This window comes from Oryctolagus cuniculus, chromosome X (assembly GCF_051225735.1).
Source record: "Oryctolagus cuniculus isolate XC-2025 breed Fujian yellow rabbit chromosome X, ASM5122573v1, whole genome shotgun sequence".
Taxonomy (NCBI): domain Eukaryota; kingdom Metazoa; phylum Chordata; class Mammalia; order Lagomorpha; family Leporidae; genus Oryctolagus; species Oryctolagus cuniculus.
Window position 1 is genome coordinate 38,982,807 of NC_142888.1, and position 571,922 is coordinate 39,554,728.

General features: G+C 38.2%; 4 protein-coding genes, 1 long non-coding RNA gene and 4 pseudogenes across 35 annotated transcripts; 6 read left to right on the forward strand and 3 right to left on the reverse strand.

Moving 5' to 3' along the window:
* The first annotated feature begins 1,917 nt into the window (after nucleotides 1-1,917).
* FOXR2 (forkhead box R2) lies at nucleotides 1,918-3,041 on the forward strand. Its single transcript, XM_008272678.4, is given in 1 exon segment — nucleotides 1,918-3,041. A coding segment is annotated over 1 exon segment (948 nt). The 3' UTR covers nucleotides 2,866-3,041.
* Nucleotides 3,042-9,191: 6,150 nt separating this feature from the next.
* Nucleotides 9,192-95,451, forward strand: RRAGB (Ras related GTP binding B). 21 transcript variants are annotated; one of them, XR_016227762.1, is made up of 13 exons: nucleotides 9,519-10,167; nucleotides 11,100-11,133; nucleotides 17,019-17,118; nucleotides 22,199-22,282; nucleotides 24,186-24,252; nucleotides 26,195-26,417; nucleotides 36,698-36,793; nucleotides 37,828-37,935; nucleotides 38,974-39,096; nucleotides 41,590-41,681; nucleotides 42,682-42,797; nucleotides 88,551-88,695; nucleotides 93,969-94,598. XR_016227762.1 is itself a non-coding variant. In XM_051827721.3 (12 exons), exons 1-12 carry the CDS (start codon nucleotides 10,076-10,078, stop codon nucleotides 94,027-94,029), a joined length of 1,233 nt encoding a protein of 410 aa, XP_051683681.3. In that variant the 5' UTR covers nucleotides 9,519-10,075; the 3' UTR covers nucleotides 94,030-95,451. The 21 variants fall into 21 exon arrangements, 4 of the variants coding, with proteins under 4 accessions (XP_069923461.2, XP_002720080.1, XP_002720079.1 ...); XR_016227764.1 differs by having other exon boundaries at nucleotides 37,809-37,983; nucleotides 93,969-94,416; XR_016227774.1 differs by lacking the exon at nucleotides 22,199-22,282 and having other exon boundaries at nucleotides 9,498-10,167; nucleotides 37,823-37,983.
* Nucleotides 95,452-135,830: 40,379 nt separating this feature from the next.
* Nucleotides 135,831-410,539, forward strand: KLF8 (KLF transcription factor 8). 10 transcript variants are annotated; one of them, XM_089323931.1, is made up of 10 exons: nucleotides 135,920-136,015; nucleotides 136,411-136,521; nucleotides 171,453-171,576; nucleotides 172,039-172,086; nucleotides 250,913-251,026; nucleotides 382,737-382,810; nucleotides 389,818-390,382; nucleotides 394,767-394,878; nucleotides 395,857-395,996; nucleotides 407,870-410,539. In XM_089323931.1, the coding sequence occupies exons 6-10, from the start codon at nucleotides 382,739-382,741 to the stop codon at nucleotides 408,049-408,051; spliced, it is 1,071 nt and encodes a 356-aa protein (XP_089180057.1). In that variant the 5' UTR covers nucleotides 135,920-136,015; nucleotides 136,411-136,521; nucleotides 171,453-171,576; nucleotides 172,039-172,086; nucleotides 250,913-251,026; nucleotides 382,737-382,738; the 3' UTR covers nucleotides 408,052-410,539. The 10 variants fall into 10 exon arrangements, with proteins under 10 accessions (XP_089180056.1, XP_089180055.1, XP_089180057.1 ...); XM_089323930.1 differs by lacking the exon at nucleotides 250,913-251,026 and having other exon boundaries at nucleotides 135,831-135,938; XM_089323928.1 differs by lacking the exon at nucleotides 250,913-251,026.
* LOC138847728 (NXPE family member 3 pseudogene) lies at nucleotides 307,597-309,533 on the forward strand (annotated as a pseudogene).
* LOC127484801 (methionine--tRNA ligase, cytoplasmic pseudogene) lies at nucleotides 313,138-323,160 on the forward strand (annotated as a pseudogene).
* LOC138847730 (uncharacterized) lies at nucleotides 359,590-363,117 on the reverse strand. The gene is made up of 2 exons (XR_011385679.2): nucleotides 362,983-363,117; nucleotides 359,590-361,556 (listed from the first exon to the last, which is right to left on the reverse strand). It is a non-coding gene; the product is annotated as an uncharacterized LOC138847730 (long non-coding RNA).
* Nucleotides 410,540-463,475: 52,936 nt separating the features above from the next.
* Nucleotides 463,476-464,127, reverse strand: LOC100352104 (regulator of G protein signaling 17 pseudogene; annotated as a pseudogene).
* Nucleotides 464,128-541,023: 76,896 nt separating this feature from the next.
* On the reverse strand, nucleotides 541,024-558,763 carry LOC127484956 (adiponectin receptor protein 1 pseudogene; annotated as a pseudogene). The gene has a single exon (XR_016227776.1). The product of XR_016227776.1 is annotated as an adiponectin receptor protein 1 pseudogene (transcript).
* A 142-nt stretch (nucleotides 558,764-558,905) lies between these two features.
* On the forward strand, nucleotides 558,906-562,666 carry UBQLN2 (ubiquilin 2). The gene has a single exon (XM_002720035.6). It carries the CDS (start codon nucleotides 559,590-559,592, stop codon nucleotides 561,465-561,467), a length of 1,878 nt encoding a protein of 625 aa, XP_002720081.1. The 5' UTR covers nucleotides 558,906-559,589; the 3' UTR covers nucleotides 561,468-562,666.
* The last annotated feature ends 9,256 nt before the right edge of the window (nucleotides 562,667-571,922 follow it).

The following is a 571,922-nucleotide window of genomic DNA, read 5'->3' on the forward strand; positions in this document are numbered from 1 at the left end:
GATAAAGATCAAAGAAATAGTATCCACATTGGTTTTACTAGCCAATTTCTAATACTTGACATTTTTTCCCTGGTGAAGATGGAAGAGAAATTTTGTGACACTACATTAAAATGTGTCTTGGTTCTTTAACATTGGAATAATCAGCAATATATTTCATGTTCCATCCCCTGATTTTCCCAGGTCAGTGCGCTACTGTGAAGGAGATCCATTAATTCCCCAAAGAGAAGATGGAAAGAAGATTTTTATTAGCCAAGCCAAGATAATTGGGAATAGGCCATTCTAAGCAGAAGTTCTTGAGCAGAGGGTCATAGGCAAAAAATAGGTGGGGTGTATGATTTAAATCCCAGAAGCTTACTATTTCTGGGCTAGTAAGTATGAAGTATGAAGTATGAAGCTGAAGTGATAAATTAGCCTGGAAATATAAGAGGGTTGGTTCCTGGAAGGTTTTTTTGTGTGGTGCAATATAGAAATAGATTATTATGTTAATGTAAAAGCAGTGCTCTGTGGCTAGCCTTCTTGAGTTGGAAACTCAGCTCTGCCATTTACTAGCTGTGAGACTTAATCTTCTTTGTGCCTTAAGACTTTTACTCTGTAAAGAGGGAATAATAAAAGTATCTAATTCAGGATTTTTTTAAGGATTAATGAATTAAATCACATAGAGTACTTATAGAACTCAATAATATTAATAGCTCATATCAGTTTTGTTATTGATTTTATATTGATACAGTAGAAAGACCACTATGGAAGCCTGTATGGAGGATTTTGATTAGAATATGACCAGAGGATAAGGAAACCACACGGAGATTAAAGTGCCTCTTCAGTAGCTCTCATTGACATTTGCTGGCTACATTTGTGATGTAGTCCAAGTGTGATGGTTTCAGTGAACTCATATACTTTATAGACGGACATGTGTAGACTGAGTTAAACTAAACCTTACCATTTTGTTTTTCTTACCAATGTCCTTGACATGGACTTACTGGAAAGATAAATTTTGGAGCTTTCAGGACCTGGTATGGCATGAATAACCTTTGGTTCTGCTGTCCTCAGAGTACATTTCACAGCTAGTTTCCTAATATGATCCTGGGAGAGGGAAGCTAGTTTCCCCCGTAACAGGATCGAAAATAGCAGCAAGGTTGGATTCTAACATGGGTTTGAGACTAACAGAGGCCATTCTGGTAGTTACCATCCTATTCTAAAACTCCAGTTACACATATTACTGCATACCTTCTATAGTATGTTAAATGTGATTAGAGTTAGTGCATATAGTGAAAATATAAGAAGACCTGGACTGCTGATCTAGTTCTCTAACTTAGTAAGGGATATGTTCCTAAATATTCTGTAGATCTCAGTTCTAATATTTGTTACAGCAGTTAATAATACCCACTATGTTATCTTGCAGGACTGTCATGAAAATAAATTGATATCACCTATGTGAAAACACCTGACAAAAATTCAAAGCACTTTAAAACTGGAATGATTTCTTAAACCATTTAAGGATGACTTGAGAATATAATCTCATCTCTACATGTGTTTGTTTCTTCATTAAATGAACCCAGCAAAAATTGAAAGATATGCCAGATAATCAGATGTTATACAAGTGAATTTAGTTTGCAAATAATTCAAAGTTTACATGTGGTTATATGGGGACTTCCTGCCTCCAGTGAGTCCTTTTTTTTCTGCAAAAATGTTCTTTTTAGTTACTTGTCTGTTCCAGAAGTCTGAGATTTCTCCAAATCTTACCACTAATCAGTAAGACATTGGTGTTCTTTTTTTTCCAGGATTTTTATCAGGCCTATTGACAAGCTCCCTTCATGAAATCTACTACATCAGAAACGGTGCCCCAGAAAAAGCTTTGAAAAGCGCCCAAGAGACTGCAGTCATTTTGAAAATCTTCCTCCACCTATCTCTCCACCAAAGATGGATCTAAATCTAAAAAATCTTGAGTTCTTGTACAGTCTTCATGGCCAGGTGCCGGGGATGCTGGACTGGGACTTTGAGAATGAGTTTGTCCTGCCTTGTACCACAGACCAATGCCTCTTAACTGAGCAGAATCTTCTCAAACACAGATTTCTAGCAACGAACCCCCCTCAGGTGCCTCAGAAGGGAAAAGCTAGTCTTAACAAAGATGATCCTCACATTGAACCCAACCTGTGGATGTGGGTGAATCCTAACATCGTGTGCCCCCTTGGTATCCAGGGGTTCCCAAATCCCAGTGATAAAAATGGTCTGAGAAGTATGTGTCCTTTCCCTTGGCCACTCACTATGGATAAAGAGTCTAGCTGCTCAGAGGCTGCAGTGGTAGACTGCCAACCATTTTTCCCAAGTGATCATTCTCCTGAAGTGAAGCACTTCACCTCTTCCATCTGTGAGTTAGAGTTCACAGAAGAGAAAGTAAAGGAACGAGAAGACAACTCTTCTGCAGCCCTCCAGTTCCCTAACAAAGAGTGAATTCAGCAGCAGAAATCCTGGCAAATTGAGAACCAGGAGATAAGGTCCTGGTCTCGACCTCCTCTCAATTATGGCCACCTAATTGCCCTAGCATTAAGAAACGGCTCCCCCTCTGGACTCAATGTGCAAGACATCTACAATTTTATTCGCCAACATTTCCCTTTTTTTCAGACAGCTCCAGGTGGTTGGAAGAACACCATTCGCCACAACCTTTGCTTCCTGGGGAGCTTCAGGAAGGTGCCAGTCATACTTCAAGATGAGATTAATGCAAGACCTCAAGCTTGCCTTTGGATGCTCACTGAGGCAGGGCACCACCGCTTTCAGGAGGAAACTCGTCCCTTGGCCTCTGCTCGGAAGCAGATCATCCAAAAGTGTATGAGTCAGCCAGATGTGATGACTGCCCTATTTAACCTTTGAACTGCCACTGCTCTCTTCTGGGAGCATTGTCTTCCTTCTGATGCTTACCCATGCCCTCACTGACCTTCATCAATCCCTAATCTCTGTGCTTGGTGCCAAGCTTGTCTTTATCAACTGTTACAAGAATAGTGCTAAAGTGAGAGGTGGGCACTGAAGAGGTGGAGCTTGAATCAAGGTGGGGGAGTCATGAAAGGTTGAATGACAATGCTGACAGTTGTGCATTGTTAGTGGAGGCTGGAAATCCTAGAACAGTAATGTGGAAGCTAGGGAAAGAAGGGCATGGCCATGCTTCATGAGAAGGGAATTCTGCTTACTCTGCATACACTCTCACATGAAAGTGAATGGTAGGATTTAGTACAAAATGCAGAGTGTACCCAGGTCACGTAACTAGTTCAGGTGAAGGTGTGGGTGCTTAAGAAGAAGGAGACACGATGTTCAAAGCCTAGAGATTTGATCGAACTCTGCTTCTGTTCATTGGTTACATCTTCCTAAGAGACCCATTTTTATCATTCAGAGCCTTAGTTTTCTCTTTTTGGTCCTGAACTTCTCAGCCTTGTTCTGCTGTCATCCAATTCCAGTGTTAACAAACAATTCCAAGTAGTTATTTTAGTTTGGATATTGAAAACCCTTGAATTGCTCCTGCATTAACCCCAAGCCTTTTGATAACAAAGTTTTGTTTCCCATTCATTCATGCATCAAATCTTAATAGAGGAAATGCCAGTGTATTGAGATCCGTCTTAGATGCTGAGTATAGAAAGCTGACATATATTAGTGGGAGACACATATTTGTAATGTAAATATGATGAAACTGATACATGAAGTTGCCAGAGAAGTGGGGAGATTTCTTCCTAGGAAAGACATGAAAGGCAGTGAAAAGTTCTCAAAAATAAATAGGAATGTAACTGAGCAGATAAACTGGAGGAGAGGCATTACTGAGGCAACAGTGTGAACAAAATAAATGGAGCATGGGAGAGAATGATACAAACGAAGTTTAGTGCTTAGTTATATTAAGGCCAGGAGTGGCTGTGAGAAAGGTGACCAAAAGACCTTTTATGTACTACTTAAGTGTGTGGACTCTATCATGTGTGCTTTGGGGAACCAAGAGATATTAGCGATGTTTTTTTTTTTTCTAAAAAGCAAAAACAAGCAGAAAAAACCAACAATAACAAATACGTCATTCAATTATCTAATTTCAAAATTCATCATTTGTATGCAAATAAACCATGCCTTTTATGTTAGTATATTGTTAAACAAATATCCAGGGAAAACACACATTTCTAAGTATCCACTTACCTGCAAAACCTTTATTAATGGGAGCAAAATAAAAATACCTGTTACTGTGTTGCCATGATACTAAAGGACCACTGAGAACTCCAAAGTCGGGATCTGAACCCCAGCTCTGCCCCTTGTGTCACCTTTGGCCTGAACCTTTCTGAGCTTATTTTCATGATCTAAAAAAGTGACAGTCTCCACTTCACCACAGAGATCAATAGGGATAAAAGAGCTGCCCTCATTTTCCCCTTCAGTTTCTTCAATGCTCTTCTCTCTGCTTAATTTTAAAATATTGTAAAAATAGAAAATAAAATAAAAAGAGAAAGGAGTTTGTTAAGGAGCAGGTGGTTAGCCCACTAGTTAAGACACCCACATCCCACATCAGAGTACCTGGGTTCAGTTCCTGATAATATAGATCCTGAGAGGCAGTGGTAATGGCTCAAATGACTGAGTTCCCACCAACCACAAGAGAAACCTGGTTTGAGTTTCCAGCACCCCTACTGTTGTATTTGGGGAGTAAAGCAGCAGATTGAAGTGCTCTTTCAAATAAAAAGAAATGTTTTAAAGTCTGTTAAGTACAAAGGCAATTCAATATATTGAAATTTATATTCAATGCCTTATTACAGCTCATACAAAGCTGTTTATTCAGATTGAATTGCCAGAGAAGCATATGAAAAGAATATCTTTGAAAAATAATTTTAAATGCTATTTCTGTATCATAATGCAAAGATGAAGTTCACAGAATACCTTGAAGTTAATAAAATAATTCCGCTAATGAATTATCAACATTTGGGCTTCGGTGTTTTTTCAAAATTAACATTTGTAAATCAAAGAGACTATTCTGAAATTAACAAGAGTACTTTTTATCACAAACTACATTTCAAAAATATCTGCTCTATACATTTCCCAAACAGATCAAGCTTTCATTTTCAGAAAGGCATTTTTGGGGCCAGCGCTGTGGTGCAGTAGGTTAATCTTCCACCTGCGGAACTGGCATCCCACATGGGCGCCGGTTTAAGTCCCAGCCGCTCTTTTTCCAATCCAGCTCTCCTGTAGCATATTAATATTAGGTTTTTAGATTTACCATCTGTTAATTTCTACATTCCTGCTCGCTCCTCTGGTTTTCATATCTGTTCAGTCTCTTTAAACTGTGCCTTTTAGTATGTCTTCTACTTTTTGTTGTTGAAAGTGGAAATGATGGACTGAGTTCAAAGAACTGTATTAAATAGGCTTTAAGTAATACAGTAGTAATGTGTGGAGGAAGGGAAGTTCTATAATCCTATAATTAGGTCTCCATCTATGGTGAGCTTGTGTCCCTGGGCTATGAACTTCATCAGTGCTTCTTTTATTTTTCCCTCCTTAGGTAGGGAAGGATGGGTATAGGGAAGAGTTGAAGATTTTCCTTCTCCCAGATATACTGGACTCTGATAGTACCTTAATAGGTTGGGTTCTGGTAGAGTAATTTCTTCTAAGGGTAGACCAATTTACCAATAGAGTGCTCTGGTGTTTCAAAATTGTTACTTCAGAAGCAGGATAGGATTTTTCTCTGACATTCACTGTGATATTGATCTGTTAGAATTACAGGTAAAATTTACAAGTGTGCCTCTTTCTGAGTCCCCCTAGAATTTTTAACTTTCAGGATTGTCCACATAGAGCCTTTAGCAACTTCTCAATTATAATTCTTTTTTTCTACTCTGTTCATAGTTCCCAGGGAAGTTTCTGCTCTGAGAAATGTCATTTTCTGTATGTATCTATCTGTTTCTCCAGTATTTGGGGCGGGGGCAGGTTTTTGTCCTGTGAGTTCATTTCTCTGATGGATAAAATAACTGTTGCTTTTCAGTCTGTTCAGCTTTGTCTTTTTGTCTCACTGAGTGCTGAATTTTAAATTCCTTACATGCAGGCCTGCAAACTAAAGTCTCCATAATATTTTCATTCCTAAAATTCTGAACTCTAGGAAACTGAAAAACTATTCAATGATATTTCAAGTTAAGAGATGGGAATGGTGAGAAGAGGCCTCTTAGCAGGATGTAAGAATGAACCCATGAGGCTCTGGGAAGTAGTAGTGAGCTACGGAAAAAGAAAGAAGACAAGCGTGAAGACAGGAAGGGTAGGCAAGTTAGGAGTGACAGTTTGAGTAGTAGAAATATAAGAGTATGTTTGAGGCTAACACAATTGGATTTAGGGAATAAATGGAAACTTTTTTTGGAATCTTTGTTAGGGGCCTTATTACTTTTTCTTGCTGAGATAGGTGTTTAAAAACCTGCATTGAGATCTGAACAAACAAAAGGCTGGTGTGTGTGTTGGGGGGGGGGGGAGGAGCTGAGGTGTTATTACAGAAGCATCCAAACAGCAGTGGAACCTGAAATTAAATGATGTTTGTATCCTTAGGATCCAACATAGTTCCTGGCACTGATTGGTTACTCATTGAATATCTGCTGAATGAATGTAACAGTGCTTAATCAATACTTTCTGAAAATATCCTATACTAAAAAGTTAAAAAATAATTTGGTAAAAAATATAAAATGCCTTTAATTTCCTATTTAAATAAGATTCTTAAATGAAAGTATAAAAATAAGTAGCCAGAGCTGCCAGGGTATAAATCAGAATCTTAAAGACTACACATAGGTATACACTGTGTTAAGTTTTATTTACCATTCTTCGGAATCAGCCCTTAATTACGTTGAGTTCTTCAATCTTTTTCCGCTCCCTTTTTTCCATTCCCTCCCTTTATCCCTGCTCCTCTTTATTCTTCTTAATCCCCATATTTTCTTTCATTTTCACTTCTGCTTTCTCCACTTCTCCCCTTTTCTTCATCTTTCCCTCACCTCCTTATATGTTCATTCCTCCTCTTACTTCCCCTTGCCACACTGAGGCACTTTTAGCTGTTTATTAGGAAGGTTGAGAGAGTGAGATTGGATAGAGATATGTGACTGCTGAGGTTGCTGAAGATCAGATATTGAATGCCCTTGTGTTGGTAGACTTAAAACATATATTTATTTTATTTATTTGAAAGGCAGACAGAGATCTTTCATCTGCTGGTTCACTCTTCAAATAGCCACAACAGCTAGGGTTGGGCCAGTCCAGAGCTAGGAGCTGGAAACTCCATGAAGGTCCCCGACATGGGAGGCAGGGGCACAGATAATTGGGTCAACTTATATTGCTTTCCCAGGCTCACTAGCAGGGAGGTGGATCAGAAGCATAGCAGCAGACTCAAACCAGCCCTCTGAGATGGGATGTGACATCGCACGTGGGAGCTTAACCCTCTGTCCCACAACTCAAGCCCTGTTGACATACTTTTAAAATCAAGTTATGTAAGACTTTTAAAGAAGGGAAACCAATTCTGTGTTTTATAATTTAACATATTGATCAAAGGGTAAGATGTTTGACCTCGTAGTTAAGATACTGGTTAAGACACCAGCATCTAATATTCGAGTAACTCGGTTCAATCCCAACTTGCCGCTTCTAACTCCAGCTTCTTGCCAATGCAGAACCTGTGAGGCAGTGGTGGCGGCCTAATAATTATATCTCTTACATACACTTGGGAAACCAGGATTGAGTTCCTGGCTGCTGGAATGGGCACGGCTCAGCCCTAGAGTTTTGAGCATTTAGGAACTGAACCAATAGATATATGTCTTCATTTCTCTGCCTCTCAAATAATAAAACATTTAGAAAATATATTACTGTAGCAGCTGATAGGAGGTTGGATAGCTTGAGGGAGTGAAAAAGAAACCAGTAGTAGCAAGGAGCCTGAAAATTTCTATAAAGGAGCTTTTTAAAGGAGCAATTTGGCTGAAGAAAACAGGGGAAAGTGGGGATTGGGAGGACATATTTGAAAGCTACCTTCACAAAAAAAGCACATATTGATTATATTTACTGTTTGGAAGGGTGAGATGACTGATGACAATTATTCCACCCACTCCCAAACCCTTTGAACCTGCTAGTATAGGAAAATCGCTTAGGTGATTATTTGCAGTTCTTTAGGTCAGAGAGTATGACAGAAAGAACGAAAACTGCAGCAGTAAGTACAGGGAGGAGTGGACAGACTTAAGAGAACAGACTATAATGACTTAGTTTCACTGACTTTGTGTGGAGGGCAGCAAATCTGGAGCTACAACTTACTTTGGGATTGAAGGTCTTTCACTAGATAGGGAAAGCTAGAATAGGAATCTTTTGAAGGACAGCTGGTGGGAGGCGGCAAGATATTAGTAATATGTCTAAAGAAAGGATAATAAGAACAGAATAAGTTTTCCTTAGGCATGACAGTTGTAGAGAAAGGATAATATAGGACTGCAAATGCAAAATGTGGGCACAGACTATCCTGTTTGCAATTTCCCTCCCTTCCTGTGCGTGTGTGTATAAATATGTAATATGTATTATATAATGTATAACAAATAATGACTATTATAGTTATGTGATTTATAGTATATAAACATATATAGTACCGAGAGGCTTAAGATGAAGAGTTAATCCTCTGACCTGTAACTGCCTACCCTCTGTAACCCCTTCTAGAAGCAACACCTTACAAAACTTTAGGGCGTTTATACCAGAGGTCTGTGTACAGAATATAGAATGCATATGCCAGCCAGCAGTCCTTCAGTTACCACTTCTAGACTTTCCTTTTTGATATGGTAAATAAGGAATATATTTCTCACGCTGTTTTAAGCAAGTGGGGAGATAGATGTGTGTGCTAAAATCTTCCATGAGTCCCTATTCCCTGTAATAAGGATAACTCATTGAGCAATTAGTAAGTGAAGACACAGTTATAACCGATTGGGCGTATTAATTCATTTAATTGCTATGGGGACTCAGCATAAAAGCAGGAAGACAAAGAGTGCTCTGCCTTCCCGACCAAAAACTGTTATGGATAAACAGTAGTAAAAACCGGTAACTTGGACGCACCGAAATTGCAACTGTCGCTTTTAATTCTCTGTGGCGGACAAACACCGAGCGGAGAGTGAGGCCGGCAGTCCCACTTTTTTTTTTTTTTTTTTTTTTTGACAGGCAGAGTGGACAGTGAGAGAGAGAGACAGAGAGAAAGGTCTTCCTTTGCCGTTGGTTCACCCTCCAATGGCCGCCGTGGCCGGCGCGCTGCGGCCGGCGCACCGCGCTGATCCGATGGCAGGAGCCAGGAGCCAGGTGCTTTTCCTGGTCTCCCATGGGGTGCAGGGCCCAAGCACCTGGGCCATCCTCCACTGCACTCCCTGGCCACTTTTTTAATGCTTGCAGGATGGCTGCGTCCAACGCAGCCGGCGGCGTCTGGAACAGAAAGGCCAACACACGTGACGCCGACAGAGGGCACTCTGGCTTTCCCTCAACAGTCTCTATGGTATTCTTTCCAGCCCACCCACCCCTTGGGTAGCGGCAGTCACGTGACAGACTCTGGGTTTACGGCAGGTGCCCACGTGATGCTGGCCTGCAGTCTGGTGGCTGCGGTGAGGTACCTGGGCTCCTGAAGGGCGGGCGGTTAGATAATAACCGCCGCCATCGGGCGGATTCCCTAGGGCGGCCAGGCCACTGGTGCAAGGAGCCGGCCGACAGCTTAGTGCCTACTGCACGGGTCAGCTCTTTCTGCTGCCTCCGCCTTCGCGATCCCTACTTCTTTGCGGTGAAGTGACCTTTGGGTTTTGAGAGCTTGGGTCCTGAGGCCCAAACTTGGGACGAATCCCTAACCCACCACTCCTTTTCCCCCTAATCCTCTTTCTCTTCCTTTGCACCACTGAATCATTTGACCTTTGAGCTGGTCGGCTCGGCAGTGCCTTGAGGCCAATTTCGGGCGGTAAAGGTAACCTTGGGGAAAGCGGCCCCCCAGTGGACAAAGGCGGAGGCAAGCATAGAGCAGGCCTAAGGGCCTCAGGCAATGAGAATAGGCAGTTAAGAGGGTGAACAAGAAAAAAGAATATTGCGGATTTAGAAGGGACCGGAAAGAACTTGTTGCAAGATGGAAGAATCTGATTCTGAGAAAAAGATGGAGAAAGAAAATTTGGGGCCGAGAATGGATCCTCCACTAGGGGAACAAGAAGGATCGCTAGGGTGGGTGAAGGGCATTGTGTCAAACCTGGCAGGGGGATGTTTTACTTGATGAGAGTCTTGTGAATTTGAACATACCATCCCCCCATCCAATGATAAGTTGCTTCAATTTACCAATGAAGTTGACTGGCATCATATTTTTGACCAAAGTCTAAGCAGAAAAGCACACTGGTGCTAACTGGGCAGAAACAACCCTTGAGATTGGGCTGATAACATTCCTTGTGTGGATGGGGGGGATGGGGGAGATGGGGGGTGGTGGGGATGGTGGTGGTGGCTGGCGGTGGTGTGCTAATTGGGGAGGCAGTTCTGAATTGCTTTGGATTATCAATAAAGGATATTTGATATCACCATGTTGTAGATAAGAAGGCTAGGAAGAGAATTGGCATTTTGTGGTCAGAGACCAGTGGCTTAAGAGTGTTTTCTGTCAATTTGCACCTGAATTTGAGACTTGTATTATATGTGCTTTGGTGAGTGAAATGGGCCTTGGAAGGACAGCCAAGGCGTGAAGATACTTCCAGATATTAAAAATGGACTGATTTTTTTTTCTAACTAGCTGGCAGATTTGAATATGAAAATGTCATTTGATTTATCAAAACACCTGTATATGCAACTTTGGTTAATTTTTAAGATTCTGAAAAATTCAATCTTCAAAAAAAAAAAATAGAATCCAGAAATTTAGTGCCTGATTTGCATTCCTAAGTAAATCTTAGGAGCTACTTCATGATCTTTTAATTAGTGAATAGGGAGCATAAAACCAGTTTTATGATTAGGAAAATTAGGGACTTCACTGAACTGAGGCCCTAAACATAGCTGTAGTCAACTGTAGTCATCTGATGCTCTCTTGCATCTCTACATTTATTTGTATTTCTAAAGTTTCAGTTTCTAAGGCAATTAACTATGTCATGAAAACTCTATCTTTTGCTTTTTATCTGCAGGTGGGTGCTACCAAACACAGCCATGAAGAAAAAGGTAAGATGTGTTAGGTACATCAAAAACATGAAGGTAAAGGTAAGAAGTTGCTATTCAGGAAATATGTGGTATATATATATTCTCATTCCTGGACTACTCAGGAACCTTGTGGTTTCCCTGACTTTCATCTCCTTCTTTGCTATCAGATTTACTTTTCCTACTTTAAGGATTTGACTGTATCATTCATGTATTTAACAGTATATGATGTCCTTTTAAAGTCTTTTGTTGATTAAGCCATCTGCCATACCTATATACCCTATCAAAATCATACAGAATTTGGCCGGCGCCGTGGCTCAATAGGCTAATCCTCCACCTTGCGGTGCCGGCACACCGGGTTCTAGTCCCGGTTGGGGCGCCGGATTCTGTCCCGGTTGCCCCTCTTCCAGGCCAGCTCTCTGCTATGGCCAGGGAGTGCAGTGGAGGATGGCCCAGGTGCTTGGGCCCTGCACCCCATGGGAGACCAGGAAAAGCACCTGGCTCCTGGCTCCTGCCAGGATCAGCGCGGTGCGCCGGCTGCAGCGGCGGCCATTGGAGGGTGAACCAACGGCAAAGGAAGACCTTTCTCTCTCTGTCTCTCTCTCTCACTGTCCACTCTGCCTGTCAAAAAAAAAAAAATCATACAGAATTTGTTCTCCAAATTTGCAAATTAATCTGCACATTGTGCAAGCCATATACACAAAGGACACAGACTGCAGCCTATACATTTATGTTTAACTCAATTCAGATGTTGCCATGATAAGGTTTTTACATGAGTTCACCAGAAGGAATTTAAAACTCCTTTTTTGCTTTCTATTTTTATTTTAATTTCAGGAATTTATTAATAAATTGGATTCTCAGAGTCACAGCAAGTTCTCATGTTAATGTGGTATTAATACAAAGAGAATAAATTCAATGTAGTTGAGATACAATTCTGATAATGCAATGCTACATCCTCTCTCCCTTTGTCTCCCTTCCTTCATTCACTCTTTCCTTCCCTTTCTTTCTCTCTCTTTCATTTTTAATTTTTCAGATAACATTTTTAAAGATTTATTTATTATTTATTGAAAGGCAGTTATAGAGGAAGAGAGGGAGACACACACACACACACACACATACACACACACACACAGAGAGAGGGCTTCTCTCCAATGGTTCACTGCCCAGATGAATGCAATGGATGGACCTGGGCTGATCCGAAGCCAGGAGCTTCTTCCAGGTCTCCCACATGGGTGCAGGAGCCCAAGGACTTGGGCTATCTGTTACTGCTTTCCCAGGAATGTTAGTAGGAAGTTGTATCAGAAGTTGAGCAGCCATGACTCGAACTGTTGCCTATATGGGATACTGGTGCTGTTGGAGGTGGCTTAACCCACTATACCACAGAACCAGCCCTATATATCATATTTTTATATACATTTTAGTCAAAGGCTTGATGCTTTACCAAATAGGGTTCAAACAAGGAAAAATAAAAAGACCCTAGTTCAGCAGGAATATAGGCAAGTGCTATAAACAATTGTAAAATAAAAGATGAACATTTCAGTCATACATAATACATTTTTAAATTTTTTTATTTTATTTGAAAGATGTAGAGGAGAGACAGACCCCAAAATAGCTGTAACAGCCAGGACTCAGCCATGCCAAAGCCAGGAGCCAGGAGCTTCGTCTGGGTCTCCCAAGTGGGTGCAGGGGCCCGAGTACTTGGGCCCTCTTCCACTGCTTTCCCAGGTACATTAGCAGGAAGCTGGATTGGAAGTGGAACAGCCAATACTCTGATCAGCATGCATATGGGATGCCAGCATTGCGTTTGGCAGCTTAACCTGTTACCCATACAACGCTGGCCCCAATACATTTTTAAATAATCACAGGTTGGGCCGGCCGGATTCTGTCCCGGTTGCCCCTCTTCCAGGCCAGCTCTCTGCTGTGGCCAGGGAGTGCAGTGGAGGGTGGCCCAAGTCCTTGGGCCCTGCACCCCATGGGAGACCAGGGTAAGTACCTGGCTCCTGCCATCAGATCAGCGCAGTGCGCCGGTCGCAGCACGCTGGCCGCGGCAGCCATTGGAAGGTGAACCAACGACAAAGGAAGACCTTTCTCTCTGTCTCTCTCTCTCACTGTCCACTCTGCCTGTCAAAAAAAAATTAAAAAAAATAATCACAGGTCATAGAGGCCGGCGCAGTGATGCACTAGGTTAATCCTCTGCCTGCAGTGCCAGCATCCCATATGGATGCCGGGTTCTAGTCCCAGTTGCTCCTCTTCCAGTCCAGCTCTCTGCTGTGGCCCAGGAGGGCAGTGGAGGATGGCCCAAGTGCTTGGGCTCCTGCACCCACATGAGAGACCAGGAGGAAGCTCCTGGCTCCTGGCTTTGGACTGGCATAGTTCCAGCCGTTGCGGTCATTTGGAGAGTGAACCAACGGAAGGAAGACCTTTCTCTCTGTCTCTCTCTTTCACTGTCTGTAACTCTACCTGTCAAATAAATAAATTAAAAAAAATCACAAGTCATTAAAAGTATAGTAGTAAATCATTCTTTTTTTTAATTTATTTTGACAGGCAGAGTGGACAGTGAGAGAGAGAGACAGAGAAAGGTCTTCCTTTGCTGTTGGTTCACCCTCCAATGGCCGCTGCGGCCGGCGCACCGCACTGATCCGAAGCCAGGAGCCAGGTGCTTATCCTGGCCTCCCATGGGGTGCAGGGCCCAAGGACTTGGGCCATCCTCCACTGCGCTCCCTGGCCACAGCAGAGAGCTGGCCTGGAAGAGGGGCAACCGGGACAGAATCTGGCGCCCTGACCAGGACTAGAACCCGGTGTGCCGGCGCCGCAAGGCGGAGGATTAGCCTAGTGAGCCGCGGCGCCGGCAGTAAATCATTCTTGAACATTGGTTTGACAGAGATATAAAACATAGTTTGACAAAAATATATTTGAAGCAGTATTGTAACAGGCACTTCTTTTTTGTTTTTTTCTTTTTAAATTTTAGTTCTTACTACATGTGGGAAAACACAAGGTATTTGTCTTCCTATAAAATTCCCTTTTTTTTGTGCTCTTATAGTAGTATGCCCCATCTTGGCGTTGAGGCAGAATCACCAAGAGAACAGATCTGCAGCAAATTTCTTAACCCTTTTGAAGCTTCAGTTTCCTTATTTGTAGAATGATGATAATATTACCTATCTCAAGGAGTTATTCTGAAGTTTAAATGAGTAAATATCTGCAGAGCTCTTAGATCAGTAACTGACATGGTTAGTATGGGTAAGTCTTCCATTAAGCAATTGAGATAAGATCTTTATTTTTTTATAAAAATGTGCTATTAGCCATAATTTCATCTAATAGCTAAGTTCTGTGATTCCAGTTTGCTAATGGAATGTTCTTGATGAGTCCATCTAAAGTTTATATGAACATGAATGCCTAAAAATACCCACCCAGAAATTTCTACATGAATAAGAAGAAAAATCCGATTAATTAAATCATTCTCCAGTGTAATCATGTATCAAAACATCACATAGTGGACAATTACTATTTTTCAGTTAAAAACTTAAGGGACAAAAACAATTGAAACAACTTTAGATTGGCTTATCAGTAACATTTCCTTAGTGAGATAAAGTTATGTTGTTGAGTTACTAGATTACATCAAGCCTGAGTGCAGTAATTTTCATGAGTATTTCTTATAGTTAGAATCAGAAATTTTTATAAAATATCCCAGAGATAAATATAAAATATATATCCTAATTGTTTGAGAAATAAAGCAATTGGAACTATAGTTCATAATTTTTAGATTTGAAAGGACTTTTAAAAGTCATTTAAAAGGCCATCTTTGTAGTGCAGTGGTTTAAGCCACTGCCTATGATGCTGGCATCCCATATCTGAGTGCTGGTTCCAGTTTCTGCTCCTCTGCTTCCAATCAAGCTTCCTATAATGTGTCTGGGAAGCAGTTTTTGGACCCCTGCAATCGATGTGGGAGATCATGATGGAATTTCTGGCTCCTGGCATTGGCCTGAACGAAACCTGGCTGTTGTGGGCATTTGGGTGTGGACCAACAAATGAAAGATCACTCTCTGTCTCAGTTTGCCTATCAAATAAACAAATAAATAAATAAATATTTTTAAAGGCCACTTTTCTTAGTTCACTTCTAGTGCAACAATATGCAGCATGGTTCACATGTATTTTTCTATGTTAAATGCTGATATTGACAAGAAGACTTTACTAACTTAAGGCCACCCTTTCCACTGAACAATTCTCATTGTTAAAAACTCTTGCTTTGGCCGGCGCTGTGGCTCACTAGGCTAATCCTCCATCTGCGGCACTGGCACTCCAGGTTCTAGACCCGGCTGGGGCACTGGTTCTGTCCCGGTTGCTCCTCTTCCAGTCCAGCTCTCTGCTGTGGCCCGGGAGTGCAGTGGAGGATAGCCCAAGTGCTTGGGCCCTGCATCTGCATGGGAGACCAGGAGGAAGCGCCTGGCTCCTGGCTTCAGATTGGCGCAGCGTGCTGGCCGTAGCGGCCATTTTGGGGGAGAACCAACGGAAGGAAGACCTTTCTCTCTCTCTCTCTCCCTAACTCTACCTGTAAAAAAAAAATAAAATAAAAAGCTCTTGCTTTTGTTTTGCTAGCTTGCTCATTCTTTTGATGAATATATTTTGATTGTTTTATGTTAGACACATAGAGGACTCTCTGATTTTCAAGTAGTTCAGGGTCTTATGAGAAACAGATCCACCAAAATGAGTTATCTGCAATGTATTATGATCTGCAGTGGTGTGAAGTAGTGTGGGGGTACAAACAAAAAAGCACCTAAGTCCCCCTAGGGCATTGGGGTGAGAGAAGCTTACGTTTAAAAATTATTTTTTTTTTGAATTGAAGGGCATGGAGGCAGCGATAGCAAAGGGGAGAGAGAGAGAGAGAGAGAGAGAGAGAGAGAGAGAGAGATCTTCAATCCATTGCTTCACTACTGAAATGCCTCACCTGCCAAGGCCAGGTGATATTAAAGCCAGGAACTGGAAACTCAGTCTGAGTCACCCACTTGGGTGGTAGAGATTCAACTGCCTGATTCCCAGGAATGCACCTTACCAGGAAACTCAAATGGAGAGCAGAGTCAAAACTTGAGCCCAGGCACTCTGATATGGAATGTGGACTAGGTCAAATGCCTACCCCAGAGAAGCTTCTTGAAGTGATGATTTCTGAACCAAGTCTTGAAAGATAAGTAGAAAGAAGCTGAAAAGAATACAGCATTAAAAGAGTCATAGAGTCAGGACTCCCTGGAGGACTGAGAGTAATCAAAGGGACTACAAGCAGTTTAGTGTGGCTTGATATTGAATGTTTCAGGCCTAGAGGGACAGGAGATCAGGACTAAGAAATAGAAAGGCTAGATCAAAGAGGGCCTACTATATAGTTTAGGGACTTGATTCTGTAGGCCATGGGAAGCTTTGAAAAAGGACAAGGAGAGACAGACTAGTTAATGGAACAAGACTATGGAGGTAAGTGGAAAGGATAAGATGAAGGGCACAGGTGGAAGGCTGACCTTGAGCAGGAAAGAGCTTTCAACTGAAAATCAACTGAAATCCTCTGCTAGGTAGGTCATGGCATCAAATGTTAGGTTATGAGAACACAGGGTTTAGTTTCCTCCTCAGAATGGCATTTTTCTTAGTTCTAAATATATTAATAGTGCATATTAGTAATACAATGAATTAGTAATAAAACGAATTCACTGCAGTTGTGTTGCCCAGAGTATGTGTGGTCTTTCATAATCAAGTGCCTGGCCCCTGGAAATTTTGTGTGTTCAACAGTTTAGTTAATTACAAGTATTTGCACCAGGTTGTTGGTACTGTCATTTCAGTGTAATATCAAATACAGGAGAAAATTAGTTCCCTTTGGACTTTATTTGCCCTTGATGGCTAACATTTTTCCTTCTGTTTTACCTTTTTGTCCTTAGGTGCTGTTGATGGGTAAAAGTGGGTCTGGTAAGACCAGCATGAGGTCTATTATCTTTGCAAATTATATTGCCAGAGACACACGTCGCCTTGGTGCAACAAGTAAGATGTTTAAGCTTTTTTTAAAGCCAGGTGATCTTAACTATTAATAATCTGCATAACACACTTGGTTGCTTGGTTGCTAGTTGCTTGGGGATGCGGAAGTTGAGGGATTTGTTTTGGAGCATGTTTCCCTTTTTGTATTCCTCTTCAGAGAGTTGTCACCTAATTCTGGTTACTATTGCTCGTTCTCTTGGGAAGATTCTTTCTAAGTTGCTTACAAAGTAAAAGCCTTTTTCCAACTAATTGTTTATCTCAATATTTCTTGCATAAAGATAAAGACCCTTTGTTTTGGTAGGGGGAGAGTGTTTTATACTATTATTATTCAAAGGAAAATTCATAGCTATTAACAAGCATAACAATAAAATCTCCTAAATTTTTTTTCTCATTTTTTTTTTATTTTTTTTGACAGGCAGAGTGGACAGTGAGAGAGAGAGAGAGACAGAGAGAAAGGTCTTCCTTTTGCCATTGGTTCACACTCCAATGGGCACCGCGGCCGGTGCGCTGTGGCCGGCGCATTGCGCTGATCCGAAGGCAGGAGCCAGGTGCTTCTCCTGGTCTCCCATGGGGTGCAGGGCCCAAGGACTTGGGCCATCCTCCACTGCACTCCCAGGCCATAGCAGAGAGCTGGCCTGGAAGAGTTGCAACCGGGACTAGAACCCGGTGTGCCGGCGCCACAGGCGGAGGATTAGCCTATTGAGCTGCAGCGCAGGCTGCAGTAGTTAGTCCTTGTCCTTAGTAAAGGTAGACTGACTATGGGTGTGGACATGAGGAGGGTGATCATTTTGTGACTTCTCTTACTGGGTCTTCATAGATGTTTTCATTGGAGCTTCAGCTCTAAGCTGGGAAATATGTTGTTATCCTTTAGTGTTTGAATATTAGCTGATTCACTAGGCTGCCATGGCTTCCAAGACCATGAAACTAGGGTCCTGGTAGACCCTTCCATTTCTGCGCTGCAATGCCATTGCACTGTACAGCATCCAAACATTTCTAGATTCTGTGTTGGTCTTTGGTTTCTGGGTGAGAAGGTATTACCCTATCTGGTCTTCAAATATTCCTAATCTGGTTTTCTTTTATTTTGTACACTTTTAAGAACAAATCACCCAATACTTTATAAGATGTCTCACTCTTGTGAGGACAAAAAAGTTTTTTTAACAATGCATTGGGTTCCAGACCCTAGGATACAGAAGAGAGGGAAACATCATTTTTGTTCTCATGGTGCTTGGAGTGTGGTATGGACTCTCATAATTTAGGCAGTTTTGATAATTAGAAAGCCATTTCTTAGGTAGAGCTCTGAATTCATTTCTCTTTATTTTTTGTTAGCTAGTTTTGTTTTTGTCCTCTGAAATCTCTACAAAATACTAGAGGATGGTTAATGTTTCAATTTATCCAAGCCATCTCTTGCCTCCCAAATCTTGTCTTCCTTAAGTTAAACATTTCAAATTCCTCTGCTTATCCCTCATTTGATGTAGTTTTGAAGCATCTTTAAGAACTTATTCAAATGTGCCCACATTTTTATTGAAGTTCTGAGATTAAATGCAGATGCGGTCTCCATCAGGGTAGAGTGGGCCTGTTGCATCTCTTATTCTAGACATTACATTGCTGTTAGCATAGCATAACCTTCCCTCTCCTATTCTAGAGTTATCTTCATTATATTGAATCATACTAAAAACCCAATTAACCCAATTCCATTTCATATATATTGTTATTTTTTTTGACAGTCAGTTAGAGAGTGAGAGAGAGAGACAGAGAGAAAGGTCTTCCTTCCATTGGTTCACCCCCAAAATGGCCGCTACGGCTGGCGCGCTGCGCCAATCTGAAGCCAGTAGCCAGGCGCTTCCTCCTGGTCTCCCATGCAGATGCAGGGCCCAAGCACTTGGACCATCCTCCACTGCCTTCCCAGGCCACAGCAGAGAGCTGGACTGGAAGAGGAGCAACCGTGACAGAACCGGCGCCCCAGCCGGGTCTAGAACCTGGAGTGCCAGTGCTGCAGACGGAGGATTAGCCTAGTGAGCCGCGATGCCGGCCCATATATATTGTTATAAAGCCATCTACTTTTTGAGCAGTTGATATCAGGAATCAAAGAATAAATTTTTATTTATCTTAAGTTGTTTGATTTTGTTTTAGCCCATGATCTGTTTCTGTACCTGGTGTTTGTTAATTATGAAATCCAGGATAAGTCACAATATCTTTGAACCTCAGTTTCTTTATCCATTGAAAAAAGGTGGAATCTTGTTTTCATCTTAGCTGTTTGGTGTTTCATCTGATGTCTTAGCTATCCTTCCTAGCTCTGGGCTAAGTATCTGTGATAAGTATGTCATCTAATTTTCATCTAAGATATCGGCCAAATATTTTGGTCAACATAGTATTCTATGGCTTGTCGTGTCACTAGAGTTAATATCTTTGACGCCAGCCTCTGGAAAGTTTATCTGTCCAGATTTTTCTCCATCTTGATTTGCTAAGATTTTAAAAATTCTCTCTTCTTCCAAGTTAACTATCTGTGCCTACCATCTCTACAGTTTCAGAAGATTGGAGTTAGCTAAAGTTTATCAAACAACTGTTCTTTTCCAAGTATGCTGTTGTATTTACTTTGGTCCTAATGTTAACTTAATTTTATTAGATGATGAAAGTATGACTTGGAAGTTAATCTCATTCAACTACTAAACTTTAGAGCTTAAGTGTCAGTCTATGCTCACACCTACGTAGATTACCTAGTCTAACAATTTCTGGCAGATGTCTTGTTTTGTGTTTTAAATTTTGTACACTTTTGAAGCACCTTTTTCTAGTCCAAATGAGGTTTCTGTTTTTAGCTCATCAGCAGAGTTGATTTATTTCTCTGAGTTTTATGACTAAATAGTCTTGCAACCAAAATGTCAGAACTACTCAAACAGCTTAAAATAGTGTTGACATAATCAAGTGTCATAATAATTTGCTGAATGTTGTAAATTATATGAAACTGTACATTAAAGCAGGCTATTTATTCAACAAGTACTTTTTTCAAGATTCTAGTATGCCAGGCTCTGTCGATGGAACAGGGCTTTTTCTCTTAAGGATATCTTAAGTGGTATCTTTACTGATAATACTTTTTTAGTTATTACTGTACCTTGTTAAAGGTAGTAAAGGTATACTAAAAAACTTAAGTTGGCCTTAATGCTTTAGTGTACCATTAGCTGATTTGTCATTGCTGATAAACGGTCTGAGTTCTATTGCTAAACTTATATAGACCAGTTCAAAATCCATATAAACATTGCTTTTTCCTTGAATTTCCTTTTTATACAGTTGTTGATTTTCTTTAAAAGTAGTAAAAGAGTACTTCTTATAAAATATTATATTGACTTTAATGTTTTAGTGTTTTCCTAGTTTGTCGTTCCTGAAAAAGTCCAGTTTTATTTTGTTAAACTTGGAGCCTACTGTGGTTTGGAAATTTGAAGTAAGAATGTGGAATGGTGATATTCACTTATTAGGGGACTGTTAAAATGTGTGTGTCAGAATAGCAAATTTGTCAATTAAAATGTGATTCTGATGTATTTTAGTCGCAAACACTGTTGACGCCTCTAAGACTTCCTACCTTCTCAAAACTCTCTGTTCCCTTGGCTTTTATTTAATATTCTGTTGTCCTGGTTTTCTTCCTTGATGTTTAACATCCCTTCCCTGCATTTTTTTTTAAATCTTCATCACAGTATTTTCTTCTTTCTGCCCCTTAAGTGTATGTGATTTCCCTAAAGCTCTGTTCTTGGTTCTTTTCAGTTGCCCTTGTGACTACAGGGCAGGAAGACCAGAAGAACTAGAGGCCCCTATAGTGACCAAGGGACTGCAGGGGAAGCAGGAAATGGGAGTTATATCAGAAAGTGCTTAGTCAGGTTAGCTAGTTTGAAGTGAGGGTAGAGCACAGACCCTAGAGAATTTTAAACAGAAATATAATGTGATCTGATTTATATTTTATTATTTTTAATTTTAAATGTTAATTATAAAAGTAATTGAAAAATTCAACATTTCATAAGTTTAGACAGTCTATTCCTTCTCTCATTCTCAGGCCTACTTCTTGTGGAGAGCCACAATTAGCAGTTTTGAGGTTATCTTTTTGGCATTTTCTCTTCTATATATATGTGTGTGTATATATATATATATATATATATATAGTCATGTTTATAGAGAGAGCTGTGGGTTTTTTTCTCCCTTTCTATAGAAGAATGAAATAAAAACCTGCATTTTGAAAATATTACCATATCTGTAATATGGATGATAGATTGGAGGGAGACAAGTGTAGAAATAGATTGATCAGTCAGGATACTATTTTAATAGACTAGATAAAAAATGCCAGGAGCTTGATTTGGGTTACAGTGGTGATACTATTACGATGAGAAGCCAATGGAGTTGTGATATATTAAGAGATAGAATCAATACAATTAATGGGTAGATTTAGAAAATGGGGGGGAGTGGATTGAAGGATGAAACTCAGGTTTTGGCTTAGGAAACTGGTTAAATTCACTAAAATGGAGAAGCTTGAAAGAGAAAGAAAAAAGAGATTGTGAGTTACGTTTGGATACAATGAGTTTTGATTTTGTTTAACTCTTGTTTATTATGTGGAGATGTACAATATGTGAGTTGTTAAGATAGGAGAGAAATTTATACTAGAGATACCTATTTTTGAGTTATCAGTCTCCAGATGGTAAATAAAATAATGTGACTGTATTAGCTTGCTTTGGGGCAGAAAACAGATGAGAAGATGACCAAGGATGGCATCTTGAAGAACATTTAAGAGACAGAAAGAAGTATAGGAGCTTGTGAGGGAGGATCTTCCTAAGAGCTCATAGATATGATATCAGAGACCAAGAGAAGAGAAATTTTTGAGAAGAGAGTAGTCAACAGTGTCATGCTGCAGAGAGTAAGACAAAGACTAAAAAGTTCACTGGATTTGGTAATGGGGACATTGGTCACTTGATGAAAAAGATTTCCATGATATGGGAATAGAAACCAGATTTCTATTCCATGTGCCCCATATTTACACAGTCACTGAATCCTGTCACTTCTTTTGTTATTGTCTTTCCCTTTCTCAGTAGCACTTCTTTCCATTTTTTTTTAGTACTAGACCGTATACATAGTCTTCAAATTAATAGCAGTTTGAGCACCTACTCTCTCGTAGACTCTGTTGGAAATACAAAGACATGTAAGATTTGATTCCTTTTCCAAGGAGGGGGAAGTAAAGGGGAGAAGGGAAGTAGTTTGGGCACCTACTACGTGCCAGGCACTTTATATATGATAGATAATTCATTGAGTCCTCACAGTAATCCTGTGAGGTCAATACTATGCCCCTCCTTTCTTTTTTAATAGAAAGAAAAACTGATACTTGTAGCTCAAGTGATTTGCCCAAGGTTACCCAGAGAGGTAGAGCTGGTATTTGAACTCAGATTCATTGAATCTAAAGCCTGTATATTTTTAATAATGCTTTGCTATTTGTGATCTAGTTTATGAGAAGCTAAAATTGCACAAAAGTTAGATGGCAGTCAATTTAAGCAACAGATTTAAGATAGAAAAAAGTCACTGTGTAACTGAATATCATATAAATTACATAGATAGTAATTGGTAGACTTTGAGAAATTTTCTGGCTAAACATTTTCACTATTCCTCCATGGGATTTTTAGTGCCTGGCAGAGAGTAGATGCTTAATAAATGTTTGAATGATTAGAGGGAGAAATTATGGTAAGTGGGCATAGCCAAGCAGGGCTTTTAAGAGGAGGTGGGATTTAAGCTGGGTATTAAAACATGAATGTAACTTTGAAAGAAAGATGGGGAGGGCTTTCCAGACAGATACAAAATAGACAAGTACAGGATGGGATTGGGGGTGTAGTGTAAGGCAGAGGTCGCAAACAAGCAGAATGTATGGTCAATAAGGCCTGTAAATATAATTTGGCCTGTTGTAGTGTTTTAGAAAAATTGGCATTAATTATAAACATGTAAATGTTTCTATAAAAATTAATTTCCCATTATTACTGAAAAAAATTTAAAGATTTGGCTATTCTGAGCCCACATTCCTTCATTGCAAACAAGCCAAAGTTGAGTAGCTGCTGTCCATTCCACTGTCACATTGGGTGGCTATTTACCTTTCATATGTGGCCAACTTTGCTTGTGTATAAGTTTACTGACCAGGCCTCACTTAGCAAGTTTGCGATCCCTGATGTGAGGTATGTTGGGAGTTGGAGAGGTAGTGTGGTTTGAGGGGACTGTGAATAAACCAACTTGGGCTGGAGTGAAAGATTTTATTTATTTGAATCATTGGGGGGATATATAGTTAGATTGGAAGCCAAATTGTGAAGGACCTTGAATAGCCCCCAAAAAGGCATGGAAGAGCCATTTTAAGTGTATTGAATGGGGAGTGACATGTTCAAAGTAATGTTAAGAAGATGAACCTGACAGGAACCTATAAGATGAAGTAAAATGGATAAGGCTTTCTGGTGGGAGGTCAGTTAGGGAGCTATTTCAATAGTGTAGGCATGAGATAAGGGCCTCCCTTAGTGTTAGTAGTGGGTTGCAGAATAAATAACAGAATTGAGAGAGAATACAAAGGACTAGCAATGAATTGCATATGGACAGAGGAGTCAATAAATGGGAAAGTGTAGGGTCATTAAGTAAAAAAGAAATCAACAGTGGGAATTTGGTTATGATTTATGTACATTCTGTGTTTGGTTTTTGTTAATGTTTGTATATTTATTTATTTATTGTGTGAGAAGTTGATATGAGCAGGTGGGGCAGGAAAGATCTGTTAAGTATATATGTCATTGTCTTACATGTTGAAATTTTAACATTAGTATTGTAATTGGAGATTGTTTCTACTTTAAGTACTAAACTACTAAAAAGTAAAATGACTTACATGAGAGCTAGTTCTGTAGCTCAGCATAGTTTAATTGCTCACCATGCCACTAAACCACACTATCAAGCTGAAAATTACTTCTTGTAGCTTTGAGCATTTCACTCCACTTTGGTCCTTCTAAATTCCGTGGGTCAGTGCTTTGCTTAATTTTAATTTCACCTTGCATGCTACAATTACTAGATTTGTCATATTTGTTTTCCAGTTGATGTAGAACATTCTCATGTTCGATTTCTGGGAAACCTGGTTTTGAACCTGTGGGATTGTGGTGGGTAAGTACCGTCTGCTTACTTGTTTGTGAAGCTGATGGCACTAATCATGGCATCGAGCAAAATCAGTATACACCTAGAGTAACTGTCATTTGTAATAGGTACATTGGATAGAAATTACCAAATATTTGTCAGTTAAAGATCTCTTACTTTTAATAGTGAAAATGCCTCTATATGTGACAGATTTAAGTAGCACTACCACAAGCACAATCTAGATATCTGTAGTATGGGATAGATTATCCCCTCTTTTGCAGGGATATAAGTGGATTTCTGTCTCACGTGATCTGAAGCCTTTGCCAAGGTTTTCATACCATCCTGCTTTGTTCTTAGTTATTTCAATAACTATCTCCAGGTCATCTCAGCACTGTGGAGCAGATCCTAAGCACATATTTTCTGCTGAATTATCCATTGTTGAAAGAGTAGGAGATAGTCCCTCCTCTCATCACCAAGGCACTCACCAAAAATACCATCAGCGATGCACACTCACTATGCTTACTTCAAAGGTACTTCAAAAAACTTGTGGAAAATATAATTAAAAATATTTACTTTGTTTAAATATGTTGAACTCTATGAATAGTTTTTTTCCATAACACACATTTCCAGGAATTTTTTGAAGACCCCACATTTGCCAATGTTGTTCTCTACCATGTGCTGGAGGAGTATATGTAGTGCATGGTGGTTAGGAAAATAGGCACTAGAGTTAGACTGGAGTTTTTATTTCAGCTGTGTTGGCTGTCTTGTCTTGGATAGATCATTTAAATTCTACAAGCTATAGTTTCTTCATATGTAGAGTAAGGATAGTAATGGTACCAACTCATTACACAATGCCCTCTGTACGTGATAGATTTAGGTATTACTACTTAATGTATATTTGTACAAAATGAATATTTACTGAAATAATAATACAGTAGCCAAAAATTGTCTATTAACATGATTCCATTCTTGCTAGACTTAATGGCTAGAGTCTACCTGCTCTCCATGCAAATCCTTCCTCATTATCGTGACTTCCAATTCTCTAACCTGTATCAAGAGCCTCTTCTAAGTATCTTGAATTTTGGCAGTAAAATATCAACTTCATTTTCATACACAGTGCAGCTGTGGTCCAGGGAGATTTCTGTTCTGCCAAGGTCACACAGCTAATCAATAGTGAAGTACAGAATTCAAAAGTAGGTTCATAATTGTTCCAAACTCTACAATGCTACTGTTTTCTGCTAACTAGATGGTTATTGAGGACTTGGGAAACAAAACATAGCCTAAGGAGCAAAGAGCAGCATTCTGCTTAGAAGTTAGCCTTGGAGTCATTTTCATATAGAATATGTAGTCAACAAATGTTGATTGTTAACCTAACCTAACACTCTGTAAAAGATGAAAAACAATGGGAAACGGTAACAGATTTGTTCTCTACAATTCATGAAACTCGCTGTCTAGGGAAGTGAATGTCAGTAATTAAACACACAGGCAAGTGTAGTATCATACTTGTAGTAAATGTAGTAAATGTTGTAGGAAATAAGAGGGCTGTATTGGCATAAGAGCCTATGGTGAGTAGGTCAGCCCAAGTCAAAGAGGTCAGAGGTGGTTTCTGTGAGGTAATAGAGACTGAACTGAAATCTGAAGAGACAAGCAGAATTTAATTGGATGAAGAGGTAAGAAGGTAACATTTGAGACAAAAGAGACTGAATATATAAAGGCCCCATGGTGGATAAACAATGGAACTCTTGAAGAACTGAGAGAAGGCCAGTATATTTAGAACACAAGAAGAGGGGCAAAGGGTAGCACAACTTGTGCCTCAATAGGAAAGGTAAGGCCAGACCTATTTGCTATTATTTTCCCTTTAAGTTGAAGTCATAAGATTATCTTTTGCATTAATCAGGCCAACAAAAAAACATCATAAGTAGAAGTGATTGAACTGAGGACTTGCTTACTATCAAGATTTTTTTCCTACTAGACAAGACACCTTCATGGAAAATTATTTTACTAGCCAAAGGGACAACATCTTCCGAAATGTGGAGGTTCTGATTTATGTCTTTGATGTGGAGAGCCGTGAACTGGAAAAGGACATGCACTATTACCAATCATGCCTGGAAGCTATTCTGCAGAACTCTCCAGATGCCAAAATCTTTTGCTTGGTACACAAAATGGATCTGGTACAAGAGGATCAACGGGACCTGGTAGGAAGCAGAAAAGGCACTGTCAAATGATTGACATGCTTTAAAAACTTTTTATGTGGAGGTGTAGCTAAATTTGTGCCATTCTTTTCAGGAAAAAAAAAAATTCCATGGAGTTCTTATACTTCTCTTAAAAAAAAACCACACTTAAAGACATTTTTCTCAGTATGAATGATTACCTTATTGTTTTCTAAATGTCCACATAAATGTCCTCAAAGATAACATTAATATCTTTAAAGAATTCTAAGCTTAATTTTCACAAATATATCCTTTATTTCATTAAATATTTAGATATGGAAATTTTAAAGTAAAATTGGTTAAATTGCCTCCCTAAATATCAATTTAAGCCAAGACAGATATTTTCCTCCATGTGTGTATATTAGTCAGGCTTCTCTAGAGCAACAGAACCAGTCATGTATGTGTGTGTGTGTGTGTGCACATGTGTGTGTGCACATGTGCGTGTAGAGAAAGAGAGAGCAACACATATACACACATATACACACATACACACAAACACACACAGAGGAGGTAATTATTTTTAGAAACTCTTTGAACCAGTTGTAGAAGCTGGCAAGTCTGAAATCTTTAGGACAGGAAGATAGGCTGGAGTTGATGTTGTAACGTGGAGCAGAATGTAGTCTGGAGGGCAGCATCCCCTCTTCCTTTTTTAAAACCTCAGCTGTTTGGATAAGACTCACCCACATTATGGAGTGTACTCTGCTTTACCCAAAGACTACTGAATTAAATATTAATCTCATCTGAACAATACCTTTACAGCAACATCTGGATTATTGTCTGACAAAATGTCTGTGTAGTATAGCTTAGTCAAGTTAACATATAAAAATAACCATTATATTCTACCTTTATCAACTTAGAATGCATATAGGACTCCTGATGTCATACCTAACCTCTAAGTAAAGATTATAACAAGGTCATACTTCCCCTTATTATGATGCAGCTATCTTAAATCCAACCAAAAATTCAATAACCATTTTCACAGAAGAGTACTAAGTCCTTGGGTAGTGTTTATTCTTCCCCTTGCTATTTGGTAACTTAAATATTGCAATGTAAGGTTAATATTACTTAAATACTATGATATAAAGTCTTTATATCTTACATTCCTGATAAGAGGATAATAGAGGTATACACACACATACATATATACATTGAATACACATATTCATAACAAAATAAATACTCAGGACAATTATAGTCCTCATTTGTATAACTGGTCATGTGGTGGTAGCTAATATTTTAAACTGCTTTCTTCAGTTCTGAATTCTCGTTGCCTACAGTAATATCCGAGTTGTAGTTGTAGAGTGACCCAAAGATCATTAATAGAACTGCTTAAATTGGGATCTTAGTTTTTCATTGACTATAATCAAAGGACATAGTTCTACTAACAGAATGCCCCATCAAGAGATCTCTCATATTCTAGAACACTCTTCCTTACCTCCATTGTGGAGTAGCAGTTCTATTTCCCTCTGGTAGTCAGGATAAATTACCCTTACCAGCCCTGTAACTCTGTTTTTCTTTTTAAAGATTTATTCATTTATTTGAAAGGCAGATAATTAGATATAGAGAGAGAGGTCTTCCATCCACTGGTTCACTCACTAGAGGGCTGCAATGGCTGGAGCTGTGCCGATCTGAAGCCAGGAGCTGGGAGCTTCCTTTGGGTCTCCCACAAGGTGCAGGGGCCCAAGCATTTGAGCCAATCTTTTTTTAAAATTTTATTTATTTGTTTGAGAGGTAGAGTTACAGACAGTGAGAGGGAGAGAGAGAGAGAGAAAGGTCTTCCATCTGCTGGTTCACTCCTTAGATAGCTGCAATGGCTGGAGCTGCACCGATCCAAAGCCAGGAGCCAGTAGTTTTTCCAGGTCTCTCACCTATGTGGGTCCAAGCACTTGGGCCATCTTCTACTACTTTCCCAGGCCATAACAGAGAGCTGGATCAGAAGTGGAGTAGCCAGGACTTGAACCTGTACCCATATGGGATGCTGGCACTGCAGGTGGTGACTTTACCTGCTACACCACAGTGACGGCCCTTTGACTCAGTTCTTTACCAATTGATTCAAAGACATGAGGAACCCAAAGTGGCCAGGTAGCAATCCTTCAGTTCAGCATAATCATTGCTATGTCTCATTCTTGTCTTTATAATTAAAACCTCTAGGTCAGCAGAGGACAAGATATAAGGTCATGGGACAAAACAGAAATTTTGATAGTGGATCACTAAAATAGTAGTGAGTAAGTAACATTCGCATTTCCACCCCTTGATTCCTGGACCAATGAATCCTCAACTATGGAAGAAAAAGCACCATATCTTGGATGCTGATTCTGAGAACATGTTGCCTCCTAGAAAAGTTTGTTCCAATACAGTAATTGAGATCACAAAAGACTGTTTCAGAGTCCTGCCAAGCCAGCTGTTTCAGGATGCTGGAGAACGTGTTGATATTAGTGAATTCCAAAAGTATGACTGCATTGTCTCACTTTATTTGCTGTGAAGTAAGTTCATTCTTGAGAAGGAATTCTTCATACAATAACTGTGATGATAGATAAATGCATTCTGTAAGTGCACAGACGATAGTTTTGGCAGAAACAGTGCATGCAGGAAAGGCAAATCATATTCCAGTAAGAAGAGAAGGCTATACTTTCCATGAGAAGCCAATACTGATATTCAACCTGTCACCAACTAGCTGGCTGATCAGTCCAGGAGTTACCTTATCAGGGACTCGGTGTTAGTCTCCACTGCTGGTGAATTGGGCACTCAGTGGTGGCCATAGTTGGTGAGTGGAAGTCTGTGTTGCTAAGTCCATGCATAATAATCTCCATCCTTGCTACCATATTCACTCAGTCATTGGGCGGTGATGGGGTGACTGGGAAAAGAGGCTGAATGGATCATTATGTACACTTGATTCTTAAAATTCCTCTGGTAAGATCACTCATTAGTGAATGCTCACATGAGGTAAATATCTTCACTTTTATTGCCCATTCAGAAAGATCTGTGTGTGTGTGTGTGTGTGTGTGTGTGTGTATCTTCGAAATGTCTCCTTTTCTCCAATTCTCCAGTCATGTTCTTTCCTATTCCCTCTCCATTCAGCAAACTAATAGCTATAACCTATAAATCAGTTCATATTTATACAAAATCTGGCCATTTCTCCCAAGAGGAGTGAATAACCAGGTGTTTAAAATCTTGCCCATTGAAAAGATTCTTCTTTTACCACTTTCCTTCAGGGATGTCCAATATAGAGGTTCTAGGTTTACAGCTGGCTTCTATGAGACCGTAAGTGCAGGCTGGGAGAGAAAAGGCATTTAGCAGGAGTGAGAATCACAGGCATTTAGACCATGTCTTCTTATAACTTAACTTGTGCCTTTGAGGCCTGTGTGAAGCTAATTTCATATATACCATTTTATTTTGGTGCTGGAGTGCTGACTTTTTAGCTTGGTGGGTCAGATAATACTCAATTCATGATGGGCAGCTCAGGTTGCATGGGAATTGGTGGTCCATGATTAAGTGTTGTCTGTACTAATGCCTAGAAATAGACCAAAGGCCCTTTTTCAAAAACAGTAAGGTTATGTGTGGAGGATGGTAGAGCTTTGCTTCAGCGTTGTAAAGATATGCACTGCAGTTTACCCATAGGGAGCTGCCAAATGCTCCAAACAGCATTCTTACCTGCCACTGTCACATCAAGTACCATTGAATCTGCTAGAACATATGGATGAAGTAACAGAACAGCCTTCAAAGAAGCCTGGACCCATTGTGGAGACTTCTCCAGTTCTGGGGCCCAATAAAAACTTGTAACTCTTTGCATCACTTGGTAAGTGGACCAGAGGAACAGCCAAATGAGGATTGAATTGTCTCTGAAATCCAGAGAAGTCCACTTGATGTGCCTCTTTCTTAGTTGAGGAAGAGGCAGTTGCAACAATTGTCCTTCATTTTAGAAGGGATATCTCGCTACTCTACTATACCCCTAGAAATTTCACTGAGGTAGAAGGCTCCTGAATTTTTGTCACATTTATTTCTTTTTTTTTTGACAGGTAGAGTTAGACAGTGAGAGAGAGAGAGAGAGACAGAGAGAAAGGTCTTCCTTTCCGTTGGTTCACCCCCTAAATGGCCGCTATGGCTGGCGCGCTGCTCCGATCCGAAGCCAGGAGCCAGGTGCTTCCTCCTGGTCTCCCAGGCAGGTGCAGGGCCCAAGCACTTGGGCCATCCTCCACTGCCTTCCCGTGCCACAGCAGAGAGCTGGACTGGAAGAGGAGCAACCAGGACAGAATCCGGCGCCCCAACCTGGACTAGAACCCGGGGTGCCAGCACCACAGGCGGAGGATTAACCAAGTGAGCCGTGGCGCCGGCCGTCACATTTATTTCTTATCCTGCAGCATACAATTGTCATCTCAGTAAGTCTTGAGTAGTTGCTACTTCTTGCCTACTAGGTCCAGCTGGCATAATATCAAGGACAAGAGTGATAGCTTATAAAAGGGAAAGGCAATTAACATCTCTATGAACTACATTATGACATAGGGCTGGAGAACTGGTATACTGCTCAGGTAGAACAGTGAAGGTGTATTGCTGGACCTTACCAAGGGAGAGGAGTCTCCTTCTGGTGGGCCAATACAAGGAGAAAAAGGCATTTGTTAGAAAAACAGCTGCATACAAGTACCGAGGGATGTGTTAATTTTCTCAAACAATGAAACTACATCCGGTACAGTAGCTGCAGTTGTAGTCACCACCTGGTTAAGCTGATGATAATCCACTGTCTAAGAGCCTTCTGACTTCACACTGGATGAATGGACAAGTTAAATGGGGATGTGGTGGGAACTGCCAACCCCATACCTCTCAAGTCTTTGAAGGTAGCACTAATCTCTGCATTTACTGCAAGAAAGCAGTATTGCTTTTGATTTATCATTTTTATAGGTAGAGGTAGTTCTAGTGGCTTCCACTTGGCTTTTCCCACCGTGAACAACCTTCATTTCACAGTAAGGGAATTAATGTGGGGTTTCTGCTGGTTGCTGAATATGTCCATCAAAATTGTGCATTCTGGAACTGGGATAACAAGTATGGTATGGTTTTGTGGACCTACTGGGCTCACTGTGAGATAGACATTAACCAAAATCCCATTAACCACTTGAACTCCATAGTACTCTAGTATACCACAGTAACATTTTGGGTCTCCTGGAATTAGGGTTAGTTCAGAGCCAGTGCTTAGTAGTCACCAAAGGTCTGATTATTTCTTTTTCTCCCATAGAGTTACCCTAGCAAAAGGCCATGGGTCTCTTTAGGGGAGGCTGGGAGGAAGATCAGCAGTTTAAATTTTGAGTCCTTCTTCAGGTACACCTCGCCTACCCTTCATTCAAGGGGTTCTGTCTCTGTAAACTGATGCAAGTCTAAGAATTGATTGAGGGAATTGAAGTTCAATTTTTGATTACTTGGTCTCATACGTATTAAGAATTTAGTAGGCTTCCCATGTATCTTACTTTTAGGAAAACCATGATCAAATAGCTAACACCATAGTTCTCTGTAAGTCAGAATATTCCGATTGCTGCTTTGCTCTGCTATCTATTAAGGTAACTAACCTCAATTTACCTTTGGTGATTCTACTACCTCCATTTGGCTCCTACCATCCCACAATCCAATGATCCTCTTTGTGTTTTGGTTTTCCGATTGAATGGCAGCAGTTCCCACTGTAAGTTCAGACCCACAGAGAAAAGTGATTGCACAGTTAGAGAAGGAAGCTGGGGCTTCCCTGATAAATTTATTTCTCACAATCGTGGTGAAAGGTATGTCATCTGAAACCTCCCGGCGTTGATGAGTAGCTCTTAAATGACAGATCCATTTGAACATTCCAATCTCCTTAAGTCTTTGAATTTGTTCCTCTATAGTATACAAGACAGGTCTGGCATATCAACTTCATTTAGTATAGGCCACATTTTAGTCTGTGTTTCAGGCAACGAAAGAAAGTTTTCAATACCTTTCTTACTCCCTGATCTGGAATATTCGATGCAAAATCTCTGATTAATGGGCCCATATCAATAAGTTCTTCCTGGTCTGACTTTACGTCCCTTCTGCGTATACCCTGTACCATTACTATTCATTCCTATACATATTCCCAAGATTTTTGCTTGTATAAATTGGAAAAATAATGAAGGTCTTTTGCATTGGAAATTGAGCAGCTTGAACTTTAAAAAGTGCCAATATGGGATGCTGGTGTTGCAGGTGGCTGCTTAACCTGTTGTGCCACAACACTGGCGCTGGAGTAGCTGTTTCTACTGATAGACACTGCTCATGAGAATTTAGGAGTTCAGTGTCCCCTGCTTCATCAGAATTTTGCCATATGCCCCCCACCCCCACTTCCAATTGTCAGAATTCTACTCCTTCCCAGTCAGTGCTCTGACTTTAAAAGAATCCTGAAGCCGGCACTGTGGCACAGTGCGTTAAGCCTCCATCTGCAGCACTGGCATCTCATATGCGTGCTAGTTTGAGTCTCGGCTGCTCTACTTTCAATCCAGCTCTCTCTGATACACCTAGGAAAGCAGCTGAGGATGGGCCAAGTGCTTGGGCCCCTGCAACCACGTGGGAGAAGCTCCTCGCTCCTGGCCTCAGACAGGCCCAGCTCTGGCCTTTGCAGCCATTTGGGGAGTGAACAAGTGGATGGGTGCTTTCTCTCTCTGTTCTCTCTGTAATTCTGATTTTCAAATAAATAAATAAATCTTTAAAAAAAAAAGACTCCCTTTAAGGTTGGGGATTCAATTTGTTTTGTAGTTAATCTACTCATAGGATAAGATTCCAAGTTTAGTTTTCAGCAATCTCAGCTCTGTGATGAGAATATTTTTTCAGGGCAGACATAGTAACTTTTAGGTCACTTATACAGTGCTGAACTAGGCATTCAAATCTCTGAGCACATCCGTTTCTCTGTTTTTTTTTTTTAATTGTGACCATGTGATTTTTTTTCTTATTTTCTTTTTTTTCAAACTTTTATTTAGTAAATATAATTTCCAAAGTACAGTTTATGGATTACAATGGCTCCCTCTCCCGTAACTTCCCTCCTACCCGCACCCCTCCCATCTCCTGCTCCCTCTCCCATTCCATTCACATCAAGATTCATTTTCAATTATCTTTATATACAGAAGATCAGTTTAGTATATATTAAGTAAAGATTTCATCAGTTTGCACCCACACAGAACATAAAGTGCTGCAAAATACTGTTTCAGTACTAGGTATAGCATTACTTCACATTGGACAACACATTAAGGACAGAGATCCCACATGAGGAGTAAGTACACAGTGACTCCTGTTGTTGATTTAACAATTTGACACTCTTGTTTATGGCATCAGAAATCTCCCTAGGCTCTAGTCGTGAGTTTCCAAGGCTATGGAAGCCTCTTAAGTTTACTGACTTCGATCTTATTTAGACAGGGTCATAGTCAAAGAGAAAGGTACCTCCTCCTTTGATGGCCCGTTCTTTCTACTGGGATCTCACTCGCAGAGATCTTTCATTTAGGGTTTTTTTTTTTTTTTTTTTTTTTTTTTTTTTTTTTTCCAGAGTGTCTTGGCTTTCCATGCCTAAAATACTCTCATGGGCTCTTCAGCCAGATCTGAATGGCTTAAGGGCTGATTCTGAGGCCAGAGTGCTGTTTAGGACATCTGCCATTCTATGAGTCTGCTGTGTATCCCACTTCCCATGTTGGATCGTTCTCTCCCTTTTTGATTCTGTCAGTTAGTATTCGCAGACACTAGTCTTGTTTGTGTGATCCCTTTGACTCCTAGACCTATCAGTGTGATCAGTTGTGAACAGAAATTGATCACTTGGACTAGTGAGATGGCATTGGTACATGCCACCTTGATGGGATTGTATTGGAATCCCCAGGCACATTTCTAACTCCACCATTTGGGACAAGTCCGATTGAGCATGTCCCAAATTGTACATCTCCCTCTCTTATTCCAACTCTTATATTTAACAAGGATCACTTTTCAGTTAAATTCCCTGTTTTGTGCAGTACAGTTAGGATCAGTCAGCCAGTTTCATTATGTTCATCATTTTGACAAAAAGAGTTTGTTTATCTCTGTTGCCACATTGCATCATGGATTATCAGTGCTGTCTTTATTACTGAAAATAGAGTCATTAATCAGATTAGAGAACCAAGTCCAGAAACCCCAGAACCAATTCAAAAATTTCATCATTAAGATTCTTCTCTAGGGGCCGGCACTGTGGCATAGTGGGTAAAGCTGCTGCCTGTAGTTTTGGCCTCCCATATGGGTGCATGTTAAAGACCCAGCTGTTCCATTTCAGATACAGCTCTCTGCTATGGTCTAGGAAAGCAGTGGAAGATTGTCCAAGTCCTTGGGCTCTTGCATCCACGTGGGAGACCCAGAGGAAGCTCCTGGCTCCTGGCTTTTGATGGGCCCAGCTCTGGCCATTGAAGACATTTGGGGAGTGAACCAGTGGATGGAAGACCTCTCTCTTTCTCTCTCTCGCTGCCTCTCAAGTGAATAAATAAATCTTAATAAAATTAGATTCTTCTCTAGAACCACTCTCAGTACTAGAGTCTGTATTAGTCAAGGTTCTCTAGATTAAAAGAATAAATGGAATGTATAAATACATATACACATAACATTAAGCATCACAGTGTGTAAACATACATGCACTACCAATCCACCTATTCATGGAAAAATGTGTATGTGTGTGTGTATATATGTATTTTTTCCACATTTATATGGGCATATGTATATGTATATGGAAAACAGAGCGAAAATATGAGTGAATGAGACAGAGATATTGATTTATTTTAAGAAATTAGCTCAACTTATTTTAGAAGATGACATGGCTGAAATTTGAAGGCAAACTGACAGACTAGGAACTTGTGGAAATGTTGGTGTGGCAGTTCAAGTCAGAAGGCATTCTGGAGGCAGAATTTCTTCAGGGGATGACAGTCTTTTCTCTTAAGGGCTTCTACATTATAGAGGGCAATTTGCTTTACTCAAAGTCTTATTTAAATGTTAGTGTCATGTAAAAAATACCTTCCCAGCAACACCCAAATATCTGGGTATGGAGGCCTAACAAAGTTGACACAAAAAATTAACCATCACATTGTGTACATATATACTAACTACCAATACATCTACTCATGGAAAAATATATGTGTGTATATGTATGTATATATATAAAATATAAACAAATTATTTATATTTATATAAGTAGGTATTTTCCATGTGTATGTGGACATCTATATGTAGAGACATTTTCAAGATGGATAGATTTTGTGTGTAGGAGGTTATATCTGTATGGGTAAGTAAATATAGCACTTACATAAAAAAACAGAGAACTATATGCAATGGTTAAGGCACTTTTCCCTTACAAAATCAGTTTGTGGGTATAGCTATCTTAAAATACTCCAGATTTGGTGATTTGAAGCATTAGTTATATTTTATTAAGAATCTTCTGTGTGATTAACTTTATTTTCTAACATAGTGCTCTCAGTGGATATTCAACACAAGTAGTGTAAGCCTGAAGAATTCTAGTAGCTGTTGCATTTTCACACATGATATGAAATAATTTCTGCCACCTCAGTTTGTGAAATAATGTACATACTCAAAATTCCACTAACACAATAGCCAGGAATTAGAAGCAACCTAAGTGTCCTGATAAGCTGATGAATGAATAAAGGAAATGTGGTACATATACACAATGGAATAATATTCAGCCCTCAAAAGGATGAAATCCTGTTATTTTCAAAATCGCAGATGGAACTGGAGATCATTATGTTATGTGAAATAAACCAGACACAGAAAGACAGGTTGTATGATCTCATGTAGAATCAAAAACGTTGATATCGTAGAAGTTGTGGTTGCAATGATGGTTACCAGAGTCTAAGAAAAATGAGGATGAGAGGTAGCTAATTAATGTATGCCAAGTTATACTTAAATAGAAGAAAGAAGTACTGCTATTCTGATGCACAGTAGGGTAACTAAAATTAGTGATAATGTACTATAATTTTCTTTAAAAAACCTAGGAGAAAGAATTTTGTATACTTTCACCACAAAAATTGGCAAATATTTGAGGAGGTAGATATATTTGTACTGATTTGAACATTATACAATACAATGTACACTTACTGAAACATCACATGGTACCCCATAAATATATACAGCATTTATGTAACAATTAAAAACAAATAAAAATATTAAAATATTCTCAAGAAAATGCATAAGCAGAAGCTGCATTTATAGATTTTGCAGTGAAAGATGGTAGCTGTTATATGCTGATGAGAATATTGGACTTTTTAATTCAGATTTTTAAAGAGCGAGAAGAAGATCTAAGGCGTTTGTCTCGCCCATTGGAATGCTCTTGCTTCCGAACATCTATCTGGGATGAAACTCTCTATAAGGTGTGTATGTTTCCCTGAGTTTCCTCATTTTAAGAGCATGAAAGAAAGCTAGAAGAATGTTACCAAACTAAAAGATTTTAAACTATTTCATAGCCATCTAATTTGTTTTACTAAAAATGAAGTATCTACAACAAATTGTTGGAAGAAAATCAAGCTTAACATTAGAGATTTTGTTTTGATCTTAGATTGGGTCGACATAGATACATATCACACTGAATTATCCAGTATGGTCATGATTAATTTGATATTGATGATATTGATCTTTGTCATAGCAGGTGCTTCATTAATTGGCCATCATCCATTTTGACCTGGTGTGGTCTCAATGCTGATTGGAGTTATATCTAGTATTCAGATACCTGTACAGGATATAAGGTAGTCTACCTAAAACTGGAAGTCAGTAGAAGGAAAATATTTAGTGGAGAGATTGGAGAAGGGAGTCTTAGAATGAAACATGCCCAGAGTATTGCAGCTTCAGTTTTCATAGCAAATTGGAGACCAGCATTCTTTTAACCAGAAAGATTATTCCCATTGTTGTAATGGGTATTACACTGCTTGCAGTAATTGTAGAAGTTACAATAATTGTTGTGTCACAGATGAAGCTGAAATTACATTATTGGCACATAGGCTCCTGCTTCCCCCCTTTCTCCTACTGATCTAGTGATTTGAAGGACTGGCTCCTTGCGAGTTCTCCTGTGGTCAGCCTTTTCCTTCAGACTGCTTCTGGTATCCATTGACAAGTGTGACTCTGGGTGAAAAGCATTCTTCACTGTCACTAGTAGCTAGAGCTTCAGTATCAACTGCATCTGACAAGGGTATCTACAACCAGAAGCACAGAAACCTGACTTGCCAAGGAGAAAAAACATTGGACTTTAAAAATAGCCATTACTTTTTTTAAACTAATTCATTTTTTCCTCAATATTATGTTGACCCAGCGTCACTCTAATAACAGATCATTTTGAGATAGCTGTCTAGGAAATACTGTTCTAGATTAATATGGGCCGAATTTCTCTCAAAGCCTTATTCCCATAGAACAGGTAACCGTGAATAAGGATGGACATGACGCACTGATAAGAACCAACTGCGGTGTGAAGGATGGCAATACATAACACGACCAAAGACAATTGGCTAATCACAACACTGCTGTGAGTGACAATGTCTCTGCTGTGGTTAGCTTTGGTGCCTTCTCCAAGGTAAATTCAGCAGTGACATTAACACCGACCTGGGAACTTGGAACCTGAACCCCCATACCTAAGTAATAAAACTAATTGGAACAGAGACATGGCACTACTATCTCTTACATCAATGTTGCATAGAGCTGACGTAAATTTTTATATTAAGTTTTATTCAACAAGCACTCATTGCATATCTGCCTGATGCTGTTGGAAACACAAATGACTAAGACCAGGTTCCTGCCCTCTAGTAGGGGAGAGAAGAACAAAGTACACCTAACCAGACAAATTGGAGTGAGAATGAAAGAAATATTATAATGGAGATACAAATAAAAGAGACTTAAGAGAATAGAGGGAGGGTGTGGCTAATTTCAGCTGCTTACTTTAGTCATATTCCACTAGATGAAATTAGTTTTAGGCAAACACGCAGTGGACCATTTTTAATTCATTTGGATCAATAATTTATACAGCTGACAACAAAACTTTGGAATTGATAATGCCACTGGTTTCTCTTGTAATGGTATATTATCCCATTGAAGGGTGGGGCCATTTGTCCATGTGGCTCTGATATTTTCCAAAAATTGATTCTTGGTTGTATGTTAAATATAGCATTATTAGGTTCCGCTCTTGAGAACAATCTACATTGTTGGATTTGAATGTTTGTTGAATGGCTGGATTAGAAGCTTGTTAGCATGCTAGATCATATTTTTCAACTTTTTTCCTAAGACAACATTATGGCAATTACAATACTTGTTAATTTTTAATTATCAATGGGAAGAAGTTTCTCTAGCATTTTATAAAAGTGTTTGAACTTAAATGAATTCAAGGATAAAAAGCAAATATTAGCTTCATTTTCTCATTTCATTTGTTTTATGTCATATTTAATGTCAGTATTTTTTGGGAATCAATTATCATATTTTCCTGTTCATATGTTATAGTGTGCTTACTCATTTCAAAGGTTTAGGACTTTGTACCTGTTAGTAATATTACACCGTGCTTCTATTCTGTTAGGCTTGGTCGAGCATTGTTTATCAACTGATTCCCAATGTTCAGCAGCTGGAAATGAATCTAAGGAATTTTGCTGAAATTATCGAAGCAGATGAAGTACTTCTGTTTGAGAGAGCTACTTTTCTGGTAAGGACTTGCTGCTCTGCAGAGGTACTTCACACTGTACCTACAGTGACAGAGAACAACATGTTGCCACTTTCAGGAATAATCTTCTCTCTATAGTGATTATTTCAGTGTGCACAGCCTTAATTATAAAGTGGTATGGTCAATAAGGGAAAGAAGCTCGTTAGTGTTAAGACTTTATTAGTTAGTAAAACTTAGAGTTTTGCAAGTATACCTTATTAGAGACTTTATATTATTGCTGGTAATAACTGTTCATTTGTGTTAAAGGATTCCTATTTTCTAATTACATTTATTTTGAAATGTAGGATATTGTCCTTTTGAGAAAAACTAGCATCCCACATTTTTCTTCATAATAGTGAGTTGAAAACTTAACATGAAAGAGATGTAATGGTCAACTCCGTGACATAGATGGCAATTCAGATAGAGAAGGGGAGGAAAAGGAGGCATGTTGGTACTTATAATTTTCTTATGAATTGAGCTGTGCAACTATTATCAGATCCTAGTCTTCCATAGGCCTGGAGTGGGGAAGGCAAAAAGCAGTAATATGAATAACTTTTTTAAAAAATGGTACAAAAACTAAGTTGTGAGTCACAACACACTGTGTAAGTAATTGCTAATTGGCTTAGTAAATATAACTCGGAGTGCAGGTTCTAATAAATAGTTTCTGGATTCCTATCAGTGTTTGGGGATTTTAGACACATTTAATATCTCTGAACTTGTCTATCCTTTAATAAAATAGGGGTAGTACTATCTATATCATAGGCTTATTGTGTGCATTAAAATTGGACAAGGTAACACTAAACACCTAGCACAAGCCTTTACTGTATAGTTGATAAAATTATTGAAGATTGGTGCCTTCTGCTGTTAGAGGATCAAAGGACAGAGAATCCAAAGAATGAGCTTTCCCTCTTCCTTTGTAGAAACGTTATTTGTAACTACAGCAGTCTTTGGGATCCATACTTTCTGCTTGCTGGTATAGCTGAGGCAAGGAAACCTAACCAGAGTGTCTGCATCTTTTTCTCCTCATTTCCATACCTTATCACTCACCTATGTTATGTCCCCTGAAGTTAAAACACAGTACAAGTTCCATTATTATGTGTGTGAATTGAATGGGGCCTTTGGGTTTGTCCAGGCCCAGTAGTTGTTGAAAGGTTTTCTGCCTCAGTCCATTGGAAAGGGACACTTTTCTGAAACTGCGCCACCCTGAGCCCCATATTTCCTGCTACTATGAGTACAATAAGCAAATAATCTATTCTTTGTGTGTTGATGTACATTGCATGACAGATCCTACTTCAGCAGTGTTCACCTTTCATGGCTACCACACATAGACACAGAGATTGTCTTAAGAGTAGCTTTCTTTTTCTAACAGTAATAGATAGCTTTTGTTCCTCTTGAAGACAAAATTTAGGTGATGATTAACCTATGATTGTTTTACTAAGGGGAGTGAAGTCAAGGCAAGGTGTACTTGTTCTTTCTTTGATATAGGAAATTTATTTTATAAGTTTCACATGGTCTTGGAATTTCCCAGTGAATCTTCTTTTAGCAAGTGACTCAGTTTTGCTTCCAATGTTAGAATCTTTGCTTGTTCAGTCTGTAGGTAATACTTGTGTGGTTTTATTAAAATCTGAAAGTGTTGTGTATCATTCTGAATAGATTCATTTATAAATAATCAGTCCTCTGGCATTGGAATCATCTAATGAAGGTTTTTAAACAAAATTCTAAAAGCTGCTCAATTATAGCCTTCATTAAAATTAAATGCATTAAGTATATTTCAAGGCCAGCTGGGGATTTTTTTATTTTCCTTTTTTATTTTTACTTTCTTTCTTTTTTTATCAAATACTATCTTATGAAATACTGAAATATGTTGAATTCATGATTAAAGTAATTTATAAAGAACAGCAGTGAACCAAAATACAGATGCTCCTCAACTTAGGATGGGATTATGTCCTAGTGTACCCATTATAGTTTGAAAATCCCATAAGTTGAAAGTTCATTTTATACATCTAGCTTAACAAACATCATAGCTTAGTGGAATAAACATGTTGAAGAGCATCAGTTGTTTCCTCTCATGATAACGTGGCTAACCTCAGAATCATGCCCTGTCAGTCTGCTGCCCAGCATTTTGCGAGAGGATCATATCACATATAGCTAGCCCAGGAAAAGAATAAAAAATGTATGGATTCTGCTGAATATGTATCACTTTCAATTTTCATTGAAAATTCATAAGTACATCAAGGACCATCTATAGATAATACTTTGATAATTTAATGGAATTGCAACCAAATTGAACTGAATAGGTCATCCAAATGGATTTTGAAATCACACAGATTGTTGACAAGGATATGGGAGAGAGGTGAAAATATGGTGATTCAGATGCTAAGTCTACTCTGAAAACCAGGGTGACCAAGAGACTGACAGACATCTGCTTAGAGAACTAACAGAGGGTGATGTAAATATTTTTGCATGAATTCAAAGGACAATGCTCTTTTTTCATAGGTGATTTCTCATTATCAGTGTAAAGAGCAGCGTGATGCCCATAGATTTGAAAAAATCAGCAATATTATTAAGCAATTCAAGCTGAGCTGCAGGTAAGAGATCTTGTATATGTGATCTATCTCTGGTAAAAAAAAAGTTATTGTAGTTTTTAAGAAGTTCAAATAATTATGGTAAACTGAACTTCTATACTCAGAATAGTTCCTTTAATTAAAAGAAATGTAAACTCTAAGGGAGTCTTCAGTTGACGAAAGGGAAGGTCATTGTCCTTTAATATGAACTCAACTGGTACAGAAGCAAGTGAAAAGTATTCAAGTAGCTTATGTTTTTGAGATGTTTGATACTATTTGGGAAGAATAAGGAAGGAGAGTGTGCCTTACTAAATACCAAAATTTGCTGTAAAACTACAGTAATGAAAATATGAAGGTACTAATTAATTCCAAAATGGTACAGCATGTTTAATCATGTTGTGCCAGCTATGGTTAAATACAATCTGAATCTTAGCATTATGAATATAAAAAGAAGGAACACTTGAACATTATAATTTTGTAAGATTTCATAATTAAAATTCTCACCCTAGTAAGACCTTAATGCTTACAAAGTAGGGATAGTTTACCCTCTTGATACTTTAGCACACTTTGACATTTTCTAGGATTTTTATGCTAACAGTTTTAAGAAGAAATAATAAATGACAAGCATAAATATTTATTCTGTTTTCAAATAAATGGGATCGTTTCTCAAATTTGAATGTAACATTGAAAAGCTCTAGGTATTAATCTCAATGATAGAGGAATTTCAACTTAAGCTGCTTCTTAAATATTAAAGAAGTTTTCTTGTAACATGATTTTTTTAAATGAATCTAAATCTAAGCCCATTGTCTTTTCACAGTCAAAATGAACTTGTCACCCACTTTTCTTCTGACTTCCCAAACCATGTTAAATTCAGTATCAGTTTCCTTGGAAAATAAAATGGGGTTAGTGATTACCTTAATGAAGTGGTAAATTGAAGTATGATGCTATAAAATGCTTAACATAAAAGGTGAAAGCTTCTCAAAATGTTATTTTACTTTAACTACTTTTCTACTTCCCCTTACAGCAAGCTGGCTGCCTCTTTCCAGAGTATGGAAGTTAGAAATTCTAATTTTGCTGCTTTCATTGATATCTTTACATCCAACACTTATGTGATGGTTGTGATGTCAGATCCATCCATTCGTAAGTATAAACTTAGCTGACATAGTTCCAAAGCCATGTATTCTTTAAACAATTGCCTTAGAGGTAATACTTTATTAGATACTTAAAAACTATTTTGTGATGCTGATTGTTTCACAACAATAATAAGGTACTATAAAAAGAAAGCATTTGGGGGCTGACTTTGTGGTGTAGTGGGTTAAGCTGCCACCTGTGATGTCAGTATCCCATCTGGGTGCCAGTTCAAGAACCAACTGCTTCACTTCCAATCCAGATCCCTGCTAGTGTACCTGGGGAGGCAGCAGCGAGTGGCCCAAGTGCTTGGGCCCCTGCATCCGTTTGGAGACCTAGATAAAGCTCCTGGTTTTGACCTGGCCAAGCCCTGGTCATTGAGGCCATTAGGGGAGTGAACCAACAGATCTCTCCCTCTGTGTCTCTCCCTATCTCTCTGTAATGCTGCCTTTCAGGTTATATAAATAAATCTTTTTTAAAAAGGAACACTTTATGTCATGAATACTTTACCGCATTAAATAAAAAGGTATTTTAGTACTAGTGATAAATAATTTTTATTTAAGACTAATATTTTGAAGCTTAAAAATAATTTAGCCTCTAGTCCAATACATTTTTGTCATAGAAACTTCAGAAAGTAAGTTACTAAATTCAGGAATTTTAAGAAAAGAGATCCCAAATCCATGATTATGCTCCATATGGAAAATATTTTTAATACTAGTCAATTGGAGTGCTAAACTGTTAAACACTGAATGATTTTGTATGTCATTATATATTCCTATGTACCATATTCCTGTATTTATGTTACGAGCATGAAGGGTAATAGCCATGTTCGTGACAACCATTAAAATGATGGTTCTTATAATATTTCCAGGATACTCCCAAAAGTTTTAATGGTTTCTCATCTACTGGCTTTTCTTACATTAGGCCAATATTGAATTATAATGTAATATAATTTTTATGATACTAGCTCCAAACCAAAAGATTTTGGAAATTTATGTTGGAAATTTTGTGTTTAGAATATGCAGAAATCACCTATTTAGTAAAATTTTGGGACCGGTGCAGCAGGTTAAAGCACTGCCTTCAATGCTGGCATCCCATTATGGGCACCAGTTGGAGTCCCGGCTGCTTCACTTCCATTCTAGCTCCTTGCTATTGTGCTGGGAAAGCAGTAGAAGATGGCCTGAGTACTTGGGTACCTGCACTCATGTGGGAGACCTGGATGGAGTTCCAGACTTCTTCCTAGCTTTAGCCTGACCCAGCCTTGGCTGTTGTAGCGATTTGGGGAGTGAACCAGCAAGTGGAAGATCCTCTTTCTCCCTGTCTCTCCCTAACTTTGCTTTTCAAAAAATAAGTCTTTAAAAATAAAATAAAATAAAATAAAAAATCGGCCGGTGGTGCGGCTCACTTGGCTAATCCTCCGCCTGCGGCACCGGCACCCCGGGTTCTAGTCCCACTTGGGGCGCCGGATTCTGTCCCCGTTGCTCTTCTTCCAGTCCAGCTTTCTGCTGTGGCCCGGGAAGGCAGTGGAGGATGGCCCAAGTGCCTGGGCCCTGCACCCGCATGGGAGACCAGGAGAAGCACCTGCTCCTGGCTTCGGGTTGGCGCAGCGTGCTGGCCATAGCGGCCATTTGGGGGGTGAACCAACGGATAGGAAGACCTTTCTCTCTCTCTCTCTCTCTGTCTAAATCTGCTTGTCAAAAAAAAAAAATAGGAAAATTAAACCTTGATAACCCGAGACCATCTGTTTCTATGTGTTCTCTGTGACACAGATTGAAAAATTTGGCTCTCTTTTGCTTATTTGATTTTACTGGTTACATGTTTCTTTGCCCATACTTATTCTGTTGGGTATCTCCCCACCCCTACCCTCAGCTTCTGCAGCTACTCTGATCAACATCCGAAATGCCAGGAAACACTTTGAAAAGCTGGAAAGAGTCGATGGACCAAAGCAGTGCCTTCTCATGCGCTAAACATTGCCGAATATTGTTTTACATTTAAAAAGTGAAGCACTGTTTCTTAATTAATCTTAATGTTCTATTCATATATGTAGGCTCTGAAATGTTGTGATGCTAACTATTGCTGTATTTCTTTTCTATGCCTTAGTCTTAACATTTAACCTTTAATGCTATTTCCTCAAGTAGCCAGTGAAGAGGTAGAAGATGACCTTTCCATAAAGTCAGTGTAAAATAAAAGTAGGTGATATGTTAAGTGTTCTCTTAATAAGCTTCTAGTAGTGTTTAAGTGTTATGATAATCTGATTCCAATAGTAGTGTATGTCAAACCCTTTCCCAGTATCGTCCTGTATTCCCTACCAGATAGTAACCACTAAGCTTGGAGTATTACTGTTTTCTCAGCATGCATTAAAAATATTCCTTAACTTCAACTGTAAATAAACTTTTGCTGTTAGGCATTTCAGTGTTTGTTTTTCTTGTTTCTTCAACTTTGCAGTAAGAGTGGGCAATGGAATTTCATAGTTACCCTAGGCAAAGGGGACCTGTTGGCAAGGGAAATGTACAAAATAAAGTTGGATGGGAAAGAGAGTCAGATTATAGCCTTAAAGCTGGGCAGAAAAGTTTAGCTTTATGAATAGCTAAATGTGATAAGTGGTAAGAAAGCATTGTAGGCTTTTGACCAGGAGAATTTGTGAAAGCAGATTTGAAACAAAATTAACCTAGACTCTATGGAAAAAATGATGGCAGCTGGGGAAACTGGTAGTATTCCAGGCCTAAGGTGTGCTGTAAGTCTATTCTAGAATGCAGCTGGAGATGGAATGAATAAAAAGTCAAGGGATAATAGATAGGATTTGTTGGATGAAAGTCATCTTTGAGGTTTGACAATGATTAATTTTGTTTTATCCATGACATTATTCTAGTCAAGCCCTTTTTAAAACCTTTCATAAGCTGGGAGATGTGTTTAACTTTTTACCCCCTGGCAAAAATAAAGCACTGTGAAATGGGAGAATGGGGTTTGACAGCAATAACTAGAATTATTCAAAGCCCTAAACTTTTTAATTTCTAACAATAGGATGACAGACCATCAGTCTCTAACTTTTCTCCAGGTTACTTTATTATCCTCAGTTGAGGGATCAAGTTTTCACTGAAAAGTAAAGAAAGTGTTTTATTATATATTTTAATAATCTCAAGTCTTAACATCATTGGACTAATTTTATCAACAGCTTTTTTAATCTTCTGCAGAAAGAGTGTTTTAAGTAGAAGTTTCAAATTTGTTATGTTCTTTGCATCTTAGCAAAATGAAAAGAGCAAATAAACAAGGATCTATTCCACAACTAATATGAGTCATGATTTGGCATGTGCTCATTTGTGGGATTTAGCAGTCACTTTAAAGTTTTTTTTTTTCAGATGAATAGATACAAATATTGAAATGGAGACATTAAATTAGGTGAACATGGATGAAATCATAAAGCATATGACTTTACCCTATTTGCCCTTTGATCAAGCCTTGCTTAGCTGTAACTTGAACTTCGGGGTGTATAGAAAGCAAGAATGTTTAGAAAAATAATATTTTGATTTGACTTAATCTTTTTTATGATGATGTCAGCTAGCTTTCTTTGCCACTCAGAAACTAAAGTAAATGAGGGTGTATGTTGAAGGCATGCACACAGAAATGGAGAAAAAAATCAAAATTAGAGAGTAAAAATTGTGACATTATAAGCCATATTATCTATGTCAGTAGGATTGATCAGTGGTTCTCAAACTTGATCATGCATCAAAATTACTGGAAGAGGCCTTTTAAAACAGATTGTTACCCCACTACCCTGAGAGCTTCAAATTCAGTAGGACTGGGGTAGGACCTGTGATTCTATATTTCTAACAAATTCCCAGGTGATGCTGATGCTGAGTCTGGCAGTGCAGAGACTACACTTTGGAAACCACTGTTTTGGGAAAAAGAAGAGGAAATGTAGATGTGTGGGCAAACGTGTGTTGAACAGATTAGCAGTGATAAATTGACGGTGTTAGACCAAGTAAGATGCATATGAAGGTATTTCAAAAGGTTTGTGGGGAAATAGAATTAAAAGGTAAGTTTATTTTGCTGCAAAAATGACTTGAAATCCATGCATGCACCGAGTTTTCAAAAATGTTATGAAAAATGCATATTGTGAAGAAACTATGCATAAATTTCCAAAAAATTACACAAAGTAAACTTATCTTTTATTTACATTTTCCATGAACTTTTTGTTTCTTTATTTGCATGCATTTCATAAATACAACTTTAGGAACATAGTAATTCTTCCCACTGTACCCACCCTCCCACCCATACTCTTACCCTTCCTCTTCTTCCATCTCCTTCTTCCAGTCTTATTTCTAACTAAGATCTATTTTTATTTAACTTTATACACAGAAGATTAACTCTATTCTAGGTAGGTAAAGAGTTCAACACTTTGTATGAGGAAGGAAAAAAAAGAGAAAAATAAACAAAATCTAAAAGCAAAAAATATAAAAAAGAGCCAAAACTGTTCCTTAACAGTCCAAACAAGGGCTCTTCAGAGTCATTGCATCTCGAAGGTAATTTCGCTTTTTGTTTTCAGAAACTTAGTTATCTTTAAAGAACCCAAGAATGATACATCTTTTGCAAGCACTTAGACATAACTATAATTTATGAGACATAAGAATATTCTCCACATAATACACTAAAACAAAATAATTCTTTGAGAATAAGTTTTACTGTTAAGTCTCATAATACATCTCTTTGAGGACAAAGGTCCTGTGTAGGAAGTTAGTGCACAGTGATTCCTGTTGTTTATTCAACATTTAGCAGTCTTATGTATGATGTCAGTGATCACCCGGCACTCTTGACATGAGCTGCATAGGCTATGGAAGCTTTTTGAATCCACAAACTCCTTCAGTATTTCAACTAGGCCATAAACAAAGTGGAAGTTCTCTCCTGCCTTCAGAGAAAAGTGCATCCTTCTTTGATGACCACTGCTCTCCACTGGGGTCTCCCTCACAGAGGTCCTTCATGTAGGACATATTTTGCCACAGTTTCTTGGCTTTTCATGCCTGAAATGTTCCCCTGGGCTTTTCAGCCAGACCAGAATGCCCTAAGGGCTGATTTTGAAGTCATAGTGCTACTTAAGGTGATTGTCATTCTATGAGTCTGCTGTGTGGACTGCTTCCCCATGTTGGAGCATTCAACCTTTTTTAATTCTATTATTAATACCAAACACTTATTTCTATTTATATAATCACTTTAACACTTGACCTTACCTGTATGATCACTTTAACACTTAAGGCTATCCGTATGATCTCTGTAACACATAGAATGCTGTTTTTACCACCAAGATTAATGGAATTTGGACTCCCATGACAAGTTTTTAAGCTGTATAATTAAAAGTAAGTCCAGGGGCCGGCGCCATGGCTCACTTGGTTAATCCTCCACCTGCGACACCGGCATCCCATATGGGCACCAGGTTCTAGTCCCAGTTGCTCCTCTTCCAGTCCAGCTCGCTGCTGTGGCCCTGGAGGGCAGTGGAGGATGGCCCAAGTCCTTGGGCCCCTGCACCTGGCATGGGAGACCAGGAAGAGGCACCTGGCTCCTGGCTTCAAATAAGCGCAGCGTCAGCCGTGGCGGCCATTTGGGGAGTGAACTGTCAGAAGGAAGACCTTTCTCTGTGTCTCTCTCTCTCACTTTCTATAACTCTACCTGTCAAATAAAAAAAAAGTAAGTCCATAGGAATGTATGCAGAACTATACTGCTTTGCAATTACAAACTTCATACATCCAACAATTACAAGTTTAGGGTCATGGTGATTCTTCCCTCTGTGCCTGCCCCTCAACCTACACTCCTACTCCCCTTCCTCTTCCATTTGTTATTCTCTTATTTTAACTAAGACCAATTTTCAATTAACTTTATGCACATATGGTTAACTCTATGGTAAGTAAAGAGTTCAACAATTAGTTTGAAAGAAAAAAATGAGTAAGTAAAATAAGATAAAAGGAAGGAAAAAATTTAAAAATCTTGTTTTTCAGCAGTCAAGGCATGGGCTGTTCAATGCCATTGCTTCTCAAAGTGTCAATTTCACTTCTACAGGTTGCCTTTTAGGTGCTCTATTAGTTATCACAGTTCAGGGAGAACATACAATATTTGTCCTTTTGGGAATGGCTTATTTCCCTAATTGTGATGTTTTCCAGTTTCATCCATTTTTTTTTTTTTGCAAATGACCAGATTTCTTTTTTTTTACTGCTGTATTCCAAGGTGTACATATCCCATAATTTCTTTATTAGGTCTTCAATTGACAGGCATTTGGATTGATTCTGTGTCTTTGCTATTGTGAATTGAGCTGCAATAAACATGGAGCTACAAATAGCTTTTTCATATGCTGATTTCATTTCCCTTGGGTAAATTCCCAGGAATGGGATCACTGGGTCACATGGTAGGTCTATAATCAAGTTTCTGAGATATCTCCGTACTGTATTCCATAGTGGCCTTACCAGTTTACATACCCAGCTTACATACCCACTAGCAGCCAGTTTGTTGTTTGGTGATTTCTGTATGAAAGCAATTCTTATGGGGGTGAAGTAAAACATCATTGTGGTTTTGATTTGCATTTCTCTGATGGCAAGCAATCTTGAGCATTTTTTCCTGGTTTGTTGGCCGTTTGGATTTCCTCTTTTGAAAAATGTCTATTTAAGTGCTTTGCCCATGTCTTAACTGGATTGTTTGTTTTGTTGATGCTGAGTTTCTTGATATCTTTATTTATTCTGGTTATTAATCATTTATCATTTGTATAGTTTGCAAATAATTTCTCCCATTCTGTAGGTTGCCTCTTCACTTTGCTGATTGTTTCTTTTGCAGTGCAGAAGCTTCTCAATTTTATGTAATCACATTTGTTGATTATGGCTTTGATTGCCTGTGCCTTTGTAGTCTTTTCCAAGAACTCTTTGTCTATGCTGATGTCTTGGAGGGTTTTCCCAATGTTCTCTAATAATTTGTTGGTTATTGTGTCTAAATTTAGATCTTTAGTCCATTTTGAGTGGATTGTAGTGAAATAAGTGCAGCAGGATTCTTGTTTCATGCTTATGCATGTGGCGATCGAGTTTTCCCAGTACCATTTATTGAAGAGACTGTCCTTGCTCCAGGATTTTATTTTAGCTCCTTTGTCAAAGACAAGTTAGTTGTAGATGCTTGGATTGATTTATGGAGTTTCTATTCTGTTCCATTGGTTTATCCATGTGTTTTTCTACCAGTACCAAGCTATTATGATTATATAACTTTCCTGCAGTATGTCTTGAAGTCCAGTATTGTGATGCCTCTGGTTTTGTTTTTGTTGTATAAAGTTGCTTTAGCTATTCATGGAATTTCAGTATCATTTTTTTCTATATCTGAGAAGGATGTCTTTGGTATTTTGATTGGTTTCGCATTGAAAATATAAATTGCTTTCAGTAGTATGGACATTTTGATGATATTGTTTCTTCCACTCCATGAACATGGAAGATTTTCCCATTTTTGTGTGTCTTCTTCTATTTCTTTCTTTAATGTTTTGTAATTACACCATAGAGATCGTTGACATCCTTGGTTAAATTTATTCCAAGGTATTTGATTTTTTGGTAACTATTGTGAATGGCATTGATCTTAGAAGTGCTTTCTCAGCTGTGACATTGTCTGTGTATACAAAGGCTGTTGATTTTTGTTTGTTGATTTTATATCTTGCTTCTTTTCCAAATTCTTCTATGAGTTCCAATAGTTCTTAGTGGAGTTTTTTGGATCCCTTCTATGTAGAATCCTGTCACCCGCCAATAGGGATATTTTGACTTCCTTCTTCCCAATTTGTATTCCTTTGATTTATTTTTCTTGCCTGATGGCTCTTGCTACAATTTCCAGGACTCTATTGAATAGCAGTGGTTACAGTGGGCATCCATGTCTGGTTCCAGATCTCAGTGGGAACACTTCCAGCTTTTCTCTGTTCACTAGGACACAGGCCAGGGGTTTGTCATAACATAACTTGATTGTGTTGGGAAATGCTCCTTCTAGTTCTAATGAGCTTAGAATTTTCATCATGAACGGGTGTTGTATTTGTCAAATGCTTTTTCTGCGTATATTGATATAATCATGTGTATTTTGTTCTTTAATTTGTTGATGTGGTGTTATCACATTGAATGATTTTTGGATGTTGAGCCATCCCTAAATCCCACTTTGGGGGAATTATCTTTCTTATGTGTTGTTGTATTCATTTGGCTAATATTTGCTGAGGATTTTTGTGTCTATGTTCACCAGGGAAATTGGTCTTCTGCAGGTTTAGGAATTAAAGTGATGCTGGTTCTTAGAAAGAATTTGGGAGGATTGTCTCCATTTCAGTTGTTTTGAAAAGCTTAAGAAGTGGAGTTACTTCTTTAAATGTTTGGTAGAATTCAGCGTGAAGCCATCTCTTCCAGGGCTTTTCTTTTTTGGGAGGGTCTTTATTATTAATAATTCAATTTATGTCTTGGTTATTGGTTTGTTTATTTTTCTATGTCTTCATGGCTCATTTTAGGTATGTCTTGTGTGGCCAGGAGTTTGTCAATTTCTTCTAGGTTTTCCATTTTGTTGGCATAGAGCTCTTTGTAGTAGTTTCTCGTGATTCTTTTAATTTCTGTGGAGTCTGTTGTTACATCTCCTTTTTAATCTCTAATTTTAATAATTTGGGTCCTCTCCCTCCTTTTTTTAGTTAATTGGGCCAATGGTGTGTCAGTTTTATTTATTTTTTCCAAAAGTCTGCAGTTCGATTGCTGATAATTTTTATTGTTTTGTTTTGATCTTGTTTATGTCTTCTCTAATTTTTATTTTTGACAGGCAGAGTTAGACAGTGAGAGAGAGAAACAGAGAGAAAGGTCTTCCTTCTGTTGGTTCACCCCCAAAATGGCTGCCACGGCCAGCGCGCTGTGCTGCTCCGAAGCCAGGAGCCAGGTGCTTCCTCCTGGTCTCCCATGCGGGTGCAGGGCCCAAGGATCTGGGCCATCCTCCACTGCCTTCCCGGGCCACAGCAGAGAGCTGGACTGGAAGAGAAGCACCCGGGATAGAATCCGGCGCCCTGACCGGGACTAGAACCCGGTGTGCCGGTGTCGCAGGCGGAGGATTAGCCTAGTGAGCCATGGCGCCGGCCTTGCTGTTACTTTAGTAGGTCCTTGAGATATATTAATAGATCAATTACTTGATGCCTTTCCAATTTTTTGTGCAGGCAATAATAGCTACAGACTTCTCTCTTAACACTGCTTTGGCCGTATTATATAACTTTTTATATGTGGTATTGTAGTTTTCATTCATTTCCAGAAACTTTTTTGGTTTCTCTTTTGATTTCTTTTATGACCCACTGTCCATTCAGGAGAATTTTGTTCAGTCTCCATGTGTTTGCGTATGTTCTGGAGATTCCTGAGTTGTTGATTACCAATTTCATTGCATTCTTGTCAGAGAAGATTCATCGTATGATTTCAATTGATTTGAATTTCCTGAGACTTGCTTTATGGCCTAGCATGTTGTCAATCCTAGAGAAAGTTCCTTGCACTGCTGAGAAAAATGTGTATTCTGCAACTGTAGGATAAAAAGTTCTGTAGATATCTGTTAGGTCCATTTGGTCTATAGTATCAATTAATTCTTTTGTTTCTTTGCTGTTTCTGTCTAGTTGTTCTGTCCATTGCTGAAAGTGGAGTATTGAAATCCATCATTATATTTGTGTCTGTGTCTCTCTTTAAATCCATTAACATTTATTTTAAATAGCTAAATGCCCTGTAATTATGTGCATATTTGTTTATAATAGTCACTTCTTCCTGTTGAATTGGTTCCTTGATTATTACAGAGTGCCCTTTTTTGTCTTTTTAGTATTGAAGTCTATTTGGTTTGATATTAAGATGGCTACATCAGCTCTTTTTTGGTTTCTGTTAGTGTGGATTATCTTTTCCCATCTTTTCACTTTCAATCTGCAAGTACCATTGTTGGTGAGATGTGTTTCATGTAGGCAGAAAATAGCTGGGTTTTCTTTTTTTAATCCATTCAGCCAGCCAATATCTTTTAACTGAGAGTTGGGTCCATTCACATTCAAGGTAACTATTTATAAGTAATGACTTTGCCCTGCCATTTTTCCTTTAATAGTCCTGTTTGGTTTTTTTTTTTTTTTTACTTTGGATTTCCTTTGTATTTCTTTATTTTAATTTTTTTAAAGATTTATTTTATTTATTTGAAATACAGAGTTACAGAGAGAGGTAGAGACAAAGAGACAGGTCTTCCATCCCCTGGTTCACTCCCCAGATGGCCGCAACAGCCGGAGCTGTGCCTATCCAAAGCCAGGAACCAGGAGCCAGGAGCTTCTTCCAGGTCTCCCATGTGGATGCAGGGGCCCAAGGACTTGGGCTGTCTTCAACTGCTTTCCCAGGGCATAACAGAGAGCTGGATCAGAAGAGGAGCAGCCGGGACTAGAACCGGAGCCCATATGGGATGCTAACGCTTCAGTCCAGTGCTTTACCCTGCTGCACCACAGCGCCGGCCCCCTTAGTACTTTTACTGAGAGTTTTTCTGCCTTCGCCTTCTTCCCAAGTGATGACTCTGTTTCTGTGTTTCTGTTTGTAGCACATCCTTACTCATCTTTTGTATTCTGGATAGGTGGTGAAAAATTCTTTAAATTTCTGGTTGTTATGGAAGGTCCTTAATTCACTTTCATTTCTAGATGAGAACTTTGCATGGTGTAGTATTCTAGGTTGACGGTTTTTTTCTCTTAAGACTTGTAATATATCTAGCTATTGTTTCCTGGCCTGTAGGGTTTCTGATGAGAAGTCCGCTATGAGTCTAATAGGAGTTCCTCTGAAAGTAATTTGGCGTTTCTCTTGTGTATGTTTTAGAATCTTTATGTTTTGCTGTGGAGAGTTTACTAAAATGTATCATGGTGAAGTTCTTTTCTGGTCATGTCTATTTGGGAGATCTATGTGCTTCCTGTACTTGGATTTCCCTTTCTTTATCCAAATTAGGTAAATTTTCTGATATTAATTCACTGAAAAGGCCTTCTTATCCTTTCCCTCTTTCCAAGCCTTCAGGAACTCCTAGAACCTGCATGTTGGGTTGTTTGATAGAATCCTGTATATCTCCAACCGTGTTTTTTAGTTTTATAATTTCTTCTTGTTTTTGATCTGACTTAAAATTTCCAGAGATTTGTCTTCTAGCTTGGATATTCTCTCTTCTGCCTCACCAACTCTGTTTTTAAGACTTCCCACTACATTTTTATTTGATATATTGAATTCTTCATTTCTAGTATTTCATTTTGATTTCTCTTTAAGATCTCAATTTCACGGGAAAATTTTTGATTCATATCATGTATAGTTTTGTGTAGCTGATGAATTTGCTTCTGAGTAATCTGATGATCAGTTTTTTGAATTCCGTTTCTGACACTTCCTCAATTTCTTCATCTTTATCTTCTAATATTGAAATGGTGTAGCGTTCCTTAGGGGGCTCATAGTGACTTCCTTATTGTTAGTTCTTGAATATTTTCCTTTATTGTTTGACATTTGTAGATTTTTTTTGTTTTTTCTTGTAGCTTTTGTCTTTGTGTCTCTGTGGTTTAGTGGGGCGTCTATACTGTCAGTGAATACCAAGAAGTGTGTGCTACATGTCCTAGAGTGCTCTGTTCAGTATTCCAGGCTGGGGCAAGTATCCAGGTTAAGATCCCCACTGGGCATGGTAGCTCTCCTCTGAGCTGATGGACACCACAGTGCTAGTCCTCCATGTGCTCAGCACTCATCCACTCTGCTTAATGAACTGTACTTTTGATCTGTGGAGTCTTCCTCTGAGCACAGTTCCCTCTGTTATGAGCTGTTATAGGTAACCAAGGAGCTCGGAGAGTATGGAGAGGCTCTCTGGTTGCCCAGCATCTAGCCACACTCTGACTCCTCTTTTGCAGTCACTGTTTTCTCAGACACAGCTCCCAGGGCTCTTTGGGTCATGGATTGTCAATGGGGCCGCTTCACCCCACTAGCCAGTCCTTTCTATAAGGAAATTCAGGTGTTCCCATAGCTGCTATCTGTGTGTGGTCCTCCCAACCAGCTTCAGTGTTGGTGGAGGGTTTTTTTCCCCCCCTCTGGTTAGGTCTGTGGTTTGCAGGCACGTTCTTGCCCACTGCAACCCTGATCACTTCCGTAGTGCTGTGTGGGTAGGAGAGTCCCACAAGCAGTGCATTCCCCTACCTAGGGTTGGCTCTCCCTCCCCTCCTTTTGCCAGGCAACTGGCAGGGTGCAACTGGCATGGAGGGGGAAGGAATTCTTCTGGATTGTTGTGGCCCTCATTAATTGGGTAGAGTGTAGCCCCTGTTATTTATTGCTGTGTGCATGCATGGGAGGTGGAGCAGCAGCTACTTTCCTGTGTCAAAAAAATGGTGTGAGCCTGTGAGCCCTTTTCCCACTGGTTTCTGGTCTCTGTTGTAGCAGGGAGGAGGGAAGGAGAGGGACTCAATCCCTCTATTTTTTTCCTTCTTTTTTTTTTCCCTCTCTTCCCGCCTCGGCTGTCTTAGTGGGTTCATGTGGAACTTTAAAAGTGGTTCACCAGTTCCGTGGGCCTGTGGATTCCCCTCTCACCTGGTTTTCCCGGGTTGGTATCTTCCTCCCCAGTTCCCAGCTTTCGTTGTTTTCTGTTGTTTATTGGCTCCCTTGGCATGGGTCTGGACCATTTCTATTGCTGGCTCTGGGTCTCTTGCTGGGGTTCCTCCAGGCCTCTAACCTATGAATGTACTTTCTTCCTCTTTTAAACATTAATTTTGCCCCACGTACGTTGGACTGTCCTGTTGCTATTCTGGAATCTTGGAACTCCATGCACTTTTGAATTATCCTTGTGGCTTTAGGCTGCTTATCTGTAGAATGATCTAAAAGTTTGAGACCCGGAAGCACTGTTTTAAACAAAAGCAATAACTGAGAAGCTTCTATTTTATAAGTAATACGTTAAGAATGGAAATCATGGCTAGCATAAGGAAAATATTGGTACTGATTTGTGTAAGCACCTGGATTCTTCCAGTTTCAACAAGCTTTATTTGCTAATTCAATAAGGTATCATGAAATTTTTTGTGAGTTGTCAAATGAAAACACTGCTGCCATCAGTTTAGTACTTACTAAGTATCAGATTGAAAGATTGTCTTATTAAATCTTCACAAAAACTCAATGAGTTAAGTATTATCACTCTCCCCATTTTGCAGATGCAGAAACTGGGCTCAGAGTGGATAAGAAGTTTGCCTGCAGAAATATAGGATTGCTAAAATTGGGACTTGAACTCAATTAGTATAACTATAGAGATAGTACACTTAACCATAACTTTGAAGTTATAAGGCCTTTCTGAATGTAAAGACCTACACAGAGTGGAGACTATGCAGTACATCCAGGTGCTACCACTGTGTTGGCTGCTGTGGAAATAATAAAGCATCAGAATGTAAGGACCTACTCAGAGTGGAGAGTATGAGGTGCATCCAGGTGCTATCACTGTGTTGGGTGCTATGAAAATAATAAGGCAGACACTTGTGAACCTATCATACTCCTGTTTCCACTGGGGCTTCACCATGTAAGAAGCTTTATCAGAATAGGCAGTTCAAAGCAGAGTCAATAGTAAAACCAAACAAAACACCCTCCATCTTGCAGGGTTTTTTTATTTTTAAGATTCCCCTGAATTGGGCTACTGTAAGCAGTTATAATCTCTACATCTCTGAAACTGTTTAGCAAATATAGGAAGCAGAGTATGATTTTGTTTTAGGTCTTCCTACCACAATGCAAAGAGCAACTTACAATTTCTCAATTAAATTATTGTCTCTGTTCTTATAAAACATCAAGTCTGTCAGGGCCCTCCCACAGCCATTACTAATGAAACTTCTGGCTTCATTAATTTAGTCAGATGTTTTCAACACCGATTGTGTTACAGGCACTGTCTTTAGATATTGGGATACAGAGTGAACAAAAGAAAGCTCCTGTGCTCATGGAGTTTATATGTAGTAAGGGAAGACAGACAACCAACTAAGTAAACGTAGCGTATTAGGAGAGATGAGAACTACGAAGAAAGTTAGAATAGTGATGGGGAAATATGTTGGGATAGGCTGAATAACTGTCCCCTGCCCAAGTTGTGCATATCCTAGTTCTTTACCTGCTATTCCACAGCACTAACCCTGGAACATTGGGCTTTAAGTTTCATTTTTATGCATATTTATCTGATTGTGGTATCAAGGTTATGATGGTTTCATATATGAAGTTAAGAAATATTTGCTTCCCTTCTATTAGCTGAGAAACCTACACTTCATGGTTAATATGTTTATATAAACTCATATTAAACATTTTATTATAAATTTTATAATTAAATAATATTAAATAAATGATTAATAGATAAATTTATTTAATAAGATTTATTGTATTAACATTTTATTATTATATTTTTAATAAAACTCTTTAGTGAAAAGTATAACTAAGAGGAGAGGTTGATCTCGAGATTCAAATTTAGTCTTGACATTGGATAAAATCAACTAAATTGTGAATATAGGTAGAAAAACATTTAGGCAGTCATTTACAATGTTTAAAGAGCATTATTCATTGAAAGGAGCAAATGGCTTGCTACAAAGTATTATGGCAGTGCTCTCATTAATAAAGTTGTAGAATCTCAGACTCTTGTAAAGAAGATACATCCTCCAAAAATGTGAGGTGTTGAATTGGACAATTTCTTAAGTTTATCTTCAGCCCCATATCTATGTTTTTACAAAAATTCTTTTACTTTTAAGAATGTTTGTTAGCATGTAATACTTGCACCTTTTTGTGGGGTACAGTGCAATATTTCACTACATAGACACAGTGTAAAATAGTTAAACCAGGCAACTGACTTTTCCATTTCTTTATCATTGTTTGAGTGTTTGGAGCCTACTGGCTCTGCTTTTCAGTTTTACACAGTATATAATATATTATTATGAACTACAGTTTCCCCTTGCCACTGTGCTATGGAACGCTAGATTTTGTTACTTCTGTCTGTCTTTGTTTTGGTACCTGTTATGTACCCTTCCTCTAACCCCTCTCCTTCCACCCTGCCCAGCCTCTAGTAATTGCTATTATAAGTTAATGTGAACTTCCACATATGAGAGCAAACATGTGGTATTTGTCTTTCTGTGTCTGACTTATTTGACTTAACATAATGTTCTCCATGTCTACCCATCAGGGTTTTATTCTTTTTCATGACCAAATAATACCTTTAAAAAATTGCATCTAATATTTACTGATCAGTTAATATATGCCAGGTATGGTCTCTAAATATATTTACAATGTATTTACATATATTAATTCAGTGTCACAGCAGCCCTATGAAGTGGCTATTGCTATTATGTCCTTTTTACATGAGGAAACTGAGGAATTTGCAGTAAAACCTCTCCAACCTAAAATCCCTCCAAAATTACAACTCTATCTTATAAATGTATTTTACAGTTTTAAAGTTAGTTTCTTGAAAATTTTGTCTCTTTTTTTTTCTCAATACTCTTGTGAGATTGATTAGGAATGGTACTAGCACACTTTTATAGATAAAGCTCATGAGGGTCAAAGATATGATGATTTATTGGAGGTCACAAAGCTAGTGAAGTGTATAGTTGGGACTCAAACTCAGTCCTTATATTTCCAAGCCAATCTCATCTATGCTTGGTATACAAACTTTCTTTTTTTTTTAACTTTTATTTGATGAATATAAATTTCCAAAGTACGATTTATGGATTACAATGGCTTCCCCCACATACCGTCCCTCCCACCCACTACCCTCCCCTTTCCCACTCCCTCTCCCCTTCCATTCACATCAAGATTCATTTTCGATTATCTTAATATACAGAAGATCAGCTTAGTATACATTAAGTAAGGATTTCAACAGTTTGCTCTCACACAGAAACATAAAGTGAAAAATAATAGATGATTTTTTTTTAAATGATGATGAAATCAGATCAGACCTATTGTCATGTTTAATCCCAGTGAGAGTCAAGTTGGGAGTTGATAATTTCTTTCTTTTTTTTTTTTTTTTACAGAGGATCAGTTTAGTATGCATTAAGTAAAGATTTCAACAGTTTGCACCCCCATAAAAACACAAAGTGAAATATATTGTTTGACTACTCGTTATAGCATTAAGCCTCAGTGTACAGCACATGAAGGACAGAGATCCTACATGAGGAGTAAGTGCACAGTGACTCCTGTTGTTGACTTTACCAATTGACACTCCTGTCTATGGCATCAGTAGTCTCCCTATGCTCCGGCCATGAGTTTCCAAGGCTATGGAAGCCCTCTGAGTTCTCCGATTCTTATCTTGTTTTTTTTTTATCTTTTATTTAATGAATATAAATTTCCAAAATACGACTCATGGGTTACAATGGCTTTCCCCCCCATACCGTCCCTCCCACCCACCACCCTCCCCTTTCCCACTCCCTCTCCCCTTCCATTCACATCAAGATTCATTTTCGATTATCTTAATATACAGAAGATCAGCTTAGTATACCTTAAGTAAGGATTTCAACAGTTTGTTCCCACACAGAAACATAAAGTGAAAAATAATAGATGATTTTTTTTTAAATGATGATGAAATCAGATCAGACCTATTGTCATGTTTAATCCCAGTGAGAGTCAAGTTGGGAATTGATAATTTCTTTTTTTTTTTTTTTTTACAGAAGATCAGTTTAGTGTACATTAAGTAAAGATTTCAATCGTTTGCACCCCCATAGAAACACAAAGTGAAATATACTGTTTGAGTACTCGTTATAGCATTAAGCCTCAGTGTACAGCACATGAAGGACAGAGATCCTACATGAGGAGTAAGTGCACAGTGACTCCTGTTGTTGACTTTACAAATTGACACTCCTGTTTATGGCATCAGTAATCTCCCTATGCACCAGTCATGAGTTTCCAAGGCTATGGAAGCCCCTTGAGTTCTCCGACTCTTATCTTGTTTAGACAAGGTCATAGTCAAAGTGGAGGTTCTCTCCTCCCTTCAGAGAAAGGCACCTCCCTCTTTGAAGACCTGTTCTTTCCACTGGGATCTCACTCACAGAGATCTTTTTGCCAGAGTGTCTTGGCTTTCCATGCCTGAAATACTCTCATGGGCTTTTCAGCCAGATCCGAGTGCCTTTAGGGCTGATTCTGAGGCCAGAGTGCTATTTAGGACATCCGCCATTCTATGAGTCTGCTGAGTATCTCACTTCCCATGTTGGATCACTCTCCCCTTTATTTATTCTATCGGTTAGTGTTAGCAGATACTAGACTTGTTTATGTGCTCCCTTTGACTCTTAGTCCTTTCATTATGATCAATTGTGAACTGAAATTGATCACTTGGAATAGTGAGATGGCATTGGCACATGCCACCTTGATGGGATTGAATTGGAATCCCCTGGTATGTTTTTAACTCTACCATTTGGGGCAAGTCAGCTTGAGCATGTCCCAAATTATACATCTCTTCCCTCTCTTATTCCCACTCTTATGTTTAACACGGATCACATTTCACTTAATTTTTAACACTTAAGAATAACTGTGTATTAATTACAGAATTAAACCAGTCATATTAAGTAGAACAGACAAAAAAACTACTAAGAGGGATAATGTATTAAGTTGTTCATTAACAGTCAGGGCTATGCTGTATCAAGTCACCGTTTCCCATAGAGTCCGTTTCACTTCAGGAGGTTTCCTTTTTGGTGTTCAGTCAGTTGTCACCGATCAGGGAGAACATATGGTATTTGTCCCTTTAGGACTGGCTTATTTCACTCAGCATGATGTGTTCCAGATTCCTCCATTTTGTTGCAAATGACTGGATTTCGTTGTTTCTTACTGCAGTATAGTATTCTAAAGAGTACATATCCCATAATTTCTTTATCCAATCTACCGTTGATGGGCATTTAGGTCGGTTCCAGGTCTTAGCTATTGTGAATTGAGCTGCAATAAACATTAGGCTGCAGACCGCTTTTTTGTTTGCCAATTTAAATTCCTTTGGGTAAATCCCAAGGAGTGGGATGGCTGGGTCGAACGGTAGGGTTATCTTCAGGTTTCTGAGGAATCTCCAGACTGACTTCCATAGTGGCTTGACCAGTTTGCATTCCCACCAACAGTGGGTTAGTGTCCCTTTTTCCCCACATCCTCGCCAGCATCTATTGTTGGTAGATTTCTGAATGTGAGCCATTCTAACTGGGGTGAGGTGAAACCTCATTGGTGGTTTTGATTTGCATTTCCCTGATTGCTAGTGATCTTGAACATTTTTTCATGTGTCTGTTGGCCATTTGGATTTCCTCTTTTGAAAAATGTCTATTGAGGTCCTTGGCCCATCTCTTAAGTGGGTTGTTTGTTTTGTTGTTGTGGAGTTTCTTGATCTCTTTGTAGATTCTGGTTATTAACCCTTTATCTGTTGCATAGTTTGCAAATATTTTTTCCCATTCTGTCAGTTGTCTCTTCACTCTCCTGACTGTTTCTTTTGCAGTACAGAAACTTCTCAATTTGATGCAATCCCAATAGTTAATTTTGGCTTTGACTGCCTGTGCCTCCCGGGTCTTTTCCAGAAACTCTTTGCCTGTGCCAATATCTTGAAGGGTTTCTCCAATGTTCTCTAGTAACTTGATGGTGTCAGGTCGTAGATTTAGGTCTTTAATCCATGTTGAGTGGATTTTTGTGTAAGGCGTAAGGTAGGGGTCTTGCTTCAGGATTCTGCACGTGGAAATCCAGTTTTCCCAGCACCATTTATTGAATAGACTGTCCTTGCTCCAGGAATTAGTTTTAGATCCTTGATCAAATATAAGTTGGCTGTAGATGTTTGGGTTGATTTCTGGTGTTTCAATACTGTTCCATTGGTCTATCCATCTGTTTCTGTACCAGTACCATGCTGTTTTGATTACAACTGCCCTGTAGTATGTCCTGAAATCTGGTATTGTGATGCCTCTGGCTTTGTTTTTGTTGTACAAGATTGCTTTAGCTATTCGAGGTCTCTTGTGCCTCCATATAAATTTCAGCACCAATTTTTCCAGATCTGAGAAGAAGGTCTTCGGTATCTTGATTGGTATTGCATTGAATTTATAAATTGCTTTTGGGAGAATGGACATTTTGATGATATTGATTCTTCCAATCCATGAGCATGTCAGATTTTTCCATTTCTTGGTATCCTCTTCTATTTCTTTCTTTAAGGTTTTGTAATTTTCATCGTAGAGATCTTTAACGTCCTTGGTTAAGTTTATTCCAAGGTATTTGATTGTTTTTGTAGCTATTGTGAATGGGATGGATCTTAGAAGTTCTTCCTCAGCCATGGCATTGTCTGTGTATACAAAGGCTGTTGATTTTTGTGCATTGATTTTATACCCTGCTACTTTGCCAAACTCTTCTATGAGTTCCAATAGTCTCTTAGTAGAGTTCTTTGGGTCCCCTAAATAAAGAATCATGTCATCTGCAAAGAGGGATAGTTTGAGTTCTTCCTTCCCAATTTGTATCCCTTTAATTTCTTTTTCTTGCCTAATAGCTCTGGCTAGAACCTCCAGAACTATATTGAATAGCAGTGGTGAGAGTGGACATCCCTGTCTGGTACCAGATCTCAGTGGAAATGCTTCCAACTTTTCCCCATTCAATAGGATGTTGGCTGTGGGTTTTTCATAGATTGCTTTGATTGTATTGAGGAATGTTCCTTCCAAACCCAGTTTGCTTAGAGTTTTCATCATGAACGGGTGTTGTATTTTATCACATGCTTTCTCGGCATCTATTGAGATAATCATATGGTTTTTCTTCTGCAGTCTGTTAATGTGGTGTATCACATTGATTGTCTTGCGCACATTAAACCATCCCTGCATACCAGGGATAAATCCCACTTGGTCTGGGTGGATGATCTTTCTGATGTGTTGTTGCATTCTATTGGCGAGAATTTTATTGAGGATTTTTGCATCTATGTTCATCAGGGATATTGGTCTGTAATTCTCTTTCAGTGCTGCATCTTTTTCCGGCTTAGGAATTAAGGTGATGCTGGCTTCATAGAAAGAATTTGGGAGGATTCCCTCTTCTTCGATTGTTCTGAATAGTTTGAGAAGAATTGGAGTTAGTTCTTCTTTAAATGTCTGGTAGAATTCAGCAGTGAATCCATCTGGTCCTGGGCTTTTCTTTGTTGGGAGGGCCTTTATTACTGTTTCAATTTCTGTCTCAGTTATGGGTCTGTTTAGGTTTTCGATGTCTTCCTGGTTCAATTTAGGTAGGTTGCATGTGTCCAGGAATCTATCCATTTCTGATAGGTTTCCCTGTTTGCTGGCATACAAGTCCTTGTAGTAATTTCTGATGATTCTTTTTATTTCTGTGGTGTCTGTTGTTACATTTCCTTTTTCATCTCTGATTTTATTGATTTGGGTCTTTTCTCTTCCTTTTTTAGTTAGTTGGTCCAATGGTGTGTCAATTTTGTTTATTTTTTTCAAAAAACCAGCTCCTCGTTTGGCTGATTTTTTGTAATGTTTTTCTTGATTCAATCCTGTTGATTTCTTCTCTGATTTTAATTATTTCTCTTCTCCTACTAGATTTGGGTTTGGTTTGCTGTAGGTTTTCTAGATCCTTGAGGTGAATTGAAAGCTCATCTATTTGGTGCCTTTCCAATTTCTTGATGTAGGCACCTATTGATATAAACTTTCCTCTTAACACTGCTTTTGCTGTGTCCCATAAGTTTTGGTATGTTGTGCTGTTATCCTCATTTACTTCCAGAAAGTTTTTGATTTCTCTTTTGATTTCTTCTATGACCCATTGTTCATTCAGGAGCATGTTGTTCAATCTCCATGTGTTTGCATATGCTCTAGGGATTCCTGAGTTGCTAATTTCCAACTTCATTCCTTTATGGTCTGAGAAGCTGCATGGTATGATTCTAATTCTTTTGAATTTGCTGAGACTCGCTTTATGGCCTAGTATGTGGTCAATCCTAGAGAAGGTTCCATGTACTGCTGAGAAGAATGTAAAGTCTTTAGCTGTAGGATTGAAAGTTCTGTATATATCTGTTAGATCCATTTGGGCTATGGTGTCGTTTAAATCTACTGTATCCTTGTTGATCTTCTGTCCTATTGATCTGTCTATTTCTGAGAGTGGAGTATTGAAGTCCCCCAGTACTATTGTATTGGGGTCTAAGTCTCCCTTTAAGTCCGTTAACAAGTCTTTTAGATAAACCGGTGCCCTGTAGTTAGGTGCATATACATTGATAATTGTTATATCTTCCTGTTGAATTGATCCCTTAATCATTATGTATTGTCCCTCTTTGTCTCTCTTAACGGTTTTTGTGGCAAAGTTTATGTTGTCTGAAATTAAGATGGCTACGCCTGCTCTTTTTTCATTTCTGTTGGCATGGTATATCTTTTTCCAGCCTTTCACTTTCAGTCTGTATGGATCTTTGTTGGAAAGATGAGTTTCTTGTAAGCAGCAAATAGATGGGTTTTGTTCCGTAACCCAATCAGCCAATCGGTGTCTTTTAACTGGACAGTTCAGGCCATTCACGTTCAATGTGACTAATGATAAGTGGTAACTTTGCCCTGCCATTTGCCAAAGATAAGTTCTAATATATGCTTTGAATTCCCTGTGATCTTTTGCTGTGAGCTTTCCTTCCTTGGTTTCCTTCCTTTACCTTCTTTCATATTGATGACCGTGTTTCTGTGTTTCTGTGTGTAACACATCTTTAAGCATCTTTTGCAGGGCTGGACAAGTGGCAACAAATTCTTTCAATTTCTGTTTGCTATGAAAAGTCTTTATTTCACCTTCATTCACAAATGATAGCTTTTCAGGATATAATATTCTGGGCTGGCAGTTGTTCTCTCTTAGTACCTGGGCTATATCTCGCCATTCCCTCCTAGCTTGTAGAGTTTCTGATGAGAAGTCAGCTGTGAGTCTGATTGGAGATCCTCTGAGAGTAATCTGACGTTTCTCTCTTGCACATTTTAGGATCTTTTCTTTATGTTTCACTGTGGAGAGTTTAATTACAACGTGTCGTGGTGAGGATCTCTTTTGGTCGTGTTTATTAGGGGTTCTGTGAGCTTCCTGTACTAGGATTTCTCTGTCCTTCTCCAAACCTGGGAAATTTTCTGCTAATATCTCACTAAAAAGGCCTTCTAATCCTTTCTCCCTCTCCATGCCTTCAGGAACTCCTAGAACCCGAATGTTGGGTTTTTTAATAGTATCCTGAAGATTCCCGACAATATGTTTTAGATTCCTAATTTCCTCTTCTTTTCTTTGGTCTGACTGTATCCTTTCCTGTTCTCTGTCTTCTAAGTCCGATATTCTCTCTTCTGCTTCACCCATTCTGTTTGTAAGGCTCTCTATTGTGTTTTTCATTTGATCTATTGAATTCTTCACTTCAGTCACTATCCCAGTTTCCTGTTGTACTAGTTGTTTCGTTTCATTTTGATTCCTCCTTAATATTTCATTTTCACGAGAGAGATTTTCTATCTTGTCCATTAAGGATTTCTGTAGTTCAAGAATTTGTTTTTGAGAACTTCTTAATGTTCTTATCAATTTTTTGAGATCTGCTTCTTGCATTTCTTCTATGTCATCATCTTCATAATCTTGAATTGGGGTGTCTTTTTCATTTGAGGGCTTCATGGTGACTTCCTTGTTTTTATTACCTTGGTTTTTGCGTTTGTTATTTGGCATATTGGAGATATTTGGTTTCTTCACTGTGGTGCTTTTTCTTGTTATACTATGGCTCTAGATTAAGTGGACTATCTGTTTTTGATGGAGCCTTAGGGCTTGAGATGGGTGTGGCCTGAGAGCTCTGTTTGGTGTGCCAAAGGTGACACTCCCAGGTTAGGCGTGGTAAACCTCTCTCTCTCTCTCTCTTTCTTTTTTTTTTTTTTTGATTCAAAAGGGAAGTTATTCTGCACAGCTGAACGAAGTTGGAGGTAGTTAGCAGGCAAATGATATACCCACAGGAACCAGAGATCAGAAGCTCTTTCCCAAGGACCACACAGGGAATCTGTTCGGCCCTCAGAGTGGGCTCAAATTCTCCTTCAGTCTCCCACTGGGTTGCCAAAGTTACGGAATTGTAGCGTCTCTGGAGAGTGCTCAGGTGAATTCCGTGAGTTCTCTCCCCCACCGTCTCTTTTTTCACAGTCTCAGTTCAGTAGCACCACAAATTTACTAGGTCCTAATCTCCTGTTAATTTGCCCCGCCCAGAGTCAGGTTTTTCTGCTAGGCCCAGGGCTGGTGCAGACCTGAGGTCGCTCTGCTTATGACGTATGTCCAAGATGGCGCCTGCTCTTTGTCTTGCTCGCCCTTGAGAGGTGAGCGGAGAGAGAGCAACCCGTGTCCATACCAGTCACCTCTCTCTCTCTTCCAGTTAGCCTGGTGAAGTCCCCCCCCCCCCGGGGTCGTTCCCTCTAGTCTCCTCTCTCCGCTTGCCTGCTGGTGTCTCGGGCTATTGAGGTTCGGCTCACCTCGCGTTCCAGCGGCTCGGTCCCACGGCTCGGCTTGCGCAGCTCGGTCCCGCGGCTCGGCTTCCGCGGCTCGGTCCCGCGGCTCGGCTTCCGCACGGTGGGCGACCTTGTTCTCCCAGTAGGTCCTCCGATTCACGACCACTCAATCCAGAAGGGTTTCCTCTCGCGTTCCAGCGGCTCGGTCCCGCGGCTCGGCTTGCGCAGCTTGGTCCCGCGGCTCGGCTTCTGTGGCTCGGTCCCGTGGCTCGGCTTCTGCGCGGTGGGCGACCTTGTTCTCCCAGTAGGTCCTCCGATTCACTACCACTCAATCCAGAAGGGTTTCCTCTGCAATATTATCCTGGTTCTTTTTTCTGAGGCTACCGTAACTCCCCTTTTATTAAACTAAATTTTCCCGGACTATCGGTGCGTGCCCTTACTATTCCGCCATCTTGGCTCCGCCCCCAAACTTTCTTTAAGTCACCGCTGTCCAATGCAATTTCCTGTAATAATGAATGTTTGATATCTGTGCTATTCAATATAGTAACCACTCAGCACAAGTGACTGTTAAACATTTGGCCAGCAAAATTAAACAATTGAATTTTTTATTTTTTAAATTTCATTAAATTTAAATGTGTATACCTGTGTATGACTAGTGGCTACTATATTGGACAATGTGTTTTGAGAATTTAAATAAGTATTAACAATGAAAGATTATAGGTAAATTGCTAAGAAACTCCTTATCTTTTTATGTTACAAATAGATCCTGATGATTTTTCCAGCTATTTCAAGAACAGTTAATCTTATATTATTTCAATGTATATAAAAGGATGATATGAATCCAGCTTGATGAGAAAAATAAGTTTTTTTCCACTTTACTTTTTAAATTAATATACAGAGAACAAATCTCTTAAATTTCAAAGATATGATTCCAAGAATACAACTATACTTTCCTTCCTCCCTCTTCCTTCCTTTCTTTCTGTTTCTATCAGTTTTTTTTTCAATAACATACTTTCAATTTACTGTTTAATCATGGGCTTAATATTCCTCTGAAGAACTAGATCTAAAGAACTTACTTGTAGAATAAGTGGTAGATAGACCACTGTTCTATAGGGGTATACACAAGGGTTATAGAAAATTGCCAAATCAGTAGGGGATTGTTTTTTAAAATATATGATTAGTGCTGCACTAAAATAATTGCAAATAATAGGAGCATTTCAAATTCCTAAGAGTTGATTCAAGAAGTACATCTGATGCAGCAATCTAATGGAATACAGTATAGTATCATATTGTTTAGGATTAAGTTTAGCTACAGATAACAGAAAACACACAAATAGGAGTAACTTAGGCAAGATTTTATTTTTGTTAATTAAAAGAGTTTGGAGATATATGCATTCTGTACCTAGTTTATTCAGGGATTCATCATGAGTACATGTTGTATTTTATCAAATGCTTTTTCTGAATCTATTGATATGAGTGTTTGGTTTTTACCCTCATTCAGTTGATGTGATGTATTATGTTTATTGATTTACATATGCTGAACCATCCCTGCATCCTTGGGAGAAATCACACATTGTCAGAGCGAGTGATCTTTTTGATGTGTTGTTGGATTAGATTTGCTGGTATTTAGGTTAGAAGTTCTGCATTTATGTTCATCAGGGATATTGATATATAAATTTTTGTTGTTTTTTTGTCTCTCTTTTTAAAGTTAAGGTAATGCTGCCTTCATATAATGTGTTCAGAAGGATATTTTGAAAACAGTTCATATTAGATTTTCTTTAAAGTATGGTGGAATTCAGCAGTGAAGTCATCTGATCCCAGATTTTCTTTGTCAGGAGATTCTTTATTACTGATTCAATCCCTACACTCATGGTTGGTCTCTTCAGGTTTTCTGTCTAAATGACTCAATTTTGATAAGTTATATCTATCTAGAAATTTATTCATTATTTCTTGGTTTTCCAATATTTTTAGTATAAGGATTTCCATGATTAAATTTGGATATCCCCTATTTCTCTGAGCTAATAGTGCTATCTAGGACGTCCAGTATAATGTTGAATAAAAGTGGTGAAAGTATCTTTTCTTATTGCAGATCATAGAGAGAGAAAGCTTTCCAAATTCAAATGATGTTGGTTGTGTGCTAGTTACATATGGACTTTGTTATATTGAGGTATAATACTTCTGTAGCAAATTTGTTCAGAGATTTTATAATAAAGAAAAGATGTTGAATTTTATCAAATGCCTTTTATGTATTTTTTGAGGTGATCATATGATTTTTATCCTTCATTCTGCTAATATAATATATCATGTTTGTTGATTTGAATATGTTGAACTGTCACTGCTTCCCTGGGACAAATCCCACTTTGAAATGGTGAAATCATTTTAATATGCTAACTGATTTAATTTGCTATTATTTTGTTTAGGATTTTTGCACTTATGTTAATCAACGATATTGGCCTATGACTACCTTTTTGTGGTATTTCCCTCTAATTTTGATATCTTGTTGCATAAGTTTGGAGGAATTCCCTCCTCTTCTATTTTTTGGAACAATTTAAGAAGAATTAGTGTTATTTAATCCTCCTTTGTATGTTATCAAATTTGTATGTTATCAAATTTGTCATTGTGTAATTATACTTACTTATCTCTAAAAATTCATTGTGTATCTGTGGTGCCAGTTGTAAAGTCTCCTTTTTCACCTCTAATTATATGTATTTGAGTCTTCTGTTTTTTATTACTAGTCTAGCTAAGGATTTATCAATTTTGTTTATCATTTTAAGGGAACACTTCTTCATTTCATTAATTTTCTATTGTTTTTTTAATATCTGTCATTTACTTGTGCTCTGAGTTTTATTGTTCCTTTCCTCACAATTTTGTGTTTAATTAATTAATAATATTCTAAATATTGGTTAACAATAAGACTTTGAAAGTTGTTTTTAATTTTAAAAGTTATACAATAACAAAAATGTGGTTAGAAATATAAAATGAGGAAAAATTTCAGGTACTAGAACTCTACACAAACACTATTATTCTGCCGTATCATTATTGTTTTTTTTTATCACATTAAAGGATAAAACTTTATATAAGAATCAGGTTATATGTTCTTAAAATTTGCTTTCTTCTCTTTGACTCTGTTGAGACTTATTTGTGACCTACCATGTAATCTACCCTAGAGCAAGTTCCATGCAGTGTTGAGAAGAATGTGTGTTTTTTGTAGATGTCTGTTAAATCCAGTTGATCTAAGTGCAATTTCAATGGTTGAGTAGTATTCCCTTTTTCCTTTAAGATTTGTTCCAATTTGTTTTCCTTTTTTGTATTTGTATTACTTATTAATATAAAGAGAACAGATTTCATGCATTCCATACAAACAGTTCCAGGAAGACAATCATACTTTCTTCCCTCCCTCCAAATCCCCAAATCCCCCTCCCTGACTCCCCTCTCTTTTGTGTATCAATTTTTGCAAACTGATTTTAATATTAAAACATAATTTTAATTCACTCTATATTTAAAGGCTTAATTCACCACTTACGTTAATATTCAACCCTAAAATGTAGGAAGACCACAGTTCCAAAGGAGTATAAACAAGGGCTAAAAATAAAAATTATATCAGAAAATGTTCCTTGTATTTCTATACATTTTTATATTGTATAATAGCTGCCACATATCACAGAAAATATATGATGTTTGTCTTTTTGAGACTGGCTTATTTCACTAAACATAATGGTTTCCACATACTGAGATTTCATTCTTTTTCATTTCAGAGTATTCCATAGACTGTATATATATATATATAGACTGTATATATAGTCTATATATAATACATATATTATAATATATATTATATATATCTCATATATAGAGACTGTATATATAGTCTTTATATAATATATATTATATATATTATATATGTATCTCATAACTGTATATATAGACTGTATATATATACATATGTATGTATGTATGTATATGTACATATATACATACATATATATAACCATATACACCACATTTTCTTTTTTTCTCTGAATTTTTCTTTTTTTATTTAGTAAATATAAATTTTCAAAGTACAGTTAATGGATTACAATGGCTTCCACCCCATAATTTCCCTCCCGCTCACACCCCTCCCATCTCCCGCTCCCTCTCCCATTCCATTCACATCAAGATTCATTTTCAATTATCTTTATATACAGAAGATCAATTCAGTATATGTTAAGTAAAGATTTCATCAGTTTGTACCCACACAGAAACACAAAGTATAAAATACCGTTTCAGTATTAGTTACAGCATTACTTCACATTGGACAACACACTAAGGACAGATCCCACATGAGAAGTAAGTACACAGTGACTCCTGTTGTTGACTTAACAAATTGACACTCTTGTTTATGGCATCAGTAATCTCCCTAGGCTCTAGTCATGAGTTGCCAAGGCTATGGAAGCCTTTTGAGTTTGCCGACTTCGATCTTACTCCGACAGGGTCATAATAGTCAAAGTGGAAGTTCTCTCCTTCCTTCAGAGAAAGGTACCTCCTTCTTTGATGGCCCCGTTTTTTCCACTGGGATCTCACTCACACAGATATTCTATTTAGGTCTTCCTTTTTTTTTTTTTTTTCCAGTGTGTCTTGGCTTTCCATGCCTAAAATACTCTCATGGGCTCTTTAGCCAGATCCGAATGCCTTACGGGCTGATTCTGAGGCCAGAGTGCTATTTAGGACATCTGCCATTCTATGAGTCTACTGTGTATCCCGCTTCCCATGATGGATCGTTCTCTCCCTTTTTGATTCTATCAGTTAGTATTAGCAGACACTAGACTTGTTTGTGTGATCCCTTTGACTCTTAGACCTAGCAGTGTGATCGATTGTGAACTGAAATTGATAACTTGGACTAGTGAGATGGCATTGGTACATGCCACCTTGATGGGATTGTACTGGGACCCCCTGGCACTTTTCTAACTCCACCATTTGGGGCAAATCCGATTGAGCATGTCCCAAATTGTACATCTCCTCCCTCTCTTATTCCTACTCTTATATTTAACATGGATCAATTTTCAGTTAAAATTTAAACACCTAAGAATAATTGTGTGTTAAGCACAGATTTCAACCAATAGTACTAGAATAAAACAAAGAGAAAATACTAAAATGGATAAAGTATTACATTGTACATCAACAGTCAGGACAAGAGCTGATCAAGTCACTGTTTCTCATAGTGTCCATTTCACTTCAACAAGTTTCCCTTTTGGTGCTCAGTTGTCGCTGATCAGGGAGAACATATGATATTTGTCCCTTTGGGACTGGCTTATTTCACTTAGCATGATATTTTCCAGATTCCTCTATTTTGTTACAGATTTCATTGTTTTTGACTGCTGTATAGTATTCTATAGAGTACGTGTCCCATAATTTCTTTATCCAGTCTACTGTTGATGGGCATTTAGGTTGATTCCAGGTCTTAGCTATTGTGAATTGAGCTGCAATAAACATTATGGTGCAGACAGCTCTTTCATTTATCAATTTAATTTCCTCTGGGTAAATTCCAAGGAGTGGTATCGCTGGGTTGAATGGTAGGGTTATATTCAGGTTTCTGAGGAATCTCCAGACTGACTTCCATAGTGGCTTGACCAGTTTGCATTCCCACCAACAGTGGGTTAGTGTCCCTTTTTCCCCACATCCTCGCCAGCATCTATTGTTGGTAGATTTCTGAATGTGAGCCATTCTAACCGGGGTGAGGTGAAACCTCATTGGTGGTTTTGATTTGCATTTCCCTGATTGCTAGTGATCTTGAACATTTTTTCATGTGTCTGTTGGCCATTTGGATTTCCTCTTTTGAAAAATGTCTATTGAGGTCCTTGGCCCATCTCTTAAGTGGGTTGTTTGTTTTGTTGTTGTGGAGTTTCTTGATCTCTTTGTAGATTCTGGTTATTAACCCTTTATCTGTTGCATAGTTTGCAAATATTTTTTCCCATTCTGTCGGTTGTCTCTTCACTCTCCTGACTGTTTCTTTTGCAGTACAGAAACTTCTCAATTTGATGCAATCCCAATAGTTAATTTTGGCTGCCTGTGCATCCAGGGTCTTTTTCAAGAAGTGTTTGCCTGTGCCAATATCTTGCATGCTTTTTCTGATATTCTCTAATAATTTGGTGGTGTCAGGTCATAGATTTAAATCATTAATCCATGTTGAGTGGATTTTTGTGTAAGGTGTGAGGTAGGGGTCTTGCTTCATGCTTCTCCATGTGGAAATCCAATTTTCCCATTACCATTTATTGAATAGACTGTCCTTGCCCCAGGAATTGGTTATAGATCCTTGATCAAATATGTTGGCTGTAGATGTTTGGATTGATTTCTGGTGTTTCAATTCTGTTCCATTCGTCTATCTATCTGTTTCTGTACCAGTACCATGCTGTTTTGATTACAACTGCCCTGTAGTATGTCCTGAAATCTGGTATTGTGATGCCTCCGGCTCTGTTTTTATTGTACAAGATTGCTTTAGCTATTCGAGGTCTCCTGTGTCTCCATATGAACTTCAGCATCATTTTTTTTCTAGATTTGAGAAGAATGTCTTTGGTATTTTGATTGGTATCACATTGAATCTATAAATTGCTTTTGGGAGAATGGGCATTTTGATGATATTGATCCTTCCAATCCATGAGCATGGAAGTTTTTTCCATTTCTTGGTACTCTATTCCTTTTCTTTTGTTTAGATTTTGTAATTCTCAGCGTAGAGATCTTTAACATCCTTAATTAAGTTTATTTCAAGGTATTTGATTGTTTTTGTAGCTATTGTGAATGGGATTGATCTTAGAAGTTCTTCCTCAGCCATGGCATTGTCTGTGTATACAAAGGCTGTTGATTTTTGAGCACTGATTTTATATCCTGCTACTTTGCCAAACTCTTCTATGAGTTCCAATAGTCTCTTAGTAGAGTTCTTTGGATCCCCTAAATAAAGAATCACATCATCTGCAAAGAGGGATAGTTTGAGTTCTTCCTTCCCAATTTGTATCCCTTTAATTTCTTTTTCTTACCTAATGGCTCTCGCTAAAACTTCCAGTATTATATTGAATAGCAATGGTGAGAGTAGGCATCCCTGTGTGGTACCAGATCTCAGTGGAAATGCTTCCAACTTTTCCCCATTCAATAGGATGCTGGCTTGGGTTTTTCATAAATTGCTTTGATTGTAGTTAGGAATGTTCCATAGCACTGCTGAGAATAATGTGAATTCTTCAAGTGTAGGAGGAAAAATTGTGTAGAAATCTGTTAGATCCATTTGGGCTATGGTGTCGATTAAATCTGCTGTTTCCTTGTTGATCTTCTGTCTAGTTGATCTGTCTATTGCTGAAAGTGGAGTCTTGAAGTCCCCCAATACCATTGTATTGGAGTCTAAGTCTCCCTTTAATTTCCTTAACATATCTTTTAAATAAACCGGTGCCCTGTAATTAGGTGCATATATATATATATATATATATATATTTATAATTGTTACATCTTCCTGTTGAGTTGATCCCTTAATAATTTTATAGTGCCCCTCTTTGTCTCTCTTAGCAGTTTTTGTGTTAAGGTTTATTTTGTCTGATATTAAGATGGCTACTCCAGCTCTTATTTGGTTTCTGTTGGCATGGAATATCTTTCTCCAACCTTTCACTTACAGTCTGCATGCATCTTTGTTGGAAAGATGTGTTTCTTGTAAGAAGCAAATAGATTTTTTTTTTATCCATTCAGCCAGTTTGTACCTTTTAACTGGACAGTTGAGGCCATTTACATTCAATGTGAATATTGATTAGTGACTTTGCCCTGGCAATTTTCCAAAGATATTTCTAATATATGCTTTCAACTTCCTGTGATCTTTTCCTGAGATATTTTTTTTTCCTTTACCTTCTTTCGTATTGATGGCAATTTTTTTGTGTTTCTGTGTGTAACACATCTTTAAGCATCTTTTGCAGGGCAGAATGAGTGGTGACAAATTCTTTCAATTTTTGTTTGCAATGGAAGGTCTTTATTTCAGCCAGCACCACGGCTCACTTGGCTAATCCTCCACATGTGGCACCAGTATCTCGGGTTCTAGTCCCGGTTGTGGCACCTGATTTTGTCCTGGTTGCTCCTCTTTCAGACAAGCTCTCTACTGTGGCTGGGAACGCAGTGGAGGATGGCCCAAGTGCTTAGGCCCTGTACCCGCATGGGAGACCAGGAGGAAGCACCTGGTTCCTGGCTTCGGATCGGCGCTGCGCACTGGCCGTAGCGGCCGTAGCGGCTGTTGGGGTGAATCAACGGAAGGAATTCCTTTCTCTGTGTCTCTCTTCCTCACTGTCTAACTCTGCCTGTCAAAAAAAAAAGGTCTTTATTTCACCTTCATTCACAAATGAGAACTTTGCAGGATATAATATTCTGCACTGGCAGTGTTTTTTCTCTTAGTACTTGGGCTGTATCTCTCGCCATTCCCTCCTAGCCTGTAGGGTTTCTGATGAGAAGTCTGCTGTGAGTCTAATTGGAGATCCTCTGAGAGTAATCTGACGTTTCTCTCTTGCACATTTTAGAATCCTTTCTTTATATTTCACTATGGTGAGTTTGATTACAATGTGTCCAGGTGTGGATCTCTTTTGGTCATGGTTATTGGGGGTTCTATGTGCTTCATGTACTTGTATGTCTCTTTCCTTCTCCAAACCTGGTAATTTCTCTGCTAGTATCTCACTAAAAAGGCCTTCTAATCCTTTCTCTCTCTCCATGCCTTTAGGAACTCCTAGAACCTGAATGTTGAGTTTTTTAATAGATTCCCAACAATATTTTTTTAGATTTCTAATTTTCTCTTCTTTTCTTTGGTTTGACTGTGTACTTTCCTGTTCTCTGTCTTCTAAGTCCAATATTCTCTCTTCTCCCTCACTGATTATGATTTTAAGGCTCTCAAATGTGTTTTTCATTTGTTCTATTAAATTCTTCATTTCATTTTGATTTCTCTTCACTATCACAATTTCATGTTCTACTAGATTCTTCATTTCGTTTTGATTCCTCCTTAAGATTTCATTTTCACGAGAGAGATTTTCTGTCCTGTCCTGTATGAATTTATGTTGTTCATGCTTTTGTTTTTGAAAACTTCTAAATGTTATCATAAGTTTTTTGAAATCCATATCTTGCATTTCTTCTATCTCATCATCGTCATAATCTTGTATTGGAGTGTTATGTTCATTTCAGGGCGTCATCATGTCTTCCTTGTCCTTGTTTCCTTGGTTTCTGTGTTTGTTGTTTGGCATTGTGGAGATATTCTTTGGTTTCTTTCTTTCTTTTTTTTTTCTTGCTGTGGTGGCTTTTCTCGTTATACTATGACTCCAGATTAAGTGGACTGTCTGCTTTTGGTGAATCTCTAGAGGGCTGTGGAGGTTGTGGCCAGAGAGCTCTCTTCAGTTCTTCAGGGTTAAGGGTGTGCCAAAGGTGACACATCCAGGTTTGGCATGATAAATCTCTCTCTCTCTCTCTCTCTCTTATTCAGAAGGGAAGTAATTTCACTCAGCTGAGCTCTTCTCCTCAATGTCCATCAGTGCCTGAGCGCTAGCCCCAGTGGGTATAATATTTGTCTGCTCTGTCCCAAGGACCACACAAAGGAGCTGTGCAATCCTCAGTGTAAGCTCAGATTTCCCTGCCAAGTCTTTCACCATGTAGCCAAGGTCACCAGAGTTTGTGACATCTCCCACCAAGACTAATTACGTCTCAGCTACACCATGAGTTCTCCCACACACCTTCAGGTTTTTTTTTTTTTTTCACAGTCCGGTTCATAAGCTCCACACATTCACTAGGTCTCAGTCTCCTGTTATTACTTCCCACCACAGTCAGGTTTCTCTTCTTGGCTAAGGGTAGATGCAGCCTCGAGCTGGCGCAGCTGGTATGTATGTCCAAAATGGCGTCTGCTCTATTGTCTTGCTTGCCTTTGTAAGGTGAGTGGAGAGAGAGAATCTTGTCCGTACCGTTCCCTTCACTTTTTTCTCTCCTCTAGTTAGGCTGGTGTACTTTCCCCCACAGGGACTCAAGCCTCATTCCCTCTAGGTTCTTCCTGCCACCTCTCCATCAGTGTCTCGGGCTACTGTGGTTTTTTGTCTTACCTCTCCCTCCAGTGCTGGTGCAGAGCCTCTTGGCAGCTGAGGTCCCGAGCCGTGGGCGCCCGTGCCCTCTACATAGTTCCACCAAGTCCCTCTAATTACTGAAGTTTCCTCTTCCGTTTTTTCCCTTATTCTTCTCCAAGACTACACTATCTTTACTTTTATTAATATGTCTTCTCCTGGACAATCAGTAAGCTCCCTCCCTATTCTGCGATCTTGGCTCCTCCTCTAATTTCTTCTTGATTTTTGGCTGACTGTATAAATTCCTGTGATTTGTCTTCTAATTCGGATATTCTTTCTTCTGCTTCACTGATTCTGTTATTAATGTTTTCCACTGCATTTTTATTTGTTCTATTGAGTTCTTTATTTCCAAGATTTCATTTTGCTTTCTCTTTAAGATCTCAATTTCATGGGAGAAATTTTCTTTCATGTCATGTACAGATTTCATTAGTTCTTGCATTTGCTTCTGATTACTTCCAAGTAATGCTGCTATCAATTTTTGAATTCCATTTCTGGAATTTTTTCCATCTTTTCATCCTCACAATCTAGTATTGAAGTGTTGTATTCTTTTGGGGATGTCATGTTAAGCTCCTTATTCTTGTTTCTTGAATTATTGGTGTGTTTATTATTTGGCATTTATGGAGATATTCGTTGATTTTTTTTTTTTTTTTTTTTTTTTTTTTTTTTTTTTTTTTTTTTTTGCTGTGGCAGCTTTTATCCTTGGATTATGTCTGTGTGGATTAGTGGAGTGTCTGCTTTGAATGACTACCTATAGGTCTGTAGTGGGTGTGGCTCTGTTCAGTGCTCCAGTGTGAAGGGAGTATTAAGATGATACCCAGATTGGGCATGGTAAATCTCTCTCTCTCTTTTTTTTTTGTTTTGTCAGAGTCGAGGTTTGTTCTGCTCTGTTGGCATAGACTCAGCTCACTTCCTCTTCTCAAAGGAAAACAGTGCCTGGGTGCTAGCCCCAGTGGGTGTAATATTCATCTATATTTCCACAAGGACTACATAAAGGATCTGTGCAGTGCTCATTGTACGCGGATTCCCCAGGAATGTCCCTCATCAGAGAATGAGTGTGTGGAGCCTCCCACAATGACTGCCCAAATTCCCAGCCACACCCTGAGCCTTCCCATGCAATCTCAGTGTTTTCACAGTCCCAGCACACAAGCCTCCCAACAGTCACAAGCACCACCCACTGTCAGTTCTCCCTGCCAGACTCAGGAGTCTCTGCTTTGCTGGTTGCTGAGCATGGACATGAGCTGGTCCAGATGTTATGTATGACCAAAATGGCGCCCGCTCTCTATCAGCTTGTTACAGGTCACCATTGCAGGATTATTGAGGAGAGAGAAACGTGTCCCCCCTTCTTTTTTTCTCCTCTCATTTGGTAGGTACACTATTCACTACAGGGCTCTAAGGGAGATTCCCTCCAAGCTTTTCCTGGAGCTTTATTGCCAGTGGCTTGGGCTGCTGCAGTCTGGTCTCACCTCACTCTCCAAAGCTGGTGGGGAGGCTCTCAGCTGCTGGGGTCCTAATTTGTGCATGTCCACAACCTCCATGTACATCTGCCATTTCCCTTCAATTTGCATTGAATTTACTCTGCCATTTTCTCCCTAACTCTTCCCTAATACTATACTCTCTCCACTTTTTTAAAACTATCTTCTCCTAGACTAGAGCAGTAAACTCCCTCTACTTAATCCATCTTAATCCAATTCCAAATAGCAAATTTTCTACATATGCAAGCTGCAGTATCAGAAAAAGAACAAACTATACATGTAGTCAGATATCCTGGTTCCACTTCTCTGCTTGGCTATGTCACTGAGAAGTTAAGGGCAAGTAAATAAACCTCCTGAAGTCTCATTTCTTCATATGACAATCTGAAAAAAAAGACTCATAGCTCTCACAGATTTGTTGCACCTGTGCTTTTATGGGAATTTTCATAGTACCTTCTATATGTCTGTAGTGTTTTGCTTTCCAAGTTGTTTATACTTTTTCACCAGAACTTGAGCTTCTCAATGACAGAGATTGTGAATTTTTCATCCCTGTCTCCCCAAGTGCTTATCATATGACCTGGCATGTCATAGGTCTTCAAACAATGCTAATGAAAACACTTGTAAAGTAAAAAGGGATTAAAGTACTTGAGGACAAGTTTTCACTTCATTTTACAAGTTCTGGTTAATACAGAAGAGTCTTTCTTCAAGAATGTAAAGTTTCTTCCTCAAACTCCACTTCATTACTACTGATGTACCTCCTTACCTTGCTTTTTCCTGAAATGTGAGATTATCAATACTTTTAAGTCAACACTCTCTGAGATAGTCTGATAAAATTCATTGATCCTCTACCTGGCAAAATGTATATGTATACTAAATACATTTTCAGTTTCTTGAGATTTGTTCCTTAAAGCCCATTCCATGTTAGGAATCTCCACTGAAGAAGAAACATAGATTTACCCAGGAGAATGAGGAAGCCTTGCATCTTGTACTGTTGTGGAACTGAGGTCTAGATATGAGGGCAACCCATGCTTGGAGAAGTACTACGTCTGACTTGATGGACTGAGAAGTCTATGCTTATATGCTGAGCAACTGTCAGGTCACTGTTGTTCATGTTACTGATCTGACATGAAGCCTAGAATGGGCCTATGTGCTCCAAGAGGGCTGGAAAACCCAGAAAGCCCTTGTTAAGGGCTCTCAAAAGTTAGCAGGGAAACCTAACAGGTCCAACACCAATATCATACTCAGAAGATTGTGATATGATGAAAGGCTTGCTCTTCTTCAGCCTGCATCTTATCAGTTGATATCATAAATCATCTGTGTTTCTCTAAGGACTAGAATCATGAAATTTGTTTTAGTGCCTAATCTGTTTAAATAAAGAAGAATTAGAAATTATAACCGGATGTTAACCTACAATAAAAAAGACAGTAGCAGACCAGGAAACATTCACCAGAATAACAGAGAAGCAGACACATACAGACATACACACAAACACATGAACTCATACAGTATACATCCATCTCCAAATGAAAAAGATTTCTTTAAGAATTTCACTCATAGTTCAGAGCAATTACCCCCACCTTCTCTCTCTACCTGAGTGGTCTCAAATTTAAATGAAGTTAACCCCCATCATCTGTAATAAAATCAATCATATCAGGAAACCTTACAATGACTAGTGTCTATTTATTTGTTTAAAAATAAGAATTACAGATAGATAAAGATAGACACACACACACACACACACAGAGAGAGAGAGAGAGAGAGAGAGAGAGAGAGATACACCTTCCATCCATTGTTCACTCCACATATGGTTGCAATAGCCAGCGCTAGGCCAAGCTGAAGCCAGAATCCAGGAGCTTCTTCCAGATGCCCCATGTGGGTGCAGGGGCCCAAGCATTAGGGACATCTTCTGCTTTTCCCAGTCCATCAGCAGGGAGCTGGATTGGAAGCAAAGCAGACAGAATATGAACCGGTCCCATATGGGATGCTGATGACACAGGCAACAGCTTTACCTACTATGCCACAGCACTGGCCCCTTGTAAACCCTTTTATTATTTTTTTTACCTAGAAAAATTTTGTTTAAGGTATGCAAACTTAATGCATTTCATATATACACATGTGGAAATATAGTGATTCTTCTCACCCTATCCTCTCTCCCACCCACACTCCCACCCTTCTTCCTCCTCCCTCTCCTATTCCCATTTTTATTTTTGTGTAAATGCTTTTAAGAGTTGTCATATCCTTCCAATTCTACCTATGAAGTATACAAAAAGTGTTTTCATGTTAATATCATATTAACATGAGACTTGATGAGAATTTTGTTGTAGCAATCATGTATTTGCTGTGACTCTGAGAATCTAATGTATTAATAAATTCCTTTAGAAAACCACATTAAAATGAAAAAATCATTAAAGAGTTAAATTGAATTTATTTCTGATGCTATGATCATCTTCAATTTCATAGAAAGGAAATACTGAAGTAACAAAAAGAAGTGAGTTTTCTGAAAGGAAGAATTTTTGGTAACATGAAAAGATAAAATTTTTAAAACATTCTGGAGGATGATGCATCTTGGAAACACAAATCTCTAAAAATATTATAGTCCTACTTTTTATATTGTCTGTAATGATTTCATCTTTAATATTTAGAACACTTTTTTCTTGGCATTAGTATTTGCTCAATGAGTTCTAGAAAGGTCCAGGAATATTTTTTTCTGGAAATATATGCAACCAGAGAGCATCTTTTCTTCATGCTGTGCACACTTAACCATCACTAATGTGGATTAACAGGAAGACAGGCTGGGAAAATGATGGCTTTAATCAGTTGCTTCTTTTAGAGAAACGTAGTTCATCATCTTCAAATATATACAGAAACTAGAGTGTAGCATTTTCCAATAAAGACAATATTATAAGGAATATAGAAAAATATAATTATTTAAGTTACAACATTTAATGGATTATTTTTATGGACTATCTTATTTTTTTAAGATTTATTTATTTGGGGCTGGCGCCGTGGCTCACTTGGTTAATCCTCCGCCTGCGGCGCTGGCATCCCATATGGGTGTCAGATTCTAGTCCCGGTTGCTCCACTTCCAGTCCAACTCTCTGCTATGGTCCAGGAAGGCAGTGGAGGATGGCCCAAATGCTTGTGCCCCTGCACTTGCATGGGAGACCAGGAGGAAGCACCTGGCTCCTGGCTTTGGATCAGCGTAGCTCCAGCCGTGGCGGCCGTTTGGAGGGTGAACCAATGGAAGGAAGACCTTTCTCTCTGTCTCTCTCTCTCTCACTGTCCAACTCTATCTGTCGAATAAAAAAGAGATTTATTTATTTATTTGAAAGTCATAGTTACAGAGAGAGAAGGAGAGACAGAGAGAGAGAAAGAGAGAGAGAGAGAGAGAGAGAGAGAGAGAGTCTTTCATCCATTGATTCAGTCCCCAGTTGGCCTCAATGGCCAGAGCTGTGCTGATCCAAAGCCAGGAGCCAGGAGTTTCTTCCAGGTCCCCCTGCAGGTTCAGGGGCCCAAGGACTTGAGCCATCTTCCACTGCTTTCCCAGGCCATAGCAGAGAGCTGTATTGGAAGTGGAGCAGCCAGGACTCAAACCAGCGTTCCTATGGGATGCCAGCACTGCAGGTGGCGTCTTTACTCACTTTGCCACAGCGCCGGCTCCATATGGACTATTTTCGATGGAACTTTGGATGCTTGAGATTTAAGAGTTTTAAATACCTTCAATAGCTCATGATACAAATTTTCTCTGAAATCTTTTTTACATTTATATTATGTACATGGTAGTCTACTTGTCAAAGTTAATTCAGTGTTGTAAGCTCAAATTTATATAGGCACCAAGCAGATTACATGTGTGTCTCTGTGTGTGCACTAGCATTTGTATATTTAGATATGTATATGAATCAAGAGAGATATAAGAAAATGAAGTGGGATAAAAATGGCAATACATGGGCAGGTATTGTGATGCGATGGATGATGCCACCATCTACGATGCCTCCATCCCATATGGGCTCTGATTTGAGTCCTTGCAGCTCTATTTTCCAACATGGCTGCAGGAGAGGATGACCCAAGTGCTTCTGCCCCTGCCACCCACATGGGATGGAGTTTTGGCCGGCTGGTTTCAGCCTGGACCATCCCTGGCCCTTGCTGCCATTTGGGGTGTGAACCAGCATCCTCCCCCGCCCTGTGTGTGTATATATGTGGGTTTGCTTCACTCTCTGTAACTGTGCCTTTCAAATAAATAAATATATTTTTAAAATGCCAATAGGCATATGGCCTTATGGTCAGGAGCTAATATGGAGAGATCTGGCCCATGACAAATAAGATGCACATGGATATAAAGGAGGTGGCTCTTTGTCAGCTTGAGCCATTTTTTTTTTTTGCTTTACAGAAATGCATTTTCTATGTTGACAAAATTTCAAGAAAAACACAAAGTTCATGTTTTATGTAAAATGTTACAATCTAAGGTTTTTTTAAAAAAATTATATTTATTTATTTATTTGACAGGTAGAACTACAGACAAAGAGGGAGAGGCAGATAGAAAGATGCTGTTTCACTCCCCAAATTACCTCAATGGCCAGAGCCAGACCAATCTGAAGCCAGGAGCCAGGAGCTTTTTCCAGGTCTTCCACATGGGTGCAGGGGCCCAAGCACTTGGGCCATCTTCCACTGATTTTCCAGGCCATAGACAGAGAGCTAGATCAGAAGATGAGCATCCGTGACATGCACTGCTGCCCATATGGGATGCCAATGCAGCAGGCAGAGACTTAGGCTATTATGTCACAGTGCCAGTCCCACAATCTAAGTTTTTAAAGGCTTACATGAATCAAACAAAACATGAATTAAACAGGCTGGCAGAACTTGAATGTACTATGAATATGAAGCTATAATAATTTTAGAGATAATTATTGCCATCTTAGAGTTAATATAATGAATTTACCACATATTGAGTGAGTGAATTAACTGCAGAACTCACCTTGAAAGAATTGACTGTCTCCTTGATCAAAACAGGAAAAATAAGGCATGGATATCTAACTCAACTTTGACAAAATTGAAGGAAAATGTAGGCTAACCAATAGTACTAGTAAAGCTGAAGGAAAATTATGTTAGTAGAAATCAATAGCCTGAATTGCTTCTAAAAAGAAGCAAGGATTTAGCAGGATCTCTTTTATTCTGTCTAAGAACACTGGAAGACACATATATTTTGGTCTCCAGAGAGGTTTTTTTTTTTTCTGAGCCAGAGATCAAGCATCTTCCCCCCAACCCTCCATGGCCATAATGAAATATGTGTTAAGTCTATACAGTTCTGTTTGTTTTCTCCAAGGAATTTTCTAACTATTCATTTGTATACCAGTTACTATAATACTGGTTAAGGTAGTATCCTAGTTGTAAGGCATAACAATCATTAGAAAAGTACAGTTCTGATGAATTAATATTTCAGGATTTTGGGTTTGTAGTGTAATGTATCAGATGATTCAAGAATGAAGCCAATCAAGGTACAAAGCTGAGGACCTTGAGTAACGAATCTGCCCAGATGCTCTCTAGTATCTCTTTGTGAGCTTTCCACATGTAAGAAAAATTGTAACTCAGTTTTTGCTGGAATGAATGGTGAATTTAATGAGATTTAAATGTGTTTTGACTTGCGAATCAGCACATGCTGATCTTAACATGCGAGGAAAGATATGGTCTCTCATTAAGCTGAGTCCTTAAGAGAAAACAGTTTATTTCTTGTGTATTTAATCAACCAAGCCATTAATAAACATTCTTGAAAATCCTACTCTGTAAAGCTTTCTGTTAGGCACTAAGGACAGTTACTCATTTATTCATTCAAGAAACTCTATTGAGTGCTTGCTTTATGCCATATACCCAGTCTTTTTTCAAAAAGTTTTGTAATTAATTCAATTTTTATGTATTTGAAAGCAGAGTGACAGAGAGAGGGAAAGAAAGAAAGAAAGAAATTTTCCATCCACTGGTTCACTCCATGAAGATCCATGATGGTAGTATGGGCTAAGCAGGTCTTTCCTGCTTTTCTGGGTGCATTAGCAGGGCTGGATCAGAAGCAGAGTAGTCAGACTCAAATTGACACTCTGATATGGGATGCTGATGTTGCAGGTTATGGCTTAACCTATTGATGCAGTGATGACTAAAACCAATCTCTGGCTTCAGGTAACTCACAGTTACTGGGAGAGACATACATTTGATCAAATATCATGAACACAGTGTAAAAGGTGAACAATTTTTTAAAAAAGATTTATTTATTTATTTGAGAGGTAGACTCACAGAAAGAGGGAGAGACAGAGGGAGAGGTCTTCTGTCTGCTGATTCGCACCCAAATGGCTGGAACGTCCAGAACTGAGCTGATCCAAGGCCAGGAGCCAAAACCTTCTTCCAGGTCTGCCACATGGGTGCAGAGGCCCAAGTATTTGGGCCATCTTCTGCCGCTTTTCCAGGCCCATTAGCAATAAGCTGGATTGGAAGTGGAGCATCCGGGACTTGAACTGGCACCTAAAAGGGATGTTGGCACCTCAGGCCACAGTGCTGGCCCCATAACTTTAATCTTTTACCAGATCTCCTTATAATATGCTATGAGATTTATATTTCCATCTATTTTTATAAATAAATAAGAAAGAAAAATAGATAATATAATATAATAGATATTGTGGGCCCACCTCCCCAGCTTTACCATGGGCATCTGGAAATTATTTTTCCTGGTTTCCATTATAATCTACTTTTCTGTATCCCTTAAAATTCTTCAGCTGTTTTGTATTTCCCTTTTCGGTTTATTTCATTCATTTTGTAAATACATATGTACACATCTGTTCTACCTTCACTACTAGCTGCCTTCAATGTCAGTTTTCCTTAAGGTTCTATCTTAAAATCATTGTTCTCAAGAAAGGTATAAAATAAGAAAAGTACACACTATTATTGAAAGAGTGCATCTGCTTGCAAGGCTTTAATGATGAGAAATAAACTCGGGAGTGCAACTAGTGCTTACAGCACATTTGTAAGAATGTGAAAAAAGAACCCCTTTTGGTGGAATAACATCTGTGGGCACACTGTTTGGCCAGTGAGCAGTAACATTGTGCCAACATTTCAAAGTTAATAGCCATTCTAACTTGAGTGAGACAATATCTAATTATGGTTTTTACTTACATTTCCATGATGATTGGTGATAGTGAGCACTTCTTCATATGCTTTTTGGTCATTTTTGTTAGCTTTTGGTACATGTCTATTCAGATAATTTGCCCATATTTTAAAGAGGTAACTTATTTGTTTTCTGTTGAATTGTTTGAGTTCTCCTTATATTCTGGATATTAATCCTTTGCTGGATAAATAGTTTGTAAATATGGCCTCCCAGTTAGCAGGTTGTCTCTTTGCTCTATTAATAGTTTTCTTAAATTTTTTACAAGTTTCTTAGTTTACTTTAATCCTGTTTTTGTGTGTGGTCTTTCATTTCTTTTTTTTTTTCATTTAACAGTTTCATTTATTTAAATTAAAATTTACAATATATTTCTAAATTTTTGGCATACTCAAAATTAGTCACAGAGCTAACAGACAATTCAAATTATCTGTTAAGTATTTTTTAAGAAAGTAAATATTTCAAATGTGATGGAAAAGAAATCATTTATTGTCTCAGTCTAGCCTTCCAGAATGGTAATTTTACTATTGTCTTTGTCTCTTCTAATACCTATCACCCTAATAGTCTACCAAAATGTTTTTTAGCTTTCACTAAACCCATTTTTCCTCCACCTCAATACAGAACAGTAATGATCGACATTTCTGTCTTTAACAAATCCTTTGCTGTTCTTAATCACATCTACACAATTAATTTTTCACCTCATCTGGTATTTTTTTACCATGCTTCAACCATATTAACTTCTTTAACGCTATGACTTCCTTTTCCTTTCTTTTCCATAATTTGGATTACTTTCTTTTTTTATTTTTTTATTTTTTAACTTTTATTTAATGAATATAAATTTCCAAAGTACAGCTTATGGATTACAATGGCTTCCACCCCATAACGTCCCTCCCACCCGCAACCCTCCCCTTTCCCACTCCCTCTCCCCTTCCATTCACATCAAGATTCACTTTCGATTCTCTTTATATACAGAAGATCAGTTTAGCATACATTAAGTAAAGATTTCAACAGTTTGCTCCCACACAGAAACATAAAGTGAAAAATACTGTTTGAGTACTAGTTATAGCATTAAATCTCAATGTACAGAACATTAAGGACAGAGATCCTACATGAGGAATAAGTGCACAGTGACTCCTGTTGTTGACTTAACAAATTGACACTCTTGTTTATGGCCTCAGTAATCACCCTAGGCTCTTGTCATGAGCTTTCAAGGCTATGGAAGCCCCCTGAGTTCACCGACTCTGATAATATTTAGACAAGGCCATGGTCAAAGTGGAAGTTCTCTCCCCCCTTCAGAGAAAGGTACCTCCTTCTTTGATGACCCGTTCTTTCCACTGGGATCTCACTCGTGGAGATCTTTCATTTAGGTTTTTTTTTTCCCCAGAATGTCTTGGTTTTCCATGCCTGAAATACTCTCATGGGCTTTTCAGCCGGATCCACATGCCTTAAGGGCTGATTCTGAGGCCAGAGTGCTGTTTAGGACATCTGCCATCATATGGGTCTGCTGTGTATCTCACTTCCCATGTTGGATCGTTCTCTCCCTTTTTTATTCTATCAGCTAGTATTTGCAGACACTATTCTTGTTTATGTGATCCCTTTGGTTCTTAGTCCTATCATTATGATCAGTTGTGAACAGAAATTGATCACTGGGACTAGTGAGATGGCATTGGTACATGCCACCTTGATGGGATTATCATTGTTTCATAATTTATATTGCAGAGATCTTTCACTTCCATAATTAAATTTATTCCTTGGTGTTTCTATAGCTATTCTCAGTGGGTTATTTTCTTGATTTATTTTTCAGAAACTTTATTGTGGGTGCATACAATGCTAGCTTTTTCATATGTTGATTTTGCATCCTGTAACTTTAATAAATTGGTCTATCAGCTCTCAGTTTCTAGTGACATCTTTAGGTTTTATATATAAATATGAACTCATGTCATTTGCATACAAGGATAAGTTAACTTCTTCCTTTCCAATTTGTATACCCTTTATGTCTTCTCTTGTCTAATAGCTCTTAATAAAACTTCCAATACTGTTTTGAATAGGAATGGTAAAAATAGTCATCCTTATCTTTTTCTAGATCTTAAAGGAAATACTTTTATATTTTTTCCATTCAGTATGATGTTGACTATGGGTTTGTCATACATAGCTTTTATAATGGAGTATGCTTTTCTTATACTTAATTTGATGAGAGTTTTTATCATGAACAGATTTGAAATCTTATCATGGTTTTTCTGCATCTATGGAGATGATCACATGAATTTTATTCTTCAATATGTTGATGTACCATGTCAGATTTGTTAATTTGTATATGTTGAACCATTCTTGCATCCTTGGAATAAATTCTTTTTTTTTAACTTTTATTTAATGAATATAAATTTCCAAAGTACGATTTATGGGTTACAATGGCTTCACCCCATACCGTCCCTCCCACCCACAGCCCTCCCCTTTCCCACTCCCTCTCCCCTTCCATTCACATCAAGATTCATTTTCGATTATCTTAATATACAGAAGATCAGCTTAGTATACATTAAGTAAGGATTTCAACAGTTTGCTCTCACACAGAAACATGAAGTGAGGAATAATAGATGATTTTTTTAAAATGATGATGAAATCAGATCAGACCTATTGTCATGTTTAATCCCAGTGAGAGTCAAGTTGGGAGTTGATAATTTTTTTTTTTTTTACAGAGGATCAGTTTAGTATGCATTAAGTAAAGATTTCAACAGTTTGCACCCCCATAGAAACACAAAGTGAAATATATTGTTTGAGTACTCGTTATAGCATTAAATCTCAATGCACAGAACATTAAGGACAGAGATCCTACATGAGGAGTAAGTGCACAGTGACTCCTGTTGTTGACTTTACCAATTGACACTCCTGTCTATGGCATCAGTAATCTCCCTATGCTCCAGTCATGAGTTCCCAAGGCTATGGAAGCCCTCTGAGTTCTCCGATTCTTATCTTGTTTAGACAAGGTCATAGTCAAAGTGGAGGTTCTCTCCTCCCTTCAGAGAAAGGTACCTCCTTCTTTGAAGACCTGTTCTTTCCACTGAGATCTCACTCACAGAGATCTTTTGCCAGAGTGTCTTGGCTTTCCATGCCTGAAATACTCTCATGGGCTTTTCAGCCACATCCGAATGCCTTTAGGGCTGATTCTGAGGCCAGAGTGCTATTTAGGACATCTGCCATTCTATGAGTCTGCTGGGTATCTCACTTCCCATGTTGGATCACTCTCCCCTTTATTTATTCTATCGGTTAGTGTTAGCAGGTACTAGACTTGTTTATGTGCTCCCTTTGACTCTTAGTCCTTTCATTATGATCAGTTGTGAACAGAAATTGATCACTGGGACTAGTGAGATGGCATTGGTACATGCCACCTAAATTCTACATCATGGTGTATAATATTTTTGATGTACGATTGGATTCAGTTTGTTAGTATTTTATTGCACACTTTTGCATTTATGTTCATCAGGGTTATTGACTTGTAGCTTGCTTTTTTGGTTGTATCTTTGGTTTTGGCAGCAGTGATGCTTTATTTATCAAATTTTTGGTAGTTCTCTCCTTTTTAATTTTTGGGAATAGTTTAGGAATAATTGGAATTAGTTCTTTAGGTATTTTATGGAATTCAGTTGTGAAGCAACTGTGCCCTGGCATTTCCTTGGATATGGGATTTTTAACTGCTCTTTAAGCTTATAACTAATTATTTGTGTTTTTAAGATTTATTTATTTATTTGAAAGGCAACAATGGAGAAGGAGAGAGAGAGAGAGAGAGAGAGAGAGAGAGGAAATCTTCCATCCAAGGATTTACTCCGCAGATGGCCACAATCACCAGGGCTGAGCCAGACAGAAGACAGGAACCAGGATCTTCTTCCACGTCTCCCACGTGAGTGCAGGGCCCCAAGCATGTGGGCCATCTTCCGATGCTTTCCCGGGTGCATGAGCAGGGAGCTGGAACGGAAGTGGAGCAGCTGAGATTAAAACTGGTGCCCATATTGGGTGCTGGCACCACAAGCAGCAGCTTAACCTGCTTCAGCACAACACCAGCCTCTGTTTACCTGCTTTGATTTCATCTTGGTTCAGTCTTGGTTGTTTGCATTGTATTCTGGAATTTAGCTATTTATTCTAAGTTTTCCAATTTGTTGATATATAATTAACCATAGTAGTTTCTTATGATCCTTTGTATTTCTGTGGGATCAGTTGTAATATTTCCTTTCTGATACCTGGTTTTATTTGAGTTTTCTTTCCATTTCCTTTGTTAATGTAGTAAAGATTTGCTAATTTTGTTTATCTTGCAAAAATAATTGTTACTTTTATTTATCTTTCGTATTTTTTATTTAGTCTTGATTTCACTTACTTCTGCTGTGATCTTTATCCTTTCCTTTACTTATTTGGAATTTGGTTTCTGTTTACTTTTCTAGGTCCATGAAGTGCATTTTTCTTTTATATATTTGAAATGTTTCTGTTTTTGATGTATGTAATTATTACTATAAACTTTCTTCTTAGTACTACTTTTATTGTGTATCAGATTTAGATATATTGTGTGTTTATATATTTGTTTTAATATTTTTATTTCCCTTTCAACTCCTTCATTGATTTATTTGCAGCTCACAAGCATCTTTTTTAATGTCCATGTATTTAGATATTTTATACTGCTCTTGTTGATTTCTAGGTTTATTCTGTTGTGGTCAGAGAATTTGCATTATTTCAATTTTTAAAATATATTAAGACTTGACCGGCGCCGTGACTCACTTGGCTAATCTTCTGCCTGCGTCGCCGGCAACCCGGGTCCTAGTCCCGGTTGGGGCGCCGGGTACTAGTCCCGGTTGCTCCTCTTCCAGTCCAGCTCTTTGCTGTGGCCCGGGAGGGCAATGGAGGATGGCCCAAGTACTTGGGTCCCTGCACCCACATGGGAGACCGGGAGGAAGCACCGGGCTCCTGGCTTAGAATTGGCATAGTGCCTGCCGTGGCGGCCATTAGGGAAGTGAACCAACAGAAAGAAGATATAATAAAACATATTAAGACTTGATTTGTGGCCTAACATAGTCTTATTCCTGACTATGCTTTATGTGCTGGTGAGAAAAAAGTATATTGTACAACTTTTGGAAGAAATGTTCCATAAAGATCTGTTAGGTCTGCTGGCTCTATAATATAGTTCAACTTCATTTATGAAAGTGAAGTGTTGAGATCACTAATTATTATTGTATTATAGTCTGTTTCTCCAATCAGATATTTTCTTTATATATTTTGGTGGTCCAATGTTGGTTATATATATTTAAAATTGTTGTATCCTGCTGCTGAATTAATACTCTCTCAATTATACAATGGACTTCTTTGTCTTTTTCTGTACCCTTTGGCTTAAAATCTGGCTTATTTAATATGAGTATAGGTAAACATGCTCACTTTTGGTTTCCAATCACATGGAATATGTCTTTCTGACCCTTCAGTTTAAACCTATATGTACCTTTACCAGTGAAGTGAGTTTCTTGCAGGCAGCATGTAATTAGGTCTTTTTAACCCACTTGGAAAATCTATATATTTTGAAATTATTTATTTTTATGTTAAAATCATTGTATTTTAAAAGTTCTACTAATATGAAATACATGTACATATTTGTGAGGTACAGGTGTAATATTTCAACACATATTCACAGTGAAAATCTATCAACCAGGCAATGCACTATATTATTATGAATTATAATCATCTCACTATGCTATAGAACACTATAACTTTTTATTTATGACACAGTTTTTGCCAATTTATCCAACATCCATCTATCTCCTCCCCCAATTTCCCAACATATAGTAACCACTGTTATGAGTTCAGGTCAATTTTTTTAAAACTTTTATTTAATGAATATAAATTTCCAAAGTACAGCTTATGGATTACAATGGCTTCCACCCCATAACGTCCCTCCCACCCGCAACCCTCCCCTTTCCCACTCCCTCTCCCCTTCCATTCATATCAAAATTCATCCTCATTTCTCTTTATATACAGAAGATCAGTTCAGCATACATCAAGCAAAGATTTCAACAGTTTGCTCCCACACAGAAACATAAAGTGAAAAATACTGTTTGAGTACTAGTTATAGCATTAAATCTCAATGTATAGCACACTAAGGACAGAGATCCTACATGAGGAGTAAGTGCACAGTGACTCCTGTTGTTGACTTAACAAATTGACACTCTTGTTTATGGCTTCAGTAATCACCCTAGGCTCTTGTCAGGTCAACTAGTTTTTAAAGTTCCACATGTGAGAAAGTATTTATTGTATTCGCCTTTCTGGGTCAGGCATATCACTTGACATGATACACAGATCTATCCATTTTTTTAATGTCAGTATTTCATTATTTTTATGGACAAATAATATTCCATTGGGTGTATATACCAGATTTTCCTTTTTTAAAAATTTTCTTTAAGTTATACAAGTTTCATGTATTTCATATATACAGATTTAGAAACATAGTGACACTTCCCCCCCCACCCTCCCTCCTGCCCATGCTCTACCCACTCCTCCCTCTCACATTCCCACTCTTAATTTTTACAAAGATCTATTTTCAGTTTACTTAGTGATTGTATATACCATACTTTCTATTTCCGTTTATCCATTGATGGACTTCTAGGCTGTTTTCCTTTCTTGACTACTGTGAGTAGTGATACAGTGAATATAGAAGTGCAGGTATCACATTTTTTAAGATTTATTTTATTTATTTGGAATGCAAATTTGCAGAGAGAGAAAGGGATACACACACACACACACACACACAGAGAGAGAGAGAGAGAGAGAGAGAGAGAGAGAGAGGGAGACAGAGAGACAGAGAAGGAAAGATCTTCCACACACTGGTTCACTCCCTAAATGACTTCAATGGCCAGGGCTGGGCCAGGCTGAACTCAGGAGTCAGGAGCTTCTTCCAGGTATCTCACTAGGATGTAGGGGCCCAAGGACCTGGGTCCTTTGCTGCTTTCCCAGGCACACTAGAAAGGAGCTGAATCAGAACTGGAGCAGCTGGGACTCAACTGGCGCCCATATAAGATGACAGCATTGCAGGCTTTGGTGTAACCTGCTGTACCACAATGTTGGCCCCCAGGTTTTTCTTTCATATGCTGATTTTATTTACTTTAGAATTATACTCAGAAATGGGATAACTTAGTCATAAGGTAGCTTCATTTGTAGGTTTTAGGGAATGTCCACATTGATATCCATAAATACTAATTTTCTATCCAGATAACCGTGCATAAGGATTCCATTTTCTATACATCTTCACCTGAGTTTGCTATTTTTTGGATTTTTTAATAATAACCATTCTAACTGGAGTGAAATAATAACTCATTTTAGTTTTATTTTGCATTGCCCAGATGGCTAGTGATAGGGATCCTTTTTTGATGTGTTTGTTGACTATCTCTATTTCTTCTTTTGAGAAATGTCTATTTAGATATTTACCCTTTTATTAGCTTGACTGTTTTGGTTGTTGAGGTGTTTACAATCCTTACATAGTCTAGATGGTAATCTTTTTTCAGATACATAGGCTGCAAATGTTTTCTCATATTCTGCTGTCTCTTTACTGTGTTGAGTGTTTCCTTTGCTGTGTAGCAGCATTTTAGTGCAATACAATTCCATTTATTACATTTTCTTTTGTGTCCTGTGCTTTTGGAGTGTTGTCTAAAAAACATGTTGCCTATGCCAGTATCTTGAAGTGTTTTCCCTATATTTTCTTATAACAATGCATTGTTTCAAAATTTGTATTTATATATTTTATCAATTTTTTAGCTGATTTTATTATATGGTGAGTGGAAGGCATCAGTTCAAACCTTCTACAAAGCAGTATCCATTTTGCTAGTACCAAATATTGAAGATTGTCCTTTCTCTGTATTTATATGTTTTTCAAAGATCAATTGACTAAATTTATAAATTTAATTCTGGAATCTCTATTCTCTTCCATTGTTTATTTTTCTATGTAAGTAGCATGTTTTTTGATTACAGTCCTTCTACAGTGTGTTTTGAAATCTGATATTATGATGCCTCCACATTTTGTTTGTTTGAGTAGGACTGCTTTAAGTTTTTGAGGTCTTAAATGTGGCCACATGAATTTTAGAATTATTTGATTTCTAGTTTTGTGAAGATTTTCATAGATATTTTGATGGGAATTGAATTTTATCTATAAACTGCTTTGGATAGTATGGACATTTTGACAATATTAATTCTTCCAATCCATGAACATTTAACATCTTTCCATATTTTTATATCTTCTTTAATTTCTTTCATCAATGTTTTGTAATTTTCATTGTAAAAGTTTTCACATCCCTGTTTAATTTATTCCATTATTTTTAAAGATATTTTTAAATTTATTTGAGGTGCAGCGATACAGAGAGAGAAGGAGAGAGAGAGAGTTCTTCCATCTGCTGCTTCAGTCCCCAAATGGCCAAAATGGCAAGATATGGGCCAGGCCAAATCCAGGAGCCAGGAGCTTCTTCTGAGTCTCCTGCATGGATGCAGGGGCCCAAGGACTTGGGCCATCTTCCACTGCTGTCCCAGGCACATTAGCAGGGAGCTGCATCAGAAATGGAACACCGGGGACTTCAACTGGCATCCATATAGGATGCCAGCACTGCAGGTGGACACTTAACCTTCTAGGCCACAGTGCCGGCCCCCAAGTTAATTTTTGGAGCTATTGTAAATAGTTCATAATTTCCTTCTTAGTGAGTTTTTTATTGGTATATAAAAATGTCCCTGAGGGGCCAGTGCTGTTACACAATGGGTTGACACCCTGGCCTGAAGCATCAGCATCCCGTATGGGCGCCGATTCATGATCCAGCTGCTCCACTTCAGATCCAGCTCTCTGCTATGGCCTGGGAAAGCAGTGGAAGATGGCCCAAGTCCTTGGGCCCTTGCACCCACGTGGGAGACCTGGAGGAGGTTCCTGGCTCCTGGCTCCTGGTGCAGCTCCAGCTGTGTTGCAACCAATTGGAGAGTGAACCAGGGGATCAAGACCCCTCCCCCTCTCTCTGTGTAACTCTGATTTTCAAATAAATAAATAAATATTTTAAAAAATAAAAATATCACTGAATTTTACTGAATTTTAGGTGTGATTTTTTTTTCTCCTGCAACTTCCTTCAATTTGTTTATCTATTCTAATAGTCTCTCTTTTTCTTTTTTTTTTAGGGGCCCTGGACACACCTTGTCCCAGCCTTTTTTTTTTGTTTCAGGTCTAATAGTCTCTTGATTCTTGATGGAAGAATTTTTAAGTTTCTCTCTATATATAGAATCATGACGTTTGCAAACAGTAATAATTTGATTTCCACCTTTTCTGTTTATATGTCTTGTATTTCTTTCTCTTGCCAAATGACTATGGCTAAAACTTCCAGTACTATATTGAATAAGAGCAGTGAGAATGGATATTTTTGTCTAGTTACAGATATTAGTGGAAATTATATTAGCTTTCTAGCATTCAATATGATGTTGGCTATGGGTTTCTCATATGTAGCCTTTGCTGTGTTGAAATATGTTACTTTTGTACCTAACTTGTTCAAGACTTCAATTTTTAATGGTTGTTGAATTTGATCATATAACTTTTCTGCATTTTTGAATGATGACATAATTTTATTCATTATGTTTATGTGATGTATTTTGTTTATTGATTGGCATATGTTGAACCATCCCTGCATCTTCAGTTAAGTCCCACTTGACTGTGATGTGTGATCATTTTAAAGTATTGTTGGATTTGCTTTGTGTAGAATTTTCCCATCTATAATCATCACATATATAGTCTATAGTTTTCTTTTTTTTGCTGAATCTTTGTCTCATTTTGAAATCTAGGCAATGTTGGCCTCTTTGAATGAGTTTGGAACAATTCCTCTCTTTCAGATCTTTGGAAGTTTGAGTATAATTGGTCTTAGTTTTTCCTGAAAAGTTTGGTGGAATTCATCAGTGATACCATCTGATCTTGGCATTTTTTGACAGGACATAATTCATTATTGATTCAGTCTCATTACCATTATTTATATGTTCAAGATTTGTATGTCTTCATGTTTCATATTTTGGTACATTATATATTTCAAAGTTTGATAAGTTATATGTATCCAGACATGTCTTTCTTCTAGTTTTTCCAACTTTTTGGCACATAGTTTTTCTTTTTTTTTTTTTTTTTTTTTTTTTTTTGACAGGCAGAGTGGACAGTGAGAGAGAGAGACAGAGAGAAAGGTCTTCCTTTGCCGTTGGTTCACCCTCCAATGGCCGCCGCTGCAGCCGGCGCACCGCGCTGATCCTGGCAGGAGCCAGGAGCCAGGTGCTTTTCCTGGTCTCCCATGGGGTGCAGGGCCCAAGCACCTGGGCCATCCTCCACTGCACTCCCTGGCCATAGCAGAGAGCTGGCCTGGAAGAGGGGCAACCGGGACAGAATCCGGCGCCCCGACCGGGACTAGAACCCGGTGTGCCGGCGCCGCAAGGTGGAGGATTAGCCTATTGAGCCACGGCGCCGGCTCACATAGTTTTTCATAATAGTACCCAGTGATACTTTGTACTTCTGTGGTATTATACCTCCTTTATAATCTCTGATTTTATTAATTTTAATTCTTTTCTATTAACTAAGCTAATGGTTTATTAATTTTTGTTTATGTTTCAAAAAATACACTCTTCATTTCACTGACTTTTTATATTCCATTTTAATTCCTATTCCCTTTATCTCTGCTCTCAAATTTATTTTCTCCTTACTCCTACTAACTTTGGGTTTGATTTGTTCTTGTTTTACTAGGACCTTGAGATGCATTCCTGGGTTGTTTGATTCTTTTCTGTCTATTTGATACAGGTACTTACTGCACTAAACTTCTGTCTTTACACTTTTCTTGATGCATCCCATACATTTTGGCTTGTTGTGTTTCCATATTTCTTACTTTCACAGAATTTTTCTTTTTTAAAATTTTATTTAGTTATACAAGATCCATATATTTCATGCATACAGATTTAGGAACATAGTGACACTTCCCCCCTACCCTCCCACGCTTCCACTCTCCATCCTTTCCACCTCCTCCTCGCTCTCACATTCCCGTTCTCAATTTTTACAAAGATCTATTTTCAGTTTACTTGAAGATTGTATATTCAACCCTACACTTAATAAAAGAGTTCAACAAAAAGCATGAAGAAAAAAAAAACTGGTTTTCAATAGAAGAGAAAATGCTATAAACAATCATTGAATCTTGAAATGTCAGTGACACTCTAATACATTACATTTCAGCACTCTTAATTACTTCAGATCAGGGAAAACAGTTGATATCTACCTTTTTGGGACTGGCTTATTTCATTAAGTATAACGGTTTCCAGTTGCGTTCATCTTGTTGCAAAAGACAGGATTTCATTTTTTAAAAGATTTATTATTTACTTGAGAGGCAGAGTTACAGAGAGAGGGAGAAATAAAGAGAGAGGTTTTCCATCTGCTGGTTCACTCCCCAAATGGCTGCAACAGCCAGAGCTGAGCTGATCCAAAGGCAGGAGCCAGGAGTTTACTCTGGGTTTCCAATGCAGGTGCAGGAGTCCAAGCATTTGGGCCATCTTCTACTGCTTTCTCAGACCATAACAGAGAGCTGGATCAGAAGAAGAGCAGCTGGAACTCAAACCAGCACCCTTTTGCAATGCTGGTGCTGCAGGCAGATGCTTAACTTACTAAGCAACAGTGCTGGCTCAGGATTTCATTTTTTGCAGCTGAGTAGTACTATATAGTATATGTATACTATACTTTCTTTATCAAGTCAATAGTTGATGGACATATGCGTTTATTCCATATCTTATTATTGTGAATTGTGCTGCAATGAACATGGGGATACAGATAACTTTCATAGGCTGATTTCATTTTTGGAGTGAAATTCCCAGGAGTGGGATGGCTGTGGCCACATATGCTGTAGGTGATACCCACAGTTTGAAGGCCCCAAAGTCCAGAAGAATATGACATAACACCAAGGTCCAATTTGCTATTGGCTGCATGATGCTGAGGTGGGCTTGCAGTCTGAAGATACTGCAACCCAGCTCAAATGATGCTGCCTGACTCGGATCATGGGTTGCCAGTTTGGAGCATAGAATATCCAGGGATGCATCCACAGGCATTGACCTGGAGACAGTAACCATTTGTATCTCTCCAGTGATGGTTTTATCATACCCAAGATGCAACCTGTACTCACTTTGGTGCCCTACATCATAGAGACCGGAGTATTTCTCTTTGTTGTCAGTTCATGGTTAGGGAGGGGTGGTGAAGACCATATCTTGGTCGCTCAGGATGACTCTAAAATGGGTTTTGGATTCATATCAAGCCGTCAAGTAGCTGGCAGTGACGAAGGCTGAAGTACTTTTCCATCCCAATGAGGCACAGATCTCTACCTGATATAGATGAAAATATGCAGAATATGTCTGTGAGCCCTGGCCTGGGGCTAGAAGCCATTGGGCTTTTATGATGGTAGGTCTTATGGTAGTTTTAGGACTGATGTTCAAGGCAAAGTCATAAGCTCATTTTCCTACCCAACTTTCCAGCAGCTGGACTCTTGCTCTGGTGTCTGCCAGAGGTTGGGAGAGGAGTGATGGAAGCACTCCTTGGTCACCTAAGCTGACATTAAACTGAGTTCCATCTGAGTTACTCAATCCTGTGCAATCTGAGTTTGTACGCCAGGCCTATGTGATGCTGCCAGTGATACAGGCTCAAACAACTCTGTCCACCATGGCACAGGTCTCTACCAGATGCCAGCACTGAGATTCAAGGCAAAACCCTGAGGTAAACTTCCCATCCTATTGCCCAGCAGTTAGGGTATTGCTTTTCTGGGTGCCAGTGGTTAGGGGATGGATGATAAAGGTGGACATTTGTCCAAAAGCTCAGTTCACAAGTACTGGCTTGGAGGAAAGGACTGGGTGATCCTGTTCAATTCACGATTTTTACCATAGCAGTCTGTTACTGGATTTTAATTGTTTTTTTTTTCATTTTGCTGATTTTATTTTATTTTTTTCTTTTTTTTTTAACTTTTATTTAATGAATATAAATTTCCAAAGTACAGCTTATGGATTACAATGGCTTCCACCCCATAACGTCCCTCCCACCCACAACCCTCCCCTTTCCCACTCCCTCTCCCCTTCCATTCACATCAAGATTCACTTTCGATTCTCTTTATATACAGAAGATCAGTTTAGCATACATTAAGTAAAGATTTCAACAGTTTGCTCCCACACAGAAACATAAAGTGAAAAATACTGTTTGAGTACTAGTTATAGCATTAAATCTCAATGTGCAGCACATTAAGGACAGAGATCCTACATGAGGAATAAGTGCACAGTGACTCCTGTTGTTGACTTAACAAATTGACACTCTTGTTTATGGCCTCAGTAATCACCCTAGGCTCTTGTCATGAGCTTTCAAGGCTATGGAAGCCCCCTGAGTTCACCGACTCTGATAATATTTAGACAAGGCCATGGTCAAAGTGGAAGTTCTCTCCCCCCTTCAGAGAAAGGTACCTCCTTCTTTGATGACCCCTTTTTCCACTGGGATCTAACTTGTGGAGATCTTTCTTTTCGGTTTTTTTTCCCCAGAGTGTCTTGGTTTTCCATGCCTGAAATACTCTCATGGGCTTTTCAGCAGGATCCACATGCCTTAAGGGCTGATTCTGAGGCCAGAGTGCTGTTTAGGACATCTGCCATCATATGGGTCTGCTGTGTATCTCACTTCCCATGTTGGATCGTTCTCTCCCTTTTTTATTCTATCAGCTAGTATTTGCAGACACTATTCTTGTTTATATGATCCCTTTGGTTCTTAGTCCTATCATTATGATCAGTTGTGAACAGAAATTGATCACTGGGACTAGTGAGATGGCATTGGTACATGCCACTTTGATGGGATTGAATTGGAATCCCCTGGTATGTTTCTAACTCTACCGTTTGAGGTAAGTCAGCTTGAGCATGTCCCGAATTGCACCTCTCTTCCATCTCTTATTCCCACTCTTATATTTAACAGCGATCACTTTTCAGTTAAGTTTCAGCACTTAAGAATAATTGTGTATTGATTACAGTATTCAACCAAAAGTATTAAGTAGAACAAACAAAAAAAAATACTAAGAGGGATAACATATTAAGTTGTTCATCAACAGTCAGGGTGAGGGCTGATCAAGTCACCGTTTCTCATAGTGTTCATTTCACTTTAACAGGTTTCCTTTTTGGTGCTCAGTTAGTTGTCACTGATCAGGGAGAACATATGATATTTGTCCCTTTGGGATTGGCTTATTTCACTCAACATAATATTTTCCAAATTCCTAACAGGGATCACTTTTCAGTTAAAATTTAAACACCTAAGAATAATTGTGTGTTAATTACAGAGTTCAACCAATGGTACTAGAACAAAAAAAAATACTAAAATGGATAAAGTATTACATTGTACATCAACCATCAGGACAAGAGCTGATCAAGTCACTGTTTCTCATAGTGTCCATTTCACTTCAACAAGTTTCCCCTTTGGTGCTCAGTTAGTTGGATTTTAATTCTTAAGTGTTATTACCTCTGCTTCCCCCAAGTGGGATTCAGTTATACTACTTGGAGCTGGGATGATGTGGAAACACTTTGCTTTCTGCCTTCTTCAATGTATCTTAATATTATACCACATCCATGCACTGTGTTCTCTCATACAGCTTCCTTGGCTCTTGTGAAGATGATTTGATGTGTACATAGCCATCAAATTTGTGTTTCTTTGGGGAAATCACTGGAACATCTTACTCAGCTGCCATCTTGTTTGCCTCTCCTGAAGTAATCCAATCTATCATTTGATTGGAAAATTTAATCCATTTAAATTAAAGTTATTATGGATAGTCAAGAAATTATTGCTGTCATTTTTTAAATTGTCTACTTATCATTTTGTCTATTATTTGTTTCTTTCTGCCTCTTTCATTATATATCTTTGTGACTTGGTGCTTTGAGGTAGTGGCAAGTTGTGCTTCTTTCTTCTTTCATTCGTGTCTCTGTTTCTTTTTTTTCCCAGTGAGTTTTCTTTTATGTTTTGTCATGATAGTACTGTTTTTTTCTAATTTATTTATATAAAGGAAACATATTTAATGTATTTCATATATATAGTTTGTAAAGATTTTATTCATTTATTTGAGACACAGAGTTACACACACACACACACACAGAGCAAGAGACAGAGTGATAGAGAGAAAGGTCTTACATCTGCTGCTTCACTCCCCAAGTGCCTGCAATAGCTGGAGCTGAGCAGATCTGAAGCCAGGAGCCAGGGCCTTCTGGGCCACATTTCATTGTTTGCCTAGGCATGTTAACAGAGAGCTGGATATGAAGTGGAGCAGCTGGGACTCAAACTGGTGTCCATATGGAATGTTGTCGTGTTAGGCAGAGGCTTAGCCTACTATGCCACAGCACTGGCCCCCATATCATACCATTATAAGAACATAATAATAATCCCCACCCTCCCTCCCTCTCTCCTCCTTCCTTTCTTATTTTTCTTTTAATTTTGTGAGGACATACTTTCAATTTACTTTATATTTGCAAGCTTAACCCTCCATTAAATAAATAATTAAACATATAAAAAGACCACTGTTCCTCAGAATAGGCAAGAACTACATACAATAATTTAGTCTAAAGATATCAATTTCATTCATACATCACATTTTTGTACGATATGAATTAGTTACCACAAATCAGAAAAAAACATCACAATTGTCTTTTGGGCTTATTTCAGTAAGCATAATTGTCTCCAATTGCATCCATTTTGTTGTGAAAGATAACATTTTTTTCTTTTTTGGATAAATTGTATTCCATCGTGTATATATACACCGCATTTTCCACCTAGAGAAGTGAGAATATAGGCAAGGGATATCAACAATAACCAAATGAAAATATGATCATTTCAGTCTTATACAATAAATTTTAAAATAATCAAAGATCATTAAAACTATAATAGTATACCATTCTTAAACATTAGTTTGATAAAGGTATAAAACAAAATGTGACCAAAATGTCTTGAACTTTTGGTAGCTTGATTCTATTATGCCTTGGAGAATGTCTTTGTACAATCTAGTTGAATACCTTGGGTTTCTTGAATGTAGATGTCTATAACTCAATATTTGGGAATTTTTCAACTATTATTTCATTAAACAGGTTTTCAATATCTTTTCCATTTTTTCTGCTTCTAGAACTCCCATACTGTGACTATTCATTCACTTACCAGTGTTCCATATGTCATGTAGGCTTTTTTCATTCTTTTATTCTCCTTGGGTTATTTCAGATGACTTCTATTCAAGTTCAGAAATTCTTTCCTTTACTTGGTGTAATCTGTTGTTGAAGCTCTCATTTGTAATTTTTCTTTTAATTTATTGAAGTTTTTAGTTCTAAGATTTCTATTTGGTTATTTTTTAATGATTTCTCAAATTTATTACTCATATTATGAATTGTTTTCCTCATTTTAATTGTCTATAGTTAGTTTACTCTCACTGAGTTTCTTTAGGCTTAGTACTTTCATTGCTTCTCACATATTTCATAAATTTCCTTTATGTTGTGGTCCATTTCTGGAGGATTCTTGTATTTCATTGAAGTGTCATTCTTCCTTTATTTTCCAAGCATTTTGTCCCTTTGTTTATGCCAGTGCGCCTGACACCACAATCATCTCTTCAAACTTTATGGAGTTGCTTTCATGTGGAAAGACTTTTTGACTTAGATGGGACATAGGATGTCAGTTGGACAGGTGCTTTGGATTTGGTTCCTGGTGGCCACAGATGTATAGCCCCTATGTAACTTATTTGGATGTAATCAATATTAGATGTGTCTCTGAGTGCCTCAATACTCTAGACTGCAGGTGTTCGTGGAGGTAGTGATGCAACTTTGCACTGAATATTAGCTTCCAAAGTTGCATGATAACATACCTCATGGAGAGAAGTGGTGATGATGGTAGTTACAACCATAATACTAGGAGTTCAGGCCACAGAGAGGTGTGTTTTTAGAAAGTCAAATACCAATGGCATAGTCATCTGTGACATTGGCAGCATCTGTGATTCTGGGAATACAGGCTATACAGAGTACCATTCTCAGCCCCAAAAAGGTGAGTCTTACCACTTTGGGAGTGTTAGCCAAACAGGGGCATGGCTTCAGTCCCCAGCTCAGTATCTGTGAAACCAGAGCTGCAAGCCACAGAAGGTAAGGTCTGTCCTGAGGCCAACAAGGTGAGCAGTATTCATGATCCCAGAGACATGAGGTATTTAGGGAGGGGTTTGTACTCAGCCTTTCAAGGTTAATGCAGTGGTACTGGGGCTTCTGCTGATGGCTATACTAACCCTTGGGGAACAGGCCACAAAAGAACCTGTCCTGAAGTCCTGCAAGGGAAGCACTAGTGGCAGTGATACTTCTGAGGGTTCCAGTGGTATTACAGGGGTCACAAAATTGGCCCTAGGCGATGATGGAATCTAGAAATGATTCCATTTATAAGATAAAGTCATCTTGTAGCAGCTTAAGCTCTGAGAATTCGGAAAGGGATGCAATGTGAGTTCCTTCTTTGGAGCAAAGCAGTTGTGCAGGTCCCAGCCAGCTGCTTAGACTGGATTTAAAGACTATTATCCCAGAAATCACTGCTCAGACAAATACCACTCAGCTTTTCCCTGTTTCTTCTACTAATTTTATTATTTCAGATCTTGATGTTTAAGTATTTTGAGTTGGGTGTGGTTCATTAATCACAAAAAAGACACTAATATGAGATGATAATAAGGGCTGACCCATTTAATTTTGAACCATTAAAACCTATTTCAAATTTGCTTAACAAGATTTCAACTGTGTTTAGCCTGGAATCTTTTCACTTGGTTAAGAGAAGAAAAAAGTATTATTTCCTCTTACCTTAAGTGACATGTAACATTTTTTGCAATGTGAATGAAAGCATCAAGTGATAGTAGTATTAGCATTACCTATACCTTTGCCAATGGTAATAATCACAGATGTTTTCCATATTACTTTATAGTTTTGCAGAAATATGCTCATATGCATGTGTGTGCATATAATTGGTTTTCTCTGTAATCTTATGCATTTTATTTTATGCATTATGAACATTCTAAATTCTGAGTGGAGATCAGTGTATCTGGAGCTCTTTTTTTAGTGGGCTCCTAATGAGGGCTAGAAAGAGTCCACTTCACTCAATGCAGTTTCTACTTTGGTGTTTCCCAACCTCAGAGACCTATGTAACACCTTCCAATTTTGTTTTATCTGCCAGAAGTTTTTATTAATTTAATAATTTACTGGACAATAATTATTTTAAATAAATACCAATTTTAGTATTATCTCTGAAACCCTGACTTTGGTATAGTTATTATGTTTCTATTTCTTAACATTCCATGAAAAAAAGCACACAATTAAAATAATATTCATCCATATATCACCTAAAATCATAGCTTCTACCCACAGTAAATGATTTGCTTAGTTGAATAAGCTGTCAAAATTGCATAATCATACTTAACAAATGTGTCACATATGACTTTGTTCCTAAAATGTTGTCCAAGGACTAGAAGCATGCCATCATTTGTAAGTTGCTATAAATGTAGAATCTTGTATACCTCCACAGATTATAGAATCAGAATTTGAATTTCAACAAGATTTCAAGTGATTTCTATGTCCCTTTAAGTTTCAGGGCCCTGCTCTCTCTCCCTCCCTCTCTCTCTCTCTCTCTCTATATATATATAAAATATACACACATACTTATATACACATACATATTTCAATAACTATAGATAATATATTTTTATATAGCTACTATAATAATTATATAGAATAAAAATTAATGTTATTAATATGTAATATATATAATTACATATTCAATGCCTATAACACATATAAAATATGTTGTTATATAATATATATGAGTGTTATATATTTTTGTCAAATGTTTTATGTAAGATATTAATAAATAATATGTATTAATTATAACAGTTACATATAATTATGTAGAATGTTATTTTTTTTTTGACAGGCAGAGTGGACAGTGAGAGAGAGAGACAGAGAGAAAGGTCTTCCTTTTGCCGTTGGTTCACCCTCCAATGGCTGCCGCTGCCGGCGCACTGCGGCTGGCGCACCGCGCTGATCTGAAGGCAGGAGCAAGGTGTTTCTCCTGTTCTCCCATTGGTGCAGAGCCTAAGGACTTGGGCCATCCTGCACTGCACTCCCAGGCCACAGCAGAGAGCTGGCCTGGAAGAGGGGCAACCAGGACACAATCCGGTGCCCTGACCGGGACTAGAACCCGGTGTGCCGGCGCCGCAAGGCAGAGGATTAGCCTATTGAGTCACGGCACCAGCCATAGAATGTTATTTAATAATTACATATGATAATTACATATGTGTTTGTGCACCAATATATATGTATATATGTGATGGGGCTTCAAAGAGTTCATGGAAAATGGAATGAAAAAATAATGTGCAATTGGCATTGTGGCACAGTAGGTTAATCCACCACTTGGAATGCCTGAATCCCATACTAGAGTGCCTGTTTGAGACTTGGTTACTCCACATCCAAACAAATTCCCTAGTAATACACCTAAGAAGTAGCAGATGGCTCAAGTAACTGAAACCCTGCCAACTTTGTGGGAGCCCTGGATTGATTTCCTGGCTCCTGGCTTTGGCCTATCACAACCCTGGCCATTGAGACCATTTGGGTGTGAATCAGTAGATGAAAACTATGTCTCTGTCTGTGCCTTTCTCTCTCTCTCTCTCTCTGTCACTTTGCCTTTGAAATACATAATTTTTTTTAAAAAAGATAATGTTGGTGTAGTGCTTAAGATACTCTCTAGAATGCCCTCATCTCATATTACAGTGCCTGGGTTCAAGTCCTTGCTCTGCTCCCTATTCTAGCTTCCTGATAATGTGCATTCTGGGAAGCAATAGATGATAGTCCAAGTACTTTGTTCCCTAATATCTATGTGGGACAACCATGTCAAATTCCTGGCTCCCAGCTTTGTACTGGCCCAAGCCTGGCTATTGTTACCATCTGGTGAGGAATCAGAGAGCATACTATTTTTCTCTGTCTCTCAAATAAAAAAAATAAATAAATATAACAAACTTTCCATGAGCATCTTGAAGTCCATTTGTATATATGCTTATATAGTATATAAATACATTGTATATATGCATACATAATGCATAACTATGTATTAGAAAGATGTATTAAAGTATTTACTACTACGTGGTTTTAGTTTTTACAGTGACCATATATGGTCATGTTTACCTTGCATGACTAAAATGACAAAAATTTAGATAATTTACTCTCTCACCAAACAAGAGGAATGCAGGAAGACTGACTAACCATTTATTTAGGGTTCCCCAGGGTCTCACCTTTACAGGTCAAGAATATTTTATCTTATCTGTTATCTGAGAGAGCTAAAATGCCTATTTATTAATTTCTATTAAAATTATAGTGCAATTTGATCCAGTCTAACAGAGTTGACAGTATAATGTATTAGTTAAGGGTATGAGCTCTAATGCCAAGCTGTCTGTCAAATGCGGACTTCTCCATTTATTAGTTTTCTAGTGTTAAGCAAGTTACTTTACTTTTTTGTGCTTCAGTTGCCTAATTTTGCAAATAGAAATAATCATTCCTGCTTAATGGGGTCGTCATGATGATTGAATTAATATATAATCCCTGGCATATAGAATTTACTAAATGTGAGCTACTCTGTACTATTCATTGTCTTCTTTTTCTCTGCTAAATCATATGGTAGCCATGACATAAGAGCGAGGGGAAACAGTTGTCTTAGTGATTCAGAGCACTAAGATACTTTAATAGAGTTTTTCCCCTAAAATTTCTTAGAGAGCAACCATTATCTAAGTTTATGGAGGTATTTTATTTTGGCTTCCAGGTACAGATGACCCCTGACTTACAATATTTCAACTCACAATTTATATGCTTTAATACAGTACAAAAGTAGTGTGCATTCAGTAGAAACAGTAGCTAAAATTTTAATTTTGGTTCACTTCCTGAGCCTCTTACATGTAGTACAATATTCTTTTGTGATGCTGGACAGCAAAAATAACCCACAGTTCTCAGTTAACTATACAGTCATGAGGGGGAACAACTGATATTCTACAGTGTACTGTGTGAGTAAGCTAGGAGGTTGGTAAGTTGGTGTATTAAATACATTTTTACTCATATTTTTTATTTAAAATGGGATCATATGGACTCCATTATAAGTAGGAGACCATCTTACTGAGTATATGTCATTATGATGGTTAATTTTGATGTCAAATTGACTGGATTAAGGAATAGATAGAAACTTGTAAAAGTATTATTTGGGTGTGTCTGTGAATATATTTTCAAACAAGATTACCATGTGAATCCAAGTGGATTATGTGGGCATACCCAGACTCAATATGGGAAGCACTATCAATGATTTGGGGGTCTAGAGAGAATAAATACCTAAGGCAAATTTGTTTCTCAGTCTGAGACTTCGGACACACTGAATTACCGCCATGGGCATGTTACTGGTGCTCGGACTCAAGGATTTACATCAGAGGCCCCCTTGCTAATACTCAAGTTTTCAGCTTGAAACCGAATTTAATTTTGACATTCCTGTCTCTTTGGTTAATTTTTTGCAAAATACTTTTTTTTTATTGGTGGCCATGATGAATGGGATTTTTTTCTTGATTTCTCTTTGGATGAGTTAATCATTGATTTATAAAAAACCTACTAGGTTGGGCCAGACTGAAGCCAGGAACCAAGAGTTTGTTTCTTCTGGTTCTCTTATGTGGGAGTCCAAGCAATTGGGCCATCCTCTGCTGCTTTCCTAGGTGCATTAGCAGGGTGCTGGATTGGAGGTGGAGTAGCTGGGACTTGAACCAGCACCCATATAGTCTTAACCCTCTCCACCACAACACTGGCCCTGGTTTATCAGTTTTAACAGCTTTTTGGTGGAGTGTTTAGGTTTTTACAACATCATGCCATCTGCAAACATGGATATTTCAACTTCTCTTTTTCAATTTTGATGCCCTTTTTTTCTTTCTCCTCCCTAATTGCTCTTGCAAATACTTCCAGTACTATACTGGATAAGAGTGGTAAAAGCGGACATCCTTGTCTTGTCCCAGATCTGAGGAGAATGATTTTTAGCTTTTACCAATTCAGTATGATATTGACTGGTTTGTTGTATGTAGCTTTTATAATTTTAAGATATGTAATTTGTGGGGGATTTTTATCATGAAGTGATATTGAAACTTGTCAAATGCTGTCTCTCCATCTATTGAAATGATCACATGGTTTTGTTCTTCATTATGTTGATGTGATTTATGAGGCTTATTGATTTATGAATGTTGAACCACTTTGAATCTCTGGAATAAATTTCAATTGATAGCTATATATGATATTTTTGACATAGAGTTGGCTTTTGCCTCTATGTTCATCAAGGATATTTCATCATCAAGGCCTATAATTTTCTTTTTGTGTTGTCACCTTGTTTGGTTTTAGTATCAGAGTGATGATGGCCTCATGAAAAAAGTTTGGCAGAGTTCTATCCTGTTCAATATCTTGGAATCATTTGAAAAGTATGGGAGTAGGGCCGGCACAGTGCCTCACTTGGTTAATCTGCCTGCGGCGCCGGCATCGCTTTTGGACACCGGGTTCTAGTCCCAGTTGCTCCTCTTCCAGTCCAGCTCTCTGCTGTGGCCCGGGAGGGCAGTGGAGGATGGCCCAGGTGCTAGGGTCCCTGTACCTGCACAGGAGACCAGGAGGAAGCTCCTGGCTCCTGGCTTTGGATCGGCGCAGCACCGGCTGTGGCGGCCATTTGGGGAGTGAACCAGCAGAAGGAATACCTTTCTCTTTCTCTCTCTCTCTCTCTCTCTCTCTCTCTCACTGTCTATAACTCTACCTGTCAAATAAATTTAAAAAAATAAAAATAAAAAATAAGAAAAGCATGGGAGTTAGTTCCTCACTAAATATTTTGTAGAATAAAGTAGTAAATCCATCAGGTACTGAACTTTTCTTTGATGGGAGGCTTTTAATTACTGCTTTAATTATGTTGATTGTTATGGATCTGTTTAGATTTTAAAATATCTTCTTTGACTTAATCTTGGTAGCATATATGTATCCAGAAATTTATGCATATCTTTGAGGCTTTTCCAATTTGGTAGAATATAGTTGTTCATACTCGTTTCTTATAATCCATTGTATTTCACTGATATCAGTGATGTGTTCTTTGACTTCTCAAATCTTACTTAATTGAGACTTTTCTCTTTTTTTCTTTGTTAGTCTGGCTAAAGGTTTGTTTTTTTTTATGTTCTCAAAAACAGAATTTTGTTTTGTTGATTTTTGTATTGTTTTTTGATTTATTTTTACTCTTGACTCTTATTGTTTCTCACCTCTTGTTAATGTGGGGTTTGGTTTTGTATTGATTTTCTAAGTCCTCAAGAGGCATCATTAGTTCATTTATTTTACTTTATTTATTTATTTTAAAGATTCATTTATTTACTTGAAAGGCAGAGTTATAAAGATGTAGAGGCAGAGAGAGAGAAAGAGTGAGGTCTTTGATCCACTGGTTTAATCCCCAGATGTCCACAATTGCTGGAGCTGCGCTGATCCAAAGCCAGGAGCCGGGAGCTTCTTCCTGATCTCCCACTTGGGTGAAGGGGCCCAAGGAGTTGGGCCAACCTTTACTTCTTGCCCAGGCCATAGCAGAGAGCTGGATTGAAAGTGGAGCAGTTGGGAATTGAACTGGCATCCATATAGGATGTCAACACTGCAGATGGCAGCTTTACCTGCTACACCACAGTGCCAGCCCCAGAGATAATTTATTTTAGACTTTTCACTTTTTGCTAATGTAAGCACTAAATGCTGTAAAGTTCTTGCTTACAATTGCTTTTGCTATATCCCACAAGTTTTGATATATGTTGTATTTTAATTTTCATTTATTTCAAGAAAAGTTATTGATTTCCTCTTTAATTTCATGATGGCTCATTGGAATTTCAGAAGCATATTGTTTAATTCCAATTAGACCCACAGCTGATTTCTCCTCAGAAATCCTACAGGACAGGCAAGAATAGAGAGACATAGCCTAAGTCTTAACAGGAAAAAGAAAAAAAACCCTATCAACCCAGAATACTTTATCCTGCAAAGCTCTCATTTATGAATGAAGGTGAAGTAAAGATCTTCCATAACAAACAAAAAAATGAAGGAGTTTATCACCACTTGTCCAGCCTCACAAAAATGCTTATGGATGTGCTACACACAGAAGCAAAGAAAATAGTCATCATTATGAAAGAATGTGAAAGTGAGGGACAACACTGTGGTGCAGTGAGTTAAAGCCCTGGCCTGTAGTGCTGACATCTCCTATAGGCACCAATTTGAATACCACCTGCTCCACTTCCAATCCAGCTCCCTGCTAATATGCCTGGGAAAGCAGTGGAGGATGGCCCAAGTCTTTGGTCCTCTGCACCCATGTGGGAGAACTGGAAGAAGCTTCTGGATCCTGGCTTTGTATAGGCTAAGTTCTGGCTATTGCAGCCATTTGGTGACTGACCCAGAAGATGAAAGGCCCCCCTCCTCTCTCTACCTTTTTTCAGTAACTGTGTCCTTCAAATAAATAAAATAATTAAAACAATACTATGATTGGACTTCATAAAATCTTTAAAAAAAATGAAAGAATGTGAAGGCTAAAAGTCTCCTAGCAATATTAAAAGGGCAGTGGAAAGCAAACAATAGGAAAAGTGACAGGGTCAACTCATTACTTATCAACAGTAACCTTGAATGTAAATGGTTTAAATTCTCCAATTAAAAGATACAGACTGGCAGAATGAATTAAAAAACAAGACCTATCCATTTGCTGCCTGTAAGAAACACACCTCACCAACAACTATATACAACAGACTGAAAGTCAAAGGATGGAAAAAGATATTCCATGCTAATAGGAAGCATAAACGTGCAGGTATAGCCATCTTAAACTCAGACAAAATACTTTAATAGAAAAACTGTTAAAAGAGACAAAGAAGGGCACAGGAAGATGTGACTATAATAAATGTGTATTCAATCAATGCCAGGGTGCTCGACTACTTAAAACGAATGTTAATAGATCTAAAGGGAGAAATAGACCACAATACAATAATTATGGGGACGGCAGCCCTCCAATTTCATCAATGGACAGATCAACGAGACATAAAATCAACAAAGAAATAACATATAATTGGCAATATGAGCCAATTGGACCTAACTCATATCTATAGGACCTTTCATACCACAGTTGAATAATACACGTTTTTTCACCAGTGCATGGAACTTTCACTAGGATAGACCATATGTTAGGCAGTAAAGCAAGTCTCACTAAATTAAAAAAAAAATCAAATCATATCAAGCATCTTCTCTAACAACAATGGAATGAAGCTGGAAATTAACTCAAGAGTCTTGAAAACATACTCAAGTACAGGGAGATTGAACAACATGCTCTTCAATGAATGGTGAGTCAGAGAAGAAATAAAAAGAGAAATCAAAAAAAATTTCTGGAAATGAATGAAATGACAGTACAACATATCAAAACTTATGTGACAGAGATAAAGCAGCTTAAGAGGGAAGTTTATAGCAATTGGTTCCTACACCAAAAAATTGGATAGAAATCAAATAAATGAGCTATTAGTGCATCTGAAGGACCTAGAAAAATAACAACAACAACAACAAAACAAAACCCAAATTAGTAGGAGGAAAGAAATAGTTAAAATTAGACAAGAATAAACAAAATATAAACCACAACAACAATACAAATTGAAATACAAAGTGAAATGAAGAGCTGTTTTTTTTAAAAAAAAAGTAGACAAAATTAGCCCAACTAATCAAAAATGAGGGAAAAGACACAAATCAATACAATCAGAGATGAAAAAGCAGATGTTACAATAGACACCACAGAAATAAAAAGAATCATCAGGAATTACTACAAACAGCTATGTTCCTAAAAATTGGAAAATCTACCAAAATTGAAACACATAGAAAACCTAAATAAAACAATAATCGAGATGGAGATTGAATCAGTAATAAAGACCCTCCCAATAAAAGTCCAGGACGTGATAGCATTACTGCTGAATTCTACAGACATTTACAGAAGAACTAATTCCAATTCTTCTCATTTATTTAAAACAATTGGAATGGAGGGAATCCTCCAAAAACTCCTTGATGAGGCCAGAATTACCCTAATTCCTAAACCAGAAAAGAAACAATAGAGAAAGAGAACTACAGACCAATATCTCTGATGAAAATAGATGCAAAAATCCTCAACAAAATACTAATAGAATCTAACAACACATCAAAAAGATCATTCACTGGGGCAATGTGGGTTTTATCCTTGGAATGCAGGGGTGGCTCAATATACACAAATCAATAAACGTGATACATCACGTTAACAAACTGAATAACAAAAAGCATATAATTATCTCGGTACAGGCAGAGAAAGTATTTGATAAAATACAATGTCCTTTCAGAATGAAAACCATAAGCAAATTTAGAATTTAAGACACAATCCTCAATCATCAAGACAATCGCAGGAACTTATGACAAGCACACAGGCAGCATCTTACTGAAGGAGGAAGAGTTGGAAGCATTTCCACAAAGATCCAGAACAAGACAAGGTTGCCCATTCTCACCATTGCTATTCAATATAGTCCTGGAAGTTTTAGCCAGAGCCATTAGGCAAGAAAAAGAAATCAAAGGATACAAATTGGGAGGGATGAAATCAAACTATCTCTATTTGCAGATGGCATGATTCTTTATGTATAAAAACCAATAGATTCCACTAAGATTCTATTGGAACTCACAAAATAGTTTGGGAAATTGGCCGGTTATAAAATTGACACACAAAAATCAATAGCATTTGTATACACAGACAATGCTATGCCTGAGAAAGAACTTCTAAGATCAACTTAACCCTATACTAAGTAAAGAGTTCAACAGATAATATGAAGAAGAAAAAACACTGTTCTTTAACAGTCGAGACAAGGGCTATTCAAAATCATCACATCTTAAACTGTCAATTTCGCTCCTATAGATTACCTTTTTGATACTCTATTAGATAGTTACCACAGATCAGAGAGGATATATAGTATTTGTCTCTTGGGACTGGTTTATTTTACTAAGTATAATGGTTTCCAAATGCATCCATTTGGTTGCAAAAGACAGGATTTCATTTTTTTTAACCACTGTGCAGTATACCATAATTTCTTGATCCAATCAACTTCTGGGTTAATTCCATGTCAGAGTTATTGTGAATTGAGCTGAAAGAAACATGGGGGTGCAGATCATTCTTTCATATTCTGATTTATTTTCATTTGGGTAGATTACTAGGAATGGGATGAGTAGGTCATACATTATGTCTAAATTGAGATTTCTGAGGTATTGCCATACTGTCTTCCACAATGTTTGTACTAATTTACATTCCCAATAACAGTGGAATAGGGTACCTTTCCCCCACATCCTAGCCTGCATTTGTTGTTTGTTGATTTCTATATGAGAGTCATTTTAACTGGGGTGAGATGAAACCTCATTGTGGTTTTGATTTGCATTTCCCTGATGGCTAGAGGTCCTGAACATTTTTTCAGGTGTCTATTGGATATCTGAATTTCCTCTCTTGCAAAATGTGTATTCAAGTCTTTTTCCCATTTCTTAACTGGATTGTTTGTTTTGTTATTGTTCAGTTTTTAACATCTTTGTAGAATCTGAATATTAATCGTTTATCAGTTGCATAGTTTACAGATGTTTTCTCCCTTTCTGTCAGTTGCCTATTCACTTTGCAAAGTGTTTCTTTTGCAGTGCAGAATCTCCTCATGTAATCCCATTTGTTAATTTTGGCTTTGATTGCCTGTGCTTCTGTGATCTTTTCCAAGTAGTATGTCTAACCCAATGTCTTGTAGGGTTTTCCCAATGTTCTAGAGTAATTTGATGATATCAGGTCATTAATAGAGGTCTTTGATCCATTTTAGTGAATTTTTGTGTAGCATGGTAGGTAGGGGTCTTCTTTCATACTTTCACACCTGAAAATACAGTTTTCCCAGCTCCTTTGTTGAAGAGACTGTCCTTGCTCCAGGGATTGATTTTAGCTCCTTTGTCAAAGATAAGTTGGTTGTAGATGTGTGGATTGATTTCTGGAGTTTCTATTTTGTTCCCTTGGTTCACACATCTATTGGTTGCCAGTACAGGCTATTTTGTTTATAACTGCCATGTATTATGTCTTGTAATCTGTTACAACTTTTTTTGTAGATGTTTAAGATTACTTTAGCTATTCAGTGTCTCTTGTGTTTCCATATGAATTTTAGCATTGTGTTTTCTAGATCTGAGAAGAATGATGTTGATTTTTTGAATCTTTAAATTGCTTTCATTAGTATGGACATTTTGATGATATTGATTCTTCCAATCCATAAACATGGAATATTTTTCTGTTATTTGGTATTTATTCTTTAAATATTCTTTAAATATATTCTTGATAATTTTCATCATAGAGATCTTTGACATGCTTGGTTAAATTTATTCCAAGACATTTAATTGTTTTTGTAGCTATTGTGAATGGGATTGATCTTAGAAGTTCTTTCTCAGCTATATTATCTGTGTATAAAAATAATATTGATTTTTTGTATTAATTTTATATTCTTTCAGTTTACCAAATTATTTTATGAGTTCTAATATTCTCCTAGTGGAGACTTTTGGATCCCCTATAAAGAGAATCATGTTATCTGCAAATAGCAATAGTTTGACTTCCTCCTTCCCAATTTGTATCCCTTTGATCTCTTTTTCTTCCCAATGGCTCAGGCTAAAACTTCCAATACTATATTGAATAACAATGGTAACAGTGTGTATCCTTTTCTGGTTCCAGATCTTAGTTGGAATTCTTCCAAGTTTTCCACATTAAGTAAGTTACTGTCTGTGGATTTTTCATAGATTGTCTTGATTTTGTTGAGGAACGTTCCTTCTATACTCAGTTTCCTTAAGGTTTTCATCATGAAAGGATGCTATATTATGTCAAATGATTTCTCTTCACCTATTGAGATAATCATTTTAGTTTTTGGTCTTCAGTTTGTTAATGTGATATTTCACATTTATTGATTTGGAATGTTGAATTATCCCTGCATACCAAGGATAAACCCCACTTGGTCCTAGTGAATGATCTTTCTGATGTGCTGTTGGATTCGATTAGGGGTTGGTTTGTTGAGGATTTTTTGTGTCTATGTTCATCAGGGATATTGGTGTACAGTTCTCTTCTCTGTTGTTTCTTTTTCTGTTTTAGGAATTAAGCATGATGCTGCCTTCATAGAAGGAGTTTTCAGGATCCTTGCTCCTTTTGATTGTTTTCAGTAGCTTGTTAAGGATTGGATCAGTTTTTCATTAAATGTTTGGGAGAATTCAGGAGTGAAGCCATCCAGTCTTAGGCTTTTCTTTGTCGGGAGGGTCTTTATTACTGATTCAATTTCCATATCGGTTTTTCGTCTGTTTAGATGTTATATCTCATTGCTCAATTTTGGTATATTGTATGTGTCCATGAATCTATCCAATTATTTTATATTTGCTGATTTGTTGGCATATATCTCTTAGTAGTAATTCCTGCTGCTTCTTTTTTATGTCTATGGTATCTGTTGTTACATTTCATTTTTCATCTCTTATTTTATTGATTTGGGTATTCTATCTCTTTTTTGGTTAGTTTTTTTTTTTTTTTTTTTTTTTTTTTTTTTTTTTTGACAGGCAGAGTGGACAGTGAGAGAGAGAGACAGAGAGAGAAAGGTCTTCCTTTTGCCGTTGGTTCACCCTCCAATGGCCGCCGCTGCAGCCGGCGCACCGCGCTGATCCTGGCAGGAGCCAGGAGCCAGGTGCTTTTTCCTGGTCTCCCATGGGGTGCAGGGCCCAAGCACCTGGGCCATCCTCCACTGCACTCCCTGGCCATAGCAGAGAGCTGGCCTGGAAGAGGGGCAACCGGGACAGAATCCGGCGCCCCAACCGGGACTAGAACCCGGTGTGCCGGCGCCGCAAGGTGGAGGATTAGCCTATTGAGCCACGGCGCCGGCTTTTTGGTTAGTTTTTTAAATGCTGTATCCATTTTATGTTTTCATAAAATGGCTGTTCATTTCACAGGTATTTTGTATTTTTTGTTTCAATTTTGTTTATTTCTCTCTAACTTTAATTATTTATTTCCTCTTATCTATTTGGGGCTTGGTTTGTTGTTGTTTTTCTAGGCCCTTGAGATGAATTCATAACTCATTTATTTGTTGCCTTTCCAGTTTCTCAATATAGGCACCAATTGCTATCAACATGCCTTTTAACAATGCTTTTTCTGTATTCCATAAGTTTTGATACATTGTGTTTCGTCTTCAGTCTTTTCCAGAAATTTTTTTTTATTTCTCATTTGATTGCTTCTATGACCCAATGCTCCTTTAGAAACTTGTTATTCAGTCTCTATGTGTTTGCATTTGTTCTGAGATTCTTGAGTTATTGATTTACAGCTTCATCCCATAGTTGTCAGAAAAAATGCATGGTATGATTTCAGTTTTTTTTTTTTTTTTTTTTTTTTTTAGATTTTGAGACTTGCTTTATAGTCTAGCATATGGTTTGGCACAGAGAAAGTTTGATGCACTTATAAGAAGAATGTTTATTCTCCAACTTTGTTGTGAACTGTTCTGATATTCTGTAGATATCAGTTAGGTCCATTTGATCCATAGTGTCAGTTAGCTCTGTTATTTCTTTGTTGATTTTCTTTCTGGTTGATCTGTCCATTGATGAAAGGGGGTGTTCAAGTCCCTCATTACTATGGTATTGGAGTCTATGTTTCCATTTGGCTCCTGTTAACGTTTATTTTAAATAGCCAGGTGCCCTGTAATTGCATGCATATACATTTATTATAGTCACATCTTCCTGTTGAATTGATCTTTTAATCATTACAAAGTGTTCGTTGTCTCTTTTAACAGTTTTTATGTTAAAGTCTATTTTGCCTGATATCAGGATGGCTTCACCTGTTCTTTTTTGCTTTCTGTTAGCCTGTAATAAGTTTTTCCATCCTTTCACTTTCAGTCTGTATGTACCTTTATTGTTGAGTGTGTTTCTTGTAGGCAGCAAATAGATAGGTGTTTTTTTTTAATCCATTCAGCCAGTCTATTTTTTAAGTGGCTCCTGGACATTGCAGCCATTTGGGGAGTGAACCAGCCAATAGAAGATCTCTCTCCCGCTGTCTCTTTCTCTGCAACTCTCCCTTTCAAATAAATAAAATAAATCTTAAAAAGGCTTCTGGACTACATAGCTTCACTAGGAAAGTCTACCAAACATTTAAAGAAGAATTAACATCAATCCATCTCAAACTTTTCTGAAAAAATTAAAGAGGAAAACAAATTTCTAACTCATTCTAAGGCCAGTGCTGCTCTGACATAAAATCTAGAAAAATATACTACAAGTAAAGAAAATTGTTGGTCAGGGGTCTCCAGAGAAACTGAAACAATAGCAAAATATACATATGTGCATGTATATATAGTGATAAACTACCTCACATGATTATGGAAGCTGAAAACCCCCATTGTCTGCCATCTGCAAGCAGGAGACCCAGAAAAGCTGATGCTGTACTTCAGTCCAAATCAGAAAGCCTGAGAAGCAGGGTGGCCAGTGGTACTAATCTTAATTTAGGGGCAAAAGAAAACCAATATCTTATCTTGAGCAGAGTCAGGCAAAAGACAAATTCTTCCTTCCTCTGCCTTTTTGTTCTGTTTGGCCTTCAATGAATGGGATGATGCCCAGCTACATCAGAGTGGGTAAGCTGCTTTCATTCTTCCAATTCAAATGCAATCTCATCCAGAACTACCCTCATAAGCAGAACTGAGAATAATTTTTAGTTAAGTGTCTGGACATCCCATAATCCAGGTAAATGGATATATAAAATAAACCATCACAAGCCAATCCCTTTTCAAGTTGGCCCCATATACATATCCTTAAACTATACTTAATCTTCAGATAAAGGTAATAGAAAGGTCATATTCTGCCTGATGTGATACAGCTATCCTGTATACAGCCAAAAATATAAAGCCTGTAATTTGTGTTCACTCTTTACCTTAATATCCCATAACTTAAATACTATGATGCAAATTAATTGTACTTAAATACTATGAGATAAAGTCAAAGTATCCTATGTTATAATAAAAGAAGAAAGAAAACAAAAGTATATATGGACATACACAAATATAATCATAACAAATTAAAGAGGAGATACTCATCACAATTACAGTGCTTGTTTCTATAACTGGTCATGTGGTTGCAACTGGTATTTATAACTATTTCTTCCAATAACCACTCTGCTTCCCTTTGCCTTCTGTAAGTACTTTAGCTTGTCATTGTTTTTTCCTGATGGAGTAATCCAACCTTTCACTACTGAAAGGTGTGAGCCATTCATAGTTCTTCATTGATTGGGTTGTTGTAGTTTCCCATTCAGTTTAATCCTAGGGCATAGTAATACTAAAATATACCCTAAGATATCTTCTGCACTTAGGACATATTTATCCTTGTATCCATTGTTTAGTAGTAGTTCAATTTCCTCTTTATAGTCAGGATCAACCACCTCAGTTAGGATCATGTCTCCCTTCTTTGACTATTGATTCAGAGACATGAGGTTCCCAACTGCGTCATATAGCAATAAACCTCCCAATCCAATGGAATTATCATTGTGTCCCTTGATGAAAGCCTTCTTCCCTCTATAACTAAGTCCTCTAAGTCAGCAAATAATAAAGGCGGGGGAACATGAGACAAAATTTTACTAGTGTGTCACTGGGATAACAGAGAGTGGTATCACTCATATTTCTACCCCCTTATTGCTGGACCCCTATATACTGACTATGAGAGAAACAGTAACATATACTGGATGCCGATTCAAAGCAAATGCATATTCTGGAGAACTGTGCTTCAGCTCTTTAAGGTATTGTCACATAACTGCTGTTGTATTGTCTTCAAAATAGCATCCCACTGTTGTAACAAACTAGGTGCTTCAGAACATTGAGAAAGCATGATAAGATAAGTAAATACCATGATCATGGACCCCGTACCACATTTCTTTCTTGTGAAATGAATTCCTGGATGAGAAACAACACTGGGGCCAGCATTGTGGTATAGTGGTTTAAACTGTGGCTTGTAATGCCAGCATTTCATGTGGGCACCGGTTTGAGTTCCAGCTGCTCCACTTCTGAACTAGCTCTCTGCTTATGTGCCTCAGAAAACAATGAAGGATGGGCCAAGTTCTTGGGCCCCTGCACTCACGTGGGAGACCCAGTTGAAGCTCATGGCCCCTGGCTTCGGTCTGGTCCAGCCCCAGTCATAACAGCCTTTTGGGGAGTGAACCAGCAGATGAAAGATAGCTCGATCTCTCTTTCTCTCTCTCTCTCTGTAACTTTTTCAAATAAATAAATAAATCTTAAAAATCTATTTCTACAAAAAAAGAGAAAGAAACAATGCCATAAACAATGCCTGATGGTAGATAAAGAATTATTTAAGTGCATGGTTAGGAGTTCTGGCAGAAGCATTGTGTTCTGGGAAGGCAAATTTTTTGAGATCCTTTCCTGTAAGGCATACTTATGAAATTTTTATGGGTAAAATTAGTTCCAAAAGTAATTGTAATTTATATGCTTTTGCATTTTGCATACAGGTTTTATTACCTAACCACCTCATTAGTCGGAAATCGAGTACACATTGTATGTGAAGCCACTAATAAATGTAGAAATGAGTAGTGAGGGGACCAATGATGTAAAGCAAACAAGAAGATACAGATTGAGACAGAATACAGGGAGTAGTTTACACTTAAAATTTCAAACTAGCAAAAGAAAGAGTAAAGACCCTAGAAATGGTAAAGGGACTGAATCCACAGTACCTGTTTGGGAAAGTAAGTACTTCCAGAGAGACAAGTTCTAGAATATAGTGGAAGGAAGAGATATTTTAATTAGCCTACAATCCAATTCCACCCTTCCCTGTAAATCCTCCTAGTCATTTCTTTTTTTTAAAGATTTTATTTATTTGAGAGGTAAAGATACAGACAATGACAGGGAGAGACAGAGAGAAAGGTCTTCCTTCTTCTGGTTCACTCCCCAAATGGCTGCAGAGACCGGAGCTGCACTGATCCAAAGCCAGGAGCTTCTTCCTGGTCTCATACACAAGTGCAGGGCCCCAAGGACTTGGGCCGTCTTGTACTGCTTTCCCAGGCCATAGCAAAGAGCTGGATTGGAAGAGAAGCAGCCGGGACTTGAACTGGCACCCATATGCAATGCCACTGCTGCAGGTGGAGGATTAACCCACTGTGCCACAGTGCTGGCCTCATCTCCTAGTCATTCCTCATGCCTTTTTCTTATTAGCATTTCTATGTACTTGTGTATTTTTTTTTGCACATTCTCTCTGCCCCACATCAAATCCTGATGTGGAATTTAACCCTTTTACAGTTTTCCATAGTTAATCTATTCCAAGTATTTTATGTTTTTAAGACTTTACTGAGAATGGTTTTGAGAGTAATATAAGAAGAGCTATATCCACCCCTTCTTTCCTTACACGTGTTCCAATTCTATCTTCCTCTCTCTTATCTTCTTTCCATTTCTTCTCATCTCCAGCCTCAACCACCTGGACACTGAAAGGGCCTGAACTTTCATTAGTCATAGTGAAAGTAAAATATTTTTGTAAATCAAGAAGTTGGTGCCATTATTATATCAGAAAGTATAACCACTGGAAGATAATGCAGAGAGTGTGGCCAGTGAGTTTCATAAAGAAGAATGAATCCCATGGATTATTCTGAAATGATGCCAAATAATCGTCTCTCTGGGAAAATGTGTTGTTCCTTTCATGAAGACCATAGTTACATTAAGTCCAAATATTGACAGTGAACCAAAGGTAAAGGTATCATAGCCCAACTTTGGGTCATATAATATGACAAACAAAGAAATAATTTGGGGTTGTAGTTTGAGCATGAAATCTCAGGGAATTCCAAGGCATTTCAGTAGTTTGATGGGACAACCAGGGTAGTATATTTAAAATTGGGGCTACCCAGGTTTGGCCTTGTGGTACAGAGGTTAAGCTGTTGCCTGTGATGCTGGCATCCCATATAAGTGCTGGTTTGAGTCCCAGTTGCTCTACTTCTGATCCAGTTATCTGGTAATGCATGGGCAAAAGCAACAGAAGGTGGCCCAATTGCTTGTACCTGTGGACCCATGTGGGAGGCCCTGATGAAGCTCCTAGGTTCTGCCTGGCCCTGCCCTGGCTGTTGAAGAAATTTGGGGCATGAACCAGTTGATGAAAGACCTCTGCCTCTCCCTCTGCCCACCCTCCTTGTAACTTTGCCTTTCAAGTAAATAAATAAACATTTAAAAATCGGACCATCCATAATATATGGGATATATGGTCACTACAATATCTGCGATGAGTGGATTTGGAATCACAGAGACCTCTAAGAAGTTAATGAAGAGGATCTTAGTAGAATAATAATAAAGCTCTTATGTCAGAAATTAGGTCTAAAGCCAGAGGTCTAGATAAGAGTTTTGGTATAGATGTCAAATGTAGGCAAAAATTAGGTCTAGAGACATGTATAGGAGAACTTGACTATGGTAATAATGATAATGACAAAAAGAAGGAAAAGTTGGTTTGAAGATCAAACAAATAATTCTGATCAACGAGTTGTGATCATTTTCAGACTGGAATATAACCATTTGCCTTGTACCTCTACCAACATTTTCCACCTCAATGTCACATATCACCTGGGGCTGGCGTTGTGTAATGAGTTAAGCCATATTACAGCAATGGATTGAGTACTGTCTGCTCCACTTCAGATCCATCTTCCTGCTAATAAACCAGGGAAATCCGTGGAAGATGGCCCAAGTTCTCGGGCCCCAGCCATGCAAGTGAAAGATTTGGATGAAGCTCCTATCTCCTCACTTTGGCATGGTTCATTCCTGGCCATTGCAACCATTCTGGGCAGTGAACCAGCTGATAAAAGATTCTCGTTCTGTCATTCTCTTGTTCTCTATCTGTCTCTCTTTCTCTGTGTCTCTCCCTCTCTGTGTGTAACTCTGCCTTTTGATGAAATAAATAAATCTTTTTAAAATTTACATATCACAAAAGCACCTGGATTGACCTAGGTCCCTGAATGATTAAGTTGAGCACAGCTCCCAAGATGAGCCATGCTGGACATTTAGCATGAGTGAAAAATGAACTTTGCTATATTAAATCACTGAAATCTTGGAGTTGTTACTGTAGCATAATTCAGTTTATCCTGGTTACTTTTGATACAGAAATTGTCTGTAATTAATATGCTTGCTAATTCAGCTATTATTCTTTAGGTCTTTATTGTGATTCAGACACAGTTACAGGTTCTGTGGAAAGAGCAGTAAAGAGGACAAAGTTTGTGCCATCATATGAGACAGAGCATAGTTGGGGAGATAAAGACTATACATATATAATACTAAATAATATTAAGTATACAAATAAAAACAAAACAGGGTTAAAGAGTTATGGGGAGAGATATTTACATAGAGTGGTCAGGGAATACATCTCTATGGAGGTTGGATTTGAGCAGTTTTAAATGTAGTGAGAAAATAAACCATGAAAATGTTAATTAAAAAGTATTCTAGGTAGAAGACACTGCAAATGTCATAAGAAGTCAATATGGCTGTGATGCAAAGAACATGAAAGAGAGTGGAAAATTCGTTACAGAATTAGCTAAGTCATATATAGTGCTTTGTAAATCATGATAAGGACTTTTCAATTTGTTGTACATCTGGGGGCACTTCAAAAAGTTCATGGAGGCCAGCGCTGTGGCTCACTAGGCTAATCCTCCACCTGCGGCACCAGCACCCCGGGTTCTAGTCCCGGTTAGAGCGCTGGATTCTTTCCTGGTTGCTTCTCTTCCAGTCCAGCCCTCTTCTGTGGCCCGGGAAGGCAGTGGAGGATGGCCCAAGTGCTTGGGCCCTGCACCCGCATGGGAGACCAGGGGGAAGCACCTGGCTCCTGGCTTCAGATCAGTGCAGCCGCAACGTGCTGGCCATAGCGGCCACTTGGAGGGTGAACCAACAACAAAAGGAAGACCTTTCTCTCTCTCTCTCTCACTGTCTAGCTCTGCCTGTCAAAAAAATTTAAAAAAAAGTTCATGGAAATGGAATTAAAAGATACACTTATTTTGGTGCAATTTTTGAAATTCTTTGAAATTTTTCATAAATTTTTCTTGAAAGTTTCGAAGACCCCATCATATATATTGAATTCTTAGTACATGCTACAGCCTACACAAAAACTGTTAAGAGAGACAAAGAGGGGCACTATATAATGATTAAGGGATCAATTCAACAGGAAGCTGTAACTATTATAAACATATATGCACCTAATTACAGGGCACTGGGTTATTTCAAAGAAGATATGTTAAGGGACTTAAAGGGAGACTTAGACTCCAATACAATAGTGTTGGGGGACTTCAATACTCTACTTTCAGCAATGAACAGATTGACCCTTCTTTTCTTTCTTTGCTTTTAAGGCTCTTTTTTTTTGTTTGTTTGTTTATTTGCATTACTATTAAATGTTGGTGTTCTCAAGTACTCCATTCTGAGATTACTGCTCTTCTCCCTCTATATACCTGCCTTTGGTGATCATATTAATTTTGTGATCACATTGAATTTTCATATCTTTCCTCATGAGTCTCAAATTCATATCTTCATCCTAGTCTTCACTCAACCTTCCTGATGTTCATCTCTACTTTTATATTACAAATTCCAATTTTAATGGAAAACTATTATACTGTTCTTACAGGGATGCTCTGTGATATTTCAGACTAATTATTACCTCATTCTTCTTAGAATTATACCTTCTTTAACCTCTATGACAACAAAATTGATAATTCTTCTATTACTGCTAATACTTGTATTTCTTTGGGTACATCTTTCTTTGATGGCCCCGGCCCCTTCTTTCCACTGGGATCTCACTCACAGAGATCCTTCATGTAGATCAATTTTTGCCACAGTGTCTTGGCTTTCCATGCCTGAAATGCTCTCATGGGCTTTTCAGCCAGTTCTGAATGCCTTAAGGGCTGATTCTGAGGTCAGAGTGCAGTTTAGGGCATTTGTCACTCTATGAGTCTGCTGTGTCTTCCCATGTTGGGTCATTCTCTCCTTTTTATTCTATGCATTATTATTACCAGATACTTGGTCTTACTTATGTCATCCTTTTGACACTTAATCCTATCTATATGATCAGGTACACAATTAATATGATTGCTTTAACATGTGAGATGAGATTGGTACCACTCAACCTAATGAGATTTGGAGTCCCAAAGTCTACATCTCCACTTGGATCTCCACTGGTGGCATCAGAATTCATTCAACTAAGTCATAGATCAGGAACCATTTTTTTATTATTTATTTTTTAAATTTTTAACTGTTATAAAATTGTATTTATGGCATATCATATAATGTCCCAATTCATGTATACACTGTGTAATGTCCAATCAGGATAAACATCTCCTAAGACATTAGTGATTCACCAATTCACTTACTTTACTTGGCTTGTTTCACTGATCGTAAGAACTTCTTGTTCTACCATGCTATTGCAAATGACAAAATTTAATCATTTTAATGGCTGAATAGTATTCTTGTTTATAGATACTGCATTTTAATTATCCTTTCAAATGGATATCCAAATGGGCATTTGCATTGATTCCATTTCTTGACCACAGTGAAAAGTGCCACAGTAAACATGGGAGTGCAGATGTCTCTTCAACAGACTAATTCCATTTACATTGGCTACATACCTAATACTGGATCAAATGGTAGTTTTATTTTTAGTTTTTTATTTTTTGAAGAATCTCCAAACTGTTTACCATAATTGCTGTACTAATTTAAATTTCTGCACTTGACAAGAAGTTAATAACTAGAATATATAAGGAGCTAAAATCAATAGCAAAAATACCTAAAGAATCCAATTATAATTGGTGGTAAGAGGCATTTCCCAAAGGGAAACATAGATGGCCAACAGATATATTAAACACTGCTCAATATCACTGCCTTGGCCAGTTTTTCATTACATAACTAAAATACCTGAAAGGAGCTTTTTGGAAAGCAAAAGGTTTAGTTCAGCTTGAGTTTGGAGGTTCGTAGTTCAATATTTGGTGGCCCTGAAAGTCTGGCATTAGGTGGAAGCTGGCACTGGCAGAACATGTGCAGAGAAACAATCACATGATGAGCCAGAAAGTGCAGACACAGGAAGAACAGTGGCATAATTAACCAACTCTCTGATGAAAAATGTCTCCCAAGGGCAAGCCTCCTGTGACCTAAAGACAAACCTCTTTGCCCATCTCCTAGATGCCAAAACAGGATCAGGTATGTGCCCTAATCTATCAACCATTAGCATTAATCCATTAACTATTAACATAAGATTTTTTTTGACAGGCAGAGTGGACAGTGAGAGAGAGAGACAGAGAGAAAGGTCTTCCTTTTGTTGTTGGTTCACCCTCCAATGGCCGCTGCAGCCGGCGCATCACACTGATCCGAAGCCAGCAGCCAGGTGCTTCTCCTGGTCTCCCATGCGGGTGCAGGGCCCAAGCACTTGGGCCATACTCCACTGCCTTCCCAGGCCACAGCAGAGAGCTGGACTGGAAGAGGAGCAACCAGGACAGAATCCGGCGCTCCAACCGGAACTAGAACCCGGGGTGCCGGTGCCGCAGGCAGAGGATTAGCCTAGTGAGCCACGGCGCCAGCCCAACATAAGATTTTGAGGGTTAAAGTTCTGTATGAGTTTAGAAAGCTAAGTATTATTTAATCCATAGCAACTACTAGTCAAAATGGAAATGAAAACCACAATGAGATACTACCTCATTCTAGTTAGATGTGCTATTATCAAAAAGGTAAAATATAACAAATGCTAAAAATGATGTAGAGAAAATAAAACACTTGCATACTGTTAGTCAAAATATAAATTAGTATAGGCACCATTCTTGTCTCTCACCTGTGGTCACCCGCAGCAATGGATGAATCACCAATATTTGGCAACTTTCTCCTCTCTGAAACTTTGATCATGCTGTGACTCCTGACTTCCGTGAGAATCTATTCTGCTTCCCTTCTACACCTATTGAAACCCTTCCCTATTTTATCTGCCTAATGACTACTTATTCCTTAAAACTCCTTTCAGATGTTACCTCATCCAGGAGGCTTTCCTTGATTTCTTTAATGTAATTTAAGTGCTTCCTCTTATGGTATCCGCAGAAAACTCATAATGGTGAATGAAATACACATTGAATCATCACTCTTGTTTTCTAGCATATCTGGGGTTATATCTGAGCTGGGATATAGAAAACTGATAGAATTAGTTCTACGATGGCTTAAGATCCATGCCTTATCACACCTAGATTACTTTAATAGAAAAACTAGTTAAAATAACTAGTCGGACTTCTCAGAGGCAAGCTATGCACAGGCTCCTAGTCTCATCTTTTATACTTTGCTACTGGCTGGTAGGCCTACTCAGGTTTGCTTCTGGGTGAATGTTTCCGGTGTGTTGGTTGACAACACAAATGCCTTTTTTTCTCACATGACTCTTCTGCCCATTTGTCTTTCCTCTTCATCAGATCTTGGACAAAGCCCTTGATCACACACTCGTATCTATTCAGGCCTCCAGGATGACATTCCTTTGTAAGATTTCACAACATGACAAGCTTTTACCTAGTTTTCTACATCTAGCTATTTCCTCAAGTAACCCATTCCAAACCACAAATCAAAACATGTTATTCAAGGCTGGCACTGTGGCATAGCGGGTGGTGCCTCTGCCTGCAGTGCCTGTATCCCATATGGGCACCATACAGTCCTGGCTGCTCCACTTCCGATCCAGCTCTCTGCTATGGCCTGGGAAAGCAGTAGAAGATGGCCCAAGTCCTTGGGCCTCTGCACTTGCATGGGAGACCTGGAAGAAGCTTCTGGCTCCTGGCTTCAGATTGGCACAGTTCCAGCCATTGTGGCCATATGAGTGAACCAGTGATGGAAGACCTCTCTCTCTCTCTGTCTCTGCTTCTCTGTAACTCTGCCTTTCAAATACTAAATAAATCTTCTTTTTTTAAAAAAATCATGTTATTCTGTTCAGAAACTTTGAATATTTTAGAATTACTTATGGCACCTTTTTCAAATATATACTTGATCATTTATATCAACAGATGTTCTCAGGGCATCCTGAGACATCTGTATTCTCTAATCACTTTGTGTTCAGCTATTTACTTTTAGCCACTAGATAACTCTTCTTTTACTGTATTCTCAGCTATATATTGATGAGAATACTTACATGTTTTACTCAGAATTTGTAGGTGATTTTAATGATTGGGGAAGGTTTTTAAAATCATATAGTTGATCATGTGGTTGTAAGAAATTAAAACTTGGAAACAAACTACAAACAAAAAGAAAAAAAAACTGAAAAATGAGGAATCAAAATTTTATTAACAATTATACTTTGTGGAGAAATTATGGTGATTTTCACTTTTTCTTTATATTTGTTAATATTTTTCAAAATATTTACAGTGCACATGCATTACTTTAAATCAAAAAGGATTTATTTCTTTTAGAAACAAACTCATTTTGATTCAGCTGTTTCTATTCTAGAATTCAAATTCAAGGAATAGTAAAAATATATCACAACATAATGTATAATTTTATATATTTCTATATTATATAAAATTAAAATTATATAATATATAAAATTATATGTATTTTATTTAACATATAAAATACATGATCTTACATAATACATATATTATATAAAATCAATTCTCCAATGCTGAAAAAAAATAGAAACAGATGTTTAGCACAGTGTTTAAGACACCCCTTGGGAAACTCATATTTTAAATCATGGTGCCTGGATTTGAGTCCTGAATCTGCTCTCAATTCTAATGTCCTGGGAAGCAGCACGCGATGGCTCATGTATTTACGTCCATGCCACTCACATGGGAAACCAAAATTCTGAGCTCCTGGCTTTGGCTTGGCCCAGCACCAGCTGTTGCTGGCATTTGGAGAGGGAACAAGATGATGGAAGATCTCTTTCTGTGTCCAATTCTCTGTCTGTCTCTAGAACTTTAGAATATAAATAATTAAATAGAATTTAAAATGTATATTTGAAAACTCTAGGTGAAAATACATCCAAGATATCTAGTATTATCTCTAGGAGATGAGGTAATACTTAATTTTTGAAAAATCTCCTTATACTTTTTTATATTTTCCAAGTTTTTTTGAGAAAATTAACATACAGGTGTTTGTTTGTATATCCCACTAGGTTGGAATTTAGTTTATGGAATGAAGAGATGTGTCAACAAAATTAAAGGAAATGTATGATTAAACTTCAGTTAATTTTAATTTGTTCTTTTATTTGTATTCATTTAAAAGGAAGAGAGAGATGGGGGGAGAGAGAGAGTCTTCAATCTGCTGGTTCACTTCCCAAAAATCCAAAGCAGCCAGCACTGAACAAGACTGAAGCCAGGAGCCTGGTAATTAATCCTGATTGCCCGTGTGAATGGGAGGTACCCAAGTTCTTGAGCCACAACTGCTGCCTCCTATGGTGCACGTTAGCAGGAAGCTGGAATTAAGAGGAGAGCCAGAACTCAAACCCAGGTATTCTGACATGGGATGTGAGTGTCCCAAATCTAACCACTTCACTAAATGTCTGCCCCTAATTTTAACATAAAGGATTAATCAGTTGTGCCTGATCATTTTTAATACACTAGAATATCTAAAATACATGAAAAATATCACATATTGCTATCCTGTTTCTTCTGCCCAAAAAACTATACGTTTCTACAATGCTTAGGCGGACAGGGAAGTAAAATAACATTTGTTGAACATTTCCTCTGTGTTATATACCAAATCAGGCACTTTTCTACATTCTATTTCTGAATTATTACCGTCAACAATTTTTTGAAGTGAAGGTGTCAAAACACAACAGTGAAATTGTGTTGAAGCCGATGATTTATGTAAAGTTGAAGTCCTGGCTTTTAAAACTGTTGACATATATAAAATTTGAAATAATATCTTCCAAATAAAATCCAAACAAACCAAGAAAAAGAGCTTATTATCAAAATTAGAGGCTAAAGTTATTGTAAACTATTCAATACAGTAACTCCACTTTGGCTGATAAACATGAGTACATTTTATATTTTGTAAGTATTCAGTGACTTGTTTTTATTAGCATTTCTGAGAATTATCTTGACACTCCTTTTCAGTATAATGATTATTGAAGATATTTAAATTTTTTTAAGATTTATTTTACTTATTTGAAAGGCAGAGTTACAGAGAAAAAGTTAGGGAAAGAGATGAAGAGAGAAAAAGAGAGATCTTCCATATTTTGGTTCACTCTCCAAAGGGCCAGAATAGCTAGTACTGGGCCAAGTCAAAGCTGGTAGCTTCATCGGGACTCTCATGTGGGTAGCAGGGGCACAAGCACTTGTGCTATATTCTGCTGCTTTGCTCAGGACATTAGCAGGGAGCTTGATCAGAAGTGGAACATCCAGTACTTGAAACACTGCCCATATGGGATGTCGGCATCACAGGGGGGTAGTTTTATTTGCTATGCCACAATTGGAGGTATATATAGCCTATAAAGCTAGGATGCTAGCACCTATTTTGCTGAGTGTTAAGAGATGTGGCTACTTAAGATATTGCCTACTGTTCAATAAATGACAATGCCTTTCCGTTTCTTAGTGTGATTTCCGTCAGGATATGGACTTATTATATATGTGTCATTATTACCTCAGCTCATGGCAAGTATTGGTACTTACAGTATATTTCAAAGAAAATGAAATATCATTAGTTAATAACATATTTAATGGGCTTTTGAAAAGTGTCCTTAGAACTTTTAAAAAGATTTTTACAATAATACTAGTCAAAAATGTCCTTGCAAGATGTCTGTAATAAAAATTAACTTTTTAGGAATGTATATGAAATACATTATAAATATTGGAAACTCCAGTTCAGTCACTATCTTATAAATACAGTTCAGTAATATTTATATTCGATAGAAAATAAGCATGTATGACCTTATATATTATGCCAAGGATGTTTCCTTATTCATGTGGGTGAAAGAACGAAATATATAAATATCTAATGATCTTTCATTGAAAATCATTTTGGTTGCAAGACTGAGCCTCACAAAATACACTTATTGAATTAAATGGTTTAAGGTAGAAAAAAGAAAAGCAAGTAGGCAAGCTTCCAGCCAATATACTTGATGAACAGAGATGCAAAAACCTTAACAAAATACTAGCATATTGAATCCAATAGCATATTAGAAAGATCATTCACCATTACCAAATGAGAGTCATCTCAGATATGCAAGGATGGTTCAACATCTGCAGATAAACAAATCTAATACACCACATCATCAAACTGAAGGACAAAATCAGCAAAGCATACAGCAAAGGCATTTGACAAAATTGAACATCGAAGAACTCAGACCAAATCAATATATGAATAAACATACTTCAACACAATAAAAGTCATGTGTAACAAGCCAACAGCTAACATTATTTTTTAAAGATTTATTTATTTATTTGAAAGTCAGAGTTACACAGAGAGAGAGGAGAGGCAGAGAGAGAGAGAGAGAGAGAGAGAGAGAGAGAGGTCTTCCATTGCTGGTTCACTCCCCAGTTGGCTGCAATGGCCGGACCTGTACTGATCTGAAGCCAGGAACCAGGAGTGTCTTCCCAGTGTCCCTCGTGGGTGCAGGAGCCCAAGGACTTGGGCCATCTTCTACTGCTTTCCCAGGCCACAGCAGAAAGCTGGATTGGAAGTGGAGCAGCCGGGTCTCAAACCAGCACCCATATGGGATGCTGGCACTTCAGGGCAGGGCGTTAACCCACTGCGCCACAGTGCTGGCCTCTAACATCATATTGAATGGGAAAGAGCTGAAGGGTTTTGCTCTAAGATCTGGAACAAGGATCCCTGCTTTCACTACTTTTATTCAGCATAATACTGGAAGTCCTGGCTAGAGCAATTATGGAACAGTAACAAACTGAATCCAAATTGGAAAGGAGGAAGGAAAATTGTTACTGTTTGCTGATGACATCATTATATATAATTGAAAACCCCAAAGACTCCACCAAAAAGCTGTTAGAATAAATAAAATCAGCATTTACTGAATACAAAATTATGTACAAAACTCAATAGCATTTTATACAGAAATAGTGGATCATCTGAAAAAGAAATCAAGAAATTATCTGAAAAATAAAATCCCACTTCCAATAACTACAAAAAAGTGAAACATCTTAGAATAAATTTAACCAAAGGAGTTGAAGGATCTCTATAATGAAAACTATCAGTTGTTGATAAAGAAATTGAAGAGGACATAAAGTAATGGAAAGACAGCCTTGTGTTTATGGATTTGAAAATCAGTAGTGATTTAAATGTGCATACTACCAAATGCAATTCACAGATCCAATGCAACCACTATCAAAATTCTAATTATATTATGTACACAACTGGAGAAAACAATATTAAAATTTCATGGAACTAAAAATCGACTGTGAACAGCCAAAGCAATGTTGAACAAAAAGAACAAATCAGGTGGCATTACTCTACTGGACTTTAAAATATCTTACAAATCTATACTAATTTAAACAACATGGTATAGGCATTAATCATATCCATAGACCAATAGAACACAATGGAGACTCTAAAAGTAAACATACCCATCTATAGCCAACTGATATTTGACAAAGGTGCTAAGAACATGCATTGGAAAAGGATAGCCTTTTTAAATAAATGATGATGAGAGAAGAGGTATTCACATGCAGAATAATGGAACTACAACCCTAGTTTCAATGTGAGACCTGAAATTTGAAATTATTAAGGAGAAACACTTCAGGACATTGTAATTGGCAAGGATTTTATGGATCAGTTGCCAAAAAGCACAGGAAGTAAAAGCAAAAATGGAAAAATGGGACTTCGTCAAATTGAAGAGTTTTTGCACAGCAAAGGAAACAATCAAAAAAAGTAAAGAGACAATCTACAGAATGGAAGAAAGAGTTTAATATCCAAAATATATAAAGAATGCAACTCAATAGGAACACAAAACAAAACACACCCAAAAATGTAGTGCAATTTAAAAATGGGTAGTATATTGGTGAACCAGTGAATGGAAGATCTCTCTCTGTCTCTTCCTCTCTCTCTGGGTGTCACTTCACCTTTCAAATAAATAAATAAAGGAATATTTTAAAAAGATCATATATATTTATATACCTCATTGGTATATAAAGAAAATATGATACACCCACACACAATGGTGTACTACTCAGCCACAAAGCATGAAATCTTGTTAATTGCAATAAGATGGATGGAACCAGAAGTCACTATGTTAAGTGAAAAACCCAAGCACAGAAAAACAAATATCACTTGATATCACTCACACATAGAGTCTTAAAAAAATAGGGGATCTCATAGAAGTTCAAATATAATGGTGGTTACCAGAGGTTGGGGAGGGAAGTGAGGAGAGAGGGATGTTGCCAGTTAGGAATAAGAAGTTTTGGAGTTCTATTGGATAGTAGAGTAACTATGGATAATATTAATGCACCACATATTTCTTTCTAAAAAATTAAAAGATGATATTTTGGATATTTTCATTATAAAGAAATATCAAATTATTGAAAGGATAAATGTTTTTAATCCTAATTTGGCCTTACACTATATATGTGCCTACGTATATATATGTATGTGTGTGTGTGTGTGTGTGCCAGCCCCTGAAATGGAGCTTTTCTCTTTTCTAATCCAGTTATCCAGCTACACCATAAGTTGCCTTTTCTATCTGGGAGATTTGTTGATTTGGTACATGACTGACTGAGGTCCTATGCATAGTGTGGAGTTGAAATGCATTCAACATGCCCAGGGATTCTATTATGCTCAACATTTTGTGGCTAAAAATATTTGAAAATTAATAAGAAATAAAACATAATCCCCAGTATCTTATGATATCTAGTAACACAAGCTCTGGAAAAGCAGCTATATTATAAAATTATAAGAAAGTATTAGAAGAATTAAATAATCAATATGTGAGTTAAGTCTTGGCCAATGATGGGGTAATGGAAATTTTAGTCATTTTTCATTCATTCATTCTTCCATCTAATGAGTATTTATTGAGCACCTACTTTTTGCCAATCACATATCAAGTATTGTAGCAGTAAACAAGTAGACTCTGGGTAGGTTAAGTAATAAAACTTGGGGCCGACGTGGAGGTGCACTAGGTTAATCCTCCTGCAGCACTGGCATCCCATGTGGGCGCTGGTTCTAGTCCCGGTTGCTCCTCTTCCAGTCCAGCTCTCTGCTGTGGCTTGGGAAGGCAGTGGAGGATGGCCCAGGTGTTTGGGCCCCTGCACCTGCATGGGAGACTAGGAGAAAGCACCTGGCTCCTGGCTTTGGATCGGTGTACCTCCAGATGTTAGTGGCCATTTGGGGGGTAAACCAATGGAAGGAAGACCTTTCTCTCTGTCTCTCTCTCTCTGGTTGTCTTTAACTCTAACTGTCAAATAAATAAATAAATAAAAACTTTAAAAACTAATAAAACTTAAACGTTAGGGGAAATGGAATTTATTGGAAGGATAGCATGTCTCACACAAAGTTAAGGGAAGAACCAAACCAGTTTGGGGTACATGAACAGCCTGACTCATAAAATGTCTCTATAACCAGATTAAATTATCCTTCCTAACCCCAATCCGTTATCCCAGTCTGTATTTTAATTCACAGTTTCATATACCTGAGAGAAAAAAACTGATTTACCCAGCTGTGTCAGGAACTCTGCCCTGGAGCAAGTTATTATGCCAGTAGAAGGTTCACATTTCACAAGCAACAGACATGGCCATTACAGGACAAACTACCTCTAGTTTCAAGTTAGCTCCAAAGAAGGAACGAAGAATCCTTGTTCATTGGGCATCCCTTCATTCCCAAGTGGTATCTACCAAAAGCTGATATCAATGGGAATGAAATTAAGGGAATGTGTTCCTTTTCCTAGCTTTTTCCTATTACAACAACTTTTTGGCATTAATGAGCTGGCTAAGGAAATTGTCCGAGAATTTCTGAGAAATAAGGCTTTGTAAACCATTAATCTACCTCCTTATCACCCAGATGAGGAATATGGGACTCTTGTGTGCAATTTTGAAGATAGTAAGACACCAAATAAGTGACATTGCTGAACATGCAGGAATCATCTAACCTCTCATCTTGGGTGTCTTTTGTTTTCCTATGGTCCAAAGTACTTAACACGATATTGAGAACGTTAACCATGGTATGCTTCAAACCTCTGTATGGTACTGTCATTAGGCATAGGTAGCAACCTAGCAAGAGCTGTATGACATTCATGACCAAAAGTTCACAGACTTGGATTGAGTAACTTCTATGAACAACAAGCAGATAGCTGAGGTTAAGACACATATGGACAGCTCAAGACAGCGCTGGAAAAAAGGCTTATCCTACTGAATTTTCTGAGTAAATATCTCTGTCTTTCTATTAGTGAAGAGAAATAACTGTTTCTTATGACCTTAAATCAAATTCATAGTTTACATAATTGTTCAAACCACTCTTTCTTGCTATTTGTAAGCGATGTCCTTCATTTCAATCTTTTCTTCATTTTTAACTAATTATCGACCAGTAAACTGGGCATCTGTTCTTCCAATATCATGATTGACTATAAATTTCATTTAAGAAATACAGTACAGTAGGTAAATGTGTGTCTCTGGAGCTACCTGAGTAGAAATTCAAGCTACTTCATTTCTTAGGGACATGATTTTAGACAAGTCATTCCATTTCATGGGCTTCTGTTCTGGAAAACGAGTATACTTATAGCACCTACTTCATAGGAAGGTTGTGTTAGCAGATGAGTTAATATATAGTTGAGGATATGAAAGATTATATATATATATACACACACACACACATACATACATACACACATAGTATGACTCCAAAGCAAGAAACACATTGAGAGACAAAAATCTAATTCAAATAATCCTCACCCTCAAAACTATGCTGCTTAGCACTGAGTTGACAAAACTAAGAAAAATTATCAACTGTAAGCCCTAAAAGCCAACCTAAAAGGACACTGTCTCTAGGTTGTTGCTCCAACCATATTACCAACTTTTCCCAGAGGAAAGGTATTTAGACCTTTCTAAAGGCAAGTAGTTCATAACAAGCGTGTATATTCTTGTTACCTTCTTTTTTGGAATGATTGTCATTTAAAAACAGATATTCAGGGCAAGAATTTGGCACAGTGGCTAAGATGCCACTTGGGATGCCTATATCCTGTATTAGAACCACTGGGTTTGAGTTCAGGTTCTACTTCTGATTCAACTTCTTGCTAATGTGTACCCTGAGAATCCACAGGTGATGAGACTAGGAAAGAGTTCTGAGCTCCTGGTTTTGACCTAGCCCTGTCATGGGTATTTGGCAAGTGAATCTGTGGATGGAAGGTCTCTCTCTCTCGCTCTCTCTCTCTTTCTCTTTCTCTCTGCCTTTCAAATAGATAAATAAAATAAATTTCAAGAAAAAAATATATATCTCACCCATATAGATCCCTGAAGACTTTGCCTTCAATTGTTCTCTCAACAAATATTAGGTTCCTATTTACAGACAGCCACTGTTCAGTACTCTGAGGATAGAGGAGTGAATAGATGAAGTCCCTGATAATACTGAGCCTATATTCTAGTGGAAGATACTTTATCCCCAAAACAAACATAAATATAATATTCTTTTAAATTGTAATCAATGCTCTCATAAACATAAAATAGGATGAAATCATAAAGGGTGCCTGGCCCATGGGAATTACTTTAATTTGGGGGGTCATGGAAAGTTTCCCTGAGATCTGTAGGATTTTGAAGCCTACTGTGGCTTGAAACAGAAACAGGGAAAAGGAAGTACAAAGGCCCTGAGGTGAGACAGACCTTTAGCACATTGAAATTGTAAGGAAGCCACTATGGTTACAGCAGTGTGAACAAGGTGTTTACAAATCAAGATAAAGATGTGGGGAGACAGCTGCATCTGTAGGGCCTTTAAGTAATAGAAGAATCTGGCTTTTCAATGATTAAAAGCTTTTAAACACAAGTGTGACCTGTTTTGATCTGCCCTTTAAAAAGACTATACACCAGCTAGAGAATGATTTTTTTCTTTTAAGATTTTATTTATTTTTATTTGAGAGGTAGAGTTACAGACAGTGAGAGGGAGAGACAGAGAGAAAGGTCTTCCTTCCGTTGGTTCACTCCCAAAATGGCTGCTAACGGCTGGAGCTGTGCCGATCCAAAGCCAGGAGCTAAGTGCCTACTCCCGGTCTCCCATGTGGGTGCAGGGGCCCAAGGACTTGGGCCATCCTCTACTGCTTTCCTAGGTCATAACAGAGAGCTGGATGGGAAGAGGAGCAGCCGGGACTCGAACTGGAGTCCATATGTGATGCCAGTGCTGCAGGCGGAGAATTAACCCACTACACCATGGCGCCAGCCCTAGAGAATGAAATTTAAAGCTGGGGAGCAGGTGTGCAAAAAAGGAGACCAGTGGGGAGGCTCTCCTAGTAATCCAGTTGAGAGAAGGTAGTTAGGGGGGGCAGGGTAGGGATAGTAGTAGTAGAAATGGTGGAAAGTGGTCAGATTCTGGATGGTTTTAAATGAAGGCAATGGGATTTCCTGAAGAATTGAAGTGACTTGAGAAAGACGAGGGGTCAAGGATGGCTCCAAGATTTTTTGGCCTGAACAACTAGTTGTTGTCATTAACGGGAATGGAGATTGACATTCAACATGATTTCTGATGGGTCATGTTGGAGTCCTACCTGGAAAACAGGACCTCAGGGATAACTTTCTGTTATCCAGCTTCCTATTTATGGAGTGGAGCAGTGGTATGAGACTGCTGTTCAGGATGAATTAGAGGCATCAAGCACATTTGGAGGACTCTCCCTCTTTCACCCCACATTCTTGTCAGAAATTTGGAGATTCACACAGAGGAGGAGACTGAGCACCCATTCCAGGCAGAACACAGAAGCCTCAGCCAGGCTTGTTGCACCCACTTCCGTCCAGAAACTGCATGGGAGTGGGTGGCTCCAAAGAGGGCGCTGCAGGAACTTTCTAGGCGATACTAGGGAACTACTTTTAGCAGAAACAAAGTAAAAAGAGATGGCGCGGGGTGTGGTGAGGTCTGGCTGGGCCGGAAGGAGTTTGGGTGGAGCCTGGTATGCAAGCTTCAGGCAGCGGGGGATGGGAGCTTACAACTAGCCACTAACTTCACCTTCATGAATCCAGCAGAAAGGTCCGGGGAGTAACTGTCGGGAAGGCTAGGAGCACAGAGATCTGGTTCACCCGCCAAAGGATAATGAAAACTCAAGTCGTGCAATGCAGCTTTAAAGGGGCTGGTGATTGACAGAATGTGTAACAGTGGATGGGGTGGAGCCGCTGGGTGGGGTCTGGGACAGGCAGCTGGGAGAAACCAAAAGGAAGAAAAAAGAAAACCATTGCCCCTGAAATCGCTAAAGCCAGGCGGAAGAAGTTAGCCAGAAATTGGGAGGGAGGGGGGAAGGGTTTCAGAGCTTACCTCCACTCCCACCCCCTGGGTAACTCTCCCACAACCTTCTCTCTTGAGATAAATAAAATCGAGTGTACACCGGCCCTAGTCGGTGCTCATCCCCTCTAACTCCACTGAACTAGGTTTGCAGTCCGAGGGAGTGAGGACCCCGAGTTCACCAGCTCAATCCGGCCCCGCCCCGTCGGCCAGGGGGCTGCGAGGAGAGGATGCCTACGGAAGCGCAGAGTCCAAAAGTAAGTTGTTTCATTTTGCTTAACTACCCTTCCGTCCACTGTCTTTTGCCACCTTCCCTAGGGTTTTCTCTGGGCAGCGAAGTAGCCGCCTTTACTGAAGGCGACTCTTTCAAGGAGGATCCGAAGGGTGGAGCTGGGTGGGGTTCAGTAGGAAGGGGAGGGGAGGGGAGGAGGGGTGGTGCTTTATAGCCTAACGAAGCTGCCATCCGTGGGATAGACGCGCCTAGTTTATTGGCAGTATGGTGGGAGCCTCAATTTCACCTCCTGGTGTGAGCCTCTACTTCCTCTCTGCAAGCATTCTTTCTTTCTGTCATACTCCAGTATCCCTGTCAGGTTCCTTGAAGCCTCTAGCTGTGAGCTTTGGAAGGCTCCATCTTGCCTGGATTCTTAAAGGGACAGTGCACTATTTCAACTGAGGGAAAGTCTGTATTTGACTGGAAATTCGGTTTCTGAAAGGATGGCAGTGTCTAGCCTTACTAGAACACTAAACATATGTTGGGGGAAGATTTATGTGGGGAGGTAAGCTTTTTCTTCCTCAGACCAGACTTACAACTTGCTTTTAACATCCAGTTGATTCTTAGGAGGTGCACTGTAGGCAGTATTGCCAAGTTGCACATTACTTGACCGCAGAGTAATTGGCTTTGCAGTTTTAACTGAAAGGGAAATTTTTCGATTTCAGAAAGGTACCTTGACGGTTTAATGAACTGGAAGAATGTAATTCATTATACACCTGATTGTTGAATGCCAGGTGTATTGCCTGTGGATGATGATGCTGCTAGGTGGTGGGTGTAAAATATCAAGGCCATGCAGAGTGTTGTCATTCATTCCTTTTGTAACTGATTGGTGGCTAAGGTTTCTTCACAAAATGTGGAAAAGGATGTTGAATTTGACTCCAACATTTACCGAGCATTCCTCATATGAATAACTCAATGTTTCATGTTTATTGTCTTTTCTTCAGTACTTGGCATCCATCCATATGCCAAATCCCAAATGTTTGGGAGATCCAGATGGGAGAAGTAGGAATTTAAGTCAAAATGGCATACATACATAAAAGGAGTAGGTTTCTTCCATAGGAAAGCTGAAGTCACCTTGCCTAATTGGTCATTCCCATGTCCATGTCCAGTCAGGGAGATTGTAGTGGGAAGAAGGACTTCACCAGCTCCTTTCTGCTGTTAAATAAAGAAGATCTGGTGTGGTAACACTTGTTAGTAAGGGCCTCTTATGGGCCTGTGACATCCCTTTCATATTTGTGTCTCATGCTTCTGCTTAGGGAGGGTGGCAGGACTATGGGTGGGGCTTATGATATCCCATAGGTCAAAGATATGAAAATGTGCTGTTTGACATTCTAGAGTGAGTATTTCATTCTGAAAATTTTTTTTGGTCAGCGGAATGCCAGTTTCCAGTGCTCTGTAGTTTACTGGTTTAGCTGTCTCTGGTGTTAAATTCAAGGCACAGAACCCCTCCCTTTTTTAATATGATGTTTTTCATTACATCCTTAGTGCCAACTCCTATCACGGGCATGTGTCAGTTATGGGTTCCTAGGAAAATTGTAGCCAAAGAACCATCCTCCACCTCCTCTCTTTAACAGGTTTTCTAAACCTCAAAACAACCTTATTTTGAATGGGCATATTATTGAGTTCACTGGGTTCAGTTCAAAAAAATAAAAGCTTCATTCAGGGGTCTTTCTTCCTAAAGACCTCGACCCAAGAGCTCCTAAAAACAAAGAAAAACATTAATTCAATGGAATGTTCTTTGTTGCTTTTGACTGTGTGAGTGCAGTCTTGTCATACAGCCAAGAGTCACTTGTACATGTCATACCCACTGAACTCTGTTATATACACCCTTGTATGGAGGGTGGGAAAGGAACTATGTGCTGTTCTGTAGCAACCCCCCTGTATTTGTTATTCATATAATATATTAGGGACTACTGTGCTTCCATTTTAACTCTTGACTGTCCCCTTTGTGTTTATGTTGGTTGATTTTTCTTTTTTAGTGTTTATAGGTATGGAATATGGAAACTAGGCAGATCTTAGCTTTCATAAAATATTGTTGCTGAAATATGCTTAACCTCTTTCTAGGACAATGAAAGGTTTGTGAGCTCACTGACAAGTATTCCAGGCAAGGAATAGAAATCCTTCTTGGAGGGCTTCAAGTGACTTCCCTGGAGCACTTTGAATTGTTTGGTGTAAATCATTCTGCTTCCTGGAATTGTGGAGAACTTCCAGCTATGCTGAGGCAAAAGGGTTTCGTCAGAGATGATTGTCTCACTCTCACTATCTGTATTTTTGCTAGCAGTATTTTTGACCTCTAAATCCCCTTCTGGAATGCCTGGGCTAGAACAGCTTATACAGCTTATCCCTACATTTCCTTTTGCTTTCGCCTCCTTCTAGTTTTTACTCTTCAAGAGTAGGGAGCTATGAAGAGAAAGTATCAACAGAAAATTAGATTATGTTATTATATTTATTGAACACATACTTACTGAGAATCTACTCTGTACCATCATTGCACAAGACTCTGGGAAAATATGTCACATGAGGCGATGTTGATAGAGGCTATAAGAGCAAAGGTACACGTTAAGTGAAGATAAGGTAGGACAAAGTTTAAAAGGGCACATGGGTTGGAGAAAGCTATTTGATAGAGAGCAGTCAGGTTTCTTTGATATGGTAATATTTAAGAACATATCTAAATGAAGTGGGCCAACCAGCCTTGAGAATACCTGAGGGAAGGGTTTCCAGACAGAGAAATAGCACATATAAAGACCTAGTGTCAAAGAATAGCAATAAGGCAAGTATCACTGAAGTAAAGGGGCAAAAGTCAGGCTATGATGTCAGTAAGAGGGAGGGTCTGGATCATGCAGGATCTTGTAAAGACTTTGTTTCTTATTCTTCATGAGATAGGAAGCCATTTTTAAAGAAAAATAAGCATCAGCAATAATTTTATTTAAAATTCTACTCTGCTAAATAGGATGAATCTTGAATTGTTCTTTATAAAACAATCAGGATGGATCATGTTATGTTTTGGATACAATGCTCCTTGTGGAAAAACTTAGTAAATTTATTGCTGAATTGTTTATGTCAACTAAAACAACTTAATTACATCATAACCATTGTTTTAGAATAACTATCTAACTCATTTGGAACTTTAAGTACAAAAGTCTTTTCAGTATTATTTAACATTGAATAATATCAGAATAAATTACAGCACTAGAAGGATTTTTTACCTCTTTAAGACAGTATCACAAGATTTTACAGTACTGTTTAGTTAGCATGAGATCATGAAAATTATTTTCTTGGAAGTATTTTTAACTTATAGTTCTGCTGGAATACATAATTTATTTTAAGTTACACACTATGCTTCTATCCAAATCCTTCCCAATTGGAACTGCAAGTTTGGCCTCATTGGCACTGAGGAACTCAGAAGAGTGAGAGAAAAGGGAGATAAAAAAAGAAAAAATTGCCAAAGAAGTTCAAAGAGGAGCAATGTGACAAGAAAAAGAACAAGTCACAAAAGTACAAAATAGCTTCTCTTATAAAAATTCTCAACTTTGACCACACACTGATATCATCTGGGAATATTTTAAAATACTGATATCATTGTCTAGCCTCTGAAATTCTGATAAATTTTATTAGGGTACAACCTGAATGAAGGGTTTTTTTACAAGAGCTCTCCAGATGATTCCAATGTTTAGTCAAGGTTGATAATAACTGGCTTAGAGCTGAAGTTCTCAGTATGGTGCCTGGTCAATAAGAGTATCACCTGGCAACCTTTTTACAATGCAAATGTTCAGGCTGCATCCCAGAAATCCTAAGGGTAAACCTTGGAAAGGAGTATTTTAATTAGCCTTCCAGGTGACTTGGATGCACACTGAAGTTTGATAATGAGTGCCTTAGATTCTAGATGTTCTCAAAAATTGTTTCAGCCCCAAGACTCTTGAGGGACAGAACAGTCCCATCAGTCACAGAGGCTCACTATGCCCTATCTAAGAAAGGTAGGGAAGGAATATGCTTGTTCCTGTTCCATTTCTGGATCCCTATTCCCACTCCCTCATCACAGAAACCACAATAACTATGAGAGTATATGACCCTTTTTATTTCATGCATCATTTCACTTTATCCTTATTTCATTCGATTTCAACATTCTTTGTTTTTCATGCATCATTTCATTTAACACTTAGAATAAGTTTGTGAGTTAGGTAGGCACTATTATCATCTCCATTTTGCGGATGAGGAGTCTGAGGCACTAAGAAGTAAAATATCTACCTTAGGTCACACAGTAAGTGTAATAGATCCATTCTTTTCTGTATATTCTGAGAAATTATCCCACTATTTAGCTTCCTTTTCTCTTCTTTAGTTTGATTCTCCCACCCATCCAACCAATACTACATTTTAGCAATAATACTTGTTGTAGATCTACTCTGTAGATCTCAACTGAGCACTTTACATGTATAAATTTGTATAATACAACAATCCCATGAAAGTAGGTAGTTATTTTCCTCCCTGTTTAGTTAAGGAAATTGGGGACCAGAAAAGTCAAGCAACTTACCTAACGTCACACATCTAGTAAGTGGCAGAACTGAGATTTGAACTCAACTTTACAAAGTTGTACCTTGACTGTTACGCTACAGGTGCAGAATCTTTAGCTTGCAAACAGATTCTTTCCATGATCCTAAAGAATCGATTCAATAACACTTAACAAATTACCACTTTTACTAAAGTTAGCTAAAGTTCTATCATGTCTCCTGTTCTCTCTTTTGATCTTTAACCTACTTGAATCTTTTGTGTGTGTGTGTGGGGGGGGGGGGGACAGGCAGAGTTAGACAGTGAGAGAGAGAGACAGAGATAAAGGCCTTCCTTCCGGTGATTCACCCACCAAATGGCCGCTATGGCCGGCACTCTGCGCCGATTGAAGCCAGGAGCCAAGTGCTTCCTCCTGGTCTCCCACACAGGTGCAGGGCCCAAACACTTGGGCCATCCTCCACTGCCTTCCTGGGCCATAGCAGAGAACTGGACTGGAAGAGAAGCAGAATCCAGCACCCCAACTGGGACTAGAACCCTGGGTGCCGCCGCCGCAGGTGGAGGATTAGTCAAGTGAACCCCAGCACCAGCCAACCTACTTGAATCTTTACCATATTCAAGGCTGTTGGCTACCCCTTTCTTTAAAACTTCACTTTTGGGGGCTGGAGTCATGGTTCAATGGGTTAAGTTAGCCTCCTGCTACTTCATCACACTGGCATCCCATATCAGAAACCCTTTTAATGTTCTGGCTGCTCTACTTCTCATCTAGCTCCCGGCTAATGTGACCGGGAAAAAAAAATGGGAGATGGCCCATGTACTTGGGTCCTTGCCATCCATGTGGGAAACCCAGATGGAATTCCTGGCTTCTGGTTTTGTCCTGGTCCAGCCCCAGCCATTATGGTCATTTGGGAAGTGAACCAGCAGATGGAAAAATCTCTCTCCCCACCTCTCTTTTTCCCTATATTTCTGTCCCTCTGCCTTTCAAATAAATAAAATAAAATTTACATTTCCTTTTATTCTTTGGATTTCTACCTGCCTCTCTGACTGCTCTTTTTATTCTCTTCTCTTGCCACTTTATAATCCTTATTTGGATTATCTTGTCCCCCAAGGGCTTCAACTGCCATACATACACTGATTACTGCTCACATAACAAATTTGCATCTTCAGACTGAATGTTTCTCCTGAGTCTAGACCATCCATTCATTTAACTACACACATCAATACCTTACACTTAATATGTCCAAAACCCTTAATATGTCATCAAGCCCTCAATTCCCATTTCTATTTACAACTCAACAGTGATTTAAATCAACAAAGCAATATACCCTGGAGTCATCTTTGTCTCCTTTCCTTCACCTTCCAGATTCTGCTTCTTTGTATCTTCTCCATCCCTTTTCATCGTATCTTTGCTTAATTTTTCATCATCTCTCACCTAGATTATTACAATAGCTCATTTATTATGTTTCTAATCTCTTTGCACTTTGTGATGGTTTGAATAGAGTGCCTCAAAAATATGTTGCAGTTCTTTCCCCTAGAACCTCAGAATATGACTACATTTAGATATAAGTTATAAAGTTCAAATGAGTTAATAACATTAAAATGAGGACATTAGGATGGGCCCTAATCTTACTGGTGTCCTTATTAAAGAGGCAAAGTTGAATACATAATCAGGCTTGCATAGTGGGAATGGGATGTGGAACAACAGCCATCTGCAAGCCAATGATAGAGGCTAGAACAAATCTTTCCCGCACAGTTCTCAGAAGGAAGCAGCCCTGATGACACTTTGATTTCCAACTTTTGGGCTCCAGAACTTGAGACAGTACATTTCTATTCTTTAAACCAACCAATTTGTGGCATTTTGTCATGGCAGCCCTAGGAAACTAATGCAGACTTCAAATTATTCTACATAGGCTATATTTGAAATACATATTTTACCTTGGAAGTGCTATATTCAGAGTCCTTCAAAGGGTTGGACATTTGGCACAGCAGTTAAGAAGCCACCTGGGACACTTGTGTCCTACATTAAAATACCTGTTTTTAAATACTGGTTCTGCTCTCAATTCCAGCTTCCTACTAATTCTAATCCTGGGAGGCAACAGATGATTGCTGTAGTAATTGGGTCTTTGCCACACCATGTGGGAGACCTGGATTGAGTTACCAGCTCTTGGATTCAGCCTGAGTCTCTGACTGTTGCAGTCATTTGTGGAGTGAGCCAGTAGATGGGAGCTTTCTGTCTGTCCCTCAATCTCTGCTTTTCAAAAGAAATCAAACAAGTTAAAAAAATTAAATCCTTCAAATGTTCTTCATCATTACAGTATTAAATTCATGTCTTTTAGTTAGATGTTTCACTTTCTATCATCAACGTACCTTTTATTTTTCAATGCCTTGTGACTTTTCACCATCATAGGAGCCATATTAAAAAAATTAATTTCTATAAGCAAGTCACTACATGGTTTCTTGAACATACCATGGGCTTTCACAAGCTCCATGCCTGTCGTTATTCCATAACATTCACTACACTACTTCAGCTTTTTCTTGTACACCATCCTTTTGTTTTGGGTGAACTCCTAAACATTTAATGGTTTCCAATTCAAACGTGAATTTCTCTATGAAGCCTAGCTGCATTTTGAAGTATAGCCAGGATTTGAATAGTCAGAGTGGAGGGGAAAGGATATATTAAGCAGGAAGATCCTTATAACTGAAGGCAGATAGTGGACATTAACATAATATGTGTTAAAGGGGAACAGAGTAGGGTTAGAGAAGGGGTGAGTTTAGAGAATTTTTTTCTGTAGTGGTAGTACATGTGGGGCAGAAGCAGCAAGGTCAATACTCCTCTGGTGCCTCAGGGGAACAGCTAAGCTCCAAAGAATGCTCTTATTTAGCTTATGCCTCCTGATGCTGAGATGGCCTATATTTTGTTCCATAGATAGCTGGACTTTTGAAATAGCTCCTTGAACAGGGGGTATTTTTGCTGGTCAGTGAATGATGTGTATGTAATAGAGCAGAAAATATTGAAAGAAATTCAGAATGTATTTTCTTGCTGCAGCTTTAGTTTAATTGAACTTGGTCACATATGTTAATCATTTCCACTTATATAAAGCAATGGTTTTGAAAGGAGGAAACAACATCCAGTCATTCATTCATTCACTTAGTACATATCCCCTGAGAGCCCTTTTTGTGGCCAGTTCTGTACTAAAACATGAGAATACAAATTGTTAGATCTCAGTTGTGCCTTGGAGCTCAGATAGAAGACAGACAAAATGAACATGTAGCATTTTTTTGATCCCTTACTGTATATCAAAGACCAGACTAACCCTTTTGCATGTGTCTCAATTAAATCAAAAGAGTTATGTGCATCTTAAAAATAAAGAATGTTAAGGTAAGTTGCAATTTAAAGAGGGGGATATTGGCAAACTTGCCAAGACAGGGAATCATTAATATGATCAGGAAAGATGTGAGTGACATGGGAATTGAGGGGATCGAGGAAGATTTGCTAAGATATGATCTTTGAATCTTTAGTGATAAGTAGTTTTCAAGGTATGTAAATTGGAAAAGCAAAGGCATTGCAGATGGAAAGAATATCGTGTATAAATGAATGGACACCCAAGAGAGTTGATGAATTCAGGAAATAGTATTTCATTTTAGGTTGTTCTTAATTTGGTGTCAGGAAAAAACACTGGAAAGGCAAGCAGAATCCAGGATACCACCATAAAGAAAGGAGTCTTATTTTTTATATGCACTGTATTATGAGCACTTTCCCCAAAAGCTATTCTTTACTATTCATAATCTTGGTGGTTGTATACAGCTGTTCCTAGCACTACAGAGATAAATTAGTAGGATCTTTGGCACAGAGGGTCAGTCAACAGACACCAGAAAGATTACTGGGGCAGAAGGTAAACAGAAATTTGGGGACCCATTGAGACCCAAAACTCACTGGAGATCAGGGAGAAGGGGTGAGACCCTCCTACTTTACAAGAGGCTGGATTGCTAACTACCCTAGTCAGGGCAGTTAAAGTGATCATGATAATTATAATTAATAATAATACAATAATAAATATTCCAGATACTATTGAAAATACTGAACTTATTATCCTCATTTGATAAATGAAGAAACTTTGGCACTCCCAAACTTTGACAGTAACTATAGAAAAACTGGGAAAATTCTGCTAATAGCTGGCATAATTTGCATTTGAACTTAGATTCTTTGGCTCCATAATCCACATTTTGAATCATTATGATTAATCACTAATGATTATTTTAATCATTCTTATGTTTAGTTAGCTAGTCAATAAAACCAAAAAGGAAGTAGAATCCAAGTAGATCATTAATGCAGTAGAAAAATGGGTACATGATGAAAAATAAAACTAGATTAAAGCTCTAACTAGTAAGAAAACATTAGTCCTTACACTCTGCATTTAGGCCACAGGTATACTTTTTATAGATCAGGTATGCGGAATCTATTTTCTTCCAAGGGCAATTTAGATATTTATAACATCATTCTAAGCATACAAAATTATCAACTCAAAAATTAGCCTGCTATAGATTTATAGAATTTTGAGTCCCACCCGTGGTTGCCCTGGCAGGGCCATGACAAATGATTTTGCAGGCCTTATGTGTCTTGCAAGCCAGATGTTTCCCACCCCTGGTCTTGAGCCATGTTTCTAAAAAATTTGAATTCATTGCAGTTTATAAGAGGTGGAAGATCTCATATGAAATATAAGTTTGCACCTTCTTTAATGACAGTATGGCATAATGAATCCTATCCTGATATATAATTACCAAGTGAGCAGTTACTGCCTGTTTATACATGTTATTTATTAATATTCTTTACTTGTGAAGAGCAGAAACCAATTGGAGTGGATCATATGAAGGGTTTTGGTTTCGAAGTGGGAAAATGTAGGAAACCTAAGATAGGTTCCCTTCTGTGTTATATATGGGGGTACCTCAAAAAGTTTCTGGAAAATGGAAATTTTAAAATCTTTTAAAAATTTTTATTTGAAAGGCAGAATTAGAGACAACAGGAGAGACAGAGATAAATAGATAGATAGATAGATAGATAGCAAGAGAGAGAGAGGTATCTTCTATCCCTTGGTTCGCTCCCCAAATGGCTGCAATGGCCAGGGCTGTGTGATGCTGAAGCCAGGAGCCAGTTGCTTCTTCCCAGTCTCCCATGTGGGTTTAAGCACTTGGGCCATCTTCCGCTATTTTTCCAGGCACATTAGCAGGGAGCTGGATAGGAACTGGAGCAACCAGGTCTCTAACTGGCGCCCATATGGGATGTTGGCATCACAGGCTTAATCTGCTATGCCACAATGCCTGCCCCAGAAAATGGAATCTAAAACTAAGTTCATTTTGGTGCATTTTTTTTGAAATCTATTCATATGCTTTCAATAATATGCATTATTCCTGGACTTTAAAAGTGTTTTATTTTTATCTTATTTTTGAAAGTTAGAGAAAGTAAGAAAGACACAGAGATCTTCTATGTGCTGCTTCGCTCGCCAAATGGCTGAAACAGCCAGGGTTGGGCCAGGCCAAAGGCAGGAGCTCAGAACTTATTCTAGGTCTCTGTTATGAGTGACAGGGACCCAAGTGAGCCATTGTCTACTGCCTCCTTGGGTGCTTGTGAGTAGGAAGTTGGATCAGAAATGGAGTAAGCCAGGACTTGAAAGAGGCACACTTGTATGAGATGTGGCATCCAAATTGGTGCCTTAACTGCTGTGCCAAATGCCCACCCCAATCCGTGAACTTTTTGCATACCCTTTGTAAGTGTAGATTTCTATATTTATTTTTGCATTAAAATAAAATAGCCTTATATGTGCTTTCCTCTGCAAATTTGTTTGCTTCTTCTCTCAGAAAGTTGTAACACGTAATCATCAAGAGATAGCTCACCCATCTTCATGTGTTCATGTGTTGCAATTTAGTCACATGGAAAACTGCTGGCTCTCTATGTTCCAACTTTTCAGACTCTGGGAATTGGACACTGATAGGCCTGGCTTTGATCAGCTCCCTGCCCCTAGATAAACAAGCTCTGACCAGAAGGCTAGGATTATAATATAAGCTATGGGTATACCTTTGCTAATCACAGAGGAGTTATAAGCAGATCATGTTCAGAGAAGATATTTCCAAATGTATCCCTTGTACGAAACATTATTTTTATCTTGTCCACTATGCAGTAGGATCTTACGTTCTCTTGGAAGTCTCTCAACCCACTGCCTATCTGTTTTGCTTGTTGGGTCAAGACTTCTACTTTGGGAGTGTGCAGGGTACAGTGTACTCCCAGTGGTCTGGTCCTTTACTGTAGTGAATCTGTTGCTATTGCTGTGTAAAGAAATTTGATCCCCAAATCTCCATAATATCAGTCTTCAGCTTTCTCTTACTGCTTTGAAGCTCACAGGGCTTCCTTCAGTGGCTTAAAAATCACCTTATCAATTACTGCAGTGGCCTAAAAGCCAATGAATGGGACCTGGTGAGTGTGTCTTAAAGGGTAACAGCCCTGGATGAAAAGGGGAGAAGTCTAGAGTGGCTGATGGTGACATGCCTGGACTGGAGTTTTAGAACTACATAGGCTAGATAAGATGTGTTTTAAAACTAGATAGTATGACAGCAATTTCCTGTGCTTCTCCTTCCTGGGTCCCCTTAACTCCCAGAAATTTCCAAGTTTTTTGCTTCCCAGATGAGGCTTGGGACACTTGTTTATCCAATGAGTTTTTTTTTTCCAGTTATTTTAAAGTTCCCCTTGTGACACTTCATACTGCAGTCATAGTTGATATTTGAAGGATTCTGCTTTAGGTCCAGTTTCCTTACAGGTATTCTCAGAAGTTGGAGTGCTGAGGTTGCTAACTGCCTCTAGAAGATTTGAAACAGAAGCCCTCCTACCCTAAGGTTCCAAAACGAGCTGCTCTTGATAAAACTATCCTCTCTCAAGAAGCTGGGGTAGACAGGAATCCAATCTCTCTGTCCAACTCCTGCTGCCTTTTTTGGAATTCACTCTGAATTTTATAAACAGAATAGAATTATATTGAATTTCTCAGAGAAAGAGTTACTTGTTGTCAGGGTAAGAATCTATACTCTTCAAAGTTAAGTGAGGAGAACCTAGATCTGAAAACAAGCAATTCCCCAGGAAGAGATTTTCACATGGAGGATTTGAAATCTGGGCAAACATCTGTTTGTTTACTTTTACTTTCCTCTTTGATGAAGTCAGTTTAAGTCGTAGTAAAATACCTATGGGTTTGTTACTTTGGATACTCTCTCTCCTTCTTCCAGTCCTTTAATTGACAGGTTAATACAATATTTATTACAAATAATATTAACAGATAAAATTTATTAAGCAATAATTTTGTGCAAGGCTCTGTCCTTAATTATTGACAATACCTATCTTGTAAAATTGTTATGATTAAAGTATATAAAAATACTGCTATGTTTAAATGTCCCCTATAAAATTCATGTTGGGATATTTTATTTTATATGATGATGAGGAAGAGAGAGAGAGAGAGAGAGAGAGAGAAAAACTCCCATATGTTGATTCACTCCCCAGATGCCCACAGAAGTCAAAATTTGACCCAGGCCAAAGCTAGGAGTTGGGAATCCAATCTAGATCTCCCATGTGGGTGGTGGGAACCCAATCACTTGATCCATCACCTGCAGCCTGCCAGAGTGTACATTAGCAGGAAACTGGAATTTAGAGCAAAGCCAGGACTTTAATGTGACACAAGTATCCCAATGCAGTGTTATTACCACCAGGCTAAACATGTGCCCCTCATGTTGAAATTTAATTGCCACTGTGACGGTATTGGGAGATATAATTTTTTTCAGAGATGATTAAGTCATGACGGCTTCACCTTCATGGATGGATAAGGACATTATCCCGATTGCAGATTGTTGTGAAAATGATTTCGGCTTCTTTTGACTTTCTCTTGTTTCTGCTTCTCTCTTGCGCACATGCCTTCTCACTATGTGATATGATGCCCTTCCATTATGTTATGATGGAGCAAGAAAGCCTTTACCAGATGACAGTTCCTTGATCACAAACTTCTCAGCCTCCAGAACTGTGAAAAAATAAATTTCTTCATTAATTGACCCAGTCTGCCATACTTTGTTGTAACAGCAGAAAGTGGACTAACACAAATACCTAGCATATAATTTTCAGTCAGTCAATAATAGTATTCATATCTTCTTTATCTACTATCCCATTTCCCCCTTAACACATTCTTAGATTGGGCATACTTTAAGTATGTACTTTGTAATCTATGAAAAGAATCCCAGCTGCTCCTGCTTCCTTTCATCCAATCTCATGGTAACATTTCCAAGCCCTTTCTGTATCTCTGAAGCCCCATTCATATCTACTTCTAACTTTGACATCCTAATTTGCTTTTATTTAAAGATTTATTTATTTATTTGGAAGTCAGAGTTGGAGAAAGAGAGAGAGAGAGAGAGAGAGAGAGAGAGAGATCTTCCATCCACTGGCTCACTCCCCAAATGGTCGCAATGGCCAGGGCTGAACCAGGCTGAAGCCAGGAGGCACACATCCTGGTGTCCCAAGTGGGTACAGGGGCTCAAACACTTGGGCCAACTTCTGCTGCTTTCCAAGGCACATTAGTAGGGAAAGGGATAGGAAGTGGAGCAGCCAGGCTTGAATTGACGCCAATATGGGATGCTGGTTCTGCAAATGATGGCTTAACCAACTGTGCCACAGTGCCAACCCTGGCATTCTAATTGTTTTGGTAAAATTGTACAAATTCCTTTAATTCTCTTCTGCTTCACCTAAGTCAGTAATGCTAAAACTTTAATGGTATATAAGTCATCTATGTGTCAGCTTACAGTGCAGATTATGAATCAGAATGTATAGGGGAGGGACTTGAGAAGATTTTAATTTCTGTTTCTGAGTGATGCCGGTTATTCTCCTGGATGTATAAATGTTGCATAGCAAGGACTTAAAAAAGATCAAAGTTCATTACCCAATTTTTTAACAAACGAAGAGAATGATACTTACAAATCTTAAATGATTTCTCAAGTTCATACAACTAGTAAGTTGTAGAGTCTAGGCGTGAACCCTACTCCTGATTCTCATTCTGTGCTTATTAAACCCTACACTTTTTTCTTTATGACATTGAATTGCTTTTTCTATTTCACCTCAGTCTATGTAGGTAAAGAAGAGGGACTGTCTTGCAGCTTGTGAATGATATGAACATAAATTTGATTTGTTGAGTTGTTACTGTGTTTATGTTGAATTTTATTTGCAAATAGTTTTAATTCATTTTGTATGGAAATGTCTCAGATATAGTGCATGGATGTTATGCAGGTTTCTGAGGCAATAGGTTCACTCTTCATAAAGTTATTATTACTCTAGTGGAAGAATGAGGTCAATTTGGATATTTGGGGATAATGTTCAGAGTTGTTGGCAGTTAGAGGTAAATAGATTTAAAATATTCTCTCGCTTCTGGTCCTGAAGCATGCCAGTTGTGTCTGAAGGGAGTTGAGTTTCTGTTTTCCTTTTTGGGGAAGGAAAAATTCTCAATTTACTGGCTAGATGAAGTAGGAAATTCAAGAATTTCCACAGGGAAATCTTTTTAAATATTTCTTGCTAGACCTTGTAACACAGGATGGCCTGCAAGTTGATGGGATTACTTGAGATAATTCGATTTCGTAAAACTCTAAGACAATTGAGAACTTTCAGGAGAAGATTCTTAAGTATCACTAGAACCTATTCAATTGAGTTCTTCTTTCACAACCGTGCTATGGATGTAATAATACACGTATTGGTAATGCTCAATGATAGCTTTAACTTTATTCAAAGTTTCCTCTGGCTACATTGCTTTTAAATGTAGATTTAAGATAGTGTGTTAAAATTGTCCCATTTTGGTCCAGAATGTCAAATTCCTATTTCAAACTGCCACCCAGTCACCGGTCTGCTAGCTAGAAATGGTACAACCATAGAGTAGGAAAGAACTCAAGCTGTTTAGCCTCTTCTTAAGTAGACAAGGGCAGAAGAGAACTAGCCTCTGAGTGTGTGTAACTGTGTTAGCCCTGTATAAATGTTACTTTCTTGAATCTTCTTAATACAACCTATGGTATGTTACTGCCCCACTACTGTTGCTGTTGTTTTTGTTTTTAACAAATAATGAGGTCTAGAATCAGAGAAGTTAACTAAAAAGTTGTTCACAGTCACACAGCTAGCATTTGAGATATATATATACACACACACACACACTTCATATAGATACATCTCCACATAAAGGAATATTTGGTGTATTGCTTTCTACTGCTGTAACAAAGTATCACAATGTGGGTTGCTCTAGGCAGTAGAAATTTATTCTCTCATAGTTCTAAGGCTAGAAATCCCTATGACAAGACTATTCTCACTCTGAAACCTCTTGGGCAGGCAGGATCCTTCCTCGTCTCCTTCAGCTTTTGGTAAGCCCTAGACACTCCTTGGCTTGTGGCAGTGTAATTCTTAGTTTCTGCCTCTGTCTTCGCATTGCTATCTCAGTTTATGTGTGTGTGTGTGTCTTTTCAAATGATATTTTCCTCTTTTTTGTAGGGACTGCAGTCATATTGAATTAGGGTCCAATCTCATAACCTCATTGTTATTGCATCTGCAATGATCTTATTTCCAAATAAAGCCACACTCAAAATGATTGATGATTAGGACCTCAACGTATCTTTTTGAAGGACACAATTCAAGATATAATAGTCTTTCATCTGGCCTTCCAAAATGTATGACCTTCCCATGGCAAAATACGTTCATCTTATTCCAATATCTCCACAAGTCTTAAACCATGCCAGCATCAATTTTAAATCTAAAAATATCAACAAAATGTCAATTCAAAAAGTCCCAAGTCCTGGCTGGCACCGTGGCTCACTAGGCTAATCCTCTGCCTGCAGCAACGGCACCCCAGGTTCTAGTCCCGGTTGGGGCGCCGAGTTCTGTCCCGGTTGCTCCTCTTCCAGTCCAGCTCTCTTATGTGGACTGAAAAGGCAGTGGGAGGATGGCCCAAGTGCTTGGGCCCTGCACTTGCATGGGAGACCAGGAGGAAGCACCTGGCTCCTGGCTTCGGATCGGCACAGCGCGCCGGCTGTAGCAGCCATTTGCGGGGGTGAACCAATAGAAGGAAGACCTTTCTCTCTGTCTCTCTCTGTCTCACACTGTCTAACTCTGCCTGTCAAAAAAGATAAGTCTCAAATCCCATTTTTGAATTGATCTAAATATGGTATGGTTGAGATTCAAGGTATGGTCCATCTTGGAGAAAATTTCCCTTTCCCCTGCAGACCACTGAAATCAAGAGAAAATATAACTTTCTAGAATATAATGATGTGACAGGCAAGAAACATCCATTTTCATTCCAAAAGGAAAGCAATAGAAGTAAAAAAGGAGTCATGTATCCAAAGCAGATTTAAAACTCAGCATGGAATATTCTATTAGATTGCAAGGCCTGAGAATAATCCTATGTGATGTGATGCTCTTTTCTCTGGGGCAGTCTTTCTCAGTCAAACAGGACAGTGGCACTGCCTTCTCTACTTAAAGGGAACGAGTTGGCCTAGGTCTCTGTACCTATGGCTCTGCACTTGAAGTCATCATTCCTTCATTTCATTCTATCTCTGTCTATTTTAGCCAAGACTAGTGTTTCTGCTGGTATATATTCATAAACTTCATCTGCTCATTAACAGGTGTCAGGGGTTAGGACTTAAAACATATCCTTTGGGAGGACACAATTCACCCATACTACTCAGATATACAAAAAAAAAATATCTGTGCATCAGCGAACATCTATTTATATTGTGCAGACGGTTTGTATATCAGTATGTACTCCTGGTCTGATCTTTAAAGCATGTATTGGCCTTCTTGCTGATCCTTAATCATGATAGGCACATCTTTGCCTCAAGATTTTCATGCAATTTTCCTCTATTTAACACTTTTTTCCTTTCCCATATCATTGCAAAATTTACTCCCTATTTTCATTCAGATCTCTGTCCAGGTATGATCTCCCAGTAGGCTTTATTTGGCTGTTCTTTTCAAAATAATCCAACTCTACAAACACCTAACATTCTTAGTCTTCCTTGCATGCTTCTTTTATCCTCAACATTTAATTCTACTTGTGCATTATACATTTACTTTTTTTTCAGTATCTTTTTTTTTTAACAGGAGTATAAGCTTTGTGGAGACTGAGATTTTTGTTTGATTTAATTTAATACTGTTTTCCTCAGAACCAAAAACCATGCATGGCACATGATGGGCATTCAATATTTATTTATGCAATGAGTGAATAGAGAGGAAGAGGGCTCTTATTGGGTATCTACTGGAGGCCAAGCACTTTCATATTTTTCCTCATTTAATATTAAAAAGACCAGAGAATGTATAACACAAATACAGGTGAGAATCAGGTGATAGTACATGTGAAAATCAATATCTTCAAAATCTCTAGTAGAACAGAGTGACTGGCTTCTCCTTTTATTATGTGGCAGGTTGGTGGTTCCATTCAGCTTAGCAACTTTTGTGCTCTAGGATTTCTAGTATAAATAAACAATGTTTTGTGCCTTCAAGGAGTTAACAGTTCAGAAAGATGACATTTCATTTATTTCTGAATGAGAGCTGAGCATTAATTAGACAAAAGGGTAAGGGGGCAAGGAAACAAGAAATATACTGAGACTACAAGAGAGTGGGAATTTGCTTTTCTTTGTTTCCCCAGTCAACCCTCAGTTTGTCCCTGCCTCAGGGACAATGTATGCAAGTATACAAATGTAATAGAGGCCGTGACATTTCTATCAACACACACACACAAACACACACACTACTGTCATAGTCATCATCAACCTCAGTACCAAATGTTGCATTAACTACATGTCAGGCACTAGAATACAGAATGAGTATGGCTTAATCTATTCTGTGAATATATTTATGTTCCAATTGATTGGGTGAGGCTCATGAAGAATATTTACATAAAGTACTGCTGAATGCTCAACATGTTGGTAACAGATAGCTGGTTCTCCAGAAATCCAGTTTTAAGACCAGTCATAGTGGGACAAAATGGTTGAAAAGACCTCAAGGAGGTAGAAAGACTTGAGGTAAGCTTTGAAAATGAAATTTTATCAGAGGCCCAAAAGGGGGTTTGGCAATTTTTGTGGGGACGAGGAGTGGTCCAGCGTCAACCTGCTAGATTATTAGTGGATCCATGAACTTTACCAAAAATATAGTATTTTTGCAAATTGAGGAACATGGAGTATATGCTTTAGAATTAGGCAGCCTAATTAGATTTCCTTTTATGATTCAAGAGCCAAAAAGACTAGATATTAAAGTGACCAAATTTGAGTTGTATTTCATATAAAGTCCCCAAAGCTAATTTGAATGGTCAGAAATACAGAAAGGCAAACCTAAGAAGAATTTAAGTTGTAGGAACTGGAACAAAAATTGTTGCACAGAAAATAGCAACAGATCTGTAGAAATATAAATGCAAAGATTAAAATAAACAGATGTACAAAGCAAACATGAGGACAAATAGAGTGAAATTGCATGGCTATAATCAACATTCCATGAATGTGAAAGTGATCAGGAAGAGACATTAGGATCTTGTGGAAATATTTTCCAGATTAGAAAATGATGATCCTTATAAATTGTGATAATCCAGGTTTTCTCAATTTTAACACAATTTTAGCACTGTATTTTTTTCTTGTGGAAGGTGGTCCTATGTATTGTAGAATGTTTAGCAATGCCTGGCCTACACCTGCTGCTTGCCAGAAGCAACTCCCTGCATTGTCACAATGGGAAATCCAAATCTTTCTGCTTTTCTCTTTTTTTTCCTATTGTGAATAGTTCCACAGTGAATGTCTTGTACTGTCTCATTTCCCTTAGGCACATCTGTCAGAATTTCTCGAGAGTAAGTATCTAGAAGCAGACTTCAGTCATGGTGTATACAAATAGCTCTCCAGAACAGATATACCAAATTATAACTCAGTTCCCCATTCCCCACCTCAGCTTTCATCCATGTATGTGTTTCTTCCTCCCAGTATCTTCTTTTATTTGAAATGATCAGATTTAGTCTTACTATTATTTATTATTGTTATTATTTAGCTATAAATATTGAAATCCTATCATTGGTGTCCAAAGGGTTGTAACTGGAGGGCATCATGTTGAGTGAAGTAAACTGGACACAGAAAGACAAATATCACATGTTCTCCCTTATATGGGAACTAAAATAAAAAAGCAAAAAACAAAAAAAAAAAAAAAAGAAAATGCCTGTGTGTGTTAGTATTGCCTGCAAATATAGCTTTGTCAAACTTTGTTTTATATCTTTGTCAAACAAATTGTAAAAATGATATACTACTATGGTTTTAATGATCTATGATTATTTTAAAATGTATTGTATATGAGTGAAATTGATATCCTTTCATTTGATTATTGTTTATAACCTTTGCCTATATTCATGCTTAACCATGGTCTTTTTACTTTTTACATGATAAACTCTTAGTGGACCATTAAATCTTTGATTATAACACCAATTAAAAATATGCTATCTCAAAAATAGAAATGAGTAAAAATGAAAAAAATTCCACCCAGGGAGTATGAATTATATGCATTTACATTTCCTTCATAAAAATTTGTACATCTTTCAAATGTTGACTGCCCATTCAGATTTCCTTTCCTGTGGAAGGTCTGTTCATTCATTTGTCTGTTTTCCTTGTATTTGTGCTTTTTATATTGTTTTGGAGTTCTTTCCATATTTTATGTACTAAATATTTGTTTATTATTTGTGTCACATACAATTTCTCTGTCTATGGGTTGTCTTTTGAGAAAATTTATGAAGAGAATACATAAAGTTTTACTATATCCTTCATGTATTTTCCTTTTTTTAACTTTTATTTAATAAACATAAATTTCCAAAGTACAGCTTATGGATTACAATGGCTTCCCCCCCCCATAACTTCCCTCCCACCCGCAACACTCCTGTCTTCCACTCCCTCTCCCATTCTATTCACATCAAGATTCATTTTCAATTATTTTTATATACAGAAGATCAATTTAATATATATTAAGTAAATATTTCAACAGTTAGCAGACTCATAGAATAGAAGATGTCCTAAACAGCACTCTGGCCTCAGAATCAGCCCTTAAGGCATTCGGATCTAGCTGAAGAGCCCATGAGAGTATTTTAGGCTTGGAAAGCCAAGAGACTCTCTGGAAAAAAAAAAAAACTAAATGAAAGATCTCCGTGAGTGAGATCCCAGTGGAAAGAACGGGCCATCAAAGAAGGAGGTACCTTTCTCTGAAGGGAGGAGAGAACTTCCACTTTGACTATGACCTTGTCTAAAAAATATCAGAGTCGGCGAACTCAAAAGGTTTCCATAGCCTTGGCAACTCATGGCAAGAACCTCAGGTGATTACTGACGCCATAAACAAGAGTGTCAAATTGTTAAGTCAACAACAGGAGTCACTGTGCACTTACTCCTCATGTGGGATCTCTGTCCTTAATGTGTTGTACAATGTGAATTAATGCTATAACTAGTATTCAAACATGTATCTTCCTTAACTATGATACATTTGTCAAAACTAAACAATTGACATTGAGGTGATATGATGCTGTTAATTAAATTGAATTTTTTTGTTTATCCCAATGTTCCTGCTAATTCCCTTTTTTCTCTTCTAGAATCCAATCCAGGACATTCATTTAATTTAGTTTTCATGTCTCCATAGCTTCCTCTGCTCTGACAATTTTTCATGATCTTGAAACTTTTGAATGGTAGCGGCCTGTTATTTTGTAAAATGTCATTCAGTGTAAGATCATCTGATGTTTTCTCATAATTAAACTGAGGCTATGGATTTGATTAGAGAATACCATTAAGAATACCATTATATGCCCTCCTTGTCATGTACATGAACATGACTTGTTACTAGAATTGTTAACTGGTCATTTGGTTAAAGTAGTCTGCCAGTTTTCTTCACTGTAAACTCACAATTTTCCACTTTCCAATCAAGTTATTAAGTCCAGTCTACACTTAAGGAAAGAGACATTAGCTTTACCTCCAGTAGAAGAAAATACCAAATGAGGACCAATATGTTAAAATCAGTACACTAATTACTGAATGTTTTATGGGAGGTACATAAGTATTCTATTTCTCAAGTTGCATTCACTCATTTAAGTATTCAATTGTGCATATTGCCTACAGCAGTTATTATTGTCGTGCTGTAATGGTGTGTTTCTGTTTCCTCATTCTTTCTGTATTTATTGATTGGAATTTATGAAGAATAGTTTTCCCATCATCCCCATATATTTATTTATTCAATAATTTATATATATATATATATATATCAGTGTGGACTTATGGATATTTATTTTATTCTTTGAAGTAGTATCTCATACTATTATTTCATTTTTGTTGCTCAGATTGCTCCAGCTTTTATATTGTATCATTTTTCGATTGTCTCCTGTCTTTGGAATATCCTCATCCTTTTTATAATGGATTCTTTTTAAAATTCTGTTTAGGTTATTGATGTTAATATTTAAAGTTTTTTCTTTTTATTAATATAAAGGGTAGTGTTTAAAGGTTTTAACTTTTTTTTATTTGACAGATAGAGTTATACAGTGAGAGAGAGAGAGAGAGAGAGAGAGAGAGAGAAAGGTCTTCCTTCCGTTGGTTCACCCCACAAATGGCCGCTATGGCTGGCGTGCTGTGCCATTCCGAAGCCAGGAGCCAGGTACTTCCTCCTGGTCTCCCATGCGGATGCAGGGCTCAAGCACCTGGGCCATCCTCCACTGCCTTTTCGGTCCACAGCAGAGAGCTGGGCTGGAAGAGGAGCAACCTGGACTAGAACCGGCACCCATATGGGATGCCGGCGCCACAGGCAGAGGATTAACCAAGTGATCCATGGTGCTGGCCCTAAAGGTTTTAACTTTTGATTCAGTCAATTAAATCAGTTTTTCCCTTATGATGTGTAGCATTAAATCTTGTTTAAGGTATCTTTCCTTGCTCTGATTTGTCTTGTATAATGAAATCTCCTGTGTTTTCTTCTAAATGTTTTATTAGAGTTTTGCTTTTCATACTTAAGTCTTGTGTGTGTGTGTGGTATGAGGTAGGAGTCTAATCTTTTTCTTTTTCCATATGACTATTTTCATGTGGTTGGCCAATAACCTTTGAATAAAGTAATCCTTTAGTAGTCCTTATACTCAACCAAGAGGTTCCAGCCTTCTTTGGACAAGCAATATCTGCTCCAAGGTAATTTGCCAGATTTACCTAGATAGATAAGTGGACAGTAATGTATGAAAGCTTCCCTTGCTTAAACAAAGCTCTGTTGTCCATGGCAAGAATAGAGAAAATGTCAACCTGTTACAGAGAATGCTATTATGTTTCTAAATATGTTCAGTTATTAAATACCTATATAAGTGGGAAGTAATATAAAATCTATAATCCATTGACCTTTTATATATTCAGAAAATATTTTGATTTGTGTTCTTGCCCACCAGAGATTTTTGGATTACTTGAGAATTTCTATAGAAAAATTTCTCTAACAACTTTTTTAATTTAAGGTAAACAAATTTCCAGTAATTCATATATACAGATTTAGGGACATAGTGATATTTCCTACCCTACCCACCATCCCACCATCCCACTCGTGACCCTACCCTTCCTCCCCCTTCCTCTCTTATTCCCTCTTAATTTTTTTTTGGGGGGGGAATTGATAATTTCTTCTTCTTCTTCTTTTTTTTTTTTTTTACAGAAGATCAGTTTAGTATACATTAAGTAAAGATTTCAACAGTTTGCACCCCCATAGAAACACAAAGCGAAATATACTATTTGAGTACTCATTATAGCATTAAGTCTCAATGTACAGCACATTAAGGACAGAGATCCTACATGAGGAGTAAGTGCACAGTGACTCCTGTTGTTGACTTTACCAATTGACACTCCTGTTTATGGCATCAGTAATCTCCCTATACACCAGTCATGAGTTTCCAAGGCTATGGAAGCCCCTTGAGTTCTCTGACTCTTATCTTGTTTAGACAAGGTCATAGTCAAAGTGGAGGTTCTCTTCTCCCTTTAGAGAAAGGTACCTCCTTCTTTGAAGACCTGTTCTTTCCACTGTTCCCTCTTAATTTTTATGATGATCTATTTTCAGTTTACTTTATACTCATAAGATTAACCCTACACTAAGAGTTCAACAAATAGTAACAAGAAAAAAACACTTCTTCAACAGAGACAAGGGCTGTAAACAATTTTTTATATAATTTTCTGTTTTCTCTAATGAGTGCATGCATGTATATGCAAAACTCTCTTCTCATATTTTTTTTCTGTATTAAGGATCAAAGAGGAAAACCAGGACAACTGTGACTTTCCTGTGCCTACCATCTGACCTGGATTCTGTTTTCCTTTCTGTTTAATAAATATGTATGACCTGATCTTAAGATTGTAGTTCATATCATTCCAAATTACTTCCACCCATGGGAAAGTCAGTAAAATTGATTGTATTGCCTTAATACTTAGGCATTCCTATTTGTAAATTGTAGCATAGATTGATAATCACTTTTCTTCTTTAAAAATTGTTATGGCACAGCACGTAGGCCGTGGCGGCCATTTGGGGAGTGAACCAGCGGAAGGAAAACCTTTCTCTCTGTCTCTCTCTCTCTCTCTCACTGTCTATAACTCTACCTGTCAAAAAATAAAATAAAAAATTTTAAAAAATTATTTATTTTGAAAGTTGAAGATACAGAAAGGGAAGGGAGAGAGAGAGAGAGAGAGAGAGAGAGAGATTCCATTTGCTGGCTCACTCCTGAGATGGTCTCAATGGGTAGCCTTGGGCCAGGCTGAAGCAAAGAGCCAGGAGCTTCATTCAGGTCTGTCACATGGGTGGCAGGGGCCCAAACTCTTGGAGCATCTTCCATTGCTTTCGCCAAACCATTACAGGGAGCTGGGTCAAAAATGGAGCAGCTGGGACACGAACTGGCACCCATATGGGATGCCGTCATCACAGGTGGCAGCTTACCCACTTTGCCACATTGGAGGTTTCTGATGATCACTTTTTAAGAGAAAGACATGTCTCATTTTGGTTATATTTATTAAAAATTAATTTATATTTCAGAGTTAATCACAACTTTTAAAAAAGTATCCTGGAATTTAAGAAATATGGAATTACATAATCCATTCATTCAGAAATTATGTAATTTTAAAAGGAATCATTTAGCATTCAGTTTAGCCAAGTGGCTTAGCTCATCTATATGTAAATTTTACCTTTTGTCTATGAACTCTTTGAGGGGAGAAACAATTCTCATCTCTTTATTTCTGTTACATAGTATAGTAATGGTATCTAAAAGGTGCTCAATAAATATTTTTGACTGGAATTCTTCTGTCTTCTCATCCTACTACCCATAGTATGACTGGGTATAGGGCAGCCAAAGACTTATCAATCATAAAAAATCAGGCAACTAGCTCAGCTAGAAAAAAATTAAAGATCTCAATGACTTAAAGCATTCCATCAAAAGTGAGCAAAGATAACCAGAAATTCCAACAGCTGAGAAGACCCACTGCTCTTTTCATACTTCTCTTTGAATCTTAGTAATGAGTACAAATTTCCCAAGTACAACTTTAGGAACATGGTCATTCTTCCCATAATACCTGCCCCCCCGCCTCCACCTCCTTCTCCCTCTCCCATTCCCAGTCCTATTCTCCATTACAAAAAAAAAATTGAGTCAAGACAAGGGCTTTCACTTCTAAAGATTTCCTTTTAGGTGCTCTCTTAGTTATCACAGATTAGGGAGAACAGCACTGCACTTCAAATAGCTTTAAGTTAATCCATTCAGTGTTATCATTCTCCGTTTTTTCTTCCTGGCTGTGATGATATTCAGTTATTTTCTGTTCAATCAACGTTCTCTAATATCTACTTCTTCAACTTGAAAACTATCAGTCAGTAAGCTTCCTTTCAGCTTATAGTTTTAGCCAATTCTTCTGTCAAAAGTCACAATGTAACAAGAGCAGGGAATGATGTCATCAACACATGTAATGTTTACAAATGTATTGAGATCCTGCTCCTCACATCCAATGTATGATTCAGCTACCTGACCGATTTGGCATGGGGGACAACTTCAAGGACACTGAATGTTTTACCTTATGTATGGGTATACAACACTGGTTAAACTTCCTGGGGTATAGTCAAACTCTCAGGGTCACTAGATTTTGCCTAGGAAAAGCATAGGAAAGGGGATAGGAGATCACAGGAAGCTGACTTTTTGGAGTTGGGGTTGGATCCAACCTTTCTGGTGTCTACATTTTTTATAGCTCAAGGAGAGCCAAGTGTACATCCAGATAATAAGTCTGAAGAGCATAAGAATTAGTCTGACCATACTAAGTGCTCGTGAAGATGTGGAGGACTAAGGACTCATAACTGTTAATGCAATTAGAAATTGGTACAAAGGCTTCAGAAATAGTTTGGCACTACTAGGAAAGGGGAAGACTTGCATAGTCCATGTTGTAGTAACAGTTTCAGAGTCTGAATTTGTACAATATCCTCATTATTTATATGCCCATTGAAGTTTGAGAAACAGCAATTGGAACTCTCACACATGTACACAAGAAGACTTAGTCAAGAATATTCATTCTATTATTGTAATAGGGAAAGAAAACACAACAACAAAGAAAATCCAAATACCAGTCAATAGGCAAATGAATTTTTATATTTTGATAAAATGTAGAGCAGTGCAAATAATTTACTGGAGCCACATAGATAACTCTGAAAAACATAATATTGAGGTGGACTGCAAAGGTCAGGATGCATAAAATAAGTTGCCACATGCAAAAATTAATAACATGGGGACCAACATAGGCATTGTGCCTGTGGTGAGGGTATCCAATAAGAGCACTGGCTGCTCCTCTTCCAGTCCAGCTCTCTGCTAAGGCCTAGGAAGACAATGGAGGATGGGCCCCTGCACCTGCGTGGGAGACCCGGAGGAAGGTCCTTGCTCCTGGCTGTGGATCGACCCAGCTTTGGCCACTACGGCCATTTGGGTAGTAAACCAGCCAATGGAAGACCTTTCTGTCTTCCCCTCTCTCTGTCTGTGACTTTACCTCTCAAATAAATAAATAAAATATTTTAAAAATAATTAAGAACATTTATAGTTACATTTTTAAAATTTATTTGACAGGTAGAGTTAGACAGTGAGAGTGAGAAACCGAGAGAAAGGTCTTCCTTCTGTTGGTTCACCCCCCAAATGGCCGCTATGGCCAGAGCTATGCCGATCCGAAACCTGGAGCCAGGTACTTCCTCCTATTCTCCCATGCAGGTGCAGGGGCCCAGGCACTTGGGCCATCCTCCACTGCCTTTTCAGTCCACAGCAGAGAGCTGGACTGGAAGAGGAACAACCTGGACTAGAACTGGCGCCCATATGGGATGCCGGTGTCGCAGGTGGAGGATTAACCAAGTGAGCCATGGTGCCGGTTCCTATACTTACTATTAATTCATATGTACTGAAACTATAAAAAAAAAACCTGCGAGAGAATAAAACCACAACATACTGGAGAGTAGCTACTTTTAAGGGGGAAATCAATGGGATTTTTTAGAGGGTTATTCAGTTGTCTTGAATCAAATTTACAATGCTTTATTTATTTTACAAAAATTATTTAAACAAATTAGCAATGTGCTATAATTTGAAGTAGCTACATGCATTTTCAACATTTTATTTTTTTGTAAAATTTTCAACTGAATTCCAGAGAGAAAATAATCTAAAAGTATCATGATTGTGTTAACATAGTTGCCTAAGACATACCAAATCTTTTATCAGTTTCTTTTCTTTTTCTTTCTTTCTTTCTTTCTTTTCTTTTTTTTTTTTTTTTTACAGGCAGAGTGGACAGTGAGAGAGAGACAGAGAGAAAGGTCTTCCTTTGCCGTTGGTTCACCCTCCAATGGCCGCCGCAGCTGGCACGCTGCGGCTGGTGCACCGCACCGATCCGAAGGCAGGAGCCAGGCACTTATCCTGGTCTCCCATGTGGGTGCAGGGCCCAAGCACTTGGGCCATCCTCCACTGCACTCCCTGGCCACAGCAGAGAGCTGGCCTGGAAGAGGGACAACCGGGACAGAATCCAGCGCCCCGACTGGGACTAGAACCCAGTGTGCCAGCGCCACTAGGCGGAGGATTAGCCTATTGAGCTGCGGCACCAGCTATCAGTTTCAATATCTTAAGTAAATAATAATTTCTTAAATTTATTCACATAAAGAGATTTCATGTATTTCATAGGTACAATTCTAAGAAGAGTTTTCCATTATTTTGTGCCTTCTTATGTTTGTTTCCTTAATGTTTTGTAATTTCATTGTACAGATCTTCCACATCCTTGGTTAAATTTATCCCAAGGTATTTACTTTTTTCTAGCTATTTTGAATGGGACTGATCTTGCAAGTTTTTCTCAGCAAATGCACTGTTTTGTATACAAAGTCTATTAATTTTTTGTTTGCTGATTTTATAACTTGCAACTTTGCCAAGATCTCTTATGAGTTCGAATAACCTCTTACTGGAGTCTTTTGGTCACCCATGTATAGGTGCATATCATCTGCAGACAGGGAAATTTGATTTTCTCTTTTCCCAATGGTATCCCTTTGATTTCTACTTCTTTTTCATTGCCTGTGTCTACATTTTCCAGAAGTATATTGAGTAGTAATGGCAAAAGTGGACATCTTTGTCTGGTTCTGGTTTTGAGTGGAAGTACTTCAAGCTTTTCCCATTCAATACATGTGTTTCATCATGCATTGCCTTGATTTTGTTGAGGTATGTTCCTTCTATACCCACATGGCTTCAGTTTTTTTTTTTAATCATGAAAAAATTTTGTATTTTATCAAATAGTTTCTCTGCATCTATTGAGCTAGTCATGTGGTTATTATTTTTTTATTTTCTGAATGTGATCCATCACATTTATTTATTTGTGTATTTTGAAACCATCCTTGCATGCAAGGGATAAATTCACTTGGTCTGGGAGAATGAGCTTTCTGATGTGTTGTTGGATTTGATTGGTTAGTATTTTTTTTGGAGATTTTTGCATCTATGTTCATCTGTGATGTTGGTCAATAGTTTTTTTTTATTATTATATCTTTTGCTGATTTTTGAATGAAGGTAACACTGGTTTCATAGAAGGAGTTTGGGAGGATTTCTTCCCTTTCAGTTGTTTTAAATTTGTACTAATTCTTCTTTAAATGTTAGATAGAATTCAGCAGTGAATTTTATTCTGGGCATTTTTGGGGGGAGGGGTCTTTATTACTGATTAAATCTGGGTATTGGTTATTGGTCTGTTTAGGATTTCTTTGTCTTCATGATTCAGTTTTTGTATATTATATGTGTACAGGAATTTATCCATTTCTTCTAGATTTTCCAATTTGTTGATATATAGCTGTTTGCAGTAATCTCTGATGATTCTTTTTATTTATGTGGTATCAACTGTAACATCTCCTTTTTCATCTCTGATGTTATTAATTTGGATCTGCTCCTTTTTATATTTTGATAAGATAGGTGAATGATGTATCAGTACTGTTTATTTTTTCTGAAAAACTATCCTTCATTTCACTGATTTTTTGCTTTGTTTTTGTTTGTTTAGATTTTATTTATTTCTTCTTTCATTTTTATTATTACTTTCCTCCTACTAATTTTGGTTTTGGTTTGTTCTTGTTTTTCTAGAACCTTGATATGCATTGTTAGACCATTTATTTGATGTGTTTCCAATTTCTTGATGTATGTAATAGTTACTATAATCTTTCCTTTAACACTGCTTTTGCTGTATCCGTTAAGTTTTGATATGTTGTGTTGTCATCTTCATTTTTTTTCCAGGATTTTTTTTGATTTTCCTTTTGATTTCTTCTGTGACCCAGTGTTCATTTAGGAGTTTGTTGTTCAGTCTCCATGTGTTCACATTTTCTAGAATTTCTTAAGTTGTTAAGTTCTGGCTTCATTCCATTGTGGTCAGAAAAGAAACATGGTATGATTTCATTTTTTCTGAATTTGTTGAGACTTCTTTGACGGCCTACCATATAGTCCATCCTAGAGAAAGTTCCATGCACTGATGAAAAGAATGTGTATTCTGTATCTGTGTAATGAAATGTCATGTAGATATCAATTAGGTAACTTTGTATGTAGTTTAGATTAGCTCTGTTTTTTCTTTGTTGTTTTTTTCTAGTTAATCTTCCATTGATGAAGATGGAGTATTGAATTCCTCTGTTACTATTGTGTTGGCATGGATGCCTCCCTTTAGAACCATTCACATTTGTTTAGAATACCTGGTGCCCTTTCGTGGGGAGCATATACATTGACAATAATCATATCTTTCTTCTGAATTGATCCTTTAATCATTACATAAGCCCCTTCTTTGTCTATTTTAGCAATTTTGTGAAATTTTTGGTGATATTAGCATTATTTGTCCTATTTATTTTTGCTTTCTCTTAGCATGGAATATCTTTTCTTCATCTTTCACTTTTAGTCTGTGTGTATCTTTGTTTGTAAGGTGTGTTTCTTGCAGGCAGCTAATATATGATTCTTGTTTTTTCAGTTCACTCAGCCAGTCTTTATCTTTTAACTGGAGAATTTATACCATTTACATTCAAGGTTTTTATTGATAATTAACAGGTTGCTCCTACTGTTTTTCCATAAATATTCATTTTGTTTATTTTGGATTTCCATTTTCTGCCTTCCCAGTCTTTCATGAAGCTGACTATCCCTGTTTCTGTATCACATCCTTACATATCATTTGTAAGGCTGGACAACTGGTAACAGGCTTTCTATTTCCATTTGTTTTGGAAAGACATTTTTTCACCTTTATTTATGAATGAGAACTTTGACAGATACAGTATTCTGGGTTGACAGTTTTCTTCTTTTAGGACTTGGACAATGTCTTTCCATTCTCTCCTAACCTGTATGATTTCTGATTAGAAATAAGCTGTCAATAAAATTGGGGATCCTTTAAAGATAATCCGGAGTTTCTCTTGTGCACATTTTAGGATCTTTATGTTTTACTTTTGAAAGTTTGGCTATAATGTATCTCAGTGATGATCTTTTCTGATCATATCTCTTATGATTTCTGTGTACTTCCTGTTCTTTGATGTCGCCATATTTCTCCAAATTATGGATGTTTTCTGCTGTTATTTCACTGTGTGGGTCTTTTAATCCATTCTGTCTTTCCATAGCTCAGGAACTCCTAAGACACATATCTTTGGTCATTTCATAGTGTCCCATAAATCTTGAACCTTATATCCAGGTTTTCTATTTTTTTTCCTTTTTCCTTTTTTTTTTTCTTTAAGTCTGACCTAGATATTTCCACAGATTTGCCTTCCAGCTTGGATATTCTTTCTTATGCTTCACTGAATCTGTTGTTAAAGCTTTCTACTGTATTTTTCATTTGACATGTTGAATTCTTCATTTCAAATATTTCAGTTTGATTCAAATATTTCTGTTGTCCAGAAGTATTTATCATCCATATCACGTATGGACTTCATTAACTTATGTATTTGCTTCTCTGTGTTTTTGGGTAATATTAAGATCCTTCTTTTAAATTCCTTTTCTGGCAGTTCATCAGTGTCTTCATCGTCACATTCTAATTTTGAAGTGTTGTTGTGTTCCTTTTGGTGAGTCCTATTGTCTTTCATTTCATGTTTCTTGTATTTCTACATTGATCTTTAGGCATTTGTAGAAACACTTGTTGATTTTCTCCTCTGAGGGCTTTTATCTTTGAAATATGCCTCTATGACTTATTGGAGTGTTTACTCCTTCAGCGAATATCCAGAAGTATATGTTGGGTATGGCCATGAAACTCCAGGAAATTCTCTAAAGTGAAGGAAGAGTCTAGAAGTAACACCTGGTTTGGCATGGTAGATCTCTATCATCAGTAGTGGATAGAGTTTGCTCATATCGGCTGGCATGAGCGCAGCTTGTGGCTGTTTCTGACAATGTAAACCAATTGTCCAGGGTGAATCTATAGTGACTATGCACCCCACCCACACAGGAGCATGAGCATCTTTGTGCTCCTGAGCATGAGTGTGCAACCCTTTATGATGACCCACCCCTTCACTAAGGGAACTCTGAGGCCCTGAAGCCAGACACAGTGGTTGCACAGAGAATCAGCCACACTCCAAGCTTCATTGCCCAGTCACAGAATTCTCACAGTCACAGGGCACAGGGCTTCCACAGACACAGGGAGCAGGGGATCCACTCACCATCCATACAAAGAATTGTGGAGTCCCCATAGCCAGTTGCCTGCCTGGTTGAGATTGGTCAGTGTTCTACCTTGGCATGTTGAGTCCAGGTGCCTTGATAAAGTGAGGGGAGGGAAGCAATTCACAAGTCTAAGGGTGTGAAATGCCCCTCACCAGTTCTCCAGGCCAGACTCAAAGTCTGTGGGTACTGCAGATTTCTCTCTCTGATAAAAATTCCCTAGTTAGACATGCTCAGTCGGGCTTGCCCCAAATGATTGAGTTAGAAACGAGCCAGGGGATTCCAATACAATCCCATCAAGGTGGCGGGTACCAATGCCATCTCACTAGTCCAAGTGATCAGTTTCAGTTCACAATTGATCACACTGATAGGTCTAAGAGTCAAAGGGATCACACAAACAATACTAGTGTCGGCTAATACTAACTGATAGAATCAAAAAGGGAGAGAACGATCCATCATGGGAAGTGGGATACACAGCTGACTCGTAGAATGCCAGATGTCATACTAGGCCATAAAGCAAGTCTTATCAAATTCAAAAGAATTAGAATCATACGATGTAGCTTCTCAGACCATAAAGGAATGAAGTTGGAAATTAGCAACTCAGGAATCCCTAGAGCATATGCAAACACATGGAGATTGAACAACATGCTCCTGAATGAACAATGGGTCATAGAAGAAATCAAAAGAGAAATCAAAAACTTTCTGGAAGTAAATGAGGATAACAGCACAACATACCAAAACTTATGGGATACAGCCAAAGCAGTGTTAAGAGGAAAGTTTATATCAACAGGTGCCTACATCAAGAAATTGGAAAGGCACCAAATAGATGAGCTTTTAATGCATCTCAAGGATCTAGAAAATCTGCAGCAAACCAGACCCAAATCTAGTAGGAGAAGAGAAATAATTAAAATCAGAGAACAAATCCACAGGATTGAATCCAAAAAAACTTTACAAGAAATCAGCCAAATGAGGAGCTGGTTTTTTGAAAAATAAACAAAATTGACACACCATTGGACCAACTAACTAAAAAAGGAAGAGAAAAGACCCAAATCAATAAAATCAGAGATGAAAAAGGAAACGTAACAACAGACACCACAGAAATAAAAAGAATCATCAGAAATTACTACAAGGACCTGTATGCCAGCAAACAGGGAAACCTATCAGAAATGGATAGATTCCTGGACACATGCAACCTACCTAAATTGAACCAGGAAGACATCGAAAACCTAAACAGACCCATAACTGAGACAGAAATTGAAACAGTAATAAAGGCCCTCCCAATAAAGAAAAGCCCAGGACCAGATGGATTCACTGCTGAATTCCACCAGACATTTAAAGAAGAACTAACTCCAATTCTTCTCAAACTATCCAGAACAATCGAAAAAGAGGGAGTCCTCCCAAATTCTTTCTATGAAGCCAGCATCACCTTAATTCCTAAGCTGGAAAAAGATGCAGCATTGAAAGAGAATTACAGACCAATATCCCTGATGAACATAGATGCAAAAATCCTCAATAAAATTCTGGCCAATAGAGTGCAACAACACATCAGAAAGATCATCCACCCAGACCAAGTGGGATTTATCCCTGGTATGCAGGGATGGTTCAGTGTGCGCAAAACAATCAATGTGATACACCACATTAACAGACTGCAGAAGAAAAACCATATGATTATCTCAAGAGATGCAGAGAAAGCATTCGATAAAATTCAACACCCTTTCATGATGAAAACTCTAAGCAAACTGGGTATGGAAGGAACATTCCTCAATACAATCAAAGCAATTTATGAAAAACCCATGGCCAACATCTTATTGAATGAGGAAAAGTTGGAAGCATTTCCACTGAGATCTGGTACCAGACAGGGATGCCCACTCTCACCACTGCTATTCAATATAATTCTGGAAGTTTTAGACGGAGCTATTAGGCAAGAAAAAGAAATTAAAGGGATAAAAATTGGGAAGGAAGAACTCAAACTATCCCTCTTTGCATATGATATGATTCTTTATTTAGGGGACCCAAAGAACTCTACTAAGAGATTATTGAAACTCATAGAAGATTTTGGCAAAGTAGTAGGATATAAAATCAATGCACAAAAATCAACAGCCTTTGTATACACAGGCAATGCCATGGCTGAGGAAGAACTTCTAAGATCAATCCCATTCACAATAGCTACAAAAGAATCAAATACCTTGGAATCAACTTAAGCAAGGACGTTAAAGATCTCTATGAGAAGTACAAAACCTTAAAGAAAGAAATAGAAGAGGATACCAAAAAATGGAAAAATCTTCCATGCTCATGGATTGGAAGAATCAATATCTTCAAAATGTCCATTCTCCCAATAGCAATTTATACATTTAATGCGATAACAATCAAAATACTAAAGACATTCTTCTCAGATCTGGAAAAAATGATGCTGAAATTCATATGGAGACACAGGAGAACTCAAATAGCTAAAGCAATCTTGTACAACAAAAACAAAGCCGGAGGCACCATTATACTTGTAACTTCTAATGGGCAACTTTTTTTTCAGACTCCATATATGAGTTTGATCATCATATCTTTCTGTGGTTTGTTTTTTTTCATTTAACATAGCAACTTCTAGTTCTATGCACAGTGTTAGAACTCACAGGGTTTCATTCTTTTATGGCTGAGTAGTATTCCATTGTGTATATATACATTTTCTTTATACATTCATCAGTAAATGAGTACTTAGATTGTTTCTATTTCTTAGCTATTGTAAATAGTGCTGCAATAAACATGGGAAATCTAATGTCTCTTTGAGAGACTGATTTCATCTCCCTTAGACATATACCCAGTAGTGGGATTGTTGGGTCATATGGCATTTACACTTTTGCTTCTTGAAGAACTTCCATAATGTCTTCCACCATGGCAGTACTAATTGACATTCCCTCCAGTAGTGTGTGAAATTTCTCTTCTCCACATCTTCAACAACACTAGTTATCTATGGATTTTTTGATAATAGACAATCTTCCTGGAGTGAGGTGATATCTCATTGTGCTTTTGATTTGCATTTTCCTGATTATTAGTGATGCTGAATATTTCTTCTTATACATGTTGGCCATGTTTATGTCTTTCTTTGATAGATATCTGTTTATATTTACTGTCCAACTTTAAAATTTGATTATTCAAGATTTTGCTATTTAATGATTTGAGTTCCCTAGTTATTTTTGATATTAATCACTTGGCTGATTTATGACTAGCAAGTATTTTCTCCTATTCTGTAGGCTGGATTCAATGTGGTAATATTTTATTGAGCATTTTTAAATCTGTGTCCATCTAGAATATTTGCCAATGTCTTTCTTTTTGTGTGTGTATCCTGGTTTGGTTTGAGTATCAAGGTTATGCTGGCCTCATAGAATAATTGTGGAAAAATTCCTTCCTCTTCTATTTCAAAAATAATTTAACAAGAGTTGTTAATTGGTTTAATTTAGAGGTGAAACTCTCCTGTCCTAGGGTTTTCGTTTTATAAAAGATTTATTTATTCATTTATTTGAAAGGCAGCATTACAGAGAGGCAGAGGGAGGGAGGGAGGGAGAGAAAGAGAAGGGAGAGAGAGGGAGAGAGAGAGGTCTTCCATCTGTTGGATCCCTCCCCAGATGGCTGAAATGAATGGAGCTGAGTCAATCTGAAGCTGGGAGCCAGGAGCTTCTTCCAGGTTCTAGGTGCCCCAGCTGGGTGCAGGGGCCCAAGGACTTGGGCCATTTTCTACTGCTTTCCCAGGACATAGCAGAGAGCTGCACTGGAAGTGGAATAGCCGAGACTCAAATTGGCACCCATATGGGATGCCAGCACTGCAGTGGTGGCTTTACCCGCTATGACACAGAGCCAGACCTAGGTTTTTCTTTTCTTTGGTATGTAAATTATCATATTTTATTTTATTTTTAAATTTATTTAATAAATATAAATTTTCAAATTGCAACTTTTGAAGTATAGAGGCTTTCCCCCCATAACCTCCCTCCCACCCGCAACCATTCCATCTCCCACTTCCTCTTCCAGCCCATGCTTCATCACGATTCATTTTCAATTATCTTTATATACAGAAGATCAACTTAGTATTTACTAAGTAGATTTCAACAGACTACACCCACAAAGACACACGAAGTATAAAGTACATTTTGGGTAGTAGTTTTACCATTAATTCGCATAGTACAACACATTAAGGACAGAGGTCCTACATGGGGAGCAGGTGCACAGTGACTCCCATTGTTGATTTAACAATTGACACTCTTATTTATTCCGTCAGTAATCACCCGAGGCTCTTGTCGTGAGCTGCCAAGGCTATGGAAGCCTCTTGAGTTCAGCAACTCCGATCTTGTTTAGACAAGGCCATATTCAAAGTGGAAGTTCTCTCCTCCCTTCAGAGAAAGGTACTGCCTTGTTTGATGGCCCATTCTTTCCTTTAACAGGAAACTTTATCAGTGTTTCAGCTTTGCTCCTTGTTATTCAGCTATGTGGGATATTCTGTTTATTCATGATTCACTCTTGGTAAGGTATATATGTCCAAAAATTTGTCTCTTTAGAACTTCTGGGTTATTGAATTTGTTTGTATATAATTGTTAACATTAATCTCTAACAATGCTTTATATTTCTGTGATGTCAGTTGTAATGTCTTCATTTTCATCTCCGATTTTATTTATTTGCATCATCTCCCTTTTTTTCTTAGTCTAGCTAATGGTTTTTCAATTTTGTTTGTCTTCCAAATAACCAATTCCTCATTTCATTGAGTTTTGTTATATTTCTTAAAATTTCTTTCTCATATATTTGTGCTCTGAGGGTTACTGTTTCATTGCTTCTGCCAATTTGGATTTGATTTGTTCTTCTTTTTCTAGGTCCTTGAAGTCCAGTGACAAATTGATGAGACCTTTCTACACTTTGATGTAAGCATTAATTGCTATTAACTTCTCTCTTACTACTGCATTTGCTATGTCCTATAGGTTTCAGTATGTTGTGTTAATATTTTCATTTGTTGTAAGGCATTTTTAAATTTTCTTCCTTATTTTTCCTTTGAGCCATTAGTTTTTTAGCAATATGTTGTTTTATTTCAATATATTTATGAAATTTCCACTGGTCTTCTTGTTATTAATTTCTAGTTTTATTGCATTATGGTCATAAAAGATATTCAATATAATTTTTATTCTTTTACATTTTAAAGCTTTTTATATGATAATATGATCTATGCTGGAGAATGTTCCATATTCTGTTGAGATGATTGTGTTACCTGTAACTGTTGCATAGCGTGTTCTATAAATGAATATCAGGTCCAGTTGATCTCAGTTGCAATTTAGCTGTGCTGTTTATTTGTGGATTTTCTGTCTGAATGATTTGTCCATTTCTGAAAGTGTGATAAAAATCTCCTACTATTACTATATGAGAGATTATCTCTCCATGTGTGTCTATTCATATTTGCTCTATGTACTTATATACTCCAATATTGCATGTATTTATATCTATAATTGTTATTTTTCTCCTACTGTATTTAGTCCATTTTCCCTTAAAATAATTGGTAGGAGAGGTTTTACAATTGTTATTTTAATACTAGTTTTGTGTTTTTATTGTAGTTCATTTTTTTCTTTCTCTACCTTGTACACTCTTCATTTGTGATTAAGTGATTTTTCTGTAGTAGAATACTTTCACTCCATGTTTATCAGCTTTGGTAAGCCTATTATAGATTTTTGCCATGTGGTATCCATGAAGCTTACAAAAAAGTTCTTTTAGTTGTAACAAGCTATTTTGGGATGATAATAACAACATTGAATATAAATATAGGGAAAGGGACAAAAAGCAAAGAAATCAGAAATACCAATAAGGAATTCTACAGTTGTGCCCCATCCTTTATTTTACCTCTTTTATATAGCTATATTGCCTTCTCTTAGCAATTTAATGTAGTAATTATAATTTTTAAAACCTTCACACTCAAGATATAAGTCATTTATATACCATATTTACAAATATTAAAGCATTCTGAAATTGGTTGTTTGGTTCCTGTTACCAGTAAATCTTATATTTCCTGATATTTTCACCTTACTTGTTAGTGTTTCTTTCAGTTTGAAGAACTCTCTTGCAAGACAGGTCTGGTGATGATAAATTCTCTCAGCTTTTTTTTGTGTGTGTGTGTGTGTGTGTGTGTGTGTGTGTATGAATGTGGAGAAATAAGCACCTTCAATCATTGTTGGTGGATATGCAAAATTGTCCAGTCACTTTGGAAAAGAGTCACAATTTCTCAAAAAGATGAAATAGAGGAAGAAATTTAACCTAGCGGGGAAAAATGGTGGTTAAGAAGACCACATCCCACAGTGGAGTACCTGGGTTCAATACCCAGCTCCAATGTGTAATACCAGCTTTCTAGTAACAAAGACTCTGGGAGGCAGTAGTGATGGTGCAAGTGGGTTCCTGCTACTCACATGGAAGACGTGGGTTGAGTTTCTAGCTCCTGGCTTTGGCTCCCCATATGTTATGGGCATTTGAGGAATAAACCAGTGGTTGGTACTCTCTTTTTATCTCTTTACCTCTATATTAAATAAGTAAAAATTAGGAAAATCAGAAAAATAAAGATGAATTCATTACCATGTGTCTCAGCAGTTCCTCACATTTGATATGAATCAAAGATAAATTAACAATATATGTGCATAAATATTTTTTTGTGAATGTTCATAGCAGTAATAACCATAGTAGACCAAGAAAAAGAAACAATCCTAGTGTCCACCAAGTAGTGGATAGATAAACAAAATGTAGAATAGCCAACCATAGTTTGACAAATAATTAGTGGTTACAGGAAGAACCTCAAAAGATTATGCTAAATGAAAGAAGCTATATTCATTTATTGAAAAAGACAGCATTCATTCTTTTTATGACTGAGTAGTATCCCATCATGTGTATATACCAGAATTTCTTTTTCTGTAAGATTTATTTATTGGTTTGAAAGGCAGAGTTACAAAGGGTGGGGAGGGAGGGAGGGAGAGAGGGAAGGATGGAGAGAGGGAGGGAGGGAGGGAGGGAGGGAGGGAGGGAGGGAGAGAGAAAGAGAGAGAGAGAGAGAGAGAGAGAGAGAGAGAGAGAGATCTTCCATCCACTGGGTTCACTCCTCAAATGGCCACAACAGCCAAACCTGGGCTGATCTGAAGCCAGGAGCCAAAAGCTTCTCCTGGGCCTCCCAAGTGGATACAGGGGCCCAAGTACATGGGCCATCTTTCGCTGCTTTCCCAAAGGCATTTTCAGGGACATGGATTGGAATTGGAGCAGCTGGGATTCGAACTAGTGCCCATATGGAATGCTGGTGCCACAGGGTGCAGCTTTAGCTGCTGCACCACAGCACTGGCCCCCACAATTTCTTTATTCAGTCATTAGTTGATGTATATCTTGGTTTATTCCATATTTTAGCTATTGTGAATTGAGCTGCTATAAACATGGGAATACAGATAACTCATGCAAGAAATAGCTGATACTTTTTCATTTCATTGAGGTATAATCGACATAGAATTGTATTTACAGTATACAAAATTATGTTTATATACAAATAAATCATAAAATGATTATCACAATCAGGTTAATTAACATATCATCACCATACATAATTACCATTTTTGTGTGATTAGAATATCTAAGATCTATTCTTTTAGCAGATTTCAAGTAGACATCACTGTGCAATCAACAAAGTCAGTGCTACGTATTAGATTTCTAGGACTTACTCTTCCAAATAATTGAAACTGTACCTTTGGCCAACAGTTTTCCACATCCCACGACTTTCAGCTTTTGCCAACCACCATTCTTCTCCCTTCCTCAGTTTCAACTTTATAGAATACACATGTAAGTGAGATCATGAAGTATTTGTCTTTTTGTGGCTGGCTTTTTTCAGTTAGTACAATGTCCTCCAGGTTCATCCATGTTGAGCTAAATGCCAGGATTTCCTTGTTCTTCTTTTTTTTAAACTTTATTAAAATACTGAATTTATTTCACATGTATGTATTTGTTTCCCTACCATTTCCACGTCTAATCACTGCTACTACTGTGTCATGTCATAACATTCTATACATACTTAAAATCAAGCAAAGAGTGGAGTTCTGTCTTTAAAAACTAAAAAGGTATTTTGGACAACACATTGTTGGCAATGGAACCTGGACAATATTTTTCTTTTTTTATGTGTGGAAAGATTTTTTTTTAATTTAATGAATGCATTTTACATAGATACAACGTTAGGAATATAGTAGTTCTTTCCCCCCATACCCCCTCCCCAGCTTCTATCCCACATCCCTCTCCCTCTCCCTCTCCCATCTCCTTCATTATGGTTCATTTTTAGTATGACTGCATATACAGATGACCAACTCCATGCTAATCATAGACTTCAACAATTTGCACCCACCCACACACAGAACATATAGAGTACAGTTTGGGGAGAGAATTTGCAGTTGATTCTCACATTACAATTCAATAGGGACAGCGGTCCTCCATGGGGAGCAGGCGCACAGTGACTTCTGTTGTTCCTTAACAATTTTTTTTCGTTCCTTAACAATTAACATTCTTTTTTATGACATCAGTGATCATCTGAGGTTCTTGCCATGGGCTGTCAATGTTATGGAAGCCTTTTGTGACCCTAGACTCCAGCAGTATTTGGACATGGCCATAAGCAAAGTGGATGTTCTCTCCTACCTTCAGAGAAGAGTGCTGGACGATATTTTTGAAACACGATAGGGAAAGTGCTTACTCTACATTATAAAAAGGACAGTAAGATAGCAACTGTTACAGAAATGAAATAAGATGGGAAATTTTAACAAACTGTTTAAACTGTTTAAGCTATTTTTTGAAATAGACTTCCTCCGCTGGCAAAGATCTTGAAAATCCTCCTGGTCAGTCATCCGGAAGTGATTCTTCACATAATTAATTAATTTGGCTTCTATTTTGGGAAGAAGACCACCTTTTTCTTACTTGTTTGCATTTTTGCTTTAATGTCTTCTACATAACCAGGTCCTTCTGATGTTTAGGGATTCTTTTTCCTGTTTTTTGAAGGATCTTGGTATTGATGGTTTTGAGCCTTTCCCATTCTGGTTTGAATTTTGTGCATTTTTGGCTGGGGTATCTCATATAGATTTCTTCACTGGAGGTTTTTCTTCAGTCTCCTCATCATCAAAGTCATCATCTTTATCATCATTATCATCATCATCATCTTCAAATAATTCATGAAAATGTGGAATTAAAATATATATTAATTTTGGCACAAAATAATAGAAATTTCCATGAATTTTTTGAAGACCCAGCTTATGTATACTCATATCACATTTTCTTTATCCATTCATCCATTGATAGACAGATTGCTTCCAGATCTTAACTATTGTGTATAATACCATACTGTACACAGGCATACACTATCTCTTCAACATCCTGGTTTCAATTTTTGTGGACATATAACCGGAAGTATGTGTCTAAGAAGTGAGATTTCGGCCACCCATGTGGAAGACCTTGATAAAGCTCCTGACTTCTCACTTCGGGCCTGACTCAGTCCAGGCCATTGTGGCCACCTAGGGAGTGAACCACCAGATGGAAGACCAGTCTCTTTATGTCTCTCCCTCTCTCTCTGTAACCTGACTTTCAAACATATATGTAAATCTTTTAAAGAAATCAGTCATTTCATTACAGGATATATGTATCCCAAGTGGCTACTTAATTGGTGTGACATATGACAGCCTTACTCCAATTTTATTTGGAAGATTTTGCCACTTTGGCTTCTAGTTCCTTTCTACAGACATATATACAAGTTTGTGCTTTCCAGTATTTAACATTAACTGTTAACATTAACTGTTGAATGCTGTATTTAAAGAAACTGATATTCTTATTTTTGAAATCTCACTTTTACTAGTTATTCTCTTCACAAGAATCCCTTCAGGAATGCATGCATTCCAGTGCATACTTTCCAGTTTGTTTTTGTTATTAAAGTTATTTTTACAGCTTTTTAGAGGAATAAATTATATACCATAAAATCTATTCATTTTAAGTTTCTTGCTGGATGAGTTTTGGTAAATGTCACAACCAGAATCAAATTTTAGAACACTTCCTAATAAAAAATAATTCAGTGAGTATGTATCTAAAGACCACAGGTAGGTCTTGTCCTTTTTCCATTTTATCTAGAGGAAACATAGCTGTATAACTAGAAATAACCTGAATTTTTGTTTTCATAAAACTCATGGTTAGCTTTAACTGAAACTGCTTCTCTGTAACTTTTGTCCTGATTCCATACTTTGTTTCACATTGCAGTAAAGGAGAAAGGTAGGAAAATAAATAAGATAATTTAAGTATTGTATGTTCCAGAAAATAAAAACCTTCAATTTATCTTGAGGATACAAAGGCTACAAAGGCAATGTTATGTCTAATGAGGCAAATGGAGGGATGACAGAATAATGTTTGGCACCTGAAAGATAAGAAAAAATGGACTTGTGTAGGCTGGAGATTTGGAGTTCTCTAGATAAAGGACACACAGAAGAAAAACATAGAATAATAAAATAATTGTCCTGCTTCAAGTACCTATAAGCAGTTCTAGAAGGCAAAGACATATAGGAAAAGAGGGAAATGTAGTGAACTATAGCATAGATGGGAGCACATCACAGAGGACCTTATTTATTATGATTGGTCCTTATAGTATCTTTATAGGTAGTGGATAGATATTGACAGATATCATTACTCTGTGAAGAAGGAATATGGGGGGTCTGTATAGGAAGAACTGAGGCTGCAGGTAGGAAGATTGTTTAGGAAATCATTGCGCAAGAGATGGTCTCTAAAACTAGAGGAATTTCTATGGAATGGAGAAGAGTTGGGCTTGAGAGATATTTTGAAATTGATTCAGTAGGATTTGATGACAATTGGATGAGAAACATAAGGAAGAGAAAAGAATTTAAAATTACTCCTATGTATTTGTATATATGGTTTCCATGAACTGAGATGGGATATTAGGAAGAAAAGTGGGTTCTATGATGCTTCTATAGCAATATTAATCAGTTTAGAAGTTGTAAATGCCACCAGAAGGGGATATTCAGAGCTTCTGGAAAGCCAGGGCAGAAAAGAGTTTAGGGTGCAAGTTGGTATACCAGTGAAGTAGCTGACTACAGACCAGGAAATAAATAAGCAATACTTCAAAAGGGATATGTAGCAAGAGGACAAGAGTGTACAGAGGGACTGGTAACCAGGATAATAACAAAAGGGAAGTTTAATGATAGAGGTCAATGGATCAAGAAGTCAGAAAGATAGGACTGTACAAGAATAATTTCAAGGTATCAGAATAGAAACTAGAATTTATTAAATGCCTGTTATGAGTCAAGTGCCACAAATGTTACCTCATTTGAGCCTCAGGACAGCTAGCAATTTCTCGAGCTTCAGATCATTATTCTTTCAAATGAGAACAACATGATCACATATAGAGAATATAGGAAGGGAGGATTTGGAGATAGGATGGGAGAACTATAAATTCAACTTGAGTCCCATTTAATTTGAGGGGCATCTGTGTTTGGAGATGTAACAGTATATACTGTTTCAGAGAATGGCATCTATTCTGATTGTTCAATACCTGTATCTTATAAGTTAAGTATTTTGAATATTGCCTGTACCCCTGGTAATCTTTACAGTGCATGATTGTATGCCACTATGAGAAGGGACAAATGAGTATAGAATCCTGCATTTTAGATCCTATTTAATGATCCCTAGATGGAGATACATGATTGGATCAATTGTCTTTTTAAGGCTACGTTTACTCACATTTTACTGTAAAATGAGATAGTCTGGTGTATGTATACAATTTGCACTTTGGGTGCGGATTGCACAACTAGTAAGTGTCTTAGTTGTTATTTACCCTCAAAGCCCACACCTTGTTTCCCCACAAACATGACTGCCTTTTATAATTTGAGGGCTAAAGATGAAACTGTTTTAAGTAGTTGTCAAGGTTCAAAAGAAAGTAGTTGAGGGAATAGTACAAGGAACGTTAGTTCTCTTCATAATAAAATAAGTTCCCAAGAACACCAGAAAATTTAGTGGTCAGTTTGGTAAATAAGTACTTAATTAGATGTATACTATTGGCAGCACTATATGTGTGTTCACATGACACAGCTTTTTATGAAATCCTAACTTCATAGAACATTTTTTTTAATTCAAAAATTTTTGAATAAATTGGTCAAGATGGCGGAATAGTGAGGGCGCGCACCGATAGTCCGGGAAAATTTAGTTTAATAAAAGTGGAGTTACGGTATCCTCAGAAAAAGGATCAGGAAAAATTGCAGAGGAAACTCTTCCGGATCTAGTGGCTGTGACTCGGAGGACCTACTGGGAGAGCAAGGTCGCCCACCACGCGGAAGCTGAGCTGCGGGAGCTGCAGGGTCTGCACACCAGTGCGGGAAGGGGAGTGGATGTCACACAGACACCAGTGGAGAGAGCAGGGACGCCCAGGGCTCCGAGTCCACACATCGGCACTGGAAGGGGAGGTGAGCTCAGTAACCGGAGACATTGGCGGGGAAACGGTGGACAGAATCTAGAGGGAAGTGGGCTTTGAGGCGGGAAAGTTCACCAGACTGACTACAGGAGGGAAGGAAAAAATAAAGGGTGGGGGGGTACTGGTACAGACAAGTTTCTCTCTTCCCCAACCTTGCAAAGGCTAGCAAGAGACAAAGAGCAGGCCCCACTCGGGATATACATAACAAAAGGGGAGAGCTAAGGCTACAATTCAGTAGCCTAGGCAACCCAGTGGGAGTCTGCAGGAGAAACTGAGCCAGCACAGACTCTTTGCGTAGAAGCCAGAGATCAGAAGCTAAATACCATCAATTCTGCTCAGCCATGTGGTATTACTTACCTCCTGAATAAAAAATAAAATAAAATAAATAAATAAATAAAAAGAGAGAGATTTACCACGCATAATCTGAGGGTGTCACCTTTGCACACCTGTAACCCAGAAGAACCAAGCAGAGCTCTCAGGTCACACCCATCTCAAGCCTCCAAGGCTCCTCCAACAGCAGGCAGTCCACTTAACACAGACATAGTAAAAAAAAAAAAAAAAACAAAAAACCTCACAGTGAGGGAAGAAGAATTAACAATGCCAAGCAACAAACACAAAAATTGAGGGAACAAGATCAACGATGACACTATGACACCTCCAAATAAACAAAACACCCCAAGCCAAGATTATGAAGATGATGAGATAGAAGAAATGCAAGATACGGATTTCAAAAAATTTATGATAAGAACATTTAGAAGTTTTCAAAAGCAAATCCTTGAACTACAGTAATCCTTATTGGACAGAATTGAAAATCCACTCCTTGGAATTTACCCAAAGGAATTTAAATTGGCAAACAGAAAAGCGGTCTGCACCCTAATGTTTATTGCAGCACAATTCACAATAGCCAAGACCTGGAACCAACCTAAACGCCCATCAATGGTAGACTGGATAAAGAAATTATGGGATATGTACTCTATAGAATAATATACTACAGTAAAAAACAATGAAATCCAGTCATTTGCAACAAAATGGAGGAATCTGGAACACATCATGCTGAGTGAAATAAGCCAGTCCCAAAGGGACAAATATATGTTCTCCCTAATCGGTGACAACTGACTGAACACCAAAAAGGAAACATGTTGAAGTGAAATGGACACTATGAGAAATGGTGACTTGATCAGCATAGCCCTGACTGTTAATGAACAACTTAATACATTATCCCTCTTAGTAGTTTTTTTGTCTGTTCTACTTAATACGACTGGTTTAATTCTGTAATTAATACACAGTTATTCTTAAGTGTTGAAATTTAACTGAAATGTGATCCCTGTTAAATATAAGAGTGGGCATAAGAGAGGGAAGAGATGTACAATTTGGGACATGCTCAAGCTGACTTGCCCCAAATGGTAGAGTTAGAAACATACCAGGGGACTCCAATTCAATCCCATCAAGATGGCATGTACCAATGCTATCTCACTAGTCCAAGTGATCAATTTCATTTCATAATTGATCATAATGAAAGGACTAAGAGTCAAAGGGATCACATAAACAATTCTAGTGCCTGCTAATACTAACCGATAGAATAAATAAAGGGGAGAGCGATCCAACATGGGAAGCAAGATACACAGCAGACTCATAGAATGGCAGATGTCCTAAATAGCACTCTGGCCTCAGAATCAGCCCTAAAGGCATTCGGATGTGGCTGAAAAGCCCATGAGAGTATTTCAGGCATGGAAAGCCAAGACACTCTGGCAAAAAAAAAAAAAAAAAAAAAAAAAAAAAAAAAAAAAAAAAACCAAACCAAAACCAAAACCACAAACACCTAAATGAAAGATCTCTGTGAGATCCCAGTGGAAAGAACAGGTCTTCAAAGAAGGAGGCACCTTTGTCAGAAGGGAGGAGAGAACTTCCACATTGACTATGACCTTGTCTAAATAAGATAAGAGTCGGAGAACTCAAAAGGCTTCCATAGCCTTGGAAACTCATGACTTGGGCATAGGGAGATTACTGATGCCATAAACAGGAGTGTCAATTTGTAAAGTCAACAACAGGAATCACTGTGCACTTATTATTCATGTAGGATCTCTGTCCTTAATGTGCTGTACATTGAGATTTAATGCTATAATGAGTACTCAAACAGTATTTTTCACTTTGTGTTTCTATGTGGGTGCAAGCTGTTGAAATCTTTACTTAATGTATACTAAACTGATCTTCTGTATATATAGAATAAAAAAATAATAAAAAAATGTATTGCGGGTGGGAGGGAAGTCATCGGGGGGGGGGGGAGCTAATGTAGTCCCTAAGCTGTACTTTGGAAATCTATACTAATTAAATAAAAGTTAAAAAAAAATTTTACCCAGTTAAAAATATCAAACATTAAATTGAAAATATAAGTGAAAGAAGACTGCACTTCAGTGGTATGATTCTTGCCTTCTGGAAAAAGAAACACTCAATAATTACCAACCAGATTATGATTGGAATTCAATTTTTAGTAAGGTAAGTAAAAGTGTTTCTGTGAATTAGTACAGTGCATGGAAAAATACATTATGTACAGACCCTCCAGTCTTTCTCACAGCTTGTCCTGGGAAGAGTCTTGGAAAGTAAAATGACCATACCATGGAAGACAGGAGATATGGAGCACTGTAAAATGCCATAGACCCTGGACAATTGGAACAACATAAACTTATATAGAATAGGAAGAGAATAGGAAAACACAGAACAGTATCATACCCTGAGACAGACATTCATTCTGTTGCTCCCCCAGTTTTCTCCATTCTGGTAAAAGCAGCTAAGTTTGTTTGTTTAATTTTTATTTATATAGAGAGAACAGATTTCATGTACTTGATAGGTACAGTTCTAAGAAGATAGACATATTCCCCTTCTTCAGTCCTCCCTTTCATACTTTTTTAATTTTTACAAAAACATAATTTCAATTCACCTATAATCACAGACTGAATGTCCCACTAAACCATTATAGTCAACAAGTAAAAGTAGAAAGACCACAGTTCCACAGGAGTATAAATAAGAGCTAAAAACAACAATCAATTCATGTGATATCTGTTTCATCCCTGTACATTCTTTTGTATTCTGTATTAACTACCTCATATTTATCTTTTTGGAACTGGTTTATTTCCTTAGCATAATAGTTTCAAGTTGCATCCATTTTGTTGCATAAGACTGGATTTATTTTATGGCTGAGTAGTATTCCATAGCGTACATATCCCTTATTTTCTTTATCCAGTCATCAGTTGATACGCATCTGAATTGATTCCATATCTTAGATATTGTGAACTGAGCTGCAGTAAACATAAGGGTTCAAATAATTCTTTCATATGCTGATTTAATTTTGATTGGTTAAATTCCCAGGAGTGGAATGGCTGGGTCATATGGTAAATCTATTTTAGCTTTCTGAGTTATCTCCATACTGCCTTCTATAATATTTGTACTAGTTTCCATTCCCACTAACAGTGTATTAGGGCAAATTTTTCCATACATCCTTGCCAGCATTTATTGTTTTTGATTTTTGGATGATAGCCTTACTAACTGGGTTAGGTGAAACCTCATTGTGTTTTTTTATTTTCATTTCCTTGATGGCTAGTGATTCTGAGCATTTTTTAAAAGATTTATATATTTTTTTGAAAGTCAGAGTTACAGAAAGGTAGAGGCAGAGGGATAGATCTTTCATCCACTGGTTTACTCCCAGATGGCCGCAAAGGCTAGAGCTGGGCCAATCTGAAGCCAGGAGCCTGGAGCTTCTTCTGGGTCTCCCATGTGGGTACAGGGACCCAAGCACTTGGGCCATTTTCCACTGCTTTCCCAAGTGTGTTCTCAGGTAGCTGGATTGGGAGTGCAGCAGCCAGGACTCGAAACAGTGCCCATATGGGATGTTGGCACAGCAGGCAGCGGCTTACCCACTACACCACAGTGCTGGCACTCTGAGCATTTTTTTCATGTGTCTCTTGGCCATTTATTTGTATTTCATCCTTTGAAAAATGCTATTCATTCCTCATCCCATTTCTTAACTGGATTATTTGTCTTGTTGCTGATTTCTTGAGCTCTTTATAGAATCAGGATATTAATCCTTTATCAGTTGCATAGTTTGCAAATATTTTCTGCAATTCAGTCATTTGCCCTATTTGCTTCAACAAATGATGTTGGGAAAATTGGATCTATGCTTGCAGAAGTATGAAACAAGACCACTACTTTATATTTTATACAAAAATCCACCCACAATGGATCAAGAATATAAATCTATAACCTGATACCATCAAATTACTAGAGGAAAAAATCAGGATAACTGCAAAACATTGGCATAGGCAAAGGTTTTTTGGAAAAGACCCCAGAAGCAAAAGCAATAAACACAAAAATAGACAAATGGGGTTACATTAAACTAAAGAAGCTTCTCACTACAAAGGAAACACTCAACAAAGTGAAGTGGCTGAGCTAAATTTGATGGTAGAACAGTTTTAGTTCCCTTGGCAGCTTCTGGGCTCTAGGCTCTTTGATTTGTTATTTGAGTTAGACAGAATGGTGAAGGAAGATCAGAAAGAGCCAGAATGGAACCCAACTACAGGAAGTAAGAGCTAACTGATTTGAGAGTGGCGGACTCTTAAAGAGGAAGATAGAGAGCCATATCCTTCAATCTTAAGTCATTTAGCTTAAATTACCATGGAAGGAAAGGAAGCAGGTATTCAGTGCAAACTCTTTACAGGAATGAAGACTATACATTGGCTTTGTATGCCCTTAGTTTGGTATATTAAACCAACTTAGGCATAACAAACTTGTAAAAAAGAATCACTTGTGTTTTTTGGTACATTTGTAAAGCGTTAGTATGGGCAGTGTGTGGTTCTGATTTCTCCTTTTCCTCTAAAACCAACGTTAAATCATGTGTTAGCAATTCTTTCTTTTTATTGATTACTTGCTAAAATATTCATCTATTTATTTGAAAGGTATATTTACAGAGAAAGAGGGGAAGGACACAGAGAGAGATCTTCCATCCACTGGTTCAGTCCCTGGATGGCTGCAACAGCCAAGACTTGGCCAGGCCGAAGCTAGGAGACAGAATTTTCTTCCAGGTCTCCCATGAGTATGTAGGGGCCCAAGCACTTGGGTCTTCCTCTGCTGGTTTCCCGGGGGCACCAGCCAGGAGCTGGATTGGAAGTAAAGTAGCCAGATCTCAAACTGGCACTCATATGGGATGCTACTGCTGTGGGTCATGGCTTTAACCCACTGAGCCACAGCACCGGCCCCATGTCCTAGCAATTTTATCTTCTTAATACCAGAGGCTGTAGATATTTCTATAGTCAGCCTTCTCCTAAGATATTCTTAATAGTTTTAAAATCTATCCTATTTGCACTGCCTTTGATCTATGTCACACTGTCAATAATTTACTCTTGATTTATTATAATACTATTCTAACTTAATGCTTCTGCCCATGAAAGATTATTTCCAATCTATATATCATATTGGCCATCAGGATGATCTTCCTAAAAGAGAGAAGCTAGCTATTAAAATGTTAACATTTGGGGGCCGGCGCCGCGTCTCAATAGGCTAATCCTCCAGCTAGCGGAACCGGCACACGGGGTTCTAGTCCCGGTTGGGGCGCTGGATTCTGTCCCGGTTGCCCCTCTTCCAGGCCAGCTCTCTGCTGTGGCCAGGGAGTGCAGTGGAGGATGGCCCAAGTGCTTGGGCCCTGCACCCCATGGGAGACCAGGAGAAGCACCTGGCTCCTGCCATCAGATCGGCGCGGTGCGCCGGCTGCAGCACGCCAGCCGTGGCGGCCATTGGAGGGTGAACCAACGGCAAAGGAAGACCTTTCTCTCTGTCTCTCTCTCTCACTATCCACTCTGCCTGTCAAATAAATAAATAAATAAATAAAATGTTAACATTTGGGGCTCTTGGATCAGACTGCCAATTTCTATCCTTATTCTAACCTTGACTTAGCTACCTAACTGATCTATCGCTCAAGCATTTAAAAATGCCCTACACATTGTAATTGTCCACTGTCTATAAAAGCTATCTTTTAAAATCTGAAAATGCCACTTTCCTATCTTGCCATGAGAAGTCACAAATGGAAGTGTTACAAGGGAATTCATTCATTTATATGAGGTAAATCAATTATTCATCTGGGGGCTGGCACTGTGGTATAGCAGGTAAAGCCGCTACCTGCAGTGCCCTCATCCCATATGGGTGCTGGTTCATGTTACAGCTGCTCTGCTTCCAATCTAGCTCTCTGCTATGGCCTGGGAAATCAGTAGAAGATGGCCCAACTCCTTGGGCTCCTGCACCCGTGTGAGAGAACAGGGAGAAGGTCCTGACTCCTGGATTCAGATCAACGCATCTCTGGCCATTGTGGCCAACTGGGGAGTGAACCAGTGGATGAAAGACCTCTCTCTCTCTTTCTCTGCGTCTCCTTCTCTCTCTGTACAACTCTGACTTTCAATTAAATAAATAAATCTTTAAGAAAAATTATTAATCTGAAGAGGACAGACTATTCTTGTCATAGACATTGAGTCCTAGTGATATCAGATCTTATTTTTTAGATTAAACTGGAAATTTACATTACTGTGTAAACAAAACTCCAAATATATCTGCCACTTACTTTTTAAAATCTGTTGGTGAAAAAAAAAGCAACCTACAGTTACATAATTACTATCTGGTTCGTGACCCTCCAATTTTATAACCTCTGAATGATTAAAATGCAAATTTATTAATCCTAGATTTTGATACCTTACTTTTAAAAACGACGTGTTTTCTTCTTTCATCTTTGTATCAGTCATTTTCTATGGCTGCAAGCTATTGAAACACTGTCTCACTTAAACTAATGAGGGATTTGTGGAAAGGGTACTGAGTAAATCTACTGATATGATTTCTAGGGATACTGGAGAATCAGACTAAGAAAATATGCAAGAACTAAGAACAACAGTTATACTTGTGCTACAGGAGCCATCTGATATAAACAATGCTATTTCTACCATTGATACTGGAATGCCACAGCTTGCACTGATGCTTTCTTTGGCAATGGACACTGCTCGAGGAATCATCAGAACCTCTGTTCCTAGCAATTAATTTTATTGTTGCTATCACTTTTGCTATGTATACTGTTCTTGTTTCTTTGCCTAATTTATTCCTGAATCAAATGTCCTGAGCAGGAGAAACCATGTTATGTACTGAGCTCAGATCATATACTCATGATGTGTTAGCAGCCTGAGGGTGGGAAAAAGTGAGTGTTTGTATCTGCTCTTTCCTTTCTTCATTCCATCTTGTTATGCTAAAGAGGAGGTCCTCAACCTTTCTACAATTAAAGCCTATGCAAGGGGTGCTTAGCTCAGTGGAGTTCAAAAAGCAAAGAATTTTTTCTCTGTTTATTGAGAGAGCAAACATGTATATGAAACAAAGGGCAATCTAAGATTGTATATGATAATGAAACTAATTTCATGTTAAGATGGTGTCATTGAATAAAAACTAGATAAAGTAATGAACTTCTTCATTTCTAATTAGACATAGTTGATTTGTATCTCTGACCTACCATTTTGCACTCCACTTTTAGCCTTCCAAACAGATGACTTTATCAACTTGCTCAAACACTTTTGTTTTCATAGTATAGATTTGCCCATCATTGGCTGTCACTCCTCTTTATTTTTCTTTTTTTCTTAATTTTTTATGTATATAAGGTGAACAAATTTAATGTATTTCATATATCTAGGATTAGGAGAATAATCATACTTCTTTTTTTTAGCATAATCATACTTCTGAACATACCCACCCTCCAGCCCATGCTCCCTCCTCTTTCCTTTGTTATGTTTCTTTTAATTTTACAATGATGTACTTTCAGTTTATTTTATAATCATAAGCTTAACCCTCCATTAAATAGATAAATCAACAAGTAGAAAAGCCACTGTTCCTCAAGAGAATAGACAAGGGCTGTAACAATAATTAAAACTCAAAATGTCAATTTCACCCATCTACATTACATTTTTTTGTACTCTGTATATTAGTTACCTCAAATCAGGGAAATCATATAGTGTTTGTCTTGTTGAGACAGGTTTATCTCACTAAGCATAATGGTTTGCAGTTGTATCCATTTTGTTAAAAAAAAAACAGGATTTCTTTATTCTTTATGGCATAGTAGTACTCAATAGTGTATACATGCCACATTTTCCTTAATCTAGTTATCAGTTGGTGGACATCTGGGTTGGTTATATATTATCATAGCTATAGTGAATTGAGCTGCAATAAACATGGGATATAGATGACCTTTACATATGCTGATTTCATTTCCTTTGGATAAATTCCTAGGACTGGGATGGCTGAGTCATATGGTAAATCAATACCCAGATTTCTTTTTAATTGATTATTTTTTAAAAAGATTTATTTATTTTGTTTAATACGCAGAGTTACAGGGGAGGGAGAAAAAGGAGAGACAGAGACAGAGATCTTCCATCAGCTGGTTTACTACCCAAATGGCCACGATGGCAGAAACTAGGGCAATCTGAAGCCAGGAGCTAGGAACTTCTTCTGAGCCTCCCACATAGGTGCAGGGACCCAAGAAATTGAGCCATCTTCTTCTGTTTTCCTAGGTGTATAAACAGGGAGCTGGACTAGAAGTGAAATAGCCAAGACTCTAACTGGTGCCTATATGGGATGGAAGCTCTGCTTAACTTGCTGGAAGGTGGCTTAACCTGCTGTGCCACAACACAGGCCTCTGTTTTCAAATTTCTGAATATTCTCCATACGGACGTCCAGAATGGGTGTGCCAGTTTATATTCTGACTAACAGTGTATTAGGGTAACTTTTCTCACATCCATGGCAGCATTTATTGTTTTATTTTTTAATTTGGGGATGACAGCAATTCCAGCTGGGGTGAGGTGAAACTTCACAGTGGTATTTATTTGCATTTCTCTGATGACTAGTGATCCGGAGCATTTTTCCACACATCTGTAAGCCATTTGAATTTCATCCTATGAAAAATCCCTGTTCACGGCCTTTGCCCATTTCTTTGTTTTGTTGTTGTTGAGGTTCTTGAGCTCTTTATAGATTCAGGATATTAATCCTGTATCAGTTGCATAACCTGCAAATATTTTATCTAATTCTGTCAGTTGATTCTTCACTTTGTCAATGCAGAAGCTTCTTAGCTTGATGTAACCCCAATTGTCTTTTTTGGCTTTTATTGCCTATGCTTCTGGGGTTTTTTCAAAGAAGCCTTAACCTATGCCAATGTCTTGCAGAATTTCCCGAATGTTCTCTTGTAATATGATGAGACCAGGTTGTAGATTTAGATCCTTCATCCATTTAGGGTTAATTTTTGTATGAGGTGTAAGTTAGGGGTCTTGTTTCATAATTATGCATGTGATGATACAATTTTCCCAACACCATTTATTGAAGAGCCTGTCCTTTCCCAAGGATTGATTTTACCACCTTTGTCAAAGAATAGTGGGTTGTAGATGTATGGGTTGATTTATAGGGTTTTTATTCTGTTCCATTGGTCTACATGTCTATTTTTTGTGACAGTACCCCGCTGTCTTGATTATAATTGCCCTGGAGTATATCTTGAAGTCTGGTATTGTGATGCCTCTGACTTTGTTTTGGTTGTTTAAGATTGCTTTAGCTATCTGGAGTTTCTCGTGTTTCCATATGAATTTTGGCATCAACTTTAATAGATCTGAGAAGAATGTCATTGGTATTTTGATTGGAATCACACTGAATCTGTAAGTTGCATTGGGTAGTGTGGACATTTTGATGATATTAATTCTTCCAATCCATGAACATGCAAGAAATTTTCCATTTTGTTGTGTCTTCTTCTATTTCTTTCTTTAATGCTTTATAATTTTCATCATAGAGATCTTTCACCTCCTTGGTTATATTTATTCCAAAATATTTAACTTTTTTGATAGCAATTATGAATGTGGATGATTTTACAAGTTCTTTCTCAGCCTTGGAACTGTTTGTATATACGAAGGCTATTGATTTTAGCATGTTAACTTTATATTCCACTACTTTACCAAAATGTCTTATGAGTTCCAATAGTCCCTTAGTAGAGTCTTTTGTCCCTATGTGAACAATCATGTTATCTAATAACAATCATAACATGACTTCCTCTTTTCCTATTTGTATACCTTTGAGTACTTTTTCTCACCTAATGGCTCTGGCTAAAACTTCCCATGATTTTTGAATATCAAAGGTTAGAGTGGGCGTTCATGTCATTTCAGATCTTATTTCCTGCTTTTCCCATTCAATATGATGCTGGTTATGGGTTTTTCATGTATTGCCTTGATTGTGTTAAGGAATTTTCCCTCTATACACAATTTGCTTAAGGTTTTTATCATGAAAGTATGTTATATTTTATCAAATACTTTCTTTGCAGTATTTCTCTGGAACGTTGATGTCCGCTGTAACTATTGTATTTGAATCTATGTCTCCCTTTAGATCCATTAACATTTCTTTTGAATAGTCAGGCACCCTGTAATTGGGTGTGTATACATTTATTATAGTCAGATCTTTCTGTTGAATTGCTCCTTTAATCATTATATAGTGCTCATCCTTGTCTCTTGTAGTAGTTTTTGTGTGAAAGTCTTTTTTGACTGATATTAGGGTGGCTACTTCTGCTGTTTTTCAGTTTTTATTAGCATGAACTATCTTTTTCCATAATTCCCCTTTCGTTCTATGCATATCTGTATCAGTGAGGCATGTTTCCTATAGTTATCCAATAGATAGGTCTTGTTTATGAATCCATTCCACCAGTCTGTTTTTTTAATTGGAGAATTTTGGCAATTTACATTCAAGTTATTATTGATAAGTAATGACTTGGTCCTGCAGATTTTCCATAAATATTACTATTATTTGCTTTGGATTCCTTTGTAGTTTTACTAGGAAATTTTCTGCCTTCACATTCTTTCATAATGAGGACTATCTTTCTGTGTGTCTGCATGTAGCACATCCTTAAGTATCATTTGTAAAGCTGGATGAGTGGTGGGAAATTCAATTTCTGTTTCTTATGGAAGGTCATAATTTCACCTTCATTATTAATGAGAGCTTTACATAGTACAGTATTCTAGGTTGACAGTTTTTTTTCTTTTAAGTCTTGGACAGTGTCTCTCCTAGCCTGTAGCGCTTCTGATGAGAAATATTTTATCAGTCTAATTAGAGTTCCTCTATAGGTAATCTGGCCTTTCTCTCATGCACATTTTAGAATCTTTTCTTTATGGTTTACTGCTGAAAGTTAAACTTCAATGTGTCCTGGTGCAGATCTTTTCTGGTCATGTGTATTAGGAGTTCTATGTGCTTCCTGTACTTGGAAGTCCCTTTCTTTCTCCAAATTGGGAAAATTTTTTGTAATTATTTCAGTGAATAAGTCTTTTCATCCATTTCTTCTTCCTTACCTTCAGAAACTTCCAAGACCTATATGTGGGGTTTTTGATAGCATCCATGTATCTTTCTTTTTGATCTGACTGAGCTATTTCCAAAGATTTGTCTTCTGGCTCAGATATTCTTTCTTCTTCCTCACCAAGTCTATTGTTAATGCTTTCCACTGTACTTTTTACTTTACATACTAAATTCTTCATTTCTAATATTTCAATTTGATTTCTCTTCAAAATATATCACAGGAAAATTTTTAATCCTTGTCATGTATAGATTTCTTTTTTTTTTTTAAGATTTCTTTTGTTTGTATCTGAGTTACAGATACAGAGAGAGAAATCTTCCATTCTCTGGTTCACTCCCTAGATGGTCAGGACTTCTTAAGCTGGGCCAGATTCAAGCCAGGAGCCAGAAACTTCTTTGGGGTCTCTTATTTGGGTACAGGGCCCAACGAAAGTTGGGCCATTTTTAGCTGCTTTTCCGAGCACAATAGCAGGGAGCTGGATTGGTAGTGGAGGAAGTGGGAATAAAACCAGCTCCCATATGAGATGCTGATGCCGCAGGCAGGGGCTTAATCCTCTACACCGCAGTGCTAGCCCCCATATGGATTTCTGTAACTTATGAATATGCTTCTCATTGCTTCTGAGTATTCCTATGATCATTCTTTTGAATTCCTTTTCAGAGATTTCATCAATCTCTTAGTCTTTACATTCTAATATTGAAGGGTTGTTGTGTTCCTTTGGGGTAGTCATGTTGTCTTGTTCTTGTTTCTTGTATTTCTGCATTTATTTTTAGGCATTTGTGGAAGCGTTTGTTTTCTTCACTGCTGAGTTTTATCTTTGCACTATTCCTCTGTGGCTTAGTGCAGTGTCTGAGCTTTTAGTGAATACTCAGAGATGTGTAGTGGGTGGGGCCAGGGATCCCTTGTCCATGCTCAAGTGTGGGAGGGAATTTCAGTATGACACACAAGTTTGGCGCAGTAGATCTCCTCTATATTCAGCAGGGGGTATGGTATGATTATGCCCATTGGCATATTCACAACCTCACCTCCTCTCTTCTAAGGTGATCAATTCCCAAGGTTAGCCCACAGTGTATGCAAGCAACGCTCACCCACATTAGCACAAAAACTTCACAAAGGATCTGTGCATTCCTCAGTGTGTGCACGGAGTCCTCTGCAGTGACCCACACCAGAGAGTCAAGGAGCTCTGTGCCTCTGATGCCAGACACAGTGATTTGCCAGAAACCCAGATACACTCCACACCTTATCAGTGCAGTCACAGAAATCCCACAATTACAGCATGCAAGGTTTCCATAGTCATGGTGTATAGAGGATCCTCTCTCAGCCCTGAGAGACTTCCCCGTCCATGAAGAGTCATTCCCAGAGCCACCTGCCTGTGGGTGCTTCACCTTTGCAATTTGAACCCTGGAGCATGTGGCAGGTTGAGAGGATGGGAGCACCCCACAATCCTAAGTGGGTACCTAGTCAGACTCAAAGTCACTGGGAAATGCGGATTTTTCCCTCTATGAAATCCTCTTTTCTCAAACATAAGAGCTGCCACAGACACTGCTGCCAAGATGGCACCTTTTCCTTGCCAGTTTCTGTGTGACTTTGTGAGGTGATGTGGAGAAAGAGATGTGTTTTTCCTTCGCTGGGTTAGATTTGTACCTTGCCTTTCCTAGGGCTCCAGACCCGACTCAAGTTCAGTGTGGCCTGCAAGGTTATCCCTCAGGCAATGTCACTCAGTGACCTGGGCTGCCACAATCTGCTCTCACCTCGATCTCAGAAGCTAATGTCTCCTACAACCCCTGGTTGTAGGAATTGTGTGTGGTATCCTCACTCACTGCTGCATGTCCATTCTTTCCATGCTGCTCCATGGCGTCCCTCTTCTTTCTGTAGAATTTCTACTTCAAACTTTTCTCCAACTATCCACTGGGAATATACTTCCTCTATTTTTCTTCCGCTATCTTCCCCTGGTCAAAATCAGTATGTCATTTCCCTATTCAGTCATCGGTAATCAGATGTAGGCATGCTCTTCCCTAGTCCATTTCTGATACTTCTACATACTTACATATATTAATGAAAATTATATAATGTAGTTTCAGATGCATATTTTAAGTTACATAATGGATAACATTTTGTATATATTGATCTGCCTTTTTTTCCATTCAGATTGGGATTTTTGCATTGTAGTCATTTATTTCTGTTTCTGTATGTAATGTTTACTCTTCTAAGCACATCTGCTGTCTGTCGGTTTCTGATTGGCTTGTGTAGGTTGCTCTGTGACTGAAGAATTTTCAAACCAGCTTTACACCTTTCAGGAAGAATGCTTTGTGATTGGACATTTAGAATCTGCCAGAAAACTGGTATTCAAAATGTTGAAGGTACAGTTTGTTTTATGATAGCACACTTCCCTTGATCTGTTTACTATTCTGTCACTGTTTACCCTTATTTTTTAATTTTACAACCATACTTATAATGTCTTTGATTTGTTCATTACACATCAATTTCATTTAAAGTCCAAAGATAACAAGTGTTTAGGTATATTTTCTAGCAACTTATAAAACAGAGTATTGTGCTTTCATATTTACTACAAAGTTAAATAATGGAGAGATTTGTTGCAAAACTATATATATATATACACATACATATTTGTATAGCTAATAAAACTGCATGAGGAGTGTAATGCTTCTTTACTTTTTTGTGTATGCCTTTGCAATCTCTCATATATTTTGACAAAAGATACTGAAATACTTATCCATGCAGAATATGTGACCAGACCAAAGCATGTGTTTGAAGACTCTTTGGTAATCATTAACTCTACCTTGACATGATGGACTCCAAGTTATAATGTGTGTTAGCTGCACTTCAATCAGTAATATTAGCAAATCTCCAAATGTTATCCCCAGTGGTTTGTTTTCCTTGTATATTCTTTAATACTGTAACTAGGTGGTCCTTTCTAAACAAAACATGATTTGCAAAATAGAGGGTGTATTTTGCTTTTAAAGCCTTTTGTGAACAAAGGGTTCAGAACTGTTTTCTTAAACAACTAAAAAAGTAAAAATTAAAACAAAAGTACTGCCAAGTGTAAACAGTATGTTGAGGTAGTTCTAATAACGAATGTGCTATGCAAATATCTGCAATTTCTTTTAATGATTTATTTTCTTTATTTGAAAAGTAGAACTAGAGGAGAGACAGAGAGAGATCTGCTACCTTCTGGTTCACTCCCTGAGTAGTTGCAAAATTCAGGGTTTGGCCAGACTGAAACTAAGAGATAGAACTTTATCCTGGTCTCCTAATAGTTGTACCATCTTCTGCTGCCTTACTCAGGAGCATTAACAAGACTCTGAATTGGAAGCTGGGTGTGTGGAACTCGAAATGGCACTCAGGGGTGGGATGCCGGCATTGCAAGTGGCATCTTAACCCACTGTGCCATAATGCTGACCCCTCAGAAAGATGTTTATATTTTTTTCTTTTTTTTAGCTTTTATTTAATGAATATAAATTTCCAAAGTACAGCTTATGGATTACAATGGCTTCCCCCCACCATAACTTCCCTCCCACCCACAACCCTACCATTTCCCGCTCCTTCTCCCCTTCCATTCACATCAAGATTCATTTTCAATTCTCTTTATACACAGAAGATCAGTTTAGCATATATTAAGTAAAGATTTCAACAGTTTGCACCCACACAGAACCACCAAGTGTAAAGTACTGTTTGAGTACTAGTTATAGCATTAAATCACAATGTACAGCACATTAAGGACAGAGATCCTACATGAGGAGTAAGTGCACAGTGACTCCTGTTGTTGACTTAACAATTTGACACTCTTGTTTATGGCATCAGTAATCACGCTAGGCTCTTGTCATGAGTTGCCAAGGCTATGGATGCCTTTTGAGTTCACCGACTCTGATCATATTTAGTCAAGGTCGTAGTCAAAGTGGAAGTTCTCTCCTCTCTTCGGAGAAAGGTATCTCTTTCTTTGATGACCTGTTCTTTCCACTGGGATCTCACTCGCGGAGATCTTTCATTTAGGTTTTTTTTTTTTTTTTTTTTTTTTTTGCCAGAGTGTCTTGGCTTTCCATGCCTGAAATACTCTCATGGGCTTTTCAGCCGGATCCGAATGCCTTAAGGGCTGATTCTGAGGCCAGAGTGCTGTTTAGGACATCTGCCATTCTATGAGTCTGCTGTGTATTTTGCTTCCCATGTTGGATCGTTCTCTCCCTTTTTTATTCTATCAGTTAGTATTAGCAGACACCAGTCTTGTTTATGTGATCCCTTTGGCTCTTAGTCCTATCATTATGATCAATTGTGAAATGAAACTGATCACTTGGACTAGTGAGATAGCATTGGTACATGCCATCTTGATGGGATTGAATTGGAATCCCCTGGTATGTTTCTAACTGTACCATTTGGGGCAAGTCAGCTTGAGCATGTCCCAAATGGTACATCACTTCCCTCTCGTATTCCCACTCTTATATTTAACAGGGATCACTTTTCAGTTAAGTTTCAACACTTAAGAATAACTGTGTATTAGTTACAGAAGTCAACCAATAGTATTAAGTAGAACAAACAAACAAAAAAAATACTAAGAGGGATAAGGTATTAAGTTGTTCATCAACAATCAGGGCAAGGGCTGATCAAGTCACCGTTTCTCCTAGTGTTCATTTCACTTTAACAGGTTTCCTTTTTGGTGCTCAGTTAGTTGTCACCAATCAGGGAGAACATATGATATTTGTCCCTTTGGGACTGGCTGATTTCACTCAGCATAATGTTTTCCAGATTCCTCTATTTTGTTGCAAATGACCGGATTTCATTGTTAAAAAATATAACATGTATATAATAAATGTAAATAACATTTATTTTTATTTCTTTGAAAGGTGGAGTTACAGAGAGATGGAGAAACAGATCTTCCATCTGCTGGTTTACTCCTCAAATGTCCACAATGACCAGGGTAGGGCCAGGCTGAAGCCAGGAGACTTGAACACCTTCTGAGTCTCCCACATGGATTGCTGGAGCTGAAGCACTTGGGCCATCTTCAGCTGTTTTTCCAGGTACATTAGTAGGGTGCTGAATTGAAAGTGAAGCAGCCAGGACTCTAACTGGTGCTCATATGGGATGCCAGCATCACAGATGGCAGCTTAATCTGCTGTTCCATGACAACCGCCCCAGAAAATGTTTTTAAATACATGAAATACAATACATCAGATCACAAAGGAACTAATCTTATAGAAATATACTTATCAAATTTTTTCTAAAACTGGTAGAAAGATATGAATCTTTTTTACCCCAAGATCAATCAGTGGGTCTAGTGCTGATTAGTGTAAACAGATTTTGACATAGTTCTAACAACTAATATACTGTGCAAATATCCAGAATTTATATTAGTGCAAATTCATATATGTAATATACCTGTTTGCCCACATTCATAATTAAAATGCCTGTTTGCCTATATTCATAATTAAAAGGTTTTCAATTAGTATGTCCAATTATATTTCTCCCAGCTAATATCATGTACCTTCCTAAAAGTCTCTAAGCGTTAGGTTAAGAAGGCTTACTTAGAATTTATTCTCAGGGCTTAATTTGCTGAGTCATAAGATACGCACATCTTTAGCCTGTACTATTCTCCAAGGTGCCTATCTTGTTTCTTCATCCTTATCACCAGTGTTTGAGACTTTGTATTATGTCACAAACTGCCTTCATACATTTTCTGTTAGGTCATTGAAAGGTTTGGGGCAGTAATGTGACATAATCTCTGCCCTTCTCAATAGTTATGTCTCTTCTAGCTCTAGCACTTTCAGATTTGCTTCTAGCATTTTACTAGAAGTCAAGGTGGATGGATTCAAGCAAGTTAAAAAAAACATAGTGGTATACAGAATGTAATAGAGGAAGGGAAAGTAGCAGGAAGGAAAACAGTTAAGAGATTGTTGAAATAGGTGACAAGAGTGCACACAAGGATAGCATCAGTGATGGAGAAGAGGATCTTGTGAGACACCTTGTAAAGAAAATCCACAGGATTTTCATTGATGGATAGGGAGAGAATTAGAAATCAAAATGAAAGCCACAGAAATTTCTTGGGAACAGGGGGCTGTTTTTATTTTCTCAGTCTCTATTTCTTCAAAATAATTATAGTAAACTCTTTCAAATCGCATTCTCTTTCTCAAACATTAATTGTATGTGTGTGCATGTGTATATGTAAAATAAATAGCTAAAAAAGCTGTAATTACAAATGTATTTTAGAGTAGTTGCTCCTAGAAATTAACAATGTTTGCATGCTGTTGAACCTGGGCTTTGGAACTTGGGTTCAAATCTCAACTCAAGTTCTAGTAATTATGTGCCTTTGGGCAAATCACTTACTCTAACAATATTGTGGATAAAATACTAGCTCTACACAGAATTATTGTGAAGTAACTATAAGGTAATATATGTTAAACAGAATACAGAGTGTATCCATCACATCTGTTGAGTGGGTCATTCAAAATTGCCATTCCTATTTGTGAAGCCCTAGAAGCCATGATAGCAATTTGGAGTTTTTAAGGCTCTTTTTAATTCATATTTCTTCCATTTAATTATGATTTTAAAAGTAATAACTCCTGGAGATACGCACAGTAATTCTTAGTTAACTAAATTGTGTGCTTAATAAGAATACACCATTCATTCTCTATACCAAATGAAAATTACTGAGAATGGTAATAACCCACCTTTATTATTAAACACTATATCCATGCAGGTTTATCAAGGGCTTTACATTAACTAAGCTGTAAATCTTCACTGACCTCGTAAACTAGGCACTATTATCATCTTCACTTATTAAATGGGAAACTAAGGTATAGAGCAGTTAATTAACTTGGCCAAGTTAATACAACTATAATAGTTCCCGAGTTTACATTTTAACCACTATAATAAGCAATGAGAAGTGACCTGCCTAATTTGAAACAATTGGTTAGTAATAGAATAAGACTCAAATAATATTTCTCAGTTCTTTTGTTGTACATAGAAATATTTGGACTGTCAAGTCCTTCATAATATGTAAGTTCATTTACCTTATAAGCTTATTTTTATAGTTATACAAATTTATATTTTAAGTGACACACCATATGGATATATTAAAAATAAAGTTTTATGATACAGCAACATTTTAAAAAGTCTTATTAGGGACCAGTGCTGTGGCGTAGTGAGTAAAGCTGCTACCTGTGGTGCCAGCATCCCATACAGGCGTAGGTTTGAGTCCCAGCTGCCCCACTTCCAATCCAGCTCTCTGCTTTGGCCTGGGAAAGTAGTAGAAGATGGCCCAATTCCTTGGGTCCCTGCACCCACGTGGGAAACCCGGAGAAGCTCCTTGTTCCTGGCCATTGCAGCCAGTTGGGGAGTTAACCAGCAGATAGAAGACCTCTTTGTCTCTCTGCCTCTCTCCGTGTAACTCTGACTTTCAAATAAATAAACAAATCTTTTTAAAAAAAGTCTATTAATTCACTGAGAGAGGTCAGTGGAGGTTTAAAAGAGATGTTTTATATGTATATGTTTGTATATTTTAAAATTTTTTAATCAAGGACGTCCCTTCTATTATGGAAAACACTGCAGGGATTGGTCTAGAAATACATTTCCTGCTCTCCACCTCAGTCAAAATCTAACCTGAAGGAAATGGCAATAGGACCTACAAGAATAAGTTTTCATTTGTTATTAATTTTTTCTGACAGTACAGAAATAGACCATGGAGAGCTAGTAGTTGGAATTTGGCAAGTGCTGTAGCAATTTGGTGTGTATGTTGGGAAGGTAGCCTAAAGGAGGTGAGGTAAACTTCCAAGCACAGTGGCAGCAAGCCCAGAACAGGGCCTCTTTCCTTGCCCTGTCAGAAGCTCCTGGCCAGTGCTGAAAAGGTTCTTTCTACCCTGGAGGCAAAGGGGATAGTCAGCCTTTCAGACAAGAGAAGGGTGTGTCTATAGCTGGTAGGAGAGAGAAGAGAGAATGGGAAAGGGCAGTTGGCCTGAAATTGACACTAATGATGACCTTGGATGATAGATAAGATTGCTCTTTGGGGAAAGTGATCCAGTGGCACCCCAGTGCACTGATGGTAGCTGGGGAGAGAGTGTATGTTTGCTAGTTGAGCTGTAATTTTTTGAGGAGTGCTAGTGATTGTGTCATAATCCTGAGAGGAATGGATATTCCCCTTAAGTTATATATAGTAAGTAACCCTTTATTTAAATCTTGTCTTAGTTTACAGTAAAATAAGGTATTATTTTCTTTTAGTAACTGACATAAAGCTGAGTGAAGAAAAAATAGCATTCATTTTGGATTAAAAGCTGGGACCCCTATCCCCCCATTTTCCCCAGTATATCTGCTCCTAATTTCAAATAGATTTTAAAGTGATTTATTAGCTTTTATTAGTTTTAAATTCTACATTGTTAACTGTAAATTTAAAATGCTATTCAGAGGGAAGAAACATACAATGGCCATAGCTCTGCATGAGTTGAGTTTCTTTTGTGTGTATGAGTGTGTGTGTTGGATAGAAAGTACAGCACATCTGGTGATAACAGATGAATTATTATCTTTGAGCAGTTTGGTGACTTTGTGTATATGGAAATTGGTATTGTCTAACATTTTTCAGAAAGTTTTAGAAAAATGGAAGTAAATGATAATGCGCATTTTCCACAAATTTTTTTCAGGTACCCTCGTATATGTTTGCACTTGGAGAAATATCTGTTTACTAATTTAATATTCAATTCATATGTGTATGCAGTTGAGCCACATGAAATAGCTATTGTTGTTGATAAAACATTGTTGAATATCAGCAATTCCATATGGTTGCACTGTGTGTCTATGTGTGTGTGTGTGTGTCAGAATAAAAGAGGTGGACTGTGTGTTTGTTCTGTAGCTGCCATGACAAAACATATGTTTTTTTAGGAATCCATGTGTATATATTTAGGAAGGATTGCTTTACAACAATGAGGTTAACAGTAATGGTGGATTTCATGGGTTCTTTCCGTAAGCCATCTCAGAAAAGTCTTTCCAATATTTTTACATACTTTGCATGTATTTTTTCAGAAAGGTAAACAGCTTCTTGTTGAATCTCAGTGATTTTAGTCTGTCAACATTTACCCTCCAGAAATTTGGTCATTTGGACCTATTCAGCCTGATTTGAATTTTCTATTCCTTACAGAAAGAGAAAGGAAACAACCCATAAGCATCATAAAATATAATAGTAGCCTTGGGGATATGATAACTAATCTCATGGCTACAATTGAAAAATTAGTACTCAACTGCCTAAATCAGACTCTATTCTCTCAGTCCATTTGTTATAAAAACCAATCCCTTGCATAGTGCTGTTATAAAGCAACTAGCCTGCCTTCTTTAAAGAATGGACCTTTATTGAACCACAGTTGCTGTTTTGGAATCTTGGTTTCAGAGAGTACTGAGAATACCTAAGTAACTTCTTTCCTAGCACATTACTCCTTGACCTCCTATTTTGAAGTTTATTGGATTATCGTCATTAACATTCAGCTGATGTATTGAACACTTGTTCTATGCAGCGAAATTTGCTAAATTCTATGTTCTGAGCATCTCAAAATTCTTTGGAAGCCTCCTTTGGAACAGATTTCTCTGAATGGACTTGTTTACTGAAATAAAAGTTAGAATCAGAAGTGAGTATATAAAGTTAGTGATGAGGCTTATGTAAGAAAATAAAGTCCTGAAACTGATCTATGCATGTACATCTTTAGAAGTAATAATAGAGTTTAATGACATTGAGCTCAGTTGTCTAAGGAATAGCTATCTTGGAACATAGTCCTGCTCTCCACAAAGTTCCTGAGGAAAGCATAAGAAACAATAGCAAAGAGAAGCAAAGTAACACCTGCTTGTTCTTCAAAATTCTATTCAAAGAACCATGGTGAGTCAAGCTGGATCTTATGGTTATTTGAAGATCTGTGGGTCCTTTTTCCTCTATATGAACCCAAACCTGAATCCCAAGGCCTTAGTTGACAGCTACCTATCATGTGACACAAAACCACATGGAAGGACTTGATCAGTAAAAGAGAACAGAGAACTAAGCACTGTCATGTACTGATATGTCATGGAATCTGACCAAATTAGCATTTATTCCTCACACAGAAGAATTGGAGGTGGATATGAGGAACACCACAGTGTTTTCAGGTATTATCTGTTTCATTCTAGAATTCTTCATGCACTAAATATGAAACTTATTCTAAAGCAGCATTCTGAATACAATGGAAATCAGCATATAGTCATCTAAAGGTGCTATTTAGAAATATAGCAGATTTATTGAGAAAAGATAAAAGTACTCTATGGTCAGAAAGATTGTGGAGGACAATATGAAGCATGCCAAAGATATGGGTGTTTAGAAACATCATACTGTAGCAGTGTGGAGCATGCTTAGAAGCATGCAGATAATAGCAGCAGGAATACTATTTGGAAGCTTTTGTGGTAGTTCAAGAGAAAGAGTAGAGCTTGAACTAAGCTACTGCACTAGGCTAAAGAGAGATAGGTAGATTCTGGAGATGTTAATGAGATGAGGTAGTATCCAAAAGATTTGGTGATTGATCAGTTATAGGGGAGGATGCCGTAAAGATGGCATCCAGATTTCTGACTTAGGAAATGGAGTAGAAATTAACAGCATGATACCAAAGGAAAAATATGTTTTAGTTGTGGATGCAGAATCAGAATGTAGATCCTTTATTGTATAGTATTCATGTGGGATAATTCTGGAACATTCAGACAGATATACACTTGTAAATAAATATATGCAACAGTTTTGAACTTTAATAAACACTTTTATAATATTCCAGAAATAAAAGCCTTGCTCAATATCTCTTTCTTTACAGATAAGCAAGGCTGAACCAATCACCATTATGAGAAAACAGCATGTTCCTTCACATCACAATATCTTGTCCATGCTGTTCCTTTGCTTCAAATGTCCCCTTTCTGTATCTTCAATCAGAATATATATGTTCCTCTGGTTGATATTTCATTGTAGTACAACATTCATTTAAGAATGCAGAAATTATATATGCATTTTGGTTAAATTTATTATTTTGAGATTAATTAATAGTGTTTTACATAGCAGTGGTTTTTCCTTTATCTTTTTTTCATTTTGTTCATTTCATTTTTCCATCCTATGTCTATAACATAATTAATGTACTCTAAGATTTATGGATATTTGGATTATGTTTAGATGCTGGCTATTATGAGGGTTATTTATGAAATTCCAGTGAAAAATTCATATTCTGAAAAAAACTGCATGGATTTCAAAAATTTGGAGATCAAAATAAACTTATCTTTTATTTCAATTTTCCTTTAACTTTTTGAAGTCCTCTCATATTATTAATGTTACAAAATTGTTATATACATAATTTCTTGCCATATATGCACACTCATTCCTGTTGATCACATAAAAATTAGTGAAATTGTTCTGCCATAAGTTATGTATCAGAATAGTATTAGTCAATACCGCCAAATAAATCTTCAAAATGGTTGTACTGACCCAGTCTGTCTTATGAACTTAAAAAAAATACTGTTTCTCTCATTTAAGGTTTGAAAATTAAATAACAGAGAAATCCAAATTATGCTCTATGTCAGTAATATAAAACTAAGAAATATAATTTGATAGGAAAGTGAGTAATATGTAAGGTTGCTGTCTTCTATGGAAGTCTGAATTCAAAACCATATAAATACCTGAACATATGACACCCAACCTAGTGACCAAGATAATAGCAATGTATAGGTCAAAGATATTTCTCAGAATAATTTTGCAGCCAAATTAAGAACATGAGAATTGGATAACTAATGTCCTAAGGAGTTATACATAGGGGCATAGAGTCAAATAACAGAGTCTGGAAAAAAATTGCAAAGTAGTATTAAATATATTTAATTTGGGTTATTAAAATAAAATTAAAATGAAAATAACAAACCTCTAAAATATATGATTTTAAGAATGTACTATTTGGTGTGCTGTCAGTGCAACTGGTAGAATAATGACCCGCAGAGTACGTCTTATTCATAAAAGGAATCAGAACATTTGCAAAGAAAGTCAGACTCCAGGTTTTCATAACTCTTGGAGTTACATGTAGCATTTCTTCAAGAAAAATATCTAAATTTCAATAAAGAGCAGTGAGCTTTGTAACAATTGAATTTTTTCTATTCCCCTGCCTGTCTGCAGCTCCACCATAACCTTGAAAATCAACAGTGTGCAATCACAGTGAAAACTAACAATCTGGCAGCCACTGGAGAAGCAGAATGGGGTTGGAGATTCTTCCAAGTTTCATTACAGAAAATTGTTACTATTCTACCTGTCTGGAAGTTCCTGGAAGAACTCATGTGCAAGTCTCTTTTTAATCGACCTAAGGAACTCCCCTGGGTCAATAGTCAGTTCCTTGGGTATACTGGTAAAAAAATAATCAGAAGTTATTTAACCTCATGGCCACCTGAGAAAGTTGCTAAGGTTTGCTTAAAGATAACCTAACCAGAAAGATTAAAAGGAAAATCTGAGGAATGGAATGTTGATAGGTTGATCAGCACCAACATAAAAGATAGGGAAGAGAATTGAAATTTATAGGAGAAAATTTTTGTATACTATTGTTATTATTCAAAATAGAGTAAAATAAACAAGTGAACTGAGATTGTATATTGGAAAATATTTGAGAAAGAAAAACAATAGAGGAATGATAATGACATAAAACATAAAAAACAAATAGCAAAATTCCAGATCTAACTCCTACCTAATCAGCAATTACATTCATTTTAAATTGATTAAATACTCCATTCAAAAGCCAGACATTGGGAATGTGGGTGGGAGTGCAGATACAGTGAGAAGAATTACAATGCTCATAAAGTTGTATTCATGAAATGTGTGCAAATTAAAAAACATGATCCAGCTATGTGCGTTCTACATGAGACATACTTTGACAAAAAAAAAAAAAAAACACAAATAGGTTAAAAGTAATAGGATAGAAAAATATCTTATATATACCATGACCAAAAGCAGCTACATTAATATCAGACAAAACAGCGTGTAAGACAAAAATGGTTACCAGATACCAATAAGGGCATGTTATAATGATAAAAGGGTTGAAATTTCATGATATAATTATGATACATGTATCTTCAGATAAAAACATAACCCTAAAATACATGAAACAAAAATGACAGATTTAAGGACCAAACATTTAAGAATTTGAAGCATCAATACCCAACTTTCAAAAATCGGTAGAATAGTGGACAGGAAACCATCAAGGAAACAGAAGACTTGTATAATACTAGAAATTAAGTAAAACTAACAGACATCTATAAAATACTTCACCAAACAATAGCAGAACACACATTCTTCTCAGATGCATGGGATATTATCTGAGATAGAATATATGCTATGCCATAAAAGTATCAGTACATTTTAAAGAGTTGAAATCATGCAAAGTATGTATTCTGATCACAATGTAGTGAAATTATATATCAGTAATAGGAATTTGGAATATATGAAAAGTAACACATGCCTAATAAACAATTAATGATAGTTTTGCTGTATATAGAATTTTTGGTTGACAATCTTTAGCATTAAATAATATTATTTTTTAAACTTTTTTGTTAAAAATTTATCCATTTATTTGAAAGTCAGAGCTACACACAGAGAGGAGAGGCAGAGAGAGAGAACCATCCGATGGTTCACTCCCCAGTTGGCCGCAACGGCCAGAGCTGTGCCAATCCAAAGCCAGGAGCCAGGAGTTTCTTGCAGGTCTCCCATGTGGGTGCAGGGGACCAAGGACTTGGGCCATCTTCTACTGCTTTACCAGGCCATAGCAGAGAGCAGCCGGGTCCTGAACCGGCGCCCACATGGGATGCTGGCGCTTCAGGTCAGGGCACCAACCCGCTGCTCCACAGTGCTGGCCCTGCATTAAATAATATTATTGCATTACTTCTGGCCTCCAGGGTTTTCGATAACCATTCGACTGTTAATTTTTTATTAGCTGTTTTTCTTTTGTTGCTTTCATTTCACTTTGTTTTTGGTTTTTAGTAATTTGACTATGATGTGCACTGGTGTGATTTTCCTTGGAATTTGTCGAATTTCTTGGATTAGTATATTGATGTTTCTCATCAAAATTGGGATGTTTTCAACAATTAACTTCTTCAAATAGTGTTTCACCTTTCTGTCACTCCTCTCCATCTAGAATTCCCATTATGAATATGTTGGCATATTTGACTGTGCCCTACAAAATCTAAGGCACTGTTCATTTTTCTTCTTTCTGATTTTCATACTGGATAACATTTTTAATTAATTATGTTTTTAAGTTAAAAAATTTCATGTATTTCATATACACAGATTTAGGAATAAAGTGATACTTCCCACTATACCCTCTTTCCTGCCACCCTTCCTCCTCCTTCTTCTCTTATTCCCTGTCTTAATTTCTACAATTATCTCCCTTCAGTTTCCTTTATACTCATAAGATTAACCCTACACTAAGTAAAGAGTACAACAAGTAGAGGAAAAAAAAGAACACTGTTCCTCAACAGTAGTGTCAAGGGCTGTAAATAATCATCAAATCTCAAAATGTCAATTTCACTCCTATACATTACATTTTTTGGTACTCTATTAGTCACCAAAATCAGGGATAATGTATGATATTTGTCTTTTTGGGATTGACTTATTTAACTAAGTATAATAATTTCCAGTTGCATTCATTTTGTCCCAAAACAGAGGACTTCATTCTTTTTTATATCTGAGTAGTATTCCATAATATATATACCACAATTTCTTTATCTAGTCATCTGTTGATGGGCAACTGGGTTGATTCAATATCTTAGCTATTGGGATTTGCATTGCAATAAATATGGGGGTACAGATAACTCATGTGCTGATTTCAATTCATTTGGGTAAATTCTCAGGAGTGGGATGGCTGGGTCATATGATAGGTCTATATTCAGATTTCTGAGGTATCTCCATACTGTTTTCCACAATGGCTGTTCTAGTTTACATTTACATCAACAGTCGATTAATGTACCTTTCCCCACACATTCTCACCAGCATTTATTGTTTGTTGATTTCTGTATGAGAGTGATTCTAACTGGGGTGAGGTGAAATGTCATTGTGATTTTGATTTGCATTTCCCTAATTTTTTCATATGTCTATGGGCCACTTGAATTTCTCTTTTGAAAAGTGCCTTTGTGAGTCCTTTGCCCATTTCTTAAATGGATTGTTTGTTTAGTTGTTGTTGAGTTTCTTGAGCACCTTATAGATTCTGGATATTAATCTTTTATCAGTTGTATATTATGCAAATATTTTCTCCCATTCTCTTGCTTGCCTCTTCACATTGCTGAGTGTTTCCTTTGCAGTGCAAAAGCTTCTGAGCTTGTTGTAATCCCATTTGTCTATTTTTATTTTTTGTGCCTGTGCTTCTGGGATCTGTTTCAAGAAATCATTGCCTAAGCCAGTTTCTTGCAGAATTTCCTCAATATTCTCCTCTAGTCATGGAGGAGTTCTTTTTTCATAGGTTTTCATCTTTGATCCATTTGGCATTGATTTTTGTAAAAGTGTAAGGTAGGAATCTTGTCCCATACTTCTGCATGTGGGGATCCAATTTTCCCAACACCATTTGTTGATGAGACTGTTCTTTCTGCAGGGATTGATGTTAGCTCCTTTGTAAAAATAAGTTGGTTGTAGGTGTATGGATTGATTTCTGGGGTTTCTATTCTGTTCCATTGGTCAACATATTTATTTTTTTGCCAGTACCAGGCTGTTTTGATTATAACTGCCATATAGTATGTCTTGAAATCTGATATTAGGATGCCTCCAACTTTATTTTGGTTGTTTAGGATTGCTTTAGCTATTCAGGGACTTTTGTGTTTCCATATGGATTTTAGCATCATTTTTTTCTAGATCTGAGAAGACGGTTGTTAGTATTTACTGGGATGGACATTTTGATTATATTAATTCTTCTAATCCATGAACATGGAAGATTATTCCATTTTTTGTGTCTTCTTCTATATCTAATGTTTTGTAATTCTCATTGTGACGATCTTTCACTTCCTTAGCAAAATTTATTCCAAGATATTTATTTTTTTAGCTGTTATGAATTTGATTGATCTTAGAAGTTCTTTCTCAACCATGGCATTATTTGTGTATACAAAAGCTATTGGTTTTTGTGTGTTAATTTTATATTTACCAAACTCTCTTATGAGCTCCAATAGTCTCTTAGTGGAGTATTTTGTTTCCCCTATATTTAGAATCATGTCATCTGCAAATAGGGATAATTGAACTTCTTCCTTTCCAATTTGTATCAGAGTGGATAATCCTGTCTTCATGCTTGCTGATTCTTCTGCTTGGCCAAACCTGCTGCAGATCCTTTCAGGTGAAATTTTAATTTTATTTACTTATTTTTCAACTCCAGAATTTATATCTTTTTAATACTTTTTGTTTATTGCAGGGTCATTTATGTTTTTGCTTTGTTGCCCAAGCTTTGGGGGTAATTCAGGAAAGAAAACAAAACCAAAACCTAGACAACAACAACAATAACAAAATAACCCAGACCATGTCATGTAGTTTTCCCCTGTGTTTTATTCTAGCTTTCATGAAAGCAAGCTGGTTTGTCTGGAACAGAAGGTGACCTCAGGGAGGACTGGATGTCAAAATCTCATTCTGTGTTTTCAAGTGTCTACCTGATTTATTCTATATTGCTCTATTAATGTTTCTCTGCATTAGCGACTCTCAAAATTTTGGTCTTAAAAATTTACACTCTTAAAATTATTGAATATTCCAGGGTTTTTTCCTCATGTAATTATACAATTGAAATTTATTACTACATTAAAATTAATACATATTTTTCCAAAGAAGAGGAATATTAAAGAAGAAAATTATTTATAAATAGGCATAAAAACAAAGAAAATTTGAGAATAATAGTAAGCAAATAGTAGAAGTTGGGGCTGGCCCTGTGGCATAGCTGGGAAAGCCTACAGTGTCGCCATCCCATATGGGTGCCGTTTCAAGTCCCGGCTGCTCCACTTCTGATCCAGCTCTCTGCTATGGCCTGGGAAAGCAGTAGAAGATGACCCCAAGTCCTTATGCCCCTGCATCCACATGGGAGAAATGGAGAAAGCTCCTGGCTCCTGGCTTCAGATCTGCACAGCTCCAGCCATTGTGGCCAATTGGGGAGTGAACCAGCAGATGGAAGACACCCCCCACCCCGCCTCTCTTTCTCTCTCTGTGTAACTTTGACTTTCAAATAAATAAATAAGTAAATCTTTTTTTAAAAGAAGTTAAGTTGATCTCTACTGCATTAATAATCATATTAAACATAAGTTGTATAAAATTCCCAAGTGAGAGGTTGTAATATATTGGTTAAGACAGGACTCAATTGTTTGATGTCTATAAAAATACCTTTTATGAAAATGTAAGGACACAAATATATTTAAAAAAAGGATGGGGCCAGCGCTGTGGCATAACAAGCAAAGCTGCTGCCTGTGGTGCCTGCATCCCATATGGGGCCTGTTTGAGTCTCAGCTGCTCTGCTTCTGATTCAACTCTCTGCTATGCCCTGGGAAATCAGTAGAAGATGGCCCAAGACCTTGAGCCCCTACACCTGCATGGGAGACCCTGAAAAAGCTCCTGGCTCTGGGCTTCAGATCAGCTCAGCTCCAGCCATTGTGGCCATTTGGGGAGTGAACCAGTGGATGGAAGACCTCTCTCTCTCTCTCCCACTGCCTCTGCCTCTCTGTAACTCTGTCTTTCAAATGAATGTTTAAAAAAAGGATAGAAAAAGAAATACTACGCCAACACTAACAAAAAATAAAGCTGGGAATAATACATTAATATAAGACACATTAGATTCAAGAGCAAAAATATACCAGGGATAAAAAGGATAAAATTGGTAAAGAAAATATAAATATGTAACTACTAACATAAAATTAAGAAAATTGAAAGGAGAAAAGGACAAATTCACAATTACATATAATTGGAGACTTTTATATGCTTTACATGTAATTGAAAGAAAAAAATAGAAGAATCAATAAGTACATAATAGGCATAAGAATACTGTCAAATAACTTATCTAACATATTTATAGAATCTAAATTCTACCATAACAGAAAACATAATTTTTCCAAGTGCATAATGGAACATTTACCATGATGGAGTATGTTTAGAACCCTAAAACAAGGTCGAGAAGATTTAACATACTCCAAATCATGAAAAGTGTATTATCTGTGATAAAAAATGATTATAAAATTAAATCTAATAATCAAAACATAAATGGAAAATCCCCTCAAGTACTTGGAAATTAAACAATGCCTTTTAAGTTTGGCATTTAGCCTATTGGTAAAGATGCCAAAGTTACCTGTTTCTGGCTGGTGCCACCTCTCACTTGGCCAATCCTCTGCCTGTGGCCCCGGCACCCCGGGTTCAAGTCCCCGTTGGGGCACCGGGTTCTGTCCCGGTTGCTCCTCTTCCAGTCCAGCTCTCTGCTGTGGCCCGGGAGTGCAGTGGAGGATGGCCCAGGTGCTTGGGCCCTTCACCCACATGGGAGACCAGGAGGAAGCACCTGGCTCCTGGCTTCAGATCTGTGTAGCACGCTGGCCATTGTGGCCATTTTGGGGGTGAACCAACTGAAAAGAGAGTCATTTCTGTCTCTCTCTTTCTCAATGTCTAACTCTGCCTGTCAAAAAAAAAAGATACCTGTTTCCCATATCAGAGTGCATGAGTTCAATGCCTGGCTATGGCTCCTGACTCCAGCTTCCTGCTAATGGAGAAACTGGAGGCAATAGTGATGTTTCTCACATCTCATTGGGAGACCTGTATAGAACCCCTAACTTCTAACTGGCCCAGTCCCAGCCATTGCAGATATTTAAGGAGTGAACCAACAGATCTCTCTCGCTCTTGCTCGTGCTCTCTTCCATAAAAAAAAAAATGTCCCATGTATAAGTAATCCAATCATCAGAGTAGAAATCAAAGTGGAAAACGGAGTTATTGAATTGACTAAGAATGAAAACATAGCATGCAAACTTGCCATAAAAGCAATTCTTATAAGAAAATGAGCGTAACTTTTTACAAAACAAGGAAAGTCTCAAATCAATGACATCATCTTACAGTTTGTTAAAAAATAAAAAAAATCAAATTAATCTTAAAATAAGCAGACGAGGAGCTTCCAAAGATGGTGGAATAGTGAGGGCATGCACCGATAGTCTGGGAAAAGATAGTTTAATAAAAGTGGAGTTACTGTAGCCTCAGGAAAAGGCTCAGGAAAAAATTGCAGAGGAAACTCTTCCGGATCTAGTGGATGTGACACGGAGGACCTACAGGGAGAGCAAGGTTGCCCACTGCATGGAAGCCGAGCCGCGGGAGCTAAGCCGCCGCAGAAGCCAAGCCGCAGAGTCTGCGTGCCAGCGCTGGAATGGGAGGTGAGACAAAAACCCCGGTAACCCAAGACACTGGCAGGGAAAGGCAGAAGGAGCCTACAAGGAACGAGGCCTGAAGCCCTACTAGGGAAAGTTCACCAGTCTGACTAGAGGAGAGAAAAAAAAAAAAAAAACAAATAAATAAGGGGAACCGGCACGGACATTAGCCTCTCTCTCCACTCACCTTACAAAGCCAAGCAAGACAAAGAGCCGGCGCCATTTTACGTATGAAAAGCGGCTCCTGCCATTAGCCAAGCAGAAAAACCTGACTCTGGTGGGGAGAAATAACAGGAGGTTAAAACCTAGTGAAAGTGTGGAGCTAACGAACTGAGACTGTGAAAATCTGAAGGGGGACGAGAGAAATCGCCAAGTACACAAACTCGGTAACCTGGGCAACCTGGTGAGAGACTGTGGAGAAATTTGAGACCACACTGAGGGCTGCATAAACTCTTTGTGTGGTCTCAGGTGTAAGCAGACAAATACACACAGGGGCCAGATTTCATACATCAACTACCCTCAATTCCACTCAGCTGTGTGGAATTACTTCCCAACTGAGTCAAAAAATAGAGAGAGCAAGCTAGCGAGAGAACAATCTGGGTGAGTCACCTTTGACACACCCTTAACCCTGAAGAACCAAACAGAGCTCTCTGGCCACACCCATCACAGGCTCTAAGGATCCATCAAAATCAGACAGTCCACTTAATCTAGAGTCACAGTATAACAAGAAAAAACACCACACTGAAGAAACCAAAGAATATTTCCAATATGCCAAACAACAAATGCAGACACCGAGATAACAAGAACAAGGAAGACATTATGACACCCCCAAATGAATAAGACACCCAAGCCAAGATTATGAAGATGATGAGATGGAAGAAATGCTAGATACCAATTTCAAAAAATTTATGATAAGAACAATTAGAAGTTTTCAAAAAGAAATGCTTGAGCTACGAAAATCCTTGCTGGACAGGATAGAAAATCTCCTTCAAGAAAATGAAATCTTAAGGAGGAATCAAAATGAAATGCAGAAACTAGTAGAACAGGAAAGTGTGATAGTGAAGAGAAATCAAAATGAAATGAAGAACTCAATAGATCAAATGACAAACACATTAGAGAGCCTTAAAAACAGAATGGGTGAAGCAGAAGAGAGAATATTGGACTTAGAAGACAGAGCACAGGAAAGTATACAGTCAAACCAAAGAAAAGAAGAGGAAATTAGAAATCTAAAAAATATTGTCGGGAATCTAGAGGATGCTATTAAAAAAAAAACAACAAGAGCCCAGGAGAGTATTTTAGGCATGGAAAGCCAAGACACTCTGGCAAAAAAAAAAAAAAAAAAAAAAAAAAAAAAAAAAAAAAAAAAAAAAAAAAAAAAAACGACCTAAATGAAAGATCTCTGTGAGTGAGATCCCAGCGGAAAGAATGGGCCATCAAAGAAGGAGGTACCTTTCTCTGAAAGTAAGTGAAAACTTCCACTTTGACTATGACCCTGTCGGAATAAGATCAGAGGTGGCGAACTCAAGAGGCTTCCATAGCCTTGGCAACTCATGACAAGAGCCTAGGGAGATTTCTGACGCCATAAACATGAGTGTCAATTTGTTAAGTCAACAACAGGAGTCACTGTGTACTTACTTCTCATGTGGACCTGTCCTTAATGTGTTGTCCAATGTGAAGTAATGCTATAACTAGTACTGAAACAGTATTTTACACTTTGTGTTTCTGTGTGGGTGCTAACTGATGAAATCTTTACTTAATATATACTGAATCGATCTTCTGTATATAAAGATAATTAAAAATGAATCTTGATGTGAATGGAATGGGAGAGGGAGCGGGAGATGGGAGGGGTGCGAGTGGGAGGAAAGTTATGGGGGGGGAATCCATTTTAATGCATAAACTGTACTTTGGAAATTTGTATTTACTAAATAAAAGTTAAAAAAAGAAAAAACCACAGTAACATAAAAAGTATCAGATGGTACAGGACATAAAAAATAAAAATAATAAAATAACATCTTACACAGAAAATAACAAAATAGAAATGCCATAAGAAAGTACTTTGAACAACTATATGCTAACAAATTTAAAAAAACTTAAATAAATGAATACCTAGATATATACAGTTTAGGAAGATCAAATCAAACGTTAAAGTAACAACTATGGAGTCTGAAGCAAGAATCAAAATTCTCTATTGAATGAAATTCCAGAAACTGATGGCTTTAGAATTCAATTGTACAAAATATTTATTTTTTAATTTTTATTTGATTACATTGGCTTCCCCCCCATAACTTCCCTCCCACCCGAAACCCTCTCCCATTCCCTCTCCCGCTCCCTCTCCCATTCCATTCACATCAAGGTTCATTTTCAATTCTCTTTATATACAGAAGATCAATTTAGTATATATTAAGTAAAGTTTTCAAGAGTTTGCACCCACACCAAAACACAAAGCGTAAAATACTGTTTCAATACTAATTATAGCATTAATTCACATTTTACAACACAATAAGGACAGAGATCCTACATAAGTAGTAAGTAAAGAGTGACTCCTGTTGTTTACTTAACAATCGACACTCTTGTTTATGGCATCAGTAATCACCCTAGGCTCTTGTCATGAGTTGCCAAGGCTATGGAAGCCTCTTGAGTTCGCCACCTCTGATCTTATTCCGACAGGGTCATAGTCAAAGTGGAAGTTTTCCCTTACCTTCAGAGAAAGGTACCTCCTTCTTTGATGGCCCATTCTTTCCGCTGGGATCTTACTCACAGAGATCTTTCATGTAGTTGTTGTTGGTTTTTTTTTTTTTTTTTTTTTTTGCCAGAGTGTCTTGGCTTTCCATGCCTGAAATACTCTCAAGGGTTCTTCAGCCAGATCCGAATGCCTTACGGGCTGATTCTGAGGCCAGAGTGCTGTTTAGGACATCTGTCATTCTATGAGTCTGCTGTGTATCCTGCTTCCCATGTTGGATCATTCTCTCCTTTTTTAATTATATCAGTTAGTATTAGCAGACACTAGTCTTGTTTATGTGATCCCTTTGACTCTTAATCCTATAATTATGATCAGTTGTGAACTGGAAGTGATCACTTGGACTAGTGAGATGGCATTGGTACATGCCACCTTGATGGGATTGAATTGGAATCCCCTGGCACATTTCTAACTGTACCATTTGGGGCAAGTCTGATTGAGCATGTCCCAAATTGTACTTCTCCTCCCTCTCTTATTCCCACTCTTATATTTAACAGGGATCACTTTTCAGTCAAATTTAAACACCTAAGAATAACTCTGTGTTAATTACAGAGTTCAACCCACAGTATTAATTGGAACAAAAAATACTAAAAGGGATAAAGTATTAAGTTTTCATCAACATTAAGGGTAAGGGCCGATTAAGTCACTGTTTCTCATAGTGTCCATTTCACTTCAGCTGGTATCCTTTTTGGTGCTCGGTTCGTTGTCACTGATCATGGAGAACATATGATATTTGTCCCTTTGGGACTGGATTATTTCACTCAGGATGATGTTATCCAGTTTCCTCCATTTTGTTGCAAATGACTGGATTTCATTTTTTTTACTGCTGTATAGTATTCTATAGAGTACATGTCCCATAATTTCTTTATCCAGTCTACTTGTACAAAATATTTAAACAGGAACTAACTCCAATATTTTTCAACTTATAATATATTGAAAATGATGGACCTCTGCCAAATTCTTTTTATGAATCCAGAATTTATTATTCTGATATCAAGACCAATGAAACAACACAAAAAGAAAACCACAGATCAATATCTTTGATGAATATAGATGCAAAAATTCACAACAGATTGTTAGGAATTCAATTCCAACACATCAGAAAAATAATACCATCATACTTTATGATAAAGTGGAATTTGTGCCACATATGCAAGGGTGGTTCAATATTTTCAAATCAATAAACATGATAAATGAAATCAACAAAATGAAGAACAAAAACCTTATGATTATCTCAATAGATGAAGAAGAAATATTTGAAAATAGCCTATACCCTTTCATATTCAAAGTAGCCAACAGTGTAGATATGCAAAGAACATATATTAAAATAATAAAGGCTATATATTTGAAACTAGCATCCAATATCATCCTGAATTTTGAAAAGCTGAAAGCATCTTGCTCTGATATGGAATAAGATAAGGATGAACATTTTCACTATTTTAATTTAATACAGCATTGGAAGCAGCAGCAAGAGCAATTAGGGAAGAGAAACTATTTTTAAAAATCAAAATTGGAAATGAGAAAGTAAAGTTATGCATGTTTGCAAAAGACATGATTTTGTCTTCTAAACCCTAAAACAAAAAGTGTTAGAACTGAAAGATCAGTTCAGTAAATCACAAGATTCGAAATCAACATACAAATAGCTCTTATATTTTTACACACTGATAATGATCTTGCTGAAGGTGGAATCAAGACATAAATTCCATTCATAATAGCTAACAAATATTTAATAATAAATTAAACCAAAGATGTCAAAGAATTATAAAATTAATATTATAAAACATTCATGAAAGTAATCACGGGCACAAAAAAATGGAAATGTATTCTTTATAATGAATTGGGAGAATGAATATTTTTTAAGTATCAAAAGTACATAGTGCAATTTATTGATTCAATGCAATTGAATGCAATTCTTTGCTGAATCAGAAAAACATCATAAAATTAACATGGAAACGCAAAGGTCTAGAGTTGTCTAAGTTATCCTTAGTAAAAAAAATCAAGCTGGAGGCATCACAATACCTGATTTCAAAGCATACTACAGGGGCCAGCACCATGGCACAGTAGGTTAATCCTCTGCCTGTGGTGCTGGCACCCCATATGGGCACCAGTTCAAGTCCTGGTGGCTCCTCTTACAATCCAGCTCTTTGCTATGGCCTGGGAAAGCAGTAGAAGATGGCCCAAGTGCTTGGGCCCTTGCACCTACATGGGAGAGCGGGAAGAAGCTCTTCAGATCGGCATAGCTCTGGCCCTTGCAGCCATTTGGGGAATGAACCAGCGGATGGAAGATCTTTCTCTCTGTCTCTCCCTCTCACTGTCTGTAATTCTAATTCTTATATAAATAAATAAAATCTTTAAAAAAAGTATACTAAAAATCACAATACCTGATTTCAAAGCATACTACAAACCAGCATGGTAGTGGCATAAAATCAAACACATAAATAAATGGAATAAAGAATCAAGGAATTAATATGTGTACATATAGCCAACTGATTTTTTGAAGATTTATTGATTATTTTACTTAAAATTGAGAGTTACACAGAGAGAGTAGAGGCAGAAAGAGAGAGAGAGGTCTTCCATCCGATGGTTCACTCCCAATTGGCCTCAACAACCAGAGCTGCGCCCATCCGAAGCCCGGAGCCAGGAGCCTCCTCCTGGTCTCTCAAGCAGGTGCAGGGGCCCAAGGACTTGGGCCATCTTCTACTGCTTTCCCAGGCCATAGCAGAGAGCTGGATTGGAAGTAGAGCAGCCAGGTCTCAAACTAGCACCCATGTGGGATTCCAGTGCTTCAAGGCAGGGCATTAATCCTCTGCGCCATAGAGACGGCCTCAACCGATTTTTGACCAAGATGACAAGAACATACATTGAAGAAAGGTCAGTATTTTCAATAAATTGTACTAGGAAACTGGATATACATCTATAGAATAATGAAATTATATCCCTTCCTCTCACCATACATAAACATCTTCTCAAGATGGATCAAAGACCTAAACATAAGACCTGAAAATATGAAATTTGTAGAAAATGTAGAGGGAACACTTCAAGACACTGGTGTAGGCAGTAATTTTTTTGGATATGACCCCAAAAGCACAGGCAACCAAAGCAAAACTAGAAAGATGGGATTATTTCAAACTCAGAAGCTTATTCACAACGAACAAATCTATAGAGCAAAGAGACATCTGATAAAGGGTATAAAATATATGCAAGCAACTTAATTCAACAAAGGATTATTGTCCAGATTATATTAGGCACTCAAAAGTCAAACAAAAAATAACCAATCAAGTTAAGAAATGGACAAACGACCTGAACAGTTCTCTGAAGAAAAAATACAAGATATGCCAAAGAAACTTATTAAAAAAGCTTAATATCACTAGCTATTAGGGAAATGCAAATTAAACCCACAATGATATAATACCTCATCCCTGTTTGAATGACTCTAATAAAAATGACATAAAGTAACAAGTACTGGTGAAAATATTGAGAAAGGGGAACTCTTATTAACAGTTGGTGGATATATAAATTAGTAAAGTCACTATAAAAATGTGGATATTTCTTTAAAAATTAGAAATAAAATAGCTATGAGATCCAGCAATCTCACTACTAGGTATATATTCAAAAGACACAAAATCATTTTTTCAGGAATACCTGCTTCACCATGTTCATTCAATCAGTAGCTAAGACATGGAATCAACCAAAATGTCCACTATCAGAAGAGTGGATAAAGAAAATGTGGTATATATACATAATGGAATATTATTCAGCAATAAAAATGAATCATTTCATTTGCAGCATATATTTTATGAAAATAGAAAAAATGAGCTCCAAGATTCCTATCATAAAGTGATGTCAAAGAACGGAAAATTTTATAAGTACATAGTCTGGCACTGTGATGTAGTGGGTAGAGTCTCAACCTGTGGTACTATCATCCAATATGGGCTCCAGTTTGGGTCCTGGCTGCTCCACTTTCAATCCAGCTCCCTGAATCTGTGCATCGGAAATATATGGAAGATGGTCCAAGTCCTTGGGCCCCTGTGCCCACATGGGAGACCCAGAGTAAGCTCCTGGCTCTTGGTTTTGGATAGACCCAGCTCCAATCATTGTGGCTGTTTGGGTAGTGAACCAGCAGATGGAAGATCTCTCTATCTCTGCCTCTGCCTCTCTGTAACTCTGCCTTTCAAATAAATAAATAAATCTTAAAAAATTATCGGTATACATGATATACATATATTGAAATGTCACATTGTAGCACATAAATATGTATTTATTATTAATAAATTTTTATACAAAAATTGTTTAAGCATATCTCAGTAACTCAGGCAATGGAATAATATGCAGGCACTAAACATGAAGTCCCATGCTTCTAATACTGCAAATATTATAGCAAAATTGACACATATGCATTAAAATCACAGTATAGTACTTACACATCATTTATTATCACTAAGAATGAAAATATAAACAGTACTATAAATATGACAAGTTAGTATAGTATCATTTACATATACATAAGTTGTCGTATACACAGAACATCAGGCAAATATGATATTATTTCATACATTATCCAATATACAAAAAAGTAAATTTCTGTCCTTTTCAATAATTGTTTTTGATAGAAAGGAGCCAAATACTTCAAACAGGGCGACATTCCATTTTATACAATATGTTGTAAGTTTCACATGATATGGCTTCTTTTGAGTTCATCATTGTTCTTGCTTTCAGAGAATAATATGACTTCTCATGTAAATTATGATATCATCTTGGACAGTAGTAAGTCCAGGATTATTATGCTTTCTTTCTCCTATTTTGTTTCTAATTGCATCAATTTAGGTATAGTAAGCAGAAGTCTCTTTTGAAATCCAACAAATTTATGATATCTTTCTTGTCTTTTCTTCACAATATTTTTATTAATCTATGCATTTACAACACACATATCAGTGACTCAAGCAAAGAAAGGCCAATAGCATTTATTACCTCAAACAGAACTGAAATTTGAAAACCAACTAACTGTGTTTATTCACACAACCACTGAAATTGTTATAGGTACCCGATACCTTTCTTTGGTTGAAGCACACTGACTGTACTCTTTAATTATTTTTTCTATCATTGAGTTTTGCCAATATGCTCCACTGTATGATAGTTTGTTCCAACAATAACACATTTTTATCTAATCATTTTATAATAAGAATTTAATTACCTGTATCAAATCTGCAAACATATGATCATCTTGCTTGTTTTTCATAAATGTTGTCAGTTTCAGAAAATACTTGTTCGGGCTGTTTTTCCTTGTGATGCCTTGTTGCTTAGAATCCAATATTTTGAAAATGTACCAAGAAGTTCTAAACAGTGAATAGATTTTATTTTTTTTAACTTTTATTTAATGAATATGAATTTCCAAAGTACGACTTATGGATTACAATGGCTTCCCCCAAATACCGTCCCTCCCACCCACAACCCTCCCCCCTCCCACTCCCTCTCCCCTTCCCAGTGAATAGATTTTAAAACACCAGTTTTACTATGGATTCTCTACCACTTCAGTCATTTGCAAAACTGCCTTAATCCCAAGCACACAAGTCCCAACTTGACAACTAATAACCACACCACAGGTAGTATACATGTTAGTTTTTCAGGTATCAGTACAGTACACTACACATTACTTTGAAGTATACATTGTCCAGGTCAATTTAGGACAGCTTTGTAGGACAGCTATTTTTTTTTTTTTGACAGGCAGAGTGGACAGTGAGAGAGAGAGAGACAGAGAGAAAGGTCTTCCTTTTGCCATTGGTTCACCGCCCAATGACCGCTGTGGTCGGCGTGCTGCGGCCGGCGCACCGCGCTGATCCGATGGCAGGAGCCAGGTGCTTCTCCTGGTCTCCCATGGGGTGCAGGGCCCAAGCACTTGGGCCATCCTCCACTGCACTCCCTGGCCACAGCAGAGAGCTGGCCTGGAAGAGGGGCAACCGGGACAGAATCCGGCGCCCCGAGCGGGACTAGAACCCGGTGTGCTGGCGCCGCAAGGCGGAGGATTAGCCTAGTGAGCTGCGGCGCCGGCAAGGACAGCTATTTTTAAACACTTATTATTGAAATAAAGTGCATTCCTCAAAATAAAAGAACCACTTAATTCTAGAAAAAAAGTTTAATGAATGCATTTCTTGAAACATACAATAAAAGTAATTTTTCAGTAAAGGTTATGCCGTTTTCACGGTGAATTTTAAAAATATTTTCAAATGCTATACCTATGAAATTTGTATTCATTAAATAAAAGCTTTAAAAAAAAGGACAGAACTCTAGGGGCTGACACTGTGGTGCAGCGGGTTAAGCTGCTGCCTGCAGTGCCAGCATCACATATGAGTGTCGGTTCAGTTTCCAGCTGCTCCACTTCTGACCCAGCTCCATGCTATTGTGCCTGGGAAACCAGCAGAAGATGGCCAAAGTGCTGGGTCCCTGCAACTACATGGGAGACGTAGATGAAGCTCTGGGTTTCTGGCTTTGGATTGGCTCAGCCTCAGCCATTGCATACACTTGGGGAGTGAACCAGCGGATGGAAGATTGATCTTTCTTACTCTGTCTCTCCCTCTCTCTCTGTAACTCTTTCAAATAAATAAACATTTTAAAAAAATATTAGAACGCTAAATACAATATTATAAACGGTGTAAGTGGTATATGTCCTATATACAGGATGATGGCACATAAGGAATTATATTTGATTGTCATGGCTTCTCATCTACAACCTCCCTTTCAAAACTTTTGAACAGTCTTAACAATGCATTCACAAGATCTTGTTTCTGTGTAAATTGCTTCAGTTAGCTATTTTAGTATTATTTTTCCCAGGAGGAGACTCACAAGTTGTGTAAGCTTCAGGCTCTCCCTAATTCAGGTTCTCCACTGAACTGAGGCCATCATTATAGCATTCATATGGGCTAGAGCAAAAGAATAAATTCAACATGTAGAGCATTGATTTTTGAAGCATTATGTAGGGACTTCTGAAGATCCACAGACCCTTTTCAATGGCCACAGGAGGTCAAAAATATTATGAAGTAATTCTCAGTTGTTATTAGTCTTTTTCATTCATGTTCTTTTAAGAATATACAGCAGTTTTTCAGAAGCTACAAAATGCTTGAATGTAATCTGTCTGAGAGCAAATACACTATAATTCCATGCATTAATTTTATTAAGCAGATTTAGTGAGGTTAATCTGACATATAATAAACTGCATGCATTTCAACTGCATAGTTTGATGCATTTTGACATAAACATGCACCATGAAACCATCACAGAAACCAAGAAAATGAACATTTTCATTGATCCCCAAATTTTCCTCACACCCTTTGTAATTATTCCTTACTCCAGTCTAATTCACAGGAAACCACTGATTTGTTTCCTGAAACTATACATTAGCTTACATTTTATGTAATTTAATCTGAATGCAATAATGAGTATGTTTTCTGACGAGCTTCTTTCACTCAGAATAATTATTCTGAGATTAATCCTTGCTGTTGATTGCTATGACCTGTTTGTACCAATATTATTATTTCATTTCATAAATGTTCTACAAATTGTTTATTTACTTATTGATGAACATTTTGGGTATTTTGTTACACTTTTTGCCTGACCCATATAAAGCTGAAATACACATTTACATACAAGACTTTGGGCGCCGTCATTGTTTTTGTGTAAAGGAGTATGATTTTTGGATCATATGGTAAGTTTAATTAAAACTGTCAAACAGCTTCTGAAGTGGCTGTACCTTTTTATACTTGAATCAGCAGTGAAAAAGAGTTATTTTTTTTTTCACATTCTTATCAAGATTTAGATGCCAGTTTTTTAAAGAAATTTTGGCGGAGCCAGTGCTGTTGCATAGTGAGTAAAGTCGCCTCCTGCAGTGCCAGCATCCCATATGGGTGCAGGTTAGTGTCCCAGCTATTCCACTTCTGATCCAGCTCTCTGCTATGGCTTGGGAAAGCAGTAGAAGATGGCCCAAGTGCTAGGGCCCCTGCACCTGTTTAGGAGACCCAGAAAAAGCTCCTGGCTCCTGACGTCAGAGCAACACAGCTCTTGTCATTGTGGCCAACTGGGGAGTGAACTAGCGGTTGGAAGATTCTCTCTCTCTCTCTCTCTCTCTCTCTCCTTCTGTGTGTAACTCTTTCAAATAAATAAATCTTTAAAAAATTTTTGACATTCAAGTGTATGTGTGTAATGGTATGTCATCGAGGCTTAATTTGCATTTCCATAATGACTAAATATATTTTCAAAATTTCATGTGTTAATTTGCCTTCCACATATCTTCCTAAATGAGTTGTCTGTTTAAAACTCCTGGTCCCTTTCTGAAAACAATTTTTATTAACAATCATAGTGTATATTTATTTTGACAGTGACATTTCAGTAGATATATGGGATGTGCACTGATCAATGAGCATTTGCCCTTTACTCCTGCTTATTTTTATTTGATCAGATCTTTTATTACTAATGAGTTATACAAGTTTCATTGATCTTTTGTAATTTTTAAGTTTCATTTATGTCTACTCTGGTCATTATTTATTTTCTTCTACTAACTTTGGCTCTGAGTTTTCCATTTTTCTAAATGTTGAGGTGCATTGTTAGGTCATTTATTTTATATGTTTCTAATTTGTAAATACAGATTATTATTCCTACAATCTTTTCTCTTAGTAGTCCATGGCTGCATCCCAGTTTTGGTATGCTGTTTCTATTTTGAATAGTTTCAAATAATTCATACATTGATCTTTGACTTCATCAAAAAAGAGCAATTGTTTATTCATAAGTATGCTGTTTAATCCCCATGAATTTGTATAATTTCTGGAGTGCCTCCTGTCATTAATTTCTAGTTTTATTCCAATGTGGTAAAGAAAGATCCATGAGATTATCTAGCTTATTTTTTTTAATTTGCTAAGTCTTGTTTTGTGGACTAACATACAGTTTATCCAAGAGAATGTCCAATGCACTGAAGAAAAGAGTATAGAGTATTCATCTGTTGGGTGAAATATTCTGTGAATGTCTGCTAGGCCCATTTGGTTTATGGTGTAATATCTGTGATGTTTCTTTGTTGTTATTTTGTGTCTGTGTTCTTCCTAATGCTGAAAGTGTGATGCTGAAATTTTGTTATTATATTGTGTCTTATCTATTCATATCTCTAGTAATGTTTATATTATAAAATTGGTTGCTCTAGCATTACTGCATATATATTTACAACTATCATATATTGCTGTTGAATTGATCCATTCATCTTTACATTGTTAGTTTGTCTTTTATCCATTTCATGTCTTAAAGACCATGTTATCTGATATAGATATAGCTATTTCTGCATGCTTTAATTTCTGTTTGCATGGGATAACTTTATCTATCCTTTCATTTTTCAGTCTGTCTTTAGTGTTCAAGTGAACTTCTTCTAGGCAGCATGTAATTGGTTCTTATTTTTTCTGTATCTTTAAATAGCGGAATTCAGTCTATTTACTTTCAAAATTATTAATAAAAAGTAATGACTTAGTGCTGTCTTCTATGACTTAGTCCTGTCTTTTCCCCTTGTGTTTATTTTTATTATCTTTTGTGCTTATTTTTTCTATTTGTAGGGTTCCGTTAAGCATCATAAGTAAAATTGGTCTGCTGGTGAAGAACTCTTTTAGTTTGTATTGTCTTGTAAATTTTTTATTTTTCCTTCATCTATGAAAGATAATTTTGCTGGGTAAAGTGTTCCTGCTAACAGTTTTGTTTAACTTTAAGATTTTGGAATATATCTTCCATTCCCTCATGTCCTAGAAGTTTTGCATTGGAAAATCTGCATTAGACTACTTATGGTCCCCTTAGAAGTGACTTGGCACCTTTCTCTTACAGACTGAAGGATTCTCTCTCACTTTTATACTTTTGAGGTTTTGACTAATGTGTCATAGTAAGGATCTTCTTGGGTCCTGTGTATTTTAGTTCTATTTGGCTTCCTGCACTTGGATGTCCATATATTTCTTCTTATTGAAAAAGATTGTAGCTATGATTGCAGCTGTGTGCTTACTCCTCTTTCCTCTCTCAAGGATTTTGAAAATCTAAATATTTTTCCACTTAATTATAACCCAAAGTCTCAGAGCTCTTTTCTCCCTTCCCTTTCCTTCCCTTCCCTTCCCTTCCCTCCCCTTCCCTCCCCCCACTTATTTTCCCTTCCCTTTCCATCTTTCCCTCGCCTCCCCTCCCCCTCCTTTCTTCCCCTCTTCATGCTGCTATCCCAGGTTTCTATGTCCTATAGGGATCTCGTGTCTCCCTTACTGAGGTCCAGTGCAGGGTGCTCAGATACTTTCCTTGAAATGTAGTTGTGTATATGATATTTTTGTTCTTCTCTAAAGAAGAATGCTGGACAAGTCTATTCATCTTGAATAAAGTATTAACTGTAGTTGCCATACTGTATATTTATCTATAATTTATTCATCTTGCATAAGTGGGGCTTTATATCCACTGGCCAACATGTTCATCCTCTCACCTGAGGCCATAGTAACCAACATTTTGCTCTTTGTATCTATGAGTTGAACTTTCTAGATTCCACATATTCATGGGATTATGCATTACTGCTGTTTTCTATGCCTGGATTGCTTGCATTTAGCACAATTCCTCTGAATTCATCCATGTTATCATGATTCACAGGATTTCCTTTTTTATTATGGATGAATAATATTCTATTATATATATGTATATATGAGTTAGAGAGAGATAGATGTTGGAGTAATGATCTTCAAAATTTCATGAAAATTCACATTATGAAAAAACTATCCAAAGATTTTTAAAAATTGCATCAAAATAAGCTTTTTAATCAATTTACTTGAAATCTTAAAAGTCCTACTATATATATGCATATATGTACATACAAATATCTGTATCTATATCTATATAACATTTTAATACTGTTATTCATTAATGATTAAACCGGTTTCATACTTTGATTCATAACTCTAACCTCCCTTTGCTGGTCTTTAGCAATTTCCATGTATAAGATCACACCATCTATAAATAGACAACTTTACTCTTTCCTTCCCAAATGCTTTGGTTAGAACTTCTAATACTGTTGTTGAACAGACATGGTGAAAATGGACATCCATAACCCTGTTCCTCATCTCAGGGGAAAAGGATCAATATTTAACTATGGAATATAATGTCAACTGTCTGCCTGCTATAAAATAGCCTTCAATATGTTGAGGAATATTCTATTTACACCAGATTTGCCAAGAAATTTTACGATGAAAAGACATTGAATTTTTAAGTTCTCTTGCTGAATTTCTTAAAATCATCATGTGCTTTTATCTTGAAATGTGTTATCTTTCATCTGACATGTCACATTAATTTACATTTGTTGAAACTTTCTTGCATCCCATTTATTTATTAAACTTCTAATGTGCTGTTAAATTCAGTTTATTGGTATATTTGAGGGTTTTTGCAAGTATGTTCATACAGGATATTAGCCTATAATTTTCTTTTATTGTAGAATCCTTATCTGGCTGTGGTATCAGTATAATACATTTCCCAAAATAAGTTTGGAAGAAAGTCCCTTACATGTCAATTATTTTTTTGGCATGGGCTTCAAATTGTTCATGGGCATATATCATTACAAACTTCCATGCTAGAGCTGCTTTGGCTGCATTCCATAAATTTTTGTATGTTGTTTCCATTTTGTCTCACGATAAGTTTTGATTTCCTTCTTTTTTTTTGTTTGACTCATTGATCAACTAGGAATATGTTTGTCAATTTCTATATATTTTTTTTAGTTTCCCAATTTTCTCCCTGTAACTGTTTCCTAATTTCATACACTGATAACAAACAATACTTGTAATTCAACTATGAATCTTGTTAAATTTTTTTTATTTTTAACTTTTATTTAATGAATATAAATTTCCAAAGTACAGCTTATGGATTACAATGGCTTCCACCCCATAACGTCCCTCCCACCCGCAACCCTCCCCTTTCCCACTCCCTCTCCCCTTCCATTCACATCAAGATTCATTTTCGATTCTCTTTATATACAGAAGATCAGTTTATCATACATTAACTAAAGATTTCAACAGTTTGCTCCCACACAGAAACACAGAGTGAAAAATACTGTTTGAGTACTAGTTATAGCATTAAATCTCAATGTACAGCACACTAAGGACAGAGATCCTACATGAGGAGTAAGTGCACAGTGACTCCTGTTGTTGACCTAACAAATTGACACTCTTGTTTATGGCATCAGTAATCACCGTAGGCTCTTGTCATAAGCTGCCAAGGCTATGGAAGCCCCCTGAGTTTACCGACTCTGATCATATTTAGACAAGGCCATGGTCAAAGTGGAAGTTCTCTCCTCCCTTCAGAGAAAGGTACCTCCTTCTTTGATGACCCGTTCTTTCCACTGGGATCTCACAGAACCCGGCGCCCCAAAAGGCACTCGAACCTGGGGTGCTGGTGCCGCAGGCAGAGGATTAGCCTGGTGAGCCGCAGAGCCGGCCATCTTAATGCGTTCTATCTCCTTAGTAATATTTTCATTCATGTCATTCACTGTTTTCCTCATTTCCTTAATCTATCCATATTCTCTGGCATCACATGGAATTTCCTTACAATCATTATTTTGCATCTGTTTCTGGCATTTCATAGATTTCCTTCTGTTGTTGTGATGCCTCATGTTTATTGATTTGTCTATGCTGAATGGCTGCTGCATCCCTGGTCAATGTGCATGATCTTTTGATGTGTTGTTGAATGCAATTTACCAGTATTTCATTGGGGATTTTTATATCTATATTTCAGTGATATTAGCCTACACTTCTCTTTTGTCGTGTCTTTTTCTCGTTTTAGAATGAAGATAATGCCATCCTCATAGAATGAATCTCGAAGGGTTCATTCCCTTTCAATTGAATGAAATAGCTTGAGAAGAATTGATATTATGGAGCAGGCATTTTGGTATAGCTAGTAAAACCACCATCTGAAAGGCCGGCACCTCATATGGGCAACAGTTGGAGTTCCAGCTGTTGCACTTCCACTCCATCTCTCTGCTAATGGCTTCGAAAAGCAGAAGAAGATGGCCCAAGTGTTGGTACTTTGCCACCCACGTGGGAGACCAGAAGAAGCTCCTGGCTCCTGGTTGTGGCAAGGCACGGACCCAGCCATTGCAGACACCTGGAGAGTGAACCAGCCCCTAGAAGATCTCTCTTGCTCTCTCTCGTTCGCTCTCTCACTCTCTCCTTCTCTCCCTCTCTCCTTCTCTCCCTCTCTCTATCACTCTGGTTCACTCCCCAAATGGCTGCAATAACAAAGGCAGGGCCAGGTCAAAGCCAGGAGCTCCATCCAGGACTCCCACTTGGATGGTAAGAGCCCAATTACTTGGTGCATCCTCTGATACTTTCCCAGGTGCACTAGCAGGGAGCTGGATGAAAGTGGAGCAGCTGGGACTCAAACATGTGCTTATATGGGATGCCAATGTTGCAGGTTGCAGCTTAACTCACTGTGCCACAACACTGGTCACAAACTTTTCTTCTTTCCTTTTGCTGTATCCCATAAGTTGTGATGTGTTGTATTTCTATTTTTATTATTTTCAGAGAAGTTTTGGATTTTCCTTTTGATTTCTTTTTTTAACTTTTATTTAATAAATATAAATTTGCAAAGTACAACTTTGGGATTATAGTGGCTTCCCCCCGTCATAACCTCCCTCCCATCCACAACCATCCCATTTCTCACTCCCTCTCCCATCCCATTCTCCATCAAGATTTATTTTCAATTATCTTTATATACAGAAGATCAATTTAGTATATATTAAGTAAAGTTTTCAACAGTTTTCACCCACACAGACACAAAAGGATAGAGTACTGTTTGAGTAGTAGTTTTACTGTTAATTCACACAGTACAACACATTAAGGACAGAGATCTTACATGGGGAGTAGGTGCACAGTGACTCCCATTGTTGATTTAATAATTAACACTCTTGTTTATGACGTCAATAATCACCCAAAGCTCTTGTCATAGGCTGCCAAGGCTATGGAAGCCTCTTAAGTTCACCAACTCCTATCTTATTTAGACAAGGCCATATTCAAAGTGGAAGTTCACTCCCTTCAGAGAAAGGTACTACCTTTTTTGATGGCGTATTCTTTCTACTGGGATCTCACTCACAGAGATCTTTCATTTAGGCCATTTTTTTTTTTTACCAGAGTGTCTTGGATTTCCATGCCTAAAATACTCTTATGGGCTTTTTAGCCAGATCTGAATGCCTTACGGGCTGATTCTGAGGCCAGAGTGCTGTTTAGGTCATCTGCCATTCTATGAGTCTGCTGTGTATCCTGCTTCCCATGTTGGATCATTCTCTCCTTTTTAATTATATCAGTTAGCATTCGCAGACACTAATCTTGTTTATGTGATCCCTTTGACACTTAGTCCTATCATTATGATCAGTTGTGAACAGAAATTGATCACTTGGACTAGTGAGATGGCATTGGTACATGCCACCTTGATGGGATTGAATTGGAATCTTCTCTTATTCCTACTCTTATATTTAACAGGGATCACTTTTCAGTTAAATTTAAACGCCTAAGAATAATTGTGTGTTAATTAAAGAGTTCAACCAATGGCATTAAGTAGAACAAAAAATACTAAAAGGAATAAAATAGTAAATTGTTCCTCGATAGCCAGGACAAGGGCTGATGTAGTCTTTGTTCTCATAATGTCCATTTCACTTCAAAAGGTTTCCTTTTAGGTGCTCAGTTAGTTGTCACCGATCAGGGAGAACATATGATATTTGTCCCTTTGGGACTGGCTTATTTCACTCAGCATGATGTTTTCCAGATTCCTCCATTTTGTTGCAAATGACCTGATTTCTTTTTTTTTTACTGCTGTGTAGTATTCTATAGAGCACATATCTCATAATTTCTTTATCCAGGCTTCTGTTGATGGGCATTTATGTTGATTCCATGTCTTAGCTATTGTGAATGGAGCTGCAATAAACATTGAGGTGCAGACAGCTCTTTTATTTGCCAATTTAATTCTTTTTTTAAGATTTATTTTTATTTATTTGAAAGAATTACGGGGGGACAGAGTGATACACACACACACAGAGAGAGAGATAGATGGATATCATCTATCTACTGGTTCACCCTTGCTTCAGCACAACACCAGCCCCCTTTTAAAATTTTTCTGTATTCATTCATGAGTATGTTGTTCAGTCTCCATATATGTGTGCAATTTCTAAAGGTTTTTATTGTTAGTTTCCAGTTTCTTTCCATTGTGGTCAGAAAATTGATGATATGATTTTAATTTTTATGAATTTGTTGAGATTTGTTTTATGTTCTAGTATATCTTCTATCTTAGAGAATGCTCCATTGAATAACGTAAAAAAAATGTGGATTTTGCAGCTTTGGCATGGAATATTCTATAGATACCTTAGGTCCATTTAGTCTATAGTGTAGTTAACTCTGTTGTTCTTTGTTAATTTTTTTTTGTCTAGTTGATCTGGTCATTGATGAAAGTCAGGTGATGGCATCCCAATAACTACAATAATACACAATAACTACAAAATAGAAAATAACCGCAATAACTACAAAAAGAATTAAATACCTTGGAATAAATTTAAACAAAGATATCAAAGATCTCTAGGATGAAATTTACAAAGCATTAAAGAAATAAGTAGAAGAAGATACAAAAAAATGGAAAAATCTTCCATGTTTGTGTATTGGAATAATCTATATCATTAAAATGTCCATACTACTGAGAGTGATTTTCAGATTCAATGCAATCCCAGTCAAAATACCAGTGACATTTTTCTCATATCTAGAAAAAATGATTCTAAAATTCATATGGAAACACAAGAGACCTCAGATAGCTATACCGGTATTATACAATATAAACAAAGCCAGAGGCATCGCAATACCAGTTTACAAGACATACTATAGGGCAGTTATAATCAAAACAGCCTGGTATTGTCACCTCTTAAAATTCAACTGTAATGTTTAGCGGTGAGGTCCTTCCTGATCATCCCTATTTGAAGTTCTATGATCTTTCTGTATTTGGATAGCCATAACTTTCTCACAATTGGGGATATTTTCTGCTGTTGTTTTATTGAATGGATTCACTAACCCATTTCGCTCATCTTTCAGGAATTCCCAGGACTCATATAGTAGGCCATTTGATGGCTTCGCAGAGATCCTGGATATTGTTTTTGTTCTTTCTTTATCTTTTTATATTAATTTTTTTGTGACTGAAATATTCCAGAAAGCCTCCTGGTGCTTCCTCCTGGTCTCCCATGCGGGTGCAGGGCCCAAGCACTTGGGCCCTCCTCCACTGCCCTCCTGGGCCACAGCAGAGAGCTGGACTGGAAGAGGAGCAACTGGGACAGAACCGGCGCCCCAACTGGGACTAGAACCCTGTGTGCCGGTGCCGCAGGCAGAGGATTAGCCTAGTGAGCCGTGGTGCAGGCCTGTTTTAGCTTTAGTTCCAATTAGATTTTGAAGTGTATTCTCCTGATTTATTTATGTTTTTATTGTTGATGGTAGCCATAGCAGCCATCTAAGATGAACCTGTGGCTCAGTATAGTTACTGAGATCCCTGTTACTCAGGTCCCCAGCCATCTCCCAGGGGAGGGGCTTGTGTGAAGAACATCTTGGGTGGTTGGAGCAAGACTTACTAGTGCTTTTGGTGTGCCTAGAACAAGACTCAATGACCAGGATCGAATTTAGGCACAAGAATTGCACAATCAGTGCTGGCTAAAGTAGTTGAGTGGTCTCAGAGACTCTGCTCAGACCCAGAACTCCAACAGTTGCACTAATACTGGGTGAAGGAGGCAGGTCCCATAGAGACTGTATGACATCATGGCTAAGTCTATGAGAATGTCTTTAGCTCTGTGGCATTAGGATAAGCCTCCTTATCCAAGTCCCAGTGAACAAGGTGCTGTTGTTCTAGATGGGGTACATAAGGCATAAGACAAAGCCCCAAGGACATGACCTGGCTAGGACTAGAGATCTCTGTCCCCTGTTTATTGGATGGGTAGGTGTCCACAGTGACACCTAGGATGTATACAATGTAACATCTCTAGATGTTGTCAGTTAGGGCAGGGATAAATCCCCCTTGGTCTGGGTAGATGATCTTTCTGATGTGTTATTGAATTCCATTGGCTAGAATTTTATTGAGGATTTTTTTCATCTATGTTCATCAAGGAAATTGATCTGTAATTCTCTTTCTTTGCTGCATCTTTTTCAGGTTTAGTAATCAAGGTTATGGTGGCTTCAGAGAAAGGATTTTGGATTCCTTCTTTTTTAATTGTTTTGAATGGCTTGAGAAGAATTAGAGTTAGTTCTTCTCTAAATGTCTGAAAGGAGATGTATACTTCGACACACATTCCCACTGACATACCCCTAAGGGTAAAGCTAAAAACTTGCCATGAGACTCCAAATCCCTTAAACTGAGTGGCACTAATGCCATTTTACATGTTAAACCGATCATATTGAGTGTGTAACTGATCATATACATAGTATTAAGTGTCAAAGGGATTGCATAAATAATACCAAGTCTCTGGTAATACAATAGGTAGAATTAAAAAGGAGAGAATGATCCAACATGGGAAGCAGTCCACACAGCAGACTCATAGAATGACCAACAGCACTCTGACCTCAGAATCAGCCCTTAAGGCATTCGAGGCTGGCTGAAAAGACCAGGATAGCATTTCAGGCATGGAAAGAAGAGATCCTATATCAAAAATTGATCTACATGAAGGGTCTCTGTGAGTGAGATCCCAGTGGAAAGAGGAGGCCATCAAAGAAGGATGTCTTTTCTCTGAAGGGAGTAGAGAACTTCTACTTTGCTTATGGCCCTGCCTAAATACTGATGGAGTTTGTTGTCTCAAAAGGCTTCCATAGCCTTGGCAGCTTGTAACAAGAACCTCAGGTGATCACTGATGTCATAAATAAGTGTGTCAGTTGTTAAATCAACAACAGGAGTCCCTGTGCACTTACTCCCCATGTAGGACCTCTATCCTTAATGAGTTTTACTATGAGAATTAACTCTAAGACTTGTGCTTTATATTTTTGTGTCTGTGTGGGTGAAAACTATTGAAATCTTTACTTAGCATAGAGTTGGTCATCTGTATATAAAAATAATTAAAAATGAATCTTAAGAATTGGATGGGAAAGAGAGTAGGAGGTGGGAAGGGAGTGGGGGTAGGGATGGGAGGGGGGTATGGGGGGAAGAACCACTATATTCCTAAAGCTGTACCTATGAAATTCGTGTTCATTAAATAAAAACTTTCTGAAAAAAAGAATGTTAACAATTCATTCATTGTTCCTAGTTCAGTTTTGGGCAAGGATGAACTAGAAGATGTGATTGTCTGCAGTAAACAAATCCTAAAGTGGTCCATAGGACTGCAAATTTGATGTGATACTATGTCCATGATTATTATGTTAAATGGTAAATGAATTTTTCAGGTGGAGTTGGGTTAATAATCTTTTTGCTTTGAGTTCATCAGAAGGAAGAATGTTAAATTGGTCTCATCTAATAACACTAACTATTTAAAATATTTTTCTCTGGCTTAAATAAGAAGAGGAAGTCAGGAGATTCTATGCTGAGAAGTATTTGACACTCTCTTCAAAGCCTTGCTGGCTTTAAAGATGAAGAAGTCCCCATGCAAAGACCGGAGAATAGCCTCTATGACCCTAAAGTGACTCCTGGTTTCAGCTAGTAAAGAAACCCAAATTTCAATATTAACAACTGCAAGGAATTGTACTCTACAAACAACCTGAATGAGGCTGGAAGTTTATCTTTCTCAGAGCTTCCAAAGAAGAGCTGAATCTTGGTGACAACTTGGCCACATTGTGGTTCTAAACAGGGAATCTAGTTGAGGCCTATAAAACTGAGCTAATAAATGTTTTTTAAAAAATTCATATATGCATTTGAAAGTGAGAGTGAGGGAGAGCAACAAGATGAGAGATCTTCCATTCACTGGTTCACTCCCCCAAGTGGACACAATGATCAGGGCTCATCCAGGCCGAATCCAGGAGCCAACAACTCCATATGGGTCTCCCACATAGGTTGCAAGTGCCAAAGCACATGGATTATCTTCTGGTGCTTTTCCAGGCACATTACCAGGGAACCGGATCAAAAGTGGAGCAGTTGGGACTTGAACCAGCACTCATATTGGATGCCGGTGTCACAGGAGGCAGATTAACCCACTGCACCACAATGCTAGACTTCTGGATATTGTTTTAAGTTGCTGAGTTGTGGCAACTGGTTATGGACTAATAGAAAATTAATACATGATCCTATTTCCCGCTGTCACAAATTAGAAGTTTCCTGAATTTTTTCTTTTTAATTAATGGAATTTATTTTTTTCTCTCAACATTTTCCCTTTTATTTTTTATCAACATAAATACAACAGATTTCATGTATTTAAAGGATACAATCTAGCAGTATAGCCATACTTCCCTCCCTCCAAGCATCCCTCCTCCTTCCTGTTTAAAAAAATGGCAATAACATACTTTCAATTTACTTTATAATCACAGATTTAACTCTCTACTACATACAGTGTTCAGAGTGTAAAGTAGAAAGATCAGTGTCCTGCAGGAATATAGATAAGGGCTATAAACAATAATCAAATCACAAATGTCAGTTTCATTCTTATACATTCAGGTTATTTTCAACTTTATATAATAGCTACCACAAATCAGAGATGACATATGATATTTGTCTTTTGTGGTCTGGCATATTTCACTAAGCATAATGGACTTCACTAGCATCCATTTTGTTGTCTTTTGCAACAAGGTAAAATTTATTTTTGAGCATCTTTTGGTTTTAGGGAAATTGATCCAGAAGTATAGTACTTCTTTTCCCAGATGCATTAGCAGGGAGCCAGATTAGAAATGGAGCAGCCAGTACACACACTGGCACCCTTATGGGATGCCAATTTTGCATGTAGCGGCTTTACCCACTACACTACAATGCCGATGCCATTTGTTATAACTAATGAGCCAATATCAGTGCATTATTAATTAAATTCCATAGGTTATATTCATATTCACTCTTTGTGTTGTACGTTCTGCACATTTTGGCTAACATACCCACCATTTGCTATGTTTACCATTACATTATTGTACAGGATAATTTCACCATTTTAAAATTACCTTGTTCTTCACCAATTATACCTTCCTCTATCCTATTATCTCCCAGGGTGCATTTTCAAAGGAAGTTGAAATTGAAAGTGGAGCCAGAACTTGAAATCAGGCACTCCCACATACGTGGGAATATCAAGCAGCATATTAAGCACTATGCCAAGTGCTCACTTCTTTAATATTTCTTTTTTTAAAAAAATATATATTTATTTGAAAGGCAGAGTTAGAGAGAGACAAGGGCATACACACACACACACACACACACACACACAGAGAGAGAGAGAGAGAGAGAGACTGAGAAAGAGATCCTCCATCTGCTGGTTCACTCATGAAGTGGCCACAATGGCCAGTGCTTTACCAGGCTGAAGCAGGAGTCTGGAACTCCATCCAAGTCTCCAACATTGGAGGCAAGAGCCCAAATATTTGGACCATTTGCTGCTGCTTTCCCAGGTGCATTACCAGGGAGCTGGATCAGAAGTACAGTAGCTGACTCAAGCTGGTGCTCATATGGATGCAGGAGCATTTCTTGAAGACCTAAAAAACAGGAAATAAATTACAAGAAATTCAATTTTTTGTATGTGGTAGTCCTTAACTTTCTCAATTGAAGGATAATTTCACTGAATGCAGAATTCTAGGTTTATGAATCTTTTTTCTCTTAGCACTATAAATATTGAGTTCTGTTTTCTCTTTCTCTGCATGGTTTCTGAGGAGGCATCAAATGAATTTTTACTTTTGCTCCTTTATATATAAGGTGTATTTGTCCTCTGATTTCATTCAAGAATTTTATTTTTGCTTGATTTCCCTGCACTTTGAATATGGTATGCCTAGAGGTATTTTGGTTTGTTTTTGTATTTTGTTTTATTTTTGAATTTGTCCTGCATGATATTCCTTGAGCTTCCTGGATATGTGGCTTGGTGTCTGACATCAATTTGAGGAAATTCCTTTCATTATTGCTTCAAATACTTCTTTTCTTCCTTTTTGTTTTTCTTCTTTCAATAGTCTCATCACATGTATATTACCTCTTTTTTTAATTGTCCTATAGTCTTCAGATATTCTTTTCTGTTTTACTTTTTTCTCTTTGATTTTTACTTTCAGAAGTTTCTATTGATCATTCTTCCAATGTATAGATTTCTTTCTCAGCCATGTCCAATATACTAATAAAGACATAAAAGGCATTGTTCATTCATTTTCTTTAGTTTATTTTTATTATTTCTTAGAATTTCCATCTCTGCTTAAAATACTCACATTTGCTTGGATGCATATTTGCTTGGATACTCTTTATATTAGATCCCTTAAGCATATAAATCACTTTTATTTTAAATTTCTGATCTGATGTCTCTAAAAAAGCTGCCATACTTGAGTCTGATTTAGAATTTTACTTCATCTCTTCAAACTCTGTCTTCTTCCTTATAGGTATGTCTTTTAATTGTTGAAAGGTAGACATGATGCACTGAATAGAAAGAACTTGAGTAAATGGAACTTTAATGATGTGGTGATAAGGTGAGAATTCATAGGGAAATGTTCGATGGTCCCTTAATTATATAATGATAAAAGATTCCATCCAGTAAAGTGAAATAATAATTTTAAAAATATATGCACCCGATATCAGAGTAACTAAATACCTAAAGCAAATGCTAATTGATGTAAAATGAGAGATAGACTCTAATAGAATAATAGAAAGGGTCTTTAACATCCCAGTTGCAGAAATGGCAGGTCATCCAAACATAAAATCAATATATAAGTAGCAGAGGTAAATCGCATCATAGATCAATTGGATTATACCTAACAGACATCTACAGAACATTCAATCAAACAGTACAGCCGACGCCGCGGCTCACTAGGCTAATCCTCCACCTAGCGGCACCGGCACACCAGGTTCTAGTCCCGGTCAGGACGCCGGATTTTGTCCCGGTTGCTCCTCTTCCAGGCCAGCTCTCTGCTGTGGCCAGGGAGTGCAGTGGAGGATGGCCCAAGTACTTGGGCCCTGCACCCCATGGGAGACCAGGATAAGTACCTGGCTCCTGCCATTGGATCAGCGTGGTGCGCCGGCCGCAGCGCGCTGGCCGCGGCGGCCATTGGAGGGTGAACCAACAGCAAAGGAAGACCTTTCTCTCTGTCTCTCTCTCTCACTGTCCACTCTGCCTGTCCAAAAAAAAAAAAAAACAAACAAAAACAAAAAACAAAACAAAAAAAAAAACAGTACAAAATACACATTCTTCTCAACAGTAGGTGGAACATTCTCCTGGATATATCAGTGGTAGGTCACAAAAGAAATCTCAATGCATATTTAAAAAATAGACACCATGTAATGTATATTTTCTGATCACAATGCAGCACAATGAGAAATCAATAATAAAAAAAACTGGAAACTTGGAAACTACATAAGTACATGGAAACTAAACAACTTATTACTCAAACCCCAATTGATTAAGGAAGAAATTTAGGATGAAATTTTAAAATTCCTTACAATTAATAAAAATGAAAACACAGCATACGAATATCTATTGGATATAGCAAAAACAATGTGAAGAAGGAAGGCTAACATTGTAGCACAGTGTGTCCAGCCTCTGCTTGCAAGCCTGGCAACCTATATCAAAGTGTCAATTCAAGTCCCAGTTGGTCCACTTCCTATCCAGCCCGCTGCTAATGCACCTGGAAATGCAATTGGTGATTGTCCAAGTACTTGGGCCCCTGAGACCCATGTGGGAGACCCATGTGAAGCTCCAGGCTCTTGGCTGGGCCTGGCCCACCCCTGGCCATTATAGCCATTTGGGAGGCAAATCAGCAAATGATTACCTCTGTCTTTCAAATAAATAAATCTTTAAAAAATGAAGTTGGCTGTTTGTGAGCTCATCAAGATAAATTTATTTAAAGATAAATTATTTTTTAAATTACTAAGAGAGCAGTATATACTATTGGATACCTTCATAAAATAAAAAGATCTTAAGTAAATAATTTACCACAGCACCTTAAGGAACTAGAAAAACAAGAACAAAACAAACTGAATAGTAGTAGAAACAAAGAAATAATAAAAAACCTTGGAGCCCAAAGAAAGCATTAAAAAATCAGTGAAACATAATTACAGAATTAAACCAGTCATATTAAGTAGAACAGACAAAAAAAAATACTATGAGGGATAATGTATTAAGTTGTCCATTAGCAGTCAGGGCTATGCTGATCAAGTCACCATTTCTCATAGTGTCCATTTCACTTCAGGAGGTTTCCTTTTTGGTGTTCAGTCAGTTGTCACCGATCAGGGAGAACATATGGTATTTGTCCCTTTGGGACTGGCTTACTTCACTCAGCATGATGTGTTCCAGATTCCTCCATTTTGTTGCAAATGACTGGATTTCGTTGTTTCTTACTGCGGTATAGTATTCTAAAGAATACATATCCCATAATTTCTTTATCCAGTCTACCATTGATGGGCATTTAGGTTGGTTCCAGGTCTTGGCTATTGTGAATTGTGCTGCAATAAACATTAGGGTGCAGACCGCTTTTTTGTTTATCAATTTAAACTCCTTTGGGTAAATTCCAAGGAGTGGGATGGCTGGGTCGAACGGTAGGGTTATCTTCAGGTTTCTGAGGAATCTCCAGACTGATTTCCATAGTGGCTTGACCAGTTTGCATTCCCACCAACAGTGGGTTAGTGTCCCTTTTTCCCCACATCCTCGCCAGCATCTGTTGTTGGTAGATTTCTGTATGTGAGCCATTCTAACCGGGGTGAGGTGAAACCTCATTGTGGTTTTGATTTGCATTTCCCTGATTGCTAGTGACCTTGAACATTTTTTCATGTGCCTGTTGGCCATTTGGATTTCCTCTTTTGAAAAATGTCTATTGAAGTCCTTGGCCCATCTCTTAAGTGGGTTGTTGGTTTTGTTTTTGTGGAGTTTCTTGATCTCTTTGTAGATTCTGGTTATTAACCCTTTATCTGTTGCATAGTTTGCAAATATTTTTTCCCATTCTGTCGGTTGTCTCTTCACTCTCCTGTTTCTTTTGCAGTACAGAAACTTCTCAATTTGATGCAATCCCAATAGTTGATTTTGGCTTTGACTGTCTGTGCCTCCCGGGTCTTTTCCAGAAATTCTTTGCCTGTGCCAATATCTTGAAGGGTTTCTCCAATGTTCTCTAATAACTTAATGGTGTCAGGACGTAGATTTAGGTCTTTAATCCACGTTGAGTGGATTTTTGTGTAAGGTGTAAGGTAGGGGTCTTGCTTCATGCTTCTGCATGTGGAAATCCAGTTTTCCCAGCACCATTTATTGAATAGACTGTCCTTGCTCCAGGAATTAGTTTTAGATCCTTGATCAAAAAAAAAAAAAAAAAAGAAATTATCAATTCCCAACTTGACTCTCACTGGGATTAAACATGACAATAGGTCTGATCTGATTTCATCATCATTTAAAAAAAATCATCTATTATTTTTCACTTTATGTTTCTGTGTGGGAGCAAACTGTTGAAATCCTTACTTAAGGTATACTAAGCTGATCTTCTGTATATTAAGATAATCGAAAATGAATCTTGATGTGAATGAAAGGGGAGAGGGAGTGGGAAAGGGGAGGGTTGTGGGTGGGAGGGACGGTATGGGGGGGGAAGCCATTGTAACACATGAGTCGTACTTTGGAAATTTATATTCATTAAATAAAAGATAAAAAAAATCAGTGAAACAAATATCTGATTCTTTGAAAAAAAATTAAAATTTACAAGCTGGCTATACTAAGAGAGGAGCTTCAAATAATAAGATTAGAGATGAAAATGGAGACATTATGACTGACACCACACAAACACAAAGGATTGTTAGAGATTACTATGAACACACATCTATTGCTTTTTCGGGAACATTTTATTAATCTTTAAATTTAGTCTTAAGGCTTCCAAAGTTGCTTCTGTTACTGATTTCTGCTTGTATGTTATTGTAGTCAGGGAAGATACTTGTAATTATTTCAGTCTTTGAAATTTATTAAGACTTCCGATTTGGCCTAACATGGATATAAAGCAGAGAACGTTCTATGTGCTGGTTAGAGGAAAGTGTATTCTGCAGCTATTGATTAAATCATTCAGTGATTTTTTTTTTTTATTAGGTCCCATTGATTTGGATTGTAGTTCAAATCTGATGATTCTTTCCTGATATTCAGTCTAGATGAGCTGTTCGTTGCTGAAAGTAAAGTATTAAAGTCCACTTCTCTGACTGTATTGTAGTCTATCTCTCCATTTATATTTAATATTTTCTTTATATATTTATTTATATATTTGGGTGCTGTCCTGTTGGGTTTATATGATTACAATTGTTGTGACCCTCCTCATCTCTTTTTTACAGTTTTTTAAACTTAAAGTCTATTTAATCTACTATAATTAAATATACTCCTGTTCTCTGTGGTTTCCGTTTGCATGGAATATCATTTTTAATCCCAACTTTCAGCCTGTGTGGGTACTTGCATGCAAACTGAGTCTCCTATAAGGAGCATATGTTTGGATCTTATTTTAATGCATTTAACTATTGTATAATTTTGAATTGGAAAACTTAGTCCATTTGCATTTAACACTATTATCAGAAGGAAACAACTTACTCTTGCTATTTTGTTATTTGCTTTCCAGTTATTGTGTAGATTTTTTGTTTCTTTCTTCCTCTCTTGTTTACCTTTGTGATTTGGTGAGTTTTGATTGTGGTAAGGAGTTCTTCCTTTCTCATTATTATTTGTGTATCTACTGTAAACTTATTCTTTGTGGCTACTCTGTGGCTTACATAGAAAATCTTAGAGCTATTTTAGTCGTAATACAGACAATGGCTTTAAACAATAATTGAAGGGGAAAATTACCATTTCGCCCATATTAAGTAAATTTTAAAGTATTCACAGATCATTAAAACTATATTGGCATAACATTCTTAACCACTGGTTTCACAAAGTTATAAAACAATGTTTTACAAAACTATATTTGCAGTAACAAAAACAGACATTTCATTCTTTACTTTCTTTTTTTTTTAATTTTTTAATTTTAGCTCCCACATATAAGGGAAGACATGCAGTTTTTGTCTTTCTGGATCCAGCTTATTTCAACATAATGTCTTCCAGTTGTGTCCATTTTGCTGCAAATGTTAGGAACTCATTCTTTTTTTACAGCTGAATAATATCCCATTGTGTATATATGCCACATTTTCTTTCTCCATTCATCTGATAATGGACACCTTGGTTGGTTCCAAATTTTGGCTTTTGTGAACAGTGTTGCTATAAATATAACGATGCAGGTATCTGCTTTGATACATTGTGTTCAAACCTTTTTAATGTATACCCAGTAGGGGGATTGCTGGATAATACGTCAAGTCTATTTCTAGTTTTCTTTTTAAGGAGTCTCCACACTGTTTTCCACAGAGGCTACACTAATTTGCATTCCCCCAATAGTGTGTAAGTGCCCCCCTTTCTCCACAATCTCACCAGCGTTTGTTACTCTGTTTTACAACTGACACCACTAAAATACAAAGGATCGTAAGAAACTACTATGAAGTATATATGCTAATAACTACTATGAAGTATATATGCTAATAAACTGGGAAACCTCAAGAAATGAATAAATTCCTGCATTCATTTAACCTACCAAGATTAAATAAAAAAGATATAGGCAATCTAAACAGACCCTTAACAAGCAGTAAGATTAAAGCAGTAATCAAATGTCTTCCATCAAGGAAAAATCTGGGACCTGGTGGCTTTACTACTGAATTCTACAAAACATTTAAAGAGGAAGTAACCCCAATACTCTTGAAACTATCCCAAATTATGGAAAAGGATAGAATTTTTGCTAAACTCTTTATATGAGGCCAGCATTACTTTGATATCAAAACCAAATAAAGATATGACATAAAAAGAAAACTACAGACCTATATCCTTAATGAGCATAGGTACAAAGATTCTCAAAAATACTAGCAAATAGAATCCAAAATATCAAAAAGATCAGAAACATGATCAAGTGGGAATTATTCCAGAAATGCAAGGGTGGTTCAACATTTGCAAATCAACAAATGTCAGAAATCATATCAGTAGAATGAAGAACAAAAATGATATGGTTGTCTTAACAGATGAAGAGGAGTAAGCATACTTATAAATTAGGTATAGTGTACTTGACAAATTAGGTATAGAAGGAACATTCCTCAAAATTATAAAGGCTGTATATAACAAAGCAGCAGTCAGTATCATACTGAATGGGGAAAACTGAAAGCATTTCCCCTTATATCTCTTATTAAATGTCCCTCTATCGCCCCAACCCCTTCCAGCCACTAGTAATTACTGTTCAAATTGAGATTTCTTTTAACTTCCATATATGAAGGAGAACATGCAGTATTTGTATTTTTGTGTGTGGTTTATTTCATTAACTCATGTCCTGCATTTCCATCCATTGTGCTGCAAATGACATTCATTCATTATTTTTGGATGAATAATATTATATTGTTTGTTTCTTCATGCTAATAGGCAGCTTGATTGATTCCATATCATGATTATTGTGAGCAGTGCTGCAAAAAACATGCTGATACAGGTATCTCTTGATAAAATTAAATTTTGATATATGTATATATAAACACACACAGTAACAGGATTGATGAATAATATACAAGTTATATCTTTAGTCCTTAAGGAATCTGCGCACTGTATTGTTTTTTTTTTTTTTAAAGATTTATTTATTTGAAAGTCAGAGTTACACAGAGAGAGGAGAGGCAAAGAGAGAGAGGTCTTCCATCCGCTGGGTCACTCCCTAATTAGCCGCAACGGCCGAAGCTGCACGGATCTGAAGCAGGATCCAGGGGCTTCTTCCTGGTTTCCCATGCGGGTGCAGGGGACCAAGGACCTCAGGCCATCCTCTACTGCTTTCCCAGGCCATAGCAAAGGGCTGGATTGGAAGAGGAGCAGCAGGGACTAGAACCGGCACCCACATGGGATGCCCGCACTGCAGTGGTGGCTTTACCCGCTATGACACAGACCCAGTCACTCTGCTGTGCATTAGAATTTTAGTCTTTTGATACTAGCCATTCTAACTGGATTGAGATGTTACTTCATTGTGGTCTTGAGTTGTATTTCCCTAATGAATAATAATATCCAGCAGTTTTTTCATATACTTTTTTATTTGTATCTTTTTTGAAAAATCTTTGTTCAGATATTGTGCCCACTTCTTAAATATATTGTTTCCTTTTGTTGAGATTTGAGTTCTCTACGTGTTCAGTAGATTAATCATTTATCATATGAATGCTTCTAATTACTTTTTCACATTCTGTAGGTTGTCTTTTCACCCTGTTGATTGTTTCCTTTGCTGTGCAATAGCTTTTTAGCTTTATGTAATCTCATTTGTCTAGTTTTGCTTTCAATTTCTGTGCTTTTGAAGTATTATCAAAAAAGCCATTGCTTACACTGATGTCTTGAGATATTTCCCCCATTTTCTGCTAATAGTTTCATAGATTTAGGTATTATATTTATATATTTGATCTATTTCTTGTTGCTTTTTGTGTAGAGTGAAAAGTAGGGAGTATCATTTTCATTCTTCTACATATGAATATCCAGCTTTCCCAACACCATTTATTGAAGAAGTTATACTTTGTTCAGTGTATTTTTTCACCTTTGTCAAAAAAACACATGTGCATTGTACTCCATAAGCTGTACTTTGGAAAATTATATTCATTAAATAAAAGTTAAAAAAAATTAAACTTAAAATCTACATGTGGATTTATTTCTAGAATCTCTTTTTTCTGCATTAGTCTATGTATCTATTTTTGTTTGCTTCATTTTTAACTATTTTATTTATATAAAGGGAAAAAATTTCATGTATTGCACATATACAGTTTTTTTTTTAATTTATTTTTATTTTTATTTTTTTGACAGGCAGAGTGGACAGTGAGAGAGAGAGATAGAGAGAAAGGTCTTCCTTTTGCCGTTGGCTCACCCTCCAATGGCCGCCGCAGCCGGTGCGCTGATCTGATGGCAGGAGCCAGGTACTTATCCTGGTCTCCCATGGGGTGCAGGGCCCAAGCACTTGGGCCATCCTCCACTGCACTCCCTGGCCACAGCAGAGAGCTGGCCTGGAAGACAGGCAACCCGGACAAAATCCACCACCCCGAGCGGGACTAGAACCCGGTGTGCTGGCGCCGCAGGCGGAAGATTAGCCTATTGAGCCACGGCGCCGGCCGCACATATACAGTTTTAAGAACATAATGATACTTCCCACCCTACCCTCATTCACTCACTCACCCACTCCCACCCTCCCTTCTCTTTCTTTTCTTATTTTTCTTTTAATTTTTGAAATGACATATTTTCAGCTTTTTTTTATATAACCACAAGCTTAACCCACCACTAAATACAGAATTCAACAAGTTGTAAATAGAAAAACCGCTGGTCCATGGGGCTGGCCCAAGTAGGTTAATTCTCCGCCTGTGGCGCTGGCATCCCACATGGGCGCCGGTTCTAGTCCTGGCTGCTCCTTTTCCAATTCAGCTTTCTGCTATGGCCTGGGAAAGCAGTAGAAAATGGCCCAAGCACTTAGGCCCCTGCTTTCTCATGGGAGACCTGGAAGAAGCACCTGGCTCCTGGCTTCAGATTGGTGCAGCTCTAGCGGTCGGGGCCATTTGGGGAGTGAACCAATGAAAGGAAGACCTTTCTCTCTGTCTCGTCTTCTCTCTATCTATAACTCTACCTTTCAAATAAATAATTAAAATCTAAAAAAAAAAAAGAAAAAATACTATTCCTCGAGAGTATAGATAGGGCTATAAACAAAAATCAAATCTCAAAATGTCAATTTTCTTCATATATATTACATTTGATTGTATTCTGTAAATTAGTTACCACAAATCAGAGAAAATATATTTGTCTTTTGGAGACTGGCTTATTTCACTAAGCATAATGATATCTAATTTTATGCCAGTATCAATGCTGTTTTAGTTACAGTAGGTCTGTGTTAAGTCTACAAATCTTATAATGTTAGGCCTCCAACTTTATTCACTTTTTTCAGTGTTGCTTTGGCTATTTGATTTTTTTTGTTCATCCATATGATTTTAGGATTGTTTATTCTAGTCCTTTGAAGAATGACATTGGTATTTTGATGGGGGTTGCATTTAATCTGTAAGTTGCATTGTATATATATATATTATATATATACACATATTTCAATAAGTTGTTTTTGATTTATTTCACTTAGTATAATGATCTCTGGTTTCATCCACATTGTTGCAGTGACAAATATCACATGATCTCACTCATACATTGACTTAAAAATAGGTGATCTCATGGAAATTAAAAATACAAAGATGGGGGCTGCCGCCGTGCCTCACTTGGCTAATCCTTCACCTGTGGCGCCGGCATCCCATTTGGGCACTGGGTTCTAGTCCCGGTTGCTCCTCTTCCAGTCCAGCTCTCTGCTGTGGCCCAGGAAGGCAGTGGAGGATGGCCCAAGTGCTTGGGCACCTGAACCCACGTGGGAGACCAGGAGAAGCACCTGCCTCCTGGCTTCAGATCAGCTTAGCTCTGGCTGTAGCGGCCATTTGGGGGGTGAACCAACGGAAGGAAGACCTTTCTCTCTGTCTCTCTCACTGTCTAACTCTGTCAAATTAAAAAAAAAATGCTTACTTTGGGGGTTGGTGTAGTGGCACAGCAGGTTAAGCCTCTACCTGAAACGCAGACACCCCATATGGGTGCCAGTTTGAGATCCAGACACTCCACTTCCAATCCAGCTCCCTGGTTATGTGCCTGGGAAATCAGATGAAGATGGTCCAAGTGCTTGGCTTCCTGCACCCACGTTGGAGACCCAGAAGAAACTCCAGGATTCTGGCTTTGGATCAGCCCAGCCCTGGCTGTTGCAGCCACTTGAGGGGTGAACCAGCAGATGGAAGATCTCTCCCTCTATATTTCCTTCTCTCCCTTTCTGTAACTCTGGCTTTCAAATAAATAAAATAATAAAGATGGTTTATCAGAGGCTGCTGGGGGAAGTGGGGAGGGAAGGATGCAGTAAGGTTGATTGGTAATGGGTTATATTTAGATAGAATTAAGAAGTTCTGGGATTTTATTGCATAGTAGGGTAAAGTATATTTCTCTATACGCATGCATTTTTGATGTTTTTACTACAAAGAAATGTTAAATGCTTGCAAGGATATATGTATTTATCCTGACTGGACATTACACAATGTATATATGTAATCAAACATCACATTATACCCCATCAATGTGTATATTTTTATGTCTGCTAATTTGTTAAAAAAGAAAATTATTAATTCTACCAATCCATGAACATGGAAAATCTTTCCAATCCTTTTCATGTCTCGTTGAATTACTTTCAGTAGTGTTTAGTAATTTTCATTGTAGAAGTCTTTCACATTCTTGGTTAGATTTATTCTAAGGTTTTTTGTGGTTATTCTGAAAGGAATTGCTCTCATGTTTTCTTTCTCAGCAAAATTTGGCAGCGCTGTATAAAAATGTATTGATTTTTTATGTGCTAATTTTATATCCTGCCACTTGATGGAATTAGTTTATCATTTTTATTTGAGTCTTTAATTTCATCCATATATAGAATTATTTTACAAGGGATAATTTGAGTTATTTCTTTCCTTTTTGTATGCTTTTTATTTCTCTTGCCAAATTTCTCTGACTGTATTTCCAGTACTACATTGAATAATAGTGGTGAGAATGGGCATCTTTGTGTGTTTTAGGTCTTATAGAAAAATTCTCTTTTTTCCCAATCAATACAATATGCTGAGCTTTGTTTCTTCTATGTCTACTTTATTGAATACTTTAATCATGACTACATGTTGGATTTTATTGAATGCCTTTTGTGAATCTATTTACCTATTCATATGTTTTTATCCTTCATTCTGTTGATAACCACATCATCAACATCAATTGTAGGTATTGATTTGTGAATATTGAATTATCCCTGCACTCTTGGGATAAATCCAAGTTGGTCATAATGGATAACTATTTTGATGCACTGTGGGATTTTATTTGCTACCATTTTGTTGAGAATAACTGCATCTTTGTGCATCAGGGATATGAATCTACAGCTTTATTGGAGGGGTGTGTGTGTGTGTGTGTGTCCTTTTCGGGTTTTGTTATCAAGGCAATGCTAGCCTCATAAAATGAGTTTGGAAGAACTTCTCTTTTGTATTTTTGTGAATATTTCAGGAATATGATTGTTTTAGAAGATATATTATGTATTTGAAAGGCAGAGTTAGAGAGGAAAAGACAGAGAGAATGACAGACATCTTCCATCCACTGGTTCAGTCACCTAAATGGCTGCAATGGCTAGAGGTTGGCCAGGCTGAAGCCAGGGGCCTGGAATTCCATCTGGGTCCCTCAAACAGGTAGCAGATGCCCAAGTACTTGAGCCATCTTCAGCTGCTCTCCCAGGCACATTAGCAGGGAGCTAGATCTGAAGTAGAGCACCTGGAGTTCAAACTGGCACTCATATGGGATGCTGGCATCGCAGTTGACTTAGCCTGTTGAGCCACAAAACCTGCCACAAGAGTTTGTTTTAATTCTGTAAATTTGTATAGAATTAATTGGTGAAGCCATATATTCCTGGGATTTCCATTAATGGGAAACTTATTACTGATACATTATTGATCTATTTAAGTATTCTAGTCCTTCATGATTTAACCTTGTTAATGTGTATGTGCCCAGAAGTTTGCCCATTTATTCCCATTTATCAAATTTATCACTACAGCAACATAAGAAATATAATTGTTTATAATAATCTTTAATAAACCTTTGTATTTCTGTGGGGTCAGTTATTATATTTCCCATTTCATCTCTGATCTCATATGAGTCTTTTTTCGTAGTTAAGTAAGGGTTGGTTATTTCATTTATGCTTTCAAAACATCAGCTCTGTGTTTCATTAATTTAAAAATATATTATTTTGTGCTGAATTTTATTTTTTTCTTGTTCTAATTTTCAGTTTGGTCTTTGTAGTTCCTTCAGATGCAGCGATAGGTTGTATATTTGAGATCTTTCTACTTTTTTGAATAAGCATTTATTACTATAAACTTCCCTCTTCATACTGATTTTCCTATATCCTATAAGATCTTTCCTCTTCTATTTCCATTTTATTAATTTCAAGATACTTTGACATTTCCATTCTCCTTTGTTCCACTGGTTGTTGGGGACAAAATTTTAAATTTCCATATATTGAAATAGTTTTTTTTCTTTTTATCAATTTCTAGTATTATTGCATGGTGGTCAGAAAATATATTCAATATAATTTCTATTTTTAAAATATGTTTTGATGTTTTTATGACCTAGCCTAGAGAACAGTCCATGTGCTATTGAGAATAATGTGCATTCTGTAACTGTCAAATCAATGTTCTGTTGATGTGTATTAAGTCCAAATGACCTAAGGTACAATATAACTTTGCTCTTTATTGATTTTCTGTCTGGGTGACCTATCCATTTCATAAAGTGGCATATTAAATACCTCACTGTTATTATATTACAGTCTGTGTATCCTTTAACACTTATTACTAATGTTTGCTTTATGTATTTGGGAATTCCAATATTTGGTGCATATATATTTAAAATTATTTATTTAAATTTAAAATTAAATTTAAAATTAATTATTTTCTCTTGCTGGATTGAACTCTTTATCCAATGACCTCACTGAACCTTTTATCCATATACAATGAACTTCCTTGTCTCTTTTTAATACTTTTGATTACACAATTTTTTTCTGATAGAGGCATGGCTACTTCTACCTTCTTTGGGGTTGCATTGGCAGGGAATATATTATTCTATCCTTTGACTTTCAGTTTCTGTGTATGTTTTTTATTTTAATTTTAATTAATTTTAACAGATTCAATATGATTTATAGGTACAAGTCTAAGAAAATAATGGTATTCTCTTTCTCCCTGCCTGCCTCCCTACCTCCCATCCTTTCCTTTTACCTTTATTTTTTTTAGTTTCTGAGATAACATATTTTAAATTTTCATTACAGTATAAAGATTTAATACTTCACCAAATAAGAAGTTTAATGAGTAAAAAGCCAGAAGACCTTAGTATAGTGGGGGTATTGACAATAGCTGTAAATTATAATTAAATGGAAAAATCAACATTACACCTATATACAGTTTTTTGTCAACAGTAATTCATAATTTCTTTCAATGAAATAGAATCAATGATAATGTAACATCTAAATAGTACCTATGTGTCCTTAGAAATGAAGTGAATTTCTTCTAAACAGTATATATTTAAGTCATGATGTTTAAATCCATTTAGTCATTCTATGTCCTTTATAATTGTAAAAGTTAATCCATTTACTTTTAAGGCCTTACTACTGCCATTTTGTTACTTAGTTTATACTTTTATTGTGGTTCCTTCCTATCTTTCTTGCTCTCTTTACAATCTTCATTTGTGGTTAAGTGCTTTTCCTATAGCAGTATACTTTGAGTACTTGTTTATTAGTTTTGGTAAATTTATAATAGATTTTTAGAATGTAATTTTTATGAGTCTTGCCAAAAGGTATTTAAGTTGTAAAAAGACTTTTTAAGGGGACAGCAAATTATGATTGGTTATAAACACAGGAAATGAAACAAGAAAAGGAAAAGAAATACTAATAGAGAACTAAGAGAACTAAGAAGTACTGATAAAGAACTCTGCACTTAAACTTTGTTCCTACCCATATGTTGAATTGATATCTCATTTTACATCTTTGTATATTTCCTCTTTCTCAACATATTAGTGTAGTTATCATTTTAATTGTTACGCTTTTTATTCTTCTTACTAAATATATGAGTGGTTTATGCACCATGTTTTATTTACTATAGCATGCGAATTTGCCTGTATAGCTACTTTTAGCAGTAAATTTTCTACTAGTATTTTCCTTTTACTCATTACTGTTTCTTTCTTTCAGTTCAAAGAACTCCCTAAAGGGAGTACTACATACTAAAGTATTTCACATGAGCCAAGTTTGGTGGTGATAAATTCTCTCAGTTTTTGTTTTTCTGGGAAAGTCTTTATATCTCCTTCATGTCTAAAGGATAGCTTTGCTGGCTGCAGCATTTTTGGCTGGAAGATTTTTTTTTATTCCTTCTCATCTCATCTCACTTCCTTCTATATTGTAATGTTTCTGTTGAGAAGCCTGCAGTCAGGTGAATTGAGACCCCACTATGTGTTATTTCCTTCTTTTTTCATGCACCTTGCTAATCCTCTCATTATCTTTAACCTTGAAGACTGAGTACAGTATGTCTTGGAGTAGACTTGCTTAGATTGAATCTGACTTATGACCTCTGACCTTCTTTTGCAGGGATAATTCTATTTGTGGGTTTGGGAAGTTTTTTGTTACTATCTTTTTGAATATGCTTTCTACCACTTTGACATTTTCAAGTTACTCTGGAACCCGAAATTCAAATGTTTATTCTTTTCATGTTGTTCAAAATTCTTCTAAATGTTCTTCATTCCACTGGCCTTTTTTTTTTTCATTTTTTCTACTCTTACTGTATATTTTAAATCATTTGTCTTTGAACTCACTGCTTTTGCTTCTGTTTGACCTATTTTGCTATTAATACCTTCTTTCTACATTTTTAATTTTGCCTAGTGTACATTTCAGTTGATGGATGTCTGTTACACTTGTTTAATTACTTTCATCTGTGAAGTTACATTTTTTCTGTTAGAGTATTAAATTGTTTCTTTTTATTCTCTTAATGTTCATTGAGTTCTGATCTCCCAGGCAGATTCTTGAGTTCTCCTTCCTGTCCTATTCCACAGTTGCTAGTCTTGCTCCACTGTCTGCTGGCAGTTGGGGATGGGGTGTTGGAAGAAGTCCCTTAGCTGCCTGGCCAGGAAGGGTCCATAGATTTAATGTGCAGGTATGAACCTTGGGACATGGATCATGAGGCCCTGTTCAGCACTGATTTTTATTGTGGCAGGTCTGCTATTATATTTCAAATATAAATCTGGACCTAATTCATACTCCCTTCCCCAAGTGTGAAGCAAAGTGTCTCTATCCATGCTGCTCTAATTGGCTTGGGGGGAGGGTTGATATGAGCAAGGCTTTTCTTCCTGTTTTCTTTGTTTCTTTTCTTTGTTATACTAAAATCAGGCACTGTGATTTGTAACCTGAATTCATTAGGAAGGTGTCTTGGTGTGTGGATAGCTGTTCAAATTGATATCTGGAGAGATGGTCACCCAAAAATCTTACTCTGCTACCATCTTACTCTGCCTCCTTTCAATTTCTTGATGTAAAAATGTTTTTAACTTGGATGAAGTCTAATTGATATGATTATTTGTTACTTGTGCTTCTGGTGTTACATTTAGGAATCATTTGTCAAATATAAAGACATGAACATTTGACCCTATGTTTTCTTCTGAGGATTTTTTTGTCTTACTTTATATTTTAGGCACTGACCCACTTTAAATTAATTTTGCAAATGATACAGGGTAGTGGTTCTTTTTAAAATTTCCATGTGGATATCTAGTTATATCAACATCATTTGTACACAAGACTATATTTTCTTCAATTGGTTAATCTTAATATTTCCAGAACACAGAGCTATCTATATCTACACATACACACACACAACCTAGAATCTAAATTCTGTTCTGTTACATATATGTCTCTATAGTTTTTGAAAAGAACTGCCCTGTAGTATGTCCTGAAATCTGGTATGGTGATGCCTCTGTCTTTGTTTTTGTTGTACAGTATTGCTTTAGCTATTCAAGGTCTCCTGTGCCTCCATATGAATTTCAGCGTCATTTTTTCCAGATCTGAGAAGAATGTCTTTGGTATTTTGATTGGTATTGCATTGAATGTATAAATTGCTTTTGGGCGAATGGACATTTTGAAGATATTGATTCTTCCAATCCATGAGCATGGAAGATTTTTCCATTTTTTGGTATCCTCTTCTTCTTCTTCTTTTTTTTTTTTTTTTGCTTTTTTTTTTTTTTTAAGGCAGAGTGGACAGTGAGAGAGAGAGACAGAGAGAAAGGTCTTCCTTTCCGTTGGATCACTCTCCAATGGCTGCCGCAGCCGGCGTGCTGCGGCCGGCACACCGTGCCTATCCGAAGGCAGGAGGCAGGTGCTTCTCCTGGTCTCCCATGGGGTGCAGGGCCCAAGCACTTGGGCCATCCTCCACTGCACTCCCTGGCCACAGCATAGAGCTGGCCTGGAAGAGGGGCAACCGGGACAGAATCCGGTGCCCCGACCAGGACTAGAACCCGGTGTGCTGGCGCCGCAAGGGGGAGGATTAGCCTACTGAGCCTCGGCGCCGGCCAGTATCCTCTTCTATTTCTTTCTTTAATGTTTTGTAATTCTCGTTGTAGAGATCTTTGACGTCCTTGGTTAGGTTTATTCCATGTTATCTGATTGTTTTTGTAGCTATTGTGAATGGGATTGATATTAGAGTTCTTTCTCAGCCGTGGCATTGCCTGTGTATACAAAGGCTGTTGATTTTTGTGCATTGATTTTATATCCTGCTACTTTGCCAAACTCTTCTTAGTCTCTTAGTAGAGTTCTTTGGATCCCCTAAATAAAGAATCATATCACCTGCAAAGAGGGATAGTTTGACTTCTTCCTTGCCAATTTGTATCCCTTTAATTTCTTTTTCTTGCCTAGTGGCTCTGGATGCAATGGCCAGAGCTGGGCCTATCCAAATCTAGGAGTCAGGAGCATCTTCTGGGTCTCCCATGTGGATGCAGGGGCTCACAGACTTTTCCATCTTCTACTGCTTTCCTAGGTCACTAGAGAGAGCTGGATTGGAAGAGTGGCAGCTGGGACTCGAACTGTGTCCATATGGGATGCTGGCACTTCAGGCGGTGACTTTACCCAGTACACCACATCGCCAGTCTCAGTATGATTTCAATCTCTTTGTTTTTTCTTTTGTGTCTTAAAATAGGGTAGATAATGCCCATATGCACTTGCAAAAATAGGTATTATGTTCTGCTAATGTTCTATATATGTCTATTGGGGAATATAAATTTGTGCAGCCATTGTGGAAAAACAATATGGAGATTTCTTAAAAACTGGAAATAGACTTGCCATATGATCCAGAAACTCTACTCTTGGTTATATATCCAAAAGACATGAACACATTGTATCAAATAAATACCTACATTGCCATGTTTACAGCAGCACTGTTCATAATAGCCAAAATATGGAATCAATCAAGATATTCATTATCAGATGAATGGATAAAGAAAATGTGGTGTATAGGCAATGTAATATTATTAAGCTATAAAAATGAAATTCTACCATTTGCATCAAAATAAATGCAGCTAGAGGACATCATGTTGAATGATTCAAAGGACAAATAGCACATATTCTCTTTTATATGTGGGAGCTAAGTTTTTTTTAAAAAAATCAAAAAACAAAAATGAAAAAGAAAGAAATATCTGTGTATATCAGTAGAGTTTTATAAAACTCTATTTTATATCTTTGTTAAACCAATGGTTAACAATGATATACTACTACAGTCTTAGTGACCTGTGATTATTTTTAAATTTACTGTATATGACTAAAATGGTTATATTTTTCTTTGCTTTTTTTTTGTTTACAGTCCTTGCATGCATTCCCACTGAACTAGAGTCTTTTTACTTTTTACTTGTTGATCTCTTTATTTAGTGGATTTTTAGCCTTTGGACTATAATGTAAATTGAAAACATGTTATCTAAAATACTGAAATGAAATGAAATGAATGAAAGAGAAGATGTGAAGGAGGCAGGGAGAAAGGGAATATCATTATACTTTTATAATATAGCCATGAAAAAACATTAATCTCCCTCTTTTTATTAATATTATCACATTAACATGAAAATTAAAAATAAAAATTAACAATAGAATATGTGAGAATCCACTTTTATGTGTGATATGTTTGTGAAGATCCCTTATTTCTTGCTTCTATTAATATTCCTTGTCTTTTGATAGTTTCTTTATAATGTATTTGATTGCAGATATCTGAGTTTATCCTACTTGAAATTCATTGGCCATCATATTTTGTATGTTTTGGGCCAATATTTCTCCAGATATTCTTTCTACCTTGTTCTGGCTTTACTTCTTCTTTTTGGACTCACACAATGAACATGTTGGTATGCTTAAAAGTACTCCATCCAGTCTTGTGAGTTATGTTCATTTTTCTTCATTTTTTTTCTGTTTGCATCTCAGATTTTGTAATATCAGAAGTCCTATATGTGATTTCACTGATTCTTTCTACTGCCTACTCCACTCTGCAATTGACCCTTTAATGAAGATTTCATTCAGCTGTTGTACATTTCCATGTCAAAATTTCTATTTAGTTTTTTTAAAAAATTCTAGTCTCTTTATTGTTACTCTGTATTTGTTAAGATATAATCCTGGCTTCCTTTAGTTCTTTTTTTTTTTCTTTTTAGTTTTACGAATGAATTTAGGCTTGTTTATGTAAATCCTTTGCCTAGGAACCCTCAATCTCTGGATCCCTTTATGGGCAATTTCTGTTTTTCTGTTTGATTGGCTCATACTTCTATGATTTTTTGTTTGTTTTTATATATTTTTGAAAAGCAGACATTTTTATAAAAAAAGGTCTTTCATTTATTTATTTGAAAAGCAAAGGGACAGATAGAGGGAGAGAGAGAGAGATATCTTCCATGCACTTGCTCACTCCCCCAACTGCCCACAACAGCTAGAGCTGGACCACGCCAAAGCTGGGAATGTGGAACTCAACCCAGGCCTCCCTCATGGGTATCAGGGTCCCAACAACTAGATTCATAACTTGCAGACTCCACACATGAAAAGTAGCAGGAAGCTGAATTGGAAGCAGAGCTGAGACAAAAACCGAGGGATCGACTTCACATCCAGCTCTCTGCTATGGCCTGGGAAAGTAGTAGAGGATGGCCCAAGTGCTTGTGCCCCTGCACCTGCGTGGGAGACCCAGAGGAAACTCCTGGCTCCTGGCTTCAGATCCGTGCAGCTCCGGCCATTGCGGCCAACTGGGGAGTGAACCAGTGGATGGAAGACCTCTCTTTCTCTGTCTCTCTCTCTCTCTCTCTGCATAACTCTGACTTTCAAATGTAATAAATAAATCCTAAAAAAGAAAGAAAAAATAAACCGAGGGGCTCTGATATGGGGTGCTGGCATCCCAAATAGCAATGTGATCACTGCACTACATACCTGGCCCTCAAGACTGAACATTTTTAACATTATATAGTAACCAGATTGTTTTCTATTCCTCAGGTTTGCTGTCAATGCTTATCATGGACTTTGTTGTTTTATTTGTGTAGTGACATTTCTAAGTTAATTTTGCAATGACTGTTCATTGTTTGTGTGCTTACTGAATCTCCACTACATTATCTCAGTGCTTACACAAATGCAAAAAAAGAAGAAATTATAAAAACACACACATAAATTAATCTTTGCAGATTGACTCTGAGTTGAGTAACTCCTTCAATACCAATCAAGTAACGTATAACTCTTTTAGCTTTCTTTTCCTTTTTATCCTGAGTCTGAAGATAAGACAAAAGTCAAAGCCTAGAGTCTTCCTAGGTCATGTATGAGCACGTGACCAGTGGTAGGAGTAAGTTTTGTAATCTGGAATCCCAGGTGTATTCAATAGCCTCTCGAAACCTTGATTTCCCAAAGAATCTTCCTCATCAATCTCCGTATTTTCAGGATTGTGTCTTCTTTAATGTTTTATAATTTTCATTAAATTTTTGTAGCTATTGTAAATGGTGCTAATCTTACAAGTTCTTTCTCAGCCATGGCATTCTTTGTGTATATAAATGTTATTGATTTTTGTGTGTTGATTTTATATACGGCAACTCTGTCAAACTCTCCTGTAAGTTCCAATAGTCTGTTAGTGGAGTCTTTTGGTTCCCCTATATATAGGATCATATCATCTGCAAGCATATATTTTGACTTCCTCCTTTCCCATTGATATCTATTTTTTTCTTCCTAATTGCTCTGCCTATAACTTTCAGAACTATTTTGCATGGTAATGATGAAAGTGGGCATCCTTGTCTGGTTCCAGATCTTATTGGAAATGCTTCCAAATTTTTTCCAATAAACATATGCTGTCTGTGGGCTTTTCATATTTTCCCTTTTGTGTTGAGGTATGCTATTTCTATACCCAATTTGCTTAAGGTTTTTCTCATGAAAGGATGTTGTGTTTTATCAAATGTTTTCTCTGCATCTACTGCTATAATCATAAGGTTTATATTCTTCAATTTGTTAATGTGATGTGTCATGTTTATTTATTTACATTTTCAATTCATGTAATTCAGAAAGTTGATTAAGTCATTGCAAACATCCTCTCTCTGTAAATCTGCCTTTCACATAAATAAATACATCTTTTTTAAAAAATGTTTTATATGAAAAATTTCCCTTTTAATAAATAAAATTTTAAAGTGTTTTCATGGTGCCAGCATATGGAACAGTGGGTTAAGCCACTGCTTGCAGTACCAACATCCAATATCACAGTGCCAATTTGAGTCACAGCTACTTGGCTTCTGATTCAGCTTCCTGCTACTATGCCTGGAAAGCAGCAGAATATGTCTAGGTATTTGGACCCCAGAAACCTATGTGGAAGACCCAGATGGATTTCTTGTCTCTTGGTTTTGGCATGGCCCAGACCTGGTGTTGCAGCCATTTGGGGAGTGAGAAGTGGATGGAAGATATCTCTCTCTCTTGCTCTTGCTCTCTCTAGCTCTTGCTCTCCTTCTCACTCTTGCTCTCACTCTCTATTGCTTGCTGTCTCCCTGATTTTAACAAAAAGAGAAGTATTTTACTTATGCTTTCCTATAGCTATTTCATAGCTTCCAGTCTTAAAGTTAAAATTCTGATCTATTTTAATTGAAGTTTGTATATAGTGAAAATGTGGTCAAAGCTGCAGGACTTAGAGGGTACCTAACTCAAGTCCTACATGATGATCACAGGTTATAGATGGAATTGTGCACATGCAGGTACAGGCCCAGAGAGGAGGAATGCAGAAAGGGCTTACCTCTAGCTCCGAGGGAATACACAAGTGTCCATGACTGTTAGGGAATTGACAGTCATAGTTTTAGAGCTACAGGATGAAGTGAGAGCCTCACTCAAATTTCACAGGATAAGTAGAGTTTATCCTTGACAATGTGGACTGGAAGCTGCTAGCCTGAAGTAAAGGTATGTAGATAGCGCCAGTGAGGTCCCACTGGTATTGCCAGTTACAGTGACAACAGCTAGATTCCCAGAACTGCAGGACACAGAAGGTACTGCCCCCTATACAAAGGATATGCAAGGGTGATGCACTGACACAGTGGTAAAAGTTGCAGAAGGAGACTTCCTCAGGTTTGGTCCTCCAGGTTTTTGTATTGGCTGCTGCTGGCTCCAAGATCCAGAATGAGGAAGTGTGGCTCTTGGGTTTGTGCCCAGCAATCCTGCAACTACAGGATGCAGAAGGTCCTATTCTCTGCCATGTGAAGCACTGTAATTCTGGTAGTGGTTGTGGGGAACCTATTGCTGTTCCCTAATATAGAATGGAATTTAGTAGTGGCTGTGCTACAGAAACCCTTGCCTATGGCTTTGCAGGTATGGGGAGGTAATATGGGTTCCTCTTTTGCAGCAAAGCCATCACTCAGACATTTGTCTGCTTTATGGACTGAATTTAAAGCCAATGAAAACTGGAATTATCCTGTAGCTAAGGATTCTAATCTGTGTTGATGATTGAAGTTGCAAAATTTCTGTTAATCTTTTCCAGTAAAGATAGAATCTTTCCAGCAGGGGAGCCTGGATAAGACCTGTAGTGTTGTTTGCTCCTCTCTTGCTGCTGGTTTTTGCAGTCTGTGCTGTTTAGGGTTCCAATTTCTTCTTTACTAAATTTCCTGGAAATGGAATCTTTCTTTTCTTATTCTTCTCTGTGGCAGAGGCACATGCAACCATATTGGATCTCTCTGCTACTGTGCCTATGTTGAAGATTTAAAACAATGATATATGCAAATCATAATGCTTATAATAGGCACTTTAGAAGTAGTAAATTTTCTGATCATTAATCTTTGGAAACCTATTGTACCTATTCCCTAACATTCACATAAATATCCAACAGTTTAAAAAATGAAACCAAAAACACTTGTGTATTTCATATATCCAAAGCATTTGGCTCCTCTCTGAATTTACAGAAAATTCAGAATTGGTAAGGCTGAGATTCAGACCTTAGTGGTGCTTACATTTGATTTGAGCAATGGAAATTATTGAAGAAAAATATGTGAGAAAAAGAGGTGAGAAGTAGAGAGATTCAGAATGGATTGACAATGGATTGACCAGAGTTGGAGTTTTAAATTGAAATATCATTATAAGAAACAAGGCATAGTAAATCATGTAGGCTCCAATCCATATGTCAATCCATAAGCCAAGCCATAGGCCTAGACACAAGAGTTAAATAAGACTATGACAAAGCTGCTTTGAAACCCCATCCCAGGAGTTTTGTTCCCAATGCCACACAGTTTAGTAGAATATCTTTTCTACATGAAAGACCTTTATTCCACTTGACAGTGAGTCTAAAGCGATTTTCCAGCTCTCCTTTTCCTGGCACCCTATGATAATTAAGATGTGGCCAAGGACATAGTAGACAGTCAGTAAATACTTTGTATCCAATTAACTTCAAGTTATAAATAGTTACCATTCCGTTTTCCTCAGAAAAATAGAGGTTTATGTTGGAAGACACATGGTGAAAGGGGAAAAACTCTTGGATTTTTTTTTTATTTATTTGACAGAGTTAGACAGTGAGAGAGAGAGAGACAGAGAGAAAGGTCTTCCTTTCCGTTGGTACACCCCCTAAATGGCCACTACTGCCGGCGTGCTGCACTGATCCGAAGCCAGGAGCCAGGTGGTTCTTCCTGGTCTCCCACGTGGGTGCAGGTGCCCAAGCACTTGGGCCATCCTCCACTGCCTTCCCAGGCCACAGCAGAGAGCTGGACTGGAAGAAGAGCAACCGGGACAGAATCCGGCGCCCCTACCAGGACTAGAACCCGGTGTGTCGGCGCCACAGGCAGAGGATTAGCCTATTGAGCCGTGGTGCCGGCCTAGAGTCATACTTATTTACTTGTGTTCAAACCTTTCTAAGACACATAATGACCATGACTTTGAAAAGCAATTTAATCTTTGTATGATAGAGGTTTCCTATTCTAAACTTCGTATAATAAGATACGTTTCAATTAATAAAAAAAAAAAAAACAGTAAATTTGTAGCACTTAAAAATGGTATTTTGGCTGGTGCCATGGCTCAATAGGCTAATCCTCCACCTTGCAGCGCCAGCACACCGGGTTCTAGTCCTGGTTGGGGCACCGGATTCTGTCCCGGTTGCCCCTCTTCCAGGCCAGCTCTCTGCTGTGGCCAGGGAGTACAGTGGAGGATGGCCCAAGTGCTTGGGCCATGCACCCCATGGGAGACCAGGAGAAGCACCTGGCTCCTGGCTTCGGATCAGCGCGGTGTGCAGGCCGCAGTGCGCTGGCCGTGGTGGTCATTGGAGGGTGAACCAACGGCAAAAGGAAGACCTTTCTCTCTCTCTCTCTCTCTCTCTCTCTCTCTCACTGTCCACTCTGCCTGTCAAAAAAAATGGTATTTTGACAAACACTGGTTAATGCTTGTTAGTTTTTCTTATCTGCTAGGCATTGAGCTAAGAGGTTAATGGGCATGAACTCATTAAATTACCATAACCTCATAAGGTGGAGCACTAAGATGCATCACTGTTTTATGTAACCATTTAAACATTTTTAAATAATTCCACATACACAGACACAATGCCATAACAGTTGTCTTGTGGAATGCAGGAAATGATCACAGCATCCCATGGCTATTGGTCTGGCATTTATATATCCCAAGGTATTTTAAAATTCTCCTTTCAGTTACATTTCTTAGTATGTGATCAACAACCATTTTGCACATATCTTTATAATCAATATTACTTCGGTTCATCTACTAATGGATTTCCTCCATTCTTATATCAAGTAAAGAACTTGGTGGTTGAGTTGTAAGAAAAATAATCTTATGGTGATTCTCCAGTGTTAGATATTTTTATTACCAATATCAAATCTGCACCATGTTGTTGTTTTTGTGCCTGTCAGTTTATGCGATAACTTTTCCTAATCATAATACAGTAATTTGAAGATTTTATATATATATATATATATATATATATATATAAATACATGTGTGTATATGAGTAGTCTTCAAAAATTTTATGCAGAGGGGTGGTGCTGTGGCGTCATGGGCTAAGTTTCACCTGTGGCACTAGCATCCCATATAGGCTATGGTTCAAGTCCCCGCTGCTCCACTTCAGATCCAGATCCCTGCTAATGTCCTTGGGAGAGCAGAAGATGGCCCAAGTGCTTAGGTCCCTGCACCCACGTGAGAGATCCTGAGGAGGTTCCTGGCTCCTGTCTCCTGGCTTTCTGTTGGCCCTGCTCTGGTTGCTGCAGCCATTTGGGGAATGAACCAGCTGATGGAAGACCTTTCTATCTCTCACTTTTTCTGTAACTTTACCTCTCAAATAAATGAATAAAACCTTTTTAAAAAGTTTACGAGAAGATTATGAAAAAATTATGAAAATGCACAGAAATATTTTTCTTTCAATTCCATTTCTTGATGGACTTTTTAAAAGAAAGATTTATTTTTAAAAAAGAGAAAAGAGGCCAGCGCCGTACTCACTAAGCTAATCCTCCGCCTGCGGTGCCGGCACACCGGGTTCTAGTCCCGCTCGGGGCGCCGGATTCTGTCCTGGTTGCCCCTCTTCCAGGCCAGCTCTCTGCTGTGGCCAGGGAGTACAGTGGAGGATGGCCCAAGTGCTTGGGCCCTGCACCCCATGGGAGACCGGGATAAGCACCTGGCTCCTGCCATCGGATCAGCACAGTGCGCTGGCCGCGGCGGCCATTGGAGGGTGAACCAACAGCAAAAGGAAGACCTTTCTCTCTGTCTGTCTCTCTCACTGTCCACTCTGCCTGTCAAAAAATAAAAAAAAAAAAGAGAAAAGAATCATTGACCTAGAATTTTAAATCAGGCAAAACTGTGTTTTATGATAGACATTGAGTGATGCAGAAATAGAGTTGAACTTCCTCAACTTGACAATATCGACAAATACATAAAACTAATATTATTTTTAATCTATCTTTTTTAATATTTATTTTATTTATTTGAAAGGCAAAGTGACAGAAAGAGAGGGAGACAGAGAGAGACAGAGAGAGACAAAGACAGACAGATCTGCCAACCTCTTGTTCACTCCGCAAATGACCGCAGTAACCAAGGTTGGGTCACACTAAAACCAGGATTCAGGAACTCTATCCTTATCTCCCACATTGGTGACAGGGGCCCAAGGACTTAGGCCATCTTTCAGTGCTTTCCCAGGCATATTATCAGGGAGCTGGATTAGAAGTGGAGCAACCAGGTCAAGCTGCAGCCTAACTCCTCATGCAATACCACAGACCTCAAAGCTAATATATTATTCTTCAGGTGAATGACAATACTTTACGCCTAAAGTAAGGGGCGAGGGAAGAATTTCATTCTCACCACTGCTGTTCAACTTAGTACCAAAAATTTTAACTTGTGTGATAAAGCATGAAAAAAATTAAAGCACAGATAAGTAAAGAACATATAATTATTTCCATATACCTCTGTAATCCTAATAGCCTACATGGAAAATTTCTGATAATTTACCAAAAAGTCCTAGAACTGACAAATGAGTAGATTTCAGGATACAATATCAGCATAGTAAATGTAATAACATTATATTATGAACAAAACATTAAATGCAATAGCGTTGATAATGACTCAAAATGAAATACTCTGCCATAAATCTTCTAAAACATGTATAATATTTATATGCTTAAAAGTATAAATTGTTAATGTAAGACACTCAATCAAGGAAGATATAAATTTCCTTCATGAATTTAATGATTCAACTGTATGAAGATGTTAATTTTCCCCTAAATTGATACCATAGGTTTACTGTAATTTCTATCAGATCCCAGGAATAATTTTGTAGATATAGATAAGAATATTCTAAAAGTAATATGAAAAGACAAAGTAATGCAATAACTAAGGCAGTATGAAAATGAAGAATTAATTAGGGAGGAATCACTCTACTGAATATCAAGACATGTATACCTACATTAATCAAGACCATGGTAGTAGTAGAAGAAAAGAAACTTAGATCAATGGAACAGAATGGGGATTCTAGGAAAAGGTGTGTGTTGGGGAGAGAGAGAGAATGGATATGAATAAGGGATTAACTGACTCACAGGATTATGGGGACTAATAAATCACAGTATCTATAAACAGCAGAGAGTTAACGTTATTGTTTCAAGTTTTGGCAGACTTAAGACCCAAAAACAGCTGATATTTCATTTCCAGTTTGAACGCATGACAGAATCAGTGTCCCAGCTGAATTCAGGTAGGCAGGAGGAATTCCCTCTTATTCTCTGAAAGTTCAGCCTTTGTGTTATGTTCAAACCTTCAGCTGATTGGATGAGGCTCATCCACATTGGAGAAGGTAATCTTAATCTACCAATTCAAATGTTATCCACAAACCCCCAAACAAACCCAGAATAATGTTTAACCATCCTATGACCTTAGTTAAATTGACACATAAAATTAAGTGTTCACATTAAGTCTAGGTTCTTAGCTGATATTGATATTGCTACTTGGGAGACCATACTGTAATAACCACCAGACTATAGAAACACAAAGGAAACCTCAGAAGACTTAGGCTGTCTTCGAGAATATCCAGTTAATCGTTGATATTTGGGGAGTTAATATTAATATTTTCAGTACTACACAAATGAGTCCAGTGGTTCAGAACCTATAGTAATTTGAGACATCTGACTCTATTTTCAATCTTGATTCAGTATTATGTAACACTGTCATCATTTCCCTATCTTTAGAAAAATAATGTTCACTTTCTTCCAAGATTATGAGTGTTAAATAGCCAAGTAGTCATCATCAGTTCATATAATCACTTGCCTGTGGTTAATCATCAACATTAAGGTAATCAGTGGTTACCAGTGTTAGTGAAAATTTGAGCAGTATTTTCAAGACTTTAATGATACACTTGAATATATTACCTTCAGGGCTTTTGCTAAATCTGTGTACTCCCTGTACTTCTATTGTCAGAATGGTTTTGTTATCATTAACTCCTTTGTTTTTACTTAGCTTCATTCTATTTTTTTAATATTTCATTTTATTTTTGAGAGTAACATAATATATTACAGGATGCTTGGGAAATAGAAAAGACATAAATAACCACATATAATTTATCTACTTGAATTCACATATGGCACTCAATTTCATCTTTCCCAATAGTTCTTTTTTTAACTTTTATTTAATAAATATAAATTTCCAAAGTACAGCTTTTGGATTATAGCGGCTTTTCCCCCCATAACCTCCCTCCCACCCACAACCATCCCATCCCCCACTCCCTCTCCAATCCCATTCTCCATCAAGATTCATTTTCAATTATCTTTATATACAGAAGATAAATTTAGCATATACTAAGTAAAGATTTCAACAGTTTGCACCCCCATAGAAACACAAAGTGAAATATACTGTTTGAGTACTAGTTATAGCATTAAGTCTCAATGTACAACACATTAAGGACAGAGATCCTACATGGGGAGTAAGTGCACAGTGACTCCTGTTGTTGATTTAACAATTGACACTCTTATTATGGCGTCAGTAATCACCCGAGGCTCTTGTCATGAGTTGCCAAGGCTATGGAAGCCTCTTGAGTTCACCAACTCTGATCTTATTTAGACAAGATCATAGTCAAAGTGGAAGTTCTCTCCTCCCTTCAGAGAAAGGTACCTCCTTCTTTGATGGCCCGTTCTTTCCGCTGGGATCTCACTCGCAGAGATCTTTCATTTAGGTCTTTTTTTTTTTTTTTTTTGCCAGAGTGTCTTGGCTTTCCATGCCTGCAAATCTCTCCTGGGCTTTTTAGCCAGATCTGAATGCCTTAAGGGCTGATTCTGAGGCCAGAGTACTTAGCTTCATTCTAAACAGTGAGAGAGATGTGCTCGTAGTAATTTCCAAGTATATATTAAAGTAAATCTATAACTATGAGTAAAAGAATAGTCATCCATGCACCAACCAAATTATCTCATGTACCATCAGTGAAGCTTTGGAAATCACTGGGAAGAGAAATTTTTTGATAGTGCCTAATTATTTATTCAAAAGTTAACTGGTGATTTCATTCTGTGCTAGGCATGACGTACTAGAGATAAAAAGACAAAAATCTGTTATAGAAATTGTCTAATACATGAACAGGTAAAATATTTAAGTAAGATAAAATGTTCAGATATTAATTTAAGTGTTATAAAACACACAGACACTACAGGATGGTAAGTTAAAAAGTAATGGCCAGTGGAGTTGCTTTATCTATGACAGTCAGGCAAAACTGGGAAAAGAATATTCCAAGGAGGAATACTTGATACAAAGACTGTGGAATGGGAAGCAAAGAGATATTTGAGATAACCAGAAAGCCCATGTGACTGGAATATAGTGAATTAGGTAACATATTAATAAAATTGAAGTTGGAGATGTAGATTAAGTCAGATTATGTAAGATGTTGTAAGCCATGTTCAGTTTTTAATTTTATCGTAATTATAATTGGAAGATTTGCAAAGTATTAAGAAGATGACAGTAATGGACTTTAATTTTGAAAAGACCACTCTGTATGCCCGTCAAAGAAAGGATTATGAGTAAGTGGAGAAGACCTATTAGGATTCTGTTACTGGTGAGAGATTACTGTAGCCTGGAATAACCTGACAGCAGTGGAGATAGAAGTGATCAGATACAGAATAGGTATTGGAGGTATAAATAACAATGTTTGGTAACTGATATAATGTTAGGTAGAGGAAAAAGGAAGGGGAAAAGAATAATCATGGATAACTTCATATTTTTTAGCCTGTGAAACTGACAAGACGGTGGTGCTTTTAACCAAGACAGGGAAAGCTAGGGAAGGAATTTAGGTGAGTGTATCAATGCTTCTGTTTGGGGCATGCTAAAATTGAGATGCTGATTAAACATCCACACAAAGCTATTGCATGGTAAAATGTTTATACTAATTTGAAGTTCAGCGAAGACATTCAGGATGGACACATAAATTGGAGATTCATTATCATGGATATGGTATTAAAAAGCCATGGATGTCGGTTGAGATGACCTGTGTAGAGATTGTAAATGGAGAAGGGGACCATGTCAGAGCCTTGAAGTTTTTCAGTAAATGAGGAAAATTAAGTAAACTAATAATAGAAATACAGAATTGCAAACAGCATTTCTTGCTGTACATTTTTTTCTCGTCTTCATGAAGAACTGATGCAGCCGGTGCTGCGGCTCACTAGGCTAATCCTCCACCTCACACACCGGGTTCTAGTCCCAGTTGGGGCGCCGGATTCTGTCCCGGTTGCCCCTCTTCCAGGCCAGCTCTCTGCTGTGGCCAGGGAGTGCAGTGGAGGATGGCCCAAGTGCTTGGGCCCTGCACCGCATGGGAGACCAGGAGAATCACCTGGCTCCTGCCATTGGATCAGCGTGGTGCGCTGGCCGCAGTGCGCCAGCCGCGGCGGCCATTAGAGGGTGAACCAACAGCAAAGGAAGACCTTTCTCTCTGTCTCTGTCTCTCTCACTGTCCACTCTACCTGAAAAAAAAAAAAAAAAACCTGATACAATAAGGAGATGGAACTGAGCTTTAAATTTTGAGCCTTAGTTTGCCATTAACTTACTCTATGACCTTGAACAAGTGTTTGCTCCTTTTTAATCACAGTCTTTTCATTTGTTAAAGATGGTTAGAATTGTACCACCTCTAGGACCTCTTACAACTTTGACTTATAGAAATCTGTGATTCAACAGCCAAGACAATAACCTTTTCCCATGCTGGGAAAAGTGAAAAGTGGAATGACATAGACTTTTTACATACATAAATTGCCTGGGCCAAAGAAGATCATTTTCCTGTACTTCATTTTACCTATCTGTTATGTGAGCATCATCAAAGGCTAATAAGGATTTTAACCTGTTCCTCTAGAAACCACATCTATTCCCAAGTTGCTTGAGGTGAAACTGAGGGATGTGTGGAGTGGTAGAAGAAGTATTAAAATTGTATACAAATTGAAGATAATGTGATTTAAAGAGTATTGCATTTGGCTTCAGGAGCCTTGACTTTTAGCTTTATTTTTTTAACCTAGTACAAGGCTTATTTTTCTGTGGTTCTGTCTCCAAGGTTCAGTTTCTCTCATCTGTAGAACAAGTGGTTATACAATTCACTGTTTTCTGGCAAAAATTTAAAATCAGCATATCAAAGAAATATCTGCAATTCTATCTGTATTGTGGCACTATTGGTGGTATACAAGATGTGAGATCCATTGAAGTATCTGACTATGAATGAATGGATGCAGAAAGTGTTATATAAAAATGTATCAAAAAAGGATGAAATCTTGTCATTTGTGACAACAGGATGAAACTAGAAGATGCCATGTTAAGTGAAATAAGCTAGGCACAGAAAGAAAAACACTGCACAGACACGTGGAAGCTAAAGGGAAAAAAGCTACTTTCATAGAAAGAGAGGGTAGAATAGTGGTCACTTGAGATTAGAAAATATAGTGAGGAAAGGGGAGAGTGAGAGATCAGACAATGGATACCAAAATACCATTACACAGGAAAGATAAGTTTGAATGTTCTATAGCACAGAAGGGTGATTCACAACAATTATGTACTTTATAGTGAACTAGAAGAGAGGAGTTTGAAACTTTCTGACAAAAGAAATGATAAATGTTTAGAGAGATGAAAATGCTGGTTTCCTTGTTTGATCATTATAATTATCTCACTATATCACATTAATATGTATTATATATCAATAATTTTTAGTAGTTATGGCTTTATTTATAATATATTAATATATGACAGGTAATTCTGGTTTTCCATTTGTAGTAATTTTATTTGCCTTTTAAAATTATTTCCTTCTTTAAAGTGAATCAACTAAAAAACCCATTAATTAAAAAATAGTCAAAGTTTTATAAGGGAAGAATAGATAATATCTAATGAATAGTAATTTTTCTCATTCCCATGACAGAAGCAAACACATTTGAAAGTATCATCTGTTGACATTTTTTGTTATTGTTTCTAAGTTTGTGAATCAACAGTTGATACTTCTTCATCATGGTGGAAGATAGAAACAGAGGAATTTGTATTCCCTATTCACTTTAGAATGAAGTCATTCCCTGTTATTGAGTGATGGAGGTGGACTTTTTCATTCCAGGAAGGTGAACAATCAAGCTAGCAGTGCCATCTGACCGTCAGGGCTAGCATTATGAAGTAAAATATCTTCAGTTCACCAGATGGACTAGTGAACTGGGACGTTATCAGGGTAAGTAGGGTCCAAAGATGCCATTTACTTAATAATATCACTTACTGAATACTTAATGTCAAGCGAGTGTATTATAAGGAATATTTTATTGAATTATCATGGCAACTCTTTAAGGCAGAGACTATTATTAATACTTTTTTCCAGATGAGAAAACTAAGACACAGAAGCAATAAAGTACCCTTCTCAAGGTCACAGAGCGAATGAATAGAAGAGATAAGATTCAAGCATTGATCCAGATTTTTCTGTACCTCTGGAGGCTGTTCCATTAATTTACCTTAACTGAAGTTACCAAATAGACTTGATTTAATATGAACTTACCTAACTGGTGGTCAGCTTATGTCTAGAGCAACAATTTCGCTAATCTGACTCTTTTTTTTCTTTTGACAGGCAGAGTGGACAGTGAGAGAGAGAGAGACAGAGAGAAAGGTCTTCCTTTTCCGTTGGTTCACCCCGCAATGGCCACTGTGGCTGGCGCGCTGCAGCCGGCGTACCACGTTGATCCGAAACCGGGAGCCAGGTGCTTCTCCTGGTCTCCCATCTGGGTGCAGGACCCAAGCACTTGGGCCATCCTCCACTGCCTTTCCGGGCCACAGCAGAGAGCTGGACTGGAAGAGGAGCAACCAGGACAGAATCTGGTGCCCCGACCGGGACTAGAACCTGGTGTGCCGGCGCCGCAAGGCGGAGGATTAGCCTATTGAGCTGGGGCGCTGGCCCCTAATCTGACTATTCTGATTCCCAGACCTTTTCTTTGAAGACTAGATTTTACCTGCTATAAAATTAAGGCTAGTTCTGTGTGTCAAAGCTGCTTTGGCAGTCTGAAGTGTAGCAATGGATCAAAGTGATCCTGACTGATAGCAGAAGTACTCATTTGAAGTGAGAGCTGGCATGAATGGTTGTGATGAGACTGAGCTACCTAGGTATGCTGGCAGGAAGGTTGGCTCTATTGTAATGTTATATTTATGAGACAGCAAATGGCCTAATGGCATCCAATGAGAATTTATTAAAACTACTGAAAAATAACTACCCTTATCTTGTCTCAGGTGAGAGCTGATTCTGAAGACTTTTTTCCCCTCTGGTGGCCTAATAGCCAGAGATCCAAAAATCACAAGTTCTTGAAAAGAGCCTGAAAGGCTGGAGATGTCAAGAGACAGGACGAACATCAGTTTGAAGTGGAATTTTCCATCTTAATTGAAGCATAATTGAGAAAAATTATTTTTAGTTACAATGCACAATGTAGTTTTCTGATATATGTATATGTTGTGAAGTGATTACCACACTCAAGATAATTGACATATCCATTACCTCATATAGCTAATTTCTTTCTAGTGAGAAAATGTAATTTAGTTCTAGTGAGAACATGTAATGCCTATCTTAGCAAATTTCCATTAAATATGGATATGTCATACAGTATATATTGTTAAAGATAGTCACCATGTTATACATTACCCACTAGAACTTTGGAGAACATAGTTTTATCTGGCTATCTGGACTGTCATAAGTCTCTGAGTATCTTCCATTGTGAGACAAACATTAGTTGACTTTGGTTTTCTTTACTGGAAAAACAAAATCAACTTGGACAGAATATTAGTTTCTCTGAAAGTTCTGACTGTGTGATTGTAACAGGAGTTGAATGACTAGAAAAGAAGGTCCACAGGGCATTCCAGAGTTAAAGAACATGTCACACTCTGAGTTTCGGATCACTTCCTGCTTTTTCTCATTTCTTTCAAATGGGCCTGAGTTAAGTAAATGAACTAGAACTGGGTGGTGCACTTGGGCAGGATATTGATGTAGAGTGCGCAAGCATTTGAAATGTTCTGCCTTTAAAATATTTTCATATTTCCACAAGCATCAAAACAAACTACAATTTTCATCTTATATTTTGATGCAATGTCATACTCTAATACATTTCTATCATGGATTTTTGAGTGGTACTTCTGATAAGCTAGAACTCTCAAACACTCTGAAAAAATCACTTTTTGATTTTTACTTATTATACTATTTATTTAGTGGGGTATTAAGCCTTTGACTATAATATAAGTTAAAAATATGTCATCTCAAAAATTAAGACAGACAGAGATAGAAATAGAGAGTGAAAGGAAGGAGGAAGGGAAGGAGGGAGGAAGGGAGGAAGGGAGAGAGGGAGGGAGGGAGGCAGGGAGAAAGGAAGAAGGAAGAAGAGAGGGAGAGAGGATGGGAAGTATCATTTTATTCTTAGAGTTGCATCTAGAAACCATATTGAATCTGTTCTTTGTGTTAATATGACATTAATATGAGAATTGATGAGAGAGAAAAAGAATCAGTGACATTGATATAATTGTCCTAGCACATTTCAGTGCAAGTCTTCACCCTTTCATTTCAACTTCCTCTCTCCTAAAATTAAGCCCCTCTGAAGTATTGGCATGGCCCTCTTTGAAATCAAATCTATTCAACAAATACCTTCTGAGCATCCACTGTATTTCAAGCCTTGCACTGAGTGCTGAGCAACAGGTGCAGGTGCTTTAGACAAAACAAAGATTTTGCATTTGCTGAGTTTTAAAACTATGCATTGATAAAAGATTAATATACAGAATCTATAAGGAGCTCAAGAAACTCAACAACAACAAGACAAACAATCCAATTAAGGAATGGGCAGTGGACTTGAAAAGGCATTTTTCTAAAGAGGAAATTCAGATGGCCAAGAGACACATGAAAAAAGTAGTCAGGATCACTGGATCTCTATGACAAATCATGATCCAGCCTCCCTTAGAGAATTAATAGTCTATCTTGGCAAGCTCTATTATTTCTGGAAAGGAAAACAGGAAGAACTCTGATGATAAGCTGATCACAGCTTACTATTGATTTCAGCCACTTCCTAATTCAGAACTGTTGACTAGAAAGAGTGATAGATTTTATTTTATTTCCTTATTAAATTTGTCACTTCATATTATCATATTTAAGAAGGGCAATTGTTCAAAAGCAAGAAGTATGTTGGACCAAAATATTGGACCATCAATACATGATGATCTGAGAGGTTGGTAGTCTCCCTCCTGTGCTTCTCTTTAAATTCATTAATTTTTCAAAATCTAATCAATGCAACAATGTGGGGTAGCATGTGGGATCTCCACTTCTATCTTATTCCATTAGGGCTGCTTTCATCCTTATGACTTTATCATCTCCATATGTCATACCTTATGCAACAAAATGCCATATCCTGGGAGTGGGGCTTTCATACAACAGAAATCTTATTTCTGACAATTCTAGAGACTACTAAGATCGAAGTGTCAGCAGATTCGCTTTCTGGTAAGGGTCTCCCTTCCTTCCTTCCTGCCTTCCTTTGTTCCTTCTTTCCTTTCGTTCTTCTCTCTTTCATTTTAAAAATTTTATGTAAAGTTTAAAAATTTCATGTATTTCATATAAACAGACTTAGGAACCTAGTGATACTTCCCACTGTACCCTCCCTGCTGCGCATGCTCCCACCCTCCTCCTCTTCCTCCCTTCCTCCCTCTCTTAATTTTTATAATGATATATTTTCAGTTTACTTTATACTCGTAAGATTAAACCTACACTAAGTAGAGAGTTCAACAAATAGTAAGAACAAAACACTGTTCCTCTATGGTAGAGACAAGGCTGTAAATAATCAAAATGTCAATTTTACTCCTATACACTACATTTTTTGGTACTCTATTACTTACCACATATCAGGAAAAGCATGTTATTTGTCTTTTGGAGACTGGCTTATTGCACTGAGTATAATGTTTTCCAGTTGTGTCCACTTTGTTATAGAAGACAAGTTTCATTTTTTTATGGCTGAGTAGTATTATATATCACAATTTCTTTATCCAGTCATCAGGTGATATACATCTAGGTTGATTTCATATCTTAGCTATTATGAATTCAGCTGCAATAAAATGGTACAGATAACTGTTTCATATGCTGATTACATTTCATTTGGATAAATTACCAGGATTGGAATGTATGGGTCATACCGTAGTTCTATTTTCAGCTTTCTGAGGTATCTCCCACTCTGTCTTCCACAATGGCTGTACTAGTTTACATTAGGTACCTTTTCCCCCACATCCTCACCAGCATTTATTTTTTGTTGATTTCTGTATGAGAGCCATTCTAACGGGAGTGAAATGGAACTTCATTGAGGTTTTGATTCACATTTCTCTGATGGCCAGTGATCCTGAGTACTCTTTTCAGGTGTCTCTTGGCCATCTGAATTTCCTCTTTAGAAAAATGCCTTTTCAAGTCCACTGCCCATTCCTTAATTGGATTGTTTGTCTTGTTTTTTTTTTATTGTATTGCAGCTCTCCAAAATCTATGAATATCTTTTTTTTTTAACTTTTATTTAATGAATATAAATTTCCAAAGTACAGCTTATGGATTACAATGGCTTCCCCCCCATAACGTCCCTCCCACCCGCAACCCTCCCCTTTCCCATTCCCTCTCCCCTTCCATTCACATGAGGATTCATTTTCAATTATCTTTATATACAGAAGATCAGTTTATCATACATTAAGTAAAGATTTCAACAGTTTGCTCCCACACAGAAACATAAAGTGAAAAATAATAAATGATTTTTTAAATGATGATGAAATCAGATCAGACCTATTGTCATGTTTAATCCCAGCGAGAGTCAAGTTGGGAATTGCTAATTTCTTCTTCTTTTTTTTTTTAACAGAAGATCAGTTTAGTACACATTAAGTAAAGATGTCAACAGTTTGCACCCCCATAGAAACACAAAGTGAAATATACTGTTTGAGTACTCGTTATAGCATTAAGTCTCAATGTACAGCACATTAAGGACAGAGATCCTACATGAGGAGTAAGTGCACAGTGACTCCTGTTGTTGACTTTACAAATTGACACTCCTGTTTATGGCATCAGTAATCTCCCTATGCACCAATCATGAGTTTCCAAGGCTATGGAAGCCCCTTGAGTTCTCTGACTCTTATCTTGTTTAGACAAGGTCATAGTCAAAGTGGAGGTTCTCTCCTCCCTTCAGAGAAAGGTACCTCCTTCTTTGATGACCTGTTCTTTCCACTGGGATCTCACTCACAGAGATCTTCCATTTAGGTATTCGGTTTTTTTTTTTTTTTTTTTTTTTTTTTTTTTTTTTTTTGCCAGAGTGTCTTGGCTTTCCATGCCTGAAATACTCTCATGGGCTTTTCAGCCAGATCCGAATGCCTTTAGGGCTGATTCTGAGGCCAGAGTGCTATTTAGGACATCCGCCATTCTAAGAGTCTGCTGAGTATCTCGCTTCTCATGTTGGATCACTCTCCCCTTTATTTATTCTATCTGTTAGTATTAGCAGGTACTAGACTTGTTTATGTGCTCCCTTTGACTCTTAGTCCTTTCATTATGATCAATTGTGAACTGAAATTGATCACTTGGAATAGTGAGATGGCACTGGTACATGCCACCTTGATGGGATTAAATTGGAGTCCCCTGGTATGTTTCTAACTCTACCATTTGGGGCAAGTCAGCTTGAGCATGTCCCAAATTATACATCTCTTCCCTCTCTTATCCCCACTCTTATGTTTAACAGGGATCACATTTCAGTTAAATTTCAACACTTAAGAATAACTGTGTGATAATTACAGAATTAAACCAGTCATATTAAGTAGAACAGACAAAAAAAAACTACTAAGAGGGATAATGTATTAAGTTGTTCATTAACAGTCAGGGCTATGCTGATCAAGTCACCGTTTCTCATAGTGTCGATTTCACTTCAACAGGTTTCCTTTTTGGTGTTCAGTCAGTTGTCACCGATCAGGGCGAACATATGGTATTTGTCCCTTTGGGACTGGCTTATGTCACTCAGCATGATGTTTGTCTTGTTGTTGTTGAGTTTCTTGAGCTCCTTATAGATTCTGTATATTAATCTTTTATCAATGCATAGTTTTAAATTATTTTCTCCCATTTTCTTGGTTGCCTCTTTGCTGAGTGTTTCTTTTGCAGTGCAGAAGCTTCTCAGCTTGATGTAATCCCATTTGTCAGTTTTGGCTTTGATTGCCTGGAGTCTTTCCAAGAACTCTGTGTCTATGCCAATGTCTTGTAGAGTTTCTCCAATGTCCTCCTCTAGTAATTTGATGGGATCAAGTTGTAGATTTAGATCCTTGATCCATTTTGAGTTGATTTTTTAAATAAGTTTTAAGGCAGAGATCTTGTTTCATACTTCTACATGCAAAGATACAATTTTCCCAGCATCATTTGTTGAAGATATTGGGATGATTTTATCTTCTTTGTCAAAGATTAGTTAGTTGTAGATGAATAGATTGGTTTTTGGAGTTTCTATTCTGTTCTATTGGTCTTCATGTCTATATTTGTGCTAGTACCAGGCTGTTTCAATTATAACTGCTCTGTAGTATTTCTTTAACTCTGGTATTGTGATAATTCCTGCTTTGTTTTGTTGTTTAAGATTGCTTTAGCTATTTGAGGTCTTTAGTGTTTCCATTTTCCTAGATGTGAGAAGAAATTTTGATTGGCATCACAACGAATGTGTAAATTGCTTTTGATAGTATGGACATTTTGATGATATTAATTTTTCCAATCAACAAACATGGAAGATTTTTCCATTTTTTGGTGTCTTCTTCTATTTCTTTCCTTAAGGTTTTTTAATTTTCATTGTAGTTATCTTTCACCTCCTTGGTTAAATTTATCCCAAGATATTTAATTTTTTGTAGCTATTGTGCATAGAATCAGTCTTAGAAGTTCTTTCTCAGCCATGGCATAGTTTGTGTATAGAAAGTCTATTGATTTTTGTGTGTTCATTTTATATCCTGCCGCTTCACCAAACTCTTTTATGAGTTCTAATAGTCTCTCAGTGAAGTCTTTTGGATCCCCTGTATACAGAATCATGACATCTGCAAATAGGGATAATTTGACTTCCCCCTTTACAATTTGTATCCCTTCAATTTCTTTTTTTTTTTTTTTTTTTTTTTTTTTTTTTTTTTTTTTTTTGCCTAATGGCCGTGGCTAAAACTTCCAGGATCATACTGAACAACAATGGTGGAAGTGGGCATACTTGTCAGGTTCTGGATCTTAGTGGAAATGTTCCCAATTTTTCTGCATTCAAAATATTGCTGGCTGTTGTTTGTTGTATATTGCCTTCAAGTTTTGAGGAATGTTCCTTCCATGCCCAATTTGCTTAAGGTTTTTGTCATGAACAAATGTTGTATTTTGTCAAATGCCTTATCTGCAGCTATTGAGATAATCTTATGGTTTTTATTCTTCAATTTGTAAATGTGATATATCATGTTTATTCATTTTTGATATATTGAACAACTCCTGCATAGCAAGGATTAATCCCACGTCATACTATTGAATACTCTTTCTGATGTGTTTTTGGATTTGACTTGCTAAGTTTTATTGAGATTTTTGCACTTATGTTCATCACAGATATCGATCTATAGTCCTTTTTCTTTATTGCATCTTTTTCTGGTTTTGGAATTAAGGTGATGCTGTCCTCATAGTGGGAGTTTTGGAGGATTACCTCTCTTTCAGTTGTTTTGAAGAGCTTGAGAAGAATTGGAATTATTTCTCCTTTAAAAGTCTGGTAGAATTCAGCAGTGAAGCCATTCAGTCCTTAGCTTTTCTTTTTTGGGAGGGTCTTTACTACTGATTAAATCTCCATTTTGGTCATTGATCGGTTTGTGTTTTCTATGTCTTCATGACTCAATTTTGGTAGATTGTATGTGTACAGAAATCTATCCAATTCTCCCAGATTTTCCAATTCTTTTGTCTTATAGCTATTTGTAGTAATTCCTGGTGATTCTTTTTTTTTTTTTTTTTTTTGACAGGCAGAGTGGACAGTGAGAGAGAGAGAGACAGAGAGAAAGGTCTTCCTTTGCCGTTGGTTCACCCTCCAATGGCTGCCACGGCTGGTGCACCGTGCTGATCCGAAGCCAGGAGCCAGGCCTTCCTCCTGGTCTCCCATGGGGTGCAGGGCCCAAGCACCTGGGCCATCCTCCACTGCACTCCCTGGCCACAGCAGAGAGCTGGCCTGGAAGAGGGGCAAGCGGGACAGAATCTGGTGCCCCGACCGGGACTAGAACCTGGTGTGCCGGCGCCACAAGGCAGAGGATTAGCCTAGTGAGCCACAGCGCCGGTTTTTGTCATGAACAAATGTTGTATTTTGTCAAATGCCTTATCTGCAGCTATTGAGATAATCTTATGGTTTTTTATATTCTTTATATTTAAGTGGTATCTGTTATTACATCTCGTTTTTCATCTCTTTCATTAATTTGGGTCATCTCTTCTTTTTGTTTAGTTGAGCCAATGGTGTATCAATTTGGTTAATTTTTTCAGGAAAACAGCTTTTCATTTCACTGGTATTTTGTACTTTTTTGTTTCAATTTTGTTTATTTCTTCTCTAACTTTAATGATTTCTTTTCCCCTACTAATTTTGGGTTTGGTCTGTGTTGTTTTTCTAGATCCTTGAGTTGCATTTTAGCTCATTTATCTGATGGCTTTCCAGTTTCTTGATGTAGGCACCAGTCGATTTAAGCTTCCCTCTTAAAACTGATTTTGCCGTATCCCATAAGTTTTGATATGTTGTATTGTCATCCGTATTCATTTCCAGGATTTTTTGAATATCCCTATTGATTTCTTCTATGACCCACTGTTTATTCAAGAGTATTTGATTCAGTCTCCATGTTTTAACATATTTTCTAAAGATTCTTGAGTTATTAATTTTCAGCTTCATTCCATTGTGGTCAAAGAAGATCCATGGTATGATTTGATTTTTTGAATTCACTGAGGTTTGCTTTATGGCCTAGCATATGGTCTATCCTAGAGAAAGTTCCATGCACTGATGAAAAAGGATGTGCCTTCTGCAACTGTGGGATGAATGGTTCTGTAGATATCAGTTAGGTCTATTTGGTCCATAGTGTAGATTAGCTCTTTTGTTTCATTGTTGAAGGATCTGCTTCTTGATTAGCAGACAACTGTCTTCTCGCTGTGTGCAGACCTGACAAAAGGATCAAGGTACCTCTCTGGGTACTCTTTTGTAAGCGTACTCATTCCATTAATGACCTAATCATCCTTGTGACCTCATCATCTCCCGAATGTCCTACCTTCTAATATTATCACTTTGGTGGTCAGGATTTTAATGTATCAACACTGGGGGAGGGACACAAATATTGCATATATAGCAACTTCCAAACTGTATAACCTGCAAATAATTAACTTTTCTCAGTACTGTTTATCTATCAAATAAGACTATTGTTAGCCGCCAAAGAGCTAATATATGTAAAGCATTTAACATAGGCTCTCATACCTAGCACTCAATATGTTAACTATTACTATCAATATGTGGTATGAGAAAGGAGTTAGTAACATCCCCTACATGACTTGGAAAGTTAAATATACATTAGTCTAAAATAGAGGTTATAGGGGCCAGTGCTGTGGCGTAGCAGGTAAAGCTGTTGCCTGCAGTGCCAGCATCCAATAGCAGCTCTAGTTCGAGTCCCGGCTGCTCCACTTCCTATCCAGCTCTCTTTTATGGCCTATGAAAGCAGTAGAAGATGGCCCAAGTCCTTAGGCCCCTGCTCCCATGTGGGAGACCTAGGAGAAGCTCCTGGCTCCTGGCTTCGGATCACCACTGCTTCAGCCGCTGTGGCCAACTGGGGAGTGAACCAGTGGATAGAAGACTTCTCTCTGCCTCTCCTTCTCTCTCTGTGTAACTTTGACTTTCAAATAAAATAAATACATATTTTTAAAATAAAATGAAATAGAGATTCTAAATATTTATCACTATTTTATTAAAATATATTTTATTTATCTTTTTCTAAAGCCCTAATAGTCTTATTTCAACTTGCTCACTTTAACATCTGTATGAAGTATGTTCAATGGGGATTCTGAATTGAATAGATAGAGATGTAAAGAGATTAGGCAGTCAATCCAGGGTCATGCTTGGGAGGCTAAATCTTCTAACTCACAGTTTCAATATTTACACTACACAGCAACATATTGTCCTCTGTTAGTTATCAGTGACCATGTTTGTCATTTTTATCATCAACAAAATTACAATGGAATAACTTCTTTTGGTGATAAAATTTGCCAGTAGTAATTTTCTTCTTTCAAGCTATATAGTGTAACGTTTGGGGAAACAGTATATTGCTTTTTTTAAAAGATTTATTTATTTACTTGAATGTCAGAATTACACAGAGAGAGTAGGAAAGGCAGAGAGAGAGAGAGAGAGAGAGAGAGAGAGAGAGGTCTTCCATCCGCTGGTTCACTCCCCAGTTGGCCGCAACGGCAGGAGATGTGCTGATCCAAAGCCAGGAGCCAGCAGACTCCTCCAGGTCTCCCTTACAGGTGCAGGGGCCCAAGGACTTGGGCCATCCTCTACTGCTTTCCCAGGCCATAGAAGAGAGCTGGATTGGAAGAGGAACAGCCAGGACTTGAACCCGCACCCGTATGGGATGCCAGCACTGCAGGTGGTGCTTTACCGGCTATGCCACCATGCTGCCCTCAAAGCAGTATACTGTTGTACTGCTATGTTTTCCCTGTTAACCACCTTTGACGTTCTGTGGTAACTGTGCCGAGTCTATAATTCTGTGCCAAAATTTTCTAATTTAGATTGTTTTTGATTGTGTGTATATTTACTTGCTCTGCATAAATATATCTCAATTCACAATCTCTATATATTCAATGTAAGCTCATTGCCTCATAGGTGGGTGGGGAAGAGGAAGACAAAGGAAGTCTCAAATGGGAGGAAATTCCTGGAGAAGGTGTGGATATAGAGATAGCTGGGTGTAACCCTGCATTGCAGGACCCAGAATAGCTTTTTAAGCCTGTGAAGGCTTCTCTCAACTGAGCACTAGAATCAAGAGGTATTTGTCATATTTTAAAGAGAGGGGCCTGTGTGTAAAAGAAAGTGGGGCGGGGGGGAGCCAGACACTGGTCTAGTTTCCACAGAGTCTACTTCCCTGCTGCTGGGGTACTCTCTGACAGAAAAGAGCTTTGATTTCCTTTGCTGAAATGTGAGGATGATCAGGATCACTGAGTGGGAGTGAAGAAGTTGCCTGTGTTAGCTTTTTAGCTGCCTAATCCCCAGAGAGGCTAATGAGAGAACTGTGGAGGTAGCTCAAGAGGCCTGCTGTAGCAAGATGACTAGAAAAGAACAATCTCATTACTACACCAAGTTCCGCTTATCTCCTATCATTTAAGAGCTGTGAGTTTTGATTTTTATTTTGTTTGTTTTACTACAGCCTAGTTTCTGTGTATTGATTAGTTTCCATGGGGAAACTTTCCTTTAGCTTCTTCCGTCTGCCTGAAAGCAGAAAGGTAGGTTGTGAGAGTTTGGGTCTGGGTATACACGTAATAAAACTCACATTAAATCTTCTGTGTATACCAGGAAGCTAGAACGCCTACAGGTGATCACCTTATAAATAATAATTACTCAATTTGGGCCTTTTTACATAAGTGGGTGTTGTTTAGAAAGGTACTTGTATGAATATAGATTGTGTGTGTGTTTATCTTTTGAAATTTATGTGTGCTTGGATGTCACTGGCCTCAGTTCCAGAATGGCCCCATCACCACTATTTATATTTGCATTCTGGTCGTTTCCAGTCCAATCTTTCTTCCTATGGTTGTTTGGCTACCTTAGATTATCTGGTTTTCCCATTTGGCATCTCACCCCAGCTATATGTCTATGCCACAGGGTGGCTTGTGAACTGAGATTTAGCTTCTCTATAATTTCTGTCAATGTCCTCAAACCACATGAATTAGAAATAATAATGAAAACATTATTTGAGGAGGCTAATTAACACTATCAATCTTATGTCTACTGTAAATAAATAAAAGCATAATTGAAAACTTTACTTTTAACGCCTTTAATCTACAATGTAGTAAAATAATATGCCTGCAATGACTCTTGAGAAACAGTGGTATTTTTCCTACTTGCTATTTGCTGAAATCTTTATTTAGTGGAGTGCTAAGCTTGTGATTATAACATAAACTGAAAGCATGGCATTCTAAAATTAAAAGGAAAAATAAGAAATGATGGAGGAGGGAAAGTGGGAATGTGGGTGGGAAGTATCACTATGTTCCTAAATCTTTATATATAAATACATGAAATTTGTTCATCCTATATAAACAATTTTTTAAAAAAATTTAAAGAAATTTAAAGACTCCTCTATTAGTTTTTATACCTCCTTTCCAGTGCAAGCTTACACCTTTAAATTCCTCTGAAGTGGAAAATAGGGATAACATCACTTCTTCTTTCTCTTCTTATGCCACCCAATCCCAACCCTAATACCAACAGTTACCAACTCTGGGTAGAATGAATGTCTTGGGATGTCCTTGGGATGAAGTCCTGACTTCAAGATGTGGCTTTTACTGAAAACTCAGAATCTCATATTTTTTTTAATTTTTTTCAACTTTTTTAATAGATATAAATTTCCAAAGTACAACTTTTGGATTATGCTGGCTTTTCCCCACATAACCTCCCTCCCAACCATAACCATCCCATCTCCCACTCCCTCACTCATCCCATTCTCCATTAAGATTCATTTTCAATTATCTTTATATACAGAAGATCAATTTAGTATATATCAAGTAAAGATTTCAACAGACTACATTCATACAGAGACACAAAGTATAGAATACTGTTTGAGTAGTAGTTTTACCATTAATTTGATAGTACAACACATTAAGGACAGAGATACAACATGAGGAGTAAGTGCACAGTGACTCCCATTGTTGATTTAACAGTTGACACTCTTATTTATGGCATCAGTAATCACTTGAGGCTCTTGTCAGGAGCTGCCAGGAATGGCAATGGAAGCCTCTTGAGTTCACCAACTCTGATCTTATTTAGACAAGGCCCTAGTCAAAGTGGAAGTTCTCTCCTCCCTTCAGAGAAAGGTACCTCCTTCTTTGATGGCCCGTTCTTTCCACTGGGATCTCACTCGCAGAGATCTTTCACTTAGGTCATTTTTTTTTGCCAGAGTGTCTTGGCTTTCCATGCCTGAGAAACTCTCCTGGGCTTTTTAACCATATCCAAATTCCTTAAAGGGCTGATTCTGAGGCCAGGGTGCTGTTTAGGACATCTGCCATTCTATGAGTTTGCTGTGTATCCTGCTTCCCATGTTGGATCGTTCTCTCCTTTTTAATTCTATCAGCTAGTATTAGCAGACACTAGTCTTATTTATGTGATCCCTTTGACACTTAATCCTATCTTTATGAATAATTATGAACTGAAACTGATCACTTTGACTAGTGAGATGGCATTGGTACATGCCACCTTAATGGGATAGAATTGGAAACCCCTGGCACATTTCTAGCTGTACCATTAGGGATAAGTTTGATTGAGCATGTGCAGAACTGTATATCTCCTCCCACTCTTTTTCCCACTCTTTTATTTAACAGGGATCAGTTTTCAGTTAAATTTAAATGCCTAAGAGTAACTGTATGTTAATTAAAGAGTTCAACTAGTGATATTAAGCAGAACAAAAAATACTAAAAGGAATAAAATATTAAGTTTTTCCTTGATAGTCAGGACAAGGGTGGATCATGTCATTGTTACTCATAGTGTCCATTTCACTTCAACAGGTTTCCTTTTAGGTGCTCAGTTAGTTGTCACCGATCAGGGAGAACATATGATATTTGTCCCTTTGGGACTGGCTTATTTCACTCAGCATGATGTTTTCCAGATTCCTCCATTACTACTGCATAGTATTCTATAGAGTACATGTCCCATAATTTCTTTAGCCAGTCTTCTGTTGATGGGCATTTAGGTTTATTCCATGTCTTAGCTATTGTGAATGGAGCTGCAATAAACATTGAGGTGCAGACAGCTCTTTTATTTGCCAATTTAATTTCCTTTGGGTAAATTCCAAGGAATGGGATGGCTGGGTCATGTGGTATGGCTATATTCAGGTTTCTGAGGAATCTCCAAACTGACTTCCATAGTGGCTTAACCAGTTTGCATTCCCACCAACAGTGGGTTAGTGTCCCTTTTTCTCCACATCCTCACAAGCATCTGTTGTTGTAGATTTCTAACTGGGGTGAGGTTAATCCTCATTGTGGTTTTGATTTGCATTTCCCTGATGGCTAGTGATCTTGAACATTTTTTAATGTGCCTGTTGGCCATTTGGATTTCCTCTTTTGAAAAATATCTATTGAGGTCCTTGGCCCACCTCTTAAGTGGGTTGTTTGTTTTGTTGCTGTGGAGTTTCTTGATCTCTTTGTAGAATCTCATCTTTAAATTTTTGGTAATTTATAAAGTTTTCATTGATCCCTTTATGTTTTTTATTATTAATGTTTATTTATTTGAAAGAGAGAAAGAAACAAGCACACATTGAGATATTTTTTGTCCACTGTTTCATGGCACAAAATAACTGGGGTTGAGCTAAGCTGGAGTCAGGAACCTACAACTCAATCCATGTATTCCAAATGGGTGGCAGGAACCTAAATACTTGAGCCATCACCTGCTGTCTCAGAGGGTACATATTGACAGCAAACTGTAATTTGAAGTGGAGCCAGGCCTCAAGTCTAGGCATACATTAAACAACTGCCCCTATTTTTGCTCTACTTTGGCTTACATTAAGGGAGAGTCTATTCCTGGCAGCTGGCCAGGCATCTGACTGCTTTTCTATACTCTTGATTCCTGTATAATGGAATAGGAGAAGAAAGAAAAAGTTCTACAGCTTGAATGGCCTTACTCTAGTTTTTCCCATTTTTCCAGCTCTGTAGAAATTCCAGTGGTCTACTAGGCCTTAGGATGAGTTATATTGCCAGCCCCAGAATCATGCCTTTGGTCATTAATTCCTGTCCCCATCCACTAGCCTAACACTTGGGATTTTTCCCCATGAAGGTATGAGAGAAAGAGAATATATCTCCCCTTTCTCCCCTGTGAAGCACACAGAAGAGTACATACTGGATTTTGGAGGGCATGCTTCCAAGTGAATGTAAGAGTTGGACCATTTTCATATTTTCTCAAGGAATCATGCTGATTTCTGACAGCATCCTCTGGAACTAAGGAAAACATTACATTCAGACCCCACACACATAAGGCTTCTTGTGCAAGACTGTGAAAGGAATACTCAAGAATGGAATAGATAAAGGGCAAAGGACAGGGAAATGATGAGTAAGAGAGAGGCTGGAAAGGAAGAGGCTGGAGGAAGGGTTGGCTGAAGTCAGAAGAAAGGGGAGGAAAAAGGAGTAAAAAAAACGTCGCTGAGTGGGTAGCACTTACCTATTTGTCTAGCTGTGTTATTTATTGGTTTTGAATATCGGTCCTGAGTTGTTTAATTTCCATGTGGCTGTAATTCTCTCAGCCTGCCCTAAAATCTGTTCTGACCTAGAAATTCTTTCCCTAAAGATAGCAGAATAGAATTATTATTATCTTGTCATTTTCTGCCTCCTTTAGCTTTTTCAAAGGCAGCCTAGTAACAGGATTCTTGGAAAAGAGATATACCCATGTTGACTAAACTTTAAATTCAGTCGGAGACTACTTACGCCAGCAAGGCATGATGGCCTTTTTTTTTAAATACAAACAGTATCTATGTATGTTTGAAGTCATTTGTAGCATGCTTCAGAAAATGGTTGATGTTTAGTGAATATGGTCTTAAATGAGAGGGAAGTACCCTACTTAATACCTTCAAAAACATTTATGGAATCAATGCCTGTGCCTAAAAACAGGATGATAGTCTATTCTGAGTAAAATTTTATCATTTTATTGCCCATAAGATTGTCACTTCCTGATTATTTTATCTTTCTTGTCAATTAAAATATTGATAAAGCCACAATGCTTTATAGGCCACTCAGCAGAACATTATTAAAGTTTGCTTTGTGCCCTGTCTTGGGTTTTGACTATCTGAGAATTGAGAAAGAAAACTTAATGACAACTTATGATGTATCTGAGGAGGTAAGACTTACAAAAAAATGACAAAATGTGATCAAGTTATACATAGACGCCAATAGGCTACGGTGACAAAATATGGAAATCAGTCAAATCTGAATTATAAACCTTGCCTTACTACTTATCAGCTCAGTGCCTTTGGGGAAGTAATTTAACCTCTTGAAGCCTCTATTTATTCATCTGTTTGTTAAAATATGGCACCATAAAAATTAGAAATAAATAACATAAAATATATAAAGCATCTGATACCTGCTAGGCACTCAATTAATGATGATAGTATTAATTATACTTCATATTCTAAGACTTTACAAGAACACTGATTTAAAGGCTATTTGTTTCTGTTCTACAATACTAGAAAGTTTCTAATGACTCTATATCTAATTTTTATTTAAATTTTAACTACTTTTAAATAAAGAGAAAAAAGAAATTGATCTTCGGTCTTTAACAGTCCATTTGAGCTTCCTGTCTTAAACACCATTAACAAGATAAATTTCTTTATGCCTATATTTACTGTTTCTTTTCATTTTTATTGTTTTTAAAAGATTTATTAATTTATTTGAAATGCAGAATTACAGAGAGAGAGAGAGAGAGAGAGAGAGAGAGAGAGAGATCTTCCTTCTGCTGATTCATTCTCCATATGGCTGCAACAGCTGTGGCTGGGCCAGGCTGAAGTCAGGAGCCAGGAACTCCATCTGGGTCTCCCATGTGTGTTGCAGGGACCCAAGTGCTTGAGACATATGAGACATCATCCACTGCTTTCTCAGGTGAATTAGCAGGGAGCCAGGACTTGAAGCACTGCTCATATGTGATGCCAACATCACAAGTGGCAACTTGAGCAAATGCACCTCAGTGCTGGTCTCTCTCTTCCTTTACCTTGTAATACTAGTTCTTTAGAGTTGAACTTGGATTTAAAACCTCAGAATTTCTTTGCCTCACGAGTCTCTTTCCTTGATTCCTTTCCTTTGGTAATTCCCATACTCTGCTCTTGAAGTCCTCTCCCCTTTACTCCACCACCCTACCCTGAAAGATACATAGACCAAATAAATGAATGGAGTTGGGGCTGGCACTGTGGCGCAGCAGGTAAAGCCGCCACCCGCAGTGCTGGCATCCCATATGGGCACCGGTTCCAGAAACTGCTGGCTCCTGGCTTTGGATAGGGCAGCTTTGGCCGTTGCGGCCAATTGTGGACTGAACCAGGGGATGGAAGACCTCTCTCTCTCTCTCTCTGCCTCTGCCTCTCCTTCTATCTCTGTGTAACTCTGACTTTCCACATATTATAACTCCAGTTAATATTTATTAAATGAATAACTGTATCAGGGTATAAAATTTGTGAATAGCTGAGCCTAGATGTAAACACAGGCAAATTAACTTCAGTGCCCTCTCTTAATCACTGAATTATATTGCTTTTCTATTGGAAGCATTTATATTATTAATAAATTTCTGATGCTAGGCAAAATATGATGTTTTATACAGCTTGTCTTTGAAATTATAGGACATTTTGGTCTGTAGAGGAGGGGTCAGTGGAGTCTTCTGCATCGATGCCAATGGATTTGCCTGGGAAAACTCCCAGCCTGTATCAAACCCTTGTGGGCTCAGTTTAGCCCAGTTTATGTATATGCTATGATCATTCTGGGTAAAGAAGTGTGATGTCATATGGGCTTGAGAATTTTCTTTTGAGTGTTGACTGTAGTTGAGCCCAGAGAAAATTATTATTTTGTTTGATGGAACTGTGATCTTTTGGTATCCATTTCTTTTGGTATCCATATTCTTGCTTCCTTTTCCTGAGTCACAAGAAAAAGTCTCTTAATCAAGATCAAAAAGGAAGTTCAGCTGTCGATTTCATTCAGAAATTGAAATGTGCTACAAAATCTCTTCAGAAGCCCTGTTTTGCACTCAGCTGATTGCAGGCTAGCAGTCCAGCAGGCAGGCTTGAGATGGCAGCAGAAAGAGCCTTGGTGTCTGGGTCAGCTCATCATTTGAACTAGTTTTCATGATTATGCCTTCATCACATGAATATAGACTAGTGTATGATCAATAATGCATATTCCACCTGCACTTTTGATAAGTGTAAAAGAAGTGGTACTTTTAAATTGAAAGATCAGAAGTACCTGACATCTTGTTCTTTCACTCCCCTGTGCTCATAGTCTAGAGAAATCAGATGCAGTCTTCTTCATTTACCTGGGCCATGAAAACAATATCCTAGTGTCTTTCTCAGATGAAGAGGTACCCTTCAGGGGAAGAGAGAAAATAGCTGTTTACCTGATCATTTTCAGAGTCTTGCGGAGTATAAAATGCCTTATTAGTAAAGAAGGGAGAGACTATATTAACCTTACTTAAAGAAAGACAACAAGATAAAATATTTCCAAGTGTTGTGGCCCACATGTAATAAAATGTGAGTAAGATAGCCTGTCCTTGCCAATAGATAATGCAGCTCTCAAGTCATATTTACCTTCTCTGTCATTTGTGGCACAGGTTCTAGTGTTCAGGAATTTTTTTTAATGATGAGATTTTTTTTTCTGCATTATGGTATCCTTTTGTTTGCATCACTGCCAGTAGTCTGCGTTAAAATGAGTACCTTTTACCTTTTCCCCTTCTAGAATATAGGCAAAAGATATAACAGTGATAGTTCAAATCTAGTTTATGGGAAATAATACGGAATAGAAGTACATGATGGTCTTGGAGTGGAGTATGATAGATTATGTGTCATTTATTAATCCAGTATCATTACTTGCACAGGATGCTTAACCTCTTTGAACCTCAGCTATAACATCTAAAAAAATGGAAAAAAAAGTTTTACTTTCTAGAGTTCAGAGAATGGTTAACTGAAAGTTTGCACATAATGTACTCCTACTGCTTGACACACACTTCTTGACAAAATAAATCACAGTGCTTGTTATAATTGTCATGGATTTTGTTTTTGTAATCCTGTGATAAAGCACCAAAATCAGTTAGACTTAATCTGGTTGTAGGAAAGACATGTTAACTGCTTATCTTCATCCTTTTACCTTAACTTACTACATTTTAACCTAGACAAAGAACAACTCAAAAGTTCTCTTGGTTATCATCAATCTGCTCTTCCCTGTCTCCCCTTTTTCAATGAACTGCAACTCATCCTTTCTGTTTACAAGACCAAAATCTTTATGGTCATCATTGTGTCCATAGACAATAGATAAATCAGCAAAAGCTAGAGACTCTAACCTTAGAAACAGAATATCCTAAATCTAACCAATTCCAGCCTACAACCTGTGGACCAAACTGTCATTTTCTTGCCTCTAAAATATTGTTAAGTCTTGCAACTAATGTCTCCTCTTTTGTTCTTGTCCCTAACAATTTTATTTGAATACATCAACCAGAATAATCCTGTTATTATAGAAGTCAGGTTGGTTCACTTATCCTCACAAATACTACCAATGACTTCCCATCTCACTCACACTGACAGCCAAAGTTCTTACCATATTATAGAAAAATCTGTATGATTTAGCCCCTGCTTTATCTTTGACCACATTTTCTACTCCTTTTCCCCAATCGACTCTATTAAGTTCACAGGAACTTTGCACTTATGATTTCCTCTGCTTCTTCTTAATTTACCTTCAATATCCACATGTCTCACTTTCTCCTTTATTTCCCAGAGAGACCTTGGAAGGTAATAACGCCCTCCCCAACATTCCCCATCCCTCTTACCCTCTTATTTTCTCTGACATGCTGTATGTATTTTATTGTTCTTGTCCCCTAACTAAAATTTAATGCCATAAGAGACATTATTCTCTTCTCAAATGTACCCCTAGTGCTGAAAAAAAAAGAATGAAAATCTACTGAGTATCTGCTGTGTTACAAACACTATAACACCAAGGCTACAAATAAAACATGAGCTCTAACCTTGAGGAGTTAAGATGAAGGCCCATTGGTAGCCATTTCATAATGTATATAGGTATCAAAGCATCAAGATTGTACTCTTTGAACATATACAATTATATTTGTCAATTTTACATCAATAAAATGAAAATGAAAAAAATACTTCAAACAAAAAGTAAAGCTTTTGAGGAACAGTGTTTTTTCTTCATACTATTTGTTGAACTCTTTACTTAGTGTAGGGTTAATCTTATGATTATAGAGTAAGCTGAAAATAGATCTTTAAAAAATTAAGAATGGAAATGGGAGAAGGAGGAGGAAAAAGGGTTGGCACATGGGTGGGAGAGAGGGTGGGGTGGGAAGTATCACTAAGTTCCTAAATCTGTATATATAAAATACATGAAACTTGTATACATTTAAAAATTTTAAAAGAAAGTAAACAATAATATTATTTTGTCAAATATCTATGTTGACCCTCTGGTAAATAAAACATAAGATTAAAGCCTGCGGGCTGGCGCCATGGCTCACTAGGCTAATCCTCCGCCTGCGGTGCCGGCACCCCAGGTTCTAGTCCCGGTCAGGGCACCGGATTCTGTCCTGGTTGCTCCTCTTCCAGTCCAGCTCTCTGCTGTGGCCCAGGACGGCAGTGGAGGATGGCCCAAGTGCTTGGGCCCTGCACCCGCATGGAAGACCAGGAAGAAGCACCTTGCTCCTGGCTTCGGATTGGCACAGCGCTGGTAGTAGCGGTCACTTGGGGGTGAACCAATGGAAGGAAGACCTTTCTCTCTGTCTCTCTCTCTCACTGTCTAACTCTGCCTGTCAAAAAGAAGATTAAAGCCTTCAAAAATAATATAAATATACAATTCTCATTATAGTGCTCAATTATATAGTGAAGATCTTTGCCAGGTGCTCTGGTAGTTTTGAGGAGGAAGCTTGACAACATGAAGGATGGTAGAATCTTCATCAAGAGAGTAATGTTTGAGGTAAATTTTGAAGTATGAATATTCAGCAACAACTGAGGGGTGAAAAGTGATGCTGAGAATTGTGCGTTGAGAAGGCATTCCAGCTGGAGGGAAGAGCAACTAAAATAACATGGAAATGTGAAAGAGTATATCAGCAGATTGAGGAAAAATTCTTACAATTTGGGTGCTGAACACATATGGGGGGAAAGGGGAGTTCTTCCTCACTTTTCCCAGGGTAATTTCCTTTTCCAGCCTACTCAAAGGGTAGAGTGTATGAAAAATACAAAGCTGTAGGCACTGGAGAGGATCTCTGATGGACTGGAGGAATTCTTGATGCTTTTTAATGTTATTGGAATTCTGTCCTTCTGCCTTGGATTATGTCCCTGGGGTCACATTATCTTTTACTTTAGGTAAGAAAAAGAATTATAGAAAACATGTTATTAGAGTCAAACTTTAGCCCTACTCATCAACTTTAAGTAAAATAGTACATATTATTTCTCTAGAGCTTTCTCATGGGAATCAATTACTTAATTAATTCAGAGTAACTTTGCTTGTCAACAAGAGAGCATTTTCTGCCATAACTGCTAAATTAATAGATGAAAGAAGAAAATAAAGGTCCATTTTCATATTTGGCATAATGTAAAAGGTTTAGCTTTAGATCAGTGGCTTAACATTTATCTGATTATTTCAGAGCTGCTTATGAAAATTTCACATCCATCTATATGCCAAATTGATACTCTCTGGTAATGTACCAAATGGGATCAAAAGTGAGTCAGTTGTCTTAATCTGCATTCAGTCTCAGTTGTAAAGGTTTTATTAAGGAAAGCAGATCTGAAAAGCAAAGAAAAGCAAAATAAACAAACAAAACATAACAACAAGAAAAGCAAATCTATAGTTGGTCTGTAAATACAGCTGATGAGAGAATTGGGTTGTCATATTGTGAGGTGTTAAAAACTTCCCGAAACACCCTTCTGTGAACACATATAAATCAACTACCTTCATTTTGCAAGGGAGTGTAATGAGGGAGAAAAATAATTATTTGTGCAGTTTTTTTTTAATCTTAATGTGTATCAGACTTTGGGCTTGGTTAAAAGATGTGCTGCCATAGAGTATTTTAGTGAAGATGATACACTTTCCTATACCTTCTATGTTTAAACAATTACAAAATCAAAAAGTGTCTTTTCAATTCTCTATCATATGTTTTTTGATTCTTATAGATTCTTACAGTGTGTAGCCTGAAGTACTACAATTTTCTCATGATTAGTTTCTCTGTCTCTAGTTTGACCTGATTCTATATATGCCTCAGGGTTATGAGTAATGTCCTTCTCTTTGTGTTACTTTCATATTTCCTCTTCATAATCATTATCTAGTGTATCTATTCCCCACAACCTTCCATAGATAGATCATTCCAATAGGAACCCTCCCTTTGATCTGGTTGCTCTTTCCTTTCCCAGGAATAGTTTGCACCTTTCTATTAACACAGATTACTTCAACTAGAATCTTCACAACAATCCAGCAACATCAGTGGAAGAGTCATGGTAGGAAAGGATACTTTGTACAAGGAGGTGAGAATAATTAAATGAGAGGTGAAGAGGCAAAGTCAGATACCAAACTGTATAGAAAGACAAGATGTGTGTCAGCATTCTGTCTCCAGGCATAGATTGCTCGAGTTTGACTTTGAGCCTATTTACAGGCTGTCATGATAGTAGACAAATTACTTATCCTACCTTGTGCGTCAATCACTTAGCACGTAAGAGTAAAAGAGAATTGTAAGCGTATTTATCTGAGAGGCTTGTTGTGAGGATATGAGTTGCTAAAAGTAAAAATTCTTTAAATAGTTCCTTTCTCAGTGTAATATTCAATAAGCGGTGATGGTGATGATAGGAACATGTTCATTCCCCATCTTCACATACCTGTAGCTAAATTTCTAGATATGACATTACTAGATAAGATAATATTCACATTACAAATTTTAATAGATACACTATGCTAATTTACATATACACCAACTGTACAAAAAACTGTTTCTTCATATATGTCTCAATACAAATTACACATACATATATGTCTCAACACAATTTTTTAATTGCCTACCTTGGGGACAGAAAACATCTCAATATTGTTTAATTTATATTTGCTAACAATCAATTAAGGCCTCAGGTCATTTATATTTTTCTATGAATTGCCGATTAATATCTTTTGCCTAATTATGTGATGGTAGAGAGTGGATTATATTGGATGAGGTAAGAATTTAACTTTGTTATTCCCAAGTGTTACCCAATTAACTCAGTTCCATTTATTAAAAAATCTTTTCCAAATTAAATTTAGATACCACCACATTTATCAAATAAAATTCCCAATATGTGCCTATTTTTAACTCTATTATTTTGAATTAATCTCTTTGATATTCCATGATCACTTTTTTCAACTTTTATTTAATAAATGTAAAGTTCCAAAGTACAACTTTTGGATTATAGCGGCTTTAACCTCCCATAACCTCCCTCCCACCCGCAACCATCCCATCCCCCACTCCCTCTCCAATCCCATTCACATCAAGATTCATTTTCAATTATCTTTAAATACAGAAGATAAATTTAGTATGTACTAAGTAAAGATTTCAACAGTTTTCACCCACACAGAAACACAAAGCGTAAAATACTGTTTGAGTACTAGTTGTACCATTAATTCACATAGTACAACACATTAAGGACAGAGATCCTACATGGGAAGTAAGTGCACAGTGACTCCTGTTGTTGATTTAACAATTGACACTCTTATTATGGCGTCAGTAATCACCCGAGGCTCTTGTCATGAGTTGCCAAGGCTATGGAAGCCTTTTGAGTTCACCAACTCTGATCTTATTCAGACAAGGTCACAGTCAAAGTGGAAGTTCTCTCCTCCCTTCAGAGAAAGGTACCTCCTTCTTTGATGGCCCGTTCTTTCCAATGGGATCTCACTCGCAGAGATCTTTCATTTAGGTGGTTGTTGTTGTTGTTGTGTTTTTTTTTTTTTTTTTTTTTTTTTTTTTTTTTTTTTTTTTTTTTTTTTTGCCAGAGTGTCTTGGCTTTCCATGCCTGAGAAACTCTCCTGGGCTTTTTAGCCAGATCTGAATGCCTTAATGTGCTGATTCTGAGGCCAGAGTGCTGTTTAGGACATCTGCCATTCTATGAGTCTGCTGTGTATCCTGCTTCCCATGTTGGATCGTTCTCTCCTTTTTAATTCTATCAGTTAGTATTAGCAGACACTAGTCTTGTTTATGTGATCCCTTTGACTCTTAATCCTATCATTATGATTAATTGTGAACTGAAACTGATCACTTTGACTAGTGAAATGGCATTGGTACATGCCACCTTGATGGGATTGAATTCGAATCCCTTGGCATGTTTCTAACTCTACCATTAGGGGTAAGTCTGATTGAGCATGTGCTGAACTGTACACCATTATCACTTTTTATATCAACAAATTTATAGTATCACTTTGATATCTGATATAGTAATACAGTTAATATTTTATTGGAATTTCATTAATTGCATAGCCTAACTGGGGAAAACTGAAATAGCACAAGTGTTTACTTATGTGAATGCATTTCAAAATGTTCACAGAAAAGTGGAATCAAAATATACTCTGTTTTGTTGCAAGACGTGGAAATCCATGAATCATTTTTTAATAATACAGAATTTCCATGAACATTCTTTTTTAACGAGTTATTAATTTATTTGAGAGGTAAAGTTACAGAGAAAGGGAAAGACAGAGAGAAGGTCTTCCATCTGCTGGTTTACTCCCTAGATGGCTGCAACAGCCAGAGCTGGGCCAATTTGAAGCCAGGAGCAAGTAGCTTCTTCCAGGTCTCCCATGCAGGTGCAGGGGCCCAAGCATTTGGGCCATCTCCCACTGCTTTCCTAAGCCATAAGCAGAGAGTTGGATCAAAAGAGGAGCAACTGTGACACTAACTGGTGCCCATATGAATTGCTGGCACCGCAGGCTGAAGCTTAGCCTACCAAGACACAGTACCAGCCCCCTCCGTGAACTTTTTGAATAGTTCTAATAAAGTTTGAGGATTGTGTCAAACACATTATTAAGCATATGCTTAATAAATATCTTCATAACTACCTGGTGATGGTACAAGTAACCAAATGTTTCATCTGAAATCCTTCCCTCATATTAGACATGTAGGCAAAAGTTCCATGAACAATAAATGAAGAATCACAAAGTCCTGATCTGTCATGAACTCTATTGTAAGCTAAAACAGACTGCTTGTTGTGCTTTGAACACCTTATTCAAGTCATAACTTCTATTCCTTTTGCTCATGCTGCTTCTTCTAACTAGACCCTCCTTCTTTCTTTTCCCAGCTAATTTCTATTTATCCTTCAAAATTCACTTCATTTTGTTCCTTCTCTGCTATTCCTTTCTTAGAAAGCACATATCCTTTGGGGAGCTCTATGAAACAAACCACTATTGTCTGTGTGTTTGTTATTTTTAAGTATAGGTGGGGTTTTTGCCATCACTTCATTAAAAACATCCCTGTCCTGAATCCCAATGACCGGCACTGTCTTCCACTGATTCAGTTGCAGGTACTCTTGGTAGTCACCAGGCAGCATACTGGGTGCTGACATCTGTAGCACACCTGGTCTCCTTTAGGAGCTCCTTGAGGAGCACAGACTAGGTCCTACTGTAGAGCAAAGCCTCTGAATGCTTGGAGCTGGATCATCCACAGTAGGGGAGTGTCCTGGGCCTTTCAGAATGTTAGCCACATCCCTGGCCAATGCCCACCGTATGTAGTAGCTCCAGCCCTTGAGTTTTGACAACCATAAGTATTTGCACACAGCACCACATGTCCCCTGGGAGATCAACTTGCTCCAGGCTGAGAAACACAGCTTTAGGGTTGTCATCCAATACAGTAGCCACAACCTCCAGTGACTGGTGAGCTCTTGAAGTGTTGCTGGTCCATGTTGAAATGAGATGTGTGTGTGAAACACATGCTAGGTTTTAAGCACTTCGTATGGAACAGAAAAAGTAGAATGTCTCAACAGTAATTTTAAATAGACGTGCTGTATGTTGCAATGACAATTGTTTGGATATAATGAATTAAACAATACATATTATTTTAAAAAATTCCTGTCAAGTTTACCAATGATATATAGTTTACTAAATATAATAATGAATTTTCAGTCCTCATCTTAATAAGAATCGTATGTAGCAAAAGATAGTTTTAAATGACTCCTTCCCAGAATCACTTTCTTTTTGTTACTTTTAGAGTCTTATGCTCTCTTGGTTTTCCTCCTTACCTCTCTTCTCAGTCTCCTTTGCTGAACCTTCCTTATCTCACTCACCTCCAAACTTTACAATATTCCACAAGGCTCAGTCTTTAGAAGTCTTCTATGTACACACACTTTTTAAGTAATGTTATCAAGTTTCACGACTTCACATAATATCTATATATCAATGATTCCTAAATGGTATATATTGAGTAAAATCCATACCTATGAACTCACAACTTATTTATGTAACCACCTACTTAATATATTTACCTGGATGTCTGTTATACACATATCAAACTTAGCATTTCTCGAACTTAAGTCAATTTTTCCTCCTCTCTATCATGCAACCTGGTTAACCTACAGTCTGCTCCATTTCACATAATGACAATTCCAATCTTTCATAAGACATGTTTTAGAAATCTCTCTGACGTTCTACATACTCTCACTATATTGAGTAAAGTTTCCCTTCAGAAACTGATCTTTTCAACACCTGTTTCACTACTAATGTGATACAAACTATCATCATTGCTCACCTAGATTAATGCAATAGCTTACTTAGTGGTCCCCTTTGTTTTTGGTCTAAGGTGTTCCTTTTAAAATGCTAATCAGGTGTTGTCACTCCTGTCTCTCTGAAACCTTTCAACAGCTGTCCATATAGTGCACAATAAAAGCCAAAGTATTAACCATGCCTTCCAAGGTCTTTTACTCTGTGCCTATGCTACTTCTCTGACCTCATCTCCTTCTACTCTTTCCTTTGCTATCTGCACTTTAATCACACTTCTGCCCCTACCCCTACCCCCATTCCTGGAATCAGCCAGATATGCTCTCACCTCAGGTTCCTCACATTAGTTGATCCCTCTAGTTAAAACATTTTCTTCCAGAACTGTTATCCCAGATAACAACCTCCAGTCTCTCAGTATATTTTACCTTGCTTGCATGTAGCACTGTCTGATCTTACATCCCTGTTTATATTTTTTTAAGATTTATTTAAACAGAGAGAGAGAGAAAGAGAGAGAGAAAGATCTTCCATCCATTGGTTCACTTCTCAGATGACTGCAATGACCAGAGCTGTGCTGATCCAAAGCCAGGAGCCAGGAGCTTTTTCCTGGTCTCCCACATGGGTGCAGGGGCCCAAGGACTTGGGCCATCTTCTACTGCTTTTCCAAGCCATAGCAGAGAGCTAGATCAGAAATGGAGCAGCCGGGACTGGAACACAATGCCAGCATCCTACACAAGCTTTTCTTAATTTTATATAGTGATTTTATTTCCCTTGGATATATACCCAGTAGTGAAATTGCTGGATCATGTGGCAGTTCTTTTTTAGCAACAGTTATCTACAATGGTTGTATTAGTTTACACTCACATCAACAGTTTGCAATGATTCCCTTTTCTCCACATCTTTATTAACATGTTATCTTTTGTCTTTTTGTTGATAGCTGATCTAACTGTAGTAAGGTGATATCTTGTCATTTTGATTTGTATTCCCCTGAGGATCAGTGACGTTGAGCATTTTTTCATGCACCTGTTGGCCATTTGTATATCTTCCTTTGAGAAATGTATGTTTAGATCTACTGCCCATTTTTAAATTTCATTGCTTTTTGCTATGGAGTTGTTTGAGTTCATTGTATATTCTGGTTATTAATTTCTTCTTAGATGTAAATATTTTCTTCTATTCTGTAGGTTCACTCTTGACTCTGTTGATTGCTTCCTTTGCTATGCAGAATCTCTCTAGTTTGTTAATTCTCATTTGTCTGTTTTTGTTTTTGTTTTCTGTGCTCTGGAGTCTCTGACAAAATATACTTGCAAATTCCAATGTTCAAAGTGTTTTCTTATGTTTTTCTTTTAGTGTTTTTCAAAGTTTCAGGTCTACATTTAGATGTTTAATTAATCTTCAATAAATTTTTGTGCATAGTAAAGTACAGAACTATACTTTCATTCTTCTGCATGTGGATATTCAATTTTCCCAGCACCATTTATTGAAAAGACTTTTTTTCCAAAGCATGTAACACCATTACTGAAGATCAGTTTCCCATAGGTGCACACATTTACTTCTTCAGTGTCAATTGTGTTCCACTGGTTTATGGATCTGTTTTTAGCCAATACCATCCTATTTCATTTACTATAATTTTGTACTATTTTTTAAGTCAGGTAGCAGAGTGCTTCCAACTTTATTATATTTGCTCAAGATTGCTTTGGCTATCTGGTGTCTTTTGTGCTTACATACAAATTTAGTAATGCGTTCTACATCTGGGTGAAAATGGCATTGATATTTTGTTAGGGGTTTCATTGAATCTGCAAATCATTTTATGTAATATGTTCTTTTTAATTATATTGATTTTTTTCCAATCCTTAAACACAGAATGCCTTTCCATTTCTTTGGCCCTTGTTTCTTCATCAATGATTAATAGTGTTCATTGTAGAGATATGTTACCTCTTAAGATAGACTCTTTAACTTTTTATTTCAGAACAATTTTAAATGTATAAAGCAAAAATAATAAAGTTGCACAAATAATTACCATATTCCCACACCCAGTTTCCCCTTTTATTAGCATCTTATGTTAGCATACCAGTCATAATCTAAAAAACTCACCCAAATTCCCCTATTTTTAAATACAAACTCCATCTACTCCTTCTGCCTTCCCATAGTCTACTCAAAAACATTGAGAGATTTTTCTTTTCTTTTTTTTTTCTTTAACTTCCCACACATGGAAGATAACCTTCACAATTTATTCATATGCATTTTTAATTCTTTTTTGTAGCTGTTAGTAATGGGATTGCTTTCTTCAATTCTTTTTCAGATAATTTGCTATGGGTGTATAACAATGCTACTGGATTTACTTGACTTTGTATCCTGAAAAGTTGCTGAATATGTTTATTGACTCTAGTAACTTTATGGCATTATCTTTGGGGTTTTCTGTATGTAAGATCATGTTGTCTTCAAACAATAAGAACTTGGCTTTCTCATTTCCAATTTGAATGCCTTTTATTTCTTTCTTTGCCTAATTGCCGTGGCCAGGAATCCCAGGACTTTGTTGGATGAAAGTGATGAAAATGGGCGTCTTTGTCTTGCTACACATCACAAACAGAAAACCTTCAGTTTTTCCCAATTCAATGTGGTGTTATCTATTGGTTTATTATAAATGAGCTTTGTTATGTTGAAGTATTTCCCTTATATATCTAATTTTTGCAGTGTTTTGTCATGAGGAATGTTGAATGTTATCAAATGCTTTTTCTGCATTTATTGAGATGATTATTTCATTATTGTCCTTCATTCTGTTGATGTGGTGTAGCACATTTCTTGATTTACATATGTTGAACCATCTTTACCTACCTGGATTTCTCTTGATCAAGGCAAACAATCTTTTTAATGTAGTGTTGGATTTGATTTGCAAGGATTTTGTTGAGAATTTTTTACATCAATGCTTATCAAGGAGATTGGCCTGTAGCTCTGTTTGTGTTTCTGTGCCTAGTTTTGGAATCAAGGTAATGCTGGCCTCATAGAATGAAGAATCCCTTCCTCTTCTATTTTTTAAAATAAACTAAAAAAAAATTGGATTTACTTATATAAATGTTTGATAAAATTTAGTTGTGAAGGCTTTTGGCCTTGGGTTTTTACTTGATTGGACTTTTAAAAATTTTTTTATTTTAATTTTTAATTAGTTTTTAACAGATTCAATGTGCTTTGTAGATACAATTCACAGAAAATAATGATGTTCCCTTGATGGAAGCCTTTTTGTTATTGATTCAATCTCGCTACTTTTATTCATGTGTTTAGGCACTGTATTTCTTCGTGATTTTATCTTTATGAGGTGTGTGTCCAAGAATTTGTCCATTTCTCGCAAGCTATCAAATTTGCTGTCATAATTGCTAACCATAATCTCTAAACATACTTTGTGTAGTGTAGTATAATATCTCTATTTTCATCTCTGATTTTATATGTTTGAATCTTCTCTTTTTTTTCTTATTCTACCTAAAGGTTTGTCAATTTTGTTTAGCCTTTCAAAGATCCAATTCTTTGTTTCATTGTTTTCTTCAAGTATTTTTTAGCTTCTTCGTCATTCATTTGTACTATTATTATTTCTTTCTGTCTCCTAACTTTAAGATTGAGGCATTCTTTTTGATTTTGTTTTTGTTCTAGTTGCTTTTGTTCTAGTTTACTTCCCATGTTGGATCACTCTCCCCTTTATTTATTCTATCGGTTAGTGTTAGCAGGTACTAGACTTGTTTATGTGCTCCCTTTGACTCTTAGTCCTTTCATTATGATCAATTGTGAACTGAAATTGATCACTTGGAATAGTGAGATGGCATTGGTACATGCCACCTTGATGGGATTGAATTGGAATCCCCTGTTATGTTTCTAACTCTACCATTTGGGGCAAGTCAGCCTGAGCATGTCCCAAATTGTACATCTCTTCCCTCTCTTATTCCCACTCTTATGTTTAACAGGGATCACATTTCAGTTAATTTTCAACACTTAAGAATAACTGTGTGATAATTACAGAATTAAACCAGTCATATTAAGTAGAACAGACAAAAAAAACTACTAAGAGGGATAATGTATTAAGTTATTTTATTGGAGTCTATGCCTTAATTTAGACCCATCCATTGCTTTTTTTTAAAAGATTTATTTATTCATTTGAAAGAGTTACACAGAGCAAGAAGGAGAGGCAGAGAGAGAGAGAGAGAGAAAGCCTTCCATTTGTTGGTTCACTCCCCAGATGGCCACAACAGCCAGAGCTGTTCTGATCTGCAGCAACAAGCCAGGAGCTTCTTCCAGGTCTCGCATGTGGGTGCAGGGGCTCAAGGACTTGGGCCATCTACTACTCTGCCATAGCAGAGAGCTGGATACGAAGTGGAGCAGATGGGAGTGGAACCAGCACATACATGGGATGCCGGCACTGCAGGTGGTGGCTTTACTGGCTATGCCACAGAGCTGGCCCCCATTGATTTTTAAATCTGGATTTTGTACTATCAGGTGCATATATATTTACAATTGTTATTTTCTTTTGGAAGATTGAATTCTTCATCAGGATATGAGAGCCTTCCTTGTCTCCTTTTGCTACATTTGTTTCAAAATCCATGTTACCTGATAGTATGGCTGCTCCTGCTTTCTTTTGGGTTTCATGGGACTTGAACATCTTATTCCATCCTTTCCCTTTCAGACTCTCTGTATCTTTAGAGGAAAGTGAATTTTTATAAGTTGCATGTATTTGGGTCACATTTTTATGCAGTCAGTCATGCTGTAAATTTTAATTGGAGAATTTAAACTATTTACATTTAAGTTAACTTTTTATAGATGAATCTTAGTACTATATTTTGGAACTTGTTTTCCAGTTTTATTGCAGTATTTTCTTTATGTCTCCCCCTCTTACAATCTTTACAATCTTCATTTGTGGTTAAGTGACTTTCTCTAGTGGTGTGCTTTGGTTCTTTGTATTTTTCATATGTCAATTATAGAATTTTGCTTTGTGTTGAACATGTGGCTTGTGGGGAGCAACTGGGAGCAACTCGGACTAGACTAAGTTACTGGAATTAAGACTTATTCTATGCATCTGCTCTCCCACAATATGGCGCTGGGAGAGGAGGAAACAGCTTCTACACAGCTGCCTCCAGTTCAACCAATAAACTGTAGGACCTGCTCCTGATTGGAGGAGAGCAGCGTACTCGGCGTGTGGGTAGCAGAGTTGGGATTGGTGGAAGAGGACTATAAAGGAGGAGAGAGACAACATGCACCAGGAACATCTAGGGGAACATCTATCTGAAGGAACACCTGTGCAGCCCCTGAGAGAGCCGGCCGGTGGTGTGCCGCTCCCCCGCGGAAGTGGGGAAAGTGGCCAGGGGGAACCGCCCTTCCACGGAGGTGGAAGGGATGGTAGCCAACCCGGGAAGAACCAGCAGCAAACCCGGGGAGGGCCGAGCAGACAAAAGAACAGCGCAGGGTCCTGTGTCGTTCCTCCATGAAGAAGGGGAGCGACAGTGGCTTACAAAAAAATTGTTTGTAAAAATTGTAAAAACTTAACATTGATTTTAAAATAGGGAAACAAGTGTACAAACAGATAAGAAATACTAATATAGAATTCTGTGCTTGCACTCTATTCCTCCCTTCATTTTGAATTTCTGATGTCTCATTTAAACATCTTTACATATTGCCTCTCTTAATATTTCAATATAGTTATTAACTTTAGGTGTTTTATTTTCTAATCTTCATATTAAAGATAATTATAATTTCATATCATGTTTACAATATTAGTGCATTTTGAATTTGTCTAAATGTTACTCTACAGTGACTTTTAACCTTCTGATATTTCCTTATTATTTATTAGCATCTCTCCTTTCCAGTTTGAAGAATCCATTTACCATTTTTTGTGAGACAAGTCTGGTAGTGATAACTTCTCCATTTGTATTTGAGAATGCCTTGATTTCTGCCCCTCCCCCTCCCCCATCGCCTGATATCTAAAGGACAGATTTGCTGGGTACAATATTCTTGGTTGGCAATTTTTTCCTTCAGTACTATGAAAGACTCATCCCACTTTATCCTGGCCTGTAATTCTTCTGCTAAAAATGTGTAACCAGGCAAATTGGGACCTTTTTATACATGTTTTGCTCCATTTCTCTTGCAATTTTGAGTGCTTTGTCTTTAACCTTGAACAGCATGATTTCTTGAGATAGACTTGGAGTGGAATCCGGCTTAGTGACCTTTGTTCTTTCTGTATCTAGACAGTAGTATCTCTCTCTGGATTTAGGAAGATTTATATTGTTAACACTTTGAATGATTTCTACCTCTTTGATATTCTCATGTCCCTCCTGAGCCACAATATTTCAGATATTTGCTCTGTTTATGCTAGCCCAAAGTTCCTATAAACTTCCTTCATACATCCTAATCCTTTTTATCCTTTTTTAACTTCCAACTACGCATTTCCAAATAGCCTGTTTTTAATATCACTGATTCTTTTGTTTGATCTATTGTACTGTTGATATGTCCTTTTGTTTTTTATTTTGCATAATGTACTATTCAGTTGATGGATTTTTTAAAAATACATTTTCATTTTTTTAAATTTTTTTATTTATTTAAAAGGCCGAGTTACAGACAAAGAGGGAGAGAGAGGGAATGCTTCCAACTGTTGGTTCACTTCCCAAATGGCCACAACAGCCAGGACTGGGCCAGGCTGAAGCCAGGAGCCAGGAGATTATTCCAGGTCTCCCATGTAGGTGTGGGAGCCAAGAACTTGGGACATCTTCTTCTACTTTCCCATGCTCATTAGCAAGGAGCTGGGTGGAAAGTGGAGCAGCTAGGACTCCAGCAGGTGCCCATATGAGATACCAGTGCTTCAAGATGCAGCTTTAACCTGCTGAATCACAGTGCCGATCCCAGTTGATGAGTTTTGTTGGACTTGTTTAATTACTTCTATCTCTTTGTCATGTCTCTCTGTAGGGATATTAAACTGTTTTTCTGTGCTCTATTGAAGTTCATTTGAAAATTTAAATTCTTAGATGGTTGAGTTCTGGAATATTATTTTATTCTTTTTGTGAGATCATGATTCCTTCTAAGTTCTTCACACATGTTGGTGTAAATATATCTATATATAAAAAGATCAGTTATAGGAATGTGGCCATATTTGTAACTGTCCTTCTAGAAATTATAATCATTTGTTAATTTTCTCTGATATTCCATCACCAAATAGTACCTATGTTTAGTTTTCATGCAGGTATGCTTATTGATGTTTATTCACTGTTTCAGTCCTGTAATACTTCTGAAGTTCATATTTCTCCCAAATGTGAAGTTCATATGTTATCTGGGATGAACTGGGGAAGTTCCTAAAAAGAAATATTCATGCTCTAGAATCCTCTTCCTGGGGCTTGTGTAGGCCTAGATATCTAGTACTGTAATTTCCCAATGCCGTAAAGTCAGGTCACCTCCAGAGCCCACAGTTCACCAATACCAGTACAGCCAGTTGTTAGGACGGAAGCCCAGCCTTCTATGATCTTCCTCCTGCTGAGGTGACTCACTGCTCATTCTTAGAAGCCACAGATGATGCTGTGTTGAGTATAACTCTAATCATCTGGGATCAAAGAACTCCACTTATCACCAAAGAAGGTCCAGAGGCACTATTTCCTGGCATTGGCCTGGAATAGGTACTGTTAAGATAGGCTCAATACTGAGTTTTACCAGCCTGGCACTGAGTAACACAACAATCCCATGGGTTTTTTGTTTGTTTTTTTTTGTTTTGTTTTGTTTTGCTTTGTTCCCTAGATTTTTTTTAACTTTTATTTAATAGATATAAATTTCCAAAGTACAGCTTTTAGATTTCAGTGGCTTTTCCCCCCATAACTTCCCTCTCACCTGCAACCCTCCCATCTCCCGCTCCCTCTCCCCTTCCATTCACATCAAGATTCATTTTCAATTATCTTTATATACAGAAGATAAATTTAGTATATATTAAGTAAAGATTTCAACAGTTTGCACCCACACAGAAACACAAAGCGTAAAGTACTGTTTGAGTACTAGGTATAGCATTAATTCACATTGTACAACACATTAAAGACAGAGACCCTACATGGGGAGTAAGTGCACAGTGACTCCTGTTGTTGATTTAACAGTTGACACTCTTATTTATGGCGTCAGTAATCACCCGAGGCTCTTGTCATGAGTTGCCAAGGCTATGGAAGCCTTTTGAGTTCACCAACTCTGATCTTATTCAGACAAGGTCACAGTCAAAGTGGAAGTTCTCTCCTCCCTTCAGAGAAAGGTACCTCCTTTGATGGCCTGTTCTTTCCAATGGGATCTCACTCACAGAGATCTTTCATTTAGGTCTTTTTTTTTGCCAGAGTGTCTTGGCTTTCCATGCCTGTAATACTCTCATGGGCTTTTCAGCCAGATCCGTGTGCCTTAAGGGCTGATTCTGAGGCCAGAGTGCTGTTTAGGACATCTGCCATTCTATGAGTCTGCTGTGTATCCTGCTTCCCATGTTGGATTGTTCTCTCCTTTTTAATTCTATCAGTTAGTATTAGCAGACACTAGTCTTGTTTATGTGATCCCTTTGACTCTTAATCCTATCATTATGATTAATTGTGAACTGAAACTGATCACTTTGACTAGTGAGATGGCATTGGTACATGCCACCTTGATGGGATTGAATTCGAATCCACTGTGTGCCCTAGATTATAGAAAGGGTGATCATTTGCCCAAGTAGGAACTAGGTGGGTCACAGTTGTGTCTCACAGTCATCAGACCCTGTAAATTCTTGGGCATACATTGCAGGCCCAAGAGAGAATGACAGTGGTATATCTGAAACAACCCCATCCTACCAGGGCTTAGGTATCTGCCTATACAGGGCAAGTCTAGAGATTCTAGTCTCAGGCACTGTACTAGGGACAGGCACCTGTCTAGTGTTTGGTTTACCAACCCAATAGTGCATCCCAAGTCACCGTCCTGTGGTTCCTTACCGTTTATCCACAGTTGAAAGAGGAATGATATTGGCAGCCTGTTGGCCAAGCACACTTGCACCAAGCCTGGTCATACTTGGGTCTCAGTCCCTGGGCCCTATAAAGTTTCAGTGGTGCAAAGGAGGCCTTCTCAGGCTGGTGGTAATACATGGTAAAGCAAGTCCATCACATCTGAGTACAGGTCTCTATCTGGTGCTAGGGAAATCTAGACGCTCTGTCTAACCCAGGTTAGAGGCCCTTGGTGTTTATCAGATGCTGAGTCCCACATCTGAGCTTCAAGGCAAAGTCCTATACTCCCTCTTCCACCCTACCACAGCAGCTAGAGTCTTGTAAGCTTTATGCCAGAGGTTGGAGAAGGAGTGGTAGAGCCCTTTGGCTATGGAGTTTCCAAAAAACTCATTCTGCAGTTATGAGTCTGGGGACATGGAACATGTGCTGCTGTCTCACTGAATTTTATGGCAGTAGGCCTCCCACTAGGATTCAAGTCTAAAAACTGGGCTTAAATCTTTCTGCTTCCCCCAGGTGGGTGGCATCTTTCTCTAGACTCTGCTGCTTGCAGTTGGGTGACAGGAGACACAAGCAACCCAAATGCCCATCAACTGAACAATGGATAAATAAATTATGGGATATGTACAATATGAAATATTACACAGTGGTAAATAAAATGAAATCTGGTCATTTACAACAATAATGGATGAATATAGAAAATATCATACTTAGTGAAATAAGCCAGTCTAAAGAGACAAATACTACATGTTCTCCCTGACCTGTAATAACTAATAGAGCACCTAAAAGACAATCTGTAGAAGTGAAATTGACACTTTGAGAAGCAATGATTTGAACAGCCCTTGTCTTAACTGTTGATGAACAGTTATTTTTATACTATTTGTAGAACTCCTTACTTAACACAGAGTTAAACATATGAGTATAAAGTCAATTGAAAAGAGATCTCAATAAAAAATAAGGGTGGGAATAAGAGAGGGAGGAGGAAGAGGGGTTTCAAGTATGGGAGGGAAGGTGGGCATGGTGGGAAGAATCCCATTTTCCTAAAGTTGTAATTATGAAATGTATGAAGTTTCTAACTATAATGCTGCATAGTTCTACATACATTCCTATGGACTTACTTCTTTTTTTTTATCTTTCATTTAATGAATATAAATTTCCAAAGTACGACTCATGGATTACAATGGCTTCCTCCCCCCATACCGTCCCTCCCACCCACAACCCTCCCCTTTCCCACTCCCTCTCCCCTTCCATTCACATCAAGATTCATTTTCGATTATCTTAATATACAGAAGATCAGCTTAGTATACCTTAAGTAAGGATTTCAACAGTTTGCTCCCACACAGAAACATAAAGTGAAAAATAATAGATGATTTTTTTAAATGATGATGAAATCAGATCAGACCTATTGTCATGTTTAATCCCAGTGAGAGTCAAGTTGGGAATTGATAATTTCTTTTTTTTTTTTTTTACAGAAGATCAGTTTAGTGTACATTATGTAAAGATTTCAATCGTTTGCACCCCCATAGAAACACAAAGTGAAATATACTGTTTGAGTACTCGTTATAGCATTAAGTTTCAAGGTACAGCACATTAAGGACAGAGATCCTACATGAGGAGTAAGTGCACAGTGACTCCTGTTGTTGACTTTACAAATTGACACTCCTGTTTATGGCCTCAGTAATCTCCCTATGCACCAGTCATGAGTTTCCAAGGCTATGGAAGCCCCTTGAGTTCTCCGACTCTTATCTTGTTTAGACAAGGTCATAGTCAAAGTGGAGGTTCTCTCCTCCCTTCAGAGAAAGGTACCTCCTTCTTTGAAGACCTGTTCTTTCCACTGGTATCTCACTCACAGAGATCTTTTTGCCAGAGTGTCTTGGCTTTCCATGCCTGAAATACTCTCATGGGCTTTTCAGCCAGATCCGAGTGCCTTTAGGGCTGATTCTGAGGCCAGAGTGCTATTTAGGACATCTGCCATTCTATGAGTCTGCTGAGTATCTCACTTCCCATGTTGGATCACTCTCCCCTTTATTTATTCTATCGGTTAGTGTTAGCAGGTACTAGACTTGTTTATGTGCTCCCTTTGACTCTTAGTCCTTTCATTATGATCAATTGTGAACTGAAATTGATCACTTGGACTAGTGAGATGGCATTGGCACCTGCCACCTTGATGGGATTGAACTGGAATCCCCTGGTATGTTTCCAACTCTACCAACTGGGGCAAGTCAGCCCGAGCATGCCCCAAATTATACATCTCTTCCCTCTCTTATTCCCACTCTTATGTTTAACAGGGATCACATTTCAGTTAATTTTCAACACTTAAGAATAACTGTGTGATAATTACAGAATTAAACCAGTCATATTAAGTAGAACAGACAAAAAAAAATACTAAGAGGGATAATGTATTAAGTTGTCCATTAACAGTCAGGGCTATGCTGATCAAGTCACCATTTCTCATAGTGTCCATTTCACTTCAGGAGGTTTCCTTTTTGGTGTTCAGTCAGTTGTCACCGATCAGGGAGAACATATGGTATTTGTCCCTTTGGGACTGGCTTACTTCACTCAGCATGATGTGTTCAAGATCCTCCATTTTGTTGCAAATGACTGGATTTCGTTGTTTCTTACTGCGGTATAGTATTCTAAAGAATACATATCCCATAATTTCTTTATCCAGTCTACCGTTGATGGGCATTTAGGTTGGTTCCAGGTCTTGGCTATTGTGAATTGTGCTGCAATAAACATTAGGGTGCAGACCGCTTTTTTGTTTGTCAATTTAAACTCCTTTGGGTAAATTCCAAGGAGTGGGATGGCTGGGTCGAACGGTAGGGTTATCTTCAGGTTTCTGAGGAATCTCCAGACTGACTTCCATAGTGGCTTGACCAGTTTGCATTCCCACCAACAGTGGGTTAGTGTCCCTTTTTCCCCACATCCTCACCAGCATCTGTTGTTGGTAGATTTCTGCATGTGAGCCATTCTAACCGGGGTGAGGTGAAACCTCATTGTGCTTTTGATTTGCATTTCCCTGATTGCTAGTGACCTTGAACATTTTTTCATGTGCCTGTTGGCCATTTGGATTTCCTCTTTTGAAAAATGTCTATTGAGGTCCTTGGCCCATCTCTTAAGTGGGTTGTTGGTTTTGTTTTTGTGGAGTTTCTTGATCTCTTTGTAGATTCTGGTTATTAACCCTTTATCTGTTGCATAGTTTGCAAATATTTTTCCCATTCTGTCGGTTGTCTCTTCACTCTCCTGACTGTTTCTTTTGCAGTACAGAAACTTCTCAATTTGATGCAATCCCAATAGTTGATTTTGGCTTTGACTACCTGTGCCTCCCGGGTCTTTTCCAGAAATTCTTTGCCTGTGCCAATATCTTGAAGGGTTTCTTCAATGTTCTCTAGTAAAGGATCTAAAACTAATTCCTGGACCAAGGACAGTCTATTCAATAAATGGTGCTGGGAAAACTGGATTTCCACATGCAGAAACATGAAGCAAGACCCCTACCTTACACCTTACACAAAAATCCACTCAACGTGGATTAAAGACCTAAATCTACGTCCTGGACTTACTTCTAAGGGTACAGTTTAAAAACCTGCCATGGGATCCCAAATCCCCTTAAGCTGGGTGGTAAAAATAATATTTTAAGTGTTAAAGTGATCATATGGATAGGATTAAGGGTCTGCTAATAATAATAAATAGAATTAAAAAGGAGAGAGTGCTCCAACATAGGAAGTAGTCCACACAGCAGACTCATAGAATGACAATCACTTTAAATAGCGCTCTGACCTCTGAATCAGCCCTTAAGGCATTCTGATCTGGCTGAAAAGCCCATGAGAGCATTTCAAGTGTGAAAAGCCTGTCATGTAGGACAAAAAAATGTCCTACATATAGGACAAAAAATGTCCTACATGAAGGACTTCAATAGGTGAGACCCCAGTGGAAAGAAGTGGTTATCAAAGAAAGAGGTAATTTTTTCTGAAGGGAGGAGAGATCTTCTACTTTGCTAATGGCCTTGTATAAATACTGAAGGAGTTTGTGGATTCAAAAGGCTTTCATAGCCTAGAGAGCTCATGTCAAGAGCCTCGGGTGGTCACTGATTTCATACATAAGAGTGTTAATTGTTAAATTAACAACAAGAGTCACTGTGCACTAACTTCCCATGCAGGACCTCTGTCCTTAAAGAGTTGTATTATAAATATGTCTAAGTGCTCACAATAGATGTATCTTTCTTGAGTACTCCATTAAAGTTAATTAAGTTTCTAAAAAAAGAGTGAAATTAACTTCAAGATGCAATGACTTTGAACAACTCTTGTCTCAACTGTTGAGGAACAATTTTTTTGTTTTGTTTTGTTTTGTAACTCTTTACTTAGTATAGAGTTGGTCTTCTGTGTATCAAGTTAATCAAAATGGATATTAGTGCAGAATGGGACTGGGAATAGGAGAGAGAGGAGAAGGAGGGATGGGAGAGTGGGTGGGAAGGCAGATATGGTGGGAAGAATCACTATAATTACTAAAGTTGTACTCGTGAAGTTTGTATTCCTTAAATAAAAGATTTCTTTAGGAGGAGAAATAAAAAATAATTAATTAAAGATAAGTTAACGAGTTATGAAATGTATATATTGATTTATTTATCAGAGGGCTATAGTCAAGGTAAAATCTATAAACCCAGACAACGCAAGGCCTTATAAACTGTATAGAGGTGTTTTTTTTTTTTTTTGACAGGCAGAGTGGACAGTGAGAGAGAGAGACAGAGAGAAAGGTCTTCCTTTGCCGTTGGTTCACCCTCCAATGGCCGCCGCGGCCAGAGCACTGCAGCCAGCGCACCACACTGATCCGAAGGCAGGAGCCAGGTGCTTCTCCTGGTCTCCCATGTGGTGCAGGGCCCAAGCACTTGGGCCATCCTCCACTGCACTCCCTGGCCACAGCAGAGAGCTGGCCTGGAAGAGGGGCAACCGGGACAGAAACCGGCGCCCCGACCGGGACTAGAACCCGGTGCGCCGGCACCGCAGGCGGAGGATTAGCCTATTGAGCCGCGGCACCCCGGCCTGTATAGAGGTTTAAATCTTTTTTTTTTTTTTTTTTTTTGACAGGCAGAGTGAACAGTGAGAGAGAGACAGAGAGAAAGGTCTTCCTTTGCCGTTGGTTCACCCTCCAATGGCCGCTGCGGCCAGAGCGCTGCGGCCGGCGCACCACGCTGATCCAAAGGCAGGAGCCAGGAGCCAGGTGCTTTTCCTGGTCTCCCATGGGGTGCAGGGCCCAAGCACCTGGGCCATCCTCCACTGCACTCCCTGGCCACAGCAGAGAGCTGGCCTGGAAGAGGGGCAACCGGGACAGAATCCGGCGCCCCAACCGGGACTAGAACCCGGTGTGCCGGCGCCGCTAGGCGGAGGATTAGCCTAGTGAGCCGCGGCACCGGCCAGAGGTTTAAATCTTATTCAAAACATCAAAGATGGAGCTGGTGTTGTGATGCAATGGATTAAGCTGCTGCATTACTATGCCACCATCACATATCAGAGCACATTCAAGCCCCAGCTGCTCTGCTCCCAATTCCATGCTAATGCTCCTGGGAAAGCAACCAAAGATGGCCCAAGACCTTGGACCCCTGCCAACTGCATGAGAGACTCGAATAGACTTTCAGACTCCTAGCTTTGGCCTGTTCCAGTCCTGGTCATCACAGGCATTTGTAGAGTGAATCAGAAGATATGAATCAGAGTGAATCAGGTTCTCTCTATATTGCTTTATTTTTCAAAAATAATTAAATAATTTATAAAAACATATTTGGGGGCCAGCACTGTGATGTTAAGTCTCTGCCTGTCTCACTGGCATTCCACATGGGTACTGGTTCAAGTCCCAGCTGTTCCACTTCAAGTACAGCTCTTTGCTGATGGCCTTGGAAGGCAATGGAAGATGGTCCAACTGCTTGGGCCCCTGCATCCATGTTGGAGACTTGGAGGAGGCTCCTGGCTCCTGGCTTTGGATAGACCCAGCTCCAGCCATTGTGGCCATTTGGGGAGTGAACCAGTGGATGGAAGACTTTTCTTTCTGTCTCTCAAACAAATAAATAAATCTTTTTTTAATAAAAAAGCATATTCAAAAGTTTCTTTAGGTGAAGAGTGGATTGTTGGGAAAAATTAAAGCAGAGATCAGGAGGTGGTTGGAACTAGGATAGTGGTGGTACAAATGAATATAATTGGATATATTGATAGATATACATACCTATAACATCTGGATGGAGACATTTAATGGATATTTAGATGTAAAAATTTTGAACTTGGGATAGAGATCATGGCTAGAAATCTAGATTAGGGGCTCATGTAAATGTGGTTACATGAAATTCAAAGTCCAAGTACAGTGGACAGTTGAAATTAAGTTGTAGAGAGATTCATAATGCCTCAAAGATATACTTAAAATTGTCATTTTCCAATATTAAAAAATCTTAAATTTTCCAAAAAGATCGAATTTTTGGTTTCTCTTTGAGAATCCAAAGATTTAATAGGGTCAGTGTATCCTGCTGGTAGAGATCGAATCGCCAGCAGCTGAATCTCTGAGCACTTAGGACTTTGTGGTTTATTTAATTCATTTGAATACTTCTCTATCTATGGTATCATATCCATGGGACCCTACTTTAGAAGAAGTACAAGGGAAGGTCCAGGAGTTAGCTGAAGAAAAAATGTGTTTCTTCAATCAACTGCAGTTTCTCTTCTACGCAAATAACTCTTAAGCCTTGTATTATGATATAGGCAAATTAAACTGTAAGCTTTTCTGCAGTTCAGAAAAACAAAGACATGGAATTTTGAGGAATGAAGATAGTATGGTATCAGCCATGGGTGATCAAGCCACAGCCAGACCATGCAGACAAATTTCTTCAGACTCCGGCTTTTCTGCTGTCTGCTCGTAGTGTTCGTGGTGGTGCTAATCATCAATGTGACTCAGGTGGAGTACTTGGACCATGAATGTTTCAGCCACATTCATCAACAGCGACTGCCAATTTTTTTCCTCCCAGGCAACAAGTATTAGCTGGAATCTGCACTGTGGCTATGAGGACCAGACCCTTTCCAGCCAGGAACACATGGAGGAAGACTCATTGCTGGCAGCCTTGCAGTGGCAGGTGCCTGATGTGGACCTAGTCTCTTTTGTGAAAAACACTGACCCTTATTCTAGTTACTTTGTCATCTTGAACTATGCAACCCTCTTCAGGGTGGGAAGTCAGTTGGAAGTACTGGTTCATATTCAGGATTGTCATCGAAAGCCCAAGAAGTATGGTGAAGACTACCTGCAGGCTGGAATCCACTCCCCCAAGCTTCAGGCAGGGGCCGTGGGCAGAGTGGTAGGCTACCAGAATGGGTTTTACAAGGTTTTTTTTTAGTTTGCTTTGGCCAGGCAAAGTTAAATTGTCTATATCTCTGGTCCACCCCAGTGGTGGGATCAGAGTTCTTTAGCACCTACAGGAAGAGAAACCAAACAGGGTTTGTTTCAAGAGTCTGTTCAGGAAGAATTTCTGAAACAACAGAGTGCCCGTGTCTTCCTGGGAGTTTACCCCTGTGTAACTTTACAGATCTCTATACTGGAGAACCTTGTTTCTGCTTCAAACCAAAGAAGCTTTCTTGCAGAAGCAAAATTAATCATTTCAAAGGTGGATACCTGAAGGGCTTTCTCAATGCTGCAGAGAGTGCTTTATTCCAGAGTGGTGTCAATATCAAAGTGCCAATCAACTTTAGTGGAACTGATTGGGTGACTGTGATTCCCAGTAATATAAAAGAAACTAGCAACCTAAAAGTATTTCAAGGCTTTCTTTTCCTTCTGGTTATTACTACAAAGAGCAATGGAGGCCGAGTAAGTTTAAAATGCACCAGTTTAATAACCCAGACAACATAACAGAATGCTTACAGAGCAAAATGGTATATTTATTTGGTGACTCAACAATCAAACAGTGGTTTGAATAGCTCAAAACCTTTGTTTCAGATTTAGTGGAGTTTAACTTGGCTAGTCCCAAGAATGTGGATCCCTTCCTTGCAGTGGACCAGAAGCACAACATCCTGCTCAAATACTGCTACCATGGTTCATGCATCTGCTTCATGACTGTGTTTAGCAGTAAGCTCCATTTTGTGGCGAACAAGTTGAATGGCATCATGGGAGGGAAGAATACAGTGGTTGCCATAGCCATATGGTCTCACTTCATTACTTTCCCCTTAAAAGTGTACATCTGGCGGCTCAGGAACATCCAGCGAGCAGTGGTCTACCTCCTGGATCAAAGTCCTAAAACTGTGATCGTCATCTGGACAGCCAATGCCCAAGAGCTGGGACCTGAGATGAGCCTTTTCAACAGTGACTGGTATAACTTCCAGCTGCACACAATTCTTTGCAGGATGTTCTCAGGGGGTGGAGTATATCTTGTGGGTGCCTGGGAGATGACCCTAGCCAATTATCTGTCCCAAAAGTTTCATCCAGATAAAGTTATTGTGAAGAACCAGCTGGACATGTTCTTGTCTTGTTTGTCCCTTGGATACCTAGACTGCCTTGGAGGGGACTAGAGGAATCACATTCATGACCTTTCCAGTTGATGTGCATTACTGAAAGTATACGGGAGCCCTTTTGAGAGATGTCTGCCATTTTTATGTACAAAATTTCAAACAGAGCTGAACTCTATATAGTGATTTGTCAGGAGCTTAGAAAATGCAGGTTACATTTATGTCTACTTAGGGTTTTTTCCAATCTGGACATAGCTATGATAGAAACCTTATTATCAGCATCTACATACTGTACTACTCTTATAACCAAAGATGTTAATGAGTATCATTTAAAGTAGCTTCTCCTGGGGGAGAGATTACTATGCTAAAGAATGTGAAAAAATGTTCTGACTTAAATGGAAGTGACTCCTTCAGTTGGTAGTGGAATGTTTTATATTTTATCTGGTAAAATAAATTGAGCACATGTGCTTGAAAAGCACAAGTGGTCTGTCTTCAGGGGTGAACTAGAGAAGGCGTGTACTCAAGCACACGTGAACACACTGACTGTGTTTCAGGAGTTTGTCTTGATACTATACCTGTTATGAATTACTTGAAAAGACCAATGTGCTTGGTCAGAATTTTATAATGAGAATATCAACAATTCTCTTCTGTTATCTAGAAAAGAAGTAAAAGGGAAATATGAAAGCAGTATACATAAAATCTGTGCTTTGAATTGATATTTGTGTTGAATGATTCTTACTTGATTCAGCTACATTTTATGTGATGAATGCTTACTCTAGAATAAACATTTTTGGAACTGAAAAAGGGAAATCTATAAATGAAAATTTATTTTATGTTCTGAAGCCTGAGGGTTTGAAGAATTGACTTCTATGTAAAGAATGCTATTGATTATTATAAAGTTGTAGAAGAGTTTTCTGCCAATTTCAAGTGTTGTTATTTTGAATTATATTCCAAAACCATAAATTAAAATCTAATTAGAAGTTAATAAAATTAGCTATTAAATATGTGATAAGTATTTCTTTTTTATTTGAAAACTTTATTGTTTCAATACAAAATTTTCCAAAAAGTGATCTATTAATACCTATATTCTGTGTGCAACTACCAGTAAAACAATTGACGCAATTTTATTTCTATATCATACCATTTTTCTTTAATAACCAGTGTACAACCAGAAGAACCAATATCAATTCTTTCCCACTGGGAGTAGAGTAAAGCTTGATGGGCCAGTAAAAGATTTTTCAAAAAAAAAAAAAATTAGCAGGACTGGGACTCACTTTCCAACTAAAGCTTAGTAGCAGCAATCCCTTTTGATGTGGAATACACAGTTAAGTTAAGTTTTCCAAAGTTTTCTTTCAATTGCTTTCACTACTTTGTATTACTTTGGCCACTCTAGTTATTTGAATTTACATGCATAGGTCTACCATGATAACATGGGTGAACTTTGGGAAAAGTTTACAATTAGGCGGAAAAACAAAGTAGAGGAGCGAAGAAGGACACAGAGAAGCAGAGATGTTGAAATATGAAAAACTTGGGCCGGTGCCGCGGCTCACTAGGCTAATCCTCCGCCTAGCGGCGCCGGCACATCGGGTTCTAGTCCCGGTTGGGGCGCTGGATTCTGTCCCGGTTGCTCCTCTTCCAGGCCAGCTCTCTGCTGTGGCCAGGGAGTGCAGTGGAGGATGGCCCAGGTGCTTGGGCCCTGCACCCCATGGGAGACCAGGAAAAGCACCTGGCTCCTGCCTTTGGATCAGCGTGGTGCGCCGGCCGCAGCGCTCTGGCCGCGGCGGCCATTGGAGGGTGAACCAACAGCAAAGGAAGACCTTTCTCTCTGTCTCTCTCTCTCACTGTCCACTCTGCCTGTCAAAAAAATTAAAAAAATAAATAAATATGAAAAACTTGAAAATGCAGTGTCACAGAAGATTTGCAAGAAGGAGGGACATCAATGTTGCTAAATGCCCCCAAGGAGGATCAAGACAAATGATATCTTTTTAAATTTTAATTTAAGGTTTACAAATTTCATGTATTTCCTATATACAGCTTCAGGAACATAGTGATACTTCCCACTCTACCCTCCCTCCAACCCATGTTCCACACTGCTTCTTCCTCCCTCCCACCCATGTTCCACACTTCTTCCTCCTCCCTCTCCTATTCCCATTATTAATTTTTATAAATATCTATTTTCAGTTAACTTTATACTCATAAGATTAACCCTACACTATGTAAAGAGTTCAAAGAATAGTATGAAGAAAAAACACTTTTCCTCAATGGAGGAGTCAAAGGCTGTAAACAATCATCGAATATCAAAAATGTGAATTTCACTAATATATATTACATTTTTGGTACTCTATTAGTTACCATAGATCAGGGAAAACATATAGTATTTGTATTTTGGGGACTGGTTTATTTCACAAAGTATAATGGTTTCCAATTGCATCCATTTTGTTGCAAACATCAGGATTTCAATTTTTCCACTATATAGTATTTGTAGTATATATTTAACATAATTTCTTCATCCAGTCATCAGCTGATGGACAACTGGGTTGATTCCATATCTGAGTTATTGTGAATTGAGCTGCAATAAACATGGGAGTACAGATAACTCTTTCATATACTGATTTCATTTTGTTTGGGTAAATTTCCAGGAGTGGGAAGTCTGGGTCATATGGTAGCTCTGTATTCAGATTTCTGAGGTATCTCCATATTGCCTTGCACAGTGGCTGCAACAGTTTATATTCCCACTAACAATGCATTAGGGGTACATTTTTCCCTACACCCTTGCCAACATTTATGTGTTGGTTTCTGTATTAGAGCCATTCTAACTGGAGTGAGATTAAATCTCATTGTGGTTTTGATTTGCATTTCCCTGATGGCTAGTGACCTGAGCATTTTTTCATGTGTTTGTTGGCCACTTGAATTTCCTCTCTTGAAAAATGCTTGTTCAAGTCTTTTACCCATTTAAAAAAAATTTATTTAAAGTAAACAAATTTCATGTATTTCCTAGTTACAGATTCAGGAACATAGTGATACTCCCCACCTTATCCTCCCTCCCACCCTTCTTCCTCCTTCCTTTCCTATTCCCATTCTTAATTTGTACAAAAAATATATTTTAAGTTAACTTTATACTCATAAGATTAACCCTAAGCAAAGAGTTCAACAAATAGTACGAAAAAAATGTTCCTCAACAGTAGAGACAAAGGCTGTTAAAAATCATCAAATCTCAAAATGTCAATTTCACTCCTATAGATTATCTGTTAGGTACTCTGTTAGTTACCACAGATCAGGAAATAGGTGGCATTTGTCTTTTGGGAACTGGCTTATTTCAGTAAGTATAATGGTTTCTAATTACAAACAACAGGATTTAATTTTTTACCACTGTATAGTATTCTATTATATATATGTATGTATATATATATCTGTATCTATATATCTATATCTATATCTATATCTATATCTATATCTATATCATCATTTCTTTATCCAGTCTTCAGTTGATGGACAAGTGGGTTGATTCCATATCTTAGCTATTGTGAATTGAACCACAATAAACGTGGGGACATAGATCACTCTTTCATATGCTGATTTCATTTCTTAACTGGATTGCTTTGTTGTTGTTGAGTTTCTTGAACTCTTTATAGATTCTGGATATTAAGCCTTTATTAGTTTCATAGTTTGAAAATATTTTATCCCATTATCGTCCTTGTCTCTTCAGTTTGCTGAGTTTTTCTTTTGCAGTGCAGAAGCTTGTCTATCTTGATCCATTTTGAGAGGATTTTTGTGTAAGGTGTAAGATATGGGTCTTGTTTCATATTGTTGCATGCATAGATCCAGTTTTCCCAACACCTTTATTGAAGAGACTGTCCTTTCTCCAGGGATTGTGTTTAGTTTCTTTGCCCAGAAACCATGCCAGCCAACTGCAAGGACAGTGATAAAACAGCAGGAGGTCCAGGCTCTTCAGCCCTACCTCCGAAAGCATCCCCAGCCCTGGCTACCCGAGCAGAGATCTGTCAGCATTGAGCTTGATGAGAAGGAGCTGGCTACACTAGCTGAGGAGATTGCCACAGCTGTAACTGCTTGAGAGAAGGGCCCGAAAAGCTTGCCCCTGCTTTGGCCCCAACAGCATCCAGTGTTGTCTGTGGCTGGGCAAAGAAATATGCTCACCACAGTTGTCCACCCTTATATCAACAATGTTCCATACTCAGTGATGATGTTGTTGCTGGGGACTCTCATCTCTGCCAGTTGAACACTCTCTATTTGTATGAGACAGATGAGTAAGGTACAGCCCCAGAGGCTATGTGGGAGGGCATGACTCTCCAGGAGATCTTCAACAAGTACCATGTCATCCATGCTGACATTTACTGCTGGTTTAATATCTCCTTTGATATTTTTGATTATACCACCACTCGACAACAGACCAGCACATCTTCCAGTGGTTGCTGTCATGAGATTTTGTATAACAAAATGCTGTGAAGCAATATGCAGTGTGAACACTGTGCCCAGCTCTTTGGCTGATTGCTTTGTACAGGCTGTACATCCCTTCTTTGGTTATGAAAAAGCCTAGAGTGACCAGTGTGACAAATGTGGCAAGCTCTTCTATACTGTTGAGCTCAAGAAGTCTCAGTGTAAAGTCGGCTAGTCAAACCTTGCGGTGAAGTCCTCCACGCACCTGTTCCTGCACCTTTTTAAGCTGGTAAAGTCACTGGGGGAGTGGTTGGGGAAGACATTGCCTGGCAATTATTGCATACCTAATGGCTAGTTTATTATTCATCATTGGTTTTAGGATGGTCTCAAGCCGCACTGCATAATCTGAGGCCTTAAATGGGGACTCCTGTAGCCTTAGAAAGTTTTGAGGATGATATATTCTACGTCTAGTTTTATACAACTATTGGCTACTTGCCTGTTACAGCCCACTCACAGACTAGTGGGAGAAACTGTAGCAGAACCCAGAGCAAGTAGACATTTATCAGTTCATGGCCAAAGACAATGTTCCTTTCCATGGCTTAATCTTTCCTTGTTTAGCACTAAGAGCTGAGGACAACTATATCCAGGTAAAAAGAGTACTTGAACGACAAGGATGGGAAATTTTATAACAGCCAAGGGTGTAGGAGTGTTTGGGGACATGGCCCAGGATACAGGGATCACTACTGATATCTAGTGCTTCTAACTGCATTATATTCAGTCTGAGGGCCAGGACAGTGCTTTCTGCTAGACAGGCAGGCTGCTCAAGAATAACAGCCTGCTTAACAATCTGGACAACTTCATAAACATATCTGTGATGTTTGTTTCCAAGTTTTTTGGGAGATATGTACATGAGATGGTGCTTACCCCACATAATCAGTGCTTGTTGACCCATGTCACCCTGGAGGTCCAGAACTATCACCAGCTTCTGCAGGAAGGCTCAAATCTGGGATGCCTTACACAGTGTCCTCACTATATATCAACATGGCAACTAAAACTTTCAGGTAAATGATCCAAGGAAGTTTTCCGGCAAGATGGCGGAATAGGAAGGGAGCACAATGATAGTCTGGGGAGAGATAGTTTAATAAAAGTGGAGATACTGCAGGTTCAAGGAAGAGTAGGGGAGGAAACAGCAGAAGAAACTCTTCCGGAACGCGTGACTCACAGCGGACCTGCGTGGAGAGCGTGGGAGCCCACAGTTCGGGACATCAGCGGCAGACTCAACACACCAGCGCTGGAACGCGAGGTGAGCCGAACCTCAATAGCCCGAGACACCGGCAGGCAAGCGGAGAGAGGAGACTAGAGGGAACGACCCCCGGTGGGGGAAGTTCACAAGGCTAACTGGAAGAGAGAGAGAGAGAGAGAAAAAAGGGTGACTAGTACGGACACGGGTTTCTCTCTCTCCGCTCACCTCTCAAGGGCGAGCAAGACAAAGAGCAGGCGCCATCTTGGACATACGTCATAAGCAGAGCGACCTCAGGTCTGCACCGGCCCTGAGCCTAGCAGAAAAACCTGACTCTGGGCGGGGCGAATTAACAGGAGATTAGGAGCTAGTAAATTTGTGGTGCTACTGAACTGAGACTGTGAAAAAAGAGACGGTGGGGGAGAGAACTCACGGAATTCACGTGAGCACTCTCCAGAGACGCTACAATTCCGTAACTTTGGCAACCCAGTGGGAGGCTGAAGGAGAATTTGAGCCCACTCTGAGGGCAGAACAGATTCCCTGTGGGGATCTTGGGAAAGAGCTTCCGATCTCTGGCTCCTGTGGGTATATCATTTGCCTGCTAACTACCTCCAACTTCGTTCAGCTGTGCGGAATTACTTCCCTTTTGAATCAAAAAAAAAAAAGAGAGAGAGAGAGATTTACCACGCCTAACCTGGGAGTGTCACCTTTGGCACACCAAACAGAGCTCTCAGGCCACACCCATCTCAAGCCCTAAGGCTCCATCAAAAACAGATAGTCCACTTAATCTAGAGTCATAGTATAACAAGAAAAAGCACCACAGTGAAGAAACCAAATATCTCCAATATGCCAAATAACAAACGCAAAAACCGAGGTAATAAAAACAAGGAAGTCACTATGACGCCCTCAAATGAAAAAGACACCCCAATTCAAGATTATGAAGATGATGACATAGAAGAAATGCAAGAAGCAGATCTCAAAAAATTGATAAGAACATTAAGAAGTTCTCAAAAACAAATTCTGGAACTACACAAATCCTTAATGGACAAGATAGAAAATCTCTCTCGTGAAAATGAAATATTAAGGAGGAATCAAAATGAAACGAAACAACTAGTTCAACAGGAAACTGTGATAGTGACTGAAGTGAAGAATTCAATAGATCAAATGAAAAACACAATAGAGAGCCTTACAAACAGAATGGGTGAAGCAGAAGAGAGAATATCGGACTTAGAAGACAGAGAACAGGAAAGGATACAGTCAGACCAAAGAAAAGAAGAGGAAATTAGAAATCTGAAACATATTGTCGGGAATCTTCAGGATACTATTAAAAAACCCAACATTCGGGTTCTAGGAGTTCCTGAAGGCATGGAGAGGGAGAAAGGATTAGAAGGCCTTTTTAGTGAGATATTAGCAGAAAATTTCCCAGGTTTGGAGAAGGACAGAGAAATCCTAGTACAGGAAGCCCACAGAACCCCTAATAAACACGACCAAAAGAGATCCTCACCACGACACGTTGTAATTAAACTCTCCACAGTGAAACATAAAGAAAAGATCCTAAAATGTGCAAGAGAGAAACGTCAGATTACTCTCAGAGGATCTCCAATCAGACTCACAGCTGACTTCTCATCAGAAACTCTAAAAGCTAGGAGGGAATGGCGAGATATAGCCCAGGTACTAAGAGAGAACAACTGCCAGCCCAGAATATTATATCCTGCAAAGCTATCATTTGTGAATGAAGGTGAAATAAAGACTTTTCATTGCAAACAGAAATTGAAAGAATTTGTTGCCACTCGTCCAGCCCTGCAAAAGATGCTTAAAGATGTGTTACACACAGAAACACAGAAACACGGTCATCAATATGAAAGAAGGTAAAGGAAGGAAACCAAGGAAGGAAACCTCACAGCAAAAGATCACAGGGAATTCAAAGCATATATTAGAACTTATCTTTGGCAAATGGCAGGGCAAAGTTACCACTTATCATTAGTCACTTTGAACGTGAATGGCCTGAACTGTCCAGTTAAAAGACACCGATTGGCTGATTGGGTTAAGGAACAAAACCCATCTATTTGCTGCTTACAAGAAACACATCTTTCCAACAAAGATCCATACAGACTGAAAGTGAAAGGCTGGAAAAAGATATACCATGCCAACAGAAATGAAAAAAGAGCGGGCATAGCCATCTTAATATCGGACAACATAAACTTTACCACAAAAACTGTTAAGAGAGACAAAGAGGGACACTATATCATGATTAAGGGATCACTTCAACAGGAAGATATAACAATTATCAATGTATATGCACCTAACTACAGGGCACCAGTTTATCTAAAAGATTTATTAACAGACTTAAAGGGAGACTTAGACCCCAATACAGTAGTACTGGGGGACTTCAATACTCCACTCTCAGAAATAGACAGATCATCCGGTCAGAAGATCAACAAGGATACAGTAGATTTAAATGACACTATAGCCCAAATGGATCTAACAGATATATACAGAACTTTCAATCCTACAGCTAAAGATTTTACATTCTTCTCAGCAGTACATGGAAGCTTCTCTAGGATTGACCACATACTGGGCCATAAAGCGAGTCTCAGCAAATTCAAAAGAATTAGAATCATACCATGCAGCTTCTCAGACCATAAAGGAATGAAGTTGGAAATTACCAACTCAGGAATCCCTAGAGCATACGCAAACACATGGAGATTGAACAACATGCTCCTGAATCAACAATGGGTCATAGAAGAAATCAAAAGAGAAATCAAAAACTTTCTGGAGGTAAATGAGGATAACAGCACAACATACCAAAACTTATGGGACACAGCAAAAGCAGTGTTAAGAGGAAAGTTTATATCAATAGGTGCCTACATCAAGAAATTGGAAAGACACCAAATAGATGAGCTTTCAATTCACCTCAAGGATCTAGAAAACCTACAGCAAATCAGACCCAAATCTAATAGGAGAAGAGAAATAATTAAAATCAGAGAAGAAATCAACAGGATTGAATCAAGAAAAACATTACAAAAAATCAGCCAAACGAAGAGATGGTTTTTTGAAAAAATAAACAAAATTGACACCCCATTGGCCCAACTAACTAAAAAAAGAAGAGAAAAGACCCAAATCAATAAAATCAGAGATGAAAAAGGAAATGTAACAACAGACACCACAGAAATAAAAAGAATCATCAGAAATTACTACAAGGACTTGTATGCCAGCAAACAGGGAAACCTATCAGAAATGGATAGATTCCTGGACACATGCAACCTGCCTAAATTGAACCAGGAAGACATCGAAAACCTAAACAGACCCATAACTGAGACAGAAATTGAAACAGTAATAAAGGCCCTCCCAACAAAGAAAAGCCCAGGACCAGATGGATTCACTGCTGAATTCTACCAGATGTTTAAAGAAGAACTAACTCCAATTCTTCTCAAACTATTCAGAACAATCGAAGAAGAGGGAGTCCTCCCAAATTCTTTCTATGAAGCCAGCATCACCTTAATTCCTAAGCCGGAAAAAGATGCAGCACTGAAAGAGAATTACAGACCAATATCCCTGATGAACATAGATGCAAAAATCCTCAATAAAATTCTCGCCAATAGAATGCAACAACACATCAGAAAGATCATCCACCCAGACCAAGTGGGATTCATCCCTGGTATGCAGGGATGGTTTAATGTGCGCAAGACAATCAATGTGATACACCACATTAACAGACTGCAGAAGAAAAACCATATGATTATCTCAATAGATGCCGAGAAAGCATTTGATAAAATACAACACCCGTTCATGATGAAAACTCTAAGCAAACTGGGTTTGGAAGGAACATTCCTCAATACAATCAAAGCAATCTATGAAAAACCCACAGCCAACATCCTATTGAATGGGGAAAAGTTGGAAGCATTTCCACTGAGATCTGGAACCAGACAGGGATGCCCACTCTCACCACTGCTATTCAATATAGTTCTGGAGGTTCTAGCCAGAGCTATTAGGCAAGAAAAAGAAATTAAAGGGATACAAATTGGGAAGGAAGAGCTCAAACTATCCCTCTTTGCAGATGACATGATTCTTTATTTAGAGGACCCAAAGAACTCTACTAAGAGACTATTGGAACTCATAGAAGAGTTTGGCAAAGTAGCAGGGTATAAAATCAATGCACAAAAATCCACAGCCTTTGTATACACAGACAATGCCATGGCTGAGGAAGAACTTCTAAGATCAATCCCATTCACAATAGCTACAAAAACAATCAAATACCTTGGAATAAACTTAACCAAAGACGTTAAAGATCTCTACGATGAAAACTACAAAACCTTAAAGAAAGAAATAGAAGAGGATACCAAGAAATGGAAAAATCTTCCATGCTCATGGATTGGAAGAATCAATATCATCAAAATGTCCATTCTCCCAAAAGCAATTTACAGATTCAATGCAATACCAATCAAGATACCGAAGACCTTCTTCTCAGATCTGGAAAAAATGATGCTGAAATTTATATGGAGGCACAAGAGACCTCGAATAGCTAAAGCAATCTTGTACAACACAAACAAAGCCGGAGGCATCACAATACCAGATTTCAGGACATACTACAGGGCAGTTGTAATTAAAACAGCATGGTACTGGTACAGAAACAGATGGATAGACCAATGGAACAGAATTGAAACACCAGAAATCAACCCAAACATCTACAGCCAACTTATATTTGATCAAGGATCTAAAACTAATTCCTGGAGCAAGGACAGTCTATTCAATAAATGGTGCTGGGAAAATTGGATTTCCACGTGCAGAATCATGAAGCAAGACCCCTACCTTACACCTTACACAAAAATCCACTCCACATGGATTAAAAACCTAAATCTACGACCTGACACCATCAAGTTACTAGAGAACATTGGAGAAACCCTTCAAGATATTGGCACAGGCAAAGAATTTCTGGAAAAGACCCGGGAGAAACAGGCAGTCAAAGCCAAAATCAACTATTGGGATTGCATCAAATTGAGAAGTTTCTGTACTGCAAAAGAAACAGTGAGGAGAGTGAAAAGACAACCGACAGAATGGGAAAAAATATTTGCAAACTATGCAACAGACAAAGGGTTAATAACCAGAATCTACAAAGAGATCAAGAAACTCCACAAAAACAAAACCAACAACCCACTTAAGAGATGGGCCAAGGACCTCAATAGACATTTTTCAAAAGAGGAAATCCAAATGGCCAACAGGCACATGAAAAAATGTTCAAGGTCATTAGCAATCAGGGAAATGCAAATCAAAAGCACAATGAGGTTTCACCTCACCCCGGTTAGAATGGTTCACATGCAGAAATCTACCAACAACAGATGCTGGCGAGGATGTGGGGAAAAAGGGACACTAACCCACTGTTGGTGGGAATGCAAACTGGTCAAGCCACTATGGAAGTCAGTCTGGAGATTCCTCAGAAACCTGAAGATAACCCTACCGTTCGACCCAGCCATCCCACTCCTTGGAATTTACCCAAAGGAATTTAAATTGGCAAACAAAAAAGAGGTCTGCACCCTAATGTTTATTGCAGCTCAATTCACAATAGCTAAGACCTGGAACCAACCTAAATGCCCATCAACGATAGACTGGATAAAGAAATTATGGGATATGTACTCTTTAGAATACTATACCGCAGTAAGAAACAACGAAATCCAGTCATTTGCAACAAAATGGAGGAATCTGGAACACATCATGCTGAGTGAAATAAGCCAGTCCCAGAGGGACAAATACCATATGTTCTCCCTGATCGGTGACGACTGACTGAACACCAAGAGGGAAACCTGTTGGAGTGAGGTGGACACTATGGGAAATGGTGGCTTGATCAGCATAGCCCTGACTGTTAATGAACAACTAAATACATTATCCCTCTTAGTAGTTTTTTTATCTGTTCTACTTAATATGACTGGTTTAGATCTGTAATTGATGCACAGTTATTCTTAAGTGTTGAAAATTAACTGAAATGTGATCCCTGTTGAACATGGTGGTGGGAATGGGAGAGGGAAGAGATGTATAATTTGGGACATGCTCAGGCTGACTTGCCCCAAGTGGTGGAGTTGGAAGCATACCAGGGGATTCCAATTCAATCCCATCGAGGTGGCATGTACCAATGCCATCTCACTGTTCCAGGTGATCAGTTTCAGTTCACAGTTGGTCATGGTGAAGGGACTGGGAGTCAAAGGGAGCACATAGACAAGTCTAGTACCTGCTAACGCTAACTGATGGAGTAAATAAAGGGGAGAGTGATCCAACATGGGAAGTGAGAATCTCAGCAGACTCATAGAATGGCAGATGTCCTAAATAGCACTCTGGCCTCAGAATCAGCCCTAAAGGCATTCGGAGCTGGCTGAAAAGCTCATGAGAGTATTTCAGGCATGGAAAGCCAAGACACTCTGGCAGAAGATCTCTGCGAGTGAGATCCCAGTGGAAAGAACAGGCCATCAAAGAAGGAGGTACCTTTCTCTGAAGGGAGGAGAGAACCTCCACTTTGACTATGAGCTTGTCTAAACAAGATAAGAATCGGAGAACTCAGAGGGCTTCCATAGCCTTGGAAACTCATGACTGGAGCATAGGGAGATTACTGATGCCATAGACAGGAGTGTCAATTGGTAAAGTCAACAACAGGAGTCACTGTGCACTTACTCCTCATGTAGGATCTCTATCCTTAATGTGCTGTACATTGAGATTTAATGCTATAACGAGTACTCAAACAATATATTTCACTTTGTGTTTCTATGGGGGTGCAAACTGTTGAAATCCTTACTTAATGCATACTAAACTGATCCTCTGTTAAAAAAAAAAAAAAAAGAAATTATCAATTCCCAACTTGACTCTCACTGGGATTAAACATGACAATAGGTCTGCTCTGATTTCATCATCATTTTAAAAAATCATCTATTAGCCGGCGCCGTGGCTCAATAGGCTAATCCTCCACCTTGCGGCGCCGGCACACCGGGTTCTAGTCCCGGTCGGGGCACCGGATTCTGTCCCGGTTGCCCCTCTTCCAGGCCAGCTCTCTGCTATGGCCAGGGAGTGCAGTGGAGGATGGCCCTGGTGCTTCGGCCCTGCACCCCATGGGAGACCAGGAAAAGCACCTGGATCCTGGCTCCTGCCATCGGATCAGCGCGGTGCGCCGGCTGCAGCGGCGGCCATTGGAGGGTGAACCAACGGCAAAGGAAGACCTTTCTCTGTCTCTCTCTCTCACTGTCCACTCTGCCTATCAAAAAAAAAAATCATCTATTATTTTTCACTTTATGTTTCTGTGTGGGAGCAAACTGTTGAAATCCATACTTAATGTATACTAAGCTGATCTTCTGTATATTAAGATAATCGAAAATGAATCTTGATGTGAATGGAAGGGGAGAGGGAGTGGGAAAGGGGAGGGTTGTGGGTGGGAGGGACGGTATGGGGGGAAAGCCATTGTAATCCATAAGTCGTACTTTGGAAATTTATATGCATTAAATAAAAGTTAAAAAAAAATGATCCAAGGAAGAAGATTAAAGACAGTGAGGCTGACAGCAAGCTGACAGTCACAATGACAAACTTGGCAGTGAATGTAGCTGCCTTACTGTTAATCATGCTATAGCCTTGCATGCCCATGGTTAATGCCACCATCCAGACCCAGTTGCAGCTTCCACTTCCAGCCTGCAGTGTCCTGCTCACAAACCTCTTGTGTACCTTACCAACAGGACACCAGATTAGCACACTCAGTCCCTTTTTCCAAAATCTGGAAAATAACAAGATTGAAAGTTAGAGACAGCACTTTGGAGGGGGCCAGGCAAAAATGTCCTCTCAAACCAAATCAGCAGTTTTAAAGACTGTTAGAACAACTAGGCCACATCAAGGTGCAAATACTGATGGATGATGTAACAAAACACCGTAACACTGTCTGGGAACTGAAAGCACAAAAGCCAGACAAGAACCAGCCTGTTACAGAGGTGGCTAGAACTCTTGGATCTAAAGAAGTAGTTGGTTCTAAGCTGAAGAGAAACCCCTTGAAATTCCCAAAGGCAAGAAGAAAAAGTGAAGAGGGGCCAGCTCTGTGGCGTCAGCATCCCGCATGGGTGCTGGTTTGAGTTCTGGCTTCTCCAATTCTTATCCAGCTATCTGCTAATGGCCTGGAAAAGCAGTGGAAGAGGGCCCAAGTGCTTGGGCCCCTGAAACCACATGGGAGACCCAGAAGAAGCTCCTGGCTTCGGATCTTCCCAGTTCCGGTCATTGCAGCCATTTTGGGAGTGACACAGCAGATAGAAGTTCTCTCTCTCTCTCTCTCTCTCTCTCCCTCTGTGTGTGTGTGCTCTGTGTGTGTGTGTGTATGTCTGTAATTCTGCCTCTCAGTAAATAAATAAATCTTTAAAAAAAAAAAGTAAAGAGAAAAATTTGATTCACAGAAAGTCACTTTATGTCCAGCATTGTGGCATAGCTGGTAAGGTGGCTGACTGCAATGCTGGCATTCCACTTGGGTGCCAGTTCAAGTCCCAGATGTTCCACTTCTGATCCAGATATCAGCTAATTGCTAGGGAAAAGCAACGGAGAATGGCCCACATACATAGCCCCTGCCACCCACATGGGAGAACCAGATGAAGCTCCTCGATCCTGACTTTGGCCTGGCCCACCCCGGCCCAGCCCTGGCCGTTGCAGCCATCTGGGAACTGAACCAATAGATGGAAGATCACTGTATGCATGTGTGTCTCTCCCTCTGTAACTCTGGCCTTCACATAAATAAATGATCGTTTTAATACATATGGATTGTAATCAATAAGTCCACAATCCAGATATACAAAAATAGAGAGAGAAAGAAAAAGCAATTTAAGTGGGGTAACCAAGTGAGAAGACACCCTGAAAGAGTATCATTGACTATTGTACCTTAAGTCGCTGTAATGATCTTTGGACTTCCTCGGCTTGTAGAAATACTCACCCAAACTTCTGTCTTCATTTTCACATAGCGTTCTTTCTATGTACATTTCTGGGTCCCTATGTCCTCTATGACACATATTGGATTGTGGTCCACCCTTCTTCAGTGTTAACCTCATCTTGACTAATTACATTTTCAATGCCCCTATTTCTATGTAGGGTCAGATCCTCATGTACTTGGGCTAAGGACTTCAACATATGAAATTTATGAGAACATAATTCAAAATAGGTAAGTTCCCTGAAACTGTCTGAACCAGTTGTCTTCTCCAAAGCTAGCCTCCTCAGTGTTGAGACAATTTGTGACATTTACTCTATCTCATCTCCTACAAGCTCTTAATATCTAAGTTTTGTTTAGCAAATTTCTGAGTCCCAAGTACTTCAGCTTAGCTTTCACCTTCAACTTCATTTTATCCCTGGTGTCATACACTTGCAAAAGGCATCACCTTTCTTCTCTCCAGACATATTTCCTGAGAATTTTCCATGTGTTCAGCTCCCATCCACACATTATCCCTTTGGTCTTGCTCTCACTAAATTCCTTAGTAAATAACAATGTATTTCATCCAACTTGGTAGCAGTATTATCTCTAGCTGTAGATCGTGGGTTGTTATTAAATGAACTTTAGCCACCAACTTCATTATCTTAGTCTGGCGTCATAAGAAAGGATTCCTAGAGAAAGAAAATAGGAAGCAGTGGTAGTAAGTATGGATTCTCTTGATAATATATATGCAGTGGAGGAAAGGACTTGAGGTACAGGTTGTTGGATCAAAAGCAAGTACTAGATTTTTGTTGTTGTTTGAATATTATTTAGATTAGAATTTCAGGCCTGATTATATATCTAGGGAATTGACATGCCTAATTATAGATTTAGAGAGAAAAAAATATAATGGAGAGATAGAGAGAGAAAATGTGAGATAGAAAAAGTACAAACAGTTGAAACACATTCCTAAGAGAAGTGTCCTGATCCAAATATTTCCATGGAGGAGAAGAGGATAAAACGATAAAAGGAAAAGATACAGATAAGTGAATTGTTGTAATGCAGATAAAAAAAGTTATGAGAATTTTCATAGGCTGTATCTTAATCTTGATGTTTTCTAAACTAGTGGAAGAAGCTAACTATACATAGTCATTTCAGTGGGCTTGAGACCAATGAGGTAAAATTGATGGAGAAGATTTATGACTGCCTGTTTAGGGATTATGGTAATTAACCAAGAATGAGTTCAACAACTGCCAAGCAGCTGGGAGTGGGAAATCCAACCATGCTGAAGAGTATATATATATTTTTTAAAATTCTTTTTATTTATTTATTTGACAGGTAGAGTTATAGATGGTGAGAGAGAGAGGCAGAGAGAAAGATCTTCCTTCCATTGGTTCACTCCCCAAATGGTTGCTTCGGCCAGCGTTGTGCCGATCTGAAGCCAGGAGCCAGGTGTTCCCTCCCGGTCTCCCATGCGGGTGCAGGGGCCCAAGCACTTGGGCCATCCTCCACTGCCCTCCCAGGCCACAGCAGAGAGCTGGACTGGAAGAGGAGCAACTGGGACTAGAACCCGGCACCCATATGGGATGCCGGCGCCGCAGGCCGAGGATTAACCAAGTGAGCCACGGCGCGGGCCCCTGAAGAGTATGTATTTGTAGTGAATCTCATCACCCAGTTGCTCATTTCTCCATTAATGCCTTTCAATTCAGGCACAGGAACAGAAAAGAAAGATGATGGATCTTATCCATAGTTCGTGATTTGCAAAGAAGGACATAGAAGAATGGTAACTGATATTCTTATGAAAGCATCATTGAAACGGTTAATCACATGGTCTAGGCTGGGTATGACTTAAAGACAGAAGGTGACTGACAGCCTAGAAGAAAAAAGAGGTATTCAAGGGGTAGAGAAAATATAAGGGTGAAGAATCAGTAAAGTGCGAAGATGGGAATGGAATAAATTGGACAAATGGAAAACACTGATCAGAGAGAGGAATTAGAGTTGAAGATCTAGAAGGTGGATTAGCTTTGAGAGGTGGCAAACATGTCAGTGGTGTCTATACACAGTGAAGTGGAAGGGTATGTGTCCTTAAAGTTCTAAGGACCATAGGAGAAGAAACGTGGAGACAATTTATGAGGGAAGTGCTATGGCTAGGTATTTTAAGCTAAAATATAAAAAACTGAGTTGAACAAAGAGTGATAAAAGTAGACTTCAAAAGAAGCACAAGAACGGGGCCATCAAAGAAGGAGGTACCTTTCTCTGAAGGGAGGAGAGAACTTCCACTTTGACTATGACCCTGTCGGAATAAGATCGAAGTCGGCGAACTCAAAAGGCTTCCATTGCCTTGGCAACTCATGACTAGAGCCTAGGGAGATTACTGACGCCATAAACAAGAGTGTCAATTTGTTAAGTCAACAACAGGAGTCACTGTGTACTTACTTCTCATGTGGGATCTGTCCTTAGTGTGTTGTCCAATGTGAAGTAATGCTATAACTAGTACTGAAACAGTATTTTATACTTTGTGTTTCTGTGTGGGTGCAAACTGATGAAATCTTCACTTAATATATACTAAATCGATCTTCTGTATATAAAGATAATTGAAAATGAATCTTGATGTGAATGGAATGGGAGAGGGAGTGGGAGATGGGAGGGGTGTGAGTGGGAGGGAAATTATGGGGGGGAAAGCCAATGTAATCCATAAACTGTTCTTTGAAAATTTATATTTACTAAATAAAAAATAAATTAAAAAAATGAAAAAAAGAAAAAATAAAAATGAAAATAGTGAAAAAAAAGGAAGCACTAATGTAAAGTGATGGTGCAGAGGGTTGTCTGGATAATGTCATTAAGTGATTAGGAAAGTGAATTTTATATACCTTAACACACATCTTGCAGAAATGGATGATAATATTTTCTGTGATGTACATTTCTTTTTCATACATATATTTTAGCTCATTAACCCAATCAAACTCTAAAGTCCAATGAGTATTTGTTTGTAGTGTCATGAAATGAGCTTAGTCCTCAACTCTAAAGACCAGCTACAGGGCTTGCTACCTTTGTCACTTCGTACATAGTTAACCCTATGTTTGTTTTTTAAATAGAGATGGAATCAGGCCACAAACCAATGATGTTCTCTGTCTCTCTAAATATGAAAATGTGTAAAATGATTATGTTTTAGATTCTCAAATTTCTACGAGAAGAAAAAAGGAATTCTTCTGAAGATAGATGTATTTAATTTTCAATTTAAATTTTGAAAACAGTATCCTTTATGAATTCTGAATACTTCAATATAGAGTTTGTATATCAAATAATTTATTTCATAAGAGCTGTATAGCATAGTAATGAAGAGCATGTTTTTGGCAGCCAATTTACCTGGGTTCAAACTCCAGCTTTGTAGCTTATTAGCTGTGTAACAATAAGCAAAATACTTATCTTTCTCAGTATAATCTGTAAAATAAGCACAATAACAGAAATGTCTTCATAAGGCTATTGTAAATTTTAAATGATGTAGTATATGCTGGCTGGAACAATATCTAGTATTAATGCATAGTGCTCAAAAATACTGGTTATTATATCCTTGGATAAATGTATTATCATGATTATTACACACATATGTTGCAACTTATTTATAACATTACTTAGAAGTGTCAATCTTAACATTTTTCCACTTCCATGTTTGTATTTAATCTACATAATTCAATGTGTTTTGACTGATGCCTTGTTATTCTGCTTAGGTGGCAGAGTTCATTTATGTGTGGAATCTGAAATAGCTGAGGAGTGAGCATTTATTATATCATTAAGGACTCTGCTTAGGATGCCTGATTCCCATAGCAGAGTGCATAGTTTCAAGTCCTGGACACTCTCCCCATTCCAGCTTCCTGCTAATTTGCACCCTGGGAGGTAGCAGGTGATAGTTCATGTGGTTGGGACCCTGGTACCCATGTGTGAAATACAGATTGAGTGCCCAGCTCCTGGCTTTAGCCTGGCCCAGCCCTGGCTTTTGAGGGCTTGAAGACTGAACTAGAAGATGCAGCATTTCTTTCTCTATATATCTATATGCCTATCACTATTTCTCTCATTATGCCTCACAAATTAATAAGATAAAAAAGAAACATTTAGGCCGGCGCCACGGCTCACTAGGCTAATCCTCCGCCTAGCGGCGCCGGCACACCGGGTTCTAGTCCCGGTCGGGGCGCCGGATTCTGTCCCGGTTGCCCCTCTTCCAGGCCAGCCCTCTGCTGTGGCCAGGGAGTGCAGTGGAGGATGGCCCAAGTGCTTGGGCCCTGCACCCCATGGGAGACCAGGAAAAGCACCTGGCTCCTGGCTCCTGCCACCGGATCGGCGCGGTGCGCTGGCCGCAGCGCGCCAGCCGCAGCGGCCATTGGAGGGTGAACCAATGGCAAAGGAAGACCTTTCTCTCTCTCTCTCTCTCTCTCACTGTCCGCTCTGCCTGTCAAAAAAAAAAAAAAAACATTTAAAAAATAAAACAGTTGCTCTTATAGAGGGTGAGAGAAGAATAGGTTACTAGAGGCTGGAGAGGGACTAGGGGAGAGGGAATGGAGAGAAGTTGATCACCAAATAAACTTTACTTCCTAAGAGGAAGACATTCCTGGGGCACAAACTCACTATAGTTAGAAATCAGCACTTGTCTGGTCACATTATTCAAATGAGCCTTTAGTTTAAGATAATCAACCATGTTCCTGAGATCAGTGATGCTTCAAATTTAGAACACATTCAATAGTCTCACTGAATACTTATTGATCACTTGTAATATTTCCCTTTGGCCTATTTATATTTTAAAATGTCTATTCTACCACTCCAGGAAGTTAGATCTGTCATTTTTGTATTTATTATGGATTTGAATTTCTGTGTAGCTCTCATTTGAAAATTCTTTCTTCTGTACCGTCCATCCCTTTATGATAGTTGCTCCCAAGATGCTCTTCTATTCAGAACTGCTTTCCAGACCCAACATTAATGATATTCTACCAACAAGAAAGTATTCCTGAATCCAACTGTCACATTATAAGATGTATACTTTTACAGTCTCTTGAGACTTCTGTTAATTTTTCAAATACTAAGGATGCCATAAAGTGTTTTTTTTTCTATTTAAAATATTTATTGCTAAGCACTGGGATTAACAGATATTTTTACTCTACCTGAATGTTGGACATAAGGTCAGCTTCGAATGAAGACTCTGACTTCTCTGTTGAGCAGAACACTGGAATATGAATAGATTTAATTTTTTAAACAAATTTTAATTTTCAAGTCAAATGGCCATGTCCAACATGGCTTCCATAACCTTAGGCTAAGTTCAAGGACGCAACTATGAGTGAATAGAAAGAAATAGAGGGCCGGCGCCGCGGCTCACTAGGCTAATCCTCTGCCTTGCGGCGCCAGCACACCGGGTTCTAGTCCCGGTCGGGGCACCGGATTCTGTCCCGGTTGCCCCTCTTCCAGGCCAGCTCTCTGCTGTGGCCAGGGAGTGCAGTGGAGGATGGCCCAGGTGCTTGGGCCCTGCAACCCATGGGAGACCAGGATAAGTACCTGGCTCCTGCCATTGGATCACCGCGGTGCGCCGGCTGCAGCGCGCCAGCCGCAGCGGCCATTGGAGGGTGAACCAACGGCAAAGGAAGACCTTTCTCTCTGTCTCTCTCTCTCACTGTCCACTCTGCCTGTCAAAAGAAAGAAAGAAAGAAAGAAAGAAAGAAAGAAAGAAAGAAAGAAAGAAAGAAAGAAAGAAAGAAATAGAGCCCATAGTGAAAGTTCCTTTACACCTTCAACTCTGATGCAACTCATGATAGATGATCCTGGAACAATGTTTCCAGTAAAGCATGTCTTCTTTTCCCTTCCCTTCCCTTAGCTTGCCACAACCATTCCTCATCCTTACTCACATGGAAGTTTATTTTTCAAGACTCACAATAATAATAAAAAAAATTTCGATGCTGCATTGGTGTCAATATTTTTTTGTAAGAACTACCTGAAGGCAAACTAGTTTTAGTGTTTACAATAACTCCAGCATCCAGTGTAGTACCTCACACAGGGAGTAGATATTTTGTCAAATAAATATTATCATCTATATAGATTAAATAAAAGTAAGTTGTCAAGGAAATGGAAGCTTATGGATTCCTCCCAAGACATGATGCATTGGATTCTATGGGTTTATAATTCCACAAAGGTAATCTGGTTTTGATCTTTATTATATAGCTTCCTGGATTCCCTCCTGCCCCTGGGCTATTCCCATTATGAATCAGCCTTTCCTTCTTCCATTTACGTAAGAAATCTACTTTGTCCAGGGCTGCAGTCACCTAAAGGTTTGAATGGGGACGAAGGATTCCTTTCGAAGAAGTCTCGCTTACCTGCTTATGGACCAGAGACTGAGTTCAATGTTGATAATATCATTAGTCATATGAAGTTAAAAGTGCATCATAAACATATTGTTATGAAAAGCTATCATGGATGACTTAGCCTCTTTGTCAGGTCAGGGAAGGCTTGAATTAACAGTGATTAGTAAACTAAGCCAAACTAGGAGAGAGTAGTATTCTATAAAGAGGGAACATGATGGGTAAAGACAATATAAAGGAAAGAGTGTGGCAAAAATTAGAATCTAAAGAACAGTCTATGACTATTGCTGAGAATCAAGGAAGCAGAAGCAAGTTGGGGGCTGAAGACACAGAGCCATTATGGACTTGCATGTCTAGGTGAGGCCATTTCTTTTTTTCTAAGAGTGCTGAGAAGGCCCATTGGAAGATTTTAGTCTTTTTTTCTCCACTTAAGAACATCATTCTGGCTGCTTAGAGAGAATATTACTATAGGGGTACAGAAATGGGAGCATGGGAGTCCAGTTAAATGGCCACTTCAAGTCAACAAGAGATGATACTGTATCACATTAAGGTAGTAGAAATGGACAGATTGGAAAAAGATTTAAGAAGTAACATTAGGAAGGTCATTGTGACAGAGTCCTGTATCATAGAATGGGGTGGTGGTTATCAAGTCCCACTTCTGCTTCCAAGCCAGCTCCCTGCTAAAGTTCTTGGAAAGCAGCAGATGATGGCTCAAGTACCTGGGTTTTTGCCAACCACATTGGGGACTCTAATGGAGGTCCTTGCTCTTAGTATAATTTTGGCCCATCTCCAGCTGTTATGGGCACTTGGGAAGTGAAACAGCAGATGGAAGAATCTTTTCTCCTCTCTCTCTCTCTCTCTCCCCCCTGCCCTGCCATCCTACCTTTCAAATAAACAAATCTTCTTTTAAAAGAGAAGTAAATTTGAATGAACTTGGGGTTGACTGGATATTGGATATTGGTGGTAGGAGATAATGGGAGACGTCAATGCCAAGCATAATTCCTATGGTTTTGGCTTATGTAACTCAATGTATCGGGGTGCCCACACAAATTATAGGGAATGATGGAAAAGCAAGGTATTGGATAGGAATGTGGAGATTAGGATTTTTTAAAAAATTTAATTTATGTAAGGTGAACAAATTTCATATATTTCATATAGATAGATAGATATAGATTTAGGAGCATAGTGATACTGCTTCTAAAACAGTGAAGAATAGAATTGGTTAAATGCATATGAAGTCAAAATGGGAGATTTGTGTTGGAGATATAAATGTAAATATGCTATTTCTGTATGTTTGAGAGTTGAAGTTCTAGACATGGATGAGCTCTCTTCATGCTCTAGTAAAAGAAGAAAAATGCCTGGAAGTAATCCATAGCAAACTCTGACATTTAGTGTCCTAATTTGCTAAAATGCAGAAGTGAATGGAGAAGTAAATTTAATGTCTAGTATGACATACTGCACAATACAAATTAGTCATAATTTCAATTTTTATTTCTTCTTTGACCCAGAAATTCTGAGTTTTTTTACTTACTTTTTCATTTCTATTTTTTTGGTTAATATAGAACTTTTTTGTGTAGTTATAGAGTACAGCTTGCATAATTTTTATTTTTAGCAATACATATTTTCTTTGTAGTTTAATACATAATGAATTTTTATAAATGTTCTGTGTGTATTTGGAAGGAATACATACTCTTCATTTTCTTTATTTTAGTTTCATATTTACTTGTAGTTCCAGGTTATTGTCTAACCAAATGAGTTTGTGAAGTTACTTAACCTCAAATTTTCTCATTGAATCATATTGTCAAAATGTATGTTATATTAAATGTCCATAGGCTATGGCAATATGTATCCCAATGTGAGACATACTTCAGAAGATGATTATTAGATGCTAGGGATACAAGGAAGGCTTAGGAATGGGACCTAAGCCCTGTAAGACATATAAGTATACTTTGATGCTATGCTGTGTAACCATGGTAGGTGGCCTTGCCAGATATTGACTCCTTTGGGGAGTTAGGTGAGCATTGTAGGTACCAGAGATCTTTGCTGCACAGAAGACTTAGGTTAGAGTAGAAGAGAGATGGCAACTACATTGTTTCAAAGTAACACTTCTTCAACATTTTAAAAACATAATATATTGACATGCCAGAGTAGTTAGAGGAAGATGGGTGGAAATAAGTGGGAGAAACTTGATAAATGTGATGGCAGGGGAAGGGGAAGGTAATCAAAGTTAGTGCTTTATTTTTGTGGTTCTTCCTGGCATCAACCTAAAGTAGAGACTCCACCCCTAACACTGCATTATGAAAATTAGAAAGATTATTTACTACTGGTTCCAATGTCTAGGTGTATATTAACACAGTTAATCCTTATTATGATCCAGTATGCATAATAATCCTCTCCATCTCACACATGAGGGAACAAGCCCAGAGAGGTTAAGTTACTTGCAAGAGCTCGCATGTCTGGTTTGACATTAGAATCTAATTTTCTCAGATATGTTTGCAGTTTTCTCAAACTTTATGGACTCAGGAATAATTTATATTGTTAAAATACATATATATATATTGACAATCTAAAGAACTTTGGCTTATGTGGGTTGTATCCATCAATATTTATAATAATAGAAATAAAAATGAGAAATTTCTCAAATATTTGTGAATATATATTAGTTAATATGACATAAAAGCCAATATATGTTAATATAAATTACACATTTTATAAAAAATAACTATATTTTCCAAAAGGGATATCTGAAAATTTGCATTGGAGGGCCAATGTTGTGGCATATGGGCACCAGTTTGAGTCCTGGCTGCTCCACTTCCAATCCATATCCCTGATAATGTGCCTAGGAAAGCAGTAGAAGATGTCCCAAGTGCTTGGGGCCCTGGCACCCATGTGACTCCTGGTTCCTGACTTCAGCCTGAACCATCCCTGGATGTTGTCATTTGGGGAGTGAACCAATGCATGAAAAATTCCCTCTCTCTCTCTCTCTCTCTCTCCTCACCCACCCTCTGTTTATGTAACTTTGCCTTTCAAATATATAAATAAATCTTATTTTTGCCCAGAAACCTTTTATTTATGATATACAAACTTCATGCATTTCATAAATACAACTTTAGGAACATAATGATTCTTCCCACCTTACCTGCACTCCCACCCTTTTTCTCCTCCCTCTATTATATCCATTCTTATTTTTTACTAAGATATGTTTTTAATTAACTTTATACACATAAGGCTAACTCTATACTAAGTCAAGAATTCAACAAATAGTATGAAAAACAAAAAAACTGTTCCTCAACAGTTGAGACAATGGCTGTTCAAAGTCATCACATCTCAAACTGTCAATTACGTTTCTATAGATTACCTTTTAGGTGCTCTATTAGTTACCGCAGATCAGGGAGAATATATGGTATTTATCCTTTTTGGACTGGCTTTTTTCACTAAATATAATGGTTTTCAGTTGCATCCATTTTGTTGCAAAAGAGAGGGTTTCATTTTTTACTGCTGTGTAGTATTCCAGGCTGTATATATCTCATAATTTCTTTATCCAGTCTTCAATTGATGGACTTTTGGGTTGAGTCCATATCTTAGCTATTGTGAATTAAGCTGCAATGAACATGGGGGTACAGATAACTCATTCATATGCTGATTTCATTTCCCTTTTGTAAATTTCCAGCAGTGGGATGGCTGGAAATTCCATATGGCAAGTCTATATTCAGATTTCTGTATCTTCATACTGTCTTCTACAGTGGCTGTTCTGTTTTACATTTCCAGAAACAGTGGATTAGAGTATCCTTTTCTTCCACATCCTCACCAGCATTTGTTGTTTGTTGATTTCTGTATGAAAGCCATTCTAATTGGGGTGAGGTGAAACCTCATTGTGGTTTTGATTTGCATTTCCCTTATGGCTAGAGATGCTGAGCATTTTTTCATGTGTCTGTTGGCCATTTGGATTTCCTCTTTGAAAAATGCCTGTTTAAGTCTTTTGCCTGTTTTGTTGTTGAGTTTCTTGAGCTCTTTATAGATTTGAATACCTTGTAAATATCCTCTCCCATTCTGTTGGTTGCCTCTTCACTTTGCTGTGTTTCTTTTGCAGTGCAGAAGCTTCTCCATTTGGTGTAATCCATTTGTCAATTTTGGCTTTGGTTGCCTGTGCCTCTGGGGTCTTTTCCAAGAATTCTTTTCCTTTGCCAATGTCCTGCAGAGTTTCCCCAGTGGTTTTTTTTTTAATAATTTGATGGTATCAAGTCATAGGTTTAGGTCTTTGATCCAATTGCAGTGGGTTTTTGTGTAAGGTGTAAGGTAGGGGTCTTACTCCATGCCTCTACATGCGGAGATCCAGTTTCCCCAAAACCATTTGTTGAAGAGACTGCCCTTGCTCCAGGGATTGGTTTTAGCTCCTTCATCAAAAATAAGTTGGTGTAGATGAATGGTTTGATTTCTGGACTTTCTATTCTGTTCATTGGTCTATCCATCTGTTTTTGTGCCAGTACCAAAATGTTTTTATTATAACTGCCCAGTAGTTTGTCTTAAAATCTGGTATTGTGATGCCTCCTGTTTCATTTTTTTGTATAAGATTGCCTTTGCAATTTGAGGTCTCTTGCATTTCCATATGAAATTCAGCATAATTTTTTTCTGTATCTGAGAGGAATGTCCTTGGTATTTTGATTGGTATTGCATTGAATCTGTACATTGCTGTCAGTAGTATAGACACTTGGATGATATTGATTCTTTCAATCCATGAACATGGAAGATTTTTCCTTTTTTAAAAAACTTTTATTTAGTAAATATAATTTCCAAAGTACAGTTTATGGATTACAATGGATTCCCCCCCCCCATAATTTCCCTCCCACCCGCACCCCTCCCATCTCCTGCTCCCTCTCCCATTCCATTCACATTAAGATTCATTTTGCAATTATCTTTATATACAGAAGATTGATTTAGTATATATTAAGTAAATATTTCATCAGTTTGCACCCACACAGAACATAAAGTACAAAATACTGTTTCAGTACTAGTTATAGCATTAATTCACATTGAACAACACATTAAGGACAGAGATCCTACATGAAGAGTGAAGAGTAAGTACACAGTGACTCCTGTTGTTGACTTAACAATTTGATACTCTTGTTTATGGTGTCAGTAATCTCCCTAAGCTCTAGTTATGAGTTGCCAAGGCTATGGAAGCCTCTTGAGTTCACCTACTTTGATCCTATTTAGACAATTTCATAGTCAAAGTGGAAGTTCTCTCCTCCCTTCAGAGAAAGGTACCTCCTTCTTGGATGGCCCCGTTCTATCTACTGGGATCTCACTTGCAGAGATCTTTCATTTAGGTGTTTTTGTTTGTTTGTTTTTTTGTTTTTTTTTTTGCCAGAGTGTCTTGGCTTTCCATGCCTAAAATACTCTCATGGGCTCTTCAGCCAGATCCGAGTGCCTTACAGGCTGATTCTGAGGCCAGAGTGCTGTTTAGGACATCTGCCATTGTGTCTCCTTCTAATTCTTTCTTTAAAGTTCTGTAATTCTCATCATGGAGATCGTTGATATTCTTGGTACAATTTATTCCAAGTTATTTATTTTTTAGAGCTATTGTGAGTGGGATTGGCTAAGATCAAGTGTAGTATCTGTTCTTATCAGTTTAGTAAATAAATCTTTAAAAAAAAGAAAGATTGCATTGGCTTCCTGTCGTTTACATTATGTTTTCTGGAGTGTTGAACAAACTTGAATTAGCAGATTGCATCTTTCCTTTATAAGTTCTATATGATTTTGAGTGTGTCCCAGTATTTACTGAGATGATAAAGCTGTACAGTTTTAAATGGTAGTAGTTTCTGTATGCTGTAGGTTGATATATTTTGATAAATTTAATTTTTATACTTTATTTTTGAGTTGTATAACTTGTTTTCTTCAAAATAAAAATGTAATAGAAAATATTTCACCTATCCAGAAAAAAGTATTGTATTGTTTTACATTTTAGAAGTTTCTTTAACACATAACTTAAAAGAATACAGACAATTTCTCATATTTTTTGGCTCAAATATGTGATGAAAACGTGACTTTGCATACAGGTATATACATAAAAAAAGAAAAGTATCTTAATAATCTTTTTCAACTAATTATGGAAATTTTGTCTTTGATATTATACAAAAATTTGACAACTGGAAATTTCTTAAAGTATAACTGGAATGTGAACAACATTGAACTTTTCCTACTCTGTTAACACTAAAATCTATTGGCCTGATTTGAATTTTGATGTTTCTTTTACCTGTGCATGCTTCTTTAGATTACTTAGGAAATATTGATTCATTCTGTTTTGAAAAAATCTTCCAAATGGCACCATATTTCATAAATCACATTTATTGATATTACCACCAACCTCATAAGAAATGGTCATTTTTCCATTCAATTGTATTTTGTAACCATTGTCTATGTTCTCACTAAACTAGGATTTTTCTGCTTTTTATGAATTGGACTAATTCAGTGAAGTCATAATACACTTTGTTGTAATACAGATTTAAAGTATATTATTTCAAAACCTAAAAAAAGAATAAAAACAGAAACAAAGGTAGATGGAAAGAAGGAAGAAGGGAGGAAGAGAGGATAGGAATATTACTATGTTCCTAGATTTATATCTACAAATCATTTAACCTATTAAAAATTAACTAAAATTAAAATAAAAAATAAAATTAGAGACTGAAAAAAATAAACAAATATAAAAAAGGAAGAAGAAGCCATAAAGCTCCAGAGACAGATACAAAACTTCCAAAATATTAATATTTGTTTGAAAACTCAAATTTTGTATTTAGGAAAATCTCTGCCAGAAATTTGAATCTGAATGCCAAGAATTTTCCAATTGTGTTTTCAAAGTAATAATAGTTTTCCATGAAAACAATAGTCAGTTCCACTCATAGCAGTCATACATGTGCTTTTCCTTGAAACAACCATCTATGTCGGTGTACCTTAAGTGTGTTTTATGTTACACAAAATATTATGAAAAGATTTATACTTGGGACAGACATTTGGCTTATCAGTTAAGATGCTACTTGGGGGGCTGGTGCCACGGTTCACTTGGTTGATCCTCCACCTGTGGCGCCAGCATCCCATTTGGGCACTGGGTTCTAGTCCCGGTTGCTCCTCTTCCACTCCAGCTCTCTGCGGTGGTCCAAGAAGGCAGTGGAGGATGGCCCAAGTGCTTGGGCTTCTGCACCTGCATGGGAGACCAGGAGGAAGCACCTGCTCCTGGCTTTGGATCAGCGTAGCTCTGGCCATAGCAGCCTTTTGGGGAAGACCTTTCTCTCTGTCTCTCTCTTTCACTGTCTTACTCTACCTGTCAAATAAATACATAAATAAATAAGATGCTACTTGGGGAGGTGAGCATGGTGATGCAATGGGTTAGGCCACAGCTTGGGATACCTGCATCCCATATTGAAGTGCCAGTTCAAGTTGTGGCTACTCCATCTTCAATCCAGCTCCCTTCTATGCACCTGAGAAAACAGCAGATGATGGCTCAAGTACTTGAGTCCCTGCAACCCATATGGGAGTCCTGAATGGATTACTTGGCTCCTGGCTTCAGCCTGGTCCAGCCTTGGCTACTGCAAGTATTTCAGGAGTGAACCAGCAAATGGAAAATCTCTGTCTCTCAGTCTTCTCTGTCACTCTTTCTTTTTTAAAAAATTATTTAAATTATATAAGTTTCATGTATTTCATATACACAGATTTAGGAACATAGTGATACTTCACAGCCTACCCTCCCTCTACCCCACCACACTCCAAACCTTCTTCCTCCTCCCTCTCCCATTCACGCTCATAGTTTTTACAACGATCTACTTTGAGGTTACTTAATGATTGTAAAGTTGACCCTACACTAAGTAAAAGAATTAAACAAGTGGTATGAAGAAAAAAAAAAAACATTGTTCCACAACAGAAAGGACAAGGAATGTATCATTGAACATTGAACCTCAATATGGCCATTTCACTCCAATACATTATATTTTAAGTACTATTGCTTACCTCAGATCAGGGAAAACATATGGTATCTGTCTTTTTTGGGATTGGCTATTTTATGAAGTATAATGGTTTCCAGTTGCATCCATTATGTTGCAAAAGACAAGATTTCATTTTTTACAGCAAGGTGGTATCCCACAGTGTATATATACCATTATCTTTTTATTCAGTCAAAAGTTGATAGACATATAGATTGATTCCATATCTTAGCTATTGTGAATTGTGCTACAATGAACATGGGAGTACAGATAACTCTTTAGTGTGTTGAGTTCTTCTGGTTTGGGTAAATTCACAGGATTAGAATGGCTGATCTATGGATCTATGGTAGCTCTGTATTCCAATTTCTGAAGTATCTCCATCCCGTATTCCACAGTGGCTGCACAAGTTTACATTCCCACTAACAGTGGATTAGTGTACCTTTTTCCCAATATCCTCACCAGCATTTGTTGTTTGCTGATTTGTGTATGAGAGCCATTCTAAGTGGAATGAGGTGAAACATTATGTTGGTTTTGTTTTGCATTTCCCTGATGGTTAGGGATCTTGAGCATTTTTTCAAGTGTCTGTTGGCCATCTGAATTCCCTGTCTTGAAAAAAATGCCTGTTTAATCTTTTTTCTCATTTCTTAACTGTATTGTTTATTTTGTTGTTGTTAAACTTCTTGAGATCTTTATAGATTCTGGATATTAACCTTTTATCAGTTGTGTAGTTTGCAAATATTTTCTTCCATTCTGTCAGTTGCTTCTTCACTTTGCTGACTGATTCTTTCACAGTACAGAAGCCTAGTAGTTTGATGTATTCCCATTTATCAATTTTGGCTTTTGTTGCCTGTGCTTCTGGAGTCTTTTCCAAGAAGTCTTTGCATATACTAATGTCTTCCAGAGTTTCCCAAATGTTCATTAGTAATTTGATGGTATTGGGTTGTAGATTTATGTCTTTGATCCATTTTGAGTGGATTTTTGTATAAAATGTAAGGTAGGGGACTTGCTTCATACTTCTGCACATAGAGATACAATTTTCACAGCACCATTTGTTGAAGAGACTGTCCTTTCTCTAGAGACTGATTTTAGCTCCCTTGTCAAAGATGAGTTAGTTGTAGATGTGTAGATTCATTTCTGGAGTTTTTATTCTGTCCCATTGGTCTACTGATCTGTTTTGGTTCATTGAATTCAACAACACATCAGAAGATCATTCACTCAGACCAAGTGGGATTATCCCTGGTATGCAGGGACTGTTCAACATTCACAAATCAATAAATGTGATGCATCACATTAACAAACTGAAGAACAAAAACCATATGTTATTTCAATAGATTCAGAGAAAGCATTTGATAAAATATAGCATCCTTTCATGATGAAAGCAAATTGGGCAAAGAAGGAACATTCCTCAGCACACCATCAAGATAATTTATGATAAACACACAGCCAGTATCCTATTGAATGGGGAAAAGCTGGAAGCATTTCCCCTAAGATCCAGAACTAGCAAGGATGTCCACTGTCACCATTGCTATTTAATATAGTCCTGGAAGTTTTAGCCAGAGCTATTAGGAAAGACATAGTGATTGAAAGAATACAAATTGGAAAGGAAAAAGTCAACCTGTCCTTATTGGCAGATGACATGATTCTGTTTATAGAGGATTCAAAAGACTCTACTTAAAGACTATTGGAACTCATAAAAGAATTTGGTAAAGTGGCAGGATATAAAATCAGCACACAAAAATCAGTACCCTTTGTATACACAGACAATGCCATGCCTGAGAAAGAACTTTTAAGATCAACCCCACTCACAATAGCTACAAAAAGGTTTAAATACCTTGGAATAAATCTAACCTAGGATGTCAAAATCTCTACAATGAAAAGTACAAAATATTACAGAAAAAATAGAAGACATTAAAAATGGAAGAATTCTATGTTAATGGATTGGAAGAATCAATAACCTCAAAATGTTTATCCTACCAAAAGCAGTTTACAGATTCAGTGAGATCCCAGTCCAGAATACCATTGACATTCTTCCAAGATCTAGAAAGAGCGATGTTAAAATTCATATGGAGAGGCCAACACTGTGGTAGTAGGCTAAGTGTCTGCCTGCAGTACCAGCATCCCATATGGGCGCCAGTTTTAGTCACAACTGCTCCACTTCTGATCCAGCTCTCTACTATGGCCTGGGAAAGCAGTAGATGTCCCAAGTGCTTGGGCCCCTGGGAGACCCAGAAGAAGCTCCTGGCTTCTGATTGGTCCAGCTCCAGCCATATTGGCTATTTGGAGAGTGAACCAGCAGGTGGAGACCTTTCTCTCTGTCTCTCCATCTCTCTGTAACTCTAGCTCTCAAATAAATAAATAAAATCTTTAAAGAAAATTCATATGGAAACTTGAGACTGCAAATAGTTAAAGCAATATTTATACAACAAAAACAAAGTCAGAGGCATCACAATACCAGATTTAAAGACATGCTCCAGGGCAGTTAAAATCAAAATGGCCTGGCACCAGGACTTTCAAATAGATAGATAGATAGATAGATAGATAGATATTTTTAAAGAGATGCTGCTTGGGAAGCCCACATCATATATCAGCATGCATGTTTTTGAATCCAGCTATACATCTGATTCCAGCTTCCCATTAATTTGCACTCTGGGAGGTAACAGGTGATGGCTCAAGTTGTTAGGTCCCTGCAGTCCCAGATACTGCAGCCATTTGGGAAATTAACCAACAGACAAATAAAAATTAATAACAATAGAAATAAAAATTAACCACTAGAATAAATAAAAAATTATTTTTAACCATTAGACCATTAGAATAATTAAAAATTTAAAGTTACAATTAAAGATGAAAATTAAATAAAATTAATAATTTTTTACATCTACATCATAGCATTCTTAAATAAAATTGGCATTTTGTAAAAACTACAAACGTGTAATATAATAGAATATAATAGCTACTAGTCCTGTTTCCTGCCACTGCCTTTTTTTGTACTAAGGTTCTAGCAGTATAATTTAATATTTCTTTGCACCATCAGGTCAAATATCAACATAGTGCAAAAGGCAAATAATGTCTTTATATTATTATAAAATGTTTTTACCCCATAGACATCCTGAGAACATCTTGAGGGCCTTTCCAGAGTGGTGTAGAGATAGAGAATGAATGGGCTCTGAGCTATACAACCTGCATTTATGAACACAGGGCCTCTAAAGATAGTAGGTAATAGAGTGTCATTCAGCATATGCAAACTTTAAATGTTAATCACATTTTTTGTTCTTCTGTGTTCTTTGCTGTCCCTAGATTTCCTGATCACTAACACTGGGAGAGACTCTCAGGCAAATTGTATAGCCTTCCTCTTAGCAGTAGGGTAATTAGTAACAGCAGTGGGGGTTCCCTGAGAGTATGATTTCTGGTATGGGATGGGGGTATCTGTGCTTTGGCTGACGATTACTATAGAGGTATTCCAGATGTGAGAAGTGTTGGACTTTGAGGAATAGATGCCATTAATTCAAAACCTGAGAAGTCCACCAAAGATTTCCACCCCTGCCAATGGCATTCTCCATGTTGTGGTGCATATGTTTGGAACATGATATGTGTAGTAGTCATATGTGTTGAATTTCTGACCACTTTAAAAAGAGAGTGAGTGAATTTCCCCTGTGTTACCTGCAGGAGTTTATTGGACTGCCAGAAGTGAGTCATGAAGTTTAGCTTTGACGTCCTGCCCAATGTCCACCTAAATGGAAGAAATGGGGAAGTGTGCTAACACTGCAGTGTTGGCAGGATAAACCCATCAATGTTGAGCTTCATTCATGACTTTTGGCTTCAGGAAACTAGGAGACTCCTGGAAATGGAAATTGAGATATCTTCCATCCACTGGTTCACTCCCCAAATGGCTGTAACCGCTGGAGCTGGACCGAATAAAAGTGAGGATCCAGGAGCTTCTTCTAGGTTTCCCACTTGAGTACAGGGGCCCTAGGAGGTGGGCCATCTTCTTCTGCTTTCCCAGACCATAGCAGAGAGCTAGAATGGAAGTGGAGCAGCTGGGACTTGAACTAGTGCCCATATGGGATGCCAGCAGTGCGGGCAGTGGCTTTACCTGCTAGGCCACAGTGCCAGCTCCATGAATTATCTCTTTCAATCTTCACAAGAATCCTATGACAAGGAGTTAAGAGCTGAATTGTGCCACACGCAATTGTACTCTCTCTCTCTCTCTCTCTCTCTCTCTCACACACACACACACACACACACACACACACTATTCATATGTTAAATGCCAAATTTTTGGTATATCAGAATGTGAACTTATTTGGAAATAGCATCATCACAAATATGAGGTCATTAGGGTAGGCCCAATGACTTCAGTCAACCCAATATGAACAGTGACCTCATAAAAAGGGGAAATTTGGACAAAAGAGGGAAGATGATGTGAAACAACAGAAGTGGCCATCTACAAGCTAAGGAGAAAGGCTAGGACCAGATCCTTCTCCTATAGCTCTCAGAAGGAACCAACCCTGCCAACACCTTGATTTCAGACTTCTGAACTGCCCTCCATGTATTAGTGCATCTCAAACATTTTAAACAGTTTACACCTAACAGGTACTCAATACATATCAGTGGCATTCCAATTTAGAAATGCAGCTATTACTAAATTATATGCTATGAGATAGAGATAAGTGGTCAAGTTGATGAGTAAACTATGAGTCTCTTATAGACAGTAACCAAATCGTAACTAATTTTTAATTTCCAGAGTATATCAAATAATATAAATTACATATTAAGTGCTCAATAATGATTTGCTCTTACTATTGCTGATATGAATGGAATGTAACTGACACTCTAAAGGTCCCACCATTACACTGGTGATCTGTATATTAAATGATCCAATCCTCATTATTGTAAGATGGCTAACCAATCTGAGAGTTAATCTGAGGATTCAGAAGAGTTGTTTTGACAAAATAAAAAAAAAAATTGACTCTAAACTGAACAAGTCAACTTTAATAAATTTTAAAATGCTGTTGGAAGAGAAGACCCAGTAGAGGCTTGGGAGAGTGTTTTTATAGAGATTAACGTAAGAGGCCTGCAGAAGCAAAATTTAGGTCTTCCACAGTGAACATGCATCTCCTAAGAAGTCCACAGATTCGATTGCTTTCTTGACATTACCTAAAAGATACCTCAGACTCAGTACACCCAAAACCAAGCGCATGATCTTTCCTCTTCAAACATGGTTCTTTTCCATTATTTCTCAATAATTGTTTTTAAAGAAAAGATTTATTTATTTGAAAGGCAGAGTTACAGAGAGAGTGAGAGAGAGAGGGAGGGGGGGATCTTCCACCTGCTGGTTAACATCACAAATGGCTACAACTGTTGAGGCTAGGCTGATCCCAAGCCAGGAGCCAGAAGCCCCTTCCTGGTCTCCCACGTGGGTGCAGGGGAATAACCACTTGGGACATCTTCTGCTGCTTTCTCAGGCCATTAGCCAAAAGCTGGATCAGAAGTGGAGCAGCTGGAACTAGACTTGGCACCCATATGGGATACCATCCCAGCAGGAGGTAGCTTAATCTGCTATGCCACAACACTGGCCCTTCATTAAAGGTTAAGAATAATCCTAAATATTTTTCTCTCCTGGACTGCCATTATTTAATCAAATACTAAATTCTATTGATAAGAAATCCTAAATTTCTCTATAATAACTGTATATTTTGGATCTTCATTGCCAGTATCTATTTAAAATTATTATCCTTTATTGCTAAAGCCCTTCACCAGCCTCTAGTTTACTACATTTCCCTCCAATCAGTTCTCCATAATGCAACCAAAGTTATATTTTCAAAACATGTATCTGATCATGTTACACCTCTTTTTAAAATATTTAGTAGTTCATTGGATTTAAAAAAAATACTCTTCGGAATTTCTGTAATCTCCTGTGTAATCTGGCCCTTGCCTGTATCTTTAGCCTCAAATTGCTGTACATGGTCTCTTGCTCACTTTCCTCTAACCTCTCTGGATTATCATATTTTTTAACACGTATGACCTTCCTGTTACAGGGCCTTTGCTTATGGCATTCCTTCCACTGATACTTCTCTAGATCTAGTTAGCTTTTACTCATCCTCAGGTAAGCCTTCTCTGCTCTTGTTAGCTCAAGTTTCTTTCATAGCATATATATATATATATATATATATATATATATATATATAAAGGCCAAACAGCAATATGTCAAATAAATATATGGGTTCCAAGAAGGGAAAGCCTTAATGATACTCAGAATCTGGCTCTGCTGGCCCATGGTGGCCAGGAATATAAATTTGTGCATGGCTTTTTTCACAGTGGTGGTGAAAACATGTGCTGCCTGTTTCAGAACATCACTAATAGAAAATCTTAACAGTTTGTGATGTACTGAAGGATAGTGAGCCACATCTTGATAATATTTTCATACTCATATGTAGCGTGCATTAGAAACCAGCAAATCTTTACTACAAGTCCAGTGATGTGAAAGTTCTCATAATTAATAGTGTTTTCATGGTAAAACTCACTAGAATGAAATAAAAGTCTAATTGCTTCAGGTTCCATCTAATTGCAATTGTAGGATCCAGGATTCTTCCTTGTCATTCTTAATTGTATGTTTAAAATATGAAAATATGGGGTGTACTCAAGAAAGAGATCAGAAGGGCTTGTAAGAGGGATTCATTTCCCCACTCAAACCTGGTTAGTCTACTGTGCATTGCTTCTTGGGATTTTACTGAAGTCTCTGAATAGGGGGAAGTATAACTTTGAGAGAAGAAAACATTCTAAGTTAGCAGGTATTCTCACAAGCAAACTATTGAAATAGAGAAGTAAGCTAGGATCGGGAATAAGGATACAGAGCAACAAGGTGAAGACAGTGCTTTCTTTTTTTATTATTTTATTTATTTGAGGACAGAGTTACAGAGAGAGGTAGAGGCAGAGAGAGAGAGAGAGAGAGGGAGGTCTTCTATTCTGCTGGTTCACTCCACAAGTGACCGCAACAGCCAGAGCTGAGCTGATCTGAAGCTAGGAGCCAGGAGCTTCCTGCAGGTCTCCCACACAGGTGCAGGGGCACAAGGACCTGGGCCATCTTCTACTGCCTTCCCAGACTTGAACCGGTGCCTATATGGGATGTTGGTGCTGCAGGCTGGGGCTTTAACCTACTGTGCCGGAGTGCCGGCCCGACAATGCTTTCTTGAAGTGAATGCTTAGTAGGAGTTCCAAGTTTCTAGACCCCTGGAAATGACCAAATCAAATTAACTAATCAGGTCAGATATGAGACTACTGAGCAGCCAATACAGCAGTGGCCCTAATGAGAGACAGAATCACTTTACTCACTTCATATTCCAACAGCAGGAAGAAAAACCCATCATTAATGCCTGTTTCTGTGCAGAGGGGGATTCTATGGTAACTTGATCCTAGTGGCAGGAATCACAGAACCTTGATGCTCTGGATTAAATTATTTGAAAACTCTATAGTTATCTGAGGTATGAGATAAAATATGCAAACTCCCCTCTGTTACATGAAGACTATAATAAGGTATTATGCCTAGGCAGAAGTTCTGGGAGCTGATTCAAGAGTTTGGATAAGAATGATAGAAAGCAGAGTCCTGCTTAATAGTGTATATGCATGTATCTTGGGGTATGATAAAAAAAGTCATTTTTCTGGTTCAAAAAGTGTTCTGTGAAAGGAATTCCTAAATAAATTGGCTGTTTTCTGCATAAAAACTTGCAAAAAAGTTACACCAATGTCTTATCTTGAAACCAATAATCTTTTCCTTTTATTATAAGCAGATTGTCATTCTTTCTGAGCAATGGACTATGCAGATCAAAAGGACTCATAATATTTTAGTGATATAATCAATTGAAGCTTTAAGTGTAAAAAATCTAACATATTTTTACTGAAACATATAATTGTTATTTTGAGTCATAGTAACTGGTCATAAGTAGTGAGGAAAGTTGGAATGCCAATAAAAATTTTAACTCTTTTAATTTTAACCTAGATTCTAGGGGGACAAATCTTCTCAGAATCTTGTCCATCCAGGTCTGTAGAGCCATTAAAGGGTTTGTGAAGATTAGGTTAGGCCTTCACCCTGAGATAGTAGAGATGTGAGATTAAAGAATCCAGAGTCAGTTTAGGGAAGGGAGTAACTGCATGAAGGTAGGATCCCACAGAGTTCAAAGGAATTTGGATGACTTTTGTGTGTGTGTGTGTAGACACTAAAATTTTTTTAAAAATTTTTGAAGATTTATTTATTTATTTTAAAAGGAGAGTTATAGGGAGGCAGAGGCAGAGAGAGAGAGAGAGAGGAGAGAGAGAGAGAGAGAGAGAGAAAGAGAAAGTCTTTCATTTGCTGGTTCATTCTCCAAATGGCTGCAATGGCCAGAGCTGAGCAGATCTGAAGCCAGGAGATAGGAGCTTCTTCCGGGTCTCCCATGCAGGTGCATGGCCCAAAGCACTTGGGCCATCTTCTTTCCCAGGCTATAACAGAGAGCTGGATTGGAAGTGGAGCAGCTGGCACTTGAACTGGTATCCATATAGGATGCTGGCACTGCAGGCAGTGGCTTTACCCATTATGACACAGCACCTGCCTTGACTCAAAATATTTTTAAAAATGAAATATCAAAACAATGTCCCCCAAATTGTTGTACATTTTAAATTCTCTCATAAAACAAAATTACATTTTAACAAACTCATGTAATGAAATGGTATTCACATGGAAATAAAATATTCTTGTTTATAATTATAAAATTTTATAATTTGCTATAGGGGGTGTGGTCAATCATGAGGCATGGGTTTGAATTTTTATTATGAAATCTTTCAATGTCATGATTTGGCAATAAGAGTAAAAGTCTAAACTTGTTGTTCTTTAGGAGTGGAAGCCCTCAACCAAGTGACTGTTCAGGCATCACCTGTGATAGGCCATGAAGGAAACCCATTCTGAGCCTCTTTAAGAACTGCAATATAATCAAGCATAGATGATCAGTGACCAATTACCATGGCTTCTGCAGCAGGAAAGGTCAGCCTGGCAGATATTCTGTGAAGAAAGACAAATGATTAAAATGGAAGGACTTAAGCCCTAGGTATTAGCAATTGAGAATTCACAGTTATAATGTTACCAGACTTGCTTTTTCTGTCAGACTAAAAAACCTCCATTAATGAAAGGGAAAAAAATGATCCTTTGTTATGAGGCTGGAACCCAGAAATATTCAAATGGGAATGTCCCCTGACCTGTGTCCTCTACTCACTCTTCACCATCCTTGACTTCCTCCTCATCTGCCCAATTAAAAACTGGTGAAAAACTGAGACTGACTCTGAAAATTCTGAGCAGTAGAAATTAAGCACACACACATCCTGGTACATATATATGGCTGTAAAACAGAAATAATAAATTGTAGGGTGATTAAATAAAGCTAATATTGTAGTTAACATAGTGCTCCATTATGATAACCCACTGTCATCATCATCATAATCATCATCATGCTCGTCATCATCATTGTTTTTCTCTAATTGTGTCATTCTTTACTTAAAGATGTCATTTATTTGAGAGGCAGAGTTACAGACAGAGAGAGGGAGAGACAGATCTTTGGTCCACTGGTTCACTCCCCAAATGGCTGCAATGGCCAGAGCTGGGCCAATCTGAACCAGGAGCCAGCAGCTTCCTCTGGGTCTCCCATACGGGTGCAGGGATCTAAGCAGTTGAGCCATCTTCTATTGCTTTCCCAGGCCAAAAGCAGAGAGCTGGATCCGAAGTGAAGCAGCCAGAAATTAAATGGACGCCCACATAGGATGCCAGCACCACAGGCAAAGTCTTAACCTACTATACCACCACACCGATCCCAAGGGTTCTTTTTTTTTTCTTTTTCTTTTTCTTTTCTTTTCTTTTTTCTTTTTTTTTTTTTTGAGAGGCAGAGTTAGACAGTGAGAGAGAGACAGAGAGAAAGGTCTTCCTTCCATTGGTTCACCCCCAAAATGGCTGCTACGGCCAGTGCTGTGCTGATCCAAAGCCAGGAGCCAGGTGCTGCCTCCTGGTCTCCCATGCGGGTGCAGGGCCCAAGCACTTGGGCCATCCTCCACTGCCTTCCCGGGCCACAGCAGAGAGCTGCACTGGAAGAGGAGCAACCAGGACTAGAATCTAGTGCCCTGACCGGGACTAGAACTGGGGGTGTTGGTGCCGCAGGTGGAAGATTAGCCAAGTGAGCCGTGGCGCTGGCCCCGAGAGTTCTTTTCTAATTAATGATACAAAACATTCCTTGCTCTGAAGATCAACAAAAAGTACTGTCTATGGATCAGGCAACTCTTGGTTTCTGACACCTTCTGGAACAATATTACATGTGCATGGTGTATTTTTCCATTCCCTGAAGAGCAAAACCCAGACCATTAGTTCCTTAGGTGTAGTCCCCGGAATAACACTATCAACATCACCTGCAAACTTTTAGAAATGAAAGTTCTTGGGCCCCACCCATCATTACTGTGTGTATATCAAACTCTGGAGGTAGGGGCTGGTGCTGTGGTGTAGAGGGTAAAGCCACCACCTCTGACACTGGCATCCCATATAGGTGCCAGTTTGTGTTCCAGCTGCTCCACTTGTGATCCAGCTTCCTGCTTATGAGCCTGGGAAAGTAGCAGGACATGGCCGAAGTAATTGGGCCCCTGCACCTCTGTGAGAGACCTGGATGAAGCTCCTGGCTCCTGGCTGCCATTTGAGGAATGAAACAGCAGATGGAAGATCTCTGTCACTCTCCGTCTCTCCTTTCTCTCTCTGTAACTCTTCCAAATAAATGAATAAATCTTTAAGAAAAAGAAAAGAAAAGAAACTCGGGGAGTAGAGCCCTGAAATTTGTGTTTTGACAAGACTTTCAGGTGATTGTGACTCATGCTAAAGTGTAAGAACCATGATATACTGGAGTTTTAAGTGCTTTTATGAAATCTTAATTCTGTGCAAGGCACATTTTTTCACAAAATATGTACTATTCCCACAAACCTGTTACCTACTTTATGTTTCTCTCATAAATGTATTTTATGCAATACTCTTATATTTCTGTTCTATACTTTGTAACAGTCTGTTAAATCTGAATAAAGAATCTGACATTTTGTACTTTCATTTTCAATATTATTTTTTTTGGCAAAATACTTTATATTATGTGACACATACTTGACTGTAAGCATAACAAACTATCTTGATTATTTTATGCAAAACAAGCATTTTGGCACTTTAAAATTTGAATAATACTGGCTAGAATGGTCAGGCTTAATTCTAAAGCTGTTTGACAGCAAACAGTCTTTTTGGTTACCATGAAAAAGTGCCTCTGGCTTCACTTCTACTTCAATCATGACTGGAGTAATCTCTCCTGTTATCATTCCAATGGGGCATGGCCATAAATATGTATGAACTTTCAAAAATGATTGTAATTTGGGAAAGCCTCTACAGGCTTAAAATAATTGCTTATCCAGACCTCTACTATCTATTTCTGAGGATCATGAAGCACATCCTATGTTTATTTTACACAGATACAATCAGGGTAACTAAAGGATGATACGCTAAGTGAGCATAGCAAAGTTAATGAACTTTTCTGCCTCAATTTCCTCCTCTGTAAAATGGGGACAATAGTACTTATGGGGTTCTGACAATAGCCAAATATGATTTTTTTTATCTCAAATTGTCTATTTTACTCCAAAACATTACATTTCAGGTACTCTATTAGTTATCTCAAATCAGGGAAAACAAATGATATCTGTCTTTTTGGGACTGCCTTATTTCACTAAATATAATGGTTTTTCAGTTGCATCCATTTTGTTGCAAAAGAGAGGATTTCATTTTTTTTAATAGCTGAGCAGTACTCCATAGTGTATATATTCTGTAATTTCTTTATCCAGTCAACAGTTGATGGACATCTGGGTTGATTCCATATCTTAGCTATTGTGAATTGTGCTGCAATAGACATGGGGATAGAGATAGCACTTTCGTATGTTGATTTAAAGTACTTGGAGACTGGTACATAGCAAGCGCCCCCTAAATGTCTATTTTCTTTATGGAAATACAGAGTAATTTCAGCCACAAGCTTTTTCTCCAATTGTCATTCATGAGTAAGAAAACCTACTACAACTTAGTCTATCCCCACTACTATGATCACTTGCCATCCAAATACATGCAAGCATTGTTTAGATTAGGAAAATCAAAGATGAATACTGCATGCAAAAAGAAAATGTGGATATTCTTCCACCAGCCAGTCAGTAAAGTTGAGAAATATTTATTGAGCAACTACTCCCCTATAAGCAATGGATTATATCTGTGATTAAAACTGACTTGGATTCCACCTTCACTGAAAGAGGTCTGGTGGGAGATGCAAGCCTAGAAAACAAAATCACACAAATGTTTAATATACCTAATTATAAATTTTGACTATTGTAACTGAGGAAAATTGTTCTGCCCAATGCATAAGAAGGATGAACACAGCATGCACTTGTGAACTTCAGCTTGCAAATCATTGTCCTAAGCAGATAGCAAACCCAGACTGAGGAAATGAGACTGTGCAGTAAAATATAAGCCATTCCTAAAACCTTTTATTGAATGGCACAGAGATTCTGATTTTTATCTTGAGGACAATGAGAAACATTTGAGAAATTTATGATTTTGGAATGGTCAATCCTAGCTGCAATTAATGAGGGAAAAAGTGGTCAAGGAAACCAATTGAGATGCAACTGATAGTCTAGGTAAGATAGGATATGATGATTCTTATTACTAGTGTTGAATATATATGCTCCATGGCATCCTTTACTTAAAATTATATGACCCAGGCATGTAATGGTTATAAGATGCCATTTTTTTTAAAAAGACTATATTTATTTTATTTGACAGGTAAGAGTTACAGACAGTAAGAGGGAGAGATAGACAGAAAGGTCTTCTTTCCGTTGGTTCAGTCCCCAAATGGCTGCAATGGCCGGAGCTGTGCCAATCCGAAGCCAGGAGCCAGGTGCTTCTTCCCGGTCTCCCACATGGGTGCAGGGGCCCAAGGACTTGGGTGATCATGTATTGCTTTCCCAGGCCATAGCAGAGAGCTGGAATGGAAGTGAAGCAGCCGGGACTAGAACTGGTGCCCATATGGGAGGCTGGCACCACAGGCAGAGGATTAACCTACTGCACCAAGGCACAGGCCCCATAAGGTCCCATTTCACAAACAATTCACTCATTTGCTTTACTCTGATTATATGAAAACACGAATTTGTACAGTAATTTGGATAGCACATAAGTATGATAAAGGAAATAAAATATATCATAATCTTTTTTGCACCAACAACTATAATCCTATGTCCAACTCAAATATTTTTCCAAGTATGTAAATAAACATGACTATTATAGAAAAAAATTTAAATAAGATAGGAGCCGGCACTGTGGCACAGTAGGTTAAAGCCCTGTACTGAAGCTCCAACATCCCATATGGGCGCCGGTTCTTCTCCCAGCTGCTCCACTTCCGATCCAGCTCTCTGCTATGGCCTGGGAAAACAGTAGAAGATAGCCCAAGCCTTTGGCCCCTGCACCCATGTAGGAGACCCGGAAGAAGCTCCTGGCTCCTGGCTTCAGTTCAGAGCAGCTCCAGACATTGCAGCCATCTGGGAAATGAATCAGCGGATGGAAGACCTCTCTCTCTGTCTCTACCTCTCTCTGTAACTCTGTCTTTCAAATAAATAAAATAAAATTTAAAAAAAAAATTTAAATAAGATGAACTTTTCTTATAATCCTACTGCCCATCCCTTTTTAAATGCTAAAATTTGCTTCTGTGGGAAAAATTGTGACCATGTATATGTCTAGCAAAATATAAATGATTAGTGCAAATATTTTTGTGTATACTGTTTTTGTACTGGATATCATTACATAAATATTTTCCATGGTCATTAAAATGCTTGAAAAACTTAAATTTTAATAGTGGTATAATGTTATGGTTTAGTCTATTCCTGCTACTATAACAAAATACCACAGACATGGCAGTTTATAAATAATAGAAATTTATTTCTCAGAGCTCTGGAAATTGGGAGGCACAAGATGCTCTCTGCTCTCATGATGACACTTTGTTGATGAATCCTCTGGTGGAAATAAAACACTGTGACCTCATATGGCAGAGGAAACAGAAGCAGGGGGAGGAGGGGAGCAGCATCTTTATACATCAGGTTAAACTACTGCCTGAAGCTCCAGCATCCCATATGAGCACCAGTTCAAGTCCTAGCTACTGTGCTTCCTATCCAGCTCCCTGCTAATGCACCTGGGAAAGCAGTGGAGAGTGTTCCAAGTACGTGAGCCCCTGCCACCCACATGGGAGACCCAGATGAATCTCTTGGCTCCCATCTTCAGCCTGGCTCAGCCCTGGTTATTGCAACCATTAAGAAAGTGAACCAGCAGATCTCTCTATCTCTCCCTTTCTCTCTGTCACTTTGTCTTTCAAATAAATAAATCTTTAAAAAGAGAGCAAGAAGAGACAGAATGGAAAGGGAACCAAACAACTTGCTCCCTCAACCCTTTTTATAAGAGTCCTAATCCTGGGACCAGCGCTGTGGCATAGCGGATAAAGCCTAAACACCTCCCTAAAAGTCTCTCTCTCTCTTTTTTAAAAAAATGTATTTATTTATTTGAAAGGCAGAGCAACAGAGGAGGAGGGAGAGACAGACAAAGAGAGCTTACATCTGCTGGTTTATCCTTCAAATGTCCACAGCAGATGAGCCTGGGCCAGGAAAAAGTGAGGAACTTGGTGCTTCATCCAGGTCTCCCACATGGGTGAAAGTGGCCCAAGTATTTGGGTCATACTCAGCTGCCTTCTCAAGCATATTAGTAGGGAAACTGATTGGAAGAAGAGCAGCTGAGACTTGAAATGGCCCTCAGACATGGGATGCCAGTGTTGCAAGTGTTGGCTTAACCCACTGCACCACAAATCCAGCCTCAAGGCCCCACTTCTTAATACCATCACCTTGAATGTTAAGATTTATACTTGTGAATTAGAGGAAGAAGCACATATTCAGACCACAAAAGTGTATTACATAAATTAATTCTAATTTATTTAATTAAATTAGTCAGTGTTTCATTACTACAAAATATGTGAGAGAATCAACTTATTAAGGAAAAAAGTTATTTTGGCTCTGGATCTGGAGTTTCACATTCCAAGATCAGGTGACGCCATTGGTTTGGTAAGAGTAGATGTGCAGAATGGTAACATGATGAGCCAGGAAACAGAGTGGCTGAGCCTGGCTTAAGCTTTTATAACCAACCCTCTTGTGAGAACTACTTCCATAGGCATGCTCTTAGTGACCTAAGGACCTCCCAATAGGCCCACCTCCTAGACATTATAATTGAATTCAGATTTCACGCTATCCATACCATCAAGTTATTACTTTGAGGTTTAATCAACTACTTGAGTTTGGGAACGGTATTTTATTCAAACAATAGGACTACCCAATACCTTACTTTTGAACATTTGGAATCTTTCAACTTTCATTATAATATTTAATTTTGAGGTGATATTCCTTTGCCCTCATCTCTGTTTTTCTGATAATAGAAACATATACTCTTATCCTTGCACTTCTCTACCTGGTAAATAATATAGTGAAGCATTTTAGTCTCTATGAGATGACATCCCTGGCCAAGGGACTTTTATTGTTTTGCTCACCCAACCAAGATAGCAAGCAGAAAGTGAATATAAAACTTATGTCATATAAGGAGTGGGGAACATCCAGACTGAGGGCCATATAAGGCCTGCTGAATCATTTTAGATTGGCCCTGCCAAGGCAACTGCAGGTAGAATGTGAAATTCAATAAATCTATAACAGACAATTTTTAAGTTGATAATTTTGTATGGCCCACAATTTATGTTACAAATACCCAAATGGCCTTTGGGAGAAAAAAAGGTCTCCCACCCCTGTGGTGTTTATAGGAGAGGATTGAAGTTGAGTCATCTGAGGGATATGAACATGCAAGGAGTAGACTTCTGTATTTCTCCAGATGTGAATACAAGATCGGCAAATAGAAATTTTTTGGCCTTTTTTATTGTCTTTTTTGTAGTAAATATAAATCTTAAGAAGGCATATTTCAGTTCAGCATAATAGGTTAAGTATCCTTTATCAAAAATGCTTGAGACCAGAAGTGTTTTGAGTTTAGGAATTTTTCAGATTTTGGAATAGCTGGATATAAATAATGAGATAACTCAGGAATGAAACCCAGATGTGAACACAAAATTTATATCTCACACACATAACCTAAAGGTAATTTTATACAATGTTTTTAGTGTTCCTGAGTTTTGATTGTGACTGCATGAGGACAGATGTGGAAATTTCCACTTGTAGCATCATGTTGGCACAAGAATAGTTTCTGATTTGGATTTGGTATTTTCAGGTTAGGGATACTCGATCTGTAACAGCAAAAGTTTACAATGTACTTACTCTGTAACAAGTACTAGTCTAAGAATATAACATACAATGTATTAATTTACATAATCCTCTGAAGAACATATGTAGTGGATACTGTTAGTATCATTATTTTACAAATGAGGAGACAAAGGCCCAGGTAGGTTAAATAACTTATCCACGGTCACAGAGTTAAAGTAGTAAAGTGAATATCAATACACAGACATTTGTAACTCTGAATTATTTCATTCTACAAACTTTTATTAGGCACTTGTCATATGCTAGGCATTGTGCTCTGAGGTAAAAGCATTAAAATAACTGAACTACTGATGACTGAATTCCTGGACCTCAAGGATTTGACAGTCAGATGCTGTATAAAAAGGTAGGTGTAGGGGCATGTGCTGTGGTATAGTAGGCTAAGCTTCACCTGCAGCATCATCATCCCATGTGGGACTCGGTTTTCGTGCCAGTTGCACCACTTCAGATCCAGCTCCCTGCTAATGTGCCTGGGAAAGCAAAAGATTGTAGCCCAAATGCTTAGGCCCCAAGAACCCACGTGAGAGACCCATAGGAAGCTCCTGGCTCCTGGCTTCGGTCTGGTCCAACTCCAGCCATTGTGGCCATTTTGGGGAGTGAACTAGTGGATGGAAGAGCTTTTTCTCTCTTTGTCTTTTCTCCTCCTCCTCCTCCTTCTCCTCCTCCTCCTCATTCTTCTTCTTCTTTTCTCTCTCTCTCTCTCTCTCACTCTGCCTTTCAAATAAAATAAAAAAATCCTTAAAAAATGATAAGTGTGCTAAAATGTGGAGAGCCCTGTAAAAGAGGTATGCCAGACTATTATAAGAGCCAGAAGAGGTCTCTTTATCTCAAATTGGAGATTCAAGAAAGAAGAGTACAAGACATTCACCTAGGTTCAGGGGGAAAATTCCATGTTCTATTAACAGTTCTGCCATGGGAACAGGAAGAGGAGACAATCTTGCTTTATTTATATTTATCAATTTAAGGATAAGATCTTCCTCTTAATCAAGTGTCATCTACTGGGGATGATGCTGTGGCACAGCAGGTAAAGCTGCTGCCTGCAGTGCTGGCATCCCATATAGACACCAGTTCAAATCCCAGCTGCTCCACTTCCAATCCAACTCCTTGCTAATGGCCTGGAAAAGCTGCAAAAAGATGATCCAAGTGCTTGTGTCCTTGCACCCATGTGGGAGACCTGGAAGAAGCTCCTGGCTCCTGGCTTCAGATAGGCACAGCTCCAGCCATTGCAGCCATCTGGGAGAGTGAACCATAGGATGGAAGACCTTTCTCTCTCTCTCTCTCTCTCTCTCTCTCTCCCTGCCTCTCTGTAACTCTGCCTTTCAGATACATCTTTTAAGAAAGTGTCATGTACCAAATTGAGATGAGAATTAGATTCAGTCATTGTTTGCTGAAGTTCAATTATTTGTGTTTCACCTTCATGACCTAGACCATATCTGAGTACCATCTGAACCATCATGTACTTAAAATGCTTCTTTAAATGAAATGGCATATTGTACTAAAGTAAATGTTATCAAAAATAGCACTACCATAAATGGAAAGCATTTTACTCTCCATAAATAGAAGGTAACCATAAAAATAAATACACACTATTAGACAATATTTATCTATGTAACACCTAAAATAACCTTTTATGCCACTATTTGCATACCACATGCTTAAAAATGAAATAACCTCTTTACATCCTTTGTACACCATTCTGAAATTGGGTCTATAAATCTTGCTAAGATGGTGTGCCTCCAAAGTTTTATTTTCAACATATTTATGTATATTCTTTTCACATCATATTTACAGCATACAACCAAGTATCATTGTCTATATCCTCATGACATACTTTTTAGACTGTCATCATTGGTCAAATCTTTTAACCTATCTTAGGATGTAAAATATTACTGCTAATCTATCTTAGTCTTAAATTCATTGCTGGCCTGATTTGAGAAGGTAATGTCCTGTCATTGTGGCTCCATGGTAGATTTCTCCAACTATATTTGTGGTGTTGACTTGATGGAAATGATTACCACAGTGCAGGGCCATTTGAGCAAACAAAGAACAGAAGAAATAAAGAGTAATGGTGCAATATTTCAATAGATGCGTTTGTAGAATAGTTTTAAGAAAACACTAGGGACTAGTGCTGTAGTATAGGAGGTTAAGCTTCCACCTGTGGAGCCAGTATCCCATATAGGTGTCAGTTTGAGTCCCGGCTGCTCCACTTCTCATGCAGCTATCTGCTGATGGGCTGGGAAAGCAGTGGAAGATGGTCCATGTCCTTGGGCCTCCGCACCTGCATGGGAGACCTTGAAAAGTGTACTGGCTTTGGATATGCTCAGCCCTGGCCCTTGCAGCCATTTGAGGAGTGAACCAGCTGATGGAAGACCTTTCTGTTTTTCTCTCTCTCCCTCTGTCCCTCTCTCTGTCTGTAATTCTGCCTGTCAAATAAATAAATAAATCTTAATATTAAAAAAAGAAAGCACTAAAGGAATATTGCCCCTTCTTTCTTCGTTTTACTTCATGAGGAAAATGATAAGACTGCAATGAACAGAAGGATAAAGGCCAATCTCCTGTTGGTTTGGGGGAAAGTGGGGACAGACACCCCCCTCTGTTGGGGAAGTGAGAGTTGCTTGTGGTAAGTATCACAAGGATGATAAGTATGAGCCTGCCTTTGGGAGCTTTCAGGGCCCTGGCGCCTCTTTGGATTAGCTCAGTGATAAAGGAGTTCCTGTTCTATTTATATATTTCCTTAGACAATCTCATATATTTATTTGTTTAATATGAAACCAAGAATCCAGGCCTATTTCTTGTACAGTAACTAAGTTCCTTCCCTGACTCAGAAATTCACATTTTGGGGATAAGATTCAGGATGTTGTCCCTTTCCTGTAGGTGAGACTGACGCTCCCAGTTTTTCTGGTTTGACTTGGTTGCTGATTATAAAGCCTCTTCCCTCCTCCAGTTTATGGGTGTGGTAGATTCTAGGGTCAAAAAGGGTGTGAGGCATCCATGCATACCCACCCCCCTGGCCCTAACACACACAGACACATGCGCGCGCGCACACACACACACTCACTCACTCACACACACAGTTAAGCTCTTTGCTCATAAAGTTAGTAGCCTGAGGGACAACTACACTAATAGGAGTCAATAGGCTTGCTAGAGCTTGTCTGCAATGGAGCTGTGCCAGGAGAATTTCAAACTCAAGCCACATACTTCTGGTCTATTGGTCACTCCTAAACTGAATTTAATAATGCCTCTGAGTGTTCCAGGCAAGCAGTTTAGTTAGTAATGTTTATAAATTGGTGTGTGTGTGTGTGTGTATATATATATATATATATATACACACACACACAACAGATATGGGAAATATGGGGGCATGGTCTCAATGGCCAGAAAGAGACTCAACCTATTTGGTAGATTTCACAGCTAACTGTCCTAGCTAAGAATAATAATTAACCTTTATGGAAAGCTTTCTCTGAGTTATGCACTGGTTTCAGTTAAACATTTATTGTTCTATACATAACTGTGCCTTAAGAATGCAAGTTTTTCTGTTTATATACTGCTTAAATTCCCTCCCCTTCCTAGGCTCCTCACCTTCCTCACTTCATCTTTTTCTGCCCCACCTTCCTCGCAGCCCCAGCTCTTCAAACTTTTTTTTAAAATTGTTGTTGTTCTACTGGGAGCAGAGAGGGTGGAGTCCTCTTATGGAAGCTTTTCCTCCTCCCCTCCCTTCAGCCCTCAGGCTGGGCTCCACCCTGGTAGTTTGTCAGCTGGATTTCAGGAGGAGGAGGAGGAAGAGGAAGAGGAGGAAAAGGAGGAGGAGAGGAGGAGGAGGAGGAGGAAGAGGAGAAGGAGAGAACAGCATCTTGTGGGTACTTATATGTGAGGTGTCTGCATACTTCTAAGCTGTCTCTGATTAGGTCTCGTGTTTAACTCCTATCTTCCTTATCTGATCTTTGGTTATATAGAGTCAAGCACAGGTTGCTTCTTCAAGCGATCAATCTCCATCAGACTTAGAATGGGATGGAAGGAGGTGAAGGTATTACAGGTTGCTATTTGGCCTATTTCTTAAACCAGCTAAAGAAAGGAGGAAAGACAGGGCAGCCTGTGGTGCTTCTTAGAAGAAAAAGGAATCTGATCACAAGTCCTAGTTTTCCATTCCTTCTCCCTTACATCCTTTCCTGTGGCATAAACACCAATCACATCCTGATTATTGATGTGTCATAAGGCAAAAATATATGGGGAAAGTCCTATTTTTGCCTTTTACTATGGTCATGGGATACATAGTTTCTTGTGAGCCACCTTTGAGTCCTAATGTGAGTGAAACCAGGCCATTTCTAAGACTTGAAAGGGAGACGTGTACTAATAATGTTGAATATGGTGAAACCAAGGGTTCCTCCACTGGAGCCTCTTGGAGAGAATGTATGTTCTCATTTCTCCCAAAATTCCTAGCATGGTTCTTTATATAACACAGGTCCTCATTACACTGTCCTGATTAAATGGATGACAGGATGAATGGGGAATAATCTTGGGTTTGTGTAGGCAAGTTTCAGTAATTTATTTTATGTTTTTCAAAAGTTGAGGTAGCATTTCAAAAACAAACAAAAAAGCTAAAGCTTAAAATAAATTAGCTAAAATTAAAATAAACTGTTTAGCTGTTTGCAAACTGACAGCTATTCTTGCCTTCTCAAATTGAACAAGGAACTCAGGATGACCTTAAAGTACATCACACCTGTACAAAGAATACTAGTGGCTATACTCTTCAAATTTTTACTTTAGTTATTTACTAATTTTCATCTGCCCATCACAAAAATGCATTCATTTATGTTATAAACAGTTCAGTGTCCTTTCAAGGACTTGAATTTAGAGACAACTTCTCAGTGCTGCTAAAAATAACCTTGGCTAGAGTTTTCAGAATCGTATATTGAATAATACTCTCCTAAGTTTATTTTGTTTTATAATAATAACATGTTGCTTTTAAAATTTTTATTCATTTTCATTTTATTTGAAAGGCTGAGAGACACATGGAGAGAGATTTTTCATCCACTAAGGTTTACTCCCCAAATGCCTGCAACAGCCAGGGCTCATCCAGGCCGAAGCCCAGAACTCATTTTGCCTCTCCCATAGGGGTGGCAGGGACCCCCATACTTGAGCCATCATCTTATATGTCCTAGAGTTCACATTCAGGAAGTTGGATCAGAAGCAACCAGAAATACCAGGTACCCCAGTATAGACGGGGAGACTCCCAAGTGGGACCACTGTGTCAAATACCCACCCCTCCCCAAATTTTATGCATTTTGAAAGTAAGGATCCAAGAGATAAGGTGATTCTTTTTTAAAGAATGTATAGCGTTGCATACTTGTCTATATGGTTCCATAGAAACATATAGTTCCATATCTTTCAAGTTGGGCAGTTACAAGTGGTGGTGGAAAAACATAACATAGTAATACAGGGAGTCTTTTGCAAGAGCAAAACCTTTCCTAAAGGGACTTATTTTCATGCAACTAATACATGTACAGTTCTTTAATCTACATCCCTCAGTTTCCTCATCTATAAAATAGGAATCATAATAGTACCTACACGGCCGGCGCCGCAGCTCACTAGGCTAATCCTCCGCCTTGCGGCGCCAGCACACCGGGTTCTAGTCCCGGTCGGGGCACCGGATTCTGTCCCGGTTGCCCTTCTTCCAGGCCATCTCTCTGCTGTGGCCAGGGAGTGCAGTGGAGGATGGCCCAAGTGCTTGGGCCCTGCACCCATGGGAAACCAGGATAAGTACCTGGCTCCTGCCTTTGGATCAGCGCGGTGCGCTGGCCACAGCGCGCTGGCCGCGGCGGCCATTGGAAGGTGAACCAACGGCAAAGGAAGACCTTTCTCTCTGTCTCTCTCTCTCACTGTCCACTCTGCCTGATAAAAAAAAAATAGAGTGAGAGACAAGGGCAGAAATGAGGAGGGATGAGAGAGATGGAGGGAGAGGGAGAACGAGCGAGAGAGAGAGAGAGAGACAGAATCTTCCATCCACTGGTTTCCTCCCCAAATGGCTACTACAACCAGTGCTTGACCAGGCCTAAGCAAAGGGCCTGGAACTCCAAGCAGCAGGGGCCCAACTAAGTGGACAATCTTCTGCTGCCTTTCTAAGTTGCATTAATAAGAACCTGGATCAGAAACAGAGCAACTGGGACTCAAACTGGCACGCAGGTATGGGATATCCATGTGGCAAGCAGCACGTTAACCCACTGTGCCACGTGGTTGATATCCTGGCATCTAATCTCATAAATCTTATAATCTTACAGGGAGAGGTAATTAGATCAACAAATATAACCCTGAGGTAGAGAGGGGCACAGAATAAGCAATCGTCAACTCTTCCTGAAAGAATTAAATAAGAAGGGGAGGTGACATTGAGTTAGTCATTTCTAGAAGGTAGACAAAGAAGGCCATTTCTGGAGCTGGTGCTGTGGCATAGCGGGTAAAGCCACCGCCTGCAGTGCCGGCATCCCATATGGGCGCTGATTCGAGTCCTGGCTGCTCCTCTTCTGATCCAGCTCTCTGCTGTGGCCTGGGAAAACAGTAGACGATGGCCCAAGTCCTTGGGCCCCTGCACCTGCAAGGGAGACCCGGAAGAAGCTCCTGGCTCCTGGCATCAGATCGGGGAGTGATCTGCCTCTCCTTCTTTCTCTGTGTAACTCTGACTTTCAAATAAATAAATAAATATTTTTTAAAAAGGCTGTTCTTTAAAAAAAAAAAAGAAGTTAGGCCATTTCAAACAAAGAAAGTAAGGTGATTCAAGGCATAGGGGTTGGAAAGTTTAGCATTCTGTGGGATTTGCAGTCCAGGCAAAGCCCAGGAGAGCAGCAAAACTCTGCTGCTTGAGACTTAGGCAGAGGCCAGATCATAGTGGTTGAAAGATGAGTTCCAGCATCCTGTCTTGAATGTTGAGGTGTTTGGTGATGTCATCTGGTAGCTGGTGACCTACAAGAGGAAGAATGCAGTGTTTTGGTGGGAAGAAGGAAGATGAGTTACTTAGAATACATTCAAGTAGAAATGACAAACAAATGGACCTATGTGTTGAGAAGTACTGGGTTATGACCTTCAGGTGTCTTTATTTAAAAAAAAAAAAGGAAGGGCACAAGGAATATAATAGTGTCTATTTCACAGGGTTGTTGCCAGAAATAAATGGAGAAATAATGAATGTAAAAGCCACCTGGCCCAGTGACTTGCCCATATTAGGTGTTGAATACATGATAGCTATTATTTCTCCTGTCTCACTGCTCCCACTCTTCCTCTGCTTTGTTTCTTGTCTCTTTTTCCTTTCCTCCACTTAAAAAAATTGTGGTAGGTAAAGGTAATGAAAGGGTTGCTTGTGACTTTCTGGCTTCCGATTCAAATGAACTAGAGAGAGACTTTCAGGCAAAGTAAAGAAATCCTGGAAATGTGGCTCTTATCCTATAGATTCAGCTCTACAGGTATCCACCCCAATGTCTGGCTGAGATGCTGGTATCAGGGGGACTGAGAACTCTATTCTTAGAGATCAAGTATCTTCAAGATTGTGAAAGCCTTAAGTCTCCCTGCTGGGCCACACCCTTCAACTCCTCCTTATCCCCACCCATTCCTTTTACCCTCATGGCCTTCCCTTATCTCTTAGTAGAAAATGCACCCAGATCTAATCTCCATTCCTCAGCCTCATCGTAGAGAAGACACTGTGACCTCGCTCTTCTTGCTGGTGTCACACTGTTACCATGGAGAACTAAGACGGTAAATATCACTTCCAGTTGCACCAGCTTTCTTCCTTTTCCCTTTCCCCATGCCTTTCTTCCCAGACAGCTCCCTGCTCCAATCTTTGTACCTCTGTCACCCACCCCTGGAGAGTTAGCATGACCTGAATGAATAGGTAACCAAGCGGTTTGTCCGCAAGCCTCTTTCTGGGACGAATAAGGAACTGGAATTGATCTGAGTTGTACCTGCTGCTGCTGCTGATGCCGCCGCCGCCGCTGCTGCTTGAAACAGCAGGAGGCGTCCGCCAGGGGCGAGGCCAGCTCTCTCAGCCCAGGGCCCCGCCCCACCCCCTCCCTACTCCCTCCGCCTTCTCAGCCCCACCCTTCACCTCCTCCCACTTTGCTCTCTCCTCTAGCGGCCTCCAGTCCCTTTTAAGGAACTCCACCCTAGGTGGAGTCTTCACGATAGTCACACCTCTCCTCTGGGCCTAGCAGGGCGGAGAAAGACAGAGTCACTCCACCCACTCAGGTTGCCCAGAGAGCACTTTTAGATTCTGACTCGCGGGGGGCGCAAGGTCCCCAGTGAGGCAGCTAGGTGCCTCCAAGAAACCCCGCCCCAGAGGACCCGCGCGAGTTGCTGCGGTTTTTTGCCGAAGGCCCTGCGCTGGGCTATATGTTCTTACCAATCATCGGCATTTTCTCCTCCCTTTTTTCTTTTTAGAAAGGCGCTGGGGTGTACGGTGGCAATGGCGATCCTCTTGTGATATTTCCTCGTGGGTTCCTGTCTTGAAGGATTCCTTTTCTGACTCAACTTTGTGTTCAAGTAGTATTTTGAGGTTTGGGTTGGTTTTCTTAGCCCCTGCTCCCTGCCCTCTCCTTTTCAAGGGTGTGTGGAGTTCAGAGGATGGGTGGAGAGTGGGCTTGGCCGGAACTGAATTGGTGGAGGTAAAAGGAGAACGGAGGATCTTCGGCCTTGGCCAACTCGGCCCAGCGAACCCACTTTATTTTTAGCCGAGGAAACGCTGCAGGAGGAGGATTCTTTTTAGGAAGTCTGTTCTGCCGGCCCCTGATTTTTGGGTTGGATGCTTGAGAGCTTTGTTTTCCTTGTTCTGAGGGTGGTCCAGCTGGGTCTGAATTGACTCTCTCCCTTTTCGTCCCCCTCCCCATTTTCTATCCTGGAGAAAAAGGGGAGGTGGGGGACTGAGAAAGAGAAGACGAGAGCGCATCGCCTGGCGCGCTGTCAGACAGGGGCGGGTGTGAGGGGAACAGCTGTCTTTCGATCAGCTCAGGAGTATGAGCCTCCTGGAGGATCGCATGAGCTCCGGACACTTCAGGAGTCCTCAGCTAGTGACATGGGCGGTAAGTGACTCCGGATTAGAACCCATCCGCTCCCATCTCTTCCGTCTAGATTCTACAACACCCTCCTCCCTCCCCCGCTCCACACAAGCTCGAGCGCGCGCGCGCGCGCGCACGCACACACACACACACACACACACCACTTCTCTCCTGTGGGTTTTAGAAGGGGGTGGGGGAACGGAAGGGTAAGGACACCATGTCCTAATCAAATGAAACAACTCAAGGGAAAATGACTTTGCTAAAAGGTTGGGCAAAGAAGGACTAAGTTAGGGAGGAGGCTTCGTGGAAGAAGTGAAAGGGGTTAGAATGGATGGATTTGTCTTGTCTGCCTTGGCTCACCGCTCTCAATCCTCCTAAGTGGTAAGATTTGCCTTTGGCTTAACCCCACACAGCCAAAGTCACAGCTGGCGAGAGCAGAATTAAGACAGCCAGCGCTCCCAGGTAACCCCACTAAGCAGTAGCAAGCACCTAGATGCTTGTAAAGAGAGGTAGGAGGAGGCAGGGGATTAAGGTGGGAGCCTAGGCTGTTGGGGGTACAGAACGCGAGGCCCTGGGAGGAACCACGGAGGAGGAGCTGCTTTGGGCGTGCCGGCTCTTTAAGGAGGGGCTGAACTTGTTTGGAGGAGGAAGCTTGAGCTTTGGCCCAGCCCAGGCCCTTTTAGACGTGGCCAAGGCATGGGTTCCTCGGTATAGGTGGAAATTGGGGTGAATTTTTGTGATTGTTGGAGTAAATGGACTTGCTCAGCCACTTGGTGGAACTGTCTTTCTGTGGCCTTTTTTTTTCTTTTAAACCTAAGAATTTGGGGAAAAATAAATTATATCCAAACAGGTGGCCAAAGGAACAGCACCTTTTTTTTTCCTTTATTATTGTCTTCATTGTGAAGAAAAACACTTATTAGGCATTTATTTCTTAGTGCGATAATAACTGAGCAAAAAGAATAATATCTAAGTTTGGATTTGAAAGTGATGGAGACTATGATGATCTGGTTAACAAAGATCTGTTTTGAAATCTTGATACCACCATTAACAGTGTGGACTTTGGCCATTATTTTCTCCTCTACAGAATGCAGATTAATAATTCTATCTCAAGAGATATTTAGGTAGGTTAAATGACATAGTGTATGTGACAGGCTATCACTTGTTGTATCTTAATTTCACTCCTTTCTGCATTTAGCTTGGAATTTTTTCTCTGAAGATTGCTGATAGAATTATGCTTTGCTCTCTTTAAAACAGATGAGGTGGAATGAGGCCTGGGAAAATTAAACTAGTTTACCAAAGATTGAAGCCAGAATACAGGTTTTATTTGTTTCTGATGTAGCATTGTTCCCACTGGAACTTGTCACCTCTAAAAGAAAAGACCACTTGCCTGCCTTTCCCGTCATTCTTTGGGCAACTTAACCAGCATGCTATAACCAACAGAACCTTTGGGCAACAGAAAGTAATGACTCATAAATGACCTCATCCCATTCTTCAGGGTTTGAGGGGAACCCTTTTTTAACAGCTGTTGATCTTTGGTGACTATTGGAGACACAGAGGATGAGCTGGAAACAGTGACTTTAGGTTAGCTTTGAGAGCAAACTGAAAACATAGGACAAACAGGAGTATAAATTTATAAGTAAAAGTGAAACGTGCATTTATCTAGTCCATCCTCAATACCAAACTAGAGAATGGCTCTACTTTCAAAGTCCTTGGAAACCATAGGTATCTCTTGTCTAGGCTTTCTGGGTACATTGGAAAATAAAACATGAATCAGATCACTATCACCATTCTCATAGTTCTAGTATATGCATTTCTGAGATGGGGTACTTATTTGTTCAACTATTTGAATTCCAGTAATCAAGGTACCATCCATAGTCTAGCCATCATCTTTTAAAGATTTATTTATTTATTTGGAAGGCAAAGTTGGAGAGAGATAGAGGCGTGTCTTCCATCTTCTGGTTCACTCCCCCAGATGACTGTAACAGCAGAGGCTTGGCTAGGTGGAAGCTAGAAACCTGGAACTCCATCCATGTCTCCCACATGGGTAGCAGGGGTCCAAACATTTGGTTCATCTTCCCCTGCTTCCCAAAGCACATTAACAAGAGGTGGATAAGAAATATAGCAGCCAGGACTCGAATAGGGACCTATATGAGATGCTGCCATTGCAGGTGGCTGCCCAAATCACCACACCACAATGTCAGCTGCCTGAGAAAATTTTAGATTAACTTATGATTTATTAATTTTAAAAAGATTTATTTTCTGGAAAGACAGAGTTACAGAAGAGACACAGAGAGCTAAAGAGATCTTCCATCTGCTGGAAATGGCTGCATTGGCAAGGGCTGGGCCAGGCAGAAGCCAGAAGCCTGGAACTCCGTTCAGGTCTCCCACATGTATGGCAAGGGCCCAAGTACGTGGGCCATCATCCACTGTTTTCCCAGGCGCATTAGCAGGGAGCTGGATCAGAAGCAGAATAGTTAGGATTTGAATCAGTGCTCATATGGGATCACAGGCAGTAGCTTAACCTGCTGTGCCAGAATGTCAGGCACTATTTTTTTAATTATTTTTTTTTTTTGACAAAGAGAGAGAGAGAGAGAGAGTCTTCCATCTGGGGATAGAGAGAGAGAGAAAGAGAGAGAGAGAGAGAGAGAGAGAGAGAGAGAGAGAGAGAGTGTCTTCCATCTGCTGGTTCCCTCCCCAAATGCCTACAGTAACCAGGAATGGACCAGGCCAAAGCCAGGAGACTGTAACTCAATTCAAGTCTTCCATGTAGGTGGGAGGAACCCAACTAGTTGAGCCATCACCTTCTGTCAATTCAGCAGAGTGCACTTTAGCAGGAAGCTGGGTCAAAAGCAGAGCCAGGAGTCAAAGCCAGACCCTAGAAAATGAGATGCAGGCATCCCATGCTGTGACATAACCACTGTGCTAGAGGTCCACCTTGAGAAAAAATACAACTCATTCTCTATTCTTTCCATCTCAAATGTCTGTTTTATTCCCCATATAAACACTGTTATTCCTTGAAGTCCTACTTTAGCCCATGGCACTCACAGCAAGTTCTTGCCTCCTCACCTATGTCTTAACTATCATAAACTTGTGTTTGTTCTGCTCAGTTGATACTTAACACAAATTCCCTGATAATGCACTTGTTTTTTATGAGTTTTCCTGAAAACAGTATCTCTTTCATCATTAATCCCACTTAAAGACCATTTATATGAAACCTGCCTTGATTCTTGCTTCTAGATATACTCTTTTGAGTTCCCACATCACTTTTCCTGTATTTTCTAGAACTGCATTATTCTCTGTCCTGAATTTTGGTTATTATCTCTGTTCCAGAATGAGAGATGCTTGAGCATTGCATTCTGTCATTGTGTTTTCAAAGTACTTACCCAATTACTTTTCCCATGTAAACGCTTGGTATATGTTTTACAGATGATCTAAGATCATACTCTAAAATGCTTGTGTCTGTGAGAGGGAAAACATGGTTCTGATAATTAATCTAGATAATCATCTAATATAACTGCCATCTCATTTCTATGTAGAGTGTGAATAAATTAATAATTTTGTAGTATAGGATTCATGTTTTTTTTTTACCCAAAGACAATGTGAGACCATGTTTAGTTTTCTTTCTGATTAAAAAAATGTATTTTTAAAATTTATTTGAAAGGCAGAGTTACAGAGACTCAGAGGCAGAGAGACAAAGAGAGAAGAGAGGGAGAGAGAGAGAATCTTCCATCCACTGGTTCACTCTCCACCCAAATGGCCTCACTGGCCAGGGCTGAGCCAGGAGCCAGGAGCTTCATCCAGATCTCCAACATGGGTGTAGGGGCCCAAGGACTTGGACTATCTTCCACTGCTTTCCCAGGCACATTAGCAGGAAGTCATACTGGAAGTGCAGCCGTCAGGATTCAAACCTGTGCCCGTTTGGGATACCAGCACTTTAGTTGGCAGCTTTACCCATTACACCACAGTGCTGGCCCCATTATTCTGATTTTATATACTAACATACTTTATTTTTTCGATTTTTATTTAAAATATAAATTTCCAAAGTACAACTTTTGGATTATAGTGGCTCCCCCCCCCATAACCTCCCTCCACCTGCAACCATCCCATCTCCCACTCCATCTCCCATCACATTCTTCATCAAGATTCATTTTCAATTATCTCTATATACAGAAGATCAACTTATATACTAATATACTTTATTTAGAAGTCAGATTTCTGGTCTATTTATTATCCCCAGTTCAGCTCCATTGTCAAAACCTCTGTTTCCTCATCTTTAAAATGGCATAGCAATTTGTGATTATAAATAACCTAAGGACCCAGTGCCTGATATCTAATGTATATTTCATAAGAAGAGGGGCCCATTTTTGTTATTTTGCATAATTTGTTTTATTATAATGTGTGTTGGGAGGGAAGGAATGTAAATTAGTGTAATAAAAAGCCTTAATATAATGTTGGATCATACTTGATATTCTGTATGGTATTTTAAAAGATCTTATCTGTGTACTTACACAAAATATATGTAATGTGAGCAAATAAAACTTAGAATTATCAAGAGGCAACAATTATCAAGAGGCAAATCTAGATATCTCAAAAGACTAACAATTTGACATTGTGTTGTAACCTCAAATTATCATTTTTTAAAATTAAAACATTTTCAACTTAATATTTTATTCATTACTTTTAAGATAGCATATTTTTACTTACATTATAGTCAAAGAGTTAGTAGATCTACTAAATAAAGAGTTCAATAGCACCAACAAAAAAGGTTCAAAAATAGGAAGTAAAAAGACCACAGACCAGTAGCATAGGCAAGCGCTATAAATTATAATCATATGAAAAGATGTTCAACTTCAATCATATAAATTTTTAGATAGTCACAAAATCATTAAAACTATAGTAGCATACAATTCCTACCAGTTTGACAAACTTAACATTTGTAATGTAAAACCTCTAATCACTACCAGATTCTCACTCACCTTTTATTCAAAACTCCTCCTTTCCACATTCCTTGTCTTGTAACAATATAACCTTAGTGAACTGATTTAAGCTTTGCACTAGAGTTTTCTTATCTGTGAATTTGGGTTAGTAGTAGAAACTACTTCATAGGGCTACAGTGAGGAATAAGTCTTAATTTAGTGAAGCACTTAGAAGAATGCACAGTGGGCAAACATACTTGGTAGTTCTTTTATCCTATGCTCAGAATGGTGGTATCAAACTATGCCTCTTCCTCAGTTTCCTCATCTCTTTAGTTGCCAAAGCTGTTTTTTGTTTTTCTATCTGGCATCAGTTCCTTTTTTAAAAGATCTTATCTGTGCTTTGCCTACAGACAAAATATGACACAGACATGTGTTTTGTATCCTCTAAAATTTTATAACTTTCATTTTAAAATGCTTTTTAAATTGGTACTGCATTTCACATGGTTTAAAATCCAATGCATACAAAAGAATATACAGTGAAAAAATTTCCCTTCTATTGCCTAACCCCTAGCCACCCATTTTGCCTCACTGGATGCAACTGAAGTTATCTGTTTATTAGGATATTTAATTCATATTAATCAATGGGTGTGTGTATATATATATATATATATATATATTTTCTGCCTCTTCCATTTGATACAGAGTTGGTAACATATTCTGAATATTGTTCTACAATGTGCTTTGTCTGTTTAAAATTGTTCTTTGGAGATCTTTCCATATGGAAATTATTTTGTGTGACTGCAAAGCTTTTCACTATATGAATGAGCTGTGATTTATTTGAACAGTGTTCTATTGACTAGCATTTAAGATATTTCCAAAGTTTTGCTGTAATGTTTGTAATAGCAATAAAATCTTTGTGAGTAGTGTCTTAGAGGGCTAGGGCTGCTATAACAAAATACCATTGTCTGTGTGTCTTAACAGAAATTTATTTTCTCACAATTATGGAGTCTAGAAGTTTGAGAATCATGGTGCCAGTGTGGTCAGATTCTTGTGAAGGCCCTATGTACTCACATAACCTATTTTTGTGCAAGAAAGAAGAGAGATATAACTCTGTTGTTTCTTCTTATGAAGATATTAATCCTGGAAGATCAGAGCCTTATCAATTAACCTTGATTATTTCCCTAAAGGCCCTTTCTCCAAACATGGTCACATTGAGAGTTATTGTTTTAACATTTGAATTGGGGAGAGGTACACGATTTAGAACACAGCAGTATGTCAATTTGCTCATCACATATTTTAAAGAATTGGTTGATTGCCAGCATCTCACAAATTTCAATTAAAACTCTATAATTCCCATTTATATTGAGTAATCAGAAGATATTGAACTAGCATTCACTCTTTTTTTTTTTAATTTAATGAGCATAAATTTCCAAAGTACAGCTTATGGACCACAATAGCCTCCTCCCCCCCGTATCTTCCCTCCCACCCACAACGCTCCCCTCTCCCACTCCCTCTCCCCTTCCCCTTCGCATCCTGATTAATTTTCAATTATCTTTATATACAGAAGATCAATTTAGCGTATGTTAAGTAAAGATTTCCACATTTTGCTCCCACACAGAAACACAAAGTGTAAAATACTATTTGAGTACTAGTTATAGCATTAATTAAACACCTAAGAGTAATTGTGTATTAATTACAGAGTTCAACCAATAGTTTTAAGTAGAATATAAAATGCATCTTTTGTATTGTTGTGGCTTCCTCCCCCCCGACCTCCCTCCCTCCCTCCCATGGCCCTCCCCTCACCCACTCCCTCTCCCATTTCATTTTCAATTACCTTCATATATTGAAGATCAACTTAGTATATACTAAGCAGGGATTTCAACAGGTTGCACTCACACAACCACACAAGGTATAGGGTATTGTTCGACTAGTAGTATTGTTTTTGAGTTTCATAGTTAAACATATTAAGAACAGAGATCCTGCATGGGGAGCATGAACCCAGTGACTCCCGTTGTTGATTTAACAATTGGCACTCTTATTTATGATGTCAGCAATCACCCGAGACTCTTGCTATGAGCTGTCTAGGCTATGGAAGCCCCTTGAGTTCACCAACTCTGAATTTGTTTAGTCAAGGCCATATCACAGTGGAGGTTCCTTCCTCCCTTCAGCGAAAGGCGCCTCTCTCCTTGATGGCCTGATCCTTCTGCTGGGGTGTTGTTCACCAGGATCCTTCATTTAGATTGTTTTTTGCCACCGTGTCATGGCTTTCCATGCCTGCGAGACTCTCATGGACCTTTTAGTCAGATCCGAATGTCCCAAGGGTTGATTCTGAGGCAGGAGTGCTGCTTTGGGCATTTGCCATTCTGTGAGTCTGCTGTGTGTTCTGCTTCCCCCGCAGGATCATTCTCTCCCTTTTGATTCTATCTTTCATTATTTGCTTACACTGGTCTTATTTGTGTAATCTCTTCGACACTTACCCTATCTTTTGGATCAGTTGTGTATTTATATTTGTCACTTTACCAAGTGTGCTGGCATTGGTACCTGCCTCCTTGGTAAGGTTGAGTTGAAATCCCCTGGCACATTTCCAGTTCCACCATTGGAGGTAGGTCTGAGTGAGTATGTGCCGTCCTATATATCTCCTCCCTCTCTTATTCCCACTCCCATGTTCCACAGAGATCAATTTTCTGTTAATTTTTAAACGCTTAAGAATGGTTGTGCATTGATTGCAGAGTTCAACCAGTGGTCTTGTGTAGAGCAAATCGAGCAACAACAACAACAACAAAAATACTAAAGGAACAAAATAGTAAGTTGTTCCTCAACAGTCTAGCCAAGGGCTGCTCATGTCATTGTCTTTCATAGTGTCCATTTCACTTCAATTGGTATCATTTTAGGTGCTCGTTTAGTTGCCATCAATCAGGGAGAACATGTGATATTTATCCCTTTTGGACTGGCTTATTTCACTCAGCATGATGTTTTCCAGCTTCCTCCATTTTGTTGTAAATGCCCGGATTTCATTGTTTTTTTACTGCTGTATAGTGTTCCATAGAGTACATATCCCATAGTTTCTTTATCCAGTCATCCGTTGATGGACATTTAGGTTGATTCCATGTCTTAGCTATTGTGAATTGAGCTGCAACAAATATTGAGGTGCAAATGGCTTTTTTCACCCCTTTAATTCCATTTGGGTATATTCCAAGGAGTGGGATGGCTGGGTCCTGTGGTAGTGCTATATTCAGGTTTCTGAGGACTCTCCAGACTGTCTACCATAGTGGCTTTAGCAGTTTGCATTCCCACCAACAGTGGATTAGTGTCCCCTTTTCTCCACATCCTCGCCAGCATCTGTTGTTGGTTGATTTCTGTATTTAAGCCAATCTAACCGGAGTGAGGTGGTATCTCATTGTGGTTTTGATCTGCATTTCCCTGATGGCTAGGGATCCTGAGCATTTTTTCATGTGTCTGTTGGCCATTTGGATTTCCTCTTTTGAAAAATGTCTGTTAAGGTCCTTGGCCCATTTTTTTATTGGGTTGTTTGTTTTGATTCTGTGGTGTTTTTTGATCATTGTGTAGATTCTAGTTGTTAATCCTTTATCTGTTGTGTGGTTTGCGAATAACGAATAAGGTCTCCCATTCTGTTGGTTGCCTCTTTGCTTTCCTGACTGTTTCCTTTGCTGTTAAGAAACTCTTCAATTTGAGGTAATCCCATTTGTTTATCTTATCTTTGATTACCCGTGCCTGTGGGGTCTTCTCCAGGAATTCTTCGCCTATTCCGATATCTTGAAGGATTTCCCCTATAGCATTCACTCTTGGTAACAGTTACCTGAAGTTTAGTTGTCATCCCCTACCTCTGAAATTTTGAAGTATTTTTTTAAATATGAAATCACATGTTGAATGTTTGGAAAAAGTGTTAAATTGCCACTTGGGAGGTTTTCATCCCCTATCAGAATGCCTACATTCTGGTGCTTGCTCCACTTCTTATTCTTACACCCTGGGAGACGGCAGAGTATGACTTCAGTTGAATTCCTAGATGTGAGTTGAATTCCCAGATCCTGGCATTGGCCTGACCCAATCCCAGCTGTTGCAGGTATTTAGAAAGTGAACCAGCTGATATAAGAGTTCTCTCTCTCTCTCTCTTACTCTTGTGCTGTCACTCCCCTTCTCTCCTTCTGCCTTTGAAAATAAGTAAAATTTAAAAAGGAAGTGAAAAATGAAATCCCCTGTTTTTGAAAGGTTGTTAGCAAATTTTTTTTAATTTTTAGTATCATGGTGGGAACCAGGCCAGCATCTTCATTGTGCTGCCAGTTTTCTCTGTCTGATCTAGACTGCAAATTCCTTGAAGGTAGAGACCAGAGACTAAGAACGTTTTTTGCTTCCATCTGGTATTATCTTTTCCCTCCACACACACTCAGTATCTATTACAGTGTTGGCTATTTAATAGGTCCTTTGTGAAGACTTGATTATTATCATAAAGTTCCTCTTTAAATTTGCTGTAATCTCTAGTAAGTAATGTAACAGTTCTATTTTCCAAATACCTAGCATGTTCTTTTCAAAACAATTATCAGTCTAGCTTTTTTCCTCATCACATGCCAAATGTAACCATCCAAATTTATTGATCTAGCTCCATTCTTTTTCCTTAAAAATGTGATCCATTTTTTTCTCTAGAGTTGCTTTCAGTTTTTTGTTTTGCATATATCTTCTATTTTTTATTTCCCTTGGTATACACACTCACAAACAAGATAAAGTGTCTTCAGAAAGGTCTTCACAATGCTGAGCCTATATCTAACTTTGATTTTTTGGGGATAATAATCCTAGCTCTCTCTCTCTCTTTCTCTCTCTGTCCTATACTTTTTAAGGATCTTGTTGTTTCATTTTCCATTAGAATTGGGGAGTGTGATGTGAATCTAAAAGTTTTCTTTTTAAAAAAAAAACTGGTTCTGAGAAATATACAAGAGAGTTGACATGGAAAGGATAATGTCATACCTTCTCCCTTTTTGGTAGAGAACACTAGGATAGATATATAGCATTGAATTGGTCACTGCATTAATCTGACCTTCTGGGGTTCTACAAAGTGAGATGGCCCTGGATTCTTCTATGTCTATTTAACTTGGTGCTCTTGAGCCATATAACCCAGTCAGTGAGTGAAAAGGCTATGAGACAATGTTTCTGTCTTTATGCACCTATCCAGTAAACATGGATGAAGACCATTGTATTGTTATAGATTCCTTTTGATTGCTGCAGTAGCACTATGTTTAATTTGTTGGAGGTCTGTTACATGAAATAGTGCCATCAAGTGATAATGAGGATGGTATGAGATTTTACTTGGTGTTATAGAGCAATCAGTTTTTGCTTTAGGGTCTTTATCTTTTTTCTAAACTGAACATGCCTTATTGTCATGCTGGACTATGATTCTTAGAGGTCTTCTCCTTTGATTAACATCGCAATTAATGAAAATTTTTTCATACTTTTTGTAAATGTTCAATAGTAGATCTTACTATGACAGTAGAAAAACACTTCCATTATTGTTTTCGACTTTAGCAAGTTATTCCGAAGTACAGAGTGATAACAAGTACTTTAAACAACAAAAAGAGCTTTAATATCAGACATTATATCTGGGTTCAAATCTCAGTCTTTTCTCAGTTTATGTGACTTTAGGATTACTTTATTTCTCTGAGCCTGAATTTCCTCACATTACTAATGGGATAGTAGTACTTACCTTGCAGAGTGATGGCAATGATTAAATGTGTCCCATTAGAAATACTGTAGATTGGGCCATCGTTGTGCCTTACCAGGTTAAACCATCAGCTGTGATGCTGGCATCCCATATGGGTGCTGGTTCAAGTCCTGGCTCTTCCACTTCCCTTCCAGCTCCCTGATAATGCACCTGGGAAACCAGCGAAGGTGGCCCAAGTGCTTGGGCCCATGCACAGGGAAACCTGGAAGAAGCTCCTGGCTCCTGCCTTTGACCTGGCCAAACTTTGGCCATTGTGGCCATTTGGAGAGTGAACCAGTTGATAGAAGATATCTCTATGTATGTTTTTCTCTCTCTGTAACTCTGACTTTCAAATAAATAAAAAAAATCTTTTTTTTTTTGACAGGCAGAGTGGACAGTGAGAGAGAGAGACAGAGAGAGAAAGGTCTTCCTTTGCCGTTGGATCACCCTCCAATGGCCGCCGCTGCAGCCGGCGCACCGCGCTGATCCGATGGCAGGAGCCAGGATCCAGGTGCTTTTCCTGGCCTCCCATGGGGTGCAGAGCCCAAGCACCTGGGCCATTCTCCACTGCACTCCCTGGCTATAGCAGAGAGCTGGCCTGGAAGAGGGGCAACCGGGACAGAATCCGGCACCCCAACCGGGACTAGAACCCGGTGTGCTGGCGCCGCAAGGTGGAGGATTAGCCTATTGAGCCACGGCGCCGGCTCAAAAATCTTTTTTTTTTTTAAGAAATGCCATGGGAGCAAAATGATATAGTATCAACGGTTTGCATGAATGTATCTATTGTGTGTTAGGAGTGTTTGGGGTTTTGATTAAAGATTTGTAGTTAGTTGAAAATCACTGAAGCTGGAAACAGGCACATGAGTGTTGGTCCTTACTTTTGCATGCATTTGAACTTATACATAATAATTTTTTTAATGCTTCAGAGTGAAACCCAAATTCACCCTATTAGTTTCTGGAGAATTTAATTGTCCTTCTTGACATCAATCTCATAGGTTAAACAGAAATTTGGGATGATTATTATGAATTTTACACCCATATCCCTTTCATACGACCATATATTATACTTATTTGGAAGAGGCCTAAAAATAGTAAAGTAGCTTACTCAAAATGACAGAGCTAGGGATCAGCATTGTGGCATAACAGATAAAGTTGCCACCCATTGAAAGCTAAGACACAGTGGCAAAAAAAATCCTACATGAAGGATCTTTGTGAGTGAGACCCCAGTGGAAAGAAGGGGCCATCAAAGAAGGATGTACTTTTCTCTGAAGGGAGGAGAGAACTTCCACTTTGCTTATGGCCTTGTCTAAATACTGATGGCATTTGTGGTCACAAAAGGCTTCCATAGCCTTGGCAGTTCATGGCAAGAGTGTTGGGTGATCACTGACATCATAAATAAGAGTGTTAATTGTTAAATTAACAACAGAAGTCACTGTGCACTTACTCCCCATGTAGGACCTCTGTCCTTAATATGTTGTACTATGAGAATTAACTACAAAATTTGTTCTCAAATAGTACTTTATACATTGTGTGTGTGGGGGGGGTGCAAACTGTTGAAATCTTTACTTAGTATAAAGTTGCTCTTCTGTACATAAAGTTAATTAAAAATGAATCTTAATGAAGAATGGGATGTGAGAGGGAGTAGGAAGTAGGATGGGAGAGGGGGTGGGAGGGTGGGTATGAGAGGAAGAACCACTACATTCCTAAAGTTGTATCTATGGAATTTAAAAAAATAAAAAAAGTTGCCACCTGTGATTCTTGCTTCACATGTGGGTGCCAGTTCCTGTGCTGGTTCCTTATCCAGCTCCTTGCTAATGCATCTGGGATAAGCAGCTGAGGATGGTCCAAGTGTTTGGGACCCTGCACCCATGTGGGAGACCTGGATGAAGCTCCTGGCTCCTGGTTTTGTCCTGGTACAGCCTTGGGCATTGTGGCCATCTGGGGAGTGAACCAATGGATGGAAAATGTCTCCCTCTCTCCCTGTCTCTCTGTAACTCTTTCAAAATTTAAAAAAATAATTTAAAAATAAAAAAATTTAATAACATTTCTTGGTAACACAGATTAATTATGATTTGAACACATAAATAAACAATAGTTCTAGAAACCAAATCTTATATTTGTATAATACTTTAAAATCTGTTCTTTCAATTAATTCTCTCAAGAATCCTGTGAGGTAAGTGAGAAGGAGTTATTAACATTTTCTACATTAAGCAATGGGAGTTGCCTAAGGTCACCCAATAATTTGGTCATTAAACTAAAACTGAAACACAGACTTAAAGTTCACTGAGCCTCGATTCTATCTGTAATACTAGTTTTAGACTTTATTATAATTCCCCTTGGCCTCTGTCATTTTCAGAATGAGGAATCTTAATCTTCATCACATTCCAAGGTGACTTTTCATTCATCATATTTGTCTTCTTTTCTTAAAAGTTTTATGTATTTGAAATTCAGAGTTACACAGAGAGAAGGAGAAACAGAGAGAGAAAAGAGATCTTCCATCTGCTGGTTCACTCCCCAGATGGCTGCAATGGCCATGGCTGGGCCAGACTAAAGCCAGGAGCCAGGAGCTTTTTCCGGCTCTCTGTATTCGTGGGCCCAAGCACTTGGTCCCTCCTCCACTGCTTTCCCAGGCCATTAGCAGGGAGTTGGGTTGAAAGTGGAGCAGCCAGGACTAGACTTGGCACCCTGTGATGCTGGCATCACAGACAGGGACCTCAGCTGCTGAAACATAATGCTGGGCTCATAATTATTTTATTTTGGTGGAAAAGAAAATAGGGCTTAACATCAGCATCTCAGGACAGTGAAAGTGGTTGAAAGCACTGGAAACTATGCAAGTGATGTTGTAAAACATGAATTCAAGGGAAGATTGCAATAAGCATATTAAAATAAGAATATAATATTATGGTAAATGGTTTGGATCTTTAAAATATGATGGTATTCATTTTTATGTACTTTTAATTTCTGACAGATTTGGTCCTAAAAGCATATGAATATTTAACATTTACATCTTATAAGTAATTTTTACATGTGTCGTCATAATTAGTCTTCATATGAGGGGAAAGGCTTGGCTAATGTATTTTCATCTTCTGAGGGAAAAAATGAAGCATAGAAAGATCAAATGGCGTGAGTAGAGTGATAAAGCTTGATTTTGGTGTTTCTTATCAGTTTATCTTTTCAGTACCTCACACTACTAAACTACTTCAAACTTAGCTGGCTGTTATAGGAAGGATGTAATACTCAATTTCATTATTTTTGTCACTGTCATTCACAAATGGTATGTGCTGTCAGCTTTCATTTTGTTTTGTGGTAGTATGTTCTCTCCTCTTAAATTCCTGTTTTTGGCATCTGGGTTGTCCTCTACTTCCTTTCATCTCATTCCAGCTAAACTGAGATGGCAAGCTACAGGAGTTTCCTGTCTTGGAGCCACTTCTGAGTACCTGTTGTATTGATTGGAATACCTAAGACATCCTTCAGCTTTTGTGTCTGTTGAAACTCTTTAGTAGGATAGTCATAAAGAGTAGGCTACAGAGATGCCACAACTGGAAGTTCTTTGAGATTGGATTTTTCCAGTGATGTTTATAATTGGAAGATTTTGCATTCTCCAGTTATTAGGTAGTTTGTTTCTAGCAACCATTTACCCTCTGCTATAAGATTTATTTCAAGTAAAAATTAAAGGATTCAACTAGTACCAAAGTGAAGTAGGATTACAATTTTATTACAGCTATATTATACCCCAGACTGCTAAGATTCAAACATTCTGTCTGCCTTTTATAGGTAAAGTACTTCATCTTTGTGCTCCCTAGTTCTCTTGTTTTTTTTTTTTTTTTTTTTTTTTTTTTTTTTTTTTTTTATTAGGCAATAATACTTCCTACTACTAGGGTATTATTAACAGAAGAATCCTGGCACATAGTAAGCATTCAGTGAATGTTGACCATTAAAGTTCTTTTATCATCATTCTGTTGTTAATGTTATGGTGTAACATAATCTTAATCCTGAAGAATTCTTCAAAAGGCCCATTCCAACATTTTCTGTAATCTCCTGGAAGATAAACAATAAAACTACCTTAAAATATATGTGTACCCTAATACTTATTTAATTCTTTTTTCCTGAAGAAAAACAGAAATAACACTTAAAATGATTTATAATCTCAAACACTAAAAACATATATTTTCATTTTTTTAATAGTTCCAGTATTTCTTATAGGTCAGAAGTTAAAGATAAATGAGATGTGTTCTTAAATGATTAGCTTGTAGTCCTTACTTTGTTGTTCTTTTAGCAAATAGTTTTTCAGAAAGAAGTTGTTCACCAGATTTGTAATATTAGAAAGTAGTGAGAGGGCACTATAATTTGATTCAGCAAAAAAGAATCTAGTTCTGATTCTAGCACTTCTAAACTTGGTGACCTTAGGTTTACCAATTAATTATCTATAAAATTGGAATGATATGAAAGCTGTCTATTTCCCTTCTGTGAAGCTATATGTAAATACACACAAGGTATTATTATTGCATTGCTCAACTGCTGTAGCCTATTAAGGCACTAGGTCTTAGGCCCATGTCAAGGTTCATATTTCTCTGCTTGCTTTCTTTTTGGTTGTAGACTCTAATGAGTCTACTTTGTCTCCCTTTTTAAAAATCTAAGTTCTGACTTCATCTGTAAGTGGTGTTTTTTTTTTTTTTTGTCTTCTAGAACTGGTCAAAGGGTGCAATGTGTTCTTAGCCAGCCACCTGCTCCTATTCCTTGGAGAGGCTGTTCACTTTCATAAAAGAAGAAGATCGTTATGGGAAATGCCACATGGGTTACAAAATAAGCCTAAGAACATGAAAAAAGTTTCATAGTCTTATCAAATTTTTATGTTCATGGTGCCTGGAATATGATCTATGATGTCCTGCCTATATGGGACACGTGGGATAGAGTACAATTCTCTTCCACTGTTTCCTTCTCAACTCCCCCCCTCCCCCAACCCTTTGAAGAAGGCCTAGACACTCCAACCCACAGATAGAAAGATTTGAAGAGCTAATCAAATAGAAAAATTATTATTACCATAAGTAGGTAATTTGTATGTCTGAAGCCCTCATGCCTGGGTGTTTCACATCTCAATGGCTTGATGTACATATTATAACCTCTTTGTACATTTCTTTATTGCTTCCTTCATTGACAACTTTTATGCAGCTGTCTGGTCTCCTTTAGACACGTGGAACAACAATCCTATTCTAGAGAAAAACAAGAGATTTACAAGACTCACTTTTTGAAAAAACTAAGCTTTTTTTCTTTTTCTATTATGTAGAGAATTTTAAGTTTATAATTTTTTGTTTATTGATATAAAGAGAATGGATTTCATGTATTTCATAGAAATAATTCTAAGAAGATAACCATACTTTCCTCCCACTCTCCATCCCTCAATCCTCTTCCTTACTTCATTTCTTTTTTCCTTTAATTTTTGCAATAACATACTTTGAATTTACTTTATAATTGCAGGCTTAATGAACCACTAACCATAGTGTTCAACAAGTAAAAAGTAGAAAGACTACTATTCCACAGGATTATAGACAAGGGCTTTAAACAATAATCAAATCAAAAGATGTTGGTAAAATTGAGCTGTCTTTAAGAATTTCTGTGAACTCTAATTCCCTTCAGTTTTCAATTTTAACTGGTCAAATATTAAAGAAAAATAATTTAGAGGAGGATATTATACAACTTCCTGATAGATATCTTTCCCTATCAACAAATCTTACCAATACTTAGAATACTGACCAGAATGATCTAATGCCAATTCCATTTAGCGAGTAGGTGAGATGGAACTATAACAAGAAGTTGCTGAGACATTTCTAATTGTCAGCCACCCTCATTTATCCATTTGACTAAAATATTTGTGATATGGATATTGCAAGCAGTCTCTTTCAGGTTTCTTAATTATTGCTATTATAGCCTATAAAGATAAGCAGTTGTGGTTGTAGATATGGCTCTGAGAATTCTCATTCCCATTTACTGGACGTTAATATATAATATATATTAAATATTTGGCTAGAAGGTAGAGATGCAGAGAGGAACAAAACTAGATAACTGTTAGTTCCTCTGGTAAGAGGAAAACTGACAACTCAGTGGACAGGTACTATAAACACTTGAACACATATTACCGTGATAAATCCTCATGATAACTCTATGAGCTGCTACTATTATTATTCATACTTTACAGATGAGAATATAGAGGGACTGGGAAAACTTGCCCAAATATTTTACTCTTAAGAAGTTGCAGAGCCTGGATGTGACCCCAAGCAGGCACTTCAGAGCCCATACATTTTACCACACTTTGTTAGCAATGTGAAGCATACTAGAGGGGGAAATTACTGGGAATTGATGAGGGCTAGTTTTAAGAGATATTTCTGCAGTAAGATTTGTTGCAGCTGATAACCACTTGGCCAAAGATGTAAAGAGAAGAGTCAAAAGTAATTGATTTTAGATTGTTAGACTAGGTTGATAGTAGTGCCAGAAAATAAGATTGGAAATATAAGGGGTGGAGTGGGTTTGGAAAGTCATTGAATATAAAGGGCCTGTATGATACCTAGGAGACATTCTTCTGATCCAGAACTCAAGATTCTGACTATTAATAATAGTAATGGTGGTGATGACAATAATAGCCAACTGAGAACTTTTAAATGTAATTTACATGTACTAACATGGAATTCTCACATTAACTATGATGAGGCGCCCCTCCCCCACTCCCACCCCAACTCTGCCTCTTGGTAGTTGAAGAAACTGAAATTCATAGAATCTAAACAGTTTGTGAACCTCACTCTGCTTCTTTAACCATGCTGCCTCTTAATCCATTAGAATTGAAAAAGATCAGATAAGAGATGGCTCTTGTAAATTGCCCTGGCTAGAAATAATGAAGCTTAGCTGAAGGTGCTGTAAAGGTAGCCAGAGAACCAAATTCCCTCCATATGCCTACAGAGTTTTGAGGAAGCTCTCTTGGCTTTTTGGTGCCCTCTTGTGGACTATACAAGAGTTACCTGATTTAATATTTATCAGCAGAACTTCTTTTCCTATCTTAGGACTCAGAAAAATTTAGGTACCTTCTCTGGCACCTCTCCTTTCATAGCTAATTACACTTCAGCTATCTCTTATTTTTCTCATTCTTTTTTGTGTAATTACTGTACTTGCAAAAACACATTTCTGCGCTCTCCATTTCTGTCACTATCAAAAACCTTTGTAGGGGCCAGCATTGTGGCCTAGCCAGCAAAGCTGTCACAGACAATAGAGGCACCTGCTTCATGTCCTGGCTGCTCCACTTCCAATCCTACTCCCTGCTAATGGCCTGGGAAAATCAACAGAAGATGGCTCAAGTGCTTGGGCACCTGCACCCCAGAAAAAACTCCTGGTTCCTGGCTTTGGCCTGGCTTAGCCCCGGTTGTTACTGCCATCTGGGCAAACAGTGAATGGAAGATCTCTCCCTCTCTCTCTAACTCTGCCTTTCAAATAGATAGATAGATATATGAGTGAATGAAACTTTAGGAATGTATTGAATACCTATCATGTGCCTGGCCATGTTTTAAGCCCTTGGAATACATCAATTTTCATTAACCTCTCCTGGCTTGTAGGCTAAGAGAGGTAGACATGTAAAATACTCCTTTAGAGAGCTTTGGCAATGCTGTGTATCTCTTTACAGCAAGCACTAGACCAGGAAGGGAGGTTGCAGGAAACTATGTAACTATACTGATATTCCTGTGGAGGCTGGGCAGATTAGAGAGGCTGCAAGAAACAGATTCACTTGCATTTGGAGTTTGGAGGAAAAAAGCAGCTAATGTTGGTGGGGCTTGTTTGTTTTTAAAGAAGCTATTAATCGGGGCTGGCGCTGTGGCATAGCAGGTAAAGCTGCCACTTGCAGTGCCGGCATCCCATATGGGCGCTGGTTCAATCTTGGTTGCTCCTCTTCCGATCCAGCTCTCTGCTTTGGCCCTGGGAAGCAGTAGAAGATGGCCCAAGTCCTTGGGCCCCTGCACCCACGTGGGAGACCCAGAAAAACCTCCTAGCTCCTGGCTTCAGATTGGTACAACTCAGCTGTTGTGGCCAATCGGGGAGTGAACCAGTGGATGGAGGATCTCTCTCTCTCTCTCTGCCTCTCCTTCTCTCTCTCTGTAACTCTGACTTTCAAATAAGTAAATAAGTATTTTTTTTAAAAAGAAGTTTTTATTACCTTAGATTCTCAGGGTCACAGCAAATGCACAATTAATGCAACACAATTCTCCTGTTAATATAAAAATACAAAGAGAACAGATTCAATGTAGTTCATAAGTACAATTCTAAGAAAATAATGATATGTAGAATGAATCAGAATGCTTCAATGACTTCTCAATATCTACTAAGTCCTGAAAAGCAATGTTCATAAAACACTACAGGTATGATCAAGGGTAAGAGGCTTATGGTCTGCACATAGTGGGTTAGATTTTATTCTAAATGTTGCTTTCTATTGTCTTTTTTCCAGATATGGATCAACTCATAAACAATTTGGAAGTCCAGCTTAATTCAGAAGGTGGTTCAATGCAGGTTTTCAAACAGGTCAGTTATCAGGAAAATGAGTTGCTAATATTTGGTCATAAATATAGTCAGAGTTACCTGGTAATTACTGCAGAACAGAATCTCATTTTCTTTGTAAAATTACATGGAGGGTAATAATGTAAATGTTAGTCTCATCCAAAAACATATCTTCACAGAAACATCCAGTATAATGATTGACCAAATGTTTGACACAGTACCCAGCTAAGCTGTCACATACGATCACTATTCTGAATGTTGTTCCATTTTTCAGAAAAGAAAAGTGGCCTTGGAAAGCCCAAGAGTAAAGATTAAACATCATGTGTTGTTTTACAGCCACTGTGCTAGATATTGAAGTCCCATCTCATTCAGGGTTGAGTCAGCAAGCGAAACCCAACTACAATCAAAATTATCCTGAGAATCCCTTAAATTGCTTATAAAATTATGTTTATAGTTTGATGTGTACAGTTTTACTTAAGTCACCAGATAAAGTATTTAGCCTACATTTAGGCGTAATGATTTTTAATTGTTTTTGATCATTGCATGTTTGGCCCATGGTGTATAATTGAACTTAAGTTACACATACTATGGACGACTCCTCTGTACTGGTTTAATTACATTAAACTCAATTTAGTGTCTTGTTTGCCTTACTTGTAGCTGTTACCATTTAGGAACTATTAGCATATCAAAACTTGCTAATTGTTGCAAAACATCTACTAGTAGCCTAAACTTTCTCATAGTTAATACCAAAAGGAAGTTAGATATAAGTAGTGTTAGATAAAAATCTATTTGAACTTGTATAAAAAATAATTGGTAAAATGTTGTCAAACATGCATATAGTACCTTATTCTGAAGTTTCAGTGCATCCAAGTAGAATCTTTGGCACTGTGAAATACCAAACATGTTTTCCCTTGCCTTATCTAAGTATACTGAAGTTCCAGAATTTGAAAGCTTTTTAAATTTGGTTTGTTATGTACAAAATTCTAGTAGTAGGTGATGTAAGCACTTTTTTTGGTTTGTCTCTTGCTATTTCCAGGATATCTTGGATTGATTGTGCTACATAGCCACATAATATTGGTCATTTCTCTGGGGACAAAGACCAGGAATTTGTGCAATAATCACACAATACTTGCATCATCTGAGTGTCCAGAAACTTCCTGTTTTGGTTCTTTGTGTTAATTGTTTATGTCATGAGTTAGGATTGGTGAATGGCTGCCTAGCTGAGAACACACATGCTGTTCTTGCTTCTCTGAATTCCTGTATCATCATAGAAAAAAAGATTTTTTCAATTGGTTGTCACCTGCCTTTTGTTCTAAATGTCTGATTATCTTTTAGAAATGAGACTTTTTAAAATTTTCTCTATATTTTATTTAAAAGTGGTATGCTGCACAACATATTTCATTCTTTTTATGCAATTTTTTAATCTAATTTATTGAGCAAGCTTGAAATACATACATTCTGACATATGTCACATAAAACATTGAGAAGAAACTACATTTCAAATTCCCTCGCTGAGTTCACTGTATTTAGAAATGTAATTGTTTTGGATTGAAAGTGGAAATAGTTTTGAATTGTGATATTTATTGAACACTGAGTACAGGCTTAACTGTTTACATTAATTCATTCAATTGAACAATTATCTTTTAATTGCATTTTAATACACTCTTACAGGTGAGAGGACATATGCTAGATTGTTCAGTGTGACACAGCTAAAAGTGACAAAAATGATATGAAGTGAGGTTTTTTTATATTTTAAAAATGGATTTTAATTTATTTTTTTAATTTTTATTTTTTATGTTTTTAGTAGATTCAATTAAGTTCATAGATACAATTCTAAGAATATAATGATATTCGCTTCCTTTTTCCCTCCTTTCCCTTCCCTTCCTTTCTCTGTTTCTTCCATTCACTGGTTCACTCCCCAAATGGCTGCGACATCTGGAGCTGGGCCAATCTGAAGCCAGAAGCCAGAAGCTTCTTTTTGGTCTCCCATATGGATGCAAGTGCCCAAGTACATGGGCCATCTCCTGCTGCTTTCTCAGGTGCATTAGCAGGGAACTGGATAGGACGTGAAACACACAGGACTCTATAAACGGCGCCCATATGGGATGCCTTCCTCTCGGGGGGCTTTACCATATACACCATAGTGCTGGCCCCATGTTTTCTTACTTTTGAAAGTAAGTTTCATCAAGAAACTTCATGCCTAAATAATTCAACATGCATCACCTACAAATAACAGCATTACTCTCTGTATCAGTACTGTCACACCCAAGAAAATCAACAGTGTTTCATAACAATATCTAATTGGGTTATACATTTCTAAAAGGTTCTCAGTATCACTTTTCCCACACTTTCTTTCTGCCTGGATGGTGCCTTGGTTGGCCTAATTTACCAAACCTCCTACCTTCCATGGGTCCCAAATTCTAGTCCTATCTCTCTCATAAAAGTTTCACTGTTGTCCTCAATTTTCTCAATTTGTTAGTGCACCCATGTTTCTGGAACACCGAACTTTCTATCAGTAGCTCATGTGACTATGCTCAGCTGCTGCTGTCTCTTGTCTTCCAAGTGACACTTTTTTGTCTATCAAACTTCAATTTATTTACTAAATTCACATTTTTATCATATCTTTGCCATCAATATTATTACTTTAAAAAAATTCGCTGAGTTAACAAACTAACAAATCAATACATCAGTTATGTCCATGCAATTTGGATAATTCTGGGTTTGATGTGAGATGTTAGTTCCCTAGGACTGCTGTAACAAGTTGCATGAACTTGATGTTTTCAAATAAAAGAAATTAATTCTGTTATAGTTCTGGAAACCAGAAGTCCAGTGTGACTGACAGTCCCTCAGAAGCTTCTAGAGGAAATTGAGTTCCTTGCCTCTTTCAGCTTCTGGAGAATGGAGGCATTCCTTATCTTGTGACTCCCTGACTCCAAATTCTCCCTGAATCTTCACATCACCTTTACCTCTGTGTCTTTGTGTCACTCCTCTATGTGTCTCTTATAAAGAACTAGTCATTAAATTTAGCACTCCCTCTACCAGATAATCTGGTATGATCTCTTCAAGATTCTAAAGTTTATTTTACCTGCAAAGACCCTTTTTTCCAAATAAGGTAACATTCATAGGATTTGGGAATTAAATATGTACAAATCTTTTTTGGGACCACCATTTGACCCACTACAATGTGTTATATATATTTTTTTCTGAAGAGAAAATGAATATATAAATATTAAAATAAAATAATGTTATCCATGCATTCCCTCAAAACAATCTTAAGAATTTAAGAAATAGGCCAGCACCACGGCTCACTAGGCTAATCCTCCACCTGTGGCGCCGGCACCCAGGGTTCTAGTCCCACTTGGGGCGCCGGATTCTGTCCCAGTTGCTCCTCTTCCAGTCTAGCTCTCTGCTGTGGCCCAGGAAGGCAGTGAAGGATGGCCCAAGTCCTTGGGCCCTGCACCCTCTTTGGAGACCAGGAGGAAGCACCTGGCACCTGGCTTCGGATTGGCGCAGCGCGCCAGCCGTGGCAGCAATTTGGGGGGTGAACCAATGGAAGGTAGACCTTTCTCTCTGTCTCTCTCTCTCTCACACACTGTCTAACTCTGCCTGTCAAAAAAAAAAAGAATTTAAGAATTAAAAAAGAAAGAAAAAAGTTTGTATTATATTATTTTTATGTTTTATACAGTTCCATGCTGTGTACTAATATTTCCATATTTTCAGGCAAGTAGTTCAGCAAATACCTAATCAATGAATGAATATATGCATACACACACACACACACACATATATATATATATATACATATATTCACATATATGCATGTGTACACTTGTGATCTTATGTTGCCTGGATGTGGCCATTACTATCCCAGTCCCTTAAGACTGCTTATTTTGTTAGTTCATACATATTGATGAGTTCTTTTGTCTTATGGTGCTTCATTTCCTGATGTGATTGAGATGGTAGTGATATAAGATTAGAAATTCCTCTATGATTATATTAAATTCAGCTTTCTTTTACTTTTTTAAAAGATTTATTTGAAAGGCAGAGTTACAAGAGAGAGGAAAAGCTAAAGGAGGAGAGAGGGAGAGAGAGAGAGAGAGAGATCTCCTATCTGCTGGTTCACTCCTCAAATGGCTGCAACAGCTGAGCTGGGCCAGGCCAAAACCGGGATCCTGAAACTCCATTGGGTCTCCTACATGTGTGGCAGGACCCAGCTACTTAGGCCATCTTCTGCTGCTTTCCCAGGAACATGAGCAGGGAGCTGAATTGGAAACCAAGCAGCCAGGACTCGAACTGGCACTCATAGCATGCCAGCATCACACGCCACGGCTTGATCAGCTTCATCACAACACCAGCCGAAATCCAACTCTCTAGTAATATCTATATTCATTCACCTATTTTCTCTAATACACAAACACATGATGTCCTTATTGGAGAATAATTGGATTTTGAGAGGACTAAACTGACTTTTTGACTTAAAATACTCAATGTACAAATACTGAATGTACACAATATGTGTGCATTTGTGCACGTATATGCTCCAGGCATGAAATGATTAGTCTAAACCCAGAGCAGAGCTATAGCAGAGCTGTGTACAAAACAGCTTTCATTTTTCTTTTTGGGAGGAGCCATAGTGTAATCTTGTTACCATGACAACACCCCTTCCTGTTCTTTCCACCTACTGTGCTGTCTGGAGTATTTTGTGCTTTCATTTTCTTTCTAGTCTTCCCTTCTCACTTTCAATCTCCACATTCAGAGATGTTTCAGATAAATGAAAATTATTTTTAACGATTCCTCTGACTCATCATCCACCAAAGCTTTTCCACCAATCCTCATCAAATACTTAAGAGTACACATATTGGTGAAATTAACCTGCATTTCTTTCAGGAATTGGGGAATCCTAGGTAACTTTCTCCACTATCTTTGGTAGTGCATCAATAAACAACTCTTTTTGCCTTCTCAAATTGACTTAAGGTAAACTGATTGCAGTTATGCATAGGAAAGGAAATTAAAGCTTCCCTCAAAACCACTCCCCAGTTACTGCATTTTTTTTTCATGTACAGTGTTTTTCACAGAATTAGAAATCCTACAAAGCTGCAGCCTCAAGTTCTAAAATAGCAAATAGGGAAAGTAACTATGCTTTTTCTTTGAAGAAGATAGTGATTGACTAGAGAACACTTAAACACTAAAGCTGGGGCTGGCACTGTGGCATAGCAGGTAAAACTGCTGCCTGCAGTGCCAGCATCCCATATGGGCACCGGTTCAAGTCCTGGCTGCTCTACTTCCTATCCAGCTCCCTGCTAATGTGGCTGGGAGAACAGTGTCCTTGGGCCTCTGCACCTCCATGTGGGGGACCCAGAGGAAGTTCCAGGCTCCTGTCCTCAGATCAGCCCAGCTCCGGCCATTGCGGCCATTTGGGGAGAAAACCAGAAGATGGAGGATTTCTCTCTCTCTTTCTCTCTCTCTCTCTCTCTCCCTCCCTCCCCCCGCCTCTCTGTAACTCTGCCTTTCAAATAAGTAAATAAATAAATCTTAAAAGGATCTAAAGCCATCACAAAATGTTTAAGATGAGAAAAGGTGACTTAGAAAAATCTGATGATCTGATGGCAGTGCTTTAAATAAATTCTCAGAGTTGTGGAATAGGGAGCCATCCTGAGACATCTTAGTGAGAATTTCTAAAATTACCAGAATTCTGGAGCCAAAAATTTATTATCTCTGTAAATTATGTCTTTTTCAAAACCTTCAAGCCCTCAAATAACATGCTATCTAGAAAGAGAAGGTAAAACATTGTGTAATTGCCTTTTTAACCACAGGGATAGGTATATTCAAAGTATGTGATTAATCAGACTATATATAAGGGCACTTCAAAGAGTTCATGGACATGAAGCCGTAAGATAAGTTTAGGGGCTGGCACTGTGGCTTAGAAGGTTATGCCTCTGCTTGTAGTGCCAGCATCCCATATGGGTGCTGGTTCGAGTACTGGCTGCTCCACTTCTAATCCAGATCCCTGCTATTGTGCCTGGGAAAATCAGCAGAAGATAGTGCAAGTACTTGAACCCCTTCACCCATGTCGAAGACCAGGAAGAAGCTACTAGCTCCTGGCTTTGGCCTGGCCCTGGCCTGGGAGTTGTGGCCATTTGGGAAGTGAACCAGTGGATGGGAAGATCCCCCTCTAAGACTTATCTAAAATATCACTGCCTTCTTGAAGCCTTCCCTGACTAGACAGAATGAAGAGTTTCCATTTCTTTTTCTAAAACACTTTGCTTGTTTGTCTGTGCATGACTTGTTATGATACAACTTGCAAGTTACATTATTTTGTCATTATAATTAGTATATTAGTATGCTCTTCTTGGCTGTACCTTATTCATTTATGCTGCTACTTTGCTTGGCATAATTCTTTTTTTTTTTTTTGACAGGCAGAGTGGACAGTAGAGAGAGAGACAGAGAGAAAGGTCTTCCTTTGCCGTTGGTTCACCTTCCAATGGCCGCCGCGGCCAGCGCGCTGTGGCCGGCGCACTGCGCTGATCCGAAGCCAGGAGCCAGGTGCTTATCCTGGTCTCCCATGGGGTGCAGGGCCTAAGCACTTGGGCCATCTTCTACTGCACTCCCTGGCCACAGCAGAGAGCTGGCCTGGAAGAGGGGCAACCGGGACAGAATCCGGTGCCCCAACCGGAACTAGAACCCGGGGTGCTGGCGCTGCAAGGCAGAGGATTAGCCTAGTGAGCCGCAGCGCCGGCCTTGGCATAATTCTTGTACTGGATACTCAGAAAGTTTTGACCCTAATTAATATTGCAGGATTATTGTGAAGATTACATGAAATGATTTTTATCAGTTGCCTAATACAATACATGGTACTTACTGATGCTCAGTAACATTTCCTTTCCTTTTTACTCTTTAGTGTTTTCCCAGTACCTTGTGTTTTTTCCATGAAAAAGGAATAAAGATTTATTTCTTTCATTGTTGACATGTGCCTTTAGGGTACTAATGCTGACTGTTTTACATCTTTTACATTGTTTCTTTCTTTATTTCAGGTCACTAACCCTGTTCAGATCAAAGATCCCCCTCAGACACCTGACAGAGTTAATATGACATCTTCACAACTCCTAGATGCCAACCCCATGGAGAATCCAGTCCTGTTTAATGACATCAAGATTGAGCCCCCAGAAGAACTTTTGGCTAATGATTTCAACCTGCCCCAGGTGGAACCAGTTGACCTCTCCTTTCATAAGCCCAAGGCTCCTCTTCAGCCTGCCAGCATGTTGCAAGCTCCAATACGTCCTCCCAAGCCACAGTCTGCTCCCCAGCCCCTTGTGGTGTCCACATCAACATCTGACACAAGCACTTCGGCCAACATCCCTACTGTTTTGACTCAAGGCTCTATCCTGGCCTCCTCTCAGGCCACTGGTGGCCAGCAGATCTTGCATGTGATTCACACCATCCCTTCAGTCACTCTGCCAAATAAGATGGGTGGCCTGAAGACTATCCCAGTGGTGGTACAGTCTCTGCCCATGGTATATACTACTTTGCCTGCAGATGGGGGCCCTGCAGCCATTACAGTACCACTTATAGGAGGAGATGGCAAAAATGCTGGATCAGGTGAGCATCAATTCATTTTTTTGAGTGTCTCACATTCCTCCATCTATTCCCTTTGTGGGTTGTCCTATCTGCTATCTTTTCTCTCTCTCCAATTATTCTTGCACACTGCGTAAAAAGTAATATTTCATCAAAATTCTTTTTTTAAATTACGAAGTCTTTTATTTCATTTTCATTTTATTTTTAATTGTAACAAATTCAATGATTTGTAGATACAAGAAATTATGAAGTCTTATGTTTAAGTCAACCAATAGATAAGGCCTACTATACGTTAGAATCTTCTGCAGCTTTCATAAAGCTTAAAATACTTTTCATTAAATGATGAAAAGTTGTGCTAATTTTTTTATTTAGTAAATATAAATTTCCAAAGTACAGTTTATGGATTACAATGGCTTCCCCCCCCCCATAATTTTCCTCCCACTCTCACCCCTCCCATCTCCCGCTCCCTCTCCCATTCCATTCACATCAAGATTCATTTTCAATTATCTTTATATACAGAAGATCAATTCAGTATATATTAAGTAAAGATTTTATCAGTTTGCACCCACACAGAAACACAAAGTGTAAAATACTGTTTCAGTACTAGTTATAGCATTACTTCACATTGGACAACACATTAAGGACAGATCCCACATGAGAAGTAAGTACACAGTGACTCCTGTTGTTGACTTAACAAATTGACACTCTTGTTTATGGCATCAGAAATCTCCCTAGGCTCTAGTCATGAGTTGTCAAGGCTATGGAAGCCTTTTGAGTTCGCTGACTTCGATCTTATTCCGACAGGGTCATAGTCAAAGTGGAAGTTCTCTCCTCCCTTCAGAGAAAGGTACCTCCTTCTTTGATGGCCCGTTCTTTCCACTGGGATCTCACTCGCAGAGATCTTCCATTTAGGTCTTCTTTTTTTTTTTTTTCCAGGGTGTCTTGGCTTTCCATGCCTGTAATACTCTCATGGGCTCTTCAGCCATATCCGAATGCCTTACGGGCTGATTCTGAGGCCAGAGTGCTATTTAGGACATCTGTCATTCTATGAGTCTACTGTGTATCCCGCTTCCCATGATGGATCATTCTGTCCCTTTTTGATTCTATCAGCTAGTATTATCAGACACTAGACTTGTTTGTGTGATCCCTTTGACTCTTAGACCTATCATCAAAATTCTTTTAACAATGTCTCTTTAATTCTTTTTTAAAAGATTTATTTATTTATTTGAAGACACAGTTACAGAGATAGAGAGAGAGAGAGAGAGAGAGAGAGATTGGTTTACTCCCCAGATGGCTGCAACATCCCAGGCTGGGCCAGGCCAAAGCCAGGAGCCAGGAGCCAAGAGTTTCATCCAGGTTTCCCACATGGGTGACAGGAGCCCAAGTATTTGGGTCATCTTCTGCTGCTTTCCCAGGCACACTAGCAGGGAGCTGGATTGGAAATGTCGCAGCTAGACCTTGAATTGGTGCTCATAGAGGATGCTAGCATTATATGTGGCGGCTTAACTCGTTACACCACACTGCTAAACCCTAATTCTTAAGAACATATAATGACAGGGCCAGTGCTGTAGTGCAATGGGCTAAAGCCCTGGCCTAAAGCGCTAACATCCCATATGGGCGCTGGTTCTAGTCCCGGCTGCTCCTCTTCTGATCCAGCTTTCTGCTATGGCCTGGGAAAGCAGTGGAAGAGGGCCCAAGTCCTTGGGCCCCTGCACCCAGGTGGGAGACCCGGAAGAAGCTCCTGGCTCCTGGCTGCAGATTGGCACAGTTCTGGCCATTCTGGCCATCTGGGGAGTGAACCAGCAAATGGAAGACCTCTCTCTCTGTCTCTACCTCTCTCTGTAACTCTGTCTCTCAAATAAATAAAATAAATCTTTTTTTAAAAAAGAGCATATAATGACTGTAAGACTGTGCTTCTCAAGTGAGTATGCATATACTTGAGTGAAATATTATGCATATTCCTGGAACCTCTATATTATACAATAGTAAATAATTTAGGGCATTTTCTATTTAAATATAATTATGTTATAGAAGAAAATGCAAAAGTTGAATAACCATGTAATATAAAATGCAAACTTCAAAAATAATTTAAACTTACTAAGTCACCCGCCATGGGACTTTTCTGAAGAATGTGTTCATTCTTTTATGTCATTAGGAATGCTTTGATGGAAAAATTGAGAGCAATGTTTTTATTTAGCTAACCTTAGCTTATGCGTCTCCCAATACATTCCAATACCTTCCCTTTTCTCTCCCCTTCAAAAAATTCTTCTCTGAAATATTTCTATCTTCCCTGCATTCCTCTTTTAGATTATCACCATCCATTTTTCTTTTTTACTTGCCTATATCACAAGTGTATGAAAAGTATTTCCAACTCAATTGTAAATTTCTCAAGAATATGACCCTTATTTTTTTTGTGAATGTACCTCTACAGACAAATTGACAAGTACTAAATAGTAATTGTCTCACAACAATTTTGATGAACAAATGAATTTAAAACTTTTTCCAGGAGAAAATTTGTGTGCTGTAATAGTCCCATTCATTTATTTTTTAAAATAAATTAAGAAATGTTTAAACTGTCTCCCTTCTGCCTCTATCCCCCAGCTACCAAATTCCCCTCCCAGAGATACATCTCCTTAGTTAGTAATGCAAAATATATTTAACTTTACCTCATCTGTACCATTACAATCAGTTTTTGAGTGTTGTGTTTTAGGAAGACATTGAGAAATTGTAGGATAAGGAGAGGAGAAAGACAAGAATGTTAGGAAGGCACAAAGTCATGTCAGATGAAGAGCTGATAATGCTTAGCATGAATTAAAAAGGCCAAAAGGAAAAAAATATGTGGGTGAAAATGACCAGGTACCAGATTCCAGCTCAGTCTACAAATTTTCTGAGTCATCTACCTTTTTTTTTTTTTTAAAGATTTATGTTATTTATTTGAGAGACAGAGTTACAGAGAGAGGTAGAGACAGAGAGTCTTCCATTCCCTGGTTCACTCCCCAGATGGCCGGAACGGCTGGAACTGTGCCAATCTGCAGCCAGGAGCCAGGAGCTTCTTCCGGGTCTCCCACCTGGGTGCAGGGGCCCAAGGACTTGGGCCCTCTTCCACTGCTTTCCCAGGCCATAGCAGAGAGCTGGATCGGAAGAGGAGCAGCCAGGACTAGAACCAGCACCCATATGGGATGCCAGCGCTTCAGGCCAGGGTGTTAACCCACCGCGCCACAGCTTGGGCCCCTGTATCAACTACCTTTGAAATTCAATACCCTGTATGTATTTCATCACTATAGGAGGCTATTAAAACAACATATATGCATAGAGTTGCTTAGGCTCTGCAGTGGCTTTTAAGAAAAACACCATTACCAGCTAGTGGTTAATTTTGGTAATGATAGATATTCGTAACAATCTTGTTTTTGTGATGTGATGTCAATTTCCACATGGGAATCCCACCCCCCTAAGAAAACACATAAAAAGGAAATAAAATTCTTTATGTGGAAGTGTTTATATAAGGCAATAGTAGCATCAAGAATTACTTTGAAAGAGCTTTGAACTGTGCCTCCCCCCATAATATCCAACTGTCCACCATAACCACTCTAAATCAGTTTCAAACTAAGGACATTAGTCCAGTCATGTGCAAACTGAATGCTTTTACCTTGATGTAGGGGACACAAAAATAACTGGAGCAAGAGAAGAATCAAAATATATAATTTCTTAGCCTTTATGCATTTTTGGTTGGTTTTTAATAATATGCATAAACTTTTAGGATATTAGTATATTTGTATCATGTACACACAGAGACATGAACACATATTGACATGCATGCTTAAATCTTTTTAGTGAATCACACCAGTGAATAATAACAAGGGATATTTGAGAATTTCTCCTAACATAACTGAAAAGGAAGGGAGCTAATGTGTGTCAGGTACCTACCAGGTGCTAGTTACATGTTTCATCTCAATTATTCTTTTCCATTTTGGTGGCCAAAAGAGATGTTTTGACCTCTGAGATAATCCTAGGAATTGATTTTAGGAAGCCAGGGAATTTTTTCAGAGAATTCAATTCAACAAACATTCAATGAATCTGACATTATTAGGCTAAGTCTTAGGAGTTAGAGAGAGATAAACGAATCATATTGACTTCATACCAGAAAAATTCACATTCTAATGGCAATAAAAGCTTTTAACTACCCTTGCCTCAAAGGCAGTTCTGTTCCTTACTATGCTAAAAATGAAAATATATAATTTTCTTTCTACCATATAAATACACTTTTCTTCCATCTTTGCTTTTTCTTTATCTCTCTATCTTGCTGCTACTTCTCATGCAGTTCAAACTGGGAATCCCTGAAAATTACAAAGAAAATGATTACAAAGGCACATACATTCTGGTCCACATTGCCCTCTTTCTTTGCTTTTAGTGAAAGTCGATCCCACCTCCATGTCTCCACTGGAGATTCCGAGTGACAGTGAGGAGAGTGCAATTGAAAGTGGATCCTCAGCCTTACAGAGTCTACAGGGACTGCAACAGGAGTGAGTATTCTTTTAAAAACATATTTATTTGTTTATTTTCATCTACTTGAAAAGCAGTGAGAGAGTGAAAGAGAGATCTTCCATCAGCTGGTTCACTGCTCAGATGCCCACAGCAGCCAGTACTGGCCCAGGCCAAAACCAGAAGCCCAGAACTTCATCCAGATTTCCTTCATGGGTGGCAGAGGCCTAAGCACTTGAGCCATTATCAGCCACCTCCTAGGGTATGCATTAGCAGGAAACTGGATCAGAAGCTGGGTAGCCAGGATTGGGCCTAGTACTCTGATAGGTGATGCAAGTGTCCCAAGTAGCAGTCTTGCCTGCTGTGCCACAACACCGATCCCTACTGTTAGTACTTTTGTCTTTACTTCAGGTCTTTCTGTTTGTGTGCCTATGTGTACACATGCATGTATAGGTGAAGCTAATTACCAGATACAACAGAAGCAATTTGACAACATAATATAGATAAACTTCCTTTCCAGAAAAGGCATGTGAATCTGTATGTACACAAGTGCATGCACATGCATGTTATGATGGAGCTATTTTCCAATTGTGGATTATCAATTTCACCCTTGAAAAATCTTCGAATTTCCCATAAAGTGCAGTTGTAGTTCTCTCTGTTAAGCATTGTCTACCATTGTTGGAACCAGTTGGCTTGTGTTCAGCAACAATGTTGCATGAAAAATAAGCTTCCTTAAGCACAACAATCATATGCGTTGCAATGAAATGCTCACTCTGGGAATACAACCAACCAAGGAAGCATAAGTACTTTGCATGCTTTCTGAGGCCTTGCATTTACTGAAAGAAATGGTCTACTTGAGAGAATTGCTTGTGCTAGTCCAATTATTTCTTCTCAGGGGGATCCAGCATTGCATTTATATAAATTAAAACCAGGTATTATGTGGCACTACTATATGTAAGACTATTTCTTTAATCTTCACATTAATGTAAGTTTTTGACCTTATTTCTTTTTTTGTTCAGACCAGCTGCAATGACCCAAATGCAGGGAGAGGAGTCACTTGATTTGAAGAGAAGACGAATTCATCAGTGTGACTTTGCAGGATGCAGCAAAGTGTACACTAAAAGCTCTCACCTGAAAGCTCACCGCAGAATTCATACAGGTCTGCAAACACCAACCAACCTTCAACACACACACACACACATACACACACGCACACTATATCTGAGAGCTCAGAAGGGAAGGACATCTTGCAACAAAGACTGATTCTTTTATAGTCATATGCACAGGCTCCATTCAAGGTTTTTAACCTCTGCCTTGTTCTTACTATAAGGCAACATGTAAAAACCAGCCTAGGAAAACACTGAGTGTGGTGTGTTCTGATTGGTCACCACCACTGTGAGTCTTTATAATTGGAAATTTGTAGCACTGCGGTGAAAATTAAGGCAGACAGAATTTTTTTTATTTTATTTTTTGACAGGCAGAGTGGACAGTGAGAGAGAGAGACAGAGACAGAGAGAAAGGTCTTCCTTTTGCCATTGGTTCACCCTCCAGTGGCTGCTGTGGCCGGCGCATTGCGCTGATCTGAAGCCAGGAGCCAGGTGCTTCTCCTGGTCTCCCATGGGGTGCAGGGCCCAAGCACTTGGGCCATCCTCCACTGCACTCCCGGGCCAGAGCAGAGAGCTGGCCTGGAAGAGGGGCAACCGGGATAGAATCCGGCACCCCATCCGGGAGTAGAACCCGGTGTGCCGGCGCCGCAGGGCAGAGGATTAGCCTAGTGAGCCAAGGTGCCGGCCAAGGCAGATAGAATATTACTCCATCCCCTTCTACCAGGGCCCCACAGGTTTTTCTGAGTATGGAAAAGTACAAAAGTTATTTAAACTAGTCAACATTAAAGCAGGCTTTTGGAGCTCAGCACCATGCATTTGCATATGATGTACTTTTATTCATATTAGGAAAAAAGTTACACATAAATGAGTAAAGCAGACATCATGATGGCTGACTCAAACTGGAGGGCACATGCCCCATTTGAAGCAGAACTGCTATTTAGCTCCAGCTGAGTATTAGTTAATTTCTTAATTTTTAAACACCACAACCAGAAAATAAAGGTTTTCATGTGAAATGTCTTAGATTTTTAATTCTGGCATCCAGTTAAAAAATTCTTTTTGACACTAAAAATTCAAAGGAAACTGCCTAGAACCCAGATGCAACACATTAGCCATAAATTTGTTGCCCTTTGCCTTTACAACTCCTCCCAGCTTAGAATTGAAAGTTAGATAACTTGGACAAGGAAGAGGTCCTCTGTTCATGTAAATATTTGCTGTTTTACCTTTGCTATATTAAGATGTGTGTGGAAGGTCCCAGAAACCTTGTTGCTGTACTTTGAAGCTATGAGCAAGTGATAGATTTCCAGGCTCCATTATCCCAATATTTTCATGACTCTATTTTTATTTATTGATTTTTTTATTTGCTTCTCTTTAATATGAATGGATACTGATTCTACTGACTATATTTTGCCATTGGTTTGTGATCTCAGGTGTAGTAACTTAGAAGCACTTCACAGATACATTTCAACTTGCCATGTGTATTTGTGTGTGTGTGTGTATACACATTTAAAACAAAGCTTTTTTGGGGGAAGATTTATTTATGTATTTGAAAGGCAGAGTTACAGAGAGGCAGAGGGAGAGAGATAGAGAGGTCTTCCATCCACTGGCTCACTCTCCAGATGACCACAACAGCTGGAGTTGTGCTGATCCGCAGCCAGGAGTCAGGAACTTCTTCCAGGTCTCCCACACACGTGCAGGGGCCCAAGGTCTTAGGCTATCTTCTTACTGCTTTCCCAGCAGAGAGCTGGATCAGAAGTGGAGCTGCCGGGACATGAACTGGTGCCCATATGGGATGCTGGCACTGCAGGCAGTGGTTTTACCCTCTACACCTGCAGCACTGGCCCCAACCTAAGCTTTTAATATGAGAAAAATAGCTTACTGTACTTTGTTGTACTCTTCATCTAACGTTAAAAATTATATCAGTCCATGCCAATTTTGTTTCTTCTACATTCCCACTTACTCCCCCATCCCCCTATTTAATTATTTTGAAACAAATACCAAACATCATATTTTTGTCATAAGTATGTCAGAATATATGTTAACAGACACTTTCCAAAATAAGCACAATACTATTAGTATATAAAATTTCCTTAATATCAAATTTCCTCAAATGTTTAAAAACTATTCTTTAAAGCATTGCTGAAATCCGTATCTAAACAAAGATCATTCATTGAATTTGGTTAAAATTTTTCATAATTATAATATTTATTTTTCTTCCTCTTTTGTTTTTTTTTTTAATTTATTTGACAGGTAGAGTTTTAGACAGAGAGAGAAAGACAGAGAGAAAGGTCTTTCTTCTGTTGGTTCACTCCCCAAATGGCTGCTATGGCCGGCGCTGCGCCGACCTGAAGCCAGGAGCCAGGTGCTTCTTCCTGGTCTCCCATGCAGGTGCAGGGGCCCAAGCACTTGGGCCATCCTCCACTGCCCTCCCACACCACAGCAGAGAGCTGGACTGGGAGAGGAGCAACCGGGACTAGAACCCGGAGCCCATATGGGATGCCGGCACTGCAGGCAGAGGATTAACCAAGTGAGCCATGGTGCCAGCCCTTGGTTTTTCAACATAAAACATTGGTTATTTTTCCAATAGAGCTCTCCATGTTTTGAATTTTTATGATTATATCTTTATTGCATAATTACAATGTGTTACTGGTTCCCCATAGTTCCTATAAGTTGATGGATAAATCTGGAGGGTTAATCAAATTCAACTTCAATTTTTGGCAACAATAGATCATAAGAGATGTTGTGTACTTTCTGTTGCATGATTTTAGAGAGCACATGCCACTTGATTGTCTCTATGTAATATTAAGATTGATCAGTGGGTTTAGGTAGCAGTTCTATATTTTCTAGATTATAAAGTTAGAAAGTAGATCTGAAGCCTATTGAATGAGTTTATTTAATGAGAAGCAATGTGGTATAATTAAAACATACATATATCATTGATTTGTCCAGATAGAATTGAGTTCAAATGTCCTTTCCTTACTATCTATTGCCTTCACATACATGAAGATGCCAGTTCACATATTTCCCCTCTGGGTTTTGAAATCATGCTTCTTGAAGGTAAAGAGGAATAAAATGATGAACAAGGAGCTTAGAATACCTGAGTTCTAATCTCAGCTCACCACCTAAGTGCTGTATTATCTGGTACAAGTCTATCTCATTGATCTCAGATTTCCCAAAAATGAGGGGCTTGGACTAAGTGATCCCATTTGACTTTTGTTGTCCAGAGACCTATGGTTTGAATTTGAATGTATCTTAACACATGCCTCTCTAGAAGGTCCCATATATACACAGGTTGGAAGTGTATTTATATATTTATTTATTTATTGACAGGCAGAGTTAGACAATGAGAGAGAGAGACAAGGAGAAAGGTCTTCCTTCCGTTGGTCCACCTCCCAAATGGCCACTAAGGCTGGCGTGCTGCACCAATCTGAAGCCAGGAGCCAGGTACTTCCTCCTGGTCTCCCATGCGGGTGCAGGGCCCAAGCACTTGGGCCATCCTCCACTGCCCTTCCAGGCCAGAGCAGAGAGCTGGACTGGAAGAGGAGCAACCGGGACAGAATCCGGCACCCCAACAGGGACTAGAACCCCAGGGTGCCGGCGCTGCAGGTGGAGGATTAGCCTAGTGAGCCGCAGCGCCGGCCAGAAGTGTATTTATAATACTGAAGGTTTGGCTGTCTTTCATATAACCCCCCCCCTTTAATGTTTGAACTGAGATAACAGAATATATATTATTTGCTTTTATTTTCCTTTTAGATTTCAGTGCTATTTTCCCCCAGAGTGGTGTCACCTTCTCATAGAAGGGCCCAATATATAGTTTCTCATGTGTCAGCTTCTCTGGTGTCAGCTTTTCGTAAGATAAGCCCAATATATAGAGAATGTTTTTGCTTTTGTTTTTATTTTATTTTTTCAGGTGAACAAATTTTGTGTATTTCATATATATGCATTCAGGAGCAGAGTATACTTCCCAGTCTACCTTCACTCTTGCCCATGTTCCCACCCTTCCTTCTTCCCTCATTCTTCCTTTCCCATTCCTTCCTTAAATTTTTACAATGATCTACTCCCAGTCTATTTTGTACTCACAAAATTAACCCTACACTAAGCAGAGTTCCATAAATAGTAGGAAAAAGAAAACACTGTTCTTCAACAGTAGAGACAAGAGCTGTAAAAAATCATCTAATCTCAAAATGTCAATTTCACTTATGTATATTACATTTCTTTGGTGCTCTATTAGTTACCACAATCAGGGAAAACATATGGTATTTGTCTTTTTGGGACTGCCATATTTCACTAAGTATAATAGTTTCCAGTTGCATTCATTTTGTTGCAAAAGACAGGATTTCATTCTTTTTTATGGCTGAGAAGTGTGCATTTATACATATATGTATACATCACATTATATATATAACAATTTATATATATAAAGATATATATATATACACATATATATGTATATATAAACACATCACGATTTCTTTTTCCGGTCATAATTTGATAGACATCTGGTTTAATTCCATATCTTAGCTATTGTGAATTGAGCTGCAATAAACAAGGGCACAGATAACTCTTTCATGTGCTTATTTCATCTCATTTGGGTATATTCCCAGGAGTGAGATTGATGGAATGCTATATCTGTTTTCAGCTTTCTGAGGTATCTCCATACTGTCTTCCACAATGGCTGTACTAGTTTATGTTCTCACAAACAGTGGATTAGGGTACATTTTCCCCTCATCCTCGCCAGCTTGTTTGTTGTTGTTGTTGTTGTTGATGATGATCTCTGTATGCAAGCCTTTCTAACTGGGATGAAATGAAACCTCATTATGTTTTTGGTTTGCATTTCCCTGATGGCTAGTGATACTGAGCATTTTTTTCATGTGTCTGCTGGCCATTCGAATTTCCTCTTCTTTCCAGTTCTTAACCGGATTGTTTGTTTTGTTGTTGTTGAGTTTTTTGAGCTCTTTATATATTCTAGATATCAATCCTTTATAAGTTGCATAGTTTGCAAATATTTTCTTGCATCCTGTCAATTTCCTCTTCACTTTGATTGTTTCCTTTACAGTGCAGAAGCTTCTCAACTTGATGTAATCTCATCTTAACAGGGTTTGATCGCCTGTTCTTCTGGGGTCTTTTCCAAGAAGTTTTTGCCTATGCCAATGTCTTACAGAGTTTCCCCAGTGTTCTCCTCTAGTAATTTGATGGTATCAGGTTATAGATTTAGATCCTTGATCCATTTTGAGTTGGTTTTTACATAAGGTGTAAGGTAGGGGGTCTTATTTTATACTTCTGTGTGTAGAGATCCAATTTTCCCAGCACCATTCATTTTGAAGAGACTGTCCTTTCTCCAGGGATTGATTTTAGCACTGTTGTCAAACATTAGTTGCTTGTAGATGCGGGGACTAATTTTTGGAGTTTCTATTCTGTTCCATTGATTTTTTTTTTTTTTTTTACAGGCAGAGTGGATAGTGAGAGAGACAGAGAGAAAGGTCTTCCTTTGCCGTTGGTTCACCCTCCAATGGCCGCCGCGGCCAGCGTGCTGTGGCCGGCGCACCATGCTGATCCAAAGGCAGGAGCCAGGTGCTTCTCCTGGTCTCCCATGGGGTGCAGGGCCCAAGGACTTGGGCCATCCTCCACTGCCTTCCTGGGCCACAGCAGAGAGCTGGCCTGGAAGAGGGGCAACCGGGACAGAATCCGGTGCCCCAACTGGGACTAGAACCTGGTGTGCCGGCGCCACTAGGTGGAGGATTAGCCTACTGAGCCATGGCGCTGGCCATCCATTGATCTTTGTGTCTAGTTTTGCCCAGTACCAGGCTGTTCTAATTGTAACTGCTCTGTAGTATGTCATTTAATATGGTATTGTGATACCTCTGGCTTCATCTTTATTATTTAAGATTGCTTTGGCTATTCATAGTCTCTTGTGTTTCCATATGAATTTTAGCATCATTTTTTCTAGATCTGAGAGTGTTGTTGGTATTTTGATTAGGATCACATTGAATCTGTAAATTGCTTTCAGTAGTGTGGAGATTTAATTATTAATTCTTCCAATTCATGAACATGGAATGTTTTTCCATTTTTGTTTCTTCTATTTCTTTTTTAAATATTTTGTAATTTTCACTGTAGAGATATTTCATCTCCTTTGTTAAATTTATTCTAAGGTATTTAATTTTTTGTAGCTATTGAGCATAAGACTGATACTACATGTTCTTCCTAAGCCATATCTTTTTCTGTGTATACAACAGCTGTTGATTTTTTGTGTTAATTTTAGATAAGGCCACTTTACCCAACTCTTATGAGTTCTGATAATGTCTTAGTGGAGTCTTTTGTTTCCTCTTATATAGACATTTCTAAGCTTTGAGTTGTGTTTGTGACTGCCTTATGCAGACATGGGGGAATATCTGGCCTATGGGCCATATAAGACCTATGAAATCATTTGTTCTAGTGCTGCCAAGGCAACTACAAGAGGGACCCAAAATTCAATAAATCTATCTATGGAGCTGAGGCTCAAGTTCAAGCATTATGATACAGGATGTGGGTATCTTAACCATTAAGCCAGATGTCCATTCTCTTCACCTCTGTTTCCTTATCAGAGAATAGAAATAGTCTAAAATATTTGTAGTGTCTGGCATGTAATAAACATTCAATAAATGCTAACTGTTATTTATGTTTCGTTTTCAATTTCAGTCCCTCTGCCATCCTCAGATTTTTTTCTGACATTTATTCTTGCTTGCCCTAGCAATTCAATAAATAATTAATTAAGCACCTACTTTGTGTGCTAGTAACCTCCTGCTCACTATAATCCACCTTACACATCATGTTTTCTTTTATTTTCATGTACAACTTTGGCAGAGTTACCCTTGTGTTAAAAACACATTCAGTGTTAGCCTAGTGCATGCTCTAATTGCCTTCATGAAGTGGTGTACCAAGAGGAAAAGGGCTTTGGGAGCTGTGTGTCCTGGCAATGAAGAGTATTTTATCATTGAAAAAGTTCAAAATTGGCATGTGGTGATAACAAGAACTACTAACTTTAGTCTATTTTATTATTATTTAAAGTTTATATATTGTCAATCCATCCTCATGGCTTGCACCTAGTTCACACTGCTCCTTCCCCACCTTCCCTTTTATTAAATCCGATTATTTTGGCCTAGCTTTTATAATTGAGATCATCTCGTAGTACTCCTGTACAGATGCTCCATCCTCCAGGATAGCTAATCCTATGTCTTACCATACCTTGCACCCAACTGAATGAGTTGCTTTCTGTCTTCTACTCATCTAAAACCTACCCATACCTCCATATCAGTGTTTTCACTTTATCTGTGAGAGTGTTATGTAGCCTTGGAACTTACATTTCCCATACTATCATTGTCACATAGTTCATGTTTATATTACAAATTCTTTTTTTTCTGTGTATGTCTTATTTTTCAATTTAGACAATAAGTTGATAGAGGTCATAAGTTGTATCATATGAAGTTGGCACAAACTGTAGTTTGTTCAATGATGATTAAAGATAATTGCTTTTGAAAATGAAAATAGACCCCCTTGCTGAATTGCTGTTCAGTTTGAGTGTTCTAGCAATGAGCCCCAACCACCACAAGGTGTCACTACTTTATAAGACAAATTTTCTTCATTTGGGTATATGGAAGGTCGAAATTCTCAGGAGAAATTCTGGAGAGATCGCAACAAAATATATAGACAGCAATGTAGCAGTTGAGAAGTGTGGATATGATATAAAATTATGTAGAACAAAAGCTGAAAATCGCATTCACACATTCTCATCACCCTCTAAAATTTCATTCTCCTCCCCACTGTTAATAATTTTCTATGAAGCCTTTTAGATCTTTCCTTTGTCTGATGTGTGCGTGTGTATGTGTGTGTGCGTGTTGATAATCATTTGATAGCTTTATCTTTTCACCTGATAATATTTCACTGACCTTCTTTTGGCCTCAAGACATTCAGCCCTATGTCATTCCTTTTTTTTTTTTCCCAGTAATCAACCACTGACTTACAATATTTTTATTCATCATTTTTTCTGACTTTATAACTTTTTTTTGTTGGTGTTACTTTTTTCTTTTTTATTTCTTTTTTTATTTAGTAAATATAAATTTCCAAAGTACAGTTTATGGAGTACAATGGCTTCCCCCACCCATAATTTCCCTCCCACTCGCACTCCTCCCATCTCCCACTCCCTCTCCCATTCCATTCACATCAAGATTCATTTTCAATTATCTTTATATACAGAAGATTGATTCAGTATATATTAAGTAAACATTTAATCAGCTTGCACCCACACAGAAACACAAAGTGTGAAATACTGTTTCAGTACTAGTTATAGCATTACTTCACATTGGACAACACATTAAGGACAGATCCCACATGAGAAGTTAAGTACACAGTGACTCCTGTTGTTGACTTAACAAATTGACACTCTTGTTTATGGCATCAGAAATCTCCCTAGGCTCTAGTCATGAGTTGCCAAGGCTATGGAAGCCTTTTGAGTTCGCTGACTTCGATCTTATTACCAGCTAATGCAGCAATTTCTCAATATTGACATAATAAACAATTGACATCTTTAATTATCAAAATTGCTGCCTGGGTATGGTCCAAAGCTGTGAGTCAGGCTGGATTTTATTCTGTTGCCCATTATTTGAAAGCTATACAGTTAATTAGCAAACACTTAAGAAGGTTAGTAGGGGGTGAGCAATAAGTTGAAAAACAGTATGTGCAATCCATATTGCCACCAGAATTTAGAGCAGTATAAACTTAAATGCTCTGGAGGATTTACAAGTATAAAAAGAAAAAAAGAGCCGGGGAAGAAAGACCATGAAAATACTAATTAATTTTGTGTGTGAATTATTGCTCATTTCTGATTACAAAATAGTAAATGCTTTTTTTAAAACTTTTATTTAAGGAATATAAATTTCCAAAGTACAGCTTATGGATTACAATGGCTCCCCCCCCATAACTTCCCTCCAACCTGCAACCCTCCCCTTTCCCTCTTCCTCCCCCCTTCCATTCACATCAAGATTCATTTTCAATTCTCTTTATATACAGAAGATCAGTTTAGCATATATTAAGTAAAGATTTCATCAGTATGCACCCACACAGAAACACAAAGTGAAAAATACTGTTTGAGTACTAGTTATAGCATTAAATCACAATGTACAGCACATTAAGGACAGAGATCCTACATAAGGAGTAAGTACACAGTGACTCCTGTTGTTGACTTAACAAATTGACACTCTTGTTTATGGCATCAGTAATGACCCTAGGCTCTTGTCATGAGTTGCCAAGGCTATGGAAGCCTTTTGAGTTCGCTGACTCTGATCATATTTAGACAAGGTCGTAGTCAAAGTGGAAGTTCTCTCCTCCCTTGAGAGAAAGGTACCTCCTTCTTTGATGACCTGTTCTTTCCACTGGGATCTCACTCGCAGAGATCTCTCATTTAGTTTTTTTTTTTTTTGCCAGAGTGTTTTGGCTTTCCATGCCTGTAATACTCTCATGGGCTTTTCAGCCAGATCCGTGTGCCTTAAGGGCTGATTCTGAGGCCCGAGTGCTGTTTAGGACATCTGCCATTCTATGGGTCTGCTGTGTATCTCGCTTCCCATGTTGGATCATTCTCTCCCTTTTTTATTCTATCAGCTAGTATTAGCAGACACTAGTCTTGTTTGTGTGCTCCCTTTGGCTCTTAGTCCTATCATTATGGTCAATTGTGAACAGAAATTGATCACCAGGACTAGTGAGATGGCATTGGTACATGCCACCTTGATGGGATTGAATTGGGATCCCCTGGTATGTTTCTAACTCTACCGTTTGAGGTAAGTCAGCTTGAGCATGTCCCGAATTGCACATCTCTTCCCTCTCTTATTCCCACTCTTATATTTAACAGCGATCACTTTTCAGTTAAGTTTCAACACTTGAGAATAACTGTGTATTGATTACAGTATTCAACCAAAAGTATTAAGTAGAACAAACAAAAAAAATACTAAGAGGGATAACGTATTAAGTTGTTCATCAACAGTCAGGGCAAGGGCTGATCAAGTCACTGTTTCTCATAGAGTAAATGCTTTTTTTTTTTTTTTTTGACAGGCAGAGTGGACAGTTAGAGAGAGAGAGACAGAGAGAAAGGTCTTCCTTTGCCGTTGGTTCACCCTCCAATGGCCGCCGCGGCCAGCGCGCCGTGGCCGGCACACCGCGCTGATCCAATACTTATCCTGGTCTCCCATGGGGTGCAGGGCCCAAGGACTTGGGCCATCCTCCACTGCACTCCCTGGCCACAGCAGAGAGCTGGCCTGGAAGAGAGGCAACTGGGACAGAATCCGGTGCCCCGACCGGGACTAGAACCCGGTGTTCCGGCGCCGCAAGGCGGAGGATTAGCCTAGTGAGCCGCGGCGCAGGACGAGTAAATGCTTTTTATATGAGATGGGAAATAGATAAATATATTAAGAAAGCAAACATTACCTAATCCTACAACACATATGTAACCACATTGTATATTTATTTTCATTCATATAGTTGTTTTCCTCTTTATTATTTTATTTTATTTTATTTTTTTGACAGGCAGAGTTAGACAGTGAGAGAGAGACACACACATAGAAAGGACTTCCTTTTCCGTTGGTTCACCCCCCAAATGGCCGCCACGGCCGATGCGCTGCTTTGATCCGAAGCCAGGAGCCAGGTGCTTCTCCTGGTCTTCCACGTGGGTGCAGGGCCCAAGCACTTGAGCCATCCTCCACTGCCCTCCCAGGCCATAGCAGAGAGCTGGACTGGAAGAGGAGCAACCGGGACAGAATCTGGTGCCCCAACTGGGACTTGAACCCAGGGTTCCGGTGCTGTAGGTGGAGGATTAGCCAAGTGAGCCGTGGTGCTGGCCTCCTTTTTATTTTAAAATTTTTATTACATATAAACCATGAGTATTCAGAGTTATACAAAAGGATGTAAAGTAAAAAAGGAAAAATCATCTTCTCACCATGTCTCATCACTGTTAATAATTTGTCTCATAATTTACATTTAAGCATATAATAATTAATATTGCTTGCATTCAGTGGTGTGTAATTTGTACAATATAGTGGGTCATGCTGTGTTAATTTTTATGCTTCCTTTTCTGTTTACTTTCTATCCTGAGCATACATATCCCATATATAATTCAGATACAATCTGAAGATTCTGAGTATGGAGTTATTTCAAAAAGTTTGACCCAACAGTTGTCCCCATACCATTCTATGTTCTTTATATTTCTGACCTTACACAGAAAAAGGCTGGTAGCCTTAGCTGAAGTTCCTTTCTGTTAAATCACATGGTTTTCCTATGTATATGGTTCTTATTTTAGAATATTTGGTGGGAAATATTAGAAGAGAGACTATGATATACTTTAGTATAGTGGAAAGCATCGAAAGTCCTTAGGTTGGATTCCAGTTTTATTGCATACTAGCTGTTAAAAAAGAAAATATTTTGATCATCCCTGTGATATATTTTTATGAGGAAACAGAGACCCAGCCAGGAAAAAGTATTTGTGTTAGAATCAGGATTCAAATGAAAGCCTGTTTGAGCCAATGCCTATGTGCTTTCCACTCTGTTATGTTGGACTCTCTTTAGGACTACTGTAAATAACACTGTGTTATATTTTTGAAAATTACCAAAAAAGTAGATTTGAAGTGTTCTTACCACAAAAATTAATACATATGTGAGGGAATGCATGTGTACGTTCAATTTAGCCAATCCTCCGTGTGTATATATTTCAAAACATATTGTTTACAACAAATAAATACAATTTTTATTTATGAATAAACTAATTAATTTTACAGGTGAATGAAAGTATGTCTTAAAAATAATATTCTCACCTTTTTGCTAATCATGTGATAAAATTTAGGTATCCTTTTGTCATTCTAGTAATCAAGCATTTCCTCTCTGATTCCCTTTGTTTTGTCATGTTTCATTTCAGGAGAAAAGCCTTATAAATGCACCTGGGATGGCTGCTCCTGGAAATTTGCTCGTTCAGATGAGCTCACCCGCCATTTCCGCAAGCACACAGGCATCAAGCCTTTCCGGTGCACAGACTGCAACCGCAGTTTTTCTCGCTCTGACCACCTGTCCCTGCACCGCCGGCGCCACGACACAATGTGAGAGTCACAAGCTGCACTAGAGGAACTGCACTGATCTCTTTCCTGTATTTGTGCTGAGATCAAGACCATTTTTTTCCCTCTGACTTCAACCTGCCTCTTGGATGGGGTTTGAACAGCTCCTTGAGACAGGTTGAGAAGACTGGAGGAAAAGATAGCTATTCTCTCATGGGCCTCTTCATATTCCACCTTTACCTCTCCATTGTCCAGACCCCAGTTTTTTCAACCTCCACATGGGTTGAATTCCAGAGCGGCACCCATGGCTGCCCCCTTCCCTTTGCTCTGAAATAAGACATTTTCCTACGATAACTAAACAGGAATCAAACTTAAGGCTGTGAACAAACATACGCTGCTTTCCCCTCCTATTTTTTCTCCTTGTTTTCTAGAACTCTTATCCATACATATATTTTTTTAGTCAATACTTAAGGGTAATTGGTAGTGTCCTAAAATGACTTTTTCCCCAAATTCCTAGATAGAAGGGGCAAAACAATGTAGTTGATTGCTAAGATTTATAAGGATTTGGGGCCTGAGTATGGGGCACATTCTCAGTGTATAAGCTGAGTCCCATATCAAACTCAAATGTTTTGTAAATCCAATCTTGTTTCTTCTGGCAGTTTGATTTTCAGACAGTGCTGGTGCTTCTGCTTCATTCAAAGGGAATGAAAAGATTATCCTGTCCTTTTCTCTTCTCTTCCTCTTCTTTCTCCTTCAGGATTAAGGATTCTGCTGCACAATTGCATTCTTTGTTAAGTTAAATTGGGCAAATATTCAAAGCACACATAGACCTGTCAGTGGGGAGCAAAGTGTTCCAGAAGAGTATATCAGGCAGTGACAAGAACAAATAGACTTGGGACAATCCTAAAACATATCGAGTGAACTTTCATTTGGATAAGACATCAAAAGTGCTGTTAATTATAAACCTCATTCAAACGGTATCCTATTGAAGCAGTGTCTTAAGGGGTTGCACTGTACTGTTTATTCTTTTGTTTACATAAGCAACTGTTGAGTGTATTGCATGATGAGAAATTTTACACTGGGGCCATATTATACAGAGGGGAGAGATTGGAAGACAGAAATTTTTCTTCACTCTATGGCATTACTGATAATCATTCCTATGTTTTAAATGGAATATGGCTTTTTGTGAAAACTGACATCCAAAAAAAATAATTTGATGTTTTGTAATTGCTATGAAGAACTAAGCCATTTCTTTTGTGCATTATTACAGATATGTACACATATTTTATCACCCAGTCAGACTGTTTAAGAATATGCTCTGGGTCATAAAACCCTCTTTTTCTGGCCTTGGACTTCAAATCTACCTCCACACTGCATATTTCCTCTTCTGGGTTGGAGGAGGGAGCTTTGCATCACTTGGATTTGGATTCATCCTCTCTCCTAACAGTTATCTTCATATTGAACCCTTTTCCCTTGGTAGATACTCAACCAGTCCCTGCTTGAAAACTTTAGGTCACTACCTCCTGAGGCTCTCTACACTGACTAATTCATAGAACTCTAGCACCAAGAAGGGATCCTGTTAGCTGATAGTCTACCCATTCCTCATATGTTACAGGTGAAACAAATACGGGTCAGATTCTCCCTTCAGATATTTCCTTAAGGCCTTATACATCTGCATACTCATTCTTCCAGAGGTCACATTATTAAACCAAATTAAAGAAAATTTATGTTATTGGTTATGATAGTTGTCCAATTTTGTATGTTACACTTCAGAAAACTTTAGATGACTCAAAAATCATTAATAGTTGATTAAATAGTAAGTAAGTGAAATGTGATTGTGATCATTGCCATATAACATCAGGCATATGGTTCTTCTATTCTAACACTTCTATAATATCTGTTTTATTTATCATCCCTTCAATTTACAGTGTCTTTCCAGATCCTTGTTGCTCCATAAATTTAAGAAGTATCTGTATTTTCAAAACAACATGTGAGTTTTTACTACTATCATTGTTATTTTGATATGAGCCTATTCCTGACATTTGGTGCGTGAGTTCTAAACTATATAATGATTACTAAAGCACTGGGAATTATTTAGGCCAGTCTATTAAAGAGGGACCTCTGTATAGCTGCAAGACATATTAATAAAGGTGAATTTCTATCATATGTAAATTTAAGCTTATAATTAAGTAGTTGGTACAGTGTTTCACAGTAGAGCCCAAGGGCTTACCTATTTTTCTCCACAGTTTGGATCCCATGACCTCTTGTCCAGAGTTCAGAACTTATTTGTGCCTGTTAGACTGCAGGATCTTTTGCGTTGAGACATATCATCTATTTATAAATACTGTCAAAAATACTTGTACTAATTGGGATGATCAAATTATGATCTCAAACATTGGTGTTCCTGATATCCCTGCATCTTTATTAAAAGAATTTTATATAAGGGAATGAAAGAATTTTAAATAGTTTGTTAATTGTCCATACTCAAGAATCAATTTTAACCTGGTTCTCAAATAATAAAATCTTTCAATTACTTATCTATGCTTTAAGAAGTGTTCTAAGATTCATTAAAGGAATTTCATAAACATATAGGGATTCAAAAACAATACAGTACAAAGTTAATTCACCAAAAGCACATAAAACTTTCCTAAATGACAATTAAGAGGAAAGTAACAAAAATGTGTCTCTCCTGGACAATATTTAGGGTTTGAGTTTGCTTTGTTTATGCTTGCAGAAAACTGTTAGCATGGACAGTTGCCTATGACATGAATGGTTTTGTTTGGTAGGATTGGATAAGATCATTGGATTTGTTGCAGTGGAATTCCTCCATCTGTAGATGATTTGCAGTTGAGCATAACTTGATAATTATGATGTATGCTCTAAGAAAAACTATGAATAATGTGAATCATTTGGGCAAATTAGGTGGAGTTCATTATGGAAAAAACAGAAAGATTTGTGATAGTGACTTCTTTTTTAATAAACTTTTCATTGTGGAGTAGTTTCGCATTTATAGAAAAAATGCAATGATAGTGTAGAGTCCCCATGTACCTCACATCTGGTTTCCTCTCATTTTTACCACTACTGTGGTACATTTGTTACAATTAATGAAGCAATAACGATACATTAATACTAACTGAAGTCCATAGCTTGTTCAAATTTTTTTTAGTTTTACTTTATATATATTTTTTTTGTTCCAACATCCCATTCTGAATACTGCATTTACATATATTGGTCATATCTCCTTAGGTTCCTCTTGGTTATGACAGTTTCTCAGGCTTTCCTTATTTTCAATTACCTTGACAGCCTTGAGTAATATGTCTCTCAGTTGAGATTTATCTGATGTTTTTTCTATGATAGACTGGGGTTATGGGTTTTTAGGAGGAAGACCACAGAGGTGAGGTGCCATTTTCATGACTTATCACTTATTTAGATGACTTATCACTCTTGATGTTAACCTTGATCACCTGGTTGAGATAGTTTTTATCAGGTTTTTCTCTTATATTCTTTTTCCTCTTTTTAATACTGTACTCTTAGGAAGGAAGTCACTATGTACAGCTCATGCTCAAGAGGTGGTGAGTTATGTACCACATTCATGAGAGCAAGTATCTACATGAATTATTTGAAATTATTCTGCCTGCACAGGAGAATTTTCACTCTCTCTATTTATTTAAGCAGTCATTTATATCAGCATGGACTCATGGATATTTATTTTATACTTTGTGCTACAACCCAATACTATTTTATTTATTTGATTTTTCAAATTGTTCCAGCTTTGGCCATACAGAACTCTTTTGCATTGACTGTCAAGTCATTTTGATATACCCCATTTATTATTTTAAGCATGTCTTTACTTTTTGGCACTGCAAGGTGTTCCAGGCTCATCCTATACACTTTTTGGTTCATTCCTATAATCAGCCATTTCTCCGAGGAGTCCTGGTTCCATGTATTAGAGAATGGTATTAGAAACTGAAATCTGGGAATGTTGTATGCTTGCTGCTACTGGGGTATAGTTTCTTCTAGGCCTTCTCAGCTGACAGAGAAAGAAAATATATGTGTATATAGTAACCTACGCATATACACGTATCTTTAGATATTCCTACATGTAATAATCCATATCTTTAGCTAAACATGAGTTCATGTTGATGTATTGCACTCTTAAATCATTACTGGATGACTTATTGTAGCATTTTCCTCTTATCTGTAGCCTCTCTCTCCAATAGTGACGAACCTGGGCCCCACCCTCTGCCATCTATTAATTTAATTGTTCAATTCCAGTATATACATATATTGCAGCATCTAAATTGTTAATCTGTACACTCATAGGGAGAAACTTTATCAACTAGAACACAGTGCTTATGTACATGATAGTAATTTTTTAAAATTCTTACAGATCTTTGAAACAAAATGTTTTTCAAAATTCTAGAATTGGAGATTTGTGTTATTTGGGAGTCTGTTCTACCCCCCAGATGTTCTCAGACTAACTAAACCTTTGGAATTGACCTAACCTTTCAGTTTAAGGGAACTTATTGATACTCTACAGTATGCTGTTCCCTAGAGGAATGGACACAGAGGAAACCAGGTGGGTCCAATTTAAAGAAATACTTAGCACTATCTTTTCTCACTGCTAAATATGGTTCTCTGACAATAGGACTGCTACTCTGAGTTACTTCTCTCCTGCATTTCCCCTCACTCTTTTACTTAGTTGACCTTAGGCAAGTCACATCACCTCTCTGTGCCTCAGTTAACCCATCTGCCAAATGGGGATCCAAATATCTACCTCACAGGAATGTTGTGAGGCTTCTTGTTCATGGATGTTGGCAAAAGTGATAAGAGATCTTTAAATGAACAACAAAGTATTATATCCATTACTATGATGAAAATTATACTAACCTATATTTACCATATGAAAATTAGGGAATTAGGCTTCCTAGATGATAAAGAGTTAAACTTGAGTCAGTCAGAGGGGTAATTGAAAGTGGCCACTGGAAGCAATAGTATTTCTTATGCTCACTTTCTTTACATTCTCTCTGTTACTAACTATAAGATTATCACGTATTTCCAGACTCAAAACATTGTTAGGATCTAAAGAATGGGTGGGCAAAATCCATTGCTTCAAAAGCTATAATTTACCCATTTCTCACTCTGCCAGGACCACATTACATGTCACCCTATCAGAAGCACAAAGGCAATTTCCCAAAGCCATTCAGGCTTTGGCAAGTTCAGTTTCACCAGTTACATTTTCTCTTTCCTTACTGTACTCTGAAAGTATAGGTAGGGGAGAAGTGGGGCAGGGTGGCTGGGGTGATAGTGTGCTGGAAGTGGATGGAATTCATACCAGTGGCAGGAATTTTCTTTGTTTTACAAACACTGGTTTCACTTTCCACTTCCTTTTCTGGTTGTGGGGGACAGAAGAAGAGATGCTATTTTGCTAATTGTTAAGAAGCTCTCCTTCCCTTCCAGTATATGTTTCCTAGGGTCAGTTATGTTGGACATTACTTTATAACTATGTTATACGCAGTGCTGTTTTGATTGTATTCCTGAATAAAAAGGGAAAAAATCCCTGGTGGTGTCTATCCCTGTTTTTTAACTGGAGGTTACAGTAGGAGAGTAGTGCCAGAAACTGACTCTCTTTGTGTGTGTGTGTGTGTGTGTGTGTGTTGGGGAAAGGAGCCTGCCATGAAGGGATTGGTTGGGGTTTTGTCATTGTTACTTTGTTTAATGAAATTATAAAAACATTATATTAAGCTTTAGTCTATGTAGCTCTTATGTTTGTACCTCATTATTTTAGTGCTTTAGAGCAACACCTCATTTTTCCTCTATTTTGTACTAATTTTTGCTCCAGAGGCATGGCTTTGAGGCTGCGATCATGAACAATCTCCCACCCACAAGTCTGTTATGCAACTGGAGATAGTCAAGAATTGCCTCAATTAGCATGGGCACTTAGAGGTTACTCACTTCTAGTTCAATGGGCCACTCCTACTGTGGCATTTGGGCAGGGTGTATGCTTGGGTACTATAAGCAATCTTGTTCAGTTTGATTATTGTACTTTTTTATTAGTAAAAATATTTTAAACTTCAGAAACAATTGCTGTTATGTTTACTTTGTTCTCAAAATGTGTTTCTTCAGCATGTCATGAATAGATCATTAAATCACAGGATAGTATCATGGGACTAGAAAGGAAATGGAGCTATCATAAACACAATAATAATTTCTCTGTTTAAGCACATGAACACTTTCCCATTCTTGAGATTATATTCAACCATGTTCCTGAATGGGGTTCCATGAAGAGTCTTTTCCTTTTATATATTTCCTACAAATGATCTGACAACAGTTTGTGGAATCCACTTGCAGTTGGCTAGGTTTTCCATTTTTTTTAAAGATTTATTAATTTATTTGAAAGTCAGAGTTACAGAGAGAGAGGAGAGGCAGAGAGAGAGAGAGCGAGAGCGAGACAGAGAAAGAGGTCTTCCATCCTATGGTTCACTCCCCAATTGGCCACAACGGAGAGAGACAGAGAGAGAGCACGTGAAGAGAGCAAGAGCAAGACAAAGAAAGAGGTCTTCCATCCTATGGTTCACTCCCCAATTGGCCGCAATGGCCGGAGCTGCGCCAATCTGAAGCCAGGAGCCAGGAGCTTCTTCCAGTCTCCCACCTGGGTGCAGGAGCCCAAGGACTTGGGCCATCTTCTACTGCTTTCCCAGGCCACAGCAGAGAGCTAGATCGGAAGTGGAGCAACTGGCTCTTGAACCGGCGCCCATATGGAATGCTGGCTCTTCAGGCCAGGGTGTTAACCCACTGAGCCACAGCACTGGCCCCTAGGTTTTCCATTTTGTATTTTTCCTAAGAAGTAAAAGAGAATGAAGGGTGCTGGGAAAGCTTTAAACTCCAAAGTCATTTAGAACTAATACTAGCTTTGTGTGGTGATGTGGGAAGTTGCCTGCTCCAAAGATGTGGTCTTTCAGGGTAACATTGGGAGAGAACTAGAAAGATGGAAATAGTGTGAGAGAGAATGAGGCAAAAACAACTATCAGGGCCAACGGAAGAGACTGTTCCCAGGGCTTCCAGAAAACAGATTTCCACTACAAATGCTAAAAATAAGGAATCTTTGATTTTATGGATTTCCTAGCAATATTATTTTTTAAAGATTTTATTTATTTATTTGAGAGGTAGAGTTACAGACAGTGAGAGGGAGAGACAGAGAGAAAGGTCTTCCTTCTGCTGGTTCACTCCCCAAATGGCGTCAATGGCCGGAGCTGCGCCAATCCGAAGCCAGAAGCCAGGAGTTTCTACCAGGTCTTCCACGCGGGTGCATGGGCCCAAAGACTTGGGCCATCCTCTACTGCTATCCCAGGCCATAGCAAAGAGCTGGATTGGAAGAGGAGCAGCTGGGACTAGAACTGGTGCCCACGTGGGATGCCGCTCTTCAGGTCAGGGCTTTAACCTGCTGCACCACAGCGCCAGCCCCACCTAGCAATATTCTTTACTCATTTCTTTATTCGAAGAGTCACTGTCATCTCTTTTGGTTAAAGACATCAGTAGTTCAATGCAACAAAAATCTACCAGTAATCCAAATTCTTTTCTGGTTGCTATGGAGATGAATAAAATACAGCTCTTGCTCTCAATAAATTAACTTAATTGGAAAGATCGACATGAAATGAAACAAAATAGTGTCTTACAATAGATATATGTTTAGTATTTCCGAAAATTTAAAAATGTGAGTGATCAAAGATAATATAAATAAGACACAATATGGCTGAACAGAAAAGCTCTAGACTTGCCTCTCCCACAGAAAAAAATCTGAACTACAAAGGAAGGACAGTGTTTTCAGAAAATTGAAGGTAAACTTCAGTAAAAATTATGGAACCAGAAACAACACAGAGATTCAAAAAGCCAGTACAGAGAATTACAAAGCACACCATGGTTCCTACTCTGTCAAGAGGACTCAATTGTGCAGGGAAGGGGTAAGCAGAAAGCTCCATGACTCCCACCAGCACCACAGACTGGCAGTCCTAACATTCCATAGTCCTAAATGGCTTCAAATACAGTCCAGAAAGCTGACTGGAGTCTGAGCAGCTGCTTTGATCCAAAAACGAACGCCTATTGCCTGGTCCCCAACCCCAACAGTCACACCAGAGTTGCTACAGTACTGCCATTACTAAATTCCATTCTGCATTGGGGGAAAGCAGGCAGCCCCATCAATGCCAGAAGTTCCCCCACCCCCAGCCCAGAGCCAGGATGTTCACAGGGGAGAGACCAGGCTCCTCTGTAATCTGCAGCTGTGTGGTTGCTGGGCACAAGTTCTAGTACCATGTTTCCTTGTTCTGCGTGATCAACACCAGCAGCAGTCATTACACAAACCCAGAGGATCAAACCTGGGGAAATCCTCTTTTGTATCTCTAAGCACGGGGTATGGGGTGGCCAGGACACAAGCCCCAGGGTCACCTTTACATGCACTGGGAACTGGGGAAAGTCCATTCTGTGTCTTGCAGCTCTGGTAATAGGGCTTTAGTTGCTATAATTCCTGGAGTTATCACACTCATCAGTGGGATTTGAAGGGCCCTGTCTGCATTATTCTGACTCAGGCTGATGCCTGCCAGTCCACAATACCCAAAATAACCTGCATTCCTCTGCTGCAGGCTTGAACTTGCTACTGCACAATACTCACTGTAACTTGTGGTCATCATGTAGGACCATGGTAAGGAACACTCTGGGTCCTGTTTCTCTGAGATTGGGGATATTGGAATAATATTCCAGAGTCACTCAAAGGTGACTTTCATGATTTCATTCCAAAGGACCTGGATAAGGAATCCACTGCATTCTGCAGTTCTAAGTCTGTGACTGTTCCATAAATCCCAAAGATACCTGTACTCACCTCTGGGTAAGAACTACATCCCACTGATCCAGGATTTCCCCTACTAGTACACAATATTCAGCATAACCTGAGATCAATCTGAAGAATGTAGGGTAGGTATTCCCTGAGTCCTGCCGCTATAGGACCGGGAATGTTGGAACTACATACTACATGTTCAACTGTGTTCACTTCTTGTGTGTGGGGAGAATGTTCACATTCCACTGCTCCATATCCATCCCTGCCAATCCCCAGCACAAACCACAGCATAATCTTTGTGTGAAAAAGGGAACCTAGATAAGAGCCACAGTGCATCCTGAAGCTCTGGAACTGTGACCGTTGGACCTGTAAGTCCCCAAAACACCTGTAATTGCCCTCTGGGACGTAGGTAAGGCTCTGTCTCAGTTCCATTGCTGTATGTTAAGAGTTTCCTGTTCACAATCCCCAGCATATCGTATTTCCCTGTGAGATCTAGGCAAGGTATCCTATCTGCTCTGCAGCTCAGGAACTATAACTGTTAGCACAGTATTCTTTAGAATCATGTGATGGAAGATCATACATTCATTTCTCTGGTTCAAATCCACATCTGCCAGTGCACGAGCATCAACATAATTTGTATCCACCCAATGGAATCTGGGAAAAATTCCAATTAACCCCTATTGCTAGGACTGGGGATTTTGGTGTTGTTAGTGCCAGCATCACCTTAGCCCATCCAGCAGGACATGCAGAAGATCCCACACATATCAAAAAATTATGGAATTGCAGCTATTCATGCCACAAGCCACAGCATCACTCAGGATTGTTTGGTGGGAAAAGAGAGACAGCCCACTCTGTGTCCCATAGCACCAGAAGTCTGACTACTGACATCACAAATATAGGGTGCCTGATGTTCAATACTCTAGGGCCTGAAGACGCACACATTCACTTCATAGTCACACTACTACCTCCATGGGCTGCTGCAAATCTGACAACTTGGGCACTCACAGACACTACTGACATTGACTACAGCTGATAAAATCACTCAGTACTTACACATCTGGGTTCACCTAGAACCAAAACCAAAGAACTACCCAACTGAAACTTCACATTCCATACAAACATAAAAGTCTTTTCTAGTGAAAGCTACTTCATGAAGAAGAAGGAATTGTTATGTCAAATGTTCAGATATAAACTTAGGGACACAGGAAACATGCAGAAGCAAGGAAGCAGGACATTTCCAAAAGAACACAGCATTTCTCAAGAAATAGATCCTGATTTGAAGGAAATCTACGAAATGCCTTAAAAAGAATTCAGAATAATAATCGTATGGGAGATCAATGAGACACCAAGAGAATACAGATAGAAAATTAAATGAAATTAGGAAAACGATGGGTCATATGAATGGGAATCTAACAAGGAGATGGAAATCAATAAAAAGAATCAATGAGAAATTTGGGGACTAAAAACTTCAGAATATATCAAGCAGAAGAAGGAAATTATGATTGTGAACACAGCACTTTTGAAATAATCCATTCAAAAATATCGAGAAAAGGATAAAAAAGAATAAAGAGAGCATATAAGGTATATGCAATACCATTAAGGGAACAAATATTCATCATATAGAAATACCTAAGGGAGAAGGAAAAAGGCATTGAGAACCTATTTAGTGAAACCTATTTAATGAAACAATTATTGAGCACATTCTAAGTCCTGAAAGAAGTATGGTTATGTAGGTACAGGAAACTCAAAGGATTACAACCAGACTCATTGAAAAATTATCTTCTCCAAGGTATATTATAGTCAATTTATAAAAGTTAAGAAAAAGAAGAGAATCTGAAAGTTAGAAAAGAACACAAAGTTTAATATAGAGAACCCATTAGATTAAGATCAGACACAACAGTAGAAACTCTACAGGCCAGAAGAGAATGAGATAATATATTGAAGTTCTTCAAAAAAACATTTAATCAAAAATATCATATCCATCAGAATCTATTCTGTAGAAGTGAAAGTAAAGTCTCAGACATGTAGAAAATTACAGAATTCATCACCACTAGACCAGTCCTACAGTAAGATCTAAAGGGGGTCCTACATTAGAAGTAAAAGGATCATCACGACCATCATAAAAACACATGACCACAAAAATTCACATACAAAACATACACAAAAGAGAAAGATATGAAAATCCTACATTATCATGACAGAAAGCTACTGAAATGAAGTTGGACAAGTTAAAAAAAAATGAGACTCAACTATGTTCTGCCTACAGGAAACTCACTTCATAGACTGAAAATAAAGGGTTGGAAAAAAAATCCCATTCCATGGAGGTGCTGGTTCTTATCTCAGCTGGTCCACATCCAAACCAGCTTCTTGCTAATGGCCTGGGAAAAGCAGTGGAAGATGGCCAAAGTGCTTGGGACGCTGCAATCACTTGGGAGACCTGGGTGAAGCTCTTGACTCCTGGCTTTAGCCTGGATCATCCATGGGCATTGGAGTCACTTGAGGAGTAGACTGACAGATGAAAGGCTTTCTTCTCTATGTCTATGTTTTGTGTGTGTGTGTGTGTGTGTGTGTATGTATATATGTGTGTGTGTGTGTGTGTGTGTGTATTAAGCCTTACATTTGTCAGTTTGCCAGTTTTTTTTTTTTTTAACCCGGAAGCCTGTTTTTTTTTTTTAACTTTCAATTTGCTTTATTATTTTATTTTATCTAAAAACTTTTTATTTTAGGTATACAAACATATAGACAAATTTAGGAAAATAAAGATTCTTCCTGTCCTACCTTCCCTTCCACTCAAATATTCTTCCTCCTCCCTTTCCAATTCTCTCCCTTATTTTGTGCAAAAATCTATTTCCAATTAACTTTGTACAAATAAGATCAACTCTACTCTAAGTAAAGAGTTCAACAAATAGTATGAAAATAAAAACTGTTCCTCAACATTAAAGACAAGGGCTGTTCAAAATCTTCACATCTCGAAGTGTTAATTTCACACCTGTAGATTACCTTTAGGGAGAACATACGGTGTTTGTCTTACTGAGACTGGCTTATTTTACTAAGTATAATGGCTTCCAGTTGGCATCCATTTGTTGCAAAATATAGGATTTCATTTTTATCACTGTATAGTATTCCATATTGTACATATACCATAATTTCTTTATCCAGTCTTCAGTTGATGGACAACTGGGTTTATTCTATGTTTTAGCTTTTGTGAATTGAACTACAATAAACATCGGGGTGGGGGGAGTACAGATAACTCTTTCATTTTCTCTGGGGAAATTCCCAGGATTTGGATTGATGGGATATGGTAGGTCTTTTGTGAGACTTCTGAGGTATCTCTATACTGTCTTCCACAGTAGCTGTATCAGTTAACATTCCCACCAACAGTGGATTAGGATACCTTTTTCCTCACATCCTCACCAGCATTTTTTTTTTATTTCTATATGAGAGACATTCTACTGGGGGCGAGGTGAAACCACATTGTAGTTTTGGTTTGCATTTCCTTGATAGCTAGTGATCATGAGCATTTTTTCATGTTTCTGTTGGACATTTGAATTTCCTTTCTTGAAAAATGTCTGTTCAAGTCCTTTGACCATTTCTTTTTTTAACTTTTATTTAATGAATATAAATTTCCAAAGTACAGCTTATGGATTACAATGGCTTCCCCCCCATAACTTCCCTCCCACCCACAACCCTCCCCTTTCCCGCTCCCTCTCCCCTTCCATTCACATCAAGATTCATTTTCAATTCTCTTTATATACAGAAGATCAGTTTAGCATATATTAAGTAAAGATTTCAACAGTTTTCACCCACATAGAAACACAAAGTGAAAAATACTGTTTCAGTACTATAGCATTAAATCACAATGTACAGCACATTAAGGACAGAGATCCTACATGAGGAGTAAGTACACAGTGACTCCTGTTGTTGACTTAACAAATTGACACTCTAGGCTCTTGTCATGAGTTGCCAAGGCTATGGAGGCCTTTTGAGTTCACCGACTCTGATCATATTTAGACAAGGTCATAGTCAAAGTGGAAGTTCTCTCCTCCCTTCAGAGAAAGGTATCTCCTTCTTTAATGGCCCAATGAACAGGCATTTTTACAAATGAAATACAAATGAGCAACAGACATATGAAAAATGCTCAGGATAACTGACCATCAGGGAAATGCAAATAAAAACCAAAATGATATTTCACCTCACTCCAATTATAATGGCTATCATCCACAATAAAAAAAGAAATAAGTTCTGGTGAGGATATGGAGGAAAATGTACCCTAATACACAGGTTGGTATGAACATAAACTACTACAGCAACCATGACAGAAGATAGTACATAGATTCCACAAAAATTTGAAAATTAATCTATCATGTGAGCCAGCAATCCTACTTCTGGGAATTTTCCCAAAGAAAATGAAATCAGCATATGAAGGAGTTATTCGTACACTCATGTTTATAGCAGCTCAACTCACAATAGTTAGGATACGAAATCAAACCAGATCTCCATCAACTGGCAATCAGATAAAGAAATTAAAATATATACATACATATGGTAAAATACTACTCAGTTGTTAAAAAAGAATGAAATTCTGTCTTTTGCATTAAAATGAATGCAACTGGAGATCATTATACTTAATGAAATAAACCAGTACCCAAAAGACAAATATTGTATTTTCCCTGAAATGAGACAAAAAATATTGTATTTTCCCTGAAATGAGACAAAAAAATATCCAATATATGAGCGAAATTGATGGTTTGAGATTTGTTTATTTTTATAACCCTTGTCTATACTCTTAAGTGACAGTATTTTTTATACTTGGTACTTGTTGATTTCTTTATTCACCAGAGTTTTAAGCTTCTGATTAGAAAGAAAATTGGAAATATGTCATTATAAAAACTAAAAGAAAATTAAGAAAAGAATAAGGGAGGGTGGAAGTGAGGGAGAGAGGGTGGGCAGTGTGGGAAGGATCACTATGGTCTTAAAACTGTATGTATGAAATACATGAAATTTTTTCCTTGTATAAATAAAAATAAAAGATCAGTAGCATTTTAAGTACTAGTAATACTCTTGCTGAATGAGAAATAAAGGAAAAATCCCATTCCAAATAGCTTAATACATTTTCAATATTTAGGAATAAATTTTAAAAAGTGAAAAATCTCTACAAGGTAAATTATAAAATGCATAAAGAGAGGGGAAAAGAACAGGCATCATTTGTTTGACTAATGGAAGAAGTAACTTTTTAAAAATGTCCATGTAATCTAAAACAATATACAGCTTCAATGCAATCATCACTGAAAATACCAGTGACATTCTTTACAGAATTAGAAAGAAAACAATTATAAAAAAATTCAAATGGAATCACAAAAGAACTGGAATAGCCAAAGCAGTCCTGATGGGGGTGGGGGGAAGTAAATCAAAGGCATCACAATACCTAGATTTAGAGCATACTACAAATCTATAATAGCATAAAAACATAGATCAATGAAACATAACAGAGAACCAAGAAATTATTCCATGGATGTATAGTCAACTAATTTTTGACAAATTTACCAAGAACCTATACTGGAGGACGAACAGTTTTCAATAAATGGTGTTTGCAAACCTGAACATAAATATGTAGAAGAAAGAAATTGGATCCCTACCTCTCACCATATACAAAAACTAACTCAAAGTGGAATAAAGACATAAACGTAAGATCTGAAACTATGGAATTGCTAGAAAAAAACATAGTAGGAACACTTTAAAGAATTGGTCTAGGCAATGATTTCTTGGGTAAGACCCCAGAAGTGCAGGAAGCAAAAGCAAAACCAGTTAAAGTTGGTCATATCAAACTCAGACGTTTCTGTTCAGGAAAAAATGATTAAGTGAAGAGACTTTCTATAGAATTGAAGAAATGAAGAAAACATTTAAAAGCTATTTAATATCCAAAAATTTTCAGTAACGTAAAAACCCAATAAGAAAACAACTAATTTGATTCATAAATGGGCAAAGGACCTAAGTAGATAGTTCTTTTTAAAAAGATATTTTTATTTATATGAAAGGCAGGTAACAGAGAGAGAGACAGAGATGAGGATGATGATATGATGATGATGATGATGAGGAGGAGGAGGAGGAGGAAAAGGAGGAGGAGGAGAGAGAGAGAGAGAGAGAATGAATATCCTCTGTTGTGGTGTGAATATAGGTTATGCTAGGGATTGTGTATTGGCAGGTGTGCTCCTGGAACAGTAGATTACAAGTAGAGTCTTCCCTAGATCCACAGCATAGGTTCTGGTGAATGAGAAATAAAGGCCTAATAATCACAGTCCTTGAGCTGCAGGCTAAGAATGGTACCTTGTCCAGTTCCCAAAGGAAAAGTGCTGGTGGTGCTGTGCGGTGGCAATCATGTACCTCCCATAGTTGAAACAAGATAAAATGAAATTCAGGTATCATAGAACAAGTGCAGATGTTCATGGTGCTTATAGAGCAGACAGTGTCAGTTCCAGATCTGAAAGCTGCAATGGAAACCTTACCCAGGACTCAAGGTTTTTGTGCAATTTATGCTAGTAATTGTGTACTGACAGATACGTGTCTGGATTTGTGGAATGAATATAGATTCTTTCCCATGTCCAATGTGGAAAATTTAGGTCACTCTGTGGAACACAGCTCCAACAATCCAAGTCTCAAGCTGCAAGATTGAAAGGCTATCTTACCTATGTCCCACAGGTTGCAGGTTATGCTGGGGATTTTTCACTAGCCTGTGAAAGACTGGATCAGTGGAATACAGCTAAGGCATTTCGGACTCTTATAGGTGACTGTAGGTGTCCCTGGAACAAACCCACAATTGCAGGCTGCAGTAAAGTCCTTTCCTAGGTCTCTCAGTGTGAACTCAGGTAGCTCTATGGAATATAGCTCCAACCATCACAGTTCGAGAGCACTGTGTGATAGCACACCTCACTCAGTTCCCACACATTGATTGCACATTTTGCATGAGCATATGCAGTCATGGAATAGACAAATACAAATGGGGCCTTCCTCAGATCCCATGGGTGAGTTCAGATGACCACTGGACTGACTTACTGTACCAACACAGTCCAGGAGCTACACGGTGCAGTGGATCTGTACTGAGTTCTCCCAGAGAAATACCCAGTTATGCTGGGGATTGTGGACTACACCAACTGCCAGTCTGAAGCAGAGGAATGCAGATAAGGCCCTCCAGATTCCAGAGGTAAGTGTAAGTTACTCCAGGGTTTGTCGCAATAGTGGCAATTCCAGAATTACAAAACACAGAGGGGAATGCCCTTGTTTCCTACAGGGCATGCAGTAATGATCCTGATCTTATACCCTGACCACTGAGCATTCTGTGTTCAAAGGTGGAAAAAGGAATTTCCTCAGATCTGGTCCTCTTGACTTGTGTATGGGCTGCTACTGTCACTGAGTTTTAGGAAGCAGAAGGGAAGTTTTCTAGATTACAGAGTAAGTGTGTCTGTGCTGCTAGTACTTGTGTCCAGCAACCCCAGAGCTTCAAAATTTAAAGTTGCCTGCTCTATTCCCCACAATGCTTCCTGGATCTACCTCTGGGGGCTTCTGGTATTGCGGGAAAAATGGAGTTTATAAATAAGTACAGCACAACCGTATAGGTCTGGCAGTTTGGAGGTTGAGGGAGGCAATATGGGTTCCTTTTTTGGAACAAAGTAGTTGGTTGGACTCCAGTCAACTATCTAGACTTAATTTAAAACCAATGAGGCCTGTCTAATTCTCTTGTAATTGGTACAGTGTGTCTGTGGAGATGGTGAGGGTCCCAGAGCTTATTGCCAAGCTTTTTCCACCAAAATGGCATCATTTTAAATTTTGATAGATATTAGTGAGGGCTCTACAGAGAAACAGAAACAGTAGAGAAAAAATGTGCAAAGTCAGACTAACTTACTTTAAGGCATTGGCTTATATGATTTCAAAGGCTGGCAAGTCTGAAATTTGCAGGACAGGATGCCAGACTGGATATCAATAGAAGAGTTGATTTTGTAGCTAAAGTCTAAAGGCAAATTGGGGGAAGAATTCTGAGATCAAGGTGTCAGAAGGATTGGTTCCTTCTGATGGAAGTTTGGGGAAAGGCTCTATTGCAGGCCTCTTTCTGTAGCTCATAGGTGCCCATCTTCTGCTTGTATTCACGTTGTCTTTTCTTTGTACATGTTTCTTAAAAAATGATTCATCTAGTCACATTGGATTAGTGTCCACCTTGATGATGCCATTTGAACTTAATTTTTTGTGTTTCAATAAATATTTATTGAATGATCAAAGTATGATTAGAATTTTAACATATATATTTTTGAAATAATAGGTGAAGATAGGCTGTAGAGAATTTAGGTAAAGTAAAATGGTGAGGGAATCAAAAGTTAGTGAGAGTTTGGGACTAGCTTCTAAGAAGGTGACAGAATGAATAATGTCAAAATGAATTTAAAGAGCCATTTTATAAAATGTAAGAATGAAAAAGACAGTATAAAATTCCTTGACCTATTACTTTTCCCCATGGAATTTGAATCAGAACTTGAGTATACACTTGAGACAGAAGGTGGAGGGAGTAATTGAACCACTGGGGTGCTAGAGTGTAGTTCCTGTTATCTCAAGACCTACTGGACATGGATTTGGATCTTCTTCTGTGAATATAAACAGACTCTCTGCCTTGACCAGGTCTATACTATTTTGGGGATCTAAGGCTGATCTAGACTGCCTTATAGATCATTATATGGTAATTATAATATATTAGCATGTTATTTGACACATTTACCAGCCACCACGACAGGACACATTGGACCATATAAAGAGCAAAAACAGCAGTAGCTAGATTCTGGGAAATCTCCACCTACTTTACAGAAAAAAACATGAATGTATTTCCTTTATATTACAACATAGTTCCCTTTTATGAAAATGTATCGCCCCTTTCATTAACCAACCAATATAATATTAAACTCAGTTCATAGATAGAACCATTCCCCTCTGAGTAGACACCATCCTGTCTGTGCAGTGTGTGTTTTTACTTTCTGTATAAAACCTTTCTACTCCCTATTTTATATCTCTGACTCACTCCTGAATCCTTTCTTGAAATGAACTTCAGGATCTTGGTGCCAAGCAATCTTCACTGTTGGGTATCAGACTTAGATACCAGGTTTGAGAAAAAAATCCAAGTTTATTTCTTTAATTTGTATATGAAATATGAAATAACTCAAAGGGAGTCTATAGTTAGGTAAGAATAATAAACTGATAATGTATGACCAAACAGAAATATGTTTTTTTAGGGGTGAAATGGACAGGAAACCAAGAGCAAAGGCCCTAAAAAGAATCTTCAAGGAATGATACTAATACCAAAAGAAGAAAAGTACAACAAAGTTGACCTTGTAACTAAGTTTCCAGAGTAGACTTTTGTTTCTAAGTATGGCAGATATCACTTGAATCTGTCCCCAGTCTAGGTCTAATGAGAGAGAAGACAGTGCAATAGAACTGAAAGGACTATTTAACTAAATCACTACCATTTTATCATTTAAAACAATCTAATGTGGGTACCATATTAAAAAATTAAGACAAAAGACACAAGACAAAATAGCTGGTAAACAGCAATCAGAAATGTGATGTTTTTTGGTTGCTAGACAAAAAGAGATGAAAGAGTAGAGTAAGGAAAATTAATTATTCTTTAAAGGGTCTGGCATTGTGGAATAGCAGGTTAATCTGCTGCTTGCTCATATGAGCTCCAGTTTGTGTCCCAGCTGCTCCAGTTCTGATTCAGCTCCCTCTTAATGCTCCTGGGAAAGCAGAGGAGGATGGCTCAAGTGTTTGGGCTCCCGAATCTGTCCTGGCTCCTGACTTGGATCTGGCCCAGCCCTGGCTATTGAGGTCATATAGGGGAGGGAACCAACGTATGATTGTTTTTTTTTTAATTTATTTTAAATAAATCTTAAAAAATTTTTTTTTCATTTTCGATTCTCTTTATATACAGAAGATCAGTTTAGCATATATTAAGTAAAGATTTCAACGGTTTGCTCCCACACAGAAACATAAAGTGAAAAATACTGTTTGAGTACTAGTTATAGCATTAAATCTAAATGTACAGCACATTAAGGACAAAGATCCTACATGAGGAGTAAGTGCACAGTGACTCCTGTTGTTGACTTAACAAATTGACACTCTGGTTTATGGCATCAGTAATCACCCTAGGCTCTTGTCATGAGTTGCCAAGGCTATGGAAGCCTTTTGAGTTCGCTGACTCTGATCATATTTAGACAAGGTCATAGTCAAAGTGGAAGTTCTCTCCTCCCTTCAGAGAAAGGTACCTCCTTCTTTGATGACCCGTTCTTTCCACTGGGATCTCATGGAGATCTTTCATTTAGGTTTTTTTTTCCCCCAGAGTGTCTTGGCTTTCCATGCCTGAAATACTCTCATGGGCTTTTCAGCCGGATCCGCATGCCTTAAGGGCTGATTCTGAGGCCCGAGTGCTGTTTAGGACATCTGCCATTTTATGGATCTGCTGTGTATCTCACTTCCCATGTTGGATCGTTCTCTCCCTTTTTTATTCTATCAGCTAGTATTTGCAGACACTATTCTTGTTTATGTGATCCCTTTGGTTCTTAGTCCTATCATTATGATCAGTTGTGAACAGAAATTGATCACTGGGACTAGTGAGATGGCATTGGTACATGCCACCTTGATGGGATTGAATTGGGATCCCCTGGTATGTTTCTAACTCTACCGTTTGAGGTAAGTCAGCTTGAGCATGTCCCGAATTGCACATCTCTTCCCTCTCTTACTCCCACTCTTACATTTAACAGTGATCACTTTTCAGTTAAGTTTCAGCACTTAAGAAGAATTGTGTATTGATTACAGTATTCAACCAAAAGTATTAAGTAGAACAAACAAAAAAATACTAAGAGGGATAACATATCAAGTTGCTCATCAACAGTCAGGGTGAGGGCTGATCTAGTCACCGTTTCTCATAGTGTTCATTTCACTTTAACAGGTTTCCTTTTTGGTGCTCAGTTAGTTGTCACCGATCAGGGAGAACAAGTGGTATTTGTCCCTTTGGGATTGGCTTATTTCACTCAGCATAATGTTTTCCAAATTCCTAACAGGGATCACTTTTCAGTTAAAATTTAAACACCTAAGAATAATTGTGTGTTAATTACAGAGTTCAACCAATGGTACTAGAACAAAAAAAATACTAAAATGGATAAAGTATTACATTGTACATCAACCGTCAGGACAAGAGCTGATCAAGTCACTGTTTCTCATAGTGTCCGTTTCACTTCAACAAGTTTCCACTTTGGTGCTCAGTTAGTTGTCACCATTCATGCTGAGTGAATTAAGCCAGTACCAAAGGGAAAATATCATATGTTCTCCCTGATCGGCGACAACTAACATTAACATTCATTTTTAATTATCTTTATATATAGAAGAATGAGTAAAGATTTCAACAGTATGCACCCACAGAGACACACAAAGTATAAAGTACTGTTTGAAGACTAGTTTTACTGTTAATTCTCATAATACAACACATAAAGAACAGAAGTCCTACATGGGGAGCAAGTGCACAGTGACTCCTGTTGTTGATTTAACAATTGACACTCTTATGTATGACGTCAGTAATCACCTGAGGCTCTTGTCATGAGCTGCCAAGGCTATGGAAGCCTCTTGAGTTCACACATTTCAACCTTATTTAGACAAGGACATAATCAAAGTGGAAGTTCTCTCCTCCCTTCAGAGAAAGGTACCTCCTCCTTTGATGACACCTTCTTTCCAATGAGATCTCACTCACAGAGATCTTTCATTTAGGTCATTTTTTTTCACAGTGTCTTGGCTTTCCATGCCTGGGAAACTTTCATGGGCTCTTCAGCCAGATCCAAATGCCTTAAGTGCTGATTCTTAGGCCAGAGTGCTGCTTAGGGCATTTGTCATTATATGAGTTTCCTGTGTATCCCACTTCCCATTTTGGATTGTTCCCTTCTTTTTAATTCTATCAATTATTATTAGCAGACACTGGTCTTATTGATGTGATCCATATGACACTTAATCCTATCTTTACAATCAGTTATGATCATAAACTGATCACTTCAAATAGTAAGGTGGCATTGGTACCTGCCAACCTAATGGGATTTGGAGTCCCATGGCAAGGTTTTAGCTTTATCCTTAGAGGTAAGTCTGAGGGAGCATGTCCAGAACTGTACATCTCCTCCCTCTCTTATTCCCACTCTTACTTTTAACAGGGATCCATTTTCAGTTGGATTTAAACACCTAAGAATAATTCTGTGTTGATTAAAGAGTTCAACCAATGGCATTAAGTAGAAAAAGAAAATACTAAAAAGAATAATATAGTAAGCTGTTCCTCGACAGGACAAGGGCTGATCAAGCCAATGCTTCTCAAAGTGTCAGTTTCACTTCTACAGGTTTCCTTTTAGGTGCTCAGTTGTCACAGATCAGGGAGAACACATGATATTTGTCCCTTGGGAGTGGCTTATTTCACTCAGCATGATGTTTTCCAGATTACTCAATTTTGTTGCAAATGAGCAGATTTCATTTTTTACCACTGTGTAGTATTCCATAGAGTACATATCCCATAATTTCTTTATTCAGTCTTCTATTGATGGGCATTTAGGTTGATTCCATGTCTTAGCTATTGTGAATTGAGCTGCAAGAAACATTGAGGTGTAGATAGCTCTTTTATTTCCCTTTGGTAAATTCTGAGTAGTGGGATTTCTGGGTCATATGGTGGGGCTATATTCAGATTTCTGTGGTATCTCCAAACTTTCTTCCATAATAGCTTTACCACTTTGCATTCCCACCAACGGTTGATTAGTATGCCTTTTTCCTCACATCCTCACCTTTATCTGTTGTTAATTGTTTTCTGTATGTAAGTCATTCTAAACGGGGTGAGGTGAAACATCATTGTGGTTTTGTTTTGCATTTCCCTGATGGCTAGTGATCCTGAACATTTTTTCATGTGTCTGTTGGCCATTTGGGTTTCCTTTTGAAAAATGTCTATTGAGGTCCTTGGCCCATCTCTTAAATGGGTTGTTTGTTTTGTTGTTGTGGAGTTTCTTGATCTCTTTGTAGATTCTGGTTATTAATTCTTTATCAGTTGTATAATTTGCAAATCTTTTCTCCCATTCTTTTGGTTGCCTCTTCACTTTCCTGAATATTTCTTTTGCAGGACAGAAGCTTCTCAATTTGATGTAATCCCAGTTGGTAATTTTGGCTTTAACTGTCTGTGCCTCTGTGGTCTTTTTCTAGAAGTTTTGCCTATGCCTATATCTTGCAGGGTTTTCTGATGTTCTCTAATAATTTGATGGTATCATGTTGCAGATTTAGATCTTTAATCCATGTTGAGTGGATTTTTGTGGAATGGTGTAAGGTAGGAGTCTTGCTTCATGCTTCTGTATGTGGAAATCCAGTTTTCCCAGCACCATTTTTTGAATAGACTGCCCTTGCTCCAGGAATTGGTTTTAGCTCCTTGATCAAATATAAGTTGGTTGTAGATGTTTGGATTGATTTCTGGTGTTTCTAATCTGTTTTAGTGATCTATCCATCTGTTTCTGTACCGCTACCATGCTGTTTTAATTATAACTGCCCTGTAGTATGTCTTGTAAGTTGGTATTGTGATGCGTCTGGCTCTGTTTTTGTTGTACAAGATTGCTTTAGCTATTCAAGTTCTCCTGTGCCTCAACATGATTTTCAGCATTATTTTTTCCAGATCTGAGAAGAATGTCTTTGGTATTTTGATTGGTATTGCACTGAATCTATAAATTGCTTTTGGAAGAATGGACATTTTGACAATATTGATTTTTCCAATCCATGAACATGGAAGATTTTTCCATTTTTTATATCCACTTCTATTTCTTTCTTTAAAGTTTTGTAATTCTCATCGTAGAGATCTTTGAAAATCTTGGTTAAGTTTATTCCAAGGTATTTTATTTTTTGTAGCTATTGTGAATGGGATTCATCTTAGAAGTTCTATCTCAGCCGTGGCATTGTCCGTGTATACAAAGGAAGTTGATTTTTGTGTATGAATTTTATATTCTGTTATTTTACCAAACTCTTCTATGAATCCCAATAGTCTCTTAGTGGAGTTCTTTGGATCCTCTAAATAAAGAATCATATCATCTGCAAAGAGGGATAGTTTGACTTCTTCCTTTCCAATTTGTATCCCTTTGATTTCCTTTTCTTGCCTAATGGCTCTGGCTAAAACTTCCAGTACTATATTGAATACCAATTCTCTTTTGCTGTTGCATCTTTTTCAGGATTAGGAATTAAGGTGATGCTAGTTTTGAAGAAAGAATTTGGGAGAGGCCCCTCTATTTAAATTGTTTTGAATATTTTGAGAAGAATTAGAGTTAGTTCTTGTTTAAATGGCTGGTAGAATTTAGCTGTGAATCCATCCAGTCCTGGGATTTTCTGTGTTGGGAAGGCCTTTATTACTGATTCAATTTCTGACTTGGTTATGGGTCTGTTTAGGTTTTCTAGGTCTTCATGGTTCAATGTAAGTAGGTTGTATGTGTCCAGGTATCTATCCATTTCTGCTAGATTTCTCAGTTTGTTGGTATGTAAGTCTTTGTAGTAATTTCTGATGACTCTTTTTATTTCTGTGGTGTCTATGTTACATTCCCTTTTTCATCTCTGATTTTATTGATTCGGGTCTTCTCTCTCCTTATCTTGGTTAATTGGGCCAATGGTGTGTCAATTTTGTTATTTTTTTAAAAAAAACTCTTCTTTTTTCTGATCTTTTGTAATTTTTTTAAATTCAATTTTGTTGATTTTTAAATTTTTAAAAATTTTTTTTGACAGGCAGAGTTAGACAGTGAAAGAGAGAGACAGAGAGAAAGGTCTTCCTTCCATTGGTTAACCCCCCAAATTGCCACCACAGCCAATGCACTGTATCAGTCTGAAGCCAGGAGCCAGGTGCTTCTTCCTGGTCTCCCACGTGGATACAGGGCCCAAGCACTTGGGTCATCTTCTACTGCCTTCCTGGGCCACCGCATAGAGCTGGACTGGAAGAGGAGCAGCTGGGACTAGAACCCAGGGTGCAGGTGCCGCAGGCAGAGGATTAGCTTAGTGAGCCACGGTGCCGGCCAGTTTTGTTGATTTTTTTTTCTCTAATTTTAATTATTTCTCTTCTTCTACTAGCTTTGTGTTTGGTTTGCTGTAATTTTTCTAGATCCTTGAGATTCATTGTTAACTCATTTATTTGGTGCCTTTCCAATTTCTTGATATAGGCACCTATTGCTATAAACTTTCCTTTTAACACTGCTTTTGTTATGTTGTGTTGTTATCTTCTAGAAAATTTTTGATTTTTCTTTTGGTTTCTTCTATGACTCAAATTCATTCAGGAGCATGTTGTTCAGTCCCCACGTGTTTGTATATGCTCTAGAGTTTCCTGAGTTGCTGTCTTCCAGCTTCATTCCATTGTGGTCTGATAAGATGCATAGTATGCTTTTGTTTTTATTTTTTTTAATTTGTTAAGACTTTCTTTATGGCCTAGTTTGTGATGAATCCTAGAGAAAATTCCATGCACTGCTGAGAAGAATGTTATTCTGCAACTGTAGGATTAAAAGTTCGGTAGATATCTGTTATGTCCATTTGGTCAATGGTTTCGATTAAATCTGCTGTTATCTTGTTGATTTTCTGTCTGGTTGATCTGTCCATTGCTGAATGAGGAGTATTGAAGTCCACCAATACTATTGTATTGGAGTCTAAGTCTCCCTTTAAGTCCCTTAGCATATCTCAAATAACCTGGTGCCCTGTAATTAGGTGCATATATATTTATAAGAGTTACATCTTCCTGTTGAATTGATCCCTTAATAATTATATAGTGCCCCTTTTAGTCTCTGTTAACAGTTTTTGTGTTAAAATCTATTTTGTCTGATGTTAAGATGGCTATGCCAGCTCTTTTTTTGGTTTCTGTTTGCATGGAATATCTTTTTCCAACCTTTCACTTTCAGTCTGCTTGCATCTTTGTTGGAAATATGTGTTTCATGTAAGCAGCAAATAGATGGGCTTTTTAATCCATTCAGCCAGTCTATGTCTTTTAACTGAAGAGTTTATGCCATTTACATTCAATGTGATTATTAATAAGTAGTGACTCTGCCCTGCCATTTTTCCAACGATATTTCTAATTTTTACTTTGAACTTCCTGTGATCTTTTACTGAGAGATTTTCTTCCTTTACCTTCTTTCACATTGATGACCATGTTTCTATGTTTTTGTGTCTAACACATCTTTAAGCATCTTTTGCAATGCTGGATGAATGGTGACAAATTCTTTCAATTTCTGTTTGCTATGAAAGGTCTTTATTTCACCTTCATTCACAAAGGGGAGCTTTGCTGGATATGATACTATGGGATGACAGGTTTTTTTTTCTCTTAGTACTGGGGCTGTATTTTGCCATTTCCTCCTAGCCTGTGCAGTTTCTGATGAAAAGTCTGCTTTTAGTCTAATTTGATTGTCTCTGAAAGTAATCTGTCCTTTCTCTCTTGCACATTTTAGAATCTTTTCTTTATGTTTCATTGTGGTGAATTTGATTACAATGTGTTATGGCGAGGATCTTTTCTCGTCATGTCTATTGGGAGTTCTGTGTGCTTCCTATACTTGGACATCTCTTTCTTTCTCCAAACTTGGGAAGTTTTCTACTAGTATTTCACTAAAAAGGCCTTCTAATACTTTCTATCCATGCTTTCAGGGACTCCTAGAACCCGATGTTGGTTTTTTTTTTTTAATAGTATCCTGCAGATTCCCAACAATATTTTTTTTTAGATTTCTAATTTCCTCTTCTTGTCTTTGGTTTGACTGTATACATTCCTGTGCTCTGTCTTCTATGTCCGATATTTCTCTTCTGCCTCACTAATTCTGTTTTTAAGGCTCTCAACTGCATTTTTTGTTTGTTTTATTGAAATCTTCATTTCATTTTGATTCCTTCTTAAGATTTCAATTTCATGAGAGAGGTTTTCATTCACATCCTCATGGGTTTCTGTAGTTCATGTGTTTGCTTTTGATTACTTTTAAGTAATCTTATCATCAATTTTTTGAATTCCATTTCTTGCATTTCTTTTATCTCTTTGTCTTGATAATCTTGTATTGAAGTGTTGTGTTCTTTTGGGAGCATAATGTTGTCTTCCTTATTCTTGTTTCTTGGATTGTTGCATTTGTTGTTCAGCATTTGTGAAGATACTCGTTGATTTCTTCTTTTTTTTTTCCACCTTGTTTGCTTTTATCATTGTACTATTGCTCTGTAGATAAATGACTGTCTGCTTTTACTGAATCTCTAGAGGCTTGTAGTGGGTGTGTCCAGAGAGTTGTGTTCAGTTCTCCAGGGTTAAGGGCGTGCCTATGGTGACACACTCAGGTTTGTCATGGTAAATCTCTTTTTTTAATCAGAAGGGAAGTAATTCTGCTCTGCTGAGCTATTCTCCTAAATGGAGACCATTGCCTGAGCAGTGTCTTTCACTGAGTAACCAGGACCGCCAGAGCTTGTGGCATCTCCTAGCAAGACTACTCAAAGTCTCAGCCACACCGTGAGTTCTCCCACAAACCCTCAGATTGCTTTTTTTTTTCTTTCACAGTCCTGGTTCAGAAGCTCCACACAGTCACGAGGTCTTAGCCTCCTGTTATTACTCCCTATCAGAGTGAGGTTTCTCTGCTCGGCTGATTGCTGGGCACAGACATGAGCTGGCACACCTGTTGTGTATGTCCAAAGTGGCTCCTGCTCTATTGGCTTGTATGCCTTTAAGGTGATCAAAGAGAGAGAAATGTGTCCATACTGTCTCTTTTATTTTCCCTCTCCTCTAGTTAGACTGGTGCACTTTCCCCCACGGGGCTTCAAGCCTCTTTCCCTCTAGGCTCTTCCTGTCGATTTTTTTGCCAGTGTCTCCAGCTACTGAGGTCTCATCTCACCTCACTTTCCAGCACTGCTGTGTAGGCTCTCGGCTGCTGGTGTCCTGAACTGTGGGCACCCACACCCTCTACGTATGTCCACCATCTCCCCCTAATTTAGGAAGAGTTTCCTCTGCAGTTTTTCCCTAACTCTTCCCTGAGACTACACTGTCTCCACTTTTTTTTTTTACTATCTTCTCCTGGACTAGATCAGTAAGCTCCCTCCCTGTTCCACCATCTTGGAACCGTTGCAGTATATCTTGAAAATGGTATTGTTTTGTCTCTGGATTTTGTTGTTGTTGTTGTTTAAGATTGCTTTATTTATTCAGTGTCTCTTGTGTGTTTCCAAGTGAATTTTAGCATCATATTTTCTAGATCTTATAAGAATGTCTTTGGTGTTTATTTTGATTCTGACTGTATTGAATCTGTAAATTGCTTTGGGTAATATGGACATTTTGATGATATTATTTCTTCCAGTCCATGAACATGGAAGAGTGTTCCAGTTTTTCGAGTCTCTTCTATTTGTTTCTTTAATGTCTTGTGATTTTCATTGTAAAAGTTATTCATATCCTTGGTTAAATTTATTCCAAGATATTTAACTTTTTTTGTAGATTTGTGGATGGGACAGATTTTACAAGTTGTTTCTAAGCCATACCATTATTTGTGTATACACTTTATTTTTGCATGTTGATTTTGTATCCCACAACTTTACTAAACTTTCTTGTGAGTTCTAATAGTTTCTTAGTGGAGTCTTTTGATTACCTTGTACATAAGACCATGTTATCTGCAAATAGGTATAATTTGATTTCTTTTCCAATTCCTGTCCTATTTATTTATTTATTTATTGCCTATTGGTTCTGGCTAAAACTTCCAGGAATATATTCACCAGCAATGATGAAAGTGAGCAGACTTGTCTGGTTCTGGATCTTAGTAGAAATGCTTCCAACTTTTCCCCATTCAGTATGTCCCTTCTATTCCCAATTTACTTAAGATTTTTATAATGAAAGGGTGTTGTATGTTAACAAATGCTTTCTCTGTATCTATTGAGATCATCATATGATTTTAAGTCTTCAATTTGTTGATATGATGTATCCAACTTATTGATTTTGCTATTCAACATAAACTTTTATTAGTTATACAACATGCTGAATGCTCTGCTTATATTTTAGGATAATCTTATTCATATTTACCAAAAAATATTTCCTGGGATTTTGGTAGCAATTCCACTAAACATTCTAATCAATTTGAGAAATTAGACTTATGTTCCATGATGTCTTTTAGTCAATGAAAACGGTATGCTTTTTATTTTTAAAATCTTTTCTCTATTTCTATACCCTTTTACAAATTTCACCATAAAGATGTATGCATGTTTTATCAGACTTATACTTAGGTATTTTTTAGTCTCTTTGAAATAAAAATTATCACTTTACTTTCCACATGTTCATGGGTTATACATACAAATGTGGGTATTTTTGTGTTGATTGTGTATCTTTTCAACTGTACTTAATTTACTTATTTAATTCTATGAGCTTTTTAAAATATATTCCTTGAGATTTTCTAAATAAAAAATCATGTCACCTCCTTGTATAGAGTTCTTTTCCTTTCTAATTTGTACCAATCTTGTTTCTTTTTCTTTTTTAAAAATACTCATTTTATTTATTTGAAAGAGTTACAGAGAGACAGACAGCAGAGAGGAAAAAGGTGAGAGATACACAGAAAGGTCTTCCATCTGCTGGTTAACTATCCAGATGGCTGCAGTGGTCAGGGCTGGGCTGGGCTGAAGACAGGAGTTATAAGATTCTTCCAGGCCTCCCATGTGGATGCAGGGCCCAAGCACGTGGACCATCCTCTGCTGTTTTCCAAGGCACATTAGTAAGGAGCTGGATCAGAAGTGGAGCAGCCAGGTCTAGAGTTGGAATCTATCTGGGATGCCAGCACTGCAGGTGGTGGTTTAACCTACTACACCACAGCATCAGTCCTAAGTTGTTCTTCTTATGTTACATTGCTATGTTCAACAAGAATGGTGAGGGCAGACATACTTTTTTTTTCAGTGGGAAAACACTCAGTTTTTCATTGCCAAATATGAGATAATCTTTAAATATTTTGTAGATGTTCCTTATTGGGTTGAGTAGTTTCTTCCTTCTCCATATTTTTAAATCCCTAATAATTTTTCTCATGAAAATCTGTTGCATTTTGTCAAATACTTTTTCTGGATAACTTTCTAAATCGTAGAATTTTTCTTTTTATAAATTATTTATTTATTCATTGTTTATTTATCTGAAATAGCTATAGAGAAAGAGGGAGATAGGGAGAGAGAGAGAGAGAGCAAGCGAGCGAGAGAGATTTTTCTATCTGCTGATTTCTGATGATTACTTCTTTGGTTTTTGTAGTGGCTGGGGTTGGACCAGGCTGTAACCAGGATCCAGAAGCTTCATTTGTATCTCCCATGTGGGTTACAGGGGCCCAAGAACTTGGCCCATCTTCTGCTGAATTTCCCAGGCCATAAGCAGGGACCTGGAGCAATAGTGGGGCAGCCAGCACTAGAACCGCCCATATGGGAGGTTGGCATCACAGTCAGTGGCTTTGCTGACAATGCCACAACACCATCCCCAGAATTTTTTTTCTTTAGGCTATGCATATGGTAAATTACGTGATTGTTTTTAAAATTGAGCTGGTTTTGTATATCTAGTATAAATATTAATTTATTGTGATGTGTAATATTTTTATACATTGTTGGGATTCATTTGGAAGTATTTATATGTTAATTTTAAAGCTTAAATTTAAGTTTATGAGAGCTATTGACAGTGAACCCTTTATTGTACTTTTGTCTAGTTTTGGTATCAGGACTTCAGAAAATGAATTAATGTGTTTATTCCTCTTCTATTTTGTGGAACAGATTGTATTGATATATTAGTAACTCCTTTTAAGTATTTGCTAAAATTCTCCATTGAAATCATCTGAGCCTGGAGATCTTTTAAGATTTTAAATTATGACTTTAATTACTTTCAAGATTATAGGACTATTCATCTTATTTATTGCTTCTTAGTTGATCTACTAGTTTTGGTTTTTAAGTCATTGACCAATTATTCTAGGTTGTCAAATTCACATGTATAGATTTGTTCAGATTATTCCTCATTATCCTCTTGATGTCTATAAGGTCTCTAGTGAGAAATGAGTTTTCTTCATGATATTAGTGATATATTTATTATTTTCTTATATCTTCTAGTCTAGCTACATATTTACAAATTTTACTATTATTTTGAAAGAATCACCTTTTTATTAATTTTTCTATGCTTGTCCTCTATTTGATTTATTTTTTTGAAGATTCATTTTATTTATTTGAAAGCAGTTACTCACACACGCACATAGAGAGAGAAAGAGAGAGACAGAGTATCTTCTATCAGCTGGTTCATTCCTCAAATGGCTTCAGTAGCTGGGGCTGGTTCAGGCCAAAACCTGGTGCCTGGAACTCTATCTGGGTCTCCCAAGTAGCTGGCAATGGCCTAAGTAGCTGGACCATCTTTTGTTGCTTCCGCAGGTGTGTTACCAGAGAGCTGGATCAGAAGTGAAAAAGCCTGGGCTTGAACCAGCACTCTGATATGGGATGCCAGCATCACAGGCAGCAGCTCAACCTGCTGCACCACAACTCTGCCCCTTTAATTTATTTTATCTCTATTCATAATTGTTTCTTTCTGGCTTCTTGATTTGGGTTTACATCTTTATGCAATTTTTGAGATGGGAGTTTTCTGTTCTTTTTCTCATGTAAGTTATTTAATATTATAATTTTCCCCTTATTAAGGGGAGGTAACATGTAAACTATCCTACTGCACATCAATCTCATCTCACCTGATTGGTTCCAGATGGGTTTCACAGTTCAACATTTTACTGGGCTTCACTGATACCAGGATTGAGAGAAACGTGTAACACAGCATCTGACTTGTACCATCTTGTTCAGTCTTACTGATGACAGCTAGGGGAAAAAAAGTGGTGGATGAAGCATAGCATTGACTAACCACACCTCACACAGCCTCATTAATTCATGTTGCTGAGGGAGGATCAAGGGTCAGTTTGCTAATATATCCTACTGATACTACCCGAGTGAGGAAGTTGGAGTCAATTCTACTTTTGCCAAGTGAAATTGTAAACAAATGGTTGAGGAAAAATAGCACAATAAAAGATGGGCAAAATCCATAACAGGAGAAATGAAGGCAATATCAAAAACAGTAAAATAATATTAAAAGTATCTAATATACTCACAGAAATAGATAATATTACATTTATGGAACAAGAACAGACTATTAGAAACAATTGAGGACCTTGTAAATGCAAATGGACATAGCAAAGTAGTAAAATAACGAGCTGAAAGTTTAAATGGAGGATGTATTCCAAAATGCAATGGAAAATAACAAGAAGACTATTGAGAGGGCATTTGGCTCACTGATTAAGAAGCTCCCATGCCACACTGAATCCCAATTCTGTCTCCTAACTCCAGTTAATAATGTAGATCTTAGGAAGTAGTGGTAATGGCTCAAGTAATTGGATTCCTGACACCCATATGGGAAATTTGGATTCTGTTCGCATCTCCGGGCTGGGGCCCTGATCCAGTCTCAGTGGTAGCGTGCATTAGAGTGAATCTGTGGTTAAGAACTCCCCCTGTCTGTCAAATGTATAAAATAAAATATGAAAGAAAAGACAATAAAAAGAAATGGAGCATATGAAACAAAAGTTACTAGAATAAATCCAAATGTTCAAATCTCTAATAGGAGTTCCAACTAGAATGAAAAGAAAGGATAGCGTGAGACTTTATTATACCTTTGCCATCATTCTCAAGTCAGGAAGACAAATATAAACAAATGTATTCCGGTAACAAGGTAATGACACGCTAAAAGAAGTAGAATGGATATGCTCAGTAGGATAAATTTCAGTAACTGATAGATAGTTCAGTTTTCCACAGATATAAATTCAAGAAATAGGTATGCAAAATCGTATGGCTATAGATGATTATAATTACAAATTGGTAGAATATTTAGGTTTTTCATGGATAGACATAATCATGTTATCTGCAAATATGGATATTTTGACTTTTTCATTTCCAATATAGTGTTATTTGTTTCATTCTCTTTCTTAATTACTCTTGCAAATACTTTTAATACCATATTGAGAAACAGTGGTGATAGTGGACATCCTTGATATTATGTCATATTTCAGGGGAAATGCTTTCAACTTTTCACCATTCATTAGGATAGTGGCTATAGGTATGACAGACTTTATAATTAGGAGGCATATTCCTTCCATACCTAACTTGTTTTTTTTAAAGATTTTATTTTATTTATTTGAAAGACAGAATTACAGAGAGAGGTAGAGACAGAGAGAGAGGTCTTCCTTCTGCTGGTTCACTCCCCAGATGGCTGCAATGGCAGGAGCTGCACCAATCTGAAGCCAGGCACCAGGAGCTTCTTCTGGGTATCCCACGCGGGTGTAGGGGCCCAAAGACTTGGGCCATCTTCTACTGCTATTCCAGGCCATAGAAGAGAGCTGGATTGGAAGAGGAGCAGCTGAGACTAGAACCGGCACCCATATGGGATGCCGGCTCTTCAGGCCAGGGCTTTAACCTGCTGTGCCACAGTGCCAGCCCCACATACCTAATTTGTTGAGAGTATTTATCATGAAGGAATACCAATTCTTACCAAGTGCTTCTTCTACATCTATTCAGGTGAATTTGTGATTTTTGTTCTTCATTCTGTGGCTGTGACTTACTATGCTTATTGATTTGTAAATGTCGTGAACCATCTTTGCATTCCTGTAATAAATTCTATTTTGTCATGAACTTGATCATGATCTTTTTGATGTAGTGATCCCAATCTTTTTGGTGATTCAATTTGCTGGCGCTTTGTGTTCATTTTGAGCCTTTTTTAGCTCACAGATACAAGGTTATGATGATGTGTGGTATTTGTCTTTCTATGTCTGATTTATTTCACCTAACCTGATGTTTTCCAGTTCCATCCACTTACTGCAAATAACAGTATCTCCATGGTGTACATGTACCACATTTCATTTATCCATTCATCTGATGATGGACACTTTGCTTTATTCCATATCTTGACTATTGTGAATAGTACTGCAATAAACTTGATGGAATAGGTTATTTCTTGATAAAATTATGTTATGTCTTTTGGATATATGCCTACAGTGGTATTGCTGGATCATATTACAGTTACATTTCTAGTTTTTAAAGAAGTCTCTAAGTGTTTCTCACAGTGCTTATGCCAATTTACATTCCTAACAGTAGTGTATAGGAGTTCCCCTTTCTTCATATATTTTTCCAACATTTATTATATTCTCTCTGATTTTTAGATTTCTTTTTAAAATCTGTGCAATGACCCATTGGTCATTCAGTACCATGTTCTTCAATTTCCACATATTTGTAAAGTTTCTGTTGTTCTTCTAGTTTATTTCTAGTTTTACTCCTTTATGATCATACTTAGCATGATTTTAGGTTTTTCATTTTACTGAGATTTGATTTGTGGCCTAATTTTTGTTCTCTCCTAGAAAATGCTCCATGTACTGGTGAGAAGGATGTGTGTTCTGTAGCTGTTGGGTGAGACTTTCTGTTTATATTGTAAAAGCCATTTGCTGTGTAGTATGGTTGAAATCTGATGCATCTTTGTTGATTTTCCATCTGGATGATCTGTTCATTCCCAACAGTGAGGTATAGAAGTCACACACTGTTGTTGGAGTCTGTCTCTCTCTTTAGGTCTAATAATGTTTGCTTTATATATCTGGGTTGCCTTGTGTTGGATACATATATGTTTATGTTTATGCTAGTTATATCTTCTTACTGAATCAATCTTCTCATCATTATATAATGCCCATTTTTCTTTCTACAATTTTTTATTTAAAGCCTATTTTATCTGATGAGTAGACTCCAGTGTTTTTTTTTTTTTTACTTTATTCCCATTTGCATGGCATGTCTTATTCCAATCCTTTACTTTCAGACTATGTATTTCTTATACCTGTGGGTATAGTTGGGTCCTGATTTTTATTCACTAAGCCAATGTATATCTTTTGAATGGGGAATATAATCTATGTACATTCAAGATTAATATTTATAGATAAGAACAGACTCAGTCATTTTTTTGATTGGTTACTGAATGTATCTGCTCTGTTAGTGAATGTTGTACTCTTGTGTGTTTTTATGGTGATTACTTTTAATGTAATATACCTTTCACAATTTCCTATAATGCTGGTTGGTGGTAATGGCTTCTCTCATTTTTTTCACTTGTGAAATACTTTATTTCTCTTTCACTTCTAAAGGATAAATTTGTAGGAAATAATGCTGTTGGTTACAATTCTTTTTCTTTCAAAACTTTTGATATATCATACCATTCTCTTCTGGTCTATAGGATTTGTGCTGATAAATCTGCTATTAGTTTAATGGGTTTTTCTTTTTATGCAACTTGATTTTTTTTCTTTTACTGTATTTAGGGTTAACTCCATTTCCTTAGTGTTTTTTTTTTTTTCAATTTGACTATAGTATGCCTTGGAAAATATCTTTTTTGGGTGAGTCTGGTTAGGGAGTCCTTGGAGATCCCTATATCTGGATGTCCATATCTCCTGAGAGACTTGGAAATTTTTCAACTATTGTTTCGTTCAGTAAGCTATGAGTGCCTTTTTCCTTTTCTTCAGGTATCTCTACAATATGAATATTTGTTTGCTTATTGGTATCCCATGTGTTGTGTAGGTTTTCTTTATTCTTTCTCTTTATTTTTGTGGGCCTGGATTATTTTGAAGTCTTGTTTTCCAGATCAGATTTTTTTTATTCTGCTTTGTTTATTCTGTTGTTGAAGTTCTCAGTTGTATTTTTTATTGCATTGATTTACTATTTCAGCTCAAACATTTCTGATCTTTCTTTCTTTCTTTCTTTCTTTGACAAGCAGAGTGGACAGTGAGAGAGAGAGAAACAGAGAGAAAGATCTTCCTTGTCTGTTGCTTCACAGCCCAATGGCCGCTGTGGCCAGCGCATTGTGCTGATCCAAAGCCAGGAGCCAGGTGCTTCTCCTGGTCTCCCATGCGGGTGTAGGGCCCAAGGCCTTGGGACATCCTCCACTGCACTCCTGGGCCACAGCAGAGAGCTGGACTGGAAGAGGAGCAACCGGGACAGGATCTGGTGCCCCGACCGGGACTAGAACCCGGTGTGCCGGCGCCGCAGGTGGAGGATTAGCCTATTGAGCCGTGGTGCCGGCTACATTTCTGATTTTTTAAACAATTTCTATCTTGAATTTCTCATTCCTATCGTGTATTGTTTTCCTCATTTCTTTAAGCTTTCTGCATATATTCTCTTGCATCTCATCGAATGCCTTTAGGATCATTATTTTAAATATTCAGGTATTTTGTGGCTGTCTTTCAAATCTGTATTTGTTCCTGTAGAACCATAGCATTCTTTTGGAGGTGATAAGGTTCCTTGCTTTTTCATGTTTTCTGTGTCTTTACATTGACATATGTACATATGTTGCAACAGTTCCTTCTTCTTTACCAAGTGAATTTCAATGAAAAAGATTTTTTCTTTTGAGGAATTGTGGGGTATCACTTGGGTTGTTGCTTTGGTTCTAGGTGAGTGCAGACAGAATTTTTCTGCCTGTGTGGTTTCTTCATGTGTATTTAATGTTGGCAACATCTAAGAATGTCACAGTTATCTAGGTTTCAGAAGGCCGGAGAGGTAGTAGTTTGCCTTTGAATTAGATGTAGTTTTCCCAAAGTGTGCATTTGCAGTTTCCAGAGAGTTGAGTGTCAGTCATACTAGGGTTATTGATGGTATTAGCCACAATCTGGGTCCTAAGGGACACAGAAGGCTCTGTACTAGGCAAACCTGAGAGATTCAGAATTTTGTGCACCAATAGCTGTAGCTATGAGACTGTGTGATTTGAATGGAATGAGACTTTCTCCATTTCCTGCTGCATGGGCCTATCTGATGTTGCAGCTTATAGCATCAAAATCCTTAGTCCCAGCACTGGGGGATATGAAAAGGACTTTGTCCCAGTCCTATGAGCTGAATACAGATTATTCTAGGGATTATGCTCTGGAAGGTGAAGCTATGAAGTGGATTAATGCAGGTAGGTTCTTCCTACCCACAGAGTAGGGTTCACTGGCTCTTATATAATGCTAACATTCACATTCCTGGAGCTACAGGATGAGGGTGGTTCTTCTTTTTCATTTTTTATTTTAATTTAAATTAATTTTAACAGATTCATTATGATTTGTAGATACAAATATAAGAACATAGTGCCATTCCCTTCCTCCCAACCTCCCACCTTGCTTCCTTGTACTTTTTGTGTTTTTTTTAAGATTTATTTTATTTGAAAGGCATAATTATATATACAGGTGGAGAGACAGAGAGATCTTCCATCCACTGGTTCACTCCCCAAATAACCACAATTTCCAGAGCTGGGATGATCCAAACCCAGGAACCTAGAGCCTCTTCTGGATCTCCCATGTGGGTATAAGGGCCCAAGCACTTGAGCCATCATCCTCTGTTTTCCCAGGCACATTAGCAGGGAACTTGATTGAAAGTGGAGCTGGGACTCGAACTGATGCCCATGTGCAGTGCTGGAATCACAGGAGACAGTCTAACATGATACACCACAATGCTGGCCCCTACATTTCTTCCTTTTTTTTAGTTTTTGAGAGAACAGATTTTTTTTTTAAACTTTTATTTAATGCATATAATTTTCCAAAGTACGACTTATGGATTACAATGGCTTCCCCCCCATAACGTCCCTCCCACCCACAACCCTCCCCTTTCCCACTCCCTCTCCCCTTCCATTCACATCAAGATTCATTTTCGATTATCTTAATATACAGAAGATCAGCTTAGTATACATTAAGTATGGATTTCAACAGTTTGCTCCCACACAGACACATAAAGTGAAAAATAATAGATGATTTTTTTTAAATGATGATGAAATCAGAGCAGACCTATTGTCATGTTTAATCCCAGTGAGAGTCAAGTTGGGAATTGATAATTTCTTTTTTTTTTTTTTTTTTTTTTACAGAGGATCAGTTTAGTATGCATTAAGTAAGGATTTCAACAGTTTGCACCCCCATAGAAATACAAAGTGAAATATATTGTTTGAGTACTCATTATAGCATTAAATCTCAATGTACAGCACATTAAGGATAGAGATCCTACATGAGGAGTAAGTGCACAGTGACTCCTGTTGTTGACTTTACCAATTGACACTCCTGTCTATGGCATCAGTAATCTCCCTATGCTCCAGTCATGAGTTTCCAAGGCTATGGAAGCCCTCTGAGTTCTCCGACTCTTATCTTGTTTAGACAAGGTCATAGTCAAAGTGGAGGTTCTCTCCTCCCTTCAGAGAAAGGTACCTCCTTCTTTGATGCCCTGTTCTTTCCACTGGGATCTCACTCGCAGAGATCTTTTGCCAGAGTGTCTTTGCTTTCCATGCCTGAAATACTCTCATGAGCTTTTCAGCCAGCTCCGAATGCCTTTAGGGCTGATTCTGAGGCCAGAGTGCTATTTAGGACATCTGCCATTCTATGAGTCTGCTGAGTATCTCACTTCCCATGTTGGATCACTCTCCCTTTTATTTACTCCATCAGTTAGCGTTAGCAGGTACTAGACTTGTCTATGTGCTCCCTTTGACTCCCAGTCCCTTCATCATGACCAACTGTGAACTGAAATTGATCACCTGGAACAGTGAGATGGCATTGGTACATGCCACCTCGATGGGATTGAATTGGAATCCCCTGGTATGCTTCCAACTCCACCACTTGGGGCAAGTCAGCCTGAGCATGTCCCAAATTATACATCTCTTCCCTCTCCCATTCCCACCACCATGTTCAACAGGGATCACATTTCAGTTAATTTTCAACACTTAAGAATAACTGTGCATCAATTACAGATCTAAACCAGTCATATTAAGTAGAACAGATAAAAAAAACTACTAAGAGGGATAATGTATTAAGTTGTTCATTAACAGGGCTATGCTGATCAAGCCACCATTTCCCATAGTGTCCACCTCACTCCAACAGGTTTCCCTCTTGGTGTTCAGTCAGTCGTCACCGATCAGGGAGAACATATGGTATTTGTCCCTTTGGGACTGGCTTATTTCACTCAGCATGATGTGTTCCAGATTCCTCCATTTTGTTGCAAATGACTGGATTTCGTTGTTTCTTACTGCGGTATAGTATTCTAAAGAGTACATATCCCATAATTTCTTTATCCAGTCTATCGTTGATGGGCATTTAAGTTGGTTCCAGGTCTTAGCTATTGTGAATTGAGCTGCAATAAACATTAGGGTGCAGACCTCTTTTTTATTTGCCAATTTAAATTCCTTTGGGTAAATTCCAAGGAGTGGGATGGCTGGGTCGAACGGTAGGGTTATCTTCAGGTTTCTGAGGAATCTCCAGACTGACTTCCATAGTGGCTTGAGCAGTTTGCATTCCCACCAACAGTGGGTTAGTGTCCCTTTTTCCCCACATCCTCGCCAGCATCTGTTGTTGGTAGATTTCTGCATGTGAGCCATTCTAACCGGGGTGAGGTGAAACCTCATTGTGGTTTTGATTTGCATTTCCCTGATTGCTAATGACCTTGAACATTTTTTCATGTGCCTGTTGGCCATTTGGATTTCCTCTTTTGAAAAATGTCTATTGAGGTCCTTGGCCCATCTCTTACATTATAATGAAAAGGCCCAAGACTTCACTGAATAAGTTTAACAAGTAAAAAGCAAAAAAGACACTAGTTTTAATGGGATTATAGACAATGTCTATAAGCAGAAATTGAATGGAAAAATGACCATACGCAGTTTTCATCAGTTAGTCATTCATAATTTCTATTAATGAAATATAACCAATGAAAATGTAACATCTCAATACTTATTGTGTGGTTACATGATATTAATTAAGTTCATTTAGACTTTAAGCAATTTCCTCTCAACAGTTTATGCACAGGAATAATTTTACTCATGTTGCAATGTAAATAATTATACATTTTTGGGTACTTTATTATTTACCACAGATTAGGGAAACCATATAATACTTCTGTTTTGGGGACTGACTTGTTTCACTAAGTATAATGGCTACCAGTTGCATCCATTTTGTTGTGAAAGACAGGATTTCTTTCTTTCTTATGGCTGAGGAATACTGCATAGTGTGTGTGTATATATATATGTATGTATATACATATACATATATAGCATTTTTAGCCATATCTTAGCTATTATGAATTGAGCTGCAATAAACATGGGGTACATATAGTCCTTTCATATGCTGATTTCATCTCTTTTGGGTAAATACCTTGGAGTGGGATGGCTGGTTCATATGGTAGATCTATTTTCAACTTTCTGAGGCATCTTTATACAGTCTTTCACAATGACCATACTAGTCTACTCCCACCAAGTGTGGATTAGAGAATCTTTTCCCTCATATCCTCTCCAGTGTTTATTGTTTTATGGTTTGTATTTGCATTTCCCTGATGGCTAATGATCCTGAGCATTTTTTCATGTGTCTGTTGGCCATTTGAATTTCATCCACTGAAAAATGCCATGTTCATGTCTTTTGCCCATTTCTTACTGTACTGTTAGTTTTTTTGTTGTTGAATATCTTGAGTTCTTTATAGTTTCTGGATATTCATCCTTTAACAATTGCATAGTTTACAAATATTTTCTCCCATTCTATTGGTTGCCTCTTCACTTTCTTGAGTGTTTCCTTTTAGTATAGATGCTTTTTAGCTTGATGTAATCTCATTTGTCTATTTTTTAGATTTCCTGTGCTTCTGGAGTCTTTTCCAAGAAGACTTTGCCTATGCCAACATCTTGCAGAGTTTCCTCAATGTTCTCCTCTTAGTAATTTGATGGTATCAGGTCCTGGATTTGAATCCTTGATTTATTTTTAGTTGATTTTTGTATAAAGTGTAAGGTAGGGATCTGGTTTCATATTTTCCCACATGGAGATCCAATTTTCCCAGCACAATCTGTGGAAGAGCATGCATTTTCCCAGGGACTGATTCAAGCTTCTTTGTTAAAATTCTTAGGTTTTAGTTGCATGGATTTATTTCCAAAGTTTCTATTCAGTTCCATTGGGCTGCATATCTATTTTCGTGCCAGTATCAGGATGCTTTGATTATAACTTCCCTGTATTATATCTTGAAATCTGATGTTGTGATGCCTCTGGCTGTTTTTGCTGTTTAAGATTGCTTTAGCTATTCTGGGTCTCCTGTGTTTCCATATGAATTTTAGCATCATGTTTTCTACATCTGAGAAGAAATGTTGTTGGTATTTTGATTGGGTTCGTGTTGAATTTGTGGGGCTCCATGGGATGCGCAGCCATGGAGCCCCCACGTCAAGGTCGGTCTGATAACTGTTGCTGTGTCTTTATCACAAGGCGGATGTTGCTAGTTTCGGTTAGGGCAATGCTTTCCCACGGTCGGGACTTTCCAGAGGCACTGAGCCTGTCTCATAAACAACAAGACGGCGCTGAGGACTATGCGGTGAGCCTGCCTGCTGCGTGACACCTCATCTGATTGGCCCGAGGACGTGTGCACACTGTGTGAACAGACAGCGGATTGGAGCATTCCGTGCATGGACTTGAGCCCACTTGCAATTGGCCGGATTTTGTATATAAGCTGTGTGCTGAGGAAGGAGGGGTCTTTTTCTGTCCACTCTCCTCCCTTCATTCTTTCTCTGTCGCTGTTATTTTCTTATTAAAAGTCTACTGAAGACCGATAAGCTGCGAGCAGTGTCATTCCTTTGCGGGCAAGGGAGCAACAAGTGGTTCCGTGACTCAGATTCGGACCACTTTGCTACACGCAGGAATAGGTAAGGAACAAAAGGTAAGCGTGCGTGTGCACGGAAATCAGCTGGGAAAAGAATAGAAACCACGGTTCCGTCGAAGAAAGACGGGGAAATTAAGCGCCAGAAAAAAGGGTAAAGGAATCCCTTAAAAGGTGGGAGTACAAAGTGTTCAGGAACACCAGGAAATAGGTGGAAATTTCCTTTTTACCTCCAAATGGGCAATACTCCGTCCACCACTAGGTTGCGCATGCTGTGGAGCTGCTTGTTAAAAGCTGCGGGGACGCCCTTTAAGGCGGCTACAGTATGTGCATTCACTAGTGCCATTGCCAAGACTTCACCATGGTTTGTGGAAGGTGGCCAATTAGATGAGCAACAGTGGTGGAGAGTAGGGAGACAGTTGAGAGCAGCCGGAAAGCCGGTAGAAATGCTTAGATTATGGCAACTCATTAAACAGACACTTCAGGACCCCACTGAGAGCATAGGGCTTTTACTTGATGAAGGATGTGAGCTCCTAGAAAAGGTTCAGGAGGAGTCTTGGCATCATAGTCAGTCTAGTGACTGTGGTAGTCAGTGGGACAGGAAACAGATGGACAGAGGCCCCTGTAGGGATGACCCACTGGATGAGAAAGAAAAAAATCCAGTGAAGGACCATCCCCCATCGAGTGTGCCCCTGCGCTCGAGGGAGCCATCTCATTTATATCCCAGTTTGACTAGGCTAGCAAATTTGTCCTTAGAGGATGAACTGCCGCTGCAGTATCGTCCATTGACTCTTCCTAAATTGGCCCCTATAACAAAAAAGGCTATAAAGACTCCATTACAGACGCAGGGAATAGGGTTAAAAAAGCTGAGCCATAGAACAGTTCATTAATGCTATAAAAATAGTCAGTCCTTGGTTCGCAAAAGGAGTCGTGAATGAGCAACATTGGGATTTGCTTGGAAAAGATTTAAATGTGCATTTAAAAAAACAAAGCAAGCCGTGACAAAGGCTGTGAAAACTTTGTTGCAGATGTAGAGAATAGGGTTAAAGAAACAAACTGTAGAGCAGTTTATCAGTGCTATTGAAACAATTAGTCCTTGGTTTGCTGAAGAGGGCGTTGTGGATAAGAAACACTGGGAGTAAAAAATATAGATCAGTATACACTGGACAGCCCTCACCTTGCATTTAAATATTTCACTTGAAGTAAATGTTCTCTGTTATAAAGTTAATATTACTATGTGAAATGAGAAATTGTGGTAACAAAGTGTCCGGACTACCCATTCTGTTTTTGTTTTCTGTACTAACTCTACCCCTATTATTGATAGGAATGCTTGAGCAAATTATGCTTGGTTTGCTTTACAAAAAAAAAAACCAAAAAAACAAGTAAGTCAAAATATGCCGCAAGTAGTTAAGATTCCACAAACCTGCAGAAATGTAATAATTACAGATAATAAGAGGCTAGTTCCCTCAGATATGTTTCAATTTATCCTTAAAACATATTAAATATTATTGTGTTTAATTACTAAATGTAAACTTGTTTAAAAAATTTGTATTGTATTCTTATGATGTGTTAATTATGCCTATACCTTGGTGCAACTCTAGGACCAAATGTAAGGACAGATTTTTGGGATGGAGAGGCTTGTGTCTTTGTTTGGCTCTGATAAACAAGTAACTTGTCTGCCGCATGACCTTCTCCTGCTCCTTGGGAGCCTGGCCAGCTCCCGGGGAGGGGGATAAAGGAATGTTTTCTGATAAACAGGTGGGCATGCTTCGTGTCTTGGCTCTCTGGCCAAGATCTGGGACGGGACGCACTGCTTGCCTAACATTTTGGCAATGAGCCACCCTTGTCCTTGGGGGCTTTAAGGGGGAGCCAGAGCAAGCCTCTGCTGCTGCTGTTTCATCCCGGGGAAACACGCAGTCAAGCTGAACGTTAAACGTGCTCGTGATGATTACTAATGATGTTTAATTCTCAGTATGGATCCTTTTCTGGTGCTGTGTGAAGATTGCCTAGTAATGCCCATAGTACTGTAAATTCTACAAAACATAAGTACAATGCAGATATGGATCGATTGGCTATTGTGGCTGAGGTGTTCTGTAACAGTCCCTTTAATTAAAAAATTAAAAAAATAAATTAATTTAAAAAACAGAACATTCAGGACCTGCCACTCTGATTGGTATGTCATTACAAAAATCAACAAAAAGGACTATGCCTGATAAATGAGGGTGCTATCAATATGGGCAGCAGGGACATGTACAAATATTGTCCAAAAGTCAAACATCAAAAAAACCCCTCCTCCTGGGATTTGCCCCTGGTGCTAAAGGGAAAGACATTGGGCCAATAAATGTCACTCCAAAACTGATAAAAAGATAATTCATTAAATAAACAAAGTTCAAAAAACTAAAAGCAGGGCTGGCCCCAGGCCCCATCCCAACAAATTTTGGGGGCCATGACATTTGTTCCTCAACAGAACACCCTAAATCTGTCAATTTCCTCCATGGAATCACAGAAGGTAGTGCAGGACTGGACCTCAGTGCCACCTCCTATACAGTATTGACCCCTGAGATGGGCCCACAAGGCCTCCCTACTGGGATTTTTGGTCCTTTGCCAACTGGGTTTTTTGGTCTCCTACTGGGCAGAAATAGTATAACTATGAAAGGGTTACGGGTTTTTCCTCGAGTTATAAACACTGACTTTACTGGTGAGATAAAAATTATGACTCAAGCCAATAATGTAACTTTAACTCCAGGACAATGCATTGCTCACTTAATTTTGTTCCCCTTCTCTTCAATTGGTAGGTCTTTTTTAAATTAAAAAAATAATAATGGTTTTGGATCTTCTGATGCTTATTGGATACAACCCATAACTAAGGACCGACCCAAATTTTTCTTAAAATTAAATAAAAAGTTATTCAGTGTTCTTTTAGATACTGGAGCTGATGTCTCTTATTTCAGCAGCAAGCTGGCCCACAAATTGGAAAAAGAAAATTACCATAACTCAATTGCAAGGTATTGGTAGGAGTCACAGATTAACACAAAGTTCCATATTGCTGCAATGGGAGGATAAAACAGGTAATGCTGGAGCCTGTCGCCCCTATATTTTGGCTGCATTACTTGTTAATCTCTGGAAACGTGATATTCTAACTCAAATGGGGGCTTTAATGCGTAGTCCAAATAAGATTGTTACCATTAACATACTTCAACAAGGTCATTTGCCAGATAAGGGTTTAGACAAACAACAACAAAGCATCACATCTCCAGTTACTTTAACTGTCAATCATGACCAGAGAGGCTTGGGTTTCCCTTGATGGCTACTGGTCAGCCTGTGCCCCATGCAAAAAATAAATTAAAATAAAATAAAAATCAAATAATCCCGTGTAGGTGGATCAGTGGCCTTTACTGCAGGAAAAGATAAATGCTGCACAGATATTGGTGGAAGAACAATTAACAGCAGGACATATAGTTCCTTCTAATTCTCCTTGGAATAGTCCTATTTTTGTTATCAGAAAGAAATCTGGGAGATAGCGATTGCTTCAAGGCCTTAGGGCTGTTAATGCTACTGTGGAAATTATGGGGGCTTTACAACCAGGTTTACCATTGCCTACTGCAATTCCAAAGGACTCTTATATTGCAACTATAGATTTAAAAGATTATTTTTATACTATATCTTTACATCCAGAAGATTGTCCCCGATTTACTTTCAGTGTTCCATCAGTAAATTTTAAAGAACCTATGCAAAGATGCCAATGGAGGATCTTACCTCAAAAAAATGGCTAATAGCCCTACTTTGTGCCAACAATTCATTGATGCTGCTCTTCAAAAAATTTACAAAAAATATAACAATTTATATATTATACACTATATGGATTATATTTTGATAGCTGGACCCGAGGAACTTTTGGTGATGCAATGTCTGACAGTAATAAGAGAGCAATTATCTGCTTTTGGTCTTATCATAGCCCCTGAAAAAATACAACTTCAATATCCTTATCAATATCTAGGCTTCCAATTGTACCCATGAAAAATACTTTCACAGAAAGTCACCTTACATTGGATTCTTTACAGACTTTAAATGATTTTCAAAAACTTCTAGGGGATAGGCCGGCGCCGTGGCTCAATAGGCTAATCCTCCACCTTGCGGTGCCGGCACACCGGGTTCTAGTCCCGGTCGGGGCGCCGGATTCTGTCCCGGTTGCCCCTCTTCCAGGCCAGCTCTCTGCTATGGCCAGGGAGTGCAGTGGAGGATGGCCCAGGTGCTTGGGCCCTGCACCCCATGGGAGACCAGGAAAAGCACCTGGCTCCTGGCTCCTGCCATCGGATCAGCGCGGTGCGCCGGCTGCAGCGGCGGCCATTGGAGGGTGAACCAACGGCAAAAAGGAAGACCTTTCTCTCTGTCTCTCTCTCTCACTGTCCACTCTGCCTGTCAAAATTTAAAAAAAAAAAAATTCTAGGGGATATTAATTGGCTTCATCCACATCTCCACCTCATAACAGGAGACCTTAAACCTTTATTTAATATCCTAAAGGGAGATAGTTCCCTGCTTCCCAACGAGTGCTTACTCCCGCAGCATGCCTAGCCTTAAAAAAGGTACAACAAGCCTTATCTCAGAGCTTTGTTTCTTACATTGATTATAATCAACCTTTAATTCTTATTATTTTGATTACAGATTATTTACCCACCACTCTGTTGTGGCAAGAGGCCCCTTTACTTTGGATATATTTACAGGCTACCCTTAAAAAAATGTTGTACCATATTATAATGCAATAGCTGAGATTATAGCTAAAGGGAGACTAGAATGTAAAAAAAAATTGGAATAGAACTGACATGTATATGTCAACCAACCATATACTAACAAACAGCTAATATGGCGCCTGTCTTTCACTGAAGACTGGCCTCTTGCATTAGCTTCTTTTTCAGGACAAGTTCATAATAACTATCCAGCAGATAAAGTGATACAATTTTTATGACATCATTCTTGTGTATTTCCACGAAATACAAGCTTTCAACCCTTAGAGAATGCTGGCTTGATATTTATAGAGGGTTCCAACACTGGTCAAGCTTCTGTAATTTGTGATGGTCACCATACAGTTATTAACACCTCTTTTTCATCTCTACAGCTAGTTGAATTAGGTGCTGTTTCACTTGCATTGCAGTCTACTTTGAATGTAGTGGTTAACATATACACTGATAGCAAATATGTGTTCCTATCAGTGCCTCAATTGAAAACTTGTTCATTCCTTCCTGAATCCTCAACTGCTTCTCCTTTGTTTTCTCACATTTGCACTGTCATTCGACAGCATACCTGCCCTTTCTTTATAGGTCATATTCAAGCACATTCCAATCTTCCTGGACCTTTGGTAGAGGGCAATCGTTTGGCAGATTCTGCTCTATGCATATATTCTATTGATACAGCAATAAAAGATCATGTTTTACATCATTTAAATACTCATACATTACACTTAAAACATAATACTACTAAAGAACAAGCTTGACAAATTGTAAAATTCTGTTCTACTTGCTCCATCCAGTTACCAGTACCTCACTTTTGAATTAATCCTCGTGATTTATTCCCCCAATCAACTATGGCAAATGGATATCACCCACTTCATAAAATTTGGTAAACAAAAATATATACATGTGTCTATTGATACTTGTTTTGGATTTATTTTTACTTCCTTACATACAGGTAAAGCTACAAAACATGTTATTGCTCGTTGCTTACAAGCTTTTGCTTCCCTAGGAACTCCAAAACAGATTAAAATGGATAATGGACCTGCTTATATTTCTGCCTCTTTTAGAAATTTTTGTGTAACTTGTTTCTATCTCATGTTACTGACATTCCTTATAATCCTCAGGGTCAAGACATTATTCAACATACACATAACACTTTAAAACAATATTTTAATAATATAAACAAAAGGGGGAGTTTAGGGTTCTTGCCCATTCTCCTAACAAATGGCTCTCACATGCTTTATTCATTTTAAATTTTTTCACATTGGATAAAGATGGTCATTTTGCAGCGGATCAACAGTGGCAACCACAAACAGCTGGGGTAAGAACAATGGTAAAATGGAAGGATCCTATCACCAATCAACGGAATGGACCTGATCCAGTACTGGTATGGGACATGGGCTCTTAAGGACTGGGTATTTTTATGCAACCAATTTGCTTTTACATTGTTAACCTCTGATGATTTTCGCAACTGCTCATTGGGCCGTGTGGCCCAATGCTAACATCTGTATTTCCAAAGGCACGACAGCGATGCTCATTATCTGAGAACTGTGATGATGATGTCATCGTAATTGGAGACCTGCTTTCACCATGGCTATACAGCTAGTGGGAGTTCCTGGATTGGCTTATGGAAATAATCGTGGACTATGAAGGCTTGCATGTTTGGTGACCAAAACAATCGATCTTACTGCTACTGCGCTATCCAATATAGCTGAAGAATTGGATCAAGTTCGTTCAGGAGTACTCTTAAACCGAGCAGCTATCGATTATTTGCTGTTAAAAGATCATATAAGCTGTAAATCTGTTCCAGGGAAATGTTGTTTTAACATTACTAACAATGCCATATATAGAGTCTGTTATTGATAAACTTAAGAGTAAAATGCAACATATGTTTATTACTAACCCACTAACATTTGAGGGGTTTCAATGGATTTGTTGGTTATTAATGCTGGCTGGACCGTTACTGCTTTTCATACTTTATATGGGATGTTTTCCGTGTGTTCTGCAATTTGTGCTATCTTCGCTACAGTCTGTATGGGCTGACATTCATCACTTAAAACTTCGTACCAAACCTCCTTTGTATTAAAAAATAATTAATATTTGGCTGTATGTTTCATCTCTCACCTAATGTTGGGCTAAAATGGTACTCAAAAACACGTAAGACACTCCACATCCTGTACCTACCTAAGACAGGGCTCAAGTTAAAGAATGGGTCGCTATTGGTTGCTTGTTTGTCATGGTACTACTGGGCCTTGCCTTCATTGCCAGATGGATCAGAGCCTTAGCACTCCGTCAGCAGAATACCAACTTAATAATCCAACAGGCTATGCTGGCCACCTTGCGATCTCACCCCAATAAAAAAGTATGGCTTAGCATGCTGGAGCGGTAGTCAAAGACGGGTAAACACTGATGGGCGCTCCTAGCAACCTAAGACAGAGGGTAGGACAGGCTTCCTATTACCTCCATGACGGGTAAGCAGGTAGCGCGCCATTGGGTACCTAAGACAGGCATGTTTCCATGCCATTTAAATAATAAAGAAGGGGGAGATGTGGGACTCCATGGGATGCGCAGCCATGGAGCCCCCACGTCAAGGTCGGTCTGATAACTGTTGCTGTGTCTTTATCACAAGGCGGATGTTGCTAGTTTCGGTTAGGGCAATGCTTTCCCACGGTCGGGACTTTCCAGAGGCACTGAGCCTGTCTCATAAACAACAAGACGGCGCTGAGGACTATGCGGTGAGCCTGCCTGCTGCGTGACACCTCATCTGATTGGCCCGAGGACGCGTGCACACTGTGTGAACAGACAGCGGATTGGAGCGTTCCGTGCATGGACTTGAGCCCACTTGCAATTGGCCGGATTTTGTATATAAGCTGTGTGCTGAGGAAGGAGGGGGCTTTTTCTGTCCACTCTCCTCCCTTCATTCTTTCTCTGTCGCTGTTATTTTCTTATTAAAAGTCTACTGAAGACCGATAAGCTGCGAGCAGTGTCGTTCCTTTGCGGGCAAGGGAGCAACAGAATTTGTAAATTGTTTTCTGTGGTATGTACATTTTGATGATATTTAATCTTCCAATCCACAAGCATGGAACATTTTTCCATTTTTTTGTATGTCTTCTATCATTTTTTTCTTTAACTTTTTGTAATTTTCTTTGCAGGGATATTTCACTTCTTGGTTAAATTTATTTCAAGAAATATCATTTTTTAAGATTTATTATTTATTGGAAGTCTGAGTTACACAGAGAGAGAAGGAGAGGCAGAGAGAGAGAGAGAGAGGTGTCTTCCATCCATTAGTTCACTCCCCAATTGGCCACAATGACCGGGGCTGCACCGATCCGAAGCCAGAAACCAGGAGCTTTGTCCAGGTCTCCCACGTGGGTACAGGGTTCCAAGGACTTGGGCCATCTTCTACTGCTTTCCCAGGCCATACCAGAGACCTGGATCGGAAGTGGAGCAGCCGGGTTTCGAACTGGTGCCCATATGGAATGCCAGCACTGCAGGCAGTGGCTTTACCTGCTGTGCCACAGCTCCGGCCCTGATATATCAATTTTTGTATCAACTGTAAATGACCGCTGTGAATGGGGTTAGTCCACATTGGGTAAAATTTTCACCCACGCTGGTATATGGACTGCACAAAGGATCTGGGCAGTCTTCATGTGAGTACAGAACTTTCTGCAATGACCCACCCCAGACAGTCAGGTAGCTTGAAGCCTCTGACAATAGACACAGTAATTGCCCAGAGACCCAGCTACACCCTATGCTCCTCTTGAAGTCATAGAATCCCACAGTCATAGTGTGCAAGGCTCCCAGTCATGGGGTGCATAGGATCTCCTCCTCATGCTGCAAGTCTGCCCTATCCACAGAAATAGCAGACTTTTCTAGAGCCAGCTGCCTGTGAGTGTTCTGCCCTTGCAGTTTGAGCCCCACACCCTGTGATAGCTTGTGAGGATAGTGCCACCTCACAATCTGAAGTGTGTCCCCAGCCTCTGTCAACCCTCTCAGCCAGACTAAAACTCAGTGGGAAATCTGAGTTTTTCCCTCCAGTAAAATCTGTGGTCATGCATGCCACATCCACCACAACCTTTACTGGTTTCAAAATAATGCCTTCTCCCTGCAGTTTGCTGGCTTCCCTTGTGGAGAGATTAGGAGAAACAAATGTGCTTTTCCTTTACTGGGTTTAGTTGGGGTACCCTGCCCCCTACTAGGGTTACAGGCTGGATTCAAAATCTGTGTCATCTTGATCCAAGTGGGATTCTTACTCAAGTCTTACAAAATGAGTGCCAGTTGTGCTGGGGTTTGTGAATTGGCAGACTCCAACATGAGTTAGTGGATAGCTTCCCTAGACTGTATAGAGTAAGCATGAATCTTGGATTTGTTCCTGGAAGTTCTGCAGCTGCAGGATGCAAGGGGTCTGCTCTCTCCTTTGGAAAGCATCCTGTCTCTGACTCTGGGGTCTTCTGCTGGTGTTGTGGCTGCTTGCTTTCCCCTAAGTCAGAATAGAGTTTAGTAGTGGCTGAACCACAGCAGTTTGGTTCAGGCATTTTTGAGGGCAGAGGGAGGCACTGTTAATTTGTTGCAAATGATAGGATTCCATACTTTTGGCCTGAAAAGCATTCCAATGGATAAATAAGTGGATATAGATAGATAGAGAGAGGTAGCTATCACATGCTCCTGAATGACCATTGAAGAAATTAATTGAAATAAGCCAGACACAGAAAAACACTGCATGTTCTCCCTCATATGTGGAAGCCTAAAGAAAAAAAACCCTCAATATAAACACAGAATGGTGATTACTAGAGGCTTAGAGAGGTAGGACATGGAAAGGGGGTTTTGTATAATAGGTACCAGATCAGAGTTGTATTAAAGCAGTATGTCCTTAGCTTTATACCACAATGTTGGGAGAATATTGTTCACAATTACATAGTAGATATCATTTGAACAAATAGAAGAAAGAAGCTGAAGTCTACTCTTATAAAGTAATGTCAAAGGGAAATGTTGATCACCCTGTTTTGACCAGTACACATTGTATACATGTGTTGAAATTTCAAACTGTAGTCTATAAACATAATTAATGTCAATAAAAAATTTAAAAATAAAATTCTTTAATGAGCAGTCAACTCAAGAAGTTCATGAAAGGATAGCATATTAACTCTTAAATGCAAAGGAGATAGGAGAAATGAAGTAACAAAAAGTAATTAATGAAATAGAAATTTATATAAATAGTTGAATTGTTCAATAAGATCAAAAGGTGGTCTTTAAAAATGTCAATAAAATAGTCAAATTTGATCAGTAAATCTGATATAAAACCTAATATATGTTTTGAACAAGAGACATGGTGCTAAATGTATAGAAAAAAATTAAAATATATAAGAGAGTAGCTGGGCCGGTGCCGTGGCTCACTTGGTTAATCCTCCGCCTGTGGCACCGGCATCCCATATGGGCACCGGGTTCTAGTCCTGGTTGCTCCTCTTCCAGTCCAGCTGTCTGCTGTGGCCCAGGAGGGCAGTGAAGGATGGCCCAAGTGCTTGGGCCCTGCACCCGCATGGGAGACCAGGAAGAAGCACCTGGCTCCTGGCTTTGGATCAGTGTAGCTCCGCCGTAGTGGCCATTTGGTGAGTGAACCAGAGGAAGGAAGACCTTTCTCTCTGTCTCTCTCTCTCTCACTGTCTGTATCTCTACCTGTCAAATAAAAAAAAAAAGCTTATAAGAGAGTACCAGCTTCATAATTTATTACTACACTTGAAAATCTGGATAAAATGGATTATATTAAAATGAAACTTGGCCAGCGCTGCAGCTCAGTAGGCTAATCCTCCACCTTGCGGCGCCGGCACACTGGGTTCTAGTCCCGGTCGGGGCGCCGGATTCTGTCCTGGTTGCTCCTCTTCCAGGCCAGCTCTCTGCTGTGGCCCGGGAGTGCAGTGGAGGATGGCCCAAGTGCTTGGGCCCTGCACCCGCTTAGGAGACCAGGAGAGGCACCTGGCTCCTGGCTTTGGATCAGCATGGTGCACTGGCCGCAGAGCGCCGGCCGCAGTGGCCATTGGAGGGTGAACCAACGGCAAAGGAAGACCTTTCTCTCTGTCTCTCTCACTGTCCACTCTGCCTGTCAAAAAAAAATGAAACTAAACATTTTCAAAAATTATTTGAGAATTAGAAATTCTGAAGAGGCCAATAATCAGAAGAAACAAAAACGTAGGCAGCAATCTAGATCTTAGAACATGACCAGAATCATACAGGTTTCCTCTTGAATTTAACTAGATAATTCTCATGTAATGCAAAGTTCTGGAATGCACAGAGGAAAGAAAAATTCACAATGTACTTGATGGGAACATAGTTCTGTTACCAAAATCAAATGATAAGAGTGTACACAGAGAAAATTATATGCTGATCTCACTGATTACTATGGTTTTAAACATCGAAACTCCCCCCAGATTAACTTGTATTCATAAGAAGAATTCAAAGAATAAGCCAGAGAATATCTGTTAATGTAATTCACTACATTAATGGAAAAAGGAACAGTTCTCATTCCCTCAAATTCAGCACCCATTCCTGAATTAAACTCTTCCACCTACCCATAACCCCATCAACCGAAACCTGAGAATGGAAGAAAATGTCTTTAATTCAAGGAAATCTATCAGAGACTTACTTATACTTAAATACTTATGAGGCTGTATTCTTGACTTTTTTTTTTTTGACAGGTATAATTATAGATAGTGAGAGAGAGGGAGACAGAGAGAAAGGTCTTCTTTCCGCTGGCTCACTCCCAAAATGGCCGCTACGGTCAGTGCTGTGCTGATCCAAAGCCAGGAGCCAGGTGCTTCCTCCTGGTCTTCCATGCGGGAGCAGGCGCCCAAGCACTTGGGCCATCCCACACTGCCTTCCCCGGGCCATAGCAGAGAGCTGGACTGGAAGAGGAGCAGCCGGGACTAGAACCCGACACCCATATGGGATGCCAGCGCCGCAAGGCGGAGGATTAACCAAGTGAGCCACGGCACCGGCCCCAACCTGCTGTTTTTAGAAAAGATTATTTATATTGAAGTCAAATAATTTATTATTTACAGACACATGAGGGAGTGGGATGAAATTGCTGATTCACTCTCCAAGATGTTAGAACTCCGTCTGCATCTCCTATAGAAGTAGAAGAGGTCGCCCAAGCATATTGGCCATCTTCCACTGCTTTCTCAGGCACATTAATAGGGAGTTGGATTTGAAGCGGAATAGCAGGGACTTGAATTGGGATGACAGTGGTAGATGGAGCAGTGAAACAACCTGAGCACAATGCCAGCCTTTTTATTTAAAAATATTTATTTATTTGAAAGTGAGAAAGAGAGAAAAGAGAGAGAAAAGAGGGGGGGGGAGGGAGGGAGGGAGATCACCAATGATTTTAAAATAGTTATTTATTTATTTGAAAAGCAGAGCAACAGGGGGAGAGAGGGAGAGGGAGAGATGGAGAGAGATCTTCGCACCCCAAATGGACTCAATAGCTACCCAAAACAGGGTTTCCATTATCAAATATTCAGAGACATACTATATTCTCCTCTATGAGACTCACAAAACATAGAAGCAAATAAAGACTCTGGAAAGAGAGCTACCATAAATAAATCCATTAAAGTCAGTATTTCCTAAACAGAATACTATCTCCCTTTTTAACTATGTAAACTATTCGGAGTCCATTAAATTTATACTTTGAGATGGAAACATTGCCTCTAATAATCTAGGTGGAGTCAATCTAATCAGACAAGCCAGAAGACATTTTGCTGGTTGAAGCAGAGATAGGACTAAAAAAGAGGCAGGAGAGATTGGAAATGCAAGACAGACTTCACTTGTATTTGTTAGTTTTGAAAGTGCAGAAAAGGGCTCAAGACAAGGGATAAATGTGGCCTCCAGAAGTGGGAAATAACCCTCAGCTGATATCCTCTAAAGAAACAGAGACCTCATTCCTATAAGCATAAGAACTGGTTTCTGTCAACCACCCAAATAAGCCAAAACAAACAAACAAACAAACAAACAAATTCTTTCAAGTATCACTGGCAAAAAACACAGACTTAATGATACTTTAATGTTAACCCAGTGAAATTCACATCTCTAAAAGTGTGTTATTTTAAGCCACTGAATGTATATAATTTGTTAGGGCAGCAAAACTACCACATTATCTTTTTTTTAGCTTAATAAACTCAGTTTTAATAAAGAAAAAATGAAATAATTTAGGAACAGTAGAACTTCACAAAAGAATGATTCTTTTAGGTGTTTCTTTACTCTTTAGGAAAAAATATGACTTTGTAAACATCTTCATTGCTGTCTTTTTTCAACATATTACTGAAAAATTTTATTCAAATAGTAAGTATCTAAGTGACATGGATAAAATATTTCCTAACACACTAATGCTTTCAGAAAAAGCAGGCATTTTTAAAAGAAATGATTATTATAAGTATTTTCTATCTTGCATTATAACTACATTTTAATAAAAGTGTTGAATATTGTAGGATAGTCAGCAACGCCAGTGTAAACAGAACATTTTGTTTTGTACTCTGCAAATTTTTAAAATACCATCTTGTCAAACACTGCAACAGTTAAAATATTTGCATAGAGAATAGATAATAGCCCTTTAAATCTTGTCTCCTGAATTCTATATAAATTATAAAATCATAGTCACTAAAAATAGTTTTTGAAATGATTTAAAAAAGTTTATGGAAAAAGAAATTTATGATGTCAACCTTTCAAGTAAAATAAATTTAAAAAGAAAACTCCAAACTCGCTTTTTAAAAAAACATTTAATAAATTAAAAAATGAGAGGTAGTTAAAACAATGAAAAAGAAAGCCTAAAATTTTAATATCATCCTTAATATAAGGCCAGTGTTCTCAGTGGATATAAATTTTTTTAAACTTTCGTTTTAGAGCACTCAATGTTATATTCATTCAATTTAAGATAAAAAATAGCCTCCAAGGGATATTAATATTCAAATATAACACTTTGATATAAATATGACACTAATTGTTATTATAATTTTTTGCATGACAGGATACTGTTTTCTTGAATGTCAGAAATACATGCCAATGTCAGGCAAGTATTCTGTCTTGAAGAGTTAATGTAATTATTAAAAAATGGCAGCTAGAAGATTTGAGCACTGTACTGCCTTTTACTTATGGATGAGAATTAATAGTTTTATTTTAATATTTTTAAAATCACTCAAGATACTATATGAAAAGAGTTAAGGTCTGAAGTAGAGAATTAGCTTCTTCATAACCGTTATAAAACTCTTCTTGATAAAAAGTTTTTCATTAGCTTTCACTTTCAAGGAAAAATGCCACAGGACAGATGCAAAACATCAAAATGTTTTGCTTGAACTAGATGTAGGCATTTCTTTATTAAATCCTTTCTTTTTTATTCCAAAACTAAGTTATCAAGCTTATATTTTTCTTGCTGCAGTACATAACTTTACACAACCATTTTCTAATTGGAGATCCAGTCTTTAATAAATTAATTACAGTATGGACATCTGTTATATACATAGATTCATTTTCTTCTATTACAATTTAAAAACAATATAATTCTTTGATTTCTCATTGAGATAGGATATCTTCAAATTGCTTTGTGCTTTTTTTCTTCTTATTTTTTTTAACATAGCAAACTCTTCTTAATGAAAATACCTCAGTTTGGCAGTGATCAAATTATCCATTGGGATTTTCCAACAAACAGATAAATAGCTCTTTTTTCATGTACAGAAACATTGGCTTCAAAATTAGTGTTCAGAACACAGCAGATAGCATGTTGAACACAATTGTTACATTTTAAAAATTGCCTTTTTCTATCTCATTATGATAAAAATACAAATCACAGCCATTTTGGAAATTATTTCTATAAGACCATAATGCACAAAAGTCCTCAAATACATATGTAAGTTTTGCTATTGGATTAAGTATAACAACAACTACATGGCAAATGAAGCAGTTTTCACTTTCCACATGCAGTCTGTTGAGCTATACTAGATGACTGTCCATAGGACTGTATACAAGTACAGTTTGCTTGCAAGTACAATGAGTGTTAAGTAAAACAAACTTAATTTGACAATTCACTATTTTATGTGGTATTTTCTCCAAGCTTAACCATGGATAACCTTGATAAAAATGGAGACAAAGACTATGATGTTTGTATTTTCACAGCAGCCTGAGGAATACTAAAGTGTAGCTGTCCAGGAACTCAATTTCTGATGTCATTTCACTACTTTTAGTTCCCATCCGAGCCCTCCAAAATAATTCCTTTAATGAAAATTAAGATTCAGAAGAAGAGTTGGCAGTACTTTCAACAAATGACTTATAAATTTGAGAGTTAAAAAATCTTGGAATAGAATCTCTGTGCATTAAGGTATAAATCTCAAGTTGGGCATCTTCATATATGTGAAGATTGGGATCCAACAGATTTCTATTGATCACCTCTCTAAATCAAGAATCTAGACTAACCTCTTTTGGTGATAGTTTAGAATTGTAGTCTTCATATATCATCCTGGCCTTTTCGTCTATTACTTTTTAATCCTGCTCTTTCTTTAAGTCTTCACAGTGAAGTCAGAAAAGCAGGTTCTCCTCCCTCACTGTATTCTGTGTGGAAGAACTCTCTGGAAAGATTTCTTCCTGCTGGGGCTTTCATCAGCTTGTCAAAATTCTGAGACCAGGACAAGACTTCATCTGCAGCGGGGTTTTGGCATTCTTCTTGGACCTGGATACTTTCCATTTTTATGGTATATGTGGGTCTTCCTGAATTTTCTCCCCTTTCATCATTCCTAATGGTGAGGAAGGAGCAGCTGCAATAACAGCACCAGCAAAAGCAACACGTGTTTTTGGGCCTCTGGTTTCCAGGAGCTTGGGACATAGCAGGTGTTCCTTCATTTTGTGACTGCTGCCTTTTTCGCATTTCAGCTACTTCAGTACCCAACTGGCCCATAGTCGCCTAGAGCTGTGGGCAGCGCAGTGATGGGTCTGGGGGCGTGAGGTTGGGCTGCTCAGTGCTCTAGCGGAGCTGGTTCCCTGCCATCTGCCCAACTTCAGCACCTAGCGGGTGAGGAGTGATGTAACGTGGCAAGGATGGAGGGGAGTGGGAGTGGAGGTCCACATTATCTTATAGATAAGGAAACAAACACAGAGAATGAGAATGACTTGTCCAGAGTCAGAAGACAAAAACATATCTGGGAGTAAAACATATTTGGAATATGCTTCACTTAAGTTATTTTATTCTATTTTAGAAAGAATAAATATGTTTCCTGTATTGATTGTACTGATTCCTATCTAAAGTGGTGAAAACTCATACCCATGTATGGAGAGAAAGGTCTTTAAACAGGAATTTAAACCAAGGATTGCAACACCCAGTCTGCAACTTGTTCCCACATTCATGTTGGGAGTTAACTTGTACTCAACATGTAGCTCTGAGCTTGCTGGAGTTGGATAATCCCACTCAAATTGTGGTTCTTTAATAGCCTCAGTGTTAGGCAGAGATCAGAAACTTACTAAGTTTCTAGGTGTCAAATAGTTTCTATTTCATTGATCAATTAGAAACAACTAAGTGTCTATTGAATACAGATAGAAATTCATAAGAATATGTATTTCATGTGTGTGAGAGCAGTAAACCAACAAGGTAATTTGTGCTCATGCATAAAGTCCCAATTTTGTTGCACAAAACATGGCAAACATATATGAATACATGTTTAGTGCTATACGTATTGAAATTTGAGCACAGAGAAGTTGCCACTGTGGCACAATGGGTTAAACCACAGACTGCAGTGCCAGTATCCCTTATGTGTGCCAGTTGGAGTCCTGGCTGCCCCACCTTCGATCCAGCTCTCTGCTAATGCCCCTGGGAAAACAGTGGAGGATGGCCCAGTGCTTTGGCCCCTGCATCCACGTGGGAGACTAGGAAGAAGCTCCTGACTCCTGTCTTCTGTCTGGCCCAACCCCCATCATTGTGTCCATTTGGGGAGTGAACCAGCAAATGGGAGATCTCTCTGTATCTTTCTTCATTTCTACAACTCAACCTGTCAAATAAATAAATAAACCTTAAAAAAAGATATTGTAGCACAGAAGCTGAGCTGTTAGATCAGGTTTATTGATAATATTCAGTACAGGCATATATGCATGTGTATTCACCTCTTCACAAATACTGATTCATACATGCATACATACTGTATGTTTGGGACTGCTTTCCAGCTCTGACAGTTGATTTCAAACATCTCAGAGGAAAGAAATGGTCAGAAATAAGTTGTAAAATGCTCTGAGATTAACAAAACACTCCCTAAATAAGTTTTCTAACTTGCTGAAAAATAAGCATACTTTTAATCATTGGGATTATTCCTTGGTATATTCTACTTAGCAAGAGTTAAGATAAAACTTGTAGAGTGATTTAAGCCATCAGGATATAATTTAAATAGTCTAAGATCTGTATAAATTTTGAAGGACATTGTGACTTTTTTTAAAATAAAGTCTTATTTAAAATTTGCTTATTTGAAAGAGTTATGAGGGGTGGGGAGAAAGACTAGGAGATCTTCCACTTGTTGGTTCACTCCACAAATGACTGCAACAGGTGTGGCTGGGCCAGGCCAAAGTCAGAAGCCTAAAACTTCATCTTGGTCTCTCACCTGGGGAACAGGGGTCCAAGAACTTGGGCCATCATCCACTGCCTTCCCAGATGCATTAACAGGGAGCTGGTTTGGAAGCAGAACAGCTGGGACGGGACTCAAACTGGTGCTCATATGGAATCCAGTGTCACAGTTGGTGGCTTAATCTAATGTGGTACAATGCTGTCCCAAAGTAGCAATTATTAAAAGCAGTAGAAAAACATATTCAAATTTTTAAAAGATAGCCATTTTTTATAAAACCTATCATTACCAGCAGGTCAGTATCCTTAATAAAATCAGTCTCAGTAAGGCCTAGGTGCCAAATAATCAGGAGACTAATATCTGAGATATGAAAATGAAGTAGATTTCTACTGTTCCTAGACCTGGCAGAACAATAAAAATGGTACTAATTAGCATTGACTACATAAGAGGTAGGCAAGAAAGAGCTCAATTAAATAGTTAACCTCACCATGGTATAGCCACAATGGGTGGTTTTTGGAAACAATGATCTTCCAGACCTCAAGAGGATCAAAATTGAAAGTTTTAGGAGCTAATCCCAGAGACAAAAAAAGGTAGAGATTCCCTGGTTTTCCTCTATCAGGTAATCAAGAAATGACTATTCTAGCTTGGAACACAGGAGAATTAGCAGTTCTTAGATCAACAGTAAGAGCAGATAACATTTACTGAAACTTTTCTATGTGCCAGATACTATACTAGGTATTTTATCATGGATTATCTCAGAAAATGCTCACAATACTCCTGTATGACATAGATATTGTCATTATCCAAACCATACCAATGATGAAACTGTGGCTCTGAGAAGTGCAAGTCTTTCCAACATGTAATTCAGAATTCAAACCCAGAAAATTTGATTCCACTCAATATATCTCTTTCTCTCTCTCTCTTTTTTTTTGACAGCCAAAGTAGACAGTGAGAGAAAGAGACAGAGAGAAGAAAGGTCTTCCTTTACCGTTGGTTCATCCTCCAATGGCCGCTGCAGCCGGTGCACTGCGGCTGGTGCACCGTGCTGATCCAAAGCCAGGAGCCAGGTGCTTCTCCTGGTTTCCCAAGCGGGTGCAGGGCCCAAGGACTTGGGCCATCCTCCACTGCACTCCCGGGCCACAGCAGAGAGCTGGACTGGAAGAGGGGCAACTGGGACAGAATCTGGTGCCCAAACCGGGACTAGAACCAGGTGTACCAGCACCGCAGGTGGAGGATTAGCCTATTGAGCAACGGCGCCGGCCAATATATCTCTTTCAATATGCCTCTCAATATATGATAAATAATAGGAATATGTATATTGATGATGATGAATTTTTATCTTGTTCAAAATTTTGTAGTTAACAAAATTGCTTGCTTTTCTTGTTGTTGTTTTTTTTTTTCATTCTCACATCTACCCTACGTGGTAGAAAGTATTATCCCCATTTTCTTTCTTTTTTTCCCTCATTTTCAAAAATGTGGTTCAGAGAAGTTAAATACTTTGCCCAAGCTCATGTAAGTAGGCAAGGGCCAAAGTGTTAGGAAGTCAGAAATTGAGTCTATGTATGTATGAGAAAGGCCTGAAGACAAGCACCCACTGTGGAAGCTCCAGAAGCCCAGCATCTTGCACTTTAAAGTCCTGACCAGATCCTGATAGCTTTTAGGTGGTCCCAGCCCTTCCCCCAGGAGAATTCTCTCTCCTCAGGACCAAAGGGGTTACCTAATAAGATGGGGCAATAAAACCTTCTCAGACACTCTGGTGGAATGAGAAGGTTTTGCCAAGATGGCTGCTGGCAAGCGAGCGTCAATTACTCAGGAAATAGCTTTGGAACCCACCTGACAAAGGAGCCTGCCTGGCAACAGGGAGTAATTGGTTAGAGCATAAACTGCTCTTCGACAGGATTGGCTGCTTTGGCTATATAAGCTGCTATACCAACTGAAATAAACGAGTCTGCGAGCTGCTAGCCTCTATCCCACTTTCACCCGACTCCAGGTGTCTGTGTGGTGACTCTGCGCTTCTTGCCCCCACCGCGCTCCTCCTCTCAGAACGAATCTATAGCAACACGACACACGAAGTCCCCCTACTCTGCCTGGGCACCAGCAAATCTAGGGGGGAATTTGTTAACTTTCACCCCACAAACCCTTCTACCAGGACTCTCCATCCTTTGTGCTAGAGGAGAGGGGGAGGTGGGTAAACAGACTCTCTTAAATACCTAGGGAGTCCAAACGGACTGTGCGTTCAGCTCTGCCTCTCTGCTGAGCTGCCTGCCTGGCCTGCCCAGGTGTATTCTCTCCATTCAACCATGTAACCTCACTCTCCCCCAATCCGAGTGACTGGGTGCTCTCTCTCTCTTCCTTCCATTCCGATGGATGCCCTATCCCTAATAAAGCCTTATCACCCTGCTCTGTCTCACGCCTGAATTCTTTCTTGCATGAAGACAAGAACCCCATTGCTTCCATGGCCTCCCCTCCAGTAACAGAGGTAGACTTTTAACTCAAATTATATGCCTCCTTAACCTGTTTTCTTGAACCCTATGCCCTCTGAACTGATTTTATCGTTACTCTTTGTCTTTCCTGACACTGTGCTGCCCCATATATAGCAGTAAAAATTGGGTAGATTTGGTATATGTGTATATTTAATCTCTGAAAGAGCAAAGTAATCTACAAACTTTAGCCAATGATTCAAGTAAATAGTATAATTTGTCCTTTATAGTTTAGGGTAATGATGATGCCCTTAACTGGGAGGCAGAAACAATATGCCAGTTTTCTTCTCTTTAGTTTTTTAAAATTTGATTTGAGGTGTACAGAGTTCATGCATTCATATATACAGATTTAGGAACATAGTGATTCTTTCCACCCCACCCTGTCTCCTGGTCTTCTCTTTAAAAAAGGGTAATAATATCTGCCCAACTCACTTCATATGATTCTTAGGTTCAAGTTAATTCCAGAATCATAATTTTATAGAGTTGTAAGTGACAATATAAATCATTCTCCCAATGCAGAAATGTAACCTGAAAGTTCAACAAAGGTAGATTTCCTTGGTCTCTGCTTGAAAACCATCAAGGATATTTCTTATCCTTCCTCCTTGGGCTGTGGTAAAGATTTCTAATTTGAGGGCAGATTAACTGACTATTGTCTTCTTGTAACTTATGTACATTTGTTGTTTTACTGCTATTTAGGAGAAGTTTATTTTATTCTACATGACAGCCAATTCAAATTTAGAAATTAGTAATGAAAAGGTATATTTAAAATTCAAAATGTTGTTTTTTGCCAAAAGGCAAAAAGAAGCCTTCTCCTTTCCTTTCTTGGAGCATTTCCTTGAGATACTTACCTAGTGTTTGTAGATCATTTCTGTTTCTCTTCGACATGCATGTAAAATGTTTTAAAGGCTAAATAATCCTTTTGCCAATACTACAACTGCAGAATGTTCTAATTAAGAATATGGGGAGCCATTTCTTAAAAGCTATCTCTTTGAAGTGTAAACATCAAGGGAAATGAGACTCCTATCTCCTTGTGAGTTTAACCTAGATGATTTGCTTCAAGCCATAACCACCTGCTAGTCATAGAGATATGGAAAGTTTTATTATTCTTTCAGATGAAGAAAATTAGCTAGCACAGATGGCTACCCAATTACTAGATCAATTTGAGGTAATGATAAAAGAAAGTATAGCAAATGATATTACCATTCTCTCTTACATGAAAGCAGGTAATTGTTTATTGTGTCTTTTTTGGCTACATAAGACAGGTGAAATTTCTTTCTTTCTTTTATACTTTCCAGTATTACCCACAATGTGTATGCTACTCCATTATGTTTATTCCATCATATAGGTATAAAAATGTATAAACCTTTAAATTACTTCACTTATCAAAGCAAAGAGGTTAATGCTTAGATATTGCCACATATTCTTAAATATATCCAAAAATAACCCTTCATAATTTACTTTAGCACTTTGTCAGAAATCAAAACTCATTTTACTGGTTTATATTTCTCAAAAACACCATTTCCTCTTTAGTGAAACAAAAAAACAAAAACAAAAACAAAACCCACATATATCAATCCCAGTTTTATACTAGTTTAACCACATTCATAATGTTATTGACAATATCTAGTACATTATATCTTCACAGTACTTTTAAAATAAGCCTTGCAATTACTAAAGCTCTTGTTAGCTAGTGCTTTAGTACAGAAAACAAAACACATTTTGGACGTTCAATAGTCTTAGACTGGTCACAGGGAAGATGTGTTAGGATCTGAGAAAAGAAGAATTTCTTCTTCTGAGCCATAATTAACTATAGAGTGATCTACAGTCTTACACTAGAACATTTCTTATTTTCTCTGAACAAACTGCCAATCTTATTCCATGGTGAACTTCAATCTAGCTAAGGAATCCTCAGTGATAGGTGGTACGAAATAGCTTTTGCTAGTCAGATATTGTAATAATTATGGACATCCTTTACAAATATAGGGACAATATCTATAATACAACAACCTTTGCTTGTGCCTACTACAAAGGGAAGAGCACCTAGTTCAGATGTTGTGGGGATAAGCGTTCCCCAGTTGGATTTATTTCAAGGTATTTATCTCAGTGTAAGAGATACATTCAAAGCAGAGACATAAATAAAGTACAAGAATGGGAGTGGAATTCATTTAAAGATAAATGAATGCAGGCAGCCTTGAAATGAAGCTCTTAAACAGTGCCTTGAATGGTAGATAGCATCAGATCCCAGTCTTCTAGCCTTCCTCTCTTAGCTTAACTCATTGAATTGAGGGAGTGGTAGAGCCAGTCCTACAAGGTTATAATCAGATAGCATCTGGCATTTTCTTAAGGGATTCAGTTTAAGGGAATTCTAGGTCCTGGCATGGAATTTCAAGCACAGGGCAGAAAGCACTGAAGCCCACTTGCCCATTACAAGTATTCCCTGAAGAGTATAGCATTACTGATAAACTAAGAATTTCGACATGTGTTGAATATGTAACAGGACTAGATACCACTATGACTGCAACCAGTCTCTTATCACCTGGCCAGAGGCCAAAATGCAGATGTCCCTATCCTTAGTTCCTCTTATTTCTGACTCCTGCTTCCTTGTAGTTTCCATAAAAACCCCAAAGTACCTTTATTCAATAGGGTGGTTGTTCTTGAAACTTGAAAGTCTGCTACTCCCTCATCTATTGATATATCAAATTTTCCTTTACCCTCAAACTTTGCCCTCATTATTTTTATTATTTTGATTAAGCATTGCAGACAGTAACAGCCTTGTGAGGAGAGTATACAAATGGGATGGTGTTTGGAAGGAGTTCAATGTGTATAATGATCTTAGGGAAAGTTTTATGGCATCTCCACATGGGACTCAGAATACATGCATTTTTTTATCACATCTGCTTCATGATGATGGAGGCTCAGGTGCATCATTGGAATGTGGGTGTGCTTCATTGACATAGATGGAGTTGGAGTTTTAGTGGTGCAGGACTAAGGCACAAAGTTGGCTGGAAACTTCTTAGCTCTTTTGTCTCTCACTGATTTCCTGCCTAGCTTATATTATAGGTAGGCAATTTGAAGGATACATATATGTATTGTTTGGTGGAATTGATAACATGCTGTGGGATCAAGCCAAGTGTTTAAAATATTCTGAAGCTATGAACAATATTTCATGATTTTAAAATCAGGGATATATTAATTGCAAGTCTTAAAAATCCACACTTCTAAAAAACCAATTTTTCACAAGGAACAGAGTTTTATATTGAGAATTTGCTGGTAAGTTCTGGAAGCCTATTCAAAGTAAACACAAAGATAATTTTAGCCTGGATCTGAATATGTAAAACTATATATAATAAGGCTGGTGCCGTAGCTCACTAGCCTAATCCTCTGCCTGCAGCGCCAGCACCCCGGGTTCTAATCCCGGTTGGGGCACTGGATTCTGTCCCGGTTGCTCCTCTTTCAGTCCAGCTTTCTGCTGTGGCCCAGGAAGGCAATGGAGGATGGACCAAGTGCTTGGGCCCTGCACCCGCATGGGAGACCAGGAGGAAGCACCTGGCTCCTGGCTTTGGATCGGCACAGCGTGCTGGCCGTAGTGGCCATTTGGAGGGTGAACCACCGGAAGGAAGATCTTTCTCTCTGTCTCTCTCTCTCTCTCTCTAACTCTGCCTGTCAAAAAAAAACCCTATATATATATAATAATGTAAAATTACAAATAATATTTTTAACCCAGGAAGTTTTATGAATGGGAATCCTTTTAAGCAAAATTGTGAAAAATTAGGTTGTTTTATGAAAGATGAAGTTTGCATTTAATTGTCTTCTGGCATCTTTTTTTCTTTATTCCTTCTTGTTGTATGGTCCTTCCTTTCTCTAGGTAATGTTAACTTATTCTAGGATTGTGTGAACTGGATTCAAGCTGCAGATGTGTTTTGTTTGGCCTGCAGAGTGTTGACAAATTTAAATTAATTACTGACATTTAAAAACAGGAAAATTCTCCATGAAAATCTGTGTACATGCACATACACACATTAACATATGTTTATATAGTTTTTTCTATTTCTTTAACTATATGATAATTTCTCTCAAAAATTTAAAGAGTCAGTAAAGCTGGATCTATATGAAAATAATGGGTTGAAACTGAGTAGTTGCTCTCCTTTTAAAGGAAATAAGCACGGTTCTATTTGCCATAGGCCCTATTCCTCCTTATTGCTTTTAATCATGCCCTCATTTCACCTAATTATGTTACCTGCTTGGTACCTGTAACAGCTTAAGTTTTCCAACCCCTATTGTGCCTGCATACCATGCAGAAATTGCGTTAATCAAAGTAAGTATTGTGTAATGTGTAATTTCTTCCAGGAACAAGGAAAGAAAGCTTTCAATCCTCAAAGGATATTTCCCAAGAGTAATCTCTTTATCTGTTTATCTCTCAATTTGGTATATGTGGTATTTACTGTGGATTTCAGTTTAGTTTTTTAACTACCTAGGAGAAAATTCTATTCTAATATTTTATGACTTACCTTTATATTATTTATGAATATGTGGTAATAAAATCTGGGACTGAAAATGCTAGTAACTTCGGATACTCTCTTCCACACCTGGAAGAATTTATGTCAAGCACAATTCAGCCTGTTGTAAACATTGAGGCAGTGGAGATTAGTAGTTAAGAGAAGAGACAATTAGAAAAGACAGATCTGAGCTTGAACACCAACCCCACAACTTTCAAATTATGTTACTACTTTTGGTTACTGCTTAATATCTTGAAGTCTCATTTTTATCACTGACAAAACAGGGATAATAGGTGTCCACTTCTGGAGGTTGTCATCAAGTCTCAGTTTATAAATCACTTAGCACAATACCTGGCACAGTTGATCTTTTCTCCTATCATTGATACAAGACCTATGTAGGAACTCTAGTGTGTCTTCAGTGAGAGCTCTTAGTATATACCTTGGTACAACCTGTAAATAAAGAGAAGAGGAGTGACATGTGTTCTCTATTGTGAAACAAGAGAAAAAAGTATGTGTGATGCTAAGGTTTTATCATTTACAGAGGTAAGCAACAAGAGTATAAAACAAAACAAAAAATAACCACCAGGCAGCAAGAGGACGCAAGAATTGTTTTAGGAAGCACTCTGTGGTTTTGTTATGAGCTGAGTTGTATCTTCCAAAATTCATATATTGAATTCCTAACCCCCAAGTATGTCTGAATATAATTGTATTGGAGACACAATCTTTAAGATGTAATTATTTTAAAATACTGTATTTAGGGTGGCCCCTAATCCAATATAATGGAAGTTCTTAAAAGAGGAAATTTTAACACTACTATATGCAGATACAGAGGAAGACCATGTGAAGGCAATGAAGAAAGTTCTATTTAAGTCAAAAACAGAGGCCTCAGAATTAAACAAATCTTTCCAATATCTTGATCTGAGATTCTAGTCTCCAGAATTGTGAGAAAATCAATTCCTGTTGTTTGAAGTCATGTAGTCCATTTTATTTGTTATGGTGGTGATGAATTCTGTCAATTTCTCCTTATCTCAGAAATACTTTATTTCTCTTTCACTTCTAAAGGATAGTTTTGTGGGATATAATATTCTTGTTTGGAGGATTTTGTTTTCAAGACCTTGAATACATTATCTCACTCTCTTCTAGCCTATAGAATTTGTGCTGAGAAGTCTGCTGTTAGTTTAATGGTTTTTTTCTTTCTATGGAACTTGATGATTTTCTATTACTGATTTTAGGATTCTCTCCACATACTTAAAATTTTGACAATTTAACTATACCATGCCTTGCAGAATGTCTTTTTTAGTTGAGTCTGGTTGGTGTCCTTTGAGTTCCCTTTGTTTGGAAGACTAGGCAAGTCTTTAACTTTTGACAATTTGAATATAACATGCCTTGAAGAATATCTTTTTTTGGCTAAGTCTGGTTGGTGTCCTCTGAGCTTCCTTTGTTTGGATACCTCTATCACTTTCACTAGGCAAGTTTTCAACTATCATTTCATTCAGCAGATTCTTAGTGTTTTATCCTCCCCTTCTCCTTCAGGTATTCATATGATTAAAACGTTTGTTTATTAATGGTATCCTGTCTGTCACATGGGTTTTCTTCATTTCTATTTATTTCTGTCTGGGTCATTTTAAAAGTTTTGTCCTCCAGACAACCTCTTTGACTCAGATATCCAATATCAGATAAAGTATATTAACATATTAGATCAGGTACAAAAGGCTCTGACAGAATATGGTAGCAAAACTTTCCCATTGCTATATTCCAAAAATCATGAACAGTCTGTCTCCCTGCAGAGACCTAGTTTCGTTAAAAACTTGGAAATTACAGCTTAAGTGGAAGGGACCTTATCAGGTGCTACTTAGCACTCCCAGTACAGTTAAATTACAGGAATTTCTAGCTTGTTACATCTTTCAAGAATTAAAGTTCGGCCGGCACCGCAGCTCACTAGGCTAATCCTCTGCCTGCGGCGCCAGCACCCTGGGTTCTAGTCCTGGTTGGGGCACCAAATTCTGTCCCGGTTGCTCTTCTTCCAGTCCAGCTCTCTGCTGTGGCCTGGGAGGGCAGTGGAGGATGGACCAAGTGCTTGGGCCCTGCACCTGCATGGGAGACCAGGAGGAAGCTCCTGGCTTTGGATTGGCGCAGCATGCCGGCCATAGCGGCCATTTTGGGGGGTGAACCAACGGAAAAAGGAAGACTTTTCTATCTCTCTCACCAACTGCCTGTCAAAAAAAAAAAAAAGAATTAAACCTCTACCTTTGCAGTCTTCATAACTGTATACTTTTATGAACCAAATTTGAATAAATATCTCTTCAAAAAGCAGAATATAAGTAAAATTTTTGTTGAGGTTAGCCCCAGGTCTCCTGTTGATTCTTTTCACTGTTTCAATCCTATAATATTGCTCAATCTCAACTTTGTCCCAAATCTTCAGTTGGTATGTTGTTTAGCATGACCTGGGGAAATGCCTGAAAAGAGTGAGTCCCTACAAGTCTCTTTCTGGGACTATGGTAGGCTCAGACTTCTAGTTTTTAGGTCACCAGTACCATGATACTGCTTCACACTCTGGATCTGCAGTACACCAAGAGCAATGCAGCCTTTGGGTAGAACTGAAGCCCACTATGCTATGGTCTGCCTGCTGCTATGGTGGTGTTACTGTTCAGTATCACTCCTACCAGCTGCTCGTGATGCTCTTGGTGTGTAAGATGGATTGATGGGGGCCACAGAAGTCCACTTGGCAATGAAGCAGATCCAGAGCCTTTCAGAAGTACAGGCTTGGGGACAGGGACTGTTAAGCGCTGCCTGATGCTGGATTTTACTAGGGTAGCTATGAGTCCTAAACCAGTCTGTGGTTCCTGTCTGCCCAAGGTTGTAGGGGTGTTGATAGAAGCAGACCCTTAGCTACCTGGAAAGGTACTAGATGGATCATATCTGAGTCTCACAGTCCATTAGGCCCTGTGCAGCCTTAGGGTTCACACCAGGTCTACTGAGGCTGACGGGGATATATGCTGAAAGAAATCCCTCTCACCAGGGCACAGGTCTCTTCCTGATACTGGGACAAGTCCAGAGACTCCATTCATAAGAATTTGCCTAAAAACAGGGACCATTAATTTCTGCCCAGGGTTGGGCTTTTCCAGTCCAGAAGCAAATACCAAGACATAGTTCTGGCCGGCGCCACGGCACAATAGGCTAATCCTCTGCCTGCGGCGCCAGCACACCGGGTTCTTCTCCTGGTCGGGGCACTGGATTCTGTCCTGGTTGCTCCTCTTTCAGTCCAGCTCTCTGCTGTGGCGTGGGAGTGCAGTGGAGGCTGGCCCAAGTCCTTGGGCCCTGCACCCGCATGGGAGACAAGGAGAAGCACCTGGCTCCTGGCTTCAGATCAGCACGGTGCGCCGGCCACAGCACGCCAGCCGCAACGGCCATTGTCGAGTGAACTAACGGAAAAGGAAGACCTTTCTTTCTGTCTCTCTCACTGTCCATTCTGCCTGTAAAAAAAAAAAAGACATAGTTCTATGGCTCCTCTCTCTCTGCCCAAGGATGGAGGGTCATTAAAGTAGCTCCTTGGCCAATTAGACTAGTAACAGGTTGGTTCACATCTGGGTCCCAGCGTCACCAGGCCCCATGAAATCCCACAGGTGTATTGCAAAACTGTCTGAAGCCAGCAGTAATTTTACTGGAACTTATTTTTTTTTTAACTTTTATTTAATGAATATAAATTTCCAAAGTACGGCTTATGGATTACAATGGCTTCCCCCCCATAACGTCCCTCCAACCCGCAACCCTCCCCTTTCCCACTCCCTCTCCCCTTCCATTCACATCAAGATTCATTTTTGATTCTCTTTATATACAGAAGATCAGTTTAGCATACATTAAGTAAAGATTTCAACAGTTTGCTCCCACACAGAAACATAAAGTGAAAAATAATAGATGATTTTTTTAAATGATGATGAAATCAGATCAGACCTATTGTCATGTTTAATCCCAGTGAGAGTCAAGTTGGGAATTGATAATTTCTTCTTCTTCTTCTTCTTTTTTTTTTTTTTTTACAGAAGATCAGTTTAGTATACATTAAGTAAAGATTTCAACAGTTTGCACCCCCATAGAAACACAAAGTGAAATATACTGTTTGAGTACTCGTTATAGCATTAAGTCTCAATGTACAGCACATTAAGGACAGAGATCCTACATGAGGAGTAAGTGCACAGTGACTCCTGTTGCTGACTTTACAAATTGACACTCCTGTTTATGGCATCAGTAATCTCCCTATGCTCCAGTCATGAGTTTCCAAGGCTATGGAAGCCCCTTGAGTTCTCCGACTCTTATCTTGTTTAGACACGGTCATAGTCAAAGTGGAGGTTCTCTCCTCCCTTGAGAGAAAGGTACCTCCTTCTTTGAAGACCTGTGGAACTTAATTTTTAAAACTTTTACCAGTGGTTACCATGTTTAGGTTTGACATGAAGATCCTGGCCCACTTTTATGGAGTGTGGATGCAATATCATTCTAATTTTCAGAGCCTATGCAGGATTAATATTTTTTGCATAATTATTCACACATGACTGAGGCTCAAATTTGCTCCTGCTAGTGATGCCTGGGGAAGCAGACAAAGTTTCCACAGGCTAGGAACAAGATCACCACAATGGATTGTAGGCCTCAACCTGATGCCAACAACTGCAGAGGCTGTTTCTGTGAGTCCCAGTCAGGAGGTGAAGGCTTTTAGTCATGGTGTCTGTCTGGACTCTGGGCTACAAGATTATGTCCTAAGGTCCATCTCCTGTCTTACTCATCAGTGACTGGAGTCTTTCTCTGCTTTCTGAGGTTGGGCAAGCAGTGATAGAGGCTGCCTGGGTAAGGATGGTCCAAATATTCAGTCTTCCAATGCAGGTCTTGAGACAAAGTCCATTGAGCTCTTTCTGACTCTAAGTTCTATTGCAGTAGAACTGGTACTGAGATGCAGTTCCTTCTCCCTCCCACAAATAGGATGCACTTTTCTCTATACTTTGCTACTTGAAGTTGGGTGAGAGTGAGGGATGAAACAAACAACTTTCCTTACTGCTTTCTTCAAATTGACTTTTCTTATACTAAAATGAGTCATTGTGGCCTCTCATTTTGCTTTTGTATGTCTTGTGAAGGTGACTTTGGTGTGTTAACAAGTGTTAAAGTTACTGTCTCTTTGGGAAGTTGTTAGTGGGAGCATTTTAGTGAACTGCCATTTTGTTTCCAGCCTCAGGATTATCAATATTCTTAATATTTTAACATTGGCTATGTATCTTAATTTGTTTCTGTTGCTAAAACAGAATATCTGAGACTGGGCAATTTATAAAGAATGGAGGCTTATTTTTACTCATTATTCTGGAGGTTGACAAGTCCAAATCATGGCATCAGGATCTGCTTGGCATATGGTGAGGGCTTCCTGCTGCATCATAATATGGTGGGAAAGAAGGAAGGTAAGCTGGTGAATGAAGAAGCAGAAAAATATGATATGGTGACACTTTATAGCAATCTGCTGTGTTGGTGAGTAATTCTGTCCCAGAAGAGTGAGAACTCACTCCCAAGGGAATTAACCCAGCCTCACAAGAAGCATGAAAAGCTTCCATGAAAGCAGAGCTCTAATGATTCAAATACCTCTTGAATTTTGTGCTGTATATCAACATGGATTCCACAGGTTCCTGAGATTCTATTTTTTTATTTCTGTTAGATTAGTAACTTCTTAGATTAGATAACTTCTATTAAGCTGTACTTAACTTCACCAATTTTATACTCCATCAACTCTACTCTACTTCTGAATTCATCTAGCATGCTTTTTGTTTATTTTTCAATTTTATAATTTCCATAACTTCTAATGTTTCTCTGTTGAAAATTTTATCTTTGTTTCAAGTGAATTGTTACAAGATGAATAATTACTATGAATTTTTAAAATGCATGTCAAATACTTCTGCTGTTGATTCATCTTGCTGTTAGCATCAGTTGATTATATTTTCTCATTCAAGTGGGATCATCCTGTTCTTGTTACTATGGGCAATTTTTTAATGTATGGACATTTGAAAATTGTCAAGTGTCACTTGAAACTTGTCAAAGCATCACAGACACATTTTGGCTATTATGTAAATAGATTCTGGATTCCATTTAGTTTTTTAAAGATTTTATCAGTAGTGATCATGTTTAGGTTGGGTATGATGGTCCTGAACTACTTTGTGGAGGCTAGATCCAATAGCAGTCTCATTTTCAGAGCCTATGCAGTAATGCTTTTTTCTGCCTGATTTGTCTCATGTGACTGAGGTCCCCTAAGAGTGCTGCTTGAGGGAGCAGAAGAAGTTTTCACAACTAGGTCATTTTTTTTCTATAGGTAGAGAAAGGATTTTCTAGGCCTAGGGCAGAGTTTGACTGGAGGAGGCATGAAGAACACTTCTGGAATCTGGCACTTGTTATTGCAGAATCCCCTCTTCCTGGGGGGGAATAGACAGAATTTCTAGGGCTGAGTGATTATAATGTATGATCCCCTTTACAGTTGTTTTTTAAGCATGTTATATTATTAGGTATAGGAAGATATTTGTTTATTTTTAATTTTTAAAAATTATTTTAAGTTTTTGTGTATCAGAAAATTAGCCATTATCATATGACTTGAGAGTGTTATTCTCGACTAAGTTAAGTTCAGAGCATTGTAATCCATAACCTAGGGCTTCTGGATTGTGATATCTAAAGTTTACACAGTAGAGCAACAGCAAAAGGTATTCCTTTCAGGATGACATGTCAGAAACGGTACCTTTAGAAATAGGTCATCTTGAGTTTTGTTTTATTATCACACCTCAGAATTCTTCATGACGGTGCTTCTTAAATGTGGACATTTCATTTAAATGGACTTTTTTGATTTTATGAATTTGCCTGCAAGATTTTTTGCATTCATTCATATAAGAATATGTGTGTTTTAGAGACTGAAGAGCCACAACATTTATCAAACTCTCAAAGGGGTACATAGACTCCAAATGATTAAGAGCAACTGTACAACATAGTTATCTTTCTGACCATTACAACTGTTAAGCAATATCATGAGATAAAAAGAAATATATATATATATATATACACACACACACACACAGCCTTTGTAGACATAGACAATGCCATGGCTGAGAAAGAATTTCTAAGATCAATCTCATTCACAATAGATACAAAAAGAATTAAATACCTTGGAATAATTTTTTTAAGATTGATTTTATTTATTCGAAAGACAGAGTTACAGAGAGAGATAGAGGCAGAGAGAGAGAGAGGTCTTCCATCCACTGGTTCACATCCCAAATGACGGCAACGGCCAGAGCTAAGATTATTTGAAGCCAGGAGCCAGAAGCTTCTTCTGGGTTTCCCACATGGGTACAGGTGCCCAAGGACCTGGGCCATCTTCAACTGCTTTCCCAGGCCATAGCAGAGAGCTGGAGTAGAAATGGAGCAGCCAGGACTTGAACTGGAGCCCATATGGGATGCCAGCAATGAAGGCTGAGGCTTTAACCTGCTGTGCCACAGCACCAGCCCCAAACTTGGAATAAATTTAACAAAGGATGTCAAATACCTCTATGATGAAAATTATAAAACATTAAATAAAAAAAGAAGATATCAAGAAATTGAAAAATCTTGCACGTTCCTGAATTAGAAGAATCAATATCATCCAACTGTCCATACTACTGAAAGCAATTTACAGATCCAGTGCAATTCCAGCTAAAATACCAACGGCATTTTTCTCAGACCTAGAAAAAATGATACTGAAATTCATATGGAAACACAAGAGATCCTGAGCAGCTAAAGCAATCTTATACAACAAAAACAAAGCAGGAAGCATCACAATACCACATTTCAAGATATACTACAGGGCAGTTATAATCAAAAGAGAATAGTACTGGCACAAAAATAGACATGTAGACCAATGGAACAGAATAGAAACTCCAGAAATCAATCTATACATCTACAACCAACTTATCCTTGATGAATGATCAAAAATCAATCCCTGGAGCAAGGACAGTCTCTTCAATAAGTGTTGCTGGGGAAACTGGATTGCCACAAGCAGAAGTATGAAACTAGTCACCTACCATATATGTTACACAAAAATCCACTCAATATGGATAAAAGACCTAAATCTATGACCTGATATCATCAAATTACTATAGAACATTGGGGAAACTCTGCAAGGCATTGGCATGGGCAAAGATGTCATGGAAAAGACCCCAGAAGCACAGGCAACAAAAGCCAAAATTGACAAATGGTATTACATCAGGCTGAGGAATTTCCACACTGCAAAAGAAACACTCAGTAAACTGAAGAGGCAACCAATAGAATGGGATAAAATATTTGCAAACTATGAAACTGATAGATAATGTCCAGAATCTATAAAGAGTAGAAATGGAGGGGGAGGTTTCATTCAAACCAATCTCTCCAAAACAGAGCCTGTGGTCTGGCTGAGAGAGGGCAGGCACCATTTTGCAGTAGGACAACAACTATAGAAGCCTTTGGGCATGCACATAACAGCTCACTGAGACGGGAGACCTGAAGGACACTGCTGGCAGCAGTGGCAGGCAGGGGGCCAGGCATTTGGCCTGAGAGTATACATGGGATTCAGAGATTTAAGAAGAGGGAACAGTCCACAATCCTCACTGACTTTGATCCTGGCTGGGAAGTGGCTGGGAAGCTACATGGGACAGAGGGGCACCTGTGCCTACAGTGCCCTCTGGACTCAGCAACTGTGAGAGCATTGTGTGTGCTGAGACCTTTGGGGCTCAGTGGTTACATGAGAAGATGTAGTGTGTAGCTGGGTATTGATTTCTAAGATGCCCAACTTAGGTGTTACCCTGGAAATTTGCCCCACCCTAGAGCACTGACCAGAGCTCCCTGGCCACACCTACCACACACCTCTTGGTATTCACTGAAAGTGCAGACATTCTAGTAAGCCACAGAAGCATAGCCCAAAGATAAAAGCCATCAGAAGAAAAATTAAAAATCAACTCGACAAAAGCCTAAAAATAAGTGTAAAAATTCAAGACACAAGAATAAGGAAGTCACTATGACTCCCTCCAAAGAATACAATATTTTAATATTAGAATGTGAAGATGAGGAGATTGAGGAAATGCCAGAAATGGAATTCAGAAAATAAATCATAGAATTAATAAAAAGCTATCAAAACTGTCCCACTACCAGGCTGTTTTGATTATAACTGCCCTGTATTATGTCTTGAAGTCTGGAATCGTGATGCCTCCAGCTTTGTTTTTATTGTATAGGATTGCTTTGGCTATTCGAGGTCTCCTGTGCCCCCATATGAATTTCAGCATCATTTTTTCTAGATCTGTGAAGAATGCCTTTGGTATTTTAATTGGTATAGCATTGAACCTGTAAATTGCTTTCGGGAGAATGGACATTTTGATATTAATTCTTCCAATCCATGAACATGGCAGAATTTTTTTCATTTTTTGTGTCTTCTTCTATTTCTTTTTTTAATATTTTGTGATTTTCATCATAGAGATCTTTGACATCCTTGATTAAATTTACTACAAGGATAAATTTATTATTTTTGTGACTATTTTTGAATGGGATTGATCTTAAAAGTTCTTTATCAGCCATGTCATGTGTATACAAAGGCTGTTGAATTTTGTTCAGTGATTTTATATCCTTCTACTTTGCCAAACTCTTTGATGTTGTGGAGTTTCTTGATTTCTTTGTAGATTCTGGTTATCAACCCTTTATCTGTTGCATAGGTTGAGAATATTTTTTCCTATTCTGTAGGTTGCCTCTTCACTCTCCTGACTGTTTCTTTTGAAGTACAGAAACTTCTCAATTTGATGCAATCCCAAATGCTAATTTTGGCTTTGATTGCCTTTCCTTCTGCGGTATTTTCCAAGAAGTCTTTGCCAGTACCTGTATCTTGCAGGGTTTTTCCAATGCTCTCTAATAATTTGATGGTGTCGGGTTGTAGATTTAAGTATTTAATCCATGTTGAGTGGATTTTTGTGTAAGGTGTAAGATAGGGGTCTTTCTTCATGTTTTTGCATGTGGAAATCCAATTTTCCCAGCACCATTTATTGAATAGACTGTCCTTGCTCCAGGAATTGGTGTTAGATACTTGGTCAAATATAAGTTGGCTGTACATGTTTGGGTTGATTTCTGGTGTTTCAATTCTGTTCCATTGGTCTATCCATCTGTTTCTGTACCAGTACCACGCTGTTTTGATAACAACTGCCCTGCAGTATGTCCTGAAATCTGGTATTGTGATGACTCTGGCTTTGTTTTTGTTGTCCAAGATTGCTTTAGCTATTCGAGGTCTCCTGTGTCTCCATATGAATTTCAGCATCATTTTTTCAGATCTGAGAAGAAGGTCTTCGGTATCTTGATTGGTATTGCATTGAATGTATCAATTGCTTTAGAGAGAGTGGACATTTTGATGATATTGATTCTTCCAATCCATGAGCATGGAAGATTTTTCCATTTTTTGGTATCCTCATCTATTTCTTTCTTTAAGGTTTTGTAATTTTCATCGTATAGATCTCTAACGTCCTTGGTTAAGTTTATTCCAAGGTATTTGATTGTTTTTGTAGCTATTGTGAATGGGATTGATCTTAGAAGTTTTTTCTCAGCCATGGCATTGTCTGTGTATACAAAGGCTGTTGATTTTTGTGCATTGATTTTATACCCTGCTACTTTGCCAAACTCTTCTCTGAGTTCCAATGGTCTCTTAGTAGAGTTCTTTGGGTCCCCTAAATAAATAATCATATCATTTGCAAAGAGGGATAGTTTGAGTTCTTCCTTCCCAATTTGTATCCCTTTAATTTCTTTTTCTTGCCTAATAGCTCTGGCTAAAACTTCCAGATTTCATTGAATAGCAGTGGTGAGATTGGGCATCCCTGTCTGGTACCAGATCTCAGTGGAAATGCTTCCAACTTTTCCCCATTCAATAGGATGCTGGCCGTGGGTTTTTCATAAATTGCTTTGATTGTATTGAGGAATATTCCTTCCATACCCAGTTTGCTTAGCGTTTTCATCATGAAAGGGTGTGGTATTTTATCAAATGCTTTCTCCGTGTTTATTGAGATAATCATATGGTTTTTTTGTCTGCAGTTTGTTAATGTGGTGAATCACACTGATTGATTTGCGCACATTGAACCATCCCTGCATACCAGGGATAAATCCCACTTGGTCTGGGTGGATGATCTTTCTGATGTGTTGTTGCATTCTATTGGCCAGAATTTTATTGAGGATTTTTGCATCTATGTTCATCAGGGATATTGGTCTGTAATTCTCTTTCAATGCTGCATCTTTTTCCAGCTTAGGAATTAAGGTGATGCTGGCTTCATAGAAAGAATTTGGGAGGACTCCCTCTTTTTCAATTGTTCTGGATAGTTTGAGAAGAATTGGAGTTAGTTCTTCTTTAAATGTCTGGTGGAATTCAGCAGTGAATCCATCTGGTCCTGGGCTTTTCTTTGTTGGGAGGGCCTTTATTACTGTTTCAATTTCTGTCTCAGTTATGGGTCTGTTTAGGTTTTTGATGTCTTCCTGGTTCAATTTAGGTAGGTTGCATGTGTCCAGGAATCTATCCATTTCTGATAGGTTTCCCTGTTTGCTGGCATACAAGTCCTGGTAGTAATTTCTGAGGATTCTTTTTATTTCTGTGGTGTCTGTTGTTACGTTTCCTTTTTCATCTCTGATTTTATTGATTTGGGTCTTTTCTCTTTCTTTAGTTACTTGGGCTAATGGCGTGTCAATTTTGTTTATTTTTTCAAGAAACCCGCTCCTCGTTTGGCTGATTTTTTGTAATGTTTTTTTGGATTCAATCCTGTTGATTTCTTCTCTGATTTTAATTATTTCTCTTCTCCTGCTAGATTTAGGTCTGGTTTGCTGCAGATTTCTAGACCCTTGAGATGCATTGAAAGCTCATCTATTTGGTGCCTTTCCAATTTCTTGATCTAGGCATCTATTGATATAAACTTTCCTCTTAACACTGCTTTGGCTGTATCACATAAGTTTTGATATGTTGTGCTGTTATCCTCATTTACTTCCAGAAAATTTTTTATTTCTCTTTTAATTTCTTCTATGACCCATTGTTGATTCAGGAGCATGTTGTTCAATCTCCATCTGTTTGAATATGCTCTAGGGATTCCTGAGTTGCTAATTTCCAACTTCATTCCTTTATGGTCTGAGAAGCTGCATGGTATGACTCTAATTCTTTTGAATGTGCTGAGACTTGCTTTATGGCCTAGAATGTGATCAATCCTAGAGAAGGTTCCATGTACTGCTGAGAAGAATGTGAATACTTTATGTGTAGGATGAAAAATTCTGTAGATATCTGTTAGATCCACTTGGGCTATAGTGCCATTTAAATCTACTGTATCCTTGTTGATCTTCTGTCCTGTTGATCTGTCTATTTCTGAGAGTGGAGTATTGAAGTCCCCCAGTACTATTGTATTGGGGTCTAAGTCTCCCTTTAAGTTCCTTAACAAATCTTTTAAATAAACCGGTGCCCTGTAATTAGGTGCATATACATTGATAATTGTTATATCTTCCTGTTGAATTGATCCCTTAATCATTATATAGTGCCCCTCTTTGTCTCTCCTAATAGTTTTTGTGGTAAAGTTTATGTTGTCCGATATTAAGATGCCTACACCCGCTCTTTTTTCATTTCTGTTGGCATGGTATATCTTTTTCCAACCTGTCACTTTCAGTCTGTATGCATCTTTGTTGGAAAGATGTGTTTCTTGTAAGCAGCAAATAGATGGGTTTTGTTCCTTAACCCAATCAGCCAATCGGTGTCTTTTAACTAGATAGTTCAGGCCATTAACATTCAATGTGACTACTGATAAGTAGTAACTTTGCCCTGCTATTTGCCAAAGATGTTTTCTTTTTTTTATTTTTAACTATTATTTAATGGATATAAATTTCCAAAGTACAGCTTATGAATTACAATGGCTTCCCCCCCATAACTTCCCTCCCACCCGCAACCCTCCCCTTTCCCACTCCCTCTCTCCTTTCAAGCACATCAAGATTCATTTTCAATTCTCTTTATATCTAGAAGATCAGTTTAGCATACATTAAGTAAAGATTTCAACAGTTTGCTCCCACACAGAAACATAAAGTGAAAAATACTGTTTGAGTACTAGTTATAGCATTAAATCTCAATGTACAGCACACTAAGGACAGAGATCCTACATGGGGAGTAAGTGCACAGTGACTCCTATTGTTGACTTAACAAATTGACCCTCTTGTTTATGGCATCAGTAATCACCCTAGGATCTTGTCTTGAGCTGCCAAGGCTATGGAAGCCCCCTGAGTTCACCGACTCTGATCATATTTAGACAAGGCCATGGTCAAAGTGGAAGTTCTCTCCTCCCTTCAGAGAAAGGTACCTCCTTCTTTGATGACCCGTTCTTTCCACTGGGATCTCACTCGTGGAGATATTTCATTTAGGTTTTTTTTTTTTTCCCCAGAGTGTCTTGGCTTTCCATGCCTAAAATACTCTCATGGGCTTTTCAGCCAGATCCGCATGCCTTAAGGGCTGATTCTGAGGCCAGAGTGCTGTTTAGGACATCTGCCATTCTGTGGGTCTGTTGTGTATCTTGCTTCCCATGTTGGATCGCTGTCTCCCTTTTTATTCTATCAGCTAGTATTTGCAGACACTAGTCTTGTTTGTGTGCTCCCTTTGGATCTTAGTCCTATCATTATGATCAATTGTGAACAGAAATAATATATGTTTGGAACTTCCTGTGATCTTTTGGTGTGAGGTTTCCTTCCTTTACCTTCTTTCATATTGATGACCGTGTTTCTATGTTTCTGTGTGTAACACATCTTTAAGCATATTTTGCAGGGCTGGACGAGTGGCAACAAATTCTTTCAATTTCTGTTTGCTGTGAAAGGTCTTTATTTCATCTTCATTCACAAATGAAAGCTTTATAGGATATAATATTCTGGGCTCACAATTTTTCTCTCTTAGTACCTGGGCTATAACTCACCATTCCCTCCTAGCTTGTAGGGTTTCTGATGAGAAGTCAGCTGTGAGTCTGATTGGAGATCCTCTGAGAGTAATCTGACGTTTCTCTCTTGCACATTTTAGGATCTTTTCTTTCTGTTTCTGTGTGGTGAGTTTAATTACAACGTGTCATGGCGAGGATCTCTTTTGGTCATGTTTATTAAGGGTTCTATGAGCTTTCTGTACTAGGATGTCTCTGTCCTTCTCCAGACCCGGAAAGTTCTCTGCTAGTATCTCACTAAAAAGGCCATCTAATCCTTTCTCCCTCTCCATGCCTTCAGGAACTCCTAGAACCCAAATGTTGGGTTTTTTAATAGTATCCTGAAGATTCCCAACAATATTTTTTAGATTTCTAATTTCCTCTTCTTTTCTTTGGTTTGATTGTATATTTTCCCGTTCTCTGTCTTCTAAGTCTGATATTCTCTCTTCTGCTTCACCCATTCTGTTTCTAAGGCTCTCTAATGTGTTTGTCTTTTGAGCAATTGAATTCTTCATTTCATTATGATTTCTTGTCACTATCACAGTTTCATGTTCTACTAGTTGTTTCATTTCATTTTGATTCCTCCTTAATATTTCATTTTCGCGAGAGAGATTTTCTATCTTGCCCATTAAGGATTTCTGTAGTTCAAGAATTTGTTTTTGAGAACTTCTTAATGTTCTTATCAATTTTTTGAGATCTGCTTCTTGCATTTCTTTTATCTCATCATCTTCATAATCTTGAATTGGGGTGTCGATTTCATTTGGGGCGTCATAGTATCTTCCTTGTTCTTGTTACCTCGGTTTCTGTGTTTGTTGTTTGGCATATTGGAGAATTCTTCAGTGTGGTGTTTTTTCTCGTTATACTGTGACTCTAGATTAAGTGGACTGTCTGCTTTTGATGGATCCTTAGAGGCTGTGATGGGTGTGGCCAGAGAGCTCTGTTTGGTTCTTCAGGGTTAAGGGTGTGCCAAACGTGACTAACCCAGATTGTTCTCTCGCTCTCTCTCTCTCTCTTTTTTTTTTTTTGACTCAGTTGGGAAGTAATTCCACACAGCTGAGTGGAATTGAGAGTAGTTGATGTATGAAATCTGGCCCCTGTGTGTATTCTTTTGTTTATCGCTGGGACCACACAAAGAGTTTATGCAGCCCTCAGTGTGGTCTCAGATTTCTCCGCAGTCTCTCGCCAGGTTGCCCAGGTTACCGAGTTTGTGTACTCGGTGAGTTCTCTCACCCGTTAGCTCCACACTTTCACTAGGTCCTAACCTCCTGTTATTTCTCCCCACCAGAGTCAGGTTTTTCTGCTTGGCTAATGGTTGGAGCTGCTTTACATACGTAAAATGGCACCTGCTCTTTGTCTTGCTTGGCTGTGTAAGGTGAGTGGAGAGAGAGGCTAATGTCTGTGCCGGTTCCCCTTATTTATTTGATTTTTTTTCTCCTCCAGTCAGCCTGGTGAACTTTCCCCAGTGGGGATTCAGGCCTTGTTCTTTGTAGGCTCTTTCTACCTTTCCCCGCCAATGTCTTGGGTTACCGAGGTTTTTCTCTCACCTCCCCTTCCAGTGCTGGCGCGCAGACTCTGCGGCTCGGCTCCCGCGGCTCGGCTCCCATGGCTCGGCTCCCATGCGGTGGGCAACCTTGATCTCCCCGTAGGTCCTCTGTGCCTCATCCACTAGATCTGGAAGAGTTTCCTCTGCAATTTTTTCCTGAGCTTTTTCCTGAGGCTACAGTAACTCCACTTTTATTAAACTATCTTTTCCCGGACTATCGGTGGGCACCCTCAATATTCCGCCATCTTGGCTCCACCCGGATCTCTGAGTTTTACTTTTTAAGATTCCACAGATGAATGAGGTCTTATATTATTTGTCTTTATGTGTCTGACTTATTTCACCTAACGTCTTTCAGGCTCATCCATATTGTCACAAATGACAAAACTTTCTTTTTTATGGCTGAGTATCATTCCAATTTGCAAATATTCCTACATTTTCTTTATCCATTCATCCACTGATGGACACTTAAATTGATTCTATATCTTGTGTATTGGGAATATGCCACAGTTAATGTGTATGCTGATATGTCATCAATATATTCCCTTTCCTTTGGATTAGTACTTTCATTTTTATTAATTTTATTTATTTATTTGAAAATCACAAACAGAGAGAGCTCTCCCATTCCCTTGTTCACTCCCCAAGTGCCTGAAATAGCAGGGACTGGGCCAGACCAAAGCCAAGAGCTGAGAACTCAGTGCAGGTCTTCATGGGATTGCCAGGACCAAACTATTTGCATCACCACCTGTTCCCTACCAGCAGAATGCTGGAATTAGACATTGAGCCAGAATCTGTGAAATTGGATGTGGGTATCCTTTTTTTAACTTTTATTTAATAAATGTAAATTTCCAAAGTACAGCTTTTGGATTACAGTAGCTTCCCCCCCCCCAAACCTCCCTCCCACCCGCAACCCTCTCATCTCCCACTCCCTCTTGGATGTGGGTATTCTAAGTGACATCTTAACCACTATGTCAAATGCCCACTATAAGGATCAGTCTTTTCAAATGGTTTGCATCTTAGTATAACTGATAAACTAGAAGGTGCTATGTACATTATTTGAATATTTTTTACTTTTTTTAAAAAATATTCCTTTTTCATTTTATTTTTTATTTTGTTGGTTTTCACTTATTTGAAAGACAGAGAGAGAGAAAGACAAAGACAGATTTCTTCTATTCATTGGGTTACAATACAGATTTCCACAATAGTTAGGGGCTGGCCAGGCTGAACCAAGGAGTCTGGAATTCATCTGGGTCTCTAACATGGGTTGGGGAAACACAAATTGGAGAAACAGCAGTATAAGTACCACTGCCTCCTAAGATACCCATTAGCAGGAAGCTGGACTGGAAGTGGAGAAGCCATGGCTCTAATTGGCACGCCAATGTAGGATGCAGGCATCCCAAGAGGTGACATAACCATATCATCAAATGCCCACCTGGAGGATTAATCTTAAAATGGTTTGTTTCTTAGTGCAATAAATAAACAGAAAGGCTTTATGCACATTACTTGAGTATTTTTGTCTTTAGTGTACTGTTTCTCACTCTTTTAAAAAGAAAATTCTTATAGTTTCTATATTTTTCTGTTTTTATGGCATGAAAAAAATGATAGGTGTCTTCATAATCATCATACCACCCTATGATCCAGTTCTAGATTCTTCACCCTTGCACAAGGCAAACTGGGTCAGAGTGTTAGGCTTTTCATAGATTAGTGGTATCTTTACAAGAAATGCACTCAAATCATAAAATGTAGCAGCAAGAGAGAAAAGCTGTCCTAGGAGAAATATGTACAAACTGAGGAATGGTTTTGATTTCTCAGAACAAAGGCTTTACTGTATGTTGTATACAAGCTGTTATTAGACCAGAAGGACTAATGTCACTCTATGGCATTTATGACTCTGATTTTTTTTTCATTAGCTTAACTAGAAATAAACTTAAAAAAATTAAAAAATGTTCAGAGGATGTACAGGCTATTTTAAACAAAAAATATTACTGTCTAAAATGCTACTTGAATTATTTCAGAACTTGTAAAAATCAAAGTTTTTTCCTTAGGTCAGACACTTTCTCTTGAATCACCTTTATTGTCCAAATGAGGAGAATAATTTAAGAATTAAACTGCAGTTATTAGACAACCAGGCAATAGACCTCCTGCTATGAACTGGAACCCTGCTGAGTGGTGTGCTTTTTGACATAGCTTCCTAACCCTCTATTTAAGGCATAAACACCTGAAAAAGCAGATTGCAATTAGCAAGGTGTTGCAGTTTTTGAGAGTGGCTTTAGCAATTGTTTTAACTTTGTCACTACTCAACTGAATTATGTGCTCTCAGTCTGTATGAATAAGATGCATTCAGACCAGAATGTGCTTATAAGAATTGTATGGGTGCCAACGAAAGTGCTGTAGTGGTTTTCTCATTGGCTACTCTTACAAACAAAACCAAAAATTTTAATTTCTTGAAACAATCAAATCTCCCTAATTTTAACAGAGGAATAAAAAGCAATTTGGACTAGTGACAAGTCTGATCATTTAAAGAGATACGAAGGCAATTCTTTCAAGGAAGCACAGTAATAAACTGGATAAAATGAAAGAATTTGTTTATAGTGATAGATTGGAACCTGATGGATAAGCATTTACATCAATTGTATTTCTAAATGGTGTATCTAAATGTTTGAAAAAATGTGTCTTCTCTGTAGTTTGTTAAATATATTCTTACAGGACTAATTATACTGTTCATTTGCTTAGCAAACATTTACCATACATAGTATAGTTAAATTCATCCCAGATTCATTCTTGATTATTCAGATTTTTAATCAGAGTCCAAATTTATGATATTTGACTGTAACATAATTTGTTCATCTGGATTCCACATGGTTTTCGTTTGCTTTCAGCCTTGGTAATATTGCAGGCAACCAGGTCAAAGATCGTGTAGGTGAGAAGTCCATATGATAGCCAATCCATCAAATCAGTCTGGAAAGCAGGTGTTAGATTTACTAATTTGACATCCAGAATGCTATGATGCTCAGAAACAGCTGCAGCCACGGGGAAGAAGGGCAGGTGTGATGTTACAATCAGGCTTTGTCACTCTAGTCCTAGGGCTGTTTGTTTATACAGAAAGCAGAGAAGAGGAGGGAGAGACTTGAGACTTACGAATCTCTTTGTTCAAAGCTGTTTCATTCTCTCCTCTTCTTTATTCCTTCCCTGCCGTGCAAGATCTTAGAAGAGTACCACAGATTTAGAATGATTTTAACAAGGCTTGTTTGCCATATTTGGAAATTAAATGGCTTTGTTCCAATCTTTAGGGATGCTTTCATCCCTTTTTCTTCCCATCCTCCCACTACCTCACCGCACTCCAAAAGGGAATCTATTTAACTGCCAGGCCTGTACATCACATGAGAAAAATGCAATGGAATAGCTATTCTCAGCCTAGGAGTTGCAGAGACTTAACCAAAGACCAATTTGGCCCATGTGTACTTCATTAGGTGATTATAAAATGACTTCTTTCATTCTTCACATCCTTTCTTTTTCCCAACTGACAACATCAGAGAAATTAAAAGAGAAACAATTTAGAAATCAGATATAAGTGGTAGAAAAGGGACATTTTAAGAGGAAATCAGTCACCTATTATTGAACCCTCATACCATCTCTAAATTATTCATGGTAATAGTTTCTTCTTTGGAAAATCTGATTCTCCTTTATCTCTAATCCTGTACTTAAAGCTTAGGCATATTAAGGAGCAAGACTTATCTATGTGGACACATTCTTAAGTTTATTCATTCTACTGTTTCTACCTTTGGGGAACTTACTTAATGTTCAGAGAGCTAAATGAGATGTGAGAGGATACCCTATCATATTTGAATTTCAGAAAAACAACAAATACATTTTAGTGTAAGTATTACCAAAATATTTCAGGAAGTAGATTTATACTAAAATCTATTATTTATCTAAAATTCAATTTAATTATATTTTTGTATTTTTATTTGCTATGCCTGATAGTCTTATCTTCAGGCTAATTTATTACTGTTGGCTACAAAAATATGGTCAATATTACCTTCAGGTAAAATGAAAGGCTGATTCCCAAAGAAGAAAAAAACATTGTTTCTCCAATTTAAAAGCTTTATTGATGAAAACGATTTACCTCTAAGCAAATGAACTCTTCACCGGTAAACAAGTTTTACTGACTTTTTTTTTTACATATTCACCTATAGTGGGACAAAGGAGGTCATGGCACTGATGAGCAATAAACAGACAAAACAAAACTGTATGATACTCTTGTGGTGGATACAAGTCACTACACATTGTAAAAATCTAATGGGTTTTTAACTAATTTTAATTATGGACTTTGGGTGATGATTTCACAAATGTATCACTCTTATTCTCTGGTGTTGGGTGCTGATAAAAGAAATGCTGTGTTTGTTTTTTTTATGTTTTAGAAAACTTTTATTTAATAAATATAAAATTTGCCAAGTACAAAAAGAAAACTTGAAATTGTGATTGAATTTGTATGCACTCATCTAGTTTTCCTGAAAGAAGCAATGTTTCACGTTCATGTGAACTGGGGTCACAATTTAGACCACTAGTTCATCCATGAGGATTTTTTTTGACAGGCAGAGTGGACAATGAGAGAGAGAGACAGAGAGAAAGGTCTTCCTTTGCTGTTGGTTCACCCTCCAATGGCCGCCGTGGCCGGCGCGCTGCGGCCAGCGCACCACGCTGATCCGATGGCAGGAGCCAGGTACTTATCCTGGTCTCCCATGGGGTGCAGGGCCCAAGCACTTGGGCCATCCTCCACTGCACTCCCTGGCCACAGCAGAGAGCTAGCCTGGAAGAGGGGCAACCGGGACAGAATCCGGTGCCCCAACTGGAACTAGAACCTGGTGTGCTGGCGCCGCAAGGCGGAGGATTAGCCTACTGAGCCGCGGCGCCAGCCGTCCATGAGGATTTCAAAGCTTATGGAAGGGGAAGGTGTTTGGTGCAGTGGTTTGGGTCATTATTTGGAATGACCACATCCTGTTTTAGAGTGCACGGTTTGAGTCACAGCTACTCTGCTTGCAATCCATCTTCCTGCTAATGTACATACTGGGAGGTAGCAGATGATGGCTTCAGTACTTGAGTCCCACATGGAATTCTGGTCTATTGGATAGGTCCTGGCCCATCTATTCCATTCTCTCTTTCCACACGTTTAGGAACTCCTAAGATCCATATGCTTGGTTGTTTGATAGTATCCCATAGATCTCCAACACTGTTTTTAAGTTTTCTATTTTCTTATTTTTTGTCTGACTACAAGATTTCCAAAGATTTGTCTTCTAGTTTGGGTATTCTTTATTCTGCCTTGCCAGGTCTACTGCTAAGGCTTTCCACTGCAATTTTTATATGATCCATTGACTTCTTCGTTTCTATTTTTTAAAAGATTTATTTATTTATTTGAAAGTCAGAGTTACACAGAGAGATGGTTCATTCCCCAATTGGCTGCAGCCGCTGGAGCTGAGCCAATCTGAAGCCAGGAGCCAGGAGCTTCCTCCAGTTCTCCCACGTGGGTGCAGGGGCCTAAGGACTTGGAACATCTTCAACTGCCTTTCCAGGCCATAGCAGAGAGCGGGATGGGAAGTGGAACAGCTGGGACTTGAACCGGTTCCCATATATGATACTGGCACTTCAGGCAGCAGCTTTACCTGCTACACCACAGCACTGGCCCCTGAATTCTTCATTTCTAATATTTGTTTTTGATTTATCTTTAAAATCTCAATTTCAAGGGAAAATATTTGTTCATTTCATTTATGATTTTCCTTGGTTCATGAATTTGCTTTTCATTGCTATTTTTTTTCATTTTCTGACAACCCGTTTATTGTTTACCTGATATGAATCTTCAAAAAGGTCTGTGTTCTACTTTGTGAGGCTGCAGTTCAATCTCTATTTTTTCTTTTATTTATTTATTTTATTTGTTTATGTAATGAATGCATTTTTACATAGATACAGCTTTAGGAATATAGTGGTTCTTTTCCCCATACCCCCCACCCCGCTCCCATCCCACCTCTCATCTCCTTCTTCATTATGGATCATTTTTAGTATGACTTTATATAGAGAGGACCAACTCTATGCTAATCATATATTTCAACAATTTGCCCCCACTCCACACACAACATATAGAGTACAGTTTGGGAAGAGAATTTGCAGTGGATTCTCATATTACAATTCAATAGGGACAGGCCGGCGCCGTGGCTCACTAGGCTAATCCTCCGCCTAGCGGCGCCAGCACACCGGGTTCTAGTCCCGGTCGGGGAGCCGGATTCTGTCCCGGTTGCCCCTCTTCCAGGCCAGCTCTCTGCTGTGGTCAGGGAGTGCAGTGGAGGATGGCCCAAGTGCTTGGGCCCTGCACCCCATGGGAGACCAGGAAAAGCACCTGGCTCCTGGCTCCTGCCATCGGATCAGCGCGGTGCGCTGGCTGCAGTGCGCTGGCCGCGGCGGCCATTGGAGGGTGAACCAACGGCAAAGGAAGACCTTTCTCTCTGTCTCTCTCTCTCACTGTCCACTCTGCCTGTGGGGAGCAACCTGGACTGGACTGAGTTACTGGAATTAAGACTTATTCTATGCACCTGCTCTCCCACAATATGGCGCTGGGAGAGAAGAAAACAGCTTCTACACAGCTGCCTCCAGTTCAACCAAAAAACTGTAGGACTTGCTCCTGATTGGAGGAGAGCAGCGTGCTCGGCGTGTGGGCAGCCGAGTTGGGATTGGCAGAGGAGGACTATAAAGGAGGAGAGAGACGGCATGCACCAGGAACATCTAAGGGGAACATCTAAGGGGAACACCTGTGCAGCCCCCGAGAGAGCCGGCCGGCGGTGTGCCGCTCCCCTGCGGAAGTGGGGAATGTGGCCAGGGGGAACTGCCCTTCCACGGAGGTGGAAGGGATAGTAGCCAACCCGGGAAGAACCAGCAGCAAACCCGGGGAGGGCCGAGCAGACAAAAGAACAGCTCAGGGTCCTGTGTCGTTCCTCCACGAAGAGGGGGAGCGACATCTGCCTGTCAAAAAAATAAAAAAAAAATTAAATAAAAAAAAACAATTCAATAGGGACAGATGTCCTACCTGGGGAGCAAGTGCACAGAATCCTTTAACAATGAACACTCTTTTTTATGACGTCAGTGATCATCCAAGGCTTTTGTCATGGGCTACCAAGGCTATGGAAGCCTTTTGTGACCATAGACTTCGTCGGTATCTGGACACGACCATAAGCAAAGTGGATATTCTCTTCACCCTTCAGAAAAGATTCTCCTTCTTTGATGACTCTTTCTTCTGAGGTCTCACAGAAATCCTCCGTGTAGGATTTTTTTTTTCCACAGAGTCTTGTCTTTCCATGCCTGACATGCTCTTGCAGGCTTTTCAACCCGACCAGGAAGAATTATGGGTTGAATCTGAGGTCAGAGTGTCATTCTAGGAGACTGCTGTGTGGATTGCTTCCCATGTTTGTCCTTCCTTCCTTTTCAATTCTATTATTTTACCAGGTTCTTGGTGTTATTTATATCGTCCCTTTTAAACTTAGACCAGTCTATCTGTTGCCTTTAACACTTAATATGATCATGGTAACAGTGAAGATGGTGTTTATACCACCAATTCTTATGGGTTTGGAGCCCCATGATTAGTTCTTAGGCTGTACCCTGAGAGGTAACTCTATAGGCCTGTATGCAGAACTATACTGTTTTACGGTTTTAGACTACCTCCTCCATCTCTTATTCCCTTCCTTATTTTTAACTGGGATCTTTTTCCAACTGCCTTAAAATACATATAATTAACTCTATGTTACATAGTGAGTTCAGCATATAGTGTGAAGTATAGAGATGAGAGAGAAAGAAAGAAAACAAAAAAAAACCGACAAAACAAAACAAAAAGTGAAAAGAACAGGTCATCAAAGAAGGAGGTACCTTTCTCTCAAGGGAGGAGAGAACTTCCACTTTGACTATGACCTTGTCTAAATATGATCAGAGTCGGTGAACTCAAAAGGCTTCCATAGCCTTGGCAACTCATGACAAGAGCCTAGGGTGATTACTGATGCCATAAGCAAGAGTGTCAATTTGTTAAGTCAACAACAGGAGTCACTGTGCACTTACTCCTCATGTAGGATCTCTGTCCTTAATGTGCTGTACATTGTGATTTAATGCTATAACTAGTACTCAAACAGTATTTTTCACTTTGTGTTTCTGTGTGGGTGCAAACTGTTGAAATCTTTACTTAATATATGCTAAACTGATCTTCTGTATATAAAGAGAATCAAAAATGAATCTTGATGTGAATGGAAGGGGGGAGGGAGAGGGAAAGGGGAGGGTTGTGGGTGGGAGGGAAGTTATGGGGGGGAAGCCATTGTAATCCATAAGCTATACTTTGGAAATTTATATTCATTAAATAAAAGTTAAAAAAAGAAAAAGTAAAACTCAGAGAAACAGATTTTAAGATAGTGGTTACCATGGACTGAGCTGTTTGGAAGGCGAAATTCAGATTTTGTTGAAAGGATACAAAATTTTGGTTAGATAGAAGAAATAAGTTAAATAGATCCATGTTAGAACATAGTGACTACAGTTAATATATTATACTCTTGAAAAATACTAAAAGTGGATATAGGGTGGGCATTGTGGCATAGTAGGTTAATCCTTTGCCTGCGGTGAGAGCATCCCATATGGTGCTGGTTCTAGCCCCGGCTGCTTCTCTTCTGATCCAGCTCTCTGTTATGGCCTGGGAAAGCAGTAGATGGCCTGAGTGCTTGGGCCCCTGCACCCACATGGGAGACTCAGAAGAAGCTCCTGGCTCCTGGCTTCAGATTGGCCCAGCTAAGGCTGTTGTGGCCATTTGGGAAGTGAACCAGTGGATGGAAAACCTTTCTCTCTTTCTCTCCCTCTCACTGCCTGTAACTCTACCTCTCAACTAAATAAATAAAATCTTTAACAAAAAAAATTGCTCTCTCTACAAAAAAAGTGCTCTCTCTACAAAAAAAGGTTAACTACATGAATTAATGCATGTTACTTAACTAGATCCTGTCATTCTGAAATGTAGATATACCTTAAAACACGTTGTTGTACACAGTAAATACATACAATTTTTCTGTCAATTTGAAAATGATTATTTTCAAAAGACTAAGATACAAACATAATGCCAAAATAATGCAGCAAGTAATTGTGCTGCAATGACATTAGGCAGTCACTTTGAGTTTACCAGAGAAAGAGATATCAATTTGGAAGAAATCACAACTAAAATTATTGAAAGAATTAGTTCTAAGTTTTGCCATTTTGAGATTTTTGCACTATTATTATTTCTTCAACTCCAAATATATGTCAGGTTTAGTGCTATGTATTTTCCATTCATTAACTTGCTTCTATCTCAGAAATAATATGTGGCCTCTCATATTGCATTTTATTGATCAAGAAAATCGTGTCAATTTTCCTATAATATGTAAATTTGTAAATCTGTAAACATGTGGAGGTTGTAATGTACAGCTTCCACAGTGGCCTAGGAAGTTCCCTAAATTTCTATTTTAAAGATCTTCAAATACCTGTCAAAATGGATCTCTGTTATCCCAAAATAGTAATGTCCAAACTTTCGAACTGTGCACCTCACTCGTTCAACAAACTGGGGATTCATTTGACATTTACTGAGAACCCACTGTAACACCGGAGATTCAGTGTTGGGGGAAAGGACATAGACTCTGTCCTCATAAATTTAATAGTCTGTTAGGGAATACAGTCAATAAGTTAGTAAGTAAAATACAATGCATAAATATGCAATTAATAAAAATAAATCAGGGTGAAGGGTTGAAAATTGACTGAGACTACTACTTCATATAAATTAATCAGAGAAGACATTTCTTAGAAGGTTTAATCTGAATAGTGGCCAAAACATAGCAGGAGAATGAAACGAGCAGATCTAGGAAGTCCCTATTTCAAGCAGATAAAACAGCATGTTCAATAGTTCTCAGGAATGTGTTTGTTGTATTTAAGAAGCAGGGTGGCTAAAGCTGGGTGGGTGAAGAATAGAGTGACAACAACACATATCTCCAATATATGTTTGTTTATTTATAAATTATATTCATGTATTATAATATAAATATGAACATTACACATTATAAAGTAGTCACAAATATTAAATTTTTAAAAGGATAAAAATATGAATACAACATATAATTTTTCCTAGCACAATCCAGCAGTTCATCTCGTGTCCTTTTCACTGGGGTGTGTTGCACCCTACATTGGAGATCATTGCTCCAACCATTGGAAAATAAAGGTATGATTTAATACTATGCAGTTGTATACATAACAGTACCAAACACAACTGTTTTCTTCTCAGCTTTAATCATTTTCTCATTACAGCCTGATATGAGTCATTTCTCCACCATCACCAATTACTACCCAGAATAAATATTTTGCCACAGTGTGACAAATTTAAATTTCAAAGTAAAAATATTGGAGGAGATCCAAGGTGGCTGAATAGGGTGTAGTCACACTAATTTCAGCTGTTCTGGGATATGAATGGAACAAAGGAAGGCCCGCATTTCCAGGGGAATGACTGACAGAAATTTTCAGCCAAGGACTGAAAAAACAATGAGGGCTTCGTGAGACAAAGGAGAGAAGACAGAGCCACCACTAAAGCCAGCTGTGCAGTGCAGCCAGCTGCTGGCTGTGAGCCATAATCATACCATGACAAGGTTGGAAGAAATAACTGCACGCCCTGCCGCTTGCAGTTTTAGCTGACTTTTACTTCAGCCTAGGAGCTGACTGGGTTCTGAGAAGCTGCCAGTTCCAAAATGACAGATACCATATGTTCTCCCTGATCTGAGGTAACTAATAGAGCACCTAAAATGTTATGTACTAGAGTGAAATGGACATTTTTAGATACGACGATTGTTTACAGCCCTTGTGTCTACTGTCCAGGAACAGTGTTTTTTTTTTTTTTCATACTATTTGTTGAACTATTTTGCTTACTTTAGGGTTAACTTTATTATCACTAAGTAAATTGAATGTAAATCTTCGTAAAAATTAAGAGTGGGAATGGGAGAAGGAGGAGGAAGAAGGGTTGGAGGGGTGAGTGGGAGAGAAAGTAGGGTGGAAAGTATCACTATGTTCATAAATCTGTATATATGAAATGCATGAAGCTTGCATAACTTAAGTAAAATTTTAAAAAACAGACAAATTTGATTATATCAAGCTAAGAAACTTATGTGCTGCTAAAAGCACTCACAAAGTAAAGAGGCAACTGACAGAATGGGAAAAAATATTTGTGAAGTACGTACCAGATAGAGAATTAGTATGCAGAATCTATAAAGAGCTCAAGAAGTTCAACGACAACAAAACAAACAATCCAATTAAGAATGGGTCAAAGAATATGAACAGGCATTATTCAAAGGATGAAATGAAAATGGCCAACAGACACATGAAAAAATGTTCAGGATCACTAGTGATCAAGGAAATGCAAATCAAAACCAAAATGAAGTTTCACTCTTCTCCGGTTACAATAGCTGTCATACAGAGAACAATTGATGAATGCTGGTGAAGACGTGGGGAAAATGTACCCTAATCCACACTTCATGGGAATGTAAACTGGTACAGCCATTGTGGAAGACAGTATGAAGATAACTCAGAAAGCTGAAAATAGATCTACCATATGACCCAGTCATCCCACTCCTGGGAATTTGCCAAGATGAAATGAAATCAGCATATGAAAGAATTATCTGTACCCCCATGTTTATTGCAGCTCAACTCACAGTAGCTAATATATGGAATCAAACCAGATGTCCATCAACCAATGACTGGTAAACGTGATTGTGATGTATGGAATACTACTCAGCCATAAAAAGAATGAAATCTTGTGTTTTTTTTTTTTTTTTTTTTTTTTGCAACAAAATGGGTGCAACTGGAAACCATTACGCTATGGTGATAAGCCAGTCCCAAAAAGACAAATATCTTATTTTTCCTTGATCTATGGTAACTAATAGAGTACAACAAATGTAATGTATATGAGTTAAATTGGCATTTTGAGATTATTGTTTACAGCTCTCTTCTTTACTATTGAGGAAGAGCATTTTTTCTTCTTGCTATTTGTTGAATTCTTAGATTATGATTATAAAATAAACTGAAAGCATGTTAATTGTAAAAATTAAGAGAAAAAATAAAAAGGAAAGGAAGGGAGAGTGTCAGCATGGGCAACAGGGAGGGTAGGGTGGAAAGTATCCCTATTTCCCTAAATTTGTATATAAAAAACTTGAAATTTGATCATCTTACATAAATAAATAAATTAAAAGAAAGTAAAACAAATGAAAAAAATTGAGAAGTTTCATTATTTTTCTGGAGTGCCTTGTCTACACTAGTCATCATACAAGGTACTGAATACTCCTTATCCTATGTAATCCTTACTGTAGTCCTGAATCAGAGCATAATTCCAGTTTTGCATATGAGGATCCAAACTATCAGAAGAATAAAGTAAAAAGGTTTGTCCAACATTGCAAAGCTGGTAAAATGGTAACAATTAGAACTCCAAGTTTTGTGACTCTTCTACCTCACCATATAGTGGACAAAGTAAATTCTGTAAATACTGCAAGTGGCTGGACAATATTTGAATTCTTATTTCTCTGATACTACAGTCTATGCCTCTTCCAAAAAGACATGTAAACCCCCAATAAGATTAATAGTTTGAGTCCCTATCTTCCTTCCTTTGCTTACAAAATGAGTTTCTCCTGTGCAGGGCCAATTCATGAGGAAACAGTCCCCTTCCAAAGTTTGTGGAATAATTTGAGTTCCTTTTTAGAAGAAAAGAAAGCATACGAGCAATAACCACCATCAGTAGTAATCTTACAGGATTTAGGTATCAGGAAATTAGCATAAAGACATGAGGTGATTAGGAGTGTGACCATCATCATGGTATTATGTACAGAAAGTCCTTCAATGACCAAATGGATGGTGAGGCAAATTAGACTTGGAGAGAAGAAAATTACAGTAAAATATGCCAGTAAGGCAAAATCAGGGATTCATTTCAATAGCAAGAATTTACTGAAAAGTTATTCTGTATCCATGGGAATAAAAATAACATCTATTATTATGAGCACACTAGTGTAGATAGCAATTATGGAGGGTAACTAGAAGATAAAAATACTAAAATGTCCAGGGCTTCCTTTGTGCCCAGGGTCTTCATATATACATTATTTCTATTCTTCATAACAGCTATGTGTGTATATATATTCTATTTTTTATAAATTTAGAAGATGAGGTTCTATCAGGTTCTGATTCCAAAATTTATATGTTTCTCAAAATGAAACTAGGTCTAGACACTGATTAACCTAATTCCACTTTCTAGCTTGCTAAGCAACCAGAGTATTGTTTCAGCCTCTCTAATGTTTTTCATTAAAGCAAATGCTCTGCTCATATTTTCATGCAAATCATAGGAATTTGATTAAAAATTAGATCAAGAGCTCTACAGATTCTATTGCAATAGTTTTCAAGATGAACTGGATGTTTTAAGCCTAAGTTTCCAATGCAATTCAGGAAGGTAGCTGTATCCGCTTTCAAACACTGAACTCCATCAACCTACATAACTGAAACTCGTTAATACCTATTTGAGAACTCATGATATTCCATACTCTGAGAACAAGCAGTTCTTTTGTCTAAAGTCTTAAAAGAGACCACTTCATAAGCTCGATGATTTTTAATCCAGTCTGCAATAATAACAAAAATAACTACTACCATTTCTTAACCACTGTGTCAGGCACACCACTATGTTAGACTACTACAAGTCTAATATGTACAGAAGTAGATACTTCATCGCTTGTTTTTTTGCAGTTGAAAATAAGAGGTGAAATGACTCGCTTAAAGTCACAAGAATCACTGTTAGTTATATTCTGGTCTTACACTCCTGTTTAATAACACAGCCTTTTACTTGCTTTGTGTGCCCAGAGCCTGTCTCTTACAGAGATCTTTGGCAAGAAGTTTAGGAACCCACTACGCTGCTCACAAACCTTGGTGTTAGACATTCTCTGGTCTGAAAAGTTAGTCTAAAACTGAGAAGATTACAATACTGGTAAGATTCTAATCTTGTGTTTCTTTTTTTTTTAGAAAAGTTTTATTTAATAAATATAAATTTCGAAAGTACAACTTTGGATTATAGCAGTTTTTCCTCCCCTAACCACCCTCCCACCCGCAAACCACCCCATCTCCTACTCCCTCTCCCATCCCATTCTTCATTAAGATTCATTTTTAATTATCTTTATGTACAGAAGATCAACTTTGTATATACTAAGATTTCAACAGATTGCACCCACACAGACACACAAAGTTTGAATACTAGTTTTACTGTGAATTCACACAGACACATAAAGTATAAAGTTTGATTACTAGTTTTACTGTTAATTTGCATAGTACAACACATTAGGACAGAGATCCTACATGGGGAGTAAGTGCAGAGTGACTCCTGTTGTTGATTTAATGTTACTCTATATCCAAGTTTCTCTATAGCTAGTGTTGCTTTCTTCTTCTACTCTTTCTATGCCTTAAGTTCAATCGTCTACTAGGATAGTTGTTTATGCCTATTATTACATTATTTTGTCAGTGTGCCTTGTCTAGCTGAATTTTCTTTATCCAATTGTGTTTTTTTCTTGCAAATTTTTCCATTATCTGTCCCTAATTTAGATGTGCCAGGAAATGTGTGTGTGCTTATAATGGTGGAAGTGAGAAGCTACCACAGTAGCTTCCTAAGCATTATGCATAAAGACCTCTCTTATCATTTTCATATGTTCTCATATTCCTCAAATGTTGAAAAATTCCCTACAAACTGCATTTGTTAATAATTCATGTTAATGAATAACTGATTCATGGAAAGTAAGGCTTCTTTATTCATTCAACAAACATTATCGAGTACTTAAAAGATACCAGTAACTATGTTAAGTGCTGGTGGGAAAAGAAAAAAGACTATTGCTCTTTTGAAACTTTATTTGGAAATAATTACAGATTTACATAAAATTTTAAAAACATAGTACAAAGAGGCCCACATATCCTACACCTAATATCACAAAAGTCATATCTTAAATAACTATTGTATAATATCAAAACCAGGTATAATATAGGTAAAATACTTTTCACAATTCTGCATGCGGAGATCCGATTTTCCTGACACCATTTGTTGAAGAGACTGTCCTTGCTTCAGGGATTTATGTTAGCAGCATTGTCAAAGTTTAGTTGGTTGAAGACAGGTAGATTGATTTCTTGAATTTCTATTCTGTTCCATGGGTCTTCCCATCTATTTTTTTTTTTTTTTTGGCCAGTACCAAGCTGTTTTGATTATAACTGCCCTGCAGTATGTCTTGAAATACAATATTGTGATGCCTCCAGCTTTTATTTTGCTGTATAAGTTTGTATTAGCTATTCGAGATCTCATATGTTTCCATATGAATTTCAGCATAATTTTTTTTCGAGATTTGAGAAGAAAGTCATTTTTAATGCAATCACATTGAATCTGTAAACTCCTTTTGGTAGTACTAAAATTTTTATGATATTGATTCCTCCAATACAAGAATATGAAAATTTTTCTATGTTTGTGTCTTTTCCTATTTAGTTATTTAATGTTTTATAATTGTCATTACAGAAAATCTTGATGCCCTTGTTTAAATTTATTCCATGGAACTTAACTCTTTTTGTTGCTATTGTGAATGGGATTGACTTTAGAAGTTTTCTCAGCCATGGCATTGTCTGTGTATTCAAAGGATTTTAATTTTTAATTTTTGTGTTAATTTTACATCCTGCCAATTTCCTAAACTATTTAACGAGCTCAAATAGTTTCTTAATGGAGTCTTTTGGATCCCCTGTATATAGAATCATGTCACCTGCATATAGGACAGATTGACTTCTTCATTCCCACTTTATATCCCTTTGATTTATTTTTCTTGCTTAATGGCTCTGGCTAAAACTTCCAGTATTATATTAAATAGCAATGGTGAGAGTGGGGGGAATCCTTGTGTGGTTCCAGATATTAGTGTGAATATCCATCTTTTCCACATCCAATAGAATACTGACTGTGGGTTTGTCACAAATTTCCTTAATTTTGTTGATGAATGTTCCTTCTATATCCAATTTGCTTAAAGTTTTCATCATAAAATGATGTGTTTATCAAATGCCAATTTTATATCTATTTAGATAATCTAATGGTTTTTATTCTTCAGTTCTTTAATGTGTTTTATGAGATATATTGATTAACAAATGTTGAACCATCCCTGCAAATTAGGGGTAAATCCCACTTGGTCCAGATGAATGATCATTCTGATGTATTGTTGGATTCCATTAGCTAGTATTTTGTTGAGGATTTTTACATTTATGTTTATCAGGGAAATTTGTCTACAGTTTTCTTTCATTGTTTTATCTTTTTCAGGGTTAGGAATTAATGTGATGCAGGATTCATAGAAGGAGTTTAGGTAGATTGCCTCCCTTTCAGTTGTTTTCAATAGCTTGAGAAAAATTGGAATTAATTATTTTTTTAACTTTTATTTAATGAATATAGATTTCCAAAGTACAGCTTATGGATTACATTGGCTTCCCCCACCCAGTGACTTCCCTCCCACCCACAACCCTCCCCTTTCCCGCTCTCTCTCCCCTTCCATTCATATCAAAATTCATTTTCAATTTTCTATATATACAGAAGATGAGTTTAGTATACATTAAGGAAAGATTTCAACAGTTTGCACCCACGTAGAAACACAAAGTGAAAAATACTGTTTGAGTAATCGTTATAGCATTAAATCTCAAAGTACAGCACATTAAGGACAGAGATCCTACATGAGGAGTAAGTGCACAGTGACTCCTGTTGTTGAATTTACAAATTGACACTCTTGTTTATGGCATCAGTAATCTCCCTATGCTACAGTTGTGAGTTTCCAAGGCTATGGAAGCCTTTTGAGTTCACCGACTCTTATCTTATTTAGACAAGGTCATAGTCAAAGTGGAAGTTCTCTCCTCCTTTGAGAGAAAGGTACCTCCTTCTTTGAAGACCTGTTCTTTCCACTGGGATCTCACTCACAAAGAACTTTCATTTAGGGTTTTTTTTTTTTTTTGCCAGAGTGTCTTGGCTTTCCATGCCTGAAAAACTCTCATGGGCTTTTCAGTCGGATCCGAATGCCTTTAGGGTTGATTCTGAGGCCAGAGTGCTGTTTAGGACATCCGCCATTCTATGAGTCTGCTGTGTATCTCGCTTCCCATGTTGGATCGCTCTCCCCTTTTTCTATTCTATCGGTTAGTATTAGCAGGCACTAGACTTGTTTATGTGATCTCTTTGACTCTTAATCCTTTCATTATGATCAATTGTGAACAGAAATTGATCACTTGGACTTGTGAGATAGCATTGGTACATGCCACCTTGATGGGATTGAATTGGAATCCCCTGGGATGTTTCTAACTCTATCATTTGGGGCAAGTCAGCCTGAGCATGTCCCAAATTGTACATTTCACTCAGTATGATGTGTTCCAGATTCCTCCATTTTGTTGCAAATGACCGGGTTTCTTTGTTTTTGACTGCTGTATAGTATTCTAAAGAGTACATAACCCATAATTTCTTTATCCAGTCTGCTGTTGAAGGGCATTTAGGTTGGTTCCAGGTCTTAACTATTGTGAATTGAGCTGCAATAAACATTAGGGTGCAGACCGCTTTTTTGTTTGCCAATTTAAATTCCTTTGGGTAAATTCCAAGGAGTGGGATGGCTGGGTTGAAAGGTAGGGTTATCTTCAGCTTTCTGAGGAATCACCAGACTGATTTCCATAGTGGCTTGACCAGTTTGCATTCCCACCAACAGTGGGTTAGTGTCCCTTTTTCCCCACATCCTCGCCAGCATCTGTTGTTGGTAGATTTCTATATGTGAGCCATTCTAACCGGGGTGAGGTGAAACCTCATTGTGGTTTTGATTTGCATTTCCCTGATTGCTAGTGACCTTGAACATTTTTTCATGTGCCTGTTGGCCATTTGGATTTCCTCTTTTGAAAAATGTCTGTTGAGGTCCTTGGCCCATCTCTTCAGTGGATTGTTTGTTCTGATGTTGTGGAGTTTCTTGATTTCTTTTAGATTCTGGTTATCAACCCTTTATCTGTTGCATAGGTTGAGAATATTTTTTCCCATTCTGTCGGTTGTCTCTTCACTCTCCTGACTGTTTCTTTTGAAGTACAGAAACTTCTCAATTTGATGCAATCCCAATAGTTGATTTTGGCTTTGACTGCCTGTGACTCCCGGGTCTTTTCCAGAAACTCTTTGCCTGTGCCAATATCTTGAAGGGTTTCTCCAATGTTCTCTAATAACGTGATGGTGTCAGGTCGTAGATTTAGGTCTTTAATCCATGTTGAGTGGATTTTTGTGTAAGGTGTAAGATAGGGGTCTTGCTTCATGACTCTGCATGTGGAAATCCAGTTTTCCCAGCACCATTTATTGAATAGACTGTCCTTACTCCAGGAATTGGTGTTAGATACTTGATCAAATATAAGTTGGCTATAGATGTTTGGGTTGATTTCTGGTGTTTCTATTCTGTCCCATTGGTCTATCCATCTGTTTCTGTACCAGTACCATGCTGTTTTGATTACAATTGCCCTGTAGTATGTCCTGAAATCTGGCATTGTGATGCCTCTGGCTTTGTTTTTGTTGTACAAGATTGCTTTAGCTATTCGAGGTCTCCTGTGTCTCCATATGAATTTCAGCATCATTTTTTCTAGATCTGAGAAGAATGCCTTGGGTATCTTGATTGGGATTGCATTGAATGTATGAATTGCTTTTGGGAGAATGGACATTTTGATGATGTTGATTCTTCCAATCCATGAGCATGGAAGATTTTTCCATTTCTTGGTATCCTCTTCTATTTCTTTCTTTAAGGTTTTGTAATTCTCATTGTAGAGATGTTTTACATCCTTGGTTAAGTTTATTCCAAGGTATTTGATTGTTTTTGTAGCTATTGTGAATGGGATTGATCTTAGAAGTTCTTCCTCAGCCGTGGCATTGCCTGTGTATACAAAGGCTGTTGATTTTTGTGCATTGATTTTATATCCTGCCACTTTGCCAAACTCCTCTATGAGTTCTAATAGTCGCTTAGTAGAGTTCTTTGGATCCCCTAAAGAAAGAATCATATGGTCTGCAAAGAGGGATTGTGTGACTTCTTCCTTCCCAATTTGTATCCCTTTAGTTTCTTTTTCTTGTCTGATGGCTCTGGCTTAAACTTCCAGAACTATGTTAAATAGCAGTGGTGAGAGTGGGCATCCCTGTCTGGTGCCAGATCTCAGTGGAAATGCTTCCAACTTTTCCCCATTCAATAGGATGTTGGGTGTGGGTTTTTCATAGATTGATTTGATTGTATTGAGGAATGTTCCCTCCATACTCAGTTTGCTTAGAGTTTTCATCATGAAAGCGTGTGGTATTTTATCAAATGCTTTCTTCGTGTTTATTGAGATAATCATATGGTTTTTCTTCTGCAGTCTGTTAATGTGGTGATTCACACTGATTGATTTGCGCACATTGAAACATCCCTGCATACCAGAGAGAAATCCCACTTGGTCTGGGTGGATGATCTTTCTGATGTGTTGTATTCTATTGGCGAGAATTTTATTGAGGATTTTTGCATCTATGTTCATCAGGGATATTGGTCTATAATTTTCTTTCAGTGCTGCATCTTTCTCTGGCTTAGGGATTAAGGTGATGCTGGCTTCATAGAAAGAATTTGGGAGGACTCCCTCTTTTTCGATTGTTCTGAATCGTTTGAGAAGAATTGGAGTTAGTTCTTTAAATGTCTGATAGAATTCAGCAGTGAATCCATCTGGTCCTGGGCTTTTCTTTGTTGGGAGGACCTTTATTACTGTTTCAATTTCTGTTTCAGTTATGGGTCTATTTAGGTTTTCTATGTCTTCCTGGTTCAATTTAGGTAGGTTGCATGTGTCCAGGAATCTATCCATTTCTGATAGATTTTCCCTGTTTGCTGGCATACAAGTCCTTGTAGTAATTTCTGATAATTCTTTTTATTTCTGTGGTGTCTGTTGTTATGTTTCCTTTTTCATCTCTGATTTCATTGATTTGGGTCTTTTCTCTTCTTTTTTTGAGTTAGTTGGGCCAATGGCGTGTCAATTTTGTTTATTTTTTCTAAAAACCAGCTCTTTGCTTGGCTGGTTTTTTGTAATTTTTTTTTTTTTTGGATTCAATCCTGTTGATTTCTTCTCTGATTTTAATTATTTCTCTTCTTCTACTAGATTTGGGTCTGGTTTGCTGCAGTTTTTCTAGGTCCTTGAGATGCGCTGAAAGCTCATTTATTTGGTACCTTTCCAATTTCTTGATGTAGGCACCTATTGCTATAAACTTGCCTCTCAATACTGCTTTTGCCGCATCCCATAAGTTTTGATATGTTGTTTTGCTATCCTCATTTACTTCCAGAAAGTTTTTGATTTCTCCTTTGATTTCTTGAATGACCCAGTGTTCATTCAGGAGCATGTTGTTCAGTCTCCATGTGTTTGCATACTTTCTAGGGTTTCCTGAGTTGCTAATTTCCAGCTTCATTCCGCTGTGGTCTGAGGAGCTGCATGGTATGGTTCTAATTCTTTTGAATTTGCTGAGACTTGCTTTATGGCCTAGAATGCGATCAATCCTAGAGAAGGTTCCATGCACTGCTGAGAAGAATGTAAAGATGTAAAGTCTTTAGATGTAGGATTGAAAGTTCTGTAGATATCTGTTAGATCCATTTGGGTAATAGTGTCAATTAAATCTGCTGTTTCCTTGTTGATCTTCTGTCCGGATGATCTGTCTATTTCTGAGTGGAGTATTGAAGTCCCCCAGTACTATTGTATTGGAATCTAAGTCTCCCTTTAAGTCCTTTAACATATCTTTTAAATAGACTGGTGCCCTGTAATTAGGTGCATATACATTTATAATAGTGGTGGGCAACCTTGCTCTCCCCATAGGTCCTCCGAGTCACAGCCACTAGATCCGGAAGAGTTTCCTCTGCAATTTTTTCCTGATCCTTTTTCTGAGGCTACCATAACTCCACTTTTATTAAACTAAATTTTCCCAGACTATCGGTGTGCGCCCTCACTATTCTGCCATCTTGGCTCCACCCCTGGAATTAATTCTTAATTAGATGTCTCTAGAATTTAGCGGTGAAGCCATTTAGTCATGGATTTTTCTTTGTTGGGCAAGTCTTTATTACTTATTCAGTCTCTTTCTTGGTTTCAGTCTGTTTAAGTTTTCTGTTTTCATGGCTCAATTTTGGTAGATTGTATGTGTCCAGGAATCCATCCATTTCTTATAGGTCTCTGGATTTGTTGGCACACAGCTCTTTTAGTAAATCCTGGTTATTCTTATTTCTGGTATATCTGTTATATTTCCTTTTTCATCTGTAATTTCATTGTTTTGGGTCCTCTCCACCTTTTTTTGTTTGTTTTGTTGGGCCAATGGTGGATGAATTTTGTTTATTTTCTTTTTCAAAAAACAGTTCTGTTTCTCTGTTCATTTGTATTTTTTTTGTTTCAATTCTGTTTATTTCTTCTCTACTTTTAATAATTCATTTTCTACTACTAATTTGGGGTTGGTTTGTTGTTGTTTTTCTAAGTCCTTAAGATGCATTGTTAGCTCATGCACTTGGTGGATTTCCAATTTCTTGATGTAGGCACTAATTGCTATAAACTTCCCTCTTAACATTGCTTTTGCTGTTTCCACATGTTTTCATTTGATGCATTGTCATCTTCATTCTTTTCCAGAAATTGTTCTTTCTCTTTTGATTGTTTCTATGACCCACTGTTCATTCAGAAGCATGTTGCTCAGTTGCTCAGTCTTCATGCCTCTGCATATGTTCTAGAGATACTTGAGTTGTTGATTTCCAGCTTCATTCCATTGTGGTCTGGGAAAATGCATGATATGATTTCGATTTCTTGGAATTTTCTGAGACTTGCTTTATGGCATAGCATGTGGTCTATCCTAGAGAACGTTCCATGCACTGATAAGAAGACTGTATTCTGCAACTGTGGGATGAAAAATTCTGTAGATATGTGTTGGGACCATTTGGTCTATAGTGTTGATTAACTGCTGTTTCGTTCCTTATTTTCTGTATGGTTATTGTGTCCGTTGCTGAAAGTGGGGTATTGAGGTCTCCCATTACTATTGTATTGGAATCTAGGTCTCCCTTTAGGTCCATTAGCATTTCATTAAATAACCAGGTCCCTTGTAATTAGGTGTATTTCTGTCTATCATCATCACATCTTCCTGTAGAATTGATCAGAGCTGGATCGGAAGATGAGCAGCTGGGACTAGAGCCGTTGCCCATATGGGAGGCCGGCACTTCAGGCCAGCGCTTTAACCTGCTGTGCCATAGCACCGGCCCCAACTCTGCCTTTCAAAGAAATAAATATTAATTCTTATCAAAAATTTTAAAAAGAATTTTCATATCTATATTCATGAGGGATACTAATCTATAGTATTGTTTATGTACTATGCATAATTTTGGTATAAGATTAATACTGACAATCAATTGATTTTGAGAGTGTTTTCTCCTCCTCAGATTTCTGGAAGAAACAGTGTAGAATGAATGTAATGAATATAATTCTTCCTTAAATATTTATTAGAATTCTCCAGTAAAAGCTTCTGCACCTAGAGAGTGATTTTTCTTGAGTTTAAAATTATGAATTCAATTTCTTTAACAGTTATAGTTCAATTCAAATTATCTGTTTAATGTTGGATTAGATGTGGTAATTTGTGCATTCCAATAAATTGATTCTTTCTCTTAAGTCATCAAGTGTGTAAGCAGAGTTGTTCATGCTATTTTTTTTTTTTGCTGCCCTTCTGATGCCTATAAGGTACCTGATGATTTTTCCTGTTTAATTTCTAATATTTGTAATTTAGGAATTCTCTCTTTTTTTCAGTCTTGCCCGAGGTTTCTTTTTTATAGATTAGTTCTACAAATCAGATTTTTATGAATTATCTCCCTTGTTTTTGTTTAATTGATTCATACTCTTTCTTTCTTTCTGCTTAGTTTGGGTTTAATTTGCTCCTCTTTTTCCAATTTTAGCAATCCTTGTCTGACACTCCACACTAGTGGGGAAATGGTGCATGATCTTATATTTTCCAGATGGTGGTGGGGGTCCAGGTTTGTTATTATTGATACTACCCTGGTAGGAAGAAAAAGGCTATTTCATTTCTGCTTCCCAGCTGACTCTAATGACACCAACTGAAAGAAGACTTGTCATCCCTGAAAGCTATTCAAAGTCTTAGCTTCCCACTTGGAAGAACATTATTATAATCAGGAAGGATGAAGTCTAAACTCCAAAAACCAGTCTGTCATTGAAGGTGATAAGAGATGGGTTGATTCATTACAACCTGGTTAGGGAGGAAGTCTAAGCTCCTCATTCTACCTTTGCTGATGAAAAAGGGACCATATTTTTTCTCTGGTGTTGAACTGGAATATAGTCCAAGAGTTATCTTTCTGGCTAGGTTTCACCTTTCCCAATCCTTCAAATAGAAAGAATATATTTCTGTTAAGAATCTTTTGTCTGTGTTCTTTGATATGCTCAGTTTCTCCTGAACCAAATCTGAGATATGTAAGGTCAAAAGAAAATGCAATGAACTCAACACCATGTCCTTCCTTTGGGTTCTGGGGCCCTCCCCTGTTCAGTCCTTTTCTTTCAACCTTTCAGAACCTATTTATATTTCTTTTATATATAATGTCCAGGAGTTTTGGTGGTACTTATGCGACAAATCAGGAAAAATATGTCTATTCCATCATCCTGGAAGAAGTCCAGATATGCTTCTCATATCTGTCTCCTCTTAGATTGTGCATTGTACTGAAAAGCTACACTTGATGCATTGAGAACAGGAAAGTAGGGAATCATTTCTGACTGGAAAGTGGAGAATGAGAGGTCTCATGGGTTTCTGGAAGAATGCTCAGAGAATGCTTTAATGGGAAGGGCTGGATATTAAAAAATCAATAGGAAATCTCTAGGATACATAGTAGAAGATAGGGCAGCCTGTTTGAAAAATCTTCTTAGAATTCCAATAGCCAGGAGAGTCAGGTTAATGGTATAAACATAAAAGGACAGATAGGGACTTATTTAGAATGAAGAATGTTATAGATATGAGTTATTATAATCCAATCATGAGCAGCACAAATGTAACCATTGTTTTTGTTATTTTTTTTAAATCAAAGTAATGAATGCATTAAAAAAAAGCAACAGTACAGTAAGACTTAACATGTAAAGTAATATCTTGGGGCCATCACTGTGAAGCAGTAGGCTAAGCCTCTGCCTGTGGTGCCAGCATCCTGTATGGGTGCTGGTTCGTGTGCAGGCTGCTCCTCTTCTGATACAGCTCTCTGCTTATGGCCTTGGAAAGCAGTGGAAGATGGCCCAAGTGCTTGGGCCTCTACATCTATGTGGGAGACCTGGAAGAAGCTCCTGGTTCCTGGCTTCAGATCAGCTCAGTTCCTGCAGTTGCAGCCATTTGGGGAGTGAACCAGTGGATGGAAGACCTCTCTTTTTCTCTCTTTCTGTAACTCTGCCTCTCAAATAAATAAAATCATTTTAAAAAGTAATAACCTCCATGTCTAGTTCCTCTAAATATTAGCAGCCATATTTAACTTTTTTGAAAATAAATTATAATTGTATAAAAATTTACAAGATTATATTTATTTCATTAAACAGAAACTCTCCTATTTCATTTATTAGACATATTGAATAAGATTTTACTGATGTCTCACTTTGCAGACATTCATGTTAAATTAATAAGGAATACCAGAGTATTTGTCCTAAAGATATTTATATAGCTATTACCTAAGGTAAAAAATATATAAGGAAGATTCTGAAGTAGAGAATATCTTGCCTTGAAAAAAGGTGAGTGACTGCAAACTTGACAGATCCTGAGAACATTAGTGAACACGATTATGATTAGTTACCTTGAGATAGAGAAGCCAATAAATTTGGCAACCCAGTATTAAAACCCCTTTAAACTAGTCTATGTTTCAATGCTGGTGCTCTGTCCCCAGAGAGTTGTCAGATAAGGGAGACAGATTACAAACACATAAGTAGATATGTTATCTTTTCTTTTTAAAAAAAGATTTATTTATTTATTTATTTGAAAGGCAGAGTTACACAGAGAGAAGGAGAGGCAGAGAGAGAGAGAGAGAGAGAGAGAGAGAGAGAGAGAGGTCTTCCATCTGCTGGTTCACTTCCCAATTGGCTAGAATGGCCAGAGCTGCTCTGATCTGAAGCCAGGAGCCAGGAGCTTCTTCTGGGCCTCCCACCTGGGTTAGGGGTCCAAGGACTTGGGTCATCTTCTACTGCTTTCCCATAACAGAGAGCTGGATCAGAAGTGGAGCAGCCAGGACTATAACCGGCACCCATATGGGATTCTGGCACTGCAGGTGGTGGCTTTACCCACTACGCCACAGCACAGGCCTAAGCAGATATGTTTTCAAATGTATTTGCTAGATGTAGCATGAGGAAAATTAAATTAGACAAGAAGAAAAAAACTGTCAGCAGTGGAGGAGGGTTGTATCATACTGAAACTTTACATAATGAAGTAATCTAAGAGGGCTTCTGGGTCAGGCAATCAAGTTATGAAAGCCTGTGTGTGGGTGCTATACCTAGGTTCTGTCATTACACTGCACTCACAAAATCAAGAAAAGGCTAGATTCGGTATCTTCCACTTTGGGATATTACTTTGCATATATGAGGAATTGAATAAACCTAGAAAAACGCTTTTAATGTGCCCAAGAATAGAAGATGTATAAAGAAAAGTGCTTTCTCAGTAAGAGATGGTGTGTCTGAAGCAGCACATGTATTGCTCCTGAACCCAAAACTAATCTAGTGAGCTATGCACTTTTTAAGTCATGGGATCTGTCCTAACTTCAGTGATTATTTTATTTGTTAGACCATGTTTAGTATTTGCTGAGAAAGTACCATACCAAAATGAAGAATTTTTCCTAACTTAAGCACCTTGAAACTCTTCTCATCAAAAACAGTTTTTTTTTTTTTTTTGCAAGGAAGAAATACTGAAGTAACACCAGAACATATTCTCAAGTAACCTCAATATAGAGCTATAGCCAAAATCTCTAAAGGGAATTATTCTGAATAGGATATAGTTGTCTCCTAAATTTCTACTAGTATTCTTAACAAGAGCAGATAAAAAGACAAAAGCCAGATTGCAAAATGATGAAGGGGAAAATTAAAAGAAATAGACAGTGTATTCAGAAGCTAATATTTGGATAAGACAAAATATACTTCAGGGAAAATCATTAATTAATGCAGAGTTTCATTTTCTATTGTTCAAAGATGCCATCCACCAGAAAGCTATAGTACAGATAAACCACACACAGTGCTGTAAAACTGATATACAAGGCCGGCGCCGCGGCTCACTAGGCTAATCCTCTGCCTAGCGGCGCCGGCACACCGGGTTCTAGTCCCGGTCGGGGCACCGGATTCTGTCCCGGTTGCCCCTCTTCCAGGCCAGCCCTCTGCTGTGGCCAGGGAGTGCAGTGGAGGATGGCCCAGGTGCTTGGGCCCTGCACCCCATGGGAGACCAGGAAAAGCACCTGGCTCCTGGCTCCTGGCTCCTGCCATCGGATCAGCGCGGTGCGCCGGCCGCAGCGCGCCGGCCGCGGCGGCCATTGGAGGGTGAACCAACGGCAAAGGAAGACCTTTCTCTCTGTCTCTCTCTCTCACTGTCCACTCTGCCTGTCAAAAAAAAAAAAAAACCTGATATACATAAAGTAGAAGTGCTAAAAAAATACAAGGAAAATTTGACCAAAGCACAATAACTTCTGCTAGGTGCAAATTAACTTAGAGGTCATGTCAATCATGAGGTTAGGTTATTAACATTGCAGTAAAAACTGGCTTCCAAATCTCAATGAAAACATTTTACTTTGGGGCCGGCACTGTGGTGCAGTTGGTTAACGCCCTAACCTGAAGTGCCGGCATCCCATATGGGCACCTGTTCTAGTCCTGGCTGCTCATCTTCTGATCCAGGTCTCTGCTATGGCCTGGGAAAGCAGTAGAAGATGGCCTAAGTCCTTGGGCTCCTGCACCCACGTGGAAGTCCTGGAAGAAGCTCCTGGCTCCTGGCTTGGGATCGGTGCAGCTCCAGCCACTGCAGCCAATTGGGGAGTGAACCATTGGATGGAAGACCTCTCTCTCTCTCTCTCTCTCTGCCTCTCCTCTCTGTGTAACTCTGGCTTTCAAATAAATAAATAAATAAATCTTTTAAAAAAAGAAACTGTTAAAAAAAAACATTTTACTTATACTATATGTACAAAGTGAATCACCAGGGGGCTCTGTTCTATGTACCCATTCCATGCTCTCTTTATGCCATGATCTCACAATGTGGCCAAGGCTGCAAAAGAGCATATCTAAAGGATCTGTATTTAATGTATATTCATTGTTTAAATTTATTTGAAAGGCAAAGTGAGAGAGAGAGCATGCTCTTCTGCCCCCGCCCCCAATTCACTCCCCAAATGCCCACAATTTATGGGGCTGGGCCAAGCAGAAACCATGAATGAGGATTTGGCTTCCCTCAAGGGTGTCAGAGACTATAGTACTTGAGTCATCAAGTACTGTCTATCAAGTGCATTATCAGGAAACTGAATCAGAATATAGAGGCAGGATTTAATCCCAAGCACTCCAATATGAGATTCAAGCAATTCCAATAGGTGGTTTAATGCACTGTGCCACAGTTCCTGCTCCAGCTAGAAGATTTGCATTCCAATTAAATGCTTTAGCTCAGAAATGATAGATGTTGCTCCATACAACCCATTGACTGGAAGTAATCACATGGCCTCACCCACTTCTAAGGGAGAGCAAGGAAGTATAATTCTGTCAGGTAGCTGAAGGGAAAGGAGAGTAACATAACAGTGAATATTAGAAGTTTCTACCAGGACCAGCGCTGTTGCACAGTGGGTTAAAGCTCTGGCCTGAAGTGCTGGCATCCCATATGGGCACTGGTTCTAGTCCTGGCTGCTCATCTTCCGATCCAGCTCTCTGCTATGGCCTGGGGAAGCGGTGGAAGATGGTCCAAGTGCTTGGACCCCCTAACCCAGGTGGGAGACCCAGAAGAAGCTCCTGGCTCCTGGCTTCAGATCAGTGAAGCCCTGGTTGTTGTAGCCATCTGGGGAGTGAACCAGCAGATGGAAGACCTCTCTCTCTCTGTCTCCATGTCTCTCTGTAACTCTGTCTTTCAAATAAATAAAAAATAAATCTTTAAAAAACGAAGTTTCTAGCAGTATCTACCAAAATTTTCTATATGAGTTACTCCAATTCTAGGAGTCTAACATCTAGAAATAATAAGGGTCTTCAAAGCTTCATGGAAATGTGTATTATGAAAAAACTTGTGAGTCAATTTCATTTTTGTATCAACATAAACATTTAATTCCATTTTCCATGAACTTTTTGAACTTCTCTCCTCCTAGACAAGTGGATTAAATACGTTTGCAATAATGTTCATTGTACCATTGTTTCTATTAGAGAAAATAGCCTGGCAGTAACCTAAAAGCAATTAATAGAATATGAATAAGTAAACTGTGTGACATTTATAAAGGAATGCTGTGTTGTTCTTAAGAAGGAATAAGGTAGGTATAAATATACTGAGATAGAAAAATATCTGTGACTCATGGATAAATGATAACAAGCAATTTTTAGCACATTGTGTATATATAATTCAAATTATGTTAAACATAAAAAGTTTAAAAACGTAAGACATGGAAAAATGTTTGGAAGAATATGTAGAAAGTCATTAATGGCGAGCTATCACTGGGAGAGGAAAGGGAAACATTTACAATTTTCATGAGACAGGACTTTTCTGATTGCATTATATAACAGATTTGTTCCATTTTTTTCTTACTCTCTGGTCTCTTACTTGCTATTTTCCTTCACATAATTTATCACTGCTTGACAATATTTGATAATTTTTTAAATGTTGTCTCCAACAAATTGAACTATAAATGCCATGAAGAAACAATCTTTATCTAACTAGAACAGCACTTGATATGAAATAAGTACTCAATGCATACTTGCTAACTGTATGAATGAATACATCTGGCTAAAAAGCTCATGATGTCTCTGGAAATATGAACACTATGCTTCTGTGAAAAAAAGAATACTAGAAAATTTTAGGGGCAGATATGAGGAGATACTAAAAATATTAATTGAAAAAAGGAAGATAATGAACAATACTTATGGCATGATGATGTAAGTCATTTAAAATATTATATTCTTTAAGAATTATTTGTTTCTTTATTCAGCTTATATTTGTTGCTCCTGTTACATATCTTGTAGTTTTTTAAATGATGTAAACAAAACAATTTTTCTTGTCTCATGAACTTATATCAGAATGGATTTTGGGAGAACAGTGATTACATATATGTGAACAATTTCTGGGAAAAATATTTAAGAAATATGGTTACTTCGTGCATCTATAAATAAGGAGTTGGGAGAAAATTGGTAACTTTTCATTTCCACTATTTTATTTAATTCCATTGTTTTCCACAAATTTGTATAACTTTGGACATAATAAAGTATGTTAGGGAACCAGAGGAAATAAAATGATTTTAAGTAATATGATGACAGAAATGAAGATGGAGAACAAAAGTCTGTAGTGGACCAAGTCAGCATTTTTTTCTAAAAAAATGTTCATGGAAGTGAGTATAGGGTGATGATTGGGGATTTAGAAATGGAACTGATATAAAAGGTTATAGACACAAAAACTCTAGTGAAGGCAGCAATAAAATAATTATCATGAAATTTAAATCTGGTCTGGAGCTAAACAAATATATTCAGACAGCAGCTAATGATAGAGACTGAATGAATCAGACTAGTGTTTCTGGAACCAGATGCCTCAGATCCCCAGTAGAAGCTAAGAGTTGCTCTTTAGTCTCTGGAAGATGCGCAGTCTCAAACTTACTCTTGCTGCCCTGAACTGAAGATTGTGTTTCTGTCAAACAATAGGTCCACCTCTAATTTCTTTAAAAGAAAAGATTTATTTATTTATTTGAAAGTTAGAGTTACACACAGAGAGGAGGAGAAGCAGAGAGAGAGAGAGGCAGAGAGAGAGAGAGAGAGAGAGAGAGAGAGAGGTCTTCCATCCAGTGCTTCACTCCCCAATTGGCTGCAATGGCCTGAGCTGCACTGATCCAAAGCCAGGAGCCAGGAGCTTCCTTTGTATCTTCTCATGAGGGTGCAGGGGCCCAGGGACCTCAGTTATCTTCTACTGCTTTCTCAGGCCACAGCAGAGAGCTGGATTGGAAGTGGAGCAACTGGGACTTGAACCAACACATTGTAGTCAAACACTTGAAAAAAAAAGAACATTCTAAAACGTGCATGAGAGAAATGCCAGATTACTTTCAGAGGATCACCAATTAGACTCACAGCTGACTTCTCATCAGACACCCTACAGGCTAAAAGGGAATGGCAAGGTATAATCCAAGTCTTAAAAGAATAAGAACTTGTCTCAAAATACTGTACCCCATACATTTTGCATTTATGAATGAAGATGAAATAAAGATTTTCCAGAACGAACAGAAATTGAAGGCATTTGTCATCACTCACCCAGCCTTACAAAAGATTCTTAAGGATGTGCTACCATACAGAAACATGGTCATCACTATGAAAGAATGTGAAGGCAGAAAATCTCCCAGTAAAGTACAAAAGAAATCCAAAGTAAATGATAGGAATATGTATAGAAAAATGTCAGGGCCAAGACATTACTTATCAATAGTAGCATTGGATGTAAATGGCCTCAACTCTCCATTTAAAAGATACAGGTTGGCTGGCTGCACTGAAAGACAAGACCCATCTATTTGCTGTATACAAGAAACACATCTTACCAACAAAGATACATACAGACTGAAAGTGAAAGGATGGAAAAAGATATTCCATACTAAATGAAACCAAAAAAGAAGACACACAAATATGGAAAAACCATCCATGTTCATGGATTGAAAGAATTAATATCATCAAAATGTCCATACTAGTGAAAGCAATTTAGATTCAGTGTGATTCCAATCAAAATACCAAGGACATTTTTCTCAGATCTACAAAAAAGATGCTAAGATTCATATGGAAACACAAGAGACCCCAATTAGTGAAAGCAATATTATCAACAAAAACAAAGCTGGAGACTTCACAATACCATATTTCAAGAAATATTACAGGACAGTTTTAATGAAAAGAGCCTGGGTATTGTACTGCCAAAGAAATTCCTCAAACTTTCCAGCCTTTGGATATCACCTCAATTATTTTTCCTTTTATTATTTATGTTATTATTTTGATTTGTCTGTTTGCAGGGCTGAAAGTTGAACACAAAATCTCAGGTTGCCATCTTGAAGTACATTTCCTATTTAGTATCCATAACTTGCATAATGTGCTTGGAGTTTATAATGTCATATGTTATTCTAACATATATATATATACATATATACGTGTGTGTGTTGGAGCATTATGTTTTATGTTAGTGTTATGTTAACATATAAAATAGTACCCATATTTAGTTTTAAATAACCAGAAATATCTGACTTTTAGATTGACTAATTTATAAACTAATATGTAAATATATACATTCATGCAGACATGCATGTTGAGCACATGCAGTTGAGCTTTTATCCATTGCCTGTCTAATGAGCAATCAGAAATTTACTCTTGGTGCAATAGTGGACTGTTGCTCCCCCACTCGTGGAGGAATGACACCGGACCCTGCACTGTTCTTTTTCCCTGGCCCTTCTCAGGTTTGCTGCTGCTCACCCCGCTTCCGCAGAGGAGCGGCACACCGCTGGCCGGCTCTCTCAGGGGTTCCTCAGGTATTCTTCTGCATGTTGTCTCTCTCCTCCTTTATAGTCCTCTTCCACCAATCCCAACTCTGCTGGCATTCTCTCCCCACGCGCTGAGCACGCTGCTCTCCTCCAATCAGGGGCAGGATCAGCTCCTGCAGCTTGTTAGTCGAATTGGTGAGGCAGCTGTGTGGAAGTTATTTACTCCCTCTCAGTGCCATATGGTGGGAGATCAGATGCATAGAGTTAGTCTCAATCATCTCAGTGTTCTAGTCCAGTCTCGGTAGTTTCAGTACTTATTTGTCCATAGTCTCAGTACTTATTTGTCTCCCGGGTGCCCCGCCATGTTACAGGAGACGGGCCCTGCTCCCCACAGTGGACTTTGGGAAAGTTGCCATTTCAGGATATCTGATACCCCGAGAAATTTCTGCAGCAATCCATAACACCATTTAGTTCAAACTTTGGTTCCTACTATTTTGTGGTAAAAGAGGAACTGAGGTATTTTGGATTTATCTTTAAGTTTACAACAAAATTTAGTGTGACTTTTTGGGAGAAGGTGGTGCTCAGTCTATTACTCCTGAATCATCATTCTCCAGCAAATGCAGATATCTTGTACGTGGGTGCAGAGGCCCAAGTACTTGGGCCACCCCCTACTGCTTTACCAGGTGCATTAGCAGGGAGCTGGATTGAAAGCTGAGCAGCTAGAACTTGAACTAGTGACCATATGGGATGCTGGCATCACATGCAGAGTCTCACTTAACTTGCTTCAACATAATGTCAGCCTCAGGGTAGGTATTTAGTGTAGTAGTTAAGATGTCACTTGGGACTCTCACATACCATATTAAGGGTTTATCTGCTCCAAATTCCCGTTTCCTGCAGGTGTGTAGCCTGGAAGACAGCAGTTGATGGCTCAAGTAGTTGGGTTTTGGATATCCGTGAGGGAAACCCAGATAGAATTCCCAGATTCCAGCTTCAGACTGGCCCAACCCAGCTGTTGTGAGTGTTTAGGTGTGAATCAATGGATGAGAGATTTTTCTGCTTTCCGTGTTTTTCTACTTTCATAGAAACAGAACTAATTAATTTTTTTAAAAAATATAAATGAGGGATGGCGCTGTATTCAATGGACAGATCACATAGACAGAAAATCAACAAGAACACACATCAAAGTTGAACCATACAATAAAGCAAATGAAACTAACAAATATTTTACAGAACGTATATACTATATACCATATACCATATATTGGCCAGAAATCAAATCTTTAATTTAAAATTAAAATCATATTATGTATCTTCTGACAAAATTAAATAAAACTATAAATGAGCAATATGAAGAGAATACAAAATTTATCAACACATGGAAAAAATTTTAGAAGAAATATGGATTTTAATGAAAATTATTTCCCTTTGATGTAAGTGAGACTCTTGAAAATATCCAAACACACACAAAAAGGAGATGGCTAGGATTAATACTGTCAACTCTCCCTTACCCACAAGGCCTAAAGAGTAGGACTGGCTTCTTCTGTACTTTTGGCCACGTGGGCCTAATATAGGGCCTAGTGTGTAGAAGATACTGGGGCACCTGCAGTTCTTAAGTTTCCACTTAGTGAAAGGAACATATTCAGACAAACTCCTGCCTCCAAACCTGTGGTAAGTGGTCCAAATTTTTCTGGTCTTCCTTAGAATAAGTTTCTGCCTCAGGTTTCACTCAAAAAGAAAAATAAAAAATATGCTGCTGGTCTCAGCTAACTCAGGTTCAGTGAGGGAAATGCCAAGGGGTCTAAGAGGGCTTGGAAAAGTCAGAGGTGACATGTAAATATAACCAATCATCATAATTTTGTACTCAAGAACAAGCCATGGAAACAGTATTGGGAAAGTAAACATATAGCCATAAAATACATGCATACAAAGTAAAAAAAAATTAATTGACAGATGGTATTTGTCGAACACTTAAGAGTCTAAATGTCTTAGTTTCCAATTCCATAGAATCCTCATGGTACAGGAGGTTCCAGTTCACATGCAGGAAGGGAGAGGGGGCACCAGGCTGCAGAAGAAAGGGCTGCACATCAACTATAGAATATAATATACATACAACGTGAGAGAGGAGGGGCTCTTGAAATATATATACAGACCTCTTGGGGAGAGGAGTTTCAGCCAGGAGGCACTGAGCAAGGGAAGGTAACCCATTTCCCCCTTGTCAAATGGTTGACTTGAGTGGGTTCCTGACATATTGTTTGAAGTGCAACTGACAGGCCTGGCCAATGGTGTTGATGACATTCTGAGCAAGCCCTTTGTGATACTCCAGGATGTGACAGACTTTCTGCTTCATGGGGGTCTGTGGATATGCAACATACTCAGCCATGTCAGGATCCCTGTAGTATGCAAATAAGATAGATTGTATTTGGTGATTCACAATGATCTGTTTGCAATCTGTGGCCATGAATTTCAGGCTACTGGTGGAGACAGTGAGAGTGAGTGATATCCCAGCGAATTTTAGATTACTCCTCCCCAGAATAGAGCTGAGCAGGTGACCACAGGGCTTTCTCTTCTTCGTGGTTCCCTTAGCACCCAGTTCAGCTTCACACAACAGACTGACGGCCTCCTTGTTGACCTGGATCTGGTTGTTGAAGTCAAGGGCATTTATTGACTGCATGACTTATATACAGCCCATGTACAGGGACTCACAGTGTCTGCACACACCAAAAGGCTGATTTGGTTCTGGACCACACCACTGCCTGATTAGGTCATGGCTCCAAGTTTCTTCCTGTGCCCAGACTTCCTGGAGAAACTTTATTGGATTTACTTCCAGCCTCACTATTCCCTGACTCTCTACCAATACATGGAAATTGAGTAGCATGCTTCTGAATGACCAGTGGATCATTAAATAAATTAAAATGGAAATTAAAATATACTTACAACAAATGAAAATAAAACTCAACATATACAATATGTGGGATACAATAGAAGTATTACAGAGAACTTTAAAACAATCAGTGATACACAAAGAAATAGAAAGATATCAAATAAAAAGACTAATTACATCTAAATTATATAGAAAAAAGAGCAACTTAAATTCAAAATTATTAGGAAGTGAGAGATGATGATCAGAGAAGAAAAAAGACAAAGCTGTTTTTTTGAAAAGATTAACAAAATAGGCAACACTTTAGCCAGACTAACATAAAAAAGATCAAATACTCAAATAAGCAAACTTAGCAGTGAAAAAGGATACATTTTAACTGATACTACAGAAATATAAAAGATTATAAGTAGCTACTATGGATAACTATATGTAAACAAATTGGAAAAACTAGAAGAAATAAGTTTCTGGAAATATGCAGGTTCAAAATTAAATCAAGTAGATATAGAAAATCTAAATAGGCTGACAACAAGTAATAAGATAGAAGTATTATTAAAAGTTTTCATCAAAGAGAATTCCAGGAGCCAGTGTTGTGGCACAGTGGTTTAAGCTGTGGTCTGTGATACTGGCTTCCCATATGGGCTCCAATTGAGCCCTGGTTGCTCCACTTCCAACCCAGCTCCCTGCTAATTTGCCTGGAAAAGCAGTGGAAGATAGCCCAAGTGCTTGCACCTCTGCAACCCACATGGGAAACCCAGATGAAATTCCTGGCTCCTGACTCCTGGCTTCTACTTGTGCTATCCCTGGTTGTTGCCACCATTTGGGGAGTGACTTAACAGATGGAAGATCTCTCTCTCACACACAATCTCTGTGACTCTGCCTTTCAAAAAATAAGCTTTAAAAAAATGAAGAGGAAAGTCTATGAAACATTTAAAGAGGACCTACTTCCAATACTTCCCATGCTATTCCAAAAGAAATTGTAAAGGATAGAACTCTGCCAAATTATTTTGTAACATATAACATTATCCTAATAAAGGGATCACATAAACAAGAATAGTGTCTGCAAATACTAGCTGATAGAATAAAAAAGGGAGAGAACGATCCAACATGGGAAGTGAGATACACAGCAGACCCATAGAATGGCAGATGTCCTAAACAGCACTCTGGCCTCAGAATCAGCCCTTAAGGTATGTAGATCCGGCTGAAAAGCCCATGAGACTATTTCAGGCATGGAAAGCCAAGACACTCTGGGGAAAAAAAAAAACCTAAATGAAAGATCTCCATTAGTGAGATCCCAGTGGAAAGAACGGGTCATCAAAGAAGGAGGTACCTTTCTCTGAAGGGAGGAGAGAACTTCCACTTTGACCATGGCCTTGTCTAAATATGATGAGAGTCGGTGAACTCAGGGGGCTTTCATAGCCTTGGCAGCTCATGACAAGAGCCTAGGGTGATTACTGAGGCCATAAACAAGAGTGTCAATTTGTTAAGTCAACAACAGGAGTCACTGTGCACTTACTCCTCATGTAGGATCTCTGTCCTTAATGTGCTGTACATTGAGATTTAATGCTATAACTAGTACTCAAACAGTATTTTTCACTTTGTGTTTCTGTGTGGGAGCAAACTGTTGAAATCTTTACTTAATGTATGCTAAACTGATCTTCTGCATATAAAGGGAATCGAAAATGAATCTTGATGTGAATGGGAGGGGAGAGGGAGTGGGAAAGGGGAGGGTTGCAGGTGGGAGGGACGTTATGGGGGGGAAGCCATTGTAATCCATAAGCTGTACTTTGGAAATTTATATTTATTAAATAAAAGTTAAAAAAATACAGCAAATATATAACACAGAAAGAAGTTTACAGACCTGTATTTTTGGTGAAAAAGCATGCAAACATTCTGATCAAAATATTGGCAAATTGAATCCAACAGCACATCACAAAAAAGATGCATCATAGTCATGTTTAATTTGGGATGCAAGGATGATTCAATATTCACAAATCAATAAATACAATAAATTACATGAACAGAATGAAGAACAAAAAGTTCTTCATAATATTCAACATCCTTTTATGATAAAAATACTCAAATTAGGTGTAGATTTAATATATCTCTAACTAAAAAAGGGCACATATAACAAATATGCAGCCAATGTCATTCAGAATGGAGAATAGATGAAGTGTTTCCCTTCAGATCTGGTACAAGATGAAGATATCCACTTTCATTATTTTTATTCAATATAATTTCAAAAGTATTAGCAAGAACTGGGGAAAATAAAGAAATAAAGTGCATCCAAATCATAAAGGAGGAAGTAAAAATATCCGCGTTTGCAGATGACATGATTTTTCTTTTTTTGACTGGTAGAGTGGACAGTGAGAGACAGAGAGAAAGGTCTTCCTTTGCCGTTGGTTCATCCTCCAATGGCCGCTGCGGCTGGCGCTCCGCGCCGATCTGAAGGCAGGAGCCAGGTGCTTCTCCTGGTCTCCCATGGGGTGCAGGGCCCAAGCACTTGGGCCATCCTCCACTGCACTTCCGGGCCATAGCAGAGAGCTGGCCTGGAAGAGGGGCAACCAGGACAGAATCCGGTGCCCTGACCGGGACTAGAACCCGGGCTGCCGGTGCCACAAGGCGGAGGATTAGCCTGTTGAGCCGCAGCGCCGGCGATGACATGATTTTATACATGGAAAAACCTAAATATTCCACCTAACAGTTATTAGAACTAATGAAGATATTCAGTAAGTTTTCAGGATGTAAAATCAACATTAAAAGGTAGCATTTTTTAAACATGTAATAATCTTACTGAGAGAGAAATCAAGAAAGCAGTTCCATTCACAACAGCTACCAAAATGTAGTTAGCAATAAATTAACCAAAGAAGTGAAAGAACTCTACAAAGAAAATTATAAAGCACAGCTGAAATGAATCATAGAGGACACGAAAAAATAGAAATATATTCATGTTCACAAATTAAAATAATATTGTTACAATGTCCATAACATTAAAAGCCTTCTACACATTAATTGTAATTCCCAGAAATGATCAATAACAATATTTACAGAAATAGAAAAAATCCAAAATTCATTTGGTACCATAAAAGAATAACCAAAGAACTTCTAAACAAAATAACAATGGTAGAGGCATCATAATACTTGAATTCAAAGCATACCACAAATATATAGTAGTTAAAACAGCATGATACTGGCATAAAATCAAACATAGTGATCAATGGAATGAAATAAATAATTCTCATATTAATCCATGTACCTACAGCGGACCGAGTTTTGACTGAGTTGCCAAGAACATACATTGGAGAAAGGATAATCTCTTCAATAAATGATACTGGAAAAACTGGATAAAGATATAGAAAAATGAAATTAGATCTCTGCTTCAAGGCCAAAATGTAAGATGCAAAACTGTGAAAGTATTACAATCAAATATAGAGGAAACAAAGACATCAGTGTTGGCAATGACTTTTTTTTAATGAGAACCCAAAAGCATAGACAACAAAAGCAAAACTAGTCAAGGGGAATTATACCAACTGAATAATCTTCTATACAACACAGTACACAGTCTAGAGTGAAGAGATATCCATTGGGGCCAGCGTTGTGGTTAAGCTTCTGCCTACAGTGCCACCATCCCATATGACTGCCAATTCAAACCCTGGCTGCTCCTCTTCTGGTCCAGTTTTTTGCTTATGGCCTGGGAAAGCAGTAGAAGATGGCCCAAGTCCTTGGGCCCTTGTGCTCACGTGGGAGACCAGGAAGAAGCTCCTGGCTCCTGACTTCAGATTGGCCCAATTCCAGCCATTGCAGCCATTTGGAAAGTGAACCAGCAGACGGAAGATAAACCTCTCTCTCTCTCTCTCTCTCTCTCGTTTTCTCTCTCTCTCTTTCTCTCTCTCCTCTGTATTTCTTCCTTTCAAATAAATAAATCATTAAAAAAAGAAAGAAAGGAAACAAGTAAGCCATCAAAGAAAAAATTATGAAAAAAGAGATAACCATCAGAGTGGGAGAAGATATATGGAAGCTATTCATGCAACAAAGGATTAATACCCATAATATATAATGAACTAAAAAAAAAACTCAGCAACAGCAAAAACAGTCAGTCCACTTAAGAAATAGGCAAAGGATCTGAATAGACATTTCCCAAAAGAGAAAATTCAATGTTCAATAAATATATGAAAAATGCTCAGTATATCTAGACATCAAGGAAATGCAAATCAAAACAATGAGGAAGTTTTACCTCACCCCTGTTAGCATGATTATTACAAAAAGACAAAAAACAACAAATGCATTCCAAATCTTGGCTAATGAGAACAAATATAGTGGTGCAAATATCTTCTTGATATAATGATTTTGTTTATTAAAATATACACCTAGCAGCAGGATTGCTGAATCATATGGCAGTTCTGTTTCTAATTTTTAAAGAAATCTCCTTAGTGTTTTCCATAGTGACTATACTGTTTTACACCCCCCATCCCACTAACAATGTGTAAGAATTACCCTACGGCCGGCGCTGTGGTGCAGCAGGTTAAGGCCCTGGCCTGAAGCGCTGGCATCCCATATGGGTGCCGGTTCGAGACCTGGCTGCTCCACTTCCGATCTAGCTCTCTGCTGTGGCCTGGGAAAGTGGTGGAGGATGACTCAAGTCCTTGGACCCCTGCACCCACGTGGGAGACCTGGAAGAGGTTCCTGGCTTCGGATTGACACAGCTCTAGCAGTTGCGGCCATCTGGGGAGTGAGCCATCGGATGGAACCTCTTTCTCTCTCTGTCTCTCCCCTCTCTGTGTAACTCGGACTTTCAAATAAATAAATGAATCTTTAAAAAAAAGAATTATCTTTTCTCCACATCCTCGCATGCATTTTTTTACTTTTTGTCTTTGTTCTCACAGGACTCTAGTTAGTTCTCATGACAGTGAGTTGTTATAAAAAAACCAACATGAGCCCTTGCTTACTCTTTTGGCTTCTACATGTGCTTATGCAATTCTGATGCCATCTATCATGAGATTCTCACCATAGCAGAGCAGAAGCTGGCACCATACCCTTGGACCTCCAAAACTATGAACTCAATGAATCTTTTTCTTTATAAAGAATTAAGCTTCAGCTATTTTGTTATAGCAATAGAAAATGGACCAATATAGGGTACTCTACAGTATCATAAAAGCAAGAGTCATAAAGAAATTTTGAATACATCAGTCCATGTGACAACCTTGATATTTCAGTCAAGTGCTAGTGTGACCTGTGCCCATTTCCCTCTTATAAGAAGGGAGCCACACTTCTATTTTTAGATAATTTATTGATCTACTCTACACATATTCTTTAGTTTGATTAAGAATGATATGACACAAATAAGGTATAATCATAATATTAAATTGATTTTTAAAGATTTATTGATTTATTTGACAGAGTTACAGAGAGAGGGAGACAGAGAGAATGGTCTTCCATCCACTGATTTACTCATCAAACGGCTGCAACAGTCGGAGCTGGGCAAATTCGAAGCCAGCAGCCAGGAGCCAGGAGTGTATTGCTGATCTTCCACGTGGGTACAGGGGCCCAAGTACTTGGACCATATTCCGCTGCTTTCCCAGGCAGGGAGCTGGATCACAAGTGGAACAGATGAGATTCTAACTGACGGCACCCATGTAGGATGCCGGTGCCATAGGTGGAGGCTTAACCTACTAAGCTACAGCACCAGTCTCTAAATTGATTTTTATTAATGCCAGCACTAATCTTGAAATAAAGGACAATTTATTAATACATATTTCTTGAGTATTCACTATTTACAGAGAACTGCATTAAGATACAATATAAGGATATTGTTTGCCTCAGAATCCTAAAAATTTTATAGGAGAGACAAGATACATTTACTTGAGAGAACCTAAGAAGCAGATAATTGTCAAATGGCATGGGACTTGTAGATAGTGTTTAAGAACACGTGGCCTTGAAAAAGCAGTGGAGGATGGCCCAAGTCCTTGGGCCCCTGCGCCTGCATGGGAGACCCGGAAGAAGCTCCTGGCTCCTGGCTTCAGATCAGCGCAGCTCCGACCATTGCAGCCATTTGGGAAGTGAACCAGAGGATGGAAGACCTCTCTGTGTGTCTCTACCTCTCTCTGTAACTCTGTCTTTTAAATAAATTTTTAAAAATCTTTAAAAAAAGAACACACGGCTTATAGTCATTCATTCCTTCACAACCATTTAGTGAGCACTTATTTTGTATCACAGAGTTTACTATGTTCTGGATATACAATGGTTACTAAGATCAACCAATATATTCTCTCACTTCTTGGAGTTTAAATCACAATTGGCTGAATCAAAGCTCCATAATCCTGTCTGCACCACTTTCTGGCTATGTAACTTTAGGCAATGTATTTGAATTCTCTAAGCCTCAGTGTCCTCATTTGTAAAATGAAGAAAAGAAAATCCTATTTATTATTCAGGACTCTTAAGGAATATTAAATGAGGATATATATATATATATATATATATATAAACTCTTGGCATGCAGAGGATAGTTAAGCAATGAAATGTAAGGATAGCTCTTCTTTTCAAATGCTTTACCCCCTCACCCAGGAATTGTGGTATAATTGAAATATCATGAGTATTTATGTATATATTGGATTTTGGTTGTTCACTTAAAGGAGTGACTAATATGAAATTTATTTAGAAATTCTGAAGCAATCCCTTCATCTACAAAACTCATGTAATAATATTTGTCTCATGGAATTATTTTTTAAATTAAGTAATAAAATATTTGTAAATTGCCTAGTCCTATGCCTGAGACCTTATTAGGTGGATTCCTCAGTACTCAGAGTTAGAGGAGCTATCGACCAAAAAGAACAGGTAACCTGTAACTGATGAGGAGGTAGTGAAGTATAAGTAAGAATGAGTATAAAGAAGTTTTCAAAGAGCAGTCTGCAATCAATAGCAGTAACAGCAACTGGAAACACATTTGAAATAAAATTCTTGGGACCTGCACCAAATCTGTTAAATCTGAAACTCTGAGAGTAGAAAATAATGATCAATAAAATTTTGAAAAATTTTATTTTAATATAATTATAAATTTATTTGTAGCTACAGAAATAATACCAAGATACATCATGTGCCCTTTATCCATTTCCCCCTAATGGTGACATATTCCATAACTATAGTACAATAGCACAACTAGAGAAAGTCCTATATATGCAATCCACTAATGCTACTCTAATTTTATCACTTTTACTTGTATTTGCATGTGTGTGTGTGTGGGTGTCAGAGAGATTTCTATACAGTTTTATCACTGTATATTCATGTCACCACCACCATCACAGCCAAGCTACAGTACTGTCATCACAATATCTCTCATACTACCCTCACCTCCTTCCCTCCTGCCCTCCTTGTAACCACTTTCAAACACTAATCTGTTTTCCATTTCTATAATATTATCATGTAAAGAAAGTTTAATAAACATGTCAGTATGTGATCTTTTGTGATTGACTGTCTTCACTCAACATAATTCTCTGAAGAATCATCTAAATGTTTCCTGTATCTACTATTAACTTATTTTAATCAATTAGTCATTGGCTATTATGAATAAAGTCACTATGAATACTCACATACAGATGTCTATATAAACATAATTTTTTATTAAATGCCCAACTGTGCAATTGCCTGGTATAGAGTAAGTTTATGTTTGGTTTTGTAATAAACTACTATCCTCTTTTCCAGAATGGGTCTCCCATTTTACAATTCCACCAGCACAGTATGAGTGACTCAGTTTCTCCACAGTCTTGCCAGCACTGCGTATAACACTTATTTTTTTTAGCCATTTTGAAATGTATGTAGTGACATCTGATTGTCTTAGTCTATTTTGTGCTATTACAACAAATTACTTATAATGAACCACATTTCTGGAAGTTGAGAAGTCTAATATTGAAAGGTTGCATCTGATAAAGGCCTTCTTAAGCATCAAAACATGATAGAAGGTGAGAAACAGCAAGGACCAGGAGACCAAACTCATTCTTTAAAAGGACCACACTCTCATGATAATGACTCTCCTCCAATAATGGTATTAGTTCATTCATGACGGCATATTCATCATGAATGGATTACCTCTTAAAGGTTCTACATCTCAACATTTTTTGTTTTGGGAATTAAGTTTCCAACACAGGAACTTTGCAATACAAAGTCAAACCATAGCATTCAGTGTAGCATTAATCTGAATTTCCTTAACAGCTAATGTAATGGTTAAGATTATGTGTCAGGGCCAAAGTTGTAGCATAGTGGGTAAAGCCTCCATCTGCAATCCAGGCATCCCATATGGGGACCGGTTCATGTCTTGGCTGTTCCAGTGCCAATCAAGCCCCCCTCACACACACACACACACACAAATGGCTTGGGAAAAGCAGCAGAAGATGGCTCAAGTCCTTGGGCCTCTACCACCCACATGGGAGCCCTGGGAGAAGCTCCTGGCTCCTGACTTTGGCCTTTGCAGCCATTTGGGGAGTGAACCAGTGGGTGGAAGATTTATTAAGATTATATGCCAGCTTGGCTAGGCCATAGTATGCAGACATTTGATCTAATATGTATTGATGTTTATGTGAAGGTATTTTTCAGATAAGATTAAAATTTAAATCACTAGACTTTGAGTAGAAGAGATTATCCTCCATATATGTATTCTCATGCACCTCCAAGGAAGTAGAAATTCTACCAGCAGGCTGCCTTCAGACTCAAGTTGCATTATCATTTTATCCTTGGTCCTCCTGTCTACTCAACCACATTGCAGATTTTGTACTTACCAGCCTTCATAGTTGTATAAAACAATTTCTTAAAGTAAATCTTTCAGTCATTCATCATATAATGATATTTTGGTCAGTGATTAAACCATATATACAGCAGTGGTACCGTAACATTATGTTGGAGTTGAAAATTCCTATTACCTAGAAATATCATAGCCATCCTAACATCATAGGCCAATGCACTATTCACATGTTTGTGATGATGCTATTGTAAACAACCTTACTGCACTGCCAGTCATATAAAAGTATAGCAATACAATTATGTATTATATATAATACTTGATAATAAATAACAATGTTGCTGGTTCACATATTTACTGTACTACACTTTTTATCTAGAGGATACTTGTACTTATTTTTTATTAAAGATTTATTTTTTTATTTATTTGAAAGACAGAATTACAGAGAGGTAGAGCCAGAGATTTTCCATCCTCTGGTTCACTCCCCAAATGACTGCAACGACCAGAGCTGAGCTGATCCAAAACCAGGAACTAGGAGCTTCTTCTGGGTCTCCCAAGTGGGTTGCAGGGGCCCTAGGACTTGGTCCATCTTCTACTGCTTTCCCAGGCCATAGCAGACATTTGGTTCAGAGGTGGAGCAGCCAGAACTCAAACTGGCACCCATTTGGAATGCCAGAATAGCAGGCTGAGGCTTTAACCCACTGTGACACAGCATTGGCCCTCTACTTATTTTAAAAAGAATGCTTAGTATATCAGAGCCAGCTTTGTGGCACAGTGGGTTAAGTTGCCACTTGTAATGCTGGCATTCCATATCAAAGTACTGATTTGAGCCTTGGCTGCTCCACGTCTAATCTAGGTCCCTGCTAATGCACATGAGAAGTCAGCAAAAGATCATCCAAATACTTGGGCCACTGCCACCCATGTGGTAGACTAAGATGGAGTTCGACTCCTGGCTTCAGCCTGGCCCAGATCTGACTCTTGTGGCCATTTGGGGAAAGAGCCAGCTAATGGAAGATATCGTTCTTTCTCTCTCTCTCTCTCTCTCTCTCTCTTTCTCTCCCCCATCTCTCCCTCTTTCTCTATCATTCTGCCTTTCAAGGAAATAAATACATCTTTTACTAATGTTTACTATAAAACAGTATGCCATGTTACACCAGCACCAGCCTCATACAAGCAGAGTTTATCATGTCTCTTGATTGCACCAAGATGCCATGTTGTGTGACTGATAAATACCGTCTAGTACACTCCCTTTTTTTAAATTTTATTTATTTATTTTTGACAGGTAGAGTTAGATAGTGAGAGAGAGAGAGACAGAGAGAAAGGTCTTCGTTCCGTTGGTTCACCCCCCCAAATGGCTGCTACGGGCGGTGCGCTGTGCCAATCTGAAGCCAGGAGCCAGGTGCTTCCTCCTGGTCTTCCATGAGGGTGCAGGGCCCAAGCACTTGGGCCATCCTCCACTGCCTTCCCAGGCCACAGCAGAAAGCTGGACTGGAAGAGGAGCAACTGGGACAGAATCTGGTGCCCCAACCTGGACTAGAACCCGGGGTGTCGGCTCCGCAGGCGGAGGATTAGCCTAGTGAGCCGTGGAGCCAGCCAAGTACACTCTCTAATGTTCACACAATGATGACATTGCCTAATAACATATTTCCCAAAATGCATCCTGTCATTAAGCAACACAGCTGTACTAACTCATACTACTGGTTTTGTTTTCCTGAAGTACGCTAATATGACTAATAATTTTGTATTTTTTTGTGTTTTTTGTCACCTGTATATTCTTTTCAATGAGATATCTGATTGTGTCTCTATTGTTTTATAAATTGAATGCTTGTCTTCACAATGCTGAATTTTGGAGATTCTGTTGAAAAAATCGTTGTGGCAAATGTAGTTTGCAAACATTTTCTCCTTGTCATTTCACATTCTTCACAGATTCTAATAACAGAAAGGTTTTTGATTTTGGTGAAGTCCAATATATCAACTTTTCCTTTTATGGTTTTACTTTTATTCCAAATTCTAAAAACTCTTTACATATCTCTAAATCCCCAAAACTTTCTGCTGTGCTTTTTCCAAAGCTTTTATAGTTTGATGTTTTGCATTTAAATTTGAAATTCAATTTCAGTTAACTTTTTTATAAGATCTAGATTTATGTTGAAGTTTTTTTTTTATTTTGTTTTGTTTGCCTAAAGATTTCTAATTGCCCCAGCACCACTTGTTGAAAAGGGAATCCTTCTTTGATGAAATTGCTTTTATTCCTTTGTCAAACAAAAATCAGTTTTACAATTTGGGTACAAATTTTGTTAAACTTATAGGTTAATTTTGATACAATTCATATGTTTGTTATGTTAAATCTACAAATGAACACAATTTTTTCCATTTTCTTATTTCTTTCATTACCATTCTGCAATTTTAATCTACAGATCCTATGCACAATTTGCCAGATTTACATGTAACTATTTTCTTATATTTGGAGTGAATGCAAATTTTACTGTGTTTTTAACATGTTTGCACATGTTCATTGTTGATACATAAATGTGATTAATTTTTGTGTGTCAATCTTTATCCTGTGATCTTGCTTAATTTGCTTATTAGTTTTGGAAGTTTTTGGTATATTCTTGGGATTTTCTTCTTAATAATGACATTTGCAAGTAGAGACAATTTCATTTCTTCCTTTCTGATTTATATGTCTTTCATTTCTTTGTCTTGCCTTATTATACTGGCTATGCTGAATAATGGTAGTGAAAGCAGTCATTAACTTTTTCCCTGATCTTGTAAAGCATTCAGTCTTTGGTCATTAAATACAGTGTTATCTGTAGGTTTTGTTTATTTCAGATATTCTTTATAAGATGGAAGCCACCTCCCTATAACCCTAATCTGATGAAGTTTTTCTAAAGAATGGGAATTGGGGAGGCCAGTACTGTGGTGAAGTGGATAAAACTGCTGTCCGCAGTGCCAGCATCCCTTGTGGGCACTGGTTCTGGTTTGAGTCCCTGTTGTGCTTTGTGCTTGCTCTCTCTCTCTCTCTCTCTCTCTCTCCCTCCTTTGGCCTCTCTGTCTTTCAAATAATTAAATATTTTTTAAAAAAGAATAGGCTTTGAGTTTTATCAAATTTTTTATGGGTTAACTGATATGTTCATAGAGTTTTTTATGGAGCAGCTTTGCATAGCTGGTATAAATCATACTTGTTCATTGTATTGTGGAATTATTTTTAGATATTACTAGGTTTATTTTTTAATGTTTTGTTGAAGAATGCTGCATCTACTTTGTAAGAGATACTATCCTGTACTTTTATATCATGTTTGTCTGGTTATAGTATTAAGATAGTATTAGCATCTATTTTCTGGAAAACATGGTGTGAAATTAAATTAATTCTGTTTTTTTGAGATAACATATTTTAAATTTACATTATAGTAAAAAATGTAATGCTCCACTAAATAAGGAACCCCAAAACTAAAAATTAAAATGAACATAATTCAACAGGTAAATAGACAATGACTAGAAACAATAATCAAATGAAAAGGTATTCAACTTCACTCATATAAAGTAAATTTTAAAATAGTCACAAAACCATTTAAACTATGGTAGTATATAATTAAACAACTTGACAAAGATTTAAAACATAAAAGACAAAGGGAAGGCAGAGATTCCACCAGAAAAATTTGGAAGAGAAAAGCAAGGCAGAAAGACATTCTACAAAAGGGGTTGCAAAGGAAGACTGAGGTGCACAGGAGAGTACATCTCATTCAAAAGTGTAGCTACTACCCATCTATAGATGATGTAAACATGCAGAGATCTGAGCCTAGCATTAACCAAAGAGCTACAACATAGCTTGGCTAATATTGTGGGTTCCAGAGCCAAATTCTCAGGATTTGAATCCTGGCTCTCCCATTTAGGAATTCAGTGGCCTAACATTTGCCACTTAGCTTCTCTGTTTTGATTGCCTCAATTCTAAATAATGATAATGATGATATCTTCCACATAGAGCTTTGTGAATTTTAAATAAATTTGTGGTAGAGGGCTGAGAAGAGTAACTAATAATTGTTTAATACATTATCTGAAGAGTTTTTGAGAGAAGCCAGAAACTCAGCCTTTCTCAAAAACAAAACAAACCAACAAAAAAACACTCTGAATTTCAAAATGTTCACAATTTCCAATTTTTATCAAATTTATGTAGGCCTAACAAACTGAATAGATGCCATATTTACTCCCACGGGATTTTACTTTGCAAACCAAAGTCATTAGCTCTCCCCTATTTGCTTTGCGTGGTTATTCTAAAGTCCTATGTAACTGTAGAAGCATGCTTTGGCATCTATTCCCCTTTGTCTCCTTTCTTCTCCATAAGATGAAGCACACTTCTCTCGCCCGAAACCAGTCTCCCATAATTGTCTTTTGCTTTTCCATCTCAGTCATTCCTTCAAACAAACATACATATATCAAGGTGCCATATATGCATAACTATCCCCGCACTTCTGGTTGTCTGTGACTCTTTGCCTTTTATTTGTGAATCTTCAATGTTGTATCAATTTATATTAGGAAAGTCTGTTATTTTCTGCATTTCAATATCACATAGAAGGCATAAGCTAATACTGATAGATACATAGTTCCTATTAGGGAATATTGCTAGTATTAGATAAGGGAAATGTATTTGGTTCAAGTTTTGAAATAAAACTATATAAGAAATCAGTTCTTCCAAATCAAGGTAAGATGCACAAAGTAGGGTCTTATAAACCCAAAATTACAATTGGAGATAATGTGGTAATTTAGACATTGTTTGGATACAAATACTAAAATTAAAATATTTATACTCCATATAGTGCAAAGACTTAGAAATATCAAAGCAAAAAACCATAAATAAAATTTTAAGAAAGAAAATCCGGAAGTACATGAAAGAATAGCATGGCATGACCAAGTAGGATCAATGTCTTTAAAAAAATCACAACTATGTGACCTGGCTGCATTTAAAGTTCATAATAACAGGGCCAGCATTGTGGCACGGCACATGAAGCTGCCACCTGCAATTCTGGCATCCCATATGGGTGCTCATTTGAGTCCCTGCTGCTACATTTCTGATCTAGCACCCTGAGATGGCAGTGGATGATGGATTTGATGCTTGCACACCTGCTACCCACATAAGAGATCCAAATGGAGTTCTAGGCTTCTGGCTTCAGCCTGGCCCAGCCCCAGCCATTGCAGCCATTTGGGGAGTAACCGGTGCATGGAGATTCTCTCTCTCCCTTTCTTTCTTTCAAACACATAAATAAATATTATTAAAATTCATAATTACAAACCTCAAATTGGCATTCAACACTGTTTAGCACCCTACTAAGTTTCCTAGTAAATCATCTTACCCAGCCTTCTCAAAGATGACCTTCCTCTGTCTCCCTCACTCTCAAGTAATGCTACCACAAATTTCTTTTCTTTAGCTGATAATATTATAATCTATTTTTTACTTTGAGGTGTTTTTTCAACTCCAACAATACAGTCAATGCTCTATGTTAATATTTAGTTAACGAAGGAGAAAACCCTCCAAAAACATACACATAAGTTACATATGTCCCAAAGTTCCACATATTTATATGTACATTTGGAAATGTGAAACAAAATCACTACAAATTGACAAAAATGGAAGGAAAAATAACAAAAGTGTAGACAAGGCCATGGTTGAATTTTTCTAATGAGAAGCTTCATCTGTAGTTTTAAAATAGCCAGATACCTGAGCTCAGAACCTCAAATTTCATTGAAAAAAAAAAATAAAAGCATCAGATTTCCCTATCTCCCTGCCCTCCCACATCAAATCGCTAAATCTGTTAGCACCCATCTTCAGTCCCTATCCCTATCAAATCCTAGTCCTACTTGTATTCTGGACCCTGTACGACCTCATTTTCTCAGAGACTTATTCCTTTAATTGACGTATCTTTTAACCAAATCATCATTCTGTACCTCTTCTGTATCATTTCTGCTAGCCTACAAATAAATCTAATATTTCCTATTACACCAAAAAGGGACTTTTCTCTAACTTCACAGATACTCCAATGCCACTTTTTAAATTTAAATTTTAAAGTTTTTTTCATTCTTCCATTTACTTCATTACCATCTTTTCCATCCTGTAGTCCCCTCCAATCTGGCTTCCTTCGCATCTACTGCACTCAAATCACACTTCACAAAGTCATTGATGATCTCAATGCTAGCTGCTGCTCCTTTTCCAGATCTCTTGTAATCCCAAAACGCAGTCTTAAGTTAGTCTTCTCTTTCCTCTGTCACTCTCTTCCTCTCCCTTTCCTTCCATTCTCAGACTGACAAATTCAACTGAATGACCCAAAAATGTGATTTTTAAATTGATTTATATTATGTTATTAGAATGAAAAGACACAGAGGTAAATTTATCATAAAGAATTTTTCCTTCCCCTAAGATTATGTTAATTGAACCACAGGGAGTTCTGAGCACCTCAAAGAAATGAGAACCTTTTTATGAAAAAGGGAATTAAAAGGTAAGTTTTATTTGGTGAAAGAAAGTTCGAAGCTGATGCACAGTTTTCACATGTATGTATTTTTGTGAACTGTTTGAAGGCCCTTCCTATACACGGAATTCAAATTTCTTTAACCAAAGAAAACTTATCTCTTAATTCCATTTTCCACCAACCTTTTGAAGTCCTCTCATATAATGACTGTGATATATTCTGTACTTTGGAAATTTATATTCATTAAATAAAAGTTAAAAAAAAAGAAAGATCACATAGTAAAAAAAAAAAAAAATGACTGTGATATCATTTCTTTCTAAAAACTTTTTTGAGGGCCGGCGCCGCGGCTCAATAGGCTAATCCTCCACCTAGCGGCGCCGGCACACTGGGTTCTAGTCCAGGTTTGGGGCGCCGGATTCTGTCCCGGTTGCCCCTCTTCCAGGCCAGCTCTCTGCTGTGGCCAGGGAGTGCAGTGGAGGATGGCCCAGGTGCTTGGGCCCTGCACCCCATGGGAGACCAGGAAAAGCACCTGGCTCCTGGCTCCTGCCATCGGATCAGCGTGGTGCGCCGGCCGCAGCGTGCCGGCCGCGGCAGCCATTGGAGGGTGAACCAATGGCAAAGGAAGACCTTTCTCTCTGTCTCTCTCTCTCACTGTCCACTCTGCCTGTTAAAAAATAAAAAATAAAAAATAAAAACTTTTTTGAGATAACATTGTAATATGCATCGTAGTGAAAGGTTTAAGGGTTCTATTAAATAAAGTGCTCAACAAATAAAAAGTAAAAAGGTCATAGTTGAGAAGGAAAATATGCAAGGGCTATAAACAAAATCAAATGAAAAGTTGCTCAATTTTGCTCATATAAGATACATTTTAAAAGGGTTACAATATCATTAATACTACAGTAGTATATAATTCCTATCAATTTGCTTGACACAGATTTAAAACAAGTTTGACAAAATCCTATATTTGGGGCCGGCGCCGTGGCTCAATAGGCTAATCCTCCACCTTGCGGCGCCGGCACACCGGGTTCTAGTCCCGGTCAGGGCGCCGGATTCTGTCCCGGTTGCCCGTCTTCCAGGCCAGCTCTCTGCTATGGCCAGGGAGTGCAGTGGAGGATGGCCCAGGTGCTTGGGCCCTGCACCCCATGGGAGACCAGGAAAAGCACCTGGATCCTGGCTCCTGCCATCGGATCAGCGCGGTGCGCCGGCTGCAGCGGCGGCCATTGGAGGGTGAACCAACGGCAAAGGAAGACCTTTCTCTCTGTCTCTCTCTCTCACTGTCCACTCTGCCTGTCAAAAATAAAAAAAAAAAAAAAAAAAAAAAAAAAAAAAAAAAAATCCTATATTTGTAGCAAAACTGATATACATGGGAATTTCTTTCTTCTTCTTTTTTTTTTTTTAATTTTTGTCCCATCATATAAAGGAGAACACATGGTATTTGTCTTTCCATGACTGGCTTATTTCACTGAAGATGATGCCCTCTAATTCCAATTATTTTGTTGCAAATGATGGAATTTTATTCCTGTTTATAACTAATATTCCATTTATATATATATAGTAGGTGTATATATTCATATATATATATAAAGTATTTTCTTCTTTTTAAGGTTTATCTCTATGTTTTTTACCTACAGAATGATACACAGAGAGAGATCTTACATTCTGTGGTTCACTCCCCAAATGGCAACAATGGCTAGGGCTGTGCCATGCAGAATCAGGAGTCCTAAACGTCATCTGGATCTCTCATGTGGGTGGCAGGGGCACAAGTGTTTGGGCCTTCTTCCACTGTTTTCCCAGGAGAATTAGCAGGGATTTGGATCAAAACCTGAGTTCAGAACTGAGCAGCTGGAATTCAAACCAGCGCTCCTATATGGGATGCTGGCATCAAAGGCTATGGCTTAACCCACTGTACCACAATGCTGGACCCCACATTTTTTTAATGGTTGACTGCATATTTTGGTTACTGTGAACAGTACTGCTATAAACGTAGTAGAGGAATATCTCTTTGGTACACTGAGTTCATGTCTTGAGTATATACCCAGTAGTAGGGTTGCTGGTAGGTCTATTTCAAGTTTTTAAAGAAATTGTCATATTTTTTCCACAGTGGCTATAGTAATTTACTTTCCCACCAACAGTGTATAAGATTTCACCTTTCTCCTCTGTATTCTCACAGCATTTGTTGCTGTCTGTCTTTTGTTTTTTTTTTTTTTCCTTTCAAACTTTTATTTAATTAATATAAATTTCCAAAGTACAGCTTATGGATTACAATGGCTTCCCCCCATAACTTCCCTCCCACCCACAACCCTCCCCTTTCCCACTCCCTCTCCCCTTCCATTCACATCAAGATTCATTTTTGATTCTCTTTATATACAGAAGATCAGTTTAGCATACATTAAGTAAATATTTCAACATTTGCTCCCACACAGAAACATAAAGTGAAAAATACTGTTTGAGTACTAGTTATAGCATTAAATCTCAATGTACAGCACACTAAGGACAGAGATCCTACATGAGGAGTAAGTGCACAGTGACTCCTGTTGTTGACTTAACAAATTGACACTCTGGTTTATGGCATCAGTAATCACCCTAGGCTCTTGTCATGAGCTGCCAAGGCTATGGAAGCCCCCTGAGTTCACTGACTCTGATCATATTTAGACAAGGCCATGGTCAAAGTGGAAGTTCTCTCCTCCCTTCAGAGAAAGGTACCTCCTTCTTTGATGACCCATTCTTTCCACTGGGATCTCACTCGCAGAGATCTTTCATTTAGGTTTTTTTTTTTTTTTTCCCCAGAGTGTCTTGGCTTTCCATGCCTGAAATAGTCTCATGGGCTTTTCAGCCAGATCCGCATGCCTTAAGGGCTGATTCTGAGGCCAGAGTGCTGTTTAGGACATCTGCCATTCTATGGGTCTGCTATGTATCTCACTTCCCATGTTGGATCATTCTCTCCCTTTTTTATTCTATCAGCTAGTATTTGCAGACACTATTTTTGTTTATGTGATCCCTTTGGTTCTTAGTCCTATCATTATGATCAATTGTGAACAGAAATTGATCACTGGGACTAGTGAGATGGCATTGGTACATGCCACCTTGATGGGATTGGATTGGAATCCCCTGGTATGTTTCTAACTCTACCGTTTGAGGTATGTCAGCTTGAGCATGTCCCGAATTGCACATCTCTTCCCTCTCTTACTCCCACTCTTACATTTAACAGTGATCACTTTTCAGTTAAGTTTCAGCACTTAAGAAGAATTGTGTATTGATTACAGTATTCAACCAAAGGTATTAAGTAGAACAAACAAAAAAATACTAAGAGGGATAACATATCAAGTTGCTCATCAACAGTCAGGGTGAGGGCTGATCAAGTCACCGTTTCTCATAGTGTTCATTTCACTTTAACAGGTTTCCTTTTTGGTGCTCAGTTAGTTGTCACCTATCAAGGAGAACAAGTGGTATTTGTCCCTTTGGGATTGGCTTATTTCACTCAGCATAATGTTTTCCAAATTCCTAACAGGGATCACTTTTCAGTTAAAATTTAAACACCTAAGAATTATTGTGTGTTAATTACAGAGTTCAACGAATGGTACTAGAACAAAAAAATACTACAATGGATAAAGTATTACATTGTACATCAACCGTCAGGACAAGAGCTGATCAAGTCACTGTTTCTCATAGTGTCGCTCCCCCTCTTCGTGGAGGAACAACACAGGACCCTGAGCTGTTCTTTTGTCTGCTCGGCCCTTCCTGGGTTTGCTGCTGGTTCTTCCCAGGTTGGCTACCGACCCTTCCACCTCCGTGGAAGGGCGGTTCCCCCTGCCACTTCCCCCACTTCCTCAGGGGAGCGGCACACTGCTTGCTGGCTCTCTCGGGGGCTGCTCAGGTGTTCCTTCATATAGATGTTCCTGGTGCATGTTGTCTCTCTCCTCCTTTATAGTCCTCTTCCACCAATCCCAACTCTGCTACCCACACGCCGAGTACGCTGCTCTCCTCCAATCAGGAGCAGGATCAGCTCCTGCAGGTTATTGGTCGAACTGGAGGCAGCTGCATAGAAGCTGTTTACTCCTCTCCCAGCGCCATATTGTGGGAGAGCAGATGCATAGAATAAGTCTTAATTCCAGTAACTTAGTCTTGTCCGAGTTGCTCCCCACACATAGTGTCCATTTCATTTCAACAAGTTTCCCCCTTGGTGCTCAGTTAGTAGTCGCTGATCAGGGAGAACATATGATATTTGTCCCTTTGGGACTGGCTCAATTCACTCAGCATGATGTTTTCCAAATTCCTCCATTTTGTTGCAAATGACCAGGTTTCGTTGTTTTTGACTGCTGTATAGTATTCTATAGAGTACATGTCCCATAATTTCTTTATCCAGTCTACTGTTGATGGGCATTTGGGTTGGTTCCAGGTCTTAGATATTGTGAATTGAGCTGCAATAAACATTAATGTGCAGACAGATGGTTTGTTTGCCAATTTCATTTCCTTTGGGTAAATTCCAAGGAGTGGGATGGCTGGGTTGAATGGCAGGGTTATCTTCAGGTTTCTGAGGAATCTCCAGACTGACTTCCATAGTGGCTTAACCAATTTGCATTCCCACCAACAGTGGGTTAGTGTCCCTTTTCCCCACATCCTCTCCAGCATCTGTTGTTTGTAGATTTCTGAATGTGAGCCATTCTACCCGGGGTGAGGTGAAACCTCATTGTGGTTTTGATTTGCATTTCCCTGATTGCTAGTGATCTTGAACATTTTTTCATGTGCCTGTTGGCCATTTGGATTTCCTCTTTTGAAAAATGTCTATTGAGGTCCTTGGCCCATCTCTTAAGTGGGTTGTTTGTTTTGTTTTTGTGGAGTTTCTTGATCTCTTTGTAGATTTTGGTTATCAACCCTTTATCTGTTGCATAGTTTGCAAATATTTTTTCCCATTTTGTCGGTTGTCTCTTCACTCTCCTGAATGTTTCTTTTGCAGTACAGAAACTTCTCAATTTGATGCAATCCCAATAGTTGATTTTGGCTCTGACTGCCTGTGCTTCTGGGGTGCTTTCCAAGAAGTCATTGCCGGTACCTATATCTTGCAGGGTTTTTCCAATGCTCTCTAATAATTTGATGGTGTCAGGTCGTAGATTTAGGTCTTTAATCCATGTTGAGTGAATTTTTGTGTAAGGTGAAAGGTGGGGGTCTTGCTTCATGATTCTGCACGTGGAAATCCAATTTTCCCAGCACCATTTATTGAATAGACTGTCCTTACTCCAGGGATTGGTTTTGGATCCTTGATGAAATATGAGCTGGCTGAAGATGTTTGGATTGATTTCTGGTGTTTCAATTCTGTTCCATTGGTCTATCCATCTGTTTCTGTACCAGTACCATGCTGTTTTGATTACAACTGCCCTGTAGTATGTCCTGAAATCTGGTATTGTGATGCCTCCGGCTTTGTTTTTGTTGTCCAAGATTGCTTTAGCTATTCAAGGTCTCCTGTGTCTCCATACGAATTTCAGCATCATTTTTTCCAGATCTGAGAAGAAGGTCTTCGGTATCTTGATTGGTATTGCATTGAATGTATAAATTGCTTTTGGGAGAATGGACATTTTGATGATATTGATTCTTCCAATCCATGAGCATGGAAGATTTTTCCATTTCTTGGTATCCTCTTCTATTTCTTTCTTTAAGGTTTTGTAATTTTCATTGTAGAGATCTTGAACGTCCTTGGTTAAGTTTATTCCAAGGTATTTGATTGTTTTTGTAGCTATTGTGAATGGGATTGATCTTAGAAGTTCTTCCTCAGCCGTGGCATTGCCTGTGTATACAAAGGCTGTTGCTTTTTGTGCATTGATTTTATACCCTGCTACTTTGCCAAAATCTTCTATGAGTTCCAATAATCTCTTAGTAGAGTTCTTTGGGTCCCCTAAATAAAGAATCATATCATCTGCAAAGAGGGATAGTTTGAGTTCTTCCTTCCCAATTGCTATTCAGGTAAGGTAATTCTTGACATACTGAATATACTCCTATAAGATACAGGAAACCCCATCATCTACATATAGCATATATATAGCATATGTAGATATTAATTAATATTACTATTAAGTGGGCCAGCCTTGATTCAGATTGAGTATTTGTACATTAACTCTAATAATTATGACAACGAATACAACCTTTTAACAGCCATTTAAAAACATACAGATGCCTCTCAGCTTACAGGACTGTGTCCTGATAAACTCATCATACATTGAAAATATAATAAGTTGAAAATGCACGTAATAAACCTAACCTGCCAAACATTCTATCTTAGCAACACAGTGCACTATAGTCTCAATTGTTTCCCCTCATAACGGCATGGCTATATGAGTGCTGTGTTCACTGCTACTGTCTGGCATCATGAAAGTGGATCATATCACATAGCACTAGCCTGGGAAGGCATCCAGATTCAACATTTGAAGTACAGTTTCTACAGAAAGCACCATTGTAAAGTTGAAAATGGTAAGTCACACCATTTTAAGTCAGGGACTGTCTGTATGGCATCTCATTTTACCCTTATGCAATTCTGAGATAGGTAATATTATTCGTACTTTTCATTTGGAAAAACTGAATCCCAGAGACATTGATAAGATAGTCCAAGACTACAAGGGAAGTTTTTGAGGGAACTATGCATAAGTTTTAGCCTTTCTGAGATTTAACTGATTTCAAAGCCTGGTAGTTTTCTTTTTTTTTCTGATAATGCTTTCCTGTTATTAAGTACACCTACATTGTCCTATTTTTTGAGTTATTTATTTATTTGAAAAGCAAAGTTACAGAGAGGCAGAGGCAGAGGCAGAGAGAGATATGTCTTCCATCCACTGGTTCACTCTCCAAATGGCTGCAACGGCTGGAGCTGCACTGATCTGAAGCCAGGAGACTGAAGCTTCTTCCAGCTTTCCCATGCGGGTGTAGAGGCCCAAGCACTTGGGCCTTCTACTGCTTTCCAAGGCCATAGCAGAGAGCTGAATTAGAAGTGGAGCAGCTGGGACTCGAACCTGAGCCCATTCGGGATGGCAGCTTTGCAGGCGGTGGCTTTACCTGCTACGCCACAGCGCCAGCCCCATGTCTAGCTATATTTATGGACCTATACAAGTATTGTTCAGAAAAATGAAGCTATTAATATGATTTTTAGAAGAATTTTTAAAACTATTCCATTTTAGCAATGAAAATACATGTACTACTGCAACACAAAACAACAGATATAAATCTTATAAACAAAAAATTGAGTAAAAGAAACCAGACACTAAGCAATACATGCTGTTTGGCTCCATTTATATAAAGTCCCCAAACAGATATCTATCATGTTAGATATTAGGGTGGTGGTTACTCTTAGAGTGAGTTGTGGATTGAAAATGAATGTAATTGTAGCCGCTGAGAGGCTGGTAATGTTATGGTTCTTGATCTGGGTGTTGGTTACACAGATGTGCTTAATTGAGTTCTATACAAATGATTCATGTATTTCCTGTTTTTATGATATAATTTAATAAACAATCTAAAATTATTGCTCTCAAATTAACTACATGGCTAGGTATTAATTTAAATCTTTAGGTGAATGAACTTATTATTTGACCACTGCATAGTTGCTAGCACAGTCATAAACCACAAATGTATGTATCCCTCATCATTTCACTCAAACTGACCAGGTTTGAATCTAGCTCTGAAACTTACTAGATTTGTGACCTTGGGCGAGTGACATAATGGCTCTGTCCCCCCACCTATTTTCTCTTTTGTCAGCTTCTGAGAATGCAATAAAGTAATTGCTACTCCTTAGCTAATGATTATCAAAGCATTATAATTATTCCCTTAATTATTCCAAGAGCTGTTCCCATCAAACAATTGCTTTCACTGTTCAGATTCCCAAGTTCCTTCACAGAAGGTAGTCATAAATATCTTCTAGGAAGTGATGCACAGTGCTTACAAAATCCTAGAAGCATAGATATAGGAAATCCTGGAAATCTGAATCCACTCAATATCATCCACACAATTTTTCCTTATCTAATTTTTACCAAAAATGATTAAGATGATTGTTCTGCAGGACATGTTCATGTTCACAAATTTATTATCAATATTATTTTTATCAAGAAACCATAATTGTACACACTCATGGAATGCAATGTGATGTTATCATATATATAGACAGTGCAGAATGATTAAATCAAACTAATTAGTCATTAATGTGCTTTCTTCTCATATTTTAGAATTTTATTTATTTATTTTCATCTTGTTTGAAAGGTGAAGACAGAGATAGAGTGAGACTCAGAGAGAGAGTAGAGAGAGAGAGAGAGAGATCTTTCATCCATTGTTTCACTCCCCAAATGCACACAACAGCCAGGGCTGGCCTAGACCAAAGCCAGGAGCTCATGAGTTTCAAGGATCCAAGTACTTGAGCCATCATATGCTGCCTCCCAGGGTGCGCACAAGTACAAAGCTGGTTCAACAGGATAGTAGCCAGATCTTGAACCAGGCACTTCATTGTGGGGGTTCCAAGTAACAACTTAACCACTGTGCCAAACACCCATTCCCTTAATTCATATTTCTAGTGGTGAAACATTTGAAATTTAGCTATTTTGAAACAAACTCTACTACCAATAGTCCTGTCCAGGTCACCAAGGGCCTATTTGAATTTATTGTTCTCATTGCTTTACTCTGAGTCATAACTGAAACATTCCTTCAAAACTGACTTGATTTTCCCTGTATTCAAATGAATAAATAAATGAATTAACTTTCCCTCATGACTGTTTCATTTTATAAGGCATATCATTCAAAAATGGATTTTGTGCTCTTTTATATACATCAAGATCACTTATATCTGTGCTTTCCATTCTTATTTTTTAATCGATTGAGCAAAGCAATATACAACTTCAAAATCCAACCACAAACAGAAGTTGATTTAGTTTCTTTGCCTAATGAATAGTAGTAAGTTGCCACATTCCAGAACATAGTGCAAGAACTTGCAATTTATTTCTATTAAATCCACTTTCTTAAAAAAAAAAAAAAGGTCACTGTCTTATATAACACTACTCATTTCCTCTTCTCTCAGAATGCTAATGTTATGCTTCAATTGAGATTCCTTATTCTGTTTACATCATGTCCCATGTTCAATGCTGTTTATCTTCTAAAGAAGATTTGGGTCTTATTTAAAGACCCAATTAGAATGATGCATCACTGGGGCCCACTCTGTGGCATATGAGTAAAGCCACCGCTTGCAGTGCTGGCATTCCATATGGGCACCAGTTCTAGTCCCGGCTGCTCCATTTCTGATCCATCTCTCTGCTGTGGCCTGGGAAAGCAGTAGGAAATGGCCCAAGTCCTTGGGCCTCTTCACCTGTGTGGGAGACCTGGAAGAAACTCCTGGCTCCTGGCTTCGGATCAACACAGCTCTGGCTGTTGTGGCCAATTGGGAAGTGAACCAGTGGATGGAAGACCTCTCTCTCTCTCTCTGCCTCTCCTTCTCTTTCTGTGTAACTGACTTTCAAATAAATAAATAAATCTTTAAAAAATGATGGATCATGCAAATTTCTTCACCATATATATACATATATATGTATATAGATACACATATGTATACATATGTACACATACATATATACATATATAAACGTGTATATATATATACATATATATATATATATATCAAATTGTTCCTTTGTTGCCCCAAAGTTCTTATAGCCAGAAGCAGTGGACAATGTACCATAGTAAAAACCTGGTTATGGGAGAGAAGTATATCTTTGTTTGGTAGAGTGGAAAAGGTCAATTGCAAAAGGCAATGTCATGACTTCAGTGGCATTTTCTGGCAGACATATTTGAGGAAAAATATATGTTGACACAGAGTATCTAGAAAATAATTTCATTTAAACTATCTTTATCCTCTTCCAATTTGAAGAGACTTCATATAGACAAACTCAAGTTTGAAAACTAGTGCTACAGCCTGTATGTCTACTGTCACAAATGGTTTTTACCATCAACAAGAGGGTTTGAACTTTCCTAATTCTGGTATCTCTGTTTTATCCTGTATTACCTAGAGACAACAAGAATTTTCCTATAAAGTTACATTCTCCTTTAATTTTTACTAGATATTTTCTTTTTTAAAATTAAAAAAATTTAAAGACATATAAAATCATATATTATGTGATACTATGTGATGTTTCCATAAATGTCACATTGTCCATTCAGGGTAAATATATCTCTCCAAACACATAACAATTTTATGGTGAAAATATGTACCTGGATTTTTTTTAAGATTTATTTACCTATTTGAAAATCAGAGTTAGAGGGAGAGAGGGAGGAAGAGAGAGAGAGAGAGAGAGAGAATCTATTCTGCTACTTTACTCCCCAAATGTTTTCAATGGCCAAGGCTGGGCCAGGCCAAAGCCAGGATCTAGCAGCTTCATCCAGATCTCCCACATGGTTTACAGAGGCCCAAGCATTTAGACCATCTTCTGCTGCTTTCCCAATATACTAGCAGAGAACTGAATCAGAAATGGTACATCTGGGACTTGAAATGGCATACATATGGGATGCCTATGTTGCAGGTGGCAGCTTAACCCTCTGCACCAAAATGCTAGCCCTGGGAAATATTTCTTCCAGTCTGTGTAAAGACTTGGACTGGTTTTCCCAGGCCATTACCAGGGATCCGGATTGGAAGTGGAACAGCTGGGACTCAAACTGGTGCTTATTTAGGATGCTGATGTCCCAGGCAGTGGCTATATCCTCTGTGCCACAAGACTGGCCTCTGTTCCTGGATACTTTTAATGTATAATAAGTCTAGACTACAATATCATAATTTACCAATAAGTGCCATCTGCAGATGCCAATATGAAGACATCAGGCTATGTAAAGTAACTAGCTATCATATTTATTTCATATATGGATTTGCCTTCTGAAAGTAGTCACCGTAAATAGATTTTTAAAATAATTCAAATATGATTCAACTTTTATTTATTTGTTGCCATTGAGGATCCAAATATCTTGCTCCCTTTTTGGAATTTCTTCACTGGCACTAAAATTTTGAAAATCAACAAGCAATGCTTGTGAATGAAGCATCTCCTCCCACTGCTGCCAGGTATATTTCTATTGATATTCTGATTTGCAACCTGGACTGAATTTGCACATACAATGTTTATTTTTGTCGGTGGGGAAGGAGGCTAGAGATACTGCCTTTTGAGAAATGAATTTTAAAACACATATTAATTGCACTTATTTATGGAGTACAATGTGAGGATTTGATAAATGGTTATTAAATCAGGTTAGTTCCCATTCCCATCTTCCAAGTTATTTAAAAAAATTGAGTTAACACTCAACAACTGCACATATGTATGGAGTACAGTGTGCCAGTTCAACAAGTACATATAATGTGTGACAATCACCATTCCCTGTTATTCTATGCTTACAGCCTGTGAGCTCCCTTCTCTCTATATAAAATGCATGTTATTTTGAACCTTATTCAGCACATATGATGTTATCAGTGGTGACACATTCCCATTTGACTTAAATGTAGCTGATATCAAGTCTTAACCACGCTGTAAATGAAGTAGGCTTCATAGGGTTGTCCTGGAAACTTAACATCTGCCTTAGGGGAATTATTTGCATATTTATATAATTGTGTCAGTCCCAAAGCATTCTTCATAGCTACAAAATATCCTGTGGCTAACATTGTGTTTGTAAGGGTATTAGACCTTCATGACCTCTAAATAATAGGTTCACTTTTTCTGACAATTTTGTCAATCACTTCTACCTTATTGTTCTGACTTTAGTTGAAAACAACAGTTCTATTCTTTCTACCTTCCAATGAAATATCTACTCTTTACCTTTCCATGCCTAGTAACCATATTACTTAATTTTAATAATATTTGAGCATTTTTCTTATGCCTTTAATTTATTTTATCAATCTTTTTCTAAGACTTATTTATTTTATTTGAAAGGCAGAGTTACAGACACGGAGAGATATATCCACTGGTTAATTTCCCAAATAGCCTGCACCAGGCTGAAGACAGGAGTCAGGAGCTTCATCTGGGTCTCCTAACTGGGTGGCATGGCCCAAGCACTTGGGCCATCTTCTTTTGTTTCCAGCATTAGTGGGGAGCTGGATTGGAAGTGGAGCAGCAACATGAACAGGTGTCCATATGGGATGCCAGAGTCACAGGCAGCAGCTTAACCCACAACACTGGCCCTTATTTTATAAATCTTTAAATAACTAAGTTATTTAAGAATTATATTTTAAAATAAACTCATGAGATGAAATACATGCCATGGTTTATAATATAAAATCCCATTTTATACTACAGAGTGAGTCAGACTTTCTCTTTCATCTGATATTTTTCTCAGGTCCAGGTTTTCAGCTGTGAGTCCCTTAAAGTCATATAACCCTGATGGTAAAAGGGATAGAAAGGTAAACTGAAAGTGCAGTTTATCTTCTTTCATCATTTTCATGGTTATCATCATCATTATCATCATCAAGGGAAAGAAAGTGGTTTTTTTTTCTTTGAATGCCAAGTGTCTTCTGTATGTTCTTTTGTTATCCTCATACTCTTTGCATCAAGATACATAGCAACAATAGCAGGTTTCTTTATAAAACTCAGTATTAAATATTAAATATACTTCCCCATTTTAATCTTATATTACTCTGCTAAGAAAAAAAAATTAAAACTTAAGTTTTCTGAAGCCTGGACACACCTCCATGAATATCTGGGCTCAGTACAGGTGGATGGCTTTATTCTTCCTGTTGTGTAAGCAGATCCGGGCCCTAGAAAGATGGCGCCAGGTTATACTTGATTTTGAAAAGTGTGCTACAAAAATGATGGCCTGTCATAAGCCAGGTTACAAAGTAAGGATGGAGTAATGGAGGGATGCTTTCTTCCAGAATAAAACCAGACTTTCTGGAGAATTCCAGTCCATAATTTTTCTCCAAAATAGATAGAGGAGGGATAAAAATCTCATCATGAACTTCAAAATACTGTCTGTGAAGGGCCAGCAGTTGCCATGCCAAGGGGGGGTATGGTAAGGTCAGCCCATGGCGACCCTCACCAGCTAGCAGAAAGGAAATGCAAGTTTTCTGTCCAGTGGGGTGACAGTGGGCTGCAGCTCAGCTAATACTTAATTCTCTGAGGTTTCTTCTAGAAACAGACAACTCAGACTATTCCTTTCACTTCAGCAAAGAAATTATTTTTAAAAGCACTTGGGAAGTTCCTCCTCCACCCCTCAGGTAGGAAGGTTAAGAGAATGGAACTGTCAGTACAACCACCTTCTAGGCCATATCAGAATTCCTGAAGGTTGGAGACCCTGTAGAAGTGAACAATGGCTGCTGCCACCACCAGAATGTGGAAAATCTGATGAGACTGAAACCAAATGTCAAATTTTCCAGGAAAGAAGTGCTCAGGAATACATGCAGCATAAAGCCTGGCTCTGGTGACGTACATCACAGACATGAAGAAGAACCAGGCAATCTGGCCCACTGTGGTGGCCTTGACAAAGTCCTCAGTGAGAGTAAAGTGCATGGTGGGCACAATGCCACTTAAGCCAAGTCCCAGGAACACATCTGCTCTTGTCTGGAAGTGCTGAGGGGTGGCAAAATGGTCCCACTAAGCCAGGATGATGGAAGAAATGCCCAGGACACAGATGATGGAGAGGCAGATGAGCCATGGCTGTGGGGAGCAGGAAGAGTGATAGAACTGGGAGACAAAGCTCCCCATAATCAGTACAGCAATCACTGAATAGTCCAGTTTGGAAAACGTCCAAGAGACTTTCTCTGAATGGCAATAGTGTGATAGAGCCAGGAGAAACTGAGGCAGAACACTGCAACCAAAAAGAACATCCCAAAAACCACCTTCTCGTGGAGAGGGGCCATGAAGTACATATTTGGTTTGAGCATGGTCAAGATTCCCAAAAAGAGAAACAGCAGGAAACCAAGCAGATGGGTCCAGTTTCTGTATAGATGTGCAAGATGCTCTTGAAGCAGGCCAGGAAGGAGGGCATGGTGGTTTGTGGCAGTGAAGCAAGTATTCACTGTCCTTCAGCCAGTCAGGCAGCACATCATACAAGATGACCCTCCAACGATCCTCCCAGATGTTGTAAGGAAACTCCTCCATCTCTCCATGGTGATGGGCCTGCAGGGGCAGCGTCAGTACCCACACCTCCTCCTCTTCTTCCTGGGGCACTGGGTACATTTGATCTTCTTCAGCATTGGTTGGGTTGGTGATGCTCATTTGCACTTCTCTTGTAACAGAGATCCCAGTTTCATCAGCTCTACTGAGTCTGCTTCCCTGCTACTGGCAGGTGCCCCGTTGCCCTGTGCCATCATGGATCTTTTGTGGGAGGACATCAGGCTGGTACCACAGTACCCTTCAGCTTCAGCTTGCTGGAAGATTGGGGTCTCTCAGCCCCAGGAAGCAGAGATCTCCCTGTGATGGTTGACGAACAGAGATCACTGGAGAGCGTGTCATCATAGTGAGCAACATCTACTGTCCAGTTTGGTTTTCTAAAGGCTGGGCGGGCAGGCTGTGCTTGGGGCTGTGGTCTTGGGTGCTACATCCAGTGTTGCTGGGGGCCATCTGCAGTCCAGCAGCCCCGGATTGTCAGTGCCTTCCCCACACTGGAAGGAGCATGCGACTTGAGAGTGTTCTGGTAGTCATACTTACATTCTACCTAGCATAAATATTTTGTCCTCTAAGAAAGTGACCCAATCATTTTCTTGGTCTTTTCCAATTTACCTCAGTGCTTCAGTGAAACTAGTTTTCAGGAGATAACAGTGAAGGGACTGAAAGCTTAAGCTTGTCCTTAAAGGATCAAAAATCCCATTGCTTACAACATCAACTGGATAAGAAAATAAATGAAGTGGACCTGGTGGATACTGGCAAATCAGAAGACATGGCTAATGTAAAAGATGAAGCCCAAATTATGTCACTTCCAAGTATTTGAACCCAATGTGAGTAGATCATTTAATTTTGAAAGATATTTTTTAAAAATTCAGTTATTTATTTCAAAGTCAGAGTTACATAGACAGAGGGAAACCTTCCATTGGCTAGTTCACTCACCAGATAGCCACAATCAGCTATGGTGGGACCAGGCTGAAGTCAGGAGCCTGGAGCTCTATCCAGGTCTCTCACAAGGGTGACACAGACCAAATGCCGGTGACATCTAGGGCTGGGCCAGGTCAAAGACAGTAGCCAGGAGCTTCATTCGGATCTCTCACATGGGTTCAGGGGCCCAAGCACTTGGGCCATCTTCTACTGCTTTACCTAGGCCATTAGCAGGGAGCTGGATTGGAAGTGGAGCAGCCTGGACACAAACTGTTGCCCATATAGGATGTTGGTGTCCCAGGCAGCTGTTTTAGCCACAATGCCACAATACCAGCCCTGAAAGAAAGTTTGATATCTGAATTTTAATGAGAAATTTGTCAAGTGTTAATTGCTAACAAGCCAAAGCCAGTCTAGGGTTTGTCAGTTGATAATGTCCTAGAAGGTAAAGTGTATATCTAACATTAGAATTTTATTACATTCAAGAAAGTTTGACCGTACATTCATAGAGCATGGAGTCAGAACAAGAATGATACATAATTTGAAAGCATAGCTCCAAAACAGACTACATATCTGCCAAACAGACTGTTATCTTTGCTCTTATAATCTACTGGTTTTGAGCTTTTGTTGTTTTTTCATTTTTTTATTTCATACTCTAACTTACTAAGGGTAAATTTTTCACTTGCTTTTTTTTTCAGACAAAGGTAGAAAAATTATTGTCTTTCTCATATTCTTACTGCCTATAATACAATATTGAAGATTATGCATATTAGTCTCATTTTTTGCTGATCATGAAACTAAGATTCAGAGAAATGAATGAACTGCTTTAATGTCAAAAATTAGAAAACAAGCTGGCATACTAATCCAAGTCTGTTTTGTTTGGCTCAAGTCTATGCTCTTGACATTAAAAACATTACTGTCTTTCTATTTCTGTGTTATTTGACTCTATGTGCTTCAACAGGAGTGAAGAACAATCATGAAATTTTCCTCAGATTCAGTAGATCACTCCAGGAAGACAACACAGCCTTCAATTAGTGTAATCTCTTCAAAATCTTTATGTTTAGAATTATATATTTACTTGAAAAGCAGAGAGAAAGAGAGAGAGAGGAGAGAAAGAGAGAGAGAGAGAGAGAGAGAGAGAGAGGTTTTCCATCTGCTGGTTCACTCCCCAAATGACCAAATGACTGCCAAGGTCAGAGCTGAGCTGATTCAAAGCCAGGAGCTTCTTCCAGGTCTCCCTCATGGGTGTAGGGGCCTAAGCACTTACACTATCTTCTGCTGCTTTCTCAGGCCATAAGCAGAGAGCTGTATCGAAAGTGGAGTAGCCAGGACTTGAACTGGTACCCTTAATGGATGCCAGCACCTACTATGCTACAGTCTGGACTCACCTCAAAATCTTCACAATAGGCATTACTTCCTCAGGGAAACTTCCTAAAAGTAGAATCGTTCAGTAAAATTGTCTGCATATTTATTTAGCTTTTAGTATTATTAGCAAATTGCTTGTCACATACATTGTAACCTACTGTACTTAATTCTCAGCAAAATTTCTGAAAATAATAGTAATTTTAAAAATAATATTTATAAAGTACTTTCTATGAACAAGACACATCTGTATACTTATATATATATATATATACTTATCTGTATCTGTATTCATACTAATTTATGCATTCCTGCTAATTTATTTGATACTCAAAACATCCTTTCATTTCAAAGATTAATAGTGAGGTACAGAAAAGTTAGGTTATCTGTCCAACATCATGCAGCTAATAAATGGAGGTACTAGAACCAGGATTTGAACCTAAGCACTCTGGATCAACTGTGGTAAGACTGGATATTATATCAGTCTTTTAAATTTTATGGACAAAATATTTTAGTTATTTACTTTTTTTTATTCAAGAAGATAAATGTGCCCTTCCTCCCTCCCTACATTTCCTCACTTCCTTCTTTCCTTCCTTCCTTTTTTCCTTCTTGACTTTCTTTTGTAAGGTACATTTATATGTCTTTTGTGTACTTATCCTTAGTGCTAATTTTTATTTAAACTGACTTGTAAAAATATGTTTGTGTCATGGATATACCTCAGGTGTGACAAGTTTTCTGTTTGGCTTTAATTTTGAAAATTTTAAAGTATTCTTAATATTCAGAGGTTTAAGATCCATATTTAATGAACTCTACCAATGTCATCACTTAGGTTTTTTCTTTGTTACAGAAGGATTGTCACCACTTGTAGGTTATATAAATATTTTTGTAAATGTTATGATACCACTTTAATCTAGAATGCATTTTTGACATGAAGATTCATTGCTGGCAGTATTCACCTTTCCAACACCACTAGGGGTTTACTTTTTTCTCATGTAATTTCTGTCCAGAACAGTTTTATAAAAACATTAAGCTTAGCTGTTACTTTAAACCAAAAATTAAGTAATTATTTACTTTCTTACATATCTCTCACAGGGCTTTCTACTTCTGCTGAACATATTTTGGCCTTGTCATCAACTTTTCTTTATTATTAGTCAAGATTTATACAAAGGGTGCCACCATCCTCTTGCAGTAGGTTAATCTACTGCCTGCAATGCCAGTTCAGGTCCCCACTGCTCCACTTCTGATCTAGCTCCCTACTAATGTGCATTGGAAAGCAGCAGAAGGTGGCCTAAGTGCTTGGGCCCCTGAACCCATGTGGTAGACCCAGATGAAGCTCCTGGCTACTGGTTTTGGCCTGGCCCAGCTCTGGCTGTCACTGGCATTTGGTAGTGTACCAACAGATGGGAGAGCTCTCTCTCTCTCTCTCCTCCCTGCCCCGTAACTCTGTTTTTGAAATAAATAAAATCTTTAACAATAGATTTATACCAAGTATTTCCTCATAGTCTTAAAAAGATTCCCATCATATATGATTAAACATGTGAGCACTAATTTTTATTTATCTGTCTTTTTGCTCTTGTTTTTAAAATTCAGCTAATTGATGCTGTGCTACTCCCTAATAAAGACATGCAGATTTGACCTCTGGGATAAATTAAATTAAAAAGTAATTTTACATCATATTTTGGAATTAACATCAAAGGTGACATGATTTATATGCTAAATGAAGAGAACTCAAAGAAATGTGTTTGTGATGGGGCGCAGGAAACGTGGAGAAGTAAGTGTGCTGTTGCACCATCTTCTATTTCTTTAGTAAGTGAACCAAGAGTAACCTAATAGCAGTTTTTCTATTTGGCTGTTTCTTCAAAGAACTTCTTAGTTTTATCGAATATATTTTTACTTTTCCTATTTGTGAATTCATTGTTTGGCTTTGTCATTTTGTAGTTTCCCCATTTCCCTCCCTGATTTCTGTTGTCTTCTTTATTTTAATGTCTAATTAACTTATTTACACTATTTAGTATTTGGTGTTTAAAGTCTTTGTATAAATATGACTGAATTTATCTGCATCATATCTCATATGTCAAATGTTAAACTATACTTTGATAAGAATGCAGATTCATGTGCATTGCTTATTTTAGTAGGTTTAGGGTGAAGCCTTGAAATCCACATTCTTAACTAGGTCAATGACTCATACATAGGTAAATTCTATTACAATTACTGATGTATATGTTCTAATTTTCTTTACTTTTTAAAAGATTTATTTATTTACTTAAAACGCAGAGTTAAAGAGAGAGAGGGAGAGGGAGAGAGGAAGAGAGGGGGAGAGGGAGAGAGGAAGAGAGGGGGAGAGAGAGAGAGAGAGAGAGAGATATCTTCCATCTGCTCATTTACTCTCCAATGATTACAATGGTGGGGGACAGGGTCAGGTTGAAGTCAGGAGCCTAGAAGTCCTTCTGGGTCTCCCCAGTGGGTCCAGGGACCCATGAACTTGGGCCATCTTCTACTGGTTTCCTTGGCACATTTGCAGCAAGCTGGATTGGAAGTGAAGTACCTATGATCCATATGGGATGCCATCATTGTAGGCTGCAGCTTAACATGTTGTGCCACAATGCCAGCCCCTTATTGTCATTATTTTTATAAATTCCTTTTAATAACAACTTTAATTTGCACTTTGTTCAGTTTTCAATTTCGTTTTAATTTTCATGTGGTTGAATTTTTCATTCACTTTCATTATATAATCCAACTTTATTCTGTTGAAATTAAAGATGATCTGTGATGTTTTCTTAATTTTCTCTCCATTTGTTGAGAAATTAAAACTATGGAAAGTAAAATAGTATGAGAGTACTTCCAAAAGTTCATGGAAAATGGAACTAAAAGATATTTATTTTTGCCATAATTGATGCATAGTTTTCACATGATACATATTTTCCATCAACTTTTGGAAGACTCTTCAAATTATAATTCTCAATTTCCCAAAATCTACAATCAACTATTGCTGACATTATGGCATATTTTCTTCCATTTTTGAAATAAAATGAGTTTTTACAGATTTAATTAAAATTCCCTTTAATCACTCTTCCGCATCCTTTTTCATTTCCTCTTCCATATGGGTGGAAGTTTGGAATAAATCATTGTAGTATATTTCTAATAGAACATTTCCCATATATGTGAGTGTTTCTATAAACACCATAGACCATGGTTTGGAATGTGCTAATAAATTAGGTTTTTTATTTTTATACATATATTAATATATTAAAATAAATTTATTATTTTGATTTTGTATCATATTAATCATACTCTATTATTAATTGATGGCTACCACATACCTTTATTTTTCTAATCATGATATATTAAGGTGTTGGTGACCCAGTGATTTTGACTTGCTGTTAAAAGTTCCCTAGATACTTAAAGGCAGAACTATTTTGTCTGTGGTCCTAACCAGGGTTAGAATTACATACATAAATTTGTATTTCTTCTATTATTCAATTTCTCTTCATCAGCACTGTCACATCTTTACTTAGTTTAATCTTTAATGAAAGGAAGTAAATATGTTAATATCTGCCATTACTATTGTGTATTTATCAATTTCAACCTATACTCTTTCTCCAAAATATATTTCTGATTTAAACAATTATAAATAAAGTGCATACTTATAAAAATCATCTGAAAATTCAAAATCTTTTAAACGCAAATTAAGAATCATTGACAATTGAAGCACTCAGTAATAACTACCATCATTAACATATTGGTGTATAGCCTGTAAAGTTTTCCTTTTTTTACATGCATTCATGCATGCATGCAACCAGTCTAGATATACAACTAATTGTCAAATATTAGTTCTAAAATAATTTATTGTATTTTTATATTTAGATATACATGGTTGTACAGTTTCTAACATACAGAAATATATAAAGCCAAAAGCAAAAACACTCTGAAATTTTCCCTGTAAGTATAGTTTATTTCATATACAACTTTAAGGAAATTAACCACCTGTGTTTTAAAGATAGCAAATATTACTTCATTATATAATATAATGTGCTTGACTGGTCCCCTGTAAACAGAGTACTTTAAAATGTTTAAATAATATTTTTAAATGGTGCAGTTCTTATCCATATAATACATATTTTTGCATCCTTATCCAATTGTTTTAAGATGTCTGTAGATGAGAGATTTCTAAATAAAGGTGGTGGAAGCATTTTAAATGTTAATGTTTATTTTCAAATTGTTCTATAACAATTCACACTTCAACTAGCATGAGAGTGCATTTTTTCAGCTCCCTGTCAATGAGGTTTACCATTATTTTTCTTTTGCCAATACAATAAGCCAAAAGTAGAATTTCATTGTTTTAATTTGAATTTCTTTGATTACTAGTGATTTAATCATCTTTCTTATGCCTAATGGCCACTTACAGGTTTTTAAAATGCAAGCTCTTGCCGGGTCTTCTCCCCTTCCCCCATTGTGGGTGGTCCTCTCTCCTTTTTGCTTTGTCAGAGTTCTTTATTATTCATCTTTTGTCTTTTATATGGGATCGGTTTGATTCATGCTTTCATCCTTTTCCTGCCTTACAGATTGCGAACATATATTCTCCATTGGTCTTTTAATGTCGTTTATAGAAGCTGGTTTCTTCTGCCTCCTCCCTCTCTTCCTCCCTCCCTCCCTGCTTCGCTTCTTGTTTTCTCTTTCATTCTAGTCCTTGCTCTTCTCTTTTTGTTTCTCTCCCCCTTTCCCTTTCTCTCTCCCTCTCTTCCACTCTCCCTCTCTCCCTCTGTTTTCAGGGCAGAAGTTTTTAATTTTGACCGAGTCAGATCTATCAATCAGGGCCTGGCGCCGCGTCAGCAGAGTGGGGCGGGGAGGAGAGCGCGGAGCTGGGGGAGGGGAAGGGGCGGGGAGGAGCGGGCGGAGCGGTTGCGGGAGTTGCTGGGAGTGCGCGCGGTCGGATCACAAGCGGCGGCGGAGGAGGCCCAGAGACCTGAGCGCGGAGACCTCAGCCTGAGGCCTACGCTGAGCCCTCTCTCCACCGGAGGACCAGGGAACCGCAGTTCTCATCACAGAGGTACCGTGCTCCGCGCTCCCCGCCCGGCCCGACTCAGCCCGCTGCGGCGGCGCCTCCTTCCTTCCTCTTTCCCTCGCTGTGTCTCGCCCGCCCGCGCCTTCCCTGCCCGCCTGCGTCACCGCGGCCGCCATGGCTGAGAACGGCGAAAGCAGCGGCCCCCCGCGCCCCTCCCGCGGCCCTGGTGCGGCCCAAGGCTCGGCCGCCACACCAGCCGAGCCCAAAATCATTAAAGTCACTGTGAAGACCCCCAAAGAGAAAGAGGAGTTCGCAGTGCCCGAAAATAGCTCGGTCCAGCAGTTTAAGGAAGCGATTTCGAAACGCTTCAAATCTCAAACCGATCAGCTAGTGCTGATTTTTGCCGGAAAAATCTTAAAAGATCAAGATACCTTGATGCAGCATGGCATCCATGATGGACTGACTGTTCACCTTGTCATCAAAAGCCAGAATCGACCTCAGGGCCAGTCCAGTACACAGGCTAGCAGTGCCGCGGGAACTACTACTACCTCGGCGTCGACTCCCAGGAGTAACTCCACACCTATTTCCACAAATAGCAACCCTTTTGGGTTGGGGAGCCTGGGAGGACTTGCAGGCCTTAGCAGCCTAGGCTTGAGCTCTACTAGCTTCTCTGAGCTCCAGAGCCAGATGCAGCAGCAGCTCATGGCCAGCCCTGAAATGATGATCCAAATCATGGAAAATCCCTTTGTTCAGAGTATGCTTTCGAATCCTGATCTGATGAGGCAGCTCATTATGGCCAATCCACAGATGCAACAATTGATTCAGAGAAATCCAGAAATCAGTCATCTGCTCAACAACCCAGATATAATGAGGCAGACCCTTGAAATCGCCAGGAATCCAGCCATGATGCAAGAGATGATGAGAAATCAAGACCTGGCTCTCAGCAATCTCGAAAGCATCCCAGGTGGCTACAATGCACTACGGCGCATGTACACTGACATTCAAGAACCGATGCTGAATGCCGCACAAGAGCAGTTTGGGGGTAATCCGTTTGCCTCGGTGGGGAGCAGTTCCTCCTCTGGAGAAGGTACTCAGCCTTCCCGCACAGAAAATCGAGATCCACTACCTAATCCATGGGCACCACCACCGGCCACACAGAGTTCTGCGACCACCAGCACGACCACAAGCAGTGGCAGTGGATCTGGCAGTGGCTCCAGCAATGCTACTGGGAACACCGTGGCTGCAGCTAATTATGTCGCCAGCATCTTCAGTACTCCAGGAATGCAGAGTCTGCTGCAACAGATAACAGAAAACCCCCAGCTGATTCAGAATATGCTGTCTGCACCCTACATGAGAAGCATGATGCAGTCACTGAGCCAGAATCCAGATTTGGCTGCACAGATGATGCTGAATAGCCCTCTATTCACTGCAAATCCTCAGCTGCAGGAGCAGATGCGTCCACAGCTCCCAGCTTTCCTTCAGCAGATGCAGAATCCAGACACACTATCAGCCATGTCAAACCCAAGAGCAATGCAGGCTTTAATGCAGATCCAGCAGGGACTACAGACATTAGCCACTGAAGCCCCTGGCCTCATCCCAAGCTTCACTCCAGGTGTGGGAGTGGGAGTGCTGGGAACCGCCATAGGCCCGGTCGGCCCGGTCACTCCCATAGGCCCCATAGGCCCTATAGTCCCTTTTACCCCGATAGGCCCCATTGGGCCCATAGGACCCACTGGTCCTGCAGGCACCCCTGGGTCCACTGGCTCTGGTGGCCCCACTGGGCCCAACGTGTCCAACTCTGCACCCAGTGAAACCACGAGTCCAACATCAGAAGCTGGACCGAACCAGCAGTTCATTCAGCAAATGGTGCAGGCTCTGGCTGGAGCAAATCCTCCACAGCTTCCGAATCCAGAAGTCAGATTTCAGCAGCAACTGGAACAGCTCAACGCAATGGGGTTCTTAAATCGTGAAGCAAACTTGCAGGCTCTAATAGCAACAGGAGGCGACATCAATGCAGCCATTGAGAGGCTGCTGGGCTCGCAGCCCTCGTAATTACATTTCTGTACCTTGAAAAAAATGTATCTTATTTTTGATAATGGCTCTTAAATCTTTAAACACACACAGAATTGTGCTTTACTTTGATTTTGATGCTTTTAAATCTGTCTAGTTATAAATCTTAATATGATGCATTTTAAGGTGGAGTCCTTCCCTCCCTCTTTCCTTCTTTTCTCCCTTCCCCCTTCCTACCCTTCCCCATTCCCCTTTCCCTTTTCCCTCTCCCTCTCTTTTCCTCCTGTCTCCATCTTTGTTTTTTTTCTTTGATTTCCTTCTCTGTTTTGAATGGTGGGGATCAATGCTGTTTCACTCAAAGGTGTTGCATGCGAACACTTCTCTTTATCCTGCATTTATTGTGATTTTTGGAAACAGGTATCAGCCTTCACAGTTGGGTGAACAAGTTTTGTCCTACAGATGTCTGATTTATTTGCATTTTAAACATTAGCCTATGATAGTAATTTAATGTAGAATGAAGATATTAAAAACAAGCAAATTATTTGAAGCTCTAATTTGTGGTACAATATTGCTTATTGTGACTTTGGCATGTATTTTTGCTAGCAAAATGCTGTAAGATTTGTACCATTCATTGATCTTTTTTTTGCTATATTTGTACACAGTACAGTAAGCACAATTGGAACTGTACATCTAGAAATATTGCAGTAGAATATGAGCAGAGAATGTGTAACCAAAAGGAGAAAGAATATCAGAAATATTCTGGAGCTAGGTATGTCTCACAGTTTTGTAGAATCTTACAGCATATTTGATAAATTCCTCAGTGAAAATGTTGGCTAGGCAAGTTCAGTTAAAATATAGTAGAAATGTTTATCCTGGTATATCTAAGTATACATTTAATTGTACAGAAAACTTACAGTGTAACATTGTGTCAACATTTGCAGATTGACTGTATATGACTTTAATCTTTGTGCAGCCTGAAGGATCAGTGTAGTAATGCCAGGAAAGTGCTTTTTACCTAAGACTTCCTTCTCAGCTTCTCCCGTGAAGAGATCCTAAGATGCATTTTGATTTGTAATTGGAAATGTAACTTTCACTGAAAGTGTCATGTGATGTTTGCATTACTTTAACTGCTATGTATAAAGGAAAGTGTATTCTTTGACTTCATCAGTTACTTCTCTTGTGCACAGGGAAAAATGCATTAAAATGACTAAAAAAAATAAAAAAAATTAAAAATGGATAAATCTTTTCCTTTTTTCCTCTGGCCACAGGATCATGTTTGACAGAGTTATTCCACTCCAAAATTATATAAATCTTACCCTATGGTTTCTCTAACATTTATGGTTTTATTTAAAACATTTTCCCTATGTGGAATTACTTTGATGTATGGATTCAGGTATTCTAACTTTTTTCCTCAAAGGGAATATATTTTATTCTGTGTTTGGATTCTCTTTATTTCCAGTGAACATTTTAGCCCCAGTCCACCAACCTGTAGTTACTGAGTTAGAAATAAGTCTTCATTGTCAATTCAGGTGAGTGTTCATTTTGAGCTTTTTTAAATTTTTTTAATTTCTTTACAAAATTTTGGATGATTCTGACATGTTTATTTTACGAGATGAACTTTATAGATAAGAGGTTTCCCCCAAAATAAATTGGGAATTCATTTGAGATTGTATTAAATGGATACAATGCTGAAAACTACAGAATTTCATTGCTTTTCTGAAATGATATATTACCTCAGTTTTAAAATGTTATATCCTTCAAGATTTTATTTATTCAAGTTCTATTTAATTTTTGATAACTGTATTCCTAGATAATAAGACAATCAGGGAACACATTGATACTGCTAATGGGAACTCTGTTACCTGTGGTTGTTTTTTCTATATTGAATAATTTAATGGATTATTTTAGATTGGCAGTTTATTGGAATCTATTAATTTCAGAGATATCCAGTTGACTCTTTTTGGTTTTTCCTAGTAAGCAGTTGTATCAATGGTAAGTTATATGTTTTCCTTTTCAGTATTTAACTGCACGGGTTTAAACATTTTAGCACAGTGTTAAATACTAATGGTGGTAGTGACATATTTGTCTTATTTCTCATTTTAACCAGACTATGTTTGCTGCATCAATTCCAAATTGTGTTTTATGAAAAAGCATTCCTCTAGGAATGGGTAAATGAAAAATGCTGTGTATTATAGTCCCATTTGGAGACTCAGAAAATATTGGTTGGTATTATTTCTTTGAAAATGAGTAGATTTTTAAGTTAAAAAATTAACTTTGTTTAACTTAGCATTTCTCAAACTTATGAGAGTAAAAAATTCACTTTTTTTTTCCTCTAAATGCACCTACACACCTTAGGAAATGGTCATTTATTAATCTCACTACAATATGATGAGTGTTTGAGATAATCACAAAGTCTGTCATAATAAATGTAAGAATTTTAATGATGTGAATGTATTTATACAGAAATAAAGGCTAAAATTGTAGGCATAGAAAACAGCAATAAATCAAGATTTATGGGAAAAACAATATTTTCTGAGGTCTGGCTCAGATGAATTTCAGATATTCAAGGAACAGAGAATTGCTTAAGTAGCTTTGCCAAATGTTTATCTATTTTTTAAATGTATATTGTTTTCTTCTTTAAGTGATTTAATGAATTAAATCTACTATGTTTTCTTATTCATTAATTTTTGTTTATAATTTTATTTTGACATTTTAAAATTACTTTTAACTGTTCTTCATCTCTTACATAATTTAATTTCCTACTATTATGTTGTAGATCCTTCTCACAGGCTTTTTTTGTTTTGGATTTTCTTCTGTACATCCTGACCTGCTATCCTTCTTCCTCCAATGAGTGAAGCAGTTCTTGTATCCTTTTGCTGTTTACTGGCTTGCCATTCCCTCACTAAACTTAGACTGGACTGCTGTGTGGTGTAAATTTATATTGCTGGCTCTGTGTTTGCATGTTGAGATAGTTTGAAAGGAGCTAGGGCTAGATGTAACACCAGCCGGAGAACCTCATCCCGAAGACAACTTTATTCATTTGCCCTACCAGCCTCTATTTCAGGTAAGTGTTATTATAAACAATTTAACCACTTGGAGTGGGTGGCAAGAGGCAGGAGGAGTCATATTTAGAAGTGCAGCACTGAAACCAACCCTAGTGGTGCAGTAAAGGGGATTGTTGAGTTGGTTTGGGACCACCTTTTATTTGTTGAGAAACCATAAGAAACACCTGTATTTAGGTATGGCTGAACTTGTGCTGTGGTAGGGAGCAGACTGCTTCAGATTCTGTTGATTTGCAGTGTCAAAATAGTAACAGTGGAAGCCCCAAAATGGTAATGAATGGAGTAATTCTTGTCAGCCTAGCCTGGGATTAGGTTGGGGTGGCAAGAGAGCCATTTAGGCTCTGTCTCAAATTCATAAAGGGGTTCATATTCAGACATCACATTAGCCTCAAATGCATTCATAACTGCAGCCCTGGGCTAGACTGTTTTGATAGAAATGTTCGTTATACAGTTTGATTTAGAATATGTAAAAAAGTAAACTACTTGATGACTGTGATATTTCTAATTTGATACTATTTTATTTTAAAAATATATTAAGCTTAAATATAACAGAAGTTTTGAAGAGTTCCTCAACTTCTAATAGGTTCTCATGCCAGTCTTCTATTGCCTGCACCCATGTCTAACACTTGCTCTTTTTTTATTTTTAAGCTTTATTTATTTATTTTAACGGCAGAGCTACAGGGAGGCAGAGACAGTCATCTATCCACTGGTTCACTCCCTAGATGGCCCCAATGGCTGGAGCTGCACTGGTCTGAAGCCAGGAGCCAGGAACTTCTTCCAGGTCTCCCACAGAGCTGCAGGGGCCCGAGGACTTGGGCCATCTTCTACTGCTTTCCCAGGTTATAGCAGAGAGCTGGATTGGAAGTGGAGCGGCTGGGGTTGAACTGGCTCCCATATGGGATGTGGCACTGAAGGTGGTGGCTTTACCTGCTATGCACAGCACAGGCCCCACCCTTGCTCTTTTAAACTTAAGATGATATTGGTGGGTTTCTGCTTGGATTTTTTTTTCTTTGTCAGGATGTCTTAGAATTTCCTTGGTTTATGATATCCTTCAGTGTGACCCATCAGTGTCATGCTTTTCAGAAATTCCTTGACAGGTCTGTTGTATTTTGTACAGAATTTGCTTGATTTTTGCTTGCAAGTGGTCATTTGAATTGTTTGTGGGAGAAGGGCAAGAGTTAAGGGCCTGTTCTCCAGTGACTCTTCTCAGAAGTCTCTTAGGAGACTCTGGCAGTAACCAACTTTGTAAAAGAGAAACGGATGTTAGACTGAAGACACCAAATGAGCAAGCTTCAGCAGGTGCTGCATGTATTTGGTGAGGGTTTAGACACTTTCATGATAGCTAAAAACCCTTGGCAAAAGCTACTCTAAACAAACTCAAAAGTTTGGTAAATGTAACCTTGAAAAAGTTACTTATCCCAATGTATAAGGATATTATTCACCAAATAGGCATGAAGTGAGGCATATAGCTCTAATTGTGTTGAGATATCTGAGCACAGATAGGGGCTCCCTAAGACAGGAATTTTGGTACAACACGTAGATAAACAAATTTAAGGTGATTCCAGAAAAGACTATTCAGTTCATTATTAAAAGAATAGTTGATGAACTTGGATTTCAGAAGATTGTCTTATCAGGTTAAATTAATATCTATTTTATTGAGATAATAATAACTAACATGTTCAATTTTTATAATAACTCTAAAAGATAACTAACTAATATAACTGAGGTTATCTTCTCTATTTTACAGATTAAGCTAACAAAGATTAAGTAACTTCTGCAATATTACACTGTTATTAAGTCATGGTCAAGATTTTAACCCAGGTCTGAGATTCCATGGTGTGCTCTTAACCATCATGCTATACTTCTTTTCCCTAAATTTTTAAAATTCTAATCGTCTATTAATCTATCATAGAGATTTTATAATAAATTATATACTGGGTGGTATTTTTTGTTAAATAAATATATTTTTGTGGAAATTCACCTTGGAGCAGATTACATTAAAAGGCATGTCAGAATCAGCTTTGTTACAAATCAATAACTGCAATTTAGAGTTTTACCTTTCTGACTTTTGAGTCATGACTAATATTTGAAACTTCAGTACTTCTGTCCACAGTGGCCTGATACATATGATATGTTGCCTAAATTGACAATCAAAATGAACCATTCACTTATGCTTCAGCTGTTCTGGAATATGCCTGCTGTCTGTTGAAGTACTTCCCAGAAAACTCAGAAGTCAATAAATATTGTGTGTATCACTAAGGCATTTGAAAACTTCTCAAAATGCCCTTGAGGATAAAATGAAATACTGAGCTGCATAATAATAACAGGATAATAGGTTAGTAATTTGAATCGACTGTTCAACAATGTGACAATAAGTTGTGGACATAGGCTTCCAACGTCATATTCCATTTTTAATGACTAGCATGACAAAATAAAATAGTATGCCTGAGCTATTGCAAATTATATTGAAGTAGAAAGCAAAATAAGTATACTGAATGGCACTAACAAGATCCAAAGGTCCTCAGAGTTTGAGAAAAAAATAGCCAAATCTGGCAGGGTTACACTGAATAGAATCTAGTGTGGAGTCCTGTACTTTTGTGTCAAAAATGGAGTTACCAAGGGTAAGTGGTATGTGTTTTAACAATAGCACATGTGAAGAAGGCTTTTTTTTTTTAAGATTTTTTTTATTTATTTGAACGATAGAGTTAAAGAGAGAGGTAGAGATAGAGAGAGAGGTCTTCCATCCGCTGGTTCACTCCCCAGATGGTCGCAACAGTCGGAGCTGAGCTGATCCGAAGCCAGGAGCCAGGTGCTTCTCCCTGGTCTCCCACGTTGGTGCAGGGGCCCAGGGACTTGGGCTATCTTTTACTGCTTCCCCAGGCCATAGCAGAGAGCTGGAACGGAAGAGGAGCAGCTGGGGCTAGAACCAGCTCCCATATGGGATGCCAGCGCTTCAGGCCAAGGCTTTAACCCACTGTGCCATAGGGCCGGCCCCATAGCTTTGGTTTTCATTTATTGCTAAGTTTGAAATGAACTAGTTATGCAAAGTTACAGTGTACACACAAGTAATGAACTTTTAGGCTCCGTTTAATAGAGGCATGATGTCCAGAACAAAGAAAGCCTTCATAATGTTTTATTCTGTACTTCAGAGTTTATGTTGAGAGATAGGGTCGTTATTAGAATGCCACAATTATAATGGACACACTTAACTTGGAAAGTGACCAAGATAGGACTAGTTTACAGACACAGAGCAGTTATTGAAAAAAAAAATCAAGTCTTTTACTTTAAAGCCCAAAGTTTGTGATATTTTTGTGAAAGAATTGAAGGTCTATTAGGGAAAAATAACATTTACTTGGAATACCTCCATAGGTCAGATCAATTAAGATGTTACAAGAAGTCAGAGTTTTAGCTTACTGTTAGGAACTTTCTAGTGAGTAATTGAAGGAAATGAAACTGAATAGACTATAAGATGATATCGGGGCGAGGGATGCACTTTAAAAACTTCAGTATATGATCGTTTAGTTAGAGTGATCCATTTGGAAAAAAAAAAAAAAAGTTTGTGCTTTGCTTTACACAACACCCAAGTGGGTGTCATTACATCAAATAAATTGCCATAAGATTCTGAGTCACTATGATTTATATTCCTTATAAATTGTCTTAGGCTTCCAAAGAATCTAGAAAAAAGCATTGTGGTACTGGTGACAGACTGAAACACATACCATATTTCTTATTTTAAGAATGTGGATTGAATCTCAAATACATGAATTCGTTTTTATGTAGATTTGTGTGTGTGTGTATTTTCTTTTTCGGCTGGCTAAATCCTGACCACATAGTCTTCTATTGATGAACTTCTGTCATACATTTCCTTGTAGATATATGCCTTCTGTGTAAGTCTTGACTGGTATGAACTACATATCTTGTGCTCAGAAGCCATAGGGAAATGGCCTTACCTTCTTGCTTCACTCACACCCTTGCTCCTGTGTTTTTAGATGTATACCTCAAGTGGAATTTGGCAGATGGTTTCTCATAATTAAACTGGGGTTACAGGTTCTTAGAATAAAGATCACAGGGGTCAAGTGCCATTTTTATAACATAATAAGCATACCTATTGTCAACATGACATTACTGTTGACGTTGACCTTGGTCCCTAGCTTAGGATAGTGTGTGTTAGTTTCATCCACTGAAGTGTTATTCATCCCCCCATTATTAATATTGTACTATTCAGAAAGAAGTTACTACAGATAGTCCACACTTCGTTAGAGAGTTATGCTTTACCTACACAGGGGTGGAGTATCTACATAATTTATTTGGAATTCTTTTGCATAGCGCCATTTATTTAATAATGTATTTATATCAATATGGACTCAGATATTTTATCATTCAGGTTACAACCCAGTACTATTTTATTTTGTTGATTAAATTGTTCCAGATTAGATTATACAGTGATATCACAGTTTTAAAGGTATATATTTAAAGGTGTATATATATATATATGTAAGTACAAAGTATTTGTATATATATTTTATATATTTGTAATATATTTATATATATTTGTATATATATTTATATAAAGTGGCCTGTCTTTCTCACTGTCTATAACTCTACCTGTCAAATAAATTTTTTTAAAAATAGAAATATATGGTACTTTTAAAGTTTAACAGTGAAATATGAGGTAATGTAATATAGAGTTAAAAAGAAAAATCCTCTATTTATACAGTGATTTCACAGTTTTAAAGATATATATTAAAAATCCATAAAACGGGGTGGGGGAGAACACCAAACTTACAATTGTGGTTATCTCTGTTTTTGAGTGTTCTTTCTTATAGTCTTCATCATATTTTATGCTTTTAATTTATTTCATGAGTATACATTCCTTTGACAAAAATTATTTTTGAAGGCTAAAGGACAGGCAGGAATTTGGAAAATGGCAGGTCAAATTAACAGGGCTACCTGCACAGGTTTACAGCAAATTTATAAATCACCAAATAGGAAGCAACCAAGATGTCCTTCAATGGGAGGATAAATAAATTGTGGTTTGTCAATAAAATAGGATATTTTCTAATGACTGGAAAGGAAAGAGGTATTGAGTCACAGAAAGGCATCAATCTTAAATGCCAACTGCTAGGTGAAAGACATACTCTGAAAGGGTTTTCATACTGTATGATTTAAATTATATGACTTTCTGAAAAGTGTAAAATTATAGTAATCATTAAAAGTTCAAAGTTACTGCCAGGGGTTGAGAGGGTTCAGTAGGCAAAGCAGTGGGAGATTTCAGGTCAGTGAGACCTGAAATACATGACACATTTGTCAAAATCTATAGAATTCTATAGCACAAAGAGTGAATTCTGATGTATATACATTTTATAAAGTCATTTAGGAGATTGAGGAATCCTATGAATGGAATTTAGAATGTTACAAAACAACGTAACTAGATTAAAGTATATGAAAGGATGGCACTGTAGGAAGGGAGGTTCTAACCTGGGAAATGAATGAAAAGTGTAAGACAAATGGCAAAACAATGGTACATTAGCACTCTGAATAAAATTGTTTCCCACGAGGATACATACGAGTTAACAATTCTGATATTGATATAATTGTGTACTAGAACTGAACAATTAAGTAAATGGAAGGCAGCTAGTGGAAACAAGGTTTCTTACTGTTGCAGTGAGAAGCTACAGATAAGTGGAGAAAGCTTGAATGATCCATATGGATTATAAATGACCATTCTGGTAATATATTAGAACTGAAAATATTAGTAAGATCTCACATTTAGCTTACTACAGATAGATAATTATATATAAAAGAAATACTAATAAAGTTGCATATACACAGTTTAGGATACATGTACTTTCATGCTTTGTCAGCTGAGGGTCTAGAATCAATGGCACTCCAGTAGCAACAAGTATACTTAGCACCTAGATCTTAGATTGTAATACAATTCTCTAAATAAATGGTACTAAGTATTCTTGGAGAAGTGGGCAAAGAAATGGAAAAGATGATCTTGGAGAATCTTGTAGAGCCAGAAAGTAAGGAAATACTCAAAAACTGATGGGAGTGATGTCTTGAGAAGTTTCGAGAGACAAGCAGAAAACTTGTATATATATATATATATATATACACACACACACCTTTATATATATATATATTTATTACCTCAGATTTCACTGTTAAACTTTAAAAGTACCTTATATTTCTTTTTAAAAAAAATTATTTGACAGGTAGAGTTATAGACAGTGAGGAAGACAGAGAGAAAGGTCTTCCTTCCATTAGTTCACCCCCTAAATGGCCGCCATGGCCGAAACCAGGAGCCAGGTGCTTCCTCCCTGTCTCCCATGCGGGTGCAAGAGCCCAAGCACTTGTGCCATCTGTCACAGCCCTCCCAGGCCACAGCAGAGAGCTGGATTGGAATAGGAGCAACTGGGACCAGAACCAGCGCTCATATGTGATGCCGGCACCACAGGCGGAGGATTAGCCAAATGAGCCATGGCGCCAGCCCTCCACATATTTCTTATCAAAACAAGCCATTTCAGAAGTGAATAAAATTAAGATAAAAGCCTCCCCCCATCTAATTCCCAAGACAAGGGGAGGACATGTTAACATTATAGTTAACACTTCTATAAATATATGATTTTTTTGACCTTGGTAAATATATTTAGTATTCCTTTAAATGATTGCATAATATAATGTTCAAGATATTTCAATGTATGAATATATCATCATTAATCTGTGTGAATAGACCTTTAGTTTTCAATTTTTCCTTATAAATGTTGTTCTGGTTATTGTGAATTTACTTTGGTCACTTCTCCAGTTACATTTGTCAGATAAACTCCTAAGAGTGAAATTGTGTGTACAGCTTTGTATATTTAAAATATAAATAGATAATACCAAATTTCCATCCAGAAAGGCTATGTTTATTTAGACTTCTACTAAAAATGTAGGATTCCTACTTCTTTTTTAGCATTGTCTTTGTTTCCATCAGTGACATTTAACATGTAAACAAATATATCTTTGTGGTTTCACTTTCCATATTTTGATAATAAATTGAGGTTAAGAATTTTCTTTATGTTTAATGACGTTTAATATTTCTCTTTTATTAACAAGCTGTTTATGACCAGTTCATATCCTTAATAAAGCATTAGTTTCTTTTCACATTGATAAGAAGTTTCATATATTAGGTATGTTAGCTGTTTGTCATTCATATTGTCTTCATATCTTGTGTTCTGCAGTTTTAACATTTGGCTGTTAACTTTGTTGAAAGTTGCTACCTTAGTTTGTTTTCTGTTGCTATTATAATACCTAAGACTACATAATTTATAAGAGAAGTTTATGTAGCTCATGTTCTAAAGACTGGAAGTCCAAGATCAGGAGGCTGCATCTGCTGTGGAACTTGTGCTTCATCATAACCAGGCAGAAAGGCAAGTAAGCACATGCAAGA

Coding starts and splice junctions, on each gene's coding strand:
- RRAGB (XM_051827721.3), top strand. CDS start 10,076: ATGGAAGAATCTGATTCTGAGAAAAAGATGGAGAAAGAAAATTTGGGG. Junction 11,134..17,018: donor ACACAGCCATGAAGAAAAAG/GTAAGATGTGTT, acceptor TTTTGTCCTTAG/GTGCTGTTGATGGGTAAAAG. Junction 26,418..36,697: donor AAGAGGATCAACGGGACCTG/GTAGGAAGCAGA, acceptor TTTTTAATTCAG/ATTTTTAAAGAGCGAGAAGA.
- UBQLN2 (XM_002720035.6), top strand. CDS start 559,590: ATGGCTGAGAACGGCGAAAGCAGCGGCCCCCCGCGCCCCTCCCGCGGC.
- KLF8 (XM_002720047.6), top strand. Junction 390,383..394,766: donor TGGCAAAAATGCTGGATCAG/GTGAGCATCAAT, acceptor CTTTGCTTTTAG/TGAAAGTCGATCCCACCTCC. Junction 395,997..407,869: donor TCACCGCAGAATTCATACAG/GTCTGCAAACAC, acceptor GTTTCATTTCAG/GAGAAAAGCCTTATAAATGC.